The 461,105-nt window shown below is 57.4% G+C and overlaps 28 protein-coding genes, 1 long non-coding RNA gene and 4 other non-coding genes across 81 annotated transcripts; 14 read left to right on the top strand and 19 right to left on the bottom strand.

The window, feature by feature from the left end:
• Positions 1-28,195: 28,195 nt before the first annotated feature.
• HS3ST6 (heparan sulfate-glucosamine 3-sulfotransferase 6) lies at positions 28,196-33,676 on the bottom strand. Its single transcript, XM_069487103.1, has 2 exons — positions 33,173-33,676; positions 28,196-28,923 (listed from the first exon to the last, which is right to left on the bottom strand). Exons 1-2 carry the CDS (start codon positions 33,583-33,585, stop codon positions 28,308-28,310), a joined length of 1,029 nt encoding a protein of 342 aa, XP_069343204.1. The 5' UTR covers positions 33,586-33,676; the 3' UTR covers positions 28,196-28,307.
• Positions 33,677-43,120: 9,444 nt separating this feature from the next.
• On the bottom strand, positions 43,121-46,503 carry MSRB1 (methionine sulfoxide reductase B1). Its single transcript, XM_069486297.1, has 4 exons — positions 46,380-46,503; positions 44,665-44,813; positions 44,198-44,312; positions 43,121-43,224 (listed from the first exon to the last, which is right to left on the bottom strand). The coding sequence occupies exons 1-4, from the start codon at positions 46,432-46,434 to the stop codon at positions 43,193-43,195; spliced, it is 351 nt and encodes a 116-aa protein (XP_069342398.1). The 5' UTR covers positions 46,435-46,503; the 3' UTR covers positions 43,121-43,192.
• An 868-nt stretch (positions 46,504-47,371) lies between these two features.
• Positions 47,372-53,487, bottom strand: RPL3L (ribosomal protein L3 like). The gene is made up of 9 exons (XM_069485714.1): positions 53,301-53,487; positions 51,941-52,109; positions 50,659-50,794; positions 49,158-49,344; positions 48,902-49,062; positions 48,617-48,718; positions 47,950-48,045; positions 47,628-47,747; positions 47,372-47,428 (listed from the first exon to the last, which is right to left on the bottom strand). The coding sequence occupies exons 1-9, from the start codon at positions 53,338-53,340 to the stop codon at positions 47,372-47,374; spliced, it is 1,068 nt and encodes a 355-aa protein (XP_069341815.1). The 5' UTR covers positions 53,341-53,487.
• A 3,041-nt stretch (positions 53,488-56,528) lies between these two features.
• NDUFB10 (NADH:ubiquinone oxidoreductase subunit B10) lies at positions 56,529-58,852 on the top strand. Its single transcript, XM_069486296.1, has 4 exons — positions 56,529-56,780; positions 57,930-58,068; positions 58,245-58,384; positions 58,646-58,852. The coding sequence occupies exons 1-4, from the start codon at positions 56,633-56,635 to the stop codon at positions 58,759-58,761; spliced, it is 543 nt and encodes a 180-aa protein (XP_069342397.1). The 5' UTR covers positions 56,529-56,632; the 3' UTR covers positions 58,762-58,852.
• Positions 58,853-58,947: 95 nt separating this feature from the next.
• RPS2 (ribosomal protein S2) lies at positions 58,948-61,155 on the bottom strand. Its single transcript, XM_069486294.1, has 8 exons — positions 61,134-61,155; positions 60,790-60,969; positions 60,618-60,707; positions 60,197-60,304; positions 59,776-59,949; positions 59,534-59,693; positions 59,210-59,301; positions 58,948-59,073 (listed from the first exon to the last, which is right to left on the bottom strand). Exons 2-8 carry the CDS (start codon positions 60,964-60,966, stop codon positions 58,993-58,995), a joined length of 882 nt encoding a protein of 293 aa, XP_069342395.1. The 5' UTR covers positions 60,967-60,969; positions 61,134-61,155; the 3' UTR covers positions 58,948-58,992.
• LOC138394939 (small nucleolar RNA SNORA64/SNORA10 family) lies at positions 59,374-59,506 on the bottom strand. Its single transcript, XR_011235448.1, has one exon. It is a non-coding gene; the product is annotated as a small nucleolar RNA SNORA64/SNORA10 family (small nucleolar RNA).
• On the bottom strand, positions 60,009-60,142 carry LOC138394938 (small nucleolar RNA SNORA64/SNORA10 family). The gene has a single exon (XR_011235447.1). It is a non-coding gene; the product is annotated as a small nucleolar RNA SNORA64/SNORA10 family (small nucleolar RNA).
• Positions 61,156-61,445: 290 nt separating the features above from the next.
• Positions 61,446-61,562, top strand: LOC138394962 (small nucleolar RNA ACA64). The gene has a single exon (XR_011235466.1). It is a non-coding gene; the product is annotated as a small nucleolar RNA ACA64 (small nucleolar RNA).
• On the top strand, positions 61,482-64,745 carry RNF151 (ring finger protein 151). The gene is made up of 4 exons (XM_069485713.1): positions 61,482-61,580; positions 63,075-63,220; positions 63,573-63,669; positions 64,254-64,745. Exons 1-4 carry the CDS (start codon positions 61,482-61,484, stop codon positions 64,743-64,745), a joined length of 834 nt encoding a protein of 277 aa, XP_069341814.1.
• Positions 64,746-66,300: 1,555 nt separating this feature from the next.
• Positions 66,301-72,347, top strand: TBL3 (transducin beta like 3). Its single transcript, XM_069485712.1, has 22 exons — positions 66,301-66,380; positions 67,624-67,675; positions 67,765-67,860; positions 67,948-67,995; positions 68,098-68,239; positions 68,329-68,413; positions 68,501-68,671; positions 68,746-68,821; positions 68,903-68,996; positions 69,080-69,261; positions 69,350-69,491; positions 69,588-69,646; positions 69,733-69,836; positions 70,311-70,458; positions 70,544-70,774; positions 70,848-70,918; positions 70,999-71,155; positions 71,228-71,286; positions 71,461-71,564; positions 71,652-71,723; positions 71,834-71,992; positions 72,070-72,347. The coding sequence occupies exons 1-22, from the start codon at positions 66,340-66,342 to the stop codon at positions 72,345-72,347; spliced, it is 2,571 nt and encodes an 856-aa protein (XP_069341813.1). The 5' UTR covers positions 66,301-66,339.
• A 125-nt stretch (positions 72,348-72,472) lies between these two features.
• Positions 72,473-75,138, bottom strand: NOXO1 (NADPH oxidase organizer 1). Of its 4 annotated transcripts, none has more exons than XM_069486291.1 (8): positions 74,479-75,138; positions 74,318-74,398; positions 74,006-74,099; positions 73,756-73,933; positions 73,467-73,648; positions 73,262-73,375; positions 72,893-73,010; positions 72,473-72,815 (listed from the first exon to the last, which is right to left on the bottom strand). In XM_069486291.1, exons 1-8 carry the CDS (start codon positions 74,542-74,544, stop codon positions 72,560-72,562), a joined length of 1,089 nt encoding a protein of 362 aa, XP_069342392.1. In that variant the 5' UTR covers positions 74,545-75,138; the 3' UTR covers positions 72,473-72,559. The 4 variants fall into 4 exon arrangements, with proteins under 4 accessions (XP_069342392.1, XP_069342390.1, XP_069342394.1 ...); XM_069486289.1 differs by having other exon boundaries at positions 74,024-74,099; XM_069486293.1 differs by having other exon boundaries at positions 74,006-74,096.
• A 2,197-nt stretch (positions 75,139-77,335) lies between these two features.
• GFER (growth factor, augmenter of liver regeneration) lies at positions 77,336-79,896 on the top strand. 2 transcript variants are annotated; one of them, XM_069486288.1, is made up of 3 exons: positions 77,336-77,708; positions 78,026-78,189; positions 79,054-79,896. In XM_069486288.1, exons 1-3 carry the CDS (start codon positions 77,448-77,450, stop codon positions 79,214-79,216), a joined length of 588 nt encoding a protein of 195 aa, XP_069342389.1. In that variant the 5' UTR covers positions 77,336-77,447; the 3' UTR covers positions 79,217-79,896. The 2 variants fall into 2 exon arrangements, with proteins under 2 accessions (XP_069342389.1, XP_069342388.1); XM_069486287.1 differs by having other exon boundaries at positions 77,993-78,189.
• Positions 79,897-82,209: 2,313 nt separating this feature from the next.
• Positions 82,210-85,146, top strand: SYNGR3 (synaptogyrin 3). The gene is made up of 4 exons (XM_069486286.1): positions 82,210-82,342; positions 84,053-84,290; positions 84,482-84,624; positions 84,708-85,146. The coding sequence occupies exons 1-4, from the start codon at positions 82,244-82,246 to the stop codon at positions 84,915-84,917; spliced, it is 690 nt and encodes a 229-aa protein (XP_069342387.1). The 5' UTR covers positions 82,210-82,243; the 3' UTR covers positions 84,918-85,146.
• A 10,160-nt stretch (positions 85,147-95,306) lies between these two features.
• On the bottom strand, positions 95,307-106,799 carry ZNF598 (zinc finger protein 598, E3 ubiquitin ligase). 3 transcript variants are annotated; one of them, XM_069487097.1, is made up of 12 exons: positions 106,584-106,799; positions 100,917-101,029; positions 100,236-100,365; positions 99,699-99,910; positions 99,390-99,652; positions 98,806-98,914; positions 98,231-98,418; positions 97,959-98,064; positions 97,116-97,867; positions 96,590-96,740; positions 96,316-96,466; positions 95,307-96,227 (listed from the first exon to the last, which is right to left on the bottom strand). In XM_069487097.1, the coding sequence occupies exons 1-12, from the start codon at positions 106,797-106,799 to the stop codon at positions 95,874-95,876; spliced, it is 2,745 nt and encodes a 914-aa protein (XP_069343198.1). In that variant the 3' UTR covers positions 95,307-95,873. The 3 variants fall into 3 exon arrangements, with proteins under 3 accessions (XP_069343198.1, XP_069343199.1, XP_069343200.1); XM_069487098.1 differs by having other exon boundaries at positions 99,390-99,607; XM_069487099.1 differs by having other exon boundaries at positions 97,980-98,064; positions 99,390-99,607.
• Positions 106,798-113,852, top strand: NPW (neuropeptide W). The gene is made up of 3 exons (XM_069485711.1): positions 106,798-106,924; positions 112,763-113,399; positions 113,642-113,852. The coding sequence occupies exons 1-3, from the start codon at positions 106,798-106,800 to the stop codon at positions 113,760-113,762; spliced, it is 885 nt and encodes a 294-aa protein (XP_069341812.1). The 3' UTR covers positions 113,763-113,852.
• A 4,973-nt stretch (positions 113,853-118,825) lies between these two features.
• Positions 118,826-130,758, top strand: NHERF2 (NHERF family PDZ scaffold protein 2). 5 transcript variants are annotated; one of them, XM_069487096.1, is made up of 7 exons: positions 118,826-119,151; positions 123,421-123,621; positions 128,957-129,136; positions 129,382-129,535; positions 129,610-129,653; positions 130,232-130,294; positions 130,533-130,758. In XM_069487096.1, exons 1-7 carry the CDS (start codon positions 118,939-118,941, stop codon positions 130,689-130,691), a joined length of 1,014 nt encoding a protein of 337 aa, XP_069343197.1. In that variant the 5' UTR covers positions 118,826-118,938; the 3' UTR covers positions 130,692-130,758. The 5 variants fall into 5 exon arrangements, with proteins under 5 accessions (XP_069343197.1, XP_069343193.1, XP_069343194.1 ...); XM_069487092.1 differs by having other exon boundaries at positions 118,876-119,151; positions 130,566-130,758; XM_069487093.1 differs by lacking the exon at positions 130,232-130,294 and having other exon boundaries at positions 118,876-119,151.
• Positions 119,202-122,617, bottom strand: LOC138394747 (putative uncharacterized protein FLJ46204). Of its 2 annotated transcripts, none has more exons than XM_069487083.1 (2): positions 121,736-122,617; positions 119,202-120,771 (listed from the first exon to the last, which is right to left on the bottom strand). In XM_069487083.1, exon 2 carries the CDS (start codon positions 120,488-120,490, stop codon positions 119,525-119,527), a length of 966 nt encoding a protein of 321 aa, XP_069343184.1. In that variant the 5' UTR covers positions 120,491-120,771; positions 121,736-122,617; the 3' UTR covers positions 119,202-119,524. The 2 variants fall into 2 exon arrangements, with proteins under 2 accessions (XP_069343184.1, XP_069343185.1); XM_069487084.1 differs by lacking the exon at positions 121,736-122,617 and having other exon boundaries at positions 119,202-119,683; positions 119,744-120,849.
• A 1,677-nt stretch (positions 130,759-132,435) lies between the features above and the next one.
• On the bottom strand, positions 132,436-138,664 carry NTHL1 (nth like DNA glycosylase 1). Of its 6 annotated transcripts, none has more exons than XM_069487087.1 (6): positions 138,534-138,664; positions 137,231-137,469; positions 136,692-136,862; positions 135,654-135,813; positions 132,737-132,842; positions 132,436-132,659 (listed from the first exon to the last, which is right to left on the bottom strand). In XM_069487087.1, the coding sequence occupies exons 1-6, from the start codon at positions 138,646-138,648 to the stop codon at positions 132,536-132,538; spliced, it is 915 nt and encodes a 304-aa protein (XP_069343188.1). In that variant the 5' UTR covers positions 138,649-138,664; the 3' UTR covers positions 132,436-132,535. The 6 variants fall into 6 exon arrangements, with proteins under 6 accessions (XP_069343188.1, XP_069343190.1, XP_069343189.1 ...); XM_069487089.1 differs by having other exon boundaries at positions 137,383-137,469; positions 138,534-138,659; XM_069487085.1 differs by having other exon boundaries at positions 132,448-132,659; positions 132,735-132,842; positions 136,692-136,865; positions 137,231-137,466.
• Positions 138,665-138,831: 167 nt separating this feature from the next.
• On the top strand, positions 138,832-174,395 carry TSC2 (TSC complex subunit 2). 9 transcript variants are annotated; one of them, XM_069487072.1, is made up of 43 exons: positions 138,832-138,890; positions 139,424-139,590; positions 141,109-141,195; positions 142,806-142,916; positions 143,725-143,869; positions 144,749-144,866; positions 145,285-145,333; positions 145,692-145,817; positions 146,183-146,256; positions 147,372-147,498; positions 148,323-148,466; positions 149,338-149,475; positions 150,406-150,509; positions 150,810-150,891; positions 152,004-152,159; positions 152,586-152,702; positions 155,946-156,068; positions 156,859-156,965; positions 157,189-157,339; positions 158,622-158,744; positions 159,058-159,192; positions 159,923-160,112; positions 160,856-160,949; positions 161,097-161,199; positions 161,474-161,568; positions 162,702-162,830; positions 164,181-164,345; positions 164,570-164,722; positions 164,845-164,957; positions 165,426-165,638; positions 166,470-166,673; positions 167,319-167,387; positions 168,572-168,702; positions 169,102-169,601; positions 169,794-169,869; positions 170,021-170,107; positions 170,215-170,268; positions 170,962-171,148; positions 171,453-171,592; positions 172,639-172,717; positions 172,834-172,925; positions 173,001-173,099; positions 174,115-174,395. In XM_069487072.1, exons 2-43 carry the CDS (start codon positions 139,453-139,455, stop codon positions 174,277-174,279), a joined length of 5,493 nt encoding a protein of 1,830 aa, XP_069343173.1. In that variant the 5' UTR covers positions 138,832-138,890; positions 139,424-139,452; the 3' UTR covers positions 174,280-174,395. The 9 variants fall into 9 exon arrangements, with proteins under 9 accessions (XP_069343173.1, XP_069343175.1, XP_069343174.1 ...); XM_069487074.1 differs by lacking the exon at positions 167,319-167,387; XM_069487073.1 differs by lacking the exon at positions 170,215-170,268.
• A 71-nt stretch (positions 174,396-174,466) lies between these two features.
• PKD1 (polycystin 1, transient receptor potential channel interacting) lies at positions 174,467-218,612 on the bottom strand. Its single transcript, XM_069487071.1, has 46 exons — positions 218,398-218,612; positions 205,385-205,456; positions 205,189-205,260; positions 204,761-204,930; positions 203,848-204,519; positions 203,547-203,730; positions 202,269-202,489; positions 201,901-202,016; positions 201,040-201,166; positions 200,467-200,714; positions 199,228-199,983; positions 198,145-198,276; positions 197,787-197,962; positions 197,316-197,449; positions 193,143-196,765; positions 192,766-192,915; positions 191,582-191,725; positions 191,217-191,496; positions 190,929-191,142; positions 190,700-190,859; positions 190,194-190,346; positions 189,246-189,390; positions 188,553-189,173; positions 188,144-188,300; positions 187,762-188,014; positions 187,401-187,596; positions 186,023-186,193; positions 185,801-185,944; positions 185,507-185,717; positions 185,296-185,422; positions 183,922-184,038; positions 183,772-183,821; positions 183,394-183,578; positions 183,217-183,310; positions 179,437-179,519; positions 179,155-179,357; positions 178,887-179,081; positions 178,387-178,526; positions 177,921-178,033; positions 177,532-177,676; positions 177,296-177,421; positions 176,901-177,075; positions 176,514-176,804; positions 176,299-176,433; positions 175,922-176,224; positions 174,467-175,832 (listed from the first exon to the last, which is right to left on the bottom strand). The coding sequence occupies exons 1-46, from the start codon at positions 218,610-218,612 to the stop codon at positions 175,359-175,361; spliced, it is 12,873 nt and encodes a 4,290-aa protein (XP_069343172.1). The 3' UTR covers positions 174,467-175,358.
• A 10,255-nt stretch (positions 218,613-228,867) lies between these two features.
• Positions 228,868-234,404, top strand: RAB26 (RAB26, member RAS oncogene family). 4 transcript variants are annotated; one of them, XM_069487065.1, is made up of 9 exons: positions 228,868-229,186; positions 230,224-230,334; positions 232,305-232,409; positions 232,491-232,557; positions 232,689-232,741; positions 232,955-233,077; positions 233,187-233,243; positions 233,351-233,427; positions 233,525-234,404. In XM_069487065.1, the coding sequence occupies exons 1-9, from the start codon at positions 228,992-228,994 to the stop codon at positions 233,625-233,627; spliced, it is 891 nt and encodes a 296-aa protein (XP_069343166.1). In that variant the 5' UTR covers positions 228,868-228,991; the 3' UTR covers positions 233,628-234,404. The 4 variants fall into 4 exon arrangements, with proteins under 4 accessions (XP_069343166.1, XP_069343168.1, XP_069343167.1 ...); XM_069487067.1 differs by having other exon boundaries at positions 232,368-232,409; positions 233,525-234,403; XM_069487066.1 differs by having other exon boundaries at positions 233,012-233,077; positions 233,525-234,403.
• A 367-nt stretch (positions 234,405-234,771) lies between these two features.
• TRAF7 (TNF receptor associated factor 7) lies at positions 234,772-263,783 on the top strand. Of its 4 annotated transcripts, none has more exons than XM_069487064.1 (21): positions 234,772-234,836; positions 251,456-251,574; positions 251,863-251,920; positions 253,991-254,082; positions 256,038-256,154; positions 256,594-256,686; positions 256,971-257,004; positions 257,631-257,814; positions 257,929-258,063; positions 258,551-258,768; positions 258,845-258,918; positions 259,145-259,193; positions 259,276-259,403; positions 259,580-259,662; positions 260,403-260,442; positions 260,546-260,662; positions 260,742-260,864; positions 261,026-261,145; positions 261,238-261,369; positions 261,454-261,573; positions 261,752-262,123. In XM_069487064.1, exons 2-21 carry the CDS (start codon positions 251,494-251,496, stop codon positions 261,764-261,766), a joined length of 2,013 nt encoding a protein of 670 aa, XP_069343165.1. In that variant the 5' UTR covers positions 234,772-234,836; positions 251,456-251,493; the 3' UTR covers positions 261,767-262,123. The 4 variants fall into 4 exon arrangements, with proteins under 4 accessions (XP_069343165.1, XP_069343164.1, XP_069343161.1 ...); XM_069487063.1 differs by lacking the exon at positions 234,772-234,836 and adding an exon at positions 235,845-236,014; XM_069487060.1 differs by lacking the exon at positions 234,772-234,836 and adding an exon at positions 243,281-243,338.
• LOC138394743 (uncharacterized) lies at positions 242,846-243,751 on the bottom strand. Its single transcript, XR_011235323.1, has 2 exons — positions 243,512-243,751; positions 242,846-243,284 (listed from the first exon to the last, which is right to left on the bottom strand). It is a non-coding gene; the product is annotated as an uncharacterized lncRNA (long non-coding RNA).
• LOC138394941 (small nucleolar RNA SNORD60) lies at positions 243,389-243,471 on the bottom strand. The gene has a single exon (XR_011235449.1). It is a non-coding gene; the product is annotated as a small nucleolar RNA SNORD60 (small nucleolar RNA).
• A 22-nt stretch (positions 263,784-263,805) lies between the features above and the next one.
• On the bottom strand, positions 263,806-278,900 carry CASKIN1 (CASK interacting protein 1). 5 transcript variants are annotated; one of them, XM_069487058.1, is made up of 20 exons: positions 278,669-278,900; positions 273,540-273,591; positions 273,340-273,437; positions 273,015-273,160; positions 272,835-272,930; positions 272,599-272,729; positions 271,995-272,103; positions 271,811-271,919; positions 271,635-271,729; positions 271,343-271,460; positions 270,479-270,580; positions 270,306-270,394; positions 270,113-270,197; positions 269,939-270,030; positions 268,978-269,088; positions 268,796-268,897; positions 267,290-267,428; positions 265,199-267,211; positions 264,287-264,716; positions 263,806-263,911 (listed from the first exon to the last, which is right to left on the bottom strand). In XM_069487058.1, the coding sequence occupies exons 1-20, from the start codon at positions 278,760-278,762 to the stop codon at positions 263,815-263,817; spliced, it is 4,308 nt and encodes a 1,435-aa protein (XP_069343159.1). In that variant the 5' UTR covers positions 278,763-278,900; the 3' UTR covers positions 263,806-263,814. The 5 variants fall into 5 exon arrangements, with proteins under 5 accessions (XP_069343159.1, XP_069343157.1, XP_069343158.1 ...); XM_069487056.1 differs by having other exon boundaries at positions 272,599-272,930; XM_069487057.1 differs by having other exon boundaries at positions 271,635-271,919.
• A 6,756-nt stretch (positions 278,901-285,656) lies between these two features.
• On the top strand, positions 285,657-289,625 carry MLST8 (MTOR associated protein, LST8 homolog). 2 transcript variants are annotated; one of them, XM_069486283.1, is made up of 9 exons: positions 285,657-285,724; positions 286,209-286,410; positions 286,558-286,606; positions 286,692-286,854; positions 287,266-287,341; positions 287,422-287,574; positions 288,444-288,568; positions 288,702-288,865; positions 288,992-289,625. In XM_069486283.1, exons 2-9 carry the CDS (start codon positions 286,282-286,284, stop codon positions 289,108-289,110), a joined length of 978 nt encoding a protein of 325 aa, XP_069342384.1. In that variant the 5' UTR covers positions 285,657-285,724; positions 286,209-286,281; the 3' UTR covers positions 289,111-289,625. The 2 variants fall into 2 exon arrangements, with proteins under 2 accessions (XP_069342384.1, XP_069342383.1); XM_069486282.1 differs by having other exon boundaries at positions 286,555-286,606; positions 288,992-289,624.
• BRICD5 (BRICHOS domain containing 5) lies at positions 289,537-292,268 on the bottom strand. Its single transcript, XM_069485710.1, has 6 exons — positions 292,206-292,268; positions 290,743-291,228; positions 290,412-290,567; positions 290,239-290,340; positions 289,839-289,992; positions 289,537-289,742 (listed from the first exon to the last, which is right to left on the bottom strand). Exons 1-6 carry the CDS (start codon positions 292,266-292,268, stop codon positions 289,648-289,650), a joined length of 1,056 nt encoding a protein of 351 aa, XP_069341811.1. The 3' UTR covers positions 289,537-289,647.
• A 1,394-nt stretch (positions 292,269-293,662) lies between these two features.
• PGP (phosphoglycolate phosphatase) lies at positions 293,663-294,867 on the bottom strand. The gene is made up of 2 exons (XM_069486281.1): positions 294,218-294,867; positions 293,663-294,118 (listed from the first exon to the last, which is right to left on the bottom strand). Exons 1-2 carry the CDS (start codon positions 294,855-294,857, stop codon positions 293,793-293,795), a joined length of 966 nt encoding a protein of 321 aa, XP_069342382.1. The 5' UTR covers positions 294,858-294,867; the 3' UTR covers positions 293,663-293,792.
• A 4,401-nt stretch (positions 294,868-299,268) lies between these two features.
• On the top strand, positions 299,269-309,104 carry E4F1 (E4F transcription factor 1). 7 transcript variants are annotated; one of them, XM_069487051.1, is made up of 14 exons: positions 299,269-299,539; positions 301,924-302,075; positions 303,066-303,171; positions 305,581-305,774; positions 305,858-305,978; positions 306,087-306,239; positions 306,366-306,535; positions 306,817-307,026; positions 307,288-307,396; positions 307,496-307,713; positions 307,943-308,141; positions 308,226-308,316; positions 308,439-308,501; positions 308,577-309,104. In XM_069487051.1, the coding sequence occupies exons 1-14, from the start codon at positions 299,374-299,376 to the stop codon at positions 308,593-308,595; spliced, it is 1,971 nt and encodes a 656-aa protein (XP_069343152.1). In that variant the 5' UTR covers positions 299,269-299,373; the 3' UTR covers positions 308,596-309,104. The 7 variants fall into 7 exon arrangements, with proteins under 7 accessions (XP_069343152.1, XP_069343149.1, XP_069343150.1 ...); XM_069487048.1 differs by having other exon boundaries at positions 308,226-308,368; XM_069487049.1 differs by having other exon boundaries at positions 307,291-307,396; positions 308,226-308,368; positions 308,577-309,097.
• Positions 309,105-310,180: 1,076 nt separating this feature from the next.
• Positions 310,181-312,802, top strand: DNASE1L2 (deoxyribonuclease 1 like 2). Its single transcript, XM_069487047.1, is given in 7 exon segments — positions 310,181-310,324; positions 310,424-310,512; positions 310,607-310,690; positions 310,770-310,896; positions 310,899-311,060; positions 311,186-311,437; positions 311,883-312,802. Coding segments are annotated over 7 exon segments (912 nt in total). The 3' UTR covers positions 311,937-312,802.
• Positions 312,803-313,479: 677 nt separating this feature from the next.
• ECI1 (enoyl-CoA delta isomerase 1) lies at positions 313,480-322,647 on the bottom strand. 5 transcript variants are annotated; one of them, XM_069487045.1, is made up of 9 exons: positions 320,525-322,308; positions 320,373-320,432; positions 318,999-319,978; positions 318,796-318,862; positions 318,480-318,607; positions 316,473-316,619; positions 315,410-315,531; positions 315,127-315,305; positions 313,484-313,719 (listed from the first exon to the last, which is right to left on the bottom strand). In XM_069487045.1, the coding sequence occupies exons 5-9, from the start codon at positions 318,594-318,596 to the stop codon at positions 313,553-313,555; spliced, it is 732 nt and encodes a 243-aa protein (XP_069343146.1). In that variant the 5' UTR covers positions 318,597-318,607; positions 318,796-318,862; positions 318,999-319,978; positions 320,373-320,432; positions 320,525-322,308; the 3' UTR covers positions 313,484-313,552. The 5 variants fall into 5 exon arrangements, with proteins under 5 accessions (XP_069343143.1, XP_069343142.1, XP_069343146.1 ...); XM_069487044.1 differs by having other exon boundaries at positions 318,999-320,432; XM_069487042.1 differs by lacking the exons at positions 318,796-318,862; positions 318,999-319,978; positions 320,373-320,432; positions 320,525-322,308 and adding exons at positions 322,322-322,435; positions 322,562-322,647 and having other exon boundaries at positions 313,480-313,719; positions 315,461-315,531.
• Positions 322,648-323,850: 1,203 nt separating this feature from the next.
• On the bottom strand, positions 323,851-333,626 carry RNPS1 (RNA binding protein with serine rich domain 1). 4 transcript variants are annotated; one of them, XM_069487037.1, is made up of 9 exons: positions 331,650-333,575; positions 330,556-330,646; positions 330,257-330,444; positions 329,860-330,015; positions 329,054-329,245; positions 328,348-328,450; positions 327,993-328,146; positions 325,342-325,483; positions 323,851-324,726 (listed from the first exon to the last, which is right to left on the bottom strand). In XM_069487037.1, the coding sequence occupies exons 3-9, from the start codon at positions 330,325-330,327 to the stop codon at positions 324,627-324,629; spliced, it is 918 nt and encodes a 305-aa protein (XP_069343138.1). In that variant the 5' UTR covers positions 330,328-330,444; positions 330,556-330,646; positions 331,650-333,575; the 3' UTR covers positions 323,851-324,626. The 4 variants fall into 4 exon arrangements, with proteins under 4 accessions (XP_069343138.1, XP_069343140.1, XP_069343139.1 ...); XM_069487039.1 differs by lacking the exons at positions 330,556-330,646; positions 331,650-333,575 and adding an exon at positions 333,582-333,626; XM_069487038.1 differs by lacking the exon at positions 330,556-330,646 and having other exon boundaries at positions 332,946-333,575.
• A 7,436-nt stretch (positions 333,627-341,062) lies between these two features.
• Positions 341,063-373,924, bottom strand: ABCA3 (ATP binding cassette subfamily A member 3). The gene is made up of 31 exons (XM_069486280.1): positions 373,761-373,924; positions 372,803-372,886; positions 372,416-372,680; positions 371,260-371,387; positions 370,356-370,521; positions 366,401-366,660; positions 364,533-364,649; positions 364,185-364,305; positions 362,376-362,549; positions 360,524-360,705; positions 358,577-358,720; positions 357,946-358,075; positions 357,142-357,296; positions 356,743-356,898; positions 356,353-356,563; positions 354,891-355,041; positions 353,546-353,644; positions 352,403-352,589; positions 351,330-351,633; positions 350,314-350,587; positions 348,455-348,659; positions 347,874-348,093; positions 347,342-347,500; positions 346,361-346,533; positions 345,207-345,335; positions 344,867-345,061; positions 343,093-343,280; positions 342,491-342,661; positions 342,023-342,213; positions 341,769-341,842; positions 341,063-341,388 (listed from the first exon to the last, which is right to left on the bottom strand). Exons 2-31 carry the CDS (start codon positions 372,854-372,856, stop codon positions 341,257-341,259), a joined length of 5,115 nt encoding a protein of 1,704 aa, XP_069342381.1. The 5' UTR covers positions 372,857-372,886; positions 373,761-373,924; the 3' UTR covers positions 341,063-341,256.
• Positions 373,925-461,105: the final 87,181 nt, after the last annotated feature.

Raw genomic sequence — 461,105 nt, 5'->3', positions numbered from 1 at the left:
GGATGTGTCCCATGACACCTAAGTTTCAGGGAGCCTATGGAGTTAGTCAAATATGATTTTGAATTCCAGCACCACTAGTTTGCAGGTGCATATTTTGACATTACTAAACTTTAATTTCCTCATTCTTAAAATATGGATAATATCTACCTTGCAGTGAGAATTAAAAATAATGTATGCAAGATGCCTGGATGTTCCCAGGCTCACAACAGACGATAGCACTGCCTTTCAATATTACCTCAGGCAGCAGTTTTTGCATTCAAGGCCCTCTGGTGCCAGAAGAGACACTTGGGAATTAAGCAGTGTCAAGTTCCTCATTCATTCTTTGGCCTGGTCTGGTCTGGCTTACAAAGCAATTTCACTCTCTGAAATACTTGCCAAACTGATAGATTCATTCATTCACCCATTCATTCCACAAATATTTATTGAGAGTCTATCAATTGCCAGTCATATGAGGTGGAAGAGGATGAATTACTCCATGGCTAAATTTTGTGAAAAAACGCAACCCCAGCCTGGGCAATAACAACACCCCATCTCTACAATAAATAAATAAATTAGCTGGGCATTGTGGCGTGCACCTGTGGCCGCAGCTACTCCAGAGGCTGAGGCAGGAGGATCACTCCAGCCCAGGAGTTTGGAGGCTGCAATGAGCTATGATGATGCCACTGCACTCTAGCCCAGGCAACAGAGTTAGACCCTGTCTCGAAAAACGAAAATAAACCCACCTACATTCTAAATGAATTCCCCCAATTTTCCTAACCTCAGAACCTGTGATGAATTCTCAAAGTTTTTTTTACCCCTTAGCACCTCTTGGTGGTCTGGTCAGTGACATACATGACATCATATTATCTCTTTGAAGTTCCTTCAGCGTCTACTCTTGCTCCAAGTACACAGTAATGTACTTCAGTGTCCATCCACGAAAACATGACTTCTCTCACCCACCATTTTGACAGATATGAAATTAACATGAAATAGAGCTCAATATGGGCATTCAGAGACTACTTCATTCATCAGCAACTACTGTCCCTTCTACTTTAAAAATATATTTTAGGCCGGGCGCGGTGGCTCACGCCTGTAATCCTAGCACTCTGGGAGGCCGAGGCGGGTGGATCGCTAGAGGTCAGGAGTTCGAGACCAGCCTGAGCAAGAGCGAGACCCCATCTCTACTAAAAATAGAAAGACATTATATGGACAACTAAAAATCTATATAGAAAAAATTAGCCGGGCGCAGTGGCGCATGCCTGTAGTCCTAGCTACTCGGGAGGCTGAGGCAGTAGGATCGCTTAAGCCGAGGAGTCTGAGGTTGCTGTGAGCTAAGCTGACGCCACGGCACTCACTCTAGCCTGGGCAACAAAGTGAGACTCTGTCTCAACAAAAAAAAAAAATATATATATACATATATATTTTAAATGTCTCCTTTTCTCCATCTCCAATTTCATCTTCCCAGCCCAACGCTCAGTCATGCCTCACCTAGAGTACTGTAATAACCTGGTTTATACCAGTTTATTCATTCGACACATGTGGCTTGAGGGTCTAATATGTGCCGGGCCCTGAATCAGGACAGAGGTAGAGGTGGGAGCTGGTCCCCAGAACTCCTCCTCGTGCTCACCCAGAGCCTCAGAGAGGAGCAGTGAGAACAGAGGGCCAGATGTGGGACCAGATACTACAGCCCTGAGGCCACTGATCCAGACCCTTGGCAAGGGTGGAAGGACAGAGCTGTGGCAGCGGCACTACTCCAGTTCCCCAGGTTACACTAGCAGAGGTGGTCATGCCACAGAGGCTGGGGAAAGGCTGGCCCACCCCGCAGACTGCAGGCGCACGGTAACCAGCTCTGACGGCGCTTCCCCCGGGCCTCCCAAATCCGCCTGCCTCCCCAGCCCTGAGCCTTCCGCCTGCTTTTGAACGGCAACCCCCTGTCTGGCCCAGAGCCCAGCCTAACATGGCCAGTTCCTCCCAGGGCCTTTCCGGTCCCTCACTTAGCATTCGTTAGGGCGTGGCTGGGCCCAAGCTCCCGGTGCTCCTTTCTGGAGCTTTCCTCCAGAAGGGAAAGCTGCATTACTTAGCCCTTACTCCTGCTGGGGCTCTGGCACGAAAGGGGACTCTGGGGCCCAGACGAGGTAAGGACGCTGCCGGCTGCTTGTTCTGAGAAGGTATCAGCCCACAGGTCAGCCGAGGGTGTCATCAGACCCTTAAAGCAAACCCCACCAACCTGCTGATTCTGAGGCCACAGCCTCCAATTCTGAGCAGGCCAGAGTTTAGTCAGTTTGGGGCCGGGCCTGGGCTGGCGGGACTGTGGGCAGAGGGGGAGAGAGCAGCCGAGGTGGTCTTTGCCGACTTCGGGGCACCGCCCAGAGCCACGTGCGTGCGCCTGTGTGCGGCCAGCCTGTTCTCACGGCAGTAATCGCCCACCGAGGCTTGAGGGCTGCGTGCCAAGTGGTGCTGGTGCCCCGGAGCTCCCTGACCTCCCCACCGGCACACTCTGTTCCCGTCCACTCTGTCGCCGACGACGTCCCTCTCCTCCGCCCCAGGCCCCGGACAATCTTTGCCAGTTCTCCCTGCTCGTTATCTCTTGACTCTGATCACTTCTCCCCGTGGCCCTGACCTCCTCACCGCTCTTGCCCCTGCATCTGTCTCTTCTCCATGTGACAGAATCACCTTTTAAAACTCAAATAACCTCGCTTCCTTGCTTAAAACCTTTCCCTCCACACCCGGAATAAAGCCCAGACTCCTCGCCACAGCCAGTGAGGCCCGGCGGGTCCGGCCTCCGCTCTGTCTTCCTCACTTCACACCGCGCTGCCCTTCAAGGACCACCCTCCAGCCCCGCCGCCCACTCGCTTGCTCAGCCTGGGCCTGGGGCCTCGCGGGCTCCCTGCGCGCGGCCGACCCTCCCTCGGCGTTCCTGCCTCTGTCCCCCGGCCGCCCCGCGCTCCCCGCCGCCCCCCGGCGCTCCCCCCGCGCCCCGGCGCTCCCCCGGCCGCCCCGCGCTCCCCCGGCCGCCCCCGGCGCTCCCCCGGCCGCCCCCGGCGCTCCCCGCCCCCCGGCGCTCCCCGCCCCCCGGCGCTCCCGCCGCCCCCCGGCGCTCCCGCCGCCCCCCGGCGCTCCCCCGGCCGCCCCGCGCTCCCCCGGCCGCCCCGCGCTCCCCCGGCCGCCCCGCGCTCCCCCGGCCGCCCCGCGCTCCCCCGGCCGCCCCCGGCGCTCCCCGCCCCCCGGCGCTCCCGCCGCCCCCCGGCGCTCCCCCCGCCCCCCGGCGCTCCCCCGGCCGCCCCGCGCTCCCCCGGCCGCCCCGCGCTCCCCCGGCCGCCCCCGGCGCTCCCCGCCCCCCGGCGCTCCCCCGCCCGCCCCGCGTTCCCCGCCGCCACTCCGGCCCCCAGCGAGGCCCCTGCGCCGTCGCTCTCCCGCACCCGGTCGGCTCGGGACAGAGCCACGCTCCTCTCACCGCAGCCCACAGCGCCTCACGTAGTAGCTGCCGAATCTCTGCTGACCAAATTAATGAATCAGCCCTAAAAACGATCTAATTTGTCATTTGAGAATAATACTGCTACGGTTAGTTTTCTGGATAAATAGAAGTGTAGTCGGCTAATTTTACATTTCCATCTAGCATTTAAGTTATGGGAAGGAGTATGATTTCCATCTTGCAATTCACGACAAATGAGCTTCCAGGGAGCTCAGGGACGAGGTTCCCAAATCTCCTGCTTCACCCCACACACCAGCGCCGGGGTCCCGCCACGGGGCCGTTCCACACCAGGGAAGCCCCTCCAACCTCCCATCCCAAACCACAGATTCGCGGCACACGGACGAGGCCGCTCGACGCGACCCTGGCGGGTTCTGCGCCGTGCGAGTCAGGCCGACTTCCGGGCACTCGGGGTCCGTTCTGGGGACAGGAGAGTGCTTGGAAGTCACCTCCCAGGACAGCTGCCGATCTTCTAACACTGCTTTTTAAAGAAGGAGAGAGAGCTGCCTGGCTGGCTTGCAAGCCGTGCCCTCGCGCGTCTGCGCCGTCGGTCCGTCCTCGGTCGGGCGGCCGCGCGTTCGCTCGCTCCGCGTCCCGGGCGCAGCGTCGTGCAGGAGGCGGCCCGCGGGGCAGCGGCGGGCGGCTCCACGGCTCCCCGGCACCCGCAGGGCTGCGGGATCGCGGCCACGGGGCGCGGCACCCCGGGAGCCCCGGTGCCGACTGAGGGGACTTGGCGGGAAACGATCTCCCGTCCGCGGTCGCTATCTGCGCCGACAGCTGCGGGGCGTCTGCGACACCGTGTTCCACACGGCCCGTCCCACGGGCTCCCGCGCGCGTCCCACAGCCCGGGGACACCACACTGAGGGGACGCCACAGCCCGGGGGACACCACAGACCGAGGGGAGACACAACCCCGAAGCCACAGCCCGGGGACACCACGTTGCGGGGACGACACAGCCTGGGGGAGACACAGCGTGGGGACGCCACAGCGCGGGGCAGACACAACCTGGGAGAGACCACACAGCCCCGGACGCCACAGCTCGGGGACGCCACAGCCCGGGGACGCCACAACCCCGGGGCCGCCACAGCCGCGGACGCCACAGCCCCAGGGACGCCACAGCCCGGGCCGCCCGGCACCCTGGCCATCGCGCGGCGGCTCACCGGAGGCTCGCTAGCCTGGCCGCTCCTCGCGCTGCACAGCCACGGCCGCCACCCCGCCCTCCCCGGCGCCCGCGCGCGCCCCGCGTCTTCTCCACAGCGCGCTCGGCCCGTAGCCCGGAGCCTGCGCACCGCCGCGCGACCGTTAGCACGAAGCCCCGCCCCCGTGCGCTGACCCCGCCCCGCCCCGCGTCTGTTAGCACGAGGCCCCGCCCCCGCCGCGCGCCGCCCCGCCTCCACCAAGTGCTGACCCCGCCCCTCCGCGCGCCGCCCCGCCTCCACCAAGTGCTGACCCCGCCCCTCCGCGCGCCGGCCCCGCCTCCACCAAGTGCTGACCCCGCCCGTCCGCGCGCCGGCCCCGCCTCCGTGGCCGCCCTGGGGCTGGGGTCCTCTCTCGAGTCCGGAGCGTGAGGGGACAGACTCGCGAGAGAGTGGGGTGCGTGGGTCGGGCCTCTCTTCCTTGGCGGGGAGCCCGAGGGAAAGGCGGCCGCGGGCGCGGGGTCTCGGCGCGTGGCACCTTAGCGCCCGGGTGCGGGGCTGCGCGTGCGGTTGGGGGACCAGGTCCGAACTCGGGGATCGCGACAGAGACTTGCGGGCTCTGCGCGTCACCACCGCTGGAAGTCGCTTTAGTCTGCGGCTCACTACACTGGTTCTGTAATGGAGTGCGAGATCCAGCGGCCAAATCCGTGCCCTTCGCCACAGCCCGTGCACACGTGCGATCGCAGGTCTAGTTTCCTTAGCTTCCCGCTCAGGGAAGAGCCGCTGTGGTGCAGTTACACGACCGTATGTGACAAACGAAACATGCAACGTTGGAGGCAAGTTTTAGGTTATTACCAAACATGGTTTTAATTTTTTCTCATTTGTTAGTCTTTATTTGCCAAATAATAATAGAAAGCAAAGTACATGCATTCCCACCATTTCAGATTTAATGGAAAAAGGTTTTTTAATTATCCATATTCCTTTTCAGCCTGTCTTTAAAAAAGAATGTATCTTGATTTTTCCAAACGAATAAACTGTCATTTTAAGTCAATTTTAAAGGAGGAAAAAAAAGATATAAAAATTGTTTTCATGCATTCTTCATGTGAGCTTCAGTCTAGCCATAATGTTTAACTTTTTTGTTTTAATTTTTCATGTTTTGGTAGATTAATTTTTGCTGAAAGCTACATAAGATTAAATAAGCAGACTCAGCCTCATGGGGACACAACGGGCTTCTCGTAAGACAGGATGCTTCAAACACAAGCCTGAAAGAGTGAAATTGCTTTATGCTAATGAAATTAGGACTCTGTTGTTGTGTAAAGAATTTGTGTCTTCCATTTTTTACAGCAATTCTGTGAAATTGGTTTGTTCTTAACAATAGAATTGACCTGTCGATATATTTTGGATGTACATGAACAGAAATGAGGGCAAGAAATGCCCAGCCCTTGCCACTGGATGAAGTCAGGGGTGAGCGAACAAAGGTCGGAGCTGAAATAGCTTGCACGTCTGGCTAAAGAAATGGTGGTTGGCCACATTGTCACCTCCCGAGAGCATGCCAGCTGTCAAGACATCTAGGAGCATGTCACAAAGGAGTGACAGGGAAAATATATAGTAATAAACCTTACACATACGAATCGGTAGGAAGAAATTGACAATTATTTTAGTGAATTACAAGACAACCTTTTATTTATTTATAACATTATAATTACAAAAATAACTTTTGTAATGTTGATCATTGATCCCTGTGACTACAGTATCCCTCCCAGAAGCTGAAATACAAATAGATCAATTACTGGCATAATTAGTCTCACACCCCACTCCTTACTCCATCAAGGCATCAAGGGCCTAATCTTTTGTTTTTTTCAGAGACAGGGTCTCACTCGTTTGTCCAGGGTGGACTATAGTAGCGCAATCACAGCTCACAGCAGCCTCAAACTCCTGGGCTCAAGTGATCCTCCTGCCTCAGCCTCCCAAGTAGCTGGAACTACTGGCTACGCCACCACGCCCAGCTAATTTTTAAATTTTTCTAGAGACGGGGTCTTGCCATGCTGCTCAGGCTGGTCTCAAACTCCTGACCTCAAGCGATCTTCCAGCCTCCGCCTCCCACAGTGCTGGGATTGTGGGTGTGAGCCACCGCACCCGGCCTTAATGATCTTTTAGATAGGTTGCAGATATGCTAGCATTCACAGATATTTTTGTAAAGTTTTGCAAAAGTTTGTCTGGAGGAATGAGGTAACCCTGGAGAGGGGTTGGAAGAAGTAGATGTAGGGTTGGGTTTAGGGACAAAAAGACGCAATTGAAGAGCTATCAGAGCAAATGAGGAAAGGAGATAAGAGAGACAGCGCAGAAGGGACACTTTGGGGCAGTGGATTCGTGGACAAAAACTCATTTGGCCTCAAATGTCAGCAGTGCAGAGATGAGGACACCTGACGCAGGGGTCTCAGTCCTCCCCGTGGCAAACTCCCACTTCTCATTCTCACCGCTGGCCTCAGCCAGGAGCTGCGGTGCCCAGGCAGGTTCAGAAAACAGTCACCCAGGTGCGGGGGTGGGGGGAAGTGGGAGGGGAGCTCTGTGGCTTCTCCCCACGGTGTGACTCGGTTCTTCAAGCCAAGCTTGGCCCGAGCTTCCCAGCGGCTCCGCTCTGAAAGGCTCTGGGCAAGCTCCTGCCTGTTTCTCCCCAACTCGCTCACATGAAGATCTAAGCAAATCTCAAGCAGGTAAAAGGATTTGCAAATAGAAAATGATTTAAGTGGCCTGGCAGAGAATATAATTACCTTTTTCCTTGTTTAATTAAGAAAGAGATTGTACTAATACCCGTGTCCAGAACATTTCACTGTGGCTAATGTTCCCAGAGAGAATCAATTCCAGATTTGCTGAAAACACAGATGGGGAGGGGGGGCCCAGAGCAGCTAATAATTCAAAGTCATTTGTTCAAGACTAAACCGTGTTCCTATGAGAGCACATGTTGCTTTCATCCACACTCTGTGCGTTGCAGACAAGAATTTGATTCACTTATTTTTTTCTGCCTTTTCAAAAATCTACCAGCCTGAGCAAGAGCGAGACCTCATCTCTACTAAAAATAGAAAGAAATTATATGGACAGCTAAAAATATATATAGAAAAAATTAGCCAGGCATGGTGGTGCATGCCTGTAGTCCCAGCTACTTGAGAGGCTGAGGCAGGAGGATCGCTTGAGCCCAGGAGTTTGAGGTTGCTGTGAGCTAGGCTGACGCCACAGCACTCTAGTCCGGGCAACAGAGTGAGACTCTGTCTCAAAAAAAAAAAAAAAAAATCTATTTGAATTATTTAGGAAAGTTTACCAAGTAAAATCTTAACCTTAAAGGTTGATCAAATTCACACCACCAGGTATAAAACACTAAGCTGCATTTACCCCATGAGCTGTCACTGCTGGTGAAATAATACACCACTTGTTGCTACTTCAAACAAGAGTATATAAAGTGAAATGAGCAGACCTGTAACTGAATTTTATTTGGCCAGACTGGCAGCACTAAAAGTAGAAAACTGGAAAGGTATTAATTATTCTTCCCTTCATCTATTAATAGTAAGTGCACTTCCTGGGAATCGAATGTTGAGTGAGTCATAACGACATTTAAAATACAGTCCTGTGACATTTCTGTCCCAATATAAGATGGCGGTCCCGTGAGATGAAGCTACCCTATCAGGTATATCATTTTTTTAATCTTTTATACCATATTTTTACTGCGCCCTCTCCGTGTCCAGCTGTGTTTAGCTACACGGACACTTGTCACCGTGTAGCAGTTGCCCACGTCACTCCACACAGCCACAGGCCGCGCAGTCCTGTAGCCCGGTGTGCGTAAGCTGCACCTGCTAGGTTTGTGCGAGTGCACCCTGCGATGTTCGCACAGTGACAAAATCACCTCACGGCACGTTTCTCAGAAGGTGTCCCCATCATTAAGTGACACATGCCTGTGCTTCCCCCCCCCCACTGTTATAGGGGTGCAAGGGCCAACGCGACGTGAGATAGAGTGGGCGGTAGTTAACCGAACTCTTCACTCTGACACTTCAGTAAGTTATTGTTAACTTCTCTGACTTTCCAGTTTAGGATTTGTCGATGTGCCAGTTACTGAGGTGTTAGAATGCTAAGGGCCTTTATTAAGAATCCAAGAACATGTTTAATAAAGAAAATGACTAATCATTTACTAATCCGGGACTCCGGCAATTGAAAGCCAGTTTGCTCCGCTCGAACCTCAAGAACCTCTCAAGCCAATGTGGTCTTTATTTTTGAGTATATGGCCTTAATTTTATCTGCCTGGAGTGGGGGGAGACAATGAAAGTCTTAAGGATGTCTTGATCCAGGTTTGCTGTTAGGCTGGTAGTTCTGGCAGAGTCGGAGGGTAGGATAGCTGTGTGCCCTTGGGCAAGTTGCTTAACCTCTCTGTGCCTTAGTTTGCTTGCATATAAAATGAGGATAAAAGAACCTACTTCATAGAGTTCTTATGAAGAGTAAACAAGCTGTTGCTTGAGAGCATGTCGCCCAGTTCCTAACACAGTAATTCAATTCTCAGTAGCTGTTAACTATTACTTTTATTATTGCTATGGGGTGAATGCAGACAGACCAGCCATGACAGCCTGGAGGGGGCAGGACGGGACAAATCCAAAAGTTCTTTAGGAAGAAGGGCTGGTGATGGGGGAGCTGGGAACGGGGACAATCTTGCTGCTGAAGCCAATTTGCCCACAGGCTGCTTCCTCCTCTCACCCCGAACGCCAAGGGATCGTCCACTCTCAGATGGCTGCTCTTATGTGTGTTTCATCTCGATGAAACTTTTGATCCCCAAAACCCATAACCTGGAACACGTCTCTCCCCTGCTTAAAATCCTCCAGAGACTTCCCAGATAAAATCCACACCCCGCCCCTGACGACACAGGACAGGCGGACTCCACGTCAATACACATCAATACACACCCGCCTGGGGTGTTAAGGAATCAACAATATATCTTTTTAAAGTTGTCTTTAACCAGAAGCACACATAAAACAAGGCTATGTCTCGATCAGCTGAAGAAAATGTAACGGGAGGCGCAAAGGCACCTAGCCCTGGGTTTGCCCCAGCCGTGGTGGCGCAGTGCGTACTAATCAGTGTGCACAGCGGCTTTGTGAACTGTGAGGGGTCGGCTGGGTCCTCAATGTACATAGGACGGAAAGTTCGTTCCACTTCTCACCCGGAGAGAAATGAGCACAGAGGCCAATCTCAGAGCTGGTAAGGAAATACAAAATCCCACATGATCAATTGCAAAGTGGTTTTCTTTTTACACTGATTTTTACTCTCTTGCAACACATTATGCTGACATACGGAGATGAATAGGGTATTGTTCTCCTCAGAGGACAAAGCCCGGAAAGCCCTCCTGCCCTGGGACACAGGCTCCCGGCTGCAATGTCATCAGGCAACAAAGTAGCATTCCTGGGACTTGTCTGCAAAGACGTGAGAATCCGGGAGGCAGAGCTGCAGATGCAAACACTGTCCTGCCAGCTCGCGGAAAGCCCCGGTTAGACAGAACACTCTGCTCTGCATTCAGGTTTACTTTCTGTTTCTCATCTGCTAAAGCAGAGACCAACGTTAACGAGCAGATGAGTCACCCAGGGACCCTGTTAAAATGCAGATTCTGGTTCTGGGGGCCTGGGAGGAGCTGACTCCCAGGGGATGCTCTTGCCGACACCAGTAAACTCCCTTTGCACAGAAGCCTGTCTGGACTGCGCATTCTTGAACTTGCGCCCAAAAAAAGGATCCCAGCTATGACATCCAGGAATATCAAGCTTGTTCTTTCTTGCCCCCCGATGCTGCATTTTGTCCTGTGCCGTCTCCCCAGCTTTCCCCTCTGCCTGGAATGCTCTCTGCCACTCATCACTCCTCCTCCAAGAAGCCCTCCTTGACTGCCTGCTCTCTGCCCTCCCAGGAGGCTGAAGAGCAGATTTTAAGGAGCAGGCCCCGGGGCAGAGCTTCTCAATCTTGGCTGCAAAGTAGAATCACCTGGGAACTTTAAAAACCTCCGCCTGTCCAGGCCACACCCCAACCAATCAAACCAGAATTTCGGCAGATGGGACACAACTGTCAGCATCTTGAGAAGTAGGTCACAGGTGTGTGTTAGGTACAACATTTACAACCTTGGGACGGCATCTCTCCAAACCTGTTGGCAAAGCTCAGTATCAGGTCGCCACACTGAATCTCATCCAGCCTTAAAAAAGAAGGCAGTGCTGACACACGCTACAACACGCGTGAACTTGAAATGTTGTGCTAAGCCAGGGACGCAAGTCACCAAAGGACAAATACTGTATGGTTCCACTCTCGTGATGTACCTAGAGTGGTCAAACTCAAAGAAACAGAACCTGGTTTACCAGGGAGAGGGAAGAGGAGGGAATGAAAAGTTAGTGTTGAACGGATACAGAGTTTCACTTTGGGCAGATGAAAAAATTCTAGAGATGGTTGGTGGTGATGGTTGCAGAATATGAATGTACTTGACACTACGGAACCAACCGGTCACTTAGAAATGGTTACAGTGGGCCAGGCCTGGTGGCTCTTACTTATAACCCCAGCACTCTGGGAGGCCGGGGCAGGAGGATCACTTGAGGCAAGGAGTTTGAGAGCAGCCTGAGCAAGAGCAAGACCCCGTCTCTACCAAAAATACAAAAATTAGCTGAGCGTGGTGGTGCACGCCTATAGTCCCAGCTACTTGGGAGGCTGAGGCAGGAGGATCGCTTGAGCCCAGGAGTTTGGGGCTGCAGTGAGCTCTGATGACACCTCTGCACTCCAGCCTGGGTGACAGACTGAGACCCTGTCTCAAAAAATAAATAAATAAATAAATAAAATTAAAAATCACGGATTTATTCTTTCACCTTTTGAAAACAGGAGCTAGAAATATTTAGGTGTATTTCCTGGGGTGCTGGTGTAACACGAGATCGCGAGAGTCGCAGGGAAGAGTGGCCGAGGCAGAAGAGACCCCCAGGGGCCTTGGGTGGTGTTGGGGGAGATGAACCCACGAGTTAGCACAGTGTTCCAGAGCGCTAGGGGAGTCATCGCTGCCAGTGCTGGCGCCCCTGCCTTCCACAGTAGCGTCTGACGGGGAAACGCTGACCCAGACCCTCAGGAAGCCGCTCCCTCACGGCTCCGTGCTTGCAGCCTGGGGCAACTTCACCTCCCGCTGGACTCTTCCAGCTGGTCCTCACGATTTCAGTTACGGTTTAGAAGGTTTCCTCGGCCACAGCCTTCTTTCTTCAGTTTGAATCCAGCATCTTCCAGGCCAGAGACGCTCACACCTGGTCAGGCACGTCAGAGTTACCCAGGAAGTTTTATTAAAATACTGATGTCTACTCCCACCTTGCTGAATCTCTCTACTTGATGTCGGTTCCAAAAAAAAATTATGTCTCAGGAATAATTACATCTTCTATCTTAAGATTTTTTCCCTTCCTAAAAATTATGTCTATCCACTTTTATAAATCAGATGTAATATTCAGCGACTTCTTTGAAAATAGGATTAATCGTTACCCTTAGAGACATTTTGTCTAAACATTTTTTGGAATGGCTTTATCATCTCATTTCGCATGCCCTAGAAGCAGCCATAGTTCCTCTCCACCGGCATTATTCTCATTATGAACTCTTATTAGACCTTTCAGATTTGAAAATTATCAATAATAAATTAACCAGAGCCACTCAGTCTCGGTGTCTTCAGACAGTATTTGTTTCACTGTGGTGCATGCCCGGAGGCCCTGCTATCAGCTGCAAGCCAGAGTTCATGTTTGCAGCAAGGAATAAAACTCAACCTCCTGGAAAAGCCTGCAGCAGGCTCTTGGAGTTACTGACACTTCAGAGAAGAAACTCTCGAAAACAGGTGTCGGAGCTGAGACTGCAAACAACTTTCAGGTTTGAGGGTGTCCTGAACTCTCTTCCGAGAAGCGGAAGGCTTCGTCGGACCCAGGATCTAGCAGAGCAAGAAGGAATCGCACAGAACTAAAAGAACTTAGAGAGAAACATCGCTGATATTTGTTTGGAGTGTTGTGGACATAGTCCTAATGTATTTTCCCAAAATACAGGGTAAGGAAGCCCTTTCTCATCTTTAGTGCTCTGTGGTCCATGGCAATTTGGTAAAACTCTGCTTTTGTAAGCTGAAATGAAACATTTAAAAATTATAAGGCTGAGGTGGGAGGATTGTTTGAGGCCAGGGGTTTGAGACCAGCCTGAGCAAGACAGCAAGACCCCATCTATGAAAAAAATTTTTTTTAATTACCTGGGTGTTGTGGCGCGCACCTGAGTCCCAGCTACTGGGGAGGCTGAGGTGGGAGGCTGACCCGAGGCTCCCCAGGCACCTGCTGGGACTCGACTTAGCAAAGCTCTACTGGAGCCAAGTGGCCAGGCCCTGTGCTGGGCTCTGGGGACGAGTGACGCAGACACAGGATCCCTGCACTCGGGTGGCTGCTGAGGGGCAGGGGAACGACCCTCATCCTGCCAGAGCTTGGCAGGCAGAGCTCAGATTACTGGGGGGACGTTTGGGAACTAGGCTCAGTCTGTCCAGCCACAGAATGGGCCGCCTTGGAACTTGCTGGGGTGAGGGTGGCCTCGTGGCCCCCCACCAGGCAGGGAGGGGAAAAAGGGTTCCCGTCCGTGGCCAGGAGCTGAGGCGCCAGGACCCGGCACCGACAGAACACAGGCCCTCCCCGAATGCCTTCGCTCAGTCTCTGGGCCCGGCTTCGGGTGTTGTTTCTGCACACTCCTTTCAAGTCTTTCTTGCGTACTACCAGACAGGGGTCAGAACAAAGCACATAACGGCAGCAAAAACGCCCCTCAGTTCGCCTTACGCCTGACCCAGTGCATGGCAGAGCAAGCCCGGCGGGAGTGCTCTCAGGAAATACCTTGAGACTGACTTGTCACCAAGGTCCCCGAAGGAGCACGAAATGGGCCTGAGCGGCACGGATGCCAAGGATGATTGGCACCGATCAATGGGGACGCGTGTTGGTGCCGCGCGACGGATATCTGATGTGTTTGTTATAATTGGTTTCCCGGCCGGCCTGTCGCCTTTATTAATTGCACACATTCCTCCTGACGAAGCTGACAGACCGGTGGCAGCGGCGTGGGCTTGAAGACGAGGGTGCCCTTCAAGCTAGCCCTGAAGTCACGTCCGTAACCAGAACCTAGGACGGAGAGCAGGGCACCGAGGTCGTTTCTCTCCCAGGAATATCCAGACCAGGTGGCTGATTGGACACTAGCACCATGGTGCCACCTTGATGTGGCCACGTGGTGACAGTTTTCCTGGGTCCCTGAAATCACAACGCTCTGTAGGAAGACAGCCTGAAGACCCTCGGCTGCTAGAGGGTTTGGGGCGGGGGTTGTTTGTTTGTTTTTTAGAGATGAGGTCTCTCTCTCTCTTGCTCAGGCTGGTCTTGAACTCCTGGGCTCAAGTGATCCTCCCGCCTCGGCCTCCCAGAGTGCTGGGATTGCAGGTGTGAGCCACTGCGCCCGGCCGGCCAGCTGCTTGAGTTTGATTCCACAGATGAAGAAAACAAGGCTGCTCTGAGAACTTCCAGAATTCAAAGCGCCAAGGAATGGTAAGATTCGGGGCAGAGTTTAAGGAGAAACAGGATGTGCACGTGACACCAAAGTATCCCCCAAGTGTTGCTTAATTACAAAGGGAAAACAGGAACGTAGGTGGCAGACACCACCTGAACCAGGTGTGCAAGGTGAACATCACCAGGAAAAAGAGGGGTCCACAGCAGGGACCCCTGGTCCCGCGCCCTGGGTGGCGCCTCACCTCTCCTCTGGGGGATCCTCCCCGAATCCAGAACCTCGATCTGACCCTGAGAGAGCACCAGGCAAAGCCACCCGAGGGACATTCTACAAAACCCTGAACGGTGCTCTTCAGAAGGGACAAGGTCGCGAAAGAAGAGGAGAGACTGAAAAACCGTCACAGACCAGAGGGGATTAAGGAGACGACCAGATGTCATGCGGGATTCCGGAACAGAAAAGGACATTGGAGGAAAAACTGGTGTCATCCAAATAAAGTCGCAGTTCAGCTACTAGCGCCGTGACTGTGATAACTGTCGGCGCCTTGTCAGCCGAGCTGTGGTTCGGTAGGACGCGGACACGGAGGAGAGGAAGCTGGGACCCTCTGAACTACCCTTGCAATCCCCCCATAAGTGCAAAACTACCGCTGAGCCTTGAACAGCTCAGGGGCGAGGGGCACTGATCCCCATGTAGTCAAAAATCCACACAAAACTTTTGACTCCCCAAAAACGTAACCGCTGCTTGCCTACTGTTGACCGGAAGCCTTACTGACAACAGTTGATTAACACACATATTGTATGTTACCGTATTATATACTATATTTTTACAATAAAGCCAGCTAGAGAAAAAAACCGTTACTAAGAAAATCACAGGGAAGAGAAAACATATGTGCTGCTAAGTGGAAGTGGGTCATCACACGGGCCTTCGTCCCCGTCGTCTTCTCGTTGAGTCAGCCGAGGAGGAGGAGGAGGGGCTGGTCCTGCTGTCTCAGGGGTGGCAGAGGTGGCGGGGGTTGGGAGGCGCACACTCGGCGTAACTGTTATTGGAAACACTCCGTGTATGAGTGGCCCCGTGCAGTTCAAACCCGTGTTGTCCAAGGGTCAACTGTACTTCATAATACAAACTTTTTAAAGTATAAAAAAAGAAGAAAAAGAAAAGCTCAGCTCTTCCCCCCACTTTCTGGCGAAAGCAGACTACCCCCAGCTGTCACTGTCCAAGTGTCCCTCGTGTCATCCTTATAACTGTTACATCAATAGCTACATCTTCATGGGGAATAATTGCGTCGGTGGTGTTTAATGGTCTCCGGCACTGCAGTTGTCAGCAGCATGTGGGTCAGCAGAGCAAAACCATTGATTTTCTGCCCATCTGTCCGGGGCACAAACGGACAAGGTGCCTGCAGCCGGGATCAGAGCTACGGGGACAGACCCCGCAGCCCAGCGCCACTGGCCCCTGCGAGGGTGGAGGAAACATTCTCTCTGCTGGACCTGCCATTGCTGTTTAGCTTCCAGGAGGGAAAGGGTGACGCACCTTCAGTCCTCAGAGGACCTTAGGGAATCACAGGAGGGTACTGGAGCAGCGCTGGCACAGACGACACAGTGTCCTCGCTGCTGGGCAGGAAGCTCAACTGGCGCCGCGTCCCCAGCCGTGGAGAGCTCCTGGCTGGCGGGTGCAAGTGTTCTCATGACCGAGCATGGACTCCACCTTCCAGCTGTGATTTTTCCAGAATTGCACGGTGATATCGTTCTTAATCTCGTTTTAAATAGAGCCTGTGCGTGCTGTCAGTGAACAGACACGTGCGTGTCCCCAGGGAGAGGAAAGAAACAAGCAGCGTTTGCGAGACACGCTCTCCCCCAGATGCAGCTCTGCGCCAGCGCCAGCTCCAGCGACCTTAAGGGCCCGCAGCAGCCGGCTGGGCGGAGCACAAATATTTGCACAGGTGAACACAATTTAGAACAAGGCGTCAAAGGAAGCAGTCAGGTGACTGGGAGGAAAGAATGAGTCCCAAGGCCCACGCCCTGGACACCTGGAGGGAGAAGCCACAGCCTGGGCTCACGCATCGACCCGGCAGGCGACCCCGACCCCCGTTTACCCCCAGGAACTGACCATGGAGTGGGACAGGCCTGAGTTGAGGAGCCCGTGTCATGTGCCGCCCTGATGTCTGAAAGCGGGAGGGAAAGGGTCCCCCAGTCAAACGACCCTCTTTGTCAGACAGAGCACAGTCCCGGCTCATCCGGGACTTATTCACACAAGCCTGTCGCATCCTCCTCCGGGATCCAGGGACGTCCCACCCTCCTTGGTACTACACGGCCGCCTCCCACGGGCCCTGCTGGTCCACTGTGTTCCCTGGCGCAGCTCCCTGAGGCCTGGTGCAGCGTGCGGCGTCCCGTCCCCTGGGCCATGAGTACACGTGACTAATAACTGCCGGGGAGCTCATGTGCCCAGCGTCGGGCGTCGGGCGTTTGCCTCCCCTCAGCCCTAGGGTGGGAGTTCCTCTCTCACCGACGGGTGAATCAGAGGCAATTAAAACAGGCCCCATGTTGCTAAATCCATCTAACTCTGGGGTTCTCAACCAGGGGTGATTGTGTCCCCTGTGGGACACTTTGTGGTGTCTGGGGACAATTTTGTCACAACTTGGGGGTGCTACTGGCCTCTAGTGGGTGGTGGCCGGGGACACCGCTAAGCACCCTACAATGCACAAGACGGCCCCAATGTCAACAGTGCGGAGGGTGACACACCCGCACTAACAGCTGATCACCTCCCCTTGAAAGACTCCCTTCGCTGGGGTTCCCGAGCAGCCCACTCTCCCTCACATCCCGATCCTAAATGGCGGGGGGCAGGTGTGAGCTTCCTGCCCACCTCCGCCCTGGGACCTGCGTGGCCAGTGTGGAGTTTAAAGACCCTTGGAGGTCACCCATCCTCTCGTGGCCACCTCCGGAGCAGACGCCTGGCTCAGCACATCCCGGCTGGGGCACCGGGCATCCACCCTAGGCTGGCAGAGGGGCACCGGCTGTCCACCCGAGGCAGGAGTGTGGGCACACCTCCTGTGAGTGTTTTCAATCACCCCGTAAGTGTCCTCAGCCCCGGGAATGCCTCAGCTGAGGCCTCTTCCCTCTTCCAACCTCCCTGGCCCTGACTGGGGTTTGGGGTCAATGCAAGTCTGGCCTGCTCCAGGGACCCTCTGGGGACAAGCTAAAAAATACAAATTGTATCATTGCAGTGACCCTGAATACCAGTTAAATGCTCTCACTTTTGCATTTAAACTGGCCTTGCATAATATAAATATGAATGGTAAAATTCACGTTCCTATTTTAAATATTTTATTTTTCTTTAGAGTGACATTAAATAATACATAAAACCCCCATGACAAGTCAAGACAGAGAGAGGAGAAAAGAGAGAGATTGTGGAAACTATTTTAGTACCATTCCTGGTAATTCTTTCCTGCTTTTTGCGAAAGAGGCTCTGCGTTTTCATTTTGCACTGAGCCCTGCAAATTAGCAGTAGCTAGCCCTGGACAGAATCCACAGGAACAAAAGCTCTGTGAGGCTTTCAAGAATTCTTAAGAGTGTGAAAGGGTTCTGAGGCCAGAAAGTTTGAGAACCGCTGTTGTGAGGGCCCAGGAGTCCCCCCAGCCGTGGCCTCTGCACGTGCGGTTCGCTCTGCCAGGAACGCCACATCGGTTTTCTGCCTGCTGCCTCCACCCGGCCCACGGGTCTCAGCCCCAAAGTCAGCTTCTCCAGGAAGGTCACTGAGCCCGGGCTTCCCTGTTGCTACTGGAACCAATTACCAGAAACGCTGCGACTTAGAACAAAGCAGATTTACTCTCTTGCAGTTTTGGAGCCGGAAGCCTGGCTTCTGCAGGCTCTGGGGAAGAAGGGCTCCCGCCCTGCCCGGCTCCTAGAGGCTGCCAGGCTCCCGGCCCTCCCTGGCATCACTCAGACCTTTGCCTCTGTCCTCGCGTCCCCTTCTCTGGCTCTGACCCTCCTGCCTCCCTCTCACGAGGGCCCCTGTGACGACACTGGGCTGGCCCCCGGCTACTCCAGGGTGATCTCCTCAGGGAAAGACTTTAACCTAACCGCACCCATACAGCCTTTCCCACGTGAGGGCTGTTCACAGGTTCTGCAGACGGGACGTGGGCATCTCTGGGGGCTGCATTTTAGCCAACTACATTCTCCTGCTGGAACGGCCTCCCCCTGCCTGGCGTCTATCAGATAGTGTGGGGGTGACCGTCTGTTGTCCGTCTCCCTCCCAGACAGACCCGACCCTCTGCCAGGCAGGGGCCACTTCTGCTCTGTTCCAAAGCACCGCCGGGCCCAGGGTCTGGCATGAGGAGCATGTGTGGAATGATCGGAACAGAGATTCTCGGCGGGAACAGCCAACAAGCCTCCTCAGTAGCGTCACGATGGAGAGGCTGGGGCAAGGGGGGGTGACGGGTGCACCTCCCATCATGACCACCTTCCCTCTGCTTCTAGTCCCTTCCTTAGTTAGGTTAAGAAAATCTGGATGAACTGGGCCGGGTGCAGTGGGAGGCCAATCCCAGCACTTTGGGAGGCCAAGGCAGGAGAATCTCTTTATGCCAGGAGTTCAAGTCCAGCCTGGGCAACATAGCAAGACCCCATCTCAAAAAAGAAAGAAGGAAAATCCAGATGAAAATGGTCCCTGACGCTGACCCCCCAACACCTGTCCTGCTGTGACTCCGGGCCGAGTCTCCCCAGGCATGGGCTGTAGGGTCTGTGGGAGCGCAGCCCCACACCCGCCAGGGAGGTGGCACAGCCCACTCAGCCAGGCCCTGGCTGATCTTGTTGTCTTTGAGTCTGTCAGGAATTGAGTTTCTTCTCAGGAAGAGCAGGGACTGGCCTTCGTCAGCGGGCGAGAGGGTGGGCACACCCACACGGTGCCCAGGGGGCTGGACAGCCTGGTGCTGGCCGGCAGCAGCGGCGTCACCACCCGCTCTGTGAGATCGCTGGGCTCTGCCCAGGAGCTCTCGCTGTGCTGGGTGGAGCACAAGTCCCTCACTGGGTGTCTGTGTATCCTCACCTCCTCTTGAAAGGACACCTGACATTGGGTTTAGGGCCCACCTTAAGTCCAGGATGATTTCATCTCAAGATCTTAACCAATTGCCTCTGCAAAGACCCTATTTCCAAATTATGTCACATTCGTAAGTTCTGGGTAGACGTGAATTTGGGGGGTGACATTCAATCCACAACAGACCCCTGTGGCCGTTAAGCCTGGTGGCCTCTCTTCCCAACTGCCTGGGTGGAGCCTCAGAGGGTTTGCGTTCCAGCGTCGGTGTCCAGCTTCGCTCCAGGACGGCTGTGAGGGGAACCCAGAGAACACGGGCCCTGAAGGGTGAGGCCTGCCTGAGTCTCACCAAGTGTGTCACAGGACTAGAAATGTCCCCAGAAACTGTCCTGGCATGTAACTCACACAACCCTCCAACTGCTGCCGGGAGACCAACATAGACCGCTGCCGCCTGAGTCTGCAGCGCTGGGTGGGATGTCGCGGCAGGAAGGGGCAGGGCACTGTCACTGGGCTCGCTATTTCCTAGCCCTGCCCTGCCCTCTGGACCACAGGCTCTGCCGGGCAGCGGGGACTCCTGAAGGACCACGCGGGTCTCCACCACGGCCCCGGACCCTTGACTGAGAGCACTAGCGTTGACAACAGGACAGGGACCAAGCGCCTGTTTCTGCAGGAATCCACACGAGCTCGTGATATTCAGGAGGATCCAGACCGTGCCCCGCCAGGTCTCGCCCAGGGTGGCGTGGCCTCCCCGGTCTCTGGGAGAGTCGCCCACGTGGGCCACGGGCGGAAACCAGTGGTGTGAGCCGAATCCCAACCCAGAGCTTCCAGATTCTTCTCCACATCTCACTGTCCAGAAACTGAGGTGGCACAAGCCCTGTCTGAGACCCGCTCCTGTCTTCCAGAACATTCTTCCTGGGTGGCTTTCCCTGTCATATTAGTTTGCTGCTGCCACATAACAAATAACCGCAAAGTTAGCAGCTGAAAGCAATACCCGGTTACCATTCCACAGTTTCCAGGGGGCCGGGAGTCTGGCGCGGCTGCGCCGGACCCCCCGCTCGGGGTTCCACAAGGTGTCGGCTGGGCCAGGGCCTCGTCTGAGACGTGGGGTCCTCTCCCAAGCTCACGTGCTTGAGGACAGAGTTCGCTGCCTTGCACTTAAGGCCCTGTTTTCTTACCAGCCATTGTCTGGGGACCACGCCCAGGTCTCAGGCTGCCTGCGGTTCCTGTCCGCGTGGCCCCGTGGCCCCGTGGACTTGCAGCTCGGCTGTTTGCTTCCTCCCAGGGCGACGGGAGGCGCCTCCCTGGCTTCTGTTTCTGCTCCTAGAGCCCCTTTTAATTTTTTTTTATTGAGGTGATATTCACGTAATATAAATTAACTTTTTTTTTTTTTTTTTTGAGACAAGAGTCTCACTCTGTCTCCCGGGCTAGAGTGCCGTGGCGTCAGCCTAGCTCACAGCAACCTCCAACTCCTGGGCTCAAGTGATCCTCCTGCCTCAGCCTCCCGAGTAGCTGGGACTACAGGCATGCACCACTATGCCCGGCTAATTTTTTCTATTTTTTTTTTATTTTAGTTTGGCTAATTTCTTTCTATTTTTAGTAGAGATGGGGTCTCGCCCTTGCTCAGGCTGGTCTCGAACTCCTGAGCTCAAACAATCCACCTGCCTCGGCCTCCCAGAGTGCTAGGATTACAGGCGTGAGCCACCGCGCCTGGCCAAAATTAACTATTTTTTTTTTTTTTTTTTTTTTGAGACAGAGTCTCACTCTGTTGCCCAGGCTAGAGTCAGTGCCGTGGCGTTAGCCTAGCTCACAGCACAAAATTAACTATTTAAAGTGAACAATGCAGTGGCATTTAGCACATTCCCAATATTGTGCGACCTGCACCTCCATGTAGTTCTGCATTTTCTTCACCCCAAGAGGAGACCCCGTACCATCAAATTAGACCCCCTTAAGAGCCCACCTGTTCAGGCCGGGCCCCCTGAGGACGCTCGTCCTTAGGATGAACTCAGTCGGCTGGGCCGCTAGAATGGCACCCGCCAGACTCACAGGTCCCCATAGGCGGGGACGGGGCTTTTACAGAATGTGCACACCAGAGACACCTCCGAATTCTGCCTCCCACACCTGTCTATCCGAGGCCCGGTCTGAGGGCCCCTTCCTCCCTCTGCTCCCCTCGAACCCCACACAGCAGCACAGGCCCAGAAATGCTCGCTGACGCCATCACCACCAGGGAGGCTGCATTTGTCTCTCGTGGCTTGTCCGAGCCCTGCTTGCACCCCTGGCCCTGCTGTGCTGTGCTGACCTGCACGTGTCTCCCACCCCGTCCCCCAGCAGGACCAGCCAGCGGCAGAAGCACTAGCCCCTGCGTCACCCCTGCACAAGGGGGCTCCCCCCTTCCCAACTGGAGCCCAGATGGTGAAACCAGGGGCCAGTCTCCGGATGCTTCTCCCCCCAGATTCGGTGTGTTTGGCAGGAGGCCTCTCCCCTGCTGTCATCTCCGAGGGGGACAGGCTTCCCTGCAGCAGTCCCGGCGCCGGCCCCAGGACTGGCTTCCCATCAGATAGCCTGTCCTTGCTGGGGGGGCGGGGGGGGGGGGGACGGAAGGGAGATGACAGGATCTGGCCATGGGGGACCGCCCAGTGCAGCCGGCCCCTGCCCCTGAACGGGGCCCTCCAGCACCACCGAGACCAGAGTCGCAGTCGGAACACGATCTCCGGTTGTTTGCTGTTGCCCAACGGGAGAGCTCGTTCTCTCCGTAATCAGGATGCCGGTACGAAATCCTTCTGGCAACAGTTTCGCATGAACTGTTTTGGTTGACTGACTGTTTTCGAACGGCTCTTCCAGTGAAAGGCATGCGCAATGTGGCTCCGATTAAGCAGCTTGAAAGGAATTCCTCGGCCTCACAGCCTTGGGCGGGAGCAGGGTTCTCGTCTTCTGATGTCCCTGGAAGCCTGGGCAGTGCATGTCGCGGGGACCACTGCAGAGTCTCATCATCCTCCAAAGCCAGCAGGGCTCGGGGGCTGCAGGCGGCACGTGTACCTGAAGGTCTGCGTGGCCTTGGTGGTCTGTCGCCTGTCTGGTCTCCCTGGTGGCCGCCGTGGCCAGAGTCCCCCGAGAACTAGCTGCGTTCCAGGCCAGGCCCTGCCCACAGACTGTCTGGAGACGCAGGTGTGGCTCCTTGTCCAGAGGGTGGCCCTGCCTCTGACCTCGGCAGACTGGCCAGCCCCCAGGAACCATCCTCAACCCCCCAGGGTTTGGAGCAAACCTCTTTTGCCCAGGCCAGCAGGCCTGGCCCAGACTGTGCCCCCAGAGCGGCCCACAGGTCTTCCTTGGACTTACTGCCCTGCCCTGGGAGGCCAGCGAGGTGGGCTGCTGCAGGACCAGCCAGGCTCCTGGAGGGCCACAGTGCTACCAACCTGTGCCCAGCCCAGGGCCCCAGCTGCACCAGGACCCAGTTCCCGTCTGAGACAAGTCCCCAAGGCAGGGGCTGCAGTCCAGGGCTTGGCGAGGGGCCGGGGCTTCGAAGGGAACAGCCCATGGCAGGAAACCTCGGACACAAGGCTGGTGTTCTGTGTTTTCGCAGGTTCTGCCTTAGTCCATTCGGCACTCATGACTTCCACCGTGGAACTGGCGGCCACGGTGTCTGCATCTCCCCGCCACCCAGGGTCCAGCCTCTGACCACCTCCCTCCCTAACTCTCACGTGACACGCCAATCTCCCCTGCCCTGAGTCACCCAGGCCATACCCCAGGGCCACCAGAATTATTCAAACGACCGGTGCTGAACAGTTTCCCAGTAGAAACCCCAGTAAAGGTTCTGGCCTCAGCTTCCCCTCACTCCTGCCCACCTGCTGACCGCGCCTGGCGCGTCCCCATGGCCCTGGGTGGCAGGACTTCCCTTCCTCCCGGGGAATGTGAGTACGGTTCTGCGTCACCTAACGACGGGACGCCTTCTGATAAACGCACCATGTGGCAATTTCGTCCTTGTGAGAACGTCACAGAATGTCCCTACACGAACCTAGATGGCTCAGCCTGCCGCACGCCTGGGCCGCATGGCACGGCCTGTTGCTGCCAGGCTGCGAACCTGTGCAGCTCGTTACTGTAGCGAACGCTGCAGGCAGCCGTGACACAGAGGGAGGCGTTCGTGTGTCTAAACCTGCCTAAACACCGACGAAAGCACAGTGAAAACACGGTATCAGAGGGAAGAAGCGGTGCGCCCGCAGGATGGGCGTTGCTCCGGACGGGCGAGCGGGAGCGAACGTGAAGGCCTGATTTCGCCGTAATTTAGCCTTTTTAACAACCGCCACCCGTCTAACCACCACCTCTACCTAATTTCAAGACATTTTCATGACCCCAAAGGGACAGTGGCGGTGAAGCGCGGACTGCCGACACGCCCTGCCCGGCCGGCCGCCGCCCGCTGCTCGCGTCTCTGCGGAGGCGCCGGCTCCGGGCGTTCACACGCGTGGACGCGCGCTGCGGGACCCTCCGTGCCGGCCTGTTTCACTCAGCACCGAGTTTTCGAGGTCTGTCCACGTCGTACTAATGGCAGCTGTCGGTGCTTCGCTGCTTTTTGTGGCTGGACGACATCCCACCGTGTGGGGAGCCCACCGCTGTGTCCCGCCGCCACCTGTCCGTGGACACCCGGGTGGTTTCCACCCCGGCCCCTGTGAACGGCGCTGCGAACGTGGAGTGCAGGTGTCTGCGCGCGTCCCTGGCGTTAACTCTTTGGGACATCTACGTGCAGGGCCCGTTTCACTGCCAGAATTTTTCTTAACCACCCTCCATCACCCGACACTGCCCGTCTGTCACCACCTAAAGGTGCCTGCTGCCCACCTGCAGGAAAACGGTCACCTGTCCCAGCGGGGCAGCTCCCAGTCTGGTCCCTTATGCGTGCTGCCGGGTGCCCGTCACACTCTGCAGCCAGCGCTTTGCTTTCACTCGCTTGGTGGTTTGTTCTGTCACACACACACCCGTGAGGACAGGGACAGAGCCTGCACTGCTGGCCGGGGCATCCTCGGAGCCACGAACACCAGCCCCTCAGCACCTGTTGGCTGAGACAATGAACCCACCTGTGGGCTCTTTCGCCCACTGTCCCCTGAACCAGCCATCTCCCCAGACCCCTCAGCAGGGTTCCTCCCTCTCTGGACCCTGACCCCTGACCCCAGGAGCACAGGCGAGGTGGGGCTCACATGCTGGCTGGGAGAACCAGGCGCAGGAAGTAAGGAAGCAAGCTCCCAACCAGAGCCCAGGGCATGGGCAGGAAAGGACCCTGGGCTGCGGGAGGGGGGCCCTGGCACCAGCCCCGCCGGGGGTCTGAGGCGTCCCGGCTTCCAACACCGTCCCTGCACTGAAGGGGATGGAACGGACTTGCCAGGAATCCAAGGCTGACCCGCCTCACCCGCCAGGCGCCCCACCCTCTGGCCTAAGCTTTGGTCCCCAGGAAAGCCCTCAGGAGTCAGCCCTTGCCAATTTGGGAGGGACCTTCTAGAGAGGGAGTCCCAGCAAGTTCCCAGCCCCTCACCACACAGTTTCCACGGGAACAAAGGGGACCTGGCATCCCCGCACCCAGGACCTCCATGCTGTTCCACGCAGACAGAGCCACTTGGCAACCACAGCCCAGCAGCTGTGGTGTTGGGAGCAAGGAGCCCGGACCGGCCGGTGAATGGGAAAGGCTCCAGAGCCAGGATCCCTTTAAAGTCACTCCAGCCCCCAGGAGGCCGGGAACCGGGCCATCTAAAGCTCAGGAGGGGCCTCTGGGCCAGGAGGAGCAGGACTTTCCCAAAGCACCCTCACCCTGGGGCAAAGGGGGCGGCGTGGTGCTGCCCAGAGCAGTGTCCTGTAATCCAGGCTTCCCTCCCGCACCTGGCCCACCTGCACAGCGCCCCTAGGGGACCCGGAGAGGAGCCAGCTGGAGGCCACCTCCCCCGACCTGCCAGCACCACACGCTCTGGCCACAGGGAGGCTCAGGCCTCAGGCCTGTCTGGGAGCAACGCAGGGGACAGCAGTCACAGCCCCAGCTTCTGCCTTTACTCAAGAGGCTGGTGGGGCCCCGGGGGAGGGAGGGAGGCTTTGCAGGAGGGTGACACGTGAGAAGGGGGCTGGGCAGCTGCTGGCTCAGCGGGAGCCTCCTTCCTCACCCAGGACTAGGCTTCCGGGGAGGAAGGTTCTTTGGGGCCTACCGGGAGGTGGGTCCAGGAGCCGGCCGCTTCCCTGTCTCCAGCTGGATACTGGGGCACCTGGGCCAGGGTCTGTGCAGGGCTTCCGGTGCCTGCCGTGTGCCACCCAGACGCATCATGGTGCCCGAGCCTGGACCAGCTGAGGCCAGGAGGTCTGGAGCGAGTGAGGACCCTCCAGGTGGAAGCAACCCCCTCTCAGGTTCCCTGCCCCATCCTGGTCTCCCAGGGCTGTGAGGACCCCCCTACCCACCCTCCCAGTCTGCTGGGGTAGGGGGGCTAAGAGAGGGGCTCCAGGGCCCCTCTCCTCCACTGCGCAGAACAGGAAGAGGGTGGTTGAATCAGCACTTCTCGCCCCATCTGGAACATTCCAACATGGAAAACTCATGGAGCAGCAGGGGAAGCAATTTACGGACTTTAATTAAAGGCCGATGACTCTCCCCAGGAGCCCCGCCCCCCACATCTGCCCTCAGTGTGAGCTGAGGCACAGCTGAGCGCCGCGCACAGGCCTCGGTGGTCTGGCAAAGTTTCCACGCGGGGGGGACCAGCACGTTCTGCTTCCAGAGTCAGCCCTCCACGCCCTGGGCCCAGGCCCCGGCGCCAGGCAGGCCAGCGCCCCTCCAGCTCTGCACCCGCGCAGGCTCAGGAGGGGGAAAGTGGGTCACCTGCCTGGGCTCAGAAAAGGAACTCTAAACGTAGGCAGGAAGTGGGGAGCCCAAGTGAGAGCGCGGCTCTCTGTTCCAAGGCTGCACCTTCTGCAGGGAAAGGCATTCCAGAGAGAGGGAACAGCATGTGCAAAGGCCGTGAGGTCAGAAAGCAGGTGGAAGGAGCTGGCAGGGACCAGTGAGGCAGGACTGTGGGGGCACAGGGAGCATGCAGGATTGGGGGACAAGCCTTAAAGGGCCTTCACAGCTGTGGTCAGGCATCTAGTCTTCATCCTAGAAGCGGTGGGGATGGGGATTGGAGCATTTTAAAATAACAGGATCTTGGCGGGGCACGGTGGCTCATGCCTGTAGTCCTAGCACTCTGGGAGGCCGAGGCGGGCGAATCGTTTGAGCTCAGGAGTTCGAGACCAGCCTGAGCAAGAGTGAGACTCTGTCTCTACTAAAAATAGAAAGAAATTATACGGACAGCTAAAAATATGTAGAGAAAAATTAGCCGGGCATGGTGGTGCATGGCTATAGTCCCAGCTACTCGGGAGGCTGAGGCAAGAGGATCGCCTGAGCCCAGGAGTTTGAGGTTGCTGTGAGCTAGGCTGACGCCACGGCACTCTAGCCCGGGCAACAGAGTGACACTCTGTCTCAAAAAATAAATAAATAAATAAAATAAAATAACAGGACCTGGTTTGCCCTGAAGACACCCCTCTGGCTGCCACTGCGACAGCTCAGTGTAGGACACAAGCGGTGCTGGGGCCACAGTGAGAGGCCCTGAAACTGCCCAGACGCGAGAAGGGCGTGTCCAGGGAGAGGAAATGTTCGTGCACTGGCTGGGAACTATGTCAGGGGCTGTCCTGCCTGCTCCGACTCCCACCACCCAGGGCAGGCCACTGCGCCCAGTCTTTACGGAGGGCATCAGCGCAGAGGATGGGAACGGAGTCACCAAGCCCATGGCTCCCCACCCAGCAGGGGTTCCAAAGTGGAGTCTGTCCCCTCCATGGTTGCTGGAAGTCAGGCCAGCCCTTTCTCCTCCACCCAGGCCCGAGGTCCGAGGTGGGGAGGAGGGTCGGAGCTGTGCACACATCTGTGACTGCGATCGCTCCCTGGGTGCTGGGACGGGAGCCCGGAACCAGCCCTGGCCCTGCCTCTGGCCTGGCTTGGGACGGGGGCGCCCTCAGACGGGGCTGGCCCCTTGGGACAGCTCCAGAGGGGAGTGTCCAGGGGGTCCAGAAACTAGCAGGAGCAGGGGTGGGTCTCCGGATGCCCCCATCTCCCACCCCCCGCCCCACCACCACACAACCGATGAGGTCCCATGACAGAGACAGTGGCCCTGGTGACTGGTGGGGCCACAGCCGACCTTGAGGGTCAGCCAGAGGCAGGTGGAGGCTGACAGGCTGCCCCTCCCTTCAAGTCCCCCCCACTGCCTGTGTCCCTGGGTCCCAGGGCAGGGAGTGGCTCCAAGCAGCCAGAGGTAGAAAGGCCACATCAGCACCGAGGAAGGGCCATGAGACCCAAGGAGCAGCCTGGGGTGCGGAGACCACAGCCAGGCCCTGTGACAGGCCCGGCAGCCCCTGAGGTCATTGTCAGGGCAGCTGGTGGGTACCAGGCCAGGAGCAGGTAAGAGTTATTACCAAGGGGGCCCTCACGTTCCCGAGGAGAGGGGTGGACTGGGCACCCCAACCTGCCTGGGTCTGGCCTGACTCCGTTAGGAGCTTAGGAGCGGGCAGCTGGGCTGCAGATGGGCATTGGTTCCAGCCCCACCCAGGGGGAAGGCACAGGAAAAACACAGAACTGGGTCGGCCAGGGCCTGCAGGAGTGGGTGGGGCCTGGCTGTGGGCGGGGCCGAGGCAGGGGCGGGCCCTACCGCAACAGACACCAACACTCACTGCTACACTCGGGCAATTCCATGAGGCTTCCATAAGGAAGAGACCCCAGCCCTGCACCAGGACATGGGATTAGTGGAGGCGGTGGGTGCAGCCCCCGGTTGGGAAGACAGCCCGAGGGCGGCCCCCAGAGTCACTAGGGCTAAGCTGTGTGTCAACGGGCAGGCCCTAAGCGTCTCTGAGCCTCACATGCTCACCTGGGAGGTGTGATCAAGGACACTGCCCACCTCTTAGGATGTCTAAGGGACAGGTTTTGGATGACACCCGGCACTCGATCAGTGCCCAGTGGCGTTAGCAGGTATGACTACACTTCCCTGGTGGTGGCTCCTCCACCCTCCATCCTCAAGGTCACATGGTAGAATTCAGATCCAAACTTTATTTCTTAAATATTCACCCCGCACGGGAGGCAGCCTGCACTGGCAGGGCGAGCAGACATAAATTAAAGTTGCTGAGCCTCCCCGGGCGGGGCTGGCCCTCGCTCAGTCCCAGCCGAAGTCTTGGCCGGTCATCTGGTAGAACTTGCGGTTGAAGGGCCGGTAGAAGTCCTGCAGGCGCCGCACCACGGCCTGCGGCACTCGCGGGTGAGGCCGGCCCTTGGACTTGCCCAGGCAGCGCGGCCGGCTGCCGCCCTGGGCCTTCTTGAGGCAGGGGAAGCCCTTGGTGGCGTTGAAGTAGAAGTGCTTGTCCGTGACGACTCGCTTGAGGCCCAGGAAGTCCTGCACGCGGCCGACCTCTCCCGCTGGGTCGCTGACCAGGCGCTCGCCGCTGACAAACAGGAAGTGGGACAGGGGGAAGTAGCGCAGCCAGTTGTCCAGGTGCTGGGCGTACAGGCCGATGCGCACGGCGCTCCAGGCGGTGTCCACGGGGCCCAGGCCGTGGCGGAAGGCCAGGGTGCGGAAGCTGGGCAGGCCTGGGGTCTTGGAGAGCGTCTGGGCATAGTCGGAGATGGCCCGGGTCACAGGGTTCCGCACCACCACGATCAGCTTCGTGTCCGGGGACATGCCGTGGATGCGATGAGGGGCCTCTCGAGTCACGAAGTAACTGGGGGTCTTCTCCATGGTGATCTGCCCATCCAGGGTGCGAGGCATCAGGCTCCTGTGTGACGGAGGGGAGGAGAGGCGGCCTGAGCTGACACGGCCCCTCCACACTCGACGGGCCCGGGGGGCCGCCAATGAGCCCAGGGCTCTAAGGTGGGCGGGCCCCCTCCCCGCTCGGGCCCAGCCCTCCTAGCGTGCGGTGGGCAGCCTGGGCAGGGAGGCGGGGCTGCCCTTTTGTTGCCGCTGGGCGATGGTCATGGGGTGGGGCCCGGATGCTCTTCTCTGCCACCAACCGTCCCAGCGACCGTCCCTGCACAAGCGCTGCCCTCCCTCGCCCCACAGGCCAGCTCCCTCAGATCCTGGCAGTCCACACCCACAAGAGCCACCCCTCCCAGGGCTAAACTGCACCCAACCCTGACATTGCTCTCTCGCCCGGACCCAGTAGCCCTGAGGCCAGCCCGCCCGGACTGGCTGCCCCACAAGCCACTGCACTGTAATCACTCGAGGTCACCTTTTCACTCAGTGGCTGACAGTGTCCCCAAATTGGGTATCAATCATTGACAAGTGTCCCAACGAAGTAGCCCTTGCTCTCTCTCCTTCCCCTGAGTTTAATTACACCCGCTCTGGCTTCGATTGCAGCCCCGCTGGTTCTCATCAGCCTGGGCCCAGACTCGGAATGCCAAAAGGCCATCAGCAGAGCCCAGCACGTTTGAGAAAAGTTAGTGACGTGGCTGTGCCTGGCCTGAGGACCTTTCCTGAGACCCTGGCCGCTGGGTGCCAGGCTGAGGGTGCCAGGCTCAGGCATTTCTGAAATGCCTCCCATTCTGACCCAGGGGAGGAGGGAACTGACCAGACCCCAAGGTTCAGGGGGACGTGGCTGACCACAGCCCCTAGACTGCCCCAAACCCGGGGAAGCCCATCCTGAGCGCCTGCCCGGGCAGGCCCAGGCACCCAGGCCGCATCCAAGGCAGCACCTGCCAGCCAGGTCGCGCAGGGTGAGGTCGGGCGGGGCATGGCAGGGTGGGGCAGCTGAGCAAATAGCTCAGGGAGGGCTGGGAACTGGGTCAATAGAGACAGAGGCTGTGGGGACCTGTGCTAGGGAGGGGACGTCCCTGCCTGGCCATGCCTGGCCCTGCCCAGCCCTGCCTCCTGTGCTCTGAGGGGTCCCCCAGCCCCTGCCCCAACGGCCCCAGGGCTGGCCCCAGCGGGAGGCTGACCTAAGTGGCCCCCAGACTCTGTCCGCAGGAGGCAGGGCCTGAGTCTCCTCTTCCTGCTCAACCTCCCCCTCCCCGAGAAAACCCGGGCCAGGCCACACACAGGTGCGCAGACCCACGCCCTGGGGTGCTTGGCTCCCCGAGGGCACCGGTGGTGGGACAAGAATGCCAGGCTCCCTGACACCTCCCCGGGCGAGGCAGCATTGGGGTGGGCGGCACAGGAGCCTCCCAACCCTCAAAACAAGGCCTCGGGCAGAGCTGGTCCACAGAAGTCCCGGGGACAATCCTGCTTCCTCTGTCGTGGTGACAGTGAGCAGAAGTGCCCTCCACCCCACCCACTGCCCCATTTCATAGACACCCATGCTGAGGCTCAGCCAACCGAGCAGGAAGTGCCGAGGGGGACGCTGGCCTCGGCCCTCCCGCCCCTGCAGTGGCTACAGGGGCTGCAGGGGCCAACCTCCCTCTGGCCCAGCTGGAAGGGAGGTGTCTGCTCTGCTGCTGCTCCCAGCACCCCCGCACCCCACACCCTACCTCCCATAGCCGGAAACCACGTGGGAACAGCACCCAGCCACCCTGGGGATGAATTCAAAGGCCATGGGTGGCGTCAGCACCAAGGTCTGAGGCTCAGGGCTGTGGCCCGGTGCAGCCAGCTCAGGCCCCCCCTTTCCCCGGGGAAAAGTCATGAGAAGGGGAGTGTGCCCCCCCAGCCTTGCTGCAGAGATCCCTCGGGCCCCTCCCAGGGAAGGGCGCCAGCCCCAGGCCCCCATCCTCACTCTGGCGCGGACCCCAGGAGCCCATGCTCTCTCCTTTCCCAGACTGGACACGTCCGACTCTGAAGACCCCCCTCCCATCGCTCCTGCAAATGCTACCCCCGCATGCTTCCTCTCCAAGAAAGTCAGAGCTCCAGGGGGGAAGATGCTCCCAGACCTCCGCAGAGGAAGGGTGTAGGAACACGGAGGCGGAACGAGGACTTTCGAGGCCCACTCTCACACAAACCAGCCGTGAGATCAGAGATCCTCGGGACGATGACTTACCCTCCCCAGGCCTCAGAAGTCTGTCCCAGCTGGCATGGAGCGGGGGCGCTCCGGGGGTGAGGGTGAGGGTGAGGGGCAGGACTCTGACCCCTACAGGCAAGCATCTGACAAGCTGCCCTGGGACCCTCCCTCCCTTCTGCAGAGCCCACCTCATCTGGTCTGCACTTCCCTGCGGCTTCCAGCCAGCCAGGGCTAACTCGGCCCTGACCTCGCCTGGGCCGATCAGGCGGGCCTGGGACCCAGCGGAAACCAGTTATGCTCCTACCCGACGCCAGAGAGTGCTGGGGGCTCACACGCCATCCACGGAGCCTCTCCCCAGGATCAAGTGGGGGTAAGTCCCACAGACTGTCCCTCCCCTCCTCCCCCCAGCCACTGCTATTGCAGTCCCTTCCCTACCCACACCCCTCTCACCTCCTCTTACTTTTCCAAAGTACTATGGCCAAAGTGTAGCCCCCACCTGCCCCAGACGGGCACCCCTCCCAGCTCAAAGCCTTGGTGGGGGAGTGTGACCCCAGCACCTGGCAAACAGAAGGTGCCAGTGAGTGAGTGAACAGATGAACAAAGGCTGAGTTTGGGGGTACTTGGGAGCGACTGACACACCAGATTAATGGGGCCAAGGGAGCCAACCCCTCCCAATCCTCTGCACCCTCCCCTCCCCCATGGAGGTGGGGGTTTAAAAATGAGGAAGAAAGAGTCTCTCCCAGGGCTATAGTCTTCTGAACAGCCCCCACTCCCATCCTGGGCATCAGTGTCCCCAAGTGCCCCTCCCAGGGCTGAGGATCTGACCCCCAGTCTCTGCCTGGCCCTGGCTGTCTGTGGCCCCATTCTCCCCAGACCAAGCGCCAGAACCCTCAGGATGCTCACTCTTGGAGAACCTTCTAGAGCTAAACCCAGCCGAGATGCTCTTGCTCTGGGGTCGGTGGGCTCTGAAGTTTGCGCACCAGTTAGCTGCGTGTCCTCAACCCTCTCCCCCCTCCCCTCTCACTGCTCCTCCTCCCCATCTTAGAGCTGCAGGGGGGAGGGCCCCGTGTACCCTGCTGCAGTCCGGGAGGGCCGGGGTCTCTCCCTGGAGCCTGAGCTGAGGATGGCAGCATTCGGCCAGGCGCCCAGGATGGCCTCATCTTCCCCGCACCACCACCTGGCTTCCCTGCACCCCTGACAGCACAACCCCTCAAAGCCCAGGAGCCAGCCCCCCCTTCTCACAGAGGCCCCGCCCTGCCTGCCCTGCAAACCCAAGAGTAGTTTTAATGCAAAAAGCAAAGTTAACAAATGGCGGTGGGGAGGCCGGAGGAAGAGGATCTGAGAACACAGACTGGTGCACCTGGAGCCAAGAGTCTGGGTCCTGCCACTGCCCACCCCCAGCACTAATTCCCCAGGTGACCCTGGGCAGGGGCTCGGCCCAAGCTTGGGGATGACCAGCCACCAGGATGGGCTGTCTTAGCTGGGACCGGGTGGTCCCCACATTCCACCATGGCTCCCCAAGTCCCTCCTGGGTTGGGGGTAGAGCAGCCACAGAGCCCCATGCTTGAGGCTGGAGCCTGAACCTCTGCCCTCGGGCCCCCACTTAGAGGCAGTTTCCTCCTCTCTAGAGCCTGGTCTTTCTCCAGACTCCCAGGACCACCAAGGGTGGTCTGGCCAGGGTCGGGGTCTTGGGGAGGCTGCAGGGAACCTGGAGGCCCCTTCCTAGGGTAACTAGCCAGCGGTCAGATGGGCAGACATGCCCAGAGTGACCCAGCCGAGGAGGCGACTGAGCAGCAGGCATTTCTAACGCTCCCAAGTGATCCCACTAGCTTGAAACTACTTCCCGGCTGGATCGCACCCCCTCCCCCAGTCTCGCTGGGTCCCTCAGCAGACACGAACCAGGGCTTTCCCCGGAGTTTCCAAAGTTTCTGGGACCCGCAACCAGGTACCATTCCTCCTTTCGGAGCTGTTCCTTGGGGTCCTGCCCAGAGACCTTGCCCCGCTGCGTGCCCAGAGAGACCCCGGCGCGCACGAGGCCCTCCCAGGAAGGCACCGCCGGGCGCACCAAAGCCGCGGGGCGCGTGGGCCGGGCGCTCACCGGTACCAGGCGAGGCCGCGCGCGTAGCATCTGTCGAAGAAGTGGGGCTCGAAGCCGAGCGCGCGGACGTCGGGGTGCAGCCGCAGGAACTCGAGCAGCGCGCGCGTGCCGCCCTTCTTCACGCCCACGATGAGCGCCTGCGGGAAGCGCCGGCGGCCCGGGCCGGTGGCCACTGGCAGAGCCCGCGCTCCGGGGCGGCGGGCGGTGCGGGGCGGCTGGGTGGGCGCGGGGGCGGGCGCGGGGCCGCGGGCGGCCGGAGGGCAGCGGCCCGGGAGAGCGCAGAGGCAGTAGGCGCCGAGCACCAGAGCCACTAGCAGCAGTGGCGCGCGGGGCGCCCTCAGTGCAGCCCCCTGCCCGGTCCCCGCGCTCTGGCCGTCCCCGGCCCCGCCGCCCAGGCCACCGCTACCTGCCATGGGGTCGCGCCGCGCCCTGGCCCGAGAGCGGGGGCCGCAGGCGGGCGCGCATCCCGGCCAGCGCCACGCTCAGCCCGCGGGCGCCCGGCTTCTGCTCAGCGCCCCGCTGCCCCAGTGCCTGGGAGCGGGCGGGAGCGGGCGGGAGCGGGCGGGAGCGGGCGGGGCCGGGGCCGGGGCGGGGCTGGGGAGTCCCGCCCCCTCCCGGACACCGCCGGGACAGGGACACGCCGGCACCCACCGACGCCTGGGCGCGACTCGGCGCCGCTGGGACTACTTGGCGGCTCCTGCGCCGAGACCCGGGGCTCCGGTTCGCTCGGCTCCGGCGTATTCACCCCTGCGCAGGGAGGACGCAGCGGGGCGGCGGCGGATCGGAACACAGGGCAGTGACAGGGCGGCGCGGGCCGCAGGACCCGCTCTTAGAGGGCCGGTCCGCCCCGCTCCGGGACATGGGCCGCAGGTGCGCGGGCCGAGCCCCGGTCTCCAGGAGCGGGAGCCTCATCGCCAGGCCCAGTGGACCGAAGAAGCGCGTCGACCCGGGCGCCCCGCCTGGGAAGGGAGAATGAGGCCAGGCCAGCACCCTCGTGCGCAGAGGGGGTTCCCAGAACGTGGGGGAGGGGTGTGCGGCGGGGAATGGGCGGCCTTGCACTCCCAGCCGACAGTCGGCCCAGCGGTTCATCTGGGTCACAGCCCTGCCTGCTGGGGAGGACTAGGCAGGTCCAGTTACCGTTTTAGAGTCGGGGAAACAGGCTCAGAGAAGACAGCCGTCCTTCCCAGGGGCGCGGTGGAGAGCTGAGTCCCCTGATCCTGTCTATGGGGTCACACCTCCTGCCCAGCCTAGTCCACCTGCCTTCCCCTGGGACGTGGGTGACCAAGTAGCTCCCACTGGAGGTGTGAGGGATTGGAGGACACCTGTGCTGCGGGGAGGACTGGCGCTCAGCTCCTGCCCTGGGAGCTCCTCCGAGGGGTGTGAGAGTCCCCGGCTGTGGGACTTCCTGGGTCGGGACACTTGCAGCAGCTTCATCCCCCCAAGGTTCAGGAACGACCCCAGCCCCCCCTCCCCCACCCCCCAGCCTGCTCGGAAGGCAGAGGAGAGTAGCCTGAGCTTCCCAGAGGGTGAGCAACTTGCACAGCCTGGCATAGAGGTAGAATTGGACCTGGGTCCTCTCTCTGCCTCTGCACCAGCCTTCCCGGCTGTGGGGAGGATGCCAGGCGGGCACAGGCTCCGCGCAGACGCCCAGCCTATGTCCTGACACCTCAGTCCTGGGTTCTGCTCCTTAATGAACAGTTCCTGGGCCTAATGGCATCTGGACCAGTCCCAGCAGCCTGGGCTGCCTCGGAAGTGCAGGAGGCTTCCGTGACCCACAGCCATTTCCTAGCTCCCACCTAGGAACAGCCTGGCCAGATGGGGCCCCCCGGGGCTGATGGGGTGGAGAGCACTGACCAGGCCCCCAACCAGGGTCCAGATGCTGGGGCTGCACCCGCCCGTGAGGGCAACCCGCAGCCAGGAGCCCCGCAGGCAGGTTGGTTCAGCACCATCTGGAGAGCGTGCCAGCACACGTGGGGTCAGGGGAAGTTCTTCTGGTCTAGCTGAAAATGGGATTTGTTCCAGACAAGCTGGCTCTCCTTACAACTGTGTCCTGGGGAGGGTCCCGCCCAGCCTGCAGCACCCACCAGTCTCAGCAGTCACTGTTCAGGACTCCAAATTCCAGTTTGTATTCCCTGGTGGCCCCTCCACCTCCCTGCGCCAGCACCAACATGGTCATTCCCATCTCCTGGCTTTTGCTCTGCCATCCGCCTGCTGGGTGACTGTGCCTTAGCCCCTCATCTGCTGAGGGCCAGAGGACCTTCCAGGAGGCATTGACCAAGAACGGCAGGATGCAGACCATGTTGGGGCAGGGTGAGGTCCAGGGACAAGGCGTCTGCATGCAGAGTTCTACTGGAAGCTGGCCCCCTGCCCCCACCCTCCATCTCCCCTCCCGTGAGGGGTGGTGCAAATCTGGGGTGTTTGCTCACCAGTGTATCCCAGCACCTAACACAGAGCCTGGCACCCCGCAGGCGCTCAATAAATGCTGGTCAGTGGAAGGCTCCGAATGGGCGGAGGGCTCAGGAAAGGCTTTCTGGAGGTGACGGTTAGTTGGGGAGGAGGAGACCAGACTCCCAGCAGGGAGCCCCTGGAGGGCAGGACCTGGAGCCCATCCCTGGGGTGGGGGCTGAGGCTTGTTCCAGCCCCACCTCCTCTGGCCACAGGGCCTCTGGCTCTTCCCAGCCCTGAGCCCCTGTTCCTTCTTTGTAAGAGGGAGACCCCGATCCTGACTCTGAGGTCCTTTCTGGTGGTAGCTTTACTGAGACATAATTCACAAACCGTACAACTCAGAGGTTGAAGTGCACAGTCCAGTGGTGTCCAGTATATTCATGATGTTGTGCAGTCATCACCACAACCCATTTCAGAACATTTTCGTCACCCCAAAAAGAAATCCCCGCCACCCCCTGGCAACCACCAACCTACGTCCTGTCTCTGTGGATTTGCCTACTCTGGACATGTCATAGAAATGCATCATACATTTGTCCTTCTGTGTCTGGCTTCTCTCGCTTAGCAGTGTCTTCCCGGTGTATGCATGTCGCCTGTGTCAGTGCGTCATCCCTTGCTTATGGCAGAATGATGCTCCTTCGTGTGGACAGCCCACATTTGGTTTATTCCTCGTCCCTTGAGGGACATTTGGGCTGTTTCCACGTTTTGGAAGTGCATTATGAATAATGCTGCTATGAACATTCGTGCATAAGGGTTCGTGTGGACCTGTCCGTTTCTCTCAGGTGTGTGCCTAGGAGAGGAATTGCTGGGTCATGTGGGATTCCATGTGCGACCCCTGATGAAGGTGATAGTTCCAGATCCTTCCTCTCTGGGCTCCTCACGCACAGGGCTGCGTCCTCCCCCCTCCCCAGATATCTGGGCACTGCTCTCTCTGCCCCTGCCCTGCCACCCCTGGGGCCCAGCCCCAGCTCCGGGCTGGCTCCTGCGTGACCTATGGATGGTGGATCCCCTCTCTGGGCCACATGGTAAAAGAGAGACCAAGCCATGGGGACATAGGGTGGGGGCTGTCCCTGTGCCCTGGGAGGGTCACTCACCTCTGTCTGCGTGAGCCTCCTCTGCCAAGAAACAGGCATTAGCAAGTTCCTTCTGCCCAGCCGGGTCTCCCAGGGGCCCAGCAGCTTTGAGGGTCCCCCACGCCTGAGCTCCTCTGGACCCCTGTCCAGGCAGGACAGCCAGGTAGGTGGTCTGTCTGTCCACCCGCCTTGCCCGGCCTCAGACAGGCAGACGGTCAGCATGTGGAGTGAGGCCTGACGCGGCGGAGGGAGCGTGTGGGAGGGAGAAGGCCCAGGAAACCCCATCCCTGGGGGGACGACACGGGGGGCCAGAGCAGGAAGGGGTCCCAGGGAGCACAGTCATGGTGGGAGCAGGGCCCAGCCTGGCCTCACAGACCGATGGCCAGCATCCCGCTCTGTCTGCCCCTTCTCAGTCTGTAACCATCCCCTTGAGGGCGGTTGAGACACCCATCTGCCTCCGCCTGCCCACGAGCTCTGCAAGGGCAGGGATGGGTCAGTCTTGATCCCTTCTGTGGCTCCACACCCAACCACGGTGAGTGCTCATAAACGTTTGTTGAGTGACTGAGTGACCGTCAGTGTGTGTACGTGCACACATGTGTGACTGAGAGTGTCTGTGCGTGTCCCTCACCCACACCCCTCTCTGCCTCTTCCCCGGGCACCCCCGGCCCAGGCCCGCCAGCAGCAGGGCGTGGCATGGAAGCAGCTGCCCCACTCTGGAACGTGATTACTAACTGCCTTTCCTCCCTCCGTGTGGGATTTCACACATACAGGAACTCTGGGAACTCCCTCCCTGAAAACCACACCCTCTAACCCCCAGACTCGCTCCCACAGCCTGCTAGATTTGATTCAGAGCCTGCAAGGGGAGCAGAGGCGGGTACTGTGGCCAGAGGGCAGGCCCGGCTGTCCTTGATTTCGGTGGGTTTTTTCCCACTTCAGATGCCTGGTTTGCCGGGGCACATAGAGGATGTGGTTCCCTTCCAAGGAGGGGCCCCGGAGAAAGGCCTTCCCCCATCCCACCACCCCCAGGCCCACAGGGCCAAGCCCATGGCTGCGGACGGGGCGAGGCTGGCAGCAAGGCTCTGGGGCCTTCAGGGCTGATTCAAGCCCCGCTCTGCCCCCTGGCAGGTGACTGGGCAGCCCCATCCTCACTTTTCCACTTCATCGAGCAAAGGTGACACTAGCTCCTGCCTCTGAGTGCCCCATCCTAAGTGCTCTGTGACTGTTCTTTATGATAAGGGGGCAGAGGACATGTCACAGTGCCCACAGTACAAGCAGGGGTGCCCTGAATCTGCTCTCTCCTTGGGGGACCTGAGCACCTCATAATTCCGTCTTCCTTAGGGACAAGAGTAGAGGGGAAAGCCTCCCTGGCCTCACAGTGGCAAGCCAGCTTGGCCTGCCAGAACCCGGGACATCTGGTTCCTGGTGACCTGGGTACACTAACAGAGAAAGGTCCTGGGGCTGCCCGGGGTTTGCCAGGGCAGATCAGATCCCCAGTGTCAGGAGGGACACAGGAAGATCTTCCCCTGGGCAGGAGTAGAGAGGAGAGAGGGACGCAGGGTTTGCCAGGAGGAACCAGGCCCCTCTCCGCAGAGGGGTGGCCCCCAGCCTGCTTCCGGCCAGCCGCCTTCCCTTCCCGTGGGTGTTCCTGGAGGGATCAGCACAGAGGGCCATTTGCTACTGGTCCCTGCTTGACCGGGGCAGGGAGCCAGGTCCCCAGGATGCACAACTGGGCCCTGAAAATTGCTACTCACCCACCAGCCCGGCAGCTCAACTCATAACAATGTAGCAATCCTTTACCCAGGCCTTTATCCCCAAGGAGGGTCTGCAGGGGGCTGCAGGAGGGTCCCACGGAGCCTGGGCTCCCCCATTTCCACCTCCTCCACCTTCTTGGCCTCAAGCCAGGCCTCGGCATGGAAGCCCTTCAGCCCCTAGGGGAGGGCAGGGCATCATCCAGGTGGCCCCAGGTCAGGCCACTGGGGCTCTGCGGCCAAGTCTGTCCAGCCATGCCCCGTCTGTGATCCCCATGGCTGAGAGGTGACCGTGAACACCTGGACACAGGCTCAGGAGGCCCATGCTCTGCAGAAGGCACAGGACAGACGTGCCTGTCCCTGACACGGCGTGGGTGTGCATATCCCGGGTGTGGGTGCGGGCACATGTGGACGGGGGTGCAGAGGTCCGGGCCCCAGTCACCTTCTCCCCCCAGTGTGGAAAGCCCCAAGTGAATCTCCCCACACAGCAGTGTCACGGCCAGTAAGCCCACTCTGAAGAGCAGGGCCAGCCTGGCCAGCAGACAGGACCCCCAGGCCAGGCCCCACTCCATCCGCGCTCACCTCCAGGGCAAGCGTCCGTCCCCAGCTGCCCAGACAGGCACATGGCCAGTCTTGCTGGGCTCGGTGCTCAGGAAGACCCCAAGCCTGGGGCAGCTGCCTCCCCCACCCCCCAGGCCCCTCCTAAGCTTCAGGAACTTCAGACTCAGCCCCCACCCCTTTCTCAGAGAACAATGACTCCATCCCTCGTCCCCCACACTGGTCATTGCTGTCCTCTCTCTAGCTCCAATTGCCCTGCCCTCCCCCCAGCCCTGGACACACACCAGGGCCTCCCGGCCCCCGAGTCTCAGGGTCCAGCAAAGAACCGCACTCCCAGACTAAGAGAACAAAAAGCCACTGGAATTGAGGTGGAACGGGGAGCCCAGGGCCACCAGGCTGACTCCAGGGACAGGAGCAGACCACACAGGCCCTGGCACGCCACCCAGCTAGCTCTGGCCAGACTCTCCTCCAGTCTCCTGCAATGGACCCAGCCACCAAGCCCTGCGAAGCCAAGAGTAGCCTGTAAATGTCCCGGTTGGAGATGAAACATGGTAAGACAGGAAACCAGGGACTGAACCATGGAGAATGTCCACGGTTCTACAAGGAGACAGGCTCTGGGGGCTGGAGAGGGGCTGGAAGTGGGGGAGGCTTATGCACAGGTCACCCTCGGCCCCTCCCCAGCACCTCCCCTCCCGCCTGTCACTGGCGTCCCACCGACTGTCTTTCAGGGGCTCAGCTGACCACAGCCCTAGTGCCCAGGACCAGGACAGGGTGAAAGGAGGTCCTGGGGTGAGACCATGCCCGTGCTCGTGCAGACGTGGAGTACACACCTGGCACCCGTCCTAAATTGTGCAACCCCGCAGGAGAGGGCAGTAGGCGGCGCAGTTTGATGAGCATTTGCTCATCTGCTGCTTCTGTACCTGGCGTCTCACTGGGCTCCGCCTGTGAGGAAGAGGATGAAATGCCAGCTGATGGCCTTGAGGACCTCTGACCTGGGATGGGGTGAGACCTGCCAGAAGAGCTGTGCGTATAGAAGGCTCGCCCAGGGCCCCTGCAGTGGCGGCAAGGGCAGAGCCACCAGGAAAGGCTTCTAGAAGGATACTGACAGGTGGGGAGGGGATGAGGAAGAAGAGGGACCAAGGAACTCCAGGAACACAGGGGTATGTTTCTAGACCCGAGTCCGCTTTGCCTAGAGGGCAGGCGCGAGGGTTTGGGGCATAAACACAACGTAATTATGATAAGTACCACTGAGCTCCTTTCCAGACAGGAAATCAAGCTGGAGGTGGGGTCGGCCGCGGACAGCGCCTGCAGGGGCCGTGGGAGCCACGGAGGGGACTTAGTTAATACCTGGTCTGCCTATTATTTCGCACAGATGACTGCTGGGAGGCAGCCAGGCGCTGTCTCGGTTGTGCGGAGCGACGTGGGCAGAGCGGGAGGCCCGGGAGGCGGGCCGGGCTCGCCTGATCCGGCGTCCTCCTCCGCCCGCGCCCCGCCACGCCGCCGTCCCGCCCGACCCCAGCCCTGCCTCGGTCGCGCTGGCTCGGGAGGGGCACCCGGGCCTCGACTGCTCTCGCTGCATCGTCGCTCGCGAAGCCAGCAAGCGGGTCCCCGCGCCAGCACCCTCGGACGCTGCGAGGCTCGGCCTGTTGGGCGCGGGCCGCGGGGCCGGGGTGGTGCGGAGCCCCCGCCGTGTCGTCGGAGCCCCCGCCGTGTCGTCGGAGCCCCCGCCGTGTCGTCGGAGCCCCCGCCGTGTCGTCGGAGCCGCGGCGCCCCGGGCGGCGCCTCGGAGAACTGCAGCGCCGCCCCGCGCCTGCGCGCTCTCCCGCCCCGGGCCCCCGGCGGCGCGGGGCGAGCGCGCCCCCTGCTGGCCCTGCTGCACACGGCCCCTGCGCCGGCCGGGGAGGTGGCCTTGATGGCGACGTATGGGCGTGAGCGGCACGGTGGCCTCGCCTGGCTCGGCAGTGACCTTCGCCGACCCTTCCGACGCCCCCTCCCATCTGCCCGCCCGCCCCTGGCAGGGAGGTTCCTGAGACAGGCCACCCGCGCACCAGGGTCCCGGCTGTCCCTGGCACTTGTCACTCAGGGGAAAGAAAAGCTGGGTGAGCAAAAGTTCAAAGCATTATCAGTTCACTCATTACGCAAACGTTTACTGCCCTGGGCTCCTCCTGGGTTCCACGGTGTCCCGGACACACCTGCCCTCACCCGGGCTGATGTGCCCTGCCGTGCCCAGGCCTGCCAGCTGCTGTTGGCCGTTCCCAGAGCACCCAGGGCCGGCTGCCCCTGAACCGGCACTTGGCTAGCAAGCAGGTGCCCTGTGGGCTCCACCTGGCAAAAAAGGGGGCACCACAGGGAGAGGAGGTGCCGACTGCTGCCACCCTCTGTGAGCAAGTTCCCCTAATGCTTCCAACTGAGCACCCGGCATTCAGTGCTGCTTTCTCTGGGTCTCAGCGAGACCCATTTCAGGATGGTTTGGGGCACTCCCTTGTGGGAACTCCCCTGGTACAACTTTTGGGGTGATCCCAGCCATGGGGTCAGAATGACAAAACGCCCACCCCTAATATCCATCCCCACACTCTTCCCCAGATTTCTGTCAATATAAATTGGGGCAATCGCATAATTCTTTTTCATCTCCTTGTGGGTCACACCTTGTACCTCCCCCTTCAGGGCCTGGGCCAGGCCAGGTTTGCTGAGGGCTCAGGGCTTTTGTACGCACTGAGCCCACTGCCTGAGAGCCGCTCTCCTCGGTTCTCACCTGCCGCTGCTGAGCTGAGACAACCCTCCTCGGAGTCCTCCTCCCTGACCCGTGGAGCCAAAGGGGCAGCCCCCAGCCCCCCTCACCTCCACATTCGGGCATCGCTACTCTTCAGTTGCTCCCGGCCCTATGAGGACCTGACAGTAACTGACTGCCACGTGCCTCCCCAGCCACACCACGTGTCCTGGTGGCCAGGACCCCATCTTGCTCACAGCCGAATCCCCAGCACCGAGGCTGGAACTGGGCACACAGCAGATGCTCAACAAATATTTTTAAACTGTGCAAAGGTCCACCATTCATGTCCTGGCATAAAGACAGCAGGCCCGGCTGAGCGCAGTGATGCACACCTGTAATCCTAGCACTTTGGAAAGCTGAGGTGGGCGCTTGAGGCCAGCCTGAGCAACATAGCGAGACCCCCATCTCTACGAAATTTTTTTTTTAATTTGCCAGGTGTGGAGCCATGCGCCTGTGGTTCCAGTTACTCAGGAGGCTGTGGCAGATGGTCACTTGAGCCCAGGAGTGGGAGGCTGCAGTGAGCTAAGATGAGGATACTGCACTCTAGCCTGGTAGACAGAGCAAGACCTTGTTTCAAAAAACAAAACAAAATAAAAAAGACAGCAGGCTTGGGTTTCATTTGTTTATTGATTTCCACCTGATTACTCCAGAAAATATTCAAGATGGGTGTGGGGATGTCAGCATCACCCATCTCCCACGTGGCAAGAGCTCTGAGCACGTACAGTAAGGCACGGTCCCCGTGTCTTGAGAAGGGACATCTCTGCAGGGTGTAAACTCCAGGGCCCCAGTGCTGCGCGGTTACAGGGATGGAGCAACAGCCACTTTCCTAAGCCTGAGTGAGGCAAACTACATCCGCACAGATTGTGAAACGGCATTCAGGCTTCTCCCTTCGTGGACGAGAAACCAAGGGTGTGTCCCACCGGTCTGCTCCCCCAGCGGGTCATGGACATCACCACTCTGGCTGGCCTGGAAGGGTTTAGCCAGAGGGGATCATGCAGTGACCAGGGCTGGAGCAGCTGGCCAGGGCAGCTTCTGTTTGCATTCTGTCACCTAGCACAGCCAGGGTATGTGGGTATAAGCTTTGGTGAGGACCAGAGCTTTGGAATTGGGCCCCACGGGGTGAGTCCAGACAGACAGGGAATGGGCAGTGGGCTGAGAAGAGAAGGCGAGGGTGTGACGTCATTCAAAGATGAGCTGCACCCAGAGCCCACCTCCTTGGAGACTCCTTGAATGAGCGGGAGGCCAAAACAGCTGGCCGGTCCTGGCAGGGGGTATGAACTACCAGCAAAGGAGATCCTGTTCAGAACCAAGGCTTGGGAGCCTTCCGGAGGTTTCAGCCACCCCCGCCGGCTTCCCTGTTTGAATGTCTAGGGTTCCAATTCCAAAGTAGGATGGCCAGAATGTGGCCATAGTGTGGAGTGTGGGCTGCCGCCTAGTGTCCCTGGGAGGCAGAAGTTTCTTTGCCTGAAAGAAAGGAGGGTTGGGAGAGAAGAGCAAGTCACTGTGAAGTCATGCTCCAGACACGTCCCCTGCGGGCCAGGAGAGGGAGGGACAAGATGCCTAGCTCATGGCAGTCCATTTGCTCTGTTTCGTTCCCTGAGATCTACAGGAGAACCCAGAATCTCTTCTTTCTCCACACATATGATGGACAAATAACAAAAGGACAAAATGTCACCGTGTGCTTGCCATGCGCCAGACCCTACAGCCCGCTCACAGCCCCACAGCACAGCGATGGCTGTGAACACGTGCTGCTGACAAGCCATTGTACAAGGGTGAGGCTGGGCCTGTGGATAGCAAGGGGGGACCTGGATTCAAACTACAGAGCACGGGGCGGAGTCCGGAGGGTGGCTGGGTCTGCAGACAGACATGCGATGACACACAAGGACCTGCGTGAGGGTGCGGACAGTGGGCCAGAGACGAGGCTGCTCTGAGATGAAATGCACCCAGGTGACAACTCCCCAGACCCACACTACAAACAGTGAGAATACTGGCAACAGCAGCGCGGATTTACTGAGCTATTACTATGTGCCGGGCTCCAGGCGCACACTAACTGCACTTGTCCTCGACGGCCTGTGAAGGAGGCTCTGCCACGCGCCACTCAGCAGAGGAGGAGCCAGGCTCAGCCAGGCTGACAGGCAAGCTCACGGCTACAGCCGGAGGAGACGCACACACCCCAGGTCCCCAGCCTCTGCCCACCCGCCTCCGACACTGGCCCCGGGGAAAGGCCAGGCCTCTGGAGAAAACCACGGGGCACCCACAATCAACAAGGCAGAGGAAGCAGAGCATCTGCCCTCTCATCCCTTTGGGGGTGGCACTGGGCAGTGTGTTCTGGTGCCCCCGTACTTTGTCATGACAAGTGGACGAGCACAGCGTGCTCCCCCAACCCAGACCCTGAGACCTACAACAGGCCCGTCCCAGCTGTGCGAGGCGCGCTCACCTTTAGGGATGAACTTCAGCGAGCTGCTAAATATTCAGAATCGGGACTGCCCCTGCTTGGGGCCGTCATTCAGGAACTCGTGGCCCAACCCATTGCCACACCTGCCACAGGACACCTGGGAAGACCACAAAGCAGCCACTTGAGCTCTGGCCGTGAAACAGCCGCAGCTATGGCCCTCGGTGCTACCAGCAGATGGTGTCTCTCCCTGCAAGCCCATCCCCCAAACTAGCTGCCCATGTGAGATCGACCTTCATCCTGGGGCCAACCCAGAAAGGCTGTCCTGTTTCCCATGTTCTCCCAGGACACCAGCCTCTCCCGATAGTCTGGGCTGGCAGCCCCAGCCAGAGGCCAGAGGCCTGGAAGAGACAGACTCTAAGGCCCTGGAGCTGTGGGGTGAGCAGAGCTGGGAAGGTGGGACTGGCTCTCTGGGCCTCCCTGCCTCCCCAGCTCCTGCCCCTGCCACCTACCTTCAGGGCTCCAGGTCGGTTGTACTCTGGACGCTTGGCCACGCTATCAGCGTGGATGGTCTCGGTGAATGCCGGCCATGGGGATGAGTGTGCATACTTCGAGCGGCTGGAGAACAGCTCGTAGCCACACTTGGCACACACGTAGATACCTGGGGCGGAGGAAAGGCAAAGGCAGAGACGTTGGCTCCAGCCTCTTAGGGGCGAGCTCCCAAATCCTTGGACCCAGGCAGAGGCGGCCCTGCCCCACTCTGGGGGTGGGCTGCACTCCCTCGCCACGCGCCCGCCACTCACAGGCCTCAGCTTGGCTCTGTGGGGGAGACATGGCGCTGAGCTCACACTTAGTGGCTGTGCCAGAGACCAGGAGAGTCACTTCTCACACTTGTCTCCTCGCTCTTCTCAATAGCCCTGTGACGTGGAATCTTGCACCTGTTCCACCCCACAGTGAGGCGTGGTGATGCGCAGATGCTGCAGGAACCTGGGAGCGTGATGAGGACACCCACTCCCACCCCGCCCCCTGGGGATCCACATGGCAGGGCCCGGACCAACACGACCACCTGGCCCCTCCCTTCTCAAGTGGCCATCCCTGCTCCCCAGCAAAGCCCTGAGCTGGACACCCAGCCACTGGCCTGCTCTCCAGGCAGGAAGAGATGGTCCCAGAGAAAGGCCTCCAGGCCAAACAGGGAGCCCAGGAAGACAGACAGCTGGGAAAGAGGATCCTGAAAATATCTCTTTGGGGTGGAGGAGGCAGGGAACGTTGCAAAACTGACTTGCAGAACTATCCGAAGGACTAAAACAAGGAACCTCCGGGGCACTGAATCGCCAGGGGACAGCCTCCCTGAGTCTGTGAACTACTCGGCCTTTACCAGGAACTGGAGAAGCAAGCAATGAGGAACTAGAATCCGCAATGGGAGTGGAGCTTCTGGCATGACGGAGCAGCCTGAGGACAGCTGGGGTCCCACAGCCAGAGGGTCTCCGGAGAGGGCTGTGCTGGGTGGTCCTGTGTCACAGCCCAGCCCCCTAGAGGGCTAACACCAGTGGATTCCACCCCAGGGAGGCCAATGCCCTAGTCTTGCCTGTGGATGTGTTTTTACCAAATTAGTCCACTACCGGGCCAGCCCAGCCCCCAAGTGGACTCACGGGGCCAGTGCTGAGGCCTGGACATGGCCCAAACCACCAGTCTGTCTAGCCAGACTTCACTGGCCAAGTTCACTGGCCCTGGGCAGGTAGGGGAAGCACCTGGAGGGCACATCCGATCAGAACTGGACGTTCTGTGCTTACTGAGCCATCCCGCGGATCCCAAAAAATGGGGGAACGGGAAAGGCTAGGGGGATGCCCCGGGTAAGGACAGCCCAGTCACAGGACTTCCCCTGGACAAGACCTTCCATCGCGACCCTGCGAAGGCCCGACCCTTACCCGGATGCCCCCACCAGCGTCACCACGTCCATGTACCTGGCCCCCCAGGGTCGCTCCAGAAACGGCCTCGTTGACACTCCAGACCTGTCCTCCTCCGGGTCAGCGACCCCTCCCTCTAGCGCCCCCTCTCCTCGGGTACCCTGCTTTGCCCGCCTCGCAGACTCCGCCCTCCTCCGCCATCCGCTTGACCTGCGGCCGCTTCTCTCCGGCGGCCACACGCCCCATTCCCCGTCTCGGGGCTCCATTTCCGCGGAGGGTAACGAAGCCCGCCGACGCGCGCCCCAGCCGACCGCGGCACGAACCCGGCTCAAAGTGGTTCTGGAAAATCTCGCCCCCGAAGAAGCTGCAGAACGACATGGCGCCACTGGGACCGCTGCGCACTCGCCGCCTCCGACAGACCCAGGCCGCCGACCGTTGGACCTTCGCTCCGGAGGACCGATTCCCCCCGCCCCGCAACCCGGCGTGAGCCCCGGCCTCCGCCTCCGGGAGGCCCCGCCCCCCGAGAAGGGCCACTCCTGGGCCGCTTCTCCGAGGCCCCGCCCCTCCGGGGGCTGACCCTAGCCCGTCTTTCCTGCAGGCCCCGCCCATCGTTAACGTGCTTCCACGGGCGACTCCCGGGCCGCTTCCCCGAGGCCCCGCCCCTCCGGGGGCTGACCCTAGCCCGTCTTTCCTGCAGGCCCCGCCCACGTTGACGTACTTCCACGGGCGACTCCCGTGCCGCTTCCCCGAGGCCCCGCCCCTCCGAGGGCTGACCCTAGCCCGTCTTTCCTGCAGGCCCCGCCCACGTTGACGTACTTCCACGGGCGACTCCAGGGCCGCTTCCCCGAGGCCCCGCCCCTCCGGGGGCTGACCCTAGCCCGTCTTTCCTGCAGGCCCCGCCCACGTTGACGTACTTCCACGGGCGACTCCCGTGCCGCTTCCCCGAGGCCCCGCCCCTCCGGGGGCTGACCCTAGCCCGTGTTTCCTGCAGGCCCCGCCCACGTTGACGTACTTCCACGGGCGACTCCAGGGCCGCTTCCCCGAGGCCCCGCCCCCTGCCGCCCGGGAGCCCCGCCCCCCCGAGCGCCCGGCTGGGGCGCCACCAGGCGGCAGGCGGGCGGAAGGCGCACGTGGGGCCTGCCCAGGTTGCGGGGGGTGGCGCGCTACCCGCAGAGCTGCGTCCGCCCCCACCCCCCCACCCTCGTCCTGTCCGCGCCCCGACCCTCTGAGACAGCGCGGGAACAGGGGCCTCCGGCCTTTATTGGACAGAAGGGCAGGCGGGGCGCCGCTGCAGGGACCACCCATCCCGCGCAGCCTACGAGTCTCCTGAGCTCTCCGGCTTTTCCTTTTCAAGATGCTTCTTCTGCGGGCCCTGGTTGGGGTACGTGGGAGGAGGGTTAATGACAAGAGTGTGGCCAGGAACGCCGCCCCTAGCCAGCCTGCAGAGTCCCCCGGGGCCTTCTCTCCCAGCGGGATCAGTGCCCGGGGGCCCCCACTGCCCACTCTGCTCCTCCGCCCTCCTCTGGGGCAGGCTGGGTGTGAGTCTATGCCCAGAGAACAAGGGAGCTCACCATGAAGACCCTCTTCTCCTGGGCCGTCTGGAAGCGGCCATGGCCGAACTTGGAGGTGGTGTCGATGAACTTGAGCTCAATATTCTCTAGGGCCTGGCGGCTGTGGTGCACCAGGAGGGACTGGGGATCCGTGGGAGAGGCCGGCATCAGGCCCAGCTCACCCCACCCCCTCCTGTCACTCCAGTCCGCACCAAGGTCTTGCTCACCCAGTTCCTGCCAGATCCCTCCCTTTCTGCTCCCACCACTCGGCACCCTCCAACCCCCCTGAGCAGGCTGGAGGGCAGGACTGGCTGGCCCCTGCAGCCCACCACTCCGTGCTGACCTTTCTTAGCGTAATGACCCGCTTCTTGGTACCTGCGATGCAACCCTTTAGCATGACGAAGTCGTTGTTGACTTCCCCATAGTGGGGGAATCCTCCCTGCAGAGGAGACAGGTGAGGGGCCAGGCCCAGGAAAGGGCTGCCCAGTTAGGGGGTGGCTGGGAGCCCTAGGGAAAATTCCCCACACGGGGCTGTGGGTGGACGGAGCCCCATGCCCAGGCCCAGGTGTGGAGGTGACACCCTCATGATCCACACTAACGAGGGCAGCATGTGAGTCACATGCTAGGTCCTTTTCCGGCATTATCTCATTTAACAACCTGCATTTTTGTTGGGGGGGAAACTAAGGCTCAGAGAGGTGGAGTCACCTGCTCCAGGCTCTGTAGCTGCTACCTGCTGGAGCTGAGGCTTGACCCCAGGTGGCCTGACTCCCAGGCCAGAGCAGCAGCTGCTGCCCTCCACACCCTGGAACAGCAGCTGGTTGTAAACTGCCTCCAGGGGAGGCTTGGAAGATTCCAGAAACAGCAGGGATTTGGTCCACCTAGGTGGCTGCAGCCAAATGTTTGGGACACAGATCTCGAGCTCTTGGTCAGGGTAGCACCCAGCTGGGGCTTGGGCCTGCGCTGCACACACATGCCAGGCCCCCTTGGCCAGGCTGGCTGTCCACGCTCACCAGCGGTGTAATGGACTTGTCGGTCAAGTCATAGCTGGTGGACGCGTTGTTTCTGACCACCTTCCCGTCCTCCATGTGCAGCCCCCGGCCAATGCGGTAGATCTGTCGGGAAGAGAGGGGGCCAGAGGTGGCTTCTGGAGCCAGCCGCATGTCCAGGCCCATCAGCACGCGTGCTCACTGGTGGGGGCATTTTGTGACCCAGGCAGTGTCTGGGTCATGCGCCCCCCCACTGGGGTATGCTCACACAGGGACACCTCCCACCCTCACCCTGGGCTGTGGACGCACCTTCTTGTTGAGCTCAGTGCGGTGGTGGTAGCCCTTCTGCCCAGCCCGGGCGATGGAGCAGCCCACGCGGGCAGGGTGCCAGGCGCCGATGCAAGCCACCTTACGCAGCCCCTTGTGGGTCTTCCGAGGCAGCTTCTTGGTATGCCAGCGGCTTGTGACCCCTGCAAGTGGGAGGGGCCGGTGGCTGAGTGGCCGGTCTGGTCCCCACTGCCTCCAAGTAGCCTACCTTGGAGCCACCATCCACACTGACCCCTACCTTTGACACCCCGGCCCTTGGTGACAGCAATGACATCAATGACCTCACTCTGGCTGAACACACTGTGCACTGGCACCTGCTTCTCCAGCCGGGCCTGGGCCCAGGCCACCTTCTCGGCCACCGTGCCCCCATTCAGCTGGATCTCCATGATGTGGGCCTTCTTCTGCCGGAAGGGTAGAAGCCTCATCTGCAGGACATGGCACGGTGGTCAGTTCCCAAAGGGTCACACCCAGCCGGTGACCCTCCAAATCTTTCATGCATGCATTCATTCACGGCTGTTCCCGTGAGCCAGCTGTGTGCTGCGTGCTGTGCCAGGGACTGTGGACACAGCGAGGAACGAGACAGACGAGGTCCAACACCTGAGGGAGGCACTGTCTAGCTGGGGGACAGATGGAAACCAAGTAAACTCCCAGAGAGGACTCAGTTCTCTGATGGAAGGTTGGGGAGGGGCATTTCGGATAGAGTGGTCAGCTCAGGGAGGGCCTCTCCGAGGAGGTGACACCAATAACAAGAACCACCAGGCGAGGATCTGACATCCTTTTGGGTAGTGGGACAGCATGTGCAAAGGGCCAGTGGCAGGGAAGATCGTGGCGAGTTGGTGGGACGGAAAGGGGACCAATGAGGCTAGATGGTAGTGAGCAAGGAGGGTAGGCAGGCCAGCGGGTCCTGTGGGAACAGCGAGGCTTTCTTCCAGGTGCAGGGTGTGATACGACCTGATTTGTATTTTAAACATCTCTGGCTGATGCTGCGTGCAGCTCGGGCTATGGTGATAAACAGGTGGAAACAGACCAGCTAGCTCACATAATAATGCTCAGTGAGTATTTATGGAGCACCTACTGCATACCAGGCTCTTGGTGGGTGCTGGGGGCCCAGCAGTGAACAAGGCAGCTGTGGTCCCTCCCCCGGCATCTGCTCTGGGGAGCTCAGGTCTGTTGAGGGAGATGGGCATTCGCCAATGACTCGCTCAACCATGGACGGCCAGTGTGAGAGCGCCAGGGTGTATTCCGGGCATGTGGGAGACTCTGGGCAGGGGGAGGTCACTGCTCCGGGGGCCTAAGGAAGCCTTCCCTGAGGACAAGATGCCAAGGAGTGTTCCAGAATAAGCCAGAGGGTGTTAGTCACCTGTTAGCCCACATCAAGCCAGACCCGAGACATAAACACTGATTTACACATACGTTTGTGCCAGAACCCAAAGGGAGGTGGTGGCTGGCCCTCCACACTGGACGTTTGGTGACAGACCCAGGCCCTACAGAGCATTTGAGGCCCTCAGTTGTCCACTGGGCATGGCTGATGCCCCATGGCCCTTGGAATACACCGACACTCAACATCTCATCCTGGGGCTGCGTGTGGCCAGCCCAGCGGCCAGCCAGCCAGCCCTTTGGGCTTGTGCCCGCGGCTCATGGTATTTTTAGGCTGACATTTGCCAGGGCTGCTGGAAACTGGGGTTGGGGAGGGTGGGCCCAGGAGATGGACTGGCTGACAGCTGGGGGTGGGGGCTGACCTGGGTGTGGACAATGACCCGAATGACCTTGCAATACTTCTTCATGGCGGCAAAGTCTTTCTGGAGCTGCTTCTTGCCGCGGGCGTCCCGCCATCTCTTGCAGGCCTTGGTGAAGGCTTTCTTCTTGCTCTTGTGCCTGACCGACGGACAGGAGGGTGCTCGGAGGCCCCAGCGGGGGCAGCTCCCCAGGCCCGTCCTCCCCCTCCCCACCTACAGCCCTCCAAGCAGGGGTCCCGCTGCTGGGACCTCCCCTGGGCTGTTCTGCTCACCAGCTCCGAACATAGACCATCTCTCCCTCTCTGGGCCTCAGTTTCCTCCTCTGTAAAGTGGGGGCCCAAGAGTGAGTGGCAGACGTGAGAAGCTGCCAGAGGGGGGTTGCTGGTCAGCCCTGCGGGCCAGGCTCCTGGAGGCTGCCCCGGCTGCCACGCTGCTCAGACCGCTGATGGCCAGGCACCAGGCGTTAGGTTTGGGACACATCACTTCTAGCCCTCACCGGAGCTCTGGGAGGTGGACATTATCATCCCGTCCTACAGGTGAAGAACCAAGCTTCACAGCAGTTAAAGCCCCTGGGTGAGGACAGACTGACAACAGGAACAGCACAGTCCAGGACAGCCGGCATGTACTGACTGCTTCCTCTGTGCTGAGCACGCGACAGGCTTCACTCAGCCAGTCTTCACAGCAGCCGCCGAAACGCAGGGATCACTCCTAACCCCACTTCACAGCAGAGGGACTCAAGAGGTCAGCTGGCTTGCCTGTGGTCATGGTCTGTTTTGACCCTGGGGCGCAAGCTTGTCACTACCCACAGAGGGTCAGGACTGGGCTGTTCCTCTGCCTCTGTGAGGGGACTGTCTGTGAGTTTCCCCAGACAGGTAGCCCTTCCTTTTCAGGACTTGGGGCCAGGGAAGATTTAAAGCCTGAGAATATCTTTCTGTCTATGTACAAGAGCTTTTCCGTTGGCTGTTTCCCTTTTCACCCTGGCTGCTAGGAAGCTCACAGCCAACTCTAACATTCCATCAAATTAGCCCTTTAACCCTAAGGATTAGAACATCTGCTTCCTTTTTCTCCTCAATTCTGATTTCCTCTCCAGCCCTCCAGCCCTCTAGTACTCAGCTATTATTGAGTTGAAAGCACCACACCTACACCACACTTTCCTATCTTCCACATACTGTTGACACCTCTTCACCTGTCCACCTGCCCCCATCATTTCAGCACAGAGCTGGGGCTTCAGGCCCTGTGGTCCCACCAGCCCTGGCACGGCCCGCCCACGGGCAGCAGCGCTCACCAGTCTTTGTAGAAGCGGCGGCGGCACTCATCGCTGAGATGCTCGGCAAAGATGGTCTTAAAGCTCCGCAGACCTCGAGGCGTGGCCACATAGCCCACCACGCCCACCACCACTAGGGGCGGTGTCTCCACAATCGTCACTGCCTCCACTTCCTCCCGCTTGGAAATTTCTAGATGAGACGAGGGACAGGGACATGGAGAGGGTCCCCCTGAGTACCATCGGGAAGGGAGGGAAGAGCCAGCCACACAGAGTGGGCCGGGCCAGCAGCCAGGCAGTGTCCTCAGAGCAGGGCTGAGCCTCCTTCACTGGAGCCCAAATGAGCAGTTGTTATTTTAATGTATTTTATGCGGACAAAATACATGTATAATATATAAATGTATTTTTGTAAGTTCTAGCAAGGCCTATGACTAGTCCAAAACCAATCGTTTCATGGGTATCACTGCTTAGGCTGACATGAAATGAAAGAAGTACATGTTCAAAAAATATATTAGGGGCGCGTGCAGTGGCTCCGGCCTGTAATCCCTTTGGGAGGCTGAGGTGGGAGGATCACTTGAGCTCAGGAGTTCAAGACCAGCCTGGGCAACATAGCAAGACCCCCTCTGTACAAAAAATAGAAAAATTAGCCAGGCGTGGTGGCCCCAGCTACTCGGGAGGCTGAAGCAGGAGAATCACTGGAGTCCAGGAGTTTGCAGTTGCAGTGAGCTATGGTGACACCACTGCACTCCACCTGGGGTCACAGAGTGAGACTCTGTCTCAAAAAAAAAAAAAAAAGGACTTAATACACAAACACACACACACTTGAATGGATGTCTGAGAACTGGGGAAACCCGCACGACAGGGTAGGCTGTCCACATCAGCCTCCTGGTCGTGCCATGTTACTAGAGTCTTTCGAGATGTTTCTGTGGTGGGAACTGGGGGAGTCCATGGAATTGCTCTGTATCATTTCTTACAACGACATGCGAATCTACGATTAAAACAAAAACCCAACTCTCGATATAAATATGTATACATGAAACACCAAGATACGAAATAGACCAGAAATGCCCAAAAGTGCAGGCAGCCTGGGCTTGAAGCCAGGTGTGGGGCACCTGGCCTTGAATCGGCTCCTCCCTCACTGCCTGGTCCTGGGCCAGTCTCGTGACTGCTCTGAGCCTTGGTTTCCCCACTTGTCAGTAAGCGCAATGACAGAACCGCACTAACGGCCAGTGCGGATCCTGGCGCTGTGCTGGCTGTGATTCCTGTGGGCAGGACCTCAGCCTTGCTGGGACTGTGGCCCCTCCTGGACCAGGACAGTGAGTTCTGGCTCATGGCATCTGGAAGGTTCCACCCCCCAGCAGGTGTCCCCGCTGCTGTGACTCACTGAGCCCTGGCCGGTGCACCTCACGCAGGGTGTGGGTCATGCCCGCCTTGTAGCCCAGGAAGGCCGTGAGGTGCACGGGCCGGCTGGGGTCATCCTGTGGCCACGTCTTCACCTTGCCCCGGTGCCGGCGGCTTCTCTTGTGGGGCAGGAAGCCCAGGTGTCCATGCCGAGGGGCGGAAAACTTGCGGTGGGACTGGGGGGCAGGAAGGAGGGAGGTCAGAGATGGGGTCTTCCTGGTGGTGGTGGCAGGATGCTCCCGGAACCCAGAGCCAAACAAGCGAGCTGGAGACCCCAGACTGCGGCCCGGCGGTCCCCAGCACCTCCCCCGTCTGTCTACAGGAAGGGAGCGGAAGGCTCACCGAGGGGCAGCATCTAGGGATGGGGCCTCCGCAGCCACAGGCTTCCTGCCCCAGTGGGCACAGCCTGGCAGAGCCTAGGCAGGGCGGGCCCACGGGCAGAGGGCTCCATGGGCAGGTGGCCGCTGCCATCTGTCCACTTCCTTGCCCCTTCTACACCCACTGGCCCAGCTCTGGCCCCCTTGTTGCCCCCTCCAACCTCCCACTCCCTCACAGGCCCAAGGACTGTCCCTGCTGGGGCAGAGCCCAGAAGCCCAGCTGCCCTCTCCCCAGGAAGACCAGCACGCCCCAGCTCTAGCCCCAGCCCACCCACCGCTGCCCTGGCCCCACTGACCATGGCAGTCGATCCCTGAAGGTCAGGAAGGGGCCTCCCCACCAGGCGCCAGAGGTGGAGTGGCAGGGCCAGCATGCACAGCAGCCAGTTCCCAGATTTAGCCCCTGGCAGGAGAGCTCGATCATCCCCCGAGGCCAGCATGGTCTCCAGTGCCAGGAGCAGCCCAGGCAGGGTGGCGTCAGGAGAGGCAGATGAGCAGCCTGGCATGGGGACACCTGGAGCCAGGGCTGCCACCCTTTCCTCAATGGCCCTGGGACTGGGTCATGACCCTCCCAGGACAGGACCCACTTGGCCTGGTAGGGGCTGAGGGACCCTGTTTGGGGGCTTCTGAGAGCCTGAGTCCACTTTCCTGACAACCAAACAGAGGGGTCCTGTCCTGAAGGCTATGAGACAGCTGGACAAACGGTGGGGGCAGGAGCGAGGAGGAGGAGGGCTGGTTCTGTGGCCCAGGATCACCAAGATCAAGATCCCCAGCTGGGGCCGGGCATGGTGGCTCACGCCTGTAATCCTAGCACTCTGGGAGGCCGAGGCGGGAGGATCGCTTGAGGTCAGGAGTTCGAGACCAGCCTGAGCAAGAGCGAGACCCCCGTCTCTACTAAAAATAGAAAGAAATGATTTGGACAGCTAAAAGTATATATAGAAAAAAATTAGCCAGGCATGGTGGCACATGCCTGTCGTCCCAGCTACTGGGGAGGCTGAGGCAGAAGGATTGCTTAAGCCCAGGAGTTTGAGGTTGCTGTGAGCTAGACTGACGCCACGGCACTCTAGCCAGGGCAAAAGAGCGAGACTCTGTCTCAAAAAAAAAAAAAACCCCAGCTGGGTGCAGTGGCGCACGCCTGTAATCCTAGCCCTCTGGGAAGCTGAGGTGGGAAGATTGCTTGAGGCCAGGAGTTCGAGACCAGCCTGAGCAAGATCAAGATCCCGTCTCTATAAAAAATAGAAAAATTAGCTGGGCATGGTGGCACATGCCTGTAGTCCTAACTACTTGGGAGGCTGAGGCAGGAGGATCCCTTGACCCAGCAGGAGTTTGAGGTTGTGGTGAGCTATGATCTCGCCCCTGCACTCCCGCCCAGGAGACAGAGCAAAACCCTGTCTCAAAAAAAAAAGGCCGGGCGCGGTGGCTCACGCCTGTAATCCTAGCACTCTGGGAGGCCGAGGTGGGCGGATCGTTTGAGCTCAGGAGTTTGAGACCAGCCTGAGCAAGAGCGAGACCCCACCTCTACTAAAAATAGAAAGAAATCATATGGACAGCTAAAAATATATATAAAAAAAATTAGCCGGGCATGGTGGCACATGCCTGTAGTCCCAGCTACTCGGGAGGCTGAGACAGGAGGATCGCTTGAGCTCAGGAGTTTGAGGTTGCTGTGAGCTAGGCTGACGCCACGGCACTCACTCTAGCCTGGGCAACAGAGTGAGACTCTGTCTCAAAAAAAAAAAAAAAAAAAAACAAGCTCCCTGGCTCTAAGAGCCTATGATCCACGAGCATTGGATGCTTTTATGAATTTAAATCTTGAACTTAAGTTTTGAATGAAAAGGGAGTGGAAACCTCTTATTTGTCAATTTAAGGATTCTATGGTTATAAAGTTCTGTAGCTGTAGAATCAGAGTTTTACAGACCTAAGGTGTCTCCAAGATCCATGGATTTTGCATTGCTAAATACTAAGATTCTATGCCCCTAAAATGTTAAGATTCTTTGGGTCTGATGTCCTGTATTTCTAAGAGTTCACAATTTAAAGATCTGACGTTTGTGTGATTCTAGATTATCAGAGTCCCCAGAGTTGGTGGTCCTGTGTCCCTGGCCCCAGCCTCTGGGCAGGAGGTGACCAGCACCCTCCCTGGATACCAGCCAGGGGCTGTGCCAGGTGTGGAGATTGCGGACGATAGGCAGCAGGGCTCTGGTCTTCTGAGCTGCCTTGGGACACCAGAGTGCTCAGGGCCAGGATGGAACCATCAAAAGCAGGCCACAGCACCTGCACCCAGGGTGGGTGTCCCTTCTCCCAGTGGGCTGGGGCCCTGGGGACAGCCCTGCTTCCTGCCCTGCCCTAGGCAGGCCCCCAAGCCCACCAACATCCGCCCATCCATGAGGGTCCCTGACAGAGAGAGTGGAGTCCAGAGAAGCCTGTAGAGACTGGGCAATCCAAGAAGGCTTCCTGGAGGGGTAGGGCGTTTGGTGTGTCCTGTTACTCGTTGGCTTACTTGCTGCCCGTGCTCTAGGAGCCTGTGCTCTCCGTAAAAGCCGGACTGTTAAGTCTTGCTCCCTGCCCTAGCACGCAACACGAACGGCATGAACCATTGCAGTTATTCCTTCTGTCTCCTCGTCAACGTCGGCAGGCACCTCTGCCTGGTCCCCAGCGCCCGCCCCGCGCCCGCGCGGAGCCCGGACTCGGGAGGAGGCGGACTGCGACGGCGCTGAAGCCCCACGTGGGGGCGCGCTGCGGCAAGGCGGGCCCGAACCCGACCAACTACAAGTCCCAGGGTGCCCCGCGGCCGCGTCGGCCAGTGCGCAGGCGCAGCCACCCCGGCCAGTGCGCAGGCGCAGCCACCCCGGGCGTCCTCTGCACGGGCAACCTAGGCCGCAGTGAGCGGACGCAGGCCGGGCTGGGGCGCAGCGTCCGGCAGCGGAGTCCGTCGCCAGCCGCCGCCATGCCGGACAGCTGGGACAAGGACGTGTACCCTGAGCCTCCGCGCCGCACGCCGGCGCTCTCGCCGCAGACTTCGCTGCCCAACCCCGTTGTCTACTTGCAGAAGGCCTTTGACCTCCTCGTGGACCGGCCCGTGACCCTCGTGAGAGGTACGGGGCCCCCACCGCGGGCCCTGCCGGCCCCGGGATCTTTGCCGTCCTCCGGAGACCCCTGGGCCCCGGCACCCTGCCACCACCCAGGGCTGCGCCGCTGCCCAGGATCTCCCTGACGCCCTCTGGAGACCGCCGCCCCCTAATATCTCCCCTCTCCCGGGTCCCGTCTCCCTAGGACCACCCCCTGCCGCACCCCGGGGCCCCCAGCGCGGAGACCCCCCCCCAAGCTCCGTTGCCTTCTTCGTCCTTCTTTTGCACCCCTGGCTTTCTGCCTCCGTTTGCAGACGGAACCAGCGGAGTCCTGGGGTCTGTTAGGCCCGTCACCCTGCAAAATGACCAGGTGTTAGGGTGATGGCCGAGATGCCCAAATTCCCATGTCTGGTCCGAATCAGGAGAATGCTCAGTGCAGTCTATGTGGTTCAGCCAGCTCCGCGGGCAGCAGCAAGAGCTTGCTGTCCTCGGTCACTAGCTCCAGGCACTTCATCCATTCAGTTGATCAACTCATTCCTTCAACAAAAAAAACATCTGGGGTGCATGGTATGCTCTGGTGGTTTTTTCACTAGGAAGGATGAAGTCTGCAAATCAAACCCTCAAGGATCTGGAGAGGGCGCAGCCTTGGGCCCAGCTCCCTCTTTCTTGTGGCAGTGTCCTGGTGTTTTATGCGTCTGGGTGGTTGAGCTTGTTTATTTACCACTGGGGAAGCTGAAGCCCGAAGGGGGACAGGGCAGGTTCTCCTGCTTGCTGGTGGCTCCCTGTTGGAGTCCCTTCCTGCACCATGGGGTCCCTCTACCGTGGGGGAACTGAGCTTGCAGAGCGGTGTCTGAGTCTCAGTCCCCTGTCTGTAAATGAGAAGGACCTGCCCCATAGAGTTGTCTGGGGTGGGGACAAAGTGAGCTAATGCATATGGAACTCTGAGGAAGATGCCTGGCACTAAGGGAGCTGTCAGTGGTAAACATTTGTAGCCTAATACTTGCAGGACTGTCTGTGTTAGCCTGCACCTCTTCCAGAGTTGAGTTGCCTGTTTTCTGTAACAGCTGGGAACATTCAGGAAATCCTCCTGCCTACTCTGTGGCTTATGAGAAATAACAAAGCTAAAGGCCTGTCCAAAGTGACAGGGCTCTTGAGTGTGGGGTTTTGTCTTTGCAGAGTTTATAGAGCGGCAGCACGCAAAGAACAGGTATTACTACTACCACCGCGAGTACCGCCGTGTGCCGGACATCACCGAGTGCAAGGAGAAAGACATCTTGTGCATGTTTGAAGCTGAAATGCAATGGAGAAGGGACTAGTACGTGAACGGACAGGGAATGTGGAGACCTGCCCAGCACCTCCTGCTGGGGGTCACCACTCCCTGGGGATGCCCCGGGATGGCCTCAGCACGGGGCTCCAAGGTCCTTTCATTCTAGTCTGCCCAGGTACGGGAAAAAAATTCTTTACAAATAAACTCTTGTTCTTTTTGTCTAGCAAAGTCGATCAAGAAATTGTCAACATTATCCAGGAGAGACTTAAGGCCTGTCAGCAGAGGGAAGGAGAGAGCTACAGGCAGAACTGTGCCAAGGAGCTGGAGCAGTTCACCCAGGTGGCCAAGGCCTACCAAGACCGCTGTGAGTGAGCCCTGAGCGAGCCCCCACCCTGGCCCAAATCTTTTTCTTGCCATCTCACTCCCCCCTAGTCTGTCCAGTCTCCACATGGCTGTGGGCCAGCTCCACTGCCCAGAGCTTACCAGTTAGGTCCATCTGGGGACAGGTACATTATGTCCAGTTTATAACCTTAGCCACCAGCTTTCCTCTCTGCACATAGAAAGACGGATTCCCCCAGGACCTTGACAGAACTGGGTTTCCAGTTTGTTTCCTTCTCTTCCTCAGATCATGAACTGGGGGCCCATTATTCTGCCAGAAAGTGCCTGGCGAAACAGAAGCAAAGGATGCTGGCAGAGAGGAAGGCTGCAAAAGAGGCTGCAAAACAGGCTGCTGCTGCGTGATGCAGCTGTGCAACCCCTCCCCGCCCCCACCATGATTATATATGGACCATATGACTATATGCTTGAAATAAAATGATGCAACCTGCCTGTGTTCTCGTGAACCTTGAATTCATTATCTTAACATTCCACCTCCCTTCCAGATTCAAGCCACCACTAAATTCATGTCACGTAGGCAAGAGACAACCATTAACAGGCTTAAATTTCAGTCTTTATTTTTGTTGTATAAAAATGCTATGTTGTAGCCACAGCTGGAGCCTGGGTCCTCTGCACAGAGACTCTGGTGTGGGTCTTGACAAGATGGTCAGTGAACTCCTGGAAAGAAACAGGGCCGTAGTTGTAGCCAGATGCTACCACCCTCTGTGCTTGCTTAGGCAGTGACCAAAACACCCAGTCTCTGGACTGGGGTAGGGCCGAGGACAGCTGAACCCCCTTGGCTGGGTGGCAGTACCTGGTAGGGAGACTTGGTGAATACTGTCTCCTTCCAGAGATCCGGAGTCAGATAGCTGTAGGTCTTCGAGATGGCATCAAAGGTGGCCTTTGCTGCAGTACAGAAAACATCAGGAGAAAAATTGGTGTTGCGACCTGACACAAGTCCTCCACCCCAGGACCTGAAGATGTCGCACTCCTAGGAACAGAGAGGCCACCGTGGGCAAGTCTGTCGTGCATTAGGAGAGCCTTCCTCTCTCTCCCTGGAAATACGCCAAGCACACACTAGGCCTGTGTGATCAAGCGGAGCTGAGAGAGGTTGTGGCCGACCCCATGCATCACCTACCGAAGTTGCCCAGGGTGGCAGTGCAGCCCCTGGCTGACGTGTAGCAGTCATCGATACCAGCCATCATGAGCAGCTTCTTGGGCACAGGGGCTGAGACGATGCCAGTTCCTCTAGGGGCAGGGATGAGACGTACCAGCACAGAGCCGCAGCGGCCTGTCACCTGGGAAGGGCAGGAGTCAGGAGACCAGGGCTGGGAGCCTCTGCTCCGTCACAGACCCAACACTCACCAGCCCCTGGCCTACCTTGCAAGGTACAGTGTGGGGCTTGCCGATCTTGTTCCCCCAGTAGCCTCTACGCACGGGAACAATGGAGAGCTTGGCCAGGATGATGGCCCCTCGGATGGCAGTGGCTACCTCCTTGGAGCACTTTACACCTAGACCGACGTGGCCATTGTAGTCCCCGATGGCAACAAACGCCTGCAAAGAGACAGTGAGGTAGCTGGCGGTCCCACACAGCATCAGTACCCACACCCAGGACCTGTTGCACCCCTCAAGGAAAGAGAAGCCACTGTAAGGCTAATCCGAGGTCCCGAGAAGATCTTTTCTTTCTCTCCACATTACGAAAGTCACACGAGTGTGGCCTAGTGTAACCATGCAGAGCTGGGAGAGTCTCACCAAGCCCCTTGGCACCAACAGCCCAGCCAGACGCAAACTGCTAAGACACCTTGAACCTGGTGCGCTGGCCAGCGCGGGTCTGCTTTTGCACCGGCATGATCTTCAAAACCTCATCTTTGAGAGATGCCCCCAGGAAAAAATCAATGATCTCAGACTCCTGCAACAAAACACAAAAAAGACTCGCAGTGCAGGCATTGAATAAAGTGCTTAGACAAGACAAATACTGGCATTCAACAAACACGGTTGTGTAACCCTCATCTAAGGTCCTCGCACAAGGTATCCAGGCTTCCGCTCCAAGTGGAATCCCCTCCTCAGACCCTGCCCATAACGCAATCCCAATCCCTCCGACGGGCGACCCTGGGCCCCTCAAAGTGGGCAAATGATAGATCTCAACCTTCGGACCCCAGCCCAAATGGCTCCAAGGCTCGCCGGGGTCGCACTTGCTCAACGCCCCACTGCTCGAGGCGTACCTTAATGGGCAAGGAAAAGAGATAAATCTCCTCCAGGGATTTGATCTTCATGTCCTTAACCAGGCGGCCCAGCTTGGTGACGGGCATCCACTGGAGGAAGAGAAGGGCGAGTGAACAGTTTGCCTCCCCGGCGCCGCCCACGGGCCTGCCCCCGCCCGTGGCTCGGACCTACCTCCTTGTCCTCGGCCTTGCCTCCGCGAGCTCCGCGGCCTCGGCCCCGGCCCCGACCACGGCCGCGACCTCGGCCCCGAATGCCGCTGCCGAAGCCTCCACGGAAGCCGCCGCGGCCTCCCATTCCAGGGCCCCCGGGGCCTCCGGGCCCTCCCGCTGCACCGGCGTCATCCGCCATTTGCTGAAGAAAACAAGACCCAACCAGTTAGTGAGTCCCCAGAGTCTGCGGCCGCCCGCGAGACCCAGGTGGGGGCTCCGCCCAAGAGCAAGAGCCCGACTCCAGCCCGATGTCCGCGGATGCCGCCGCCCAGGCCCCGCGCCGCCGCCATTCCCACGCAAACTCACGTGTTTTTTTCGGAAAAGAAGAGCGTGTTTGCCCGGGAGGGAGCTTTTATATCACGCCCAGCGCCGCGAGATCTCGACTGCCCTCCTCCAGGACCCACAAGGAAGCCTGATTGGTTCTGCGTTGCCCCGCCCCTCACCGCGCTCTGCGTGCGCCTGCGCGTCCTGCCCGAGCCACGGCCCGGGAATCTGCGTGACCGGAATGGTGGCTATAAATGTCCGCGCCGCCAGGCGGCGGTCCTCTCGCGCGATTCGAGGTCGGTCTGGCCGGATCGGTCCCTCGCCGCGTGCTGGTGGTGGGCGGGGAAGGCCGGCGTTCGCTGAAAATCACCCCCGGCTACCGGGGGTGAGATGCGGCGCCCAGAGCCAACAGGGCCTCGGGTCAGCACCCGCTGCCACGAGTGCGGCGGGAAAATCCAGGTCCCGACAGGCGCCGCGGGCCCGAGCCCGGTACGACCGCCCGCGTGATCCGGCTTCTGGCCTGCGACCCCTAACCCTGCCTTCTCTTTACAGGACACTGGTCGCCCCGAGCCTGAGGCCGCCCCACGCTACCAGGACCATGGGGGGAGGGGGATTTGGTTGTCCCCGGTGTTTCGAGTAAAGCTGTGTCTAATTCTCTGCGTGTGGATGTTCTTGGGGTCCCGGCTGTCGGCCTGGACGATGCATTTGTTCAAGCTGTGGCAGGGAAAAGCTTAGTGGGATGCCTTCTTTTCCCAGGCCAGCCCAACTCTGGACACCACACACGGTAGAACGTGGGAGGTTGGCAGCTGACGTCTAGTGCCCTACACCCTTAAGTGGCAGAGCCAGGTTGAGAATACTGGCCTCTAGCCATGCCCCAGACATAACCTCCATACTAGCAGGTAAAGTACCCTGAGCTAAGGTGAGCCAAGTGGGGCCCGCAAGCATGGCCATGTGGTAGTTCATGGTTCAGGCCTTCAGTGGCTCCCTAGTGCTCTCAGGGTTAGGTTCTTTAGGATTAGGTCAACGCTGCATTCCAACAGCGCTAAACCTGTGGGAATGCGTTTCCGCAGGCTGGAGTTGATTCCCGTTCCCCACAGGTCTGGCCAGATGTTCAAGCTCGAGATCTGGGAGGCTGGGCCCTGCCCCTGCAGCTGTGGGGCTGCAGCTTGCACAGGGGTTTAGTCCTCCGTGACCCGGAGCCAGCACCCTGAATCTTGGGCCCTAAATGAAGAGACCCAATGGGTCAACGGCTAAAGCTTCCTAGTTGTTGGAGGTCTGGCCACCTGGCAGCACTCCCTGTGATTCTGCTGAAGGCCTGGGCGTTGGGGAAGCAGCTCCCAGAAGCTTGGTTCCTGGCCTGATGCTGCCTGGGGATCAGTAGTCAGCCACCCCCATGGCAGGGGGTTCCATAGACCTGTCAGGGCTACCCACCGCTTATGTGCTCATTAGGAGAGGAAGCAAGGGCTAGGTGGTGCAGGGTCTCAGCAGACCTTGGACCAGTGCTGTGATTGGCCTGAGCTGGACAATGCCACTGTGATGTCGGCCCAGTCTCACTGTGAAATGCAGGCTCCCAAGCCCTGGGGATCAGTGGAGCTGCCATCCAGACACAGATCATGGTAAGCCTGGGGCCTTCTGGTCTCCATCCCTGAGATTTGTGCCCAACTCCAGAGGTCTGCCCAGGGATGGACCCCATGTCTCCCTCTGCGAAAGGGTGGTCAGTGGGCCCCCATACAGCAGTTTTCAGACGACTCTGACACGGTCTAACTGCCCGCTAAGGCCAGCTTCTCCAGCCAGGGACTGGTAGTCTTTGGGGGGGGTCTTGAACCCCACAGCTGCCCCCTCAAAGTGGGTGCTGATCTGGGCCCTCCACTTGGGGTTCTTTTGTGGCCCACCTCCCCACCCAAAGCTTGCTGGGGTCTCTTGCTGGTTATGTGGAGTGGGAGACGTCCCAGCCAGGCCCTGATATTGGCCTGGCCTTTGCAGAGTGGCGGGTATGATCTCAACCTCTTCGCCAGCCCTCCCGACTGCAACTTCCTGTGCTCTGTCTGCCATGGGGTTCTCAAGAGGCCAGTGAGGTTGCCATGCGGCCACATCTTCTGCAAAAAGTGCATCCTCCGGTGGCTAGCCAGGTGCCACTGGGTACCCAAGGGGCTGGGAGGGCAGGAGCAAGGCTAGGAGCCATTCTTGTGGCCCAGAACAGAGGGGAAAGTCTGCCAAGCACTGGGTCACAATGGCCATAACACTCAGCCGCCAAATCCCCTGGGACACTAAAATGTGTGGGTCCCCTCACCCCACCCCATGGTGTCTGCAGACCCTGGCCCCAGCCTAGGAGCTGAGAGCTCCCTGTATGCACCCTCACGCCTCCTCCAACTGGAGAAGGGACTGCTTGGGTCACCCAGTGAAGGCTTGACCAGGGGAGACATATCTCCTCCACTTGCCCTTTCCACTCCCAGCACTCGCCCCTGTCATACTTCCTTCCAGACAAAAGACCTGTCCATGCTGCAGGAAAGAGGTGAAAAGGAAAAAGATGGTCCATGTGAATAAACTCCGGAAAACCATTGGCCGTCTGCAAGTTAAGGTAGCTCAAAGCATCCACTCACATCACCCTTGTGTGGAGCAGAGCCAGGAGAGGGGACAAGGAGAATCCCACCTTCAAAGAGAACCAAGTGCAGCTTTGGGGTCAACAGATGTGGCTGAGTTTGAATCCTGGCTCTACCACTTACTTGCTGTGTGACTTTGGGCAAGTTAGCTAACCTTTCTGAGCCTCTGGGGCTCAGCTGTAAAATGGAGATTATCAAGGAGCATGACTGCTTGGTGTGCTGGCCATTACCCTTCAGCCCCCTGACTTTACAGATGAGGAAACCGAGGTTTTAAAAAAAAAAAAAAAGCCTGGCATATATATCATATCACTCACCAAGCCAATCCAGCCATGTACCTCCCAATTCTCCAAGACTCAGGCCCCCACCCCTGGGACCTCTAGATTCTTCCCACTTACAAGCATTCGCCCAGCTGTCCTCTCCCCATCCCCTCACTAGAGTCAGAAAAGCCTGGGAGGCCGTCAGTTCATTGGCTGCTGGTGAGCAGAAAGCCAGGGGTGGGGGTTCCATGGGGGAACAGCTGGCAATGCCGAGCTTTGGCTCACACAGTGCTCTCCATCTGCAGTGCAAGAACGCTGAAGCAGGCTGCTTGGTGACATGCCCCCTGGCGCATCGCAAGGGGCACCAGGATTCGTGCCCGTTCGAGCTGATGGCCTGCCCCAACGAGGGCTGCACTGCACAGGTGCCACGTGGAGCCCTGGCCGAGCACCAGCAGCATTGCCAGCAAGATGCCCGTCAGTGCTGTCCCCTGGGCTGCGGGGCCACCCTGGGTCCGGCTGAGCTTGCTGGCCACAACTGCTATCGCGAGCTGCATGAGGCCTGGAGTGAGCGCCAGGAGCGCAGCCGGACCCTGGTCCTGTGCCTGCTGCGGCGTGTGCGCCGGGTGCACCGAGCCACCAGCCTTATACGCCGGCAGCTGGCCCAGCTTGGCAACTTCCTAGAGGAGGATGAAGCCCTGCTCGCCAGCACCCCGCAGGAGGCTGGGGGCATCCCAGAAGGCAGTGCCAGGGCTGAGCTGTGGGGGACCCCGGGGCAAGGTGTAAATAGAGGTGAATAAACGCGGAGCCCAGGCCTGGCTCGCCTTGCGCCCTGCCTGCTGGCCTGACACCCTGTCACATTTGTTGCCCGGTCGACCTCTCCAGGCACTACTCCAAGGAGACGCTTTGGTCTTTCTCCCTTGGACCCCCACTGGGTCTTTGTACTGGCTATTACGCCTGTCTGGAAAGCTCTTCCCCTCGCCTGCATTTGCCTACTTTCTTCTTTCCACTCAAATGTCTCTTTCCTCGCAGAGATCTTCCCTGATTGTCCTCTCCCAGTCTCCTTCGTGGTTACTTTCTACCAGTTTGTTTTACTAGCTTCATAGCCAGCAGCACAAACAGCTCAAAACCTTTAACTCAGAGTAAAAGCCACTTCTCACGATGGCTCAAGGCTCCACATTCTCTCTGCCCTTCTGCCCTTACATTCTCTCCACACTCCCTGCAGCCACATACACTTTGTTGTGTCTTCTAAATGCCAGGCACCCCAATCCCCCCCCCCAACCCCGCGGCACCCCTATGTGCTGGCAGTTCCTCAGCCTGGGCTGCTTCCTCCAACTTAAGTGTTTGCGCAGGTGTCACCTTCTCAATAAAGCCTCCTTCACACTCCATTTAAAATTGCACATCCTTTCCAAGTTTCTTTTTCCCTTGGCAAAGAAAAAAAAAAAATTGCACCTCCTGGCTGTAATCCTAGCACTAATCCTAGCACTTTGGGAGGCTGAGGCCAGAGGATTGCTTGAGGCCAAGAGTTCAAGACCAGCCTGAGTAACATAGGGAGACCTTGCTCTACAAAAATAAAAAGGCTAGCCCGGCGTGGTGGAGGCTGAGAGGCAGGAGGATTGCTTGAGCCCAGGAGTTTGAGGGCGAGGTAAACTATCATCCTGCCACTGCACTTCAGCCTGGATGAACTGCACCTCCTGCGCTCCGCTCCAGCCCTTGCTAATCTGTCTTTCCATGGCACACACCACTTAACTACTGAGGGCGTTCCCTGTTCTGCTCCTGCCCCTGCCCCACCCCCACCCTCAGCCTTTGAGAATAAGAGCTACTCCAGGGCGGGGATTTTCGTTTTCCTCTCTGGTGTCCCCCAGGTGCCCGGAACACTGCTTTGCACACAAAAGGTGCTCAATGAATATGTGAATGACTCTGAAATTACCCAATTTATTGATTTACTTGCATTCTTTATCATGCCAGAGCGGGAGCCCCGACACACGGCCTACTTTAGGGCTCGCTCTACTCAATGACAACAGCTGACCACGGCTGCCCCCAAATCCCAGAATGCTGAGGGCACGAGTAAACGCTTTCTACGAAAGCCTTTTTAAATTGCCATTGAGACCAGACCGGGCGCGGGTTACCCCACCCCTTCACCAGTATACGCCCACATGCCCACGCGCCTTCCAGACCAGAAACGCCTCTGCCAGCTTCCGCTTCCCGACGCGGCAGCCACTGCCCACAGCAAAGATGGCGCCGAGCGCCCGCGTTGATGACGTCACAGTAATGGCGCGCGGTGACGCCATCGTGGCGCGCCGCAGTGCGCAGTTCCGGGAAGGTCTCCCTCACGCGGTGGCGGCGGTGGTGGTTCAAGCCGATTTCCGCGGGAGCGGCGACGGCGGCGGCGACATGGCAGAGACCGCAGCCGGAGCGAGCCGCTTCAAGGCCAAGTGAGCCCGGGCGCTGCCCGGCGAGTTAAGCCGGGTTAGCAGCCGGACTAGCAGAGGCGCGCGTGGAGCAGGCAGCGCGGGCCGTGGAGTGGGCTGTGTGCGGCCTGGCCCGCGGGGTCGTGGAAGCCGACACCCAGCGAGCAGGGCGGCAGGGCGCAGCAAGCGTGGTTAAGCAGCCGGTTTGTGGGGGTAGAGTGGGGACGAGAAATCCCAGAGGAGGAGGAAGGGGAGGGCTGAGCATAAGTCGGGGCTCCTTCTGGGCGCTGGTGGGAGACGAAGGAGGGCGGGTAGCCTGGGCGACTTTCACCTGCTGGCTTCCTGTTTGGGGAGCCGGAAGAGCGGAGATGGGCCGGGCGGGTCCGCAGTGGCCCGGGAGGCCCTGAATCCTGTGTCCCTTCAGTCCCCGACTTTTGCTGAACAGCTAAGTGCTTAGTGCCTGGGAGGGAACAGACTCAGCCCCCACCCTGGGGAGCGCAGTTTCGTGGGATAAATCATTTTCATCAGTGGTTGAGGGTCTTAGGTGGTGACAGGCACTAGCAAAGGGAAGACCCAGTGCCTGCAGCACTTCTGTTGGAGGGTCAGCTGGGTGCAGGGGGATGAGGGCCTGGTTTCATCCTGGCAGTCAGACTTCTGGGATTGCATGGAAATCCGGGAAAAGAAGCCCAGGCCTCTTGCAGGGAACAGGCAGACAGGCAGAAAATAGAAAACCTGTCACCAGGCTGGGCCTGGAGCAATGGGCTGCAATGTGAGAGCAAAGGAAAACACAGGACAGGCCAGCAAAATCCCTTCTGGGAGGAGTGTGAGGAATGTAACTGGCAGCAGGGTCAAGAAAGTGTAGGTGGGCAGCCAGGGCGGGGAGCGGGCGTGCTGGATGTCAGGGATGAAGACGCTGAGGAGGGTGGTGCTCTAGGCTGTTACCCAGGCTTGGCTGCCCTCAGGGCACCCCCTAGTGTCCTGCCTGGTCTTCACTAAGGAATTTTGGAAGACTGGGCTGGTGGACTGCCTCTGCTTGGTGCACTGTGGGGGTCACCAGCCAGTTCTGGGTGACAACTTTTCCATCACTTGGGGATACCAACACCCACCCACAGTTCTGCTAGTTTTCTCCCCGGGTCCCTGCTGCTGCCCAGGAACTCCTCAAGGGCAGGGGCCTATCAGGTTTACCTCTGGAAAAGCACCCAGCACAGGGCCAGGCACTGAGGACCAAGGGGGTGGGTGGTCACTGACTCCCCTATTCTCTTTCCAGCTATGCTGTTGAGCGTAAGATTGAGCCTTTCTACAAGGGTGGAAAAGCACAGGTACCACCCCGGGGCGGGCAGGGTGGTGGGGCAGCCGGAAGCTATGGGGGTGCCAACTGTTACCTTGGCTGAGATCCCTCTGTGCCCAGCTGGACCGGACCGGCCAGCACCTCTTCTGCGTCTGTGGTACCAGAGTCAATGTCCTGGAGGTGGCCTCGGGGGCTGTGCTGCGGAGCCTGGAGCAGGTGAGGGCAGAGTGGGTGTGTATGAGGGGACCAGTGGGGAGAGCAGCCTGTGCACACGGTGCTCTGGGCACCCACTCTTTTCTCTAGGAGGACCAGGAGGACATCACGGCCTTTGATCTCAGCCCCGATGATGAGGTATGTGGGGCAGGGATGGGAGACAAGTTCTGGTGCCTCCTTCCTACGCTTTGAGTGGATGAGGATGTCTCTACCTATCAGCTGAACTGCACCCTCCCCCAGGTGCTGGTGACAGCCAGCCGGGCATTGCTGCTGGCTCAGTGGGCCTGGCGAGAGGGCAGTGTTACCCGCTTGTGGAAAGCGATACACACAGCCCCCGTGGCCACCATGGCCTTTGACCCCACCTCCACACTGCTAGCCACAGGTAGGCCCCCAGTGGGGCAGACGGGCTGGAGGGCACGGGGCCAGGGGCTTTGGGCACGCCAGCCCCCCACCTCAAACGCTTTCCTGCAGGTGGCTGTGATGGGGCCGTGCGCATCTGGGACATAGTGCAGCACTACGGGACACACCACTTTCGGGGCTCACATGGTGTCGTGCAGTGAGTGGGGGCAGCAGGAGGTGGGCATGCAGAGGCACCATGCTCAGGGCGCACAGCTCACCCATCCTGTCACACCTGTCCCCGCAGTCTGGTGGCCTTCCACCCGGACCCTGCCCGCCTGCTACTGTTCTCCTCAGCCGCGGACGCTGCCATCCGCGTGTGGTCACTGCAGGACAGGTCGTGCCTAGCTGTGCTGACTGCCCACTACAGCGCTGTCACTTCGCTGGCCTTCAGTACTGACGGCCACACTATGCTCAGGTCAGTGGCAGTCCCTGGTAGGAAGGGGAGGCCAAGGCTGAGACTCTGGACCTAAGGTGGCTGTTTCCCTGCAGCTCCGGCCGTGACAAGATCTGCATTGTTTGGGATCTTCGCAGCCGCCAGACCACAAGGACTGTGCCAGTGTTTGAGGTGGGGGCATCTGGGGGCCAGGGCCAATGAGTTGGGCAGGGAGGGGACATGGCTGCAGCCTTTGACTCAGCTCGTTCCCAGAGCGTGGAGGCTGCTGTGTTGTTGCCAGAGGAACTGGCACCTGAGCTGGGTGTGAAGTCTCCAGGCCTGCACTTCCTGACAGCTGGCGACCAAGGTGTGTGGGGGTAGGGCACGGCAGGCAGCAGGGGCCGGGCGAGGCCCACGGACCTGAGTCTCAGCAGCCCCATCCCCACACAGGCATGCTGCGCGTGTGGGAGGCGGCTTCTGGGCAGTGTGTGTACACGCAGCCTCGGCTGCCGGGCCCCGGGCGGGAGCTGACCCACTGCGCCCTGGCCCACGCTGCCAGCCTGCTCCTCAGCGTCACCGCCGACCACAATCTGCTGCTCTACGAGGCACGCTCGCTGCGGCTGCAGAAACAGGTGAGCACCTCCCCTGCTCAGCCTGGGGGTGGGGGCACCAGCCCTCCACTTAGCCAGGTCCTGGCTGCTGACCTTCCGGCCCCCACAGTTCGCGGGCTACAGTGAGGAGGTCTTGGATGTCCGGTTCCTTGGGCCCGAGGACTCCCACGTCGTTGTGGCCTCCAACAGCCCCTGTCTGAAAGTGTTTGAGCTACAGACGTCGTCTTGCCAGATCCTCCACGGCCACACAGGTGAGTGGAGCCCAGCTCATGCCCAGGGGGTTGTTGCCCCCACCCCAACCTCGTGATGATTGGTCTCCGAGCGCTCAGCCTGACACTTCTTCCCAGACATTGTCCTGGCCCTGGATGTGTTCCGGAAGGGGTGGCTCTTTGCCAGCTGTGCCAAGGTGAGGCACCTGAGAGGTATAGAGGTATGGGCGCCCCAGGAGGGGAGGCCAAGGCTATAGGACCACAGCCCAGCCTCTCTCCCCAGGATCAGAGCGTCCGTATCTGGAGGATGAACAAGGCTGGCCAGGTGGCCTGTGTGGCTCAGGGCTCCGGGCACACACACAGCGTGGGGACCATCTGCTGCTCTAGGTAGCGGGTTAGGGCTGGACCCGGAAGTGGCAGAGGTGGCAGAGGCCCAGGCCTGCCAGTGGGTGCTGCAGCTCAGGGGAGCAGCAGAGGAGGCAGTGGCTGTGGTGGTGGCTTTGGTGTGCTCTTTGAGCAGGGATGTAGAACAGCGAACAGGGTGGTGGAGCCCCCGGGCACCATGGATGTGGGGGGATTCCTGGAAAGTGGCTTTGGTGAGGCAGAGGGTGCTGGGGTGGAGAGACACTAAACAAGGCAGTTTAGGGCTGGGGCCAAGTCACTGGGTATGGGGTCACCGAGGGTGGATAGTGCAGAAAGGGATTTGGCCCCTGGGGTGTTTGGGGGTGGCACAGCCAGTCTGCATCCTGGGATAGTCCCTCTGGTCTGGACTGGGGTCCGGCAGGCCAGACCTGTGGTGCGCTGGTGATCAGGGCTGGGCAGGGCTCGGCAGCGCCTCCTCTTCCCCCCGTCGGGCCACAGGCTGAAGGAGTCCTTCCTGGTGACTGGCAGCCAGGACTGCACCGTGAAGCTGTGGCCCCTTCCTGAAGCCCTGGTGTCTAAGAGCACAGCTCCAGACAGTGGCCCCCTCCTCCTGCAGGCCCAGACCACCCAGCGCTGCCATGACAAGGTGACCACACGTGGCCATGGGGTTGGGGCGGTGGCTGAGCCTTTGCTGGGTGGGGGTCTGAGCTGCTGCCTGCTCCCGTCGCCAGGACATCAACAGTGTGGCTGTTGCCCCCAATGACAAGCTGCTGGCAACAGGCTCACAGGACCGCACGGCCAAGCTGTGGGCCCTGCCGCAGTGCCAGCTGCTGGGCGTCTTCTCAGGCCACCGCCGCGGCCTCTGGTGTGTCCAGTTTTCACCCATGGACCAAGTGCTGGCCACAGCGTCGGCTGATGGCACCATCAAGCTTTGGGCACTACAGGACTTCAGCTGTCTCAAGGTCAGCAACGTCCCCCAGGCCTAGCCCTCCCACCCTGGTGACATCTCATGCCCTCCCCTTCCCCACCTTGCAGACATTTGAGGGTCACGACGCTTCCGTGCTGAAGGTGGCCTTTGTGAGCCGAGGCACGCAGCTGCTGTCTAGGTGAGAGGTGGGGCAAGGCAGGTGCGAGGGCAAGGTAGGGGACCGGCCCCAGCACTGAGCCTCTCCAACCCCACACCCAGTGGCTCTGATGGGCTTGTGAAGCTCTGGACCATCAAGAACAACGAGTGTGTGCGGACGCTGGACGCCCACGAGGACAAGGTGTGGGGTCTGCACTGCAGCCGGCTGGATGACCGTGCCCTCACCGGCGCCAGTGACTCCCGTGTCATCCTCTGGAAGGTTGTGGGCCCCAAGGGGTGGGGCAGGGGTGGGGCAGTGTGAGGGTCCCCTCTGACACTAGTCTGATCGCAGGACGTGACTGAGGCAGAGCAGGCGGAGGAGCAGGCCAGGCAGGAGGAACAGGTGGTCAAGTAAGTCTGTGGTCAGGGGATGTGCAGCGTCACCCCTGCTTGTGCCGTAGGGAAACAGGCTGGGGGCCGTGCTCACCACCAGTGGGTGCGCAGGCCCAGGCCTGCTGAGCCGGGGGTGCTGCCTTCAGCCCCCCAGCCAGAGTCCTCAACGGCCTCCTTCCCCCGCCCCACCAGGCAGCAAGAACTGGACAACCTGCTCCAGGAGAAGCGGTACCTGCGCGCTCTGGGCCTGGCCATCTCCCTGGACCGGCCCCATACCGTGCTGACCGTCATCCAGGGTCAGTGCCCCCCGCCCCAGGGGCAGGGAGGGTGGGCTTGGGACCATGAGCCCCTTTTCTGGGGCTCAGTCTTCCCTCCTCCCACAGCCATCCGGAGGGACCCTGAGGCCTGCGAGAAGCTGGAAGCCACTGTGCTCCGCCTGCGGCGAGACCAGAAAGGTCCGGGGCTGGCGGGCAGGGGCCGGGCAGGGGGTGGGTGGCCCAGTGTGCAGGGGCCAGTCAGGGTGGAATGGCCCCGCAGGCAGGGTGACCAACTCTCTTGCCTACAGAGGCCCTGCTGCGCTTCTGTGTCACATGGAACACCAACTCACGGCACTGCCACGAAGCCCAGGCTGTGCTGAGCGTGCTCCTTCGGCACGAGGCCCCGGAGGAGCTGCTGGCCTACGAGGGTGTGCGGGCAGCACTTGAGGCCCTGCTGCCCTACACTGGTGCGTGGGCGTGGCCTGAGGGGGGAGCTGCCTGGTGGGTGTGTGGACCCCCCTGACCTCCCTCTGTCCTCCCCCAGAGCGGCACTTTCAGCGGCTCAGCAGGACACTGCAGGCAGCCACCTTCCTGGACTTCCTGTGGCACAACATGAAGCTGCCCACTCTCCCTGCAGCCCCCCAGCCCTCTGAATCACATAAAGGTGTCCTTTCCTATCCCGGCTCTGGGTGGCTGCGTGGGCTGCCCGTCCCAGGTCTCTGGCCACAACCTCGACCAGCCGCTGTGGGCATCAGGGCCTGTCGGTCTCCACCCTGCCTGCCCACCCCTGCACCCTGGCCTGGCAGCCCCTCAGCACAGTGAGACTGGGTTTGGGTCATTCAGAGAGTTTTACTCAGAGGAAATGGGAACTCGCCCCCCAGCCAGCGACCACCCCACCTCTGCTCCTCCCCCAGCGCTGGGGATGGTGCAGCCACAGACAGGGACAGTCAGGACAGGGGCAGGCATCCTGCTGATCCTCGGCCCACGGGGGTTATGGCGTGCACAGCGCAGCCCCCCCCATGTGGTTCCAGCCCTCAAGGGGGGCCCTGGGGCCCTAGGTGCCGTCCCAGTGCCCTGCGGGTGATGGTGCAGCAGCGGCTCTGGATGGCACTCAGCGGGGGTCGGGCAGGCACGGGAGGGGCAGAGGTCCTGGCCTGGGGGGCGTCAGGGGCGCCGCGGGCCTCACCAGCTCTGTTCTCCCCACCACGGAACCCGGGCCCACGGAGGAGCGCGCCCAGCCCTTCCGGCCGCAGCAGCACTGCGGGGAGGAGTCCCGTACGGCCACCATACCTGCGAGGGTCAGGGCTTGGTTAGGGAGCCGCCCGCCTCCCAGGCTCCCCACCCCACCCCAGCCCCATTTCCCACACCTGCACAGCCACCAGCCAAGGTCGGACGTTTCCAGCACACGCACACAGGCCCCCGCAGGCACTGACAGTTCATCTGTGCGGCTGCTCTCGTAGGCGCGGGAAGCACAGAACTGGGGGCCTAGGGGTGGGTGTTTGGGGATCACCGTGGGACCACAGAGGCCAGGGCCCCCACTTTTCTCCGGGTTCTCCCATTATGCCTGGCTTTGTGCTGAGAGACCACTCTAAACCCATTTGGGGCTCCCTCTAGCTGTGATGACTAAGCATGTGCTCCTGGGCCCCTGTCACCGCTACCCTCCCCTCTCTGGTGCTTTCTCTGGCCCAGTCTGCCACACAGTGCAGTGATAGCGGTGGGGGAGGGGAGGGTCATACCGCTGCTCCCCATGGATGGCACCCCCTCTGGGCCCTGGCCTAGGGCCACCTCCTCCAGGTAGGGAGCTGGAAACCAGGCCGTCTGCTGGTCCTCGTTCTCCACCAGCCACCAGCCTGTGCGCAGCAAGTGGGAGGGGACTCAGATCCCGAGGCCCACTCAGGACCAGGGGTCAGAGGGCGAATCCCCATTCCAGTAGGGCCCTACCTGAGGGGTGTCGCAGCAGCACGTCTAGGCTTTCCTGGGCCTGCACGTGGAAAGACCTGCCCCGCGTGTCCTGGGTGCTGAAGGGCTGCAGGCAGCGCAGGCTCTGAGTCTCCAGGCTGTGGATGGCGAGGTTGCCAGCAGGGCGGGATAGGGGCTCCTCAGGGGTGGGCAGGATCACCAGGCTGGGAAGGGCAGCCGGCACATGGGAGAGGTTGGGTGGGTGGGCTCGCCAGGATCCCCAAGTCCACCCAGCCTCCAAATGCCCTGGAGTTGGGGGTGGGTCAGGCACCTGCCCGGTGGCAGTTGGGGCTCCAGGTCGAGGGGTTGCGGTGCAAAGAAGCTGGTGAGCGCCGGGCTCCGCACCACACGCTCTGCAGTCGCCAGCAGTGTCCGTGAGTAGGTCTCCAGCAGCCGCAGGCGGGCCAGGCCTCGGCCCGTGCGTCCCCCGTGCGCCAACAGCGGTGCATCTTCAGGTACCAGAAAGGCACACTGTGGAACCCACCCCCGGGGCCCCCGTTCCCCTCCCCACAAGGCGCTGCCTTCCCCACTGGCCTGACCGGGAAGCTTGGGGAGAACGCGGTCAGATCTCCGCAGCAGGCCAGCCTCCACCGGGAAGGTCTCTTTGAGGGTCTTCTGAAGGCACGAACCAGGGTATCAGTCTTGGAGAGCCCACCAGGCACCCTTGGCAGGGCGGGGTCCCTGGCCCAGATCTTAGGAGCTGGAAGCCCGAGAGGACAGGAAGGGAGGCCCTCAGGGGGGGATCACTGGTGAGTCGTGCTCTGGGAGGCAGCTGGCCGGCCGGGGTGGGGGGGAGCCAAGACCGTCCGTTGGGGTCACCCAGGGTCACTTACCTGGAGCTGCCTGAATTCGTCCCAGCTTCTGCGCACAAAAGTGTCACTCCCGTCTGACCAGTGCACTGAGAAGGCGAAAGTCTGCGGGAGGAAAGGTTGGAGGCAACTCAGGACCCCTCTTCCTCCCCCTTGGGACCGGTAGGGACCTAGCCAGGTCTTACCTGGAGCTGCTTAATCTGCACCAGGGCTGCCGCGCGCACTGAAACGGGGTGCCGGGGGCCTGCCATTGCTGTGACCTCCCAGCTGTGGGCCTCTGCAGTGTGTGGGCACGGCTGACCGCTGACGACTGCGCCGCCCCTCTGCCCTCCAGGAGGCTCCCAGGCACCCGGAAGACTGGCTGGAATGGAATTCCCCGCCGATGCCCCAACCCTGTGGAGCTACCCCGCCCACCCCTGGGTCCCTTGCAGCTTCCTTGCTGTCCCCCATGCCCAAGATCTGGGGGTTGGAGCACAGGGCTTGGGGGGCCAAGGCAGGAATGGTGGAAGAATGAGTTGCTGGCCCTCGAGGTGTGCAAGACACTGTCCTGAAGAATGGGTGGTAGAGGGGCTGGGGCTGCTGCCTGGCTCCCCCCCTTGAATCTGGCCATGGGAAGAGGGGGGAGAAGGGAGGGTCACCAAACTGCCACCAGTCTGCTGGCACACATCTCTGGGCTCTCCTGGCCCTGCAAGGTGCTGCGATATCCTGCCTCAGTGCACCCGACAGCTCTGTCTTTGAATTGGCCTGAGGGGCTTGTCATCTGGAACCAAGCACTCAATGCCTAGGGCTTTAAGTGCCTTGTCTGCCTTAATCCTAATATTGGAGGAAAGATTACTCTTAATGTCCCCAAGTCACACAGGAGGAAATAAGAATTAAATGGATATCGGCCGGGCGCGCTGGCTCACGCCTGTAATCCTAGCACTCTGGGAGGCCAAGGCAGGCAGATTGTTTGAGCTCAGGAGTTCAAGACCAGCCTGAGCAAGAGCGAGACCCTGTCTCTACTAAAAATAGAAAGTATATGGACAGCTAAAAATATATATATAGAAAAAATTAGCCGGGCATGGTGGCGCATGCTTGTAGTCCCAGCTACTCGGGAGGCTGAGGCAGTAGGATCGCTTGAGCCTAGGAGTTTGAGGTTGCTGTGAGCTAGGCTGACGCCACAGCACTCTAGCCCAGGCAACAGAGTGAGATTCTGTCTCAAAAAAAAAAGAATTAAATGAATAGTTATTGTGAGTTTTTTTGTGCATGCTGGGGGGTGGGGTGGGGCCCAGACCTCACAGGCTCTCCCTAGGAGTTCTGTAGTGGGGAGACTTGGGCAGGGCTGAAGAGAGTCCATCCTTGCAGTCACTGGCGCTTGGGGGGTTGGGGAGGCGGTCATTAGGACTGTCTTGAGAGCCCCTTCTGAATTCATGATTTATCACAACTTTCTGCAAACACAACCTCTGCGGTCAGGAGGGACTCATTCTCCCATCAGCTGGGGGAGGTCGCAGGCCCTGGAATCTCTGGACAGAGGGCTCACCCAGGTGCCCCACCTCTCCAGATTGCTTCCTTATAGTAATTTCCAGAGCCACATTCAACCCTGACACAATGGCTCTTCCTGGTGCTGAGGCCACCAGCTCTGTGTTGGGATTCCCCCTACCCCAACCCCCTCCAAGGAGGGGTCAGCCTCTGAGACATCCCTCCAGGAAACCGTCTTGTCCACTTTTCCTCTGCCTCGCCCCTACCCTTTCTCTCCCTGAGCAGCCACAACAGCTCCCCCAATCCCTGTGCTCCTCACTTGCCCCTATGAAAGCCACTCCCCATATCACAGGCAGAGGGATCTTTGCAAAACAGAAATGGGATCCGCTTGGGGTAGCCTTGCCCAAAACCGCCCAGCACCTTCCCACTGCCCTTAAGAGAAACTCCGAGTTCCCACAGCAGCTGGCAAGATCCTTGGTGGGCCCCTGCCCAGCTCTGGACCTGCCCTCCCGCCAGCCTCCCGAACGTCCTGCCCACGGGCTTTCTGCCTCTGCAAAACGCCAGGACCCTCCCAGCTTGGGCTTGGCCCTGAGAGTAGTCCTCGGCCGATTCCTCATCCTTCGGGCCCCTGTCCAAGGGTCGCCTCCTGAAGGAGGCCTTCCAGATTTGCCACGCCTGTCCGCGCCCCGCCACAGCTGGCAAGTGAGGATTATCAGTGACTCCTGGCTTTGCTTGTCTTGGCCACTGACTGGGCAGTGAGGTGAGGCGATCGGGGAACGGAGTCTCGTTCCCCGTTCTCAGCGCCGGAACAGCGATCAGGACAGGCTAGGCCTGCATGCACACCGTGGAGCGAACGCGCGCACGCAGGCAGAGTAGCCCCCGAGGCTCTCACGGTGGGCGCGCCCTCATCCAGGCTACAGGAGCCCGGCGCGCACCGCCTCCCCTGCGGCCGCGGACCCGCCCCGCGTTGCCCCCGTTGCCATGGCGCCGGGCGCCGGGGCGAAACCGCGGGCGCAGGGTCCTAGCGCACACACCTCTCTGTGAGGGCACGCCCCGCCCCGCGTTGCCAGGCGCCCGTTGCCATGGCCCTAGGCAGCCAGCAGGTGGGCGCGCCCCTCGGCTGAGGACACAGAGCTTGGCCGCCGGCACGCCAGACGGTCAGAGCGGAGCGATGGGGGCGGCGCGGGCCGCAACAGGGACTTCGCCTCGGTCTCAGCCGGACTCCACAGGGCGGCCGCGGCGCGCCTTCCATAACACGTTGGTCTTCTACTGGAGGAAGCGAGAGCGCCGCCACGGACGACGCAAGCCGGCTTCGGGCCGGGGAACCAGGCCCAGGGGCGCGAGCAGGGCCCGGCCCCCCAGCCCCGTCCCCGCCCCCGCGAGGTCCTTGGCCCCGGCCCGGGCCTCCGGCCCCGCCTCAGCCCCGGCCCGGGCCTCCGGCGCCGCCCCGGCCCGCTCCTCGGCCTCTGGCTCCGCCTCGACCAGGGCCCGGGCCCCGGCCGCCGACCCCGTCCCCGCGCCGGGCCCCGCCCCGAGTCCCGCCCCCAGCCCCGCCTCGGGCCCGGCCTCCGCGCCCGCGGCGCGCGTCCCCGGCTCCTGTGGCCGCGCGCTGGCAGCAGCACGCGCGCTGGCCTGGAGGCCGACCTGGAGGCCCATCTGGAGGCCAACCTGGCCCGGCAGACTTTGCGCGGGCAAGATGGCGGCTCCCGGCGAGCGGGGCCGCTTCTACAGCGGAAACCTCTTCTCCTTTTTGCCGGGCGGCGCGCGCTCGGAGGTGATGGACGACCTGGCGACCGACGCGCGGGGCCGGGGCGCGGGGCGGAGAGACGCTGCCGCCTCGGCCCCGACGCCAGCCCAGGCGCCGACCTCCGATTCTCAGGTCACTGAGGACGCCTCCCGGAGGCGGCCTTGCAGGGCCTGCGTGGACTTCAAGACGTGGATGCGGACGCAGCAGAAGGTTCAGATGCCCTTCCCGACCTCCCAGCCCCAGCCCTCAACCCCCACTCCTTGTCCTCAGGTGCCCTGGGCAGACCTCCCAAGGGCCTAGGCCTCCAGGTCGGCTATCCCTAAACCTTGCCCCCGCCCTCCCTACGTAGGCCTGGCCTTTCGTCTTTTAGCCCTACGTGAGCTGGACTTCTTTCCGGAGTCCGTGGGTCACCGGCCGGGGCGTAAAAAGAGGGAATTTTGTGGGCTTTGTGTTGGGGGAGAACGAACTGACCCTTAGTCGGCCTACTTCTGCAGCGGGACAGACAGTTTAGGGAGGATTGTCCACAGGATCGAGAGGAACTGGGCCGCAACAGCTGGGCTCTTCTCCACACCCTGGCCGCCTACTATCCCGACCTGCCCACCCCAGAACAGCAGCAAGACATGGCCCAATTCATACATTTATTTTCCAAGTTCTACCCATGTGAGGAGTGTGCTGAAGACCTAAGGGAGAGGTAAGCTGTGTCTGCAGGCAACAGATCATTGCACCTGGAGCCTGGGCCTGGGGCCTTTGGCTGATGTCATAGAGGGGAGCCTAGAGAAATAGTGGCAGAGGGTTGCTGAGGAGCAAGGACCACCAATAGGGTGGGGATCAGGTTATTTGAGCCTTCTCCTTTCTCCTCAAAGACCACACTGCCTGGATCTGCTGCTGGGCATCGCTGTGTTCTGTAGCCACAGGCTCCCAGGAGGGGTTTCCCTCCCTTGTTTAGCACTGATGGAGGCTCCAAGCAAGTTAGGGAGAACACTTTGCCTGACTTCTGGAGCAGAATTGCTGGTTTTAAGACTTTGGGAACCCACTGCTTTTGTCCCCCAAAGGCAGCTTTCCCTCATTGAGGCACCCAAGAGCTGGGCCTGGCTGTTACAGGTGTTTCTAGGCTGGATACGTGGGACAGAGCTGCCTGCGCAGTTAGAATGACGTCTGTTGCTCCAGGGCCTCAGGAGCTAAGAAACAAGTCTAGTTTTCCATTCTGCGGTTGTGCCCAGCCCCACCCCTTCTACTCCCTGCTTGGGGCCAGGGACACTGGGATGAGGCTTCCTGATTGTTACAAGGTTGTAAAGTTGCCAGGTCTATGCTTTAATGTCTTGCCCTGGGCCCTTGTCAAGGTTTGCCAACCTCTCCAAGTGGGTGTTTGAGCAGTCCTGGGAGTCGAGCACACCTGGGAAGCTGCAGGGTCGGCCCTGTTCTAGGAATTCCCATCCCTCGGAGCACGAGGGCACTTCTAGGTGCCCCAGCTCTTCTCCCTCAGGAGCAGGCAAGGAGCTGGCAGAGACAGTGGAGCCACTGCCTCCTCCTGTCCTTCCTGTGCTCCCCCACGCAGGATATGCAGGAACCAGCCAGACACCCGCACTCGGGAATGCTTCTCCCAGTGGCTGTGCCGCCTGCACAATGAGGTGAACCGCAAGCTGGGCAAGCCTGACTTCGACTGCTCGAAAGTGGATGAGCGCTGGCGAGACGGCTGGAAGGACGGCTCCTGTGACTAGAGAGTGGCAGCCAGAGCCCATGGGGCAGCCAGCCAGGGCCCATGGGGTGGCCTGGCTGGACAGGAGCAGGGCACTCATTAAAGTGAACAGAGCCAGAGCCTGTTGTATCTCAATTGGGTGGCCACCAGCACACTGCCCATGGGGTCCTGCCCCTCTCAGGTTTGGGGTAGAAGTGGAGGTGCCCACTGCACACTGCAGGCACCCTGCTGGCCTCCTCAGCCCCAGCCCCGCGGGACTGCAGGTGAGGGAGGTGGGAGCAGCCTGGGATGCCCCTTAGCATCCAGGATGCAGCCTTCTGCTCAGCCCACACCCTGGCACCAAGTTCCTCACACAAGAAGACAGCAGGCCTGGCTGGGCTTCCCTATGCCTGCCCCTTGAGGCCAGGCCATTGCCTTCCCACGCCTACAGTGGGGACACCTGCAGTGCCTGTGGCCCCAGTAGCTCTGTGCCGTCCACTTCAGGAATGAGGCCTGGGCGCTGAGGTCTCCACTCCGCTCAGTCCTTCCAGGGAAGCCCAGGCAGGGTTCTCCCTTGAGGGTCCACCAACCATGCTGCCGACTCCCTGCCTGGCACAGGGCCTTCCATAGCTGTGCCAGGCCTGTAAACAGAGGCTTCATGGGGACAGCCTCCTCAGAGTTTGAGGCCAAAATAAAACATTGGAGAAGTGACTAAGGACCTGGTTTCAGTGTGCTTTGTGCTGGGGCTCGCAGCAAGGGACAGGGCCTGCTCCTGCCCTTCTGTATTCAGCTGTGCTTTCCCATCTGGGCTTCTGGCTCCTTAGGAGGAGGGAGAGGTCCCCAGGTGGGAGCCGGCAACAGTAAGGCAGCCGATGGGCTGGGGCACAGCGGGCCAGAGTAGCTGCTGGAGGTCAGAGAGACAAGGAAAGGTGATGGCACAAGGTCTGCAAGGCCCCAGCAAAGACATGGCTTTAACTCCAAGCTCTTGGAGCGTTTGGAGCCAGGTATGGCAGGGAGTGATGTGACTTTTGGAAAGTCCTTCTGGCTGCTGAGCTGGGATGAAGCAGATGAAGGTTAGGAAGCCGGGACAGTCACCCATGTGCCAGCTGAGAGGGAGGCTCACCCCGGGGAGAGGATGTTTGATCCCTTGAAGATAGAACCAGAGAATCCCCAGATTGAGAAAGGAGCCAGAGGAGACTGTTGGGAGTCACTCTGTGCATCAGCGAGACGGAGAAGACAGTGCAGCATGTTTAGGGGTAACCTGAACCCAGCTTTTGGGCTTCCCCAGATCTCAGTTCCACCTGCCTCTAGGCCTTGGCTCCCAGCCAGAACAGCCCAGCCACAATGTGTGTCCCAGGCCTGTGGTCATAAAGCTCTGGGCACCTCTATCCTCCAGGTGTCTCAGCCTTTCCCTGGGAACAAGTTGACCTTGGACACCTCATGCAGACGGAGCTGCAGGTACCTCTACCTGATTGGCCCTGTGGGGTGCTGGCTTCTGCAGGGGCTGCCCAGGGGGCCAGGCAGCATAAAGGAGAGAGAAGTTGCTCCTCCTCCCTCCCCCAGGCACAGGCTTCTCTCTGGCCTTCTGCAAGTGCACCAGGAAGCACCCAGGCTCTCCAGTGGTGCTGTGGTCGGTAGGGTCACCCTGCTGTGTCTGCTGCCTTCCTCCCTGCCTTGCTTTCGTTTTTCCCTGTCTTCCCCACTTCACCCCCCATTAAAACTTCACTTTGCCTCAGGCCGTTTTCCAGACCATCCAGGCCGAGGCAAGTGGAGCTCCAGTGCCAGGGAAGGTTCTGGCTGGAGCTGGCACTCCAGGGCTGACACATAGACCAAAGGAACTAGCTTAGAGGGAGGAGACCCCAAAATCGTACCTTGGTCCCCTAAGGCTTGCAGGTCACAAAGTGGGCAAGAGGAGGGACCCAAGGATGACCTCGGAATCCTGGAGGGAGGGAATGGCAGCATCTGAAACTTGCCCATGGGGTTGGGAGTGGGGGTCACTGGCAACCGTGCATTTGGGTGGAGTGGTGGGAGCTCGGTCACCCTGGGTTTCAGAGGGGTGGGGAGAAGTAGTGGGAGCAGAGGGTCCCCATGGAGTTTGCTGCTGAAGGGAGCAGCATGTGCGGCAGCTGGACGGGGAGTGGGGTTGAGAAGGGTTTTGGGTTTTTTCTGGAAGAAAGTGCAGCATTTTGGGTGCTGATGTGAATGATCAAGTGAAAGGGGGAGACGGTGACACACAGAGGGGACGGGACTGGACGCACAGTGTAATGGACTGGACGAAATACAGTGGGCAGCACCTGCCCTGCCCCTGTGCCCAGCTGGGACAGGCGCCACCATCTGTCCACAGGGTTGGTACAGCAGGGACCTGGGTTCGAATTCCAGCTCTTCACTTTCTGTGGTCAAGGAACTCAACTGACCTGCTTATCTGCCCATCTGAAAAACGGGGGCTTAGAAGCTGAGAGATGCTGAAGAACAGTCCCTCCCTCCCGCAGGAAAGCACTTGGCATATAAATGCTCGATAAAGGCAGACTTTTCTCAGTGCTCTAGACAAACACAGGACTCACCTGAACTCCTGCCAGGCTGGCCTGAAAGGAGCGCAAGGGAAGGTACCCGGGGTCCCGCAGGGGCACAAGGCAGCCAGGCCGTGGCTCCCGGGAGGGCGGGGCCCTGCTCCGAGAAGCGCAGTCACGTCCTGTCCATCCTCCAGGCTGCAGCGGAGTTTGAGCCCGGTCCCTCCCTGCCCGCTTCACCCTGGAGGCCCGGCGGCAGGTCCGGAGGGTGGTCTCGGACCGGATCACGCAGGGGCGGGCGGGGGACGGAGGTGGGCGGGGCGGAGGGAGAGGAAGGCTCCGGCCCCGCGCGCGTGGACCCGGCGGGGGGGCGCCGGCTCGGCCCCGCCCCGCGCGCCCCCGCCGCGGCCGGCGCGCGCTCCCGGGACGCGGCGGCGGCAGCTGCAGCATCCTTACCACCCGTAGCAGCGGCAGCAGCAGCGGACCCGGGCGGCCTCGGGCGGGGCCGGCCGGAGGACAGACGGACACAGGGCGCTGGGGCGCGCGTCCCGCCCGGGCCGGCCATGGAGGGTGCCTCGTTCGGCGCCGGCCGCGCGGGGGCCGCCCTGGACCCCGTGAGCTTCGCGAAGCGGCCCCAGACCCTGCTGCGGGTCGCGTCCTGGGTGAGTGGCCCCCGCCCAGGTTCCGGCTGCGGCTCCGGACCCCGCCTCGCCCCGCGGCCCTCATGCCCTCCCGCCCCCTGCCCCTCGCCCCCGAACCTCCTCCTCATCCTCGCCGGCCCCTCCCCCGCCGGCCGCAGGTTGGGGTGACGTCACCCGGCTGGGCGCGCCCACCTTTGGGCGGGGGAGAGACCCGCGGCCAAGGAGAGGGACCTTGAGAGGTCACCGCCAGTCGCCCCTACCCCCTAATTCCTCTTTAGAGCTAATGTCAAGCCCCCTCCTCAGCCCTCGCTCCGCTTTTCCTGTTCGCATGACCTGGAAGCGGGCACCGGGTCGGGACCGGATTCGCGGAGGGGCACGAGGAGGGGGCTACAGGCAGCCGAGAGAGATCGTGCAGAGCCTCGCCCCTTCCCCGCACACACCCTCCAGGCTCCGGAAGGAACTGGTCCTTCCCCCGCCCCCCAGTCCAGCTGTGAGTTGAGGGAGGAGGGGCTGGGGCTGGGGGAGGCTTCCTGGAGGTGGCAGGAGGGGCAGGTCCAGGGGCATCCCTAGGACCGGGGCCTTGCCCCTCCTTCCCACCCGGGACGGTGCCGAGTTCTCGGTTTGTCCAGCCGCTCAAGCTGGCGCCGGCCGCACCCCCATGCCGGTCTTTGAGGAGGCTGCGCCATGGTGGGGCCGAGGGCCTCCGCCTTCCCGGTGGAGTGACTCTGACCCGACCAGGAAGCTGGAGCCCTGCGTTCTGGTCCTGGCTCATGTCCAGGCTTGTGGCCCACTGTTGGGGGACATGCCCATGCCCTGGCTTCCCCCCGACTGTTGTATTTCGGAGCTGGGTCGGGAAAAGAGCGAAAGGAAGAAGTTGAGACTGGAGGTCTTTTCTTGGCAACAGAGGGCTGCCCAGAGCTGAAAGAGCAGCGTCTGGCTAAAATGACCGTGGTCCACCTCATACCTGCCCGCCAGAACTGGTGAGCAGAGGCACTGAGGTGTGACTGAACCCCAGAGGTCCATGGTGTCTTGTTTGAGCCCAAACACTTAGGGCGACATTAGTAATTAATCACAGTCACGCGGGGGTCATCATCCCTCGGGTGTCCACCAAGTGCGGGAAGGTGCGGGGACACTTCTCCATCCCAGCACTCCATGAGCTGTGCCCTTGCCCCATTTGGCTAGAAGACGGGCGGGCTGCACGGGGCCTGGCAACAGCTCTGGCACCTGCCCCCGCTGCACCCCTGCCCCTCCGGCTCCAGCCCGGGAGTCACCGATCCAGGCGAAGGCCCCTGTTCCGCACTCTCCAGTGGCTCTGGGGGGACCCCACGGGCCCCACGCGGTTTGGAGAACCTGGTTGAATCTTGGCCTCGGCTGTCAACCACGCGATGCTGGCCAGGTCACTTCACCTGTTGAGGCCCCAATTTCTCCATTTATAAAGGGGACGAGAACAAAGGCGGCCGCGTGGGGCATTTGCAGAGTTCACTGAGCAAACGTAGTGGTTTTAGCTCGGGGCCTGGGCATGGCAGATGCTCAGTGAGCGGTTCATGTTGTCATGGCTGCTAAATACGCGAGGGGTGGGAAAGGAAGGGTTGCACGAAGAGCCTCCACCCAGAGAGCGGCGGGTGCTGCAGGGACCGGCCCGGGATGGGGCGCTCGGGGTGGGCGACGGAGGCCTTGGGTCTGGGCGGGCGGAGGGACCCCGCGGGCGCTGAGCGCCGCCCGCCGCCGCAGGTGTTCTCCATCGCCGTCTTCGGGCCCATCATCAACGAGGGCTACGTGAACGCCGACAGCGGCCCCGAGCTGCGCTGCGTCTTCAACGGGAACGCGGGCGCCTGCCGCTTCGGCGTCGCGCTCGGCCTGGGGGCCTTCCTGGCCTGCGCCGCCTTCCTGCTGCTCGACGTGCGTTTCCAGCAGATCAGCAGCGTCCGCGACCGCCGGCGCGCCGTGCTGCTCGACCTGGGCTTCTCAGGTGCGCGGGGCAGGGCTTCCGGCGGGCGGGCGGGGCGGGCTGGGGGCGGGGCCCCTCGGGCTGCACCTGCGCGTCTGGGGGCGGAGCGGGGAGGCTCGGCCCAGCCGCCGCCCGACGCCCGGTGCGGTTCGGCCGAGGCCGCGCGGGTTGCCCGCGTGGAGCGCCGCCCGACCCGCGCCCGCCGCCTCCAGGGCTCTGGTCCTTCCTGTGGTTCGTGGGCTTCTGCTTCCTCGCCAACCAGTGGCAGCGCACGGCGCCCGGGCCCGGCACGGCGCAGGCGGGGGACGCGGCGCGGGCAGCCATAGCCTTCAGCTTCTTCTCAGTCCTCAGCTGGGTGAGTGCGGGCGGCGGGTGGGCGGCGGGCGGGCCGGGGGGCGGGGCGCAGTCGGCCCTGGCTGACCGCGGGTCCCCGCCCAGGTGGCGCTCACCGTGAAGGCCCTGCAGCGGTTCCGCCTGGGCACCGACATGTCACTCTTCGCCACCGAACAGCTGAGCGCCGGGGCGGGCCAGGCCTACCCCGGCTACCCAGTGGGCAGCGGCGTGGAGGGCACCGAGACCTACCAGAGCCCGCCCTTCACCGAGACCCTGGACACCAGCCCCAAAGGGTACCAGGTGCCCGCCTACTAGTGGTTGGCAGGCCCAGACCAGGGCCTGAAGGCCACTCCACCAACGCAGGCCCCAAGGCCTCCTGGGGCCTCCCTTGGGTCCTTCCAGTCCAGCACCAGGGACAGAGGGGGTGGCTACTGTGGGCTGTCCAGGGCCAAGAGGGGCTAGTCCCTAGAGTGCCTGGGCCATCCCCCTGCCAGTCCCCTCAGTCCCCTCAGCACCTGGCCCCAGGCCTGAGGTCCTGAGGAGGGGACAGCACAGCCCAGGGCATGTGTCCCCCAGCTGGAGTGGACTGACCTGGGGGAGGCGTTCCCCTCAGCGGCCAGACAACCTGGGGCTCACCTGTCCACTCTGGGGTCAGGGGTCCAACTGGCCCTACGACCAGGTGCAGGGACTGCCCAGGACCGGGTACAAGGACACCCCCTACCACAGCTGGGGATCCTGGCTAGTGTTCCCCGTCCCATGTCCCTGTGGGTAGTGACTGTCCTTGCTCCTGTCATGATGGTTCGTCCCGTCCAGACCCTCCCACCATCTCTCGCAGGCTCGGTAGAGCAGCTGGGCCGTGTCGATGTTGTGATTGTGGTCAAGTCTTCAGGTTCCACCTCATAGTGCCCCACAAGCCGCCCCTCTGTCTGTGGCCCAGCCCCAGCCCCAGCCCCTACCTGCCTTTGCCCAGGCCCCGGTGTCGATGGTTCTGGCCAGGAAGGCACAAGACAGCTGTGGGCCTGGGCACCAGTCCTGTCCCAGCCGTTCGGTGAGACCTTGTCCAAGGAGGGAACAGGACACCTGGGTGCCAGGCAAGACAAGCCCCTCGCCAGGAGAGAGGCTGAGAGGTTCCATCTGCCCGCTGTGCCCCGGACACGTCCATTCTGTGCCGTTCCCTTTACCTGGCTTGCTGGGCCGGCCCCTCCCTCCCCACCCTGCACCCTGTTTTACGGCCCAGCCCCAGGCGGGGGTCCCTCTGCGTAGCTGACTGCTCATGCATCGCTCAAGCTGCTTTTCACATTACGTCGATACCAAACACGGTCGCCGCGTTTCATCTTAAGACAGATGCCTCCCTCTGGAGTTGCAGTTGAGAAACAGCCCTGTACATTGTAGCATAGACCAATTCCGTGTGGATATTTAAGTGAACATGTTTACAATTTTTGTATATATAGATCTCTCCCTCCCTGTTCTGAAAGAACAGTCGGTGATTGTGTATTTTCAGCGTCCCATGTTCCAACTGCAACTTCTTTACAATAAAGACTGTAAACAAGTTGACCGTGACCTGGACACTCCTGGAATCATTTCTGCCTCTGCCCTGGGGCTGGGGTCCAACGGGCACCAGGGCCCAGAACCCAGGAGGGGGCTGGGAGGTGGAGGCCAGGCTGACCCCCACCCCAGGGTCTGGGGGCCCCACCACATACCACACTGGTCTGGGCAAAAGCTCCGCCCCTCGGCAGGCTGTCTGAAGTGCTGGAGAGACTCCCAGCTCGTGTACCCTTTCTCGTGATAGCGGGAGGACCTCACAGGTACAGAGTCCTCATGAAAAGCGGAGTCCCACACCTTCCCTCCACAACCCCCCTCCCCAGGAGTTTGGCCTGTAGTTGCCATATGTGTATATTTGTGTTTATATTTGTATGTATCTCTCTCTCTCTCTCTCTCTCTCTGAAAATTGCCAATTTAACCATTTTAAGTGTACAGTTCAGTGGCATTAATTATACTCCTGATGTTGTGCAACCGTCACTACTGTTTCCAAAGCTTATTCATCACCTTAGCAGAGATTCTGTGCCCATTAAACGGTGACTTCCATTGCCCTGCCCACAGTCCCTGGTAACCTCCAATCTGCTTTCTAGCTCTATGACTTTGCCAGTTCTAGATATTCCATGTAAGTGGAATCATACGTCATTTGTCCTTTTGTGCCTGGCTTTGTTTACCCAGCATCACGTTACGACATATGTCAGTTGCTTCATTGCTCTGTGTGTTGGAGTAATATTCCATCGTGTGCATGGACCATGTTTTGTCTGTTCATCTGTTGATGGACACGGTTGTTTCCATCTTCAGGCTGCTGTGAACACTGGTGCACGAGTATCTGTTTGACTTCACATTCAATTCTCTCGGGAATGTAGCTGGGAGTGGAGTTGCTGGCTCATATGGTAACGTTTGGATCTATGTCAAACTTTTCAAGGCACCGTGAAACCGGGCTTTTTGACACGCCTTAACGTGGTGTGTGCAGCCGTAGGAAGTGCGCCATTTCTTGTTTGTATTTGCATACCACACTGCACATGTTCTCTGCCGCTTGATCTTTTCCCTTCAATGTGTTTTTGACATGTGTCCACCTTGGCACATGCAGATGTGGCTCAATCCTTTTTCCTCCTCTCTACCAAATCTCGTTCAGCGCCTTCCCATGACGGACACCGGTATCTGCAGCATTTTGCTCCTCACGGCAGATGGTTTGCTCAGGGCCAGTGTTTCTCTAGGGCTTCTGAAGGGATCATGGCTGTCAAGGGCTCTGAGCCCTTTTATTTTCTTAGAGACAGAGTCTTGTTCTGTCGTCCAGGCTGGAGTGCAGTGGTGTCATCACAGCTCACTGCAGCCTCAAATTCCTGGGCTCAAGCGATCCTCCTGCCTCAACCTCTTGAGTAGCCGGGACTATGGGCCAGTGCCACTATGCCTGGCTAATTTTTAAATTTTTTTGTAGAGACGGGGTCTTGCTGTGTTGCTCAGGTTGGTCTCAAACTCCTGGCCTCAAATGATCCTCCTGCTTTGGCCTCCCAAAGCCAAGACTACAGGTGTGAGCCACCACACGTGGCTGGAGCCCTTTTATTTTGAAGAGACATACTGCACGTGTTTGCATTTCCATGTCAGCCTATGTGAGCTCCTGGGGCCGCATCCTTGCCAACTCTTGGTGTTGTCAGACTTTGTAGCCTTTGCCAGCCTGAGAGGTGACAGCCTCTGGCTGTTCTTGCCTGCAGAGAGGCAGTGTGGTGCAATGGTTAGAACAGAAGCTCTGGTGCCGAGAGGCAGGGGTGCAAATCCTGCCTTCCTGCCCCATGATGGGTTGCTTAACCCTGCCAGGTGTCAGTGTCCTTGTTTGTAAAATGAACCAAATGTGCTCAGCTGCTATTATTGTTTTTAAATTTCATTCCAGATTACACATGTGCTTACGTAGCTTGTGTTTACTAGTCATTTTTGTTTCATCTGTGAGTTTTGTTTCATATCCTTTATTCATTTCTCTGGTTTTTGTCTTTTGTTAATTGGTAGGACTTAGGTATAATTCTGGGTATTTTACATTTTAAAGATTGCATTTGTTTCATGCTGGTTTGTCACTTGTTTCTGTCACCCTCTGTTATATGGAAGTTTTAAATTCTGATGCCGTAGTTGTAAACCTCATCCACATGGTTTGACTCTTCACAGTCTGGGGGCCTTTCCTGACCCCAGGGTCATCCCCAAGATATTCTTGTCCTTTCCTGTTATTTTTGGTATTGTTTTACAAATGTTTAATTCCTTTTTTCCAGACTTTTTATTTGGAAATAATTATAGATTCATAGGAAATTGAAAAAAAAAAAAGCCACACTGGGCCTGTGTCCCTCACCCAGCTTCCCCAGTGGGACCGTGAGCGCGGCTGTCGTGCACCTTCGGAACCGGACAGACCTTGGCGCAGTCCACGGAGCTTACTGAGGTTTCGTGGGTTTTACAGAGCCCCGTGTGTGCCTGCGCGGGTGTTTGTAGGCCTGTGCAATTTTGTCAACTGCAAAGCTCACGTAACCACCACCACATTTGAGGTACAGAACCGTTCCGCCGCCACCCAGCTCTGACTGCTGCCCGTTATGGCTGCGCCTTGTCCCAACCCCGGGCAACCACTGACCTGCCCTCCATCTCTATAATTTGATTACTTCAAGAACGTTATATAAGCAGAATCACACAGTATGTGACCTTTTGAGATTAGCTTTATTCGCTCGACGTAATTCCCTTGCAATCCGTCCAAGTTGTGACGTGTATCTTTTTTTTTTGAGACAGAGTCTCACTCTGTTGCCCGGGCTAGAGTGCTGTGGCGTCAGCCTGGCTCACGGCAACCTCCAACTCCTGAGCTCAAGCGATCCTCCTGCCTCAGCCTCCCGAGTAGCTGGGACTAGAGTAGCTGGGACTACAGGCGTGGGCCAGGCGCCCGGCTGTTGTATGTATCGATACTTTGTTCCTTTTATTGCTCAGTATTCCATGGTGTGGACACAGAGCTACAGTTGGTTTAGCAGTTCCCCCACAGTCACGGGGACTTGGAACCCTAAGGTTTCCCCTGAGGTTACTAATGTGGCCGCTGCTTTACAAGATTGTATTTTTGTGGTTTACTTCTTCCGCAAACCTTTTGCTGTTTCCACTTATCAGTTTCTAATTGAATATTTTCAACTGCACTCATTTTAGGAAAAAAATATTGTTTTCATAATATGAAATTAATAAAGCAGTTTAAAAAGAAAAAAAAAAAGAGCCAAACTATTTTCCAGTGTGTTTAATTTCTTTTTCTTTCTTTCTTTTTTTTTTTTTTTTTTGAGACAGAGTCTCACTCTGTTGCCCGAGCTAGAGTGCCGTGGCGTCAGCCTAGCTCACAGCAACCTCAAACGCCTGGGCTCAAGCGATCCTCCTGCCTCAGCCTCCGAAGTAGCTTGGACTACAGGCATGCGCCACTATGCCCGGCTAATTTTTTCTATTTTTAGTTGTTTGACTAATTTCTTTCTATTTTTAGTAGAGATGGGGTCTCGCTCTTGCTCAGGCTGGTCTCGAACTCCTGACCTCGAATGATCCTCCCACCTCAGCCTCCCAGAGTGCTGGGATTACAGGCGTGAGCCACCGCGCCCGGCCTAATTCCTTTGTGAATAGGTAACACAGACACAGGTACAACACTCCGAGGGGCCAGGAGTCTGTTCAGTGCAGTGTCCCACCGTCCCTGACCCTGGGCGCCCACCCCCAGAGGCAGCGATGTCATTGGCACCTGTGTTTCTGCCAGAGAGGTTTTGTGTATACTAAGCAGGTGTATGTTTGCATATTTTTTCCTTAGTTTTAAAATTTGGAGTCTTTATATTTGGAACTTTAATCTACCTCTATGGATTCTAACATTTAGCATCACTGTTCACATCACACACAACTTTTTTCCCCACGAAGATGGCCAGTTGTTTAGCCCCAGGGACTGAGTGGACGTCCCTTCCCTGTCGATGTGTGAGAGCAGCTCGCTGTATAGATGGAGGCTTTTGCACGTGCGGACCTGTCGCTGGGTTCTCCGTTCTGATTGATCCATTCCCTGTTATTGCAGCAATGTCAGAGTCAATTGCTCACCATACACGACATGATAATATGTCTTGACATAGGGTAAAAACTTGCTCTGTTTATTTTCAAGAAGTTCTCTTTTTGTGTTTTTGTTTTACATTTTTTTCCAGCTTACCTTTTTGTTTAAACTTTTTCAGAGACTACATCTTCACGTTAGAGATTCCCACAGTAGGAAAACAACAATATTTGTAGTTTTTTACTTGTGGACAGATTATTTTAGGGCAAGTAGAAGAAACACATTTGAAGATTAAGTCTCAGCTTAGGATTTGTGCCATCTGACACGCCTCCAGGGGCCTCTTCCCCACAGGAACTGCTCTGCGCTCTCAGCTCTTTTTTCCTCGGATTTAGAAATGAGCGATGTGAGATGTCAGCCTTGCCTATTCTCAGTTTTCCCGGGACACACGGCCGTCAGTAGCTGGTGTCAGCTGAACAGAAGGTGAAGTTCTGAAAAACTAAAAAAAACCGCACCTGGTGTGGTGGTGGCACCTGTAGTCCCAACTACTCGGGAGGCTGAGGCAGGAGGATCGCTGGAGCCAGGAGTTTGAGGCTGCAGTGAGCTATGATGACACCACTGCACTCTAGCCTGGGCAACACAGCGAGACCGGTCTCTAAAAATGGAAGTAAAGATTTTGTGTTTCTTAAAAGTTTGGTAGAACTTAATTATAAAGTCTGGGCCTGGCACCTTCTTTGCTCTTTCCGTTGTTGAGGGAGGGTGCAGGCGGATTTCCACTTCTGTTTTCTATGGGCTTTCTACTTATTCTTGGACCAACTGTGGTCATTTATATATAGAAAATTGTGTCGTCTGGGTTTGCAAGTTTCTTGTCAGTTATTTTCTTAGTATTCTGATTTTTTTTTTTTTTTTTTTTTTGAGACAGAGTCTCACTTTGTTGCCCAGGCTAGAGTGAGTGCCGTGGCGTCAGCCTAGCTCACAGCAACCTCAAACTCCTGGGCTCAAGTGATCCTCCTGCCTCAGCCTCCCGAGTAGCTGGGACTATAGGCATGCGCCACTATGCCCGGCTAATTTTTCTATATATATATTTTTAGTTGTCCATATAATTTCTTTCTATTTTTAGTAGAGACGGGGTCTCGCTCTTGCTCAGGCTGGTCTCGAACTCCTGACCTTGAGCGATCCACCCGCCTCGGCCTCCCAGAGTGCTAGGATTACAGGCGTGAGCCACCGCGCCTGGCCTGTATTCTGATTTTAATACGTCTGTATTGGTCCCTTTTACAAAAAATTCCTGACATTAGTTTTTACCAATTTTTTGTTGGTTTTCTATTTCATTTAAATCTGCGGTATGTCTCCTGCTTTCTGTGGGCTATTTTATTTTTCTCTGTCCAGCTGCTGGAGTTGAGAATTTAACTTACTTCTGATCTTTTTCTAGTACATTCATTTAAGGTTAAAAATTTCCCAGTCTGGTTTAGCTGCATCCCGCAAACTTCAGTATATGGTGATTTTCCTTCTTTCTTTCTTTGGCTCCTCTTGAAACCACCTCAGACGTACAGAAAGTTACAAATGCAGCATAGAAAACTTTTTGTCCCCTGAACTATTTGAGAGAACTGTCTGAGGGGCATTCTACAAAATAACCACTCAACCAGATGCTCCATCCCCGAGCACCTCACTGTGATGTAATCACAATGCAACCAACAGACATCGAAACTGATCTGGCTGCTACTGTTTTGTACCAAACCATCTCCAAAGATAGCAGCTTAAAACAACAGCAGTTTAGTTAGCTCACGAATCCGTGGTTTGGGCAGGGCTTGCTGGAGACGGCTCTTCTCTGCCCCGCGTGGTGTCAGCTGGGGCAGGTCAGCTGGAGACTAGAAGGTCCACTGCCGAGATGACCCAGCGACACCGACTCGCTGGCAAGTGGGAGCCGCTGTCGGCTGGGAGCCCAGCCAGGAGCGGGCCGGGCTGGGTCCTCCTCTCCCCCTGCCGTGGACCGCTTGGCTTCCCTGCAGCATGGTGGCTGGGTCCCAAGAGATCAAGGTACAAGTGCCTGAAGTTTTTGTGACACGGGCTCAGAAGTCACCTACCGTCACTTCCTCTTTCATCTGTTGGTCAAGGAAGTCACCAAGGTCTAAGTCAGTTCTAGGGAAGGGACAGTGATGCCAGGACTTGATGAGAGAAGTCTCAACATCATACTCGGAGAAGATCACACAGGAGGGGAGAGTGCGGCCGCGCATCTGCTCAGTTGCCGTTCTTTGGAAAATATTTAGGTTACTAAGTATGAAATGTCTGATTTCTTCAAGTACTAAGTTTGACAGTTGATCTCTGACATTTCACTTTGATGCTTCTTATGTTTATTGTGAAGGTGCATCTTCATTCTCTCCAATGCACATTTTGGCTTGTGATTATCTTTCAAAATTTTTTTAGAGCAATTTTTGTGAAACTGGATTAAGTCAAAATTGGTGTTATTTTCGAATATGAGTTCCATCATGGAATCAATGCAGCACAGACAGCTGGAAATATCAACGAAGTGGGAAGGATGTGGCTAATGAACGCACAGTATATCAATGGTTTGAGAAGTTCTGGTCATTTTAATCCTGAAAACGAGCCACATGGGCGACCTGAGACCAAGGTGGATAATGATGAGCTGAAAGCTGTAGTGGAAGCGAATCCATCTCAACTTAAGTGTGAATTAGCAGCAAGGTCTGACGTTACTGTTCCAACAATATTGGACCATTTGAAACAAACCGGCAAGGTAAAGAAGCCGGACAGATGGGTTCCGCATGAATTAAACAAGCGTCAGCAGAGAAGTTGTCTCGAAGTTGCCTTTCTTTTGCTGTCACGACATAAAGACGAACCATTTCTACACCGTATTGTTCCATTTGATGAAAAATGGATTCTTTTTGACAATCACAAGTGTTTAGCACAATGGTTGGACAAAGATGAAGTGCCTAAACACAGTCCAAAACCCAGTATTCATAAAAAAAAAAACCTAATGGTGTCCGTCTGGTGGTCCAGAGCTGGTATTATCCACTACAGCTCCATGAAACCTGGTCAATCCATTACAGCAGGTGTCTGTTGCAACCAGTTGGATGAAATGATGAGGATGCTTGCAATTAAGCAGCCGAGATTGGTCAATAGAGATAGGCCAGTCCTCTTACAAGACAACACTCGAACACATGTTACACAAACAGTGCAGCTCAAACTACAGAGACTGGACTTGGAAACTCTCTGTCATCCACCATATTCACTAGACCTTGCTCCAACTGACTACCACTTCTTCCAGGCTTTGACCACTTCTCTTTTTTTTTTTTGAGACAGAGTCCTATTCTGTTGCCCGGGCTAGAGTGAGTGCCGTGGCGTCAGCCTAGCTCATAGCAACCTCAAACTCCCGGGCTCAAGCGATCCTTCTGCCGCAGCCTTCCAAGTAGCTGGGACTACAGGCACGCGCCACCATGCCCGGCTAATTTTTTCTATTTGTAGTTGTTTGGCTAATTTCTTTCTATTTTTAGTAGAGACGGGGTCTCACTCTTGTTCAGGCTGGTCTCGAATTCCTGAGCTCAAGCAGTCCTCCCTCCTCGGCCTCCCAGAGTGCTCTAGCTTTGTTTTTTTTTTTTTTTTTTTAAAGAAAAGTTAACCAGTATTTCTATCTTACTCCTGAATGTCATGGGTTCTTACCCTTCCAAGTCCCATATGGGTGTTGTCCACCTCCTAGGTGCAAATAATTAAACACAAATTATTTTCTTATGGAAGAAGTCTAGATTTGCATCATACTGTTTCTTATTTTTTCTTGCTGGAGAAAAAATTTATGCTCAATAACTGAGCATAAATTACTTTGCCACAGTCTACTCTCGCTGGAGTGTATCTTTAATTGTTCTCTAAGTCTTACTCATTGAATTACTCCCGTATTCATGAAAGATGGTTTTTCAGTCAGTTATTTTCCTTAAAACCTTGAAGATATTTGTGTCGTGTTTTGGCGTCTTGTATTGCTGAGAGCAGCCACAGTGCGACTTGCTGTCTTTGTAAGTTATCTTTTCTTTGTGGTAATGATTTTTAGGATTCTTTTGTGTTTAGATGTGAATTTTTAAAGCTTCATCCTGCTTAGTGCTTGTTTTTTTCCCTTCTTCATGTTGGGAAAAGCGGTCACGATCTTGCCAAACGTCCCCCTCTGAGCACTCCTGCTCCCAGGGCTCGACTCCCCTGGCATCCCCGCTGTCTCCTGCTGTTACAGCCTGGGAGACTCCCCCGTGTGGCATTGTTTATTTTGAACACAGATATTGGGATTTTTGTCTCAATTTTCCATTTCTAAGATTCCTAGCTGGTTCTTTTTCATAACCTCCTGGTGGCGTGACGCAGTTGAGAACTGGAGCCGGAGCCAGCTTGGCCCCTCCAGCTGGGTCGTCGTGGACAAGTGTCCCAGCGTGGCTGTGCCTCAGGTTCCCCTTCTGTGAAAGGGCAGCGACAGCTTTGGGGGCACAGCGTGGGACGAGGACTGATGAGTGACGTGTGTGAAGAACCTGGAGTGGTGCTTGTCACAGCAGCTGCTGCTGACGTGTGGCCTAGTGGTATGGTGGCTGTCACCTCTTCTTCCAGAGTAGTTATTGTCAACATCCTTAATGAGCTGCCCCGTGTCCCAGGTTGCTCCGCTCTTCTGCGGGGCTGGTCTTGCTCCGGAACCTTGCAATCCTCTGCAAAGACGGCAGCGGCGTGAGGGTCCCCCCTGGTGTGGAGGGAAGGCAGGTGACCTCTACCCGGTCCGACGGATAGCCTAGCGGGCCCCAGCCTAGCCACCACCCAGGGGATGCCGCTTGAATGCCACTGTCCAAGGCCTCGGCTTCAGGCGGGCAGTGCCAACGCAGCCATGCGGCTCCGGCCCGGCTCCTCTGCAGGCCACTGGCTTTGTCCCTTCGTCACCAAAATCTGTTGTTTCTTATCCAGGGACGTTTTCTTTGCCTGGTTTGAACGTGGCTGTGTGTTTAGGACCTTTTTGCTGTTTATGTGTTTGAAGCAGAAAGCAGGGGTTTCAGTGAACTAGATCCAGATAACTGAGGATAAGTTACTTTGCCACAGTGTCCCAGAGACACCCCCCCCCACTTCTGAATACGGCTTCGGGTGCACTCGGGAGGCAAGAGAAGCTCAGGACGCCAGCTAGGTGCAGTATTGCAAAATAAATTTATTTGAAGATAAACTGTCTTATAAAAGGCCAGAGGCAATTTGAGATCCTAGATTCAGCTTGTCTCATAAAAAGATTCAACTTCAAGTAGCACAATTTCGTGTCTGTTTTTAATCCTGAACATTCTTGAATCACGGAACAGCCAACTGTTTACACAACACATGTGACATCTGACTCCAGCACCAGTGGACCCACAGCTGCCGGGTCTGGGGCCGCAGGTGCTGCAGCCTTCAGCTTCCAGAGGGCCCAGATCAGGCCGCTGTGACCTCTGGCTTTGACAGCAGGGACACGTCTCTGCACCCCAGCCCTTCCCTCCCCTGGCGCCTTCCAAAAGCAGAATAGAAACCAAGACCACTGCCGACACAGGGGACGGAACTTCTGCGTGGCAGAGTGCTGACAGGCAGGGTAGACCTTCCTGGCCACTCCCTGGTGGGCCCGGCCACCCGAAAGGATGAGCAGGCGGCCTCACCAGGGCCCCTCCTGGCCGCCTGGCAGCCAGGAGGACGAAGGAAGGAGAAAGGATGCTCACGGGTGTGACGGCGCCCGTCCATGCCGGCGGGAGCTACGTGATGATCCTGGCAATGGCTTGCAGGGAGGGGAAGTCATCGTCCCGGGCGGCGTGCAGCGCCTGGTGGCTGCTGACGTCTCCGTGAGCAAGGACCTGCTGGCAGGTGGGGCACACGCAGCAATCCAGGCCCGCCTGCCGGGTGTCGGTCTGCCACGCACTCTTCTTATTCTTCCTGGACTTGGCGCCAGGAGGCTTCTCCCGGCTGTGGAAGTCGGCGTGAGCAGACAGCAGCTCCTGTTGCTTGGCGGTGTCGGGCAGCAGCACCAGCAGCTCGTTAAAGATCTTCTGGAAGTTCTCCCCGAGCAGGTCCCGGCAACTCTTGTAGTACTGGGCAGCAGAGATCATGCCCTGCCACGCGGAGAGCCAGACTCAGTCACTCCGCCCCAGGCCTGGCCCTGGACAGGCAGGCCAGCCCCCCGCACCCCTGGCCCCTGACCTGTCTGAACTCCCCCGAGTGGCTCTTGAACTCGCTGAAGCGGGCCTCGTCGCTCTGCAGGAAGTCCCTGATGGACTGGATGAGCTGCAGGTTCCTCTCCCGGAAGTTCTCGGGGACCAGGTAGGTCCGTGGTACAGGCGGCAGCCTGGGCCTGGGGGTCAGTCAGGACAGGAAGAGGAGGCAGTGGAGGCCTCAGCCTTCAGGGTGGCCCAAGGGGAGGGCACCTTTCCCCCAGCCCCCAGCGGCGCGGGCCAGGCAGCCCACCTGCACTTACGCTTTCGTGGTGGTGGTGGGGCTGGGGACACAGGCCGCGTGGGGGCTGGGCAGGAGGCCAGAGAAGCCGGGGGGTGGCTTGCTGACGGGGGGCGCCAGCCCTGGCGGGGGTGGGGGTGGTGTGCCCTTCAGGAGCACCACAGCGTTGAAGCCTGTAGGGGTGGCAGGACAAGGCCTGGGCGTGACCCTCACTGGCCACACCTGCCGCAGAGCAGCCCAGGGCCAGCACCTGCGCCGCCCTCACACGCCCGCAGCCCTACAAGGCACTACAGTCTCTTGTTCCATGGGGAGGAAAGTGACACAGAGCAGTCAAGGGGTGGCCCGAGGCCATGTGGGTCGCAGATGGCTGTCCCTGCATCCTGACGCGCTGCAGCTGGCAGAGGCTGCCGGGAGCCAGGGCACAGGCTTCCCCACACCTCACGCCTGCGGGCCATGCTCCAGTCTGTGCCCACCTGCTCTGGCCTCGCTCTGCTACCCTGGCCCCACCCCAGACATCTGAGGAACAAGCCTGAGCCCAGCGCACGCACCTGGGGGAGGAGGCATCCGGGGTGGGCAGGGTCCGCCGAGCGCTGGGAAGTCTTCCTGGGGCGTGGGGCAAGGGAGGGGCCCCAGGGGCCTTGGGAGCCCAGGGGGTTCCTTGGGGGCACCCCGTGCCAGGACTGGGCCCTCTGCGTGTCCGTTGATGACAGCAACTGTCCCTTCACCTCTGCTGGCGGGAGCTTCGGGGACCTGCTCAGCCCCGAGGGGTTTTGCAGGGCAGCTGGGGGGCAGTGGCTGGGGTGACGTGGCACTGGGCTTTTCGGAGCCCACCTTCTTCTTTCTGCTGACCTTGGAGGTCTGGGCGGAGGCCGGCGCCAACAGGGAGGAGGCAGAGACCGTGGAACGTGCGCTCCGCAGCTCCTGCGAGCCCTCCTCCTCCTCCACGGCGGGTGGGCCGCCCTTCTTGCCCCTGCTCCCCTTCCCAGCCTTCCTGGTGGGCTGGCTGCCGCCACCGGCAGCCTGGACCGCTGGGGTGGGCTGCGCCACCTTCTTGCTGCAGCTGCTGTTCCAGGCAGAGATGAGGCTGGTGGGGGCGGTGCTGGGCTTGGACGCTGAGGACACCAGGGCGGGAAAGTCCTCCTCCTGGAAGGTGTTCCTGCCTCTGCCTCTGGCAGGAACAGGGTACACCAGCGCCAGCCCCACAGGCCCCAGGGCTGCCGCCGTGGAGAAGGAGGAAGCGGAGGCGGAGAGACTGGGGAAGTCTTCGTCCTTGAGCTTGGGGGTGGATGGCGGGAGGGCACTAAGTCCAGGAAGGGGAGAGCTGGTCAGCGGCTCACCAGGCCTCAGCCCGCTCCACACTGGCCCACCCACCACCTGCAGGTGCCCCGCACCCTGCCCAGCCCCCGACACACCTCAGGGGGGCAGCCCCTGTCACTGGTCCCATCGCTGGCAAGGTCTCTTGGCCTACAGGACCGTTTGTTGAGGTTTCCTTGGGACCTACAAGAAATGAAAAGGACCCCAGGTCAGGGGCAGGGACAGGCCCTCGGGGGATCAGGGAGCACGAGGGTGCTCCCCTCCGCCGAGCAGAGGCCCTGACGGTCCTGGGCACCAAGCTCCTCACGAGCTGGCCTCTTGCCCCCCGGCCTGGGCAGGGCTGGCTCACCTGGGCCTTCACCCTGAGCCCGGGGCACGCGCCGGGGACCACGGGGCTCCTCAGGCCCCCTCGCTGCTGCCTCCTCCTTCTTGGGCCTGCTGCCCTCCTCCCGGTCCTCGCTCCTGCGTGTCTCCTCCTGTTGCTGCGCGGCCACTGAGGCCCGGACAGCAGCCGCCATGTCTCGGTCCTCTTCTTCCCTGGGGTGGGAGACTGGCCTTCAGGCTGGGCAGGGCACAGGGCCACAGCCTCAGATGAGCAAAGCCTGGGCCTAGTGCTTGGGGCACAGCTGGGACCTGATGCCTCTGCCCCGCTGGGACACAGGTACCTGCTGGGCCAGCACTTCCCAGCACAACTGCACTGACCTCCCAAGTGACACAGAGCCCTCTACCCGCCGCAAACCTCAGGCTACGGGTAAAACCAGAGGAAAGAGAAAGACTCCTCCCCAGACACGACACTGAGCAGACCCTGCTGCCACACTCAGGACCCGAAAGCTCTGGCCAAGTCCCCTGACCCCCGAGCTATGCCCAGCTCCGCTGCTGGCCAGGCGGTGCCAGGAGAAATCAACAGCACACAAATCCTCCTACCTCTTGTACCTCCAGCTTCCTCGGCGGCTCTGCTGGGCTCCGCGCGTGCCAGCCCGGCTCGCACGGCTGTACCTGTCCACCTCCTCGTAGTCCTCGCCTCCGACGACCCCTGAAGCCGACAGCCAGCCTGTCACTGCCCCTGGCCCTGGGACGGCAGCAGGAGCGACCAAGGCTAATGCCCAGGCTTGGACAGCAGAGGCTCCCCGGCCCCCCCATGGCACCTGAGCCCGGGGGACGGGCACGGACAGCTTGCAAGTCCACACCGGCCACAGCCCTCCAGGACCTGGGTGCCCAGTCACAGCAGCCGCTCAGTCACAGCCTCCTGACCCAAGGGGAGAGCCCGGGGCCCCCCAGACCAGCAGATCGGAGCACCAGGGGAGGAAGTGTCCCCCACATTCGCTGCTCACCACGCGTCCAATGGAAGAGGAGGTGAAGGCTCCATGGGTAGCCCCTCACCCTCATCTCCCCTGAGCCGCGGGGATCTGCTTCCAGACCGAGGTCTGAGGCCTCCAGAGCTCTGGCCGTGTGGACCCCGCCCCCCAGGGCGCCCAGGCCAGGCTGGGGCCCACGAGCACCCCGCTCACCCTCGTTCCGGCGTGAGTGCCGCGGTGCGTAGCTGAACTGCAGGTCGATCTGGCGGTTCTGGCGGGCCTCGGCGCGGCTCCGGCTGTGGCAGGCCGTCTTGTGGGCCTTGAGGTCGATCTCGGTGCGGAAGGCGTGGGTGAACTGCTCCGTGCTGCAGCGGCCCTCCTCGCACAGGAAGTGCTTCTCCCGGAAGTGCTCTCGCAGGTACGCGTAGTCGCTGGCGCGGGACAGGGTGTTAGCAGGAGCCCGGCCAGCGTCACCGCTCGGCCGGGGCCCCGGGGCAGGGCCACCTCTGTGCCCCCACCCACCTGTAGTAGTCCTGGGCGCCGTCCGCGTCGCAGAAGTGGCAGAAGTAGTGGTCGCGGCGCAGGTGCTTGAGCAGCTCGTCGTTGTCTAGGTAGCGCTCGTCACAGAACTTGCAGAGGGGGTGCCCGCGGTGCGACGTGTCGTCAGGGTCCCCCTGCATGCGGTGGCGAGCCAGATCCTTGCGCGAGTACCACTTGCGCTCGTACGTGAAGATCTGCAGGGTAAGGGGGGCTGGGCATAGGGCGGGGCATCCGGCCTCCCGCCTCTTCCCACGGCCGGCCGGCGCGGAGCAGCAGCAGGAGGGGCCTCCATGGACCAGCTCTGGCCCAGAGCCCCGGGCTCCAAGAGCCTGGTGGGTCCCTCAGCCACGGGAAGCTCCCCCCCGCCCAGGCCATGTGCAGCATGACACGGGGGGACCACCCTGAAGCCGCTGCGAGCCGTCCAGGATCAGGGGCAGCGCGGACGAGCCCTCAGGGCTGTGTGGCTCCACCCCCTGCACCGCTGCTTGCCGGGCTCTCCTGGGGTCCCTGGGGGCGCACCTGCAGGTGTTGGAGGCACAGCCGGCAGCAGAAGAGCTCGTGCTGCTTCCGCATGTGCTGCTCCAGGTCCCCGAAGAGGCTGAAGGGTGGCAGCTCGGGGCACCTCGGGCACTCATGCTGCAGCAGCTGCCTGGGGAGACACCGGGAGCCACTCATGTCCCTGGACATTCAGTGTCACCACGTGGGGCAGGGCCACTCTCCAGGCCCGTAACCTGGGCAGGAGGCGAGCACGGCCTTGAGTAAGGTCGGTCTGAGACCCAGGAGACGATGGCTGAGCCCAAACCGGGGCCTGGGTCAGAAGCTCTGCCCTAGCCCTGAGCCAGCGAGCCGCCCCCACAAGATAGGGACCACCCCCGTGACAACTGTGCCCTTTACTGGCTTTTCAGACCACAGGCTAAAGCCTGACTCACAGGAGCTCACGTGTCCCTCACAGAGCCCCAGAAGGCAGACGCTGTCCCCACCCTGTGGTGCCTTCCCTGAGCGCACCTGCCCTCTCTATGCCACCCTAGGAGGGCAGGGCGAGCACCCTGGTCACAGGAGAGGAACTCACTGATGTCGTACAGCTGGTCCGTGGAAGCTGGGGTAGGCACCTGGCCCTGCAGTCAGGCGCACCACGCACCCCGTCCCCGCCACAAAGGGCCACACAGATGCTTGGACTCCGGGCCTGAGGATCCCTCTCACCTGTACAAGGCAAACACTTTTCCGTCTGCAAAGTAGATGTCGTACTTTTTCTCGTGCTGCAGCTGGTGGATGGGGATCGTGGCGAAGGCAGGAAGCTTCTTTCCGAAGACCACCTGGAACCGAGAGCGGGGGGTAAGCAGGGCCACAGAGCTCAGAGGAAGGGGACATCCTCAGAGGCCTCGGCGGGCAGTGGCCAGGCGCACCCAGGCCTCCCTTCCTCACCCCAGCCCACTGCCTGGGGTTGCCGCGCAGAGGACAGACGCGAAATACCCGGCCTCTCCACTAGGTGGCCAGGCGGGTCCCCAGGTGGCCGCGGCCTGGCCCCAGCCCCACCCCGTGGGGAGCTCTCACGGAGGGGAGAGATGCACACACTCCAAGCAGCCTCGGAGGAAGCAGGGAAGGCCACCAGCCATGATGCATCAGGTGACCCTGCGTCAAGCCACCCTCATTCAGCACCCCCTCCTCTGCGTTTCCATGACGCCACCACAGGACTGGCCTCTTGAGCCGACCACCTCACTGCTCCCTGCCTGTCATTCGGGAAGGTCTGGGGCGCCTCGGGGACGACCGGATGCCACTCGGCAGGGCTGGCACAGAAACCCGCAGCCAGGGCCCATCTCTCAGGGGTCTGCAGCACCTGCCGGAGCCTGGCTGCCCAAAGACCCCGCTCTTGTCTCCTCCTGCAAGGGCGGGGGCAAGGCCTGCTCTGCCCCTCTGCAGACTCCTGTCCCCAGCAGGCTCAGGCTCCCACTCCTCCCGCCTGGGGCTCCCTCACCCTGCAGCACCCCCTTCTCACCACGAAGCCCCTCTGGTGAGGACCTCTGGTACCATCACACCCCTCCGGGGATCAAGCCCACCCGTGGCTGTCTTCTCTCCACCCGCTTCCCGCTCAGCCACTGCCCCGAGCCTGGCACTGGTCAGGCCTCAGCTCCGAGGCCTCCCCGGACACCCAGGGATGTCCTCACCTTGGGAAAGGTCAGGCCAAGGTCATCTCTGTTATGTTTGGCCCTAACCAAAGAGGACATTTGGGACCAGGACAGCCATGAACTTGGGAGAGTGAGCCCCACACGTGCTTGGGGTGCTGGGTGGCTCTGTCCCCAGCAGCAGAGTAGAGCTGGTTCCCCTTTTAACAGGGTCCTGGAGAGAGCCAAGAGAGCTCGGCCCCCACTTCTGCCACCACACGCTAGGGGAGAGGGCTGGTCCCTCCAAAAGAGCAGTGGCCCAGCAGACCTCTCTCGCCCTCTGTCATGTCAGGCGAGGCTGGGCGGGATGGATCTGGCCACCTACCTCTGTGTCCCTGCCACGCGCTGAGCCCGGGTGGGCGCCTCAGCCCCTCCCACCACAGTCTTCAAGTGGGAGGCACAGCTCCGCCCCAAGCATCACAGAGGCTGCTGGTCCCTGTGGGCTGCACCACCCCTGTCCCTGGCTTTCTTCCTTCCTGGCAGCTCTCCCGAGGCCCGGACGTGGGGAAGGTCCCTGGCCTTGTGCTGGCCTCTTCTCGTGGGACCTGCCCTCCTGGGGGAGCTCGCGCTCAGCCCTGCCTCCCGACCTCCCAGCTCAGGCCCCAGCAGGTGCACAGGGGCCCTGGGGGGCTGACTGCCAGGACTCACAGGCACCGAACGGGCCACACCCCCACGGCGGGCCACACCCCCACGGCGGGCCACACCCCCACGGCAGCTTCCCTGAGGCAGCGCAGGCGGGGGCTCCAGGAGCCCCAGCGTCTGCCTGCAAGGCGGCCAGAAGAGCAGCTCGAGGGAACTCCCCGAGGCTGCCAAAAAGCATCCAAGCCCAGCAGACTCAGCGGAGGATCGACTTCCTTCCCCAGAGGAAACTCGTGCCAGGGGTGCCCCCGTCACCGCCTCCCAGCTGTGCGCTCCGCTCCGCCCTGGGTGGCGTCTCTTTGGGCTGTGTGGAGACAGGCCGGGACTCGGCTGCGGTGGGGAGCCCCATCTCCTCCCGGGCTGTGGGGGCCCCAGGGCACCCCTAACCTGTGTCTCCTCAGAGTGCCACCTGTGTGGGTACAGTGCCAGGCCACGCTAAGGACACTGGACACTAGTCTGTCTTTGCCACCCTGCGCCTCCTGGCACCGAATTCCCCAATCCCCGAGCAATGCCCTCCCGCTGCAAGCCCATAAGAAACCTCTGTGGGACAGCACTGGTGGGACAGGGGGACTCAGAGTCAGCCTCTCTGAAGGGGCCAGGAAGCAGCGGGGGCAGAGGAGAGGTGGGGAGGTGGGCAGAGTGGCCGGGATGAGGCGGGGTCAGGGAGGGCCAACAGTGCCCAGCGGGAAGGACCCAGAGCAGCCCAGAGCAAGAGGGACGAGGGCACCAGGGGGTGTGTGCTAGGAAGCCAGGCCGGCTGCACCACGCCAAGGGCGCTGCTCATGCCACTGAGGCAGCAGGACCAAGAGGGCAAGCAGTGGGCGCAGGGCAGGGCTGTCAGGATGCCCACTGAGCCGAGTCTGGGTGGGGGGTCTGTCTGCATAGTGGGTGGGGCAGGCACCCTGATCACATGGAAGGCCTGAGGGTGCCCACTGAGCCGAGTCTGGGTGGGGGGTCTGTCTGCACAGTGGGTGGGGCAGGCACCCTGATCACATGGAAGGCCTGAGGGTGCCCACTGAGCCGAGTCTGGGTGGGGGGTCTGTCTGCACAGTGGGAGGGGCAGGCACCCTGATCACACGGAAGGACAGGAGCCACAGGGAGAGGCTCAGGAAAGAACTGCTCCGGGCAACACAGGGTCAAGGCTGGGGTTTGCTTGAGAGTGGGCAGCAGGCTTGGAGCCACTGGGCTGCGCATGGAGAGCGCTCACTGCTGGTGGGGACCCTGAGGAGGAAGAGAAGTGACAGGGAGACCAGGACTGGCCCCCCAGACCTGAGGATCGACAGCAGGACAGCAGTGTAAGCCAGTGTGGCCAGTGTCCTTCTTACCCACAGAGGGTGAGGGCAGGCAAGTGGCTGGACAAGGCTGAGCACGAGGGTATGGCAGCCAGGCCAGGGATGGGCAGGGAACCACCAGCAAGACCCTGCCTCCCCGGTGACACTACAGTGAGGCCAGGCTGGGGACAGGGGAATGTGGGGCCAGTGACAGAGGGCCAGCCTGGGGCTACAGATGGAAGGAGGCAGGGAGACCACAGCTCTAGATCACCTGGCGGGAGGGGCCACAGTATGAGGACAGAAGGGCAGGCCAGACCAGACCTGGACGCTGGAGGAGGGCTGCCCTGGGTGGCAAATGACTGAGGGGAAGGGACACGCTGGGTGAGGCCCGGGACAGTCGGGCCCGTCCCCGAGGAGCGTGAGGTCAGTGGGCCGAGAGGCCTGCAGGAACAGGAGCCCCACACAGCCCCTCGGGACGGCTGTGAGTGTCTGCCTAGGGCCTGGCAGTGGGCAGGGACCGAGTGCCAAGTGATACCAGCAATGAGCACCCGCAAGAGTGAGCCGACGGCGGGGCCAGCCCAGGCCTGGGGAGGGGTACGGTGGGGGGGGGTCATCTAGACAGCCCAGCTGGGGACAGGAATGGGGATAATCGTACAGAGTGGGCCAGGGCCACAGTATGATAGGGAAGGGACGTTAACAGTAGAAAAACATGACCTGAATCAGCAGGTCCGGTCTCCTGACCTGGGCCTTGGGGTAACCATGGGCTGGCTGTCGGGGTCCCCCAACCATGGCCTGCCTGTGAGGTGATGGAGGGGCTGCACCGAGTGGCCTGCAGCCCCTCAGACTCTTGCAGCACCAGGGAGCAGGAGGAGGTGGTGAGCAAAACAGAAAACAGCCCGTGACAAAGTCATGTCCAGAGAAGGGACAGAACCCAGAGGTCTCACTCAGCTGTGCCCACCAAGACCAGTGCAGCCGCCAGCTCTCTTCCGACAAGGGCACCTGCTGGGCAGTCTGGGCTGACCTGGCTCCTCGCCTGACCAGCAGCTGCAGGGCCAGGCCGAGTCCGCCCGACCAGCCCCTGCCCGGGCCTCCACAGGGAAGGTCTCCCCACAGGGAAGGTCTCGGTCAAGGTGTACGGAGTTAACCAGCAAATGAAGCCGGCCTGTTCGACACAGCATCTCGCACACCTTCCTCACCGTTTTCACAGAGACACAGTCCCACAAGGGAGGGCTGGGCAGAGGTAATTCCTGACACGAGACAGCAGCGCAGAGGAAAGGCAGGGCCAGGGTGAAGCTGCAAGTTCATGAGTGGACGGAAAACGAGAGGAGAGGAGGGCATCAAGCTGAGCTGGGTGGCATTTTCTCACTAAATAGCAAACTTCCTAGGACCCCCTCCTGCTGCCCAGTAATGTGGGGCAGCCCCAGAGGAAGCCCTGGCTCGGCCAGGGGCACTGGTTCCAAACCACACCCCAGCAGGAGCCTGATGACAGCTCATGTCAACAGCCTCTTGCCACGGAGCTCTTGGAGCTGTGGGGCCCGCAAGGAGGCAGAGGGCGGACGCTGGCTATAGCAACCATATGTGGTGTTCACGAATTTCCTGCATGATACCTGTACCCGGGGCCAGGACCTCACAAGTAAAGACCTCCATAGCACCTTCCTCCCTGGAAGGAAGCTACAGGTGTGCTGGACAACCTGCCTTTTGGAGAGTTACGTCATGCTGTGCAAGACTGGCTGGCAAGGCAGGCTCTGGCAAAGCTGGGAGGCGCCCTCTGAGTAAGCCACAGGCCAAAGGCTTCCTGACTGTTCCTACACCCCAGCTCTCTCCTGGGTCTGGGCCTGCCTCCTTCCGCCGCAGCAGAGAGCATCTCCAAGCGTCTTTTTCCAACAGAGCACAGGTAGATACCCACAAAATGCTCAAAAGATTTTACAGCGTTTCTTTGGCCCTTTTAACACAAATGTCTACTTTTCAAAAAAACAAAGAACCTATTCCTCAACGCTGCTCTCTCTGAGTCACTTAGAGCAAAGTCAGATTCCCTGACAGATGTCACCAGCAGAAGCATTCTATGAACCACGGGAATTTCACAATCCTGGAAGCAAACAGATCTTTAAGCGCAGCAAACCCAGGGATCTCCAGCTAGGTGCTCAGAGCCAGCAGCTGCCACTGCGGAGAGGGTGGGGGAACCTCCATGGCGCCTTCTGACCCCTCCAGCACTTCCAAGTCTGGACAGAGACAGAAACATCTCGCACTCACTCTGGAGTTGAGCCCCAAAGTCGAACCGGCAAGGAGGACAACTTCCTAACACTTTTATCCCTTCCCGCCAAGAACCTGGAGACCTTCCCCTCTGGTGGGAAGGTCGGAGTGTCATCGCCACTCGACAGATGGAAACACCAGTCTCTGAAGGAATTCGGCCCTCTGCCTCCAGGACAAACCGCCTCTTGCCTTCTTCTCTCCAGCCGAATGGAGACCTCTACAGAATGAACTCCGAAGACGAGGTCAGAGTTTTCGATCTGATCAGGGCCCTTCCTGTGGCCCAGCAGGAACTCCCGGGGCACAGGGGGAAAGTCCCCAGGTTCTGTCCCCACAGACAGCTGTCCTCCGCCCAGCTTGGCCGCATCCTGCCTCGCCGCCCGGACGCGCCGCGGCCGGACCCCGCCCCAGCTGGCCCGACCAGGCCTCTCCCGGGGGAGCCGGCGCTGCCAGGCCCGCCGCCGGACAGCGGGAAGGCAAAGTCCCCTTCCGGCCGCCGGGCGCCCCGCCCTGCCGCGCCCCCCGCGCCGCCCCCGGCGCCCCCGACGCACCTGGCGCAGCTCCTCCCGGCACACGGCGCAGTAGCGCTGCTCGCACAGCACCCGCATCTTGGTGGAGCAGCGGTAGCACACCGGGTGGTCGCAGCGGCCCAGCGCCGTGGCCTCCAGATCCCCGCAGCACAGCACGCAGCTCCCGCCGCCCCGCTCGGGCGCCGCCGCCGCCTCCAGCGCCGCGCGCCGCCCCTCGGCGCCCGCCGCCGCCGCCATGGTCCGGGCTCCTGCCCCCTCCCGGCCGGCGCGGCGCGGCGCGGCGCGGCCTGACTCCCGGCGGGCCCGCCCCTTCCGGGCTGACGTCACCGCCCCGCCCAGCAACGGGCCCGCCCGGCGGAAGTGTGCGGCGCGGCTTCCGGCCCAGGGAGGCGCCGACTAGAGCGGCGCCCCTGCCCGCCTCGGGCGCTCTAGCCGGAGCCGGCCGCTCGGAGGTCCGGCGCCCCCCGCGCCCGCTGGGCTGCTCTGGCCGGACCCGTGTCCCGGCCCGCCTTCCCCCGCCGGGCTCCGCGGACTAGGACTTCCGGATGAAACACGGACGCCCAGTTTGAGTTTCAGAGGAACGAGGAATAATGTTTTAGCGGAAGTAAGTCCAAATGTCGACGGGCTGTTCTCAGATGTCACTCGTTGTTCCTCCGAAATTCAAATTGAACTGGACTTCTGTATTTTTGTTTGCTAAATCTAGAAACCTTGTTAGGAACCCAACATCTCTCTCCAGCCCAGACCTCTCTCTTGTATTTGGAACACACACAAGCTTGGCCACCAGGCTCCTCCACGCTGCTTCCCTAGCACCCTGTTCAAACCCTCCAACAGCACGGAGGGACCCCGGTCTCCGGGCTAGGGGCAATCTCGCCCCGGCCCTCTGGAGAAGGGACCTATAGAAGGCGGGAAAGGAACATGTCCCCTTCACTGCTGGGCACACCGGCCAAGCATGGAGCCTGCACAGAGGGTCGTCCGGGCATGTTTGAATGGCTGGCTGAGTCCTGGGGCTTGGGGTTTCTGCAGCTGTTGGTGGGCCTCCTCCCTACCCTTGGGGGCCGGGCACACTTGGGACTCGCTTCCTCTGCCAGGAAGCAAGCCTGTCCAGATCTGAACCCTTTTAGAGAGGAGGCGGTATATTGTGGGGCAATGAGCCTGGACTTTAGAATCAGGCAGAAATGGGCTTAAAAACTCAGTTCTGCCACTTATTTGCTGGTGACCTTGGTTGGCTCACTGAAGTCCTTAACGTCCTCGTTTGCAAACCAGGATCACTATACACAATAAATCAGATGGCCTGGCCCCATGCAGATGTCTCACCTTCAGGAAACCCCACTAAATGGACAGCAAAGGAATGAAAAAGCTATTAATCCACCAGCACAAAGAGAACAGGATGGGGGAAGCAGATAGGGAAAGATACAAACAAATTTTGGAATGACAGAAAGAAGATGAAGGAAGGTGCTTTGTTTTTCAGAGCATTCTAAAGACTAAACACCCCTGGGAAACCCCAGTGAGAAATTTCACTCACAGAACCACTGAGGGTATGTGACACAGGGCCCTGAAAGCAGGAGTGCGTGGAAGTCCATGCATTGAGCTGGGGAGCAGCACTGTAGGGTCTCATTCTTAAATGGAAGCAGGAGGCCAGAGCCCTCCAGGCTTGTGGGGAAAGCCTGCAGAATGAAAGACAGGCCAAAACAAACAGACCCAGAGAGCGGAAGGACACTTTAGAAAGAACTATATTTGATATCCACATAAAAGATACTGGTTCCATGAAATGAAAATAGGATGCCTTCGGCCGGGTGTGGTGGCTCACGCCTGTAATCCTAGCACTCTGGGAGGCCGAGGTGGGTGGATTGTTTGAGCTCAGGAGTTCGAGACCAGCCTGAGCAAGAGCGAGACCCCGTCTCTACTAAAAATAGAAAGAAATTATATAGACAGCTAAAAATATATATAGAAAAAATTAGCCGGGCATGGTGGCACATGCCTGTAGTCCCAGCTACTCGGGAGGCTGAGACAGGAGGATCCCTTGAGCTCAGGAGTTTGAGGTTGCTGTGAGCTGGGCTGACGCCACGGCACTCACTCTAGCCTGGGCAACAGAGTGAGACTCTGTCTCAAAAAAAATAAAAATTAAAAAAAAAAAAAAAGAAAGAAAATAGGATGCCTTGGACAACAATAACCACCACAAAACAATCAGAACAAGAAAGAGCTCATGTAAATTCAAAATACAACAGCATAAGTAAAAATTCACTAGCAAGGCCAGGCACAGTGGCTCACACCTGTAATCCTAGCACTCTGGGAGGCTGAGGTGGGAGGATCGCTTGAGCTCAGGAGTTTGAGACCAGCCTGAGCAAGAGTCCATCTCTACTAAAAATAGAATAATTAGCCAGGCGTGGTGGTGCCTATAGTCCTAGCTACTTGGGAGGCCAAGGCAGGAGGATCCCTTGAGCCCAGGAGTTTGAGGTTGCAGTGAGCTATGATGATGCCACTGCACTCTAGCCAGGGCGACAGAGTGAGATCCTGTCTCAAAAAAGAAAAAAGAAAAAGAAATAGTTTATAACCTAAGTCAGCAGTTCTCAACCGGCGTGATTTTACCCCTAGGAGATGTTTGGAAATGTCTGGAGACATGCTGGGCTCTCACGGCGGGACGGCTGCTACTGGCATCTAATGGTGAATGACTTTCCTGAGGCTGCGATAACAATTACCACAAACTTAGTGGCTTAAAACCACACAAGTTTGTCATTTCACTGTTTGGGAGCTCAGAGTCTAAAAGTGGGTCACACCGAGCTAAAAGCAAGGTGTGGGGAGCACACGTTCCTTTCTGGAAGCTGCAGTGGAGAATCTGCTTCTGAGCCTTCCCCGCTCTTAGAGGCCCCCCGAGTTCCCTGGGTCACAGGCACTTTCCACCCTCAAGGTCGGCAGCACCACTCCACGCTCTGCTTCCACCTTCCTCACAGACCCCCCCGCCTCGGCCTCCCTCTTCCACACTCAGGAGCCCTCGTGTTACATTGGGCCCACCTGGATAATTGAGGCTAACCAGATTCTAGTAAGGTCAGCTAATTAGCAACCTTAGTTTTATCTGCAGCCTAATTTTCCCTTACCACGTAGCATAAATATTCATGGGTTGCAGGGATGAGGGGGTGACCATCTTTGGGGGGCTATTATTCTGTCTACCAAAGTGGGTGAAGGCCAGGGATGCTGCTAAACGTCTTGCATGCAAAGACAGCCCCTACTGGTGTCAGTGGCGCTCAGCCCTGGAACTTCTGCCCTAAGTGGCAGATGTGTCATGCTGGGGGCACTAGCCAGGGAGGGATAGCGGGAGCCCCCTGGGAAGCTGGAAATCCTCTCTATCTGTTCTGGGCTTTGAGCTTGCCGGTGTAGGTGTACACGGAGGCAACATATGTGAGGGTTAAGATACACACGGTTTACTGAAAGTATGTTATGCCTCCTTAAAAAGACCACCATTTAAAAAAATAGCAGTTAAGCTTATGATTGAAATATGGAAATAAATACTAAAGAACCAGCTGAAAGAGTTGGAAGCAGTTGCCTCTGGAGAGCAGGACCAGGATGTGAAAGGGTGGCCAGGGACAGCTGTTCTTCTTTCTTATAGTAGCATTTGATTTATAATGTATATTATCCTGATAAAATTGATAATTTAAAAAATGACAAAACAGAGAGAGTTCCTCATTCACCCCATCCTTATGGGGGAGTTCCAGTTCCTGTTCTGGGGCCAGCTCAGTGCTGGGGCAGACGTGGTCCCGGCCCCGAGCAAACACACCCAGCTACGATCGGCTGCTCCAAGAGGGACTGTTCTGTGGAGGGAACGAGAGGTGAGTCAGCTCTCCTGGGCTACGAGGATCATTACCTCCTCTCCCCTGGAGCTTTGGCTCCAGACCCCTGGAGGGGGAGGCAGAGCCTTAGTCGCCAGGCCCCCTGGGCACTGGACTGGGTGGGGCCCCTCCTCTGCACCCTGAACTGGGAACCCCCACGAACCCTCAAGTGATTCTGAGTTTCCCTCCTTTTAGCCAGCCCTAGGCTCACCCCGCCATGCCTTCTGCACACGCCCACCCAGCAGACACCGTGCCCAGTGGTGCTCCCACGTGGCCTACATCCCCCCCATACATCCCGATATTTTCACCCCCTTGGGCTGCAGCAATAAACAAGACAGAGGAATCCATTGCTGGTATTAAACTTCAGAAAATGGTAGCACACTGAACCTGTCATGCTGCAGAGTGTTCTCTTCTTTGTCCCACATTGCATTTTTGAGGTTCATCTATGCTGCTCCTGTAGCTGTACTCCCATTTGTAACTGTCACAGGGACCGGTCCCAGCACAGACCATTGTTGATCAGTTTCCATATTGATGGACCCGCCCCCACATAAGTTCCCTGGGCACCCCCAGGGGGCGCCCTAGGCCCTCCCCGGGCTGGACTGTAGTTCCCCAGGGTTCCAGGAGCATCCACCTCCCCTTGGCAGGGGACCCCCGTGCTGTGTCGTGCTGTACTGTCCGCCCACTGCACACTCCAGGTGGCTCTCCAGGACAAGGGGCCCCAGGGGAGCCCTATGGGGGCGGTGGGTGGTAGCTTTCTGCTGCAGCGGCCCCTGGTCCCTGTGGTCCTCCAGGCACGCTAACAGCTCCGTCTGCATCCCCTACCCCGTCCCCCCATCAAAGTGTCTTCACTGGCAGGCTGGGGGGTTGGTCAGCCTCTGGGAAAGCAACAATAGCTCCTAGCTGCAGACATTTATTGAGTGCCTACTGGCTGCCAGGCACGGTTCCAAGACCCAGGACTGGATCATCAATGCTCACAACAAGATGATGAAGTGGCCACTATTATTGCTCCCAGGTTTCAAATCAGGAAACTGAGGCAGGAGAGGTTGGGGCACTTACCCTCTCCCCTGCACCTACCACTGTCAAGCCTGGGTCAGATTTTGAACCTGGCCACCAGACCCCACGGCCCACGTCTCCCCAGTTCTGTGTGGCGTTTGAGGGGAGAACTGCTGCTGGTTCTAAACCTCCTCAGGGACCGCCAGACCCACCCAGGTGCCTTCCTCTGCCCCCACCCCTCCTCTACCCCTCTCAACCCGGATCCCTCATTCCCTTAAACCAAGGCTTGTGTGGGGGGTCTAGGATGTCCCATCCCTCCAACCCCCACCACTTATCCAGCAGATGATCTGGGGTAAGCCAATTCTGCCCAGGCCTTAGTTTTCCCATTGGTAAAATGGAATCAGTAATAGTCCCACCCATGGCATCGTCTGGAGGTCAAAATAAGACATGTCGTGATGATCCCAAACAAGATCCCTGGTGTCTTGGACCTGGAGGGTGGCCCATGAATGGTGTGGTTGCTGTGGGAGGGGAAGCCTGATTATTTTGAGGGCTGGATTCATCCTCAAAATAAAATTTGCACCTGCTAGGAGTCTGCCCTCTGGGTGGGGATTGTTAAGCCCAGGCAGGCCAGGAGGAATCCTGGGGGGACTATTCAGACCAGGGCCATTTAAGCAGAGTCCTGAAAGATGAGTAGGAGTTTGCCAAGTTGAAAAGGAGGGAAGGATGTTCTAAGCATAGAGACACAGAGGCAGCAAAATCACAGGTTGTTGGTTCAGACAAAAAATTGAGACTGGATGAGAAAGTGTTCTGTGGGGGAGGGGACTGACCTCAGGAGGCCTGTAGGTTGCAGGGTCTTATCCTGTCCTGCCAGGGCCGGAGGTGTGAGGAGGGGCTGGAGAACCGCTCACCTCAGGGACAGCTGTGTATCCAGCTTGAGGTTTCCAAGTCTCCATCCGGCTGCAGTGGGGAAGGGGCTTGGTGGGAGAAGCTAGGGGTGGCAGGACAGGACAGGTGTGGGCACAGATTTGAGAGCTGTGTTAGGCAAAGACAAGGGACAGCCTTCAGGGGAGAAGCCACACAGAATGGTCTTGAATGGTGCCCAGGGCTTCCCAATCAGCTCTCCTGCGTCATCCCACTGGGACTCTGCCAGCCTTCGGGCTTGGCTCTGCCCGGGCCCCACCTGCAGGGGTCTGGCCGAGGGACGTCCCCTCGCCCCTACCCCCATGCTTGGTCCCTGAGGCTCATGGTCCCAGACTGCCTTCCTGGTAGTTCCATCTCTGCGGGAGTAGGCGGACAAGAAGGGGAGGCGCCCCCGGGGGAGCTCAAGACCAGCTCTGGCGAGGCCCACTCAGTAAGGTGCTCCGGAACCGCGTCCCCGCCCCACAGCCCGCGCTCCCTCTTCATCCCCGCCCCCACCTGTGGGGATCCCAGCGGGTACTGCGGGGGCGCGCGGGGCGGGGCCACCAAGCAGTTATAGCTGGACCCGCCGGGACCACTGCTCACTTCCAGCCTCTCGCGCTCCGGCTCCCCGACGCCCCAATTTCGGGGCGCGCCCAGACCCAGCCGAGTCGGTTCCTGGCCCGCCCTGCCGGGCGGCCGTCGACGTGAGCGCCCTGGCGCAGGGCCGGGGGGTGCGGGGGGCTCCTGCGAGCCGGCGGCTGCTCGCGCTGCTGCTGCTCCCGCTCGTGCTGCCGCCGGCGGGCGCCTGGTACAAGCACGTGGCGAGTCCCCGATACCACACGGTGGGCCGCGCCGCCGGCCTGCTCATGGGGCTGCGCCGCTCGCCCTACCTGTGGCGCCGCGCGCTGCCCGCAGCCGCTGGGCCCCTCGGCTGGGACAACCTCTCCCCGGGGCCCGCCGCCCGCGATGCTCTCCTGTATCCCTCCGGGCCTCAGGAGCCGTGGGACGCGCGACGCGGGAGCTCCCCGGCTGGGCTCCCCGTCCGTGCGCCCCGGAGCCCGCGCGCCCTGGAGCCGGAGCCGCGGTTGGGCCCCCACTCCTGGACCTTCGCAGAGCGGGCCAGGTACGTGGGGGGAGGAAGGAGGCCGGGTTGGCAGCGGGCAGGAGTCTCGGGGGTCTGGGGCAGGAGTCTCGGGGGTCTGAGCCCGGAGCACACGTCCGCGCGTCCACGGGGCAACCTCCGGCCCCTCTATCCTCCACTCGGCGCTGAGAAGGGCCTTCCCGGAGCAGCCTCTACCCTAGCGGCCCGGGCGGCAATGGGGTGCGCACGGCCCCCTCCCCACGGACCTGCTCTGTTCTTTCTAGAGCCTTCGGAGACGCGTCTCCCGCCCAGCCATGGCCCCTGCAGCAAACCGCCTTCGCCGGCCCCGCCTGGCCGCAGGGTCGCCCTGAGAGCTTCCCCTCCCCGCCGCGCCCCCGCGCCTGACCCCGGAGGAGTAGCTGCCGCTTCCCGGGCGCGCAGCTCGCAGCTCTGGCCAGGACGGCCGTCTGGTCAATAAAACCCGCCTGATTCCTGCGCCCCCGCGTGTGACCCTTTTCCTCCGCGCTGTGTACTTTGCCATCTCGCTTCGGGGCGCAAACAAGCCGCGCCCACGCCCTGGCAAATGTCACGGGCCCTCGCGGACTGAGCTGTGGACCGCGTCGCCCCGCAGCCATCCGCATGTCCCTGGGGACGGAAGAGGGGAGCCAGGCAGAGACGCTGCTGGGTCTGGTCCCCTCAGCCAATGCCGCACTCTCCCGTTTGGGGTGGGTCGTCAGACCAGGTCCCAGGGCTGACGACCCCAGGAACTCCTTGAGGGGAGCAGCTGGACAGACCCTGGGCCCTGCCTCCATCCACCCAGCTGTATAGAAGGGGAAAAGCCAGGACTCCTCAACGCAGCCTCCTAGGAGCCCCCCAGGGGGCCCCCTGTGTCCTCTGGCTTGGCTGGGGACAGTGTCCCCCTCCCCAGTGTGGACTTCCCCCTTTCCCCCATCTCCCAGCATTCATTTCAAACCTGGATCTCTTTGAGCCCCCTCTCTCCCCTCAGCCAAGGGCTTTGGGAGAAGAGGTAGGGCCCCCCCCTTCATGCCACACCTTCCTCCTGTCCACAGCTGTCCCCTCCCTTCCCCAAGAGCCCCTCCACCTCGTACCCTCTGCATTTCCAGGCCGTGGCTCCAGCCCCACACGCACGCACTGTGCCATCTTGAATGCCAAGGCCTTCCCTTACGGCCCCCTCTGGTTCCCCCTCACTCTCCTGCTCTCTCTCCAATGCTCTTTAATAGGCTTCTGACTCCTACGACTGGCCTGGACCTCAAACGGCCAGGGTCATGTGCCCTGATGCCATCTGCCCTTGGAGCCCTCCCTTGGCCTTGTGCAGGGTCTCCCCTTGGGGCCACCAAGCAAGGGCTGGAGGAAGGGTGGTCCCAGAGGTGCCCCTGTGGAGCCAGCTCTCATGCTCCTGCCCTTCATCCCTTGCTGGCCATTCCTTTTGATGTCCTGGGCGCATCCTTCTCCCTAGCTGACCCCAAGTGAGAATGCTCCTGTTTCCTCCACCCATTCCATGGGCCCCTAAATGCATTTACCTTGAGTCCACCCAGCCCTCTCCCAGGGTCTGCACTGGAGGAAGAAGTAGACACAGACCCCTTGGGTCGACCTGTTCTCCTCCCTCCAAGCTCACTCCTCCCCCACTCCTGCCCTGCTCCTCACGGAACCTGACCTTTAGGAACGTGGATGTCCTGATCTTGTCATCCCCAAATGCACAACTCCTCAAGCGCTCCCCTCTGCCTATGGGACAGTATCCATGCCCTCGGGATGGGCCACAAGGCTGACCCTGTCCCCCATCCCGTTGCCCCCTCCCTCCTGCCTCAGCCTGCAGGAGCCCCAGGTAGATTCCAGGACAGCCCAGGAGCTCCCACCCTGAAGGACGCCCACCCAAATGCCCCTCCTCGGGCTGCCCTAGCTGAGGCTGAGTTGCACAAAGCCCTGTTTCCCAGGGTCTCAGCGACGTTTCCCCAGTACTTGCCAGCACCAGGTGCCGAGTGGTCCTCAAATGTTTGGTCACAAGTGCTGGGACGCTTTTTGAAGGGCTTAGATTTCATGTTGCTGGGAGGTACCCCAGCCCAGAGAGGTTGGTGCCAGGTCCAATGTAGGGGGGCAGGGCCGATTAGGCTTCTCCCCTCGAGCTACCACCCCACCATGCCCTTGGGGCTCCGACCTCACCCCAATCCCCACCCGGCAGGACTGGATCAGGTCGTAGCCAGGGGGGCTTGGACCCCGCAACCCCGGCAACTCCCGCCAGGTGGCGCTGCGCGGCCGCGGTTCCCTGCGACAGCCGCCGACGTGCGCCTCCAGCGATGGGCGGGGCACAAAGCGGGTGGTGGGCGTGGCCAACGCTGGGCGGGCCCTGCTCGGGGGCGGAGCCAGCGCGGGCATTGGGGGCAGGGCGCGCGGTTCTCCGCGGCTGTTCCCGCCCCTCCTCCTCCTCCTTGGGCCGAGTCCTCGCCATTTCTCCCCTTCTGTCCCCTCCCGCCTCTGGTCTCAGTTGGTCTCCTCCCTGCTTCCGTCGCACGGGCCCCGCCTGCCCCTTCCGAGCCTGAGAGCTCGGCGTAGGCTGCGAGAGGAGGCCTTGGCGAGGTCCGGGCCCTTAACGCCCACCGGGAGGCGGCGCCGGCCCGGGAAGCTCTGGACCACTACTGGGGCGTCGGACTCGCGGCTCCACCCCAGATGGGACCCGGGCCCTGCCCACGGCCACATCTCATTTCCGTACGGATCGCTGGTGCCTCGCCGGAGGGATGCGGGTTCAGTGCTCAGAGGAAAGCCCCCTGCCGACAGGAGCACGGGGACAATCCCCACCCTTGGGGGACCCTCCGACAAGCCAGGGGAGGGAAAGACTGAAGCCTGCTCTCCCTCTGTCGCAGAGGGGACAAACGCCTCGGTAGCAAGTTGGCAGGGGTGGCTTTAGGGGATGGAGTGGATGGGGGACTCTCCCAGGCCTCTGATTGCCCCTGACTTACCCTCCTTCACTCCTGCAGCTGGCTTGGGGGCCCGGGTCACCCCATCCACACCCTGCAGAACCAGCAAAAGAAAGCCCATCCTTCCCTTCCCATTCTCGGAGACTCCAAACAGCCTAGAGCTCCGGACACCTCCCAAGTCCCCACCGCGAGGCCTTTGCCTCCCCTGTCTCCCACACCTCCACACCTCTGTCACGGGCCCTGTCGTGCCCAAGGTCGGTCTCAGAGCCAGGACTGGGAGGGTTTGCCCATGAGAGTGCTGGGTCACCCTCCTCACCTGGTCCTCTAGCTCTCCACACCTCACTCTAGCCTCTCTCACTGATCTTGCTGCCACCCTGACATTGTTACCTCTGGCTCTTTTCTGCCTGCCTTTACTTACCCTGTTGTTGTTACCTACTTCACTGGGTGCCCACTTCCTTTGCTACCCAGCCTTGTCCCTCTATGATGTTGCCTTTGTTACTCTGTTACCTTCCTTGGTACTTCTTCAGCTGCCCGTTTGCTTTAGGAACTCCTCTGTTACTCTGTAACTGCAGTGTCCTGCATGCTACTTCCTTGGTTCCTGGCCCGGGCTGTGACCTCATGTCCCTGGCTACCTTCCCTCCATTAGCGTTGTTCCCCATCCCATCTTCAGACACAGGCGGGAAGATGCAGCTGAGTCTTGGGCTGCAGAAGGCTGGTGAGGGCTCAAGGCTGATCAAGAGAGTCTGCCCTAAGGAGTAGGGGAAGAGTTCTGCAAGCCCCCTGACTCAGGGGACCTGGGGCCCTTCCCTCGCCTGCTGGTCTGGGGATTTTGCATCTAGCCACCTCCCTGGAGTCTCATGTGGCCACAAAGCTACAGGCTGGAAGCTTTGGGGTGGGCCTGGTTGCTGTGGGATGACCCCTGGGCTCCACCTGGGTGTGTGTGGTGTGTGGGGTATAGGGTGGGCCACACTGCCACACCCATCCTCATGGTCTCCAAGGGCAGCAGCACTAGGCTGGGTACAGAAAGGCATCCATCCTCTGGACAGGCAGACAGATGGACTTGGCCAGCCAGGCCGGAGCCTATGGCAGTCTCCACCAGGAATTGCAGAGGTGGGGGTGGGGGAGCAGCCATTCAGCCTCTGCCTAAGTGGCTTTTAGGGGCAGCTGCTCCGGTGTGGGCACCCAGGGGGCCATGTCCCAGGAGGCTGCCCAGAGGCAGGCCCTGCTCTTGGGTGGGGCCTGGGGAGCCCAGACCAAGGGCACTGGAGAGAGGACAGAGAGGGCAGGACTGAGCCAAGCCTGCTTTTCCTGCACACATGGGGAATTGTCTTGGCTGGCTGGGCCTGAGCCCTGGGTACCAGGTATGTGCAGGGGGCCTGGCCAGGCTGGGGGTGGACAATCTGGGCCTGGGACTTAGCCATCTTCCTGTATCTGAGACTGAGAAAGAGCTCCACAGCGAAGACTCTGAATCTCACAGTCTCAGGCCTCCTCCCTCTCCAGACCTGTTTCCTGATCTGTAAAATGGCCTGGCCCCCTAAGTTGTTCCAGATAAAATGCACTCAGAGAGGCACGGCAGTGCATGATGACTCTCCACTGTGATTAGTATTGTCTAGTTGGGGAAGAGGGGACACTCATGCTTGGGGAGGCAGAGGCTGGGGGAAGTGGACGGCTGGAGGCTTGCGGGGGGTGGGGGGCTGCAGGCATCCGCTTAATGTGGAGTAGCTCCTGTGTCCGCGGACCACTGCCCACAGCCTAGAGGCCAGAGTTCTCAGGGCAGTTCATCCCAGGTCAGGAGGAGAGTAGCAAAGACCCTCAGGTTTCAGCCAGACGAACTCATCCTTGCCCCAGCCTTGCACAAGCCTGGGATTGCGAAGTCACAGACCTGGGGGGACTGGAACACAGGTGAGTGGCCCCAGCAAAGGGAGGGAATGGACATGCATTGCAGATAGCCCAGACATTCCCTGGGAAGGTCAGGGAGTCACTGGTCACTGGCCTCCAGGGTCCAGGGAGAGGCTGGTGCGTGCTAAAGCCCTCTTTGCCCTCTTGCAAATGGGCCAGGGCAGCTTGGCTGCAGGAGGGATCCAGATACAGGGACAGCAGAGTGGGAGCAGGCAGGGGGGTTGGAGGGGCGGGGAGAGGGCTTCCTGAGGAAGGTGAGACGGGCTGCAGTCCCTGTTCTTAACACTTTGGTCCCTGTGTGGGGTCTTTCGGCCTGGGGACCCTTTCTCCAAACTGTCCCCCACATCAAGAACCTGCCTTCCTGTCGTGAACGCATACAGTAGGTATCCAATAAATGTGCCTGGCATAGAAGGCAAAGGCGCTGGCGCCAAGGAGGTTGCCCAGAGTAAGGGCGAGGTAGAGGGACTCCCAGTGGCTCGGGGGTGCCGGCCCCGCAGCCTCTGCGCAGCCCCCTTGGCCGGCGGGCGCGGAGGCGGGGGCTGCGGCGCTGGCGCGGCCCGGGGCGGGGGCGGCCGGCGGGGGCGGGGAAGGGGCGGGCGCGGGGGCGGCGCCGCAGCCGAGCCCCAGCCAGAGCCGGAGGCGACGCGAGCCAGCGGAGCCGCCGAGGCCACCACCGGTCCCCGCGCCGCCCCTGCGCCCCTGCTTGCGGGCGAGGGCCGGGAGCGCGGGGCCAGCGGTGGGCAGCGGGCGCCATGGCCGCGCCGGAGGCGCTGCGGCCGCGCCTGTGCCGCCTGGTGCGCGGCGAGCAGGGCTACGGCTTCCACCTGCACGGCGAGAAGGGCCGTCGCGGGCAGTTCATCCGGCGCGTGGAGCCGGGCTCCCCGGCCGAGGCGGCCGCGCTGCGCGCCGGGGACCGCCTGGTCGAGGTCAACGGCGTCAACGTAGAGGGTGAGACGCACCACCAGGTGGGTGCTCGCCTCGCCCGGGCCCTCCCCGGGGAGCGCGTCCCTGCTGGGCCAGGCGGGGATCGCCCCCGGGCCTGCGGAGCTCCTTGGGGGCGGTGGGGACGTGGCCAGGAGGCGGCGGCGACCAGCCTCCTTCCTCGCCCCCCCCAGGAAGCTCAGTCCTGCACCGGGGTGGGGGCGCATCCTGGCAGGGAGGGGCCCGCACTGCGGCTGCTTCGGCCCTGGGTCCTCAGTGTACCATGTGTCAGGGTTTGCGCAACTTGGGGCGTCTCCGTGCAGGTGGGGACCTGGGTGCTGTGGTGTGTACATGCGTGCGTGTGCACACAGCTGGGTGTGCGTGTGGGCAGGTCCCTCTGGGGTCATCCATGTGTGCTCACATCTGCCCTATGCACCCAGGAGGGGTCGCAGTAAGGGCATCCCTGTGTGTGTTTACATCTGTGATGTGTGTGCTGGACTGTGTGCGTTGAGTGTACAGGTCTGCACACCGAAATGTGAGTGTGTGGACAGGTCCGCACTGCTGGACGTGTGTGACCTGGGCTCTGTGTGTGTGTGAGTGTGTGTGGAGAGGTCTGCACTGCTGGACATGTGTGACCTGGGCTCTGTGTGTGTGTGTGTGTGTGTGTGTGGGGACAGGTCTGCACTGCTGGACGTGTGTGACCTGGGCTGTGTGTGTGTGAGTGTGTGGACAGGTCTGCACTGCTGGACGTGTGTGACCTGGGCTCTGTGTGTGTGTGTGAGTGTGTGGACAGGTCCGCACTGCTGGACGTGTGTGACCTGGGCTGTGTGTGTGTGAGTGTGTGGACAGGTCCGCACTGCTGGACGTGTGTGACCTGGGCTGTGTGTGTGTGAGTGTGAGTGTGTGGACAGGTCCGCACTGCTGGACGTGTGTTACCTGGGCTCTGTGTGTGTGTGAGTGTGTGTGGAGAGGTCTGCACTGCTGGACGTGTGTGACCTGGGCTCTGTGTGTGTGTGTGTGTGTGTGGACAGGTCTGCACTGCTGGACATGTGTGACCTGGGCTCTGTGTGTGTGTGTGTGTGTGTGTGGGGACAGGTCTGCACTGCTGGACGTGTGTGACCTGGGCTCTGTGTGTGTGTGTGTGTGTGTGTGTGTGTGGACAGGTCCGCACTGCTGGACGTGTGTTACCTGGGCTCTGTGTGTGTGTGTGTGTGTGTGTGAGTGTGTGGACAGGTCTGCACTGCTGGACGTGTGTGACCTGGGCTCTGTGTGTGTGTGCGTGTGAGTGTGAGTGTGTGGACAGGTCCGCACTGCTGGACGTGTGTGACCTGGGCTCTGTGTGTGTGTGTGTGTGTGTGTGGACAGGTCTGCACTGCTGGACATGTGTGACCTGGGCTCTGTGTGTGTGTGTGTGTGTGTGTGTGGGGACAGGTCTGCACTGCTGGACGTGTGTGACCTGGGCTCTGTGTGTGTGTGTGTGTGTGTGTGTGGACAGGTCCGCACTGCTGGACGTGTGTTACCTGGGCTCTGTGTGTGTGTGTGTGTGTGTGTGTGTGAGTGTGTGGACAGGTCTGCACTGCTGGACGTGTGTGACCTGGGCTCTGTGTGTGTGTGCGTGTGAGTGTGAGTGTGTGGACAGGTCCGCACTGCTGGACGTGTGTGACCTGGGCTCTGTGTGTGTGTGTGTGTGTGTGTGGGGACAGGTCTGCACTGCTGGACTTGTGTGACCTGGGCTCTGTGTGTGTGTGTGTGTGTGTGTGTGAGTGAGTGTGTGGACAGGTCCGCACTGCTGGACGTGTGTTACCTGGGCTCTGTGTGTGTGAGTGTGAGTGTGTGGACAGGTCTGCACTGCTGGACGTGTGTTACCTGGGCTGTGTGTGTGTGTGTGTGTGTGTGTGTGTGTGGGGACAGGTCTGCACTGCTGGACGTGTGTGACCTGGGCTCTGTGTGTGTGTGTGTGTGTGGGGACAGGTCTGCACTGCTGGACGTGTGTGACCTGGGCTGTGTGTGTGTGTGTGTGTGTGGACAGGTCTGCACTGCTGGACGTGTGTGACCTGGGCTCTGTGTGTGTGTGTGTGTGTGTGGACAGGTCTGCACTGCTGGACATGTGTGACCTGGGCTCTGTGTGTGTGTGTGTGTGGGGACAGGTCTGCACTGCTGGACGTGTGTGCCCTGGGCTCTGTGTGTGTGTGTGTGTGTGTGTGTGAGTGTGTGGACAGGTCTGCACTGCTGGACGTGTGTGACCTGGGCTCTGTGTGTGTGTGCGTGTGAGTGTGAGTGTGTGGACAGGTCTGCACTGCTGGACGTGTGTGACCTGGGCTGTGTGTGTGTGTGTGTGTGTGGGGACAGGTCTGCACTGCTGGACGTGTGTTACCTGGGCTCTGTGTGTGTGTGTGTGTGTGTGTGTGGACAGGTCTGCACTGCTGGACGTGTGTGACCTGGGCTCTGTGTGTGTGTGTGTGTGTGTGTGTGGACAGGTCTGCACTGCTGGACGTGTGTGACCTGGGCTCTGTGTGTGTGTGTGTGTGTGTGTGTGAGTGAGTGTGTGGACAGGTCCACACTGCTGGACGTGTGTGACCTGGGCTGTGTGTGTGCGTGGACAGGTCTGCACTGCTGGACGTGTGTGACCTGGGCTCTGTGTGTGTGGACAGGTGGGGCTGTCCTATCCAGGCCTGTGTGTCTGCATGCCTGGCCATGTGTACGCCTCACTGTGTGTCCCGCCAGGTGTCTCTGGGTCCAGGGCAGCTGGCCACTGGTGGCAGCACATTGCTTAGCTCCAAACATGCTGGTTCTTTCTCAGTGGCTACCTAGCCCAGCAGGGGCCACTGGCCACAGTCCCTGCCTCCTGTGGCTGGACTGAAGGCCAGGAGGGACAGCCCTCTTCCCCGAGGGCTGACTCACCTGAGACCCTGGTTGAGGCCCAGGCTCCCTGCACCCCTTCTGCTCTCCGTCCTCTGGGTCCCTCACAGCACCCGGTCTGTGACCTGTCCACGTAGCCAGTCTGGGGCCTGGTGATCAGCACATTGGCTCTTGGCTAGGGCAGGAGCTGAACTGTTCTACCCCGGGGCCTTGTCTGTCCATCTGTCTTCCACCTGGAGTGTCGCTGAAGAAGGACGGGGGTCAGGGCTGGAGGCCTTGGTCTGGCAGTCTGGGCAGAGGGCTGGCAGCGCTGGCGCCTGGCCTCTGTTTAATAGTCTCCGCCACCCTCGCCCCAATAACGCCTGCATATCCGAGGCCTCTGGGTGCTAGTCTCTAAGGACTTCACACACACAACCATGCTGGACCTTCCCCGGTGTCCCAGGAGGGCAGGAGTGAAATCGCGACCCCTGTTTACAGATGAGGAAAGTGATGCTCAGAGATCTGGGGAGACTTCTCTGGGTCACACAGTCGGGAAGCAGCAGGGTGCTGGGTTCCTCCCGCCACTCTCTGGGTCATGGGGAGAGAGGAGGGACAGAGGAGGGCCTGGTGATAATGGGCCTAGTTCAGACCCTCCCATCTGTTCACAACACCTGGAGCCCCGCAGCTGGTGGGAGCCTCGCAGCTGGTGGGAGCCTCGTCCGTGCTCCCCCAGGCTGCAGGTGGGAGTGGCGCTGCCGCCCTTCCTTCCCCGCTGCCCTGTGGCTCTGCTCCTTCTCCCCGTGCACATGCTGGCCTCCTGCCTGCTCAGACACTCCGCAGGCGCCTGCATAGACACACAGATGGCCACTGAGCCACAGCTGTCCCACAGGTGGACCTGCCCCTCCCCTTCGCTGGCTGGATCTGAATCCTGCTTCTCGGGCTGGAGTTTAGACCTCACACTGCACCACCAAGAAAGACAGGGATGGGTACAGACACCCAAACGGGGATCCAGGGAGACACCGCTCTCCCTCGGACCCAGACTGAGGACAGACTCCAACATAGATGGATGCACGTGAGCACACACGCACACGCATGCACACGCACATGCAGCCTGGAAGCCTGAAGCCCAGCCATGCACCACCTTTGTCACTTTCAGGCAGACTAACTCACCCAGCTGGCGGCACCCGGCAGCCCCTTCCCCATTCCTCCTGGGGAAGACCCTGGGCTGAGGCCAAGGCGCTGGGAGGACCCTGAAGCCTTTGCAGCCTGGACCTCAGAGTCAGAGGCCGGGAGCAGGGGAGGGAGCGCTGGAGCCCGGGGGTGGGGGGCGGGGCCGGCAGGCCTCTCGGTCCAGCCACCCACCCTGGCAGACCAGCTGCCCGCCCGTGCCCGGGCCAGCCTGGAGTGTGCCACTGCCCATGGGCTGCCCAGGGTGCCGGCCACTGACCTGCTCCTGCCCCCCCATCCCCCCCCAGGTGGTGCAGAGGATCAGGGCTGTGGAGGGGCGCACGCAGCTGCTGGTGGTGGACAAGGACACCGATGAGGAGCTGCGCCGGCGGCAGCTGACCTGCACTGAGGAGATGGCCCAGCGGGGGCTTCCCCCGGCCCACGACCCCTGGGAGCCCAAGCCGGACTGGGCACGTGCGGGCAGCCTGGGTTCTGATGCTGGCAAGAAGGTATGGTGGGCTCAGCCCACACGGACCACCAGGCCCCTCCCAGGGCCACCGTCTCAGCCTCCTGATGTCAGTCTTCACCTCTGGTCACTTCTTTTCTGTCTGTTGGGCCCCTTCTGTGCCCCAGCTACCACCGTCTGTGCCCCTGGTGACTACCGTCTTGGCCACTGGGTAGTGGCTGTGCCCTCTGCCCTCAGCCTGTGTTCCAAATCCAGTGGGGTCAGGGCAGCCTGGCCTGACCGTCTTCTCTGGGATGCTTGGTAGCCACCTAGCCTAGGACAGGGTCACTCCGATAAGCCACACCCCCTTCCTCCTGCCCAGTGGCTGAGGAACCCTGGGAGGAGTTGCTGGGACATTCCAGGTCTGGGTGTGCCCAGCCCTATGCCTGCCTGTGAGTCTGTGGGTGCCGAAGGCTTGGCGGGGGCTGGCCTCTGCAGGCAGTGCCGGGGGGCTCAGGGAGCCGAGCGGACTCCGAGCTGGGCCTGGCATGGGGGGCTGGAGTGGGCTGGGAGCAGGGCTGGGCCGGCTGGGTCAGCTGTGCGCCGGCCCCTGCCGCCTGTTACCTCCTGCTGCTGGGTCCTGGCTGGCCCCCCAGGAGCTTCCGGGGTGAGCGCACACCTCCCCCCATTTCTGTTCCTCTCGGGAACCTGCTGGGTAGCACCTCTCCCTTGCCTTGCCGCCACCCCAGGCCAGGAGGCCCCGAAAAGAACAGGGAAGGGCCTGTCCCGCCTCCTTCTAGGTGGCCCTGCCTGGCTGTTGGTTTTGCCCTCTTGGAAGCTGAAATGTGATTGTCGCTCGTGCCCGCTGCCTTTTGCCCTTCTTTTTTTTTAGAAAGCCCTTTAGAGCAGTGGTCCCAACATTTTTGGCACCGAGGACTGGTTTCATGGAAGACAGTTTTGCCACGGAAGGTGGGGGGGTCGCATGGTTTCAGGACGATTTGAGCACATTACGTTTACTGTGCAGTCAGACCTCTCTGCTAAGGATAATCTGTATTCGCAGCGCTCCCCAGCGCTGGCATCGCTGCCTCAGCTCCACCGCAGATCATCCGGCATTAGATTCGCAACCTGGATCCCCCCATGCGCAGTTTACCGTGGGGTCCGCTCCTGTGGGAATCTGAGGCCACTGCTGATCTGACAGGAGGCGGAGCTCAGGCTGTGAACACAGAGGGGGCTTTGCTGGCTCTGGCTCATCCGCCACTCACCTCCTGCTGTGCAGCCCAGTTCCTGACAGGCCAGGGGTGGGGTGGGGCTGGGGACCGCAGCTCTAGCGGATTTAAGTCCAGGGTTCCCCAGATCCCACTCTGAGCGTCAGTGGCGCGGGCAGTGGAGGTGTCAGGTCTGAAGTTTCTGGGTGTGCAGAGGGCTTGACGTCTACCGTTTCCCTTTCCCAAACGTCTCCCCAGTCGAGCTGGCTGCGTCTGTGAGCTGAGCCCCATGGGGCCTGTCTTGGTGGGGACATGGCATTCCTGGTGGGAAGCCCAGCCTGGGAATGGGGACGCCTGGGACACTTTGTTCCCTGGGACTTGAGGACAGGCTGTGGGAGCAGTCAGGGCTGCTGAGCCCTGGGTGGGGGGCCTGGCTGGCCCTGGGGGCGGGGGGCGGGCAGACTGGCCCCAGGCTTCCTTCCCCCCGCCAAGGTTGGAGCCTCCCTCCTTCCCGGCACCCTGTCTGGGTCCCAGGAGGAAGCTCCCCTCCCTGGAGCATTTGTCCATTGACTTAGACACAAATGGCAGAATTCACCTATTGGTGGAAACATCTGCCCTCGGGCCTTATCTGGAGGGTGGGGTGGCTTAGGCACCTTGGGTGGGACCTTCCCCCTCTCTGCTATTTCAGGCTCTGGGGGCTGCAGGAAGCCCTAGGAGGGACTTCCTCTGGGCGTATTTTTAGAGAAACAAAGAGAGGCCGGACCGGCAGGTCTCTCTGTGCAGGAGGCTGGCCTGGGGACAGGGTCTCTCCTCCCTCTTGGCCAGAGACCTGACAATTCATTAACTGAGCTCACGGCATCGCAAGGAGAGCTGGGCCTCATCTGACCCGCTCACACCGGGCTCAGACATCGCCCAGCTCTGGCTGGGTGCAGGGTGTGGGCACTGCTCACCCAGCAGGGCTGTGCTCTGACAGGGTGTTGGTGGCAGAGGGACAGGAGCGTGATGTGTGTGGTTTTGCTTTGGAGGGCTGGGGTCCCCCGGGGTAAGGGCCACTCTTGCCCCTCTCAGCCTCCATGTCCTCTGTTCTGGCCGGGGCTGGAGCGGTGGGGCAGGGGAGGACACTGATGTGGCCGCCCCTCCCTTTGGGGGCCGTGAAGGCCTAGTCAGTGGTGACTCAGCCCTGGGCTGCACCCGGCTGGGGGTGGCTGCAGCTGCATGTAGCGGATCCCAGCAGTGACGCCGGGCAGCTAGCGGTGCCAGGGCCGTGGAGGCAGTGACAGACCCTGGGTCCTCTGCTTCCTTGCCCCCAGCCTGTGCCCCACCCCCGTCTGTAGGGCCTTGGGGGCTGAGAGTGAGTGACGGGTGGCAGAGTCTGCAGGAGGTGGCTGCGCAGGGTAGGACATGGCACCTGTGACAGGCTCCCCGGCTCACATGCACCCATGGGCCCCCGCAGGACTGTCGTATGTTCTGGGCCAGGACCCCTCCCTTGCCTCCCTGTCCCCCAGCCCTTGGTCCTGGCGCAGGGCAGGGCCTTCCAGCAGCTTCCTTCCTTCCTTTCTTGGGACGGAAATCCAGCTGTGTGGGGGGCGCTGGGCTGGAGCCTCCGCAGGGGAGTGGGCTCAGTCACCACCCTGCTCCCCAAAGTGACTCAGCCCCCACGTCCCCACCCATCCCCGGGGAGCCTGGGCCACAGTGGGAGGTAGATAAGTGGGGTGGCAGCCTGGGCTGGCCAGAGAGCTCGGCTGCCCTGGCCAGAAACCCGCCGCCTGCTCGTCCGTCCCGCCCGTCATGGCCCGCTCTGGGAGCCTCACACCGCCTGCCCCAGCCCCAGGAGCCCCTCCACGGAGCCTGCCCCAGCCTACGCAGGTCAGGTGGGGCAGGCTAGGGGGGTGCCTAGCAGGGGGCTTAGCCTCTAGGGTAAGGAGAGGGGACGGGGACTGTGATGTAAGCAGGCTGGACCCCGAGCAACAATGAAGGCCTTTCTCTGCCAGGGCTGGTGAGTCACCATTGGGGGGGGTACCCCATGCCAGCCTCTTTGTCTGGTCCCAGGCATGGCTGGGGGACCAGGGCTTGCCCAGCTCTGCCGCCTGGGGCTGCCCAGCAGGGAGCCCGAGGGAGCCTGAGGGCCTGGGGAGGCGGCAGGAAGTGCGGCTGAGCCAGGGCACAGAGGAGGAATGTGAGCAATTCGCTGGCGCCTCGGCCACTCTCCCCAGCCCTCCGGCCCCACCCACGGCTGCCAGCAGCCCCCTGCATTGCAGCCCCTCCACTTGAGGGCCTGGTGCCAAGTGTGGCGCCCCTCGGACCCTGTTCTAGTGAGAGGGGTGTAGGCCAGGTGTTAGGAGGAAGCTCTCGGCCCAGCGGGGAGAGCGTGAGAGCCAGCGGTTCTGGACTGAGGCGCAGGGACGGCTAGAATGACCCGGAGAACACAGGTGGGGCTTCAGCCTGGCCTCGTGGCTCCAGATGCTTGCCAAATCCTGCTTCCTGTTTGGGGACCTCGAGGGACGCTGTTCTACAGGCCGCCGTGCAGGCGTGGGAAGGGACTGCAGGGGCCAGCACCGTGGGGACATCCGTCCATGTGTGTGGGTGGCTGTGCGTGTCGTCTAAGTAGTGTGTTCGTGACTGTGTGTTTGGCTGTCTTGCCTGTGTGACCACATGAATGTGCCACTGCACCTGGGCCAGGCACGGCCACGCCATGCTGCCACCTCTGGCTCGGGCCTCTGGTGCTGCTCCTTTGTTCCTCCCGGGCCAACCGGGGTCCTGTTTCCTGAGAGCCACCTCCAGCGTCAGGGCCCGTCTTAAGGCCCCACACCTATTCCTCCAGGTGTGTCTGGGAAAGGGGCCGAGTCTGCGTGGTGGGCCCTGGAGACCTGAGGGTCTTGCACCCTTCAGCTCAGCTCATGCTGCCCAGCTGGGTCCCTGGCGTGCCTGGACGAGGGGGCCACGTGGGGCCAGACAGCAGGGTTCAGAGGGTTGGCAGGAGACCCCCAGGCGAGGTGTCTGGACAGGCTGAACAGGAAGAGGCTGCTGTAGCCTGAGGGGAAGGCCCAGAGCCCAGGGGCCGGGTCCCTGCCCTGCAGAGGAGGACACCCTTGCTGCCAGGGCTGGGTGGCTGCCCACGGACATGGGCCATTCCCAGGCTGATTTGGGTCTGGAGTGAGCTTGCAGGCCAGGTGGCTGGAATGGTCAGGGGGTGGCCTGGGCTGCAGGGGCCGAGGTGCCCAAGGCTTAGAGACCAACCCTGAGATCTGAGGGACCCTCCCTCAGTGCTGCCCCAGCCCTAGCCGGGTCCCTGAGCAACACGCAGGGAGGTGGCCTGCACGCTGTCCCCTGCACACGCCCCGGAGCCCTGAGCGCTCCCGGGAAACCTGAGCTGCCACCTGCCCACTCACTCCCGCCATCGCCATGTTTAATTGAGCACCAGCAGCCGCTGGCCGCCGCCGCCGCCACCACCACCACCACCACCACCACCACCACCACCGCAGGCACTGCCTGGCCCCGGCTGGGTGGGGGTCACCAGGCCTGGCCCCTGCCTGCCCGGCCCCCAGGCCCAGAGCCCTACTGCAGGATGCCAGAGGTAAAGTGAGGCAGGCCCCTGGGGGCAGGGGGGCCCACAGGGCACCCTGAGGCCATCGGAGCCCAGGCTGGGCAGGGAGGGGGACAGACTCCGGCCCTCTCACTGGGCTTCTGCCCCAGCCCCTTCCTTTGGGCCGTGGGGGCGGGGCAGCTGCAGTGTTTGCTGGAATGTGAAAGCAAACACAGCCGCCACCGCCACCGCAGCAGCCTCACGGAGGCCTTTGGACAGAAAACAAAACTGCCTGGCCCGAGAGCTGCGGGAGGGGTGCACAGGGGGCCGCCTGGCCGCTTCCTACACCCGCCTGGGCGCAGCCCTCTGCTTGAGCCAAGTGAACTCTCCCTGCCACCCTGCAAGGCAGCTGGTCCCAGCAGGAGACGTTTTCAGGTTTAGAAACTGAGGCTTTGCCCAGGATCCCACAGTGGGGCCTTGGGCACAGGCAGCCCTCCCGAGGGGCCAGCCCCAGGAGAATGGGGTGCCCAAGTGTTTGTCACCGAGACCTAGGCCTGCCCTGACGGGCGTGATACCGAGTGTGGGGCTGGGCAGCGGCTCCTCGAGGGTGCGTGGCCTCTGGGAGTGGGAGGCTGGAGCCAGAGCCTGAGCCCAGTCCTGTGTCCCTGTAGGATGTCAATGGGTCCCCAAGGGAGCTGCGCCCTCGGCTCTGCCATCTGCGAAAGGGACCTCAGGGCTATGGGTTCAACCTGCACAGTGACAAGTCCCGGCCCGGCCAGTACATCCGCTCCGTGGACCCAGGCTCCCCCGCTGCCCACTCCGGCCTCCGAGCCCAGGACCGACTCATTGAGGTACGGGGCGGGGGCGGTGCTGGGGCCGCTCACGTGTGTGCCCACGTCCCGTGGTGTGTCTGTGTGTCCATGTCCGGGCCCTGGGTCCTTGCTGGGAGGAGGGAGACTCCGGGAACCTGAGCTGGCACTCCTCGCTGCCTCGGCTGGTGGCAGCTCTGATGAATATTTGATGCCACACCTGGCCAGGGGGTGTGGGGGGCTGGCTGGGCCCTTGGGCAGTGCTGACCCTGTGCTGGTGGCGGCAGGTGAACGGGCAGAATGTGGAGGGGCTGCGCCATGCTGAGGTCGTCGCCAGCATCAAGGCGCGGGAGGACGAGGCCCGGCTGCTGGTGGTGGACCCTGAGACAGACGAGCACTTCAAGCGGCTTCGGGTCACACCCACCTCGGAGCACGTGGAAGGTGGGCGCAGCCCCAGGGGCACACAGCTGGGTGCAGTGTGGAGGCCCCGCCAGACACCGACACTGTCTCCACAGGTCCACTGCCGTCACCAGTCACCAACGGGACCAGCCCTGCCCAGGTGAGAGGGTGGGCCCAGGAGACCTCAGGGGCACCTCTGGGGGCCCCCAAGCCTGCCGGAGGCTCCCCTCTCTCCAGAAATCCTCATCCTTGAGTAGGCGCAGATGTGAGCTCCTCTCTGGCCCTATTACCCCAGCTTTTATGCCCACTGTGGATCCTGTCCTGGGTCAGCACCACACCCTGCCACACAGCACCTAGAGTCAGGGCTGCTGCCCACTGTCCTTGTCCCCAGCACCACGTAGCTAAGTCACCCTCCAGTCTCTGCCTCCTCATGGAGCCCTGGCCTCACCCTGGGCATTGCTCATGTGGGTACTTCCTGCACCCAGACTGCCTCACTGCCGTGGGCTGGCCATGGCCAGGGCCACCTGCCCGGTCATTGCTTGGGGACTGGCACCCTGCCCAGCCGGACCTGGAGTGTACTAGAGGTGTGGTGCCCCCCTGTGGGCGGAGGAACAGATGTAGCTGTGTATGTGCGTGTGCACACGTGTGTGTGTGCGTGTGTGTGTGCAAGTGCATGTGTCTGTGGCAGTGGCTCCCTGGGGGGGGATGCTGAGGGCACAACCCGCCCTGGTTTCCCAGCTCAACGGGGGCTCAGCCTGCTCATCCCGAAGTGACCTGCCTGGCTCGGACAAGGACACCGAGGTACCCGGGTGCCCTCCCGCCACTGCTGTGCTCACACATGGGGGTGCCAGAGGCCTTGGGGTGGGTGTCTGAGGGGACATCAGCCCAGGCAGTGGAGCCACCACCTCCAGAAAGCCCTCCTGGGCCCAGTGAACAGCCCCCCCACTGGCCCCTGGTGTGAGCTTCCCAGCAAGGGCTGCGTTCTGGAGCTTGGCTCTGGGGCTCATTCTCCGCACCCCGTCCCCCTTGCCCGCCCCAGGACGGCAGTGCCTGGAAGCGAGACCCCTTCCAGGAGAGCGGCCTTCACCTGAGCCCCACGGCGGCTGAGGCCAAGGAGAAGGCTCGAGCCACTCGCATCAATAAGCGGGCGCCGCAGATGGACTGGAACCGCAAGCGTGAGATCTTCAGCAACTTCTGAGCCCCCCTGCCTGTTCGCTGGGCCCCGTCCAGAGCCCCCCAAGCCTCAGTGGGCTGGAGGGTGGTCCCATCACCACCCAGAAACCAACCTGTGCCCCAGGAAGCCCTCATCCCGCCCCTGCCCACTGGGTGCGGGGGGGCCTGTTGCAGCAAGATGGGGAGAGAGACAGAGAGGGAGAGAGAGACAGAGACAGAGAGGGACAGAGAGAGAGAGAGAGAAGGAGGTGGGGGTGGGCAGAGCAGCGACCTGCGGGTTGAGGGCCTCTGCTGCTCTGCCCCAGGCCTGCTGACTGAAAGGAATTTGTGTTTTTGCTTTTTTTCCAAAAAGAGCTCTAGCTCCACACATGTTTCCACTTAATACCAGAGGGGGGAGGGAGCCCCCTCCCCCACCCCCCTGGGACATGCTCTCTAAATAATTGCAATAAAACAAACCTTTCTCTGCAAACTATTTCCTCCCCCAGCCCCGGGCAGCCACCCCGAGTGGGAGTCCTAGGGACTTCCAGGGGACAGAGTGAGCGGGGGCTCCCAGGCTGCTCCTGGGGACTTTGGGGAAAAGCCGGGGAGGCAGGATATGGCTATAGGAGCTTCCCTGCCCCCTCCCCGCCCTCCTTGACGTGGGGGTCATGAGGCCAGCCCCCCAGCTACCCTGTGCTGCCTGTCACCCTGCAGGGGGTCTGGGGTACAGGGTCCGGGCTCTCCGAGGGGCCCAGGATGGAGGCCCCGCCCCGAGCAGGGCAGCCTCTGGACAGGCCCCTCGCTCTGCAGGGCAGCTCCCGGGCGGGCGGGGAGGTGGGTGTTCGAGACCGGCCTCCAGGAAGGACCCCAGGCTTCTGGGCTCGGCCCCTGCCTGGCGCACCCGCCTCCCCTGGACACTGTCGACTCTGTCCTTTCCTCTCCTGCCCTGAACCCACGACCGGCACTGCTGTCTGCCTGTAAGCCATAGCGCATGCGCGCCCTCAGAATAAACAGGCCTTGCGCCGAGACCGCTGCCTCTGTCTTTTCTGAGCCCTCAGCTGGGGGCGGGGGGAATAGAGGAAGGAGGCCCGTTCTGGGGGAGCCCCCTCCCCGCCTCGGCTGCTGGAAACGACCTCATCCGAAGCCCCCGCCCCCCACCCCACATAGATCTGCTCTCAGCCTGTCCCCTCTTCCCCCCAGCCCACCTGGGACCCTCACACCTCTCCCTCCCTCTGGGGCGCATCCTAGGGCCCCTGCCCCCTCTGCTTGGTGAGGCCCAGCCTCCCACTTTCACCACCCCCACGGAGCCACCTGGGCCCTGACACCCATGGGCTGCCCTTTGCCCAGCGTGGCCCCCACCACCTCTAGCAGGTACACACAGGTCAAGCCTTGTGCCCTGTGGCACCCTGCCTGGGTTCCTAGTGTCCCTTTTGAGGACAGAGGGCTCAGTAAACACGGGGGTGGGGCAGGTATCCCAGGGTGCACAAGGGGGGAGGCGCTGGTGTCCGAGCAGGGGAGGTTCTGGGAGGGCAGCTTGTGCAGGGCAGGGCAGGGGGCTGGTGTCCCCAGCCAGCTCCCAAGGAGGTGCTCCGGCAGCTGGCCACAGCTGGCTCCACCACTTCCCCCCTCCCTTCCAAGTGCACAGCCCAGATTGTCACGTCCCCATCCTGGCCTCCCAGGCAGCCCGGGGCCAGACGCACAATAGCGTGGGTGCACACACCTTTGCACGCCGGCACATGGTTCCCCGCCTGCCCCTGCCGCTCAGGGACAGAAGTCAGCCAGACCCCAACTGCAAATGACCCCAAAGCTTTACTAAACAGGCTGTGGCTCCCAACAGAGGCATTTCACAGACAGCGGCCAGAGCAGCACTCAGGCCGGAGCCCACAGCCCTCAGAGGCCCCGGGCGGCCGGGCACAGGGACTGGTTGAGGCAGGCCTGGCAGCGAGGGTGCACGGGCAGACAGGTCTGCTGGCCGAAGCCCACCAACAGGCCGTTGATCTCGCTCCACAGCTCCCTGTGGGGTGAGGCTGGCTCAGTGCTGGGGGAGGGAGGGGCCTGCCCCATCCTGCCCCCCAGGACCCCACCCCACACCTGGGCAGCCACTCTTCCAGGGCGGCTCGGGTCTCCTCTGGGGACTTGGTTGCCTTCTTGGTCCACCGAAGTCGGTTGGCGATTCTGTGCACGTGTGTGTCCACTGCTGCGTGGATGGAGACAGGGCAGGGTGAACGGGAGGCGCACTGCACCAGCCAAACCCTGCCCCGTCCCTGCCCGGAGCCAGCACCGCCACCTCGCCACCCGCAGAACTGAGCAGGGATGGGAACTGCATAAGCCTGGCCCCAGGCCTGGGGGTGGCTGCCTCACCACCCAGGGAACACGGCCTCTCGGCTGCTGGGCAGGGCTGGAGCCCGTATTCGGGGTGCGGGCAACCCCTTCAGGCCTCCCTCCGTCACACTGGTGAACTGGGGGTCTCTGCTCCAGGATGACCCACTCCCAGCCTTCCTGGTGCCAGCTGGGTGTGTGGGTGCCGGGGCTCTGCTCTGGGTAGCGGTGGGGGTTGGGATCTCTGCTTTGAGCTCTATGTCCCCAAGTACAGTGACAGCTACCTTGTGTCAAGCGCTTGCTGGGGGCCAGACCCTGCATGGGGAGATTACCAGCCTGGACTCAGTAAGGCACCCAGAGAGGCCGGAACTGAGGCCCAAGAAGATTCTTTATCCTCTTAGAGACAGGGTCTTGCTGTCACCCAGGTTGCAATGCAGTGGCATGGTGACAGCCCATTGCAGCCTCAAACTCCTGGGCTCAAGAGATCCTCCCACAGCTCTGGGATATAGGCAGGAGCCGCCACACCTGGCCCGGGACTCTGGGAAGCACGTGTTCCCAGCCCTCAGGCTCCCCAGGAGTGTGGTGGGGCCAGGAGGGGCCTGGCCCTGGTTCCCTCTGCTCGACCTCCTGTGGCCCCAGGCCCCTCCTGGTCCAGACACTGGTGTGGGCCCTGGGAGGGGTGGCGGCAGCTTGGCCCCGCAGGCCAGCAGGAGGTCACCTGCCACCACGGCGGTCAGGGAGAGGGCAGGGAGTACGGCCTGGCCAGCTGCGGCTGTTGCACACCTGGGCTTTGGCCCCTGCTCCTACTGACCACCCCAGGGGCTCAGCCCGGGCGCCTGCTCACCAAGGCCTCCTTCTCCAGCCCAGCTGTCCTGCCCAGCTGCAGTCCCAGCCTGCCTCCTCCTCCAGCGTTTGCCAAAGAGAAAGCCAATCCCCACGCCAGCTCCTTCGCCCTGTTGCTACCTGCCTGGAAAAAGGTACCCTGGGGGGGTGTGGAGACCACAAAGGCCGAGGGGCGCATCCTTGGGGCCTTGAGCCTCAGTTCCTTCCTCTTTAGCACGGAGGTGGCCACGCTCCTTAGGCTGCCCCGGGGCCGAGGCTGGGCATGTCACCTTGCGTGAGCCTCCTGTGCTGGCCAGGAGGGCTTCCTGCACACCTGCGCAGTTAACGAGGGCTACTTCACACTGCTGTGTGGCCGGCCAGAGGCTGAGAGAGGCAGTGCCTTGCCCAAAGTCACCTGCTGGGAGGGGCTCTTGTACCCTCTGCCTCTAACTTTTTGTTTTGTTTTTTCTTGAGACAGGGTCTTACTCTGTCACCCAGGCTGGAATACACCAGCACAATCACAGTTCATTGCAGCCTCAGACTTCTGGGCTGAAGTGATCCTCCTGCCTCAGCCTCCCGAGTAGCTGGGACTACATTCGAGCGCCACCACACCTGGTTAATTTTTCTTCTTCTTTTTTTTTTTTGCCCAGGCTGGTCTTGAACTCCTGGCCTCCAGTAATCCTCCTGCCTCAGTCTCCCAAAGTTGGCCCTGGCTTTTTAAGGAAGGGGCTTCTCTCTCTAGGAACCCCCTAGGAGGCATCCTTGGGGTCTGCCTGCAGGTGGTCGGGCCCACAGAAAACCAGAGAGGGTGACATTCCGACACTCCAGTCTGTTGTGTCCCTGCCTGGTTGTGTGCAGGGGGCCCTTCCCCCGCAGCACTCTGGGAGGCGGGCAGCTGAGGACAGCCGCCCAGATAAGCTCAAGTGTCTGCTGAGAGGCTGGAGGGCGGGTGGCGCTGGGCGTTGAGAAGGGGAGGAGGCACTGCCCGCTCCTGCCCAGCCCTGCTCCGGCTTTTGGGGGCTGTAGCTCCCCAGGGCTCAGAACGGAGCCCTCGGCCCTCGCGTCCGCCAGGCAGTGCTGGAAGGCACAGGGGTCCCAGAGGAGCTGAGAGGGTGTGCACAGAGGTGGGGGTGAAACCCTGGTTTCTGGGCTAGCTGGGCCTTGCCACTGTGTGGCCTCGGGAGCCCCAGCTCCTCTGGACAAAGCTCTGAGGAGGACGCAGCTCCACACCCCACCCAGGGGACTGTCTTCACCCAACCGCAGAGGAGCCTCTGATACCAGGAAGTGACACCCTGGACCTGAGCAAAAGAGTCCAGGGAGGCCTCTCCCTCTGCTGTCCCCTCACCCCCTGCCCAAGAGACCGCCCTTCCCCCTCCCTCCGCCACCCCCCGCCTTCCCCATACCTCCCCACTCTGCCACTCTCATCCCATCACTTCCTACTCCTGGCCCTCTCCCCTCCTCCCGGCTTAGCAGATACTGTTCCTCCACCTGGAATGCACTTCCTCCTCTTGGCCTGGCCAACCCTGCCTCCCAGCCGAAATGTGACCTCAGGAAGTCTTCCCAGATGCCCCCAGCCCACCCCTTCCACCCCTGGGGGAGCGTGTCCCTCCTGCACACAGCACAGACAGGTGTGGCCTCTCACAGAGCCCAGCACGTGGCAGGTGCTCAGCAGGCACGAACCCTGCGTCAGGCCCGTCCACATGGGGCTGGCCTGCTTGGCACTGGGAACACCTTCCTGACTCTGTGGGCTGAGCTGGGGATGAGGAAGCTGGAGTTGGGGTCTCAGGTAACAATGAGTGGGGAACCCCAACAGCGGCCAGAGAGCCCAGAGCCAGTCCCTCCCTGCTCACGGGTTCGTGCCACTCACCGATGCCGGACACGGTGCCCCAGGCCACAGCCATAGCCAAGTGCGCCATCTTGGGCCCGACACCTGGCAGCGCCACCAGCTCTGCCACGGAGGCCGGGATGTCCCCGCCATAGCGCTGCTGCAGGATGGCACTGGTCTGCTTGATGTACTTCACCTTGTTCTGAGGGATGGGGGGAGTCAGCCCTGCAGGTACGGCCCGGCCGGGAGGACGAGGCCCTGGGAGGCCCACAGGTGCCCAGAGCTGCCTGTTCGCTGCCCAGGACCCAGGCAGAGGCAGCTGCTCACCCCTACCCCCCAGAGGTTGGGACAAGCCAAGGGCAGCAAAGAGGCTTAGGGGAGCCCCTGGCAGGGCCCCACGGCAGGCCTGGACCCCTGCCTCCCACCTGCACGGGCCCATGATGTATGTAGGGTCCGGCTTGGGTCCCCTGCCCTGTCATTCCCCCAAGAGGCCAGGCTGAGCAGGCCACTCCCGGGAGCTGGATTCAGCAGCACCTGGCCCTTCAGGAAGGAAGGCTGGAGCCCGGGTTCCCCTGCCAGCCACAGGCCAGCCGGGTGGTTCCCATCCTGTGCCTGAGCGAGAGGGCTATTTAAAACCCGCCTGACAAACTGCTGGTGCCACGGGAAGCAGCCCCACCCTCCAAGCTGCTTTCAACAGATCCACCCGCCCACCGCCCTGTGCTCCGCTGAGGGGAGAGCAGCCTTGGGAGGGCTCCTGGAGGGCGATGGGCTGGGGGGGGGCACTCCAGGGAGGCTTGGAGTAAACAAAGGGAAAGGCGGGAGAGGAAGGGCGGGGCAGGCGGGAGCAGAGGAAGGAAGGGGAGGACACAAACAGGAAAGGCCTGGGAGCTCTAGGGACTGGGCGCCAGCCCCCACAGGCTGTGCAGAGGAATGGGGGGGCGCTCTAGCAGGACTCGAACCTAGGCCCCCGATGCCAGAGAGGCCTGACTCTCGTCTCTGGCACCCCCACGCCCCTCAGCCTCCTGAGGTCGCTCCCAGGCCAGTGCTACCCCAGCCTCGGTGGCCACGGGCTGGGCTCACCCTCCAGAAGCCTACGGGGTAGATAAGCTTGCCCAGCGTGCTGTCGTCAGTCTGCAGGATGCTGTCTACCGTCAGGCCCCGGGCCCGCAGCCGCTGCATGGCACCTGCCGTCACCTGGTCTTTGGTCTGGCTGGAGAGCATCAGCGACAGCAGCACCTGGTACCTCCGCACCTGCTGGTGCAGTGACAAGGACAGCATGGCGGTGGGTCCTGGTGCTCGCCCTGGGCCAGGCCCCACCCACGACATTTACCCACCTCCATCTGTTACCCTGAGCAACACACGGGACACCAGCGTCCTACCCACCCAGCACAGCAGAAAGCAGAGCATGGGGCCCTAAGCTGCAGGTACCTGTGACCTGCTGGGTGGCTACAATGAAGCTGGTGATGCTGCCCAGTGCTCTGGGACACTGTCCCCTCAAGGTGCTGCCTGAAGGGGAGGGTGCCAGCCAAGAGCCACCGTGTCAAGCTGTCAGAGGCCTGAGAGGAAATAAGCGTCTCGCTGGGAAGGGGGTTACCCAGGCAGGTGGGGCCCCTGCCTACCTTTGGGGGGGCGCTAGGGTCATAGCAGTGCTCAGCCCCGAGCTGGTCTACAGGTGCGTCCTTCTTGCTCCTCATGGTGCGAATGTTGACCAGCTGCTGCTGCCAGTCCTGGGGCTCCCAGACGGGCACCTTGAGGGGCTCGGCCCCCTCACCTTTCTCACCATCTGAGGCCTCATAGGCCACGTGCAGTCTGTGTGGTTTCCGTTGACGTTTCACAGGGCCGTGGCGTTTCCCTCCTTCTGCAAAAAGTGCCACTCAGTCCCCTTAGTGAGGGCACAGGTGAGGGTGGGATATGGGTGCTGCCCTACCTGCTAGCACACCCCTCACTCATTCATGCAAAAGCTGTCCGTCATCTATTAAACTTGGGGTGCTCTGCCCTCGGGGACATGTCATCCTTCCTTATGCCACTGCCCCCCTGACAAGGTCCACATCAGCACGTGCGAAGTCTGGTAACAGTGTCTACCATGATGCGGCCGATACATCCTCTGCATCCTCTGCACTGCATCAGAGACAGCTGTCTAACACCCAGATCAGATCCTGCCACTCCCCTTTTTAAAACTCTTCCGCAACTTCCCTTTGCAGTTAGAATGAACTCCAAACTTTACCTTGGCATCAAAGTTCCTGCTATTCTGGCTGGCATTATCACCTGCCTGTTTCCCACTGCACACCAGCTCCTCCTACCATGCCTCTCTGCTTGTCTGGACTACCCCTGGGGTCCTTGGGTGCCTATGGGACTCCCCCTCTAGCCAATTCTGTCTAAGTTCTGGGGGACAAGTGCAGGGGTCCTGTTAGTGTCGCTCACTGCTGACTCCCATGTTTGGCACACAGTAGGTCCTTTATGGCAACAAGATAAACATAACGAATGCCATGTCTTTTGCTGTTTTCTCTCAGAGGCACCCTCTAGCCGGGGGAGACTTACAGCTGGGTGTGTCCTTGGCACCCAGCCCCTTGAGAGGGAAGCAGGTTCACTGTATGAGGACAGGGCTGGTCTGCTCCACAGCCTAGGCAAGTGCAGCATCCCGGGACAGCTGATGGGACGGGAAAAACTATCTCGCTCAGGACCAGAGTGGGTGGGCAGGCCCAGGCCCCGGTAGACTCCAGCAGACCCCAGCCTCTGGGAAAAGGATGCAGGGTGGGCACGCAGGGGTGGGGCCACAGAACTCGTTAGTGGCTGCCGGTCCGCCGCGTCCTGCATCCCGGTCCCGGCCGCGCAGCTCGGAGCCCTGGGAGGCAGCCGGGGACCTGGCCTGCAGGCCCCTTCCTCCGCCCTTCCTCCCGTGTTCCGGCAGGGGCGCGGCGCTACCTGCAGCCGCCTCTCCCCTCCCGAGCGGCGCAGACTCCTCCCCGCCCGCCCGCGACCCGATCCCGGGTCCCCGGGTCCGGCTTCTGGTCACCATCCTCGTGCTCAAAGCGTTCATGCTGGACTCCTGCGGACTACCCGTCCCGGCAGCCCCCGCGGCTTCGTCACGTGACACAAAGCGCTTCCAGTCTTTCCGCCACAGGGCGACCCAGAACTACGACTCCCAGCAAGCCCTGCGCCGGCCCTCGGTGTGCTCGCGCTGCCGGAAGTGCAGGTCGCGCTTCCGGCTGCGCCTCCGGGACGGGGGTGTGCGCCCTTCTCGGCGTCCGGGCTGCCCGGCGCGCGGAGGCGCGGCACGGGGTGAGTGGCTCGCGACGCCCCGACCGCTGGCGCCGGCCTGGACCGTGATGTGGCCCGGCCCCGACGGGGCAGCCGCAGGGGCTCCTGGGGCGGCGGGCCCCGCAGTGTCCGGGTCCCGGGCCTCCGCCGCGCCCACCTCTGCCGGACCCCCGAGCTGCAAGCACTGCTGGGTTTTAAGTCATGGCGGGTGCGAGCGGCTCTCTGCTTCAGGCGTTTGCGTGACAGCTCCTCCTCCATATGGGAGAAGAGAGATGGCAAACGTCAGGGCTCCCTAGACCCCGCGGCAGCCGCCCACCCCGTGCATGGAGTCGGGCGGGCGGCCGCGTCTGAGCAGGCGGCTTGCTAGACCAGGCCTGGCAACTCCCAGGCTTATTTGTGGCCGGGTCAGCCTAGCTGTGGTTGAGTTCTGCCTACGGGCTGTGGAAGAGCCTATGCCCATCCTTGACCTGGGGTCCTGGCGGCTGGCGGTCGTCCTCGGGGCGGGTGGGTGGAGCTGTTCCTCAGATGTCTTCATGCCTGTTTGTTTTGCACAGAGGAGTCCTCTGGCGTGTCCCTGCCCACCATGGCCAAGCCAACAAGCAAAGATTCAGGCTTGAAGGAGAAGTTCAAGATTCTGTTGGGACTGGGAACATCAAGGCCAAATCCCAGGTCTGCAGAGGGCAAACAGACGGAGTTCATCATCACGGCGGAAACCCTGAGAGTGAGTGAGCTGCCTGTCTTTACTGGCCTAGGGGGAAGTGCAAGGAAGGCTGGGTTCAGTCTTGCCCTAGGTTCTGTGGGAGATGAGTTGCTGGTGAGCATTTGCACAGGGACGCTGTCTCCAGTACGGTGGAGGTGGGCATGTCCTCCTTTCCTTTGGGAACCTCAGAGAGTCGGGATCTTGGTGACCTGCTCCAGCACACTTGAGTTAGTACTCAGATGTTGATGTAAGAAAGCCCATTTTACTAGGTATGGCCTGAATGACATCATCTCCACAGGTGGTTAGGGAAATGGCCAGGTGTTACCTGGTAATTTGTGAGTTCTGGGAGAAGTAAGTCCTTATCTTTCATGTGTGTTTGTATCCTCCTGACACATGCTTAGCATCACGTTTTGCCCATAATTAAATGTTCAATTTTTGCACTTGCAGAGTTTCCCCACTTAGAGACAACCAAAACGTTTATCAGCTGATGAATGGATAGATACAATGTGGTACGTGTTAGGTCTGGATCCGAGAGAGAGAGAGAGAGAGAGAGAGAGAGAGAGAAACACACAGACACATGAAGCCTCACGTGTAACAAATTGCTGTTTATTTTGAGCATCTGGGTGCAGATGGGTGGAGGCAAAAGAGAGTCCACGGGAGAAAGGGGGAGAGCCTTGAGTTTTAGCGAGGGTTTTTCCGCAGGGAGTAAGTGGGCCAGAACAGCTGCTTGTAATTAATTCTTTTGCAAATAACCAACTCCTGAGACCCCTGCCCCAGCCACATCCACCTTCTGCTCTGGCGTTGTCCTTATCAGGAGAGCTAGAAAGGGATAGACTTCATCTCTGTCAGGGAGGGAGGGGGAGGGATGCTGGCTGCAGCTGTCTGTTAGATCTACAAAGTCCGGGCACTCTCCAGACTCCTGCGGCTGTTGTTTTACAAGCCTAAGTTTTGCATTAACCACATTCTGTCCTATACATTTCGGGTTCCCACCTGGAACAAACCTAACAGTACGTTCATACAGTGGGATGTGACTGAGCAATAAAAAGGAACAAAAAACTGACACATACTGCAATGTAGGTTAACCTTGAAAACATGCTAGGTAAAACCGGTCACAAGAGGCCACGTACATGAAACGTCCAAATACGCAAATCTGCAGAGACAGAAAGTAGATTAATGTTTGCCAGGGGCCGGGGGAGGGTGGGATTGGTATGGGGTTTTCTTTGGGGGTGATGAAGATGTTCTGGAATTAGTGGAGATGGCCGTAAGAAAATTGCAGATATACAAAAGACTGAATTATATGGTTCAAAATTGTTACAATGGTGTATTTTAGGTTATGTGGGTTTTATCTCGATAAAACGTTTTCAGTCATGAAGAAAAAGTTTCATTTTCTGAGTCCACTGAGATGGAGCAGTAAGTCCTTGGGTGAATCTTGATTTCGGAAAGACCTGTTTTAAGCGTCCAGTTCTTAGGGTGGGTTGCGAGCAGCGGTTGGGACCTGTGTCCTGAGCGCCGGCCCCTTTTCTTCTTTCGTCTCTCTAGGAACTGAGTGTTGAATGTGGCCTCAACAATCGCATCCGGGTGATAGGGCAGATTTGTGAAGTCGCAAAAACTAAGAAATTTGAAGAGGTAGGTTTGTCGTAGTTGGGCTGCTAAAAAGATGCACGTAGGTTGTTTACAAGCCTGAGTTTGCTCTTTCTAGGAGCATGACTGATAGCTAACTTTGCTAATGATCTGATTTGCACTATTGTAGGGTAACTTTCATCTTAGGGATGGGAAGCTTCTGGAAATGCCCTGAGTACAACCCTGAGGGACCAATCGTGTCCGGTTGGAGAGCAGAGGGATTAGGTTTTTCTAGCAGATCCCAGAAAGGTTTTGTAGTGGCTTATAAAAATGCATGCTTTCTTGTCCTCCCCTATTACAAACTCAGGGGAAGGGAAAATAAAGGAATGTCAGGAAAGGGTTTGGTTTCACAGAGAGCAGTTCAGGGTGTGCCAGTCTGGGTGCTATTTTGGGAGAGGTGACAGCCTGGTGGTATCAGGCACCCTCACAGACATGGACACATTTATCTTGGGCAGATGTTTCTGAACTCTGTCGACGACTGGGGACAGAATGGAAGGTTGTCATTCTGGGAGTGCAGGGCTGCTGGTAGAGCACCTTAGGGCCCTGCCCTGACCTTGCCCAGCGTTTGCAGGTGAACAAACGCCTCACACCTCGCAGACTCAGGGCTGCTAAGGGGAGAATGACTACATCTTCAGCAGTTCGTCCCAAACATGCAAGCTGCACATCACCAAGGCAAAATGTAAAAAATAGGCATCCTCATTCGGAAGGTTGTTTGTATGGGCACAAAATATGGCGCGAATAGACGAGCGGCCTCCGAGGCCGGGGTGGTCCGCAGGCTCAGTGTCTGTGTGTTACTGCTGCTCGGGTTGCAACAGTGGAAGTATTGTGACTGGGACAAAGGAGGTGAGAATCCCCGTGCATCCTGGGTGGGTTGGGATGTTGGTCAGACGACACCTAGGAGACCACGGCTGTTTTAGTTCCTCTTCTGCCAGGAGTGAGCCCAGGAGGGGGGGGATGGTCCGAAAGCTCTGGTTGGAGGTTAACGTGGAGAAGGAAAGGTGACAGGAGCCATCTCAGATGCTTGCTGAGTGACACTGTGGCAGTTCAAGGGGGCGCAGGGACAAGTTCCCCACGGGCTGGGTGGGAGTCAGAGGAGGCAGATTTGAGAAGGAGCAGCGAGTTCTTCCTCCACAGGTCCGAGGGTGGCGGAGGCAGGGTGGGTGCAGTGCCAGGGCCCACGGCTGGCGTGTTCACGGAGAAGAGCCACGGAGCTGCGCGTCTGGCATAGGCGTGGTGCGCCGTGCGCTTCTAGTTCTGGGACCCCTCTGGTGACTCCCCGCCAGAGTCTGAGCAGCTCTGACGGAGACTCCTGTGGGCCTTGGGGAAGCCAGGCTGCTTCCTGGCCTGCCTGCTGTCCTCCCCTGGCCTGTTCCCGTCTGTGGCCTGGGGTGGCTGAAAGGGACCTGCTCAGGTTTGAAGTCGCCTTGAGCCGTTCCCATCAGGCCTGTGGTCACCACGGGCTGCAGCAGGGCCATGAGGTGTGAGCGTTAGAGGGGCTCTAAACCAGAAGACCCCATTGTCTGCTCCGTCCTGTGTTGCTAATGGTGCTGTCCTTGAGTTGAGGGGCCGGTTCTTGGAGACCGCACCCTGATGACTGTCCCCTTTGCTGGTGCCAGCATGCAGTGGAAGCGCTCTGGAAGGCGGTCGCGGATTTGCTGCAGCCAGAGCGGCCACCAGAGGCCCGGCATGCGGTGCTGGCTCTGCTGAAGGCCATCGTGCAGGGGCAGGTAAGGGGCGGGCGGGCCTGTGCCCGGTGTAGGGTGACACCAGGCAGCCCACTGACTGTCCTCCCGCTGGCCACCTTTGCTAGGCACGGGGTCTGGTGCCTGATGGGCTCTGGAGCCAGACTGCTGGAGGGGCTCCTGGCCTCACCCCCTGTGTCTGTGGCCCTGGCAGGTCACTGGAGCCAGAGTCTCCAACTCCTCCCCTGTGAATGAGGATGGTCACTGTACCTTCCTCCCCTGGGGTGTTTTGGGGGTTAAGTGAAGCCATCCGTGGGGCATGAAGAACGTGCCTGGCTCAGGTGTCCTCACCTTGCCCCTTGCCCTTCTCTCACGTTCCAGCTGCTCCCAGCTGATCCTGGAACACCCATCCCCTCTTGTTCCTGCCCGAAGGCTCCCTTCCCCCATTGGCCACTTTCTTCCACCCCTTCATGTCCCAGCTGCCCAGAGAGGCCCATCCACTCTCACTGCGCCTCTCCTGGGGCTTCCGCAGCGTAGACCTTGTTGCTCTGTGAGCACAAGTGTAGCCACCTGGGCTGAGCGCCGGAGCAGGGCAGGAGCTGTGTTGTCCCTCTTGTTCCCACACCTGCCCAGAGACTGATCTGCAGCAGGTGCTCCACACGCACGGCCAGCTGCTGGTCCTGCGTCTGGTCCCTGCCCCCAACCCTGCCAGCGTTGCCTCCTGCCCCTCGCAGGGTGCGCCTGCGGGAAGGAGAAGGGGCTGGAGTCTGGGCGCCCACTGCACCTCTGGACTTCTTGGCAGCCACACGGGAGACTGCGGCAGGGCTCTGCCGACCCTTGTTTTTGTCTTTAGGGTGACCGCTTGGGGGTCCTTCGAGCCCTCTTTTTTAAGGTCATCAAGGATTACCCTTCCAACGAAGACCTCCACGAAAGGCTGGAAGTTTTCAAGGCCCTCACAGACAATGGGAGACACATCACCTACTTGGAGGAAGAACTGGGTGGGTGCCACATCGGGTGTGAGCTTTCTCTGGCCGTGGTGGTCAAATTTCATCTGGGATGCAGAAGGCCTGGGGCCGGCCGGGGTGCTGCAGTTCACAGCGATGGCCTGCAGGGGGCGCACACACCACTCAGCTCTGCGCACCTGGGCTCACCTGGATCTGCCCCAGTCTCTTGGGGAGCTTGTTAAAAATGCAGAGTCCTGGGCTTCATTCCAGACCCGCTGACCCAGAGTGTCTGGGCCTAGGAACATGCCCCTGGAGCGGGCAGGAGGTGGGCGAGTCCTGTCGTTGGGAGGTGGTGCTGCTTCCCTGGTCCTGCCCTCCTCGCCCTCCGTGCCCGCCTACGTCCTTGTCACACCCCCCGACCTTCCTCCTGCCGTCCCGACAGTGTGAGGCTTCTGTGGGTCTTGAGACTTTGTGTCATTATTGTGTGGAGAAGAGAAAGGAGGAGGAAGAAAGAAATCTGACTTGGGCTTTGCTTTTCTGTTGCCCAGAAAAGGGCCTCCAGGACAGGTGCCCACAGGGGACCTGCTGTCAGGTTTTCTGTCTAAGGTTACACGTGTGGCTCTCTTTCCTGCACACGCCCTGACGGTGTCTGCCCCCAGCGTTATGGGCTGGCCTCTGCGTGTAAAGCACACATGCTGCCCCCCGTCCCAGCTCAGACCCCTCTGTGTAGCCCGAGAGTGGTAAAGTCTAGTGTCTGTGCCTGGGCTCCCGCCGAGCCTCCTCCGGCCCAGTGAGTGGCCTGCGTGTCATTTCAAGGGGAACAATGACATGGTTTCTGGCAGTAATTGGGTTTGGACACATTTTCCTAAGGGAAGAGGTGTGTCACAAGTGTAGATTCGACTTCTACGCAAATTCCTGTCTTCCTCTCCGCAGCTGAGTTTGTCCTGCAGTGGATGGATGTCGGCTTGTCCTCAGAATTCCTTCTGGTGCTGGTGAACTTGGTCAAATTCAACAGTTGTTACCTTGATGAATACATCGCATCCATGGTTCAGTAAGAAGAGGATTTAAATTGTGCTAGTCTGATAACAGTCCCACTGTCTCCGGCCTTAAGCTCTGCTCTGCAGGTTGAGTTGAAACCCCCAGATAAACGGGGAAGTTGGAAGTGGACATAGCCACTCTCTGCTTGTCACATTACCTTATGTTTTAGTCATTATCTTTTTGTTATTATTTTTCAAAACATTCCATAACATCCCTGAGGGCAGGGGCTTTGTCTGCCTGGTGCTGAGCACCCCACACTGTGGACAGCAGGTGGCACAGAGCACGCACCCCAGCGTTTGCTGGGCAAGTGGAACCCTCAGGAGGGATGAGCCACTCCTGTGGCTGACTGCACAGGGTGACTAAGGACCGAAACACAGTTGCTTGGCCTTCTGGGAAATGTCTCCGAGCTAACACTGGTCCTTCCTCCGCAGCATGGTCTGTCTGCTGTGCATCCGGACTGTGTCCTCCATGGACATAGAGGTCAGTGACTCTCCTCGTTTCTGGGAAGCTGGCACTTGGGGGTGTGGCCCTGGGCGTGGCACTTGGCATCTCGGAGCCTCGGGCATCTCCCCTGGAAGTACAGACAGTTGGATGGCCCCTGCTCTAGAGCTGTAGCCCAGGATGGGACAACATGGCATCCACCTCGGTGACGGGGATGTGGAGTGCCTCCCAGACACTCACTCACTGGCTCTGTGGTTCCTAGGGAGGCTGCTTTGGCAGTCGGGAGGGGCCACGTCAGTGACCAAATGAGGAGGGAAGGAAGCCTGGGGCGTCACCTCTGCAGGACCGGTGGGGAGCCCGGGGAGGACCGGCATGACCCCTCCGTCTCTCCCACCAGGTCTCCCTGCAGGTGCTGGATGCCGTGGTCTGCTACAACTGCCTGCCGGCCGAGAGCCTCCCGCTGTTCATCGTCACCCTCTGCCGCACCATCAACGTCAAGGAGCTCTGTGAGCCTTGCTGGAAGGTGGGCGTCTCTGAAACTGCTGTCCTGGAGAGTTCTTCCCCAGCATGAGGTCCTAAGCCAGGCACACGGACGAGACAAGGGCCAGCCTGTCTGCATGAATGGCTGTCTGATTCTCGGGGTGGCCAGACAATGGCTTGTTGAGGAAAGTCCAGTGGCATTTTCCCAGGCGGTTGAGCCAAGGTCAGGGTTTTGGTGTGTTGTGAGAACTCTGCTGCCTCTGTGTTTGGGAAGAGACAGCGGCAGCTGGCTGGACCCAGGGCGGCCGCAGAGCACTGGCCAGGCCAGACAGGGCTGGTGGAGGGGCTGGGCTTTGGGGCGGGGGCTTGTATTTGCCGGTCCCTGATGATGTGCTTTTTGTCTCCCAGTTGATGCGTAACCTCCTGGGCACCCACCTTGGCCACAGCGCCATCTACAACATGTGTCGAGTCATGGAGGACAGGCGAGTGCACAGGCTGGGCGGTGGGCACGGGGCGCCAGCCTGAGTCCCCCACCAGAAAGCCCTCGGGGGGAGGCCTGCATCCTGATGTTGGCGCCTGCCTAGCGTGGACTCACTCGGAGATCTCCTTTTTGGTGGCTCTTCCAGAAGCTGTCACTAAGGCTGGGCATTTATCTCACACATGGGATCTCTTGTTCTCTCCTTGTGTCAGTCAAATCAGAACGTCCAAAGTAAACGCGGAGCCCGCCTCGCCACGTCTGCACGTTCTCCAGTGTGGCCCCCAGATGCGAGGTGTTAGCCTCGACGCCACCCTGGTCTCCTCCCACAGCCAAACCGCAAGCCCTGTTGCCGCTGCCTGGCAGATGGCTCAGATCTGCACGTCCTGGTCTCCCAGGCTGTGCCCTTGGCCCTCACCTTCTCTCCTGCTTTTGTTCTTGCCTCCTGAAGTACATTCCTCCACACAGCAGCCAAGTGGCCTTGTTCTGACACAGATCTGACCGTGTCACCGTTTGCCTAAAGCCACCATGGCTCCCAGCACCCTCAGACACTGCTCCTCCCTGTGGAGCATGGCCCTGGGGGGCCCAGCTGGCTCAGCCCCCTGGGCCTGTCGTTCCCTCCATCTTGTTCTTCTCCCGCCCACCAAGGGCTTTTGCACATACCATTGCCTTTTGCTAGAAGGTTCTTCTGCCTTTGCCAAGTTGCTTTGAGTGTTCCCTGAGGTCTTAGCACACTGGGTAATTCTCTGGCCTCCCTAAGGGGACTTGCTCTCCTATCCCATGACCTCCTTAGCTGGGATTTGAGGTAGAGATTCTGCACTCATGAGGGTCTTTGGCGTCTGCATCCCTTGAGTGTGAGCACGTGAGGCTGAGGGACGTCTCTTGCCCCTCTTTGAGTCCCTGGCATCTAGCATGACCTGTGGCACACGGCGTGGTCAACGCTGACTAATTGTACACGAATGAATCAGGTGGTTGCCACGGCCTCTGTTGCTGCCCCTTCCCAGCTTTGCTTCTCCGCGAGCACCGGGGCTTGGAGTCGCTGCAGGAGCTCCAGCCCAGCCTCCGGCCCCGCAGCCTCACACGGGCTCTGCTCACGTGCGTTCTTGCGGGAAATGCTTTCAGAGCCTACATGGAAGACGCCCCGCTGCTGAGAGGAGCCGTGTTCTTTGTGGGCATGGCTCTCTGGGGAGCCCACCGGCTATACTCGCTCAAGAACTCCCCGACTTCTGTGCTGCCCTCGTTTTATCAGGTAACGCGGTGTCCGTGCCACAGGGACCTGGCCAGGGTGGGAGAGCTCCCCTCGGGCTGCCCGCCCACCTGCCGAGCCAGGGGCTTGCGGTGGCATCTCCAGTCAGTTGCTTCTCAGCTGGCGACGAGATTGAGGGCCATTCGAAGGCTTTATTCTCAGGCAAACCTTGTATCTTATGAATTTCATCTCCTGCAAATTAGCATCGAAACCGCTCAGCGTTCCCTCTGCGCTAGCGAGTCTTTTACTGTTGACAGTTGTAGCTTGTCAAGTGATGATCTTGCTCTCTCTGGAATGATGCCAGCAGCTTAGCTGCGGTTTCCACAGTGCCCTGTGGTGTCCAGAGCACTTTCTCTGCGTGTTCTCATTTGGTTCACGGGGGTTCCTGGTGGGTGGGGGTGGTTGTAACGTCCTCATTTTACAGTGAACAGTGGCTCAATAGCTGCATCTTGTCCCGAGTCACATGGAACCTCCCAACCCGCTGCTCTTTCTGCTGCGCCCCTGCTCCTCAGGAGGGGCTGTGGACGGCGTGGTCTCTGCGTTGCTCGTGTCAGAACTTGGGTGGTAGCTTCAGACCCTGCGGGGCTGATACGCGAGGGGCCCGGAATTCAGTTTCTGGTCTGTCCCAGTCGGCCATTTGGAGGCTCTGGGGCCCTGTCTGGGTCCCGGCCGTGCTGGACCAGGGCGGGCTCCTCGCCGGCTCTCCTGTGGCCGTGGTGTGTGTGTGCTGGGTGCCGCTCAGGCGTCTTGCACTCGGGTCCGAGGGCACACGGAGGGGCCTCCTGCGTGAGGAGCAGCCACTGACTGTGCCCCGGCTCGTGTTCCAGGCCATGACCTGCCCGAACGAGGTGGTGTCCTACGAGATCGTCCTGTCCATCACTAGGCTCATCAAGAAGTACAGGAAGGAGCTCCAGGCCGTGACGTGGGACATTCTGCTGAACATCATGGAACGGCTGCTTCAGCAGCTCCAGGTAGGCAGGCTCGTCCCACCTGGAAGGTGGCGCGCTCTGTGTCTCGGCCTGTCCTGGGTCCCGCAGAGACTTTGGAGCTGTGTCTTCTTGGTTCTCGGTGTTGCCAGCTCGTCTTCTACTGAAGACAGGTCTGGATTTTCCAGACGTGCTCTGCTGTCATTTTGGCCCCGGGGGAATGTGCAGAGGTGTGCAGTGGCTGGGCCTGTGTTGCCCAGGGTCCACAGAGTGACACTGCAGGCTGCCTCCACGGCCTGAGTGGACCCTGAGCGCAGTTCCCAGAGGACCTGGGATGCCGCTGCCGCTTTGGCGTCATGTTGGAGGAGGACAGCTTAGTCGAGTGTGTGAACCACAGCACTAGAGAGGGTGCCACGGCCACACGCACATGCCCATCGATACAGGGGTATTGGGGGGACGAGGCCTGGGCCTTCTCCCAGAGGCCTGGGGTGGGTGACATTCAGGCTGCCAAGCTGGGAAGGATGGGCTGGGACTCAGCAGGGACTGAAGTCTCATTGTCTCAGGGCTGGGTGCTGGGCCGGACCGTTGCCACTGCGCACTGGCCAGGCGGTGCTTCAGCCTGGAGCGGCGGGGCAGCGGCCATGCGCCTGGGCCTCTAGGAGATGCTGGAGCCTGGGAGAGGCGTGAAAGGGCTCGTAGCTGCAGCCACTCAGCCTCCTGCCCGTGCTTCCCCCCGGGCCTGGCCACGTGGGCGCAGCCAGGACTCCCTGGGGATGGGGACAGGCAGGAGCAGGCGGCTGCCCACACGGCCCAGCGTGGCCCAGGGGGAAGGCCTGAGGGGGTGCTGGGCTGCTGCCTGTGTGGAGCCAAGCTCGAGGACGGGGGTCAACGCGTGTCACGTACCTCGGTGCTGCAGTGCCTGGACAGCCCAGAGCTCAGGACCATCGTCCATGACCTGCTGACCACCGTGGAGGAGCTGTGTGATCAGAACGAGTTCCATGGCTCCCGGGAGAGATACTTTGAGCTGGTGGAGAGCTGTGCGGACCAGAGGCCTGTAAGATGCCCCCCGGGTGGGGCCTTTGGTGCCCAGGCCAGTGAGGTGGTTTCTGTCAGGCTGCGGGCAGGGGCCAGGACACTGGGGGCCAGGGGCCTTGGCTGCAGGAGTGAGCCCCGTTTCCCGAGCGTTTGAAGGGAAGGGCTGGGCAGGCTCCTGCTCTCGCGGTTCTGGGCTCCAGCAGGGACAGCTGCCAGGGCGGCAGCAGGCTGGACGCGTGTGGGTCTGTTGATGTGCTCAGCGCGAGCCGAACCATCAACTTCCTCCCACCTGCTCGGGGGAGGGTTCCGGGCCGGCTCCAGGGAGCCTTCTTGCTCGCAGAAGGCAGCAGTGGCTTTGCCAGGAACACTCAGCTTGAGGCAAGGCGTTTGCTGGGGTTTTTACCGGTTTCCCCACTGCCAGGCCCACCTGGTGCACACGGGCTCCGCACCAGGGCCTCAAGTGGCTGCTCTCCCTGAGCAGACTCCTCCCGGGTCGCAGCCCGGTGGCCTGTGGGGTTGGTTGATTTGTTGTGTTTTTTTTTTTGTTTTTTTTTTTTTGAGACAGAATCTCACTCTGTTGCCTGGGCTAGAGTGCCGTGGTGTCAGCCTAGCTCACAGCAACCTCTAACTCCTGGTCTCAAGCAATCCTCCTGCCTCAGCCTCCCGAGTAGCTGGAACTACAGGCATGTGCCACCATGCCTGGCTAATTTTTTCTATATATTTTTAGTTGTCCATATAATTTCTTTCTATTTTCGGTAGAGCCAGGGTCTCGCTCCTGCTCAGGCTGGTCTCGAACTCTTGACCTTGACAGATCCTCCCGCCTCAGCCTCCCAGAGTGCTAGGATTACAGGCGTGAGCCACCGCGCCCAGCCCGGTGGCCTGTGTTGATAGGAAAACCTCCAAGAGGGCAGAGCGGCGCATTGACGCCAGCGTTTTCTTCTTTCGGCAGGAGTCCTCCCTCTTAAACTTAATATCCTACAGAGCTCAGTCAATTCACCCGGCAAAGGACGGCTGGATTCAGAACCTGCAGCTGCTGATGGAGAGATTCTTCAGGTAGCGGGGTCTGGGGCCTGAGCCTGCATCTGCTCTCTGGGACCGCCTACACCTGGTCTCAGGACCCCAGTGAGTCCAGGCGGTCCTTGCTGAGTCCCGAAAGTAGCAGCTCTCAGCAGGGAAAGGTGGTTTTCCAGCAGGACAGGGTCTTGCTCCTTCCTGCATGCTGCTCGTCTCGAAAGATGGCCCGGACGGCAGGGCTCTCTGCCCCTTTATGCTGGGGTCAGGCTTGCCTGCGGGTGGGCCCGGTGGGGGTGCGGCGGACGCTACAGCCCACCTCAGCCGGCTGCTCCCCCGCAGGAGTGAGTCTCGCGGCGCCGTGCGCATCAAGGCGCTGGACGTGCTGTCCTTTGTGCTGCTCATCAACAGGCAGTTCTACGAGGTGCGTGTCCACAGCTGCCGTGTCTGCGGCGGGGCGGAGTGGGGGGGGCGGCTCTGGGAGCTGCCCGGCTCTGCCTTGCTGTGCAGGCTCCAGCAGCCTGGAGTCTGCCTGGGACTTCTGGTCCATCCAGCGCCCCTCCGCGGCAGCTTGCAGCCAGCTCTGTCTGTTTCCTCCCCTGTTGGTTCGTTTATTCATCCTGGGGTGCCCTTGCCAGGCCTGCCCTGGGCCTAGAAGTGCCTCCAAGTAGCCGGGAGGGCAGGATTCCCGCCCTCAGGGTGGTTATTCGGAATGCAGGAGCCTCCAGAGAATTCTGTCCCAAGTTTAGGCCAGTGTCACTTGGGGGCGTTTCTTTTTGTTTTCGTAATCTCATTCACCCTCCGCAGCCTGCCCCTCACCAGCTGCTCTCCACTGCCAGCGTCCTCTCCACCCTGTGGGGTTTGTGGCCACAGCTTGGAAGACAGCGGGGTGTGCCCGCGGCTGTGCCTTTGCTGCCAGGAGATGTGGCTCTGAGCCCCTCCCCTTTCTGCATACCCGGCCTTCAGCTGGCCCTTTCCTGGGTGGCCTCTGCCTATTCTGCCCATCTGTCCCCCAGTCCCGTGAAGCTGAGCTCAGCGCTTCTTCCGGGAAGTCCCTGTGGGTCCCCCGGTCCTCGTCAGGGCTGGTTTTGTCCCGCTGTTTGCTGCTGTGGCATTTTCACCTGCCTCTGTGAGGGCTGTCACCACAGCGTCCCCAACACAGGTTTCACGATGTCAGGGTCTCCCCGCCTCAGCACACACGCAGCCCCCACACAGCAGGTGTCCGTAATCGTGATGTGGAACGGCGGAAAGCCAGGGACATTGCCTGGCTACGCCACATCAGAGCCCGTGGCCGTGCCTGTGCCAGGCCACCATGTAGCCGTCACTGTCCTGAACCGAGGGGTTGGACGGGCTGCCCTGGGGAAGGGCCTGGGGGCTCCGAGCTGGCTCAGCAGGCCTGATGCGCCCCTGCCCGGCGCCCCTCCGGTCTCCGTAGCACCGCGGCTCTTTTCTGGTTGGTACTGGCGGAATTCAGGTGTCGTGAAACGCGCCCCTTGCCAGGCTGAGGGCTCACCTTGCCTGCTTGTGCCGGCACAGGAGGAGCTGATCAACTCAGTGGTCATCTCACAGCTGTCCCACATCCCTGAGGACAAAGACCCCCAGGTCCGGAAGCTGGCCACCCAGCTGCTGGTGGACCTGGCCGAAGGCTGCCACACCCACCACTTCAACAGTCTGCTGGACATCATCGAGAAGGTGAGGGCCACCTGGGGCCCAGGGCTGGGGTGCCAGAGGGGCCCCTTCTTTGTGGCAGACCCCTGTGGGCGGAAACAGCCTCTAGGCCCTGTCTCCCTATCGTCAGAGTGACCGAGTGGCCGTCTCTGCAGCCAGCGCTTCCCTCCCAGCAAGGGTGGGTGGTGTCAGGAGGTGCCTGTGGGGCCTCTGCCTGGAGCAGGTGTCGGTCGCTGCCGTGGTAGCCGGGAGCTGGGTGCGGCACAGCCTGCAGCTTTTCCACTTGCCTGGGACGTGCGTTTCGGTTTCCGCACAGTCACGCAGGGTGTGACGTGCACCTTTCCTTTTGAGACGTAAGGGAGGAGGTATTTGTGGGAGAGTGTGTCAGACGTGACAGTGGCTGCTGCAGAGAGCAGGGAGCGGGATTTCAGCCCCGTCTTCTCTGTAAAGGTCATGGCCCGCTCGCTGTCTCCGCCCCCCGAGCTGGAGGAGAGGGACGTGGCCACGTACTCGGCTTCCTTGGAGGACGTGAAGACCGCCGTTCTGGGGCTCCTGGTCATCCTCCAGGTGGGTGCCCGTGAGGGTGGGCCTCCTGGGAGGCCGTGGGGCCGGCGCTCGAGCTCCTGCTGTGTCTTGCAGTCCGCTTCTCTGGGCTGTCTCCCCTGGGGTTGCAGAGGGTGTCGTGGTGACGGCAGGGATGCAGTGGGTCAGCGTCTCCTGACCAGAGCTGGTCTCTGCAGAGACGTTCCTGAGCCAGGGCCAGGGCCGCCTCCCGTCCTCAGTGCAGGCGTCCCCTGGCTCTGGCCACGCAGCCGAGGTGGGGAAGGTGGCGTCCGTCCCGCCCCACAGCTGTTGGGTACGTGTGTTGTGATGTCACGCGGAGGCCATGCAGCTCACTGTGTGCGGCGAGCGGCCCGGGGGTTGTCAGTGTGTGCACGGAGCGCTGCACCCCTCGCGGAGAGACCGCACCCGCAGCAGTCGCTCCGCACACCCCATCGCTCCGCCCAGGCAACCCCAGTCCTCTTCCGTCTCTGTGGATTCGCCTGTTCTGGACGTTTCGTAGCAATGGAATCATGTCGTGTGTGACCTTCTGTGTCTGTTATTTCACCCGGATTAGCGTTTTCCAGCGTCACCCGTGCTGTAGCAGGTGTCAGTGCTTCTCTCCCGTGCTGGGTGACACTCCCTTGTGAGCAGGGCCCACGTGGTGTTGACGCATCCATCCGCTGGCGGACTTGTGGGCTGTTTCCACCTTTTGGCTGTTGTGACGTCCGTTCAGCGTTTGTGTGGGTCTGCAGCAGGCGTGGCACTGCCGGGCCTGTCATTCGTGTGTGTGTGTGTGTGTGTGTGTGTGTGTGAGTGTGACGTGATGAGGAGCTGCCAGGCTGTTCCCTGCAGGGCAGCGCCATCTGCCACCCTCACTGGCCATGTGTGGGGCTCTGGTTTCGCCACCAGAGAGAAATTGTCCTTGATGGCATTTATTTTTTTTTTCTTTTTTGAGACAGAGTCTCACTCTGTCACCTGGTCTGGAGTGTAGTAGCATCATCATAGCTCACAGCAACCTCAAACTCCTGGGCTCAAGTGATCCTCCTGCCTCAGTCTCCCGAGTAGCTGGGACAACAGGCATGTGCCACCACACCTGGCTAATTTTTCTGTTTTTAGTAGAGACGGGATCTCTCTTGCTCAGGCTGGTCTCGAACGCCTCACCTCAAGCAATCTTCCTGCCTCGGCCTCCCAGAGTGCTGGGATCGTAGGTATGAGCCACCGTGCCTGGCCCCGGCCTATTTTCTATTTTTTTGACTATAACCCTCCTAGTGGGTGTGAGGTAGTATCTCACTGTGGTGTTTTTTTTTTGTTTGTTTTTTTAAATTATTTATTTATTTATTTATTTTTTTTGAGACAGAGTCTCACTCTTGCCCAGGCTAGAGTGAGTGCCGTGGCGTCAGCCTAGCTCACAGCAACCTCAAACTCCTGGGCTCAAGCAATCCTCCTGCCTCAGCCTCCCGAGTAGCTGGGACTACAGGCATGCGCCACCATGCCCGGCTAATTTTTTCTGTATATATATTTAGCTGTCTATATAATTTCTTTCTATTTTTAGTAGAGACGGGGTCTCGCTTTTGCTCAGGCTGGTCTCGAACTCCTGAGCTCAAACGATCCTCCCGCCTCGGCCTCCCAGAGTGCTAGGATTACAGGCGTGAGCCACCGCGCCCGGCCAGTGATGGATTTTTATTTCCTGTCATGGAAGTTCAAAGTGACACTTGGTAAAAGCCAGACAGTACATCCTCGGTGTCTCACCCACCAGAGCCCGGTGCTCTTTGCTGCCCTGACTTGTCAGGCGGGGCCGTGCTGGGCCGGGCGGCCCGTGGCCTGCAAGAGCTGGGAACCTTCTGTGCTCGTGGAGGTGGGGAAAGATGTTCCGTCGCCCTTACCTGGAAATGCAGCCCTGGAGGCCGGGGTCGGGGCCACAGAACTGAACCGTTTCCTAGTTGAGGCAAAGTCCTGGGCCTGGCTCTTTGCATTTCTTTGTTTATAATTAAAAAGTGATGCATTTGACCCTCGAACAACACAGGTTAGGGGTGTCAACGTCTTACGCAGTTGAAAATCTGCATCTAACTTTTGACTCCTCCAAAAGTTGACTAACAGCTTACTGTTGACTGGAAGCCTCACCGATAACACAAACAGCCACTAACACATCCTGGGTGGTGTGTGTCACATACTGTGCTCTTACGATAAAGTGCGACAGGGAAAAGAAAACGTTAAGACAATCAGAAGGACGAGAAAATACGTGTGCTATTCATAAAGTGGAAGTGGAGTGTCATCAAGGCCTTCATCCTGGTCACCTTCACGTTGAGTAGGCTGAGGAAGAGGAGGAGGGGTTGGTCGTGCTGCCTCGGGGGATAGGTGGACCCACGTAGCTCAGACCTGCGTTCAGGGGTCAGCTGCGTGTGCGTTTGGCTAACGACGCGTCGCAGTGAAGAGTTAGCAGCGTGAACGCAGTGGAAAGCTCGGCTCCCTCCCTCCTTCCCACCCAGAGGCCCCGCAGAGCCGTAGCTGCTCCGAGTCCCGTGTGCCCCTCCTGGAAGGGCCTGTGAACTCCCACGTGCTGTGTCAAACCCCCATCCCACCTTTTCCTTGCCCAAGGCAGGGATAGTGCTTTCATATCCTGAGTTTAGAGACAAGGAAAAATAGCTTTTTTCTTTAAAAAGAATAACAGCAATAAGTTTTTTAAGCATCATTACTTATCTCCAAGGTGCAGAGCACCACAGGGGTCCCTGGGGCTGCAGCTGGGTCCCTCTTGCCTCTCCCTGGCCTGGCCCTGCAGCCCCCAGTCCCCCTGCCAGCCCCCCGCAAGGTTGCTGGCTGCACTGAGGGCTCTCACTGTGGCCCCACCTGTCGGGGAGGTGCCCTTGGCCTTGCCAGGATGGGGCGTGAGGGCTTCCAGTGGGGGTGGCAGCCCACAGCTGGGGGAACCAAGCCTCACTGCCACCCCCTGCTTCGAGCTTGCTTTCAGCACATGTGCACCTGGTTTAGGCTGTTGCTAGGTAGTGTTCCGCTGGGCAGATTTTCCTAATTTATTGATCATTCCCTGCTGATGAGATGGGCGTGGTGGTGTTTTTGTTTTTTTGCTGTTACAGACAGAGGAAGCCCTTGGGGTGGGACTGGTGGGTGAGAGGGTGGTGCCTTGAGCTTGGAAGATGTTGCCACTTGCCTTCTAGAGAGGCCGTCCTGGGCCCTCTCCTCCCCGGGCACCGGTGCCGTCTCCCCGGGTGGCCTCTGCTGCCCGCCCTGTGGTGATCAGGCCCCTTCCTGCAGACCAAGCTGTACACCCTGCCCGCCAGCCACGCCGTGCGTGTGTACGAGACGCTCGTCAGCCACGTCCAGCTGCACTACAAGCACAGCTACACTCTTCCCATTGCCAGCAGCATCCGGCTACAGGTGCGCCGGGCGGGCGGCAGTGGCTCCCCTGGGGGCCCAGCGAGCTGCCTCAGTCTTGGTGGATGTGATGCTGGGAGGCTGGATAGGCCGCAAGTGACCCAGGGAGGGACCTTCGGCAGACTGTCCCCTCCTGAGCACCTGCTGCCCTTTCCTCTGCCTGTAGCTCATGTGCCGCCGTGACTTGTCACTGAGGCATGTAGTGGCCTGGGTTGGGGGAAGAGAAAAGGAAGCTCGTGGACTTCCGAGGTGGCACATGCCCCTCTGCTCCTGGTCTGCCGGAGACCCACAGCAGAGGGCCGGGGGCGCAGGGCGGGGCGCGCTGCTCCGGTGGGTGCGGCACCAGGCTGAACGGTTCCCCGGGCGGAAGCCCCGGCCGCTCCAGGGCTTCTGCTCTGTGCGGTGGCCCCTGTGTGCAGAGCCCAGTCCGTCTGTAGGTGGAGGAAGTGACGGACCCTGAGCAGAGCTCTGCCTTCTGGCATTTGGGTCTGTGCACTGCTGCCAGAGGAGCAGTGCCCTCCGTCCTGGTGCAGCCCCAGCTGCTGGGGGGTAGCCGGGCTCCGAGGGCTCGGAGGGAGGAGGCTGTGGTTGCCTGCTTGGGAGTCAGGCCCCTGGTGTGGCCAGGACAGAGCCGGGGTCCATGTGGGGAAGGTGGGGCCTGCTCACGTTAGCAGGCGGTCCGTCCGAGCCCTGCGTGGTGTTGGGCACGTGGGTCTGAGCCATGGTGTCACCGCCTGCCCTGGGCCAGGCGTGTTCCTGGCTCTGTGGGATTTCCGAGTCCTCTTCCCTACAGGCCTTCGACTTCCTGCTGCTGCTGCGGGCTGACTCGCTGCACCGCCTTGGCCTGCCCAACAAGGACGGGGTCGTGAGATTCAGCCCCTACTGCCTCTGTGACTACATGTGCGTGGGGTGGTGGCCCCGCCCGGTGCCTGTGAGGCTCGAGGGGCGTCAGGTTCACTGGGGCTGGTGGTGGAGCTAGGTGCTCTCCCCTCTTCCCGGGGGTGGTCGTGTGTCCAGGGGTGGTCTCCAGAGGGGCTGGGGCCGGCCGTGACCGTGTCTGTTCTAGCCCTGCAGGCCGCTGGGGAGGCTCCGCCTCAGCTGCCTCTCTCACTCACTTCTGCAGGGAGCCTGAGAGAGGCTCTGAGAAGAAGGCCAGTGGCCCCCTGTCACCTCCCACGGGGCCGCCCGGCCCTGCGCCCGCGGGCCCCGCCGTGCGGCTGGGCTACCTGCCCTACTCCCTGCTCTTCCGCGTCCTGCTGCAGTGTTTGAAGCAGGTGAGGTGGGCCCAGGCCTCAAGCTCCGTTCGGTCACACTGAGCCCTGACAGGTGCTGCCCGAGGGCATCGGCTTTTTGGAACAAACACGGTTCCTGCCTTACACTGGCGACCTGGGCGCTGTGTGACCACGCTCATCACCAGGTGGTTCACGCTGACGCTCCACAGCAGCTCTGCAACTGTGCACTGAGCACCTGCTGTGTGCAGCCCCTTGGGTGGAGCTGCGAAGGCATTCCTGCCCCTGCAAGATGGTTTTGGCAGCAAGACTCAAAGGTGTGGACAGATACCTGTAACCGCAGGCCAGGGTGTGCCTCCCACGCGGGGCGAGCATGGGCTGTGTGGCCTGGAAGGGGTGCTGTTATGTCTGGTTGGGTCACCTGCTGGGACAAGTGAGGTTAGTCTTAAAAGGTGGGGAAGGTTCCAGGGCAGGAGTGAGCAAAGCCCAGGAGCAGGGCAGGTGCGGGGCAGGGCGGGGCAGCAGGAGGCAGGTGGGGCCCAGGCTGGCGCTGTCGGGGTCGGCAGTGGGCGAGGGTGAGGCCTCGGGCGGGAGGCAGGGCTGGGGTCTCTGAGTGCACGTGGTGTTGGCACAGAAGGGGCAGGCAGACCTCCCAGGAGTCTCGAGTCTCAGCCTCCGTGTGGTAGGTGGAGTCCGTGGAGAGCTTTTAGGACTCAAGCCGTTGGCTTGGCTCCGGGCAGGGGCTGCTCCCTACGGGGCCACATCTGGATGGAGATCAGCTCTAGAGGCCACGGCCTGTATCTGTCCGTTGCTGGGGCCTTGAGTCGACCTTGGTTCTATAGCAGGTGTCTGGGCTTGTGCGTTGTTGAAGTACTTGCTGCTGTTCCCTTTCTGGCTGTTATGTTAATAACAGCTTTTCCCGGCTACGTCTTCATTTCAACAGAAGAAGTTAAGCCGATGCTCTAGGTGGGCATCTGTAGGGAGCCCTGTAAGGCATCTGTAGGGTGGCAGGTGGTTACTAGGTCACCACTGGGTAGTTCGGGGAGGGTGGGCTGCATGTGGCAGCCCCAGGTTGGGCCAAGAGGAGGGAGGTGGCATCGGCTGCCTGCTGGGCCTCTGCCTGGCCGGGCCTTGGAGGGCAGCCGCCAGCGTCCAGGGTGAGCTTTGGGCAGCGTCCGCTCCTGCAGTTGCAGGGACAGAGGCCCAGTCCCCTGTGCCGGTCCCACAAGGATCCAGAGGCCTTGTGGCCACAAACGCTAAACTTCCCTCTTCTGCCCCCAGGGTCCAGAAGGCCCTGTCCTCCCTCTGACCTCCTCTCTGCTTCCAGGAGACCGACTGGAAGGTGCTGAAGCTGGTCCTCAGCAAGCTGCCCGAGTCCCTGCGCTACAAGGTCCTCATCTTCACCTCTCCCTGCAGCGTCGACCAGCTGTCTTCCGCCCTCTGCGCCATGGTAATGCCCAGCAGAGGCTGCTGGGGTGGGTCACACATGCACCAGGGACCCCTCCCCTCCCACTCCCAGCATGTGGGACCGAAATTGGGGCACGTCACTGAGTGTGGCCACCCCTGTCTGCCCTCGTCCTGATGGGCTCTCGGGACGTTCGCATGGAGTCCCCTGTCTGCCTCTCCCTAGAGTGTCACTAGCCCCACTAGGTGGGCACTCTCCCCTTCCCTGGAAAGGCCTCCGAGTCTCCGGACCCTCCTTTCCTGGGCCTCCGCAGCACCCTCTGGCCGCCGGGCGACCACATCTGGGTCTTGGTCTTTAGCTTTCAGGCCCAAAGACCCTGGAGCGGCTCCGAGGCACCCCAGAAGGGTTCTCCAGAACCGACCTGCATCTGGCGGTGGTTCCGGTGCTGACGGCGTTAATCTCGTACCATAACTACCTGGACAAAACCAAACAGGTATGAGGTGGTGGAAGGACAGGGGGGCTGTGCCTGGGGTTTGAAGCCTGTCCCCTGAGCCACAGGATGCAGCGTGTTTTTCATAAACCGGCTGATGGGCCGCTGGGGGGGACCTGGCTTTGCTCCCCCACGTGGCCGCTGAGCCCCTGCTGGTCAGCCCGGCCTGGAACCAGGACTGTCTGCACCCCGGGGGTCTGAGTTCTCCTTGGGCCTCTGGGCTTTAGCGCAGCCCTGGACTGTGCCTCTGTCCTCACCGCCGCTGCAGCTGTGGGGCGGGTGGCCAGGCTGGGTGGCAGAGCTGGGCTGGTTTTGAGACACAGGGCGGGTGTTGGGCCTCAGGTCCCTGCGCTCCTCTCCTCCCCGCCAGGTGCAGGAAGCACACAGAGAGCTCTTCCCCTTACCCCACACGGCTGCCATCACTCTTGGTGTCACATTTCAACACCTCTGGCCGCGCCCTCATCAATGGGGACACTGAAGTCTTAGGTTAGGTACCCACTCAGGGTCACAGCCAGCCAGGAGAGTGGCTTAGACTCAGGCTTGAGCCTGTCTTTGCCCTGAAACCCAGCTCCTGATGGTGGCACTGCTGGGAGCTAGCGCTGGCCTTGCGTCCCGTGGGCCCCCACCCCAGGGGCACACTAGGGCAGGCGAGGGCCTGGGGAGGTGCCTGGCGCGCCAGAGTGGCTGTGCCTGCGGGCGGCGTGTGGGGCCTGAGATGCCCTGTGTCCTGCAGCGCGAGATGGTGTACTGCCTGGAGCAAGGCCTCATCTTCCGCTGTGCCGGCCAGTGTGTGGTGGCCCTGTCCGTCTGCAGCGTGGAGATGCCTGACATCATCATCAAAGCGCTGCCCGTCCTGGTGGTGAAGCTCACACACATCTCGGCCACGGCCAGCATGGCCGTCCCGTTGCTGGAGTTCCTGTCCAGTGAGTCCGTGGCCCGGCCTGCGTGTGCGCGTGCGTGGTAGACCCTTGAGCCTGGGGCCGTGCCCTGCCTGCGATGGCCTCTGCTGACTGCTCTGACGTCTTGCGACTTCTTGGGACTCCTTGGGAACCGGGTCCTTGGTGCCTCCTGGCCTTCGGCCTCAAGAGTTCTCCTTCCTGGGCCCTGGGCCCGGCCTGGCTCGTCCCATCCCTCAGAGCCCGTGCAACACGGGGCCCTGGCTGTCCTGTGTTTCCCTGTGCCCCTCTTGGGTCATGACTTCGGGGGCTCAGGAGTCCGGCTGCCCCCTTCTCCCCATGCCCTAGTGCGCCTGGCCGGGAGCAGGCCGCGGATGTCCAGAGGCAGAGAAGAGGGCTGGGTCAGCGCTGTGTGTAAAGGGCAAGAGAGCATTTATTTTTCTGTGGGCCGCACACGGGCTCTCTCACCTTGTCTTTGTGTTTTGTTTACAACCCTTCAAAAATGCGAAAACCATTTGAAGCTCGCGGGTCTCACAGATGCCAGCTATGGCTGGGTTTGGCCCCTGGAACAGAGAGCCTCGGCCAGATGTCGAGGTCGCGTTTGGGGGGCCATGGCCCTCCCTCCTTCACAGCAGCCCCTCCCCAGAGAGGCAGCGCCGGCTTTTAGACACACAGCACAGGACCCTGGCCATGCCAGCCCTGCCGCGGCCACGGCCTGTCCTTGCTTAGCTGTCCTGCGTCCCGCTAACTGGCCGTCTCTGTGGCTGCAGCTCTGGCCAGGCTGCCGCACCTGTACAGGAACTTCGCCGCGGAGCAGTACGCGAGCGTGTTCGCCATCTCCCTGCCGTACACCAACCCCTCCAAGTGAGTGCTGGAGGCCCTGCCCCTCCCGGCCACGGCCCAGGCCGGTCCTCCGGGCCCAGAGTCAGCTGCGGTGTGGGCGCCTCTGCCGCGCATCCAGCCCAGGACCATCTCCTGGTGCCAGGCTGGAGCCAGCCCCTCTGGTCTCAGGTTCAATCAGTACATCGTGTGCCTGGCTCACCACGTCATAGCCATGTGGTTCATCCGGTGCCGCCTGCCCTTCCGGAAAGACTTCGTCCCTTTCATCACGAAGGTAGGCCTCGGGGCCAGTGCAGCCACGTCCCTAGTTAGGGCTGGGGCCTGCTTTGCCTGTGGCTGTGTAGGCTGGGGCGGAGTGACAGCAGGCAGAGAGAGGTGGGCATTGTTTGGTGTTGGTCCGGTGGCACCCGGAGGCTCTGCTGGGCCGGCCTGCTGGGGCCTGACTGGAAGCGGGGGTGGGGCACGGAGCTGCTGCCTTGTCCTGGGCCTGCCGCTGCCGGACAGCCGCCCGCACAGCCCCCCGGCTCAGGTCTGCCCCACGCCGCCAGGGCCTGCGCTCCAATGTCCTCCTGTCTTTTGACGACACCCCTGAGAAGGACAGCTTCAGAGCACGAAGCACCAGTCTCAATGAGAGGCCCAAAAGGTACGGGGCCTGCTTGGGGCGTGCCTGGTGCCGGCACGGGGTAGGGCAGGACCCTGGGCTGTCCTGGGACAGTGTGGCACGTGCAGGGCCTGGGCTGACCAGCTGCTCCAGGCCAGCAAGTGCAGATGGGTCCCGTGGGTGAGGGCGTGTCCCCATGCAGGCTGTGCCTGGGCCCAGGTGTCCTGGGGTCTGTGAGGCAGGGCAGGGCCTTCGAGGGCTGCCAGCACCCCACGCTCACTGGCTGAGCCGGCCCCCTGGGCCTCAGGTGCAGACTGGGGCAGTTGGGGGTCGGGGTGCGTGCTGTGGGCATCTGAGCGTGGGGCACACCAGGGCCTCCGGGACTCCCAGCCTGGGTCCTGTGGCCCCTGTGGTGGACCCGCCTCGCCCGGGGCTGCCCCTCTTCCTCCGGAGCCCTCCTCAGCCGTCGCTAACCAGGGACACACCCCGCTTCACCATCACAGCTGCTTCTGCCACACCTGAGGGAGGAGCTGAGCCCGGCTTCTGTGTTCTTGTTTGCGTGTCATTCGAACGGCTTCCCTGTGCTGTCCCCTCCTGCCACGCTGTTCTGGGTCTCCCCAGACGGGGAGATGGCATTTTCTAGCGTGACCTAAACTTAGAAGCTGTTCTCAGGCCTCTGGGGGGGTGAGGGCTGAGCTTGGCCCCCGTGGCCAGAGACTCGTGTCTGGCATTCTTGGGCCTTGACCTCAGAACCGGCCTCTTTGCCAGCGACCCTCAGGGCCTGGCCACTGAGGCCCGAGCGCCTCCGGGTCCCAGGGCTGGGCGGCGCCAGCCTTCTGCGGGGCGGGGCGGGAGCCAGGTCCGCACAGCCTGGAAGCTGCCGTGCGGGGAGATCCACACGCGTTTGATTTGCACTAATGTTCTTTGTTTTGGTATCATGCGTGAAGCTTTTTTCTCAGCTGTGTTTACCAGATGTATTATTATGCGTTTTGTTTTCTGTCTCTTCCCCTGCTAACTGTCCTTTGGCATGGCTCTTTTGCTCACCTCACCCGCGGGACCTCTCCATCCTGACCCTGTGGCCTGGGACCTTTCCTCCTCACCCCTCCAATGGCTTGTTCTCCCCTTCCCGGGAGCTGGGCTCTCTGGGGCTCGGGGCTTCCTTCCTCACCCGGTAGTTTGAGGATAGCCAGACCCCCCAAACAAGGCTTGAATAACTCTCCACCCGTGAAAGAATCCAAGGAGAGCTGCGCATCCGAGGCCTTCCGGTGCCGCAGCATCAGTGTGTCTGACCATGCGGCGCACAGGTAGCGGGGCTGCGGCGGGAGGGGGCACGGACCCGGAGATTGGCCCCGTGAGCACCGGGTGGCGGTGCATGGGGCTGCTTGCATGACCTCGTTGCCGGCCGTGCCCTCCCTGGCCAGGGCAGAGGGCAGCCTGGTCCCCGGCTCGGGAGCCCGGCGACGAGGGGTGGAAACGTTGCATTCTGTCCCTGGGCCCCGTGGGAGCGGGGGTTGGCTGCACGGCGTCCTCAGAGGCTGGCCTGGGTGCCCCACCAGGGCGCTGCCCGCGAGAGCTGGGCATCAGGCAGCCCCTGCAGTCTGTCCTGGGGGGGCAGGGGCTTCTGCAAAGTCAGGCAGCTCAGGGAGGAGACAAACTCTTCTGGGCTTGGCCTTCCCGTAGTCTCTGGAAGGGATTTTCTTCTTGGGCTTCCTTCTAGAAAGGTCTGTTTTCTGCTGTGGCTGAAAGAGAAGAGGGGCTTTTGTGCAGGGCGCTGGAGTACGAGCCAGGACCCTCAAAGGGGTGGGCCTGGGCCCCAGGCCAGAGCCTTGCTCGCTTCTCCTGGCTGTGTCTGGGGGCAGGTGTGGCTTCTCAGGCACCAGTGTCCTGGCCATTGCCTGCCTGTGGGTTGTCCCTGCCAGCCTGGGTGGCGCTCAGCAGATGGGGTCCCTGTCTGCTCCGATGGAGGCCCCTTCCAGGCCTGGCGTCCTGCAGTGCCAAGGTCCTCTCCTCACCTTGGTCCTTGTCACATGGGGTCTGGCCTGGCTGGGGAGGGCGGAGGTGTCCAGTGAGGCTCCCCTCTCAGCCCTTTGCTAGCAACTTCCTCACCGTGGGCAAAGTGTGGCAGAGGGGCTGTGACACTTACGTCAGAATGAAACCTGCATAGCCCCCTCCCCTGCTCACTGGGGTGGGTGTGGAGCTCCGTGTGGCCCCATCTCACCTGCCCAGGTGTGAGGGTGAGAGCCACACACAAAGCCCAGACCTTCCGTGTCCCCGCTGGGGGCACCCTGGGGCAGAATGCAATCCGGGTCTGTCTGCTGTGGTCTCGTGTCTGCATAACTCCATTGCTCTGCCGCGAGGCCACGGCCTGGCTCTCCCGTGTGCTTTGGTGAGAGGGACGTCCTGTCTCTTCAGCCTCTTAAATCTCGGCTTCGACCAGTGGCCCAGGTCTTTCCCATGAGGTGCCTTCCCTGCTCTCTGGGATGACGTGGTCCACGTGACATGCAGAGTTGCGGCTGGACCAGCCGCGGTGCCCTGGTGGGGTCTTTCCGAGCGAGGTCCTGTCAGCCGTGCATGTGTTGAGCTTTGGCCCTTGGTGGTAGGTGGCCGGCCTGGCTCTGCCCGGTGCCTTAGCTGGTCCTGGCTTCTCCCTCCAGCAGGATACAGACGTCCCTCACTAGCGCCAGCCTGGGGTCCGCAGATGAGAACTCCATGGCCCAGGCTGATGACAACCTGAAAAATCTCCACCTGGAGCTCACAGAAACCTGCCTGGACATGATGGCCCGATACGTGTTCTCCAACTTCACGGCAGTCCCCAAGAGGTGCGCGCCTGTGCTCCAGAGCTGGAGCTGGGTGGGGCGGGAGGGACAGCTGTCCCACTTTCCTTGCGTGGCTGCGCCCTGTCCACGTGGTGGCAAGTGGGCCAGGCGGGGCCTCCTTCCCTCGGGCGGGCTGGGGCTGGGTGCTCGGGAGCCTCTGGGCGTCAGGATGCCTGTCTGGGCGCTGCCGCGAGGGGAGCCGGAAGTGGACCCTCCTGTGCTTTCAGGTCTCCCGTGGGGGAGTTCCTCCTGGCAGGTGGCAGGACCAAGACCTGGCTGGTTGGCAATAAGCTTGTCACCGTGACAACAAGCGTGGGAACTGGGACCCGGTCGTTGCTAGGCCTGGACTCGGGGGAGCTGCAGGCTGGCCCAGAGTCGAGGTGACTGCACCTTCCCTCCCCCGACACTGGCCCTGCTGAGCCCGGGCTACGTGGTCCCTGCCATGCCGGCCTGGAGCCACAGGGGCCTTGTTTACCCGACTTGCTGGCACTTCTGTCCTCAGCGCTGACCCCAGCGTGCACATGACACAGACGAAGGAGGCGCCGGCCAAGCTGGAGTCCCAGGCTGGGCAGCAGGTGTCCCGTGGGGCCCGGGACCGGGTCCGCTCCATGTCGGGTGAGCTTCAGCCCCAGCCTGCCTCCCTCACGGTTGCCCAGGGCCCCCCTGCCGGCTGCTGCTGCATTGGTCCGAGTTCAGGAGGGCCCCGGCCAGCTTCCTCGTGACGCCAGGGTGAGGTCCCTGGGGCGGGCAGCCCTTTCCGCACAGCTGCAGCGCGGCGCCCGAGCTGCTGAGGGCCCGTCCTCTGTGCGCGTGTTTCCTGGGCGCCCTTGGCCCGGCTCAGCCCTGGGGTTTTCTCTGCTCCAGCTCAGATGAGCCATGGTGACCCTGGGCCAGGTCCCGGGCCCACTGAGGCCAGCACTGTTGGAGGGCTGTGCCCGGGGAGGGGCTGCCACCCGCTCTGGCTCCCTCTGGACCAACCGGGTGCTTCCCGGCCTGCCAGGCCCGGGCAGAACGGCCTACTCCAGGCTGGCGGCTTTGCACTGGGCACGTGGTGGTCACCAGCCCCTCCCCTCCCCTCCTCAGGGGGCCACGGTCTTCGCGTTGGTGCTCTAGACGTGCCGGCTGCCCACTCCCCGGCTGGCCCTGCTTCTCCGGGACCACAGGCGGCGCCGGCCTCGAAGCCTGAGAAGGCCTCGGCGACGGCCCAGATTCCAGCACAAGAGAAGGCGACCCTGGCGGCCTGTGTGCCCCTGCTGACCCAGGGCTGGGCCGAGATCCTGGTCCGCAGGCCCACAGGTACTGGGTAGCCCTGCACCCCGCCTGGGCCCCGTCCCTGAGCAGCCAGTGCAGGACAAACCAGTGCAGGGTGTGAGGGGGGCCCCGGCCAGTGTCCCCGACCGCCGCGCAGGGCGCCCACACTCGGGCTCCACAGCCCGATCCTCCCGCTCTGCAGGCTGAAGCCCACGGTCACGGTGTCGCAGGGCTGGTTCCTCCTGAGGCCTTTTCCTTGACTTGTAAACGCCGTGTCCTCCCAGTGTCCTGATAGGGTCATCCCTCTGTGTGTGTGTCATCATCTCTTCTCTTGTTATGGGGACACCAGTCTTACTGGGTTAGAGCCCACCACAGTGATCTCATTTAACCTTACTTACTTTTAAAACCCAATCTCCACGTAAGGCACTGGGGGTTAACACTACAACGTACAAATTTGCGGGGACGTGACCCAGCCCACGGCAGGGGCATCTCAGGCCAAGGGAGGACTTGGCTGAGGGCCAGAGCCCGGGAAGGGCCTTAGGTGTGGTGTGGGCTGAGCATGAGAGGGTCGGGGACCCTGGCTGGGAGGCCGTGGCAGGGGCTGCCGCCCTGAGATGCCTCCTCAGGCCTGGCCTCGGGGCAGGAGCTGATCTGGGCCACAGAGCGCCCGGCACCAGCGCGGGTAGGTGACGGGGTGATGCTGGCTCCGACCTCATGGATCCGAGCGGTTTGGTTGGGAACATCAGGGCCTGGCCCCACCTGCCCTCCCAGCCCGGGGGTGCTGGTGAGGATGGTGTAGTGGGGGCTGCCTCGGGAGGGTCCCGAGGGGACAGCTGGGTGGCAGTGCGGGGCCTGAGGGGTGTGCCGCCCTGCCAGGGAACACCAGCTGGCTGATGAGCCTGGAGAACCCGCTCAGCCCCTTCTCCTCGGACATCAACAACATGCCCCTGCAGGAGCTGTCCAACGCCCTCATGGCGGCCGAGCGCTTCAAGGAGCACCGGGACACAGCGCTGTACAAGTCGCTGTCGGTGCCGGCAGCCGGCACGGCCAAGCCCCCGCTCCTCCCGCGCTCGAACACAGGTGAGCGCTGGGGGCCTGTGGCAGCGGCTGGCGCAGCACCGTTCCCTGCCCCACAGGTCTGGCGCTCCCGTCTGGGGCAGTGTGGTTCTGTTCCGCCGGGGTCTCCCGCACCGCTGGGGGGTCCCCGAGTCTGCCTTGGCACTGTCCTCCTCAGGGGCATTTGGGAGGAGGCTGGCCTGTGGGGGCTGCCGAAAGACCCTCTTCTCTGAGCCTTGGCACCTGCCCGCCTGCACCCGGGCTGCTGCGGGGCGCGGCGTCGGAACAGGCAGAGCCTTGGGAGGCTTCTGCTCGGCACCCTCGGCGGGGAGCCCGGTGGCGCCACAGGCAGCCTCACTTCCTGCTTGGTCTGGTCTGGGTGCCCGGGCCTGCTGCCTGCTCTGGTGCCCCGCGGGCCTGGCTTGGTGCTGTCCTTCCAGGCCGCACCCTCTGGCCCTTCCCTGCGGCTGCAGATGGCGCTTGCAGGCCCAGACGTCATTCCCTCGCCAGAGGTCACCCCAGCAGCTTGTAGCGCTAGGCCCGTGCCCCACCACCCCGGCCGCTGGCCCTGCCCTCTCTCCTCTCCAGGCTCGGGGCCTGTCCTCTCTGCTCGACTGTGTGTAGTCTCTCCTTCTGCTGACGTGGCCGCTCACGTGGTTTCCCTTGCAGTGGCCTCTTTCTCCTCCCTGTACCAGTCCAGTTGCCAAGGAAAGCTGCACAGGAGCATTTCCTGGGCAGGTATTCGTGCGTCTCTCTAAGGAGGGCAGTGTTTGCTGCCGAGCGCCACTGTGCCCGTAGACGCTGCTCCCATCGTCCCCACCCCCCACCTCCCTGTCCATCTGAGCCTGTCATCGCCCTCGGGAGCCGCTGACGCGCATGAGGACATCCGCAGGCGCCTGTGCTTTGCCACGGGGGCCCCTTGGACCTGGCCCTTGCGACAGAGCTCTGTTCCTGAACCGGGCGCCCTCCCGGCCCCTTCTTCAGGCCCCAGGAGGTGGGGGTGGCCCCAAGGCCCCTTGGTGACATCAGCTGAGCTGCAGCTGCTGGTGGGTGGCGGCTGTTCGGGGTTGGCCTGGCCCTGGGTTCCACCCAGCTGACCTTGCCCTGGTCTCTGGCAGTGTGAGGGGCCTTGTGAAGCCCCAGAGTAGATGGCATCTGCCACCGACCACAGGCTGACCAGCGTCCTGCAGACAGCCTCCGCCCATTGCCCCCAGGCCCTGGCAGGGCGTGGTTCTACCTGCCCAGTGGCCCACCCTGCCGCGTGCCCCCATGTGGGCAGCAGCCAGTTAGGAAGGGCTGTGTGCTGGGCTCTGGTGGGCAGCTAACCACCGCGTGTGTGCAGCGGGCCGTGCGTGGGGCATCTGCAGCCGCGATAACCCGGGGCTGCTGCTCCCCTGTGCCCCTGCCCCGACGCTGGCACAGGAAACGCTGCTTTCGGACCTCACACCCACCCCCGTAGTGTGCCTGGCTGTGGCTCTGGCTGGCTGTGGAAGGCGCAGGCTCCTGCCTGTGTTTGCACACGGGCTTCCCCACGGCAGCCTGTTCGGCGGGTGCAGGTCGTGGAGAAACAGCCCCGTCTGCGGCTACTGAGGGCCGCTCTCAGGTGGGGGCTCCCTCCTCGGGGCAGGAGTCTCTTGCCGTTGCCCACCCGCCTTGCTGGGGGCACAGAGGTGGCCCCGGGCGGGCAGGGCCGGCTGCCCACCTGGCCCCTGGGAGCCCAGGAAGGAGACACCTGTCAGAGCTCACGCCAGCCCCTCTAGGCGTCCTCTTCCCAGCCTGCTCGAGGGTGGCACAGCAGGCAGCGCCTTGGGGAGGCTCTGCAGGGCCTCTGTCCCCTCTGTTGGGGACCAGGCTGGTACTCGGAGGCCATGTGAGTGCCAGGCCCGGCTTGGCACCCAGCAGCCCCATCTGTGTCATCCCAGACTCCGCTGTGGTCATGGAGGAGGGGAGTCCCGGAGAGGCCCACGTGCCAGTGGAGCCCCCCGAGTTGGAGGACTTGGAGGCCGCGCTGGGCCCAGACAGGTCCTGCGGGCGCGCCAGCGCCTACAGCAGGGTGAGTGCGGCTGTGCCCCGTGGCTGCGGGTGGGCGGGCGGGGCAGGGGCGGCCTCCGGCATCCTCCTGACTGGCTGTGCGAGCCTGGGCCAGTCTTGCCCTTCTTCTTATCTGAAAAACGTCCGTGTCCCTCCACACCCTCCTGAGGGACAGTCTGGATTCCCGGTGGCCATCTGGGCTCCCTCGTTACAGGGAGCCCTTTTGGTCTGGGGGGTTCTCAGCACCTCTGCTCAGCGTGGGGCGTAGGCAGGTGCCGCCGCAGTGGGGTGGGGACCAGCGCGTGGTGGCTGGGCTGCCTGTGGCCCTGGGCAGGGGGACAAGTGGGGCTTCCTCAGGGCAAACCGCCAGGGGCCCCAGGTGCCTCCTGACGAAGGTTCTCCTTGGGATGGTCCTTTCTAGTCGTCCTCAACCTCCAGCCAGGAGGAGAAGGCGTTCCGCGGGGAGGAGCTGGCTGCCGGCGCCATCCCCATTGGGCGCGCTGTCTCCGCCGAGGGCGGCCGGCCCTCCGTGGACCTGTCCTTCCAGCCTTCGCAGCCCCTGAGCAAGTCTAGCTCCTCGCCCGAGCTGCAGACCCTGCAGGACGTCCTCGGGGACCCTGGGGACAAGGCTGACGTGGGCCGGCTGAGCCCTGAGGCCAAGGCCCGCTCACAGTCGGGGATCCTGGATGGGGAAGCTGCTGCCTGGGCAGCACCAGGCGAAGAGAGTCGGTGCCTGGGCCCCGCCCAGCCCGAGGGTCCCCTGCATCCCGGTGCCCCCCGCTCGCCCAGCGGCCTGCGGCCCCGAGGCTACACCATCTCTGACTCGGCCCCGTCGCGCAGGGGCAAGACGGTGGAGAGGGACGCCTTCAAGAGCAGAGCGGCAGCCTCCAACGCTGAGAAGGTGCCAGGCATCAACCCCAGGTGGGCCTCTTCCCTCCTGGCTGGTGGCGCCTACGCAGCCCCGGGCAGAGCGAGCTGGGGCCGGTGCTCGTGTCCTCCACCTGGTGCCTGGCTGGAGCCCCCGGGGAGGGCGCCGTCCTCAGCAAGGGGTGAGCTCTGCTCTCCACGTTGGCTGTGACTGCGCCCCAAGCCCAGCCCTCGCCGTCTCCGCAGCTTCGTGTTCCTGCAGCTCTACCACTCCCCTTTCTTTGGTGACGAGTCCAACAAGCCCATCCTGCTGCCCAACGAGGTGGGTGCCCCCACTCTGCAGAGCCCCAGCCCGTGGGGGTGGGGCGGGAGCCCCCAGCTCGCTGCCTTGGCCTGCCACCTCCTCCCCGGGTGGGACAGCCCCCGTGGGGCGGCCGCTGCCCTGGCCTCAGGCGAGGCTCCGTGTGCTCCAGTCCTTCGAGCGATCGGTGCAGCTCCTGGACCAGATCCCGTCCTACGACACGCACAAGCTCGCCGTCCTGTACGTGGGGGAGGGCCAGGTGAGGCTGCTGGGCCTGCCCGCGGGGGCTGGGGGTGGGGCCCTCTTCCTCCCTGGGGGCACCACACCGCACGAACCCCCGAGCATCAAGTGCTCGTGCCGCTCCAGCCCAGGTGCTGCGCCGAGAGCCGGGAGCACAGGTGTAGGAATGACAGTCAGCGTGTGAGCACGGGGCACGCCAGAGACCGGCGTGCAGGGGGGCAGGGTGCTGTGTGCTGGGCGACCCGAGTGGGAGCAGACGTGGAGGAAGTAGGGCGGGGGCTTCCCAGGCCCTGGGCCCCCCGCGTGCCTGAGGGCTGACACTGAGTGAGCTTGGGGGGGCGGTGACAGGATGTGGAGGCAGAGATGTCATGGCAGGGGCAGGTCATAGGCAGCCTCAGAGCCCTTTGTGGGTGGCACAGTCCTGAGTGGCTCTGAGTAAAGGCCTCCACATGACCCTGGCCAATCCTAGGAGCACCCATGCGTGGGCCGCTGCGAGGAGGCCTGGAGGACGTGAGTGGCCGTCCAGGTGGGCTCTCCCCACGGGGCACGGGCTGCTGAGCAGGGACAGGGTTCTGGTAGCTTTGAGGACAGAGCTGACTTTGTTGGCCTGTCAAGTATAGGGGGTGAGAGAAAGGAGGGAGTGGAGGGTGACACCACGGCGTCTGGCCTGGGCAGCTGCCGGGATGCAGTTCCTGCACCACGCTGGGGACCTGGGCAGAACCTCCCCCGCCCCGACCTCAGCAGCTGCAAGCCTTGCAGACCCTGCGCAGCTGCCGGGGGCCGAAGCTGGGTGCTGGGGCAGGAGCTGATGGGGTCCTGGCAGGGTGAGTGGGGCTGGGCCTGGGAGCAGCACCCCCACCCCCGTCTCCACAGAGCAACAGCGAGCTCGCCATCCTGTCCAACGAGCACGGCTCCTACCGCTACACGGAGTTTCTGACGGGCCTGGGCAAGCTCATCGAGCTCAAGGACTGCCAGCCAGACAAGGTGTACCTGGGCGGGCTGGACGTGTGCGGCGAGGACGGCCAGTTCACCTACTGCTGGCACGACGACATCATGCAGGGTGCGTGTGGGGCCCTCCCCGGGACGCGCCCAACGCCTGGTCGTCTGAGGTGACCCAGGTGTCTCAAGTCTCGGGGTTCATAAGTGCAGGCATTGAGGCCGTGGGCGGCTGGCGGCTGTGCTTCCAGAAGCTCTGCCCCTGGGGACAGGAGCTGGGGCCACTGGTTGGGTGCCGGAGGATGCAGCCCCTGCAGGCCCTCAGGCCTCTCGGGAGGGACCGGGAGGTGCCCTGGCAGGAGCACAGAGGGCAGCGACCTCGGCCCCAGGAGCTGCCCCGCCCAGCCTGGCCTCGCCCCGCCCTGCAGCCGTGTTCCACATCGCCACGCTGATGCCCACCAAGGACGTGGACAAGCACCGCTGTGACAAGAAGCGCCACCTTGGCAATGACTTCGTCTCCATCGTCTATAACGACTCTGGCGAGGACTTCAAACTGGGCACCATCAAGGTGAGCGGGGACTCCCGGGTGGGCCGGGACCCCAAGCTCAGGGCTCAGGCACTTCCGCCTGGGCTGGCCGGAGGCCGAGTCCATGTGGGGAGGTGTCCACTGGCGTATCCCAAGTGGTGGCAGCAAGCACTGCTGAGCTGGCAGGTCCCCGCTTTGCACTGAAGCAGTGAGGAGGGCGGTGGGTCACCTGGGAGAGGCTGTCAGCGAAGCAGGGCAGGTGGTCACAAGCCTTAGGTTTCTCTGAGCCTCAGTTTCCTCATGTGTGGAGCCTGTGGCGCCTTGTGGTTTGGGTCAGGAGCACCCAGCCAGCGTGTGTGCGCTCAGCGGGGGTGCGGTGGGCACTCAGAGTCTGCTTGGGGAGGCCCTGGGGGGCCGGGCCCTCACAGCCCTCAGCTTTGCTGGCTGTCCCCACACACCCGATGCTGGAGTGGAGGCAACACGGGCAGGATGTGGGCTGTCGGCGGACTTGTCACAGGGGGTGCATCCCTGGTGGGCGCCAGGGTGGCCGTGGGCAGGGTACGTGGGCTGGAGTGCCACACTGACAGGGCACGTGGGTTCACAAGGGCACGCCGGGGGGCCTTGGCGAACCCTGAACCGAGATGCCAGGGTTGCTGGGCAGTCTGGGAGAGGGCAGGTGCCCGTGGCAAGGCCGCGTGGCCATCTCAGCCGGACACTCCTGAGACGGCTGCGGGAGCGGAGGGAGGAGGGATCCAGGAGGAGTCTGAGCCGGGGCTGGTGCTGCTGAGCTGCGGGAGACCTGGGGGTGTGGGCTGGAGGGACCTTTGGGTGCCGCCAGCAGGTGGCAGCGTCTAGGCTGTGGACTCCAGCACATGCCGGTGCTGGGATTAGCCAGTGAGGACCGACTGTCGCAGCCCAGGCTGGTGAGGAGGAAGTTGGGGCTCGAAGGGCGGTTGACACGGCCAGTGGAGGTCCCAGCCTTGGGCGCAGCAGTGAGCCTGGTGCCTTCGGAGCTAAGTGAGGCAGTGGCAGAAAGCGGCCCTGGGGACACACCTGTGCCAGGCTGACCCGTCCTCTTGTCTGGGCAGGGCCAGTTCAACTTTGTCCATGTGATCATCACCCCGCTGGACTACGAGTGCAACCTGGTGTCATTGCAGTGCAGGAAAGGTGAGGGTGAGGCCGGGCAGCTGGGGCGGGCAGGCGGGCTGGGTGGGACCGGGCAGGTGGGGCGGGCGGGGCAGTGTGCAGGGCCCGGGCCAGGTGTGAGCACCGAGTCTCCCCAGACATGGAGGGCCTCGTGGACACCAGTGTGGCCAAGATCGTGTCCGACCGCAACCTGCCTTTCGTGGCCCGCCAGATGGCCCTGCATGCAAATGTGAGTGTCGGCGGGGCTGAGGGGGTGGGCCCCAGGCTCCACCACGGGGGGCTCACCGCTCTGCCCCCATCTCAGATGGCCTCGCAGGTGCACCACAGCCGCTCCAACCCCACCGACATCTACCCCTCCAAGTGGATCGCCCGGCTGCGTCACATCAAGCGGCTGCGCCAGCGGGTAGGGAGCACGGGGCTGCGCGGCGGGGTGGGGCTGCGCGGCGGGGTGGGGCTGCGGGGCGGGGTGGGGCTGCGCGGCGGGGTGGGGCGGGCTGACGGGGTGGGGCGGGCTGACGGGGTGGGGCGGACTGACGGGGTGGGGCGGGCTGACGGGGTGGGGCGGGCTGACGGGGTGGGGCTGACTGACGGGGTGGGGCTGCGCGGCGGGGTGGGGCTGACTGACGGGGTGGGGCTGCGCGGCGGGGTGGGGCTGTGGGGCGGGGTGGGGCTGACTGACGGGGTGGGGCGGGCTGACGGGGTGGGGCTGACTGACGGGGTGGGGCGGACTGACGGGGTGGGGCGGGCTGACGGGGTGGGGCTGACTGACGGGGTGGGGCTGCGCGGCGGGGTGGGGCTGACTGACGGGGTGGGGCTGCGCGGCGGGGTGGGGCTGACTGACGGGGTGGGGCTGCGCGGCGGGGTGGGGCTGACTGACGGGGTGGGGCTGCGCGGCGGGGTGGGGCTGCGCGGCGGGGCGGGGCTGCGCGGCGGGGTGGGGCTACGCGGCGGGGCGGGGCTGACTGACGGGGTGGGGCTGCGCGGCGGGGTGGGGCTGACTGACGGGGTGGGGCTGCGCGGCGGGGTGGGGCGGACTGACGGGGTGGGGCTGACTGGCGGGGTGGGGCGGGCTGACGGGGTGGGGCTGCGCGGCGGGGTGGGGCTGCGCGGCGGGGTGGGGCTGACGGACGGGGTGGGGCTGACTGGCGGGGTGGGGCTGACTGACGGGGTGGGGCTGCGCGGCGGGGTGGGGCTGACGGACGGGGTGGGGCTGACTGGCGGGGTGGGGCTACGCGGCGGGGCGGGGCGGGGCTGCGCGGCGGGGTGGGGCTGACTGACGGGGTGGGGCTGCGGGGCGGGGTGGGGCTGCGCGGCGGGGTGGGGCGGGCTGACGGGGTGGGGCTGCGCGGCGGGGTGGGGCTGCGCGGCGGGGTGGGGCAGTGCTGGCTCGGGCGGACCGTGCCTCTTGTCCCCCTCAGATCCGCGAGGAAGCCCCCTACTCCCACCCCAGCCTGCCCCTGACGCACCCGCCGGCCCACGCCAAAGCTCCGGCCCAGGCCCCGGTCGAGCCCACGCCCACCTACGAGACAGGCCAGCGGAAGCGCCTCATCTCCTCCGTGGACGACTTCACAGAGTTTGTGTGAGGCTCCGCGCGGCTGTTGTCCCTGCCAGCGCCGGCCCCTGCCTGCCCCCGACGTGGCACAGGAGGGCAGCCCGTGTACGTGAAATAAACTGCCGCGCAGACTCGGAGGCACAGGTAGCAGTCAGCTCCTTTATTTGACTTTGTCTGGGGGTGGGATCAAGGCACTAGCTGTGGCCATGCCCACAGAGGCAGTCTGGCCTCACACACGGGTCTCACACACTGTCACGCACACCCTCCCTGCCCTGGGAGCCAGCCCCAGGGTGGGGTCTTCCTCTCTAACCACCTGGGTCCTCTGACACACGCAAGTTCTGCTCCTGGCCCACCCCCGGCACCAGCAGGCCGGGTGCCGCCTTCTTGCCGCAGGGCCTTGGGCAGGGCAGGAAAACCAGGCCTTAGGGACAGCTGTGCCCCTCCAACACTGCCCCCACCCCTGCCCAAGGCCAGGCGGCTGCCGAGCCGGTCCTGGCACGGGCAGGCGTGTGGGGAGCGAGGCCAGCTCTGCCTCATCGTGGGCGCAGGGCCCAGCTTCAGCCACCGGGCCCTTCAGCAGAGTGAAAAATAGTAACATACAAAAATATATACATTTTAACCCCATATAAATTACGAGAGACACACAGTGAGACGGCAGCAGGAGGCGTACACTGCAGGGACAGAAGAGGTAATAACTTAGGGGGGCAGCAGGAGGTGCAGCGTCACCCCCCCCTGCAGCCGGGATCCTTGGCGCCGGGCACGTCTGCCCAGGGGGTGGGGCCGGGCACAGCCCGCTGTACCTGAGGACTCGGGAAATAAATTAGCGTCTCAGAACTGGGCACTCAGTCCAATACTGCTGTGTCCTCCCACTGGGAGCCGGGGAGGGGACCCTGGGTCCTGGCTGGCCACACAGCCTCTTTAAAGTGCTGAAGCCCACAGACAGACAGACCCTGCCTGCTCTCTGGGGACCGGTGTGCAGCCTTTCTGCCTGGCCTGAGACCGGAGGGCGGCAGAAGGTAATACTGAGCGTGTCCACTCTGGCTCCAGGGGGCCAGAGCAAAGCCACAGGCCCTGCCCCAGGAGAGGGGTGTGAGCCCAGGTCCCCTGGGGCTAAGTGCTGCTGGGGTGGACCTTGTTCTTGGCCCGCAGGGATGTCCTGCTGGGGCCGGTAGCCAGGTCCATACCTCGACTGGCCCGGGCATGGTGGCTGGGCAGGGCTGGCTGCAGGCCTGGGGAGGGGCCACGGGGAGGTGTGGCAGGGGCCCGGCTGCTCTTGTGGCCTCGCAGGCTCTGTAGTCGCTGCTCCAGCTGGTAGACGTCTTCCGTGGCCTGGTTGAGTCGGTCAAACTGGGTGAGCAGGGCCTCGAACACAGCTTGGAGTCGGGAGGGCTCAGGCTCGGGCTCCCCCTTCAGCCCCGGCCGGCCCAGGCCCACACCCGGCCCGTCCAGCTGGCTGGAGGAGGTGGAAGGGTGGGAGGCATCGGAGCCAGCGCTGGGTGGGGGCGCCTCCAGGGCTGACCTGGAACCCCTGGAGGAGCGGGAGGGCAGCGGCTCCATCCCTTCGAAGCGGACTTTGTGGCGGAACTGGGGGCGGCACAGGGGCTCGGTCAGTCCGGCTGCACCCTGGGTGAGCCCAGGGTGCGTCCCTCTCCCCCCCACTGGGCCGTACCCACCTCCTTGACCTTGCTGAAGCCCATCCAGAGGCGCAGCCTGCGCAAGAACAGCTCGACCATCTCGTAGTCCTGCGGCTCCCAGGCGGGGCGGTAGAGCTCGCCCCGCAGGGTGTGGTAGCGCCACCGCAGGAGGACTGCCCCCAGCCTCAGGGCACCCCATAGCCGCAGAGCCCAGAGCCCCACACACAGCAGAAGGGACAAGCACCAGGATTCGGCCTGGCACGGAGTGGGGACCCCAGCTCCCGGGCACAGCATCAAGAGGGCCCGGGCTGCACTCCGAAGGGAATCCATGCAGGACGCGAGCTGTGGGGAAGGTGCAATGGTGAGGGGTGTGCCAAGCTAAGGTGCCCTCCCAGGAGGCCCACGCAGTCACCTACCAGAACAGCGAGCTGGGCGTACGCCACACAGAGCACGATCAGACCCAAGGTGGCCCCTGCTAGCTCCGGCAGAGCCCGACACAGCGTCTTGCCGAAAACGGACCACTGGCGCACGAAGCGCAACTGCTGGGTGGCCTGTGGGCAGCGGGGGGCGTCAGCCTGCGGCCCCGATGGGTGGCCCAGACCCCGCACCCACCCACCGCCCCAACCCTCACCTTGACCAAGAGCAGGAAGAGCACGGAGGCCGCCAGGCCCCGGGCCACGGAGCTCAGCTGCGCCACCTGGTCAAAGCTGGTGAAGCGGCGCGGGCGGCCGCGCACGAAGCGGGTCCACTGGCGGTCGGCAGTGCCAAGCTGGGCCAGGCGCACCAGTGCGGCGGCCGCGGTCAGTGCCACCAGCAGCCACCGCGCCCAGACCCCCGGCCGCAGTGCTCTCGCGCGCCCGTCCCTGCGCCAGGCCCGGGCCTCCGCCACCGAGAAGTACAGCGCGAACAGCAGCAGGCACACCTGCGGAGGGGGCGGGGTCAGGGGCGGGGACCAGGGCCGCTGGGGGCGGGGACCAGGGCTGCTGGGGGCGGGGTCAGGGCCAGGGGGCGGGCGTACCGAGGACAGCAGCGGCAGGGACAGGCCCGCACTGAGGCGCCGCATCGCGAAGGGGCGGACGCTGAGGGCGGCCACGGCGCGGCCCGCCGCGGGGAACTCGAGGCGCAGCGTGACGGCGGCGTGCAGCCCGACGGCCGGGCTGTAGCGGGTGAGCTCCACGAACACCGCGCGGCTCCTGCACAGAGGGCGCGGGTCAGCCGGAGGGCCGGGTGGAGGGGCGGTGACGCCGGGTGGGCAGCAGGTGGAGATCATCTGGGCTAGGGAGGCGGCCCGGGGGGCTTGTGGCGCGGGTGGGGCACGTGGCTGGGCTTTTCAGGGACTGACGGCACCCGGAGGGGAGCAGAATTGGGGAGGGCCCAGGGCCCAGCGGGACGCGCACCTGCTGTCACACCCACCTGTTGTCCAGCCAGTTGTGCAGCTGCAGGAAGCCCAGCTGGGCGCGGCTCTCCTCCAGGCTCAGGCCCAGCTCCTGGATGTAGCCCCCGCTGTCGTACACGGCACAGTAGCCCCAGTACCAGGCGCTGCGGGCGACAGCAGGCAGAGCTGGAGGGCAGACCTGGGAGCCAGGGCTCCTCCGGAGGACTCTTCTTCCCTCCTGTTCGCACCGAAGCCTGGGGCCCTCCCTGCTCACCCCAGCAGGTCCGGCGCGGAGTAGGACCACATCTCCGAGCCGTTGTGGGCTACACTCTCCCAGCCGACGCCATAGTCACTGGTGCTGAAGCCTCCGGAGGCTGAGCACACGCGCACTCCAGAGCCGGGAGGGTCTGGGCCGACAGCTGAAATACACACGGGGCCAGGGACGGCCCAGCTTGGCTGAGCGCCTGGTCTGTAGGATCACACAGAATCCTCCCAGCAACCATCAAGCAGACATCGTCATTATCTCCATTTACACAAAGGAAACTGAGGCTTCAGGAGGGTACAGATCACATGGCTGGGTAGCAGAGCTGAAAGCAGAACTCGGCTAATGGCCGCTCTCTGGAAGACAGCAGGACAGGAGTTGGGGCACCCTCTCCGGCTTACCGTCCCGTAGCCGCACCTGCCGCAGCCGTGGGGGGCCCAACTCTGGGCTGGACTGGTTCCCGTGGACGTAGGGGAGCAGCACGTGGGACATCCACGGCCAGAACTCATCAGATCTGCGTCAGACACACAGTCAAGTCTGAGGGTGAGATGCCCTCAGAGGCCCAGAGACCTCAGAGGCCCAGAGAGCACGGCCACTGCAGCCCCCGGGGACAAGGCAAGACCTGGGTTTCTCAACCTCAGCCTGCTGCTGTTCGGGGGCAGAGAAGGCTGTCCTGGGCTGTCCCATGCACTGTGGTGTTGACCAGTGTCCTGGTCTCTACCCACAGATGCCAAACAGCACCTACTCCATCCTGACAACTAAAAACGTATCTGGACTTTTCCAAATGTCCCCTAGGGCCTGGGGTGGACTAGGGGCAAGACCATCTGGGCCCCGCAGGTGTGAGTGTGCTCACGGGGCTGTCCGTACCGGGTGATGGCCAGGAAGGCCCGGCTGCCCAGCTCCTGCTTGATGGAGCTCTGCAGACGATAGGCGTGGCCTTGGCACGAGGCATCCCCGTAGTTGGCCAGCAGCGTCACCAGCAGGAAAAGCATGTACACCAGCAGGCTCTGCAGGACAGGCACGGCACCGTGGTCAGCTGGTCCCAGCACACAGTGACGGGACTGGGCTCTGGGAATGCCGGGCAGCAGCCTTCCCAGCCAGGACACCTGGCACTAAGGAGGGCAGCACCGACCCCACTGGCACCCCCACCTAGGCACAGACACGCAGTCCGGTGAAGGCCGAGGCCAGGCAGCAGCGGGCCTTTCGGGGGCACCAGCACACACTGGAGGTGGCAGGAGTAAGGGGGGCGGGGGGTCTGGGCAGGATTCCAGAGCCCTGACAGCGAGAGGGCCCCATGTGGTCAGGAAAGGGGACATTACGAGGGCACTGGCCGGGAGGTGGGAGAGGGAAGTGGGCGCTGGGCTCACCCTCAGCAGGCCGTGTAGCCTCTTGACCTTGCGGGCCTCCTCCTTAGCTAGGAAGAGCGCAAAGCCGTGGGGGGGCCGCACGCGGGGCACACGTTCGCTCACGGGTGTCACAGCCGGGCTCTCCACCAGGGTGTCGTCCTCATCCGGGTGCAGCCTCTTGGCCACCAGTGAGAAGTAGAGGGCTTCCAGCAGGACCTGGGGCGCAGGTGGCATCAGAGGGGCCAGCAAGTGCCAGAGCCTGGCAGCCCTGCTCCGGCAGCCCACTCACCTTGAGCGGCTCCCAGCCGAGGAAGGAGGCCAGAAAGCTGGAGCTGCTCGAGAGCAGCCACATGACGCTCACACTGGGGGGGAAACTGGCGCCAACCCACCCCGAGACCCCCACGGCCACAGCCACCAGGAGCAGGCTGAGCCCGTGGGCCAGGGAGGCACACCACGCCGGCAGCAGTCGCTTCCGCAGACCCTCCACCAGTCCTGGGGACACAGAGACAGACACGTGACCAGTGGCCCAAAGGGAGGGGCGGGGGGGTGTCCTGGGCACATGCAAGCGCACCTGTCCTGGAGAGCCTTGCCGCCGGGTTGTCCCCCAGCCTCTGCAGCATCAGTGTCTCCCTCTTCTCCCCGAGAGCACTGGACCTGAGGGGCAGGGTGGGGGCCGCGAGTTCTTCCCACGCTCCCAGGACGGGGCTGCTGTCCTGCCCATGCCCCTCTGGGCCCTTAGGACCATCCCCGTCCTGCACCGGAGCCTCAACCAGAGTGGGTGTGCTCCTGGGAATTCAGGACACTGCCGTCACCCTGGTGGGGCCACACCCACCCAGCTGCTTGGGCCTCTCTCTGGCCGTTTCCTCTCCCTTCCTGCTCACGTGTCATCGGCCAAGGCCCCGAGTCCTCATCCTTGTCCCGAATCTCTTATCACCACTCCAGCTGCAGAGTTCGGCCTTCCAGGGCCCCCCCTCAAGCCAGCAAACCAGGAGGTTCCCGCCTTCGGAGAGCACGTCCCACCCCGCACCTGCCCACGCACCGGCCACACACAGGCCAGCGTGCTGCCGTGCAGTTCTGTGGCCTAAAATGAACTTCTGGAGGAGGAAGGCCCAGGGCCACCGTGTGTACGAGGAAACGTAGGTTCGTCTTTCCGACTGCAACAGCGCACAGGGCTCCGCAGGACCCAGAGATCTTGTTCGCAAAGGAACCAACAGACCACAGACTCTCACGTCACTAAGTCAACGCGCCACCCTGACTTCCAATCCCAGGGCTGCCACGAGAGGAGTCACAGAGGTGAGCGGAAGCACGAGGGTGAGCAGAGCGGAAAAGCCAAACGTGCCGCGCTGAGGGGCGTCCACACGCTCTACGGCACCCTCCCCTCCATGCGCCTGCCCAGTCCCATCGTCACCGACAGAACGGCCCAGACCCAGCATGCGCCTGCGCTGCACTGCACCGGGAGCCTGTTTCGCAGAGCCCGGATGAGCCCAAGGCACTCTCATCCACTGAGGTGACAGATCAGGGAGTCACAAGTGAATGGAGGCGACAATTTTTTTCTTGAAATTGACTTTTCTGATTTTTAAAGTGGTACGAAGTATTTGTAAAAATAAGGCAAAACTAGAGACTATTTAGTATCAGCATTTCCCTTACACAAGGAACAGCAGTGCCAATGGCTATTTCTAGTCCTTCTGCGTGTGCATGTGTGTGCTGTACACGTGGCTGTGAACACGTCACATGAGGATCACATGATGTACACAGCAATGATGTACACAGCAGGGAGGACCTGGAATCGAACACGAGACTCTAACCCGCATGAGGGGCCTGGGCGGTGGCTCACGCCTATAGTCCTAACACTCTGGGAGGCCAAGGCGGGACGATCGCTTGAGCTCAGGAGTTCGAGATCAGCCTGAGCAAAAGCGAGACCCCATCTCTGTAAAAAAAAAAAAAAAAAAAATAGAGAAATTAGCTGGGCATGGGAGCACCTATAGTCCCAGCTACTCGGGAGGCTGAGGCAGGAGGATCGCTTGAGCCCAGGAGTCTGAGGTTGCTGTGAGCTGGCCTGATGCCACAGCACTCTAGCCCGGGCAACAGAGCAAGATTCTGTCTCAAAACAACAACAACAAAATTAAATGCATAAGTAATTAAAAAAAAATAAACTGCCTGAGAGCGAAGACTGCGGCTCTATGACACTGACTGACTCCTCAGTCACGGGAAGACCTACTGATCCCGACTGAGGGCTGGCGCTGCCGCAGGCCCTGGGGACACACAAGTGAAAGAACGCAGTCCCTGCACTTGCAGCGTGCACGTCACCCTGTCAGCACAGACGGGCTGTGGGAAGCAGGGGAGATGCGGAGAGCACGGCCCGCGTGCGTGTGTGCACACGGGTGTGCCCAGCAGGAAGGCGGGCTTTGACCAGGTAGTGTCTGAGCAAAGACCGGAAGGCAGGCGGGCGTGAGGCCTGGGGGAGCGCTCCGGCAGAGGGAGCAGCAGAGCCCCAGGACGCAGGCGGCGAGGGAAGCGGAGAGGCTGAAGGGGAGCAAGACACGGGGAGCGGGCAGGCCAGGGCCTGGGGACTCGAGTTTTAACTCTCAGTGGAGCCAGGACTGTCCCCACTTGCGGCAGGCCGCCTCCAGCATGGCCCTTGATGACAGGCTGCCTCTGTGCAGTCCCTTCCCAGAGAGCAACCAAGAGGATACTGTGGGGGTGACAGTGTGCCACTAACAGAGCTGGGCCACACGTGACACTGATCCTCAGGATCACTCGTTCTCAGGGGACGCAGGCCGCCATGCTCGGGGGACGCTCAAGCAGCTCTGGGGCGGGTCTGCGCGGGGAGCCGAGGCCCCCCACACCAGCCCCAGCGTGCCTGCCACCTGGTCGGTCTAAGCACCAACTTTTGGGTAACCTGTCACGCAGCGGGAGAGCGCTGGTGCACCAGGCAGAGAGAGGGTCTGACTCAGGGAGCAGCTCTCGCCGGTGTAGACAGGATGAACCGCAGAGACGGCCGGGTGCCCAGGCTTAGGAAAGGTCCGGGCAGAGGGGGGTGTCAGGAGGGAGGGGCAGGCAGAGGAAAGGCGGACGGCAGCGGGAAAGGAGCGGGCAGGCTGTGCCGAGGGCTCACGGGAGGGACGGCACAGAGGAGTCACGAATGAATCCAACACATCTGTCTTGGTCCCCTGGAAGAGTGCACTGGCCATTTTCTGAGCTAGGGACAACCGGGGGGAGAATGTCCACACGGCCGGGGAATCAGCGCTCCGACTGCCGTGAAGGCTGAGCCGCGGGAGACGTGTGCACGCAGTCGCCCTCGCGTGGGCACCGGGTGTGCGGACTCGGAGACATCAGCGGGTGGTCAGGGTACGACGGCTGACCCAGTGTTTCCCCACATTACATAATTTTTCAAATCAATGGGCAATTTCGTCCTCCAGATGTCACGTCCCGTCATGGTAATCTGCCCTCCCCAAGCAAGTTAGGAAGCGCGTTCCCTTTCTGTCTGCGTTCTGGGACAGTTCACACCTCAGTAACTTCCGGTTGCTTATGAATTGGAAGCCCTCGAAGGAATGAAAATGCAGATACTGAAATAGGTATGGACGGGAAAAGAAACGCAGTCACGTGGGGCTTAACGATGGGGACACTTTCTGAGAAACGCGTTAGGCGACTCTGTCGTGTGACCGTCACAGAGGGCACCTGCACACACTAGACGGTGGCGCCCACGCTAGCGGGTGCAGCCTGCGGCTCCTGGCCACAAACCTGCGCCGCAGGTGACAGTCGAGCACTGCAGGCAACCGCGACACAATGGCAAGTATTTGTGTATCTAAAAATATTCAAACAGACAAAGGCACAGCAGAAATACAGTGTCATCATCTCATGAGACCATCACAGTCCACGTGGTCTGCCATCGGCTGAAACGTCACTACGCCACACGTGACTGCGTATCGTCACATAGCCTATGTGTAGTTATTAAGTCGGAAAACAAGTAATATGGAAATTCTTTAACATACAAGTCATCAAAATGGTCTCAAAAAGAAAACGTGGGTATTTAAAACCCTGCCCGTGATTTCTCACTGCTTTGAGACCAAAATCCAAATTCATCCCCACGAAAGACCCCCCGGGCACAGGCCGCTGCCTTTGCCCCCTCCAGCGCCCTGCGCTCCTGCTGCCTCCCCCAAGGGAAGGCTCCTGGGACCCTGGGCCACCCCACGAGGGCCTTTCCACACATGAGGAACCAGGGTGCAGTGAGCCCAGCACGGGAGGAGCGAGGGGCAGCGCGGAGCACCCCCAGCTGGGGAGCGGGGCTTCCCGGCCCAGGCTCCCCCAGCCACCCCGCCTGCCGCACCCTCCCCAGGAGCTGGGCACTCACGAGCGAGGGAGCAGGTCCGTCTCCATCTGTGTGTCCTGGGTGGGGGCCAGGCTGCTGGCTCCTTCGGCCAGGACCTGCCGGATCAGGTCTTCATCTACAGGGACCAGGATGTGTCAGGGTGGGCCAGCCCTCAGGGATGGGCTTTGGAATCTTCCCTCCTCGCCACCCCAAGCTCACCTGAGGCTGAGAAGTATTTGGCAGGTGAAGAGGGGCTGACCAGGGACAGACTGTCCTCCTCCGGGCCCAGCACGCAGCCTGCCCGGCCCTGCGCCAGCCGCTGCAGGTTGCTGCCCACGATGGACGGGTCGCTGAGCAGGTCCGGCCAACTGAGCACACCTTCACTGGGCGGCCACAACACCAGGCTGCAGGTGGACAGGGCAGCAGGGAGAGCCCCACCCCAAGGCTGGTCACACGTGGACACACTGGGCTTCAGGACACCCACTCTCGGTCGGCGTGTGACAACACAGAGAGCTGGCAAACACGCAGCCCGGATACCCACCCACCCAAGGCACAGGGGACCTATGCCAAGACACACACTTTTTCTAGGGAACCCACCTTTTAGTGTCATCCAGAAATAAGTCATTTTGCATCTGTCCAGCAAGGGCCTGTTGGAGTGCAGAGAGAACTCGAGTCTGGGCTGCCCCAGGCGCAGGAACCACCAGCCAGGGGGGCCCGAGGCTGCTCCCGCCCCAGCAGAGCACTCACCTCAGCGCGGAGCCCGGAGAAGGCGAGGAACGAGCTGTCTAGCATAGACGAGTCCAGGCAGCTGTCCACGTCCAGCACCTGCTGCCCTGCGGGGATGGCGCTCGGGGCCCCAGCCACCTGCAGAGAGAGAGCAGGTGGTCAGCAGGGGGTAGAAGCTACCTCCTAAGCAGACAGCATATAGACCAGTGCTGAGAGAATGTTCTAGAATGATGGATATGTTCTATATCCACGCTGCCCACTGCAGGAGCCCCAGCTTCATGTTGCCATCAAGCACTTGAAATGTGGTTGGTGTAACTAAGGAACTTTTTTTTTTTTTTTTCCCGAGACAGGGTCTTGCTCTGTCACCCAGGCTGGAGTGCAGTGGCATAATCATAGCTCTCTACGACCTCAAATTCCTGAGCTTGAGCGATCCTCCCACCTCAGCCTCCCAAGTAGCTGGGACTACAGGCATGCGCCACCATGCCTGGCTAATTTTTTCTATTTTTAGTAGAAACAAGATCTTGCTCCTGCTCAGGCTGGTCTTGAACTCCTGGCCTCAAGTGATCCTCCCTCCTCGACATCCCAGAGTGCTGGGATTACAGGCGTAAGCCACTGTGTCCAGGCTCAACTTTCTATTTTATTTAATGTTAATTAATTTAAATATAAACAGCGTCATGTGGCTCCTGGTTTCTGTACTGGACTCCTGGGGTGGGTGCAGCCCTGTCGAGTGTCGCAGGGCGTGGCCTGCTGCTGCGCGCTGAGGGCTTCCCCGCGTGACACACGCTGGCCCGTAGTTGCCTTTTCTTGTGACAGCTTCGTCCAGCTTTGGTGCCAGGGTCAAGACGGCCTCACAGGTGAGCGCAGAAGCGTTCCTGCCCCTTGTGCTTTTTGGAAAGAGCGTGTGCAGGATCAGAGCTGATTCTTCTTTAACTGTTCAGCAGAATCCACCAGTGAGGGCATCTGGGCCGGAGCTTTTCCTTGTGGGAGGTTTTTAAATTACTAACTAGCCTCTTTATTTGCTATGGATCTATTTGGATTTTCTTGTTTCTCCTTGAGTCAGTTTTGGTCGTCTGTTATCTTTCCGCAAACATGTTAGTTGCTCCTAGTTCCCTGACGTGTGGGCCGCGGTCGCTGCGGCATCAAGCCTGGTCCCGTGACCCCTGTGAGGTTGGTGCTCGTGTTTCCTCTTCATTTGTGGTTTTGGCTACTTGAGATTTCGCCTTGTTTCTTGATCAGCCTGGCTAAAGGCTTATCCATTTTCTTGCTCTTTCCGAAGAATCAGCTTTGGGTTCGCTCATTTCCCCTCCTGCTGCTGTCCTGGCCAGCACAGTCCCTGGCACGGCCCTGAGGCCCACCCTCCACCCCCAAAGCTCTGAGGTCCCCGCCCCAGCCCACCTTGCTCCGCGACATCCGGAAGAGAAACAAGATGGCCAGGTAGACAGGGTAGACAACCACGCTGGACACCAGGCCGATGGCCACTGTGTCAACATTCAGGGGGATCAGGCCAGACACGGGCCCTGGGCTGTGTGGCAGAAGGAGAGGCCAGGTCAGCCGGTGACAGGGCAGTCGGGCAGGAGGCGGCCATCCCGACCCCATGGGCACCCACCTGTAGGTGGCGTCTCCCACAACCCCGTACCACACGGCATTGGCACCCAGGAAGAGGGAGATGAGGAGGACACAGCAGGTGGCCCTCTGGACACGGGTGAAGCGGCTGCGGGGCGGCCGGTCCCATATGGAGAGCCAGATGTGCTTGTCAAAGAAGCCACGCTGCAGCTCAGCCACCAGGAGGCGCCGGAACCGCCACAGGGCCGCGTCGCCTGGGCAAGGGCACAGGAGGGGCTGCAGCGGGCAGAGCGGCAGGGCCGCCCACAGTCTCCCGGGCCTGGGGACCGGGCCTTACTTGCCGCCAGCACCTCCTTCTCCACCAGGCCCCCGCTGGCCTCCGCGTCCACCGACAGCCAGTCGTTGACCAGGAAGAAGGTGCTGCGGGCGCTCTGCAGGTCCCTGACGACCACGTGTTGCAAGAACCAGGCGGGGCTGAGCCCTGTGGAGGGCGGAATGCGGATTAGGGCCGCAGGGTGCTGGCAGGGCAGGCGGGCCGCGGCAGGTCCCCACCCCGGACCTTTGTTGTCGTGCCACACTCGGATCTTCCACACGCTGCCCAGGCTGTGCGGGGTGGCGATCTGGAAGATGTCCAGGCTGTTCCGGTGGAAGGCTCTGTCCCCATCCAGGTGCCGGTGGCCACTACGGCTGTCCACCCCATACAGCATGATGCCCACGTGGGCCGTGGTACCTGGAGGGTGGAATGTGAGGTGGCAGAGCCCTGCGTTTGCTGCCCGCCACACGCGGGGCCCCGGGCAAGTCACTCCGTCTGCCGACCTTCGTTCGCGCGACGAGTGGCACGAGCAGCTTTTGTGCCGCCCAGTTCCGACACACAGAGGGGTTTCAGTCACCTCAGGTCGCTCAACAAACACCAGCCCCGCAGCGTGACTCACATCCAGTTACCGCGGCACGCGGACTGCGGCGACCGTGCCAGCGCAGACTCCACCGATCACCGCGTGAGCGGACAGGCACGCCACCGTCGGCGACCTGGCGCTGCACACCCGTCACCCCGGTCACCCCGTCACACACAGAACACAAGCATGGACTGTGTTGCCTCCCCCTCCCCCAGTGACAGACTCAGGTGACAGTTTTTAAAAACGAATAATCAAAAGAGAGCTGACCAACAAAGATGACAGCACGGCAAAGAGACGAGAAACGGTGACGCTGGCAACCGGAGTTTCGGAAGGAACAGCCGCGGGGACCCGGACTGCCTGCCCCGGGGGACTGGGGAGGCAGCCGGGGGCTGCTCGGCGGGGACACAGCAGCACAGACGAGGAAAGCGACCGGGGCAAGAGGGGGAAGGGGCGGCAGCAGAACCTCACGTTCAGACTTCTGGGAGACACTTTGTGGTGTGGAAACGCAAAGGACAAACGTGGGCATCAGGACAGACCGAGGACAGGAACTCGGCACAGCACGGCAGACGTGCGCGCCGCCCGAGCCTCGCGGCCAGAAGGCAGCGGCGCTGCTCACGCTACTCCCGAGAAGTTTCTCACAGAGAAACAAAACTCTTCGTTTCCCGAGTTGCTAATGTCTTACATCACGCAGCACCAAGTATCAGGGCGTCGCCCGATACACTTGTAACCAATGGTAAGAAAGTTTTTAATGTTTAGAAATAAACTTTAAAAAGTCACAGAACCACCGTGATGTCCCTGCACATCACCGAGCTGACACGGCAATGGGGCAGCCACTGCCTCCGCTCGGGACCGTCCTCGTCTCAGGAACAGCGACTGTCGTGAGCGTACTCCAAGGATTAACGAGCTAAGGTTTGACACAGCACCTGCTAACTGAGCCCTGTCTCATGACAGCTGCTGGGAGACTCCCTCCTGGGAGCACGGCCAGGCACAGCAATGGGGCCACTTGCGGTGGGCCTGCTTCCCTGCCGGCACCCCTCCTCTCACCTGAGCCCCGGCCCCAGCCGGTCTTGACCAGGATCTCGTACTTGAAACGGCCCCTCTTCCCGCAGAAAGGGATGTTGCGGACCCGGCTGACGTCCAGCTGGTCCAGCTTGCGCAGGATCACGGCCATGACCACGTAGGTCACCAGGCTCACGGCACACGTCAGCAGGACAACGTAGTTGACGCCCGCGGCCGGCTCCTGGAAGGACAGAGCCGCCAGGCCCAGGAGGTCACACGCAGACTCCACCATCTCAGGGCAGGGCAGGGCAGGGCAGGGCTGGGCTGGGCCGGGGCAGGGGGCCGGGGGGCCCACCCAGACCCTGCTCAACCCTGCCAAAAAGCGCAAGAACACGGCACCACTCACAGGAAAGAAGAAGTGGACGTGACTGGGGGGCACAAAGAGGCTGGCCCCGAAGGCAGTGAGGTGGCGGGTGAGGCAGACGGCCTGGCTGGGCGTAGTCTCCTCCAGGGGCACCAGCCCCTCCGTCTTCCACGCCATCTCCTCCTCGTTGAAGTACTGGCACAGGGACGTGTACAGGCCCACGGACACCTCCAGCGCCGACCAGTGGAAGTGGCTGGTGAAGTTCAGGTGGTAGCTCCCACCCGGGTCTGCAGTCCTGGGCAGGGACATGGGAGAGTCACAGCCAGCCCTGGGACTGAGCCAGGCTGGGTGTCCTGGCCCGCACCCCAGTCTGAGACCGGGGCAAATGCAGACGCACCCTGCCCCTGCCCCTGCCGCCACTCACCCCGGGGCGATGAAGAAGGTGTAGGGCCTGTGGTCGTCACCCTCCAGCACCTCCGGGCGGATCCTCCTGCTGGCCGAGCAGTTGTACTCGTTGGGCCAGGGCGCCGTGTGCAGGTAGACGGCCAGGAAGGGCTCGGGCTCCTCAGACAGGTAGCGCTCTGGGGTGGCAGGCGCAGGGTTGGATGCCTGCCCGGGAAGCCCACCCACCCTGGAGCCTCCCGAGCCCAGCCTCTGGAGCCAGCATTCCCCAAGCCTCTTGACTCCCCTCCAGCCAGGCCCCCAAGAAGCAGAAGGCAGACTTTCCCAGAGACCATAAACGTGGGGGCGTCTGCGAGAAATGCCATCTCTCCCCAGGGAAGCGGGGGCGGGGGCGGGGGCGGGGCACGCCGCGTGCCCACACACACACCCACCGTTCAGCAGCGTGTAGGTGAGCTGCAGGTGCAGCCCGGCCTCGGGGTTGCTATTGTCTGGGGTGACCACGGCACTGACTGAGGTCCGGGGCTGGACGACAGCGGAGCCAGCGGGGCTGTGGTGGCTCCAGGCAGCCTGGTCCGAGTTGTTGGGCACCTTCACCGTGATGGCGCGCTCTGAGGCCAGCCGCTCAATGGGGATCTGGGCACCGGCCTGCGTCTGGAAGGCCATGGATGCCACCTTGGTGGAAACGGTGTAATTGCTGATGTAGCCAAAGGGGAAAGGGTTAGAGTCGACAAGGAAGATGAGCTGCACCACGTCACTGAGGTTGGACAGGGCCCCGCTGAAGGCCTCAGGGATGGAGAAGTGGCAGCCGGGGCCCGAGGCGTTGCCATAGCACAGCAGGCTCAGGGGGTCCGAGCGCTTGCCCTGGGCTACGATCTCCTCACCCGCCAGGGTCAGGGGCTCCTCGTTGACCACACGGGAGCGCATGAGGATGCACATGAGGGCTGACGAGAGGTTGTAGGCCTTGGACGCCACCATCAGCGAGGGCGGCTCAGCCCCCAGCTCTGAGGGCTGTGGGCCCTGCACGTCCAGGCTGGCCAAGTAGATCAGGTCACCTGCAGACAGGACAGAGGATAAGGGGAGGTCCAGGGGGGAGGCCCAGGTGGGAGGGGCCCCGCAAGCCGCACCTGTGATGTTGAGGATGCTGTCGGCGATGGCAGTGGGCGTCACGGTGCCCTCGGTGGTCTCGGCCTGCAGGATGCGCACCATGCCCTCCAGCTTGTGTAGCGTCTGCTTCAGGCACGAGCGGCACACGAGCTCCCTGCTGGACACCTGCACGGAGCCCGGCACCATGTCCAGCCCCACTCCGCCAAGCCAATGTCACGGCCAGGGGCCCAGGCATGGCAGCAGCTCCCCAACAATCGCTTGGGTTGGCCCGAGCCCCTCCTCCCCCAACTTGGCCCAGCTCTGTGTCCTCACGTGGGCCGGGAGGCTGGGCAGCACCCCTCCCCGGGCACTGCACTCCGCAGCCGGAGACCCTGCCCAGACACAGCCACGCACAGCCCCCCTGCGGCTCCTCCCAGCCCACGGCACATCCAAACTCCTCCCGGGGCCACGTGACACGGACCCGCCAGCCACCCCAGGATGTCTCTTCACACCACTAGAAGCCAGACAGACGCCAAAGCTGTGGATCGAGTCCACACCAGCCCCGTGCACGGCCACAGAAGCCACACGGCAACAGGATGACCTCTACCCAGAAGGCTCCTTCTCCTCCCCTAAGGGCGGGGCCTGCTCTGGAGCAATCCCTCACCAGCTGTGCCCCACCCCACTCACGGGTCTGGACCTCAGCCACTGGGTGTCCCACAGGGTGAGAGACCATGTCAGGTGTGCCAGGTAAGTGGCCTGAGGGGAGCAGCGTCCTTGTGTCCACCTCTCCCCACACCTGAGTCATTCTTTGTGCCGTGGGCCACCTGGCGTGGCCGACTTGGAGGCTACCCGTGGGTTCCTGGCGGGTAGCGCAGGAGAGGAACAGCTGAGACTGCCTCAGGGGGCCACGGGGCCAGGAGGGGGCTCTGGGGCTGGGGGCCACGGCGCCCAGAGCTGCCGTAGGAAGGGCACGCAGGGCGCTGTCCCACCATGCACTGGGCCAGCGCTGCAGCGATCTGCTGGATGTCGTCCACGGTGTTGACCCGCAGGGAGACCAGGGTCTCCGTGATGTTCTTGCGTATCTGGGCTCGCAGCTGCTGCTCCTGGCTCGACTCCGCTGCCACAGCGGGGGCCTGCTCGTACTGGGGTGGGCGGTGGGCAAAGGGAGCGTCGGCAGGACTGCAGACCCACCCAGCAACGCAGCCCCCACAGCGCCTGGTACTCAGCTACGTGCGGTTATGCTGTGTGGCCTGAGCTGTTTCTTCGATGGCAAAACGGGACAAGCCCAGCTGCTGTCCTGGGGCCAAGGGGCACCGGAGGGCGTGTGGGCGGGCACAGGGGAGGACCTGGCATGTGGTGGCTGCTAAGGGCAAGAGGCTTGCTTCGGGTACATTAGGGATTCTGTTGGGGGCCAGGGGACAGGCAGGAGTACTAGCCTAAGCCCCCCCCCAAAGTGGACCAGATGCTGGGGCATCCCCTCCCTGCCCACACTGACCTCATTGAGCACAGTGACGAGGGCCAGTGAGTACTCAATGACATGCTGGGGGTCAGCCTGTCTCAGCAGCCCAGGCAGCACGCTGGCAGTGAGGCCGTGCAGCCAGGCGGTGAGCCCCGGGGTGCTGCCATTGGGCTCCGGAAGGGCGATGGCCAGAGACCTACAGGGCGGAAGGGGGCTGTGAGCAGACAGTGGTCACCAAGGCTCCCCCCCCACAGGCCCAGCTCACCTGTTGAGGGCGACGACAGCAGCACCCAGCTGGTCCTGCACAACCACAGCCAGGCCCACCTCAAAGCGCGGCCTGAAGCCAGGGGGCAGCACAGCCCCGTAGGTGGAGAGGCTGCCCTTGTAGATGCAGAACTCCTCGCAGAGGCCCTGGCGACAGCGCCGCAGCAGGAGGGCATACACCAGGGGGGCACCCGCGTCCTCGGCATCCCGCCAGCCTGCGGGACCCCACAGCGTCAGCACGCACACCAGCATCCCGGGCGTACGGTCCCCGGTGCAGGCCTGCACTCACCTGTACATTCGAAGTGCACCTTGGTGGTGAGGGCCCACACAGCGTCCAGCGGGAAGAGGCGGCAGGAGCCCCCAAGGGGCGGGCGGTTAGGGGACAGACGGATGGAGGCGCAGCCCTCCTCCTCGCCAGAGCTGCCCAGCACGGTGAGCGTGAACGTGTAGCCCTCGCCATCCCGCAGCACGCCCTGCCGCACCACCAGCCGCATGCCTGTGCTGCCTGTGGACGTGGTGGTCTCGTCCAGCACCAGAGTCTTGTTGCTGAAGGTACGCGCGGCCCAACGCTGTGGGCGGGGCACCGCGGTGAGGAGGCGGCACAGACCCCGCCCCTTGGGCCCCGGCCCCGCCCCGCCCCGCCCCATGGCTCACCCCTCGCTTGGAGCCGCCGCTGCAGTTGTGGCAGCGGCCCTCCAGGTACACGTGGGAGCTGCGGCTCACTTCATACACCGCCTGTGCCTTGCAGGACACACACTCCAAGGACACGATGGGCACCCGGCCAATCCGGATCAGCACCTGGGGATGGGTCGTGTTCCCAGAAAGCCCAGTCTGCCCAGCCGGGCCGCTCCCCAGCTGGGAAGGCACCTCTGGGCAGACCTGCTACCTGTCAACCTGAGCCCCAGGTTTCTGAGGGGCCCAGCCCCTCACCCGGTGAGCTCTGCCTGGCCCCGCACAACCCATCCTGTTTTCCATCCCCCAACCCGGACACAGGCTGGTCATCTAAAGCAGCCGAGGCCACGTGAAGCTTGTTCTGCACAGCAGGGCCCGGCTTGAGCCTGGCAGCGAGGCAGCGGGCGGCTTGCTGACAGACGGGCCCAGGGAAGGCGGGCGTGTGCGTGTGAATGGATGTAGCATGGGGAGGGACACCACAGTCCTCGCCACAGCCCTGTGTCATAGGCCCTGCTGCCCTGGGCCGGGGCTCGCTTCAGACGGCTGAGCTGGGCTGCACCTTGCTCCCAGCACCCTCTCCCCCAGCATCCCGGCACGTGGTCCCGGACACAGGCCCACACGCATCTACGCATTCGAAGTGCACAGGGGAGTGCGCTCTGAGTGGGCCCCCCTCTCGGTCAAGCCAGCTGAGAAAAGTCTGGCCTTCAGGACAGAAACAGACACCCCCACCCTGGGGCACCGGCAAGGCCAACACGGGGTCAGGTCACCTGCACGGTGGTCCTGAGCTCCCTGGCCAGCCCAGGGCAGAGGAGGGTGAGAACCGGCCAACCCCATCTGGAAACGACACACAGGCTCTGGGGAGACTGGTGGCCCCTAGGGACAGAAGGGGCTGTTTCTCGCTGCCCTTTGCACCGTCCACATACTGTTCACTTTTTATAAATCCCTGCAGCCTGTAAGGCCTCTTTAAGATTTTATGTGAAACCGTCTGCTGGCGTGGAGAGAAACAATGCCAAAGTGGAGTTTTTCATTAGATAAAATCTGCATCAAAACCAACAAGCAGTGAGGAGGCAATCTGCAGCCTCTGGAAGCATGAAAACACAGAAAACCTATGAAGCAGTAGGACTTGGGCTGTCCATGGCGTGGTCCCCTGCGCGGGGCGCACCTACCGTCTGGTTGGCGGCCTCCTCCCTCCGGCCCGCCTTCCACACGGTGAGGCTGAAGGTGTACTCCACACCGGCCTGCAGACGCTCCCGGGGGATGGTGACCACGCTGCTCCCGCGGGGCCCGAAGTTCAGCGTACACCCGCCAGCCTCGCTCTGCAGCCCACAGACAAGGGGGGGCGAGGTGCCATGAGACCCACGACCTGCCTCAAAGCAAGGCCCAGCCCGGGCACAGCCGAGGAGACCCCTCCCCATGCCGGGATCAGGCCCACCAAACGCTGAGAACGGGCTAAGCCCAGGCCTGTGCACAGTGCTGGGCATTCACTGGACCCATTAGAGAGCACGACCAAGGGCCGGGAGGATGGCCTGGCCGCGTGGCTGACCTGTGTCGAGGTCACACAGGCCCAGTGGAAGCTGAGCAGCGTCTGGTCGCCGTCCTCCAGGTTGGGGTCATAGGATTTGCTCCCGTCCAGCACCAGGTCCTGTGTGTCTGACCACACACGGTATGAGCCACCATCGATGATGGGCACCAGGCGCTCAGCGGCCATTGTCACGTTGGCCTGAATGCTACGTGCCAATGGTGTGTCCCCAAATGACACCACGAACACAAAGCAATAGTGGCCCACGGGCAGTGCCAGCCGAGGCACAACCAGCTGAGGCCGGCTCACGTCCACACCAGGCAGGGCCACTCGGGCCATGTGCGCCGGCCGCTGGCAGCTGACGGCACGGTACACCTCCCAGCGATACTCAGTCTGGTAGGTGACACAGTCACGCAGGTCAACATGGGCCTCCAGGTAGTTGCGCTGGGAGCGCCGCATCACCACCTGCAGGGGCAGGGCCACGTCCACTTCCGGCTCCCTGCAGGCCAGCACCTGGACAGTCACTGTGGCCTGTGCCACAAAGAAGCTCACCAGGTTGGAGGCGTTCACCTGCACACGGTAGTCTCCGGGCTGCAGGTACGAGTGCTCAGCCCAGGGCTCATCTGTGTCCTGCACTGGGGCCCCATCTCCGAAGTCCCAGCGGTAGGCCACGCGACGGGGGCTAGGGCTCGTGGCAGCCTCAAACCGGGCCGAGCGGTTGGTGAAGCAGCGGCCGCTCTGCAGCGCGACGTACTGGACGACGTCCTGGACCTCCACCACGAGCGTTCGGTTCTCGCTGCCCAGCGCGTTGAAGGCGCGCACGTGGATCTCCAGCAGCCCCGCAGCCACGGGTGTGTAGGTGACGTCACGGCCGGACAGGATGACCAGCGAGTCACCCTGAACCTTCTGCAAGGAGAAGTACCAGGCGTAGTCGACGCGAGAGCCGCGCTGCACCCGGGCCGTGAAGTTCCTCTCGGTGCCTGTGGCGATGCCCGGCTCGCAGCAGTTGGGCACCTGCAGCCCACTCACGGCCTCCAGCACCGAGATGCGCACCTGCGCCTGGGCCCGGCTGACGTGGTTCTCGGCCTGCACGCTCACCACGTGGTCGCCCACCCGGGGGAAGCTGCGGGAGAAACGGGGCCCGGGGAGCGCTTCCGGGCCAGCCCCGCCAACCTGCAGGCGGAAGGTGACAGCTGAGCCGGCAGCCAGCAGGATCTGGAAGTGGACAAACTGCCCAGGTGCCACCACCTTGCTGCTGGCCCACAGCACCAGGCCCACGACGGGTTCCTCCACTACGAGGCTGTGCATGGCTGTGACCCAGCTGACCGCGTTGGAGGCGTTGAGCTGGACAGAGAAGGCGCCAGCATCAGCGAAGACCACAGCGACATGCTGGCCACGCTTGTTGCCACCTGGCACAGCCCAGCACCAGCTCACATTGGTGCCTGTGGCCAGCTGCCCCCAGAATGGCACTGTGGAGCCAGCGGCCACAAAGCTGCCATCTGGCTCCCCAGCCCTGATGCTAAGGCCGCTCACAGGCACCTGCACGGCCACTTCAGTGGTGGCATTGGCCGAGCCCAGCTGGTTGCTGGCTGTGACCGTGAGCAGGTGCAGGCCGGCTGTGGCAAAGGTGTGGGTGGTGGATGGCTCGGGGGTCTCCCAGCTCAGCCCTTCCTCCAAGGACCAAGTGTAAACGATGCCGCTGCCACCAGCCAGGGCAGCACAGAGGGTGACGCTTGTGTTGACAGCAGCTGGGTTGGGGGAGGCAACCACACTCAGCCACCCCACGGGCTCCACGAAGTCCACAGTGCGGTTGGCCCAGGCACTGCCCAACATGTTGGTGGCCCGCAGCTGAATGTGGTAGGTGCTGGCCTCGAGGGCACTGAGCGAGAAGCTCTTGCCACTGCCGACCAGGGCTGGGCCACCATCCCGCTGGGCGGTCCAGCTGTAGGAGATGTTGGTGCCGTCCCTGACCACGGCCTGCAGCTGCAGCGTGTGGTTGGTGGGGAAGCAACAGTTGCCACCACCGCCCACCACCTGCAGCCCCTCGATGAACTGCAGGACGTAGATGAAGATGCTGTCCTGGGCGGAGCCCACCTCGTTCTCAGCCGTGACGATGATGTTGAAGGTGCCCACCGAGCGGAAGGTGTAGGAGATGGTGGGGCCCCCAGGAATGGGCGTGCAGCGGTCACAGAGCACCCAAGAGTAGTGCACGTCACTGCCCGCCTTCAGCGAGGTGCTGAAGCTCACGCTGCCATTCAGGGGCACCGCTGTGCGGCTGGCATTGAGGCTGAGCCCCTGCACGCGCCGCTTCACTGTGACGTTGAGCCAGGCCTCGCTGCGGCTGACCCCGTTCCAGCCGGCCACCCGGACAGTGAAGTCACCCGTGCTGTTGTAGGCATGGGTGACCTCCGGGCCCTCAAGCCAGCTGCCGTCCCCCAGCTCCCACAGATAGGTGGCGGGGTGCCCACGGCCCAGGGCAGAGAAGAGGTAGGGCTGCCGCAGCTCCAGCACGTGGGAGCCGTTGACCCTGACGCCCGCGAGCACCACAGGCTCCTGCACCTCCACCAGAGCCGAGTCATTGGCGGCAGACACGTTGTTGGACACGGTGACTGTCACCAAGTAGGAGCCTGGTTCGCGGTAGGTGAATGCAACCTCAGGGCCCCAGGTGCAGGTGGAGGCGGCATCCGTGGTGCCCAAGTCCCAGGCGTAGCGGTAGGGGAACAGCGGCCAGGCATACGCCACCAGCCGGGCCTCATCGCCAAGCCGCACGAACTGCCGCTCTGGCTGCACGGTGACATTGCCCACCTCGGGCTCCACACACACGCTGGTGAAGTAATGTGCCTTGTTCACACGGCTCGACAGGACCAACACCAAGGGGAATGTGCCACTCCGTGTGAAGTTGTGTGTTACCGTCGGGGACCCTTGGATGGTCATGTTAGAGGAGCCGTCCCCAAAGGTCCAGTCGAACTGGTAGCGGGCAGGGTCCCCGGTGACGTGGGCCGTCAGGCGGGCATCGGGCTGTGCGGGGATGCAGGTGGCAGGCTCGATGCGTAGCACCTCCAGGACAAAGACCTGCACCTGCAGGCTCTGAGCTAGGTGGCCAGCAGGGCTGGCCGCACCCACGGTCACCGTGCAGTTCTGTGCCCGCAGGTACACGTGCTCCACCGTGGCCTCGGGGCCTGTGAGCACAGTGCCGTCCCCCATGTCGAAGGTCCACGTGACGTTGTCGCCCGTCTCCACGACGGCGCTGACCACAACAGGCGCACCCTGCTCCACAGCCGGGCTCACGTGCACGCTCAGGCCTCGGAGCTCCTCGAAGACTCGGACACTCGCCTGTGCCGCCGCACTGCTCACCGTGTTGTTGACCTCCAGGCGGACGAGGTACGCGCCCCTCGAGGTGTAGGTGTGGTTGACCACTGGCTGGTTCTGCTTCAGGATCGGGGAGCCGTCCCCGAAGTCCCACGTGTACAGGATGTCACCAGGCGAGGGCAGTGGGTGTGGGTAGAAGGTGACAGGCTGGCCAGTCACCAGGATGCTGCTGCTCATGCCCACGGCCACGGCAGGCAGGGTGGAACGCACACTGACAGGCACCTGCTGCGTCAGGTTCTCGAAGGCGTTGGACGCGAGCACAGTCAGGCTGTACTCACCTGTGGGGACAGGCCCGGAGTGGGGCAGCTGCGTGACACCTGGTGAGCACATGGGACCCCCCTCCTGGGCGAGGAGCAGGCCCCACATCGAAGCATTAGCAGCTACACCCTCGACCGGGCTGCGAGCATGTGGGACAGCACCAGCTGCAGCCGGCTGAGGTGGGCTGGGACCACCTCTCCGCCACACTCAGGTTACAACGCAGCAAGCACGAGGCCAGGACACAGCTCGGCCTGCCCTGCTACTGAGGAGGCATTAGCGTGTGTGGGGCATTCCGGAATTTTAAAAATTAAAAGGCTGAGAGCAGGGGATGGGAAGGGCCAGTTTCTGGCCAGCAGATTCGATTCACAGGGTTCAGGGGCCCTGTCCACCCCCACCACTCACACCCAGGCACTCACCTTCACCCCAGGAAGGGCCCAGAGCCATTAACCCTAGCAGGTCACGGTGGAGGGGATGAGGGCTGTCCCCCAGGGGGATTGTCCCTGGAGGAACTTGCCCCAGGGGGAGGGCTGCCCAAGCTCAGAGCCCCCAGAGCAGTTGCCCTGCCCTCACCTGGGGCGGCGTAGGTGTGCGTGGCGTTGTGCTCCACCAGCACCTGGGCCACTGCCGGGTCAGGGACCTGGAAGGACTCATTGTACGGAGGCTTGAACTGACCCAGTGTCTGCTCCCCGTCCCCGAAGGTCCACCTGCCAGGGCGGTGGGCAGGCAGTGAGCAGACCACACAGGGCGGCAGCGGGGCTGGAACACACGGTGGGGGTGCCCACTGGCCCAGCTGCACCTGGGCCCTACAGGGGCTCCCTCCTAGCTCCTCCATCCGGGCACCCCAGCTCTGCGGTGCCAGGTCCTCCCACCCCCTCCCACGCAGCCCTCCCAGGGTCCTGTGCACCTGGTACCCCCTGACAGATGAGGAAACTGAGGCTCAGAAAAGCAACGCTCTGGCCTGGGGTCCCACAGATGAGGCTAGGGGCTGGGACAAGAACCTGGCTGGCCACCCTCTCCCACTGCCAGGCCCCAGGCGCTCACAGGAAGGCCACCTCCACAGCCGAGTCCACCAGCACGCTGGCCGTGAGTGCCAGCGTGGCGTTGGGGGGCAGCACAGCCGGCACCGCAGACACCTGTAGGCCCCGCATCCTGTTCATCCGCTCCACGGAGACGTTGTAGTTCACCGTCACGTTGCTCACGTGGTTGGAGGCTGTCAGCTGCAGAGACAGGCATGAGCCACCGCCGGCCATGAGGACAGTGGACGGGGAGGCCGTGGCCCCACTCGGCCCTCCTCCTGCGCTCGGCCACGGCCACAGCAGACCCGTGGGCAGGGCGGAGCAGAAGGCAAAGGTGAGAGCCTGGGTGCCCAGGACCCCGCCCCGCCCACCTGCCCACCTACTGAGAGCTTGAAGACGGCAGCGCTCTGGTAGATGACGTTGAAGACCACGTTGTGGAAGGTCAGGGACTGCTTGTCGTCAATGGTCCACCGGAAGACCACGTCTGAGCCGGCCTCCACCATGGGGCTGTACCTCTGGGGGAGGGTGCGGCATCAGCCAAGGTCAAAACCCTACCCCAGCCAGGAGTCTTGTGGAGGATCACTCTGCCCTCGGGTCCTGTCCACCCGCCTGGACTCACCCTGCTGGGGGGGCTGGAGAACGCCAGCATGGCGCCCAGGGGGCTGGTGGGCCTGCAGCTGAACCACAACTGGCAGACCCCCACGTTGGGGAGGAGAGGGGTGTGGCCCGGGCCCAGCCTGGACTCGAGAGGCTGCGTGGGATGGGGGCCACGTGGGCACTGATTTCAGATCAAGACTTGGCTCTCCAACCTCCAGCCGCATGGTCTTGGTTATGCCTTGGCCTCTCTGCCTCAGTTTCCCCATCTGTATAGTGGACCTAGTACCAGCTACAAAGAGTCAACCTATCTCCGAGTTCTCACAGAGCCCCTATCCAGGCTCCTGCCCCAGCTCCTAGCTGGACAGCTTGGGGCCCTCAGGAAGATCTGATCAACCGACAGAACAGACGTCACCGGGGAGCTTGGATCCAGCTCCCAGCACAACCTCTCAAGTCATGTGAGGCCCTTCCAGTGACCTCTGGTGCAGGGGATGGGCAACCCCGGAAGAGGACAGCCCCCATTCCTGCATGGCCCCAGCACAGCCCCCATGGGGGCCGGCAGACTCTCCCATCAGAGCTTCAGACTCCCTCAAAAGCCGCTCATGTTAGCCAGGTGGGAGCACAATAGCGGGCCTGGAAAATGCACCTGGACACACAGGGCCTCGTACGAGGTCAGGTGGGCAAAGAGTTAGATGATTTGTTTCATGAAATGTGAGCAGAAAAAAACGCTCATAGAGTGGCTGTTTCAGCTATGACTTTTTAGTAATCTAGAAGTTAGTGAGTGGCCTGAGGAGGGACCTGACAAGACCCGGGAAGACGGGCCCCCATCCTGTGGGGCACCTGCTCAGGGCGGGGCTGCAGGCCACACTCACCACCAGGACTCCCTGCAGCACACGGGCCTCAGGGCTGGGCATGGCACGGAGGCCACAGATGGGTTCCTCGGCTGTCACCCGCAGGCTGAGGTTGGCCTGGCTGGCGCTGTTCTCTGCCACAACCTCCACCGCGTGCTCCCCCTCACTGAGACCGGGCAGTGCCAGCACCGAGAACAGGGTGTCGTTGGTCTCCTGGTGGCAGCCGGGCGCAAAGGTGGCCACCGTGGCAGGGCAGGCAGCCTCAAAGGGCGCACTGACATTGCCCCCGGGCCAGCGAGCCGTGGCCGTGGCATTGACACCAGAGTCCACCTGGAGCACCAAGGCCGAGCTGTTGGTTGACACAAAGAGGTGGCCGTCCTGTGGGGCAGGGTGGATGACCCGCAGCCCGGTCACTGGGGAGACCACACTGAAGATGCAGGACAGGTTGCGCCTGGACACACTGTTCTCCACCACGGCCTGGACCGCGTAGCGGCCTGGACGCTGCAGCCCAGGGTTGGGCCCCAGGCCCAGCAGCGGGGTGACGCGCTCTGTGGCTGCGAACACACGCAGGGCGCAGGCGGGGCCGGCCCGCGCTCCCTGCAGCTGGGCGGGCAGGTGGGCCAGCCAGGCCGAGGCATTAGTGAAGAGGTACGGGGCATGGAGGCCAGAGTGGCTGGGGGCCAGCGGGCAGCGCAGGAGGGTGCCTGGGCCAGCGTCGTGCTGCAGTCCAATGAGGTCACCAGGGAACACGGGGACATCCTGCCCGAAGAGGGTGACCTGCAGGGGAGGGAGGTAGAGCTGCACCAGGTCCTCACGGTCAGGGTCTGCAGGGACCACTGGGCAGATGGGGCTCCCAGCTGGGAGTCTCAGCACCACAGACCCTGCTTCGTGGATTCCCCACCCCCTAGGTGCTCATACTAGGGACAGACAGGACAGCTGCACACAAGGGACACCACAGGAAGAGGGTGCAAGCAGAGTGGGCTGCCTGGATGGGCAGGGCCCTTGATAGACGCTGGGGCCCAGATCTCAAGGATGGGAAGGAACCAGCGTGCTGACAGGCAGATCAGGCACAGCAGGTGCAAAGGCCCTGGGGCTGGAGCTGCTCTTGCTGGGAGATGGGCCAGGGCCTGCTGGGGCGGAGGGGGCAGGAGAACCCGCATCCTGTCGCTTTGGCAGGGAGACCCGGACCTTGGGTGGCTGAGGGGAAGGTGGTCTGGGAAGCTGGTTGGAGACAGACAGACCTAGGTTGGGGACACACACCGAGTACTGTGCGGGGGGCCCTGCAGGAATGGAGAAGAGGAACTCCCTCCATAGCGTATAGGTGGCCCCGTGGAGCCCAGGCCCTGACGTGAACCCACTGGCACAGGCCCGAGGGTGACAGGAGGCGTCCAGTGGCACGCAGGCATTGGCTCCAGGGCACCAGCGTCCCTCTGGCACACACTCAGGGGCCAACTCGGTCTTGTTGTCCAGGGACCCACTCTCAGGCTCACTGCTGTTTTCTGGGACCCCTGCGAGCAGAGAGGAGTGTCAGGGGTCCTGATTTGCCAACAGGACCCTGGCTTGTGCCCTGATGAACCTGACCCCGGCCATAATGCCAGGGCTCGCCAGGCAGCATGCCTACCCACCCCAGCCCCGACGCCCCTGCCCTGGCCAGCTGACTGGCTCAGGGCAGCCCCCATCCCTCCTTGGGACACCCAGCATATAGCGTCTGTAGACCCTGTTCTCTGTCCACCTCGAGGCTGGGAACTAGCCTGGAGGCCAAGGGATCAGCAGACGTGAGCGCTCACAGAGGCCATCCTGCCCCCAACTCCCACTGCCTCCGCACAGTCGCACCTGTTCCTCCCGAGAGCCGGAGCACCTGCAGCCGCAGCTGGGCAGGCTGCCTGAGCTCCTGGGTCCCAAAGTCGGCTGCGGTGAGGAAGGCTTCTCGGCTCAGGCTCAGGCCAGGAAACACCATGACCTGGTGGGGGAGAGGGGCCACCTCAGCTTCGCAGACCCCGCCCCACCTGGGGGCCTGGACTCCCCAAGCCCAAACACTCGCCAGGACCGAGGGGAAGAAAGCCATCAGAAGGCCTTCCCGTGGCAACCACAGGCCTCATTTCATGTCACTTGGGAGGAAAAATGTCAAAACTGTCTATGAGAAGCATATCTTGGTTTTTAGAAAAAATTCACACACACTCATAGAAAAGGCTCAGGAGGCCAAGGCGGGAGGATCACTTGAGGCCAGGAGTTTGACACTAGCCTGAGCAAGAGGGAGATCCTGGGATCTCCACAAAAAAAAAAAAGGAAAAGGAAAATTAGCCAGGCGTGGTGGCACGCGTCTGTAGTCCCAGCCACTCGGGAGACTGAGGCGGGAGGATCAATGGAGCCCAGGAGTTGGAGGCTGCAGTGAGCTACCATGACAGCACCGCACTCCAGCCTGGGCAACAGAGCGAGACCCTGTCTCAAAAAAAAAAAAAAAAACCAACAAGAAAGAAAAGAAAAGGCTCAGGGGGATTTTCGGCATCCTTCTGGGTCTTGGAGTTAAATGCTTTTGCCCTCTGCACCCCAGATTTTCCAAACTGTCCATGCTGAGCCCTTAATAAGGCCCGAAAGACCCAACTTGTGTTTCAAGGAGACACACAGTCGCTGGGATAAGGCGAGGCCTCCCGGAGGTGGGGAAGGAGGTTCTAGGACGTGGAGGAGCTGGCCTACCTCCACGGGCTCCCGGGGGGCCGAGAGGACTTCCTGCTGTGCCAGTGGACTCAGAGGTCCCTGCAGGTCCCCGCTGGGCACTCCCACAAAGAAGTTCTCAGCATCCCACACTGGGCCTGGGTGGCAAGCGTGCAATGAGGTGCTGGTCCCAGGCCAAGGAGGACAGCTGGGGACAGACATCCAGGTGGGGCAGACCCGGGACTGAGCCACCCGGCAGCTGTACCCCCGGCTCCCTCTTTGCTTCTTCCAGGGCAGCCTCAGCCCAGGCACAGTAGTGGGTGCTCAGCAAACATCTCACCAACAGCGAACATCTAAGAAGTGCGCGTGGGAAAGGGGCAGCCCGGCCCCCCCACCATCTCCGCACACACCTCCGGGCCGCAACTCGCAGACGTAGCTGTGCGGTGCCGAGCACAGGTCCGTGTTACACCGCCCGGCGGGCCCGAGCCGCACGCAGTGCTCGGCCGTGGCGGGGTGCGGCTCCCCGGGCAGCCAGTTCTGGCAGCTCTCCAGGCTGAAGGCCTCGCCCTGGGGGGCCGGGCCTGCCTCCGCCCCCTGCACAGCTGAAAAGCCGATCCATACGTCCAGGCTCCTGCAATCACAGGGCAGGGCACTCAGCGGGCTCCTCTGTCCTCCCACCCTCAGGGGACACGCCCCTCCCAGCAGCCTGTCGGGTGGGCCCTATCACTGTTCCTGTTTTCCAGATGGGGAGACTGAGTTTCAGAGACCAGGGGAGCAAGGCCCACACACCAGGGCTGCAGCAGCGTCCACGCAGCCACCCGTGCCCAGGGGCCAGTGCACTCAGCCAGGGGTGACTTGTGGGGCTTTGTGTCAGACAGGTCCAAGGGCCATGGGCCACCCACACTTGCCCTGCAGGGAGGCTCCTGGGGCAGCATTTCGGGATCAAGACAACCTCACGTCGGCCCCAAACAGGCTGCCCCGACAGCTCTGCCGGGGTAGGAGGCCCCTCCTGGGGGCAGAGGGCACAGACCGGGAGAGGAGCTGTGCTTGGGCCCATTAACCATGACGTTGGGGCCCCGATTTCACCTTCCAGCTGTCCCCACTGGGGACATTCAGGGTGTGGTCAGCTGCTGACGTGACAGTAGCCCCCAGCCCTCCGCCCACACAGACCCCCAGGAGAGGCAGGGGGGTCCAGCCTCCATTCCCATCCAGCTCTGGGGCAGCAAGATAAGGCCTGACCCACTGCCTGGAAGCACAGGGAGGGGACGAGAGCCCAAGGTGTCCTCCGCAGTGTGGGCAGCTCATGGCTACCCCGCCCGCCCCAGGAAGGGAAGTGGGTGGGGGTGGGGGGAAAGAAAGCCAGAGCCCACCTTTCGGGAGGGCCCAGGATCCTCCACGAAGGGACAGGGACAGAACAGGGGCAAGGGACAGGGTCCAGGTGCACCTCCCACACGTGGTGCATCCTGGAAGTGTTCAGAGGCCACTCCAGCCTATGTCTACCTCCATGTGTGCAGAGCTGAGAGGAAGGGCCACCAGCACACGCTTCCTCATCAGTCAGGCCCACAGCTGCACGCGGCCCCTCTAGCCACCCCCACGTGTCCTCCTGAGCCTCCTCAGGCTCTGACCCCACCCCAGTGTACTGGAGACCCCCCACCTCAAAGCCCCTGGCGGGGAGTAGGAACAGGCACCTGGTGACCTGGGAGACCAGGAAGCGCTGGACGGCAGGACTGTCCACCATGGCCAGGGCGGCCCCAGCCCAGGCCCGGCACTGCTCCTGCGCCTGCAGCCAGGCCGCCTTCTCCACCACCAGGCGGTAGCAGTGCCCGTTGCCGGGGAAGATCTCCGTGTCCGAGGGGCAGAGCGGGTGCACCACTGGAGCCCGGCAGGCAGGGAGAACAGGTCAGGGTGTGCCCGAGGCTGGGGTGCCAGGCCCTGCCCTACCCACCCCAGCCCTGGGGAAGAGGGGGAGGCCCCGTGGGGAGTGTGCACCTTGGGCTGGCACCTCGTCCAGGGCCACAATGCTGTAGGTGGCCTTGAGGCCTGAGCCACCACGATTTAGGACTCCGAGTTCAAGGCTCTCATCACTTTTCACCAAGGACGGGCACACAAGCTCCACAGCAGCGGGCGCTGCCTCCACCTGCACCTCTGTCTCCAGCGGGACCAAGCCAGCCCCCAGGGCCAGCACGGCCACCACGTGATAGCGCCCAGGCAGCACATAGCGGTGCGTGGCGGCTGGACCAGCAACATCCACCCTGGGGGAGCCATCGCCAAAGTCCCAGCGTGCAGAGCTGATGGGGAGGGGGGCAGCAATGTGGAAGGCTGCTGGCCGGCCAGAGGCCAGGGGTCCGTGGGGCCCCACCAGGGAGGCCCCTGGGGAGGCACGGAAGACATGCTGGAGGAGGGTGGGGCCCCCGCAGGCAGGGGCAGGAGGTGGCAGGGGGCTGGAGCAGAGGGACAGGCAGGCCGAGGAGGTGTTGGGGGGCTGGGCTGCCCCACACAGGCACTGGCCCTGCTCTGAAAGGGCTGCTAGGCTCTGGCCAGCTGAGAAGCAGAAGGCGCCACAGGCCTCAGGGTCCAGCAGGCCCTCGTGGGCCGCCGAAAAGGCTGCTGTTGCCACCGTGCCCGAGCTGTTGTCAGGGAGGCAGGCGACATACTCCTCACCTAGAAGGGGCAGAAAGGCTGGTCCCCCTGGGCTCCCACCTCCTCCTGGCCCCAACATCTTCCCAACCCCAAGGTCCCAGACTGGAACCCCAGCAGCTGTGTGGCACCCACAGCCCCGGCACGGTCCCACCCCACATGCGTCTGCTCCTTGGGCCCATCTGCTGCTCCCCACTGGGCTGGGGGCCCCGAGCAGCTGCAGGGCTCTGCCTGGCCGGGTCCTGCCCCACCTGCCTGCACTCACCACAGCCGCTGTCCAGCAAGGGGGTGCCGAGGAGGGGCTGGCCGGCCAGAGGGCCAGGCCCAGCACACGTGGCCGCCTCGGGCTGCACCACGCGAACCCGCTGCTGCTCCACCCAGCGCGGCAGCCAGGCCAAACCACAGTCACACTCAAACGGGTTCCCACTCAGGTTTCTGCAAGGGAGGGGCAGGCGTGAGGCCCCAGGCCTGGCCTGGGGAAGGGTCTGTAACCGGCCTATCCTGGGGGCAGCCAGGGCCTGGGGCCTCCCTCTGCCCCCTGCCCACCCCAGAGGGGCTCCAAGCAGGGAGGCCAACCACCCCCAGGTCTGGTCTCCAATCTGGGAGTGGGTACGGGGCCAGCTACAAGGGCAGAAGGAATACTGGAGAACCAAGGATACGGCCACTGACACCCACCAGAACAATGCAACTCACATTTCACTTAAATTAAATAAATTAGCAAATATTCCTTCCTCTAACGTAGAAATTTCGTTGTTGCTTATGTCCCTGGAAGAAAGAAGGCCATTAGGCAAGGTCTGACAGAAACCCCCCAGTCCTACAGTGGCAGGCAGCTGCCACCTGTCCGCCCGGAGTAACCCCTGGGCGCAGCACAGCGGGGAGGGACACTCACAGCTCCGCCAGCGCCGAGAGGTTGGCCAGAAGCCCGACGTCCAGAGCCTGCAGCAGGTTGTGGGAGACGTCTCTGAGAAGCAAGCGGCCACAAGTCAGGGCCGGAGTCCCCGCAGAACACGAGGCCGTCCCTCGGCCACCCCCAGGAGATTCCCAGCACCCCCAAACTGTGGCCTCTCACCCTCCAAACTCCCCATTCCCAGGAGCCAGAAGGGGGACCTTTCTGATGGAGGGTCCGAATAAACGCTCATCTGGGGACACGGGGCAGGAGAGAGTGGGGGCCCCTCAGCACCCCACAGCACACCTCGGCCCTGGGCTGGGGCCGCACAGCAAGATCACAAAGACCTGCTGACCTTGGACACCTGGGCAGGCCCCCCAGCCACCCCAGGCCCGCCGCCAAGAGCCAAGGCCCCCCATGTCCTGCCCCACGCCCAACCGGGTCCCACACCACCAAGGGCTGACCTCACCCACCCTCCACACAGGGTTCAGAATGCACTGGGGTTCCCACCTCAGAATGTCCCCAGATGCAGAGGGGGCACAAAGAAATGGGGAGGGGACCCTGGATGACCCCAAATCCTAGTGATGGAGATGGCCCCCATTAAACCCCAAGTTTAGCCGGGCGCGGTGGCTCATGCCTGTAATCCCAGCACTCAGGGAGGCCGAGGCAAGAGGAACACTCGAGGCCAGGAGTTCGGAGGCCAGCCTGAGCAGGAATGAGACCCCGTCCCTACTAAAAATAGAAAACTAGCCAGGCGCAGCGGTGTGCGCCTGTAGTCCCAACTACTCGGGAGGCTGAGGCAGGAGGACGGCTTGAACCCAGGAGTTTGAGGTTGCCATGAGCTATGACAACATCACTGCGCTCTAGGCTGGGCAACAGAGCGAGACTGTCTCAAAAATAAAAAAAAAAAAAGACACCCTGAAGTTTAACATGACCCTGATAACAACCCCACTATCAACAAGATATGAAGGCTCATCCTGAGGCACCAACACCAGTGAGCAGGAGCCAGCAGGAAACATGTGACACGGATCTGCTGCTCCACGCTGTGCCTCGGGTGGGCGGGAAGGCGCCGCGGCCAGACCCTGACCCTGGGCGGACCGCGCCGGGTAACGCAGGGCGTGGGGGATCGCAGGGCATGGGGGATCGGGGCGCTGGCCCCATAGCACTGTGCTAGGACCAGACGGTCCAGCAGAATGCAGTGGCTCAAAGCACAAACCTACGAGCAGAGATAAAACATCAAAGGGCAACAGACCCAGCCCCATCCAGAAACACAAAAACCAGAAACAGACAACAGGCTGGGAAAGCACCCGCAACTTAAAGGACAGATTAAAGGCCAATGACACCCTTGCCCACAGCTGGGAAAAACCATAAAGGAAAGGCAACCGCTCCAATTAAAGGAACAAAAGGCTAAAGCAGACGCAGGCAGTTAACAAAAGAAGCACAATTGGTCAGTCATAGACGTGGGAAAAACACTCAATTTTAGTGGTAACTGCAGAAAAACCAACTGGACACAGCAACGCAGTGGCACTTTCGGTCCACCGGTGTCAGGAATGCAGCCCTGGTGCTGGGACACAGAGGTGGGACGTGCGGCCTGAGCAGCCCTCTTCGCCCAGCAACCCCCCAGGCCCTCCCGCGCCCTTCCCGCCCCCGCACAGGGACCCAAGGACACCTCAGCCCCCACCCAGCTCCCGAGGGTCTGTGCACTACCTGTGCTCCCCGCCCACGACACCTGGGCCCCTCTGCTCTCCCAGAGCCACTCACCAACTCTGCCCTTCCCAGCAAGACCACCCGGCCAGCCAAGCCCGAGGCCGGGGGCCCTCGGTCCCCCTTCCCAGCCTCCTCTCCCGTCCCCTGCCCTTCAGACCAGTCCCTGCCTGGTGTTGCCCCTCCCATCTGCTCCCGCAGCAGCCTGCCCACATACAGTGAGGGACTTCAGAGGGGAAGTGACAAAGAGGGGACCAGGAGCCACCCCAGCTGAGGCAAGGGCGGCCAAGCAGCAGCCCCAGACCCAGACAGCGGACTCAGGCCCTCACTCAAGCAAGGGGCCAGACAAGACACTGAGCATTCAGCTCACGGAGCTCGTGTGGACATGGGGGTGTGCCGGTCTCATCCCCAAGGGCCATGGGACAACCGGAAAGCCCATGCCCAGAGCATGGGGCTCAGGCACTCCAGGAAGGGGAAGAGGTCCCCGGGGACCGGGGGCCATGGGAAAGGTACCTCTGGAAGAGCTGCCTGTCACCCCAACTGAGCACAGCTTCTCCCTTGTCCCCTCCCACACACCACGATAAGGCCCAAGGCCTCATCGTGCGAGGACACATGGGCCAAAGCCAGGCAATGTGTCCACCACGTTCCTGTGAGGGGAGGGACAGCCTGGCTGCTAGGAGACCAGGGAGAAGCCACTGCCCTGGACGGGGTGAGGCAGTCAGACTCCCACCCACTGGCTAGGCACAACGCCCGAGAGAGGCAACGGCTGTGTCATGAGACACTTCAGGTGGACAAAGTAGGGGTCCCCCGTGGCTGCAGTGACACAGCTGAAGACCCTGTGCTTTGAGGAGCAACAGTGAGGGGAGAAGGTGAAGCAGAGCCCGAGGGTGAGCGCAGGCCCCCGACACGGACACGGCGACACTCCCACAGCTGCCCCCCGTGGGCACGGGGCACAGGGAGGAAGGAAAAGGGGAAACACCCTGAGATGTTTGTTCACACCCCACTTTCTGGAAAATCTACAGGAACCTGAGACGCCAGAACGGGGCATGGGGCAGGTGGTCTTTAGGGTCCCAGAGACCCCCCCCCAACCCTCGGCAATGCCTTTGAGGCGCCTTCCTCGCCTGCCAGCGGTCCCACCCTGTCACAGGTGCTGGCCACACGCTCCCTGCATACCAGTCTCGGTCCAGGACTCCTCCTCGGTGTCACCTGGGCCCTTGGCCCACAGGCAGGGAAAGCAGCAGATGGCCGTGGGGACCCCACTCAGCCAAGCTTCCAGTGGGGTCACCGTGGAACCCTCACCCGGCCCACTGCCTGAAGCCCGAGTTTCCCACGCTGCCATCTTCCGCCATGGCTGTTCTGGGGGGATGCCAGGCCCGGCCAGGCGGCCTCGCCCCCACCCCTTGGGTTCCATCTGCACCCCCGGGTGACACATCACCATCGGATGCTCTGCCCCACTCCCAGGTTCCCTGCAAGGATGGGGCAGCACAACAGGCCAGGAAGCTGTCACCAGGGCCACACGCTGGCAGAAGCACAGGCAGCAAAGCTGGCCTGGTGGCAGCTGTCCCACACACCCCTCACCCCCCACTGGGAGAGGAGCTAGCACCTGGCTGGAGCACCCCAAGGGGTCCAGCCGAGTGAGGCCCAACCTCTGGGGCAAGGGGCTGACCTGGGGATCACACACACCAGGGAAGAGGCAGGCGCGGGCTGCATGAGACCCGCGGCGCCCGCAGCGCTGGGACGTGACCTCACAGAGGTGTGGAGGGGCCCCCAGGCCTGGCCCGGCCCCTCTGCTGCTCCCTCTCCTGCTCCAAGAGGTACAAGTGGGCTAGGGAGGGGTGAAGACCTCCACTGTACCCCAGGAGTCACTGGGAGCCCACTGAGCCCCTGCACTGGGGTGGTCCTGACTCCCCCGTCTTCCAGATCAGATGTTCTTGGAGGGCACCATCCTCCCACCTGTGGGGTGTGGGGCCTCGGCCCCCCGGGAGTTTGTCCACAGGCACCTCACAGCCAACCCTGGGCACCTGGCTCCCATCTTCCTGGCGAAAAGCAGGAACTGGGGGCTCCCCCTCCCCTTGCTCGCAGGGCTCTGCCGGTCCAAGAGGAAGGTCGGGTGATGCCCTGAGGCACAGAGGGCAGGGCAGTCTCTGGGTGGCTTTCTGCCCCACCTGGAGGCCAAGGAGAGGGTCCCCACAAACGTCTGGAGCTTTGTTCCGTGGGACACCTCCAAGGGCCATCCCTACCTGGGAGCTGAAGGGACCCTGACCCACAGCCTAGCAGCCTCAGTTTCCTCCCGAGACGAGGAGGGGAGTAGCCCACGTGCCCGCTCTCCGGTCCAGATGCCGGGCGGGGTCTGGGGGCTGGCCGGAGCCCCCAAGGAAACATCTGCACATTCCAGACTCGTGTGGTCAGCGGCGCGGGCGAGCGCCAGGCCCGGCACCCCCACCCCGCGCTGGATGCCTCGCTGGAAACAGGGCTTGAGGGGACGGGCTCCGCAGGGGCCGCCTGCGGACATTATGTAACCCGGGCCTCCCAGCCAGTTGCCTCCTCCCTCTGGCAGGACAGGACAGCGCAGCAGCCGGGGGCACCCACGCGCCCCCCGCAAGGCCCAGTTGCCGGCCAGCCCTGTCCTCTCCCAGAGGAGCCCCATGCCCCCTCAGCCCAGCATGAGGGAGCCCCAGACACGTCCCTGCCTAGAGCCAGGCCCAGGGCAGAAGAAAAGAGAGTGGATGTCAAGCCCCTTGGCCAGGGTGGGGGACAGGGCCGGGACCCCAGGGGCTCACTAAAGGCTCCTTCCTTTCGGGAGCCGAGCCCTGTGACCTCATTCTGTTCTCATCCCCTTTGCTCTTCTATTTATGGCGAGTGAGGCTGGCTTCCAGGGCCGGAAATGATGATGTTTAAATTAATTCAAGTTGGGGGGGAAGCTCCTGGTGACACCCACCCCACTTCCCCAGGGGAGGGGTGGGGAAGCCCAGCAGACCCAGCCCCCAGCCCCTCACCAGGGCCCCTCGAGTTGGCAGGGTGAGGGGAGGTGGCTCTGAGACAGAAGGAAAGGCCCCCAGGGCCCAGGCAGCAGGCGTGAGCCCCTTGGCCAACAGCCTGGTGTGTGAGGATCATAGTCCTAGGGTGTTCGGACTAGGAGGAGAGCCCCACACCTTACGGGGCCTTTGGGGGGCAGTCTCTCCTCATGGAGCCAGCCTCACAGGTACCAGATCCTCCCACAACTGAGCTGTCATAACCTGGGGGTGACACAAGACCTCATGGGGCCCAGAGGCAGGGACAGGGATGGAGACTCAGGCCTCAGAGCCTGGGCGAAGGAGATGAAAAAGTGGGGTGTCCAGGGATGGCCTCCTCCACACTCTGGCAGAAAGAGCCCAGCCCTGAAGGCCGATCCAAGATGAACAGGAGCCCACCCACCCTTCTCCCTGCAGGTGGGGACCCGGGCCCACCCTTCCAGGGCAAGGGGGCAAAACGGCCCAGGCCTGAGCGCCCAGCCCCCTCCAGAATCACAGCAGGGCCAGGCACGCAGCTGACTCGGGCCAGGTGCCACGCCCAGCACTGCCGTCCATCCGCACCCAGTGAGGGCAGGAGCTGCACCAGCCCCTCCTGATGGGAGCACTGAGGCTGGAGGGCCCACCTGCTCCCCTCACACCCCCGCAGACACCGCCAGGGGTGGCCACAGGGCCCAAGTTGTTCAAGGAGAAAGGCAGGGGCGGAGCAGGTGCGGGGGTGGGGGGGGAGACTGGCCACGTGGCCCCAGCTGGGGCAGTGGGGCCCTGGGGGGCAGACAGAAGCCTTGGTCCAGCCCAGCAGCGACAATCCCATCACCCCTGTGGCTGCTGGGCAGGACCAACGGCACAGCAGCCTGAGGCTGGCACAACGACACTCAGGACCCTGGAGCCCCCTCCACTCCCTGGGCTGCAATGGCCCCTGGGCTGGGAGCCCTGCCTGAGCCTGGACCAGAAGGAAAACTGGCTTCTGCCTCTGCCTGGGGACAAAGCCCTTCCCAAGGCAACCTCACAGGACGCAGCCGCCTTCAGAGCATGGTGGTGCTGAAGGCAGGACACCGCGCTCTGCCAGGGCTGGGCCCAAGGAGCCTCAAGGGAAGAGCGAGCCCCGCCCACCTTGGCCCCCGCTGCAGCCCCTCTCCTGGCACTGGCGCCTGGGCACCGCTGGGCCCCTTGGCGAAGACAGCTGCCAAGCCATAAAGAACGAGGTGTTCCAGGAAAGGACATGAGCTGCATTTTCCAGCTGTGTCTTGTTCTGCAGGGAGACTGCGGCATACACTCCGCCGGCGCCCCCGCCACACTGGCCGCCTGCAGACGTGCCCAAGCCTCGGCCAGCTGGAGCCGCGCAGCGGAGCACAGGCCAGGCCCCGAGCACACCCGAGCACACCCGGGCCCAGACGGCTGACACCCCAGACAGCAGCAGCAGCGGGATGTTTTCATTCCAAAGGCGCTAGGCAGGCTGGGCCCGTCTGGGCTCCCGCTGCTGGCGTTGGCCACCGCAGAGTGTTCCGGAAAGGAAAATGTGTGTCTCCATCCAAAATGGCTTCCTCAGTTGAAACCAAACCCTAGCCAGGGTCTCCCTCAGGAGCCAGGGTCTCCACACTGCCCCGCCCACTCGGCAGAGGCACCCCAGGGTGGAGGGTGAGCGCAGTGTCAGAACCACCCCACGTCCCGGGGAGCCCAGGGAGGGGCTGGCAGAGGCAGGCCACATCTGGCAGTGCCCCCAGCGAGCTGTCACAAGATGGTGGCCGACGAATTGCCTGGCTCATGGGCCAGGCAGAGCACGCGGAGTCACCCTGGTCTCCGGCCACGGGAGGGGGCTACAGCGAGCTGGGAAGGGTGGAGCCGAGTCTTACAGACACCCGCACAGCCTTCCCACACAGCTCCCAGAGGCCCAGCCATGTCCACCAAGGGCAGCCGCCAAGCATGCGCCGGCCGAGGCTGGCAGCAGGGTCAACACACCACGCAGGACGGCGCCGCACATCATCTTAGGTCCAAAGAACAAGGTGAAACGAGACAGCGGTTTCTGCGTCGTAACTTCACCGTCACACACACACACTCGCACACACCAAAAACACAACCGTGCAAAGACTGAGATAAAAACTGAGAGAATGTGCCAGGCCTCACGGGCCCCACAGCCATGTGGTGCTGCGCTGAAGTCACCTCTGGGGCCAGACTAAGGACAGCAGGAAGGCTGGGTGCTGAGGGGCGTGAGATTCGCCTGCCCAGGCTGACCTGGGCGCCTCTCGCACCCGGCTCCCGCCTTCCGTCTGCTCCGCAGCGGGGCAGGCCTTACGGGTGGGTCTCCTGGTGGCTGGTGCCCGAGAACAAAGGGATGGGCCCCCTGAGACCATGAGGGGACTGAGGGGCCACTTTAACAACGGTCACGGTTACTGTGGCTCCCAGTGGCTGAGCCCCACCGCTGTACCACAACCCCTGAGGTGCATCTAGTCATTTTACAGGCAGGGAAAGTGAGACTCAAAGAGGCTGAGGGACTGAGCCAAGGCCACACAGGAGGCAGAGGGCCTGGGATGTGAACCCAAGTCCAACCCCAGGGCCCAGATTCCCTACTCCTGGGCTCCCACCTCTCTCCCGAAACCGAACAGGAAATGGGAGGGCAGGGCCGGCGCAGGGCCCACGAGTGAGCTGGCAGCAGGGGCGGGGCCCGAGCCCTGAGCCCACCTGGTCCTCTCAGCGTCCTTCACACGCATCCCAGCCCCACTCAGGGGCCCCCGACTGCCACTGCTCTCTGTCCATTTCTGAAGCAGGACGCTGGTGCTGTGCTCCAGGCCCCCGAGTGTGTTCCAGGGCTCTGCCCCAGAGCGTGCTGACAAAATCACCCCTCTGCCATAACTCTGCAGCTGTGAGCCTCAGTCTGCTAATCTGTAAAATGGGACCAAGAGTGGTTCCAACCCCACAGCCCCACGGTGAGGCAGCTGCGAGATACAGGACACAGAGGGCCAAGTACATGCTCACTGCAGGGGAAGGGGAGGTGGGAGGACGTCTCCCTGGCTATTTTCTGCAGAGACTTTCTTAAATTCAGACATAATTCACATACTATACAGTTCACCCTTCTAAAGTATACAATTCAGCGGTTTTCAGTTCACTCACAAGGTTGTGCAACCATCACCCCTAGTTCTAGAACATTTTCATCACCCCAAAAAGAAACCCACTCTCCTAACCCCCCACCCCTCCCCACCCATTGGCAGCCACTGATCTGCTTTCTGCCTCTACGGATTTGCCCATTCTGGACATTTCACATCGACAGAATAATACAATGTGTGGCCTTTTTTCTTCCACTGAGCACGTTTTCCAGGTTCATCCGTGTTGGAGCGCGTCAGTGCTTCAACCCTTCCCCCGGGGGGGTAAATCCCACTGTCGGGATGAACGGGAACGTGGTGTTTCTCCATCTGCCGGCAGCCCTCGGGCTCGTTTCCGCCCCTTGCCCACTGTGACAACGCTGCAACGAACGCTGTGCACAGGTCTCTGTGTGACACATATTTTCATTTCTCTTGGGTCCACACCTAGGAGTGGAGTTGCTGGGTCCCACGGTAACTCTGTTGAACCGTTTGAGCCACCGCCAGGCTGGGTTCCCGCCAGCAGCGTGTGTGGGATCCGGTTTCTCCCCATCCTCACCAGCACTTGTTGCTCCCCGTCTCCTTGACTGTGGTCATGCCAGCGGGTGTCTCACCGTGGCTCTGACTTGCATCTCCCTATCTATAGACCAGTGACACCTTTTCAAGTGCCGCTGGCTGTTTGTGTATCTTTGGAGAAATGTCTGCTCAGAACCCTTGCCCAGTTTTTCATTGGGTCATTTGTCTTTTTATTATTGAATCGCAAGAGTTCTCGGTAACGTGCTGGATACACTCGCGTCAGACACGTGACTTGCAGGTGTGCTCCACGCTCAGTCGTTTCCTCAGCACCACGCCCGGGGTCTGTCTGTGCACATCCCGAAGGCTGCAGACAGAACTGACGCCTCCCATCTCCTCCCTACCCCAGCCCCTCGGCAGGCGATCACACACAGAAGTGGGTATGCACCTTCTCATCCACAGATTCAGCAAATTTGCATTCTGCATCGAATTAAGAAACTAACATTGGGAAGCTGAGGCAGGAGGATCACCTGAGGCCAAGAGTTCGAAACTAGCCTGGGCAACATAGTGAGACCCCCATCTCTACAAAAAAAAAATAGAAAAATTAGCCAGGCGTGGTGGCACACACCTATAGTCCCATCTCCTCGGGAGGTTCAGGTGGGAGGATCATTTGAGCCCAGGAGTTGGAGGATGCAGTGAGCTATGATGATGCCACTGCACTCCAGCCTAGGTGACAGGGCAAGACCCTGTCTCAAAAAAAAAAAAAGAAAAAAAGAAAAGAAAAGAAAAAAGAGAGAGAGAGAAAGAAAGAAAGAAACTGATGTTACCCACACATGCGCATTCTGAATCCCCAAGCGCCGGTGCTGTGTGAGAGCCAGGCCAGCCCAGCAAGCGGGATGCCGAGTCCCCCCACATCTCTGCACGACAGCCAGGTTCTCCCTAGAAGATGCCGGCTGTGCTGCTTCCCTCCTAGACCTTTCAATGCTGCCCCCACCTGCTCTCCTGATGAAGGCCCTGCCTCTGTCCTGCGTCACCTCACACCTCAGGGACCCTGCAGGGCCGCTCCCTCTGTCCGGAACACTCCCTGGGCAACTCCTGGCACCACAGGCGCTGCGCCTTGGCTTCACTGTTGCCTGCACAGGGCGGTTCTTCCTGGCCGGCTCCATCAAAGCAGCCCCCTCCTCAGTACCCGTGTCTTTGTCCTTGTGGGGGCCATTCGCCTGTCAGTTTGACACAGGCTCCCCCATGACAACTGAGCCCCAGAGGGGCCAGGACCGTGCCCAGCTGGGCCTCGCTGACCAGTGGCACACAGCCAGTGCACAGCGGCCTTGTCTAGTGAGGGCTCACAAACTCACCGCTGGAGCAGGATCGTGCCTGAGGCCTCAGTGACAACCCCCAGTCCTGGCTCTCAAGACCCAGGGGTTGGAAATAGGAGCATGAGGACCCTCTGCTGCCCCAGCCCCTAAGGCAGCAATGCATCTGGCAGCTGCAGTCTAATGCACTAGAGCCACGCCAAGCCTGGGGTCTGCTCCCAGATGCCTGTCTTCCCTCCAGCGCCTACCCTGGGCGCAGACGCAGGGCCTGAGCTTCCTCGCCGCCCCCCAACTCTCCTGTCTTTTAGGGCTACAGGCAGGAAAGGGCAAGGCCCCAGGCGCTCCCAGCACACAGAAGATTCTAAGGTTCCAATACCAGGTCCCTGGTATGGCCCAGCCCTGGGGCCCGTTCACGAGCCAACAGCAGGCCCAGCCAACCCGCTGGCCAAGGTTAGTGGCGCACATCACCAAGCGGTCTTCCAAAGCAGCCAGTCCTGAACCAACCAGCAGCTCACACCCAGAGCAGTGCTGTCCAGAACATTCTGTGATGATGGAATGTTCTCTTGCAGCCACTAGCCACAGTGGCCCTGAAGCTCCTGAAATCTGGCTCTCCACACAACACAGCTCTAGATCCAACTACCAGGAAATACAGAGGACAGAGGACACACTCAACAGCACCCCAGCAGGGACACCAGACACACAGAAAAAGGTCCAGGGCTGCAGGAATCAACTTCCTCAACAAACTGCACAAGGGACAGAAGCGATGGAGGGAGCCCACCGCGACAACACAGATTTAAAGGACCTCAACTAACTGCACCTAATTCAAACCAGTGAAAACACTGACAACCGAAAACTTCAACACACCGGACATTCCATGGGGTTAAGGAGTTGTTTGTTGTTCCAGGGGTGCTTGTGGTACTGTGACACACTCCAGAATGCTTGCAGATAGAAGAAGGTGGCTGGATTTAGTTCAAAACACAGGTAGGGAGGTTAGCTGGGGGATCCATGAGAGCTTCACGCTGTCCTGCCTGCTTTCCTCCATAAGCCTTCGACACAGCAGAGCAGCACAATTCGCCAGGGTGTCATCTTTTTCAAACGACCACCTTCCTGCAGCATCACTTAACCCAAGAAAGGCTGGAAGGCCATGGTCTCCCACCTGGGACTGGACACGGCTGTACTGCCACACCTCAGGCTGGCTGAGGAGCCACACAGGGAGAGGCATGGGCCTGAGGCCCCCCAAAGAGGCTGCTGGTGACACCCAGAAGGCAACGCACCTGTGCCCTAGCACTCGCCTGGGAGGCTACGGTTTGTGTGCTCCACCTCTCTCTGCTGGAGACACCCACCTGTCTCCCTGAGGAGTTTGCAGAGTGGACAGCAGAATGGCCAGGCAGCCCAGAGCACAGACAGTGGCCTGGGAGACCAGCAGGGGACCTTAACACCCGCCCCTGAGGCCCCAGTTTCCCATGGTTTCTCCCCAACCCTCTGGAAATCTCCCAGAGATGGCTCTGGGGGTGTACAAAAGAGCGTGTTGCTCACTGACCCGCCCACATGAAGTCTCCCTGATGTCCCACTGCACACTTAGAAGAGCCAGCCAAGAATCTAAGAATCCTGCCAGCTCAGGCTGGGACAGGCTACCAGCTCCCAGGAACACCTTCCTCCAAAACCCAGGAGCAGAGCCCGAGCAGGGTACACGCCAGGCAACAGGTCTGAGCGCTGCAGACAGCCAAAGCCTCGTCGCAGGCCCCTCAGCTGACCTGCCTTCACTTCCTGGACAGCTCCTGAGAAGCCAGGGTGATCGACAGGATGGCACCAGGAACCGGGAGGCAGGAACAACCAGCGGGAGCTGGGCCTGACCCCCAGAGTATCCACCCCAGCAGAGAGGCACCCGCACCCACAGCATAGAGGAGCACCGGGAGGGCGGGTCTGATGCAATTCTGTGGGCGCCATGGCAGGCGGGGTGGGGGGATCTCCACAGAGACAGCTGCGCCACAAATGCTTCGGCTTCAGTGGCCAGGGAGCACGATAACACGACCAGGGCAGCACCCACGGCACCCACGATTCCCAGCTGGTCCCAGAGACAGTGTTCTTCCCCCACCCTCAAGACCACCCAGCAAAGCTCCAAGGACACAGGGCTCCCCTAATTAAAGGTGGCCACATGAGAGAGTCACCAAGGAACATTACAAAACCACACGATGGGGCCCACACCCAGGGGTGCTAACAGCTAGCTCCCCTGGGCACCAGCTCACAGTCAGGGAGAGACGGGGTCCTGGCTCGGGAGCCTGGAAGTGCCTAGAAATCCAAGGGGCTGTATCAGCGTGCCCTGAGATGCCCCCCAGCCCTGAGGGCGACTGTCTGCAAATCTTAGTCCCCTGTGCCCTTGTCAAGCCAACCCTGAGTCCAGGGCACTTCACAGGTCCAAACCCCTGCTCTGCCACGTCCTGGCTGTGACAGCTTGGACGAGTCGTGTCACCGCTCTAAGCCTCAGGTACCTAATCGGTGACTCTACCTATGCCTCAGAGGGTTAGGGTAAGGGTTAATCTGCAACAAGAGCCTGGCACGGGCCTGGCTCAAGGCAACCTCTCAATAAAGGCCACCTGTTGTTTGCATTCCCAGAACGCAAACCCGACAATGTTTAAAACCCCTCCAAGGCAATCCCCCCACCTTGTCCTCAGGACAGCTTTGGAATCCAAGAGCATGGCACCTGAGGTCCCTCATGACCCAACCCCCCTGAGAGCCCACCTCCCATCCCGCCCTGCCCCTGCCACAAGTGCCGAGTCCAGCTTCCAGCCCGTTGCTCACACCTTTCCCTCGTCTCTTCCTTTGGACCTACCTCCTTGTCCCTTCTTAACTCCTAGCCCAATCCTTACACATCCATCAAATTCTCCTCCAGACACCTCCTCCAGGGAGTCTTCCCTGCCACCCCGACAGCGATCTCCACCTCCTAGGGAATGCCCCAGCCGCAGGCCGCGTGCTAATTAGCCTCTAATTAGCGTGTGTTTGTCTTCACGACTGACCGCGACCTCCTCACCTCGCCCCCGCACGCCCACAGAGCCCCACCGTGTGGCATGTTTGTTTTCACAAAAACCGGGATTTTTCCGCTTCCCTCTGGGCCGCGCCAGCCGCCGTTCCAGGTTTTCCTTATTTAGTCGGGCCGACATCCCCGCGCTGGAGCCTCGCCCTGGGAGCGGCCTGGCCCGCGCTCCGTCTCCGCTTCCCGAGGCCGGGGAGCGCGCCCACGCCCCGCGAGCCCGCCGGCCGCCGCCCGCGCAGCGCGGCCTCCCCGCCAGGGTCCCGGCGCCCCGTGGCTGCCCGCGCCCTTCAGTGCCCGCGCGGCCTCGCCGCGATGCTGGGGCCGGGGCCGCCCGGCGCCATGGCAACCGCCCGCCCGCGGCCCGGGTACTCACAGCGCTGTGGCGTCGGCGGGGATGCGCAGCGCGGGCCCGAGCGCCCGCAGCCCGTGGCCGGAGCAGTTGACGCGGCAGGCGGCGCCGGGCGCCGGGCCGCACAGGCAGGGGGCCGCGCACGGCCCGCAGCCGCGCCCGGGGCCCCCCGCCAGCGCCCCGAGCCACAGGCCCAGGCCCAGGGCCAGCGCCAGGCGGGCGGGCGCGGCGGGCGGCATCGTCAGGGCAGCGCGCGCATGGCCCCGCCGGCCCCGAGGCCCGCCCCGCGCTGGCGGCCTCGCCTCAGGCGGCTCCCGCGGACTGCATGGCGGGGCGGGGGCGGGATCCGGGCTGCGGCCGCGGCGTCTCTGTCTGCGCGGCGCCCGCTCGGCGCTCGGGGCCAGGCCGCGCTCCGGTGCTCCGCCGCCCGCTCGCGCGCTCGCGCCGCAGTGCGGGCCCCGCGGCGCGCTCCTCCTCCTCCTCCTCCGGGCGCGGCGCGGGGCGGGCTCAGGCTCCGCCCCCTGCGCCGCGGAGTCGGCCGCGGCGAGAGGTGGGGCGTCGGGAGGCTCCGCCCCTCGCAGTGCAGAGTTGGCCGGCACGGGGGTGGGCGGGGATATTTTAAAGCCCCGCCCCCTGCGAGCTAGGGGGAGGTGGGCGGGGCGTCCGAGGGCTCCACCCTCCTCCCCGCGGCGCCGGCTCGGCCGTGCGTTCTTCCTCCTTCCCCGGCCCGAGACGGTGTCCGCTCGCCGTCCTCGCCTGTGCCGCCGTCCTCCCTCCGCGCGCGCGTCCCCAGGCGGGAGCGGCTTCCTACTGCGCCCGCCCGGCTCAGTTCCCCCGCCGCGGTCTTCCAGGCCCGCGTGCGGCAGGGCGGGAGAAAGGAGGAGCGCGCGCAGCTCGGAGGAGGTTTGGCGTGGGGGCTTCTGGAGACAGGAGGGAGGAAACCCACATCCTGCACTGCCCGTCCACTCTCTGCCTTATTCCAGCGAGTCCTCACGGCTCCACCAGTGGGTGCTGTCGTTAGTCCCTTTATTAAATGAGGTAACTGAGGCACAGAGAGGTCAAGAAATGTGCCGGGTCGCCCAGCAGCTAAGCGGCAGAGCTGGGATTGTACTCCACGCTCAAGCTTTAATGGCAGTTAAGTGACTAACGAGTTCCAGAATTGGGATGAGGGAAGATGCACCCACAAGATGCAGTGGTGCAAGATGAGCAGAGTAGATGAATCAAGGCCAAATGCTGGAAGGTGGCTGTGGGGTAAAACGCAATTGTCGAGAAAGGATTTCTGAAATAGAAAAGACGTGTGTGTAAAGAAGCAAATTAATGATCTGGAAATGAAATTCTAAACTACTTCCAAAACTACATGGTGAGAGAGAGAAAATGAAATGTATTTGGTCCAGGGAGGGAGACACTGGAGAAATGTTTCTTGATAAAATAGAAGCTCAATGGCTTTTCTTAACAGTTAACGATACTATTAGTGTAAAAGAAATGCAAAAGCCAGAACGGGAGAAAAGAAGTAAGAACACCTGAGCTGGCCGGGCGCAGTGGCTCACACCTGTAATCCTAGCACTCTGGGAGGCTGAGGTGGGAGGCTCGCTTGAGGTCAGGAGTTCGAGACCAGCCTGAGCAAGAGCGAGACACTCCCCCCCACCCCGCCCCGGTCTCTACTACACATAGAAAGAAATTAGCCAAACAACTAAAAATGGAAAAATTTAGCCGGGCATGGTGGCGCATGCGTGCAGTCCCAGCTACTTGGGAGGCTGAGGCAGGAGGATCGCTTGAGCCCAGGAGTTTGAGGTGGTTGTGAGCTAGCCTTACGCCACAGCACTCTAGCCCGGGCAACAGAGCAAGACTCTGTCTCAAAAAAACACAGGACACCTGATCAGTTCAGGAAAGGATTAAAAGAGGAACAATGGATCAGTGTGTTTATCAAAACACACAAAATAAGATGATAGGAACACAGCCGAGCACATGGGTGATCACAATAACGTAATCGAGTTAAATTCTCATGTTAAAGCACAAAGATTCTGAGAAAAAATGTTAAATCCAGGTAAATGCTGTTTACAAGGGCACAGCTAAAACAAGCAAGCCAAAAGGGCTGAGAATAAGGAAAATGCAAACACAAAGAAAAGGTAAGAGTGGCCGTATTAATGCCAGAAAAATAGAACCCAAGGCAAAAGGTGTTAAGTGGGAAAAGAGTCTGTGTTTCTTACACGAATAACAGGTACAATCTGTGTAGAATGTATTATGAACCGTTTGTGTTCTCAAAAATAAAATGTCAACCCACAAAGCTAAACTGGGTGAAACACACAAACACTTTGAAAAACAAAGTCATTATCGGAAACTTAATTACCTTCCTCTGAATTATACAGATCAAATAGACGATTTTTTTTTTTTTAAGTCAGTAAAGACGGAGTTTGAAACGCACGGCTAACAAGCCTTATTAACACAGCAGAGTATTTGGGAAGCGCAGATACAGGCAAGGTCAAAGCAAAAGCCTGGGCAACACCACCCCCTAGAGGTTCCCCTGGGTCCTTTCACCTGTTCTCTGCACCAGACCTTGAGTGTGGTCCAGAGGCTCCGCGGACCCCAACCTACCCCAGGAACCCCTGCCTGAGTGGACAGCCCTGAAGAACTATCTGCAGAGGATCTTGGGAGAAGGCCAAACACCCTGACAACCCAGATGATTGAAAAGTAAGTGTGGAAGTGATCCATATGTTCCTTATCATGGTTGATAGACACCCACGGTGGTTTCATGGGTGCATATATGTGTCGAAATTGTGGTGCGTGCCTGCACTTCCAGCTACTCAGGAGGCTAAAGCAGAAGGATCACTTGAGCCCAGGAGTTTGAGGTTACAGTGAGCTGTGATTGAGCGCACCACTGCACTCCAGCTTGGGAAACGGAGCAAGACCCCATCTCTTTAGAAAAATCCAAAAAAATAAAAGCAAGAAACCCAGCAAGAACTAAAGGCTGCAACAAAGAAACAAAAATACGAAAAGATCAGTGAAAAGAAGATGTCCGTTCCTACTGAAACTTTACATAAAAGGTTTCCTGCAGGATTTGCCATGTACTTAAACGACTGCTGTGGGCTGTGCTTCAAGGAAGCCCCAGATTACGTTTATACGAGGCAGCTATTCCGCACTCTTCAGAAACCTGAACCAGCAATATGACTGCGCATTTGATGGACGATGTCAAAACAGAAAGCCCCTGCAGCAAGCCTTCTCCAGCGGGCAGGGGCCGCGGGCCCAGCCCCTGCGTGAACTGAGGACCAGAAGCAGAGCAGGTGATAGGAGCAGCATTTGCTTCTCCCCAAATCTAGAAATTTTAGTTCATGTGTCCACTAGCCAGTGGTGTGGACAGTCATTGCTTGCAGCCACTGCTCCTAGCCTAAAACCTTTTATTTTTAACTAGAGTGCTTTGAGACCTCATTTCAGAACACAGGTATGACCAGTCTTCAGCCACAATTGTGATGGTTATAAATGCTCATAATTGTGCATTCTTAGTGTTTTTCCATTCCTGGGGTTTGCAGGTCGTTCACTTAAAACATTTGTAAAATGGGCCAGGTGTGGTGGCTCACACCTGTAATCCCAGTACTTTGGGAGGCCGAGGCGGGAGGACGGCTTGAGGTCAGGTGTTCAGGACCAGCCTGAGCAACATAATGAGACCTCATCTCTGTTAAAAAAAAAAAAAAAAGAGAAAAAAAAAGCATATTTGTCACAAATTTAGTTAACATCTTACAATTGCTTACATAAATGTAATCAATCACTGTAAACATCTGTATGATCTGGGATTTTGTTTTTATTTTGAAATAGGAACTTTTTTTTACAAGTTCATTAAAAACTAAAAATTGGAAAAAAAAACTTATCAAATTGTGCACTTTAAATATGAGCGGTTATTGCATACCAATTAGATTTCAGTAAAGCTGTTTTTTAAAAACCGAACCATATACAGTGACAAAAAGCAGGTGAGTGGTAGCCAGGGGCTGGAGGGGAGGGAAGGGACTTACCAAAAAGGTACAAGAGTGTATTTTGGGGTGATAAAAATGTTTTATATCATTTTGATGGTTAAATAACTATGTATTTGTCAAAACTCACCAAATTATATAGTTAAAATTGGTATATGTTGGCCAGGAATGGTAGCTTACATCTGTAATCTTAATACTTTGGGAGGCAGAGACAGAAGGATCACTTGAGCCCAGGAGTTCAAGGCCAGCCTGGACAACATAGCAAGACCCCATCTCTAAAAAAAAAAAAGGTAAATGTTACTGTATGTAAATTATGCCTCAATAAAGCTGATTTTTAAAAAATCTAAGCATGTGGAAATGGAAATACACAGTCTTGGGACAAAAAAATCAAAATTAAAATCAGATTATATAGAAATGAATAGTAATGAGTATACATCACAGCAAATCTGTGGGTTGCAGATAAAGTTATACATGGAGAGACTGATAACATCACTTGTTTTTATTAGTAAGCATGAAGAATCAAACCAATATAGAAACTAAGCATTCATTTCTACATTATATTTTATTTTATTTTTTGAGACAGAGTCTCACTCTGTTGCCCAGGCTAGAGTGCAACCTCAAACTCCTGGGCTCAAGCAATCCTCCTGCCTCAGCCTCCCGAGTAGCTGGAACTACAGGCATGTGCCACCGTGCCCAGCTAATTTTTTTCTATATGTTTTTTAGTTGTGCAGCTAATTTCTTTCTATTTTTAGTAGAGACAGGGTCTCGCTCTTGCTCAGGCTGGTCTTGAACTCCTGAGCTCAAACAATCCACCCACCTCGGCCTCCCAGAGTGCTAGGATTACAGGCATGAGCCAACACATCTGGCCTCAAGTGTATTTTATGTGTAAATATCCAATGCATTTATTAGCATAATTTTGAGACCTAAACAAACTAGACAAAGCACAGAAAAAAGAAATCCCTCCTGTAGTGAGTTTTACATCTGTCTCAGTCACAAAACCCTTGCTTACAATAAAGTCACAAAACAGAAAACCTGAGTGATGTCGTGTCGGCTGAGTGACGGGCCCCGAAGATATCCAGGTCCTGATCCTCAAAACCTGGCCACGCTTTACCTGGCAAGTACATGCAGATGGGATGAAATTAGGGATCTTGAGGTGGGGGATTATTCTGGATTCTTCAGCTGGGCCCTGAATGTAATCAGAGGTGTCCCTACAGAAGGAAGGCAGCGGGAGATTTGAGGACAGAGGCTGCAGTGACGCGGCCACGAGCCAAGGAATGCTGGCAGCTACCAGGAGCTGGCAGAGGTGAGGAACAGGCTCTCCCTCGGCGGCTCCAGAAGGAACCAGCCCTGCCGACACCTTGCTTTAGCCCTGTAAGGCCCATTCTCACCTCCGGCTCCTGACCGTGTGATAATAAATTTGGGTTGTTTTATACCAGTGGTGCCCAAACTTTTTGGCACCAGGGACCAGTTTCATGGAAGACAATTTTTCCATGGACCGGGGACGGGGCGGTTTCGGGATGATTCGAGCACCATTACATTTACTTCACACTTTACTTCTATTATTATTACATTGTGATATGTAATGAAATAAGTACACGACTCACCGTAATGCAGAATCTAGTGACAGGAGGCAGCGCTCGGGCGGTGATGGAGCAACGGGAGCGGCTGCAAATGCAGATGGAGCTTCGCTGTGCAGCCCGGGTCCTAACAGGCCGGGCGGGAACCAGCGCCGTCTGCAGCCCAGGCGCGGGGACCACAGCGTTATACCGCTGTGTTTGTGGTAATTTGTTCCAGCTGCAATAGCCACGCAGACACCGTTACCACACCTGACAGTGGTCACCACTGAAGGGTGGGCTCCAAGTGAGAAGGGCGATGTTTGTTCGCACCTTTATCTTTCGTGGTGTTGACATGCCACAAAAATCATGTTATTGTTATAATTAAGAAAAAAGAAACAATGCAAGACAAGCACTTAGCCCAGGGACAAAGACTGTTTGGGGGCCTTAGTCACTGTCACCTTTCCACGGGGGTCTGTTGCATTACTTTGCGTTGATGCTGGCACCTGCCGTGAAGCCACACGCATGTCACTCCAGGGCTGCCTGGAGAGCCTGGAGCCACAAGCCCGGGCTCCGCCTCCTCCCGTGGCCGAGGCAGCCCGCTCAGGGACTGGAGCGGCGCTGCTGTGAGCAGGCCCCCGGGCCCGTGGGGGGAGGACACTGCTGTGACGAGCAGTAAGAAGCGGACATGGCTCCTGCATTAGCTCATCTTCCTCGCAGCGGAGCACCTCTCAGTCGCTGTGGTCACACCTGCGAGGGAACAGCCCTCTGCTTTGGCCCCACACGAAAGGTCCCCCTTCAGCCAAGGAGGGACACCCACCTGTCACTACTCAGGCCCACAAAGGTGAGTGGGGTGCAGGGGAGTGTCCTCTCAGGGGCAGGACACTCGTCACTCATGTGGCCCCTGCACACCTGGGCATCGGGGGAAGCACACCTCTGACGTCACCCACTTTTTGGGGTGACTCAGTTCTTCTCTCTCCGGTGGAAGTCACACTCATTGCTGCTGCGGTTCCTCTGGTGTCTCCATGGCAACGTTCATGCAGATTTCACAGAACATAAGGTGTTTGAGCTGGAAGGGACCTCGGAGATCAGCTCCTCCCACTCCCTTGTCTCATGCAAGGGAGGGGGCCCAGAGAGGGGATGCTACTTGCCCAGCGTCACACAGCAAGCCAGGGACCCCGCTGGCTCCCTGTCCTTCTGGCACCGTTCCCACCCTGACAGCACAGACAGCCGAGTTCTGTAGGGCTGGCTTCTGCAGAGGTGCTCCAGGGGCGCAAGCTTTGGGGGCTTTGCATTCCCCCCTTGCTAAAAGACCCTTGAAGTCCACCCTAGCTCTCTCCTGCTCAGCTACACAGCTCTCCCTGCGTGCCGGCTGGGAGTGGGAGCGGGAGCAGGCGAGATGGGGCCCTGTCCTCAGAGAGCTCACAGGCTGGCAGGGGCAGCACAGCCCCCCGGAGGCCACTGGAGAGCACGAAGAGAGCAAGAAACAAGGGCAGGAGGAGCCAGGGAAGGCTCCAGGAAGAGCCTGGAAGGTTGAGGAGGATGCCCTCCTGCCTGTGTCCCCTCTCCAGCAAGCAAAGGCCAGCCTGGGGGCCAAGCTCTGTGGGTGAGCAGAGTGTGGAGGTGAAGCTGGAGGGCTTGGAGAATGGGATCCCAGAGTGAGACCATCCTGGGCCATGGGCCCCCTGGGTCATCATGGCTGGGAACGCAAGGCACATGTCACTCCAGAACAAGGTTGGACACCCAACAGGACAAGTCAGGAGGCACACTGCAGGAGCTGGAGGCCACAGCATGAGCTCGTCTAGGCTCCAGACTCTGCTTCAGGGGCCTTCCCTGGCCTCCTCTCCTGTCCAGGCCTGTGGGTCCCAAGCCTCTGGACATCCCCAGACCCAGCTAAGGCCACCCTCTGGGCCTTTCCCACCATACTGGTTCCCTTCCTTGCCCTTGCTGGCAGCCTGTTCTAGTTATTTATTGCTGTGTAACAAACATCCCCCAGATGCTTATGAATCTGAAACTTGGAAGGGCTCCGTGGGGACAGCTCATTCTGCTCTGCACGGCACCAGCTGGGGCCGGGGCATCCGCCACCGAGATGGCTTCTTTACTGTCAGGGTTGGCAAATCAGCGTCTCTCCACGTGGGTTTCCCCACAGTGCTGCTTGGGCTTCCTCCCAGCATGGGAGAAAAGACTATTCCAGGACACAGGAAGGTCTGGGTCCAGAAATGGATACAAAGTCACTTCTGCCATAGCTAGTGGTCAAAGCAATCATGGCTTCTGCCCAGATTCAAGGACGGGGCACAGAGACCCTCCCCCTCACTGGGAGGAATAGTGAAGACTTTAATCCACGTTTAATGCACCACGACAGCCGCTGTCTCTGTCCCGTGGACTCTCACTCTTCCTTCCTTGCCTCCAGGGCTGCAGATGTTGTCCCTCCTGGAAGACCTTTCTGTCTCCATAACCTCTGCCCCGGGTTACTGCAATCCCTCCCCCACGGACTCATCCCCCTGCCCACAGCCTCCACCGTTCATCTCCGCCTGCCACGCCCCGGTATTCCTGTAGCACCGCGTCCTCTGCTCAGAAACCAGGCATGACTCTCTGCTTCCTGCTGAACGATGTCCAAGCTCCTAGGCATAACATTGCGATTTCCTTACGATCTGGCCCCCTCCTGCCTTACCATTTCCTCCAAGCACCCAGACCACACTCGGCCTGTTCAGCTTCAAGTGCCCGCCCCCTGGCACTTGGGCCTGCGCACATTCACTCCCTCCACCCGCTGAGTTTCCCTGTCTCCTCTTCTGTCAGACTCCAGCGCAACCTTCAAAGCCCAGTGCAAATCCTCCCTCCTCCACAAAGCCTTGCTCTCACTGCTTCATCGCTCCAGCCGTGCTCCCATTGCAGGCTGAGCACAGTCTGCCTCAGATCCTTGTTAGCAACAACGTGTCCTCCTGAAGTGAGGCCTGTGTTTCTAACTCGTGTTTCTTTCGCCAATGTAATAACTGTTGACTGAGGCTCAGGGCCAGCTGCTAGGGACACAGCAGTGACCAAGACAAGCTGCTTCCTGTGCCCAGAGAGTTTACGTTCCAGAGGGTGAAACAGATGGCAGACAGAGGAACCAAGAGACATAATGATCAAGATTAGGAGGCCTCGGGAAGCCAAGGGAGTGGGGGCCATGATGCAGGCACCCAGGGCACCCCCCCCATCTTTTCAAGAGGAACCAGAGACCTGGGTTTTTATGTAAACTCTCCCAATTTTAAAGGTTACAAGGGCAAGCCCGTCTCCTCTATTGCTCAAAGCTCTCCTCCCTGCCAGGCCTCCCACTTTCTCTGGTCACGCATCTGCACTTCTGCCCCGCCCCGAAGCACCCAGCTTCTCCTGGTTTCCATGGCCTGGGTGTGCCCTGGGCAGCAACTGGCAGGAGGGTGTGGGGAGTCCACTGCCCAGGACCCTGGAGCCAGTGGGTGGCGGCTGCTGATGCCCTAGCTGAGACCAGGGGCCCACTGTCCTGAAGCTGGCCTTGCGGGGTGCACACCTGGAGCCCAATCCCCTGCCCCAGACCCACTGCGCACACATCTGGGGACTGGCCTGGAAGAGGTGGGGGGCGAGCAAAGGAAAGGCAGCCTGGGGGCTTGGAGGGGGCTTTCCCAGTTTTGTCCCCCAGCTCTGAGAGGTCCCTGAGGAAGCTCCAGGGGAGCTCGGGACCAACTCTGCCAGGGGACAGTGTACGTTCTGGGAGCTAGAGTTCCCAGAGGCAAATCCTGGCTCTGCTCCTTCCTAGCCTGGTGACCTTGGACAGCTCCCGTCACCTTTCTGGGCCTCAGTGTCCCTGCCTGTCCACTGGGAGCCACAGCAGCAGCCATCCCACAGGGTAGGGTTGACAATGACAAGTGTCTGGCCTGTGGTAGCACTCAATGCAGGGCAGCTCTCCGTGGCCTGTTCTGCGTGGGCAGCTGCCAGGCCCTCTCGAGTAACCGCTCTGCTGGGCACGTCCCGCCATCTGTGTTTCCTCAGGCCTCTGAGCCCCAGGGGCAGCTCATTATTTGAGCTCTGGGCCCTGCCAGCTGGGAGGAATTAGGCTTCTGAAGGGCCCAGGGTCCTGGTGACAGCTGTCACATCTTGGGGGACAGCCAGGCCATCCCTCTGGCTCCCAGAGGAGCACCAGGAAGCACCCCGCCCCAGGGGCACCGCCCCCTGCACCCACTGCCCCCCAGCTCTGATCACCTCGGGCTCATTCTCAAACCGAGAGCTCCAGTCAGCCCCGGCGGGGAGGGTGTGTCAGGGCCTGGAGATGAGTGTGCCAGGGACCAGCTCAGGTTTGGAGAATCAGGACTGGCCACCCTGGGGCCAGAACCTGGAATGGGCAGGCTTAGGGGCCAGCTACAGCCCAGGGGAGGGGGCCTCCCACCTTGCAGACCCTTGGGGGCACAGGCCCACCGGAGGGGACCCTCAGACGGTGTGCTGCTGGCTGTGGCACCTGCTACCTTTTTCCCTTGGATCCCAAGGCTTCGGCGTAGGAGGCAGAAGCTGCGGGGCAGAGTGCTATGTGCCCGTCTGTCCTGCCTCTGATGACCAGCTGTCGCGGAGCCCGGAGCGCCGGTGCAGCCAGGTTTCTCCCCCAGCCCGAGTGTTGGGGCTTCCTGGACCCTCCTGCCCTGGAGGGGACCGAGCACGGAGCAGCAGCAGGCCAAGGGGCAGGCCTCTCTGAGCAAGAAGGGACAGCTGCAGGCTGCCAACCCCTGCGGGCCCTGTGTCCCAGCGCCCTCATGTCAGGACAGCTCCCGCGTCCCAGGCCCGGCGGCGGTCCAGGGGGGCGCTGGGCTGGAGCAGGGCGGGTAGAGGGGCCACAGGACCTCGGGGCGCTTCTTCGCCAGGCCCGCCGACCCACGTGCGGCCAGGGAGGGTCGCTGGGCCTGGGCGGGGCGCGAGCGGCACATTTGCATGGCCCCGCCCCGCGGCGGTGGCGGTGGCGGCGGCGGGAGGCGGGGCGCCGGGCTGGGGATGTCGCCGCGGCCGCCAGGGAGAGGGTTCGGGTCTGGGTTGCGCTCGGCCGGCGCGGGAAGCGGGACGGCCCGGGGCGCGGCGGCCGCGGCGGCAGCGCACTGAGCGCCACCCGCCATGTCCAGGAAGAAGACCCCCAGGAGCAAGGGGGCTGGCACGCCCGCCGCCTCCGCGCTGCCCGCTGCCAACGGGCCCCGGCCGGCGCGCCCCAGGACTGCGCGCCCCGGCCCCGACGCGCCGCCCAACGGGCCCTTGCAGCCCAGCCGGCCCTCCCTTGGCGGCGGCGGCGACTTCTACGACGTCGCCTTCAAGGTGAGCCGGGCACCCCCCAGGCGAGAGCAGCAGGTGGCGCCCGGTCTGAGCCAAGAGGGGAGGGGTTCCGGGAGGGGGTGCAGGGCCTGCGGACCCTCGGCGCGGAGCTGGCCCGGGCGGCACCCCGCAGCTAGAAGTGCTGGCGCGGGCATCGCAGGCGCACACACAGCTGTCAAGCCCAGGTTTGGGGGATTCAACAGCTGGCTGGGCCTGTCCCCTACCCCCAGCTGGCAGGGCCGAACTAGAGGTCCCGCAGACATCAGTGCCTGGCAGCGCCCCCTCCCTGCGCCCTAATGCCCTAGCCCCGACCGGCGCCCCAGTCTCATTCCCATACGCCGCCTTCCCTCACCCCCACGGTCGGTGGATCTTCCTTTTTTTTGGAGGGGGGAAGAGGCTAGGAAGGGGTTTGCCAGTTGGGTGGGGAGCACTTGGAGCCTCCCCAGACCGAGGCAGAGGTGCGCGAATGGGGGTTCAGTAGGACCATCTTTGAGTTTGGGCTCATTTGGCAGCAGGTCGGTGGAGGGGAGGCCTGCCTGCTGTCCCTGTCCACAGACTCAGCCCAGGCCCCTCCTCAGGTCAAGATCTGACCCTGGTTTGCCAAATTCCTCCCAAGCCTTGCTGGGATTTGTGTCCCTGCTGGGATTTGGAGAAGCCCCCTGGCACAGAGGCCATCACAAGTCTTAGAAGGTCCCCAGCTGCCACCCCCATCAGCTCTGCTCCCCATTGGTCCCCAGATACTCCCCTCCCAGATCGAGCATGGTGTCCGTGGCAGGGAGGGGTAGGCAGGGTCCTGGACGGAGGCAGCTGACCTCACCCCCCAGCAGTGGAGACGACCACTGCTCGGAAGAGAGGGGACCAAGCCTTCCAGAGGCATAAGCTGGGCATCCAGGCCAGGGGGGACTGTGGCTGCCATCTCCCCCAGGCACTGCTGACCTTGCAGGCCTGGGACACCACCCTCCAGTCCTGCCCCTGAGCCACAGTCCCTCTCTGGCCAGGCCAGCTCAGCCTGACACCTCTGACTGTCCTGCCTGCCCCAGGTCATGCTGGTTGGGGACTCGGGCGTGGGGAAGACCTGCCTGCTTGTGCGCTTCAAGGATGGCGCTTTCCTGGCGGGGACCTTCATCTCCACTGTGGGCATCGACTTCCGGGTGAGAGTGCAGGCTGATGTCGCGAGGCCTGGCCAGGCCCAGCCGGGCCCTGGGCCCCACGTCAGCTCACTGCATCCCCCCAGTACCGCTGGGAAGCTGGTGGTACCGATGGGCTCGTAGCTGGGCCGCTCAGATCCCGGGGCGAGGGCAGTTGAGGTGGGAAACCTTAGCCCCCAAGCTGAGTGGCTGCACCTGAGCACCAGAGATAGTTCCCGTGTCGGTGCTTTGGGGGAGGTAGTGCTGGCACCCCCAGGGTGGTGACAGAGGTAACTCAATGCCCATGTCCACTCAGGAGGCCAGTACTGTGGCCCCGCTGTACAGAAGAGGTCCTGAGGCTGTTGGAGGTGCCAGGTGGCCTACCCATGTCCTACAAAACAGGTGGCTCTGGTGCCGGAGCAGATACACCACCCAGGACCTGGGGAGGAGGGCGTCCAGGGCTTGCTTGGGGGAGAGGTCCCTGCCCTGGGGTGAGGAGATGCCCCCCATCCTAAGCAGGGGTCTGCGGGGCTCTGGCACCAGGGCCCCCCACCTCTGCCCACCCGTCTGAGTGCCACGTGCTGAGGTGCTGGTGTGTTCTCAGCAAATCTTGGATTTGCATTTTCTCACCCTTTAATTAGACCCAGTTAGCAGGCGGCTGGGAGGGAGGCCCATTCCAGGGACAGGAAGGGTGGGGGGGGGGATCCCTCCGGTCTGGGGAGCCATTCTCTATCCTGTTGTGCGGGTCCAGGCTCCCGCAAGTCCTCTGAGATGAGTCAGAGTTGAGGTGCCAGAAGGGGTCAGGGTGGGCCAGAGGGTGGTGGTCCTTTGTTTTGGTGCCCCCTTCCCCACCTCCCTCTTAGCTCTTGGGCAGGAAGTGAGACCGTGTGGTTTGCACCCTGCTCAGGGTGCCAGGGAAGGCGAGATGTCCTCTCCAGCCGCCTCCCCAGCCCAGCAGATGGCTGTGCCTGGTTCCCCGGAGACCCAGAAGCACTGTGACAGCAGGAGCTTGTGGAGAGGGAGGTGGTATGCGCTCCAGCCACCCAGGGTCTCAGGCTGTGGTTTGAAGCCCCCACCCCCACCCCAGCAGATGGGACTGGGGTTGGGCCACTTCCTGTCTCCCATCTAGTCCTCAGCGAAAGGGCCTGGCTGGGGAATACTGCCAGCAAGCACACGCGAACAAGCAGTGCCCACCGGGCACAGGCCCAGCCCTTGTGGAGCTGACATCCTAGTGGGGAGAGTCTTTTAAATTAGAACATACACTTTTAGCCAGATGGTTCTCAATGCTTTGCATATAACAGTTCATTAAGTTACTGGAGCAGCCAATGTGATCGGCACCCTGGTCATCCCTGTTTGCAGATGGGGAAACTGAGGCAGTGTTAGCAAAAGGCCTGGGATCATAGTGTGGGTGACTTCAAATCTGTGCGGGTGACTCCAGGCAGAAGCAGCAAGTATAGAGCAAGCGAGGACGTGGGGGCGGGCAGAGGCTGCAGTCTGCGCAGGGGAGGGGCGTGCAGGGGTTGGAAAGTGGGCACGGGGGAGCCGGCTGGGGCGGGCCCCAGGATGAGGAGGGCGGCCAGGGCTGGGCTGGGCTGGGAGATGGAGGGGAAGGGGCTGGGCTCGAGAGGTCCTGGGGGACAGGGAGAAGGAGAGCCTCCAGGTGGGCAGAGGAACATGCTGGCCCAGAACTGGAGACAACTGGCCATGGTCCATCACTAGGGTGGCCATCTGAGAGGGAGGGGCCCTGGGCCCCCTCTGTGCATGGGGCCACCAGGAGGGCTGGGTGGCCCGAAGAGCACTTGGGTTTTAGGAGGTATGTGACCTGCAGGCTGGACGGAAGGTGGTCAGAACAGAAGCAGGTGGTGTGGGGAGGTGGGCAAGCAATAGCTCAAGAATGACTGTAGGGACTTAGCCAGGGCAGGGCCCCCGACCCTCAAACTCCTGTCAATGGACTTGAGCTCAGTGCTGGCTCCACACCGCTCCCCCCACCCCAGCCTTGGGAGCCGGGCCAGAGGCTGGTGCTAGGCCCTCGCTGGAGCTGGCTGGTTCTGTTTCAGAACAAAGTTCTGGACGTGGATGGCGTGAAGGTGAAGCTGCAGGTGAGGTGTCTGGGAGGGCAAGCTGGGGGCAGGGGACATCAGGGAGACGCTGGGCAGCCTGACTGGTGCCTGTTGCTGCAGATCTGGGACACAGCTGGCCAGGAGCGGTTCCGCAGTGTCACGCACGCCTACTATCGGGATGCTCATGGTGAGCCCGCGGATGCATGGCCTGACCCCCAGGGAGTTGGGACTGTGGTCTGCGGGTGCCCTGCTTGGAGGGGGTATGTGAGCACGAGGGGGTGGGCAACAGGGACGTCCTCACTGCCCCTCTGCTCCCAGCACTGCTGCTGCTCTATGATGTCACCAGCAAGGCCTCCTTTGACAACATCCAGGTCAGTGGCCTCCTTCCTGGTAGGGCCTGACCCACCCCCAACCTCCTTCAGGCACAGGCCATCAGGGTCCCTTCTGGGATGGAGGTGGCTCAGGTTGAGTATGGGCCAAGGTGGTCCCGGGTGACATTCCAACTTCTTGATGTGTCTCCTTGGGTAAGGTGTCTGTAAGGTGGGTGCCTCTGCCTGACACACGGGGGGCTCTTCTGGAGACAGGCAGAGGCTTTGGGGCACGGGCAGGGCGTGCAGGGGCACCAGCCTCTCCCCCCACAGGCCTGGCTGACCGAGATCCAGGAGTACGCCCAGCACAACGTGGTGCTCATGCTGCTGGGGAACAAGGTGGGAGGCCTGTCCTGTCCTCCCCACCCCAGCCCCACAGAGCAAAGGTGAGGGGGGCAGGTGGCAAGCCATGGGCCAGCTATCATCAAGACCTCTGTGCCTGGGCCAGGTGGACTCTGCCCACGAGCATGTGGTGAAGAGGGAAGACGGGGAGAAGTTGGCCAAGGTGAGTCAGGGGAGGGTGGGTGTCGAGGAGGGTGCCCCTGAGGCTGTGGAGCCCGGGATGTCCCCACCACGCCAGGCCACCACCCGGCTGGCAGCGGCTGCTTGCAGGAGTATGGGCTGCCGTTCATGGAGACCAGTGCCAAGACAGGCCTCAACGTGGACTTGGCCTTCACGGGCATAGCAAAGTAAGTCCTGGGAGTCACCAGAAAGACCAAGCCCAGGGTCGGAACCCTCTCGTTGGGGTACAGGAGGCCATGCTGTTTTGTCACCCTTGCTCTGTAGGGAGTTGAAGCAGCGCTCCATGAAGGCTCCGGGAGAGCCCCACTTCCGGCTGCACGATTACGTGAAGAGGGAGGGCCGAGAGGACTCCTGCTGCCGACTCTGAACCTGGCTGAGCTCAACCCCAGCCTCAGAAGGCTGGACAGGTCTACAGGCCTTCTCACCTTGTCACCCGTGGCCAATTCCATGGCATCCATTTCTAGGACCCCAGGCCAAACCTTGCCCCTTCCTCCTCCCAGCAGCAGCCTGTCTTCAGGCTTCCGAGGGGCAGTGGGTCCACAGCCTCCCTCCACTGGCCATGGCCTTAAAGCCTGGCCCTCAAAGGTCTTCTGCGTGGGAGGGGGCGTGGCACCAAGTGTACAGACCTGGCCACTGCACTCTGCTGCTCCCTCTGGGCACACCCAGCTATGCGGCTGGGCCACCGGCTGGCGCCACGTGTTCAAAGCCTAACCCCTCAGAAAAGCCATGTCTTCACCTGCGCCCAGCAGCTCAGGCAGAGGAAGGACTTTGGCCCATGCCTGGGACAGAGGCCTTCACCGCTGATCACGTTGTGCATTTGTGTGCCATGGGAGCCACCCGCTCCCAGCCCACCCAATAGGAGGCTCTGGTTCACCAAACATCAACAGGGTCTTCTCATGTGACCTTGGAAGACACGTGCAGCTTTGTGATGCTGGGAACAGCATGTGAGAAATCACTGAAATGTCAGGAAACTAGGATTGCCAACCCCGCCTGCCGACCGGGGTTCCAGCTCTGCAGGCCACGGCAGCAGGCCCAGCCGCCCCAGCCGAGGTCTGCGATCGCCACGCACGCCCACCGTGCGCTGCAGCTATGGAGCTGGGCTTTCGGTTGCAAGCCTGTTTCCAGTCCTCGTGAATAAAGGTGTGTTTTCTGAAGCGTCCGTCTCATCCGTTGAAAGAAATGCCATTCCCCTGTCATCTGTGGCAGCTTCAAACCCCAGTGCTCCTTGGGGAGCACACAGGACCGTCGGTGGTTAGTGTCCACTTCCCTCCACAAATCCCAACACCAGGGAAAGCAGCATTCAAAGGTCTGTTACTGAAGAGCTCGAGACACCGTGGGGCAAATGCATAAAAATGATCTTTTGGCTTCATAGGCAGCCATGGAGGGCACAGTCCCCAGGAACTTGCGTTTTCACACCTCTGTCCTTTTTCCACGACTGCTCCAGACAGGCGCCAGCCCTCCGCCGCGCCAGAATGCAAAAATGATAGAGCAGTAAAAGAACCAACTTATCGAGTCTGTCTCGGTGTTCCCTGGTCCCCAGTGTCAAAGATGGGTACCGTCACCAAGTCGATGCCAGGTCAGTCACATCCGCACACAAGCAACTCACACAAGCAGCTTTACAAAGCGAAAGCACGTTCCGGAGAGGAGCGGGTGTGCTCCCTGCAGAGACCCTGAATGTAATGCAATCTCTCCTTAATGCAATCTCTCCTTCTTACGTTGCTTCCCCAATTTTATGCTAAGCTGGGGGTGGGATATTCATTTTCTGAGAAAGGGTGGAGAGTTCCAGGAATTGCTACCTTCCCACTTTTTGTCCTTGTATGGCTGGCTCCAGGACTGTCATGGTGCAGGGTGAAAGGGGAATGACCCAAAGGACAGATCTCACACCCAGGCTACGTGGGAGCAACTGGGCTGGTTTATTCACTCAGGTGCGAGTGGGCTGAATCCAAAAAGAGTCAGCCCAGAAGGGAGTTTCGTGAGGGTGGGGTTTTTTTTTTTTTTGAGACAGAGTCTCACTCTGCTGCCCAGGCTAGAGTGAGTGCCGTGGCACCAGCCTAGCTCACAGCAACCTCAAACTCCTGAGCTCAAGGGATCCTCCTATCTCAGCCTCCCGAGTACCTGGGACTACAGACATGTGCCACCATGCCCGGCTAATTTTTTCTATATATATTTTTAGCTGTCTATATAATTTCTTTCTATTTTTAGTAGAGACGGGGTCTCGCTCTTGCTCAGGCTGGTCTCGAACTCCTGAGCTCAAACGATCCGCCCACCTCGGCCTCCCAGAGTGCTAGGATTACAGGCGTGAGCCACCGGCCCGGCCTCGTGAGGGTTTTTATCAGCGGGGGAGAGCCGCCCCCTCCCACCTGCCCTGTTCGGTTCTTTGTTTCTGGGTAGAACGCCAAGCTCTTGATCCGTATCGTCGCTGTGGCCAGGCCAGGTGATGGTTGCTGTAAAGTTCCTGATCCACATCACCGCTGTGGTTTAGCCGGATATGTTCGGGGGCGTCCGGGTTGGCCGGGTGACTACGTTAATGTAGCAATCACGGCGGGAGGGGCTGGGCTCAGGAACTACTGCTCTATCATTCCTGCCTTTTACTTTTATTACTTTATGGCATGGGGCGAAGTTTCTCAAAGACTGTGTGCAGGGGCGGCGTGGGCGCCAGAGAGGCGGGCGCTGGGGAGATGGGGTCCGCTGGCACAGGATGAAGAGATGGCCGGGGAGGAGACAGCACTGAGCTAAGCTTTATCCGTGAAGACGGTGAGGACAGTTTGTGAATAAAGCGCATGAGTTGTACAGGGAGGGGTGCGGCGGCTACTCCGATCTGACGTAGTATTAGCGGGAGAAGGGGCCATAACCAGGCTTCCAGATGAGACCACAGGGAGGACCTCCAGTTAGAGAATACTTATCTCGGGCTTCCATGGGGTTTTGTACTTTGTCTAGATTATTTTGGATGTGTCCTGTGTTACTGATGTAGTAGCAACACTGTTCCCCTGGGAAGGTACAAGTCCCCCCATTGGTCAGTCAGGAGATCAAGGACTCGACCCGGTTGGTGAGAGCTGTCGGGGCCTCTGGGCTGTGCTGTGACATTTGCTGCTGAAGGTATAATGCGGCGTCCCCAACAAGGCCTGAGGCTGCCAAGAGAGGGAGGCCTGTACTGGCAATGGCCGCCACAGCTCATTTTGGGCGCAAGAGAGGAAGAAACGGGGGGGTTGGCAAGGAATATTAGGGTGCAGCGTCGTTCCCACAGGAGTGGTGTGACTGAGGACTGAGGTGTTGCATGAAGTCAGTGTGGGTGGCGAGAGCCCGGCGGTTATGTCACTGCTGTGTAGGGGTTGTTGGCTGGTGACTTTGACTTTAATAGGAAAGTCTTGGGTTGCCATTGTGCCGGCCGGAATATGGTGGATCTTTACTGTTTGGAGGGGGTTCAGGGAGCAGATCATAGGAAGGGGGTTAAGGTGAAGCCTGAGGCTGACATTGGTTGGATGGTCTATGAACTCCAGGAACGAGCACAGTGAGGATTTTGAGATAAGGGAGAAATGAGAAGAGGGTGGTGGGGCGGACTTGGCAAAAGGCCAATGTAGCAGCCATAGGGGGCGTCCCACTTAGGAGGTTGTATTTTGTAGGTCAAAAGGGGGTTTTGCGGTTTTATATCGGGAGCTACGGGCGAGGATGGGAGGTGGAGGGCGACTTCCTGGTCAGATCTGTTTTATGACGGTACGGTTGCACACGTGGGATGATAAATTGCCTGAAAAAGGTCCAGAATGGGTTGAGTAACTTTCAAAGCAAATTAGCGCAGGGCTGGAGAGTTGGGCCCGCGTGACAATGCCAGGAGAGCTCTCGATGCCAGCTCTGGCTGACGGGAACAGATTGTCTTTAATTTGTTGAGCAATTTTTGTGGGGAGGGGCGTGCAGGGTAGGATTCATTTAGGGCTGTGTCGGGGCGGAAGGTGAAGTTTAAGGTCATCCAGAATTGGAAGGGGAGAGGTGTGGCCTGGAGGGTCTTGTAGCCATCTGTGCACAAACAGCAGATGGACAAATTAAGGAGACGGGCCGTGGGCCGAAGAGCGGCTGCTGTAGCAGTTTGGGGTTTGGCAGCGGAGAGCGGGCACGGGCAGAGGTTAGAGCGGAGGCAGCGTGAGTAAAGGAATGGCAAAGGAAAGAACGAGGCTTCCTCTGAGCAACAGCCCTGCAAGTTCCCCGCCGGCACAGGTCCCCGATCCAGTCAAGGCCATCGGTATCCAGCGTTTGGGCTCAAACCACGTTAGATCCCTCGGCAAATGTCAGTCAGGAAGGCTCAGAATCTCGGCGAGAGGAAAGGAGAGCTCATGAAGGTCATTGTGGGGTTTTCGCGAGTCTTAGGGAGGCTGGGGAGAGAGTACTTGTGATTTCCAGCCGGATGGCTGGGCTGAGGCTTGGCCCGGCCAAGAGTTTCAGCCGAGATCGGTGGACCCAGCGGTCTGGTTCTCCCAGGGGGGCTGCAGTGGGAGCGCCCCACCTTGGCTTGAGAGGACGCGGAGTGAGGTCTTTTACTAGAACTAGTTTTCTGGCCAGGTCGCCTCGTCGGTGGGCGAGGGGATCGGGACGATGGGATGAGATTGGCAGCTCTGCGGAATGTGACACCCCGAGTGATCTGACTGATAAAGGCAGGCCCATGGTCTGACTGGATTGAGGGCGGAGTCCAAAACGGGGGACAACACCCTGGAAAAGGGTGCTGATGATGTCTACTGCCTTCTCAGTGCTGGTGGGGAAGGCTTTAACCCACCTGGTGAGTGTCTGTCCAGGCTCAGAGATATTTAAATTTGCGGACGGGGGCATATGAGCCAGTCCTGGCCGGGTGAAAAACCACGGGCTCGGTGGGTAGGAAAAGGGGGAGGGCAGAGAGCTTCCCGGGCAGAGGAGGACTGACAGATCGGGCACTGGGAAGTGATTGCTAAGCGTGTTTTCCAGGCTGGGAAAGAAATGAGAGGTTGCAACAGGCAGCTAAGAGATTTGTAACCAACGTGAAAGGAGTCATGGAGGTTTGACAGGATGGTGTTTGCTCATGAAGCAGGAAGTATGAGGCGGCCGTGGTTGAGAGACCAGCTGTCACGGGCGGGGAGGTGTTGGCATTTTTTATTTTCAGAGCTGGAATAGGATGGGGGAGAGACAGGCAGGGAGAGGAAATGGCCCTGAAGCGGCCGGGTAGCCGGGCGTGCTGTGAGACCAGCGAACTGGTTGCCCGGCTTACAGGCCTGAGGATTTCTGGTGTCCTTTGCAATGTGCGATTCCTGCTTCTTTAGGAAGGGTGGCAGCGTGAAGGAGTTTGGGGATGTGAGGGCCATTGATAACAGGACTTCCCTGTGTGGTACGGAAACCACGTTCAGCCCAGATGGCGGCATGACGGCGAGGATGTGATAAGCGTATTTAGAATCAGCATATGTGCTGATTCTCTTGCCACGGGCTAAGGTCAGGGCACGGGTTAAGGAGATGAGTTCGGCTTGTTGTGAGTGCTGATGGGTGACAGAGCGGCAGCTTCGATGACAGAGTTTTGAGAGACAACAGCGTAGCCGGCTCGGGGAGGGGGGAGGGGATAGGTGGGTTCCTTTAAAGGAGCTACCATGCATATACCAGGTGAGTCAGGGAGCGAAGAGGGAAAACAGAAACACGAGGAGAGGGTGACAGAGCGAGCTGGAAAGTTCAGAGCCATCGTGTGTGGACTTGGGGAATCGTGGAGGTTGGGAGAGACGTTGCTGGGTTGAAATCAGGGCCAGCCTTCATGGTTAAGACGGGGGTTTCACAAAACAGAGCAAAGAGTTGTAGGAGTCCAGGGGCAGTAAGGAGGGAGGAGAGGGAAGAGGAAGTTACCAAGTTCGGAAGATTACGGGAGGAGTACATGGTTAGGGGGGCATGGAGAGTAATTTTAAAGGCTTCTAATATCAGGGTAGCAGCTGCTGCTGCAGCCCGCAGGCAAGCTGGCCATCCCTGGACGACGGTAAGATCTAGCTGACCCAGCTGATTTGAGAGGAAGGCCACGGGGCGAGGACCCGGGGTGGGTCCTGAGTAAAGACACCCAGGGCGCACCACTGTCTTTCAGAATAAAAGAGGAAAAACGGCTGGGAGGGGTCGGGCAGGGCTAAAGAGGGTGCTGCGTAGGTGTTGGAAGGATTGTAGGGAAAGGAGTTTGGGTCGATGGGTTTGTAGAGATTTCCTTTTGTTAATTTATATAAGGGCCTGGAGAGGAGTGAGAAACCAGATATCCAAAGTCTGAAACAGCTGACTAGTCCAAGGAACGAGGGGAGATCCTGTTTTGTGGAGGGAGGGGGCAGGTGTTGGATTTCCTGGAGTTTTGCCACAGGGAGCAATTTTTGGTTTCCCTGGCGGATGACGCCTAGATAGGAAACTGTGGGTTGGGATATTTGTGCTTTGGAAGGAAAAACTCTGTAGCCTTTAGAGAAAAGATGTTGGAGGAGCAAGACAGAGTCTGTCTGTGAAATAGAGAGGGAGGGACTGCGTGAGAGATCGTCCACCTACCGGAGGAGTGCCGACTAGCGGGGCTTGTCCGGGTCAGATCTGAAGACAGTGCTTGGCTAAAATAACAAGGGCTCTCTCTGAAACCCCGGGGAAGCACCGTCCAGGAAGTGGCTGGGAAAAACTGGTGGTGGGGTCAGTCCACGTAGAAGCAAAGAGGGGCTGGGACCCAGGGTGTAGAGAAAGACGCATTCTTGACGCGGAGGACCGTGCAGTGAGCGGTTTCCGGTGGGAAGGTTGAGAGAACAGCGTAAGGGTGGGAACCACTGATGAACGGGCTGTACTATAGAGACGACGAGACAGAGGTCCTGGACAAGGCTGTACAATCCGCTTGGCTTCCTGACAGGCAGGACGGGAGTGCTGTAAGGAGATGAAATGGGTCGGAGGAGGCTGCGGCAGAGAAGTTTGGTTATGGTGGGTTTTAGGTCCAGTAGAGAGGGGAGGGGATTAGACATTGACGTTGCGCAGGGTATGGGTGACTAGGTTTTAAGGGGATTTTGATGGGAGGATGGTGTGCAGCGAGAGGGATTGGAAACGTCCCATATCTGGGGGCTAACAGCAGGGACATCCGGCCCCAGTGCCGGGGGACCAGGAACAGAAGGTGAAGTTAGAAAGGCGGGGAGGGGTGGGGAGACAGCTGGGGTGTAAAGCGTAGCGGACGGTTTTGTTAAAATATCCCTCCCTAATAATGAACAGGACACGCAGGGATAACTAGAAATGTGCGTGAAAAGGAGGACACAGGTGACACCAAAAGACCGGGGTTTGGAGGGGTTGAGAAAGTCGGCCATCAATGCCCACAAAGGTGATTTTAGATCTGGTTAGAGGCTTATCATAAGAAGGCAGGGTGGCGTGCGTGGCCCTGTATCAGTTAAAAATGGAACGGACTTACCCTCCACCGTCAGTTACCCGGCTCAGCATCCGAGACGGTCCACAGGCCTGCTGGGCTCCCGGGCATCATCAGTCTTCAGCCGCCAGTCCGCGGAAATCCGGGCACAGCTGCTGTGGGTCCTGGAAGTTCAGCTTCAGCGTGGGCTGCCTCTGTGCGACTCCGGCGGGTCCGGGGCAGTCAGACTTCCAGTGCGGGGGAGTTCTGGGCTGGGGACACTTCCTAGCCCAGTGGCCACTTTGGCCACATTTGAAACATGGACCTGGCAGACTCTGGAATCCTAGACGGGGCTTACTAGTCTTTTCGGCACCCCCGGTCCTGGGTTGTCCGACAGCAGAGGCAAGCATTTGGAGTTCAGTTAGTCTGTTTACAGCCCCTTCCTCCCTGTTGTTAAAAGACCTTAAAGGCCGCCTCTGTAAGATCCCACTGTGGGGTGTGGGGGCTGAGGTCTAGCTTTTGGGGTTTCTTTTAAATGTCAGGAGCAGACTGGGAAATCAAATGCATTCTGAGGATTAGTTGGCCACCGGGACCCTCTGGGTCCACAGAATTTCTGCACGGCCAGGACTAATTGCTCCCAGGATTGGGCAGGATTCTCATCTCGGGTTTGGGTTGTTTCTCTTAATTTGTTATAACTGACGGCTTTATGTGCCACCTCTTTTAGTCCTTCTATCAGAAAGGCAATCGTGGTCTCGGCGCCTGAGATCTGGGGAACTGTGCTGACACTCCCCAAGGGGGTCCTCCTGGAACAGCACGGTGGGGGGGGGCCTCGGGGAGGGCAAGACCGTCGGCATGTGACTGGGCCTTAGCCCACACTCAGTCACGTTCATCAGAAGGGAGAGGAGAGGATGATGGAAAGATCATGCCAGGTAAGATCATACGATTAGCAAAGGTCTTGAAATTCTTGAATAAATTTAGTGGAATCTGCCGAGAAGACACCTAAGCGCCAGACCTGGGAGAGGTCTGTGAGAAAAAAGGGAATGTGGACCCGACTCCTGCCCCAGCAACCCTGTGAAGGGGGAGCTGATGACCGGGACCAAACCAGGCACCTGAGTGAGGAGTGAGTGGGTGCAGGGGGATGAGGAGCGTGCAGAGGGGGCTAGGTCATCTGAGGGTTGAGCGGGTCCGGGTCTGATTGAGGGAGGAAGGGCGGAAGAAAGGAAGATCTGAGAAGGGTCTCAGTGAGAGGGAGGGCTGTGAGCGGACAGCAAAGAAAGCCTGGACATCAGAACCTCGGATCACTGGCCCGAACGTTGGCAAAAGCTATCAAGTTCTCGGAGAATAGAGAGGCCAAAGGTCCCAATTTCGGGCCACTGTGACCCATTACCTAATTTATGTTAGGACCAGGCTGTGTAACAAAAGATGAGACATTAGGGCTTAAGGTTAGGATAAAGTCGGAGGGGCTTCAGAGCGGAGAGGACACAGGCCAGAGGAGAAGAAAAGGGGACAGAGGTCAGTAAATTTCCCATTATTGGGTGAAGGAAAAAGATGAGAGGAAAAGGACCACACACAGTGCAGCACTGAGGACACACAGGTGGTGTCCCCACCTGTGATCCTGGGCTGAAAAACGGCTGTTAGGTGGGTGGGGGCGTCCCTGCCACTGGTCAAACAGAAGGGAAGACTGTCTTCCCTTGAGGAAGCCGTGAGCAACGCTGGAGTTTGAGAACGTTGGAGTTTGAGACGCACGGCAAAAGGGGTGGCCCAGTGAGTAAAGGAAAAGAGGAAGTGAAAGGAATTGACTTTAACGCAAGTCGAGACCAGATTCCGAGAGGTGAAATGTTGCCGCGCTGGCTTATGGGTCTGAGGGCAGATGTCGGTGAGAAGCGTCCTTAAGGGTCGGGACAGGAGCTGACCTTCCAGGGAAGGGGCTGCCCATCCCAGGTTTTGGCACCAAATGAAAGAGGAATGACCCAAAGGACAGATGTCACACACAGGCTCCGTGGCAGCAACAGGGCTGGGTTTATTCACTCGAGCGCGAGTGGGCTGAATCCGAAGAGAGAGTCAGCCCAGAAGGGGCTTTGTGAGGATTTTTATAAGCGGGGGAGAGCCGATCCCCCTCCCACCTTCCCTGTTCAGTTCTTTGTTGTTTCTGGGTAGAACACCAAACTCTTGATCCATAGTTGTGGCCAGGCCAGGTGGTGGCTGATGTAAAAGTTCCTGATCCACATCACCGCTGTGGTTTAGCCAGATATGTTCCAGGTTGGGCAGGTGACTTTCCGCCACGTGCAGTTAATGTACGGCAATCATGGAGGAAGTGGCCGGGCTCAGTAACTACTGCTCTGCCCATCACCAGAGCAGACTGTGATTTTTACTATGCTAATGAGACAAACTTTACTTTTGGTCATAAACTCCTGGCGTTTGTGCATGTCCCCTGTCGGGAAAGGTCCCTATTCTCAAGTTCCTGCTGTTATGGTTTCTCTCCTGTTTTATTAGTCCTGACCCTCGGCCCCCTCCCATTGTCGCCTGCCCTGCCGCCTGGATGCCCCTAGCCCTACCTAACAAACTCACCACCGCTGCTTTATTTCTAAGCAGTTCAAACAGACACAGAGCTTGCCTTACCACCAGGCCCTCCTGCCTGCTGGGCCTCTGGATTGAGGTTGATTTAGATTCAAGATCCGCTGCCAGCTCACGACGGCCCTGAAAGTCAAACGGCACCGAAATGTAGACAGAAGCCTTCTCTTCCCCATTCAGGTAAGACCCGTTTTCACTCCCAGACCCTCCCCATCAAAGATGCGCACCACAAGCCTCAGTCTTGCAAAATAATCAGACTGCACATGCAGTTTTCATACGAGGTGTCAGAAATTAAAGCAATTCATCACAGGCTCGGGGCTACATCGGGGAAACCAGGCCTGGCCCAGTCTTACCTGCAGAGCGCTGAAGGTCTGAAACTCTGGAAGAGACGTTTGAACTCTCAGGGCCAAGGCGAGCTCAGACCAGGGCTCTTGTCCAACAGTTTTGCAGAGTATGGGCTACCCTCGAAACCCCTCTGGGAGCCCAGCTGCTCCCTGAACTGTGGAAACCGAGGACAAAACCAGACAGCGTAACCCCGCGATCTGAATCTCGAAAGAACAAGCGCGCGCGAGGCTAAAGCCTTTATAGAAAGAATCTCACCTCTGTGATTGGGCAATCCTGGCGGAAGTGCCCGCCTTCCCTTGCCGCGGATACGCTCCGCGCTCTACAGCGTTGTTTCCACCAATCGTGCTATGTCATTTCTTTTGGGAGGCGGTCCCTCAGACGGCGACCCGAAGCTCCTCCCTTTTGCAGAGCCCTTTGAGCCTAACTATGAGCGACGGATAGACACAGCCAATCAGACTCCGAACTGCAACATAGAGTGATTCTGAAGCTGCCAATCCCGCCCCGCGGCGACATGGCCGCCGGAAGTCGTAGTTTCTGAAGTGCCGCGCGTGAGGCAGCCGCCCGGGCCTCGCGAGCCATAGAACTACAAGTCCCGGCGGGCGCAGCGCCCGAGCGCTTCCGGCTCGCGCGTCTGTCCCTTTCCCGGCCGCCTGTCTAGGGGGCACCATGAAGCGGGAGGGTGGCGCTGCCGCTCCGGGGCGGCCGCGGGCGGGTGAGTGTCCGTGCGGCGCACCCGGATCGGGGATCGCGCCTCGATGCCGCGCGATGGGGTTCAGCGGGCGCGTCGGGGCCCGGCCGGGGGTGGGGGGTGGTTTGCCTGGGGGGCGGGGCTGGACGTCCAGGGTCTCTGCGTCGGTCAGTCTGTCTGTCAGCTCGTCCGTCGCTCGCTCCTTCCCTCTTTCTCTCATTCTTTATTCGTTCTTTCTTCCTGCATTTACTGAGCGCCGCCTGGGTGCCGGGCACGGTTCTGGGCGCCGGGAGACTGCGGAGAACACGATCCCAGGTCTCGTAAGCTCATCGTCTGGTGCAGGGTTGCTCACTCTCCGCGCTCTTGACAGATCCGGCCGGGTCATTCTTTGCTGCGAGGGTCTGTGCGTGCATTGTAGGATGTTGAGCCCCATCCCTGGCTTTACCCACTGGATACCAGTCAACACACCCCCCTGCCATTGTGACAACAAAAATGTCTGCAGACATTGGCAGATGTCTCCTGGTCTAGGGAAATGGCGTGGAGGGACTGACAATGGCCAGACGAAATCCCAAGGAGCAGTTGAGAGGTGCTATGACAGAAAGAAACAGGGTGCTGAGAAAGCGAGGGGGGTGGCAGCGCTACTGTTAGCCAAAGACCCGATGGAGAAGCAGCCAATCCTGGGATGTTGCGGGAAGAGCATTCCAGGCAGAGGGAGCGAGACGTACAAAGGCCTGGGTGAGAAAGGCCTTGGCATACCCCAGCGAGTATCGCGAAGTGGTGGAGTTGAGAGAGGAAGTCGATGAGGCCAGGGCAGCTTCACGGGGTGCAGGGTGGGGATTTCATGGTGCTGACAAACAGGCTGTTGGAGGACTTGAAGCACAGGAGAGGCGGGAGCAGACCTAGGTCTAGTAGACAGCCTTGTCTCGTGTGGAGATCGACTTGGGGGTTCAGTGGGGAAGCAGGAGAGGATAAGGCTGGGCCAACCTCTTAGTCCCCATTGGGGGCCGGCTGTCCAGGCACGTTGTCCTGAGCCAGGCCAGGGTAGTCAGTGGGGGCTGGGGCTGGGGTCCAGGTGTGGGTCCTATTGGTCCCATACTGCTCTCAGGGAGCGGGGTGGGGTTGCACCCTGCTTGTTGCCTCACTTGTGTAGGAGTGCCATGCTGCCTGGCCTGTCTGCCCACCTTTCTCACCACCCCTCAGACCCCTCCCTGGGGACACACAGGCCCTCTCTCTGTGGGCTGCCTGCCCCCAGCCTTCCCCAGGCTTGCAGCCTCCCCCTTCCCAGACCCCTTCCCTGAGGGCCTGTGTGGCAGGCACTGCCTCTCTGAGCTGAATGCCTACTTGCACTGCTCTGGGCATTCACGTTTCTCCGCAGAAGCCCTGGTCCCCGTGTCCCAAGGTTCCTGCACCCTATAGCTACAGTCTCCGGGAAGCCAGACTCTCCCTCTGAGGGGAGCAGGGACATGGGCAGCCCAGCTGAGAGAGGTGACTGGCCAGGAAGGAGGGGCCTGGAGTAGGTGCCCCAACCTGAGAGGTTCCTGTGACTTAACTTCCACTGTGTGTAAGTGTCAAGATATTTCTGGGACTGGGTGGAAAAGATCAGGGTCTTCAGCACCCACTGAAAAGTCCCTCAGGGAGAGTGAATGGAGATTCGTGGGGTGTCGACCCTCTCTCTGTCTGCCTCCCCACCAGGCTCCTAGCTCCTCCAGGGTCAGACTTGTGTTTAGCTGTCAGTGTGCCCCACTCTCCAGCACAAGGCCTGGCCCCCAGTGGCATGACCCTTGGCCACCTGGCTGGATGAAGGAGTGAATGGGCTGGGGAGTGGGAGGAAGATGCAGCCGCAGGGTCTGCTGGCCTGGGGGTACCAGCAGTGCGCACGCTGCGTGCGGCTGCTCCCGGGCTTGATGTGGGGCCACGCAGCGCACGGTGGGGCTCCTAGGTTTGTGGCAGCAGTGGAGGACGTAGAAAGAATGCGGCTTGGCCAGTCGGTGTGACCTCTTGCCGGTGGCGTGTCCCTGGGTGGGCTTCCTGGCCTTTCTCAGTCTCCAGCTTTGGCTCTCACGGAGGAGCTGCTGTCGGTGGAGCTCTCCCACTTGACCCGTGTGTCGTCTTCCTGGTTCCTTCCAGACGTGGGTCCGTCTCTACTCCATGTTATGAGAAACCCGAGGCCCAGAGTCACACTGCTGTTAAGGGCAGCAGTGGGATTTGAACCAGGTCTGTCTGGTGCCTGTGGCCTTGGCCACTATGCCATACTGTCTCCATGACAGACACCTGTGTGTGAAGTGCCAGCATATGCCCAGCCCCGAGAGCTGCTGGCTCTGAATCTGGGTCCCCACCAGCCTGGCCTTACCAGTGGGTGGGCACCCAGGACTTCACCAGGCCCTCTGACTGGCTCATGGAGGAGGGACCCTTGGAAAGGGACCCACCAACCCCTTGGCTTTTGACAGGTGTTCCCAGGGTCCCCATTGTGCTGGTCCCAGAGCAGGAGAGGTGTGGTTGCTCCCTGGAGGAGGGTGCAGCCAGGTGGGGCAGATGAAGGAGGAAGGTGGGCACAGGAGCAAGTTTTCTGGTTGTGCCCCTGTAGCTGGGTGCTGAGACAGGACAGATGCCATTTCTTCCTGTGCCCCAGAATGCTCTCCCTGCTCTGTATCTGGCCAGCCCTTTCCTCTGGGAAGCCCTCTGGACTTCCCCCACACTGGGCCAGGTTCCCCATACCATAGACAGCCATGAGAGGTGACTTGACAGTGGCCCCTAAGGGGCAGTGGGGCAGCAGGAAGTGGGGCTAGAGCCCGGCCCTCCCTCCAGCAGAGGGAGCTGTGGGTGCTGGAGCAGCCTGGCCAGGCTGGAAAGGCCGGAGCTTGGTGGGGGGCGGGGGGTGCAAGGAGGCAGAGTCCTGGGGAGAGGAAGCCAGTTAGGAGGCGTCTGAGAAGTTGGGGCTGTGGGCGCAGAGAGCAGGGAGAGGCGAGGTGAGGGTGGAGGCCCGGGCCAGGTGCTGGGAGGGAAGGGAGGCTGAGCAGGCCTCTGGCTGGGGCCTGCTGAGGTTCCGAGGGGGAGCCCCAGGGGCCCCCACCGTCACACCCTGCCTGTTTGGGATGGAAAAGACATGCTAAGGGGACGTCAGAGGAAGTGCGTGTGGCTTTGCTATGGCAACCAGGCCTGTTTCTATAGGATTTGGCTGCTTGGGCCTGGGCCAGGGGGCTGAAGCAGGGGCTGACCCAGGGTCTGGGTGGTCTTGGGTGCCTGGGGCCAGCTCTGTGATGCCAGGGGCCGTGCTTGGAGCTCTGGCTGCAGTCCAGCCAGTCGGCCACACACAGCTCTGTGGCAGGCGGGGCTGAGGCGTCTCAGCTGCATCAGGCTCCTCCCAGGGCAGTCGCTGGCCTGATGGGTGCACCACCCCCTTGCTGGCTCAGCACCGCAGTTCAGGGGACACCCCAGCCTGGCTGCCTGGGGTTGCTGGAGGAGCTGTCTGAGGCCGAAACGTCCCAGCAGGGAGCTGCACCTGGAGACCCTCTTTGCCCCAACTGCAACAGGGCCCACCTGGCGCTCACTCCACTGGCCCAGACCCCCTCTGGGCGTGTCAAGGGGGAAGCAGGGTGGGGGCCTATGTCCCGCATCCCCCTGACGGTGATGTCCCAGCAGATCCCGTGCTCCATCTGGGCCTCGGGCTCCCTCCTACGAGGGGTGCGGAGGGCTCTTGAGGTGTCCAGAGGAGGGGCTGTGTTGGAGCAGAGGGACTGGGGCACACTCAAAGGTGGGGATCACAAGGTCCAGTGCCTCACTGGACCGTGAGTGACCCCAGGGCCCCAGGAACCCCTTGGATGTGGGGGGACAAAGACCCCTGGGCCTTGACCCCAGCCTCATGTGAAGTGGGTTGGGGCCCCATAGGGAACCACAGAGGAAGGCCAGCCCTGCTTGCTCACAGCTCAGCCAGCCCTCCTCGCCCCGCAGGGCCCTGTGTGTCCGACGGTCCCCTGTGAGGACTGGCATCACACCAGGTGCACAGCCTGCTTTCCTCTCTTTAAAAGATAGAATCCCCTGGTCCCTGCAGCACCTACCTCAGGCTCTGGGGACAGGCAGGCGGTGGGGACTTGGAAGGGAGGGGCAGGGAGCCGATGGGGAAAACCTTTCTCAGCCCCCGTCCCCCCCACCCCCCACCGGCCCCTCGCGGCTTTTCCCAGTTTGGGACAAGGGCGCCCATCCTGTAGAAGCGGCTTGCTCCTAGCACCGAGAACGGGAGGGCAGGAGAGGCCAGGCTTCTGGGGCGCAGGGAACCTCGGGGAATTCTTGCTGTGATCCTGCCCAGGGGCCTCGGTATAGACGGCGGGGTGTGGAAGAGGTGCTCCCACTCTGGGGGCTGGGTGTGACACCCCCACCCAGCTCCTCTGCCTCCCAGTGGCGGGGGTGCTTGGGGTTTGGCCTACAGGGCACTCTCCCCGTGCAGGCCTGGTCTAGAGGATTCGGGGAAACAGACTGTTATTGCAAAAGTCAGCCCTCGTGGGACTGGGCTGAGGGGAGGCTTCAGGCATCTTGCTCAGTTCTGAGGTGCTGAGGATGGATCTCCGTGTCCCAGGCAGGGCACAGATGGGGTGCTGGTCTCCAGCCCGGGATCCTGCCCACCCCTGGGTCCCAGGCTGGGGCTGAACACTGAACCCCAGGCCACGCAGGGAAGGAGGGAGGGGAACATACTCGGTCTTGTGCGTCCCCCCACCCGGCACTCGCGTGTGTATGTGTGTGTGTGTGTGTCTGTCTGTCTGTCACTGTGGGCCTGGCCGCTATTGGCCAGCCGGGACTTTCCAGCTGATTTGCATGTTGCCCTGCGTGCCTTTCTGTTTACCTCACTTCAGAGTGAGGGAGAAGCCAGACGCTTGCTCTCCCAGACTGTGAGCAGCAGGCGCTCGCTCGGGGCTGGCAGGCTGGCCGCGGTCCCCGGGGAAGTGCCTGCTGGGATCCCAGCCGCCTGGGCCCCTGGTGTCACTCACTGGGGCTCTCAGCTGGCCTTGCAGCCCTGGAAGCTTGCAGTGGAGGGAACAGATGGGTTTGTAAAATCCAGGTCAGTGTCTCCCAGCAGGCTGCCTGCGAGCCCCAACCCCTCCCCATGTCTCAGTGGCGGAGCCGCCTTGGCTTCCCCACGAGGGCTGTACCTTTTGTGCTGACGGTGAGTCCTGGAGTCCTCAGGTTCAGGCTGTCTGGGCCTCACCTGGCTGGGGTGTCCTCATCACAAGCGGGATACAAGCCGAGCTCCTGGCTGCTCTCACACCTTCTGCTTATCGAGGAGACCTGCGGCGCTGCTGGGAAGTTGGGGAGCAGACAGGTCGGGGGTCGAAGTGGGGCTTCCGACCACGCCATGTTCACACCTCTGCCCTAAGGCTTCCTGTCAGCCCGGCTGCAGGTGCCTGGCACTGCCTCTCCCCTTGGGAGGACAGATCCCCAGAGAGCCCAGTCTGGGACACACAGCCAAGCCCCTGGAGTCACACTGGGTCTGTGGGTATTGGATGGGGCGGCTGGTGTTTGGACCATGGGGCGGCTGGTGTTTGGACCCTGTCCCAGCTCCTAGCTGGGGCTGGGGCTGTGGGAGGGCAGGAGGTGGGAGCCGTGGAGCCTGGCTGTGCACTGGCCGGCCAACGGGGCACTGGGGGGCAGGAGGAGAGGGGCTTTGGCCAATCTCTTGGGACCCCTCCCCCCGTCTACTCCGACCTGTAGGGCGCTCAGAGTGAGGCTGGGTGTCTCAGGGCAGTGCCAACCACAGGGGCCGAGTCACCCCCGATCTGTGAGATGTCGGGCTGAGGACTGAGGCCCGAAGGCTGAGTGGATCCGTGGCCGGGCGGGTGGCATTGCAAGGGGCAGGAAGAGCCTGGACAGCCCAGGAGCCCTTGCAGGAGATGCCAGGGCTCCCTGCCGACACATAGACTGGGCTGGGGAGCCACTGCAGGGCCCAGGCCACACTGCACGGCCATGGTGTGGCTGACAAGTGCCATCCTGAAGGCGTGTGTGCAGGACAGACACCACCAGAGGGGCCAGGTCAGGAGGGCCTGGCAGGGAAGGTGCAGGAACCAGCTGGACTCCTCGTGGGCTGGAGCAGAGACCATCTCTGCCACCTTCTTGGCATGTGCCGGGCTTGGCAGGTGTCCCACCCAGACCTTCTAGCAGCTTATTTTCTCTCCTGTCCTTTGGGGCCTTGGCCCACAGCCAGGCCACCCTGAGGTGAGACCAGAGCCACCAGGGTGGACTCCCTGCTGCTGCACTGCCCTAGGGAGCAAGCTTGTTCTGAAGGCCCCACCCTGGGGCAGGCGTCCTGGCCGGGTGGACTGCCCGCAGGGAGCTCAGCTTCATGGGGGCCTGGCTTGCAGACTGCTGGGGGCACCTGCTGACAGAGCCCAGTGCCCCCATGGGTGTGTGCTGGGCTGCTAGGGCAGGTGTTGTCCCTGCAGTGGACAGCTCCATCCCCGAGATCTTTCCCGAATGTGACCTGCCGTCTGGTCCTTTCTTCTCTAATCTCCTACTTGTCCCACAGCATTCCCGGGGCCCACCTAGCCCTTCCGCTGGGGTAGGTGATCCCCACCTGCCTCCCCTGCCACCCGGCCCAGAGCCCTGCTGCGCACACCTGGGGTGTGGTGACTCGACGGGCTCCCGAGTGGGTGCATCTCTCCCCCGTGGTCTGCTTGTCATGAGGCTCCTACTTCACCCCCTGGCTCTCTCTGGGGTGTGGCCAGGTCACCACTGGCCAGCTGGGTCCTGACAGCACCTGCTGTGGCAGGAACTCACTCCTCTTGCCTTGGCTGGTCCCCATGTGACGGTTCCGCTGTGTGTGCCGCACCCTGGGCTAACCCAATGGGCTGGCGGAGACACTCCCCGGGCCGAGCCTTGGCCCCAGGGACATTTGGCTTGTGGAGAGGTGGGTCCGGAAGTGACTGGCTGTGACTCAGGACCCAGAGCAGCAGCCAGAGCCAGGTGGGGGTCTCCCCACCTTGGGGGCAGGTTGGGCGGGCTCTTCAGAAGGGCAGAGCCCTGAGCGATGGTAGCACTGCAGGTAGCTGCCCCTCGTAGGCTGGCCTGCCTGCGCCCGGGGCCTGCACACGGCTGGGGTGGAGAGGTGGAGGGGACTGTGCCCACGGTGGACCCGTCCAAGTTGGTCCTGGTGGTGGAAAGAGGCTGCAGTGTGCCCTGTGGGACTGGACAGGGCAGGCCTGCCGCATGCAGCAGCCTGGTGACAGATGGGGACCTGGGCTGCCATCTTTAAAGCCCCTCACTTGTGCTCCACCCACAGGGGATGCTGCCCAAGGACCCTAGATGCCTCTCTAGAGCATGAGCTCGGGCAAGAGCGCCCGCTACAACCGCTTCTCCGGGGGGCCTACCAACCTTCCCACTCCAGACATCACCACCGGGGTAAGGGGGCACCCCAAGGGCAAGGGTCTGCCCTCTGCACAGCCCGCACAGCCGGGGCCCCCAGCATGCTCCAGTAACTCGATGCCAACTGCAGAGCTTCCAGCGCAGACCCCGTCCCACCCAGGGCGTCCCGCAGGGTGGAGCTGTTCCGAGTCTGTGTTGCTGGTGTGTCCGTGCATGCGCACAGACCTGGGCCTGTCAGCGTGTGCGCGTGTGGACGCGTGCCCATACTTGCGCGTCTTTATTCTCTCCGGGGACGAGGTCAAGTCTCCTCCATTCTCTCTCCAGACCAGAATGGAAACGACCTTTGGACCCGCCTTTTCGGCCGTCACCACCATCACTAAAGGTGAGCCTAGGAGCCGAGGCCAGTCCTGGCTGCGAGGAATCGGGGCACCCCTACCCCCGCCCTGCCAAGGCCTGAAGGCCAGTTCCTGATGGGGCAGCCGCTGGCGCTGGGCTCTGGGCACTGGTGTCAGCCTCCCAGCCGCTGCTGTCCTTGCTGCCCCCCACCCCGCACCTCTCCCCCCTGGGAAGGACTCAGCTGCCCTACCCGCGCTCAGCCTCACTGCACGCATCTCCCTCCCCCTTGGCACTGCCCTGCCCCTCGTCCCACCTTGCCTGTCCCCTCTCCAGGGAGGCTGCCCTGACTTCCCAGCGCCTCCACACACGCCCGGCCCCGCCCCAGCCTCCTGGCCAGCTCCCGAAAGGTCGCAGGTCTTCTCTAAGGAGACAACAGGTGAAGGCACAGCCCCCTTCCTGGAGGAACGAGGGCGCGTGGCCCCTCTCAGGGCCGGGGGTTCTAGGGCGGAGTTTGTCCTTTGCCTTTTTGGCACTCTGCCCCTTGTAGAGGGACACCAGCTGCTAATTAGTGTTTAATTATTTCCCCTGGTTTCCATTGGCTGAACCTGGCCACGGGGTGGAGGCCACCAAGTGCACCTGCTCATACCAGCGCAGCTTCGCTGCTGGGTGACCCCTCAGGGGCTCTGAAAGCACCCCCCGTTTTTATCATTTTTTTTTTTTTGAAGAAAAAAATAAGTATGACTTCCCCCATTCGAAACCCCCAGGAAATGGTTCCCTAATTTCCCCAGTCTCTTTAGAAACCACAGAGCACCTGTCACAACAGTTGAGAGTGCCCAGCACAGAAAGGACGTGGGCCCGCGGCACCCCTATCCAGGTGCCAGGGATGGGCCAGAACCAGGTGGTGAGGCACTGACAGTGGCCTCTCCCGGTCCCTCCCATTAAGATGGGGAAACTGAAGCCCAGTCCCAGGGCAGCTAAAGCCTGGATCTTGAACCCAGGCCTTTGGGGCTGGTCGTTGTGACATCTGAACCTGAGGCCAGTGACAGCCACTCCAGGGCTTCTGGCTGGCGGGGGGCGGGGCGTGGGGTGAGCCTCCTGGCCTGATGCTGCTGCCTACAGGACTGAGGAGGTGGCCCTCCCTGGCTCTCATGGGGACAGCTGACCAGCAGCCCCACCCTCTGGCCCAGGCAGGGGCGGCACCTCGGCACCTTCCCTAGAGGAGGCCAGAAGGCTGTGGCTGGGTCCTCGTTATGGCCATGCCAGCAGCTCCCTCCTCTGTGAACCGAGGCTATCAGAGAACTCACCTGGGCCGGACGCGGTGGCTCACGCCTCTGATCCTAGCACTCTGGGAGGCCGAGGCGGGCAGATGGTTTGAGCTCAGGAGTTCGAGACCAGCCTGAGCAAGCGTGAGGCCCCCTCTCTACTAAAAATAGAAAGAAATTAGCTGGGCATGGTGGCGCATGCCTGTAGTCCCAGCTACTTGGGAGGCTGAGGCAGGAGGATTGCTTGAGCCCAGGAGTCTAAGGTTGCTGTGAGCTAGGCTGATGCCACGGCACTCTAGCCCGGGCAACAGAGCGAGAGACTCTGTCTCAAAAAAAAAAAAAAAAAAAAAAACAGAGAGAACTCACCTGGCAGAGTTACCTTGAGGGTCAAATAAAAGTGTCCTCAGCTCCTGGCAAGTGACCTTAGGTGTAATTATGCATAGTTGGCCATGTGCCCCAGCTGGGTGGAGCAGCCCCAGGCCAGGCTAGGGTGACAGGAACCTTGTAGAAGCTCTGGAAAAAGACCCTTCTGGGGATTAGGCAGGACTGGGTGCCAGGAGCTCCGGGCTCAGCACTGGGACTGCCCAGGGGCGCCCAGGCCCTGCAGCTGTCCTCAAGGCACTGGTTTGACCTGGGGCAGCAACCCAGCTTCCCTGCCTGTGCCCGCACCCTCTCCACCCTGCCAGGGCCCTGGGAAGGGCTGAGAGTCATAGGTGGCCCCCGGGGCCTGATGTGTAGCTAGGCCCTGCCCCGCCTCACTGCACATTCCCCTGGGGAGACCCCCGCCCACCCGGCGCAGTCAGGCCCCTGCGGCAGCCCTCGCTCATGGTGCCCTGCTCTTCTTGTCTTGGCAGCTGATGGGACCAGCACGTACAAGCAGCACCGCAGGACGCCCTCCTCCTCCAGCACCCTCGCCTACTCCCCACGGGATGAGGAGGACAGCATGGTAGGTCCCCACCCCCAGGAGCAGTCACCTCTGATGAGCCTCAGGTCCCCGGAGGAGCTGACAGTGAGCTGGTGAGGCAGAGGGGACAGCACGTGTGGGCACCCTGAGGCCTGAGCACACGTGGTGAGTCCACGAGACTAAAAGGAGGCCCCTGTGGCTGGACCATGGGTGGCAGGGGGCAGCCAGTGAAGGCGGCTGGGCTGGGAGACATGGTGCCTGAAGGCCAGGATGAGGCGTGTTTGGCCCCATCTTAAGAGGGGTGGGAGCCACAGAAGGTTCAATCAGGAGGGTAATAAAAGCTTCCTCTGCTGCTGAATGGAGAGTGAGTGGGGTTGCAGGGTAGAGGCAGGAGTCCAGGGAGGTCTTGACGAGGGAGACAGGCTATGGCAGGTGGGGAAAGGTCAGTGGGGGCAACAGGGACCTTGTGAGGCCTGTACCAAGTGCTGGGGGCAGCTGGAGGACTCCCTGGTGCTGCTCTGCAGAGTGAGGAAGGGTCTCGGGGTCATGGTGGCCATTCCTGCCAGTGTCGTCACTGGTGCTCACTGCTGGGCACTGGGCCTGCCCAGGGAATGGGCCAACCTCCGCCAGACTGGGCCCCTGGGTGTGGAGGACCAGCCCAGCCTCGGGGCAGGGGCCCAGCTCACTTCCACGTCACCACACCGCGGCCGGGCTTCCTCTCAGGTGTGGTGGCCCCTCTAACTGACCCGGCTCGCTGTCCAGTGCTCCCAGTCTTTCTCGGACCGGCTTCTCCCCATGCCGAGTTGCCAGGCCTTTTTTCTTTTTCAATAAAAAGGAAAAACGTTCTTAAACACATTCTGCACGAGGCCCGGAGGACAAGTCGACCACCCTGTTCCCTCAGGCCTCGGCCGTATGGGTCACAGGTGGCCCCCTGCCTGCCTCCTCCACCCCCCAGGCCTGAACCCCGTTGGCCCCTGCGCTCAGGAGGGGGCCCCGAGCCAGCCCCTGCCAGGTCCCACTCTTGCCCCCTGGCTCTGTTGCTGCGGGCATGTTTGACTCACTTCCTCTGACTTTCCCTGCTGTCCTCACGTGGAGTTTCCGTGCAGGTGGGCCACCTGGGACGCTGAAGGGTGGTGGGCACTGGTGAGGCACACAGGACACAGTGCCCTCCTCTGCCAGCTTGGGGACACCCAACTCTGGGACTGGCCGTGCCTCTGTGCCCCGCGGGTTTCACACCTGTGCTGCTGGGGAGGATGAGTCATTCCCACCTCTGCTGCAGCGGCTGGTGGGGGACCTTGGTGGGGGACCTACAGTGTGGCTTCTGCGTGAGGCTGCTGTCAGAGCACTGGGGGAGGGGCTATGGGGAGCAAGAGCTCTTGGAAACTTCTAGGCCCAGAGAAGAGGAAGGGACAGTGCCCGCTCCTCCCCCAGGACTCCCCAGTTGGTGGCCTAGGCCCAGGCCGGCATCTGTGGCCCTCACCTGCTCTCAGGAAGCCCAGCAGGGGTTTGGTGGGGGCCCCGCTCTGCCTTCGCCCTGAGCCTCCCTGGCTGGGTCTGGTGTCCCCTGGCCAGGGAGGCCAGGCACCCGCTCCCCGCCAGCCTTCCGTTCCCTTCCATGCAACGGTCCGGGGCCTTTGGCTGCCCCGGGATTGGCTGGTGGAGGTGCCCCTCTGTGGCCCACATTCCCTCACGGGAAGCAGGAAGCAGCCTGAGCGTGTCCTCGTAGAATTGAATAGCAGGAAGTCTCTCCGTTTACACAAAGAAAGTTGGCAGACGTGAGCGGGCAGCCCAACACCAGGGGCCACAGCCAGCCCCGGCAGGCGGGCGGGCGCCCACACACACCCGCGGCCCTGGGGGCAGCCAGAAAGCCTGCTAGGACCGGGGTGGCCCTGGGGGCACCGCTGCCCTCCAGGTTCCACAAGCCTTGGTCCCCGTCCTCCCCGCACCCCACCCAGACCCCACGCTGAGACCCTGAAAGGCCACCTCTCTCTGCGCAGCCCCCCATCAGCACCCCCCGCCGCTCCGACTCGGCCATCTCCGTCCGCTCCCTGCACTCCGAGTCCAGCATGTCCCTGCGCTCCACGTTCTCCCTGCCCGAGGAGGAGGAGGAGCCGGTAGGTGTGGGGGCTCGGTGCGGACGGCCTTTGAGGGCTGTCGCTGTGCTGCGGCCTGGCTGGCAGCGAGAGGGAGATCGGGCTGGGTCAGGACTAAGGGGCCAGGTGGGTCCCCCAGGCACGTCCCCCCGCCCCCCACCCCAGGGACAAGCCGTGGGGGTCAGCGGGGCTCAGGTCGGCCTCTCCAGTCTTCCTCATGGGACGAGGGCAGTGGGGGTGGGCCAGGACTGGGCAGCTAGATGCAGTCCTCCCTACTCGGCCCTCAAGGTCCCCTCGGCTTCAGCAGGCCCCTCTCGGGACAGGCCCCTGCCCCTGGAGGCCAGCCCTGGGCCTGCAGGGGCAGGGGCCAGGCGCCTGGTGGTGGCATAGCCCAGGGGGGCCTTGCCGCTGTGCTAGCACCCTGGGCCCATGCTCCCCTGCCCCGCCCTGCCGTTCCCAGGAGCCGCTGGTGTTTGCCGAGCAGCCCTCGGTGAAGCTGTGCTGCCAGCTCTGCTGCAGCGTGTTCAAGGACCCTGTGATCACCACGTGTGGGGTGAGCCTGCCGTCCGACCCGCCGACCCCTCCCGCCACCCACCCAGCCCAAGGCTGCGGGAAGCAGCCCCCACAGCACACCCTGGAGCCCTCAGAGGCCCGGGGGGCTGCTGGCCCCTCGCATGTGGAGCTGTGGCCTTAGTCACAGGCCTGCTCTGGCTGCCCAGCTGGTGTCTCCCGCAGTGGGCTCAGGGCAGGGCTGAGGCCCTGGGCTGCCACTGGCTGTCGACTTGGGCTGAGGAAGACTCTGCAGCCATCCCCCAAGTCCGCCCTTTGTCCCCACAGCACACGTTCTGTAGAAGATGCGCCTTGAAGTCAGGTAGGTGCTGCCCCCATCCCAGGCCTGGCCACCGTTTTCCCCAGCTGGGCAGGGAGGTCCTGGCACTGTCCCCTGGGCTGCCTAGCAGAGGCCAGTGTCTGGGCTCGTCCGGCTTCTGCTGGGTGGGGGTGCTGGGGGCTGCTGGGGACACTTGGTCGAGGTTCAACCTCCTTGAGTAGCACAGGGGACCCCGCACTCTGGGGTCAGTGCCACTCTCTGTGGAGGCCGTCCTCGCTGTGAGGCCACGTCCTCCTGCACCAGCACCTGTTCCCGCGGGTGCCGCGCCCCAGGCTGCCGCGCACTCTGCCCTCCAGTCCTCCCGGCCCCACCCAGGCTTTTCCGGGCTCAGCTAAGAAGCTCCGTCGGCACCTGCTCTTCCTTCTTGGTGGCCCAGCTGTGCCCCTGTTCCGTGCCGGGCACCTCAGAGGGGCAGATGGAGGGTAGATCAGGCACCTGATAGCAGCTCGTGTCCACCCAGGTGGGGGACTGTTCCAGGCCTGCTGCTGCTCCCCCACCTCACCAGGACTCAGGTTCCCACTGGACAGAGCTGTCCCCGCTAGGCAAAGCTGCCAGGGGACGGCGTGGCCAGGCAGGCTGTGGGGGGTCAGCATGTCTTCCTTTCCCAGAGAAGTGTCCCGTGGACAACGCCAAGCTGACAGTGGTGGTGAACAACATCGCGGTGGCCGAGCAGATCGGGGAGCTCTTCATCCACTGCCGGCACGGCTGCCGCGCGGCAGGCGGTGGGAAGCCCACCGTCTTCGAGGTGGACCCCCGAGGGTGTCCCTTCACCATCAAGCTCAGTGCCCGGAAGTAAGTGCCCCTCCCCTGACCCCGGCCCCCGGGGGTTGCTGGGCAGCTTTGCCTCTCTGGGAGCCCCCTTGTGGGGCCCCAGCTCAGTCCCTGCCGTGTCCCGCCCTCCCACAGGGACCACGAGGGCAGCTGTGACTACAGGCCCGTGCGGTGCCCCAACAACCCCAGCTGCCCCCCCCTACTCAGGATGAACCTGGAGGCTCACCTCAAGGAGTGCGAGCACATCAAGTGTCCCCACTCCAAGTACGGGTGAGTGGGCGGGGGGGCGGGTGGCCCAGTCCCTCCTGGAGCCGCCGGGGTGCCGGTCCCCAGGGAGCTGGGTCTTAGCTGGGAGCCACACCTGTAATCCTCACCAGACAGCCCTGAGCCTCCTGGAAACGTAGGTTGGGGAGCTGGGGGCGTCAGGGAAGGCGAGGGCCCGGGGGTGGACTCCAGCAATTGGGCAGGTTGAGGGGGGACAGGAGGCAGGAGCCGGTCCTTCAGGGTGTTACTCCTGGGGAGGAAGCAGCCCTTGAAGAGCTTTGCGCAGGGTGACATGGTTGGCCTTCACTTGTTAAGTGGCCCACTGGTTGCTAGGTGGGATGGACAGACAGGCAGGTGTGGCTCAGGGAGGCTGGGTCTGGGGTGCAGTGGGCACAAGGGTGGAGCACTCTAGGGGGGGAAATCACTGGGGTCAGGGAGGCACAGGCAGGGGTCCTGCCAGGCAGGCAGGTGGGCAGCCGTCCTGTCATTGCAGGTGCACGTTCATCGGAAACCAGGACACTTATGAGACACACCTGGAGACGTGCCGCTTCGAGGGCCTGAAGGAGTTCCTGCAGCAGACGGACGACCGCTTCCATGAGATGCACGTGGCGCTGGCCCAGAAGGACCAGGAGATCGCCTTCCTGCGCTCCATGCTGGGCAAGCTCTCGGAGAAGATCGATCAGCTGGAGAAGAGCCTCGAGCTCAAGTTTGGTGAGGGCTGGCCCAGAGGCGTGGGGACACGGCACCTCCTCCCGGCCCTAGTGACACCCTATCTTCTGCCACTCAGATGTCCTGGATGAAAACCAGAGCAAGCTCAGTGAGGACCTCATGGAGTTCCGGAGGGACGCGTCCATGTTGAACGTGAGTGGGCAGGGGCTGTGGGCGGGGCGGGGGAGGGGAAACGACCGCCCCGCCCCTCTGCTTGGGCCCCAGCAGGGAGCCTCCCCACTGTCCTTTGCCCCTCCTAGTCAGGATTAGGGGAGGGTTGCGCTGCTCTGCCCAGGTCTAGGGGCAGCGGGCCCTGGAGAGGCTGCACTGGAAGCTGCAGCAGCTCCACCCACCTGCCACTCTGTTCTTGGCTTTGCAGGACGAGCTGTCCCACATCAATGCGCGGCTGAACATGGGCATCCTAGGATGTGAGTACGGGCCCCTCGGCTCCACCGGCCACCCCTTAGGCCCCCACTGGGTCCCTCACCAGCTTCTCCTGTCTCTCTGCAGCCTACGACCCTCAGCAGATCTTCAAGTGCAAAGGAACCTTCGTGGGCCACCAGGGCCCCGTTTGGTGTCTCTGCGTCTACTCCATGGGTGATCTGCTTTTCAGCGGCTCCTCTGACAAGACCATCAAGGTGGGTGGGGTCCTGCGGCCTGCCTGTGCTGGGTGGGCACTGCATGCCAGCCTCTGCCAGCTGCAGCCTGCCCCCAGGCGAGCCTTCTCCCGGATAGCTTTCTTCTTTTCTTGCCATGCTACCCCTTGTCACTGGGCTGACCCTGCTGGGGCCTGTTCTGGCCCTGGTCTCTGCAGGTGTGGGACACATGTACCACCTACAAGTGCCAGAAGACACTGGAGGGCCATGATGGCATCGTGCTGGCTCTCTGCATCCAGGGGTGAGTCCAGGCGCATGTATAGCCACTGCTCACAGGGACAGGAGCCACCATGCTGCTGCAGCCCATGGGCGGTGAGCTCAAGCCTGCATGACCATGTGTCTAGCCTACCTGTGGGGCAGCCTCTACCCTGAGCAGCGCTGGCTCACTGGGTAGGTGGCAGGAGGTGGGCTCCTGTGTGGGTCTTCTCTGAAGCCTGGAGCAGCCAGCCTCCCAGCAGAGCCTGGCCCTGGCCCTGGCCCCCAGGTGCCCAGAGGACAGAGGTGGAGGACATTAGGGGCGGAGGCAGGTGCTCAACTATCACTGGCCTGCAGCCAGAGCCCTGGCACAGCTCTGGGCATGGGGCCATGGAGCAGCCACCCTGGCTATGAGGGAGTGAGTGTGTGTACATGCTTGTGCGTGTGCGTGTGCGTGTGCGTGTGTGGGAGGGAGGGAGGGAGAGATGCTCGCTTACAGGGAGCGGCAGCTTGACTGCCAGCAGCCGACCTCGGGATTTATTCAGTGCTAACAGTTGGGTAATTACCTCCCAGCTCCTGTCAAATGCTCTCCAGGCAGGGACCAGAGGCTGGGCTGCCACTTCCAAGGTTCCTGTGTGGAGACAGGAAAACAGGATGGGGCTCCGGGAAACTGCACTGGGCTAAGCTGCGGGTTCCTGATGGCCAGGAGGACCTCGTCCCTGGCTAAGGCAGTGTCAGCAAGGACGGCAGCTTCTCCTGCCTTGACACATTGGTCTTGTTCCCCAGGTGCAAACTCTACAGCGGCTCTGCGGACTGCACCATCATTGTGAGTGGGGCTGTGGGCAGGCGGGCCGGAGGGAGCACCCCGGGCACGCACTTCTCCCTGCCCCGGGCTCTGGGCTCTGAGGCTTCCCATCCTCCCCTGCCAGGTGTGGGACGTCCAGAACCTGCAGAAGGTGAACACCATCCGGGCCCATGACAACCCAGTGTGCACCCTGGTCTCTTCCCACAACATGCTCTTCAGTGGCTCCCTGAAGGCCATCAAGGTATGGCGAGGGGTGCCTGTGGGTGCAGCTGCCAAGGCATCCGATGCCCACTCAGCCAACACTCATGGCCATCGTGCAGGTCTGGGACATCGTGGGCACTGAGCTGAAGCTGAAGAAGGAGCTCACAGGCCTCAACCACTGGGTGCGAGCCCTGGTGGCCGCCCAGAGCTACCTGTACAGTGGCTCCTACCAGACAATCAAGGTGCGCCCAAACCACACCCTGCCCGCTGGGGCTCTGCCCTCCCTGCCCTCCCTTGTACACACCCTGGGTGGGCAGGTGTGCTGCCCTGTGCTATTTTAGCCCCAGAGGCCCTGGAGGTGAGGCACCTGGCCTGGGACCAAGTGGCCCCCACTTACCCGTAGATCTGGGACATCCGAACCCTTGACTGCATCCACGTCCTGCAGACGTCTGGCGGCAGCGTCTACTCTATCGCTGTGACAAATCACCACATTGTCTGTGGCACCTACGAGAACCTCATCCACGTAAGAGTTGGCCACCTGGGGGCAGGGCCAGACTCTGGGCCCATCTCCCCCACCCTGTTGTGTCTCTGACCTGCCTGTGCCCACCCTCCCAGGTATGGGACATCGAGTCCAAGGAGCAGGTGCGGACCCTGACTGGCCACGTGGGGACGGTGTATGCCCTGGCAGTCATCTCCACACCAGATCAGACCAAAGTCTTCAGTGCATCCTACGACCGGTCCCTCAGGGTGCGTGCTGGCCCAGGCGGTGGGAGGCGCAGAGGGTGGGTGCCCAGGCTCAAGTGGGTCCTCACATCACTCGTGTCCCCCCAGGTCTGGAGTATGGACAACATGATCTGCACGCAGACCTTGCTGCGCCACCAGGGTAGTGTCACCGCGCTGGCCGTGTCAAGGGGCCGGCTCTTCTCAGGGGCTGTGGATAGCACCGTGAAGGTCAGTGTCTGTGGCTTGGGCCACCCAAAGGGGCTGTACAGAACAGCAGGGACGGGGGAAGGGTGGTGAGGAGCTAGCAGCCCCAGGCAAGTGGCAGTGGAGAGCAGGTGTGGACCTCAGGTGTTGTTGGGGTAGGATGGCCACAGGGCACCTGAACGAAACATCCCTTTCTTTGCAGGTTTGGACTTGCTAACAGGATCCAGGCCAGGCCTTGGCTGCTTCTGGGCCTGCCCTGGACCTGTCTGAGCCAGGCTGGCCACTTGGGCTGGTCTCGGGGGTCTCTGCTTGCCCTGTGGGGACAGGCGGACAGGCTCAGGCAGCCAGGCAGTGCCCTCCCTGCCCTGTGCTCAGCCCTGTCCTTGCTGCTGCCAGGACAATGCCCCCAGGCCCCTCTCTCTGGGTGCCAGGTACGACGCTCACCCAGCCCACCATCTGTCCCCACCCCAGATGGACTGTGGGGGTCTTTTTACTCACCTTTTCTACTGTTTTTAGACTGTATATAGATTTGATTACTTTCCGATTGAAATAAAAGCTGCACAGACTGTGGCGGTGAGTGAGGTCAGGTCCTTGGGGTAAGGGGGCTGTGTGTGGCCTTGAGAAGGTTGGTGTGCACTGGCACCAGCAGTGAGGATGAGGGACGCTGGGGACAGACCACAGAGCAGTTGCTTTGGTTGAGCCCAGGACTGCGGCCCCTCTGGGGACCTCCACGCCAAGAGGAGGTTCGGCACACCTTGGCCCTGGCTTCCAGCCCTGCTCCCCGTTTCCCCAACACACGCACTCCCAAAAAGTGAGCCAGGCAGCTCTGTTTTCTGCTGTTTATTGACAGCCGACAGCAGCTCCCTGCCCCGACCCCCCTCCCCACCTGCTGGAGCCCCAGCCTGGGCCACCCACTGAAGAGAGGCCGGCTGGGCGTCCGGGCACATCCACTGTCAGGGAAGCGCTGGGTGTGACACCTGGAAGGGGCCCCGCACGCCCAGATGCCCCCTCAGCCAGCCCCCTCCACCCGCCCCGCACCACAATCGCTGGTTTTCGGCGTTTTTTTTAATTCTTTTTTTAAAGAAATGTCAAAGTTGTGCCCAACACTTGTGGATCAGCAAACACGAGAGAGGAGACCAGTCAGTACTTCTTGGAGAGGGAGAAAGAGAGACAGGAAGGGAAGAGAAGGCTGGGAACAACCACACGACACAGCCTTGGACCATGAGTAGAAGTGTCCTTAGAACTTGGGTGGGGTGGGCTCGCTGCCCATGCGGGTCCAGCACGGGGCCCAGGGGGGAGGGTTGGGCACACCCTCGCACACGAGCCTCGAGCCACATGGAGCCTGGCACGCATGCCCCCGCACCCACGCTGCCGTCACTTGGCTGACACGCCCACGTTCACCACATTGCACGCACAGCGCACCTCGCACCAGCACCCCCAGGACGCAGCCACACCCAGGAGGAGGACACAGCCCATCAGCGAGCAAGGCACATCCTTTGAGTTCTTCGGACGCGGAGAAATTACGAGAGAGAAGAGCAGAGGAGAGACCCTAGGCGAGGACCCACCCTCCCCGGACCCCAGCCTCCTGTTTGTGCTAGCGGGCCAGGGGCCTGGCCACGCTGGGGCGCAGGGAGGGAAGCGCGGACAGACAGATGGCCTGGGCCTCTAACAGCTTTTGTCTCAAGCTAGACTCCAGTGTCCTTTCAGTTGGTAAATGGTTGTCTATAGAATCAATAATATTTCTTTCTTTAAATATATATTTGTTAAAGTTATACCTTTTAGTTTCTCTGGGGAAATCTGCGTCAGCTCATTCCCAATAAATTAATACTCTTGATAGCTTATATTCTGGGGGGTGCAGTGGGGCAGGGGGTCCTGACCTTGGTCCCTGTCCCTTGTGCTGCGCCGGAGCAGCTGGCAGAGGTTCCCCAATGGGCAGTTCTGTGCTGGGCATAGGCCTGTGCTCTGCCCCAGTTGGGGAGGGGGCTACGGCGCCCCCCTCCCTCCTCTCCAGGGCGCCCGCAGCGGGCAGAGCCTGGCGCGGGGGGCCCAGCAGTTATTGCACAGGAGCAGCAGGCGGGGACGGGCACGGGGGCAGCGGCGTCCGCCCAGAGCCCTTGGGGCCCCCGGCCCAGGCCCAGGGGCAGGAGTTGTGCTTGTGCCGGCGCCGGCCGCCCGCCCGCCCGCGCCCAGACCTGGCCATCCTGAGGTAAAGGTCAGTGTGAGGGGCTGCAGCCCTGGCGGCGCGGGCGGCCCGACGTGGCCGCGTCACTCCAGCATGGCGTCCAGCTGGTCGGCCAGGTCGTCGAACATGCTGCCAATGTCGTCCAGGATGCTGCCCGTGCTCTTCTCCGCCGCGGAGGGGCTGCGGGCGGGCGCCGCGTGAGCAGTGCGGCCGGCGGCGACCACGCCTGGCCCCGCCCACCCGGCCGAGTCCCGCCCACGCCCCATCCTAACGGGCCGGCACCCAACCTCAACCCCGCCCACCACGTGCAGGCCCCGCCCCGCTCCCGGGATCCTAAAGGGCCGAGGCCCGCCCTCAACTCCGCCCCCCACATGCAGGCTCCCGCCCACTAGACCGAGTACCGCCCCCCACGTGCCAGGCCGTCCCGCCCCACTCCCGGGTTCCTGACCGGCGGAGGCCCCGCCCCGAGTGTGGGAGGAGTCGGCTGGCACGCAGCCCCGCCCCATCCCCGCCCACCGCGGCTGGGTCCCGCCCTGCGCCCCGCCCCGCGCCTACCGCGAGCCCTGTCCGTCCTCTTGCCGGATCTTCTCCTCCACCGCCTGCAGCGCCGCGGCCAGGCACGCGCTCGTCTCCTCCAGCTTCTGCCGGGCGCTGTCCCCCGGCGAGGTGCCGTCGGGCGCGGCGGGAGCCCCGGCGGCGGCGGCGGCGGCGGCGGCGGCGGCGGCGGCGCGCGGGGGCTTAGCGGGCACGTGCAGCGCGGGCGCGCCGGGGGACGGGGGCTTGGCGGGGCTGGCGCTCAGCGAGGGCGGCGTGCCGGCCGGCTTGGCGGCTGCGGCGGGCGGCTGGCGCGCCGGCGAGGGCGCGGGCGACGGGCTGGCGCTGCCTGCCGGCAGCCCCGCCACTGCCTTGGCCGGCTTGGGCGCCGTGGGCGGTGGCGGCGGTTTGGGAGACACAGGCGGCGGCGTGCCGTGGGCGCGCTTCACTTCTGCGGGAAGGACTGCGCTGGCACCGCGGCGGGCACGGACCGCGCCAGCTCCCGCACCCGGCGCGCAGCCGAGGCCCCGCGGCCCCTCGCCCCCAGCCTCCCGTGGCCGCCAGGGGCCGCGCCCCCAGCTGCAAAGCTCACTTTGCTGCTTCGGAACTCCCCCTCCAGAGGTGGCCTGCTGCAGCCACACCGCCTAGTTGCCTGCATGCCTCAGGGCCTTTGCACCTCTGATCCTTCTGTCTGGAAACCTGTCCTCTCCCTTATGCGCCTGGGTCAGGGGAGGGCCATCCACTTTGCTCCAGCCCTAGGCTGGCAGGGTTGTCCAATAGTGGGTGGATGAGAGGGTCTGGGGACACTTTCCCACCCTACCCCACCTGGACTTCCATCAAATCCAAGAAGAGGAAAAGCCCTCAGAGTAGAGAGACTGGGCAGGGGTCCTGCCTCCCCTTCTTGGCCTGCACTTGGTGGCTCCATGGACCTACCTGGGCTGCCAGGGCCTGGCAGCGGCACCTTCTTGGAGGTGGGTGTGGGCGAGCCCTGGATCTTGGGCACCGGCTGAGCCAGGATAGGCTTGGGAGACACAGGCGGCTTGGCCGTCTTCCGGGCATCACTCTCCGGTTGGGGCAGTGGGGGCAGGTGCACCAGGTCCGTGGGCGGTGGCTCGGCAGGCGGGGGTGGCGGGGGCAGCTCTGGGGGGCCAGCCTGCTCTGAGGCTGGCAGGCGACGTGCAGTGCCTGTACCATTCTGGTACACAGACAGTGCGGGGGGCGGCTCAGGCCCAGCCTCTCGCTCCCTGGCCTTGGGCCTGCGCTTGACTGTGTCAGACTCGGTCAGGATGAACTTGACATTCTCCTGCTGGCTCTGCTTGGCCCGGATGCGCCTCTTGAGCGTGGCACTGGCCTCCACCCTGGTCAGGGGTGGGCCCTCAACACTTGCCTCACCCTTGACTGGACCTCGAGGCCGCTGCCGGCCAGCACCATCCTCCACAAAGTGGCCTTGATCTGCCGACTCCCCAGGCCCCCGACGGGCAGTGGCCAGAAGTCCAGTGACTGGCCCGCTAAGCGTGCGGCGCCGGTTCACCACCTCCCCATCAGGCCCGATGGCCTCTTTATGCTTCACGGAGGCCAGCACCGTGGCCACCCGGCCCGGCTCTGGACTGGCAGGCCGAGGCGTGGGGTGGCCCTCGGGAGGCCTGCGGGCAGCCCGGCCCCCACCCCCAATGGAGGACAGCTCAAGCATGGCCGCGATGCTCTTCACACTGCCGGCACTGCCCGTGTCCACGCTGCCAGCTAGGTCGCTAGCCCGCCGGCGCTGTGCCCGGACCCCCAGCAGGCCGTCTTCAGCCTCGGTGTCCGGCACCTGCTCATCAGCCAGGTTGGCACTGGCCATGGCTGAGCTGGAGCGCTTGGGTGGGGGCGGTGGGGGCCCCTTCTTGCGTGGCCGCACAGCGAACGACTGGCTGCGGTTGACATTCTTGTCGGTGCCAGCAGGTGCCCTCACTGAGTGGCTGCGGCCCACACGCCGCTGGACTGTGGCGTACGGCCCTGCGGCAGCAGGCACTAGCAGCTCGTCCCGCTCGGGCTCACTGTCAGATGCCGCGTAGCGATTCAGGCTGTGGGCGCGCTTCTTGGGCCGCCCTGGCTCGGTGTCAGCCTCAGGGGGCAGGCATAGTGTTGGCACAGCTGCCGGCACAGGCGGGGGTGCTAGCCCTGGGGCAGCTGGCCCCGCCTCGCCCTCCACAGGCTGGGGCAGCACGTAGGCAAAGCCACGGTGCGTGGGTGACTGTGGCAGGGAGCGAGGTGACATGGGTCGCTCTGTGGGTGGCAGCAGCTGTGGGGTGGGCTTCACCTTGGCCGTGGCTGGGGCTGGACCATGAGGTCCCCCAAGGGCCTGGGGAGAGCCTGGCCGGGCTTTGGTGGGTGTCTGCGGGGGTGTAAAGTGGCTGGCACCCGGCAGGAGGACCTGCCGTGGCTTGCCAGGCACTGGGGGCACACTGGCCCTCTTGACACTGTGACCATGGCGGCCAGGCCGGGCCTCCTTGGGGGTGGTGCCGGGGGCTGGCCCCTCATCCAGCAGGTACTCCTGGCTTCGAGACATGGGGCTGCCCGGCCCAGGGGGCCCGTCGCCCAGCAGCTCCTGGGAGCTGCTCATGTGCCGTGCCCGCCCACCCAGGCTGGGCTCCTGCCGCACAGTGGCCCTGGGGGTGGGTGGCAAGTGGTTGGGGGGTTTTTCAGCAGCGGCAGCAGTGGCCCCCTCAGCCGGGCCAGTCATGGCAGCCTGCAGCTCACCGCTAAGCTCACTGTCCTGGAAGGTGGTCATCTTAGGGGACTGGCAGTCAGCCGGTGCAGGCTCAGGCGGGGGTGGTGACTCAATGGCCATCACTTCCAGTGACTGGGGTGCCTTCCGGCGCAGGGGTCCCCCTTCATACTTGGCGTATTCTGCCTTCTGCAGCTCTGCCAGTTTCCTCACTGCCAGCATCAGCTTCTTCTGGTGTCCTGAGAGGGCACAGGGGCAGGTCAGGTGGACCAGGAGCCAAAGGGGCGGGGGGTGGGCCTGGGGGCCGGGGCCCTCACCCAGCTTGGTGATGCCGATCTCCTGCAGGTCCTCCCAGGTGATGTCGGTGATGAAGTCGATGTTCTCGTAGCCGTTTTCCACCAGCACTTTGTAGTACTGGGCCAGGCCGATCATGGACAGCCACACGGCCAGGTTAGCCTACGGAGCAGGGGACACAGAGGGGCAGCCCGAGCTGGCTGCCCACACCCTGCCCACCCGCTTGGGGCTGTTGGAGGAGGGGTGCTGGGCCAGCAGGATACAGACAGACAGAAGGACAAACGGACAGGCCGAGTTGTCATCATTGGAAACCTCACAGGCAAGCCTCGGCAGGAGCCCAGGGCCAGCGCCTCGGCACGGCCCCACACGCAAACACACACACAGTGACGGCCCCTCCTCAGGACGCCCTTTGAGAGGGTGGAAGCAAGGGCTTCCTTGCCCGGCCAGGCGGCTGTGGGCACAGCACCCTGAGGAGACTCACCCCACATGTCGTGGACACAGACATACGGCACCACACCAACTACGTGTATACGTACACATGCCGCACACTGCGCGCCCAGCCACGCATGGGCACTGACATCCTGTCCGCGTCATGCTCACGCCCTCTCACTGTTTCCCCACCTGCCTCAGACACACAGCCACACCACACACATGTGCAAATATCCACAGCAGTCCACCGAGAGCCACCAATCGCTCCCTGAGCGGCATCCAGGTGTCCACACTCCCAGCTGGACGTCATTCATGCACCCACACTTGGCACACTCAGTCACCCCAGGTGCACAGGGCAAGGCGAGGCCCACAGGACCCAGACGTGCTCCCAGGAGGCCCTCTGAGCCGCTGACTGAGTGGGGCAGGGCGGGGTGCGTGTGCACCAACTGAGTGCAGGCCCGTCCGGCAACAGATCCAGGACCCTGAGGGCCCTTTGGTGGCCACCGAGCACCTTTCCCGTCAGTGGACAGGACCCCAGAGTTCAGGTTGGGCCAGGCCCTGGGCCCACCTCTTCCAGGCCCAGACCCTATCCACCTGCCTGTAGTGACAGCACAGGCCAGCATGTACAGGTATGGCTGGAAATGGAAGTGTCACCCGTCAGCACGGGCCACACGTGCGGTGGAGCATGTGCGTGCTCATGCAGTTCTCAGCGGGTAGCTGGAGGGCATTCAGTGCACACACGTGCTGGATGCGGTGGACGCAGGCCCCTGCCATCTCTGCATGCGTGACAAGCCGTGCTCAGGGGATAGATGGCTGGGGGTCCCTGTATGGCAGCCTGTGTGTGATGGGGGTCTTTTTGGGGGTCAGGGAGGTGGAGAGGGGGACTCTCCTGGCTGCAGGCTCCTCTGGCCCCTGCCCCTGCCCCAGGGAGTCTGGTGTCAGTGCCCAGGACGGACAAACAGAGGCTGTCCAGGTGGCTCACTGCTGGCGGCCCATCGTCCACTGTCCTCTCCCTGGAGCCCCAGAGGGGTGGGAGCCAGTCTGTCTGTCTGTCTGCCCGCCCGTCCTGGGCCCAGCCACTGGGGTGCAGGGGGCCTTACGGGCTTGTGCTCAGGCAGCCAGTCGGGCACACTCAGGCCACTGATCTCTGCCGTGATCTTCTTCCGGTGGCCCGGCTTGGTGACGCCGATGGCCGTGAGGTCCTAGGCAGAGGGGAGCCCATCAGCAGGAGGCCGGGCCTGTCTGTGGGACGCAGCTGGCAGGCAGCCTGCAGGAAGCTCACCTCGGGGGTCATGCGGCTGATGGTGGGCAGGTCGTAGCCGGCGCTGACGAAGTTGGGGGTGTAGAGCTGCAGCTGGAACGTGGCAAGCCACTGGCTGACGGCCTCAGTGCTCTGGAAGACACAAGGTACCCACTGCAGGCTCGCCCGCCCCAGGCCTGCACCCCAGCCACCTCACGCCTCCTTCTCTGCTTGGCTGGCAGGCCATGTAGCCACCGGGCACGCCGTCCGCAGGTCCATCTGCAGCCAGGCCTGGCACGCCTGGCCCCGTGCTCCTCGATCGCGGTCCTGAGTGGGCCTTCCTCGAGCGTCCTCCAGCCCTTCTGCCTTCAGGGATCTCCACCAGGAGGGTCCAGTGCTGTCATGTCATGGCCTCCCTGACCTTCCCCTACCCCCCGTTCCTGCACCAGGGACCCCCCACACCATCTCGGTGAGGCAGGCAGTGTGCCCCATGTGAGGGGTCTCGGGAAAGGGGCCTCTGGCTGGGCTGCTCAGGGCTGTCCCCAGCTGCCTGGAAAGTGGGCTCTGTGCCCACAGGCGGGCACCTTGCTTCCTCCGCCCCGCAGGAGGACTCAGCCAGCAGCTCACGCCTCCCCAGCACCCGGGTGCACGCACACGCGGCCCACTTGCCCACGCACGCACTGTGCTGTCTCACACCTGTGCCCAGCTCATAGTCACACCGCCGTACACGCACCCCACTCACTGCACGTGCCCTCCACAGCGTGCACACACCTAGGCACACGCCAGCTCACACGTACTGCTTACATGATAGACGTCACCTGTACACACGGGAGTGTGCACACAACACACACACAGACTGACAGACAGAAGAACGGGCTCTAGCCTGGCAAGGCCCCTGGCCCTGCTGTGCCCGGGGCCAGGCCAGGCTGCCCGGGTGCCCATCAGACTGTCAGCCCCGCCACCCTCCCTGATGCCTGGCCCTGGACCTGGCCCGGCCCTGTACCTTGCCCTCTGACGCCGGCTCCAGCTTCTTCGGTGGCTGATCTCCGTGGACCTGCCCCGTGTGGGCCACTGGGGGCTGGGACCGGGCCGCACCTGGGGACGACAGGGGTGGGGGGCAGGGGCTGCTCGGGGGCCTCTTCCCCACCAGACAGGCATACCTGCATCCTTCACTTACCTGTGGAACCCTCTGGAGGCTTGACTGGGCTGTCCCCAGGGCTGGACTCGGACACGGACTTCTGGGAAAGCACCGTTGCCAAGAGCTATAACCCAGAAACACTCACTCACTGGCCTGCTCCAGGCCCTGGCCACCCTGGCCACCCGTGCTGGCCACCACCCCGGCCACCCGTGCTGGCCACCACCCCACTGACCTTGACTCCCTCGGAGCCTGCATGCAGGGCATGGCCCCCGCTGCCCCGGCCGCTGGCCACACTGCTCACACTGCCGCTTCGGTCCCCACCTGCCAGCAGGAGGGAGTAGGATGAGGCGCTGGCCCTGCAGTGGTGCCCTCCTGCCGCCCCAGCCCTCAGGGCCCCCAGCCCACCTGCAAAAGGCTTCCTTAGCACCCAGATCTCCTCTGGGGGCGCAGAGGGCCCCAAAGAGCCACCTCCCTGGGGTGGGCTTTGTTCGGTGCCTGCTCGAGAACCTGTAGGCCAAGCAGAGTCTCCTGAGCCCTGGACGGAGGGGAGGGGCGGGCAGAGGAGAGGCCAGCTCATCCGCACCTCTGGGGGCCACATCGTGGCCTCCTCCTGCCCTAGCTGTCTGCAGGGAGCGGAGAGGCCCTTGGAAGGCCCCATCCACCTGGATGCCCATGGGTGCAGGCCCTGCCTCCTAACCAGCTGCCTCTTCCCTCTTGCACACTGTCACCTGCCATGTTCTTTAGCCCCGGAAACCACCCGTGCGTGGGCTCCACAGCCTGGGCCCTGGGGGCTGGCCACATGCCCTGTTCCTGGCACTCACTCTGCCCCAGCTCACAGTCTCCCCTCCTCACTGTGCCGAGCCCCCTCCAGCCTCAGTGCCTAGACTGCTCTGCCCATGGCCAGTTCCCCCGTCCCCCGCCAGGGCCCTCTCTGACCTCTGACTACCCTATCTAAAGCAGACCTCTATCCACTCGCCCTGTGTCACTGGTTGGTACTGTTCCCTCTGTGTCACTGTCCCCACCCTCTCCCACCCCAGGGCAAGCTGCCTGAGAGCAGGAGCAGCGTCTAGGTCCCTGTCTGTCCCCAGTGGTCAGCTCAGAACCAGAACGTGGAGGGCACTCGTGTTTGTGGGATGAACGGAGGAATGGGTGTGCACGGCCGCTGGCGAGGAGATGGCCAGCGGGCCACACTGCTGGACCCCTTTCTGGCCGCCAAGCCAAGGCTGACTGGCTCCTCCCTGCTGGCCCCCTGGTTACGGTGGGACTTGCCTGCTCGCTTGACAATGGCCTCGCCCAATGAGGACGGGAAGTAGCCCACCCGGTCATTGCCCGTCCGGTTGTCATGGATACAGCCCTTCCACCGGCCATCCGGATGCTGCTCGAGGACCTGGTCAGAAAGGTGGGGCTGTGCTCAGGGATGCTGCTCCACTGGGAGCTGTCTGAGCCACCTTTCTGAGCCTCCTGCCCTCCCGGCACCCCCAGCTGCTGTGAGAGGGTGTCCTGGGTGAGCCTGCCCAGGCCCCACCTGGCCCCGCTTCAGTGGCCCCGGGGCCGCCCTTACTGTGATGATGTCTCCGGCCTTCACGTTGAGGCTGGTCAGGTCATAATTGTTGCAGTAATCCTTGGTCGCCCGGACCTGCAGGGCTGCCGAGGCCTCTGGGGACACAGGAGGTGGACTCTTGTCCCAAGAGCTGACCTCGCCAGGCCGGGCCCAGCCCCCGCCCCACCCGGGCCCACCTCGCAACAGCTGCTTGATCTCCTTGCTGGCCTGGGACGTGGTAAACTGGTGCACGATGTCCAGGGCCGTCTGGCTGTAGGTGTTCCTCACGTGGGCGTTGATCCCGCTCTGTGTGTGTGAAAGGGCGAGGCCGTCAGGAGCCTGCGCCACCCGCCTGGCCCAGCTCCTGCAGCCCCGACTCACGTCCAGCAGCAGCCGGACCACTTCTGTCTTCCCGCAGAGCGCGGCCTCGTGCAGGGCGGTGCCCGACTTGGTCTGGCGGTTAATGTCGATGCCAGCTTGGAGGAGGAGCCTGGTGGGGGTGAAGGCAGAGCGCGGAGCGAATGGCAGGCCTTCCAGCAGGAGTTCCCCCGCACCCCATGCCAGGCCTCAATTCCTGGGTACCCCAACTGCCTGCTTGGGGCTGAGGGCTGGCGACCCTGCCCTGTGTCCCTGACTGCCACGGTGTCTGACTTACCCTGTGCTAACCCTTCACAGCTCGTATCTCCTGTAACCCTAGTGTTTGCACTGCTGGGACCCCCACCTTATGGGTGGGAAAACTGAGGCTCAGAGAATTTGGTGCCTCCGTGAGGTCACCCAGCAGTGGCAGGGCCGGGACACAGCTAGGCTTGTGGGCTGTTGCAGCCCCCTGCCCAGCCCCTCCAGCTCATTGTATACTTGGGTGTCTGGAGGCCACACCAGAGGGCTGACCATGTCCCTATGGCTACCTGGATGTTATCCCTGAGCCCAGGGTGCCACCAAACCCTAGGAATAGTGAGGCCGAGTCCCCTCCCCACCAGGGCTGTACCTGATAATGTCGATGTGACCATTCTTGGCTGCCAGGTGCAGGGGGCTGGTGCCGTTGGGGTCAGTGGTGTCCCCCGGTCGGGGCTCCAGCAGCGCCGCACACATGTTGCTGCTTAGGAGCAGCTGGACTACCTTGAAGGAGGGGGCAGGGTAGGGGAGCCCTGGCCTGGGCCACCCCCACCCCAGGTGAGGGGAACAGGCAGACGGAGCCCCACTCGGCTCCGCAGGGAGACTTACCCCAACACGGCCGAACTCGCAGGCCAGGTCCAAGGGCGTCTTCCCCGAGTTGTCCACCATGCACGGGTTGGACTGGTGCTGCAGCAGCATCTCCGACTGTGGGGGCCGAGGGCACAGTCAGGCCCACAGGCAGCCCCAGGCCCGAGCTTCCCCCCACCCCCATCCCCACACGGGTCTCACCACGTCGTAGTGACCGTGCTGGGCCGCCAGATGCAGGGGAATGTGGCCCTCGTCAGACGGGATGTTCACGGCAGAGCCTGCCTTCAGCACCAGCTTCATGGGCTCCTTCCGGCCCTGCCAGGCCGCATAGTGCAATGGCCGCATGCCTGGGGGCAGGTGGGGGCTGTTGGGAGCTAACCCCTGACCCTGAACCCAATGCTGACCTCCAGAACATGGATTGCACAAGGACCCGCCTATACCCAGACCCAGACCCTGGGCTGAGCCCTCGGGTGAGGGACCACCAGGGCCTGCTGAACCCAATGCTCCAGGCCTGGGCCAGGCTTGCCTTTGTTGTCCTTGATGTCCACAGCGGCCTGGGCTTCCAGCAGCAGCGTGATCAGTTCCGTGTTGCCATTCAGGGCCGCGTGGTGCAGGGCAGAGAAGCTGGCACAGGCAGAGAGCAAATGTTGGGGAGGACCCACCACCCCGGCCCCCCAGGAGCTGCTACCCCCTTCCAGGCTGGCACCACCCTGGCTGAGAACTCACCCATCTGGGTCCTGGAAGTTGACATTGATCTTCTTGGTGGAGCCCAGGAGCTCTGGGAGTGGAGAGGGACACGGTAAGGGGAGGCTCTGCCCAGCCCTTCCAGGCAGCGGGAGAGAAGGGGACTCATTCACTCAGCTCTGCCCTGCACTCGGCCCCAAGTGCCAACGGCCTGGGCCTTGGTTTCCCATTGCACTGAGATGGGGGCGATTCACAGGACCAACCAAGAACTCTGGTCTGTCCCCGCTTGGGGACAGGAGACTAGGCTGTGCACCCACACAGACAGACACACACACACACACACGTGTGCACACGCATTCCCTCCCTGGGGACGCTGGCTGAGCACCTGCCAATGGTGGGAGGGAGAGAGCCGGCCCAATCTGTCTCTCAGAAGACCCAGATGGGGCCGGGGGTGGCCAGGGAGGCTGGAACACCCGGAAATGGGGGTATCTCTGGGGGAAGAGCTGCATCTCCACCACACGGCCACCCCACTGCCAGCTCTGGGCCACAGCCAGTGTGGGCTACCCACATAGCCAGGGCAGTGGGGAGGTAGGTGAGAGGCTAGTGACCCTGCGTGACCTCCTGCACACAGCCATCTTGGCCACAGGGCTCAGGCCACCTGAGCTCAAGGGGCCCAAGCCTGCCGGAGGGGCCTCCATCTCCCCTAGGGCCGTCCCCCTTCCAGCCCCCACCGGCTGGCTGCCAGAGGAGAGAAGCCCACCAATGCCCTCCCAGTGGGCGCAAGTCCACGTGGACTTGGGCCAACTCCCTGCCTGTCTGGGCCCTGGTTACATAACCCGTTTGTGGGTCAGTCACTCGGTGAGGGGGAGCACACAGGACAGAAGCCCCTTTGTCCAGGCCCAGGACAGGGGTGGGGGTGGGAGCCTGAGGGCGGGAGTCAAGGCACAGAGGCTGCAGGGCTTGCCTGGTGACCCACAGCAGCCCTGGTCTCAGCCGCCAGACGCAGGGTGTGGGTCCTCCAATGACCCATGAGGCCCACAAGGTCAGACGGGCCTGAGTTCAAGTCTCTGCTCTGCCACTCTCTAGCCCCATGGCCTCGGCCACTGGGCTGGAGGAGGCCGTGCTAACGGGCGGCAGAGGCGGAGAGCATTTCCAGATACAAAGCCCGTGGGGCCGGGCACCACCAGGGCTCAGTGAGTGGCGATTACTAATATCAGCTATGCGGAATCCCACCCCCACCTCCTGCAGCAAGGGGTTTCTCTTGCGCAGAGTGAAGGCGGCTCCACCGCGCCAGCAGCCCCATGCTCAGACACATCTACTTCCACGCGTGGCAATGCCACCCTTCCCCTCTGCGGCCCGGCCAAAGCCGTGGATCCAGCATGCTCTCCTGCACTCCTATATCTCGTCCCTCCGTGATCCCTTCTGGCTCTACCTTCGAGATGCTCTCAGCACGCTCGGAACCCTTCTCACCTCTTCTCACCACTGCCACCGCCACCAGGCCGGGCCGGGCCAGCATCGCTCACCGGATCACTGCCACCACCTCCCCACTGCATCCCCATGTCCTCCCTCACCGCTGGGTCTAACCCAGGGGTGCCCAGCAGTCTGGGGGGCCCTATGAGAACATGTGTCGGATCCTGCTGCTCCTCTCCCGAAGACCCTTCAGCAGCCCGTCTCACTGAAGGGGGCAGGGGGGAGGCCGAGGGAGGACAATGACACTGCACAATGGGGTCCTCCTGCCCTGCTGCCCTCGCCCTGACCTTGCCCACTCTCTCGTCACCCCTGCTCCAGCCACATGGGCCTCCTTGACGCTTCTCCAACATACAGGCTGCCCTTGCCGCAGGGCCTTTGCACATGCTGGGGGGGGCTGCTCTTCCCCTACGGATCCCCACAACTCCCTCCCTCACGTCCGCTGTCACCTGTCAGCAAGGCCTCCCCATCCAAGATGGCCCCCCCATCCCATGTCTGCCGTGTTGCTGTGTCCTTCACGACCACCGACCACATCACACCTCACTGATTTTGTTCCTCACCCGCCTCCACCACTAAACTATAAGCGCCAAGAGGACACGGGCTCGAATCTACGGTGCTCACTGCGGAGTCCTCGCTAGCTAAAGCAGTGCCTGGTGCGCAGGGGAGGCGCTCAGTAAATCAGAGACTGAACTGGTAGCTTCGTCCCCCACTCTGTCCGCCTTTCAGGGCCGGCCTCACGGGAGTGTGACTGAGCAGCTGCCCAGAAGACCCCACAACTGCTTGGTTGCTGTGTTGTCGCTATCTTGAAATTCTCAATTTTGGAACAAGTAGCCCTGCATTTGCATTCTGCACGGAACCCTGTCAATTACGTAGCTGGGCCTGCACGGTCCCTGTCCCTTGCCATTAGCTGAAGGGAGTGCAGACATCACTGCCTCTCCCCTAGGGCTACACTTGGGATGTTCCCCCCCAGGAATACTGCACCCCCACCCTTCCCAGCTCCAGTGTAGCCAATCCTGGCATCTCCCCTAAGACAGGCTAGGCCAGGCCCTCTCCTCCCCACACAGTGGGCCCCACAGCCAGGCCCACCTGCTCACTCAGCCACACCTGCAGGGGCTGAGATTTCAGGGGGGCAGAAGGTCACAGAACAGAAAGTGACACCTGTGGGAGACGGGGCGTCTCCATCAGAAAGGGGACCACCCCCATGAGGAGGGGCAGCACCTCACCAAGTCACCTCATCCCTCTTTCTGCCCTGGGTCTCCTCAAAGAAGAAAGTAGCTGAAATTGGATGGGGGCAGCTTGAAGTCTTGGGACACCCTCCCCCAATTCCTGTGAGGGACACTGGGTGGCCAGGAAGGTCCCAGAACTGAAGCGGGCCTGGGGCTGGAGAGACTGCCCCCTCTGAGGCAGGTTCTCTGGATGAGCAGGGGCAGAGGCCGGCTGGAGGGGGCAGGTGGGGACCAGGCTGGAGGTCTAGGAGCCTCTCCCAGAAGCCACCTTTCCCTCCCTGCGAGGTCACTAAGCCCCATGGGTTCCGTATGAGCAGGAGCACACAGAGCTGAGCGCCCCCTGCCTATCACCCAGCCCTTCAACTGCTCCCTGACACCAGCCCCACCTTTGGGGTCAGGTCCAAACTCCAGGCTGCAAGGAACTTAGTGGGCCAAGGTGAGAGGGTGGCAGGCACCAGCCCTCAGTGTGCAGGGAATTCCTCCAGGGTGTCCTCAGGCCTCCTGGAAGGGGACACGGGGTCCTCCCCGCCAGCAGGAGGCCACCCCTGCCCCAGCATTCTCCCTCCAGAGCACAGTCTCTTCTTCCCTCAAGGACAACTGCTATGCGTGCATGTGCACACAGGGGAGGCTCCCTTTAAGGCGGGATGACAGAGCCTGGGGTGACAGAGCCTGGGGTGACACTAGAGTGGTGGGAGGAGGGAAGAGGCCAGGCACCAGGAGGGGACCATGAAAGCAAGGGTCACAGGAACACCTCTGGGCTCAGAGGCCTAGAGGACACTGCTGGACACCCCCCACCTCGTGGCCCAAACTCCAGCTGTACTTTGCTGAATCAAAATACATCTTACTCCAAAGCAGGCCAGCGTTGCCATGACGACGGAGCTAATTCATGGAGGGATTTCTCCATCTGATTTATTGCACCCGCCCCTGTGAGTCAGAGAGTACAGACACGGGGGCCAGGGCAGGTGTCTCCCCTGCCCCAGAGGCCAGACAGGCAGAGGGAGAGACCCAGGCAGAGGTAAAGGCCCCCATGCCCCCCAAATGGCCTGAATAGAAGGGAGGAGGGACCCCCAAATCTGAGGTCTCTACTTCCCTAGTTCTGGGCCTGGGCCATCTAGGGGAGCAGTCGTAGTTGGCACTTACTGAGAACTTACTAAGTACTGGAGCCTCACGTGCACCCCCTCGCTGTCCTCACAACGCTGCTGCGAGGCAAACGTCCCATCCTACAGATGGGGAGACTGAGGCCCAGAGAGCCAAGCTGTCTGTACCCAAGGTCACAGAACCACTAGGTGGAAGCCTTTACCATGCCTCTGTCTCTCTCTGATGAGGCGCCTCTGCCTGGAAGCCCTCCCTTTCTGAACCCTAAGGGTCTGAGCCAGCCCAGGGCCCGCCTGCCCACCTGCAAGGCACCAGTGTCCCTCTCTCTTGCTGCACAGAGTGGACAGGGGCTGCCAGGCAGGGTGCTAGGGGCGGGGGTCCTCCTGCCCTGCCCCAGGAGCTGGTCCCAGTGCCCAGCAGCACAGTGGAGAAAGGGGAGGGGCCTTCTGGCTACAGTCTGTGGGGGTGGGGTGGGGAGTGAGGGTGCCCAGACCCCACGTGCTGACCTGCAGAGCCCTGCCCGTGTCCGCACAGGTGCCCTGACACACTGACACGGTCATACGTGCGCAGCCGCACACACGGCTAGTCCACACGCCCATCCATCCATCTCCCGAGGCCCCCAGGGAGGTCCTGGCTGAGCTGGGATGAGTGCTGGGATCAGGGCTCCAAGCTCCTAGCCCTTCCCTGGGGCCCCCACAGCGCAAGCTTGAGATGGCCAGTGGGCCTCCTCCCTCACAGCCCCCTTTACCAGCAGGAAAGCCCAAGGGGACCAGGGTCTGGTGGAGCCTGCCAGAGAAGTGGGCCCACAGCCTTGCCCAGGGCTGCCCCTGCCTGGGCGACCTTGGGCCTCTGCTCCAGGAGTAAATGGCCCCCCATCAGCCATGCGGGGGGGGGGGCAGCCACACCCCCAGCGTGGTCCTGTCCCCCCTTCCCTGCGAAGCTTGTTATTAAACACGGGGCGGGGAGGGGGAGCACGCACTGTCAGGGCCCTGGTCTCCCCTTGCCGCCAGGGCCCCCTCCCTCTCTCCACGGTATGTGTGTGGGGGGCATCCGCCTCGCCCTTTAAAGGCCCATCAGAGACCTCCAGCTGTCAGCCCGCAGCCTGGGAAGGGAGGGGACGGAGGCAGGGAAGGAGGGATGCGAACGCCTGCGGCCGGGGAGGTGGGTGCCGTCAGGACCCCGCCGGGGGCTGGGGTGACGGCCGGGCGCTCGGGGCAGCCCCTCCTCCCGTACTGGGGGTAGGGGGGGCGCTGACAGAGGGTCTAGGCGCTGCTGGCCCCGCCCCGCCCCCGGGGACCCGGCAGCATCCTTCCCTGCCCTGCGCCCAGAGGGGTGGGGGGCTCGGCGCGAGAGGTGGGCCCCGAGCGCGCCCCCCGCACTCACTGGCCTTCCCGGGCCGCGGCCTCTGCAGCAGCCTCTGCGCGGTCCCCACGTCCTCCGCCTTCACCGCCTGCACCAGCTCCTGCTCCTTCCCCATGGCGCGGCCGGGCCGCAGCGACGCGGCTGCGCTCCGTGCGCTCGCGCGGCTCAGACGCGGCGGCCCCGCGGCCCCGGCCGCATCCCCTCCCTGTCCCGCCGCCTGCCGCCCCTTCGCCCTCCTCGGGCTCCGGCTCGGGCTCCGGCTCCCGGCGCGGAGGGGGCGGGGAGCGCGTCACGGGCGGGGGGCGGCCCGGGGGCGGGGGCCGGCGGCGGCGGGCGCGGGGCGGGGGCGCGGCACCTGGCGCCGCCTCCCGGACGCCTGGGTCCCCGCGGCCGCTGACCTCCGTCAGCCCGCGCCGGCCGCGCGCCCGGCTCCGTGGCTCCGCCCCCGCACCGGGCCCTCCCCGGAGACGCCCCCTCCCCACGTGCGGGCCGCGCGGCTCGGCCCGGCCTCTGCGGACAGGCCGGCCCGGCGCCCGCCTGGGGGCTGGACGCGGCGGCAGCGCGAGGCTGAGAGGAAGAGCCTTCCAGAGGCTGCGGGACCCGCGCGGGGAGGGATTACCGAGGCAGGGGGCGGGCGGGGGCCGGCACGGAGAGACCCGGGCGCCAGTGGCCGTGGTTCCCGTGGGAGGCGTGGAGGGGCTGTGAAGAGGAATCTCCCGGTAATGAATTCGGTGTCAGGGAACCCGCACTCCCTCCCCCCACTTCACCTCCTTCCCTGCAGCCGCTGGCTCCTCTCCACAAATAATGCGGGGACAGCTTCCCCCAGCCTCAGTCTGGACCCAGCCCCAGGGCAGCTCCCACATCCACCACCGGAGGGGCCTCGGCTCCCCCCACCCCAGCACTACCCACCCCAAGCCAGCGCCCACCCTGCTTTCTCTCCAGCCTCCACCGGCGGGTTCTGGAGCCCCAGGCAGGGCAGTTTTGGCTGACAGATGCTGACCCTACCCCACCCCCTACAGAAGTGTCACCCTCCGACCTCCTGCCTGAAGGACTGGGACACTCCAGGCCTGTAGCATCCTAGAGACAGACCAGTTGGGGTCTGAGTCCTGGCCCAGGCTCTGTTTCCTCATTTGCAGAGAGGGTCAGGCTGTTGGGAGAATTTGGTGAGGGCGGCACACATGATGGGTGGCCTGACCCCTCCTCCCTGTGGCGCCAACCATCAAGCAGGTCCAGGAGGTGAGGAAGGGGAAGCGTAGCCACAGGGGGCCCGGGATCACAAGGGCAGCTGGCCATTCCCTTTGTGGGGTCTCCCATGAGGTTAGGGAGCAAGCCTAGGTCTTCTGACATGTGCTGGGCTCCTGGGGGGGGGTCCCTAAATGCAAAGGCCATCCCAACCCTTACAGTGACTGATTCCTGGGTACCTGCTCAGGCCAGGCACTGTGCTGGTCACTTTATAGATGAGGTTGGACTTACTGTCCTCATTTTAAAGATGAAGAAACTGAGGCTCAGAGAAGCTAAGTGGATCATCTGATGTCCCAGAGTATCGAGGTCATGAATCTGGACTTTGAACCCATGTTGGCCTCTGGACTTGTCCTAGTTCATCCTCTTATCAGTTTCGTGATCATGAGCTGGTCACTTTGTCTTCCTGAGTCTGTGTCCCCTACAGGAAGATGAGAGTAAGCATTAGGTTCCTGGAGGATTCACTGTGATGGTATCCCCAAAGCACTTTGCAGCAGGATTTAGTACGTGCTCAATAAATGGCTGCTGTAGATACTGTGATATTCTCAGGTTTCTATGCCTGGGTGCATGGCATCTTTGTATCCACAGTCTGGCAGTGTGACTAGCATACAGGAGGAACTACAAAAAAAAATAATAAATAAGATGACAGCTACCATCATTACTCTTATTTACATTTTGGGCTTGTCAAGGTAAACCATGCTGACTTGTGCCTAACATTTGCAGGGCCTGGAGCAAGAATACAGAGGCCCACACACTGAATTTTTTTTTTTTCTTTTTTTGATACAGTCTCACTCTGTTTCCTGGGCTAGAGTGCCATGGCGTCAGCCTAGCTCACAGCAACCTCAAACTCCTGGGCTCAAGCGATCCTCCTGCCTCAGCCTCCCGAGTAGCTGGGACTACAGGCATGCGCCACCATGCCCCGCTAATTTTTTCTACATATTTTTAGCTGTCCAGATCATTTCCTTCTATTTTTAGTAGAGGCGGTGTCTCGCTCTTGCTCAGGCTGGTCTCAAACTCCTGAGCTCGAATGATCCGCCCGCCTCGGCCTCCCAGAGTGCTAGGATTACAGGCATGAGCCACTGCGCCTGGCCACACTGAATGTTTGAATTTTTTTTTTTTTTTTTTTTTTAGAAACAGGGTCTCTTTCTCTCTGTCATCCAGGCTGGAGCACAGTGGTGGGATCACAGCTCACTGCAATCTCGAACTCCTGGGCTCAAGCGACCTCCTGCCTCAGCCTCCCGAGTAGCTTGGGTTACAGGTGAGCACCATCACACCTGGCTAATTACTTTGGTGGTGTTTTTTTTTCTTTTTTGTAGGGATGGGGTCGTCCCACGTTGCCCAGGCTGATCCCGAAAATCCAATCCTCCTGCCTGTTCCTCCTAAAGTGCTGGCATTACAGGCGTGAACCACAGCACCCAGCCTGAATACTTAAATGTTATAAATCATGCCAATAACCTGTGAAATAAAACATGTCCTATCCTCCTACCTTGACAAATATACCTTCATCGTGACCTGAAAGTCCAAGTTCAAATTTAGAATTCTTGGATTCCTTTGGATAAAAAACTGACCCTTGCCTGCAGCTGCCCACATGTTCTCTGCCTAGCTCCAGCACCATCCACACCCCACAACAGGCACCCCTTAGTTCTCAGACCTAAGGGTGGGCACCCCACTGTGTGGCCCACCTTCAGGAGGACAGACCCGGGAAGAGGGCTGCACAGATTCTGGGAGTGGGCCTGGGGCCCTTTGGGCAGGGAATTCTGGGGTCCCAGGCATGTACTCAGAGTGTGATCTAGAAGCACCTAGGCTCCAAGTGGGCTCCTGGCCATGGCCCCAGAGGTTCCTGCCCCGAGGGGTGGAGTGCGGCAGAAGGAGGTCAGAGCCTTCCCCTTCTAGGTTAGGCTAATGCCCAGAAAAAGTCAGGAAGCCCCAGATCCAGCACTGCCAACCAGTGACCTTGGACAAATTCCTAACGCTCAACTGCCTCATCTGTTAAATGGGCCAGCAGCTCTGCCTGCAGCCCAGGGCTGATGGGAAAGTCTACATGAAAACAGAGATGTGCATCTGCCTGGGGGGGACCCCCCAGCCTGGGGACTAGGGCGGCCCAGTAGGCAGCCGCTCTGGCTGGGGATGAAGATGCAGAGGCGTGGGACTCGTGGGACTCGGGCAACCCTCCAGGAAGTCAGGCCGGGGGTGGGGGGTGGGGGGGTGCCGCTGAGCCAGCAGAATTGCCTAGGCTCAGCCTGGAGTGGAGCTGGCGGCAGCTTCACTGCAGCCCGGGCTGGCCTCCTTCCCAGATGCACGGCGTTGGCTGGCCAGCCGCAGCCCCTTCCTCTGCCCACCAGCTGTGTGGCTGCTCAGGTGCTCTTGGGTGTCCCTCCCAACCCCCTAAGGCCCTGGTGCCTGGCCCTTTATGTGTAAAATGGGGACAATGAACGTGCCCTCCCCATGGGGTGCTGGAAGCACGAATCATATGTTAGCTGCCATGGTTTCTGTCATTCCTGTGGGTGCCACCTCTGTGCAGCACTTAGCTAGTGCCTGGTACATTGCAGAGGATCAGAAACCACACACTCCTGCCCAGCAGAGATGCTGGAGCTACTTAGGAGGATGGGGGCCTTGCCCAGTGCATCAGCACCCTGAGGCCTGGGACACCTGCAGCCTCCCAAGAGCTGTTCCCCTGCCCTCAGCCTCCATCCAGAGGCCCCACAGAAAATGCAAGCAGCTCAGGGTGCTGGGGACAGGCGGGAGCCTATACACCTGGCCAAGCCTGCCTCAGCCCACCCTTCTCTCCTGCTCTTAGGTTCCCTCACGGGTTTAGTGGTCTCCAGCCTGCAAAGGCTGGTGTTCTCGGGGCTCCTCTCCCGGGCTTCCAACCCCATGTATCCATCTGCTATTCCCCAAGCTGCCTCTGAGCCAGGCGTGGGGCCAGCCTCAGGGATCTCCTGTCCACTTTGAGAGGAAGATGAAGAGGACATGTGAGTTTCCAGGGCTGCCCAGGGAGGAATCCCACTGGCCAGAGGGGGAAAGATCAGGAAAGAGTTGAGCCCACAGGATGGGGCCTGGCCTAGAGCTGGGCGAAACCTGAGTCCTACCATCTTCCAGTCGTATGCTCTTGGATACACGGTTCTACGTCTTTGAGCCTCCGTTTCCTTGTCTCTAAAATGAGGGTGGTTCTTCCTCAGCAGAGTCATTGTAAGGCCTCGATGCGTAATGTAGGTAAAATGCTCATCCTAGTTTGGCGGTTCCTGTGAAAGTTGAACATGGAGTTGCCATGTGACCCAGCAATTCCACTCCTAGTATATGCCCAAGAGAAATGAAAACACATGCTCAGATGCTGGCACTGAGTGTTCTTGGCAGCATTAGTCACAATAGCCAAAAAGGAAGAAAAAAGAAATATCCATGGAAGGATGAATGGATGAATCAAATGTGGTTTGCCCGCACGGAAGAATATTATTTAGCTACAAAAAGGAATGAAACACTCAAAAACATTATGCTGAGTGAAACAAGCCAGATGAAAAAGGCCATATATTGCATGATTTAATTTATACAAAGTGCCCAGAATAGGCAAATCTGTAGAGACAGAAAGCAGATTAGTGGTTGCCAGGGGCTGGGCCGGGGAAGGAAGGATGGGGAGTGCCTTTTGGGTTGATGAAAATGTTCTGGAACCAGACAGAGGTTGTGGGTGCACACACTGTGAGTGTACTAAGCGCCACTGAATTGTTCACTTTAAATGGTTAATTTTATGTTACGTGAATTTCATCTCAATGAAAACAAAAACACCCAGCACAAAATCCCACACAGAATAAGACCTCAAAATGCTATTACTTGTAGTCCCAGCTACTTGGGAGGCTGAAGTGGGAGGTTTGCTTGAGCCCAGGAGTTTGAGACCAGCCTGGGCAACACAGCAAGATGTCTCTACCAAAAAAAAAAAAAAAAAAAAAGAAGAAGAAGAAGAAAAGCTATTAAAGGTGCTGAAAACCAAGAGTTTGGCAGGGAAAGGAATAGAGGGAAAAGCATCTCAGGCACAGGCAAGGACTCAAAGAGGAGGATGTGTCTCCTCTGGCTGGAACACATGACTCAAGGAGAGACAGAAGAAGCCACAGCTCCAGCAGGGTCCAGACCTAGGAGTCTGGAGGGTGATGGAGACACTTGAAGGCTTCTAATGGGGTGAAAAGATCAGACTTAGGTTTTTGTTCTATTGCCTGGGCTAGAGTATGGTGGCGTGATGGCAACTCACTGCAGCCCTGAACTCCTGCGCTCAAGTGATCCTCCCATCTTGGCCTCCCAAAGTGCTAGGATTATAGGCATGAGACATTGCATGCAGCCCAGACCTAGGTTTTTCTAAAAGACCATTCTGTAATTCAGAGGACAGCCTGGAGGGGGCAAAAGTAAGTGGGTGGGGCAAGTGAGGAGACTGTTTTGGGAGTGGGAGCTCAGACCCAGGGCAGTGGAAAGAAAAGGACAGGCAGGCAGGCAGGCCAGAGGTAGAATCCTGGCTGATGGGAAAGGAAGGGTGAGGGAAGGGTGGTCCACATCTGGCCCAGCTGTAACACAAGAGGGGACACAGCACACAGAAGGGGAAGCAGTCAGCGATGACATCTCTTGGCCGTGGAAGGTGGTGGTGTTGGTGGGGCATTCAAGGGACAGTAATAAGGAGCTGGATGTACTTCAAAAGCGAAGGCTCTGTAAACCACCTGAGCTGGAGACAGGGTGGAAATGCCCCAGAGCAGGGAGGCTATTGGAAGCCATGGAGCTGGTGGTCCCCAGCCCCCAGGTCTAGCATGCGGTGCAGAGAGAGGTCTCTGGAGGGCTGGCAGGAAAAGAGAGCCAGTGCCAGGCAAGAGGGTGGGAGATGGGAGATTTTAAGGCGTGGTGCTGTCAACCACTGCACAGACTTGTCAAGATGTGGGAGGAAAAGTATCCACTGGGTTTAGCAAAGTGAGATTGCCAGTGACCTTGAAGGGTTTTCATTGGAGAGCTGGGGGTAAAAGGCAGATCAAAGGGGTTGAGGAATGAGTGGGCAGTGAGGAAGGGAGCTAGCAAGGCAGTGAGGACAGCTCTTCCAAGGAGAGAGTTTGGGATTGTTTTGTGGTATTTAAAGGCTATGAGGCAGGAAAGAGGAAGGAGGGTTCCTGGGACCCAGGGCCCGGGTGGGTGGCAAGGGACTTGGTGTGGCGGGAGGAAAGGAGAGGGTGCAGGCCTGATTATAAGCGCAGTGGGAAGAAACCGTGGGAGAGCCCATCTCAGGGGTAAGACCGCCTATGGAAGTGCGCAATGAGTGTCTGTGGTTCTGAGGGGTTCCTGGGCTGAGTGGGGTGTCCCCAGGGTCTGACTGGGGCTAGACAGGCCCTGGCCTTGGGGTGACAGATACAGCAAATAAAACTACAGGATAAGCAAGTAACTTTTTTAGTATAAGTATGTCCCACGCAATGTTTGGGAGATACTCACACTAAAAAAATTATTCATTGCTTATCTGAAATTCCAGTCCTGTACTTGACCTGTCAACCCTAGCCGGTGGAGTAGGAGGTCGGTAGAGTGTGAGGACCGCGCCACCCCGCCTGGGGGTCCAAGCCTGGAAAATGGGCAGCCGTGTCAGAAGGGGTGGTGCCGAGTGGGGAGAAGGCTGGGGACAAAGCCGCTGCCTTCGCCCACCCCGCAGCGGCCTCCAGGTTCAGGAGCCCCCAGTTCCAGAACTTTGGTCTCGTCCCACTCACCCCCGCCCGCACATGGTGTCGCCCTAGAGGCCCATCGATAACTCTATGCTCGGCCTCGGCTTCTATCGACTCGCTCCGGCTCCCCTCGCCGTCCTGGGCCACGGCACAGCGCGGAGCCGCCTGTAAGGTATGGAGGCCGCGGGGCGAGGGTCGGGAAGCAGCTGCTGGGCGGCGGGGGGGAGCACGGCCGGGACAGGCTGGCCGGCAGGACGGACCCAGGGCGGTCGGCGGAGCACAAGAGAGCTCGGGGGGCCGGCCAGACAGCACCCCCAACCAGGGCCCGCCGCCGGCCTGCTACGCATGCGCAGCCGCAGCGCTCGGCCGTCCCCCGGCCCGCCCGCCGCCCTGCGCACGCGCGGCCCGCCCCTGCGGCAGAGTGGGCCCGGTCGCGACCGCCCCCTGCCGGCCGCGGGGGGGGGGGGGGGGCGGGGAACTGAGCGCACGCCGGAGCCCGGAGCTGCCCCTCGCGGGTTGTCACGCGTGTCCCTGAACCTATCAGCGCTGTTTCCCCGTCTCTAAATGCACAATAATAGCCATCTGTCAGCACCTAGTGGATCTGTAATCCACTTAGTACCTAGAAGGTGTCTCTGCTTCCCCTCTCTCCTCTCCAGACGCTCTGACCTGTGACCCCTGCCGGTCCGATCACGGGCCCTGTGCAGCCTCAGTCTCCCTAACAGCCACACCATGAACACCTCGCCAGGCACCGTGGGCAGTGACCCGGTCATTTTGGCCACTGCAGGCTATGACCACACCGTGCGGTTCTGGCAGGCCCACAGCGGGATCTGCACCCGCACCGTGCAGCACCAGGACTCCGTATCCTCCACCCAGCGGGCGGGCAGGGTGGTGCTGGCAGGACGCCGGGTGGAGGTAACAGCGTGGGAAGGGTGCAGCTGCTTAGGCCAGATCTCGGAGGCCCTGAGGGCCTCCTTTCCCCGCCATCCTCCTTAACAGACCCAGCAGGTGAATGCATTGGAGATCACGCCAGACCGCAGCATGATTGCTGCTGCAGGTACCTGTGACCCTTGACCTCTGACCCCGACCTCTGGTGGGCCGACCTGGGCACAGCCAAGCTTCAGTTCAGGCTGTCCCCCTAGGTTACCAGCACATCCGCATGTATGATCTCAACTCCAATAACCCCAACCCCATCATTAGCTACGATGGCGTCAACAAGAACATTGCGTCTGTGGGCTTCCACGAGGACGGCCGCTGGATGTACACGGGTGGGGAGGACTGCACGGCCAGGATCTGGGACCTCAGGTGTGGGGTGCTGGGCAAGAGGGGCCTGCTGCCTGGCGGTGGGGGTGGGCCAGGCCGGGAGACTGTGTCTAGTCAGGTTCTCTCCAAGCAGAGGCTGAGACAGGGAGCTTTGTGTGGGTGATTTATTGCGGGAAGTGAGGAAAGCAGGACAGTGTGACTTGCTTCAAAGAGCTAGTCCTGCCTCCAAGCCAGGGGCCAGCCTATTCCTCCCCTTCAGTCAGTCACTGGCTTCAGGCTGGCCCCTGGAGGGGAGAGCGGAAGCTCCCAGGTGCTTTCTACACGGCATTTCTCATCAGCAGAGGGACAAGGATAATCCACCAGGGAGAGGTCATCCGGGTGGGGCAGCAACAGCACCCGCCACAGATGGTGTGTGCTCCCACCCCCACCCCCACCCCCACCCCCACCCCGCAGGTCCCGGAACCTGCAGTGTCAGCGGATCTTCCAGGTGAACGCGCCCATTAACTGTGTGTGCCTGCATCCCAACCAGGTGAGGGGTACTTTCGAGGCCGGCACCCTGGGCCTCTGGAGGGCAGGGGTCCTGCCTGCCTCACCTCCCCTGCACCCCAGGCAGAGCTCATCGTGGGTGACCAAAGTGGAGCTATCCACATCTGGGACTTGAAAACAGACCACAATGAGCAGCTGATCCCTGAGCCTGAGGTCTCCATCACGTCTGCCCACATCGACCCCGATGCCAGCTACATGGCAGCGGTCAATAGCACCGTGAGTCCCTGTGGAGGGTGCAGGTCAGCACGCAACCCCTTAGCTCCTGCAGATGGGCTTATTCCCTTGGGCCCCTCCTTCCCCCCATAAGCTCGCTTTTCCCCCCTCCTGGGCTCCAACACCCACACAGCCACCAAAGAGCCTCGGTGTCGCTGCTGATGCCACTCTGCACCCTGCCTTAGCTCACATAGCAGGCGGTGGTCACTTCAGTCTCCAGAGTCCCTCTCAAGTCTGTCCACTTCCCTCTTTTCTCCCTGTTGCCTCCTGGTCCAGGTCACTCTTGTCTTCCCCTGACAGTAGACACACTCCCTCTGTGGCCTCCCTTCCTCCTCTTTGATCTCTCCTGGCTCCTGATCCATTCTCCCTTGGCCACCAGAGTGTCCTTCAGCAACACTGGCTACACTGCTTCTCCTGGGGGACCCGAGATACCCGGCTCCTGACCACGGCTGTGGGATGCTGTGGTTTGGCCCCTGCTCCCCTCTCTAGCCTCATCTTCTCCCATTAACTTTGTTGCGATCCCAGTGCATCACCACCCCCCATGTCCCCAGACTTCCCCCCTCCAATCTCCATCTGTGCTGTCCCCTCTGTCGGTGCCCTTGCCCCATCCTTCTTCACATTCTTGTTGGCCAGCAACATCCTCCAGGAGGACATGTGCGAGTCCTTGGCCAGATGTGGCCTCCTGCACTTGGCTGGCTGATGTGGCCCTAGCCTGGGGCCAGGCCTCCCAGGTGCCTCCTACAGGTGGGACCAGAGGTGCCTGCCTGTGTGCCCCTTAGCACAGTCAGCCCCCAGTGTTGAAGTCCCCAGGGCATCCTTCCCTGAGTCTCAGGCCAAGGCCAGGCTCCCTGTGACTGCCTCCTACCCTGTAGGGAAACTGCTATGTCTGGAATCTGACTGGGGGCATTGGTGACGAGGTGACTCAGCTTATCCCCAAGACCAAGATCCCTGCCCACACACGCTACGCTCTGCAGTGCCGCTTCAGCCCCGACTCCACGTGCGTCAGGGCTTGGTGGCCTAGGAGGGGTCCTGCCTGGGGCTGGGGGCTTGATGGGTCGGGGCCTACCTGGTGTGTGGCACGGGGGTGCAGGGTGGGAGGCTATTGCTCAACGCCCCACACTTGCCCCCAGGCTCCTTGCCACCTGCTCAGCCGACCAGACGTGCAAGATTTGGAGGACATCCAACTTCTCCCTGATGACAGAGCTGAGCATCAGGAGCGGTAACCCTGGGGAGTCCTCCCGGGGCTGGATGTGGGGCTGTGCCTTCTCGGGGGACTCCCAGTATATCGTCACTGGTAAGCCCAGCCCTCCCACCTCCCCCACCCCTGCCCACCCTGCCACGGCTGCTGCTCCTCCTCCGCCTCAGGCGGCCCAGCCCGGCCTGGCCTGCGCCCTGAGCTGCTGCCTGGCCCTCCCTTCAGCCTCCTCGGACAACCTGGCCCGGCTCTGGTGCGTGGAGACTGGCGAGATCAAGAGGGAGTATGGAGGCCACCAGAAGGCTGTCGTCTGCTTGGCCTTCAACGACAGCGTGCTGGGCTAGCCTGTGCCCCTCAGGACTGCAAGCAGCTGACCGCCGGCACTGCCTGGTGCAGGTGGCACCGGCTGGATGTCCCTGTATAGCACCAGGTCAGAGTGAAACCCCATGGGCTAGCCTCGGCCCACCCAGGCTAACCAGACCTGACTGGCTCCCCTGGGCCAGCCCAGACTTGCAGGCCGCTCTGCCCTGGGCTCTCTCAGCCCCCAGTTGCTTATCTGGATGTGACAGGGTCCAGGAGGTGGCCTGAGCCAGGCTGCATGAGACTGGGCTGCGATGGCCTGCACTCCTCTCAGAAAGTCTGGACCCCCTGGGCTGGAGCTGCCGAGTGGGTTCTAAGGCTGGTGCCCCCCCCAAGCCAGTGCTTACCCCTCCCCTCCCCTCCCCTCCCCACCCATGTCAGGTCCGGAGGCCACAGAGACCACCACCACAGCCAGGTGGAAGGGTTTATTAGTCCCTGCAGCAGCTGTCCTCCATGGTGCTGGTAACTCAGCCGGCCCACTAGACTGGGGACAGGGGCTGGGCTGGCCCAGGCCAGGGGGCTTAGTCTGGGAGATAATAAAAGCAGACTGACACGCAGATGTTGCTTGGGAAGCAGATGTCGATGCAGAGATAGATCAACCGCTGCCTCTGGGGCCCTGGGGGGAGGGGGCTCCATGAATTCCCGAAGGGCTTCTACCCCAAGCCCCCCAGACTGTCCTGAGGAGCCTCCCCACACAGCTGCCCTGACTCACCATCTGCTCGACGGGCCCAGTAGATGGGGGTCTTTGCACAAAGGTGCTGCACCAAAGCCCCCACCTGGGCAGGGTCCACCTCATGGCTCCCTTGCACGGCCAGCAGCTCCTGGGCATAGTGGGTGTCCTGGCTGGGGGTGCAGGACCCTTGGGCCTGCAGAGAAGGCTCTGGTGGGCTGGGGATGGGGGCACCTCCCCTGCCTCTGGCTGGTGGGGCCCATGCATCCCTGCCCCCACCTTGACGGTCCCACCCTCAGCTATTGTCAACAGCCCCAGCTAAGGGAAGATAGAGTTTTCTGTTCCCCTGAAACCAGAGCCCCAGCCTGCCCTGGCCCAGCCTGCACACAGGACCCTTTGTCTGGCCCCTGGCCCTGGGCTGAGCCCAGCGGGGGCTGCTCACCCTCGAGGTGTTCACCAGCAGCTGCAGGGTCTCCCGATCCCGGTCCTCCATCAGGCGGAGGAAGCAGGCCTGGTGCTCCTCGGGGCGGTAACAGATGCAGCCCTGGGGAAGCAGGGGTGTGAGGCAGGGCCACCCCAGACACCTGCAGCGGTGACCCCTCCCTGCCCACTCACGCTCTGCCCGTCGAACAGCACCACCCAGCTGCGGTTGCTCTGAGGTGGAGTCACTGTAATGGTTGCTGCGTTCTGGGCCATGTCCACCAGGATGGTTTGGTTGGACCGGGGTACCTGGGGGCTTGCGAGGGTCAGTCGCAGCATCTGCAGCAATGGCTGGGAGTGGGAAGTTGGAGTTCAGCTGGGCAGCCCCCAATGCACCCCTCAGTGCTGGGCTGTGGGGTTTCCGACATCCCTCGAATGGGCCCTCTGCCCCCAGCCCTGGCTCTCTGGGGGGCTGGGATGTGCTGGCCTCCCTTGCCGCTTCCCCTAGTCCCGAGGAGGGGCTCACCTTAGGAGTGCCCTGAGTGAAGCCAAGGAGCCCCCCAGCCACGGCCCCCACAGTGGCCAGTGCCAGCAGCAGCAGCAGCAGGCCAGCGGCTCTCCAGCCTCTGTGGCAGGGCTTGATCTTCACCTGGGGGCACGTTGGGGTCAGTGGGTCACTGGGGTTAGACACCAGGGAGCAGGCTTGCTCAGGGAAGGAAGGGGCGGAGGTAGGGTGGGCATTTCTGTCCCCTGCCCTGCCTGGGGCATCCCCTGGGGCCTTGCCCCAGAAGCGTGGGAGGCACTCACCGCCACGGGCCTGGGCCCAGGGCTCTCGGTGCGGCAGCTCCCGTGCTCCATGCTGCAGCCCCTGCTGACAATGCGCCGATTGTCTGCAGCCCCTTGCCTGCAGCCTTGCCCAGGAAACCTCAGGACGCCTCTGATGAGCCAAACAACTAGACCCCTCCCCTCCTGACCCACCACCTCCTGCCCAGCTCCGGATCTGATGTCCAGGTCAGAGCCAGGACAGTCCCCTCCTCCCATCTGGGGGTGCCTGTCACCAGGCCTGGCTCTCCAGACACCTGGCCTGTGCAGGCTGCAGAGCACGGGGTTTGGGAGGGTATAGGGCACAGCCACGTGGAAATCAAGTCCAGCCTGCTGACTGGAGGGCAGCCCAGGCCTGGGCAGGGCAACTTGATAAGTCTGGTTGGGGCAGATTTAGTTTTTTCTGAAGAGGTGTCTAAGTCTCTCAGGTTACCTCTAGACTGCCGGGGCCGGACACAGGCCCTGGCACCCAGCAAGCTGTCAATAAATGCCTGCTCAGTGAACAAGTGGTGTGGGCCTGTGCACCCCTAGCCACTCCCCTGCCCTCACCAACACAAGACGGGCACCATGCAGAGCATGTGCCAACAGCAGGCTCCGAGAGGCTGGACCACGCACCAGGACCGTTAGGACAGCCTCGGTGTCCTGCCCAGGGCAGTTTCTAACTCAGCTCCGCTCACTGCCCCGCGCCTCTGGCCATCCAGCTGCTGCATGGCAGCCCACCGTGGGCATGCCTGCCTCCACCAGCCTCACCCTGTGGCCCTTTCCCTCTCCGCTTTCCGTTTTATCTTGCTTTTCCTGATTCTTTGGAACCTGTTCCTGTGTAATGGGTGTGAAATGGGTGGATGGCATTCCAACTCTGGAACTGGAATCCCTGTCCAGCCTTCGACTTTTATCCCTCCCTGCTCCCACCTGCAGCTAGACAGCTGCCACCTCAGTGCAGCGCTAGTGCAAGACAAGAGCAAGGAATGCCCGAGTCATTGTAGGTTTAAGAGTTTAATGTGCATTCAGGGTCACATAGTGCAATGGCCCTTGTGGGCCAGAGACAGGGCACACACAGACTCCTGGGTGGTGGGCTGAAGAGGGAAGTGTCGCTGACGGCCGCACCTGCCACGTGCTCCTGGTGTGGGTGACAACGCCCTGACAGGCCTGCTCAATATCCAGACCTACCTTGAGCCGACCTCGCAGAGCCAACGTCAGCACCACCAACCTCACAGGCGCGGCTGCCCTCATGTTGCCCTGTGGCACAGTCCAAACTGCGGGTCCCCCAGGCCTGGGAGGAACTGAAGGCTCAGGACACCCTTTATTGCTCTGGGAACGCTCCGTGAACAAGTGAAGGAGTGCTGTGACCATGGGGCTGGGAGAAGCCACTGGGTGCAGGGCAAGGCGCCGGGAAGGAGTCAGCCAAAAGGAACAGCTTCCCAGGCTCTGCCCTGCAAGTGCTGCTGAGTCTGCCTGTCAGGCCTGTTAAAGGTCTGCGGACTCAGGGAACAGGCAGAAAAGGGCAGAGACCCTGCCAAGAACCCTGGGCTAGCTGATGGCCCCAGCCAGTACTCCTGCTGGCCACCTACACAGGAATTCAGGGCCAAGGTGGGTGGCCCCAAGGGCCACTCGGCATCTAATCCCCCGGCATCTAATCCTCGCCTTGCCCCAACCAAGGGTACGGGAGGACAGGAAGAGACTGGTTCATAAAAGGACTTCCTGTTCTTGGGACATCTCATTCCTCCCCCACCCAGAGCCCTGGGCAACAGGCATTCCTTGGCCAACAAGTGCTTTTAGCCCTGCTGCTGGCTGCAGGCCACGGAGGCTTCTTCAGTGGGATTTTCCCTATGAGACAGAGCACAGCTATTAATCAACACACTTAAAATTCAATTCCACCACTTGACAAAGTTGTTCAAAAGTTAAAAAAGCAATTTTTGGTACCAACACTGCTTGGAGCTCCCTGCACAGCAGCCCAGAGTTCAGTGAAGGCATCCATGCCCTCTTGGCCACTTAGCCAACACCACACTCAGTCCAAGTCACCTGGGTTTAAACTTGAGAGCGCTGAGTTTAGCTGGCTGAGTTTACAGAACTGGGCAACTGTGCATGAGCAGCAGCAGCCCTGGGTATCTAAAACGGAACAGACACTCAAGTGTGACATCAGAGCGGTTTTCAAAGTAGGGGAGGGGAAGGGTCGAGAGTGCAGCACCCTGAAGCCCACACCGCAAGGGCAGGAAGACACCACCTGGGAGCAGCCCCCTCCTCCATTCCCACCCTGCAGTGAGGGGTGGGGATGCAGAAGGCTCTGCTACTGGACGGTCACACTGATGGGGCCTTGGTTCCGTCTCTGCAAGCTTCTGACAACAGTCACAATAATCAGCCTCTCCTCTCTGCCCTTCAAGGCAGTTGATCCCTGAGTGAATTTTCCAGCAAAATAAACAACAAACCATTCTAGACTCGCCTCAGCCCTGTTAGCAGGCCCCCAGGTGACCTAACTCCTAGGCAGATACTGAGGCTGCCCTTGCCTATGACACCCAAGGCCCAGAACCCTCCCCCTCAATGCCCTCCAAGCTTAAAAGTGCATCTTAAAATACAAGCATCTGTAAACAAAATCGCCCCCAAAACGTTTACTTACAAGGTTAAAACCAATCCCTTTGCTTAACTCCAATTACACTCTGTGAAGCCACCTAGCTGAGCAGACGCTCAAGCCCCACCTATAAATTTGGGTAACTGATTTTCAATTTTTTTTTTATTCTGGAGATTAAAGACACTGAATCTTTAACCTTGAAGGGCGGGCAAAAGGTCGGCTATGCTCTCAACATAGAAGTCAGGGATCATTTTCTTCTTAGACATGCAGTCACTTTCCTGATTACTCTTCACATCCCCTAGAGTGGACACTCCAGTGAGGGTCAGGATGGTCTTCAGGCCACAGGTGACACCCAAGAGGATGTCTGTGTCCAGGCGGTCTCCCACCATGACGGTTCGCTCCGGGTTGATCCCGTACTCCTGGGACACGCAGTCGAAGATGAAGCGGCTGGGCTTCCCTATGATATCCGCCTGGCGCTGGGCCGCCATCTCCACGGCTCGGACCAGACAGCCGGTACCTGCGGGGCAGAGAGGGAGGGGGAGAGAGCGCCCGGCGTCAGAGGGGGGAGGGGGCCCGCCGTGTAGCCCCCAGCCGCCCGCCCCCAGGGCGCACGGACCCGCGATGAAGCGGCCATTCTCAAGCGGGAGCCGGTTGTCCATGTTGGTGCCCACGAGCAGGCAGCCGGGCTGCTGCAGGTAGCGCAGCGCCTTCGTGAGCTTCATGTAGCTGAAGTGCGGGTCAAAGCCCACCACCACCGCGCGCACGTCCGGCTCGAGCGGCGCGTGCAGCCAGTCGCCCGGACCGTCGCCTTGCAGCGGCTCAGGCCCCACGCCCACGCTGGCGACGCCCACGGCCTCCAGCTCCGCGGCCAGGGCCGGGCTGCCCAGCACGTAGGCCTTGGGCGCCGGTGCGCCGGCCAGGCGCTGGCGCAGGTAGAGCGCCGTGCAGTAGGCCGTGCCGAAGACCTCGAGGCCGGCGCCGGGCCCCGCCGGGCCGCCGAAGCCCAGGCGCCGCAGCTTCTCGGCGTAGGCCTCGCGGGTCTTGCTGCTGTTGTTGGTGATGAAGCCGAGGCGCTTGCCGCGGGCCCGCAGCGCCCTCAGGACTTCGGGCGCGCCGGGCACGGCCGTCTCGCCGCGCCACAGCACGCCGTCGCAGTCGAACAGCAGCGTGTCCACGTCGGCCAGCAGCGCCTGGGCCCGCTCGGCGCTCAGCCGCACGCAGCGGGCGTCGTCGCCGCCGGCCTCCGCCTCTGCCATGGCCGCCAGCCGCCCGCCGCCCGCCGCCCGCCGCCGCCACCGGCCGCCGCCGCAGCCGCCACCGGCCGCTCCTCACAGCCGCCCGCCGCGGCGCCCGCCCCGCCTCCGGCGCACTCATTGGCCCCGCGCCTCGCGCGCGTCTCCCATTGGCCGCTGCCTGCGCCAATCCGCCCCCGCTTCCTGCGGGCCGCTGGAACTCAGCGCCAACCGTCGCGGCCCGGGGCGGGGAGGCGGGCGGCCATTGGCTGCCGGGCTCGGGGTGCGCCGGCCATTGGTTGGTGGGGCGCCAACCGGCATTCGGAGTGGAGCGCCCACTGCGGAAACGCTGCAGGGTGCTGGAGAGCCGGTGCGGGACGTAAGGTCGCGGCCTCTCGGAGGCGGCAGGGCAGCGCGCCCATTGGAGGCGAGTGGTCAGCTTAGGTGACGGAGGCCCTTGATTAAGTGACCCCGGGCCGGGCCGGCTGCTCATTGGCTGACTCCTCTCGCGGGCGGGGTTCTCCGCAGGAGCGCGGGAGGGGCCGCGGGGCAGCGGGGCCGCGGGGGTCGGAGTCACGTCTGCACCTCGGCTGGACCGCGCCCGGGCCGATGTCTGCGTCCTGGGCACGGACGCGGCCCGACGTCGGCGCGGGGCGGTTTGCCCTCCAGTTCTGGAGCCAGCCAAGGCCGCCCTCCGCAGCGGGCCGCGCAGTCTCGCCCTCAGCCCCTTGCAATAAGGCTCTCGCTGTCACGTGGGCCGATAATTACTGGGCAGTGGCATTAGGGTCTAAAAGGACACTGCCTATCATGTAGCACTCAACTGGTCCCTGGAGTCATCGTCAATTATTAGGTATTAACTTTTATTGAGGTATAACACACAGTGAAGGGCGTAAGTCTTAAGTGTGGAGCCGGATGGAGTTTTTACATGTGGATATGTATAGCCCTGCGTAAACATAACCCGGATCAAGATATATTTTCAACACCTCAGAAAGTTCTCTCATTTCTTTTGGTCTCTGCTGGCCTGGGAACCCCTGGAGGACAGGGACCACAGCCTACAAGGGCAGGGCCTACAAAGTGTTACTCCCTGGAGCACCCACTGCCCAGGAGAAGAGTCTTCCTGCTTGGTTTTGGTGGTCGGGCTGGCCTTGGGAAGAACTGGATTTGACAAGAATCACAAACCCTGCGTTTACCATCCAGTTGATTAGATACAACGACCAGAGTAGGAAACCCTGATGAGGTCCGGCGGTGACTCAGCTCCTGCAATACTTGTCCGATTGCCTTGGTTTACTGGGTACTCAGGAAGCATCCGGACAGCAAGCACTGCTCACCTGCGTTAGCGTGTCAGAACCGCAGGATGGCGCTGAGAGGCAGGGATTATTAGTATCCCCATTTATAGATGAGGAAACTGAGCCACAGAGAGTCACCAACTGGACAATGCTGAGTTGGGATTAAACTCTGTCAACCCCGAAGCCAAGCTCTGCTGCATCTGGTTGGTTTTACATCCTCTGAGTGTGCTGCATGTCGGTAGGTGGTAGGGCCTGAGCTGGCATAGTGGGAGAGGTGGGATGGCCAGGAGTAAGAGAGAGGATGATTGTTGACAAGGTCATGGAGGAGGCTGGAAGGGACAGTGCCCTTTATAGGAGAGGTCTGACCATGGGTGGGAACAGGATGAGGTGGCCCTTCATCTGGATGGGAGAGGAACCTGCCACGATGTGATCCTGACACACAGGAGGCACGCATACACTTGTGACTGGATGGCACTAGTATCTCCCCAAGTGAGGAGCTCGTACCATCTGTGGAACGGGGGATGGTTTTAAGTGGTACAAGGACAGATAGTATTTATCTTAATAGTGTTGCATGGATTTACATTGTATTAGAAAATACAAGTAGCCATTTAATCCGTGTTTACACAGATGTTCTAATGAGCTAAGTGAAAAAGAGGGTCATTGAAAAAGGACTCAAGTGGTAAAAAAAAATGGATGCAGCCTAAATATTCCACATGGATTGGCTAAACAAAGTACATCCAACCAATGGAGATTGAGCAGATATTGTAAAGGGTTTTAGAGTTGCTGTCTAGGTATGGCCACAGAAAGTCAACACACGGTTCAGCTAGAGCCCAGGCTGAGGGCAGGGTAGGAGAGAGGGCCATTTGGGGGAAGGGAGACTCCAGTCCTGCTGCCTGCTCCTGGCCACTCTGCCTTCCACTGCCCTGTCCAAGGCAGGGCCCAGAACTCACCTGGCAGGATGCCCTTTTCTGACCCCCGGAGAGTAATCAAACAGAAGCCCTGGCCCGGCCCTGACCCTCTATCCTGCAGGTCCACCCTGGGCCAGCCTCTCCTCATGTCCATCCACACCCAGGTCATCCTCTGCCTTCGAATCCTTCCCCCCCCCCCCCCAACACCCCCCCCCTTGTCGTCGAATACGTGAGACTAGGTAATTTCTAAAAAACAAGAAATTTATTTCTTACAGTTCTGCAGGCTGGGAAGTCCAAGGTAGAGGGGCTGCATCTGGGGAGGCCACACTCTTGCTGGTGAGGACTCTGCAGAGTCCCCAGGCACGCAGGGCATCCCATGGGCATGGGATAGGGGCAACCTGGCCTTCATAAGAGACCCACTGTGAAGATAACTGACCCATTCCTGTGATAACCCTTCACCCATTAATGGATTGATCCATTCATGAGGGTAGAGCCTTCATGACCCAATCACCTCTTAAAGGGTCCACCTCTTAATACCGTTACACTGGGGATTCGGTTTCCTTGGGAGTTTTGGAGGGGAGGAACATCCGTAGCACCCTCTATTCCTCTAGATGCCGGCTACTCTTACCCTCCAGCACAGGCTCAAGGGCAGTGACCTGGCCTCTGGGCTCACCTCCTTGCTGGCTTCACCTCACCCAGCTGTCTCCGGTCCCCCTCCCACTGGGAGCCCCCCAGATCCCTGTGCTCCGAGCCCAACCTGCTCTTCCTCCTGCTTGCCCCTCTCAGAGACCATCCACCCTGGATCCAGTGGCTTCCTGAGCCCCTCTCCTGCCTCTGCTGGGGCCCCACGGTCTTTTTTCTGCTCAGCAGTCGGAGGGATCCCCCTGAAACACCAACCGTCTTTCCCTCTGCTTAATCCCCTGCAGTGGCTCGGAACCTGCCTGCAGAGAGCAGCCCCATTGTGACCCCGGCCTGCTGCCCATGGCTCTACCTGTTCTCGCACATCCCAGCTCCTGCCAAGGCAGAGGTCCCGTTTCCCAGCTGGGCAGCTCCAGCATGGAGGCCACCTCTGTCCAGGTGCTCTTCCCACTCGCTGCTGAGGGGCATGCTTCTCTTCTGGGCCCTCCTTGTGTCTGTGCTCCATCTTCCCTGGAGACTGGCCTTGCCGGAGGGGAGTGGGTCTGATGGCCCCGAGTCCCTGGCACCCAGCATCTGGCCGGCCCACAGAGAATAAGTGAGGAGGGAGGGCAAGCCATGTGGGTTCCCAGCCCACAGCTCTGGACAGACCTGTGTGCCAGTCTTGCCTCTGGGAAGCGTGCTATCAGTCTGGGCCTCAGCTTTTTTATCTTCAAAATGTGGATGACCATCTTAAATGAGCCACCCTGTGAAGCACTTAGTTTCAAACAGCTAATTAAATATTACCTTATAGAAAAGAAATGGAACTTGCACATGAATGTTCACAGCAGCACCATTCACAATGGCTAGAAAGGTTGGAAACGACTCAAATGTGATGAATGAATAAATAAAATGTGGTTTATCCATACAATGGAATATTATTCAGTTATAATAATACTGAAGTCAAGCAAAGTACTGACACATACTGTATGGATGAACCTCGAAAACATTATGCTGAGTGAGAGAAACCAGACACAAAATGTCAATAATTCCATTTATGCGACACGTTCGCAATATGTAAATTCATACGGACGGATTGGTGGTCGCGAGTGGGGGGGCGGGAGCAGGGGGAGAATGGGAAACGACTGCTTAACAAGGACAGGTTTCATTTTGGGATGATGAAAACACTCTGGAACTACACAGAGGTGGTGGTTGCACGACACTGTGGACGCCACTAACGGTAACGTCACTAATGGTAAATTTTATGTGTATTTACCACAGTTTTAAAAATACATAAGAGAGTAAAAGGCTTCGCAAAGCCGCCCATGAGCGGCTCGGGTTCTCCCGAGACCCGGTAACCATCTGGAGAGGGGGTGAGGGGAGCAGCGGGCACCGCATCGCTGGGGCCGTACCCCGACTCCTTGGGGCGACCTCCCGCCCCGCCCGCTCCCGGTGCGGCCGCACCTGCTCTGGCTCCGGGGCCCGGGAGCCGCGCCCGCCCCGCCCCGCGATCGGCTCCGCCGTAACTACGCCCCTCCCCTGCCCCGCTCTCTGTGAGGGTCCCAGGCCACACCCCTCCCCAGGCCCCGCCTCTCCGCCTGTCTGTCAACTCCACTCTGGCCCCGCCCCGCCCCGCCCTCCTCCCGTCGTTCCCTAGCTTCGGCCTCGGCGCGGCCCGTTGTTATGACGACACGGTCGTAAATCCGCCATCTTCCTGCGGCGCGTTGCGACATGGAGGGCGCGATGGCAGTGCGGGTGACGGCCGCTCATACGGCAGAAGCCCGGGCCGAAGCCGGGCGGGGAACGGGCGAGGGTGAGGTCGCGGCGGGAGCGGCGGCGGCGGCGGCCTTGGCCCCCGGCGGCTTCCTCGGCTTCCCAGCGCCCTTCAGCGAGGAAGGTAACGGGGCCAGACCGGGCCGGGTGCGGCCGGGGTGGGGGCGGTTCAGCCTGGGCTGGCGGAGGCCTCAATGGCCCCAGCTTCGAGCGCGACAGACCCTCCCGGACCCATATTCCGCGCGGACCGCACGGGGCACTGCACAGTCCGCCACGAGCCCCCCAGGTTTTCTCTGACCCTCACAGCCTCGCCTGCGGGGCGCCCATCCCCCGCGTGCGCCCGGGTGCGTGTTCACCGGTACTCACAGGTGCCCAAGCCTCCGGGCTCTCCGTGTAGGCCTTCGCAGACGCCACCACCGCCAGACCTGCCCCTTCAGGCCCTCGGCCCGGCCCGCCTCTGCCTCCTGTGCCGTGCAGGGCCCTTCCCTCCTCCGGGCCCCCTTCTACTGCATCTGACCGGCCGCTAGGGCCCTGGCCCGGGTGGGGCTGGAGGCTCCAGGAAGGCGGGGCTCGGGTCTGTCCGTGGGGAGGCAGCAGAGCCCAGTGGAAGAGAGCTGGTGCCATTGCAGCCAGCCTGTGGGCTCCGTCCCAGACCTGCCACTTTCTAGCTCTTTGATCCTGGGAGGGTGACTACACCTCTCTGAGCCTCCATTTCCCCTTACAAAATGAGGTGGCTGCTGCAGCCCATAATATACCCAGCACTTACTCTGCATCAGCGTTTTTCATTCTCAAACCAATCCTGAGAGGTGGATGCTATTATTGTCATTATTCCCCTTTGGGGGGATGAGGAAAATTGAGGTTCAGAGATGTGAACGTGACCGAGTCACCCAGCTAGTAAGTAGCAAGGACTGGATTGGATCCCAGGACTGTGAAGCTCCTTAGCTCAGCCCCTCTGCTGTCTGGGCTCTGTATCTCGTAGGAGGATGGTGAGAATTAAAATAGGGTGTGCGTGTAAAACCCCGAGAACGGTGTCGGGCACACATTAAGGACTCATTCTTGGGGGCACTGATAGCTTTTGGAGACATAGCTTGGGTCTCTACCCTCTGAGCTTGTCCAATGAGGCTGTAGAAGGGGTCAGACATGAAGGGAGGGGTTGGCTAGTGGTACTGGAGTTAGGGTGGTCTTGTCTTTGTGCTCACAGGATTCATAGTCTGTGCATTTTTTCTTGTCCCTTCCTATTCCAGCTTGGAGGGGGGCAGGGCCAACATGGAGAGGGGTCCCTCTGGAGGTTGCTGGGCTTGCCCATACCCTTGTTTTCAGTGAAATGGGCTGGGTGTATCTTCTAATGGGGTAGGGGCTCCTTTGATGGCAATACCCTGGTGCCAAGTCAGATTTGGCAAGCGGGGCGGGAAGGTTCAGAGGGTGTTGGGCACCTCAGTGCTTGGTTTGTGACTGTGAGCCATTGGGAGGGGAGCGCCCTCTGTCAGGTGGCCTTCTGTGGGCAAGTCAGAGCTGTGGTTTGGCTTTTTATTTGCTCATTACTTCAAAAAAAATTGACTAGGCTTCCCTGCACCAGGCTTGGGTTTGACCTTGACGTGGGACTGAATGTGAGGTGGTGGGAATTGGCAGACTTTTGTGGAAGCAGAAGGGACAGCTCCCCACCCCTTGGTGCAAACAGCAGGGCGTCTGGAGTAGACCCTCAGGTTCAGGTTCTGGCTCCAGCACTCAGCAGTTGGGTGACCTTGAACCTCAAATCATTTTTCTAGGATGGGAATAGTCATCTCCATTTCCCTAGGGTGCTGGCAGGATTTGGTGATGTCCCCAGTGAGGTGCTTGGCCCACAGTAGGGACTCAGCATGAAGTCTGTTCTGCAGGACGTGGAGCCAGCATGGTGATGATGAGGGGCTCAGGTGCAGTGGTCCTGGGGCATGGAACCCCCCTGGAAAGCTCTACCATTGGCGTCTATGTCTGCCCATTGGGGAACCACTGAAGCCCCAAATCAGTGAGAAGCATGGTCACAGCTCAGGGTCCTGCTGTGGGCATCAGCCTCCGAGCCCCCACTGTACCCTCTACACTCACTGGGTCAGCCCATTTTGCAAATGCTGAAATGGACCTAGAGAGGTCACTGAGGTGCCCAAGGGCACATCCACACCCCAACAGTCTTAAATCCTAGTCCTCCACTGTCCCCAAACCTGCTTGGGGAATCCCTCTGCCCCTCAGCCCCTCTCCGGGTCCTCTCTCCCTCACTGTTAAAACGGAGGGTTTGGGCCTGACAGCGGATCCTGGCAGCTCAGCGTGTGGGAGCTCTGCGCTCCCTGGGTGGGCCTTGCTCCTGCAGAACTCCAGAGGATGGGGGCTGCACCCTGGGGTTCCCTAGTCCTGGGCCACCACGTGTGTTATCCTCTGGGAGGGCTGGGGAAGGAACTCTGGTTCTGATGCCAGACTTGGGTGAGTTTGGTCTGAGGCCGGAGGGGAAGCCGGGCCCCGCTGACAGCAGGCTCATTGCAGATGAGGACGATGTGCACAGATGTGGCCGCTGCCAGGCAGAGTTCACTGCTTTGGAAGACTTCGTTCAGCACAAGATTCAGAAGGCCTGCCAGCGGGCCCCTCCGGAGGCCCTGCCTGCCACCCCTGCCACCACCGCACTGCTGGGCCAGGAGGTGAGCCCCCACCCCCCTGCCGCCACATGCACAAGCCCCTCCCTGGGCTCACCTGACAGGAGGAGGAGGAGGCAGTGTGCCAGGACAGACCTGTGCAGCTGGTTCCTGGGGATCCGTGGGCGGGCAGAGGGCAGGCATCTGGCTGTAGGTGACGGAAGGTCTGGGCTGTGTCCCTAGGAGCCGGATGTTGCTCTGGAGTATCCTGGGGTGGCCCAGCCTTCTCAGCAGCCTCTCGCTGAAGCCTGTACAATTAGGGGATTGGTGTCCCTTCTTTCTTGGAGTGTGACGGTCTCTCTTGGGGGTATCATGGTGGCTTTTGTATTTTTGGCACATAGTTCCTGGGGATCCCACAAACAAAGCACGACCCTGTGGGTCCCACCACCTTGTGATAGAAATGGCCAACCTTGTTGACGTGCTTGGGGCTGTACACAGTCTTATAAATTCCGCAGCACCCTGCAGGGTGGGAGCTCTTGTCATCCTTATTGTAGAGAATAGGAGAAGAGGCTCAGAGAGAAGTCAGTGGTCTTAGGCTACCAGCAAGGAGTGGCCCAGATGACATTGGAACCCAGGTCATCTCACTCTGACCCTGTACTTGCCCCTCCTAGAGGGGCCCTCTTTCTCAGGAAGGCCCAAGGGGCCTGGGACCCCTTGGCCGGGGCTGGTGGGTTGCCTGCTTCACCTTCATTCCCACAAACCAGCCCGGCTCCATTCCAGGGTTGTTGGTCACTGCCCGCAGATGTTCAGAGTTCCGGGTCAGCCCCTGGTGGCCAGAGACATTGGGGTGATGGGGTTGACCCCTGCCCTGGGTAGGAGGGGCCAGGCTGGGAGTCCGGCTCCAAGCGGTGGTCCTCTGGGGGCAGAGAGCCCCGCCCAGTTCTGTGTGCCCTGGGCCCTTTCCTCCACAGCTCCATGCCGAGGGAGCCCAGGCCGCTTCTCTAGGAACTCTGGACCTACAGACAAGTCCCCTCTGTCCCCTGCTCCCCTTGGTAGGTGGTGCCGGCCGCAGCTGGCCCAGAGGAGCCCATTACCGTGGCCCACATCGTGGTGGAGGCGGCCTCTCTGGCAACGGACATTGGCCACGCACCGGACCTCGTTGGTAAGCCAGGCATGGCCACGGTTGGTGAGTCAGCTGTCCATGCATCGGTGACTTGATTGCCAGCTGTGGTCAGGGCCAGGGAATGGGGGCCCTCTGCTGCCTGTACCCTCCTCTCTACCAAAAGCAAGGCCTGGCCAGGAGGGGGCTAAGGGCTCTCGTGAGCCTTCCCCAGGGCATGGCCTGCAGGAGGGAGCACTGGGCACGAGGCCTTGCCAGGAACGGGGAACCAGGGCCTTCCTCAGTGTGTCCACGGTGGTCTGGGCAGCTCTGGGGCACACCCTGGCATCGGGAATCTTGGATTTGTGCTTAATCATGAGCTGGTTGCTCTCTCCTGCGTGTTTGCCCAAGCTGTCCCTGCCCTGGACCTCCCAGAATCTTCCCTTCCTGCCTCCAGGAAGCACCCACCGGGGACACTCTAGGATGGCCCACCTGCCCTAGCAGTGGCTCTGGCGGGTGGGTGTGGGCAGACCAGGTAGCACCTGCTGCTCGTGCAGGGCGGTGACTCACTGCCTGACCTTGGCCTGCACCTCCCCAGAACCTCCTTACTCTGGTGCGGGGGTGGTGGTTGCTGCCCTGATTTTCACACGGCTTTTATGAGCATACAAGCCAAGCCTCTTTGATGGCTGTGTTTTAAGTTAAAGTGCCTCACTGATGTGCAGGGGAGAGGGGGTGTTGTGAGGTCTGGATTGGGTCAAGGTCTCCTTAATCGGGGACAGATGAGCATGCAGGGGGTACATTCAAAGGGCAGCCGAGGGCCTGGGCAGATGGGAGCCAGGGGCTGTCCCATGGGTGGGGATGAGAGGCTGGGTGTGCACGTGCCGGGGACGGAAGCTGGGTTGGGTCTGATGTGGGAAGTTGGGAAGGGCATGGCTGTTGCTGAGGCTGCCTGCTGGGCAGGGGCTGAGGCGGGTGAGTGGGCAGCTGGACAGGAAGCAGGTCTGGGCAACAGGTCGAACTTGGCCTTGGGAAGCCCTGGGGAGCGGCTGTGGCAGGAAGAGGCTGGAGGAGCTGTGGCGGAGGCTAGCCTCGGGCTGGGAAGGGAGGCTGGGCACGGGCTGCTCTCTGGGAGGCAGCAGGAACACCAGCCTTGGTCGCTGTGCTGCTTTTCCCCTGGCATTCTTAGGACAAGGACACTCATCTTGGTTAGGACAGGAGGGATAGGGACGTGCATGTGGGAGGTGAGGTGTGCTCCAGCCCTGGCGGGGCGTTTGGTTTCTGGGGTGGCATCATTTGGGAGCCTACATTCCCTGGGCTCTGGCAGCTGCTCTGGGCCCCTTCCTCCCACCCCGACCTCTAGCAGTTCCAAGTCTTGGCTCGGCATGGCAGTTCTTCCAGGCACTGCTCACCCCTGCCCCTCTTGCACCCTTGGGATTTTCCTTTGGCAGGCACCTGGGTGCCCTAAGTGTGCCCCTTGGCCAGTGCTTGGGCTCAGGGGGCCAGGGCCAAGGGCTGGCCAGGACTCCTGCTGGCCTTGTGTGGAGACCAGCTGCCAGTGGCCCAGGGCAGGGCCAGAGCGGGACGTACCCCGACCCCCGGCCCTCTTGCCTCTCCCTTGGAGACAAATCGTGTCTCCTCTCTGCATCCGGGGCAGCCGCATCCTCCTCGCGTCCTTGATGGCCAGAGGTCTCTGTCCTTTTGGAAGATCGTTTCTGGGACATCGAGCACGTCAGCCAAGGCACGGGCAAGAGAAGCCCTTAATTCTTTCTGAGTCACGGTGCTTTCACTCTGTTTCAAGAGAATGGCTTGTCAAAACAAGACGCCAAGCCGACCCAGACGGTGTCTAAGAAGTGGTTTCACAGCTGTTTCCCACTTGTCATTTTTATGGGCAGAAAAGATGAAGTGTGTTTACAGCCCAGCTTTGCACATTGTCAGACTTGCTCAGCACCCTGTGAGAAGTGCGAAGGCCCCGCTTCCTCTCCTCAGGCTGTCCCAGGTGTCTGGAGAGCGTTCACTCTCCCAGGCTGAGTGTGTCCAGTTTGCGGGGGGACGGGGCTCTGGCTGGGCCTGCCAGCGGCCTAGCAGTGTAACCCCTGGACACATTCCCTCTACACTGGAGCAGGACAGATGTCAGCGAGCCAGGCTGGCCCGACCCCTGTCTGTGTACCAGGCACCTTGTCACCAGGACTTGTGTGTCTTCTTGGCTTAGGGGATGGGGCATCTGAGCTCCTGGTGGGTCTCCCTGCTGGACACGTTTCAGGGGAGTCGGGCGTGGGGTTGTCTCCTGCCCTTTCAGGCTGACCGTGGAGCAGCTGAGCAGTTCCCTGGCTGCCTCCCAGAGCAGCACGGCCCATGTCCTGGGGCTGGGGCTGGTCTGGACAGCTCCACGGCCCCAGCAGTCTCCCCGGGCAGGGATCCCATGGCGGAGTCTGTGGTGGGTCCCAAAGCTTAGGCTGATCTGCCTCTCCTCAGGTGGTGGGCACATCAAAGAGGTCATCGTGGGTGCTGAAGCAGAGCCGGGGGACAGTGAGATGGCGGAGGCCCCAGGCAGCCCCCACCGGCAGGCGCTGGGGCTTGCTGGGGAGGGCGAGCAGGCCCAGGTCAAGCTGCTGGTGAACAAGGACGGCCGCTACGTGTGCATGCTGTGCCGCAAGACCTTCAAGACGGTGAGTTGCGGGGGCCGGGCTGGCCAGGCCTCCTGCCTGCGCCCCCAGGGAGGTGCCTGAGCCTCGCTGCCCCTCCTCCACAGGGCAGCATCCTCAAGGCCCACATGGTCACCCACAGCAGCCGCAAGGACCACGAGTGCAAGCTCTGCGGGGCCTCCTTCCGCACCAAGGGCTCACTCATCCGGCACCACCGGCGGCACACGGGTGAGCCTGGCTGGGGCCTGAGGGCCAGAGCCACGCAGCGCCCTGCTGGCTGGCTGGGGTGCTCTGGCTCCGGGTGTCTGCCTGGGGCTGACTCGGTGCTCTCCGCAGACGAGCGCCCCTACAAGTGCGCCAAATGTGGAAAGAGCTTCCGGGAGTCGGGTGCGCTGACCCGGCATCTCAAGTCTCTTACCCCATGCACGGAAAAAATTCGCTTCAGCGTGAGCAAGGATGTGGTTGTTGCCCAAGAGGACATGCCTGCAGGTCAGCAGGGTCGGGGTGGGCCCGGGTCGCCAGGGCCGCCGTTCCCGGTCGGGGCTGCTGGCCCAGACCCCACTGGTGTGTGTCCGTGAAGGCTGTTTAAGGACTTTTCTTGGCTCTGCCTTAAAGGGTCTGGAGCCTCTGCTGTGGGGACAGTTACATCACCATCGGTGACAGGCGAGTCTATGGAGACTTCGCCTGTGATTCATCTGGTGACAGATGCCAAGGGCACCGTCATCCACGAAGTCCATGTCCAGATGGAGGAGCTGCCGCTGGGCATGAAAGCCCTGGCCCCAGAGGTGCGGGCAGACTAGGGGACCCCCGTAGGGGTGCTCTGTCCTCTGCCCGCTCAGTACCGGGCTTAGTTCTGGGCTGTGTCTCCAGCAGGAACCCCTACCCTGCCCTCTGGGCTGCCTCCTGGCGCCCAGTCTGGGTGCAGGGGAGGTGGGAGGTGGTGGCAGGGAAAGCTTGTCAGTAGACAGCACACTAGAGCACAGCGCAGGGGGGAGGGAGGGGAGTGAGGTGGGGTACAGTGTGCCTGGCTTCCCGGCCAGCCTCCCTCCCTCCACTTGCCCCACAGCCCCCAGTCCCTGAAGAGCTTCCCTGTTCCGGCGAGGGCAGCCGTGAGAACCTGCTGCACCAGGCCATGCAGAACTCTGGCATCGTCCTCGAGCGGGTTGCTGGGGAGGAGGGTGCCCTGGATACAGCCCCTCCCGCCGGGTCCAGTCCCCAGCCCTTGGGAGATGGTGCCCCGCAACTGCCGCTGCTGGAGGTGCAGCCGATGGAGACAGTAGGTGCCTGCGCGGCCAGCACGCTCCCGCAGGGGCCAGACCCTGGAGGCCTGGTCACCCTGAGGGCTTGGTCACCATGTTCCTCACACTCCGTGGCAGAGAGTGGTGTCTCTTTCTGCTGTGACTTTGTCCACTGATTTGTTGCCTGTCTTCCCTGGGGCCACGAGGGAGCCTATCAGGGTGGGGCCCATGGTCATGTCCTTGTTACTTCCGGGGCACAGCCTGCAGTGGGTGCTGGAGGCCTGCCTGTGGTCCCCCAGCAGGTGGCCAGCGAGCCCTCAGCTGTGCCCAGGACACACCCGTGCCCTCAGTGCAGTGAGACCTTCCCGACAGCAGCTACCCTGGAGGCCCACAAGAGGGGCCATGCAGGTGGGTGGCAGGAGGGTGTGTGCCTGTGGGCAGTGGATGGAATGTGGGCAGTGTGTGTCCAGGGTGGTGGCCTGGGCCTGATGCAGTGTGTGGCTGCAGGGCCGAGGCCGTTCACCTGCATGCAGTGTAGCAAGGCTTTCCCCAAGGCCTACCTGCTCAAGAAGCACCAGGAGGTGCATGTGCACGAGCGCCGCTTCCGCTGTGGGGACTGTGGGAAACTTTACAAGACCATCGCCCACGTGCGTGGCCACCGGCGCGTCCACTCAGATGAGCGACCCTACCCTTGTCCCGAGTGTGGCAAGCGCTACAAGACCAAGGTGGGCCTCTGGCCCCAGGACCCTGGTGCCTGACCCCCCCATCCTCTAGCTCCCCAGCCTTGGGGCCAGGTGTGCCCTGTTCCCTGCCTACACTGTCTGTCCTTGCCCCCTGTCACCCCCAGCCTGCGCAGTCTCGGGCTTAGGCCCTCACTTGAACCCAGAGGTGGGTGGGGAGAGCACAGTCTGTGGTGGCTGAGGCCAGGCTGGTACTGAGAGGGGGTCTCTACAGAATGCCCAACAGGTGCACTTCCGGACACACCTGGAGGAGAAGCCTCACGTGTGCCAGTTCTGTAGCCGCGGCTTCCGGGAGAAGGGCTCGCTGGTGCGGCACGTGCGGCACCACACGGGCGAGAAGCCCTTCAAGTGCTACAAGTGCGGCCGTGGCTTTGCCGAGCACGGCACGCTCAACCGGCACCTGCGCACCAAAGGTCCGGGACACCAGGTGGCAGACAGCGGGAGGGGGCGAGGGGCCGGGACTCACCAAGCCTTGACTGAGCTCCCCCAACCGGCAGGGGGCTGCCTGCTGGAGGTGGAGGAGTTGCTGGTGTCTGAGGAGAGCCCCGAGGCAGCCACCACCGTCCTTGCAGAGGACCCGCACACGGTGTTAGTGGAGTTCTCGTCCATGGTGGCTGACACCCAGGAGTACATCATTGAGGTGTGTGCAGGGCCGGTGGGCTGGGATAGGGCCCGGGGCAGCCAAGGCTGACTTCTGACTGTCCGCGCAGGCCACTGCAGACGATGCTGAGACCAGTGAAGCCACAGAGATCATCGAGGGCACCCAGACAGAGGTGAGGGGTGGAGTGAGGGCGGGGTGGCCTGGCTCCCTTTCGCGGCCCCGTGGGCTGAGCTGTGAGCCCCCGCAGGTGGACAGCCACATCATGAAGGTGGTGCAGCAGATCGTGCACCAGGCCAGCGCCGGGCATCAGATCATCGTGCAGAACGTCACCATGGACCAGGAGGCAGGGCTGGGCCCAGAAGCAGCTGCCGCCGACACCATCACCATCGCCACCCCTGAGAGCCTGACGGAGCAGGTGGCCATGACGCTGGCCTCAGCCATCAGCGAGGGCACTGTGCTCACGGCCCGAGCAGGTGCAAATGGCACTGAACAGGCCACAGTGACCATGGTGTCATCAGAGGACATTGAGATCCTGGAGCATGCGGGCGAGCTGGTCATTGCCTCACCGGAGGGTCAGCTTGAGGTGCGGACCGTTGTCGTCTAGCATGGAGGCCTGCAGGTCCCTGCTGGCTGGAGCTGGGCCAAGGTCTCTGAGTGCCCTGCCTGTGCCTACCTGGCCTGGTAGAGAAGATGGCACAGAACGCAGACGTGCGGAGGAGAAGGGGAGTGTAATTACAGTTTTTTGTTGCTTTACAATAAAACATGAAAACCTGCAGCTTGTGATGTTGCGGCAGTGACAGCCCGGGGCTGCCCACCACCTTTGCAGCTTCCTCTGGCAGCAGCACCTGCCTGCCCAGGCCACCCCTAGACTCCCGTGCCTGTCCACCCCGCCCAGGGGCTCCCGCCAGCCCTGGCGGCGCCTTGGTGGTGCGTGGGTGTCGCTGGCATGTCGACAGGCAGCCTACTGCTGCCCCGCCCAGCTGGACTCATGACCCCGGTTTCCTCAGGCCTGTCGGATGGTGGGTGGAGGGCGCTGCTGCCCAGCCTCCAGCCCTGGGGCTGCCATGGGGATGGGCCGAACAGCCTTGGCTTTTTACTCCAAGGTGAGGATGTGTAGGAGCATCAGGGATGTTGGGCTGGACCCAGGTTGGTCTTTCCTGAGTGCCCTGCCTTAGTTTCCCTAGGGTGATGCCACTCAAGCAGGCAGATTCTGGCTGCCTGGCTTCTGGCTGATCCTCTGTCAGCCCTGAGGCTGCCCCTGGGGGGGCTGGCAGGGGCTTCTGGGCTGGCCCTGGGACCAGGCCTTGCCCAGATCCCCTGCCCATTGCCTTCGGGGTCTCCATGGGAAGGGGAGCCAGGAATCCCAGCATCCAGCTCCAGGGAGGGGGCGGGACCCAGCGCAGCCAGCCCCTCCCTGGACCAGGGCCACAAATACCCGTGCCCTGGCGCCAGAGCTGCTTCCCGACCAAGTCCGGGCAGTTGGTCCTGCGCCGGGACGCACCCCCAGCCTGGACCGAGGATCCCCACTGGACCAGGCCCCCTGAGCCTGTGCTACTTCCTCATCCCCGGTGAGTCTCGGGGCTGGGTTGAGCTGGGGGTTGGGGGCTGGGGACTGGACGGGACTGGGATTCCTCTGTTGGGGCTTCAGTTTCCCCAGGCAGTGGCAGAACACTAGAGCCCAGCGTGCTACCCTGGGGAGACCTGGAGAGCGCAGGCGGGAGGAGGATGCGCCTTGATACCCACCAGCCCTATTGGGCAGGCGGCGGGGGAAGGAAGGGTCCGTGTGCCTGACTCTAGGTTCACGCTCACGCCGGCCGCCATCTGTCCCTCCCAGCGCGCCCCCTGGGCACCATGGGCGGGACACGGGTCCTGCTGGCCGCGCTCTGGGCGCTGGGGGCCGCCGGGGCCGCCGCGCTGCGCATCGGAGCCTTCAACATTCAGAGCTTCGGCGACAACAAAGTGTCGGACTCGGCCTGCGGCAGCGTCATCGCACAGGTGAGGCCAGGGGGCGGGGGCGGAGCTTCGGGGCGGGACCGCAGCTGTCTCGGGGGCAACTGGCCGCGCATCACTCCGCACCTGCCGGCTCCTCCCCAGATCCTGGCTGGCTATGATGTCACGCTGGTGCAGGAGGTGCGAGACCCAGACCTGAGTGCCGTATCCGCGCTCATGGAGCAGATCAACAGGTGTGGCGGGCCGGGCTCCGCGTCGCGCTCCCTGGCCGGGATGCCAGGCCTCTGCGCAGCGCCTTGACCTGGGGCCTGGCCCGTATCTCCGCAGCGTGTCCGAGCACGAGTACAGCTTTGTGAGCAGCGAGCCCCTGGGTCGGGACCAGTACAAGGAAATGTACCTGTTCGTCTACAGGTGAGGGGCGGGCCGAAGAGAGGGGGCGCGCCGGGCCGCAGGTGGCGGCTCAGCGCGACCATCTGTTCTCTGCTCCCAGGAAAGACACAGTGTCGGTCGTGGAGACGTACCAGTACCCGGACCCGGAGGACGCCTTCAGCCGTGAACCTTTCGTGGTCAAGTTCTCAGCCCCGGGCTCAGGTGAGGCCGGCCCCGCCCCTCCCGTTCGCCCCACCCCTCCCGTCGGCCCCGCCCTGACACCCCGCCCCCGCCCGCAGCCGCCCGCGAGCTGGTGTTGATCCCGCTGCACGCGGCGCCGCGCCACGCCGTGGCGGAGATCGACGCGCTCTACGACGTGTACCTGGACGTGATCGACAAGTGGGGCACCGACGTAAGCCCCGCGTCCGCCCTGGTCCCAGGGTCCCCGTAGGCGCGCCCTGGGGGTCTGGGCCATCGAGGGTGGGGCTGGGGCAGCCTCTCCGGGCGGGCTCAGACCCAGCTTCGCGGCGCCCACAGGACATGCTGTTCCTGGGCGATTTCAACGCCGACTGCAACTACGTGCGGGCGCAGGACTGGGCCGCCATCCGCCTGCGCAGCAGCGAGGTCTTCAAGTGGCTGATCCCCGACAGCGCTGACACCACGGTGGGCAACTCGGACTGCGCCTACGACCGCATCGTGGTGTGCGGCGCCCACTTGCGCAGGAGCCTGAAGCCCCAGTCCGCCGTGGTGCGCGACTTCCAGGAGGAATTCGGCCTGGACCAGACTCAGGCGAGTGCGCGGCGGGGGCGTGGGGGCGGCCCGCAGCCCTGGGGTTCCCGGCCATCCTGGTGCACGCAGGTGGGAGGTGCCAGCAAACTGCTGCCGAGGGCCAGGCCCCACCTCAGCTCCCCCTGGACGGTTTACACCTGGCGCTCCCCTCCCTGCACCGGGGCTTCCATCCCGCCACCAGCGGAACAATTCCGGGAAGGCAGGGAGGTAGGTGTCCCTTTGCCTTCTCCAACAGGGGCCCCTCGTGGGCCCATCTGCACCCTGGCCCCTGCTCCCACACTGGCAGCAGCAGGGGTGGACACTGACTGGGTGCCTCCCCGCAAGAGCAGTGGTTTGTAGACACCCATCTGGCCCAAATGGGGGTGGAGGCAGCTTTCCAAGGTGGAGCCAGAGGAAGGACGGCTGCCCAGCAAGACCCCTGAGGCTCTGTCCCTTCTCCCTCCAGGCTCTCGCCATCAGTGACCACTTTCCTGTGGAGGTGACCCTCAAGTCCCACTGATAGCCCTGAGGCCCAGCCAGGGCATGCCAGCCATACTCTGGAATAGCCCCACAGTGGCTCCTTCAGGGTGGCAGCTACCCCCAGTGAGGCCACAGGGCAGGGTCTGCTGGGCATGGACAAGTGGCCATGGACACATTATGGGACGACGCAGAGCCTCAGTTTCCCCATCTGTGAGGCAGGCTACACCACCCACCTCAGCGTTGCTGGGAAGAGTCCCCATGGAGGGCACTAGCTGCAGTGCTGGGCACACGTCTGTGCTCAATAAACGAGCTGCTCTGAGCCAGGACCACACACAGCTTGGCTCCAAGGCCTCCGTGTCTTTTCTCAGGACTCAGCCCTTCTGGGGCATGAGGCTTGGTACATGGTCCAAGGTCTGTTAGGGAACAGGGATTAGCCTGACCTGCCCTTTCATGTCCTGGTGGGAATTGGCCACCTCTGGGAAGCTCCTGTTCTTTGTGTGAACTGTAACTGCCTCAAAGAACTTGTACTACACGTACAGCTGGGAAAGTTACGGTGCCAACACTCCCGCCAGCTTCCCGGGCCCTGGTGGATTTCAGAGCAAGTCTCCCCATGCCCACCCTGCAGCCTCCATTCCTGGGTCCTGCAGGGACCCTTGGGTACTTGTCTGTACCTTGGGCCCTGTCTCACTCACCACTGCATGGAGGTCAGGGAGGCTGGCCCCATGTCCCAGCTGGTCAGCTCCCCTGGAAGTTTTGGGGAGCCCCTCAGCAGTGGAGGGGCTGGACTCCTCTGTCAGCCCAGGCAGGTGGTTGGGGACTGCGTCCTTCTCAGAGAACTGCACGCCATGCCATGGCACAGCCCTTCAAGGGTACCTTCCTGTGTAGTGTCCTCCTCAGGAGCCCCGGGCTGGACAAGGACTCATCAGAGGGGCCTCTGTGCTGAGGCCATCCCATTAGGGTCAGGACCAAGCAGTCCTGTGGGCACACCATGTCACTGACAGGCACCTGATGGGGTTTCTGGTTTTTGAAACATCTCATCTTTGGCAGAATTTGGGAACTGGCTTGAGTCATGAGAGGCAACACCTTCGCTTCAAGGGTTTGGCCAAGTGTGCTAAAATAAAACTTAGGACTCCAGCAGCATAGCATGCCTCTTAACAAGTCGTGCGTCCAGCATCCCTCTCAAGTTCCCCCAGTTTCTCTGAACCGCTGTCCACTTTCATCCAAATGAACAAGCACACGGTCAACGGGCTTTTCTTCAGGGGTCCTGTGTGGGTCAGGCCGAGACTACCTGGCCTTATGCCTCCAGCAAGCAGGCAGCCGAGGGCTGGGACAACCCAAGGAACCTATTTGCACTTCTGCTTTGGGCAAAGGGCCACTCAGTGATGACCTTGCTGAGGTCCAGAATGGCCCCACGTGCCAGTTCATGATTCTCAGTCAGGACACTCCTGACCCCTTGCTGCCAGCCAGGCAGGGGAGGCACTTGGGCGGCAGTGGGACCCTGGGACACTGGGCTACAAGAACAGGACTTTCTACGAAGATTAGCAGAACAGAGCTAAAAGTACTTTTAAGTTGAAAAATACCTTGTTTAAGACCCTGTTGGGACCACAGGCCCCCAGAGGGGCACCTGTGGCTAAAAGCCCTGTGGCAGCCCAGACGCTAGCCTTTCTTTTGTTTGAGCTTTTCTAAGTACGCCTGCAGGGCCTTCTGAATGGAGTCTCTGGAGATAAAGCTGACAAAATTCTGGATGTCCCCATCACGCTGTTTGATCAGGCGGTCTGCCGTGGCCTTTCGCATCATGGCCTTGGTCAGCTGTCGAGCATGGTCTAAAGAAAATGGGTTCATTGGTGAAAACCCAGTTTTAGAGATAGTAGGATCATTCCCAAGCTTTCTATGCAAGTTCAAACTCTGGTAGGAAACAGTGTTTCTGCCCACCGACTTCTTTGAAAATCATACTAGATGATACCATAAAAATTGGTTTTGTTTATTTGGTTTTGAGACAGGGTCTCACTCTGTCACCTGGGCTAGAGTGCAGTGGTGTCATGATAGCTCACAGCAACCTCAAACTCCTGGGCTCAAGGGATCCTCCTGCCTCAGTCTCCTGAATAGCTGGGACTACAGGTGTGAGCCACCACACCTGGCTAATTTTCCTATTTCTTTTGTAGAGATGGGGTCTTGGTCTTGCTCAGGCTGGTCTCTAACTCCTGGCCTCAAGTAATCCTCCCACCTAGGCTTCCCAGAGTGCTAGTATTACAGGCGTGAGCCCAAAATTGCCTAGCCCAAAATTGCTTTTATAAAGTTATTTTCACATAATTATATTATTGAGACTATTTCCCATGTCACTAAATATGCTTTTACTGCATAATTAATCGCTGCAGGGTATTCAGTCATTTGTAGTGGGGTTGGCAAGTCCGGCTCCCCAAGGCTCTTGAGTTACGAATGGTTTTTACATTTTTGAATGGTTGAAAAATATTTTGTGACATGTGAAAATTATGTGAAACTCACATTTCAGTCTACAAAGTCTTACTGGAACACCACTGGTTCCTCGTTCTGTGTGGTTGCGTCCACGCTGCAGTGGCCCCCTGGCCACAGAGATCTTACCTACACAGCTGACGAGCTATCTGGCTTTTTTTAGATGGAGTTTGCTGGTCCCTGGTCTACATCATGACTGATAGGACCAGTCCTACTTCTGCAACACAGACAAGCAGGTTTTCAGTTGTCTTCATAGTAGGTTGAAAAGTGGACCCCAAAGGGACAGGTCCAACTCCTAACCACCGCTCTAGAACCTGTGAAGTATAACCTTATTTGGAAAGTCTCTGCAGATGTAATGGAGATCATCACTGGATTTGGGTAGGCCCTAAGTCCAATAAGGGAAGGGAGAGGGAGACCCGAGATGCAGACACGCACAGGGAGAACGCCACAGAAGGGTGGCGGCACCCACTGGAGTGATACGGCCACAAGCCGAGGAATGCCTGAGCCGCCAGAAGCTGGGAGAGGCAGGATGGACCTCTCCTGGAGCCTTGGGAGGGATGTGGCCCCGCCCACACCTTGATTTTGGATCCCTGGTCTCCCGAACTGAGAACAAATTTCTGTGGTCTTAGCCACCCAGCGTGCAACCTTTGGTATGCAGCCCAGGACTCCCATAGCCTGCGAGCACGCGGAGAACCTCGGGGTGTGGGAACGCTCTGGTCTCACCGGGATCACAGGCCGAGGGCCGCCCCTGTGCCCCTCACCTGGAATGGCCATCCAGCGTGCCATCACTGAGAGTGCCGTGCTCTGCACCTGGTCCTCAGGTACCACCTGGTCCACTATGCCCACCTGGAGGGCCTCGGCTGGCGGGAAGAGCAGCCCCAGCTGCAGGGCATGCTCCGAGGCTCGGTGCCCGATGGTGTTCACGAGGTTGTCTTTGAACCTGGGATGTAGACACCCACTCACCTGGTGGCTCTGGAGCTCCCAGGCAGGTAGGTCTGTTTCCCCAGAGCCAACCGCTGTGTATGGGTGCAGCCCCGGCCTTACCAGAAGGGAGCGACGATGCCCAGCTGGGTCTCGTTCAGTCCTATGACAAACTTGGGGTTGTCGGCTAGGACACGGACATCGCAGGTGAGGGCCATCAGGCAGCCTCCAGCGGGGCAGACACCCTGCAGGGAGGGGCCAGACCACCGGGATGCTGGAGGTGCTGCCGGTCCCGATCGTAACCAGAGGGCAGGGTGCGAGGAAGCCTGAGGAAGGGCCCCCCCAGGCACCCCAGGGCTCTGCACGACACTGGACTGGGTGTGCGAGATGGGGAAAAGGACAGGGAAGGAACTGGCCCCTCAGGGCTCAGCAAGCGTCTGAGGCTCATCAGCCAAGGGCCCCGATGACAGGGTTGTCAGCTCTCGCTCTCAGGGGCCAGAATAATCACTCCTTTCTGCACCGTGTGGTGAGGGTAGGAAGCCGCCTTTCCTCTTACAGCTTCTGTCCAGTGCTGAAATGCTGCACAGCATTTAGCTAGCTGTCATTTCACATCATGGCCCCATGGGGCCCTGTACCACCCCAGCAGCCAATCCCACCAGGATGTCCTGGGAACTCCAAACCCATCCTGTGTCCTCGCCCCATGCACCCCCTTCCCCAAACAGACCCCCACCTCTGGTCTGCTGCCGCTGTGGCCTCTCGCACCAGCCCTCCCCTCTGCCCAGCTCTGCCCTCTGTGAGCCTCACCTGGGTTGTCACCACCACCCCCTTGGAGAACACTGGCTCCCAGGGTCTCCCTGAGGCCAGGTCTGAGTGATGTTTCTCAGACGGGACCCGACCACCCACTTGCCCCGGCACAGCCTCTCACCAGGTCCGTGTGGACCACAGGCCCGGGCCCCACCCTCTCTGTCCTCTGTGTGTCCGCCCAGGCCATTTCCACACCCACCCACCAGGCCCACCTTCTCCACACGTCACGTGGTCTGCAGTGGCACTTACCTGTGCGTGTCTCAGGTCTCCCCAACTGCCCCCTTCCTCCTAAGAGCTTCTGAGGGCAGGACCAGGGTCTGCCCCTGCCCCCGGGCTGGCCCCACCCGAGCCAGCGAGGCCCCGTGGGAGTGGGGACACTCACATTGATGGCAGCCACCAGTACCATGTTGGAGAGGAAGAGCCGCAGCCACAGCTCCTGCACTGCCTTCCAGTACTCGGCGTAGTGGGCTGGGTTCCGCCCGCACAACTCTGTCAGGTCCAGGCCAGCCGAGAAGACACCGGGGCAATCCTGGGGGAGTAGCCGGGGCCAGGAGCCCATCAGAGTCCACTGCCCCGCCAGCATCACACCACGAGGGCTGGGTCATGCTCACGGGGTGAGGCTGATGTCCCTGCGGAGCCCAGAACTGGGGGCTCCAGAGACTCAGCCCAGACCTCCCCCAGACCCCGTTCCCCTCTACTTCCCAGCACTCTTCCCTTTCCAGAGTCAAACCGGAAGAGAGAACAGGCAGGGCAAGCCCTGCCCCAGGGACATGAATGCACCAGCTCTCTGCACACCTGTTGCCTTCTGTACCCCAGGCTCTGCACACCCAGCTGTCTGGCAGAGGACTTCAGGGGCACAGCGAAGCTTCCTGACAGAGTCTGGAGTGGGTACGTGTTCTGATCTACCCCGAAAGGGCCACGCAGGCCACAGAGCGCCACACAGGTTGGAGTGCCGGGCAGGACAGTGATCTCTGTGGATGACCCGGGCCCCACGCAGCTACCAGGGAAGGAGGAGGAGTGAACACAGAGGGAAGAGGAGTAGAGGGTCAACTGGCACAGTGGCATTCATCAGGGCTCAGCACAAAATTCTGGACGTTCAGCCCAAGGACTGCCAGCCAGGAACACAAACTGGGGCACAATGTGCAAAAACCCACCCCCGGCTCCTGCACAGTCACAGCACCTCTGGGCAAATGACAAAGGCACCTTCCAGAACGTCTGCAGGTTTTCTTCCCATAGCTGCAGCTCCGAGGCTGTGGGCTGATCTGCTACCACAGCCCAACCTGGCCGTTTACCCCATACTGTTGACAGGACCAAAGACTGACTGCAGGACAGGCTGGTCGGCTGCGGTGGCTCCCGCCTGCCTCCTAGCGCCTCCCTCCCCTTGTGTCCTACCCAGTCCCATCCTTCTGGGCCTTAAAGATGCTGCTTATTGCCCCTCCCGGACCTTAACAATGACACTGTTCAGGGATGCCGCTCCTGGCATTTGCCAGCACTTGAGGGCAAGGCTGAGTTCCTCTCAAAAATTCACGTGAAAGAAGTTTGCCCTCTGAGAATCTGACCTTACAGGTGGGCGCAGTGGCTCACGCCTGTGATCCCAGCACTCTGGGAGGCCGAGGCGGATGGATCGCTTGACCTCAGGAGTTCCAGACCAGCCTGAGCAAGAGTGAGACCCCATTTCTACTAATTAGAAACAGAAAACTAGCCAGGCGTCGTGGTGGCACATGCCTGTAGTCCCAGCTACTCAGGAGGCTGAGGCAGGAGGATCACTGAAGCCCAGGAGTTGGAGGTTGCAGTGAGCTATGATGATACCACTGCACTCTACCCAGGTCGACAGAGTGAGACTGTCTCGAAAAAAATAAAAAAGAGGAAACCAAAACAGAATTTGACCTTAAGACCAGCCCAAAGATAAACTGAGAGCATGGCTTTTGCGACAAACATTGTTAATGGGACTGGCTCGATGCACCAAGGGGCTCTGAGGGGAGTGCCCCAGGAACCCACCGCCAAGTGTCATGAAGTGGCATGGGTTCAAGGTTGCCCCTGCAGACACACCGCTCTCCCTCACTGAGTCTGGCCCAGGCTGCTGAGCACCACAGCTCTGCCCAGGGTCCACTCTGACAACTGCACAGGCTTGGGAAGACCGTCTCGGACACCAGTCTGGCTTCAGGAGAATGATCTGCCCGAGGCCCGCAGCACAACTGGGGTCCCTAGGGGCCGCACCCAGGCCACACTCCCCGGAAGCCTCTCGTGGTGGTGTTTGGCATCCAGGGTGTTAGGGGCTGTCTGGTTATTCTACACCACGTGATGGCTGGCGCCAACCTTTTTCCAGTGTGGCAACAGGTTTGCACTTTGATGAAAGAACTGGGGCCATGGGGGCCGAGCGGGCACCCACCGAAGTGATGACCATGCCGCGGAAGGCCTTGTCATTCTCCAGCTTCTCCAGGCTGATGAGGAACTCCGTCAGGAACTCCAGGCTGAGGCTGTTCACTGGAGGGTTCTTCAGTTTCATCACAGCGACCCCTACGGTACAGAATGAGGAAGACGAAGCTCACATCCAGTGCTGGGACATCGCCCTGACCGGCCTGCACTCTCAACCAAGCCATGGGTAGCTGCACTGTTTTGGGATTTTTAAAATGGAGGTGAGATTCACATAACATAAATCAACCATTTTAAAGGGAACAATTCAGGGCCGGTGTGGCGGCTCACACCTGTAATCCCAGCACTTTGGGAGGCTGTGGCAGGAGGATCGCTTGAGGCTAGGAGTTCGAGATCAGTCTGCAACATAGCAAGACCTCAGCTCAAATAAATAAAAAAAGTGTCATCTTAAATCACAAGGGTGTCTATTAAACAGGCTGAAGGTGAAGCCACATTCCCAAAACCCTCCCCAGGATGCCCCACCCCACTTGCCGACCTTCCAGCCCCGTGGTGGGCCTTTCTGTAAGGGGTGAGGGAGTAAACGTCTTCAGCTTTGGAGGCCACAGGGCCACTGTACAAGTCAGCACGAAAGCAGCCAAAGACAGTGAGAACAAGCGGGTTCAGCTGTGTGCCAATAAAACTTTATTTATAAAAATGGGTGAGGGGCTGGATTTGCCGACCCCGTCTTCTGTAACATCATTTTTAATTTTTCTTTTTTCCAAGGAGACAGATTCCTGTTGGTACACACGGACTGCTCGTATTCACACAGATGCACCATCTCTGAACCCAGTGTGAGAAGGAAAATGCTGGAACTCTGATCTCCCACTTGGGGCCTGGCAGCCTCCAGCAGAGCAAAGGGACCAGGAGGTTTTCTTTCTTCTGCTCACACAGCACCGTGGTGTGCAAAGTTCATTAAGTTTTTGTTCAGACACGGAGAGTTACAAATAAACTTAGAATAGAAAGGACAGATTATTTTCCCAGTACGCTCTGCTCAAGGTACTTCTCCCCTAAATATGTCAAGAACCATGTTATAAAGTGGAGAGGCAAGCAATGCCCCCAAGGACAAAGGAACAACAACAAAAACCCGAGGTTTGCAACCTGCCCCCAGGACTGCGAGAAATTAAGGAGGAAACCTTCAGGGCCCCTGGGTGTTCAGCCTCACTGCCCTGCAGACTGAACTGTGTACCCCCCAAAAGATGTTAAAGTCCTATCCCCTGGTACTCATGCATGTGACCTTATTTGGAAATAGGTCTTTGCGGATGTCATTAAGATGTAAGTTACAATGAGGTCACGTAGGGGGGGCCCTTAATCCACTATGACTGGTGTCCTCATGAGCAGAAGAGAAGAGGTCCAAGGAGAAGCCGTGTAGAGATGGAGGCAGGGGCTGCAGGAGTGCGCTTGCATGGCAGGAAGCCGCAGCGATCGCGGGCAGCCAGCAGAAGTTGGAAGAGGCGAGGAGGGATCCTCTCCTAGAGCCTGGGGAGGGAGCACGGTCCATGGGACTTCCCGACCCCAGAACTGGGAGGACACACTTCTGTCGTCTGGGCCCCTCAGCCTGTGCTACTTTTTAATGGCAGTCCTAGGACACTAATGCAATCACCACCTTCTGCCCACTCTTCACCATCAAGCAGGGGCCAAGATCCCCACAGTTCAGTCGAGTCTCCTCTTTGAGGGCACTGCCCGCCGCGTGCGCCTGCCCTGTCCCTGGACGCGCTGGCTCTCTGCAGGCCCAGCCCCTCCCAGATGTCCACCAGACTTTAGGGGCAGCCCTACTCTCATTCCGGTGCAGTTCTCTGGCAATGACCCTTATCTTAGTTGAAGTAAAAGTTTCTTTCAAAATTAGAATCTATCCTGTAACCCGACTTCACACCGTCCAGTTCTGTCACGTCCACTCTGCCTCTTCATCCTCCGCCCCAAGCCTGGAGGACACCTGAGGAAAGTCAACAAAGGTTGCTTCTGCCAGTCTGGGATCTGGGCTATTGATTCTCTGTCTTGTGCAGGAGCAGCTGATGGAGCGGTTACCTCTCTTCTGCCTTCCCGTCTCCCTGCCAGCTCGTCCATACGCCCATTTCATCTCCTGCTTCGTCAGTGTGTTCAGTGCCCGTGTTCTCGTGCTGCAGTGGCAAGTCCTGTGTCCTCGTGGGAGCAGGAAATGGTCTCAGTTTCTTGAGGAGAAAAACCTAAGCACCAGACATACACGGAGAAACCCCAGTGGGGAGCCTCTGGCTCACGCTTGTTTGAGGATAAAGGCTGAAAATATTGGGGGTCAGATGTTCTTAAACTTTCCATGGTCTGTCCCTTCACTCTGCCAGCAGCAGAGAAAACAGCAGGGACAGGGTCCGCCCTCGTGGACGCTGGAGCTACTGGCCAGGCTGGCTCAGGTCACCTGTTCTCGCCTTCTGCCCCAAGGGCAGATCCCAGGTGCTTCAGAAATGCTACCATTTATGTAAGGAGCATTTCCCTGGTGAGGACCTCAGAAGCGTCTGGATTGTCAACACAAGCTGTTCTCTGGGAATGAGACCTAAGTCTTGAGGGCAAGTGGGCTCTTTGGGCCCACTGGTTTACAAGGAAGAGGCCATTCTTACCTGGCTGCAGGCGTGTGTAAGCCATACATATGAGACATGAGCTGTCAGAACTTCCAGAACAAGTTCCCCAAACCTGGCTCAGAGGGAAGTTTCTAAAGTGGACTCTGAAGCTGGGCAGACGGAGGAGAACACAGGGCGGGAGAGGGGCAGGGGAGGTAAAGGGGCCAAAGGTGAGCCTGAGCTCGCCGAGCAGAATCTGGAAGAGCTGGGACACCACGGGGCAGCGACCGCATTCCTGGCACAGGGCGGTACTAGATAAATGTCTCCAGAATGAAACGGTGAACGGAACCTCTGGTCAGCTTCACCCCGGCACCAACGAAAACATTAAAAAGGCAAGTTTGAGCTGTTACGTCATCCAAGCCTCAGGTCCTGGAGGATAAACAGATCCTGGTGTTCCATTTCTTAACATTTGTCCTTTCTCAGGTAATGTGGACAGGGCCAGGCTTGCCTTTCTGACCGCAGGCTCTGCTTTCTATCATACCCAGCCACAGAAGTTAGCCAGTTCTTATATGGCAAAAGTGTGAATCACTTGGGTAAAAACATTTTTTCACCAGTACTTTTTTTTACTGGAGACTCACACACCCACACACCCACACACACACACTTAAACGGTGCTAAAACACACATAACATTTACCATTCTAGCCATTTTGCAGTGTAAGGCCCAGTGGGGTTACACACATTCAGTGTTGTGCAGTCCCCACTATCCAGTCCAGTACTTTAAGATGTGTGTTTTTACCTTTTTTGAGATATTTTCAAATCTGTCACAGAAATGATCCTTCAAAAACTCAAGTTTTTGTTGGGCTCATAGTTGGTGTTAATCAGAGGCCCCTCAAAAAGTGCTTCTAATCCCCTCTGCAGGATTTCAGGTAGGGGCAGGTAAGACTGATACTGGGGTCTGTGTCACACGGGAGTGTTAAGGTCAATTAAAATATTTCATTCCAAAATACTTCCAGTTATTTTCAAGGTCCAGTTAATAGCTTAGATAGCAGATCATAGCCTCCAAACTTTAAAAACGGAATCATCTATATCTTCATAATGAACAAAGCCCATTTAAGCCACCTGGTGTGATAACCCTTAAGTTCTAAAGAGAAAACGAATTTTAAAAATCCGCTTCACCTCCTTGCCTTTAGAAATTCAACCGCCTTCTAACACTTCAGAGTCTGGACCGCGACAGATTTCTGGGTTCCTCGGCCAGCCCTCGCCCACCGGGAGGCCGCCCCCGGCCCGCTTACCTGCGGCCGGGTCCGGCTCCACCAGCACCCGGAGGTTCGCGAAGCGCCGCGTGCCGTCCCCGCCGCCGGCTACTGGCTCCGGCCGCCCGAGGACCGGGCCCCGGAACTGGGCCCCTGCAGACGCAGCGCAGGAGGCTGGTTAGCTCGCCCCAGCCCCGGGACCCAGAACCCCGGCGCGCCCCCCCAGGCCCGTCCCCCGCGCCCCCTGCCCGCAGCCCCGACCCCCGCCGGGCCCCGCACCCGCACGGAGCAGCGCGCGCGCACGGACGCGCATTCCCACTGCCAGCGCCATCTTGACCGTGCAGGGCCGGCCGCGGCGACAATGTAGGGGCAGGACCCGCGGGGACGCCCTCTCCCGCGGCCCCGCCCCACCCCGCCCCGCCCGCTCTGCTCGCTGCGGCGGCGGTCAGGAGGGCCACCTAGCGGGGGAAGGCGAGTCGGCCCCCCAGGCAATGCTCTGGCTCACCCTAGCCCCAGGCCGTAGGCCCTTTGCAAACGTAATCATGACCAACGTGGTGGTGGCGGGGGCAGGCCCTTCCCGCAGCTGGCAGCAGGACAGCTGCCCCACCCACCGCTGAGCCCCGGGGCCAGGCCGAGAAGACGCGTCCCCTCTTCCTGCTTCAAAGACCAAAACCACTAAGGCAGGAGGCTGTGGGTGCCAGTTGTGAGCTCTAGTGGCAATAAGGGACTGGGCAAGCTCCTGGCCAGAGGCAGCTGTCAACAGCAGCCGAGTAGGTAAGGCCATCAAATCAGGGTGCTAAAACCACCCAAGGGCAGTCGGGGAGAGGCCAGGGGCTGCCTAGGGTGAGTCCTCCTGCCCCTTTGGGGAACAGGAATCAGAGCTGGCAGGTTAGCCACAGAACCGGGGGCAGAAGCAGCACTGCAGGTGGCTAAGAACAGACCACTCACCTTGCACACGAGAACCCCAAGTGTACAGACAAGGATGCTAGACAGTGTCCTTGAAGGCAAGGCGGGGGCCGCGGGCACCCTCCCTGCTGTGGGATAGCAGTGGCACCTCTTAAACTTTTTATTTGCACCAACACGGAAAGGACATGAATACTTGGCCACCTGTCTGGGCAGGGCACTGAGGTGGGGGAAGAGGCCTCTGTCCCACCTGGTGTGGGGTCTTCCCTGACTGTTCAGCGCACTGGGCACAGTAAGGGCTCAGCGGTGTTGGGTGATGTCAACAATCACCCGAGCATTTCCAATTTTTCCCTGTGGCCCAAACCAATTTTTGAGGTGGAAAAATTTTTTTTCCCTATAGCTACTTAATATAGTAGCAGCAAATAAGATTCATATTTCTGGTCTGGCAGAATTTGAAGCTTCTGAGACACCAGCCCTCTGTCCTGTCTGTCCACCACTTCGAGCTTGCGGGACACCGGCCTCAGGCTCTCCTGCCTGAAAGCTTCTGGAGGGGGTCACTTTGGAAATGAAACCAAAATTCAGTTCTCAGCGGGGCACTAGAAGTCACAGATAACAAAGTGTGCTGGGGACCAAGGGACAGGAAGGAGGCAGTGAAACCAGCACTCTGCACTCTAATCCTAGGTTTATTTAGCACAATTCCTTCACTCTACACAACAAGTACAAACACAATGTTATCTAAAATGCTACAAAGTTACAAAACTCAAATTTCATAGTACTGACTGTACAATACAAGCAAAAAGAAGCAATGTACATGTTGCCAAGGTAACCTGCAAAACCACCACAAAAGGCAGGCCCAGTGGGGACTCTGTGCCAGCCCTGCAATGCTGGCTCTCAACTTGCTCACCAATTTCAAAAGATGGGGGATTCGAGCTGTGGCATGTGCACAAGTACGTGAACAGACAACCATTTCCCGCAACTGCCCCGCGGCGAGAGGCCTTCTGGGGTGTTAGACCCACAAGGCCAGAAGACTACTAAGCAGGAAAGCAAAAGGCCAGGCCACAGCTGTGGCAAAAGCGCAGCTCCCTTTCCCCAAGGATGCTGCGCAGTACCAGCAAGGCTGTGACCAGGCCACATGTGGAAAGGAAAAGTGTGTTCCCAGGCTGGGCCACACTGCCACCTGGAGCCTTGCTCGTCCCTGGTGCTTTGCCACTGAACTGACTCTCAGGTACTAGAACCAGGTCAGGCACAACCCCAAACCAACAGCACTTCTGCAGCTAGAAACCGGCCTGCAGAGCTGTCAATAGCGGGCTTCCAAGCCTGCCCACGAGTGAGGAATTTCCTTTCCTACCGATCCTCCTTTGGCTAGAAAAGTGACAAAACTGATCCGGATGGGACGGGATGGGGTATAAGTTACAGGGAGCGTGAGCTTCAGTGGCCCTGCTTATCGGGAGGAGTTGGAGCTGGAGCGGCTCCTGTGGCGGCGGCGGCCAGGGGAACGGGATCGCCGGCGCACGGGGGACCTGCGCCTCGGGGAGCGGGACCTGTGGGAAGAGGAGAAACCATGTCAGACTCAGCATGGGCCGTAGGGGCAAGCTAGCTTCTTTCTGGAACAGTTCTCCATAGTTCTACTTTTCAACACAAGAAGCTGGGACAGCTCCCATCGGATGGGAATGACCTGGAGCTCTGGGAAGGGAAAGGGGTGTTCTTGAGACCAAAGGCACAGCCCCGGGCTCTCCTCTTTCTCAGGGCTGGACAAAGTACAGCTCAACACCCTTGGCCAGGGAGGGCCAAACTGAGGCCTTTGCCAAAGGGATTACCCCCCACCCCCACCACTCCTCTGACCCTTCCTGTTTTCTTAGCTAGGAAGGGGAGCAGGCCTGCACCCGGTCTCAGGATCCAGAAGTCTCGTGGGAAGGCCATGCCATGTCACTGCTCAGACTCAGAAAGAAGTGGTGGCACAACTCTGGGCCTCTTCTGCCCATCACTCACCACGGCAAGAGTCCTCCTACCAGCTTTCCCCAACTCGGAAGGGCCACCTCCCACCCACACAGCAGTGGAAGGCAGACAGCAATGAATAAAGAAAGGGTCCCAAAGTCATTCCAGTCACTGAGGTTTGTGGCCTCATCAGTCCATTGTTAGGTTCCTAATTGATTTACCTTCTCCTCATCCGTGGGGGAGACCGGCGCCACATGGGAGGTGGCGGCAGCATTCTCCTGGGAGGGCTGAATCGCCTGGGGGGTGGCCTAGGCCAGGGGGCAAGCACAGCAGTGGCAGTGATCTCCTGGCCATCGATTTGTCCTGTTGAAAAAAGGACCAAGACATAAAATATCTACCAAGTACCTACCCTAGGCAAAGTATGCCACGGTGAACAAGGCAGGCCTGGGGAATACAATGACAAACCTAAATGATCACAGAACATCGTGACTGAAGGCTCATCAGGAAAACCACAAGGGAGCATGGAACCTAACAGGGGTTTCAGACATTGGTGTGCTGGGGCAGCCATCCTGAGGAAGTGCCAGCCAAGTCAAGACCTAAAGAATGTGCTTCCACTAGGTGGAAGGGAAGGGAAGGGAAGGGAAGGGAAGGGTAGGGTTGGGTTGTACCTGGCCCTGACCTGGGAAGGACCCAAAACACTAGTAGGGAAGGAAGCAACCAGGGGAGTGACAGGTGAACACGGGGCCTGAGGGGCAGAAGGCGGTCCCTCTGGGCAGGGCCATGAAGGTGGTATCAGCACTGGAGTTTCTCAAGGAGGATGGGAAACTGGGACCAAGAGGAAGGGAGACCTGTTAGGAGGCTTCTGTGACATCAAATGAAACGGAGAAGCCGGGCATGGTGGTGCCTGTAGTCCCAGCCACTCGGGAGGGTGAGGTGTGAGGATCGCTTGAGCCCAGGAGTTTGAGACCAGCCTGAGCAACTTACTGAGACCCTGTCTCTAAAAAAAATTTTTTAAAAATTATCCAGGCATGGTGGCTGTACCTGTCCAGTTACTCAGGAGGCTGAGGCAGGAGGATCACTTGAGTCTAGAAGTTCAAGGCTGCAGTGAGCTATTACGGAGCCACTCCACTCCAGCCTGAGCAACAACAAGACCCTGTCTCTAAAAATAAAATTAAATAATGGATAGGAGGGGGTGGCAAGTGATTATCTGGATGGGCTTCCATCTACCGAGAGGTGGGGCTCTGTGGGTAACAGCATGAAAGAAGTTTCAAGAGATGTCGGGTACTTTGTATTAGAAGTCTGAACAAGAGCCTGAAAGAGGTGACTGTGTGTATAGTATTTAAACGCCTGCGTGCGTGCCAACACCACAGCAAGAGTGAGGGGAGGCAGTGCAGGATGGAGGTCCCAGGGAGAGAAAGAGCAAAGGAAACTCCAGTGCAGACTCAGGAACCTCAGGGGAGCATGTACCCCTGACCTCAAGAGATCATCTCCATAGCTGGGGGGGCCTGGAGTCCAACCTCAGCCCCTTTTGTGCCCCCAAAAGGTACAAGATCTCTTTGTCTTAACTTCCACCTTCGAGGAAACTTCAAAGGTACCTGGAGGCTAACTCAGGCACATGGACAAGTGTTCAGAACATACTTAAGAGGCTTGAATAACGCAACCCAACCCAAGGTGGCCCCTGGCCCCCACTACCCAAACCAGCTTAAGTTAGGAATTTTATGGCACTGACTATACAAATAATGAAGACAAATTCATCATCTGGCTAGCTGCCACTAAAGGCCAACCCCTTCCAATCTTCTCCCGGAGACAGTGTAGACTGGCTCCAATCAATGATAAACAGCACAGTGTGGGGGACACACAGAACAAGTCCTACTAGAATCTTAAGAAAAATCTGAAATTTTTATAACCATGCCCACACTGGACACGCAAGTTTCTTGAGTTTTTAAGCTTTATTAGCAAGTGCTCAGACTTTGTTGAATACCAGATGATTGGCAGGCTCTAAAGCAAAGGTGTGATTCACAAGGCCAAGAGTGGATGTGAGTGACACAGTGGAGCTCCTAACACATTTCAGAGGGATTTAGCTGAAAGAGAAGTTAGCTAAGCAAGGAAAATTCTCTAATACCCAAACTCTACCAGAGCTTAAAGGTAATTATCAAAAAGCTGTGAAGCTATTTCTAAGGTTTATGACGGGGCTTCAGAGGACTCCAAGGTTCTGGGGCAGTCACACTCTCCTGCCCACCTGGGCCGGGCTCCCAGTCCACAGGGGACTGCAGATTGCGAGCTTCCCGGCTGCCTAGATCACTGCAGTAGGGAGCGAGCGGGACAGGGACAAATTCCACATTCCTTAAGATGTTGACGTGAGGACAAAATGAAAATTGGTCATCTGAACTATTTACAACAGTTCACTTGCTTTTAAAACTGTTCTGCCTAATACAACAGCTAAAAATGTTATAAACAGTTAAGAGAAATAAGTGTTTAGGAAATAAGTACATTTTGTAAATTCAGCAAATCTGTCATTTAGCAAAATACTAAAATGTTGGGAAAATAGAAGATCACTCTCAGAAAGGATTAAAGGAAGTATTCCTTTAAATCTAAAAAGTCACATATGTCCTTTATAAGAAACCTTCACTTGATCCTTATGGTTTTAACAGATTGAAAATTAAAAAAAATGCAAATACATATTCATACTTGCTGATCCCCTCCCCCCCTTAGAATAGTGTTCCCGAGACATGTTTTTGGTACACACACGCCCAACTGAGGGAGAACTGGAATCCTGAGAGAGCTCGAAAGAGACTCAGAGGCGCAGCTGGGATGGGAAGGTCCCTATGAGCAGGGGTCTCTGAGGGGACAGAGGTGCCAGCAGGTCACTCACCTCCGTCCATGTGCTTCAGTGCCTTCTCGGCTTCATCTGGATTCTCAAACTCCACATATGCGTAGCCCTTGGATAGATGGGGGTGCATCCTTTCCACGGGCATGTCAATCATTTTAATTTTCCCATAGGTGGAAAATATCTCCATGATGTGATCCTAAAAGGGAAAAGAATGGTCACTCTAATGCCACCTAACCAGTTCTGATGAGAACCAGTGTCTCCTAGGCACGTAATAGTCCATTAAAAGGAATTAATCAGTGCTATACTCAAATTGAAAAGCCACATTCTAAGTTCACCTGCTGGCAAAGGCCTGCTAGTCCATACCCACTGCCTACCAGATGGGATCTGTGATCCTTACCTTGGTCACATTCCTGGTGAGCCTCCCGATGTGCACTTTGGTGGGTTTAGGGGAAGGGCTCCGCCTTTTCCTCTCCTTTTCATCCCTTTTAGGTGGTTTGGATCTGATTGAGAAATCAAAACAAAACACCAGAAAAAAATCAACTTCTGTCAAGTTAAAATGTATCTGATTTCTTTTTTTTTGAGACAGTCTCGCTCTGCCCAGGCTACAGTGCCACGGCATCAGCCTAGCTCACAGCAACCTCAAACTCCTGGGCTCAAGCGATCCTCCTGCCTCAACCTCTTGAGTAGCTGGGACTACAGGCACGTGCCACCATGCCCAGCTAACTTTTTCTATGTGTATTTTTAGTTGTGCAGATAATTTCTTCTATTTTTAGTAGAGACAAGGTCTCGCTGTTGCTCAGGCTAGTCTCGAACTCCTGACCTTCAGTGATCCTCCCGCCTCAGCCTCCCAGAGTGCTAGGATTACAGGTGTGAGCCACCGCGCCCGGCCCCTGATTTCTTTTTAATGGGATATCATCTGCTTGTATGATAGTTTTTATAGGGAAGACTTTCCCACCAGCTTCTGTATGTTATTCCTGTCTTAGAAATCCTATTAACTCTGGAAGACTCCTTTTTGGTCTACGTTTATAGTAGTTCCAGCAAATTTATAGCCCCTAGTTTGTAAAGTTAAGTTCCTAGACAGTCCACAAGTTTGGGGCAATTACTTGGAGCGGGAGCGCCGCCTGTTGTCGTGTCTGCGCCGAGAAGGACTTGGAGAGCCAGAGGAACTGCTCGAGCTGGAGCTGCGAGATGTGCTGGAACTTCCTGAGCGGCTCGATGCCGAGGAGGAGCTAGAGCCACTACTTGAGCCAGTGCTGGTGCTGGAGCCTGAGCTGGAGGTTGAGCTGGAGCGAGACCTGAGGGCAAGATTGGGGTGGTGGTGTCACAACAACAGGCAGGGTGGTACAGCAGATGTCTGTCTTGTGCTCCTCAGAGGAAACTGCTGTCCCTTCCAGCCCCATTGCCGCTCCCAGTTGGGAGAACACCTTCCCACTTCCCCCTCTGGTCCTAGGCTTCACACTGTGCAGGTGACAGGAAAGGGGGATGGGTTGCTCGCTAGCTACACTGATGCCTTTCCTACCGGGAAGTAAAAGGAGTCTGACAAAAGCCAGAACCACCAACTTAAGCTGGGAAGGCATCTGCTGGCTGACTCAGGCTGGTTTCAACTACTGAAAAATAAACTCTAGAACAGGGCAATCCAATCATAATTCTTAACAAAACACACTTGAGAAAAATATACCCCAAAATGTCATGTCTCCTAATATCTAAAGAAAAGGAAAAAATCCAAACACATCTTTTATATATAACTAGAGCAAACCCCAAACCGTTCTGCCATAAAACAGGGTCTCTATTAACAATCTGAGGGTGTGTTTTCTTTGGAAATAATCAAGAAAACTGAGCCCTCTGTGGAAAGGAGGAAGGTGGCTGCTGCAGCGGGGTCCTCTCCAGGCTCCAGGCCAGCCAGCCCCACCTGGTGCTGCTGCTACCACTGGAAGCGCTGCGCCTTTTTCGAGTTTTATCCCTGCCGCGATCCTTCTCACTGGACTCCTTGGCAGCCCCTTTATCTTTGGAGCGATCCTTCGACTTCTCATCAGAGCGGTCTTTGCGTTTGGTAGGAGAAGGAGCCCTGGATGGTGAGGAAGAGTGTGAGACTGCATGCTCCTGTGACCAAACCCTAAAACAACAGCACAACCCACAAGAGGGGATCCAGCAGGGCTACAAAGATCCCAGGTGAGCACAGAGCAAAATGATCTGTGGCTTAGGACACTCACTGTAGAATACAAAACATTTTCAATCTTCCCCTTTCTGAAGGTCCCTAGCAGTGAGCACCCCCATAGTAGCACTAGAAAAATCTTACAGAGGATTACCTAGTGCTGGACTTTTTATTATTTTCTTTGACTCCTAGCAAGCTCTTCTTTTTCACTCCTGATAAATCCATTGTCCCCTTCTGAGGTGTTCAAAGCAGCAATGGCGGCCTCACTTATCTGAACTCTCACTTCTAACTCGATTCTGAGAAACGATCCCTAATCGATTGCAATTTACGCCAAAGAGCAGCCTAATAACAAGATAAAAGGATTTAAAGAGTAAACGAATTGGCAAGGCAACAAATCTACTTTGCAGTAAAAGCCGAGTACACAAGAAGGCAGCAAGGGAACACAGTAAGCACCTAGTGTCCACACATCCAGGAACCCACGGGAACAGTCACCATCTCCTCATGGAGGGCTGTCTACCCCCACAGGCATAGGTAGAACTGACACCTGAGCATATTAAAAAAAAAAAAAAAAAAAGAGGTGGCAGTGGTACCCATCGTTGTTATTGTATAGGTTGTACAATACCAGTTTTCACTCCTAAGTTTGAGGACAAGCCCTCTATGATTCTGTCAAAACACTATAGCACCATTCGCATGCAGAACAGAGAAAAAGCTAACTCGAGTATGGCTCTGCAGACAGGATTAGATCTTGTTTTATTGTGGTAATTTCCTTTTAGGATACACTGGATAATATGACTGGGAGTTTGCTTTCCATTTCAAAAGCAACTGGTACTAGCGTTAAAACATTTAACACTCAAATGCAAAAAGGTGAAATGTCCCATATGAACATTTAAAAAGCACAAGAATTACAGCAAATACTAAACTTTGGTTAATGATATGCATATAGAATGCATATGGGAAAGTACACACAAATCTGCAATTTACCTTGAAATGCAAGAAAAAGTAAAGATTGATGGGTGGCTATACATGATACATGATAAAGCAAATATGGCAGAAATATGACTTGCAGAATCTAGGTGTGGTTATGTGGGCATTAACTGCACAACTCTTTTAGTGCTTAGAAATAAGATATTAGGGAAAAAAGCAGACATTGAAATTGGGTGAGACACTGCATGTCACGTAAGGGTTTAGCAAAATGCCTGGACTGTAGCATGTGCTCAAATAATGGCAATAAATTACTACCCAAAAACAAAATGCTTCCCAGGTGTGGTGACTCACACCTATAATCCCAGCACTTTGGGAGGCAGAGGCGGGAGGACTGCTTGAGGTTACAGTGAGCTATGATTGTGTCACTGCACTCCAGCCTGGACCCTGTCTCCAAAGAAAAAAAACAAACAAACCCCAAAACATAAACAAACAAACAACTAATTCATTATATGCCCTATTTTCCAGGGACTGCTGCCTTCAGTATTTCCAGAGAGGCTTTGTACAATCTTCATGAGTTGTAAGCAAAGGTCTCAGGATGCTGGTCTTAACTACTTCTGTCTCACCTTCTCCAACGGCCTGTAAATAAGGAGGACACAGCACACCAATCGAGTCCTGGTTTCACATGTGCAGGGTACACCTGCCAGGAGTGCTTCAAAATGCTGCTGAATGCACACTCTGACCCAAGAAAGAAGAGCACCTGGCTTTTGCCAAATGGGAGAAGAGGGCAGACTATCACCTTCGCTGCTCTTTTCCAGGGATGTAAAATCTATTCAAAATGTTTTACCTTAAAACAGTAAGGTACTAGATACACCCAGCAGGCAGCACCTAACAAGGTTAGTGTCCTAGAGTAATCAATCAGTGAATACAATTCAGAGGTTAAGAGTCTGGAGTCAGCATGCCTGGGTTTGAATTGAGGTTTTGCTGTGTAATCGTAGACAAATCATTTATTCTTTTTGAGGTTTCTCACTGGCAATATGGTGACAATTACAGTTCCCACCTTATAGTCACCAGGGGCATTAATTAAGTCACAAAAGAGACATGGCACCCAGTTAAGCCTCAATAAATGTTAGAATAAAGAGTTGTTTCTCCATATTTGGAGGCTCCTTCCCCATATACATGCTGTTTCCAAAGCCACACAATTTCTGAATGCTCAACAGGGGTTCCTGGACCAAGGCTCCCCTCCCCCACTTAGGATCACCTAGAGCAGCACCGTCCAATAGAAATAGAGTGTGAGCCACAAGGATAACCTGAAATTTCCCAATAGCCACGTCACAAAAGTAGGTGAAATTAGTTTTTAAAATTTGATACACTATATCCGAAAAAGGTTTACTTTTTTTCATTGTAAATGAAGTCTTTTAAATCTGGCATGTATCATTTTGTCATCTCAGTTTGGGTTAGCTATATTTCAAATGCCCAATAGCCACACATGGCCAAAGGCTACTTTCCTGGACAGTGCAGACCTAGAGTGGAGATCACACACGCAGATTCCAGCCACACACACACACGCCCTCCCCCCTGCCCCCGTCCTAAAGATCTGCCGGAATGTACTTTGTGTATCAACCACCAGTTATTCTTAAGCACTCTAAAAATTAAAAACCACAAAGTGAACGCCTTGCTGGGTGTGGTCGAGTGCTAGAAAGCAAAGGTTGAGGTTCTGTGTTCACACAAGTTCAGGTAACAGCTCAGGACCTTGGTTACCTCCCCCATCCTCCGGAAAGGTGCGCGTCCAACAGAGAGAGAGAGAACAATTAGTTAAATCTCGAGCACATGGGGTTTCAGCACAAATCTTCAGAGCACCTTCCCCATTTAAAAGTACATTCCGGGCATAATTCATGCAAAATAAAGACAGAAAAGCCTACTCCACGTTTCTCCTCCATCGACTTTAGCCTTCCCGTATCCACCCTTCTCGGGTTCTCCGTCGAAATGAGCTCGGCCACCGTACTCGGTCCCACTGGGTTGTATCCCCAAGGCCCAGCGCCAAGAACGGCAACAGGGGGCCAGTGAACGTTCGCGGAGTCAATGTTTGAATACTGACTCCGACGGGAGAATCAGCGGGCCTTCCGCGGCATCCCACAAAGAAACTGCGCCCGCCGGCACCGGCCCGACACGCCGACCTCGCCGTTTCCCGTCCCCTTCCAGGGCAGGGCCTGGCGTTGCGGGCCTGGGGCTCTGGCCCGGAGGGAAAGCCCCAAGGGGGGAAACAGCCCTCCCTGACGCCCCGAGTCCTGGTGGCCTGGCTGGGCCGCCGCGGCAGAACGGACGAAACACGGACGCCCTTCCGTCCGCTGCGGCCCCGACCACTTCCGGGCCGCGGCCCCGACACCTCCCACTCCGCCCGCCCCAGGCCACGCTTTCTTTTTGGATCCCGCGCCGCGCCGCCAGGCTGCTGCCGCACCGCGGTGCTGAGGAGCGGGCCGGATTCACGATGCGCCCCGCCAAGCTTGGCGGGGGGGACCCTGAAGCTCGGATGCGGTCGGATTCTGGCCCCCACTTACATCTTCCCGCCGCCACCTCCTGCTCTCCTCAGCCGCTGAGGCCGGCGCAGCTCTGGCGTCAGAGCAAAGGAGCGGGAAGACACCGCTGTCCGGCGCGCAGCGATGACGCAGAACGTCTCAACCAATGGGTGCCAGCGGGGGAGCGTTAAAGGGCCAAGGCAGTTTGTGGGGAGTCGCGTTGGGGCGCTTAGTGTGTCTCCCACTTGGACAAGTCTGCGGGGCTGCCCCGGGCTGGTTGCGCGCCTATCAGAGTGTACAAACTGGTAGCTCTAGGAGCTGCGGGACCGCGCCGCGTGGGCGGCTCCTCTGCAGTTAGGAGGGGGTTAACGCGGCCCAGGCCCCGGGCCCGCCCCTCTCCGTGCGCGTGCGCACTGGGCCCCCGCGCGCGGCCGGATTTCGGCCCCACGCCCGCCTCAGGTGCCGGGCTGGCGGCACCCAGTCTCCGCGGTCAGGCGATCGGGCGGCCTGGGAGAGGGCGCGCTCAGGGACCGCGGCTTCGCGCGGCCAGCCGTGGGGGCCTTCAGGGCGGAGGCAGCTCAGAGACGGGCCGCTGCGGGGCGTGGATTCGTGCGGTCAAAACTCGCGGGTGGTGTGCAGGGTGACCGCGTAGACGCGGCCTCGGCGCTGGCGGAATTCGGCGGGTGGGCGCGGTCGACGGGCAGTGCGGCCGGAGGGAACGAGGAACTTGGGCAGAGCCGAGGGTGAGGTGCAAAGGGAGAGGCGTCTCCGAGGAGGCGACGTTGCAGCTGAGATCCAGAGGAATCGCGCGCCTGGTGGCGAGAACAGCAGGTGCAGAGTCGTCGTCGAGGGTCGTCTGGGGAAGCGGAGGGAGGCCAGTGCGCTGGCTCGAGGGCCGGGGCTAGTTCAGCGGTGAGGGGACGTGGAGGAGGTCGGGAAAACGGCGCCGAGGCTTCATCCCAGAGGCCGGTGGAGGGCCCGGGCGGGGAGACTGTCGGGCTTTCCGGGAAGGACAGTGGAGGGGCTGAGGGAGCAATGCCCGGCACTGAGAGGGTGAGCACCTGGCGGGCTTTGTTCACTGCTGTGTCTCCCGCGTCCCCCTCTGTGCCTGGCAAGCAGTCGTTGCTCTGTGATCATTTGTGCAAGGAAGGCAGGCGCACTCAGCCCCAGATGTTGGCTGAACAGCTTGGTGGCAGCAAGGAAGAGAGAAGAGGACAGATCCGTGCCCACCTTTTGGAGGAGGGAACCAACGTGACTCGGGGATGTTAGATGTAAATGCGGAAAACAGGAAAGAGTCCAGGGTGCCGCTGGGTGACGTGGGATGGACGGAGGGGACCGGGTCTGCAGTCACTGCTCTCTTCCCTGCAGTACTTTTTCCAGCCAGTGTATGGTGACTCCCTTCCCAAGCTCACTCCCTCTGGTCCTGTCCAGGGGTGTCAAAGTGTGCTTCTAGCCCTTTGTCCTAGGCTGAGGGATGTCCACGGAGTTGAGGACAAAGGACAGCTGAGTGGAGGAGCCACCGCCTGACTCCACTCCACCGAGCCCCCGTTCATTCCTGTGGGTGGAGGTTGGCAGGCCCAGTCTGGTCCAGGCATCCCCGCCGCCCTGTTTGATGTGCAGAGCATTTACAATAAGTTTAATTCTCTGCTTTACTGTCATATCTGCCGTGGCCAAGCATGAAGGGGTAAGTGGAACAGCCCCTCCCTGCTGCAAGGAAGGGCCCTGGGAGGGTTGGCCTTGGGGGATGGGGGGCCTTGGCGGTCAAGGCAGGCAGCAGATGGAGTTGGAGGCAGTGGAGCCCCGTGCACAGAAAGGCTCTTGAAGGGCCCCACACCCAGAGCCTGTGCTCAGGGCAGCACTGACACCCTAGGGGGGCAGCCTGGTGACACCACCATGAGGAGAGGAGGGTCAGGGACAGAACCACCTGGGCTGACAGGTGGTCAGCTTTCTGCTTTTTTTTTTTATTATTATTCTTATTTCTGCATATTGTGGGGGTACAAAAGTTTAGGTTACGTATATTGCCCTTGCCACTCCCACCCCCGTCAGAACTTCAAACGTGTCCATCCCCTAGACAGTGCGCACTGCACTCATTATGTTCTGCTTTTTTTAATGCTCTAAAGTAATTTAATGTGGGCTGCATATAAACTTTAACACATTTTATATTAAATCCAAAAGCATGATTTATTCAGACACTTATGAATTTAATCAAATTTGTTTCTAAATGTTACTGATTTTTGTTATGAAAAGTGCTATCAGCTGTCAAGCTTTAAAAATTGAGCATCCTGACTTTTGCCATTTTGAGAATTGGCAGAAACATGTTTGGAAGAAACATGAGAGTGTAAGATTCTGGAGTTGGCCAGGTGCAGTGGCTCACATCTGTTATCCCAGCACTTTGGGAGGCTGATGCAGGAGGATCACTTGTGGCCAGGTGTTTGAGACCAGCCTAGGCAATGTATTGAGGCCCTTGTCTCTACAAATTAAGCCAGTTGTGGTGGTGCATACCTCCAGTTCCAGCTGCTTGGGAGGCTGTGGCGGGAGGATCACTTGAGTCCCGGAGTTCGAGGCTGCAGTGAGCTATGATGATGCCACTGCACCCCAGCCTGGGTGGACAGAGTGAGACCCTGTCTCTAAAAAGAATTAAAATTAAATTCTGGAGTCTACTAGCTCCACCACCATCCTTCCAGGAGTTCTGGCGCTTCCCGCACCCACCGCCCTAAATCTGCTGGGGCCTGGGAGGCTGAGAGCTGTGGAGCTGGGGCCTTTGGGACCTCAGGGGGTTTTCAGCCCTCTGGATGGGACATTTGGTAGCTGGCTAGAGCCCTGGAATGCTGTGTCACAGGCATCCTGTGGGCTCTGGCCAGTGTCCTGAGCTGCCTTCCCAGGGCTGAGGGTCACCTGCGGGTGATTTGAGTCTGGTCTGACTTTGAGTGCTTGTTAAGGCAGAATGTTCTCCCTGCCTTCATCCTCTATGTGCCCGATGGCTTCTGCAGTGCCCATCGTCGGACCTGGTGGCCCAGGACACTGTGAGGGTCAGTGATAGCCTGGGCTGTGGTGGAGGTCACAGTGTGTCGCCAGGAGCTTTGGCCAGGCAATGCATCCCCTCGTAAACTGTGTCAAGGAAACACTTCTACCCACTGCTAAAACCGGGCTGTAGGCTGAGGGCAGGTGTGGCCTACCTTGGTGGAAGAGAAGGTTATGACTGGTGACCTTGGGGGAGGCAGTAGAAGAGGAGCTGCCAAGGGGGCAGTCACCAAGGCCTGGCACCTGAGGAGGGGGTGGGGCTGGGTCCAAAAGGGCCAGCCAGGCAGTGGGTTCAGGGCGAATTTGGCCAGCTGGGAGAGTCTGCAGTTGCGAGAGGCCTCCCTGCTCCAGGGGTGCATCCTCAGGGGTAGGGGACCATCAGGGCCTGAGGCTCCTCCCACAGGCCCCCTCCTGAGTGGTAGACTTGGGAGCCTGTGCTCATTCTCACACCGAAAGCCATGTGTCCATCTCTGCCATGAGGAAGCCAAGGGTCAAGACACCTGAGCTGCCCACCCAGGTGGTCTCGGGCAGGCTGGGAGCTGGCTGGGCCTCTGGCTAGGCTGGCGTACTGACCAGGCCCAGCTGCCCTGGTGCCATCTGCAGCCAGTTGATGTGGAGCTTCTCCTACCTGGAGGCATCTGATGTTGGCGTCTGTGGGGTGTGGGCCGGGCCCCAGGAGCGGGGCCTGGGCAGCCCCGTGTGTTGAGGAAGGAAGGCAGGGCCCCCGCTCCCCGGGCCCAGCCCCACTGCTTCACCCTATGCCTGCCTGCCTTCCCGAAGCCCGGCCCGGCCCGAGGGCCCATCAGGTGAGGAGGGGGCCCCGCCCAGCACCGGCCTGACTCCTGCCGGCCTCCTGGGGGTGCAGGGTGGCTGCAGGGTCCTGGGGGCACTGTGGTGAGGCCTCGTGTGGGGCTCCTTTGGGGAAGGCAGTGGGGCTGCAAGAGCTTGCCAGGGGTCAGGTCGGACCTGAGCCAGGGGTCAGGCATGGGGCCTCATGTTGGAGGGAGGGGCGTACCTGCTGGGCGGGGGTGCGCAGCCTGACTCTGACTTCAGTGCTGGGTCATCTCCTCCATGCTGGAGTGGGCTCAGGCGGGGCCCAGGCTGCCCTACCCAGGACAGTCCCTCACACGTGTGTGCAGGGCAGGCTGTGGCCTTTAGCACACGCAGCACTGGCCTTCACATAGACCCTCTGGGAGGCGGGGGCGGGGGGGGGGGGGGTCCCAGAGGGCCCAGCTGGCTGACACCGTGAGCATCATGCTGCCCCCCAGAGGTGGAGCAGAGGCAACACTGCCCTGGCTGGGGTTCTAGCCCTGGGCTGGCCTAGCGGAACCCCTTCTCTGTCACCCCAGGCCCTGGCCCTGCAGGTGTCAGGTCTGACTGCCCTGCAGCCTTGGGACGTTGCCTCCTCTGTGTGTTCAGGGAAGCGACAGGCTGGGCTGGGGTTCTGGGGTGGGCTGAGGGGCCAGGCCAGCTCCTGTCCGGCTGGTGTGTGTGGTCATCCTCAGACAGCTCGCAGCTGCGCTGCTGTCTCTGGCCTTGGCTCACTCCTCCTCGCTGGGCTCCTGCCTCCGTCTTCTTGGCTGCTCTCAGAGACCAGGCTGGGAGTCCCTAGGACTCAGGCGACCTTGGCTCCCCCTGGAATCCTGGACTAAACATCTGTGACTGGAATTTGCCCAGCAGGAAATGGTCCTGTTGGCTTTGCTTTTCTGAGTCCCTGCAACCAAAGGGCCAGGACGCTCTGGGGCACATGGGGGGAGGCCGTGGGGTATGGCCACTTCTGCCAGAGGGGTGCCTTGTGTGCAGTGGGATCTCACCAGCTCAGGTGGACACTGCTGGGGTTGGGGGCCACCTCCACAGGGACACAGATCCTGCCCTCTGTGCCTGTGGTGGGTCTGTGGTCATGTCCTGCCTGGGTTCCCTGTGCTTGGCGTAGCTGCCTACGTTCTGAGCAGAACTAGGCATGTGGAAGCCAGTGACATCTGGGAGTTGTCTGAAGGTTCTGGGTCAGCCAAAGGTGCCCTTCTGTCGCCCCGTCCCCTGCTTCCTGCTGATTCCAGACCAAGAGGTGACCTCGAGGAGAGAGGCCCTCACCAGGGTGGGGAGCAGGCAGGTGGAGCTTGGCTCCCCAAGACCCTGGAGGTGGCAAAGCCCTGGACTGCCTCCTCCAGACTTAGAACACAGCTGAGAAATAAACTTGTTTAAACCACTGTGATCAGGGTTTTCTGGGGGTGGGTTCCCTGACCTGTGGCTGGCGCTGCCTGGTGGCCTGCCTGTCCCATGAGGGCCGCGGAGGCGCTCAGTGTTGGCCCAGCCCCATGGCACATTCTCCCCTGACCCTTGTTCTTGGTGCAGTGACCACTGTCCAAGTGTTTTTCAGCTGAGCTGTGCCAATGGACTGGGCAGGACTTGGGGGACAATAAACACAAGATCTTCCATGGGTCTGGCTCTCAGCCCCATCAGGCGTCTGCCCTGGGGGAGCTCGAGGCCAGGCCGTGCAGAGCAGCGGAGGCAAAACCTTCCCTCCCATGTCTCACTGAGCCGCGGGGTGGAAGCGGGACAGGAGCTGAGTCTCCACGGAGGCGTCTCCAGAGAGCCCCTGGGCCCACGCAGTCTAGAGGAGGTGCCCCGCGGATAGGGTGGCGGGAAGCAGGGCAGACTCCTGTTGCTTGAGTCCATGGCCCCTTCCCAACCTCTGTCCCCTTGGGCTTGGAACTGCCACCGCCCAAACCATCAGGCTTCTGTCCTCGAGGACTCGGCTCCATCACTGAATGGTGGCCTTGGGGACGCCGGGTGAACCCCTCCTGCTCCTGGGTGCCCGCTGACGGGATTGCCCCTTGGGTGCCTTGGGCTGCCCCACAGATACCACTCTCCCCCAGCTCTGCATGCGCCTGTCCCGTGGTCCCCACACAGTGGCCTTGGCTGTGCCCATGTCACCCCCTCTATGGCTGCGGGTCATCTCCCTGAGAAGGATTTCTGGTTGTGAAATTTAAACTTCTCGCGTAAAGACCTCTGTTGGCAGTGTCCCACACCCAGGAGAGGGGTGGCCAGGCTCCTCTGCATGTCCTGGCCACACAGGCTGGGTGCACGTGCCGTGCCTCCCGTGGGCCGTGCCTTCAGTCCTGGACGCCTTCCTCACACCCTTTTTTGTGGTATCGAAGGAGGAAAATGACAGATTCCTAAATCTCTAACATGTGGACTTAGAAACAAGTCCAAGGACGCCCTGTAGTGGGGCTGTCGGTTGTCCACGTGCCCTGGGCTCTGTGTCCTCCCAACCCCACAGGCTGTGGCTGCTGAGGCAGCTGATGAGGGACTGGGCCGGGCCCACCTCTTGGCTCTTTTCTCCTGGACAGTGTTTAGGCCACAGCCGCCCCTCCCTAAGTTTATTTTTTCCAGTGTGGAACTAAATGATGATAGTTTGAAGGATTTTAAAGGGAATAAAAAGCTCCTGGAAACTTTCCAGCTTTCATAAACTTCCAGGGACTGGTAAGAAGACAAATTTGAAATTGTCCCAAGTGAGTCAAAGTGATGAAAAATTTTTTCCAGAATTATGAAATCTAAGGGCATGTATAGGGCACAGGGATCCGATCGCAAGGTTGCAGAAAACCATGAGAAGTAACAGCGTGAATGGAGGGGCACGAGGCCCATGGTGGTCCCAGAGCCGGGGCCTCCTGCCCACCCAGGTGCCTCTCACGCCAGCCCACACGCTCTCTTTGGCTGCAGACTGGGGATCTGGCTGGTGGGCGTTTATCTGACCTGCTTTTCTGTGTTTTGAGCCTGTTCCTTCGCCTCAGGTCACTGGGGTGTCTCCCTACTGGGAAAAGCAATTCCTGCTTTTGTTTGATGGAACCTTGATACCAGAGCCTCATGCCTGGACCTTGGGTGAATGATGGAGCCCTCGACCCCCATTCATGTGTGACGCAGACTGTGATCATGTCCCCTCAGCCTTTATTTTCTGGATAGACTCACAGCGTGTTCAGTGTGGCCTTGAGAGACAGCTGCTCAGTGCTTGTAGTGGTCCCTGACTGTCCTGGGGCCAGTGACTTCTCCCAGGCGCAGTGCTGGGAACAGAGGACTGTGCTTCCTGTCTGGCCCCTTCCTTCCCTGCACTGGAGGCTTCCGGAATATGCTCCTGGGATGGTGCCTGGCCCCCACACCATAAGGAATGGTGCACCGAGGACGCTTCCTGGGCTGCCCCGGACGTGAAGGCCCCAGCACGATCATGGCCAACATCTTCCCTTCACAGATGGTGACTTGTGACTTTTCGGTCTGTCCTTGGCAGCCTGGGGGCTGTGCTACAGTTCATCCCGGCTGACTTCTCATTTCCTCCCCAGGGGAGTTTAGTGTCACGTGTAAACACGGACATGTCGCCGGGTCCTCTCTGTGTGTGCACCCCCAGGTCAGCTGCAGTCCCTTCCTGGGACAGCTGTCCACCCAAGGACCCCAGGGCTTGCCCATGCTCGTAGTCTGGGGACGTGAATCCAGTCTGCCTGCGGAAGTGGGTGTCAGCATGCTGATCCCGACGGGAGGGTCCTGACGTACTTGGTCCCTCTGTGCACACCACCTTGATTTTTTCACGTCCATCATAGAAAACAGTGATTAAAAATAAAGGATAAGATAAACCCAGAGGGAGAGGAGGCACCCTGCGCACTGGCTCGTCCTGTCCCTGCACAGCACCCGCGAGGCAGCAGCGGGCCCCTCATCGGCTCTCCTCGGTGGCAGGCGGCTGCAGATGGGCGAAGCCCAGGAAGACCTGCTCCAGGGAGATCTGGCTCACGGAGTAGTCATCCACTCCATACTTCTCCTTGGCTTTCTCCAGAATGCCAAACACCTTTGGGAAGCGGAAAAGCCACTGGTAAGAGAGGCTAGGGCCAGGCTCCTCAGCTGGACCTGGGAGTCCTCTGGCAATGAGCAGCTGGCAGGGCCCCCAGGCCCCACTGTGCCCAGCCCTGGCCCAGAGCCCCAGCGAGAAGTCTGCCTGTGAGGTCCACTGTGCTCTAGGGAAAGGATGACCTACAGCCAGCTGTGCCCCTCTGGGCCGGTTTCTTGTTTTATGCTGAATTCCTCCCAACTTCAATATTTTGGATATAAAACCCCAAATTTGGCAGATGTTAGGGTGGGTGTTGGAGGAAAAATGGGCAGGGAGAGCCTGGCAGCTCCTGGAGGGACCTTGCCCAGCCCCAGCAGTGGGGCTGCAGGCCCTGCGCTCACCTTGGCCCAGCTGAGGTCACGGCCCGGCAGGTGGTAATGGACCATGCCTTGGTGTTCGTCTTCCAGGACGCTGCCTGCACGACAGGGAGACCGTGTTCCTGTGAGGGCTGGGCTGGAGGGGGCCCTTGTCCCAGGGGTCAGGGAGATGGGACTTGGCAGGGGTGAGGCACAGATACCCTCTGCACAGTGGCTGGGAGAGGGCCAGGCAGGGGCCCAGGGCCCACCTGGTGGGGGCTGCCAGTGCTGGCACACACCTGGGAAGGTCAGGTCCACGAACGCCTTGAACTCCTGCAGCGCCTCCTGCTGGCCTTCGCTCCGCACCTTGGCCCGCAGGGAGTAGCCACTGCCGAACTTGCTCTTGAGGTGCTGGGGGCTGCCCAGGCACTTGAACTGGCCCTGCACCATGATGGCCAGCCGGGTGCACAAGGCTTCACACTCCTCCATGCTGGGGAGAGGGGCAGAGGCCTGAGACAGGGCTGGGGGACGCTGACGCCTGCCTGCCCTGGGTGTCAAAGGCTTGTGCAGACAGGAAGGTGTCCACACCCAGATCAGGCTGTTCCTGGTTCCCGTGGTGGGACCGTGGTCCACGCGTAGGGCCTGAGGATCTCCTCGCAGACTCTATGCCAGCTGCCGACAGGTCTGCGACTCGGCCCCTGCCAGCCCAGCCCTCTCATGGACCTGATTCTGATTCTGCCACTGACCCACAGAGACCCGGGCTCTACCTGTGGGAGGTGATGACGATGGCCTTGCCGGACTCGCGGGCCCGGGCCACGGTGTCCCAGAGCAGGCGCCGGGCCACGGGGTCCATGCCGGTGGACGGTTCGTCCAGGAAGATGACCGCAGGCTCTCCAATCAGGGCGATGCCGGTGCTCAGCTTCCGCTTGTTACCGCCACTGTGGGCAGAGGGATGCCAGGTTAGCACAGGCTCCGGGTCCCAGCAGAGGCCCGAGCGCAGTGACTGCAGAGCAACCCGTGGTGAAGGGGCGGGCGGCGCGTGCCTGGAAAGCCTCCAGAGAAAGCAGAGCCCGGGGCTCGGGCCACGCTCCCGCGTAGAGCAGGAGCACCGTCGGCCTGCACCTGAGGGGCCTGAGAGGTCCCTGACGTCACTCAGCAGCTGGTCTGGTGTCCAGGCTGTAGGAACCGCCAGGGCAGCCCCTCTCGCCCAGCACTGCCTGACTCATGCTCCCAAATCCCGGCTCAGTCCTGGGCCTGTGGGCAGGAGCTTCGGCCACTGGCCTGCACAGTCGCTTCTGCTCTGTGCTCAGTTTGCTCAGGACACCCCGCCCTCTCCCTGGGAAGGGCCCAGGCTGGGTGCAGGTCGCACCTGTATGTCCTGACCAGCTTGTTGGCGTGTGGCTCCAGAAGCAGGCCCCGAAGAGTGTTCTCCACACAGGCCCCGATGTGGCGCTCAGGGATGCCTCGGAGCCGGGCGTACATAACCAGCATCTCGCGGCCGGTCATGTGGTCCAGCAGAGCGTCAAACTGTGGGCAGTAGCCGATGCGCTGCCGCACCTGGGGTTAGAAACGGCCGGGAGATCAGAGGGAAGCCCCGCAGGTGCCCACCTCAGCCTGTCTCTGGCCTCCAGGGTCTGTCCAGGGTGGTCTGTGGAGCTGTGCCCAGGCCGTGGCAGCTGCCCACAGCTGACTCTCACTGAGCAGTGCTTAGCAGGGACACAGGAAGGGCTTTGCTGGCCAGGCCCAGGCTCCCAGACCTGCTTGAAGCACCCCATCGCTTGGTTCCCACTCTGAAGTCACAGGCCAGCAGGGTGTAGCCCGGAGCCAGGTCCACCACAGGCAGCTGCAGGATCAGCGTGGCGTGAGAATGGGTTCACTGAGCATGTGACATGATTCCCGTGCAAACCTCACACGGAAGACTGTACAGCTCGTAGCTGGTCATCCGCTCCCTTGTTCCCAGATAGATGGTGAACATCTAACATGTGCCAGGCCTGCCTTTCTTCCCCTCTAACGGGAGATGTTGCTGGCAGCTCCTTCGTGGTGGGCATCGCTTGGTCAGTGGCACAGCAGCTGTTCTCTGAGTAGGTGGCCACATCCAGCAGAGCCAGGACGCCACCATGTGGCCTCTCAGGGCTGCCAGCCACCACCTGCTCAGCTACCTTCGGCAGCTGGCGGGGGACAGGTGTGCCTGGGTTCTGTGAATTCCAGAGACTGGCTTTCTTCACCTTCCTTGGAGTCCTCAGGCTTCCAGAGTCTGTTTTTAGTGGGTTTGGGAAGAACTCGTAGCCAGTATGTCTTTGGCTGCTACCTTCCCCGTTCCCTCTCCTTTCCTCCTGGGACTCTGATACATGCATGTCTAGGTCACATGTAGTGCCCTCTCTCCTGCGTGTATGTCCAGTCGCATAACTTACTTCCTTCAACACAGTGAGCAGTTATTGTATAACCTGGGCCTGACACCTGCAGATCTGAGGCCTGTGAGTTTGTCCCTCCGGTGGGGCCTGGAGTATGGATTCCAGCCATGGTGCCATCGCCTTTGTCTGTTTTTTTTTGCAGTGCTCGTAGGCCTTGGGACACTATCTGGGGGACTCTTTGAGTCCCACAATGAGCCTTTCTCCAGAGAGGACCTAGTGTGCTCTGGCCCCGGGGCCACAGTCCAGAGCCCCTGCTACCAGCTGTGGCAGGACCCAAGGCCACCTCTCGGGCTCTCTGCCTTTCTGTGTCCCCAGCTCTGCTCGGCACACGGGGGACCTTCTGCACGGGCTCCAGGGGCAGGGGCAGGGGCAGGATGGCTGCCTCTGGTCCACTCCTACCCTGGGGGGCAGCCTGTGGGGTTCAGCCCAATGTGGGGAAACTGTGGTGGGTCCTGGGCCTTCACTTCTGCAAGGCCTCTAAGCCCACACCCCAGTTGCCTGGACACAAACAGCCACCATCAGTGCAGGACGTGCCTCTCAGCGCTCACGGGTTTGGCACATGTCTCTCCTCCCCGTCACCTGCCTGGCCTGGCCTGGTCACTGCCTTGTCCTGCCATCCACAAGCGTGTGCTGTGCCCACTGGGAGCCAGAGGGTGGCTCCAGCCCTTCCTCCTGGGTTCCCCCTGTCATGCCTGCCCATCGCCCCCCGTGGGGCCACCTGGCTGTGCCCACCTTCCCGATGTCAGAGCTGATGCTGTGGCCCCCGACGAAGGCGTCCCCAGAAGTGATGCTGTCCTCCCCAGTCAGCATTTTGAAAGTTGTGGTTTTCCCAGCTCCGTTGAAACCCAGCAAGCCAAAGCACTCCCCTTTCTGGACTGCAAGGGAGACCTTGTCCACGGCCAGGAGGGGCACCTGCTGCTCGTACACCTGCGGGTGCCCGATGGAAAATGCCAGAATGAGGAAGCCTGGAGACCCACCAGAGTGACCCGGGGCCTCAGCCCCTGCAAGCTTCCGGGGACGGGGCCAGACCCCAGGGACAACCGGTGGGAAGGGCCCCACGTCCCAGCCTTGCCTTGGACAGCTCCTTGATGACCAGAGGCGTGTCGAGCAGGGAGTCCAGGCTGGGGGCCAGGACCCGGCTCCTCTCGTCTACCACATCTTGGTCCTCAGGAAGCACCGACGTCCGGGCGCACAGTTCTGCCTGATTGTTCAAGTCAAAGACCACGTGAGGGAAGCCCAGCCGCAGGAGTCCCTCCGAGGGAGGAGGTGAGGCCAGAGATTGTGAGGTAGGTTGGCAAGACTAAGGTCTCCAGGCTTTTCGCCCCGTCAGGCCCCACGTGTGCAACTCAGACTTTTCACTAGAAGGCCGAGGGGCCTTACAGACTGAAATTAGCACTAGGAAACATATGCTACCAGGGAATAGGAATCACACCGACTCACGGAGAAAATCAGAACTCCTGAGGGCATGTAAGAGATTTTCACATGTGGAAGGAAACTCGTTTTTGGAGAAGTCTTTTTTTTTTTTTTTTTTGAGACAGGGTCTTATTGTGTTGCCCAGGCTGGAGTGCAGTGGCATCATCATAGCTCCCTGTAACCTTGAACTCCTGGGGTCTGGCGATCCTCCTGCCTCAGCCTCCCGAGTAGCTGGGACTCACAGGTGCATACCAACATGCCTGGCTAATTTTCCTATTTTTTGTAGGAAATATTCCTACTTTTTGCTCTTGCTCAGGCTGGTCTCAAACTCCTGACCTCAAGCGATCTTCCCGCCTTGGCCTCCCAGAGTGCTAGGATTACAGGGGTGAGCCACCGCACTAGGCTGAGAAGTCTGAATATCCTAAAGAAGCTAATTCACCAGGTTGAGCTGTCCATCCGATGCAGTCTCAACAGGTTTTGTTTCACTTGTTTGTGGGGGGATGGGGGGCATGGAGACTTGAAGTGTATCTGAAAAAACGAGGAGGACGGCCCCAGGCCCCAGGCCGACCCCGAGGCACCGGGGCTCAGGACTTGAGAGCCCTTGCAAGGGGTAAGGGCCGTGCCCCTGCCCGGGTGGACAGTGCACTTGGGCCCTGCCATGCCGCGCTGAGGCCGCAAGTAGGCTGGCCATGAGGAAGCCTGACCGCTGTGGGGGACGGAGTGAGGGAGGTGGACGCAGCCCCTCGTGCTGGGCCCAGGTGGAGGCGTGGGGAGCATCGGCCAGCGTCCCCGAGCTGCCCAGGAGCCACTCACCAGCGTCTGTCTCCTCCGGAAGGCACAGAGGAAGGTCCTGAGTCTCCACAGCAGGTTGGTCTCGATGAGGAAGAGCAGGGTGAGGTAGGCACACCCTGAGGCAGCCATGGAGGCCACGAACCTGCCAACCCCCGGGGCCCTCCAGGCGTAGAAGTTCTCCTGGTACTCGATGTCTGTGCAGGCCAAGGAGACACGCTGAGCCCACGGCCTGGGACACCCTCCCCGACCCGGTCCCCAGCAGCATGAGGTGCCTGTGCCCAGCCCCTCTGTGAGGCGCCACGTTCCTCCTGCTCCAAGTGCACCCTGTGTCTGTCACCCCATGTGAGAGCCTGAAGTACTTCCCGTTCCTCTTGGAGATTTTGCCGGGCAAGGTGCCCCCGTGCACCCTCGTGTCCTCACACACCCGCTTCCCTGAGCTGGGGACTGTGCTGAGATACAAAAACTGGCATAGGGCAGTTTAGGGAGGCGACAAGCACATGACAAGCAGTCACAAATGCTGTCATACATGTGACGACACGGCAGGAACCAGGCAGAGAGACTGGGCCTCCCCAAGAGGTGCGTGCAGGGCTCTGTAGAGGGGGCTCCAAGCTGCCTGCAGATGCGGGAGGGAGACTGTTCCAGGCACAGAAGGGGTTCGTGGTGGGCTGAGGGTGGCCCCAAAGGGTAGGTCCAAGTCCTATCTCCCAAACCTTAGAGTGTGACCTTGCTGAGATTAATGTCTCTGGAGATGTAATTAGGTAAGGGTCTCGAGGTGAGATACGGGATTTAGGGCAGGCTCTACAGCTAATGACAGTGTCCTTGTAAGAGAAAGGCAGCAGGAGACTGAGTCTAGGGCAGGAGCCGGGCGGCTGGCATGGGGTGGTGAGGTGGATGCAGATGATGGGTGAGCGCCAGGCCGCTCAGAACACGGGGAGGCCCCTGAGCGTGGGAGCCCCTCTGCAGTGACAACTGACTGACCATCCAAGGACATAGGACACTCACTGTACTTCTTGCAGTAGTGGGCAGCGACTTCGGAGGAGGTGCAATACCTCCGTGTCTCATAGTTCTCATAGAAGCTGCTGACCGCCATCCCCAGACAGTGGTTGGGCAGCACCAGGAACACATGGTCCAGGGTTCTGGAAAGTTCTTCTAATTTGACCGCTGTGGTGAGGAGGTACAGACCAGTTAGCGCTGGAGGGCACACCACACCTGCCTCCAGGGCAGATCTAGTCTGGGAAGGGCAGGTCCCCAGGTGGCCCCACAGATCAGGCACCTCCATGGACAGGGCCTTGTCCCTGCTGTGCCAAGTGAGGTGGTACCTCCCAGGGGCCGCCCCTGCCAGCTCTGCCGAAGCTGCCCAGGAAGGGATGCCGCAGACACCTGCCCACCATGGCTGGCTGAGCAGGGCTGCCTTGGGCAGAGGGGCTGGGTACCCAGTGCCTGAGCCCCACCTCTGCCTGGGGTCAGTGCCGCCCCTGTGTGGCCAGTGCAGCCCCCAGGGTGGCCATTGGGGTGGGGGACTCTGTGCCCCCACCTGGGATGCGCATGATGGTGACCATGAGGAAGGTGGCAATGCCCGACAGGATGTTGAATATGGTCAGCCTCGTGTAGGCAGTGGCTGCCCCCGAGAAGAAGAAATTCATCAGGTACATGAGGGGGATGATGGCCCAGCCGTACAGCAGGAGCAGCAGCAGTGTGTCGGCCATGTGGCCGTCCCGCGTGAAGGCGCGCACGTCAAAGGCTTCGAACACCACCTGCGGCAGCACAGGCAAGGCGGCTCAGTGAGTAGGCAGAGCAGCAGGCACCTCCCGGGGCCGGGCAGGGACAGACAGGAGCACTTTTGACAGATCAGCCAGCCCAGGCCGATGGCCCCACAGGCCATGTCTGGCCCCGAGGTGGCTTTCAGCCCTGGGATCCCTCTGACCAGCAGCTCCCCTTCTCCCCGTGCTGCTGCAGCCGCACCGGGCATCAGCTCGGCCCGCACACCCAAGAGGGGCAGAGGCTGGGGGCATCTCCAGCTACCCTCCTGCCACCCAGGCTGGCTCCAATCCTGCAGGGCCCCTGAGGCAAGCCCACTGTGGTCTGCAGGAAGGACCCAGTGCCACCAGCACTCACCAGCAGCAGCAGACTGGGGACGAGGAAGGAGATGAGGTCCCACAGCAGAGCGGAGAGCCAGAAAGTAGCCACACGGACTCCGCTCACAAACTGCACGTGCTTGGCCTGCACGGTCCTCTCGCTGACCGCCAGGATTGAAAACGTGCTGGCCAAGAAGGCCATGGCGAAGAGCAAATTGAGGGCAATGTCAAAGCCCTTCCGGCCCCTGTGGGGACAGGACAGGTCAGGGCAGAGCACAGCACGTCGAGAGGGGGAAAGAGCAGGTCCTCCGTCACTGCCGTCCAGAGCGTGGGGTGTGGCTGCCAGACCTCTAAAGAGGGCTGTGGGGGAAGGCTACAGCCAGGGGGCCTCGGCACCAGGAAGACCACCCCCCACCCCCGGCCCAAAGAACGGCTCCTCCTCGGGACTTCCTCTCCCAACTGGTGGCAGCGTTGCTCTGCTCCAAGCCACTGTCCCCACATGTACTCGGGGGACAGTACCACTTCCCCTGTGCCTTTCCCATTTCTTCTGGGGGAACATTCCCTGCTGTCAGATGCTTGGATCACTGCAGTAGCTAAAGTCTCCCTCCAAGTGCATTCGACTCTGCATTTGGTTGCCAGCAACACCTTCCAGAAACAGGCTCTGGCAGCATTATTCTTTTGCTTTAAAACCTCCTGATGGTTTCAACAAATGGTGCTGGGACAATGGAATATTATCTGACAAAAAAAAAAAAAAAAAAAACAGGAGGAAGCAATAACACTACAACATGGGTGGACCTCGAGGAGAGGCCTGACGCAAAGGGCACGTGTTACTGACGTAAAATGTCCCGGACGGGCAGAGCCTTAGAGGCAAAGCAGATCAGCAGCTGCCGGGGGCAGGAGTTGGGAGAATGGGGAGAGGCTGCTATCAGGTGTGGTGCCTTTTTGGGGTGATGAAAGCATTCTGTACAATTATGTTGTGGCGATGTGGACTATAAATGGGGGATTGTGTGGTGAGGGAATTGTACCCGTTAAAACAAAAAATCCCTCTGCCTGGTCCACTGTCACCATAACAAGCCTGAGCCCCTCAGCCCGACCTCCCAGTCCTGAGCCCACCAGGCCGCTGACCACCTGCCCAGTTTGGAGGCCCCCCTGGGCTCTGCCTCCTTTGTGCGTCCCTCAAGGGTCTCGAAGGGAAAGTGTCTCCCACACCCCATGTGACGTTTCAAGGGCCCGCAGTCTGCCACAGGCCCAGAGATGAGGCCGTTGACTTTCTGCTCTGGGGCAGGGAGGGGGCCAGCAGAAGGGGACACAGATATCACAAGGCCCAGGCACAGCCTAGAAAGGGGTGGAGATGAAATGGCCCTCCAGTAGAGACTGCTTTGAAATTAGCGGAATCTTTGGCTTCCTCTGAGTCCCGGGGCTCTGTGTCTGGGGTGAGGGACAGCCCTGCCCACACTTTGGCATGACAAGGCTCCCAATGTGTGGCCACTGAGGGACAGGGACGCTGATTCTTGCTGAGTCCTGCTGTCCTCCCTCTCCCGCCTCTGGCTTATGTACACAGCAGGTGCTGTGGGGGGCACGGCCACACTGGCTGCCCCACCAGAGAGGGCAGTGCTGGTGAGCATGGTGACCAGCAGGGGTGGGCGCGGGTTTGGGAGGAGAAGGCAAAGCTGCCCTCTGAGCCCTCAGACATCCCTGTGAGGACCATGTGGCATGGGACAGGCCCTGCACCTGTCACAGGGAAGAGCAAGCAGGGATGGCTGAGGAGGGGGCAGGGTCCCCAGCAGCTTTGGGAGGGCAGGAATGATGCTCTGTCTGTCCTACAGCCCTTGGCAATGCCCATGGTGGCCGGTCCTCGGGAGGGGCCCTGGTGGGCAGGGCGGGGAGTGCACGACATACTCATTGAACTGGTCCTTGGCAGCCTGCAGGGCGCTCCGGGGCTGCGGGTAGTTGGAGACCACGATGGAGGCCTGAGGGCCGCACAGCAGTTTGAAGAGAAGGTTGTCCACGATGGCCAGGGCGGTGGCTGGGGAGTGGTAGGCCTGGTTGTTGAACAGGGCGGTGACGACCGTCCGTTCTCCCACATCTCTGAAGGACACCGCCACAAGGCACCGCTCGTTAAAGCCTCCCCCTTCCACCGAGGCCCTGAAAATCAGGAACTCCTCCAGGTCACCTGGGGAGCAATGGCAGAGTCAGGGGACACAGGAGATGACAGATGGAGGTGCCCCCGCTGTCTCAGCATGGCCCAGCAGGGACTCTGGGCTGCGCGGGTGCCTGCCTGTCCAGCGGCACCCAGCACCGTGCTGCACGCCCCGAGCTGGCGGTGCAGGCAGCCTCTTCCTAAGAAGAACCCAGTTTCTGTTGAGAGTTTGTCCAGAGTGCCAAGCCTCAACGCTGCTGGTCAGGAAGTGGGAGGGAGAAGTAAGGTGAAAAAACCTTCCAGCACGTTCCATCTAACCAGAGCACAGTCCCTGTTCTAATCCTGGGGCAATATCCAGCTATGACTGTCAGAAGCTCGAGGTAGTCGTGTCTTACGATGCTGGAGGAAAACACCACGTCACACGGAGGCACAGTGTGACCGGCCTAGTAAACAAAGAAAAGGCCACTGAACTCTTGCATTTCGCTTAGGAATGGTCCTGACAGAGGCAGCTTCAGGACACGGTGTGGCCCTAGTGGCGTGCCCAAGTCTGCAGCCTCCCTGGGGCAAGTCCTCTGACTCGGTAGCACCATCTGCCTCTCGGGGGGCATCTGGCAACGTCAGGGTGCATGTGTGATTGTCACAATGGACAGCGCCAGGGGCGCTAGTGAGGATCCCTCAGTGCCCAGCCAGGAACCACCCGTCCCAGAAGCCAACGGTGCCACGGGCACGAGGCGACTCTGGCTGCCCACTGGGCCCTGACCCGGGACGCCCTTACCCAGCACCTCGCGTGGCTCCTGCCCCTCCGCCTGCAGCATGTCCTTCAAGTGCTCCGACAGCTGCTGATCCAGCCGGGAGGTCCCAGAAACCGAGAAGGGCACAACGGTTCTGCCATATGCACCCAAGGTCAGCTTCAGGATGGGGTCGTCGAAGATCTCAGAGGAGTAGTTGATGGCCAGGAGGGCCAGGGTGACACAGGTCACTGGGACCAGGACCTGGGCTGCCACCATCTTCCACTCCCGCCAGCTGTATGCAGCCTTCTTCAGGAACATGGCCCAGAACTGCTGGCAGTGCAGGGCAAGCTGCGGCAGAGGGGACTCAGGTGACGCTGGCACCGCTCCGGACCACGCTAAGAGCCTCCTGGGGCTTCTTGCAGGGGCCATGGGAGGAGCTCAGTAAACGACACAGAGGGCATGGCTATCCACATCCCTGCAGGTCCCAACACGGGTCTGCACACCAACCAGGGGGGCTCACCACAGCCGTGGAGGCGGGGCAGACACTGTTTGATGTCACAGGACATCTGGGACCAGTCGCGATCCCCTGCCTTCCCTTGCCCTATGGAGACACACCGTGCAGGAGGGCCCTGGCCCTGCTCACGCGTGAGCAGACGGACAAACCTCCCCACTGCTCCCCAGGCTGACTGCCCAATTGCCCAGCATCGTCCCTCACAGCCCGCTAAATGCAGGGAGCACCTGGGCTTCGGGGTCAGGCTGACCAGGGACCAGACCCTCGCTCTGTCATATGCTGGCCATTCCACTTTGGCCCAGGCCTCAGTTTCCCATCTGTAAAATGGGACTAGTATGCTAAGCCTTGTTAGCACTGAGCTGGATAAAAGGCAAGCTCTTGATAAAGTACTGTGCCTGAGTTAGAACGTTGAGAAATTTCTATCACTCCATTAAAATGCTCCGTTTCCCTTCTCCCTGCCGACCCACGAGCTGTAACCTGCCCTGTGCCCAGTGCACTGACCCTCCTGAGGCCCGTGTCTGCCCTCATGGGCTCTCCACTGCTTCAGCTAACACGAGGGGCTCAGGGGCTACCGACCTTCCCATGCCACCTGCCCGGAGCACTCACCCCAGTGTTCAGCTTGACAGCGGCGCGCTCCTCCTCGATGAGGGCACCGATGCCGTCGGTTGGGTCCATGGCCCCGCACAGGTTGCTGTCCACTGCCCAGTCGCTCGCCCGCCTCTCGTGCTGGTACTGCAGGGCAGGGAGCTGGATGGCCTGCATGTCCATGCTGGTGTCCACCAGCTTCCCAACCCTGTGCGGACACAGGCACCACTCACACACTGTGCTCCCAGGCTGGGGGGCAAAGCTGTCTCCCGCGCAGCAGCGGGGAGAGGCAGAGAGAGGGCTGTTATCAGAGGCACTGAAGCAAAGCAACCCCAGCAACTGTTCTGCTCGTTCATTCATTCACTCACTCATCAGCAGTTATCTCCGGAGCAGCATCTGTCCTCGGCCAAGCAAGGCCCAGGGCAGAGGGACAAGCTGATGGGGCCCTGCCCAGGGAGACTGCCCAGACAGTCAGCATTCATGACCAGGCTTTTGAGAGGGACAGAAGGTGGGCACGGCACAGTGGTGGCCCGGGGAGGGGGGTGGTACAGCCAGCCTGATGGCAGGAAGGTGCAGGTCGGGGCACTTGCTAGCAGGGTGAGGCTGGGAGGCAGATGACGTGCGCCAGCAAGGACAACCCTGGAATGGGCAGGCCAGGGACAGGCGTGGAGGGACGGCAGGGGCAGGCTGGCAGGACTTGCAGCAGGTGCCTGGTGTTGGGCTGTGCTAGGTTGAGCTGGAGCCCATGAGCCACCAGATCTGCTTCAGAGACCCTCAGGGTTGGTGATTTCAGGGGCACGTCCCTGCCACGCTCTGATTGTAAATGCTGCTAAATTTCCTATGTTGGTTACAGACACAGGTACCCCCCGAGGATGATGTAAACCTAAGAAAAGCTGGGCAAGCCTCCACGCTTCCCTGACGCCTCATGCTGGGCAGCGGTTCCACACTCCCGTGTGGGCTGTGGTTTCCCGTGTGCACCAGCGTTAGCAACTGTCACATCTGATGGGGGCTCTGCCAGAGCCACTGCCCTGCCCACCCCAGGCTGCTCCTCCACCCTCACACGGGCGCGTCAGCTCAGAACCAAGGTGACCGCTTTATCGCTGCATTTTGAAAAAGTCTTCCGCAGCCCGAGGCCTAGGCCGACGGAGACGCAGGTCTACTGACCGAAGGAAGACCTCCTCCATGGTGGTGACAGAGGCCCCGAAGCTGGCGATGCCCAGCTCCTTCTGCTTCTTTTCCAGCTTCGCAAAAAGACTTTCAAACCTGAAAAAAAATGACCCAGAGTGACAAGTTGCTTCTCAGTGACTTTCTAGATAATTTGTTCCTAAATAATCCCCTCCCTGTAGAATGGGGCAGGGGCCACAGGAGGTTAACTCTTTGAAATGCCACTTAAAAAAATAATAAAAGCTAGGTTCATATGGTTTCATTTCTTGGTTTTTTCCTTTCCTTTTCTTTTTTAAAGACTTTGGTTTTGTAGAGAAGTTTTTAGGTTCACGGCAAAACTGAGAGGAGGGGACTGAGATTTCCCACGTACCCCTGCCCTACCTTGTTTCTTGCTCACAGGACATCTTGTGAGCACTTTGGCCTGCTAGATGTTTTTTGAGAGCAAACACATACATGGAATTACAAAAAAACCCCAAAAAATCAAAAGAAACCGGCAAGTCGGCCGGGCACAGTGGCTCACGCCTGTAATCCCAGCATTTTGGGAGGCTGAGGTGAAACGATCACTCGAGCCCAGCCTGGAGAACATAGTGAGACTCCATCTTTACAAAAAATTTAAAAAAATCAGCCAGGCGCGGTGGCACACGCCTATAGTCCCGGCTACTCAGGAGGCTGTGGCAGGAGGACCACTTGAGCCCGGGAGTTTGAGGCTGCAGTGAGCTGTGATGATGCCACTGCATTCTAGTCTGGGTGACAAAGGAAGACCCTGTCTCTAAAATTAAAAAAAAAGGAAGAAACTGGCAAGCATTTATTTGATTGCAGAATAGGAAAACACTTTCTTAGAATATCAGTAATAGAAAAAATCATAAGAGAGAAGATATGATATATTAAATGTACTATCTGTGTAGAAAAACAATCCCACAGAATCAAACTGGAAAAAGTCACAACAAAAATCATTGATATTAACATATAAAACTGAATCACAAATGAGCAAAAGATGGTTCTGCTCCATGGACGACACGGTGAGGAGGCCAGGGCCCACACTCGAGCTCTCTGGCCGAGACCCACAGATTCTCAGCTGCACAAGGACTACCGGGTGTCAGGAGGGAGAGCGGGAATGGCACGCGGGTGCTGGGTGCCCCTTTGATTCAGGTCCCTTATGCTCTTCCTTCCCAGGAGGCCTGGCCCACAGCACCCAACCACACAGAGTCACCGTGGCTGACTGTCCCTGGGCCCAGGGCTGAGAGATGCCCACTGACCCAGGGCAGGGAAGGTGACTCTGAGCATTGAGCCCATGGGGGTACCTTCTTGGATCTGCACCTGTGTGTGCTCCCTGTGGGAGGCGTACCTGTGCGTGCTCTCCTTGGGAAGAATAAAGGACAGCTCGGCCCCGGCACTGCTTTCCAGCGTGGCGTTGGGCACGTGGTGGTAGACCAGCTGGGAGACGCCTTCGGGGTTGCAGTGTGGCTCCTTCACCAGTGTCATGTGGTAGCCTGCACCTGGAACACGGGGCTGAGCGTGAGGCCCTTGGGCTGTTCCCCAACTTCACCTCCTGCCCACGCTGGAGTCTCTGGGGCTCAGGCCGGGCAGGGTCACGGGAAAGGGTCTGGAAGGCCGGGGTGGTGGAAGCAGAATGGATGAATCTCAGAGCTCCTTAGCGCCCTCCCGAGGGTCTTGCCTGCCACTCCCTAGCTAGGGAGAGATGCTGGGGCCTTGAGGTGCTGAGCACAGGCAGCGGCACCTGCTCGAAGGCAGAGTCTTCTCCTAGCTGTGCAGCTGCTGGGGGAGGGGGACAGCACAATAATAACCCCCGATGTACGAGGGTCTCTGTACTGTGGGACAATGCTGACGGGTATCAGGTGACGATCACAGGGAGGGAGACCATCTGTGGGGCCGGAGTGCAAGTGGCACAGCCACACTGCACAGCACTTTCACTGCAAAGCACTTTCGGGCACGTTGCCTTACCTCCTTCCCAATGTCACTTTGCGGGAAATGGCATTTCCATGTCCCCTTGTAAGTCAAGGACGCTGGGCCCAGGACGAGCCATAGCTTGGCCACCTGAGCAGCCAGGCAGGAATCAGCAGGTGAGACGTCCAGAGGCCGTGGCAGGGACCACACCTTGTCACCCCAAGACCTGTTCTCCCCTCTTCCTTGGTGATGAGCCCCTGTGTTTTGCTGGGCACATGGCCACCCAGGGTGAAGGCTGCGCCCCCAGGCTTCCCTTGCCTGCTGTTGACCATGTCAGGTTGCCACCCAGTCCCGGGGGCTGTGTACGCTGGCCCCAGGACACCAGGAGAGTGGGGCTTGCACTCCAGAGTGTTCTAAGGGGAGCAGCGCGCTCCGGTGTCTTTGCTCCACCTCTCCTGGAATGCGGGGGTCGGGGGGGGGGCAGGCACGCCAGCACCAGGTGGGGCCAGCGGGCGGCCCTGAGAAGGCACACTCACAGAGCAGAGCTGCTCTCCCTTGGGAGCCGCAGCGTCAGCCAGCGTGCCTGACCTCTGCAAAGGCGCCCTTGTTCCTGGTAGCCCTGGGCTCGGGCTCTGCTCTTTTGGTCGTGGCTGAACCAAATCCTAACCAAATCAGCACTTTCCGCTCCACACTGTCCTCTCCACCCTCACAGGCCCCTCTGCCTGGGGCCTGGGTCTCCACCCAGAGGCAACAGAGCAGGAGTCCAGAGGAGGCCTCCCCCTGCCTGACCTCGGGCCCTTCGTGAAGGTAACAGTGGGCAGTTACCTTCAGCACAGTGGGCCAGGGACGCGGACCCCGTCACGGGATGGAGGCTGGACTGCCGCCCGCTCCCCTCTGCTCACCGTATTTCTGCTTGAGGAACAGTGACGACCCACAGCACTGCAGCTCCCCCTTGGCCATGATGGCGATGCGGTCCCCTAGCAGGTCGGCCTCGTCCATGAAGTGGGTGGTCAGCAGGATGGTGCGGTCACTTTTCTGCTGCTGAAGAAGGTCCCAGATGGCCCTCCTGGAGATGGCGTCCATGCCTGAGGTGGGCTCGTCCAGCATCAACACCTGGAGGGCAGAGGCACAACCTCGTGACGACGGCAGAGCCACGTCCCAGGCCCACGCCAGACTGGCTGTCCACGGTGTCCAGGGCTGAGGTGCCCGGGCCATGGTCAAAGGGCCAGCGGCCGGCCCAGGCCGAGCGGGAGCCAGAGCCCGTTGCCTCCGGGCCCCGCTGAGCCCGGTACCTTGGAGCCTGCTATGAGGGCGATGCCGATGGAGAGCTTGCGCTTCATGCCCCCGCTCAGGAACCGGCTCCGGGAGTCCCACTTGTCCTCCAGACTGAGGATGTGCAGCATCTGCTTCACTTCCTCGGGGCACTTCTGGCGCGATAAGCCTTTCAGCTGGAACAACAGGGGACCGGGGAGATGGGACAGGGCTCCTGACGGGAGACCAACCCCAAGCGGTGAGCTCCCGGCCCCAGAGAAGCTTCCCGTGATGCTGCAGGACTCGGAGCTTTGGTTTCTGCCCCCAGCTCCTAGGAACAGCTCCTCAGAACGGATTCAGGGGCTTGGGCAGCCTCAGAAACCCAAGTGTGTCAGTGACGGAACAGCCACCACTGGCACGTCCCCATCACCCCGACGCACCTGAGCGTAGAAGTAAAGATGTTCTGCGACGGTGAGGTTGTCAAACAGGACGTCGTGCTGGGGGCACAGACCCAAGCTCTTCCGGATCTGGACCATGTCTTGGGAAATTTCATACCCACTGATGTACGCCTGTCCGCTGGTAGGGGGAAAGAGACCTGGGGCCGAGCAGGAGACCCCCAAATTCAGGATGAAAATCTTGCTCATCAGCATGAAGTGTAATGACCCCCACCTCCCCCTTAGTGCCACAGTTCCTGTTTCACCCAGGAGCCTGCCCACGAGGGAGAAAGTGCCAGGATCCCTGCTCCCCACCACAGTGGGCTGTGCTGGGCCTGCAGCTGGGCCGGCGGGAGACAGAAGAGGGACAGGATGGCCCTACTCCCAGGACGCACAAGCTCGTCAGGGACGAGAAACGCATGCACACGCTTGCACATACGAGTCACTCGCACTCTCAAAGCTCCCACCCCAGGTCCCAGGCTGTGCTACTGCCAGACATCCCTGTGCTCAGGGGAGACAAAGTACGACACCAGAGTCGGTGTGATGCCCCAGGAGTGCAGGGTTGGGACAACAGACTGAACACCGCCGGACCTGCCCTGTGTGGCCGTAGAGTCGGCCTCATTTGTTTCTACTGATCCCGCCAAGCTTGAGCACTCACGGACGAGGCAGTGGGGAGAGTGGCGGTTGCTCGAGGGCTGCCTGCGTGGGGCCCTGGGGCTGAGGCCCTGCGGGAGTAAGGGCATCTCACTCCTTGAACTGGTGCTGGGGGGCTGCCAGCTGCAGGTGGGCGTGGAGCTGCCCTGCCCTCACCTGTGAGCATGGACAGGGTGGTGGTCTTCCCAGCACCGTTGTGGCCCAGCAGGACAGTTATTTGCCCCTCATACAGGTTCAGGTTCAGGTCCCGGACAGCTGCCTTGTCCTTATTCCCCACTCTGAACACCTGCAGGAAAGGCAGAGGGCTGCCCTGGATGTCCTCGGGCTTCCTGATCGCCTGCCTGGCCATCACAGGAGACCCAGCCCAGCGCTGCCAATGGACACGCAGAGAGGAGTGACATTTGGGCAGAGGCAGCTCCCTGCTGCTCCCCTCCAGTCTCCCCCGACCCTGACACGTCCCATGACACCCTTGGTGTCTGCAGGATCACAAGGCCCATGAGGCCGAGGAGTGGCCTTAGCACAGCCACATACACTTCCCAAGAAGCTGCAGGAGGCAAAGCCAGGACGGCACATCTGCTGAGCTCCATGCGAGCCTGGCTCCGTGCCGGGCACTGGGGACATAGACACCGAGCCCTGGCCACAGACAGCCAAGTGTGCCCTGCCCTCCTTCACCAGATGCTCAGGAGGCTCCAGGGAGCACCTGCCAGCGGCAAGGCCAGCCCTGGCCCTACCCTGTCCCCACAGGGAGGTGGCACCTTGGACACCTGTCCCCACAGGGAGGTGGCACCTTGGAAAGATGTTTGATCTTGATCCCGGCCACCAAGTTCTCTGGCTCAGCTTCAAAGTACTCCGTCCCAAGCACTTTCTCAGGGTCACTGTCTTCTTCCTCTTTCCCTACGACCGTCCTTGGGGTCCCGAACCAATACGAGGGCTGGGGTGGAAGGCAGACAGGTGTCAGTCATTCTATTTGTGAGAAGCAAAGCAACAGCTGTCGCACTAGATGCACGCACGCTCCGAGGCACGCTGCTGCCGAGAAGACGCCACTCAGCGTGAACCCCGGCGCAGCTCCCAGCTCATTTTACCCCTGGGGAAGGTCTAAGCCTCCATTTCCTAATCTGGGGAAAGGGAATTAACAGTAACTCTCAGGCTTGTTGTCAACAACAACTCAGCTATGACACCGAGGAAAAGGAGTTTGTCGACTATGAAATTTAATAGAGAGAGGCTGCTGCACTGGTGGTACGGTGGTGAGCACAGCTGCCTTCCAGACAGAGGTCACTGAACGCTGCAGGCCAGAGTGCCACTGGGGCCAAGATGGAAAGGAGGCTGGTCTCTACGTCACCTGTTTCCCTGCTCAAGCCACACTCGAGCTTATGACGGGGCAAAAGACGGGGCCTCCTCGCTCCATGAGGACGTCTCTTCCCGCCCTCTCTGTGGGGTGCATGGGGCAAGAACACAGCGCAGCCCGGTGCACACCGAGACCACGCGAGGAACACAGTGGTGTCGGCAGAGCAACGGGAAGGTGAGAACAGCAGCCCTGGAAGAATCAGCGCCAGGGGAAGCCCCGTGTGGGCACTTGTTCCGCCCACAGATCTATCCCAGGGTATTCCAGAGCCTGGAATAGCGTCCGGCACGTACCATATTTCATTGGTTTTAAGAACATTTTTTCGTACATTTAAAGTAGGTTTAGAATCAGAATGCATCTTACATTATGAGATGCCACAGTGTAGCTGTAGCATTTTCTTTCTTAGTGATAGACAAAGTAACTATTGCCTCTAATAATCAATGTCATCTTGGATTTAGTGAAATACAGCAGGGGACACAAGAAACATTTGTTGAATCAAAGAACAAAGAAGTGTCCCTAACTAACCATCAATAGGAAATTAGTTAGGTACATGATGGTGCCTCCATGTGATAGAATACTGTGTAGTCATTGTAAGTGAAGTTGATTCTTAAAAAGGTAATATTTAGATACAAATATATTTAGAAATAAAACAAAATTTGTCAATAGGTTTAGATAAAAATCTAAAACTACATTTATAAATAGACATACACCTTTATGTATTTAAGATATCTAAGATGTACTGTTACGTTTTAAAAAAAACAAGTTTCAGGCTCGGCGCAGTGGCTCATGCCCATCACCCTAGCACTCTGGGAGGCCGAGGCAGGAGGATCGCTTGAGCTCAGGAGTTTGAGACCAGCCTAAGCAAGACTGAGACCCCGTCTCTACAAAAAATAGAAAAATTAGCCGGGCATGGTGGTGTGCACCTGTAGTCCCAGCTACTCAGGAGGCTGAGGCAGGAGGATCACTTGAGACCAGGAATTTGAGGTTGTAGTGAGCTATGATCATGCCACTGCACCCTAGCCCGGGTGACAGAGTGAGACTCGTCTCCAAAAAAACAAACAAACAAAAAAACCAAACCCCCCCCCCCAAAAGCAAGTTTCAAGCATATTTTACAACACGATCTCATGTTTATGAAACAAACGTAGGTATGTTATATGCACATCTGTGTGTGCTGTACGGTAGCCAATGCCTAGAAGAACCTGAAGTACATGCCAGAGTGTCGCCGGTGCTCGTCTGTGGCGGTGGGACCCTGCTGCATGTTCCAGAGCTGCAATCATTTTTATAAGAAGCCGTGTTTATTTTGCAGGCAGAAAACCCAGTAAGATTTTTTTATGAGAGAGGAAGTGAGGGCTGGGGGGGGGCAACTGGGCAGCACGGGGCGTCACAACTCACCAGGACACAGAAGTACCACGGCTGGGGCACGCCGAACTGCCCTGGGAAGACGGCCTCCACGTACCAGGTGGCCACGCCGTAGAGCACAGAGTCCAGCAGCAGCATCCCCAGCACTTGCCCGAAGCAGAAGTCATCGTCCACGCTGACAGGGCTCAGGAGGTCTCGCCACTGGATGCCTGTGCCTGGGGACACACCAGCAAAGTGGCCTGAGACCGGGCAGGCTGGGAGGGCCGAGGGAACCCGAAGCCCCTGAGGGCCCACTATGGACGCTGGACTCCCCGTGGTCACTGCTAGGTCAGCGTGACTCTGCCCTCCTGGATTTGGAATCAGAACGCGTCTTACATTATGAGATGCCACAGTGCAGCTGTGGCATTTTCTTTCTTAGTGATAGACAGAGTCTATTGCCTATGATAATCAATGTCATCTTGGATTCAGTGAAATACAGCAGGGGACACTTAATAAATATTTGTTGAATCAAAGAACAAAGAAATGTCCCTAACCAACCATCAATAGGAAATCAGTAACAATCTGATCACTTTCTTCGAGTCTTTAAGACAACAGCAAGTTCCAAAATCAGTAAGTTACAGAACCAGCAAAGCTCACTGACTGGCTGGGCTTGCACTGAATTTTCAACATACTTACACACACACACACACACACACACACACGTGATTTGGGTAAGGCTGATGAGGACCAATGTGCACTTAATGTTAAGTCTTTCCTTAAAAGGGAAATGTTTCAGACACTCAGAAAGCTCTACTGAAGCTCAAGGCTTTGTGTCTTCTCTTGGGTTTGCCAACGGCACAGTCCTTGCTGTGCCTGGGGGTCTCTGCTGGCCCACGGGCCCCTGACGGAAATAACCACTGTCCAGTCCTGGTGAATCTTCACTTCCAATGACTAGAGATTTGTCTCTTTTAAGAAAATTCACCATAGAACTTTGGGGGAAAAATGGAGGTGCCACACAGATTCCTCCTTGCTCTCGGCTTTTTAAAAAGCCTTTGAACCCTGGAAGGGGACGCTCATTTACAAAGTCGACGTTTTTTTCAACACAGTACTAAACACGGAAACCCAGGCATGTAAAAGCTGAAGTGTGAGAAGACACCCGCCAACTGAAGGAAGAAGTTCCAAGTCACGGTAAAGCAACCCAAACCCGCCTGTGGCTGCTCGATGACCCCCTTCCGCAGACCCGTAACTCTAAAAACTACAAGCACCAGAAGCCCCCCGGTGCCGTAATGAACGTGTCCCCACAGCGTGTGCGGGGACTGAATCCCGGCCTGACCGCGGTGGAGCTGGGCCCGACGGGAGTGCTCGGGTCAGCCGCTCAGGGTCTACGAGGCCAAAGTCAGCCCAAAGAAGTGTCTTATTTGACCCCCGTGATGTTTTAAAAATCCGAAGATGTCACAGAAATCAGGAAAAAAACTCCCTGGTTGATCACGTTTCTCTCTCGGGCCTCCCTGCCTCCTCAGTGACCCCTGTGGGAGGAACTGGGGGAGCGGCAGGGGAGACACTAATCTGCCCTTTACCAAGAGCTCGGGGTTCATCAAAAGTCCTCAGACCCCATGGACTTGCAGAGCTCTCGGGTAACAATTCTGGATGTTCCACAAAGCTGGCAGACACTCGGAAGTCACTGAGTTAAACTCGTCATTGGACCGATGCAGGTGTGGCAGGTCCCCCGTCGGTCCTGTCATGTCTCCTGTCCCCCAGGCTATCCCGGCACCCAGTGCACACCCAGGGCCTGTCTGCCGATGACCCGCTGGCTCAGCTGGCTCGGGGGTCTGTCCTTTGTCGGGGTCTAACTGTGAGAGTGTTCCGGGTTAGACGGAGGGCCGCTAGTGAGGGGGAGAACACTCACCTTTTGCTTCAAATTTTCCTATGAGCTGGGCTCCCATTGCCATGGCGACGTTGGACAGGAGACAGGAGCAGAGCTTCTGGTTTAGAGTCATCCAGTTGTATCGAGGAGCAACGAAGAAGTAGGGGACATACGTGAGGAAGTAGAGGAAGCCCCCCACGGCCGCCGCCATGTTGGCTGAGGGGAGAGGAGAGCAGGGCTGTCACTGTGGGTGTGCTGGTGGGGTCAAGGGCCCACCGTACCAGGGACCCTCTCCGGGGACCAAGTCGTCCCACTCCTGCACCTGCTGTCCACACGGGCACTGGGAGGCCTCCAGGCTTGCCCGCAGCCTCTTCTCTTTCTGGCGTGCTGGCTCCCTGGGGATGGTCCCCTGCCTGGGGCCACACATGTTGTCCCCATCCTGGCGCCCGCCTCCCCCCCCACATCTCCAGCCCATCCAGCCGCCTCCCTGACGTGACTAATACGGAAGCCCTGGGACTCACCTGGTCTGCCCGATCTCTCTCACTTGTTCATTCATCCATTCAGTACTCACTGAACACCTACTCTGCGCTGCAGGCCCTGGGGAGACCGCCGCCCCCAGAACAGAAAGCCCCTCCCCCCCGGAGCCCAGAAGCTAGTGGGGAGACAGCACAGAGCAAGGAGTGTGGAGTGCACTCGCTCCATGGGGACAAGCACTGGGCAGGGAAGACGCCTGGCGGCCGGGGCGCCTGGAGGAAAAGGCGACATGTGCGGAAGACCCAAAAGAGGCGAGTGGCCGAGTCATGGAGGTATACTGGGGACACCGTGGTGGCAGCCCTCGCCGGCGGTGCAGAAACGCTTTGGTCTTAAGACCCTTTTCCGCCCTTAAGGGCTTTTCCTTATGTGGGTTGTGTATGTCCCTATTTACTCTATGAGAAATTAGTAGGGAAAAAATTTAAAGATTTAAAAAATTTAAGAATAACAATAAGCCTGCTACAAGTTAACATAAATATTTTTATGACAAATCACATTTTCCACAATTTAGTGAGAAGAGTGGCAGTGTTATTTTTTTCATTTTTTCCCATTTATTTATTTAGTAACCCCCATCCGCTCTCTGTCCTTGAAATCAGGAGCAATGTTTCACATTTCTGCAAACTTCTGTGATGCCTGACTTGATCGGTTGCAGCTGGATTCTCGTATCTGCCCCTGAACTTTGTCGTATTATGTCGTTGTGGTTGAAGCATATGAAGAAAACTGGGCTTCACACAGAGGCACACTTGGATACTGTAATAGCCAGTATAGACATTTGGGGCCTGGCAGTTTTGCCCACTGTTGCTTTCACACCAACACCACCAATGTCAACAAGGTGGAAAAGGCAAACATCATCTTAGCGTTATTATAAAACCGTTTTCATTTTGTGAACCCCCTAAATCCTTGAGGATCCCCAGGAGTCTGCAGACTATGCCTTGGGAACCTCTAACTTAGTCAGAGACAAAAGCCCCAGGAGGGAAAGTGACAGGGACGGTGCACATGGGGAGAGCAGCCACAGACACAGATAGCGGGGCGCCCTGCCTGGGTAGGGTCTTGCCGGCCACGGCAGGCGCAATGTCTTTTCCTCCATGTGAGACAGACTGTCACAGGAGGGTTCTGAGCAGAAATGTGACAAGGTCTGATTTACACCTTAAGAGGATCGCACTTGGCTACATTGAGAACAAAAGGAGGCCGAGGGCGGATACAGGGAGACCAGCTAGGAAGCCACTGACGCCTTAACTTCACACATCCCCGCAAGGGCCCGGCCTCCCCAGAGCAGCTCACCCCCACGGCCCTCCGGCTCCAGGGCAGCCGACGACTCACCTTTACTGAAGAAGGTGCTGACCATGAAGCTGAAGGAGATGGAGGCGACGGCAAAGCACACCAGGAAGGCCAGCACCAGCGAGGGGTCGCTGTTCGCCAGCACCGCCACGTCCTTCTTCACCTGCACAACACGCGTTCGGGAGTCGGGGGCGGGCGGGCTGGGAGGGAGGGGCACTGCTGAGGACGGAGGGGACTCTTCCTCCCCCCAGGGAAGCCTTTCCCCCGACACACCCGCAGTTGGTGACCCTGACATTCTTTCCAAAGCACCACCAGAGCATGAGTCTTGGGCATCCGTGGCGGTGCCAGCGCCGCCTGACTCTCCCGCCCCTCTCGTCAGGCCACGCTCACCTTGATGCAGAGGAGCAGGGTCATGCAGGAGACAGCGACCAGGAGGAAGAGGAAGAAGAGGAGGAACCAAGCGCTCCAGTGCAGCCAGCTGCTGAGCCCCATCATGCGCATGTACTCCTGCGGGGGAGGGGCTGTCAGGCCTGAGGGGGTGTGTGCTCCCCCTGCCCCTCCTCAGGGCCTTTGTGCGCGTGTGTCTGTGTGTGCACGTCTCTGTGTGTACACGTCTGTGTGCATGTCTGCATGTGTGTGCACATCCGTGTGTGCGCGTGTGCTGTACATCTGTGGACCGAGGGGGCACGATGGATACTGTGCTGTATAGACCAGAGGCTGGGACGGCACAACACACACTAGGCTGGACGCAGAGGCCCTGGCTCGACACCGCTCAGCCTCGTGGCGGAGGGAATCCTGCCGTCTTGTACCGTTCCCTTCCTCACGCGCCAGTTCCAATGTCCAGAACAGGGAAAGGTGAGTGCCGCAATCGCTCACATTCCCACCACTTAGATCCAACAATCACCTCACATTTTGCCCTACTTCTGTTACCTGTGTGTCTGTAAATGAGCAGGTGTGCACACACACTTTCTGTGGACAATTGCATGGCTCACTGCTAACTACCTCAACGTTGCACCGTGTTATTAAAGGCAGTTAAGGCCCCCAAGCAGATCATGACACTCCTTGTTGGTTTTCCAAGCCTCTCGTCTGCAGCAATTTAAAAGCTCCAGCAATCACCGAGCATATCCTCGATGCCATTTCACTGGCACTGTGGACATTTCCAGAGGAGGAACTTCAGAGAAGTTTTGGGTGATGGCAGTGTCGTTGGTATGAGTTTACAGGTGACTCTACTCATTCAGTTGTACTTAATTAAGTCAGTTATATGACTTCATGTGCCACTTCATATACTTAATTTCCCATTACATTATGCTTAACAGTCTGTGACTACAGCTGTACTTGTCTACACGCAATGTAATTACCCTCCTGTTCAGCCATATATTTAAACTTTTTTTTTTTTTTTTGAGACAGGGTCTTGCTCTGTCACCCCAGCTAGTGTGTGCAGTGGTGTCATCATAAGCTCACTGCAACCTCAAACTCCTGGGCTCGAGTGATCCTCCTGCCTCAGCCTCCCGAGCAGCTAGGACTACAGGTGCACACCACCACACCCGGCTAATTTTTTCTATTTTTTGTAGAGACGGGGTCTCCCTCTTACTCAGGCTGGTCTTGAACTCCTGAATTCAAGCAATCCTCCTGCCTTGGCCTCCCAGAATGCTGGGATTACAGGCATGAGCCACTGTAACCGGCCAATTTAAACATTTTATCTCACCATTGATCTACTCTCTAGAGCTGTGCTGTCCAAGTGAAATAGAATATGAGCCCCTTTTATAACTTTCAGCTTTATAATAGCCACATCAAAAACATTAAAAGAGATCAGTAAAATTAATTTCAATAAATTTTACTTAACTCAATATATCCAAAATACTGTCTTTCTAACATATAATCAATATAAAAGTTACAAATGAGATGGTTACATTCCTTTGTACTGAGCCTTCAATATGCTGGTGTGCTTCACACTTTCGGTGCGTCTCGGGTGGGCCCCGGCACACTGTGGGTGCTTGAGGTTCCTGCGTTGGACAGCGCAGCTCTAGAGCCACCTTCGGTCCTAGTACACAAATTACAGTGCTGTACCAGCATTTTAAAACCCCAGTTATACTGGCCTGATTTGAAGGCAACCCCAAGATGGGCCAGAGCCACAGAGGGCGTCCACCCCACAGGCCCTGCTCTTGCAGCCCCAGCCTGAGTGACAACTGGGCAGCCTCTAAGCAAGCGCCTGGACACGCCCTGACAAAATATCGTAAGGCCAACGCCAACCGGGTTACCTTCAGTTTCCTCTCTTTCTCCTGCACGACGGCCCGCGTGATGGTGAGCGAGGCGTAGGTGAAGCTGAGCATGAGAAGCAGCGGGAGCTGGTACTGGATGGCGGCCAGGAAGGGGTCCGAGATGAACGGCGGGTACGGGAACCTCTTCGCGATCACTGTGAGCTTCTGGAACAGCTGGTGCGTGGCAGTGTCTGCGTGGTACTGCATGATGGCTTTGTCCACGGCGTGCTGCACGGCCAAGAAGCCTTCTCGGATGTACCCTGTGTGTGGAAGCAGAGGACAGCCCGGCCCATGTCACGGCGCTGCTTGCTGAAAGCAGAGAGCCGCGTGCACTGGACTGTGCCAGGGTGTCCCTGAGGTCTGCAGAGCGAGGGACGCAGGGGGCAATGGCGCGATGGCACCTAATGCCCCAGCAGCTGCCGAAGTGTCCCACGCTGCTCAGTGGTCCATCCCCTGGGAGGAGGGAGAAAACACACCACATGCCCATAGCAAAGGAGAAGAGTGATGTTATTATCACTTCCACTTTGTAACTAACACAACACACACACAAATCTCTTGTAAAAGTCAACTTGGCTGGAAAGACCCCCTAGGCCACAAGTGGGTTTGATGGGGCTCTAAGCAAATAAACAAAAGTGAGGCCGAAAATGCATTAGGGAAGAGTATTTCAAAAGGGTTAAATTAAGGAAGTGGGGACGGCAACGAAGGTCTGAGAGTAAGAGCACAGTTTCCCCACATCTCGTGCGGGCCCTGGTCTGAGAGTCGCTCGCAGTCTGGGCTCACAGAGGGGAAGAACCAAATGGCCCATGCGCCCCCTACGACTGCAGGAAGGAGGCTGCTGAGACCAGAAAGGCTGATGCGCTTCGCCGGAGATGGAGTTAGAAGAGTTTGGTGAGCATGTGTGTTTCCGGTTGCTGCTTTAACAAATCACAAATCACCACAAACTTAGTGGCTTCAGACAACGGAAATCACTGTTCTACAGTCCTGGTGGCACAGGTCTCCTGGACCTAAAATCAAAGTGTCTTTAGGCCGGGCGTGGTGGCCCACGCCTGTAATCCTAGCACTCTGGGAGGCCGAGGTGGGTGGATCGCTGGAGGTCAGGAGTTCGAGACCAGCCTGAGCAAGAGCGAGACCCCATCTCTACTAAAAATACAAAGAAATTGTATGGACAGCTAAAAATATATATAGAAAAAATTAGCCGGGCATGGTGGTACATGCCTGTAGTCCCAACTACTCGGCAGGCTGAGACAGGAGGATCGCTTGAGCTCAGGAGTTTGAGGTTGCTGTGAGCTAGGCTGACGCCACGGCACTCACTCTAGCCTGGGCAACAGTGTGAGACTCTGTCTCAAAAAAAACAAAAAACAAAAAACAAAGTGTCAGCAGGACCACGCTCCCTCCTGGCATTTTCGGTTTGTAGAGGCCATCGGCATCCTGCGGCTCGAGGCCCCTCCCTCCACCCTCAAAGCCAGCAACACAGCACCCTTCAGAGCCTCCTTCTCATCTCAGCTTTCTCTACCGTCTGCTGCTTCGCTTGTCTACTTTTAAGGACTCTTGTGATGACACTGGGCCCCCAGGGATAATGGGTAAGCACTTTGCTATCCTAAGGTCAGCTGATTAGCAACCCTAATTCCCCGCTGCCACGGCCCCTGACACACTCCCAGGTCCCGAGGATTGGGATGTGGACCACTCTGGGTGGGGGCTGTCATCCCATCAACCTCAGCCAGCTGTGTCCTCCAGCCACCATCTCAAAGGCAAGCTGGCAGCACGGCCCAAAGGCCGTCACGGTAAGAGCTTTTGTGTGCTTTGTAATTTCTCTGTCTGCTCTTCTTGACTCCCCAAAGTGTTCTGTAATAAAATTCTCAAAGGGAAAAGGCCCTGGGGGGAGTGATAGCCGGGACACAGCGCTCCCAGGAGGATGAGGCCTGGGAGAGACTGAGCCCAGGGAAGGAGTGGGCTTAGCTCTGGGGAGAAAAAGGCAGCCCAAGGCCCCGAGGCTGAGCCCCAGGGACAGATATGGAGCACCGCTGTGGGTGTGGGTGGCATGGGTGCCCTCCCCTGTGAAGTACACTGACAGTGAGAACATCCAATGTCCTCTAACACACAACCGTCCCCTGCCTGGGTTCCAGCCCCTAGAAAAGAGAAACACAACATGCCGACCACAACCCCTGCGCGTACGTCTCTACCACCTCCCTCTGGTTAGGTCTTCCTATGGTTGCAGGAGAAGTAGGTGCTCAATTAGTGCTATATGTTGTGTGCCACGGACAGCTTCACAACGAGCCTGCAGAGCAGGTGGCAACACCCCGCTGGCCCGGTGAAGACACTGAGGGCTGGGGCGCTGAGCTACACAACTGAGGGGCTGAGCTGGGGACCTCGGGTGCTTTGGCTTCAGGGTCAGCATCTTTACACGACATCCCCTGCCACCCCCCAGAGACCCTTCCGCTACTGCTCACAAGCTGTTCTCTTGGGAGACTTCCCACGCTGCTGTGCAGTCTCTTTATGCTCGGAATCTTGTGGCTCTTGGATACCCCGAGGCGTGAAGCCCCCAATCATATGTAATCAAACATTTCCCAGGCGCTGAAGGTTTTATGATCATAAACAAAGCTACGGTGGACATCTTTACGCATGTGGATCTTCTCTTCCAGGCTATTCTGGGGCTTAATTCTCACCAGAGGGTTAGTGCGTCTAAGGCATGGACAGCTGGGGGTGGCTGGGGACAAAAAGGGGACTAGAACGTACCGGAGCCAGCTCTGTGCCAGCCCCTCCCCCTTTCCACCTGTCTCTCTTTCCTGTTTTTCTAGCCCACTTGCATGTGTCCTTTTATAACAGAAGACATTTGCCCTTTGTCATCTGCCACAGAGGTTCTCTCCAGTCTCCTATGTGCTTTAAAATCGGTGTCAGCCCTTTTCATTTCTTGGCAAATTCTGAGTTTGTACCTGCTGAAATCTGTTGGTCTTTCCTTTGAGGTTTTTTTCCTATTGCTTCCAAGCTTAGGAAATTGTCACCAACACACAGGAGGGAGCTGAGGGCTCCAGCCCAGCCCTGGGTCTGTGCCCCGGCCACAGGCAGCCCGTGCCACGGCCAGGTTCAGCCTCTCCTGGAGCCCTGGGTCAGGTGACCTGTCGAGGGCCTCACCCTGGGCCTCTCACACCACACCCTGGGCCTTGCTCATCTCAGTTCCTCTTCCAGAGCAGCCTGGCGGCCACAGACAGACATCTCTAAATGCCAGCTGCCCACATGTGGCCTCCTGCCTGCCTGGTCCTCGTGGTCTCAGAGCCGTGCTCCTGGGAGGGATGATCCCGTTTGACTTTCATCGAACCCTCTGATGAGCCCTGTCTCCCGCCAGACCTGCGGAACGCTGTGCTCTCCGGGACACCCTGGACTTCCGCCCAGAACCTGCTGCTGGGTCTCGACCTGAGGAGTAAGTCTAGTCCTGGGTCCCAGTCACTTCTGGGTATCCCTAGCTTGATTCCCAGACATGCCCATGCTTCAGAGGAGGCATAGACCCTGGCTGCCTGCCAAAGTCCCGCCCACGGCCGGGGCAGCAGAGTAACCAAGATCCGACCCCAGGAAAGTCACACTGGTTCATTCAAACCACGGATGGACTACGTAAGGACCACAGAGCTTAAAAAACTTATAAAACTGTGCACAGAGAAGGTCAGGGACAGGAAGAAAATGTAAACCAAGCCCAGAAGATTCAAACGGAAGCCTCTTAAACACTGAAATAAGAGTGCTTCATTCAAGTGCACATGTCTTCTGGGACACAGGGAGAGGCCACTACTAGTTTTCAAGGATTAGACTTTCAGAAGCCAGTTTTACCGGCTGTTTTCTTCCATTTCCTACAAACAAGAAGATTAAATGTTCCTAAAAAAGTTATTTCTGCAGAGAAGAGCAAGGTGGGTGCCCCCGTGTTGTGAGTTGGCAGCCAGGGCTGGCAACATGGCCTCAAAGTGCTTCTCACCAGGCTCTCCGCCATCAGGGTATGTTGGTTCCCTCGGTCCGGGGTTTGGGAAAAGTGGAAAAAGGGACGTTGTGTGCCAGCCTTCTGTCTCCTTCAGGAAAAAGGAGCCCGTCTGGGTCCACATGTAGTTTCTCCGTGTGTAACTGAACCGTAGGTGGTATTTCACCTGTGGAAACACAGAGAAAACCAGCTGTCCTGAGGGATCCAGACGGGGCGGCAGGCGGCGGAGCCGAATGAGCACTCGGGACTCCTGTGGCCACGGAGAACTCACCACCCCCACCCCCGAAGTCTCCAAGGGGCCTCGGGATGTCCAAGCGAGGGTCCTGCCCCAGTGAGAGCCGGGAGCTCCCCGGGGGCAGCTTTGGGGGGCTCCTGGCCACTCCTCTCTTGCCAACCGCCAGCAGGAGCTCCACGTGGGAGGCGCCGGCTGCTCGGGATCCACCAACACAGGGCGGGACGGGCTTGACGGCTTCCCAGGCTTAATGTCATCAGGCCACCAAAAAACTCCTCCTTTTCTCCCTTTTTTTCCCTGTCAGACAATATTTAATTTCCACATCTCTGCTGCTTTCCTATCTACGCTATGTGACCATCCACAGAGGCCTGGAAACCAGCAATGCCGTTTATAAAATGTGTAAGCAAAAGGGCCTGGAGCCACCGTGCTCAGGCGGGTGCGTTTTCCAAACTGCTCTGCACGGATGGGTTAAAACATCACCAGGGCCCCTCCAGTGGGCATCAGGATGGTGATAACGGACCCAAAGGAGAGCCTGAGATTTACTCCCAGGCAGGCAGAGCTTTAAGGAAAAGTGGTTGCTTTTACAGGCTGAGTTAGTCCTGCAGGGGAGCCGAGCCTGCTGACGGGCTGTGACCACTCAGCATGACAACTGGGGACCAGAGCGAGTCTCACCGCCAGCGGCAGGGGGTCCTTGCTGTGGTTGAAGGTGTGCTCGAACACCACGGCGGCCAGCACGTTGGAAGAGTGGTTATCGTACCTAATGTAGTCCTCAAAGTCCTTCTCGGAGGGAAAGCCGCGAACTGTGGAGAGAGCACGGGGCCTGAGAGTCACCCACTGTCCCTTGTACTTGAAAAATCAGCTGGCAGACTCACTGGGTTCTCTAGGGCTCTGTAAACCTTCCCTAAGACTCAAGGTGGCTTTTGTCTTTGCCAGAGAGACAGTCTGCCAGAAGGACGGGCGGAACAGCTCAGTCTGAGCCGGGCCCTGGGCGGTGGGTGCTCTCACCACAATTTCTGACTGGAGCCAGAAGCTCTGGGCTGGGCAGGCACCTAGGCTGAGCCGCACAGACCCACACCCACCCTGGCCTGGGTTCCGCGGCCAGGACAGCTTCTCTGTCTTGTAACCATAATGGTGTGTTTTAAGAATCGGAGTGGACACTAACTTACAGTTTCTCAAATGATTTCTCTATTACCCAGACCCCATTTTACATAGAGGGTTTTACGGGAATCACTTAGTGAGGGACCAAGGAACATCCTGTAAGTGTTTGCTACAATGACTTAAACAAGGCACAGGAGGATATACCAAAATGAAGAGGAAAAAAGGGAACAATATTTTTTATCCTGAAAGCAACTAGAAAGACGACTAGTGCACATTTACTGGGAGTTTCCCTCGGCAGGCTTTCTCATGGCCTTTTTTGAGCTGCCCTCCCCAAACCACATCCCAGAAAGGGTTCTCTGTGCCACACACTCAAACCATGCATTGTCCTTATAACCGAAGAGCTTCCCTTGGCCCGGGTCCACCCAGTTTTCCCTGTGAATTCCTATGCCCACTGTCAATCATCAGACAAGGTTCCAGAACCCGGGACTGTTACTTTGTTGAGTTCTCACAGCTCTGGATGGGGGATGGCCAGGCCCAGTTCCCATTTTATAATGAGACGTGGACACAGAGAAGTCCACGGATTCACCGGCAGCACAGCCAAGGCAAGGTGAGGCTGGGTCTGGACACAGGCCGTGGCTCTGCCCCGATGTGGGTTCAACCTCCCCAGCGCAAGGCCGGTGGAGATGTCATCACGGAGACAGTGGCTGTCCAGAGCCCTGCGGGGTCTCACCTCTCATGTTGATCACTAGCTCCCTCCTCACTGTCTGGGTGATGGTTCTGGCAGCGTCACTGTGGGAGGGGATGAAGGCGAGCTCCCAGGTGTCCCCGCGGGGGGGGAAGGTGAAGAACAGGGGCAGCTCCCGGATGGACTGGCCAGGGTAGATGGTGGCGTTGGGCACGTTTTCTGACTGAATCTTCAAGCGGAGCCAAATAAGGATTCCAGAAAACAGTAACGGCAGGAAGAGCTCCAGGACTGTCACTAGAACCTTCCGCTTCTAGAAGAGTAACAACAACCCCACGTGGAGGGAGTCGTGAAGCAGGAGCGTGGAGCACACAAGCGGCCCCGCCTCAAGGGTGTCCCGGGAGCCCCTGCCTCCCTCCTCGGGTCTGGACCCACCTGCAGGGTGTAGTTCTTCCAGAGGAGGAGCGCCAACTGCCTGAGCACAGCCATCTTCTCGCCGGAAGGCACACCCAGCACCAGCTATGGACCAAAGACAGAAAGTTTGGGTGTGCGATGAAAACATGAATTATGGGTATTTAGGGAAGAGCCACAAGCCCTCTTCCTGCATCTTTCTCACTTTCTTTTATGCCATCTTAACTCATGAAAGGCACCAGGCTGTGGGCCATCCTGACATCTCAGACACTCTACTCCGTACGTCCCAAGAACACACTCTTTCTGGAAACTACCTTGTTTCTTACCAAATGTGAGACTGACATGCTTTTGCGTGTGCTGTGACTCGTGCAGTGGTGTTTACCGTTAGAGAAACACTACTCAGATGTTCTCTGCCGTTGATACGAATTTGCTGTGTATTAGCAAAATGTTCAGGCTTATGGAATTCCCCTCCTGACCGGCTTTATTCTCAATCAACACACAACCAGTACAAGAAAACTCAACATCGTGCCCTGGCTGGGGGGATTCCTAGGACTTGCAGAGGGCTGTGGGGACAAGGGGAAGGAAAGGCCTGGAATCACGGCCCTCACTGGCCTCTTGGACCCAGGAGCAGGATGGGCTGGGCACAGGTGGAATTGATCAGTCGGGCTCTCCTGCCTTGAATCTAAGGATCATTTTTTTGTTGTTGCTACTATAGGTATTGGTGTCAGAGCCTCCAGTGCATAAGACTAGCCATTTTCATCTTTACCACTTATCCAAAGAAAATGCATCCAAAAATACCTATCCTGCATTACGTATAAATATAATATTTAAATCTGGCACATAAAATTGGGAAAAACACAAGTGACAGCAGAAACAAGAGCTCAGATCTATAAAGGTATTGTTCAAGTTACATAAACCCATTTTACTAAATTTCAAATGTACAAAACAGAGACAGTGAACTCCAAGTTCACTGGATGCTAACCTGCCGGAGAAGTAGGCGGACTGCAGTAGCCCAGGGAGACCCTGCGGCACCCAGGACGCAGAAGGAACGTGCTCTGAAGGCTGAGGGTACGGGGGCCGGGCTGTGCGGACACGCTGCTCCACTGGAGAGGGCAGGGAAGGCGATGGGGAAGGGGGAGCCCCAGAGAGCTTCAGGTCCCGTCCACGCGCTGAGAACTGTAGGCAAAGTGGAAAGAAGCCCTTCCCAGCTCAGTGAACTTCAAGTGCAGAAAAGCCTCCGTGACTCACAGTGGAAGAGTTTCAAGTTCAGTTGATCAGCTCCACGCAGCTAATACTAATCAAACACCATCCATCAGTTGGGTTAAGACAGCACAGAATACGGAGACACAATTAGTGGATCTTTCATTAATTTACATGAACTAACACAACCACTAAGATGACCCTCTGGAGACGCCAGTGCTTGGAGTGAGGGGCTGTTTGCTTTTTAAAATGACCCATTTTACTTTTGACTTCGGTCAGTTGAAAACCATTTCCATTAAGACTCTTTTTTATTAAAATTCTTGCTGTTTTTAAAAGAGATGTGGCTGTTGACAGCTATCTGATAATACTCAAAATTTATGCTCTAAAGGGGTAGTCAACAAATATTTGTACAAAACACAAGTGCAAAAAATTAGTTACAAATTAATTTAAAATATGACTTTGAATTAACCACATGGTTAAAATGTGAAGAAATTAAAGCTTAAAATAGCATTACTACTTAGTGCTATTAAGTGGCACCTTAATAAAGTATCCCAATTCTTTAAAAATTAATAAGATAGAAAATCTGTCTTAAAATCATTTGCAGACGATTAATAAAAGAGCAGTGATTTAATGGTACACACTAAGGCCTGTGGTTTATGAGAGGTTTCTAGAAGCAGTTTAGGCAAAACGAAGAGGCCAGCACCTCCAGTCGGGGCCACTCGTCCTAGGAAGGCCAATCTGGATGGGCAGCAGTTTGGCTGAGATCAGCTTTCTCCCTCTACCAAGAGAGGAACATAAAAAGGTCACAGTTCATAGAACCCTTCTGGTCAGAGAAATAGATGACTTCCTTTTCTGGAAAAGTCTGGCCAAGAAAGAAAACATCCCATGCTTAATCCCATCCTCTCCCGGTCCAGGGCTGGGAGGAAAAGCACAAAGATGGACCGTGCACCTCCCTACACAGGCCGGAGAAGCCGCAGCAGAGAACTGACCTGAACGCTGGGAGAGGCTCCAGGCAGTGGGTCTTCCTTCGGGCTACAGGAGAACTGGCCGGGAGGAGGCGGCCTGGCACACAGGGCTCCGGGGTGGGGCTGGGGCGCCTCTCGGGTGGAGCAGGTTGACCCTGGGTTTTGAGAGCGCTGAGGCCTTGTGGGACATCAGGAGGGACCCAGGGCTCGCCGGCATGACTCTCTGGCACCTTTGGGTAGATGGAAGGCGTGTGGGCAAAATTTGGAAAATAATCATAAAACACCTCTTACCAAGTCAGAAAATAAAAGAGCAAAATAGGTGGCAAGAATGTTACTTAAAACAGAGCAGATGTGCTCACAAAGAAATATGGATTTAGAAAACAGCTACCCCGAGGCTCTCTCCTGATACAACAAAATATAACACACTTTTTATATTCTGTACTTTCATACTTAGAAGGGTTATACTTCTGTAGCCTCCTAACCCCGCTCTGGCTTCCGGTGTCATTACCTTTTCTAGGTGAAGAAGCCAGGAGGAAGTACCTGGCCCCAAATCACAGAGCAAGAAAGCCGCAGAGCCAGGACTGGAACCTCAGCCTGTTTTTAACTTCCAAGTCTGTTCTTACCGCTCTACCACTACGTCTTGTGGATCCTAAGACCAGTGAACTTCTTTATAACATTTTAATATCTTGCTCCTAGAACATCGGAAACCAAAAGGAAAAAGTATCCCATAAGCCCCGCTACCTTCACAGGTACTTGTTTCTGCGCCCCACAGCACCCAGCCTGCTGCTGTGCGTGCGAGGCGTTAGCTAAAGTCTCACTGAATGCTACACTTGTATCTGTTCTGTTTGGGTAAAAGGCATTTGAAGGAGGAGATCCCGGAATTACAAAATCTGGAAAGCCTTCTGGTTATGAAAGCAAACGTACCCGAGAGAAGGAAGTTAAAGTTCCTTAAAACACTCGACCCTGCAGCTGCACAGAGAGTCCCCAGAAGTGATGGCTGTGGCCCAGACCAGCACAGGAGCTGGGCCCCCTCAGCTACTCCAAGGCAAACACTCGGGACTGCAGCCACTTGCAAAGCCGCCACCTCCGCCCCACAAGAGCTTGTCGAGAACTTCCCTCCGAGGAGGGCTCACTTCACTTGTCCCGGGGACACAGCCGGGAAGGGGAAGGCAAACCTTTTTTTCCCTCTACTAAAAAGTTTGTGTGCTTACTGTTAAGATAGTCAACGTTACACCAATCACTGAGTATCTCAATGTTTGTTTTTTAGGTGAGCAACTGAATTGCGGCACAGTGAGCACATACTGTGGGCTGCTAATTTCTGAGAACTCTCTTGACAGCACACAGGATTCCTCTAAAAATGGTCTTTCCAGTAACTGTGGTGAAGCAAGCATGACAGGTACTTAATTAATGTTTGCTGGTAGAATCTGAGGCCTCTTAGGATACACAAGACCAGAAGCATTTATTCATTCAACAAACATTTGCCAAGTTTTTACTATGTGATGGGCACTTGTACGAGGTACTAAGGATTTGGGAATGAGAGTGACAATGTTCTTAATCACAGTCTATGAATGCTTGTGTGCATTGTACTTGCTGTAACTGATGCTGAATAAAACATCATGAGACTTTGGAGAAGACTGGAATTAACTGTGCGTGTATGAGGGAGAGCGAGTAGGACAGAGAGATGGCTCAGGCGGGAGACAGGGAGGAGGTGACAAGGGAGACCGGTGTGGAGGGGCTCACTGGCTGGGGTTGGGAGGGCATTACAGGATCCTGGAAAGGTGAAAGAAAGAGCACGTGTGGGGAACAGAAGGTCGTGCTGGGTGCCAGGACAGCGACAGGAGGAGCAGCAGTGGGAATGAGCTGGAAAGGGAAGGAGACACGGGCTCAACGTTGCTGGGGCCTTGGGTGCTGCACCAAGAAGAGGGCTCGCGTGCATCCAAATGTGCAGTGACGCTGCTTGAGGGTGTAGGGTTTGGTTTAATCTTTTACCCAGTATATTATCTTTTGGGGGGGGGGTAGGTGAACACAGTAAATATGAAAATTTCAATTCAATGGATCTTGTGGATTAAATGCCCAAACACCATTAAATATTGTAAAAACAACAGGCTGAAAACAGCAGGTACACTTCCAGAGTATGGTCCCTGCCCATGAACCCTGCCAGTGGTCTCCGAGTGGGGTGAGCGAGATAGTCCGTGGCAGTGAAGGAATGGTGAGAAAATCTACTTATCAGTATTTCTCTTTAAAAATGTGGGAAAAAAATTGGCTTTACTGGTATCTAATACACAGATGGACCCTAGTGCTCGTGCTGGCCTGTGTGTCAGGGGCCATGGCATCCTGACAGAGGAGGAGGAGATGCCCTGTGACGTGGTGGGGGCAGTGACAGTGGGTCCGCATCCACAAGTTGACTTTAGGCATCTCTGACACGCTGGAGTTTACACGCTTCTGAATATCATGGTTGTGTTCAATTAAAAAGCAACAACGAGACCCTTAAATAGCCAAAGCTTTATACTACTTTGTAGTGATTCAGGAAGTGACCATTAATATCTTTTGTGTGATGTGGAGGTTCACTGGTCATCTCATGACTTCATGAAAAGTTCCAAATCTGGAGACCTTTTTTCTCAATGACTGCAGCAGTCTGTCAATTAGCCTTTTTGGTTTTTTTTTTTTTTGAGACAGGGTTTCACTTTGTTGTCCATACTAGAGTGCAGTGGTGTCATCATAGCCCACCACAACCTCAAACTCCTGGGCTCAAGCAATCTTCCTGCCTCACCCTCCTGAGTAACTGGGACTACAGGCACATGCCACCATGCCCAGCTAATATTTTCTATTTTTTGTGTAGAGATGTGGGTCTCACTATGTTGCCCAGGCTGGTCTTAAACTCCTGGTTTCAAGCAATCCTCCCCTCTCAGCTTCCCAAAGTGCTGGGATTACGCACATGAGTCACATGCTTGGCTACTTTTTTCTTCTAGACAAACACACTTAAATCTGTCCCTTCAAGGAAAAGGTGACAACGCCATGAGTTACAGCTTTTCAAAATAATCTGTGCCAAGAACAGAGCATTTGTGAAAACAGACATTTGAAGATGTGAGTGCGTTGCCAATGATGCTACAAGAATATCATCTACTTAAACACTTATACCTGCACACTAAAAAGCCTTCAAAACCAGAATTCCCACCTTCCTTCATAGCTCCTGATTATACACCAGCCCAAATTCATCCAGGGCCCTCACGTGATTGGTGAATAGGATGGAAAAATGAGTACCCTCCTGCACCAGGTGTATCGTGTTTACTTGTGAACACACCAGGGAGCAGCATCTGAAATAAACAGAACTTAGAACCAGACCTTCAAACGCCGCACTTAAGTTTCACCAGGCGTGCACACATGGGGTATGGACTTGATCACATGGCTTTCATTTTAAGAAAGCATGTTTATACAATAGTTTTTGTACTATTTATATGTTGGAGAAACATAATCATGTTTATTTCACCTCTCACCTCTTTAAAAGACCTATATTTGTGTATATTTCTATGTCCACAATATGTCAGGACTATAGTACATGGCTCTAGTTTATAATTAATTAAATAATATATATATATTGCGTTGATGCTCAAATTCTTGCACACAAAGCGGTGCACAGAAAAGAGTATGAGGATGACTTGTTTACACAGCAGCCCTTGTGTGGATAAGGTAGGAACAAATGCACAAGCCACAGCCACTGTCCAAGGGCTCCCGAGGCTGGGCTTGAGGCTGTGGTCATCTGCACAGCAGCCCAGGTGGAGTCCCAACACACTGGTTCTCACACTCCCCACCCCCGGCTCTGTCCAGGGTTGGAAGCGGCTGTCTAGGATCACACGACTCTGGGTTTACACTGAAGCTCCTGGTAGGGGTCGGTAGGGTATATTTTAAGCCAAAGATGTGGTTTAAAAGATACTATTGGGAGAGAGTGCCACAAAATCTTCCCTAACCATTGCTGGGGCCTCAGTCTCATCTCCCTGTCTGGCTCGCTGTTCTACCTCTCTAGGGTAGGAAATGAGGTAATGAGGCAATCGAGACTCCCCGGAGGGAGGTAACCATGGATCCTCCGTAACAAGCAAGGTAGCAAGGACCTCATTACTCGGCTCCTCCAAAGGCACCTGTCTGCCTTGCCTGTTGCCTCCAAACCCCTCTGAGCCATTCAAGCGAATGGGCGCTGCAGGATTCTCCCAGCACAGGGACTGATGTACCTTACTCTTCCCCACAAACTGGGGGACCTTCAGCGTTTTGTCTGCTTAGGATATCACCCAACATACCTGCCTCTACCTGCTGAACCCTACCTGTCACTTCCCAGCCCGCTTCTAGCACCACACCCTCTGTGAAGCAGTCTCTGATGAGCCTGTTTCAGGGGTTTTTCATCTTGGCTGTCTGCACAGTGGAATTTTCTGGGGCACTTTAAGACAGAAACTGATATCTGAGGCCCACCCCTGGAGATTCTGGGCTCTTCTGGGAATGGGAACGTTTCCCCAGGTGATTGTAACATGCAGTCTCGGTGGAGACCCAGCCACTCCTCCTCCAACTCTGGGCACGTGTGGCACCTTTTCTGGACATGTCACGTGGTACTCATCTTGTTCCATCTTATGTCACAGCTATTTGTGAATATATCACCTCTTGCCCTCCATCCTAAAGCCTCCAAGAATGGGGACCGTGTCCAGTTAATCTTTCAATCAGGCGCAGAGCCTTCCCCTCCAGGGCAGACCCCAGAGTTTTAAAGGCTCCTCCTGCACAGGCTCAATAGCTGAGGCATCTGTGCCATTTCGAGAAGCAGGGCTAGAGAAAAAACTGTAAACTGAGGATCTTACCTGGGCCTTCCCAGCTGAGACTAAGTCAAAATAGGTTCCCATGAGACTGCCTGGCACATGCACTGTGGAACGCTAATGTCTTTTTAGAAACAACTCGAGCTACCCTCTTGTTCCAAAAGGCTGTCTGGTCAGAATGGTGGCAGATCACCGTGGAGAGGGAAAGATGTCATCCTGTTTGTCAGATATGGTAAGCAAAGGTTCAGTTAAAAACATTCCCTGTGGAGTTAAGATAAAGCATAGGGAGATTCCCATGGCATCCATTTTTACCTGTTTTCTCCTTTCTTTTACGTTTCCCACGAGAACCACTCGCTAAAAGAAAACTGTCTTAGTGTTCTCAAGTTTACAAAAGGCGGCACCCAGACTTTATGAATAAAATGATATGGCTGCTCAGGAGAAAACTGCCAAACTCTTCCACTTGCACCTCGCCTGGGCCTCCGCGGTCAGAGGGTCTTAGCCACTCATTCAGCCAGCATTTCCTGAGCACGTTATGTGCCAGGAATACGAATACCAACACGATCCCACCCGAGCCTTCAAGGAGCTGCAGTCCAGGAGGCCAACAGGCAAACAAACAGAAATGACACGCTTTCATTCCGCCATGTACAAGGAAGTGTGGAGGGGCATCCGTCCATGCAACAAATAGGCACCAAGCATCTGCCTACCCTGAGCCCTCGTTCAGAAGACAGGCTGGGCCCTCATGGAGCTTTGAGCCGGCCTGGGAAGGAGCCAGAACCTACGGAACACCAACTCATAGCACGCACGCAGCGACCGTGGGCACTGGGGAGGGCGAGGGCGGCCCTTGGGCTGCTGCGGGCCCCTCCGCTTGGACCGGTGTCCCCTCCCCGACCCCCCAGGGGGGAGGGCGTCATAAGCTGCCACCACTGTCGGTGGACCGCTGGACCCCCGTTCAGGGGCCGACCGGAATGAGGGGGTGGGAGCAGAGGACGCATTCCCACCCAAGCCGGGACCTGCGAAGCCCAGCCGAGCATCCCTGCGGCCCTGCCTCCGTCGCCAGCCTGGGACGCCGGGTCGCCACGCCCAGAGGGTGCGCGGCCGGAGCCGGCGCGTCTGCCCGCACCAGGGCTGCGGGATGCGAAAGGTCGGCCGCCCTGGCTCCGCACAAAGGATTCCGCAGCGATGCCGGCTCCTCTGAGGTGAAGTTTCTCCGCGTGGAGCCGGCTTCGGGGGCCGCCCGCAGTGCCGCGGACACACCCAAGGCACCCGAGGCAGAGCCCCCTGCGCCGCGGGAGCCGCACCTGCGGGAGCCGGGCGGGCGCCTGGGAAGCAGGGCGGGCTGGGGCGGCCCAGGACCCCGGCCGGCGAGGGTGGGAAGGGCGGGCTGGGGCGCGGAGGCGGCCCCGGAGCCGCGAGCCCCGGGTCCCGGCGGCACTCACCGACCCTCAGCGCCGGGGCGGCGGCGGCGCGCAGCCTCTCGCGGGGTCCCCTCCCTCGCCCCGCGGCTGCGCTCCAGCCTCGCAGGGGCGGCGGCGGCCGGCGCTGACAGCTGCGACGCCGCCCTGCGGGGAGGGGGCGCCTGCGACCCGCGACTGGCAGACGCACTTGGCCGCGCGGGCTCCTCCAGGGGGCGCGCTGGTTTACGCGTGCGCAGTCGGCCGCCCCTGCGGGTACTCGGCTCGCCCCCAGCCGCCTCGGCTGCCCCAGCCGGCCCGACCCTGCGCCTGCGCAGTGCCCCGCGCATGCTGCCCTCGTCGGCGCGCGCGAAGCCGGCGACGCTACGGGTGCACGCTCGCGCCTGTGCCGGGCAGCCTGCCCGCCCGCGCCTGCGCAGCGCCCGCGCCCACATCCGCCAGGGGGCGCGCGGCGGAGGTTCCCGGCGCGAGGCCGGGAGCGCGGGGCCCCGGACGGCCGAGCGCGGGTGCGGCGAACCCTGAGGAGAATTGCTTCGTGCATATGCATGTCACGGCAGTCGAAGTAATCACACCGGGAAATTCCCCTTTCGTTGCCCTTTTCCCACTTCCCCTTCCGCGCTGTCCCCGGAGCCCCTCCTTTCTTGGGCCCCTCGCGGGTGGCTCGTCGCTCCAGTCCAAGGGAAGGCGGGATGAGGGCCAAGGACCTTCTGGAGTTTGGCCATCGGGGTGGGCGTCGAGTTTATGGGAGAAGACCCGGTATCCCGGGGTGTGGCGGAGTCACGGCCTCAATTCGGGAGCGCGGGAGACGTCCGGATCCTGGGGCTGGGTCGGGTCACCTCAGGCAGGGAGTCCAGGCCTAGGTCGGGTCATCTGGGGGGACGGTCCTGGGGCTAGGTTGGGGCCAGGTTGGGTCACCGGGTCCGAGTGACCTGTGGGGGTCCCCAGGGCCAGGCAGGGTCACCATGGTGTGGCCGGGAGCCGGCAGGGTGAGGGTCTCCCCGGCGGGAGCGTGAGGTGCGGGCGCGGGGCGGGCCCAACAGTCGCCGCGGGCCGCGTCCAGGCGGTCCAGTGGGTCCCCGGAGCCGCCAGCGGCGGGACCGCGGTGAGAAGTGTCAGTGGTCCCGGCGCCTGCCCTTCTGCTGGCGTCCCAGGCAGTGGTGGCTGGGCCTGGAGCCCCGCGGCCCTCACAGGGGGAGCCACCTGCGGCCCAGCCCGCCCAGCCCGGCGCCCCGCCGCCGGCTCCGAGACGGACGGACCGACGGTAACGTAATGCCCCGGGCAAGGGCTGACGTCTGTCGGGCCCCAGGATTCCTTAAGGAGCGGCTGCTTGCCCCATTGTCTTCATAGCATCTTTAATTCTCTGAGGTGGCATTCTTGCTAGCCCAGGAGGTGGGCTCCATGAGGATAGGGACTTTGCTTCCTTTGTAGAGCCAGGGTCCTCGAGTGCCTGGCCCAGAGGAGCCCCTTGTTGTCCCTTGTTAATTTTGTGTTCAGTGAAGGAGCCTCAAAGGCCTGACTTCAAACCTTGGCCCACCCCTTAACTAGTATAGATATATCATTTGACCTTTCCGAACCTCAATTTCCTATCCTTGGAATGGAAATGATAGTAATAGCAAACTCAAAATTTTGTTTTGTTGTTTTACCTTTTTTTGAGGGTCAAATGAGAAAAAGCATGTTTAAGTGCTTATAACAATGCCTGGCACAGAAGTGTCAAAGGAATAGTGTTATGATGTGAGTAGGACTGGAGATTTACACAGACTACCAGGCCCTAGTCTCTGTAATGAGCATACAGAAAAAAACAATTGAACACAGTTCCAGGGTGGGTGGGGGAGCAGATTATTAACGTGCTGCAAAAATCTTAAAAACCCTTCTCTCCGTCTTTTCTCACAGATTGCACGCCCATCCTCAACCTAAAGGGCCTACCCATTCTCTACTCCCCGCCAGAAACCTGTGTGAACTGGTCATCTGGCCACATCCTCACTTGGTCTTTCTTCTTTCGAAAACCGATCCTCAGCTGGCAGTGGTGGCCGAACCAGTAGTCCGGCTACTTAGGACACTGAGGTGGGAGCATCATTTGAGCCCAGGAGTTGGAGGCTGCAGTGAGCTATGATTGTGCCACCGGACTCCAGCCTGGGCAACAGGGAGACCCTATCTCTAAAAGAAAAACCTGAAAACAACAATCCTTGCATTTTTTTCCAGCCCTTTCTAAACCTGATCTCAGTTCTGCAAAACAAAATCCAGTAACAGAGCTTGCTAACTCAGAATTTCCCTTAGATGGAAGATGAGGGTGGAAGTATTGGAAACCAATTTTTTTTCCTATTTTTAGTTGTCCAGCTAATTTTTTCTATTTTCAGTAGTGACAGTGTCTCACTCTTGCTGAGGCTGGTGACATCACACCTGGGTGACTTTTTTTTTTCCTTTTTGTAGAGATAGAGTCTTGCTATGTTGCTCAGGCTGGTCTGGAACTCCTGACCTCAAGTGATCCTCCTGCCTTGGCCTCCCAGAGTGCTAAGATAATAGGCATGAGCCACTGTGCCCAGCCCCCAGTAATATATTGTTAGAAGCAAAGATATAACAATTGAAAATAATATAGTCTGGGCCTGTCTTTAAAAAAAAAAAGTCCTCTGTGTTTTGTCCATTCATCCCTCTGTCCCCCTCACCCCCGACAACCATTAATTTTTTTAGATCAGAGTCACATGGTAGACATTTTCATCCCAAGGATAATTGGAATGCATACTTTAAATCAGAATTATACTAACAATGGTGGATTGTCATCCAAAAAGTATTTTTTACAAGAACTCCGTTTAGCCATCCTTAATCAACCACATTAATCTCTCAGCTCCTGTTTGGGAAGCAGGGGTCAAAGCTTCTAGAAGCAGTAAACTGAGGACCAGTGAGCCTTACCTGTGGTAAGAGATGAACCCCATCGCTGCCAACCAGATTCAAGCCCTGGGGTTGGACATAGTATTTGCTTTTAGTCGCCAGCCCGGGGAGCTGTTAATAACATAATGTAAATTGACTGGCAGATTACTGATATTTTACTGGAATTGTAGTTCTAGAAGAAAAATGTTCAATAAGAAAAGGCTGAAATTCCTCAACCCTTAGGTAATCCCTACATATTTCCCCAAACCATACGAACAAATGGGCTACTAAGGTACTGCAGCCCCCCAGAAGGGAAATTGACTCATGCCTGTAATTGCAGCACTCTGGGAGGCCAAAATGGGAGGATTGTTTGAGGCCAGGAGTTCGAGATCAACCTGAGCAAGAGCGAGACCCTGTCTCTACAAAAAAATAGAAAAATTAGCCAGGTGTGTTGGCGAGAACCTATACTCCCAGCTACTTGGGAGGCTGAGGCAGGAGAATTGCTCGAGCCCTGGAGTTTGAGGTTGCAGTGAGCTATGATGATGCCACTGCATGGTAGCCCAGGTGACAGAGTGAGACTCTGTTTCAAAAAAAAGAGAGAGAGGGGAAAAAAAAAAGATGGGAAATTGAGTACAGGCGAGGTAGCTCCTGCCTATAATCCCAGCACTTTGGGAGACCGAGGTGGGAGGATCACTTGAGGCCAGGAGTTTGAGACCAGCCTGGGCAACATGGCAAGACCCTGTCTCTACAAAAAATAAAAAGTTATCTGGGTATAGTGGTGTGCCCCTGTAGTCCCAGCTACTCAAGAGGCTGAGCAGGAGGATGGCTTGAGTCCAGGAGTTTGAGGCTGTAGTGATCTATGATCATGCCACTGTACTCTACCCTGGGCAACAGAGCGAGACCCTGTCTCTTAAAAAAAAAAAAAAAAGAAAAAATGAAATTGTCCAGTTTCCTTATCATGAAGGACCATGAATACAACCACTTTTCCCTCCACTGTTTTATATTGGGTGACTTAGGTGGTCATATTCTCATTTTTTAGCTAAAAGTGCCAGACCCTGGGAAGTCATATCTAGAACAGGACCAGAGGAATGCACATTACCCAGTACCCTAGCTTTGCTGCTGGATACAGAAACTGCACAAAACCTAGTAGATTTTCTTTTGTAGAGGAAGTGAGTATGTTTTATATTGTACATAGATGGTTTACTGTATTAGGCAGGAGGATTCTTTAAACTTTATGTATAGGAAGAAGGATTTCTTTTTTAGGAGCAGCAAAGAGATAAACTTTCCCTCCCCCTTTGTGCTGGTAACAGAAACCTGTTTTGGGTGTGTGTGTTTGTTGGGTAGGGTAACCATTCTGTATGGTTCAGGAGATACTGACTCTTTCTCCCCCTTTTTCCTTGTCCTCCTCCCACCTGCCACCTTGCTGGCACCTAAGCTGAGCCAATCAGAGTCCTCCTTGGAATTTTTTTATGGAGGAAGGAGACACTCTTTTCTCTGGGATTTTTGATGTGAGGCTAGAGCTCCAGGGGGCCATCTCGGCCAGTGTGTTTAGAGACTGCCTGACAGGGGCCACACAGAGGAAGGCAGAATGGAGGGATACAGAGCCCTGATTACATTATTTGAATACTTGGGTTCAGCTGTGTTCTGTAGCATATTCCACTTGGGATTTCCAGTTGGGCAAAAAATGAATCTTTTTTCTTTTCTTTTGGCGTAAGCTATGTTGAGTTGGATTTCTGTTACTTGTAACTGAAAGAATTCCTGCTTGGTATATCAGTTTAACTTTGTGACTCGAACTGGCCCCATAGCAGAGATATAGAAAGAAGTAGATGGGTTGAGAAATCTTTCAGGGACAGAGTCGTCAGGACTCACTGATGGATTTGGTACAAGAGATGAGGGAAAGAGAATGATCAAGGTCAGAACCTAGGTTTTTGGCTCAGGTGACTGGTAGAGATTTATCATTTACTGCAGATCCCAGAAGAAAGCCAATACATCAGCTCTTCCTTTTTTAATTTAAGGTTGCACTATTACTTAATTGTTTATATAATTAATCCCCTCTTGGTGGGTACTGGGCTCTTTACATTCTTTGGTTATTATAAACATGTTTCCACGAATAATCTACATGTTATTTCATACTAGTGCAGATGTGTCTATAGAATAGATTCCCAGAAGTGGGGTTGCAGGGCCAAAGGCGTTTCCTAATGTTATTCTGGCAGAAATTCTGAATAGTTGCTGTGTTGCTTATTTTCAGCCCATTTTTTCTTTTTCTATCTGGATCACCTGTTTTCCCAAATACAGCATGAACAGGTTTTCCTTTATTCCCCTTCTTGCTTATCTGGGACCTATTTGAATCCTTTCCTCGGACTTGAGCTTGAAAGTGACAATTCATAGTGTGTGTTTTGTGGTGACCCTGCGGAAATGGAAATGGCCTGTGTTTGGACTGTGTTGCAGCCCAGCTTCTCTCTGCCCAGGCCTGCCTCCTTTGCTCTCCACAAGGACTGTATCCAGAGTGTTCCCCAGGAATGTCCTGTGCAGAAATCTCTCTCAGTGTCTGCTCTGTGGTTTAAATAAGGTCCATTGCTGATTGATCTTTTCATGATAATGTTTTGCTTGGACACAGTCCCTTCAATACAGAATTGCTGCATTAACAGATGGTTGTGCCTTACAAACTTTTAAATAAACCTTCTTTATAAAGAAACAGCCCACCTCTATTATTGTAATTTAAAAAGATGCTTAGTAGGAAAATCTCCATCTGCTCTTATTTTTTTCCTGTCCTGTTCCCTCAGAATGGTAACTGTGGTTGGAGAAAACCACGTATTCTCATTGTCTCTGGCCTTTACTTTCTTGTGTTGGAATAGTCGTGAGCCAAAATACTTTCTCATCTAGATGGTGAGAGTTAAAGTTGGCAAATTCACAACACCAGTTTTTAAAAGATTAAGTGTTGGGTGTTTTGGTAGATGGATATTGTTCCCAGCTCTTCACTGTTTCTTTGCATAAAGTTTTATATCCATACCTTTCCCTGTGTGGCTTTGCAGAAGTCCAGGCTAGGGATGGTTAGAGTAAGGGTGGTGCTTTAAAGGGATTGAATTCTGGGTATACTTTGAAGGTAGAGCCTACAGGGTGTGCTGACAAACAGGATTTAAACTGTAAGAGAGAAAGAAGTCAAGAATAATCCTGTTAGAAGTAAATACTGTTGATATTTTGGTGTATAAACTTCCACTTTCTTGTATGCATGTTCATGCTATTTATTTATTTAGTTAGTTATAGTTAGAGACAGGGTCGCACTCTATCACCCAGGCTGTAGTGCAGTGGATTAATCATAGCTCACTTTAACCTTGAACTCCTGGGCTCAAGCGATCCTCTTGCCTCAGCCTCCCAGGTAGCTAGGACTACAGGCGTGCGCCACCACACCTAAATAATTTTTTTATTTTTTGTAGAGACAGGGTCTTTTTTTTTTTTTTTTTTTTTTTTTTGAGACAGAGTCTCACTCTGTTGCCCGGGCTAGAGTGAGTGCCGTGGCGTCAGCCTAGCTCACAGCAACCTCAAACTCCTGGGCTTAAGCGATCCTACTGCCTCAGCCTCCCGAGTAGCTGGGACTACAGGCATGCGCCACCATGCCCGGCTAATTTTTTGTGTATATATATTTTAGTTGTCCATATAATTTCTATTTTTAGTAGAGACGGGGTCTCGCTCTTGCTCAGGCTGGTCTCGAACTCCTGACCTCGAGCGATCCACCCGCCTCGGCCTCCCAGAGTGCTAGGATTACAGGCGTGAGCCACCGCGCCCGGCCGAGACAGGGTCTTTACTATGTTGCCCAGACTGGTCTTGAACTCCTGGCCTTAAGCAATCCTCCTGCCTTGGCCTCCTAAAGTGCTGAGATTATGGGTGTGAGCCGCTGCACCCAGCCCTATGCTTTTTAATTTTTTAAAAATCAAAAATGAAGTTGTCCTCTAACTACTACTTATAACCAGGTTGTTTCGTAACATATTATTTTCCTGTGTTATTAAATAATTACATCAGTCTTGTAAAAAAGAATAATCCTGTTTAACTCAAAGAATGGAATTGATGTTAGTTGAGGTGAGGAAGACTGTAAGACAATCTGATGTAAGGGGAATATGAATAGGCCAGTTTGGCCATGTCGGGTTTGAGATGAAACACATGGAGATGTCAAGCAGGCAACTGAATCACTGAGTCTAGAGTTAGAGGGAAGGTGCAGGCTGAAGGCAGAAATTTAGAAGCCATCAGCAGATGTATGGATTCAAACCTAAGAGCTGAGGGAGATTGCCTAAGAAGTGAGTCTCACTGTAAAAGACAGACCACAGACTAAGGCCTGGAGCACTTTCATATTCAGAGGTTGGAGAGGAGGAAGAATCAGCAAGAAGACTGAGAAGGAACTGCCAGAGAGGTAGGAGGAAAAGTAGTCTAGCCCGGTGATCTGAAAGCTCAAGCGAAGAGTTTTCCAGGTGGGGCCTGGTGGCTCACACCTGTTATCCTAGCACTCTGGGAGGCCGAGGCCGGAGGATTGTTTGAGGTTAGGAGCTCAAGGCCAGCCTTAGCACCAGCAAGATCCTGTCTCTACAAAAAAATAGGAAAAAATTAGCTGGGAGTAGTGGTACTTATGTAGCCCCAGCTACTGGGGAGACTGAGGCAGGAGGACTGCTCAAGCCCGGGAGTTTGAGGTTGCTGTGAGCTAAGATGATACCACTGAACCCAGGAATCCAGGCAACAGAGCAAGACTATGTCCCAAAGAAAAGAGAAAGTTTTCCAGAATGAAAGAGTAAAACTCTTAACATGTATAATATTTCCCTTCATTTGTTTCCTGACTAGTGGTGAGCCCTCCACTTCAGCTAGAAAAATGGCAGTGTTCAAGAAGTTAAAACTTCTTCTCTGGAAGAATTTCATCTTAAAGGTGGGTATTGTTATCTGTGGGGAAAATGTAAGTCCTTGGGAGGGAGTGAATATTTAATTTAAATTGCTTTATAATAATGGGTTAAAGAAAAATTAAGACCTTTTCTTGTAAAGGGACTTTTTTCTACAAATGAGTCCTGTTTCCATAATATTCTGTTAACCCTAATTATTACAGATGACATCATTGTTACTGATGTCTAGCCATTGATGTTACAGAAAAGCTAAAAGGAGATGTTTCTAGCTAATTCTCATTCTATTTTTTTCTTTTTCATGTGTTATACAGGGTGACTGGAAGAAATGAAAGTGTTCTTAATGGAAGAACATTCGCCACATAGTGATTTACACTTGTGTTCTGTTTTGGGTTAACACATAGCTTTTGTTTTTATTTTAGAAGCGGAAGACTCTGGTAACAATCCTTGAAATTTTGATGCCATTACTATTTTCTGCAGTTGTATTGTATCTTCGTTTCAATAGTGTGCCAAGAAAAAGACCTTCTATTTCCTATCATGCAGTTGATATCAGTTTACTGCCAGAATTCTTCCACCATTTTCCTTCGAAAAATAGATTTCAACTGGTTTATATCCCTTCCAAAAGTGAAACTTTGAAGGCTGTCACTGGAATGGTGCAACAAAGCTTTGATGTTGAGTTTGAAGGTTAGACATAAAAATGGGGTAAGGATAGGGAAGGCGTTTTTATAAAGTATAGTTTGAAGTTTTTCCCTGAGAGTTCTTGGTAGTGATTCTAAAGCTGGGGTCTCCAAACTCTGAGCAGCCTACAGAGGGGTGGCTGGGGGGAGGATGCCCATGAGATATTTCTATTATTCCAGACAACACACGGGAGACTTATGTATTTATGTCACAAGGCTTCAAGGCTAATTAAAATGTTAAATGTTAAGTATTTGCTTTTAACTCACTATCGTGATACCCATCATCTCAGATTGATCAGAATGTGATTGGCATTTAAACTTCTCTAATGAAAAATGGAAGGCATTCAGCATTCAGAGATTCTGAAATAGCCTTCTAACTCTTCTCTCTGCTTCTCCTCTTGTGCCATTCTAATCCCGTCTCCACGTGGAGGTAGAAAGATCTTCAAAAGGTCAGTAGGATTTGGCCAGTCTCCTGCTTAAACCCCTTCAGTGTCTTCCCACTGCAGTCAGGGTAAACCAACTCTTCCCTGGGACCAACTCCGCTTTTCTGCCCAGCCTTACCTGTTCCACTCCTCCCTGTGCTCCTGCACCCTGGCCATGCTGGCATTGGTCAGTTCCTGGAATATGTGAGGGTCTCTGTCCTTAGAGCCTCTGCCCTGGCTGACGGAATGCTTTGCCCCCAGCCCTCCCTGTACGTTGCTTCCTCATGTCCTTCAGGTTTCAGCTGAAGTGACACTTAGGAAGGCAGCTAAATGGCTTTAGGTTGCTCACTTCTGCCTTCTTCTCTTTCACAGAACCCTGTTTGATACCTTCTTAGCATTTTCATAAATGTTTAATTACATATTCACTTGCTTGCTTTCTGTGTATTGTCTGCCTTTCCCCACAAAACTCCACCTCTGAGGGCAGGACCACGTCTGTTTTGTTCATCACTGTGCCTATTGTAGTGCCTGGCACAAAGGAGATGCTCAATAAATACTTATTGAATAAATTAATGCAGTTAGGTAGATAAAATTTTTCAGAATGTGGAATCCACAGGGGAAATTTTTTCAAAATTACTATAATTGCAACATATGCTATTATAAAAGTATTCTAATAAGATATAGGGCATAAAGTGAGAAGAGTTTTCGTCTCCCAGTTCTAGTGCCACTCAATGGGGACAGTTCTTTTAAAGGCTGTCAGTGGTGAAATGTACGGAAACCACTATTTTGAAAGTTGTGCTTTATGCTTGTCTAGTATCCTAAAATACTACATATTCTAACTCACCTCATAAATATGAGATTTTGAAATTTGAAAACACATGAAGAAATCTTCTCTTGGGGTGGTAAGTTAGTTAAGACAAGAATGATACAGAACAAGCCGTGTGAGATGGGATGGTGGCGGGTGTCAGGAGCAAGGGGCTGCCCGGGTGGGGACAGAAAGTAGCAAGGCCCCAAGGCAGAAAACACTCAGGTGTCTGAAGGCCCGAAAGTCAGCACACCAGCTTGAAGTGCTTTGAGAGGGTTGTTTGGGATGGGCCGTGAAGAGCTTTTAACTTGCAGGCCACGTTAAAGTATCTGGGTTTGTTCTGCATGCAAAGGCAGCCCCTGAAGGGGTTTCGAGAAGAGAAGTTATACTATGTATATTATTTTAAATGAGATTTCTGTGCCCATTCTCTGGAAGTGTGATTGGAAGGAGGTAGTATATGCAGAAATTCTGGAGGAAAAAGACAATGAATGATGGAAATACGTAGTTGAATTTAAGACAGTTTTGGAGTTAGAGGTGATCAGTCAGAAGACCCCCTGCCTCTTTTGAGCCTCTCTCAGCAACTCCTCTCTCTGGAGAAATATTTCCATCTGGGTTTGATTTCCCCCTCACTTTTAAATAAGCCTCAATCACCTTCATTTTAGAAGAAAACATTTCCTATTCTGTCTTCCCTGTAATATCCTTCCTCAGACGATTTAATTTTTCCCCTTAATCAGTGTCTTGAAAGTTTATTTCTATTTTATTACTTCCCACTCATTTCATAACTTATTGTAATCTGTATTCTGCCCTCAATACTATACTGATTGCTAAGAAAATATCATTCATGTCTTGCTAATTGTCAAATTTACTGTTTTCTTTCCAGTCTTCTATTTGTCTCACTGTAGCAAGGATGCTTTTAACTACTCCTTCCTTGGAATTCTCTTCCCCTTTGAGTCCTAGGATAGTGTTGTCTTCTGCTTCTACCTTTCTGCTGCCTCCCTTTCAGTCTTCTCAGCTGTCTTGTCCTCTAAGCAGCTCCTTGCCTTCCTCTTCTCCCTCTCTCCTTAGGACAAAGGTGGTATGTGAAACAATACAGGTTTAAAGTAAAACATTAAAGCTTCCATCCCAGATACCACTTCCCAGAAGAATCCTTTAATGCGTTGAAATGTATTTTTCTGGGATTTAACTTTCTTTAAAAAAAAAAAAACACCTTAAAATTTACAATAAATATAGGAATTCTTTGCATTGAAAATTCCAAACAGTACAGGATAAAAAATGAAAGGTAACTTTCCTCTTTGTGCCATTCCCTAAGCAAATCCTCTGCCCCAGAAGTGATGATAAATAACAGTTCGATGATCCTTTCTAAACTGTGATGGACATGTGTTCTGTTTCTTCTTTCTCCTTTTCACATACATAGCCTGTTTCTCTCTGGGGCTCTCATCCCTCTGCCACTCTCAGACCATGTACTGCTGGTGGTGTTGACTCCACCCTGGGCACAGGATGGATCATGTAACCTGTGTCTAAACCAGTTTGCGCTTTGCATTCCCCTTGCTATAGCGATCTGTCCAGGGAGAACAACTTAGTAGGAGTTAATGAGACAGTGAGGTTTTTCTTGGAGATTTCTGCCAAGAGAAGAGATTATTGCCATTCCATTTCTGGTAATATGGTAGACTAGGTTATTTGGATCAACCCTCCAGTTGAAAAACAAGTGCTGGATAAAATATTAAAATTATGTTCTTGAAAACATTAAAGAACTAAATAGATAGCAAGGAACTATCTAGACAAAAAAACTAAGGAAAAAATATTTATTGATCCAAAGGGTGATTACTTGGATGTTCATTTTATAATTATTCATTAAACTGAGCATTCGTGTTTTGTATACTTTCCCATGTATATGTTATTTTTCCCAATTTAACTGTGTGTGTCTGTGTGTGCGTGTGTGTATTTAAGAAGAAACCTAAATAGGCAGAGGAAACAAAAGAACAAAAAAAAAAAAAAAGAGGAGAAGAAGTTTGTGGAAAGATGGAATTTTAAGATAAAAATTAAAAAATATAAACTCTATTCCTCAAGCTCCATCGGTTCAAGACACTTTTGTAAGTGATGACACCATTTAGTCCATCCCTGAAGGACTGAAGTTCTTGGGACTTTAACCATGTCAATGCAGACGTTTTTACATTATTACCTGAAGAAAAATGAGTGCCCTTTAAAGTTTTTTTTAAGAGTAGGAACCAAAAAGAAGTCAGAAGGAGCCAAATCATGACTGGAAGGTGGATGCCTAACAATTTCCCATCAAAACTCTTGAAAAATTGCCCTTGTTAGATGAGAGGAATGAGCAGGAGCATTGTGGTGTTGGAGAAGGACTCTGGTGAAGTTTCCCAGATGTTTTTCTGCTAAAGTTTTGGCTAACTTCCTCAAAGCACTCTCATGATAAGCAGGTGTTACCATTCTTTGGCCCTCCAGAAAGTCAACAAGCAGAACGCCTGAGCATCCGCCCAAACTGGTGCCATGACCTTTGCTCTGGACCTCTTGGTGGCTTTGTCTCCAGGACTGTCCTGTACAGCTGTGTTTTGTCCCCTGTTGCAGTTCTTCAAAGAAGTGCTTCAGGACCTTCAACCTACTTGTTTAAAACTACTGTTGAAAGCTCTGCTCTCGTCTGCCGCTGATCTGGGTGCAGTAGTTTTGGCAACCATCAAGTGGAAAGTTTGCTCAACTTTAATTTTTCAGTCAGAATTGTGTAAGCTGAACCAGTTGGCATGTTTATGGTGTTGGCTGTTGTTTCTGCTGTTAATCGTTGGTCCTCATCAGTTTTGGCACAAACAAGATTAATATTTTCCTTGAAAATTGATAACGATGGTCTGCGGCTGTGGGCTTCATTTTCAGCATCGTCTTATCCCTTCTTAAAATAAGTTATTCATTTGTAAACTGCTGATTTCTTTGGGGCATTGTCTCCATAAACTTTTTGTAAAAAATCAGTAATTTCAACACTTTTCCACCCAAGCTTCACCATTAACTTGGTGGTCTTGCTTCAATTTTAGCAGAACTCATGTTGCTCTGATAGAGGCTCTTTTCAAATTGGTGTCTTATCCTTCTTAGTGCCTCAAACTAGATCCTGTTCAGACATGTTACTAGTTAGCACTAGCTTATTCTGGTGCAAAAAATTTTTGAAATCCATGCATAGTTTTTTGTTTTCTTTTTAAAGTGCAGTGGCACAATCATAGCTCACTGCAACTTCAAACTCTTGGGCTCAAACAATCCTCCTGGCTCAGCCTCCTGAGTAGCTGAGACTACAGGCATGTGCCACTATACCTGGCTATTTTTTTTTAACTTTTGGTAGAGACAGGGTCTTGCTATGTTGCCCAGGCTGATCTCAAACTCTTGGCTTCAAGCGATCCTACTACCTCTGCCTCCCAAAGTGTTAGGATTACAGGTGTCAGCCATCACACCCTGCCAATTTTTTCATAATACATATTTTTCATGAACTTTTTGAAGTCCTCTTGTATATAAGAAAAAAGAAAATTCACTCGTTATTTAATATCTTGGTGTACATGCTTCCTGCCCTTTTTGTAAAAACCAAAAATAACATCCTATTATAATAGTGAGCCATTTTGTTGTCTACCTTTTATTGTATTGTGAACATGTTTCCGGATTACTAGATAGTTTCCTAAATTAAAAAATCTAGGTGAAGGAAAGAACACAGAGGTCAGTGGAGGTCCTAATGAAAACATGCCTCACACTAGGGGAAATTGGACTGTAGTTTTCATTGCCTTGAAAGGCACAGAGAGAAAGAAGGAAAAGTTAAGGCCCATTCAAGGTGGGGTGTCTAATGATAAGAGACTATCTCCCCATAAAGCTGGGACCCCAAATGCCTGCATCATACATGGTGGTTATCGTAAGATTGAGCCCGAAGTAAACATGCCCCATTCCCACTCCTAAGGGACTGCAAGGAACGTTGCCTTGAAAGTGAGCACAACAGCAAAGGACCAGCCCTGAGATTTGTAGCTCAACATCACCTGGTTGTCAGAAAAAAGAGAAAACTCTTTGAAGTGGGACTCAGATTGACTGATGCAAATGTAAGTCTCTGGAAGAACACACCACCTTTCTCTGTCTCAGAAGACTCACCACGAGCACAGGAAGGTCAATGAGCAGACACACTAGGAGGCAAGATGCCAAGGTGACAATCGGTACTAACAACAGAAGCCATAACAGAACTAGAAATATTTCAGATAATGGAATTATTAGTGTCACATTATGAAATCACTGTGTTTACTTGGTGTGAAGAAATCAAAGACAACCTGAAAGGATTTAGAGGTAGCATGTCACTGTAAAGAGTCACCTAGCAGATTTGGGAGAAAAAAAAGAACCAAATAGAACTTCTAGAAATGAAAAATAAAATAAGCAACACATAAAACTCAGGTTAATAACAAGCCTTAAAAAGCATAAAACTGAACTTAAACGTCCTAGGAGAACAAAGCTCATTCTTTAACAATGAACAAACTATGAAGCTTGATCCAGGTCTCAAATTATGTGATCGGGACTTAAATTCTCTCTCTTCCTTCCTCGCCTTACTTTTTTGATCTTCCAAGACACCTGCTAGCAGTTCCTGGGACTACAGACTGAATTATAAAGTTCTGAATTGAACAACAAGAGTCATGTCTCTTAATCTCTCTTCCTTTTTTTTTTTTTTTTTTTTTTTGAGACAGAGTTTCACTCTGTTGCCCAGGCTAGAATGAGTGCCGTGGCATCAGCCTAGCTCACAGCAACCTCAAACTCCTGAGCTCAAGCGATCCTCCTGTCTCAGCCTCCCGAGTAGCTGGGACTACAGACATGCGCCACCATGCCCGGCTAATTTTTTCTATATATATTTTTAGCTGTCCATATAATTTCTTTCTATTTTTTTAGTAGAGATGGGGTCTCGCTCTTGCTCAGGCTGGTCTCGAACTCCTGAGCTCAAACGATCCGCCCACCTCGGCCTCCCAGAGTGCTAGGATTACAGGCGTGAGCCACCGCGCCTGGCCAATCTCTCTTCCTTATTTCTTTTTATCTCTCTGCTCATATTCTTGCAGAGCAAATGAGTGAGTGAGTTGAGAAGCTGGCAGTCTTAAGTCTCCTTAGGTAGAAGAGGGGTAGTTGGGCAGCATTTGCCTTCACACCAGCCTGATTGAATTTTTCTCTCTGTAGTTTTAGGCTATTCTTCGGTGACTTTGTTTGAAAATGACATAATTAATGATCCCAAAGCTTTCTACATATTGGTAGGAATTGTTTTTGACCATGACTTCAATGACAGCAATGCACCATTGCCACTTGCGGTAAGAACATCTTTTCTATAACAGTCTCACTGTGCTACCCAGCCCCGAGCAGGGGTTCCTTAAACAGCCGTGCTACCCAGTCTGCCTCTTGGCTCTCCTCTGTGGCAGCTTTGTCATCTTATTTCCAGAGGAGATAAGAGAAAGCTCCGGTGTTTCACATCTTGCAACCTAGACTTTGAGATCCCTTCCAGTTTTCAGATTCTTTAAAAGACTTGTTCTGAGCAAGCCTCCACCCTGAGCATACAGGGTGGCACGTGTTTAACTGCTTGATTGCGACAGCACCAGGCTCCATAGATGTGAGTCCAGCTCTGCAACTTACTAGCTGTATAATCTTGGGAAAGTTACTACCATTTCTGGGCCTCAGTGTCCTTATTGGTGTTGGGAGTTAATGTGAGTACCTAACTCAGAGTTGTGAGAATTAAATGAATTTATGCCCATCAAGTGCTTAGAATGGAGCCCGACACAGAGAAATTTTCCAGAAGGATTCGTTGTTATTGATGTCATTACACTAATCTCATTGACTTCAGATATGGTAGGCTTATGTGTGTGTTTGTTTAAGGAAAGGGCAGTGTCTTAAACATAGGAATATTTTGGTTTATATTTTGGAATGGAGAAACCACTCACATACAGCTTTTGTACAATATAGTCTAATGATTCACTGTTAGAACTTGCATGGGATGTTGGTAGATGGAGAGAGACATGTTAATAAAGTAATCAACAGTGTTTTTCAAGCATTTATTTATGCCAAGCACATCACAGGACCATCTCACTTAATCCTACAGCAGCCTATGAGGTAGGTGCTATTAATATCATCCCCATTTTACTGATGAGGAAACCGATGTATGAAGATTAAGTAACTTGCCCAAGGTGACATGGCTATTCAATAGGAGATTTGGGGTTTGGACCTTGGTGGCCTGGCTCCAGAGCCCCCACTCTGGACTATTCTGCAGCACACCCTTCCCGAAAGTGGCTCAGTAGCCACTTGTCTGTTTCCCAGGATGGTAGCAGGGATAATTCGCAGAGTACTCAGGGAAGACCACGTGTGCTCCCGGGAGAACATCATAGCAACCCAGAAACCCCATTCTGCCCCGTCAGTCACTACCCTCCCAAGGGAAACAGCTATTTTGTCTGTTAATAAAAAGTGATTTTGGCCGGGCGTGGTGGCTCACGCCTGTAATCCTAGCACTCTGGGAGGCCGAGGTGGGCGGATCGTTTGAGCTCAGGAGTTCGAGACCAGCCTGAGCAAGAGCGAGACCCCATCTCTACTAAAAATAGAAAGAAATTATATGGACAGCTAAAAATATATATAGAAAAAATTAGCCGGGCATGGTGGTGCATGCCTGTAGTCCCAGCTACTTGGGAGGCTGAGACAGGAGGATCGCTTGAGCTCAGGAGTTTGAGGTTGCTGTGAGCTAGGCTGACGCCACGGCACTCACTCTAGCCTGGGCAACAGAGTGAGACTCTGTCTCAAAAAAAAAAAAAAAAAAAAAGTGATTTTGAAAAATTATGTACACACCATCCAGCCCTGTGTGTTTATACACACGTCACCTGTTTAGCTCCACCTCGCATGGCCAAGCTTCTCCTGGTTATCCACAAAGTATTTAACTTCTGGGTTTCCTCTAAGTTTAGCAACTGAAAAAATTGTGGCTGTATGTGATTTTAGAACCCTCTCATTTCCGTTTTGGGGGAAAATTATTTCTCATTTTGGAAACTTGCTTTACTTTTTGGTATTCTCACTTCCCACCAAGGCCAGTGGGTACCTTTCCTCCAGCCACGGCTGCTGCCATGCACAGCGTTGCTGTCTGTGCTTTGCTGAGTGTCGGGATCTTGTGACTGAATTTGTTTTGTCTTTATCCTTCATAGGTTAACTATGACTTGCGCTTCAGTTACGTTCAGAGGAATTATTTATCAGTGAAGCATATATTTTTGGAAGATGATCTAGAAGGCTGGTGCACATCCTTCCTTTATCCTCCTAACCCAAGCCAAGGACCCCGGGAATTTGCATATACTGACGGGGGAAGCCCTGGTGAGGAAGCTCCGAAGCCCACGTGTGTTAAGAGCACAGCCACTTTTGTCCTGTGGTACATGTTTGTGATGCTATTTTGTTGTTTTGATGCCACAACACTTGCTAACTTAACATTTCAAAAGAGATTGAAGGAGTTACATTTAGAAATGTGGCATTCAGTAAAATGCTCACATCCTAGAGTAAGTTAGAACTGGAGTTATGCGTTCAAATGTTTGTAACAATTGTTTGGAGGAAGGATGGAGCCATTTTATAGGAACAAGGAGTGCGAATCCCTTCCCTGGGTGTCTGTATGTATTAACTTTTATGTTTATAAAAATGCATATTTGCTTTTTACTGTCTATAGACTGCCATTTAAGAGGCCTTATTTTTATAAGTTGTTAAAACTCCCATAAAATAATTACTCTTCTACTTTTTCTTAAAGTTATTTGCTTTTGGGCTCAAGCCTTTGTCAAGCTGTTCTTGCCCTGCATTGCTGCTTTGCAGGGCTTAGTCTCTGTTTAACTGTCTGGTGTGGATGCTGCATTCTAAAGTGTTTCTTTTCTTTTTTTTTTTTTTAACTTTTACTGAAGTATAACATACATACAGAAAAGTACACAAGTCATAGAGGTACAGCTCTATGAATTTTCACAAACTGAATACATCTGTGTAGCCAGAACTCAGGTCCAGAAACAGAACATTATAGCAACCCAGGAACCCCATTCTGCCCCTTGATCACTGCCCTCCCAAGGGAAACAGCTCTTCTGGCTGCTAATGAAAAGTGACTTTCAAGAATTATTGACACACCGTCAGGCCCTGTGGTATGTGTTTATACACCCATCATCTTAGTTAGCTCTCACATTCCTCGCATGGCAAAGCTTCTCCTGGTTATCTAGAAAAGTGTTTAACTTCTGAACTTAACTGAAAAAATTGTAGCTGTATATGACGTTAGAACCCTCTCTTTCATTTCCGTTTTTGGGGGGAAATTATTTCTCATTTTGGAAACTTGCTTCACTTTTTGGTATTCTTACTTCCCACAGTTTAAGAAAAATTTCCGGTGGCATATTTTCTCCTGCCACATTTTAAGCTTCCTTCCTATTTTGTTTTAGCATATCATATCCAATCAGGTACCTTTTGATCCTTCGGTATTCCATAACCAGGACAGAGAGGGAAATGAGAATGTCCACATCACAGAATGCCATTCCACTGCTTTCTCCAGTTCCATCCTTGGCCTCCTGCTTAGCTGTCCAAGTCCTGGCTCTTGCTTTCCTCAGCTGTAGTTCCAGGGACTGACTGGACCTGTTCTCCACTCGCCAATTACCATTTCCCATCTACCCCCTGGGCTTCCTCTGCCTTCTCTCCAGATCCTCATTCTTTGTACCCTTTGAAGACAAACACCTAGTATCTTTTCATTCTAAGGAATTTACAGCTGACTTCTATGAGTATTGTGTGGGAAATCATCTAGATGCAATGGTAGCTTCCAAGGCTACTATCAGGAAAGCTATCCCAGAAGCAAGAGAACACAACATTCATGTGTCCTGCTCTCTGTACTGCACCAGCCTCCCCCGATGGGGTAGGTAGGGGAGGGAGCTAGGCAGACACCAACGTGCACTTCCTTTGTTGGACAGATGTGGAAGCAGGACCACCTGGCAGACCTGTAGCTCCTGAGTAGCCTGTTGAGCACCCATGAGCTTTATCTGTGTTTCTTGGGCAGAGGACTTGCAGGGCTCAAATGGGACCATAACAGGTGTCACCAATGGGTGGCCAATTTAAGGGTGACATATCCATCATCATGGAGGAAACATGATCTATGCTTTATGAATATTTAAAATTGTCTTGGTCTCACTTTTCTGCCTGTAAGTTCCACTCTTGTTTGTTCTGTCCTTTTAAAAACACATCCTTCCTAGCACTCTGGGAGGCTGAGGCGGGCAGATTGTTTGAGCTCAGGAGTTTGAGACCAGCCTGAGCAAGAGCGAGACCCCGTCTCTACTAAAAAAAAAAATAGAAAGAAATTATATGGACAGCTAACAATATATATAGAAAAAATTAGCTGGGCATGGTGGTGCATGCCTGTAGTCCCAGCTACTCGGGAGGCTGAGGCAGGAGGATCGCTTAAGCCCAGGAGTTTGAGGTTACTGTGAGCTAGGCTGACGCCATGGCACTCTAGCCTGGGCAACAGAGCGAGACTCTGTCTCAAAAAAAAAAGAAAGAAAGAAAAGAAAAGAAAAGAAAATTAATGCCAGAAGTCGGGGTTTTTCTAGGAACTCCTGTTTGTCCTAAGGGATGGTGTGTAGTCCTAGAGCTGGGTCCTGACCCCTGGCTGCCATCGTCCTCTCTCCCTGGAGAGCTGTGCTGACTTTCTGCCCTGGTGCCCTCTGGCCAGAGTGCAGAGGAGCCTTGCTGAGTGGCTGCTTTCCCTTAGCTTGCTCTCTCCCAAGGAGAGGGCTCTAACTCCACCTGACCGAGCAAATACCTAAATTTGGCACCCAGTTCAGGACCTGGACCTGCCTGCACCATCGCAGGCCCTGCTCTCACTCTGCCAAGCTCAGACACCCAGAGAAGTAGTGAGACAATGACATCTACTCATCCTGTGTCCTTCATGATAAGCATCGTGTTCCTGACTGGAGGCCCCTGAGCCAATCTCTCTTAAAGGACTCGTGCTCTTCAATTCACTTTAGATATTTTGGTCTCCCTCTTTATGAGGGCTTTAGGGTGAGCACCCTCTAGGTAACTAACTGTTCTTAGAAATTAGTTTTTGAGAGATGGGGTCTCTCTCTATCACTCAGGCTGGAGTGCAATGGTGTCATCATAGCTCACTGCAGCCTTGAACTCCTGGGCTCAAGCAATCTTCACACCTTAGCCTCCCACCTCAGCCTCCTGTATAACTGAGACTGCACCTCTCTGTAGAATGACCCCACAGCTGGCTTGAAGCCTTGGGCCGCCATGCCCACCAAGTGGGAATGTAAGTCCAAGTTCTTAGCTTCATGTAATTCTAGACAAGTTTCCGCAGTTCTGCAGTGAAGATGCTCCTACACACTATCAAGAATATGTAACAGTTCCCAAAATTCATTACCAACAATTTGGTCCTCCTTTTTTCATCTTGACAGATCTGGGGTCTGCCTAGGTCCAGACTGTCAGAAGACCACAGCCACCTCTACTCCAGGGCTGACGTACCCCACCCTGGCTCAACCCACATAGAGGGTTGATAACCCTTGCTTGGAGGTGGGGATATTATCTCTTAGAAGGCCCCAAAACCTGGGATCTTTGCCTTTCAACTGATTTTTCCTGAAAGCTGACCCCAACACACCACTTATGCTATATTGAAAAGAGGGTTGCTTATGGTTAGGAGTGTTTTTGAGGCTTGGCAGCAAAATTCAGTGACCATAATGCTCAGGCTATAGCAGTAATAACAACTCAGAAACAGGTCACAGCAAGTCACACAATCTTCAAGTGCTGTGAGTTTAACCATCCTGTACACGCTGTGTGATTGGAACTCCAGAATAGGTGTCCTTTCCCTAAAGTCTGAGTAGGGGAGAAGATGTGGCCCTACTGTGGAAGATTCTTGAATTGGCCATCCCTTATCTTGTCTTCCCAGGACTCCTTTACCCCATGTTCTGATCATAGGTGCCATCATCCCCAGGGGCCTCCATTGTCACTCCTCTCTTTCTGCCATACCACGAGGTGTGGCCTGTGAGGATGCCTTCCCTGCCATTGTCTGTCTGGCTCTGTGAACGGCTAGGCACGAGCCATCTGGATTGTCAGTTGCTTTGCATCTTCAGTCTTCCTTAATTTCTTATGCTTGATACTCACTGTTTTCTGGTAGGATACTACAGAGAGGGCTTCCTGGCCATACAGCATGCTGTGGATAAAGCCATAATGTGGTACCACGCTCACAATGCGGCGACCGACATGTTTGAGAGTCTCAGTGTGCTTGTGAAGAGATTCCCATATGGAACCTATATCCAGGACAAGTTCTTCCTTGTCCTGCAGAACCAGTTTCCTCTGCTCCTCATGCTCAGCTTCATCTGCATCGAGCTCGACATCATCAACTCCGTTGGACTGGAGAAAGAGAAGAGACTGAAGGTAACCCTGCCTACCTCAGACTGTGCCTCTCCTGGGACAGGGCTGTGAGCAAGCTGCTGAGGGAAAATGACAGTATAGGAATGAGGCCAAAGCAGGTAAGAGGTTGCTTTAGGTGTCAGAGTGGGCTCCAGGGTGAGTGGGCACTTGGAAGTTCTTTCATAATTTTAACCCACTTGTAATTCAGATGGTTCCGTCTGTTAGTATGACATGAGTCCTTGCTTTTAGATTGGGAATGTCCAGCCACATCGTTCCTGGTTGGCTAGTGCACACCTCCCACAGGTGGGTGTTCAACAGATGCATGAACTGATGCAACTGATAAACCTGATGAACTGATAAACCTGGAGGGGGATGTTGTCCCCAGTTCACTCACTCTATTGGCTGTGGGTGGGTGGGAACCATCTCCAGGAAGACACACTGAAGACAAGCTTGATTCTGCTGCCTGGCTCCCGAAATCACTGATTTTACTCTGCTTTCTGCAGTCTTCTGTTGGCCTGCTCTCTCCTGTTACTTCTCTTCTCTCCTCACTTTCTGCTCTTTTAAAAAAATCTTCTCTTTAATTTTCTTCTCCTTTTATTGATTCCTAGGACTATGTATTGTCATGCTTCACTCAACGACAGGGGTACATTCTGAGAAAGGCATTGTTAGGCGTTTTCTTAGTTGTGTGCGCATCCCAGAGTGCACTTACACAAACCCCCACGGTTCAGCCTGCTACGCACTGAGGCCAGATGGCGCGGTCTGTTGCTCCTGGGCTGCAAACCTATGCGACTGTACTGAGCACTGCAGGCAGCACACAATGGGAGGTGTTTGTGTATCTAAATACATGCACTGGCCAGCATGGTGGCTCCCGCCTGTGATCCTAGCACTCTGGGAGGCTGAGGCGGGAGGATCACTTGAGCTCAGGAGTTCGAGCCCAGCCTGACCAAGAGCGAGACCCCATCTCTACTAAAAATAGAAAGATATTATATGGACAACTAAATATATATATAGAAAAAATTAGCCAGGCATGGTGGTGCATGTCTGTAGTCCCAGCTACTCAGGAGGCTGAGGCAGGAGGATTGCTTGAGCCCAGGAGTTTGAGGTTGCTGTGAGCTGGGCTGACGCCATGGCACTCTAGCCTGGGCAACAGAGTGAGACTCTGTCTCAAAAAAAAAAAAGGGTAAAAAGGCAACTTCTGCAATTACAGTGTGGCACATTCAGTGTTGTTACCATGTGTGTCTTCAGCACCTTTGCCTGTTATCTTCTCGAAATCTTCCGTGCGGTGCCTAGCACAGCGCTCTGCATGTATTCACTTGCCAGACATTGACTGAGTGACTCATGTTAGTATCCACCACGCACGTCTGTTAGGGATGCAGATACAAGTGACACAGAACTTTTCCTCAGGCGATGCATGGCAGTAAGACCAAGCGTTACAGAAGAATCCCAGTGCTAAGGTAATGGAATGTACAGGTGCTATGGCTGTGTGGAGGATGGGCAAGGCTGACCAGAGAAGGCTTTGCAGAGCAGGTAGCTCTTGAACTAGGTTTTGAAAATCAAGTAGGATTTTGCTAGGTAAAGAGAGGATGAGAGAAAAAAGAATGGGAACGGTGTATGTGACAAAAAGACGTAGAGGTCATTTTGCATTCAGTGAATTGCAGTAAGGTTTATGTGACCAGGGCATAGGATGCCAAGCAGTTTAGATTCATTCTCAGGGTGATAGGAGCCATTCACTTATAGTAGGCATTCCATAAATGGATGAAGGAACAGAGTACTTACCATTGCAAAAGAAGAATGATTTTAATACAAGGCCTATCTCTCCCATACCAAAGCCAAATTAGTGCCACTCACTGGTTTGTACTCCTCTTTCCAACTCACTTAATCTCCATCACCCCTACTGGCCAGCTCCCCCCAGTCCACACATGATCCTTCACCCCAGTCACAGGCTGCTGGACCAGAACAGCTGGAACTGAGCGTTGGACCGCATAACATCTGGGTTCTTTTACTTTCTCTAGGAGTACATGTGCATGATGGGACTGGAAAGCTGGCTACACTGGGTTGCTTGGTTCATCATGTTCTTGATTTCTGTCTTCATTGCTGTTTCTTTCATGACTATTCTCTTCTGCATGAAGGTACATGTCTCTTGTCCTTCAGGATGTGCTAAGCTATGAATAGGCAGGAAAGAAATTTAGTGTTGTTTGGGGGGTGGTGCTGAGACTCGATACATGATGGAAACACAGTTATTAATGACCACTTGAAATCCTCAGGTTGATATGTGATGGCATTTGCTGAAACTTGGGGGAATCAAGCATTTAAGATCTTTAGGATCAGGGAGAGCTTTGCCCTCCTTCCAGTTCCCAGGTCTTTGGGTACTGGACATGGGTGTGGTTACTTTCATTAGTAAAGGGAATGCCAAAAAATATATTTGATAAACTTTAAAACATTACAAATTTTATTAGTCTACAAAGAGTTAAAAATAGTTATCATGAAAGATGAGGACATACTTTTATGTCTATGGTATCTTGGGGGGTTTTCTTTTATATTCTCAGTGGAATTTGGTGTTAAAATATGCCAACTTGCATTTAATTACTAAATTATAACCCACTGTTTGGATATATGAAAATTTACATTCTAAATTACCCAAATAGGGGCAGTTTGGACAAAGGAAGACAAGAAAATCCAGACTAAATAGCAAAATATATAAAACAAAGGAAATGACTAGAAAACATTAAAAAGAGAAGATACAAGATATCAAAAGAAATATCAAAATTATCTGTAATAGTGATAATGACAAATGGGATAGACTCACTTATTAAAAGAAAAAAATATTCACATTGGATCCAAAATTAAATCCAAACTGACACTTTCCAAAAAAAGATACATATACAGGGCATAGTTTGTAAATGGTAATGAATGGGTGGGTCAAAGGTCTGCCTTAAAAATCTGTATAAATTGTTTAGCTTAAGATAATCTCAGATTTAAAAAATATTTCCTGTATTGTTTGACAGTAGTTTATGCTTTTTCCTTATTCTTTGCATGTAAAAATTATGTACATCTATGATTGTTTTATAGGTGGAAAATGTAGCAGTGTTCAATAACAGTGACCCTAGTTTGATATTTGTTTTTCTAATGTGTTTTGCCATTGCCACAATTTTCTTTGCCTTCATGGTCAGCACATTCTTCCAAAGAGGTGAGTCCTAATACAATTTTCTATCCGGGGGTGTTTATGACTTCTTTTTCTGATAGCATTGCTATTTCCATTACCTACACCGTTAATTATTCCTCAAGAGCCAAGTTTTCACTTTTTTTTTTTTGAGACAGAGTCGTAGATTAGCCAATACTTCATGTGATCAGATGAACCAAGAGCCACCTCCTGCCTTAACTGCAGCTCTTGCTTTTACATACAAACCTTCACATTTTCAATCCTTATTCTCTTAACTTCCTAGAAGTCAAACATTTACATTTAATTTGAGTTCAGCTCCCAGGCTTCAGTCAGATTGGCGTTGGTCCAAATCTGGACCCACTGTGTTTAGAGCCTGGAAAACCTTGAATCCATCACTATAATTTACTAGCTCATGACATTGAGCACATTTATTAATGTGGCTGAAGTTCAGTTTCCTCTGAACTGGAAGGTTATGTGGATTAAATAAGATGATGTCTTTACAGTGTTGGTCATAGTGCCATAGTGCTTAATAGATGTTATACAAATCTACCACTCATCTTTCAAGAAGAGGGTTTGTTTGTTTGTTTGTTTGTTTTGCTCTTTGGGGTTTTTTTTTTGAGGCAGGGTGTCACTCTGTGACCTGGGCTGGAGTGCAGTGTCGTCATCACAGCTCACTACAACCTCAAACTCCTGGGCTCAAGGGATCCTGCCACCTCAGCCTCCTGAGTGAGTAGCTGGGACTACAGGCATGCACCACCACACCCGACTAATTTTTCTATTTTTTATAGAGACAAGGTCTTTCTACATTGCCCAGGCTGGTCTTGAGCTCCTGGCCTTAAGCAGTCCTCCCACCTGAGCCTCCCAAGGTGCTAGGATTACAGGTGTGAGCCACCGCACCCAGCCTAGAAGAGGAATTTTATTGTAGGAGACATTAATACAGTGTTAGGGAGTAGAAGTTTTAGGTGGTTAGATATTTGCGCCTTTATGTAAGGATCCATTGTTTTTTTTAAGTGCCACAAATGTTCTTCATCTTTCCTTAGTGAGAATGCAACTATGAAAGGTTTCTGTCAACATTTCTTAAGAGACTGTTTTTTTTCTCTTTTTTAATTATTATTATTTTTGCTGAACCCACTCTGCTGCAGAAGATTGCTTCCCTTCGGAAATGCTGGAACAAGCACAGAGATAATTCTCTTACCAAGACAGGGAAAGGGGGCATGTATCATCACTGACTTCCTCTGTGCATTATTGACTGAACTCTTTCCATTTCTTTCCTCTGAACATGCAGCCCATGCTGGAACTGCCTTAGGAGGCATCATCTTCTTCTTCACCTACCTCCCGTACCTGTACCTCACTTTCAGCTACACCCAGAGAAGCTACTTTGAAAAGATTGTCTCTTGTCTCTTTTCGAATGTTGCCATGGCAGTGGGAGTCCGACTCATTTCCGTGTTGGAGGCACACGGTGAGCTTTCTCTCTCTGAGCTGTCTTGATGCTTTTCCATGGATAAGGCTGGCCTTTGTGTCCAAATAAACATAACTGGCTCAGTGTTCTGAGCACTGACAATATACTTAAAACTATGGTAAGCACTGTGTGGGACACTAAAGAAATAACAAATATGGTTCACAATATACAGTTTACAATGTAGTTGGGGAGAAAAACTAAAGTATATTAAAGAAGTGGGAAATTATATGCCCCTGTAATTAGATAGATATATAGATTTATGATTAGAAGTTCAGATAATATTTCAGAACTTTACAGATAATGTAGCAATTTTTACATATATCATATTTTATTCTTATAGCCTTGGGGTCTCTTCATTTACAGGTTGATCTAGGGGACCTTCTATCAGAGGTGTTCTAGCTCCCTTATAACTTCCATAGTTGGAGTGCAATCCTAAGTTTTCAAACTCCTGTTTCTGGAGTTTGAAGAATTCCTCACAGCATCTGCAGTTCATTGCAGAAGATTAGAGCCCAACTGTCAGTCAAAATATGGGACACCCTGAGCCCTGTGGGATGTGATACTTGCTGTCTCCAGTTCCAGTGGTACACTAAGATGATGTACTTGTGAATGTTCTAGCAAGTGCCTGCATTGCTCAGTGTTTGGTTCCGAATACTACCTCCGGTTTAGCAGCAGATGACAGGAATAGGAATTATAAGCTGGATCTGGTTTGTGGATCCCCTTGCTGTGATTGGGATAACCACAATGACTTGGTTAGAGGCTTCACCTACCAATGAATTATTTAAGTTGGGATGATCCACATGGGCCCTTGGCTTAAAGCTGCCTAAAATATAGTAAAGGATGTTAAGTCAATGATAATTTATTGAAATTAAGTGGTTTTCTTTAACAAAGCAATGATGAAAACACAATTACAAATACTCGTGGCGAAAAATAGATTTAAATGGTATGTTGATTCCTTATATGTTAGTGAATGAATATCTGTTCTTTGTGAGGCCCGTCTGTTGAAAGTTGAGAGAGTTTGGGGGAGAGGTTTCACTGAATTGACTCATAGATTTGTCACACACTAAAGTTCTCTTGGTTTGAAAGCACAGTGTTCTTGTTGAACTTGGGATCAGTGTCCTTCCTGAAAGGCACAGGATGGCTCACAAATGTGTGTCTGCTGTCATGGATGCAGGAACACAGATGAATATGCCCAGAGGCAGGCGGTAATCCCTAAGGACATGAGTAATGGAATGTTGGGCATCTGCTCACAACAGACCCCAAGTCAGGGGTTGGAGATACTGAGATAAAGACTGTCTCTGACCCCAGAGACACACACTCCAGGGACAGTGGTAAGTGAACAGATTCACAGCACAGTGCAGGACCTTCTGTGAGGTAGCACACGGTGTTCCAGACGCATGTGGATTGAGCATCTAACCCAGACAAGGAGAGTGGGTATACATGCTTCTTGGGTAAGTGCTGTCTGCACTGATCTTTGAAGTAAGAATTAACAAAGAAGGCAGGAGGAGTAGGAAAACATTCCAGATAGCATGTGTGAAGGTATGCAGATATGGCCAAATTTCTTACTTTTTGGTGCCAATGAAAGTACTACTGCCTTTTGGTAATAATAAAATATTTTATCTCAGGGGAGAAACTTCTGGAGTTTTCCCCTTTCCTGTACCTAGCATTGGTCCCATAATGTCCCAGATACAAATAGCCCAGTCTTGTGATCGGCCTGGTCCCTGACTGTTTGAAAAATTCTGGTAATTGTTCTTTTCTGTCTTTTGCTTTTTCAGAGACAGGGCCTTAGTAGGCTGTCCAGGCTTCAGTGCAGTGGCTGTTCACAGGTGTGATCACAGCTCATGGTAGCCTTGAAGTCCTGGGCACAAGTGATCCCCCTGCCTCTGCCTCTTGAGTAGTGGGGACTACAGGCATGCACTGCCATGCCCGGCTTCTCTCTGTCTTTGATGTGATGACTGATTTCCTTCCTCTGGGACAGGCATAGGCATCCAGTGGAGGAACATGGGCCATGTGAGTGGAGAGCTGAGCTTCAGTCAGGTGCTGCTGATGCTACTGCTGGACTCTTTCTTATACTCCTTGGTGGCCTGGTATGTGGAGTCCATCTTCCCAGGAAAGTACGGTACACCCAAGCCCTGGTACTTCTTTGCCCTGGTGAGTACCGATGCTGTTTTTTTGTTGTTGTTGAGACAGAGTCTCACTCTGTTTCCCGGGCTAGAGTGCCATGGTGTCAGCCTAGCTCATAGCAACCTCAAACTCCTGGGCTCAAGCAATCCTCCTGTCTCAGCCTCCCGAGTAGCTGGGACTACAGGCATGCACCACCATGCCTGACTAATTTTTTCTATATATATTTTTAGTTGTCCATATAATTTCTTTCTATTTTTAGTAGAGACGGGGTCTCTCTCTTGCTCAGGCTGGTCTCGCACTCTTGAGCTCAAACGATCTGCCCGCCTCGGCCTCCCAGAATGGTAGGATTACAGACGTGAGCCACCGCACCCAGCCACTGATGCTGTTTTGTAGATTGGTGTGAGACTTTACATTGTTTATTATCAACATTCCTACCCCCTTTGGTGATGTCCTGATTCAAATCTCAAACTCCAGGAAATCTCTAACCTGGGTCCCTTCCAATCCTATCAGCTTATGGTTACCAATGGAGCACAATTAACAGTGAGTCTCAGTTTCTCTGACTCTTGCCCCACCGCTGATGTACGGTGTCAGTCCACACAGAGTCCCCCCACCCGAGAGTGCCTGCGCAAATGTCAGGGCGCATTCTCCCAACATGCTAGAGTTCTCACGCTGCCCGTTGAGCTGCACTGTTGGAATGACCCTGAAGCTTTTTGAGACCTCTGTGACTCCCAGGGCACTGGCAGGGGACACAGCTTTTGTTGACAACCTCATGAAGTTCTCAGAATCACTTCTCTCCCATGATGACCAAGTTTTTCTTACAAAGCTGAGCTCTTCATGTCTGCTTTAGTCCTCTCGCAGTAGCATCTGGTGGCCTTTCCCTATAGTCTTGCTATGACTGACTGATCCTGTCTGAATCGCACAGGTACTCAGTTGGGACCTCGGCAAAGGCTGCCACGCTTGCCCTTCTTGTGGGGAAATGGGTAGATAGTTAACTCCAGTGTTTCTCCAGGCCTCTACCCACAAGGATGCTGAGTGCTGATATGATGGCTTCCCTGGTACACCAGGAGCATCTTTTAGTAGTGAATCTATGAGTAAGTTGCTAAACTTCTCCAGGCACCATTAGATATTTGATACAACAAGTATCAAAGCTGTGTGGCGGGAAGGAAGATTCTAATTTACCAAAATATTTATCTTCCAGAATAGGAAGTCAAGTCACCTAAATGATTAATATGTACATTGGCTTCTTCTCCAGCCCTCCTACTGGCGTGGAAAACCTACACCTGTTACACAATCACTGCTGGACATGAGGGGTCCTGTAAAAGCTCCGAAAAGCGAGTTTATTCAGAAAGAGCCTACCGATTTGATTAAAGGAATTGAAATTCAGCATCTACGCAAGGTATTGGCTCACAGATCTCCTTCCAGGAACTTAAGATATAGTGCATATAAGGTTCTGTTTTATTCTAACAGTGGCTACAGGGTATGTTTTGTGATTGAAGATTTTAATTCCCTTCTGTTATGCTATCCTCAGAATTAGAAATATAACTTGAAATGTCCCATTTTCTGTCATAAAGTTAAATGACCAGATAGAGGGTCTAGATGATCTCTCTCTCTTAAAAACAGTCACCTCTCAACCTCCCAGTGCCAAACACCCCCTTGTTGGAGACACATCGGAATTCAGCCATTTATGGATGACTTTTATATAATGAAATCATATTTTAAATGAGATTCCACTGTTAGCTTCCAAATGTAGAAGTAGAGGCATTAGTTCTTTCACAAGGGTTCGCTGAGCACTTGCTACATGAGAGCCTTGAGCTGACTGAGCACTCCCAAAGCAGGATGCCTGGACGTAAACATAGGCCCTGGTATGTCCTACAGAGCATTGCTGTTTTGTGTGAAATCTTCCGTTCTTCCACTGTGAAGGACACGGCAGTGTTCTTGTACCACTGATGCTGTGGCACTATACTGCCTTGTTCTGCTCGTTGAATCAAGTGGATCATGTCCCAGCCCAGGGGACTCAGGAAGCCCTGGTTCCAGCTGCTCCACGCAGCACGGGGGTAGTTAGGAATGCTCAAGTCTTCACCCAACTTACTGTGGGGACTTTAGTTTCTTTTCTCACTTATAAGCAGTTAAGGCAGATGATTCTGGCATGATTTCAGCTACTCAACAAAGCCATCCCAGACCAGAGCGCCTTCTGATTGATTGATTGATTGATTTTCCCTGGGCCATTTGTAGCCTATTAGCTTTTTTTTTTTTTTTTTTTTTTTTTTTTGAGACAGAGTCTCACTCTGTTGCCCAGGCTAGAGTGAGTGCCGTGGCGTCAGCCTAGCTCACAGCAACCTCAAACTCCTGAGCTCAAGCGATCCTCCTGTCTCAGCCTCCCGAGTAGCTGGGACTACAGGCATGCACCACCATGCCCGGCTAATTTTTTCTATATATATTTTTAGCTGTCCATATAATTTCTTTCTATTTTTAGTAGAGATGGGGTCTCGCTCTTGCTCAGGCTGGTCTCGAACTCCTGAGCTCAAATGATCCGCCCACCTCGGCCTCCCAGAGTGCTAGGATTACAGGCGTGAGCCACCGCGCCCGGCCATGTAGCCTATTAGCTTTTATCCATCATCTCATGGTTGCAAGATGGATACTTAGCTCCTCTATGGGGAAAGATAAGAGTTAAAATGCTTTCTTTTGGCAAGTCTGCCTTCTTTCCTTCCTTCCTTCCTTTCTTCTTTCCTACATTCCTTCCTTCTTTCTTTCTTTCCTTCCTATTACTCCTTATTTTTATTGCCCAGAATTCTGTCACATGGTCACCTCTACTGCAAGAAAGACTGAAAAGTCAGGGAACAGGACTGTCATGCTTGACTTAAAATAATTGAGGCTGGACACATTGGCTCACACCTGTAACCCTAGCACTTTGGGAGGCTGAGGCGGGAGGATTGCTTGAGGCCAGAAGTTCAGTCTGAGCAAGAGTGAGACCCGGTCTCTATAAAAGATAGAAAAATCTGCAATCTCCAGGCCCTCTGAGGTTTAGGTGCTGTACTACCAGGTTCTGGGGATCAGGGAAAAGATCCCATGGGATTGCTCCGGGTCAGCTTCCTCAGTACTCCAGGCAGTTAAACACTAAAAGAAGGGGCTCCCTATTTAAGATTTCCACTTGGATTCCCACTGATGAACTTTCAAGGGAAGTTGATGGGTTTGCAGCCTGTCATAGGTTCTTCAGAAATGTTCTTCTTCCATGTGCACATGTTATGCTGGCAGTCACACCTTGACTTTTTCCACAGGTGTTTCACAGAGGAAGCACTACACACGTAGCAGTCAAAGATCTGACCATCAATCTATACAGAGGACAGATCACTGTTCTTCTGGGACACAACGGAGCAGGAAAAACCTCCACCTGCTTCATGCTCACAGGTACATATGTGCGGGGTCAGCCCTTCCGAGGAAGCTCTGAAAAAATCAGTGAACAGATCTAGATTTTTGTCTCTATTTCCCCCTCATTAGATTCCACTGATATTTTAATATTAAGCATTGTTTGCTGTTTGTTTTACCATCCATGTAGTGTCTGGTTGTTCAATTTACCCTGTACTGGGAAAAGGAAATCTTTGGCTTTCAATCTGCAGAACTTATTTTTATTCACTTATTAACTGAAGAAAATGATGAAGCTCATAAACTTGGAAAGGAGAGCTTTGTTTCTCATAAAGCATTGCAACCTGTGGGTGGCTAATCTGACAGGCCAGAAAGCAGAGCCCTGGCCAGAAGCCAGGAACATGTGCTTCAAGGCAGGGACAATGGGAATAGGAATTTATACTGAGTGGGGTGGCCAAATATACATATTTAACAAGCTATAGGAGGAGTCATGCATATTTACGAAGGGAGAAAACTGCACCTGTGCAGCAGAGCTTTCTGCCTCTTTATGGGGTCCATGTTCAGAAATGGTGGCCCTCTGATGTCAAAATGTGAAGCAAGGACCTGAAAACTCTCTGCGCCTGCGCCATAGACTGGTTAAAACTACTCCGTGGCCAGTGGTCTTGTGTCAGAAAAGAGTGCTGGTCTGGATCATGAGGCTGGTTTCTGTTTATAAACGCCCTTAGGAAAAAAGCCTGATGGCCGTTAGCAAGGGAGGGGTAAAATAAGGCATATTTGACCTCCCACCCCCTCATGGCTGCGAACTCAGTTTTAAAGTTTCTCTGGGGTCCCCTTGGCCAAGAGGGGGTTGTTCAGTCAGCAGGGGCTTAGGATTTTGTTTTAGTTCATGTACTATTGAGAAGCTGTGAACAGTGCTTAGCATTTCTTTCCGGATAGAACCTCCTATTCTGTTTGGAATAGTAAGATACCACTAATCTCCCAACAAAAAAAATCTTCCATTTGCTTTTCATTGCCAGAGGCACTTTAAAAATGATGCCTGGTGAATTGTTCTAAAATGATTTCAGTTTCAGAATAATTTTTATGCCTAAATAATTCTTTCACATTCCATCAACTAAAATATTAATAATATGCTTGAAATTCAAAAACTCTTTTATTCAAGAAACATATGTTTATTGAAGGCTTAACATGTGTAAATGAACCAATGAGATGCATTTTCAACCTTCAAGGAGCTCAAAAAGGCAACCAGTTCTTCCTCACTGAACGCAGCATACCCAGCTGCTGGGAAGCCATTGGCACCCCGCGAAGTTAGTCTGCTTGACTCTCCTCACAGGTTGCTGGTGTGCCCCCACTGAAGACATTTGAAGAGCAGCAAAATGGTGAAGTTTGGTCAGAAGTATCTTTAGCCACCTCTCTGGTATCAGGACTTTAGAAACCAAGTCTTGGCCCAGCAGATGCTCACTGGCTAAGCTCTGTGTTCGTCAGGACTGGGGACTGAGCCCCAGCCAACGTCCCGGACTGGGGCACAGTGATGTTTCTAGAAGTGCTGTCCTCTTCCAGGTGTGGGCATTGTTGCTTCAGGCAGTGTGACCATTTAGGGAAGGCCTCTCCCCTATATGGCCTGTGAGGTCCTCACTGTCTGAAGGGTGATCCAGCCCCACCCCCAGCTAAGTGGTGGAGGAGGCAAACCAGGCCCCAGCACTGTATAAGAAGGGCGCGGGGTAGAAATACCCCATGGGCTCTTCTACATTCCTTTCTGTTTTGTGCCCAGTATTCCTTGGATTCTGTAATCATCTCATTTGTTTGTGTGTATATGTGTTATTTCTGTCTCCCCCATCCCTTTCCCCAGTTCTGTTTACTTCTGGATTCAGTGTCTGAACAGTGCTTAGCACAGAATAGGCACTCAATAAATACCATTGCAGGAATGAGTGAATTAATTAACATAATTGCAAATACTGTCAAAATGCCAACTGTGAATGACGCATCATAGAAACCCTGCTGTGGAATTCTACCAACAGTGACATGGCATAAAAAAGCTAACAGAGCCCTGCAGAAAGGGGCATGGCTAGGAGACATGTAACGGGGTTCACTAGCCCTGAAGATGCTAAGCTGGGAACGAGAATCTGGCTGATTGCCCAGGACAGTGGACAGAAAAGGCTACATATCACAATTATTTATAGAAAGGCCCAAAATTTGGCCCAGGAATTTTGTATCTTAAACCGCATTTCTCTTTCCAGTAAAGTTATATGGGTTTTTTGGTTTTTCTATGAGTTCTTCTGCTACTGTAACTTTACATTAAAAGACTTGTTACATTTACTATAGAATAGCATCACCTTTTTTCCTTGTTTCTCCAATCTTGACTGCTTTATTACCCACAGCCAAAATGTAAGGTCTAAAAACCCAACCATAGGGTAAGTTGGCAGTAGGTATCAAAAACCTTTAAAGTCTTTCCCCCCTTTTGACCTACCAAATCTATTTATATTGATTTAGAGTAAGGACATCATTGTGGAAGTAGGCAAAGTTACATCACATGTTTATACTTGTAAAACATTCCAAATAAGCTAAATATCCATCAATGTAGGTTAAATAAATAGGGTATATTCATAACAATGAAATCTTTTTAGTTCTTAAAAATGACACAGATTTTGTTGATGTGGACAAATGGCCTCAGTACCTTGTTATGTGAAAAAGCCAGTTACTATGGTATTAGAAAGCCAGATAAAAAGTAGAATTTACACTCACATTCTCCTTTTTGTTAAAAAATAAATATGTGAGTTGGTCATGCATAAAAAATAGCTAAGGCTATGTAGCAAAATGTTAACAGTGGTTATCTTTCAGTGATGGGACTTGTACAACCTTTGTTTTGTTACCTCTTTGTTTTTCTAACCTTGCAATAAGAATTTATTGCCCTTTTCAACCTGAGAAATATATTTAGAATGAGAAAATTAGAATAAAGACAGAGATAGTATGCAAGTGGGCAGAGTTTTACTCTGGGATTCAGTTGGTAGTGAGTGTAGTCTTTCATTCGTTCATTGAGTAGATATTTCTTAGGGATCTGATAAGTCATAGACCTTGGCTTCAAGAATCTCAGTTCCAAACTGTTAGATTCCTGAAATACTTTTCTCCTTAACCATATTTACTAGGCACCCAAATCATTTAGTACTTACATAGTGTCATTTGCTTTACTAGAACCTATGTATATGTTATTCACTTAACCAGATTGGAGTTCCTCAAAAACAGGAGGGACCTACCTCTTCTATCTCTGGTATTAATATTACCACATATCCTTGTACATCGTTATGCGTAGAACATATGCTCCTTGGGCCGGGTGCGGTGGCTCACGCCTGTAATCCTAGCACTCTGGGAGGCCGAGGTGGGTGGATCGTTTGAGCTCAGGAGTTCAAGACCAGCCTGAGCAAGAGCAAGACCCCGTCTCTACTAAAAATAGAAAGAAATTATATGGACAGCTAAAAATATATATAGAAAAATTAGCCGGGCATGGTAGCGCATGCCTGTAGTCCCAGCTACTCGGGAGGCTGAGGCAGGAGGATCGCTTGAGCCCTGGAGTTTGAGGTTGCTGTGAGCTCAGCTGACGCCACAGCACTCTAGCCCAGGCAACAGAGTGAGACTCTGTCTCAAAAAAAAAAAAAAAAAAAGAACATATGCTCCTTGGATATCACTGATTGACTGGCAAAGAAGTTAGAATATGAATAGTCTGTGTGAAAACAAGCAAACAAAGCAGAAGGCATCATTAGGCCTTTGTATTGCAGTGTGCTCTTATAGAAGATGGTTTTAGGGTGTGTTTTCTCTTGGTTCTAGGTCTCATTACGCCTTCAAGTGGATGGGCGTATGTCAATGGATATGAGATTTCACAAGACATGTTTCACATTAGAAAGAGCCTGGGCTGGTGCCCCCAACATGATATCTTATTTGAAAACCTCACAGTAGCAGAACATCTTTCTTTCTATGCTCAGGTGAGTTGGTGGATAACAGTGATTTGTTTCCTCTGTATGCATTCTTGGGAATAGTGAGATAGACGGCAGTTCTCTGACTCAGCCTGGGAAGGTCTTTAAAAAGAAACCTCATGTTTCTCTACTCTCAACACTTCTGACACCAAATGTGTGTGGAGTTTTCCCACACCAACCAATTGTCCAACTCTCCAGACACCAACTGGGTATTCTACAATTCACTTCTGACACTAACCACCTGGAGTTAGCACAGACCCCACAGATTTAGGGTTCAGTCCCACAAGACGTTCCCCCTACTTCAGATGCCAATTACAAGTCCCAGGTTGTCAACTTCTAACCAAATGGCTGTCAATTAGGGGTTCCCACAATCACCTCCTTAGGTTCAATAATTTTCTATAACATGGCTCACAAAACTCACGTGAACACCAGATGAAGAAGTGTTAATACATAGGTCAAGGCATGTGGAAAGGGGTGCAGAGCTTCCATGCCCTTTCTGAGTGCGCCACCCTCCCGGCACCTCAGTGTGTTCACCAGCCCAGAAACTCTTCAAACCCCATAGTTTAGATATTTTTGTGTAGGCTTCATCATGTAGGTGTGATCAATTATTAGCTCAATTTCCAGCCCCTCCCTCTCCCTGAAAGGATTGGGGGTGGGGCTGAAAGTTCCAAGCTTGCAATCATGGCCTGGTCTTTCTGGTGACCAGCCCCCATCCTATAGCTGTCAAAGAGCCTACCCAGGGTTGCCTCATTAGAACAAAAGACATTCCTATCACCTAGGAATTTCCAAGGAATTTAGGAGCTCTGTCAGGAACCAAGGCAGAGACCAAATATATGTTTCTTATTATGTCACAATCTAGAAACCTCTTCTGGACACAATTACCTAAACATTCAGGAAGGAGGAGAGGTGTGGGATTTATGTCAAGATTTCTGAGTTAAAGGATTTCTAGAATTGAGACAGGACATCACTTTGTCTCCTAGGCTAGTGTTCAGTGATGTTGTCATAGCTCACTGCAGCCTTGAATTCCTGGGCTCAAGCAATCCTCCTACCTCAGCCTATGGAGTAGCTGGGAATACAGGCGTGCACCACCGCACTTGGCTAATCTTTTTATTTTTTGTAGAGACAGGGTCTCGAGATGTTGCCCAGCCTGGTCTTAAACTCCTGGCCTCAAGCAAACGTCCTGCCTCGGCCTTCCAAAGTGCTGAGATTACAGGCATGAGTCATTGTGCCCGGGCTAATTTTTAATATTTAATTTTTTACTTTTTATTGAGAGAAAGTTCACATAACATAAAATTCACTATTTTACTCATTTTACAATGTCCAATTCAGTGGATTTTAGTATACTCACAATGTTGTGCAACTGTCACTGCTATCTATTTGGAGAACATTTTCATTGCCCCCAAAAGAAACTTATACACATTAGCAGTGACTTCCCATTGCTCCCCCACCCATCAGCCCCTGGAAACCCCTAATCTGATTTCTGTCTCTATGGATTTGTCTATCCTGGATAGTTCATATAAATGGAATCATAAAATATGTGGCTTTGTGTCTGGCTTATTTCACTTAACAGTGTTTTCAAGGTTCACCATGTTTTAGCATGTATCAGTACTTCACTCCTTGTAATAGCTGAACAATATCCATTCAATACTCAGCTGAATGTTTACCCATTCATCCGTTGATGGAAATCTGAGTTGTTTTCAAACTTTGGTTATTGTGAACAGTGCTGCTGTGAACACTGGTGTTCACGTTTTTGTTGGAACACCTATTTCCAGTACTTTAGTAAATACCTAGGAGTGAAATTCATGGGTCATATGGTAATTCTATGTTTAACTTTTTTCTTTTTTTTACTTTTTGAGAAACTGCCATTATAGTGGATATGAAGTAGTATCTTATGGTTTTGATTTGCATTTCCCTGGTGACTAATGATGTTGAGCATCTTTTCATGTGTTAATTGTCCATTTGTATACTTCTTTGGAGAAATATCTATTCAAGTCCTTTGCCCATTTTTCAGTTCGGTTCTTTATCTTTTTGTAGTTGAGTTGTAGGAGGTTTTTTAAATATATTCTAGATACCACACCCTGATCAGATACATGATTTGCAAATATTTTTCTCCCATTCTGTGGATTCTCTTTTCCCTGTATTGATATAATTCTTTGATGTACAGAAGTTTTAAATTTTGGTGAAGTTCAGTTTATCTGTTTTTTATTTGTTACCTCCACTTTTGATATCATATTTTAAAAACTATTGTCTGAGATTTACACCTGTATTTCCTTCTAAGGTTTCATAGTTTTTATTATATATTTAGGTCTTTGATCCATTATGAGTAAATTTTTGCATGCATTGGGAGGTAGAGGTCCACATTTATTCCTCTGAGTGTGGATAGCTAGTTGTCTCAGCACCATTTGTTGAAAAGACTGTTCTTTCTCACTGAGTAGTCTTGGCACCCTTGTCAACGTCGATTTACTGTGCACACATGGGATTGTTTCTGGACTCTCAATGCCACCCATTGTTCTGTATGTCTATCCTTAAGCCAGCCTCACGATGTCTTAATTACTGTAGCTTTGTAGTAAATTTTGAAATCAGGAAGTGCGAATCCTCCAACTTTATTCTTCTTTTCAAGATTGTTTTGGCAATTCTGAGACTTTTGTATTTCCATATGAATTTTAGGATCAGTGTGCCCATTTCTGAAAAAAATAAACAAGACTATTGGAATTTTGATAGGGATCACATTGACTGTTTAGCTTTGGGTAGTAATGTCATCCCAGCAATATTAAGAGTTTTAGGCCAACTAAAATATATATAGAAAAAATTAGCTGGGCATGGTGGTGCATGCCGGTGGTCCCAGCTACTCAGGAAGCTGAGGCAGTAGGATCACTTAAGCCCAGGAGTTTGAGGTTGCTGTGAGCTAGGCTGACGCCACGGCACTCACTCTAGCCCGGGCAACAAAGCGAGACTCTGTCTCAAAAAAAAAAAGAAAAAATTTTAATCCAGAGTCATGAAAAGTATAATATTTCCATTTATTTAGGTCTTCTTTAATTACTTTCAATGTTTTATAGTTTTCAGTGTACTTGCATTTCTTGTACTTTTACATATATACATATTTTTTTTGGCAGGGTGGGGGGGGGGTGGGACAGAGTCTCACTCTGTTGCCCAGGCTAGAGTGCCATGGCGTCAACCTAGCTCACAGCAACCTCAAACTCGTGGGCTCAAGCGATCCTACTGCCTCAGCCTCCTGAGTAGCTGGGACTACAAGCATGTGCCACCATGCCCAGCTAATTTTTTCTATATATTTTTAGTTGTCCAGCTAATTTCTATTTTTAGTAGAGACGGGGTCTGGCTCTTGCTCAGGCTGGTCTCGAACTCCTGAGCTCAAAAGATCCTCCTGCCTCGGCCTCCCAGGGTGCTAGGATTACAGGCGTGAGCCACCACACCCGGCCTCTTGTACTTCTTTGGTTAAATTTATTCCTACATTTTATTTATTTATTTATTTATTTTGGAGACAGGGTCTCACTCTGTTACCCAGGTTGGATACAGTGCTGTGATCATAGCTCACTGTAACCTTAAACTCTCAGGTTCAAGCAATCCTCCTGCAGCAGCCTCCCAAGTAGCTAAGACTACAGATGCATGCCACCAGGCCTGGCTAATTTTTTATTTTTTTTGTAGAGACAGGGTCTTGCTACATTGCCCAGGCTGGTGTCTAACTCCTGGCCTCCAGTGATCCTCCCACTCAGCTCTGTGTCCTCAGGATGTGTCACTCTCTGGGCACATCAGTGTCTATTGGGATGGCTCACCTGAGCTTTGGGTGTCCAGAGTTTTTATTGGGGTTTTATTACTCAGGCATGAATAACTGCATCATTGGCCACACAATTAAACTCAATCTCCAGTCCCTCTCTCCCAGGAGGTTGGGAGGTCAGGCGGATTTCACATGGCTCAAAGCCCCAACCCTCTAATCACTTGGTTGGTCTTGGTGGTGTGACCACCCCCATATTGGGGCCTCAGTAGCATAAGGTCAGGCCTGACCTGAGGGTACCATGCATACTAAAAACACCTGTGTGCATGGGAAGTTCCAAGGGCTTAGAGGCTTCCTCCCAGGAACCAGGGACAAAGGCCAGCCAAATTCTTTGTTATGAAACACTTACATTGATTTTTCATATGCTGAACCACCCTTGCAGTCCACTTGGTCATGATGTGCAGTCCTTTCAACATGCTGCTGTATTTACCTTCTTTAAGTCATATATTTATTTATGCAATTCAAATGCAGAAGCCTTTGGTTTGTCCCTTTCTGTAAGGTAGTAAGTTTCTTTTGTATCTTTCTTGCGTATATTTTATGTATCTACAAGCAAAACGTTCATTGGACAGGGTTGATCTCCCGTCAGGAGCCCTGTCCCATCTCCCCGGTCCCCTGTTGTTCCAGCTGAAAGGCTTATCGCGCCAGAAGTGCCCTGAGGAAGTGAAGCAGATGCTGCACATCCTCAGTCTGGAGGACAAGTGGGACTCCCGGAGCCGGTTCCTGAGCGGGGGCATGAAGCGCAAGCTCTCCATCGGCATCGCCCTCATAGCAGGCTCCAAGGTACCGGGCTCTGCGGGGCCCGGAGGCAACGGGCTCTGGCTCCCGCTCGGCCTGGGCCGGCCGCTGGCCCTTTGACCATGGCCCGGGCACCTCAGCCCTGGACACTGTGGACAGCCAGTCTGGCGTGGGCCTGGGACGTGGCTCTGCCGTCGTCACGAGGCTGTGCCTCTGCCCTCCAGGTGTTGATACTGGACGAGCCCACCTCAGGCATGGACGCCATCTCCAGGAGGGCCATCTGGGACCTTCTTCAGCAGCAGAAAAGTGACCGCACCATCCTGCTGACCACCCACTTCATGGACGAGGCCGACCTGCTAGGGGACCGCATCGCCATCATGGCCAAGGGGGAGCTGCAGTGCTGTGGGTCGTCACTGTTCCTCAAGCAGAAATACGGTGAGCAGAGGGGAGCGGGCGGCAGTCCAGCCTCCATCCCGTGACGGGGTCCGCGTCCCTGGCCCACTGTGCCGAAGGTAACTGCCCACTGTTACCTTCACGAAGGGCCCGAGGTCAGGCAGGGGGAGGCCTCCTCTGGACTCCTGCTCTGTTGCCTCTGGGTGGAGACCCAGGCCCCAGGCAGAGGGGCCTGTGAGGGTGGAGAGGAAATGAAGTAAACAGAGTCTCCCTAGTGCTCGTCACTAATACTCCAGACATTTCACTGACTTATGTTTGTCGTCTGTCTCCTACCCCTTTAGCTAAAGCCCGTGAGAATAGGGATTTTTGAGTATTTGGTTCATTGCTATATCCTCAGCACCTAGAACAGTGCCTGTCACATCCTAGGACTATCATATCCAAGAAATGTTTGTTGAATGAATACATCATCAGCATAATAATGTTACTAAATTCTGAAAGAAAGTTTAGAAATGCAATAAGGTATGTATCCTCAGAAACATCATTTAATTATTATGTAGGTATCTTTGTTCGTTACCTTAAAATTCAAGGCCTCTGCCTACTAAGTTTTTACTTCCCCAAGTTAGTTGTCACTCAAAGGGAATGCCGCCCTTAATCAGCCCTCGCCTAGCCTTGCTAAGTTCACCATTATCACCTCCCTGTTGTGGAGCAGAGAAGACTTGCAAAAACAGCACTATGGAGCGTTCTAGGCGAGTTCGTTGTGGTTTCAGTTAGACCCCATGGGCTCTCCAGCTTCTCTTTCCCTTGGAGCTGTAGCCACTCCAAGCTACAGAAAACTAAATGCGGCTGAAGAAGAGAAGTATGAAGAGTAAAACTGTTTCTGGTCTTCTAAATGGTATTTCAGGTGTAGGATATTATATGACTTTACTGAAGAAGCCTCATTGTAACACAGAGAAGATTTCTAATCTGATTTATCATCACATACCAAAGGCAACTTTGGAGTCCAACATTGGAGAAGAAGTAACATTTATGCTTCCCAAAGAGAATGTGCACAGGTATGGACCCAAGAGGGCTGCAGGAGTTGTTTGCCTGTGCTGAGTGTTCAGCGCCATCTCCCTGTCTGCATGCTGGGCATAGGCACTCGATGCTGTAGCGTCTGGACGCCAGGCTTTTAGCATCTCCTGCAAAGACAGCACACTGCAGCCAGAACACACGTTCAGCTACAGGGTTCTGATCATGTCACCTCCCTCCTTGAACCCTCAGGGTTTCCCAATTGACTTCAGGTTAAAGCTGAGTCTGTAATATGGGTTTACAGGGACCCTTGATTTTGTTAACTTCAACTATCAGTACCCGACTTACTGAGCTCAGGTGAAGATTTTACTTTTAATTATTTATTTCAGACCTCAAATAGGTTCCCAACCCTTCCCTTTCTCCTCCTCAGCCCCTCATGTCACTCTTAGATCAGAATCTTATGTTATATTTCACTGAGAAAATAAAAACCATCAAAGCATCTTTATCACAAACCTGCAAAAAAACCTACTTGCTTTTATACTCATTTTTTTCTTTCTTCCACGTTGGTGCAGCTGAGAGCTTGTTTCTCTTCCTGTCACAGTCCCACCCTCCAGCACCAGCTCAAGACCCATCCACCCCATCTCCTCAAGAATGTCCTTGTTTGAGTATCCTCTCTCTCATCTGCGTCAGCAGTTTTGCTCTTTCCTGGATCATTTCTATTCACATGCTAGCATACTCTGAAGAAACACCTTCTTGGGCCTACCTCTTTCCAGCCACCACTCCGTGTCTCTGCTACACTCCGTAAAGACTAGTCTAAACATGTTGCTTCCTTGCTCTTGCCTCCCATGCACTTCTCAGTCCACTCAGTGGCTTCAGCCCATACCCTTCCGTCCACACTGCTGCTTTAAGATCAGTAGCAGCCATAATCATCAGGTAAGATGTCACTTAAGGCAGTAGGGACTTTTCTCTCTTTCTTTAAAAAAAAATTATTAGAGGCCGAGTACAGTGACTCACGCCTGTAACCCCAGCACTTATGGAGGCTGAGGCAGGAGGATTACTTGAGGCCAGGAATTCCATACCAGTTACTTGAGACCAAGAATTCAGGACCAATCTGAGCAAGAGCAAGACCCTGTTTCTACAAAAAATAGAAAAATTAGCTGGGCATGGTGATGTGCACCTGTAGTTCCAGCTACTCGGTAGGCTGAGGCAGGATGCCACTGCACTCTAGCTCAGGCTACAGACAGAGCAAGACCGTGTCTCAAAAAAAAAAAAAAAAAAAAAAAAAAGCATTGGGTAATATTTTATACCTACAAATAAATGTTACATATATATATAGCTTATGAAGTGTAAATAGTAAAGTGAACACTGGTGAACCCTCAGTGCAACCTAAGAACTAAGACATAGCAATAACTTTTTAATCTGACCATACTCAACCCCGCAACATCAATCACATAGTAAACCATTCCTTTCTTTTTGTGTTTTTTTTTTTTTTTTTTTTTTTTTTTTTGTTGAGACAGAGTCTCACTTTGTTGCCCAGGCTAGAGTGAGTGCCGTGGCGTCAGCTTAGCTCACAGCAACCTCAGACTCCTCGGCTTAAGCGATCCTACTGCCTCAGCCTCCCGAGTAGCTGGGACTACAGGCATGCGCCACTATGCCCGGCTAATTTTTTCTATATAGATTTTTAGTTGTCCATATAATGTCTTTCTATTTTTAGTAGAGACGGGGTCTCGCTCAGGCTGGTCTCGAACTCCTGACCTTGAGCAATCCACCCGCCTCGGCCTCCCAGAGTGCTAGGATTACAGGCGTGAGCCACCGCGCCCGGCCACCATTCCTTTCTTTTTGAATCACTCTCCTCTCCTGGCTTCCTTGGCAAGCTTTACTCCTTGGTGGTTTGACTCCTACCTCTCTGTCCGCTCCCAGGTGGCAGTTAGAAAGACTGGGAGACAGTTTAGGGAGGGGTGGATATGAAAAGGTCAGTTAGGAATTCCTTACATCTGAAAGGGCCATCAGCCACCCCAGGGGACGTCTGGAAGGCAGTTGGGTGTCCATGGATCTGGAGCTCAAGGAGAGGGTTAGCCAGGAAATGCTTAGGAGTCAGCAATTTATGGAGGCGTTTAAAGTCAGGGGAAGGAAAATGGTCATCTAGGAATAGAATGTAGAGAAATAAGCAAATAGAGTTTATGACCTAAAATTTGAGTTCCCATAGAGGAGAGGGACCCTACAAAAAGACTGGAAAACGACAGCCTCAAAAAGATGAATGGATATATTCGTAAGGGATATTATTGGAAAAAGAAAAATAAAAAAATAAAAGATTAAAAATTCTAAATATAAAAAAAGAAAATAAGAGGAAAAAAGATGAATGGAGAATAAGCACAAATACATAAAATTGGAATTAAGAATTGGGGAAAAACAACCCACAGATACAAAAGAATTAGAAGGCAATATTTTGTACATTTTTAAACTAATATATTATAAAACCTGAATAAAATGGATGATTATCTAGAAGAATAATTTTATTGAAACTGGCTCAAGAAATACCACAAGGTTTTTATAAATCTGGTCATTTTTATCAAATATTTAAGGAAAAAATAATTTGGATTCTATTTGAATTCTTCCAGAGAATAGAGAATATTAAAAAATACTCCCCACTTCTTTTTACTAATCCAGCTTAATATACTCTAGCAGTTCATTAAAAGAATGCTACCCCATATTGAAAAGATGGTTTGATGTTAGGATTAAGTAATATAATTTACCATGGTATGTCAAAAAATATATCCATGTATTCATCCACATAAATGAGAAAAATATGCTTGTTATAATAGTGTACTAGGAATGCAAATAAGAGTGTGGCCGGCCAGGGCTGGGGTGGCCTGAGTTGACCACAGCTCCCTCTGGAAGCCACAGAGCTTTGGCTGTGCTCCAAGGCTGGTGCAGGGAGGGCAGCTTCCCCCTGACGGCTTCCAGGTACAGCCTTGAAATTACCTATGGTTGGTTGGGCCTGAAAAATCACACATGAGTTTTTTAACCAGGAGTCAGAGTTCTCAACACACAAAATATCATCTTAAATTTAAAAACAAAGATAAGTCCACTTGCTTCACCCATGATGGAACAACTGATAAAGAGCATAGCCTGCCACTGACACTGGACAAAAATGTGTGAAGCCATTGCAGATATTAAGCAATAGGAAGTCCAGGACTATGATTCTTCAGAGAAGGGAAACACCAAGAGAGACCTGTATTTGCCCCAGCTCTTTGGATTGGGGTACTTTCTAGAACATGGCCCAGGAAGATAAAAGCAAATTGGAGTACAGCAGTGGACTTGTTGAGCTGAAAAGGTAGAGATGAGAGTTCAGAGCTTCTGAAGTGTCTGGACTTTGTGGGATTAGGACAGGGGAGGAGAACACTGGTAGAAGAGGAGAACACTGAGCCCCAGAAGTCTCTTAACTTGTGGGCGTTCACTTGAATCTGTAATCCTTATAACAACTCTATGAATTAGGCATTATCTATTTTACAGATGAGGAAATATTTGGAGAAATAAAATAGCCCAAAGTCACACAGCTAGTAAGTGGCAGAGTCTGGACTCAAACCCAGCCTCAGTTAATTTATAACCACTGTCTGCCTGCAGGGGCATGCACAGAGCTCTTACGGGCCTCTGGCATGTGAGTGTGGCTCCCTAAAAGCACTTTGTTGGGCTGGACACTGGGTTGTGAGAGAAGAGGAGCCTCCATTGTAGAAGACTGTGATGGATTTCTTAATATCACACAAAAAGCCACGGTTCATTCAGTTCAAAGAAATGGAAGGCATTTATGAGGAAGGGTTCAAGGTTAGCAGACTGGTAAGCATTAGTTAGCTCCTTTCCTCATTTAGCATTGCGGTTAAAAGCACCATCTCTGGAGACAGAAGGCGTGAGTTGGAATCCTAGCTCTCCTACTCTCAGTGTTTGACCTCCGGGAAGTTTCTTTACCTCTCAGCACTATCCTTAAGGAGTTGTTGAAAGGATTGACAGATTTAATACATGTAAAAGGGCCAAGAATGGCCCTGGGCATTTAGTAAGCACTCCAAAAAACAGTAGTTATTTCTTTCTACTAAAAAGAAAAAAAAAGAATTAATGATTACTTTGCATCTATGATATGCTAGATGTGGTTTAGGTTTATCCTTACAGGAACATTCCAAAGTAAATGCTATTACCCTTATTGTTCAAGTACCCACAGTTATGAAGATAGAGAGTGATGAAGTTAGGATGAGAACAAATATCTTCCTGACCCCAAAGACCATGGTTTTTCTCCTTTAGAGAGTCAAGGGTGGTGATGAAGGATTTACTTCCCATCTTTCAGAAATAAAACCATTCTTTCTTTCCAGGTTTGAACCTCTCTTTATTGACTTGGAACTGATGCAGACAGAGCTGGGCATTGCCAGCTTTGGGGCCTCTGTCACCACCATGGAGGATGTCTTCATCCAGTAAGCAAGTATAAAACTGTAGACTCCAAGGATTTGGAAGGATTGGAAGGGACCTTAAAGGTCATCTATCTGAACATTGCCCAGTGCTTGAATCTTTTCTGGAATAGCCTCATTGAACGGTCTTCGAACCTCTGACTAGTACTTCAAATAATGGGGATATTGGATAATGGATATGATGTTGAATGTATTATCATTCAAGAAATAAAATTTTAACAGAAATTTTTAGAAATGAAAAACAGAAAAAAGGCATTGTATCAGTTGGGATGCTTTTCCCAGCTCAGTTGCTTTAAACCAATTCAGCTGGTTTGTTTGTTTATTTATTTATTCATTCATTCATTCCTTTCAATATCATTCCCAGTCAACTGGTTTAAACAAAAAAGAGTTACTACTTTATTTAAAAAGAATTCCGGCTGGGCATCTTGGCTCACGCCTCTAATCCTAGCACTTTGGGAGGCCAAGGTAGGAGGATTTCTTGAGGTCAAGAGGTGGAGGCCAGCCTGGGCAAGAGCAAGCAAGACCCTGTTTCTACAAAACATAGGAAAATTAGCTAGGTGTGGTGGTGCATGCCTGTAGTCCCAGCTACTTGGGGGCCTAAGGCAGGAGAATTGCTTGAAGCCAGGAGTTTGAGGTTGCTGTGAGCTATGATGATGCCTCTGCACTCTAGCCCAGGCAACAGAGCCAGACCCTGACTCAAAAAGGAAAAAAAGAATCCCAATGTAGAACAGCCCTCGAGTTGGCTTATTGAGGGTACTGAAGCAGGGTGCAGGCTCAATTCCTGGGAGGCCTTGATGGAGCACTGAACGTCAGCTACCCTGGAGGCTGCACTAGACCAGAGAGTGGCTGTGAGAACAGGTGTTATTTTATCCAGTCTGGCAATATTTGTCTTTTAACTGGAACATGTAGTCTGTTTACAAGCATTAGTTATGGTATTAATAAATTCAGATTTATATCTACCATTTTACCTATGTGGCTTTTTAAAATTTTTTTATTGATACATAATAAGTATACATATCTATGGGGTACCTGTAATATTTTGATACATGCATGTAACGTATAATGTTCAAATCAGGGCATTTAGGATATCCATCACCTCAAACATTTATCATTTCTTTGTACTGGGAACTTTTCAACATTTCAAATCTCCTAGCTATTTTGAAAGATGCAATAAATTATTGGGAGCGTTTTGTTTGTTTGTTTAGAGACAGGGTCTCACTCTGTTGCCCAGGCTGGAGTGCAGTGGCTCCATCATAGCTCACTGCAGCCTTGAACTCCTGGGCTCAAGCGGTCCTCCAGCATTGCATCAACCTCTGGAATAGCTGGGACAACGTCCGTAAGCCACCATGCCCAGCCAATATTGTTAATTATAGTCATCCTACTGTGCTATGGAATACTAGAATTCATTCTTTCCGTCTAATTGTATGTCTGTACCTATTAACCCCTCTCTTTTCATCTTTACCCCACACCAGTCCCAGCCTTCTGGTAACTATCATTCTACTTTCCACCTCCATGAGATCAACTTTTTTAGGTCCCACATGTGAGTGAGGACATGTGATATTTGTCTTTCTGTGCCTGGCTTATTTCATTTAATCTAATGACCTCTGGTTCCATCCATTTTGCTGCAAATAACAGGATTTCACTCTTTTATGACTGAATAGTATTCCATTGTGTGTGTGTGTGTGTGTGTGTGTGTGCGCGCGCGCACGTGCATATATATAATATACATTATATATATCACATTTTTCTTATACATTCATCCATTGATGGACACTTAGGTTGACCGCTTATCTTAGCTACTGTGAATAGAGCTGCAATAAACATGGGAGTGCAGGTATCCCATGGGAGTACAGAACATCCCTACTGATGTTCTTTCCTTGGGATAAATACCCAATAGTGGGATTGCTGGATTGTATGCTACTTCTATTTTTAGTGTTTTAAGAACTATCCATACTATTTTCCATATGGCTGTACTAATTTACATTCCCACCAATGGGGTGTAAGAGTTTCCTTTTCTCCTCATCCTCACCAGCATTTCTTATTTTTTGTCTTTTTGTTAATAGCCGTTCAAACTGGAACGAAGTGACATTTCATTGTGGTTTTGATTTGCATTTCCCTATGATCTGTGATATTGAGCATTTTTGCATATACATTTGGCCATTTGTATGTTCTCTTTTGAGAAATGTCTATTCAGATTCTTTACCCACTAATTATTTGGAGTTTTGCTGTTGAGTTGTTTGAGTTCCTTATATATTCTGGATATTAGTCCCTTGTTGGATGAATAGTTTGCAAATATTTTCTCCTATTCTACAAGTTGTCTCTTCACTCTGTTCGTTGTTTCCTTTGCCATGCAGAGTCTTTTTAGTTTAAGGTAGTCTCATTTGTCTATTATTGTTTTTGTTGCCTATGCTTTTGAAGTTAGCCATAAAATCTTTGCCTAGAGTCTAGGCCCTAGACCAATGTCCTGAAGGATTTCCCCTATGTTTTCCTCTAATAGTTTAGGGTCTTAAGATTAAGTCTTTAATCCATTTTGAGTTGCTTTTTGCATATGGTGAGAGATAGGGGTCTGGTTTCATTCTTCTTCATGTGAATATCCAGTTTTCCCAGCACCACTTATTGAAGAGGGTGTCCTTTCCCCAATGTATGTTCTTGGAGCCTTTGTTGAAAATCAGTTGGCTGCAAATATGTGGATTTATTTCTGGGTTCTCTATTCTGTTCCAATTGGTCTATGTATCTGTTTTTATACCAATGCCATGCTTTTTTGGTTACTATAGCTTTGTAGCATTTTTTTTTTTTTTGAAACAGAGTCTCTCTCTCTGTTGCCCAGGCTAGAGTGCCGTGACATCAGCCTAGCTCACAGCAACCTCAAACTCCTGGGCTCAAGCAATCCTGCCTCAGCCTCCCGAGTAGCTGGGACTACAGGCATGTGCCACCATGCCCGGCTAATTTTTTCTATATATTTTTAGCTGTCCAGATCATTTCTTTCTATTTTTTAGTAGAGACGGGGTCTCGCTCTTGCCCAGGCTGGTCTCGAACTCCTGACCTCCAGCGATCCTCCCGCCTCGGCCTCCCAGAGTGCTAGGATTACAGGAGTGAGCCACCGTGCCCAGCCAGAATATACTAACTTTTATTACTATGAGCATGTTTACTTATCACAACTAATTTAGTATCAGTACAAGCTGATATTTTGAAGTCAAGTAGTGTGATGCCTCCAACTTTGCTTTTTTATTCAGTATTGCTTTGGCTATTGGGGGTCTTTTGTGGTTCCATACAAATTTTAGGATTATTTTTTCTATTTCTGTGAAGAATGTCACTGGTATTTTCACAGGGATTGCACTGAATTTGGGTAGGTGGCCATTTGAATAATATTAATTCTTCTAATCCATGAATATGGATGCCTTTCCATTTGTTTGTGTCCTCTTCAATTTTTTATTAGTGTTTTATAGTTTTCATCGTAGTATGTGGCTTTTTCTTTCCTTTTTTGGATTTTTTTTTTTTTTTTTTTTTTTTGAGACAGAGTCTCACTTTGTTGCCTGGGCTAGAGTGAGTGCCATGGCGTCAGCCTAGCTCACAGCAACCTCAAACTCCTGGGCTTAAGCGATCCTACTGCCTCAGCCTCCCGAGTAGCTGGGACGACAGGCATGTGCCACCATGCCCGGCTAATTTTTTCTATATATGTTTTTTAGTTGGCCAGATAATTTCTTTCTATTTTTAGTAGAGACGGGCTCTCGCTCTTGCTCAGGCTGGTCTCGAACTCCTGACCTTGAGCGATCCACCCGCCTCGGCCTCCCAGAGTGCTAGGATTACAGGCGTGAGCCACCGCGTCTGGCCCTTTTTTGGATTATTTTTATCATTCTATATTCACACACACACACACACACACACACTAGTTGGAAATTATGCATTATTTATTATTTTACTGGTAAGCCTAGATACTGAGACACACATATTTAATTTGTCAAAGGCTTAAGTAAATTAATATCTTTACTCTGCTCCTGGAAAATACTAGGTCCTGGGAACACTTTAATTTCTTTCGTATATATCCCATCATTACCAGCTTACATACTATTGTATATTTTAATTCTTTTCCCCTTTTCTTTTTCTTTCTTTCTTTCTTTTTTTTTTTTTTTTAAGAGAGATGAGGGTCTTTCTCTGCTGCCCTGGTTGAAGTGAAATGATGTGATCACAGCTCACTGTGGCCTCCAACTCCTGGGCTCAAGCAATCTCCCTGTCTCAGCCTCAAGAGTAGCTAGGACTACAGGTGTGCACCATCAGGCCCAGCTAATTTGTTTTTAGAGAAAAGGTCTTGCTCTGTCATCCAGACTGGAGTGCAGTGGCACAATCATAGCTCACTGTAACCTCGAACTCCTGGGCTCAAATGATCCTCCCACCTCAGCCTCCCAAGCAGCTAGAACTACAGGTGTGTGCCACCACACCTGGCTAATTTTTTTTATTTTTTGTAGAGATAGAGTCTCATTATGTTGCCCAGGTTGATCTCAAACTCCTGGCCTCAAGGAATTCTCCTGCCTTGGCTTCCCAAAGTGCTGGGATAACAGGCATGAGCTATGATGCCCAGCCTAATTCTCTTTTTTTTAACTCCGAATAACATTATTATTGTAGGCAGAGACAGATATTAGTCAATTAGATTCCTGTACATATGTACCTCTTTTTGTGTTATTACCTCTTATTTGTCAGAACTTTCCTCTGCCCTGCAATGCATTCTGTACAGTTTCCTTTAGTGTTCTTAGGCTGGTGTCAAAGATAGCACAACCTGGTTTGGGCCTGGAAATAATTTTATTTCTCTCTCACTTTTGAGGGATATTTTCACCAGATTGAAAGCTATTTTCCTTCAGTACGCTGAAAATAATATTTCACAGTCTGTTGCTGATGAAAATCCGGCTGTAGCTTCAGCCATTGTTTGTGTGGAAGTAATCTGGGTGCTCTTTGTTTTTGATGCTACACAGTTTCACTATCGTGTGTCTAAGTATGAGTTTCTTTTTAATTATTCTACTTGAGACTTTTTTTTTTTTTTTTTTTTGAGACAGAGTCTCACTCTGTTGCCCAGGCTAGAGTGAGTGCCGTGGCGTCAGCCTAGCTCACAGCAACCTCAAACTCCTGAGCTCAAGTGATCCTACTGTCTCAGCCTCCCGAGTAGCTGGGACTACAGGCATGCACCACCATGCCCGGCTAATTTTTTCTATATATATTTTTTAGCTGTCCATATAATTTCTTTCTATTTTTAGTAGAGATGGGGTCTCGCTCTTGCTCAGGCTGGTCTCGAACTCCTGAGCTCAAACGATCCGCCCACCTCGGCCTCCCAGAGTGCTAGGATTACAGGCGTGAGCCACCGCGCCCGGCCTCTACTTGAGACTTGATTGACTTCTGGCTATGTATTGATGTCCTCTATGAATTGAGAATGTCCAGCCATTACCTGTTCATACAGTGCCTCTGCTCAAATTTCTCTTCTCGTTTTGGAACTCCAATTAGGCATGTTAGATCTTTTCACTCTACACTGTGTGAATTTTAACTTTTTCATATTTTCCAATTCTTTGTCTCCTTGGGTTACATTCTACATAATATCTTTTGATATCACCCAGGTCATTGATTCTGTGTCCAGATGTTTCTGATCTTCAGTTAAATACTTCCATTGAGGTTTTAAAAAATAATTATACTTTTATTGAAGTATAATATACATACCAAAAAGTGTACAATTATTAAACCTATAGCTCAGTTTTTATTTTATTTTTGAGTTGTTGGAGTTCTTAGAGTCTGGATGCAAGTCTTTTGTTAGATATGTGTTTTGTCTACATTTTCTTCCAGTATGTGGCTTGCTTCTTCATACTCTTAGTGGCAGCTTTTGATGAAAAGTTTTTAATTTTTATGAAAGTTGATTTCAAAATTTTTATAGGTATTGTTTTCTGTGTCCTTTCTGAAAAATATGTGACTACAATTAGGTTATAATGTTGTTTTTCTACTTTTTCTTCTAGGAACTTTATCATTTTAGCTTTACATTAGGCCTATGGATAATTTTTATTTGTGGTTTGATAAGGGGTTGAGTGGAAAAACACATACTGTTTTTCCTCTGCTCTCACACCACAACAACAATCAACACAGAAGACTTCTATGACCAAATATGTGGGGATTTTCCCCACCAACAAGCAAGCAATCAGTTCCACAGCAGATACCAGCTGGGTGTCCTCCAATTCAAATCTGACACTGTCTATTTGGAGATAATGTCACATCCCACAGGTAGAGGGCTTAATCCCACAAGACTGTCCCCACTTCCGATGCCAACCACAAGCCCCAGGTTATTTTACCTGTGCTTCTGACCAACTGCCTATAAATCAGTGATCCCACAACCCCCTCCTAGGATCCGATCAATTTGCTAGAACTGCTCACAGAACTCAGGGAGACACTTACTTACGTTTTCCAGTTTATTGTAAAGGATATTACAAATGAAGAGATACATAGGGCAAGGTATGGGGGAAGAGGCATGGAGCATCCATGCCCTCCCTGGGCGTGCCACCCCCAAGGAACCTCTATGTGTTCGGCTATCTGGAAGCTCTCCATACCCTTTGTCTTCTTGGGCCTTTTATGGAGATTTCACTGGATAGACATGATTAAAGCAGGGACAACCATGTAGAAATGTGATTGGACAAAAAGGGTATGATTTACTACTAATAGACCAAGTCGGGAAACCCAGCAAGGCCTGTCTATTCAAATTCTCCTTGGCCTCTGTGCACAGAATTCTTTCCTCCAGGGTGTGAGGGAGGACCCCTTTTGAAATGGAGGTCTTATGACCTACAATCAGACAAGGTAGGTCAGAGAATTTATGGCCAGCTCCAACACAGGACACTAGGGGATGATTAGAGTATACTTTGAGTTTCCATGGCCTGCCTTTGGGAGAAATAACAAGGACTATGAGGAGCTATGAGCCAGGAACTGTGAACAAAAACCTCTGTATAGATACACATATATGCGCGTATCATAATTTCACAGAGGTTGAGGTTCATTGTCTTCCATATGGGACAGAACTATCTGTTGAAAAGACTTTTCTTTCCACATTGAGTTGTTTAGATGCCCTCACCAAAAATCAGTTGACTGTGTAAGTGTCTCTACATTCTGTATTCTTTTTTATTGATCTATTTAACTGTCCTGTGCTAGTATAACACTGACGTGATTACTGTGGCTGTGTAGTATGTCTTGAAGTCAAGTAGCATATAGTTCCTCCAGCTTTTTCTATTTTTTGAAGATAGCTTTGGCTATTATAGGTCCTTTACATTGCCATGTAAATTTTAATATAAACTTGTCAATTTCTATTTAAAAAAAGATAGCCTGCTGGAATACTAGTTCATCAATTGTAACTAATGTGTCACACCAAGGCAAGATGTTAATAATAGGGGAAATGGATGGGGGGAGGAGATGGATATATGGGAAACTCTCTGTACTTTCTGCTCTTGGAAGTGGATGCTCTAGTCCTAGTTGAGCCTTCAGGTGTCTGCAGCCCCAACCAATGGCTTGACTGCAGCCTCATGAGAAATCTTAGACAGGACCACCCAGCTGAGCCACACCCAAATTTCCGACCCATAGAAACTATGTAATTGCTAACTTTTGGGATAATCTGTGTCACAGCAATAGATAACAAATACACCATCTTTTTTTTTTTTTAAGAGATGGTCTTCAGCCGGGTGCAGTGGCTCATGCCTGTAATCCTAGCACTCTGGGAGGCCGAGGCAGGTGGATTGTTTGAGCTCAGGAGTTCGAGACCAGCCTGAGCAAGAACGAGACCCTGTCTCTACTAAAAATAGAAAGAAATAAGCTGAGCAACTAAAAATATATAGAAAAAAATTAGCCAGGCATGGAGGCGCATGCGTGTAGTCCCAGCTACTGGGGAGGCTGAGGCAGAAGGATTGCTTGAGCCCAGGAGTTTGAGGTTGCTGTGAGCTGGGTTGACACCATGGCACTCTAGTCTGGGCAACAGAGTGAGACTCTGTCTCAAAAAAAAAAAAAAAAAAAAAAGAGAGAGAGAGAGAGATGGTCTTCGGTAGGAAAATACACCATCTGTTACAGAACTGTACTGAAGGGAAAATGAGTCACAATCTCCTGGGTTATTTTGCTGTGACACATTCCCAGGAGTAGAATAATGGCCCAAAGACTATGAATAGAAATAGTTCCTGGCACGTTAACACTTTGCTGCAAACATTGAACATACCTTTTTGCCTAGAGCAGGGGTCAGCAAACTTTATCTTAAAGGGCCAAATAGTAAGTATTTTACACTACACAGGCTTAGTGGCATAATCAAGGATATTATTTAGGGAATTATATAACCATCTAACATGTGACATAAAATCCATTCTGAGTTCAGGACCATACAAAAATAGGCCTTGGGTTAGATGTAGTCCATTGGCCATAGTTTGCCAGCCACCAGCTTAGAGTTTCCGTAGTGCTGTTTTATAATTTTCAGGGTTTTTTTTTCATAAAATAGATATTAAATGATATATCATTTTTGTTTTAATTTGCTTGCAGTATCTTTTTTTTTTTTTTTTTTGCTTGCAGTATCTTTTAAGGGAAGTAACAAAATCTATTCATAATACTAGTGCTGTCTCAGTTCTCTGGAAAAGCCATTGGTTGTTAACTGAGTACTCAGTACTTATTTAAGACCTTGCTACCCAGTATATAATCTAGATGCACCTCCTTTTTCTCTCATTATTTTGTCCTAACTTCTTATTCTCAATATTATATTACTTTCACTCTTTAAATCCAAACAAAATGGAATGTGTTGTGATTTTGAGAATTTGTTTTTGTTTTTGTTTTTGGTTTGGTTTAGGGTTTGTATGTTGGCAGATGCCTGTACAGCTTTCCCAAACAAGACTCGTCCCTCTCTCCATCCCCAGCCCCTGCTTGGCAGAATTCCTGTTGACAGAATTAGACATCTTCATTCAAGGGTCTTCTCAGTACAGACTGGAATGCCAATCAGACCAAACACTGGGGTAAGCAACATATTCCAAATGCATGCAAGAAAACAGATACTGGTTTAATTCTTGGAATCATGCCATCATTCTGTCAAGAAGTGCACATCGGGCTGAGCACAGTGGTTCACGCCTGTAATCCTAGCACTCTGGGAGGCAGAGGCAAGAGGATCGCTTGAGGTTAGGAGTTCAAGACCAGTTTGAGCAAGAGCGAGACCCTGTCTCTACTAAAAATAGAAAAATCAGCCATGCATGGTGGCATGTACCCATAGTCCCAACTACTGGGGCGGCTGAGGCAGGAGGATTGCTTGAGGCCAGGAGTTTGAGGTTGCAGTGAGCTATGATCACACCACTGCACTCTGGCCTGGGGTGAGAGAGTGAGACTCTGTCTCAAAAAAAAAAAAAAAAAAAAAAGGAAGAAAAAAAAAATGTGCAGATTTTAGGCATAAAAAACTGGCCTCACCAGGTTTGAGCAATATCAAATTCTCTGCTCTAGTTCAAAAGCAAAAGGTGGCATTTTAGACACACTATTAACCCAATGGAAGAAGCTATCAGAAAAGATCATTATAAAGGTCCTGGCCATTTCTCTGACCAGGAAGAAGGTAGAATAAAAACACTAAATCTACTGGCCAAAAAGTACATTTAATCTTTGTCTGTGAGACAGATCATATATTATACCACCTGGAATTTAAAATTTTTTAAATATATCCTCATGAAATATATGGACAACCTGTAATGTTCTTTTAATATTGAAAAAAATTAATATATATTTTATAAAGTGTTATTGATTTAACTGTACACGGGCATTGACATAAAATAAGACTGACTTTCATGAGTTAGTGAAGAGATTAATTTCATTGTTTCGTAATCTTGAATCACATATTAAGGGGGAAGCTGTCAACCATGGAGCCTCCAAGTTGGGAAAGGTCTCAGAGTCATCTAGACCAGCCACCTGTCCTGTATAGGAGCTCTTCTCCAACTCCCAGCAAGAGATTTTCCAGGCTCCACTTGGCCAAGCTTTGATTTTTGGAGACAGCACTCGGGTCTTCTTAGGAAGTATTTCTCAGGGTGCAACCGTAGACAAATCATTAGCACAGCCTTTTGATGACTGCTCGGGGTGAATGTGGCCTCAATCATGTTGAGTGTAGAAAATTCAGGGGGTGTTCAGTAGAGACTTTCGGGGATCTGTTGATATTTTGGGTCAGGAACTTAAACCTGACCACCAAGCCTCTTCCCACAAGGGCTCCCAAGGGCAAAGAGTTGTGCATAAGGAACACTGGCGTCTGAGGCTTGAGGGCTCCTCCCCGTCCCAGCTCCTGCGGCACCATGGAAAGCTGAATGCGAGCGCATGGTGCCAGCCTCGAGGGGCCTCCTTGCCCCAGGCCCAACTCCAGCTCTTGGGATCTCAGCACATGTGACAATGCACTTTGACATTGACTGTCATTATGGCAGGGGACATCTTTGTGCATGGGTCTTGCATACTTATACAAGTAATCTGTAGGATACATTGCTAGAAATGGAATTTCTAGGTTAAAAATTATGTGGATATTAAATTAAATTTTACTCAGGCAGACAATATGTTCTCTGAAAAAGCCATATCAAATTAAAACCACATCAACAGTGGCATTTTCCCCACATCCTCATTAATTTAAAATTCTTGCCAATCTTATAGGTGAAAAAAACTGTACCAATTTACATGTGGTATCTGTTTTGTATGCTCTTCCAGACTTATTTCAGTCTGTGCCCTCTCTTCCTGCGGTTAAACATCAGTCAGATCTTAAGTTCAAGGAATTTTAACTTGAAGCAAAATGTGAACATAATTGAAAAGTTAGTTAGAGGTACTAGGAAGGAGTGCTGTTGGACACACACCAGGGGCCGCCTAGTGCCTGCCAGCTTCTGTCTGTGGCCGTGCTAATGCTGTGTCTCCCTTTCACTTTTTTTATTATAGTTCAGTCTTCTCTGCCAACAATTCTATGCCATGCTCCTGAAAAAGGTTTCATATTCTTGGCGCAATTGGATGTTGATGTTGTCGATACAGATCCTCGTGCCTCTGGTGATCGTCATGTTAAGCCTCATGTTCTTCAACTTCAGAACAAAAAACATGAAAAATTTCCCATTGGAGCTTACTCTAAAAACATATGGTCAGACTGTTGTTCCATTCTTTATTTCTCAGAATTCCAGCCTCGGTCCTCAACTTTCAGAACACTTTGCAAGTATGCTTATGGATGAAGGACAGATTCCTCTGCAAGTCCAGGGTGAGTACCAGCACAGGAGCATGGGGCATGAACAAGCTGAAGTGTCCTTTGTAGTGAAGCTGAAGTCATACTGAATAGCCAGAAGTCCCAGAAAAACACCTTTCAAACCCAAAATAAGAGGAGAGGTAGAGTTCCTAGAAATGAGACCAAGTATGTGTCTTTCTAGGGATGAAAGCCTGCCCAAAAATAAAATCGATAAATTATCTCATGTGTTTAAATGTATTGAAAGATTTACACGTCTATGAACAGTTTGTGGATGAATGGGTGATAGATATAAAGAAAACTGAGCTAATGAGAAAAGGAGGACATTACGAACTTCAGGGGAAAAATAATATCCTACTTGGTTCAACTGTAAATAATTTTTACTTAGTCACAACAATGTCAAAACTAACTATAGGGCCAGGCGTGGTGGCTCATGCCTGTAATCCTAGCACTCTGGGAAGCCCAGGCAGGCGGATCGTTTGAGCTCCGGAGTTCAAGACCAGCCTGAGCAAGAGCGAAACCCGTCTCTACTAAAAATAAAAAAAATTAGCCAGGTGTGGTGATGCATGCCTGTAGTCCCAGCTACTTGGAAGTTGAGGCAGGAGGATCACTTGAGCCCAGGAGTCTGAGGTTGCAGTGAGCTAGACTGATGCCACTGCACTCCAGCCCAGGCGACAGAGCAAGACTCTGTCTCAAAAAAATAAAAAATAAAAAAAAAGTCATTACTTCAACATTTTATTTAATAAAATAATACATGAATATAATTTAAAAATCAAATAGTCATACAAGACTTATAACAAGAAACAGCAGTGCCCTGCCCTACCCCTCTCCACCCTCAGTGCCTACTCACCGGAAGCACCCCTTTCACATCCTTGAGCTGGCATTTCCCCATATTCCTAAACAGCACATTTATATCTTGTTCTCTTATAACCCTCCCCAACCACTATGGACTTCCCCTCCTCTTCCTCCCGCTAGAGTTAAATCATAATTTTAGTTAAATCTATAGTTAGTTGTTTTTGTTTGTTTGTTTGTTTTTTGAGACAGAGTCTCACTCTGTTGCCCAGGCTAGAGTGCCGTGGCATCAGCCTAGCTCACAGCAACCTCAAATTCCTGGGCTCAAGCGATCCTCCTGCCTCAGCCTCCCGAGTAGGTGGGATTACAGGCATGTGCCACCATGCCCGGCTAATTTTTTCTATATATTGTGTAAGCCACCACACCTGGCTGTGACTTTAAAAAAATAAAGTGAAGAGGCTGGGTGCAATGGCGCTCTGTAATCCTAGCACTCTGGGAGGCCAAAGCGGGAGAATCACTTGAGGCGAGGAGTTCAAGATCAGCCTGGGCAATAGCAAGACTCCATCCCTACAAATTTTAAATTAGGTGGGCATGGTGGTGTGCACCTTTAGTCCCAGCTCCTCTGGAGGCTGAGGCAGGAGGATTCCTTGAGCCCAGGAGTTTGAGGTTGCTGTGAGTTATGATGAAATCATGGCACTCTAGCCCAGGCAATAGAGCGAGATTCTGTCAGTAAATAAGTAGATAGATAGATAAGTAAATAAATAAAGAGATCAAGTACAGAATGTGATGTGACAAAAGGGTTGGGATCATAATACCCTACCAGTCTATGACTTGGTTTCTTCATATGCCAAATGAGGAAAATAATAAATCTTGCCTCGTAATATCGTTAGGATGATTCCATGAGGGAGCACCCAGTGAGCATTCAGCAGTGGTACCATTGTCATTTTTGTTGTCATTGTGATTGAAGCTTCCTTCCAGTACTAGAGAGTTCAGAATTCTAGACGGGTTGTGTGTTTGACTTGGCACTGTGTGCTGGGAGTACAGCAGTGACCAATATCATCACCAGCCCTCAAGGACCTTCTAGTCAAGAGGCCTTACAGATAAGTGATATGTAATTAGAACACAAAGTGACAGTGACTAATTGGAGTGCTGTGGGACCACACAGCCATCTCTCCACCTTGGAGGGTCAGAGGAGGCTCCAGGGTGAAAGCCTGAGATAAGAGTAGGACTGACCAACAGAAGGGAAAACACAAAGAGCATTTGAAGGTTGGGGCACTGTGAGTCCTTTCGCATGGCTGGAACTTAAAGACATGAGGCTGAGTTTGGGTGGCCAGGGGGCTCTGCAGGTCGTGTGCAAGAATTTGGCTGTATCCCAAGGGCAGTGGACGGCAACTGCAAGTTGATTGGTGGGGTGCAGTACGACCAAATGTGTCCTTTCTGACAGAGCCTGGAGGTACCAGACAGAAGGCAGGAGCTTGTTAGCACCACATAGTCCTGGTGCAGGTGATGGGACCTGGCCCCGGCGAGGCAGTGGGAAGGAGAGAACCAGACAGAGTTGAAAGAGATTTTTAAAAGATGAATAGATGAGACTTAGCAATTGACTGGGCGTCAGGGCAGGTGTGGCAGGGACGTGGTGGGGGTTGGTGATACCAACAGGAAGGACAGGCTGGGGGAGACGGATGGTGAGTGCCTGCTGTGACACTCTCTGTCATTCTTATTGCCTGGTGGGTACTTTGCTCCCTTCCAGGTTCTATGGATACGTTCCTATTGAAAAAGGCAGAAAAGGAGCCTGAGAACTTTGATAGGCTTTACATAGTGGCAGCTTCCTTTGAAGACGTGGGAAACCACACCGTGGTGACAGCGTTGTTCAACAACCAGGCATACCATTCCCCGGCCCTGGCTCTGGCTTTGGTGGACAATTTCCTCTTCAAGTTGCTTTCTGGTGCCAGGGCGTCCATCACCGTATCCAACCACCCTCAGCCTCAGACCACCGCAGAAGTCTCGGAGAATATCTTGTATCAGTATGTGCATCTTTTCTTCCCTCCAGGTTAAAGCTTACACGTTTGTAGGGCTTCTCGCTCTACCACCCATTTCTTTCTTTGTTTCTTGTTTTAATGACAAATTGTTATTTTGGAAGATGGTTGCTATTAGCAGTTCTGCATAAACTGCTGCCTTTCTCCTCGTGTCCTCTCTTTTATAGGGGCCCTAAAGGACATTACCTTGTTATCAACTTGCTTTTTGGATTAGCTTTCCTGTCGAGCTCTTTTTCCATCTTGACTGTCAGAGAGAGACGCATTAAGGCCAAGCACATCCAGTTCATCAGTGGCGTTTATGCGGCTATTTACTGGCTCTCCGCTCTGCTGTGGGACCTCATCTCCTTCCTCGTCCCCAGTCTGCTGCTGGTGGTGAGTGCTGTTTGGTGCTGGGTCCTTCCCTTGCATAACACAGTGAGCTTGCCTTGGGGACCCCTTTGCAGAACCAGAACCAGCTAGGATGTCTAGGCTGGCAGCTCAGCCCCTACTTGGGGACTGAGGGTTTGAAAGCACCCTCATCACTGACCCTCAGTAGAAGATGACTCAGGTGGGGCATAGTGGTTCATGCCTGTAATCCCAGCACTTTGGGAGGCTGAGGCAAGAGGATCGCTTGAGCCTAGGAGTTTGAAGTTGCAGTGAGCTATGATGAGGCCACTGCACCCTAGCCCAGGCAACAGAATGATACCATCTCAAAAAAAAAAAAAGAAGACTCAGTTCCTGGCATTGTTAGGAGCAAAGGGACCTGCTCCCTGCTCTGTGGTCTCTACGTGGCATCCATAGAATTGCTGCCTCAAGCTAGTAAGAGATGCTTTGGGGACATGTATTTGTTGTCCAGAAATACCTCACCAGGGTACTGATGGGTTGAAGCATTTGATTGTGGTTGAATTGAATAGTTTGAGAGTTCCCTGGTTATTTTATTCAGAGTGGATCACTTCCTGCTTTGTTCTGCCTGTGGGACTTGGAAACATCCCTGGCCCCTCGGCCACATTGCACTGCTGTTTCCAGGGCAGCCCTGTGAGCAGAGTGCGGGGCTTGCTCGCTCTGCCCTGGGGAGGGGTGGAGGCAGGGAGGGGCCTGTGCATTGCTGGCATCTTACTTTTAAAATGGAGGTTATTGTATTGTTTCTCCAGTGCTTAGGATTGACTCATAGTGACTTTTCCAAATTCTTTTCCCTCTCCTTTCCTCAGGGGGTGTTTTTCTACTATGATGAGGAAGCTTTCACACACAATGGAAACGTCCTGGCTGTCATCTTGATGTTAATGCTCTACGGCTCAGCCATTATCCCCTGCATCTACCTGGTCAGCTTCTCCTTTGAAAGTGCTGGTAATGCGTGTGTCAAGCTTGTCATAATGCTCACCTTCTTGAGCATCTGCCCCTTTGTTCTCATCTCCATCACAGGGGAACAAGGTAAGGACCACTGTAGCCACATGTCACATAAAGCTTTCATTTTTCCTCCAGCAGCCTCAGAAATTATGCCCAGGAAGGTGGGTGTCTACTAAAGACCTGTGAGAGGCTGGGTGCGGTGGCTCACGCCTGTAATCCTAGCACTCTGGGAGGCCGAACTGGGAGGATCGCTCGAGGTCAGGAGTTCGAGACCAGCCTGAGCAAGAGCAAGACCCCGTCTCTACTAAAAAGAGAAAGAAATGATCTGGACAGCTAAAAATATATATAGAAAAAAAAATTAGCCAGGCATGGTGGTACATACCTGTAGTCCCAGCTACTCCGGAGGCTGAGGCAGAAGGATCGCTTAAGCCCAGGAGTTTAAAGTTGCTGTGAGCTTGACGCCACGGGACTCTAGCCCGGGAAACAGAGCAAGACTCTGTCTCAAAAAAAAAAAAAAAAAAAAAAAAAAGATTTGTGAGAGAGTATTCACTGAAGCTATAATCTGAAGAGTCCCAAACTGGAAATGTCCCAAACATACATCTCCAGGAGAATGGATAAACACATTGGTCATATTAATTCAATGTATCACTGCTCAGCAGTATAAAGGGAACATGCAACCGTGTGGATGAATATCAAAGATACCATGTTGAGCCAAAGAGTGATCACTGTGTGACAGACACCTCTAATGTCAAGTCCACAACCAGACAAACCAATGCTCGCAGTGAAATCAGAAAAATGGTTTCCTCAGAGTTGGTGAGAGGGAAATTGACTAAAAAGAGACTTTAGGGAACTTTCTGCAGTGGTGGATATGTTATTTATCTTGGTTGGGATGTTAGCTACATGGGCTTATATATTTTTCAAAGTTCATCAGATTGTCCACTTATGCTCTGAGCATTTCACTGAAATATATTATTCTTCAATAAAAAAGGTAGTAAGTAAATAAATAGGCCAAGGTTGAGGAAAGGCTGGTTGGTGAGTATAGTTAGAGTAAAAGAGGCCAGGAGGGAGGCATCGTTCATACTGAACACCTTAAAACTGGCGTCTTCACGTTTAGGCTGCCATCTCTCTCTGGGTGAGGGTTGGATAAATACACTGCTATCTTACCTCTGTAACACTCTCAAGAGTCGTTCTGTCTCCTAAGGGACTCTTAATGATAATTTTGTCACCTCCTCTGTCTGTAAGATGACGTTCAGACAACTCTGAAGCTGGCCCACCGGACCTGCTCTTGCCACCCAGCTCACTTGCTAACCTTGTCTCCACCTGCCCTCGACTCTGCCCCTCTGCAGCTGCACCAGGTGTTGCAGCCCTGCTCTTACTGATTTCCCCAAATGCACTCTGCTGTCTCTGGTTCTTCTGCATGAACAACTGGAATAGAAGTACAGTGACAGATTCAAGCAGCGCGGCAAAAGAAAAAATACATATGGGTTGGAGGTTGAATGACTACAGAGGAAGAGGGAAAACCAGGAGTCAGAGAGAACCAGGTTCTGGTCTAGGGGTCTGGGAGTGTGACGATGTAGTGACAGATGGAGAATAAAGAGGCACACTGGGTTAGGAGAGATGATAGAGGCCGTGCCCTTTCTTCCTGCAAACAGAGTCAATGTTTCCTATTCCCTTCACAGACCTAGGCTACACAGCAGTCTCAAAATCCTTGGATCGAATGTTCCTGATACTTCCAGGCCACTGCCTGGGGATGGCTTTCTCCAACTTATATTACAACTTTGAACTACAGAAGTTTTGCAGGTTCAAGAACCTGAGCGAGACTGAGTGCAATGAAGTTTGTGAGTATTATAAATGGAATTTTTAGTTATATTTTTATTGAGATATAATTCACATAAAATTCGCCCTTTTAAAATTTACAAGTCAGTAGTTTTTGGTATATTCAGAGAGTTGTGCAACCTTCATCACTATCTAATTACAGAGCATTCATCATTCCAAAAAGAAGCCCTGTGCCCGTTAACAGTCACTCCCCGTTCCCTTCTCACCCCAGCTGCCCCTGGCAATTACTAATCGACTTCCTGTCTCGATGGTTTGTCTGTTCTGGGTGTTTCACATAAACGCAGTTGTACAAGGTGGGCCTTCTGTGTCTGTCTCCTTTCACTTGGCACAGTGTTTTCCACGTCCACCCACGCTGTGGCCCATGCCGGGGCCCCGTTCCTTCTCACAGCTGTGCAAGCCCATCGTGCAGTCACGCCACAGCTGCTTGTCTTTCATCTTTTGATGGACACGTGGGTTGTTTCTACTTTTTGACTATTATGAATAACGCTATAATAAACACCTGGATATGAGGTGTTGTGTGAATATATGTTTTCAAATATACCTAGAAGTAGATTTGCTGCATCACGTGGTTGCTTTGTGTTTAGCTTTTTGAAGAACTACCAAACTGCCTTTCAGAGTAGCTGGACCATTTTACATTCCCCCCAGCAATGTGTGAGGGTTCCAGTTTGTCCACATCCTCTCTGATACTTTTTGAAAATTATTTATTTTTTAATTGTGGCAAAATATACATAACATTAAATTTGCCGTTTTAACCATTTTTAAGTGTACAGTTCAGTGCATTAAGTATATTCACATTGTTGTGAATTCACATGCACATCCATCTCCAGAACTTTTTTTGTCTTGCAAAACTGAAACTGTGTACCCATTAAACAATAATTCATTAAACTCATCATTCCCCCCACCCTCAGCCCCTGGCAATCACCATTCTACTTTCTGTCTTTTTGAATTTGATTAAGTACCTCCTATGACACATTTTAATTTCTTTCTCATTTCCTTTTGTTGTATATTCTCTGGCTAATTCTCTTTGTGGTTACCATGGAGAGTATTATATATATATATACATATATATATATATATATATATATGCACACATATATATATATATATATTTTGAGGCATGGCCTCACTCTGTCATTTGACTAGAGCACAGCTGCATCATCACAGCGCACTGCAACCGCAGTCTCTGGGCTCCAACGATCCTCCTGCGGAGCCATGCCCAGCGAGTTTTTCTGTTTTGTAGAGGTGGGGCCTTGATCTTGTTCAAGATGGTCTCCAACTCCTGGCTTCTAGCAATCCTCCCACCTCCCAAAGTGCCAGGATTACTCCTGGCCCTTTGTCTCTTCATACAGTGCTAAGTTAGTCTCTCGTGTCCTCTCATTTCAACCTGAAGGACTCCCTTTAGCATTTCTTACCAGGAAGTCTAGTGGTAATTTTATGCCCCATTCTCCAACACTTTTTAATTTCCTGTTTAAGATTATTATATAAAGTTGGGTACGGCAGTCCCAGCTACTTGGGAGGCTGAGGCAGGAGGATCACTTGAGCCCTGGAGTTGGATGCCAGCCTGGACAACATAGCAAGACTCCGTTTCTTAAGAAAAAAACTGTTATAGCTATTCTAGTGGGTATAAATTAGTATCTCATTGTGGTTTGACTAATGATGTTGATCATCTTTTCATGTGCTTTTGGCCATTTGTATATCTTCTTCGGAGAACTGTCTAGTTGAATCCTTTCTCAGTTTTTAATTGGGTTATTTGTCTTTTTATCACAAAGTTGTAAGAATTCTTTATAAATTTGGATACTAGACACTTATCAGATATATAAATTTAGGTATTTCCTCCCATTTTGCAGGTTGTCTTTTTATTTTCTTGATAGTGTCCATTAATGCACCAAAGTTTTTAATTATGACAAAAGTCCAATTTATCTATTTTTTTTATTTTCTTGCTTTTGCTTTTGATTTAAGAAACCATTGCTTTGTCTAAGATATGAAAGATTTACATGTATATTTTCTTTCTTTCTTTCTTTTTTTTTTTTGAAACAGAGTCTCACTCTGTTGCCCGGGCTAGAGTGCTGTGGCGTCAGCCCAGCTCACAGCAACCTCAAACTCCTGGGCTCAAGCAATCCTTCTGCCTCAGCCTCCCAAGTAGCTGGGACTACAGGCATGCACCACCATGCCCGGCTAATTTTTTCTGTGTATTTTTAGCTGTTCAGATCATTTCTTTCTATTTTTAGTAGAGACGGGGTCTCACTCTTGCTCAGGCTGGTCTTGAACTCCTGACCTCAAGTGATCCTCCCACCTCCGCCTCCCAGAGTGCTAGGATTACAGGCATGAGCCACCGCACCCGGCCACGTGTATGTTTTCTTGTAAGAGTTTTAGCTCTCATCTTTAGGTCTTTGATCCATTTTGACTTAATTTTTTTGTTTTGTTTTTTAGAGACAGGGTCTTGCTCTGTGGCCCAGGCTGGAGTGCAGTGCTGTCATCATAGCTCACTGAAACCTCAAACTCCTGGGCTCAAGTGATCCTCCTGCTTCAGCTTCCTGAGTAGTTGAGACTACAGGCATGTGCCACCATGCCCAGCTAATTTTTTTATTTTTTGTAGTAATGGGGTCTCACTTGAGGTTTTTGTTTTTGTTTTTGTTTTTAAGATAGAGTCTCACTCTGTCACCTGGGCTAGAGTTCCATGGTGTCATCATAGCTCACTGCAACCCCAAACTCCTGGATTCAAGCGATCCTCCTGCCTCAGCCTCCCAAGTAGCTGGGACTATAGGTGGGCACCACAAGGCCCAGATAATTTTTCCATTTTCAGTAGAGATGGGGTCTTGATCTTGCTCAAGCTGGTCTCAAACTCCTGACTGCAAGCAGTCCTCCCACCTTGGCCTCCCAGAGTGCTAGGATTATAGATGTGAGCCACTGCACCCAGCCTTGAGTTAATTTTTTACGTGGTATCAGGTAGAGGTCCAGATTCATTCTTTTGCATACATATCCAATTGTCCCAACACCATTCTTTGAAAAGATAAAAGATTTATGGTTTAGAAGATTTTCAGTTACAAATTCAATTTCTTTAATAGCTCAGTTTATCAGTTTCTACTTAGGTAAGTTTTGGTAGTTTGTGGCTTTCAAAGAATTAGTTTCAGCTCAGTTGTCTCACTTATGTGCTAAAATTGTTCATAGTATTCCCTTATAATTATTTTAATGTCTATGGGGTCTGTAGTGATGTAAGGTCCTTTTTTTCATTCCTGATATTGGCTGTATTTTCTCTTTCTTCTTTTGTGGGTCTTGTCAGAGATTTACAAATTTTATTGTTCTTTTCAAAGAACACCCTTTTGTTTTCATTGATTTTTCTCTATTGTTTTTGTTTCAATTTCAGTAATTTTTGCTTATAATATGATTTCCTTTTTTCTGCTTGGTTTGGGTTTATTTTGCTGGTCTTTTATGTAGTATCTAAAGTTGGAAGTAAGTATAGATTATTGATTTGAGAACTTTCTTTTCTTTTCTTTTTTTTTTTTTTTTTTTTTTTGAGACAGAGTCTCACTCTATAGTCCTGGGTAGAATGGAGTGGCATCATCATAGCTCACTGCAACCTCAAACTCCTAGGCTCTAACAATCCTCCTGCCTCAGCCTCCTGAGTAGCTGGGACTACAGACCCAGCTAATTTTTCTATTTTTTGTAGAGATGGAGTATCACTATGTTGCCCAGGCTGGTCTTGAACTCCTGGCCTCAAGCGATCCTCCTGTCTCAGCCTTCCAAAGTGCTAGGAGTACAGATGTGAGCCACTTCACTTGGCCATTCTTTATTAAATTTTAAAAGTGCTTTTAAAAGTGCATGCCCTTTGACCCAGTAATCTGTAGTTCTAGAAATTAGAAATTTATTTTGCAGAAGTAACTACCACTAAGATTGGAAATTATATATATGTAATTTATGAATTATATGATTATATATAATTATTATAAATAAAATTTATTTTAGTATTGATTTATAAAAGTAAAAATATAGAAATAAAGTAAATGTATACCAAAAAGAGACTGGTTAACAAAGTATGGTACACAAAATGATGCAGGCATCAAAAAGAATTATTTTAAACTGTATGTCCTGATAAGATCAATGTCCATTATATATTATTAAATGCAGCGAGTAAATTGGAGAAGATAATGCATAGAACCATTCCATTTTTATTTTTTATTTTTTCTTCCATTTTACTTCAGAAGATAATATCCAGAAAATATGTAAGGATTATACACAAAACTGTAACAGTACCTATGCTTTCTACTTCATGTCTCTTTTTTCCAATGAGCATTAATTTATTGTATAATTTTAAAATACATATATTTAAAGGAAAAATTTTTAAGGCAGACCAGATTAAAGAATATAGAGTCTCCTGAGTGGTTTTTACGTGAGTGGTCTGTTGAAGTTGCAGGATGATTAGTGATTGATAGAAGAACCAAATATATAAATATTTTTAATTTCAAATAACTGTCGTGTGGATAAAGAGAAGCCTTTTATTTATTTTATTTCATTTTTTAATTGACAAAGAAAAATTATATGTATTTATTGTATACAACATGAGAGAAGTCTTTTATTACATTAGCTTTAGAAAACATGGGTTACAGCAAGGAAAACAAAATATTAATGTTTACTGTTTGCTGGGACGCAGTGATAGCACTGATGACAATAATGCTCTGTTAAGTACTATCTGCTGTAATGGGAGTTTACCTCCTCTACATAAAGGTGAAAATCACCCAGAGATTGGTAACATGTGTTTATCCCATTGTAGCAGAAGGATATGTGGTCCAAAAGAACATCTATGCCTGGGAGTCTCTAGGGATGGGGAAGTACCTAACAGCCCTGGCTATCTCGGGACCCATGTATATGATCCTGCTTTTCTTTGTTGAAACCAATTTGTTCTGGAAACTGAAAACCAGGTTTGCTGACTTCTGCACGAAACAAAAGTTGGTGAGTGTGTCAGAGTGTAAATCTAAGGACAGGGCAAGGGCTGGGCTCCGTGGCTTCCGTACTGTGCTCAGTGGCTCCTTGGATTCTCAGCACCAGAAGGAGCCTGGGGACCATCTGGGCCAATCTCAGAGCAGAGAGGTGACAGCCATGCCCAGGGACACCCAGAGAGGGAGGAGGACTCTGCCTTAGCTCCTGTGACCCGGGTCCATATGCTGGTCACCCGGGGTGCTTCAAGGGCCTGCTCCTCAGACTCTGGGTTTCCTAAAATCAGTCACCTTCTGGAATACTCCTTCCCCACAGTCATTCACGAGCCAGACAGGAGAAGGGTCTGTTCAGCTTTTAGTCAGAATGTCTTCTAGAGTGGCCAAGCCCACCCAAGGAAGCTGTAGAAAATGGGCTTTTGTTATATCCTGACATGCCCAGGCTTTAGGTCTTACAGTTTTCCTCAAAACTTGATGCTACATGAAGTCTCCACACCCCCCATATCACGGTCGTATCAATATAAGTTCAACCTTGAATACCTGCAGTTGCTCCTGAGATGGGGTAGGGTGTGTATGAGCGCCAAGGCCAGCTGGGCCCCTGCAAGGCCTTCCCAGGGAGATGATCTTTGTGGTTCCCCTCAACCTCTCACCTCCCCCCTTGCAAAAACAGTTACATTTCCCCTTCTTGTCTTGGGAATGTAGGCAACGTGCAAAGTAGCGCCAGTGCCTGAAGACCAAGATGTGGCAAAGGAGGCAGAGATCGTCCAGACTAATTTAGGAGAGTTGTGTGAGAAAAATCCACTAGTTGTTAAAGAAATGTCAAAGGTAAATCAGACTTGGCTTTGAAAAGTCAAGAACATTATTCTGTAGGGCCCTTTGCTGAGGAATTGGCAAGTCGGAGGGCTCCAGCCTTGCCTGTGGGCTTGGAGTCCTGGCAGCTGACTCAAAGTGAGGTTTCCTCTGTGAGTGAATTGCGTCTGAGTCCATGCATGTGCCCTGAGACAGATGTCAGCGACTCAGCCCTCTGTTGTCTGTGCTGTGGCCCCTGGAAGATGGGAGGGCCTGGGATGGGAGGGAACCAGAACCATGAACCCTAAGAAGCAAGGAAGGCTGGAAAGTCAGACACGACTGGTTGGATCTCTCCTGATCTAGAAGACAATGTTAGGAGGATCCAAGGTGAGGGAAGGGCTCAGAAGGCTCAAGCCAGCTTCCTCAGTCTCCCTGATCATCCCAGGGGGAATTTTATTGAGAAACCCTTCAAGCATCCGGAGCCTGGTATCATTTTGCCCTAAATTTGTTAGTCTTATTGTTTCCCTATAGTTACCGTTGGTTAAAAACAAAAACAAAGAAAACCCTCAGACCAGCATCTAAAAGATTTTGTTTGCTGCAGGGACAGAAGGAAAAGAGCTTGTCTTAGAGAACTAAGTTCTCAATATGCAAGGACAGTTGGAGGAGAGAAGAGCTAACTAACCCATGCTGGGAGTGGCAGCTGAGAGAGGGCAGGTGGAGTGCAGGAGAGGCCGCCTGGGCCCAAGGGCAGCTCAGACCTATCCCAGCGTGCCGTGCAGTGAGCACAGTGCAGGCCCGGGACTGCTCACGGCCAGCGTCCTCACAGCATGTCCTGTCTTCTGTACCTCAGATCTATGTCAAGAAGGTGGCCCTGCTGGCTGTGAACAAGGTATCCTTCACCGTTCAAGCACAAGAATGCTTTGGCCTTCTTGGCCTCAATGGAGCTGGGAAGTCTTCCATTTTCACAATGCTGACCGGGGAGAAACCCATAACCTCTGGGGATGCCTTTGTCAAGGGCCTGAGCATCAACTCTGACGTAGGGAAGGTGGGTGTGGCCCTGGAGACAAAGCTGGGGATGGGGGAATGGGGACTGGAATGGGACATGGTCTCTGATAAGCTCCATGTTGTCAGTTTCATCTGTGCCCCCCACCCCCCAGGCAATGGCTCCATCCTAGTGGCTTCCCTGAGCTCCAGATCATATGTCCAGCTGCTCACTCTCCACCATCTCATGACTGTCCCTCAGGCACCTGCTGTTCAAGGCCCCATCAAGGCGTGCAGTCAGCACATCCCCAGTAACCCCTGAATCTGCTCTTCCAGCTCCCATTCCTGCTGCACACACCCTGGCTGAAGCAACTGCTAATTGCTCATATGTATCTTCCTTGACATCTCTACGGCGTTTCTTTATGCTGGCCTTTCCTCCTGCAAACACCAGCCTGCCTTTGTTTACTTCTGTAGCTGCCCTCTCTTCTGGCTCCTCTGTCTCTAGCACTTCTTTCTTATGCTTCTTTGGCAGCTGTTCTTCACCTGGCCTGTTAGATGGGTGCTCCTCAGGGGTGCATGGCCAGCCCACTGCCTTTCTCATCAATACACACTGTGCTGCCGGATCTCATTCGGCTCTGATTCCCATCACCATCTGTTTGTGGAAGTCTCCCCAGTAGCCACATCCCACACCCCAGCCCAACTCCAGTCCTGTGCTTCAGGACGGCATGTAGGTGCCTTCCGGTCAGCCTCACTCGAACGTCTTGCAAGTGTTTGAAACTCGAACTTATATTCTACCCCTCAAACCTGACCCCTTTGTTGGAGTTTCTATCTCAATTTTGGCTCCAATTCAATGAGATGCTTTTTGAATGCTCATATGCACCATGAGTTGTGCTGGGCCCCGTGGTTCTCACTTGCCAGGTACACATGCTCCTGTGAACAAGCCCTCGCCACCCAGTCAGGTGAGTGTAACGACTGAGGTGGTACAGCGCAGAGACAGCAAGAGGCATGATCAAAGCTGTACCCTTCACCACAGAACATGTATGAGTCATATGATTACCAAGACATTTATCAAACCAGCCTCAATATCCATGACCTAAGTAATGTTGAGAGAGAAAGTAGGAGAACGTACACAGTCTAGTTCCAGAATCCATGCTCCTAAGTATCTGTATGGTCTTTTGGTATACATGACTTGGCTGAACTAAGCCCCTCATGGTTATGAAACATTTACTATTAATTTTAACTTTTTATCATTTAAAGAGTCATGGGCAAGGTCTTATGGTAATCGCAAACTAGGAAGTTCCGGCCCCCTCCTGCTCATGATAACTAGAAACATTGGACCAAATGTTGCAAACATCTGTTTGAAGGCTTCAGAAAGCCAACAAGATAGTGAAAACTTACTGGGCTAGGAGGTAAAGGAGAACACGGGCCCAGGCTGGTGACCAGTTCAAGGCTGGGTGTTTCTGATGCCAAAGTGACAGGGATTGGAGTTGAGGGCTCCCACGGGGAAAGAAACGCCTGATGAATGCATTTTTTCTGGGAATTGGGAAGCTGAAGGCTTACACTGTCGACGTAGGGGTGAACTACACGTAGACAAGCTCGTACAATGATTGCAAGATAGCTTGGACTCAAACCAGTCTCTGAAATGAGATTTAAGTGACCCTGAATTGCCAGTGTTCCCAGGCAAACCTAGCAGAAAGAAACGCCAATCTTCTCTGGAGGAATATCATATCACCCTATGCCTCAAATGATTTCTGCAAACAATTTTGCAAATGCAATGCTTGGTACACAATAAAAAATAACCAAGTACATACATGTGGATAAAAGTCGACACTCTACCCCAGCCAAAAAAAAAAAATTTTTTTTTTTAAGAGTCAGGGTCTCTGTCACCCTGGCTAGAGTGCACCCGATAGCTCAGTGCACCCGAGAACTCCTGCCCTCAAATGACCCTCCCGGCTCGGCTTCTCAAAATGCTGGGATTATAAGCTTGAGTTATATGCCACCATGCCCAGCCAGAAGATGTTTTTTAAAAGACATTTTCAGATATTGAATCTTAGATGATAAGCAAAAATTTTTTCAGAGAAACAAAAGCAGAGAGAACTTACCACCAGCAGATGTACACAAAAGGAAATAATAAAGCCTCAGTGTCGGGAGGAAGGAGAATGATCCCAGATGGAAAGATACAGAAAGGAATGAAGAGTGATTTTTTTTTAAAAAAGGCAAATGTGTGAGTTTTGACTAAAAGGTGTAATAATGTCTCGTGAGGTTTAAAATACCTATAAAATTACAGTACCTGGAAACAATGGATTTAAGTCAGGAGTCAACTGAATGAAGTTAAAGTGTTAAATATTTTAAGGTCCTTGCCTTGTTAATGAATAAAGAGTTAATATTATTCATTGCTGAGTCAAGGATGCACATCTTAGTCTCTAAGGAAACAACCAAAATAATGGGAGGAAAGGAGTATGTACCTTTTGAGCTAATAAAGGAAAAAATAGAAAAATGAAAAAAAATTAATGTGACAGAAGATAAGAATTGAGAGAAAAAAAAAAAAGAACATAGAACATATGGGATAAATAATGCCTTAAACTTGGGAGTAAGGAACATAAGGGATAAATAGACACCCCTGAATAAGATTGTAGATTTACATCCAAATATGAGGGCTGTTCAGAAAGTATCCAGCCACTGTATGCATGTATCATTGTATCCATGGCTGGACACTTTCCGGACAGCCTTCATATCTCAGTAATTACATTAGCTATAAATGGAATAAAGACTCTACTCAAAAGATTTAAATTATCAGAGAGAGCTGGGCATGGTGGCTCATGCCTATAATCCCACCACTTTGGGAGGCTGAGGCAGGAGGATTGCTTGAGCCCAGGAGTTGGAGGTTGCTGTGAGCTAGGCTGACACCATGGCACTCTAGCCTGGGCAACAGAGCAAAACTCTGTATCAAAAAAATTTTTAGATAAAAATTTAAAAAATTAAAAAATTAAATGTTTATAAAAAATAAATAAACAGAATAAAAAAGACATAGAAAAGTTACACACATCAAAACTGGAGGTAAAATTGAAATGTTGGTTAAAGACTACTTCTTAAAAGGCCCTAGACTGAAAGGGACTGATAAGTGAGCCCACAACCATCATAGAATAGGTCACTTCCTTCTCATATAACCCATTCCAGAGCATGGGAGAAGGCAGACGCACCCAACTGATGAGTGGCAGCAAAGGCAGACGAGGATAGCACCCAAATGAGCCCAGGCCAGCTTCACACAGGAACACAATATCCTAAATAAGACACTACTAGTGCAAATGACCAGTATATTGAATGCATGAAAAGTAAGATCAAGTCATTTATCCCAGAGATGTAATTAAGGTCTAGCAGTATAAAATCCACCAATATAAACCATCACCTTAATAGACTAAAGGAGAAAAATATTTACTTAATATATATTGGGAAAGCATTTGACAAAAACTCAATACCCAGTCATGGTTTTTTAAAATTCTTAGCAAATTAGAAACAGAAGAAACATTAAGTTAAAATCACTTGATAAAAGCAGTCTACTAGAAAGCTTCATATTTAACAGTGAAATATTTGAAGCCTTCTTATTCAAGTCATTTGTGTCTTTTCAGCAATTCCCTCAGGCCTGGGGACATCTGTCTTCCAGGGAAGCCCCACTCTAGGAGCCAACGCCCTGCCCTTAGTTGTGTGCATTCTTCACTGCTGACAGCTGCCTCCCTTCCCTCTTTGGCTCAGCAGACCTCCAGGTGGCTTTCTGTTTTGCACCCTGTCAAATCCTCCCCGCCTTCCCCCCACGGGCGGTGGAGCCCAGGGCCGTCCAGCAGCTTGAACCGGAGGCAGAGAGGGTGGGTAAATAGGAGGGAAAAACATGGGTTACTTTTCAGAAACGGCACCTGCTACTCTCAGCAGCTGGCAGCATGTGAACACAGGCACAAACCAAGGTGCTTAGCTGCAAGTTTACAATGGCAAAGACGTGGAAATAACTCAAATGTGCCTGAAATTTTTAAACAAATAAAATCTAGAAACCTTCCCTGCATGACTAAGTAGCAGTTAAACTAAGTGGCATTGGTACTGACTGAGGAAGATTTTAAGACATAATGTTGAGTTAGAAAAGCATGTTACAGAGTGGTAGATATGGCATGATACTATTCAGCAAAAACAACACACAGTCAGCCCCGAGCAGGGCCACATGTCTGCGTGGGTGTCTGTGTTACAGGAGCTTGGAGCATGCACACCAGCTTGACCAATGGGCTTGGGCCAGGCCCCTAGCGGAGATTCCAGTAGCCTTTGTTTGAATATTTTACAAAGAAAGTCTATTTTTATATTACTAGTCTAATAGAAAATATTTCTAAAGGGGGAAAAATTAAGCAAGTCTTTTCTATTGACCAGACACTTCGAAAATGACCATGAAGGCACTGGGTGCTGAGGTTTTATGACAGGTGGGCAGGGGCCACCTGAGCGCTCCACTCCACCCCCGTGCACCCTCCAGAAATGGCCTGTCCATGCACGCCACCAGCAAGGGCTGCATCTCAGGCTTCCTAACGTGATTATAATCCCACTTATGGCCCCTTGGTGGTGTACATGTCTAACCACGTGGCAAATGTGGGCACTGACAGGGCAGAGGCAGGAGCCTGGAGCAAGGCCTGGCAGGTGTTCAGGCCCCACCGAGTCTTGGTGAACCTGGTGGGAGGAGGCTTCCCTCTGACATGCCTCCCTCTCTGGGCTGTGTTCTAACTCCAGGTGCGGCAGTGGATTGGTTACTGCCCTCAGTTTGATGCTCTGCTGAACTTCATGACAGGCCGTGAGATATTGATCATGTATGCCCGGATACGGGGCATCCCCGAGCGCCACATTAGTGCTTGTGTGGAGCAGATTCTTGATGATTTAGTCATGGACATGTACGCCGATAAGCTGGTAAAGACCTACAGGTGAGGGCTGGGGCTTTCCTTGACCTCCAGTTACAAGATGAGCCCCAGTTCTTCTCAGCACTGGAGTGCAGGGCACAGCCTGTCAGCTTCAGGCACGGGGCAGCTGTGCAGGTGAGGGGGTGGTCTCTGTAGACAGCTGATATGGCTAAAGACAGACTAATGGCACCACAGGTGTCATTGTCCTGACAGGGTGAGGACGGACCTTGCTTCCTGCCACTTCATGAAGGGCTTTCTATATTTGGTAGGTTTGCATTTTAAGTCCACAGTTACTACATAGCCCTGTGTCTGGGCCATCTGAACTGCTGATGTTCTGCTGAGGAACCCGAGGCATTAGTTCCTCAAGCTTCTGTTGCCAGTGTTCGAAACCCAACTCCAAGTAACTTAAAGCAAGGCCACGTGCTGTCCATGTCCAAGGATTCCCGTCGCATTGTGCATAGCGCCCCTGGAGGTGCATGGCGGTACTGCAATCCGGGACTAGGAAGTCCAGAGATGCCGCTGACCTCTGTCTGGCACAGTGGACCCTGCGGTCACATGACAATATCCTTAGCTTTTCCCTCTCTGTTGGCTTCAGGTTTTCAGGTTTCCTTGTACCTTTTGAAGATCAAATGAGTTTACATCTGCAAAGTTTAGTGCCTTTCACATAGTAAATGTCACATGTATTAAAAAAATAGCTAAAATGGACCTATGCCGTTATTCTCAGAGAAGAAGCGCCCTCCCCCCCACAACACCCATGGAGACCCTCAGAGAAGACTCATGGACCTGTGTTCACCTTGGACTGATCCCTGTGTCCAGGGGAATGTTTTATCCGGAGCGGACAGGCCAAGTCACAGTTTAACCCTGGGCGACAGTGTTGGGGCCACGTTTCTAAGAGCCTCGTGAGGGATGTGGGAGCACTTCCTGAACAGAGGAGGAGAGAGGGGTGGGTGTGGAAACAGCAGGGTTCACTACTAGAGACAGATGATTGGCATTCACCGGGACCTTCTCCCCTCTGCCCCCAGTGGTGGTAACAAGCGGAAGCTGAGCACTGGCATCGCCCTGATTGGAGAGCCTGCGGTCATCTTCCTGGACGAGCCGTCCACCGGCATGGACCCTGTGGCCCGGCGCCTGCTCTGGAATGCTGTGGCCCGGGCCCGCGAGTCCGGCAAGGCCATCGTCATCACCTCCCACAGGTAGAGCCTGGGTCTCTGTGGGTCGGTGGCAGAATCAGAATCAGGTCCATGAGAGGGCTGGGCTGGCAGGGGCCGAGTCGCAGAAGACCTGTCGGCAGCTGGCATAGAGTCTGCGAGGAGATCCTCAGGCCCTACGCGTGGACCACGGTCCCACCACGGGAACCAGGAACAGCCTGATCTGGGTGTGGACACCTTCCTGTCTGCACAAGCCTTTGACACCCAGGGCAGGCGTCAGCGTCCCCCAGCCCCGTCTCAGGCCTCTGCCCCTCTCCCCAGCATGGAGGAGTGTGAAGCCTTGTGCACCCGGCTGGCCATCATGGTGCAGGGCCAGTTCAAGTGCCTGGGCAGCCCCCAGCACCTCAAGAGCAAGTTCGGCAGTGGCTACTCCCTGCGGGCCAAGGTGCGGAGCGAAGGCCAGCAGGAGGCGCTGCAGGAGTTCAAGGCGTTCGTGGACCTGACCTTCCCAGGTGTGTGCCAGCCCTGGCAGCCCCCGCCAGGTGGGCCCTGGGCCCCTGCCTGGCCCTCTCCCAGCCACTGTGCAGAGGGTATCTGTGCCTCACCCCTGCCAAGTCCCATCTCTCTGACCCCTGGGACAAGGGCCCCCTCCAGCCCAGCCCTCACAGGAACAAGTTTTCTCTGTCATGCAGGCAGCGTCCTGGAAGACGAACATCAGGGGATGGTCCAATACCACTTGCCGGGCCATAACCTCACCTGGGCAAAGGTGAGTGCATGCCTCTGACATGACCCACTTTTTGGGGTAACTCAGTTTCTCTCTCTCCTCCCACCCGCCAAGTAGTATTCAGTGCTACCGCTGTCCTCTGATGTCTCCATGGCAGTGTTCACATGGATTTCATAGCACATGAGGTGTTTGAGCTGGAAGGAACCTAAGAGATCAGCTCTTCCCGCTCCCTCATTTCATAGAGAGGGGACAACACTTGCCCAGGGTCATAAACAAGGCGGGGAACCAGCTCGGCCTTTGCCCTTCTGGCAGCACCCCCACCCTGAGAGTACAGACAGCTGAGTTCCGCAGGACTGACTTCTTGGAAGGTGCTCTGGAGCAGTTGAAAGAGGGATGGGCCTCTTAGGCACCTTGTCGCAATCCCAGAGGCCAGCCTGTTTTCGACCCCCTCTGCATCCTGTCTCCTCCCTGTGTGCACTGTCTATGGGAGAGCCTGTCCACAGCAGCCTCCGCCCTTCCCACAGGTGTTTGGCATCCTAGAGCAAGCCAAGAAGACGTACATGTTGGAGGACTACTCAGTCAGCCAGGTCTCCCTGGAGGACGTCTTCCTGAGCTTCACCTGCCCTGTGCCCCTTGTCAAAGGAGAAGACCAACAAGAGCAAGAAGAGTGAGCAGGCCCCTCATCACCCTCCCTGCCTCCCTCCTGGCCTCCCTCACTGCCTCCCTCACAGCCTGTCCTACTGTAATAAAGACATCCTAATGCCAGGTTAGCCCAGGTGTGCATGGCTGGCCATGAGTTGCAAAGGGTCCAGAGGCAGCTTGCAGCCCAGCAAGCTCAGTGTAGGCTCTTTCCAGACTGCAGAGCAGAGTGGGCCCATTGCTCAGAGGCCTGACGGAGAACCCTCGTGTGCTTCAGTAGAAAGGGATGCCCCGAGTCTCATCTGGGTGGCCTCTGGTCTCACTGAGACCTGGCTGTGGAAGTAGCCTCAGAGGAACACCTTGCATGTCCACTCAAAGGGCAATGGCTGGGGTAGGGAGTGACCACAGTAGTAATTATGGCCCTGCCTGATGATGCTGGCTTTTTGCTCATGCATCATGTCATTTGATCTTTCCACCCTTAGGTCCAGGCTCAAGGGGCCTGAGAACAGGCTGCAGAGGGCCACTCCCTCGCCATGCCCTTGCTCATGGGTGAGAAGTCTATAGGGCTGAGTGGAGTGTACCCTTCCTTCCCCAGAATCCCCTGCCCAATCTTCCCATCCAGAGCACCCTCCCAGGGCAGGCCATGCCACCTGCACGTATCCTGAGAGCCTAGGTGAGGTGAGGCAGATGGCTACGGAACTGTGGGCAGTCTGCACAGATATGCAGGGTGTGCACATGTGTGCACCCAGATCCCTCAGAAAACAAGATGGAACCAGAAATGAGAGAAAAGGGGGCAACCACAGACCAGGGCTGGAACTGGTCCCCTGCATAACACCATATTCAGGAGTGAAGCCTCACAGAGACCATGGATTCTAAGCTCAAACCTGGTGTCCCAGGTTGTAATGGAACTTTTCCTGAAGGTAGGAGGAAGGAACATATTGATGAGTTGGCCAGCTTAAGTCACAATTTTTCAATATTTAAATATTTCAATTTGTGAGCCTTCATTCTCTTCCTTGGCTCCTACAGATATTAAGGGTGGGCCTCCATATGCTCTCACTTCAACCTACGAAGTAGACATTACCCTACTTCCCAGCGAGTAAGCCACACTTAGAGATATTCTGCAGCCCTGCATAACATACAGGTAGTAAAGCCAAGAGTTTCTCAAAGTGGTCCCCAACCAGCAGCATCATCTGAAAACTTGTTGGAAATGTAGATTCTCAGGACCCCCGGCTCCACCACGCCTGTTGAATCAGAAATTATTGGGGCAGGGTCCAGCGATCTGTGTTGGGCCAAGCCCTGTAGCAGGTGCTTCTCACGGAGCTCAGGTGTGTGAACCCAATGTGCTGCAGACCTGAGCACACTCCAGATGCAGGTGGATGAGGCCGTGCGCCTGTCACGTGGAGGCTCACCTCTCCTCTACATGCGCTCCATCCAGCAGCCCTTCTCTCTCTGTTGAGCTGCCCCTGCTCCTTGCCGTGGGCCCCTCAGCTCCCCTCTGGGTAGTGCAGAAGCTGTTCTCTGTCCCTTCTCAGCCAAGATTCAGGGAAGTGTCATCCACAGGCCTTGCCGACTTCACTTCCTATGGCCCCTCACCCAAAACACAGCAAGGACACACCCCTGGTCACCACACATCGAACTTCACAAGATCCCTGCTCCCTGGCCTCTGCCCCCACATCTGATCTCCTCATTCCCCCATCATCTTCCACTGTCTGAACAGTGGGATGCTTCAGGCTCCCCACCAACTTCACTTTTCCTTATTCCACGCCACACCCTGCCACCCTGGAGCTTTTTTCTCATTCACCCCAGGCCTTCAACTGACACGTTTTCCCACCACGAGCTTCCCTGAACTTCCAACAATCTAGACTTTTCCCACGAGTTCTCTCACTGTCCTACAGCCCAATGGGAAATGGGCTGGTGTCATAGCCTGGAGGAGTGGCTGGTTGCCCTAGTGCGGCCCTAGACGCTCCAACTGCCAGTGCAGGGGGCGGGGGCAGGCACGGCTGCAGCATAACCTACAGCTGCAGCTAAGAGAACACCTTCTCCTAAAAAATGAGAAAAGTGTGCCTCTAAGTAAGTAAAAGAGAGTGATTAGGACACAACAAGATAGAGTTAAAGGACAACCTAGGGACTTTGAAGAACCAGGGATGTTGTCACTGATTCTATGACAACAGCATCACAGCAGAGTGGGAGCAGGGAATGTGGCTGATTTGCTCATTGTTGGATTTAGTTTATCAATCCCTTCAAGGTGCTAGCAGAAGCTAACACTGAAAGTACACCTCTGTCCTGGGGGAGACAGGGAGCAAAGTAATATAGTGCAGGGGAGGAGGACAAAGTAACAAATTGGGAAACAGTAACCTTTGGGGACAAGGTGTGGCAAAGGGATGAGGAATCTGAGGTCCCACCAGACTACTCCCCTTGCTTTGTTAAAAATAATTTTATTCTTTCATTTGCATAAATGCCTATTTTATTAGTGTTTTATTTTGTTATATCTTGTGTTTTTATAATTCTTTATTCTTATTAGACTTAAATTGTTCTTCGTTTTTCTACTGGCAAGTATGTGGAGCAGCCTCCCCTTGCTTTTGTGAGGGCACCTGAGGAGCAGGCCCCCAACGTGCCCAGCTCTGTCCACTCCTTGCCCTCCTCCACCTCCTTCCCGAGGCTGGGGCAGGGAACAGTCCCAACCTCCGTGAGGGCCTCTGGGACCACTGGGACTGGCACGGAGCCTTGACACCACGCGCTGGTGCTGGCCAAGCACCCCGAAGGGCTTCGGGAGCATAAGGGTGTGTGGGGAGGGAGGAGAGGGGAGAGCCTTGGCCCAGACGCCCGGCTCCTCCAGGAACGGCCACTCTGTCCCCACCAAACACGCTCCAGAGAGCGCAGGTGCTCCCTTGACGAAGTCTCAGGAAGCGCGCCCGTTTCTGAAGGACAGGCTGGGTGGGCCCTGCCCAACGCAGAATGAACAGGGCGCGCAGGCGAATTTGACATTCCCCGTGGCTTCCTAAAACATTCCTTTTTAGGAAGAGCTCGCAGGTGGCGGCGAGGAGAGACCGGGGACAGCATATGGTCAAAGTGGAGTGGGGGCAGGGGCAGAGGAGGATGCGGGGGCAGCCACCGTCCGGGAAGAAGGGGTGAAACGCGCGGGTTGCGCCGACGAAGTCTTGGAGCCGGGTCATCTTCCCGCACGGTTCGGCCCCCAAACCAG

The sequence above is a fragment of the Eulemur rufifrons genome, chromosome 14, assembly GCF_041146395.1.
Source record: "Eulemur rufifrons isolate Redbay chromosome 14, OSU_ERuf_1, whole genome shotgun sequence".
NCBI lineage: Eukaryota > Metazoa > Chordata > Mammalia > Primates > Lemuridae > Eulemur > Eulemur rufifrons.
The sequence above is the reverse complement of the archived record's forward strand: the minus strand, read 5'-3'. Positions and strand labels throughout refer to the sequence as shown.

Coding starts and splice junctions, on each gene's coding strand:
- HS3ST6 (XM_069487103.1), bottom strand. CDS start 33,585: ATGGCAGGTAGCGGTGGCCTGGGCGGCGGGGCCGGGGACGGCCAGAGC. Junction 28,924..33,172: donor CGCGGCCTCGCCTGGTACCG/GTGAGCGCCCGG, acceptor TCCGTCACACAG/GAGCCTGATGCCTCGCACCC.
- RPL3L (XM_069485714.1), bottom strand. CDS start 53,340: ATGACCCACACCCTGCGTGAGGTGCACCGGCCAGGGCTCA. Junction 50,795..51,940: donor CGCCGCTTCTACAAAGACTG/GTGAGCGCTGCT, acceptor TCCGTCGGTCAG/GCACAAGAGCAAGAAGAAAG. Junction 47,748..47,949: donor GGGTCATTACGCTAAGAAAG/GTCAGCACGGAG, acceptor ACGGATCCCCAG/TCCCTCCTGGTGCACCACAG.
- NDUFB10 (XM_069486296.1), top strand. CDS start 56,633: ATGCCGGACAGCTGGGACAAGGACGTGTACCCTGAGCCTCCGCGCCGC. Junction 56,781..57,929: donor GCCCGTGACCCTCGTGAGAG/GTACGGGGCCCC, acceptor TTGTCTTTGCAG/AGTTTATAGAGCGGCAGCAC. Junction 58,385..58,645: donor CAAGGCCTACCAAGACCGCT/GTGAGTGAGCCC, acceptor TCTCTTCCTCAG/ATCATGAACTGGGGGCCCAT.
- RPS2 (XM_069486294.1), bottom strand. CDS start 60,966: ATGGCGGATGACGCCGGTGCAGCGGGAGGGCCCGGAGGCCCCGGGGGC. Junction 60,708..60,789: donor GCAAGGCCGAGGACAAGGAG/GTAGGTCCGAGC, acceptor CTCTTCCTCCAG/TGGATGCCCGTCACCAAGCT. Junction 59,074..59,209: donor TCACCAAGTCTCCCTACCAG/GTACTGCCACCC, acceptor GTTTCTTTCCAG/GAGTTCACTGACCATCTTGT.
- RNF151 (XM_069485713.1), top strand. CDS start 61,482: ATGCGGCGCCCAGAGCCAACAGGGCCTCGGGTCAGCACCCGCTGCCAC. Junction 61,581..63,074: donor GCGCCGCGGGCCCGAGCCCG/GTACGACCGCCC, acceptor TGGCCTTTGCAG/AGTGGCGGGTATGATCTCAA. Junction 63,221..63,572: donor ATCCTCCGGTGGCTAGCCAG/GTGCCACTGGGT, acceptor ACTTCCTTCCAG/ACAAAAGACCTGTCCATGCT.
- TBL3 (XM_069485712.1), top strand. CDS start 66,340: ATGGCAGAGACCGCAGCCGGAGCGAGCCGCTTCAAGGCCAA. Junction 68,997..69,079: donor CCTGACAGCTGGCGACCAAG/GTGTGTGGGGGT, acceptor ATCCCCACACAG/GCATGCTGCGCGTGTGGGAG. Junction 70,919..70,998: donor GGCACGCAGCTGCTGTCTAG/GTGAGAGGTGGG, acceptor CCCCACACCCAG/TGGCTCTGATGGGCTTGTGA.
- NOXO1 (XM_069486291.1), bottom strand. CDS start 74,544: ATGGCAGGCCCCCGGCACCCCGTTTCAGTGCGCGCGGCAGCCCTGGTG. Junction 73,934..74,005: donor CGGTCAGGCCAGTGGGGAAG/GCAGCGCCTTGT, acceptor TGGTACCTGAAG/ATGCACCGCTGTTGGCGCAC. Junction 73,649..73,755: donor CCCCAACTGCCACCGGGCAG/GTGCCTGACCCA, acceptor TGCCCTTCCCAG/CCTGGTGATCCTGCCCACCC.
- GFER (XM_069486287.1), top strand. CDS start 77,448: ATGGCGGCTCCCGGCGAGCGGGGCCGCTTCTACAGCGGAAACCTCTTC. Junction 77,709..77,992: donor GGATGCGGACGCAGCAGAAG/GTTCAGATGCCC, acceptor CTACTTCTGCAG/CGGGACAGACAGTTTAGGGA. Junction 78,190..79,053: donor GCTGAAGACCTAAGGGAGAG/GTAAGCTGTGTC, acceptor TCCCCCACGCAG/GATATGCAGGAACCAGCCAG.
- SYNGR3 (XM_069486286.1), top strand. CDS start 82,244: ATGGAGGGTGCCTCGTTCGGCGCCGGCCGCGCGGGGGCCGCCCTGGAC. Junction 84,291..84,481: donor GCTCGACCTGGGCTTCTCAG/GTGCGCGGGGCA, acceptor CGCCGCCTCCAG/GGCTCTGGTCCTTCCTGTGG. Junction 84,625..84,707: donor TCTTCTCAGTCCTCAGCTGG/GTGAGTGCGGGC, acceptor GTCCCCGCCCAG/GTGGCGCTCACCGTGAAGGC.
- NPW (XM_069485711.1), top strand. CDS start 106,798: ATGGTCCGGGCTCCTGCCCCCTCCCGGCCGGCGCGGCGCGGCGCGGCG. Junction 106,925..112,762: donor CGGGCCCGCCCGGCGGAAGT/GTGCGGCGCGGC, acceptor CCCGCCCCACAG/CCCGCGCTCCCTCTTCATCC. Junction 113,400..113,641: donor ACCTTCGCAGAGCGGGCCAG/GTACGTGGGGGG, acceptor TGTTCTTTCTAG/AGCCTTCGGAGACGCGTCTC.
- ZNF598 (XM_069487097.1), bottom strand. CDS start 106,799: ATGGCGGCGGCGGCGGGCGCCGAGGGGCGGCGCGCGGCGCTGGAGGCG. Junction 100,366..100,916: donor AAAGTGTTTGCCTTGTACAG/GTGAGAGGGATC, acceptor GTGTCTCCCCAG/GCAGCTGCTGCAGCATGAGT. Junction 96,741..97,115: donor CCGGATGCCTCCTCCCCCAG/GTGCGTGCGCTG, acceptor CCACCCCTACAG/GCTTCAACGCTGTGGTGCTC.
- NHERF2 (XM_069487096.1), top strand. CDS start 118,939: ATGGCCGCGCCGGAGGCGCTGCGGCCGCGCCTGTGCCGCCTGGTGCGC. Junction 119,152..123,420: donor AGGGTGAGACGCACCACCAG/GTGGGTGCTCGC, acceptor ATCCCCCCCCAG/GTGGTGCAGAGGATCAGGGC. Junction 123,622..128,956: donor GTTCTGATGCTGGCAAGAAG/GTATGGTGGGCT, acceptor GTGTCCCTGTAG/GATGTCAATGGGTCCCCAAG.
- LOC138394747 (XM_069487083.1), bottom strand. CDS start 120,490: ATGTCCAGCAGTGCAGACCTGTCCACACACACACACACACACACACAG.
- NTHL1 (XM_069487085.1), bottom strand. CDS start 138,648: ATGAACGCTTTGAGCACGAGGATGGTGACCAGAAGCCGGACCCGGGGA. Junction 135,814..136,691: donor ACCCCGTAGGCTTCTGGAGG/GTGAGCCCAGCC, acceptor CCCATCCCTCAG/AACAAGGTGAAGTACATCAA. Junction 132,843..135,653: donor GGGCACCGTGTCCGGCATCG/GTGAGTGGCACG, acceptor CCATCCACGCAG/CAGTGGACACACACGTGCAC.
- TSC2 (XM_069487072.1), top strand. CDS start 139,453: ATGGCCAAGCCAACAAGCAAAGATTCAGGCTTGAAGGAGAAGTTCAAG. Junction 168,703..169,101: donor GCGCCAGCGCCTACAGCAGG/GTGAGTGCGGCT, acceptor GGTCCTTTCTAG/TCGTCCTCAACCTCCAGCCA. Junction 169,870..170,020: donor CCATCCTGCTGCCCAACGAG/GTGGGTGCCCCC, acceptor CGTGTGCTCCAG/TCCTTCGAGCGATCGGTGCA.
- PKD1 (XM_069487071.1), bottom strand. CDS start 218,612: ATGCCGCCCGCCGCGCCCGCCCGCCTGGCGCTGGCCCTGGGCCTGGGC. Junction 192,916..193,142: donor CCTGTGTGACCTCGACACAG/GTCAGCCACGCG, acceptor TGTGGGCTGCAG/AGCGAGGCTGGCGGGTGTAC. Junction 177,422..177,531: donor TCCGCGCCGGACCTGCTGGG/GTGAGCAGGGAG, acceptor TGTCGCCCGCAG/CGCCTGGTACTGGGGCTACT.
- RAB26 (XM_069487065.1), top strand. CDS start 228,992: ATGTCCAGGAAGAAGACCCCCAGGAGCAAGGGGGCTGGCACGCCCGCC. Junction 232,558..232,688: donor CTACTATCGGGATGCTCATG/GTGAGCCCGCGG, acceptor CTCTGCTCCCAG/CACTGCTGCTGCTCTATGAT. Junction 233,428..233,524: donor GCCTTCACGGGCATAGCAAA/GTAAGTCCTGGG, acceptor CTTGCTCTGTAG/GGAGTTGAAGCAGCGCTCCA.
- TRAF7 (XM_069487062.1), top strand. CDS start 251,494: ATGAGCTCGGGCAAGAGCGCCCGCTACAACCGCTTCTCCGGGGGGCCT. Junction 251,921..253,990: donor CGTCACCACCATCACTAAAG/GTGAGCCTAGGA, acceptor TTGTCTTGGCAG/CTGATGGGACCAGCACGTAC. Junction 254,083..256,037: donor GGGATGAGGAGGACAGCATG/GTAGGTCCCCAC, acceptor CTCTCTGCGCAG/CCCCCCATCAGCACCCCCCG.
- CASKIN1 (XM_069487055.1), bottom strand. CDS start 278,762: ATGGGGAAGGAGCAGGAGCTGGTGCAGGCGGTGAAGGCGGAGGACGTG. Junction 273,592..278,668: donor GCCGCGGCCCGGGAAGGCCA/GTGAGTGCGGGG, acceptor CTCCACTCCCAG/AGCTCCTGGGCTCCACCAAG. Junction 269,089..269,938: donor AGCCGGCGTCAGAGGGCAAG/GTACAGGGCCGG, acceptor TGTGTCTTCCAG/AGCACTGAGGCCGTCAGCCA.
- MLST8 (XM_069486282.1), top strand. CDS start 286,282: ATGAACACCTCGCCAGGCACCGTGGGCAGTGACCCGGTCATTTTGGCC. Junction 286,607..286,691: donor CAGCATGATTGCTGCTGCAG/GTACCTGTGACC, acceptor CTGTCCCCCTAG/GTTACCAGCACATCCGCATG. Junction 287,342..287,421: donor TGTGCCTGCATCCCAACCAG/GTGAGGGGTACT, acceptor CCTGCACCCCAG/GCAGAGCTCATCGTGGGTGA.
- BRICD5 (XM_069485710.1), bottom strand. CDS start 292,268: ATGAGGGCAGCCGCGCCTGTGAGGTTGGTGGTGCTGACGTTGGCTCTG. Junction 290,341..290,411: donor TGCTGTTCGACGGGCAGAGC/GTGAGTGGGCAG, acceptor CTGCTTCCCCAG/GGCTGCATCTGTTACCGCCC. Junction 289,993..290,238: donor TGCTGGTGAACACCTCGAGG/GTGAGCAGCCCC, acceptor CCTTCTCTGCAG/GCCCAAGGGTCCTGCACCCC.
- PGP (XM_069486281.1), bottom strand. CDS start 294,857: ATGGCAGAGGCGGAGGCCGGCGGCGACGACGCCCGCTGCGTGCGGCTG. Junction 294,119..294,217: donor GAATGGCCGCTTCATCGCGG/GTCCGTGCGCCC, acceptor TCTGCCCCGCAG/GTACCGGCTGTCTGGTCCGA.
- E4F1 (XM_069487050.1), top strand. CDS start 299,374: ATGGAGGGCGCGATGGCAGTGCGGGTGACGGCCGCTCATACGGCAGAA. Junction 305,775..305,857: donor GCCGCAAGACCTTCAAGACG/GTGAGTTGCGGG, acceptor CCTCCTCCACAG/GGCAGCATCCTCAAGGCCCA. Junction 308,369..308,438: donor CCCAGGAGTACATCATTGAG/GTGTGTGCAGGG, acceptor CTGTCCGCGCAG/GCCACTGCAGACGATGCTGA.
- ECI1 (XM_069487041.1), bottom strand. CDS start 322,613: ATGGCGCTGGCAGTGGGAATGCGCGTCCGTGCGCGCGCGCTGCTCCGT. Junction 315,306..315,409: donor GGCATCGTCGCTCCCTTCTG/GTAAGGCCGGGG, acceptor TCTACATCCCAG/GTTCAAAGACAACCTCGTGA. Junction 313,720..315,126: donor ACGCTGGATGGCCATTCCAG/GTGAGGGGCACA, acceptor CATTTTCTTTAG/ACCATGCTCGACAGCTGACC.
- RNPS1 (XM_069487039.1), bottom strand. CDS start 330,327: ATGGATTTATCAGGAGTGAAAAAGAAGAGCTTGCTAGGAGTCAAAGAA. Junction 329,246..329,859: donor AGTGGTAGCAGCAGCACCAG/GTGGGGCTGGCT, acceptor TCTTGCCCTCAG/GTCTCGCTCCAGCTCAACCT. Junction 328,147..328,347: donor TCACCAGGAATGTGACCAAG/GTAAGGATCACA, acceptor TTTCCCTTTTAG/GATCACATCATGGAGATATT.
- ABCA3 (XM_069486280.1), bottom strand. CDS start 372,856: ATGGCTGTGCTCAGGCAGTTGGCGCTCCTCCTCTGGAAGAACTACACC. Junction 366,661..370,355: donor CCCTGATGGCGGAGAGCCTG/GTGAGAAGCACT, acceptor TTCCACACACAG/GGTACATCCGAGAAGGCTTC. Junction 356,564..356,742: donor CCCTCATAGCAGGCTCCAAG/GTACCGGGCTCA, acceptor TCTGCCCTCCAG/GTGTTGATGCTGGACGAGCC.